The sequence below is a fragment of the Oncorhynchus gorbuscha genome, linkage group LG10, assembly GCF_021184085.1.
Source record: "Oncorhynchus gorbuscha isolate QuinsamMale2020 ecotype Even-year linkage group LG10, OgorEven_v1.0, whole genome shotgun sequence".
NCBI classification, from domain to species: Eukaryota; Metazoa; Chordata; class Actinopteri; order Salmoniformes; family Salmonidae; genus Oncorhynchus; species Oncorhynchus gorbuscha.
In genome coordinates, this window is record NC_060182.1 from 31,559,907 (window position 1) to 32,109,216 (window position 549,310).

At 42.6% G+C, this 549,310-nt stretch overlaps 6 protein-coding genes and 1 long non-coding RNA gene across 16 annotated transcripts in view; 5 read left to right on the top strand and 2 right to left on the bottom strand.

The window, feature by feature from the left end:
- Positions 1–4,792: 4,792 nt before the first annotated feature.
- Positions 4,793–21,644, bottom strand: LOC124045878. 2 transcript variants are annotated; one of them, XR_006840914.1, is made up of 3 exons: positions 20,878–21,644; positions 18,424–18,499; positions 4,793–4,954 (listed from the first exon to the last, which is right to left on the bottom strand). It is a non-coding gene; the product is annotated as an uncharacterized LOC124045878 (long non-coding RNA). The 2 variants fall into 2 exon arrangements; XR_006840913.1 differs by lacking the exon at positions 4,793–4,954 and adding an exon at positions 16,812–17,948.
- LOC124045872 (suppressor of cytokine signaling 2-like) lies at positions 14,504–17,541 on the top strand. Of its 2 annotated transcripts, XM_046365632.1 has the most exons (4): positions 14,504–14,779; positions 15,195–15,280; positions 15,641–15,872; positions 16,200–17,541. In XM_046365632.1, exons 3-4 carry the CDS (start codon positions 15,695–15,697, stop codon positions 16,676–16,678), a joined length of 657 nt encoding a protein of 218 aa, XP_046221588.1. In that variant the 5' UTR covers positions 14,504–14,779; positions 15,195–15,280; positions 15,641–15,694; the 3' UTR covers positions 16,679–17,541. The 2 variants fall into 2 exon arrangements, with proteins under 2 accessions (XP_046221588.1, XP_046221589.1); XM_046365633.1 differs by lacking the exon at positions 15,195–15,280.
- LOC124045876 (small integral membrane protein 29-like) lies at positions 20,908–26,781 on the top strand. 2 transcript variants are annotated; one of them, XM_046365636.1, is made up of 6 exons: positions 20,988–21,049; positions 23,076–23,153; positions 23,266–23,549; positions 23,677–23,702; positions 23,887–23,992; positions 25,106–26,781. In XM_046365636.1, the coding sequence occupies exons 3-6, from the start codon at positions 23,442–23,444 to the stop codon at positions 25,172–25,174; spliced, it is 309 nt and encodes a 102-aa protein (XP_046221592.1). In that variant the 5' UTR covers positions 20,988–21,049; positions 23,076–23,153; positions 23,266–23,441; the 3' UTR covers positions 25,175–26,781. The 2 variants fall into 2 exon arrangements, with proteins under 2 accessions (XP_046221593.1, XP_046221592.1); XM_046365637.1 differs by lacking the exon at positions 23,076–23,153 and having other exon boundaries at positions 20,908–21,049.
- A 165-nt stretch (positions 26,782–26,946) lies between these two features.
- On the bottom strand, positions 26,947–36,213 carry LOC124045879 (high mobility group protein HMG-I/HMG-Y-like). Of its 6 annotated transcripts, XR_006840915.1 has the most exons (6): positions 35,833–36,050; positions 34,817–34,929; positions 33,505–33,585; positions 31,260–31,316; positions 30,708–30,873; positions 29,170–30,520 (listed from the first exon to the last, which is right to left on the bottom strand). XR_006840915.1 is itself a non-coding variant. In XM_046365643.1 (5 exons), exons 2-5 carry the CDS (start codon positions 34,913–34,915, stop codon positions 29,104–29,106), a joined length of 297 nt encoding a protein of 98 aa, XP_046221599.1. In that variant the 5' UTR covers positions 34,916–34,929; positions 36,058–36,209; the 3' UTR covers positions 26,947–29,103. The 6 variants fall into 6 exon arrangements, 5 of the variants coding, with proteins under 5 accessions (XP_046221599.1, XP_046221598.1, XP_046221596.1 ...); XM_046365643.1 differs by lacking the exons at positions 29,170–30,520; positions 30,708–30,873; positions 35,833–36,050 and adding exons at positions 26,947–29,163; positions 36,058–36,209; XM_046365642.1 differs by lacking the exon at positions 35,833–36,050 and adding an exon at positions 36,058–36,213 and having other exon boundaries at positions 29,170–30,873; positions 34,835–34,929.
- A 45,581-nt stretch (positions 36,214–81,794) lies between these two features.
- On the top strand, positions 81,795–389,012 carry LOC124045880 (metabotropic glutamate receptor 4-like). Of its 2 annotated transcripts, XM_046365644.1 has the most exons (11): positions 81,795–82,157; positions 148,914–149,950; positions 266,423–266,639; positions 314,750–314,885; positions 317,570–317,724; positions 318,043–318,183; positions 352,185–352,385; positions 366,448–366,584; positions 371,953–372,888; positions 383,803–384,049; positions 386,730–389,012. In XM_046365644.1, exons 2-11 carry the CDS (start codon positions 149,405–149,407, stop codon positions 386,777–386,779), a joined length of 2,766 nt encoding a protein of 921 aa, XP_046221600.1. In that variant the 5' UTR covers positions 81,795–82,157; positions 148,914–149,404; the 3' UTR covers positions 386,780–389,012. The 2 variants fall into 2 exon arrangements, with proteins under 2 accessions (XP_046221600.1, XP_046221601.1); XM_046365645.1 differs by lacking the exons at positions 81,795–82,157; positions 148,914–149,950 and adding an exon at positions 247,993–248,242.
- Positions 389,013–471,698: 82,686 nt separating this feature from the next.
- LOC124046869 (immunoglobulin-like and fibronectin type III domain-containing protein 1) lies at positions 471,699–530,641 on the top strand. Its single transcript, XM_046367655.1, has 6 exons — positions 471,699–471,780; positions 475,720–475,869; positions 529,274–529,450; positions 529,777–530,028; positions 530,328–530,423; positions 530,547–530,641. Exons 1-6 carry the CDS (start codon positions 471,699–471,701, stop codon positions 530,639–530,641), a joined length of 852 nt encoding a protein of 283 aa, XP_046223611.1.
- A 17,638-nt stretch (positions 530,642–548,279) lies between these two features.
- The window catches only part of LOC124045090 (protein Ycf2-like), an 11,345-nt gene continuing 10,314 nt past the window's right edge, over positions 548,280–549,310 (top strand). Inside the window, exon 1 of the mRNA XM_046364323.1 lies at positions 548,280–548,941. Within this exon, the coding sequence (XP_046220279.1) occupies positions 548,663–548,941 (279 nt within the window). The 5' untranslated portion in view covers positions 548,280–548,662. The remainder of the gene's footprint in view (positions 548,942–549,310) is intronic.

A 549,310-nucleotide genomic window follows, 5' to 3' on the forward strand; every position in this document is an offset into this window, starting at 1 on the left:
AATATTCCTTTGAGAGCATGGTGCAGTTATTAATTACACTTTGGACGGTGTATCAATACACCCAGTCACGACAAAGATACAGGCTCCCTTCCCAACTCAATTGCGGGATTTCACCACGAGGCCATGATGATTTAAAAAAAGTAACATAGTTTAATGTTAATGGCTGTGATAGGAGATAACTGAGGATGGATTAACAACATTGTCGTTATGCTACAATGCTAACATAAATGACAGAGTGAAAAGGAGGCAGAAGGAACATTTTCCAAAACATGCAAAGAAATTAACTTTAGATCCTGACTACAAAATGTTATATTTGGGGAAAATCCAACACAGCACATAACTGAGTACCACTACCCATATTTTCAAACATGTTATGGGTATACTTGTCATTGGCATGGATTATGGTAAAAAGAAACAGAAAAGAGCTAAGCACAGGCAAAATCCTAGAGGAAAACTTTATTTGTATTTTTTTAGGGAGCAGATTTAATGTTACAGAAAGATTGTGGGTTCTATCAATGTAATTTTATGAGTCATTTCCAATTCCCCATATTATACAGTGCATTCGGAAAGTATTCCGACCCCTTTACTTTTTCCACATTTAGTTTACGTTACAGCCTTATTCTAAAATGGATTAAATCGTTTTTTCCCACTCATCAATCTACACACAATACCTCATAATGATTAAGAAAACAACACTTTTAATAAACAATTTAGAAAAAAATACAAAATAAACAGAAATATCACATTACATAAGTTTTCAGACCCTTTACCCAGTTCTTCTTGGGTATGATGCTACAAGCTTGGCACACCTGTATTTTTTAGTTTCTCCCATTCTTCTGCAGATCCTCTCAAGCTCTGTCATGTTTGATTGGGGAGGGTTGCTGCACAGCTATTTTAAGGTCTCTCCAAAGATGTTCGATCGGGTACAAGTCCAGGCTCTCTCAGGGACATTTAGAGATGTGTCCCAAAGCTTCTCCTGCGTTGTCTTGGCTATGTGTTTAGGGTCATTGTTCTGTTGGAAGGTGAACCTTCTTCCCAGTCAGATCCTGAGTGCTCTGTAGCAGGTTTTCATCAAGGATCTCTCTGTACATTGCTCCATTCATCTTTGCCTTGATCTTGACTAGTCTCCCAGTCCCCAAAGCATGATGATGCCACCACCATGTTTCACCGTAGGGATGGTGATCGGTATACACCAGACGTGACTCTTGGCCTTCAGGTCAAAGAGTTCAATCTTGGTTTCATCAGATCAGAGAATCTTGTTTTTCATGGTCTGAGTCCTTTAGGAGCCTTTTGGCTAACTCCAAGCGGGCTGTCATGTGCCTTTTACTAATGAGTGGCTTCCATTTGGCCACTCCACCATAAAGGCCTGATCGGTGGAGTGCTGCAGAGATGGTTTTCTTTCTGGAAGGTTCTCCCATCTCCACAGACAAACTCCCATGATGTCAAGCAAAGAGGCAGTGAGTTTGAAGGTAGGACTTGAAATATATCCACAGGTACACCTCCAATTGACTCAAATGATGTCAATTAGCCTATCAGAAGCTTTTAAAGCCAAGCTGTTCCAAGCTGCTTAAAGGCACAGTCAATTTAGTTTATGTAAAACCTCTGACCCACTGGAATTGTGATACAGTGAATTATAAGTTAAATAATCTGTCTGTAAACAATTGTTGGAAAAATGACTTGTGTAATGCAAAAAGTAGATGTCCTAACCGACTTGCCAAAACTATAGTTTGTTAACAAGAAATTTGTGGAGTGGTTGAAAAACGATTTTCAATGACTCCAACCTAAGTGTAAGTAAACTTCTGCCTTCAACTGTATTTCTTTGTTAAATGCTCAACATAGAATAGCCACATGTGCGCAAATTGTTTGGAGAAAAGAGCCTTTCTATTTGATTCAGCTTTGTTCAATTGTATTCTTCATACTATAAAATAATATAAAATAATGCCACCGAATTCTAGTGTAGCTCACAGCCATTTGGCATAGCAAGATCAGGAACTAACATAAAGACAACTCAGAGTATCTTATTCTGTTCTTCTGAAATAGACTACTTTCTCTTCATGTCATGCTTCTTTAGACCCTTCTAAAATAAATAATGGAATTATTGTGAAGGTGTAGGCTATATTACATTGATTTCTTTGACTTTTTAAAAGGTAGATGTTCCAAAGGTCTGCATAGGCTATATGTGGAAGCCAGGAGATGCTAAATGTCTTTGTTAATTCACTGTAAATTACTGGCAATCACTGACTGACCAAATTTTGTGACCGCCATAGCCCTACATGTGTTGAATACTTATTGAATCAAGATATATTAATGTTGTATTTTCCATTAATCAAACCAACACGTCAGACATTTTCTTCCACTGTGACAGATTATTTTGTGTAGATTGTTGACATAAAATGACAAATCCATTTTAATCCCACTTTATAGCACAACAAAATGTGGAAAAAGTCAAGGCGAGTGAATACTTTCTCAAGGCACTGTATCAAATATATTTATAAAGCCCTTTTTACATCAGCAAATGTCACCAGGTGCTATACAGAAACCCAGCCTAAAACCCAAAACAGCAAGCAATGCAGTACGTGGCTTGGAAAAATTCCCTAGAAAGGCAGGAACCTAGGAAGAAATCGAGAGAGGAACCAGGCTCTGAACCAGTCCTCTTTTGGCTGTGCTGGGGGTGAGATTAAGAGAGTACATGTCCATTAAGGCCAGATTGTTCTTCAAGATGTTCAAACATTCATAGATTACAAGCAGGGGGAAACAATAATCACAGTGGTTGCAACAGGTCAGTATCTCAGGAGTAAATGTCAGTTGGCTTTTCATAGCCGAGCATTCAAAGGTCGAGACAGCAGGTGCGGTAGAGAGAGAGTCGAAAACAGCAGGTCCGGGACAAGGTAGCACATCTGGTGAACAGGTCAGGGTTCCATAACCCTAGGCAGAACAGTTGAAACTGGAGTAGCAGCATGACCAGGTGGAGTGGGAACAGCCAGGAGTCATCAGGCCTGGTAATCCTGACGCATGGTCCTATTGCTCAGCTTCTCCTGGAAGGGAGTGAGAGAGGGAGGGAAAGATAATTAGAGGGAGCATACTTAAATTCACACAGGCCACCAGATAAAACAGGGGAATTATACCAGATATGACAGGGGAATTATACCAGATATAACAGACTGAGTCCCGGAACATAGACTAGCGCAACATAGATAGTGGAGGCTGAGACAGTGGGGGTCGGGGGACACTGTGGCCCCGTCCGACGATGCCCCCGGACAGGGCCAACCAGCCAGGATACAACCCCACCCACCTTGCCAAGGCACAGCCCTCACACCACTAGAGGGATAACAACAGACCACCAATTTACTACATTAAAACAAGGCTGAGTAAAGCCCACGAAGATCTCCTTCACTGCACAAGCCCGAAGGGATGCTAACCGGACAAGAAAATCACCTCAGTGACTCAACCCACTCAAGTGACGCACCCCTCCTAGGGATGGCATGGAAGAGCACTAGTAAGCCAGTGACTCAGCCCCCATAACAGGGTCAGAGGTAGATAATCCCAGTGGAGAGAGGGGGTGATTCGTCTCTCCAGTGCCTTGCTGTTCCCCTTATCTCCCCTGGGCCAGACTACACTCAATCATAGGACCTACTGAAGCGATGAGTCTTCAGTAAAGACTTAAAGGTTGAGACCAAGTCTGCATCTCTCACATGGATAGGTAGACTATTCCATAAAAATTGAGCTCTATAGGAGAAAGCCCTGCCTTCAGCTGTTTGTTTAGAAATTCTGGGAACAATAGGAGCCCTGCGTCTTGTGACCATAGCATACATGTAGGTATGTACCTTGAAATTATAGTGTAGAAAGTCCTGGATTGCTGGATTTCTGATGCTATGTATTGGCCAATGAGAGCCTTTGAAGCCACTGGTCAGCCATATTGGCACTTCTCAGAAAAGCAGTCCTCCATAGGAATGAATGGATTTCTACAGTATTTCCTTTAATTGTTTCAAGGACAAAATCACATGTTTTTAAGTACTTTTTGTTGTAGTGGGGACAGTAACATTAGTATTTTTAAACATTAGACTTTAAGGAAAAGGTTTTAATATCTTAATTTGTATTTGTATGTTTAGCTCTCATAATATATTTCAAAAGTGTGCATTAAGGTGTCTGTAATAGAATATATGTGGCAAAAACAATTGTAGACGTTAGTAAATGCAATTCTATAGCTTCCAAAACATTCTTTACAATGGTGGGAAAGTGTCAAGATGGAGGCATGGGGGCTTCAGAACAGCACCCCTGTCAGTCATCATGTGTATATATACAGTGCATTTGGAAAGTATTCAGACCCCTCAACTTTTTCCACTTTGTTACATTACAACCTTACTTTAAAACTGATTAGATTGATTAAATCTAGACACAATACCCCATAATGACAAAGAAAAAACTGTTTTTTAAAAACATTTTTGCAAATACAGTGGGGAGAACAAGTATTTGATACACTGATAATTTTGCAGGTTTTCCTACTTACAAAGCATGTAAAGGTCTGTAATTTGTATCATAGGTACACTTCAACTGTGAGAGACGGAATCTAAAACAAAATCCAGAAAATCACATTGTATGATTTTTAAGTCATCAATTAGCATTTTATTGCATGACATAAGTATTTGATACCTCAGAAAAGCAGAACTTAATATTTGGTACAGAAACCTTTGTTTGCAATTACAGAGATCATACGTTTCCTGTAGTTCATGACCAGGTTTGCACACACTGCAGCAGGGATTTTGGCCCACTCCTCCATACAGACGTTCTCCAGATCCTTCAGGTTTCGGGGCTGTCTCTGGGCAATACGGACTTTCAGCTCCCTCCAAAGACTTTCTATTGGGTTCAGGTTTGGAGACTGGCTAGGCCACTCCAGGACCTTGAGATGCTTCTTACGGAGCTCCTTAAGTTGCCCTCGCTGTGTGTCCCTGGAAGCCTGTTTTTCAGACATAAGGAAGTGGATGGTGGCAAATGTTTTACTTTTAAACTCAGACAAAACAGATATACTAGTTCTAGGTCCCAAGAAACAAAGAGATATGCTGTTTGATCTGACAATTAATCTTGATGGTTGTAAAGTCGTCTCAAATAAAACTGTAAAGGACCCAGATCTCTCTTTCGGCGAACATATCAAGACTGTTTCAAGGGCTGCTTTTTTCCATCTTCATAATATTGCAAAAATACAATTTTTTGTTGTCTGAAAATTATGCAGAAAAGCTAATCCATGCTTTTATCACTTCTAGATTACACTACTGCAATGCTCTACTCTCCAGTTACCCGGATACAGCACTAAATATACTTCAGTTAGTGCTAAATACGGCTGCTAGAATCTTGACTAGAGCCAAGAAATGTGATCATATTACTCCAGTGCTAGCCTCTCTACACTGGCTTCCTGTTAAGGATAGGGCTGATTTCAAGGTTTTACTGCTAATTTACAAAGCAATACATGGACTTGCTCCTACCTATCTCTCCGATTTGGTCCTGCCGTACATACCTACACGTACGCTACCGTCATAGGAGGCAGGCTTCGTTATTGTCCCTTATTGCCCCAAACAACTGGAGCCAGGGCTTTCTCATGTAGAGCTCATTTTTTTAATGGAATGTTCTACCTATCCATGTCAGAGATGCATACTCTGTCTCGACCTTTAAGTCTTTACTGAAGACTGATCTCTTCAGTAAGTCCTATGATTGAGTGTAGTCTGTCCCAGGGATGAGAAGGGGAACAGCAAGGCACTGGAGAGATGAACTGCTCTTGCTGTCTCTGCCTGGCCGGCTCCCCGCTCTCTACTGCGATTCTCTGCCTCTGACCCTAGTGCCCTTCCATGCCATCCCTAGGACGGGTGTGTCACTTGAGTGGGTTGTGTCACTGAGGTGTTCTTCCTGTCTTTTTCACCCCTCCGTCTCAGCCTCCAATATCTATGCTGCAATAGTCTATGTGCCGGGGGACTAGGGTCAGTCTGTTCTATGTGGTGAAATTCTCCTGTCTTATCTGGTGTCCTGTGTGAACTTCAGTATGCTCCTCCTAATTTTCCCATCTCTCTCTCTAGCTGAGGAGGACCTGAGATTTATGACCATCAGGATTACTCCTGGCTGGCCCCAGTCCATCTGGTCATGCTGCTGATCCCGATCTGCTGTTTTGCCTGTGGCTATGGAACCCTGACCTGTTCACCAGACGTGCGATCTTGTCCCGGACCTGCTGTTTCGACCTGCTTTCTCTCTCTCACTCTCTCTACCACACCTGCTGTCTTGACTTCTGAATGCTTGGCTATTAAAAGCCAACTGACATTTACTCCTGACGTGCTGACCTGTTGCACCCTTTATAACCACTGATATTATTATTTGAACCTGCTGGTCATGTATGAACATCTTGTAAAATGATCTGGCATTAATGGCCATGTACTCTGATAATCTCCACCCAGCACAGTCAGAAGAGTTACCCCTCTGAGCTTGGTTCCTTCCTAGGTTTCTTCTTAGCTTCCTGCCCTTCTAGGGTGTTTTTCCTTGTCACTGTGTTTCTGTATCTGCATTACTTGCTCTTTGGGGTTTTAGGCTGTGTATCTCTACAAGCACTTTGTGACAACGGCTGATGTAAAAAGGGCTTTGTAAAATACATTTAATTGATTGAGAAGGTGTATGACATAAATACATTGAGTTTACTGACTAAATATATGAAGACGTTCTTTAATTGAGTCTTCAATATGGGATAAATTACATTATTATGTATGCAATGTGTATTTTCAAAATAGTACATATTTGAAACAGTATGTTAAACTTTCATTTAGTCTCCAATATGCGATAAATATTATGGAATATGAGATGAAATGGAAACACTTTACTTGACAGACACCCAGTGTCATAACCCATGGCCATAACCATGTCATAACAGCTGACAGAACTTGCCAAAACAGTCATAACATTGTCATGACCCAGATATTTACACCTGTTGTGATATATATTGTGTTAGTTTATGACACTTACAGTTGAAGTCGGAAGTTTACATACACTTCGGTTGGAGTCAATAAAACTCATTTTTCAACCACTCCACAAATTTCATGTTAACAAACTATAGTTTTGGCAAGTCGATTAGGACATCTACTATGTGCATGACACAAGTCATTTTTCCAACAATTGTTTACAGACAGATTATCTAACTTATAATTCACTGTATCACAATTCCAGTGGGTCAAAAGTTTACATACACTAAGTTGACAGTGCCTTTAAACAGCTTGGAAAATTCCAGAAAATTATGTCATGGCTTTAGAAGCTTCTGAAAGGCTAATTGACATAATTTGAGTCAATTGGAGGTCTACATGTGGATGTATTTCAAGGACAACCTTCAAACTCAGTGCCTCTTTGCTTGAAAAGTATCTATATCCACGGTAAAACAAGTAAAATGAGTCCTATATCAATGTAACCTGAAAAGCCGCTCAGCAAGGAAGAAGCCACTGCTCCAAAACCGCCATAAAAAAAGACAGACTACGGTTTGCAACTGCACATGGGGACAAATATCGTACTTTTTGGAGAAATGTCCTCTGGTCTGATGAAACAAAAATAGAACTTGGAGGAAAACATTGGGAGGTTTGCAAGCCGAAGAACACCATCCCAACCGTGAAGAACGGGGGTGGCAGCATCATGTTGTGGGGGTGCGTTGCTGCAGGAGGGACTGGTGCACTTCACTAAATGTTAGGAATTGTGAAAAACTGAGTTTAAATGTATTTGGCTAAGGTGTATGTAAACTTCCGAATTCAACTGTATATAAGAGTGTCAAAACCCACATTTATTGAAGAAAAAAAATCCCTGCCAAGAAGTTTCCTTCCGTTTTAAAGTTTGTTTTTTAAATCCTTTGTTGTTTTTGTAATGAATTCATTGCAGTCATGTTTTTTCATCATATTTTAAGTAACTTGTAGAAAATACACGACATCAGTTGTCATTTTACATGGACCAAAAAATATACACTATATGACACTGTCAAGAAGCATTATGACCATCATAATCATATAAGCCAGATCGGCCTACCACGTACATTCCCTTATATAAGTCATCAGTCAAAAATAGGGTGTCTGGTCCTACTCCTGAAATCTGCTCCTGCATTCATTCCAGTCATCAGCAACAGAGCATTGGGGTATGTGCATGTCTGACATCAATGTCTGCGCAATTACAATGAGAATTTAATATGGTCATTAACAAAAAAGCATACATACAACAAACATACTGTTGACATGTAGGCTATGGTGTAATATAATATTTTGCCTTGTGTGGTAGGTTTTGTGGGCTTTGACACTGATGTAGGTGTCATAACCAGCCATAAAGTAACACAATATATGTCACAATATGCAGTATGTGTCATGACAGTGATCATATTATAACAGGTTATGACAAGTTATATCAGCTGTATTGACATATTATGACATGGTTATGACCATGTCATAACATGTTATGACACTGGGTGTCAAGTGTTAAGGATGAAACTAACCCAGTATGAATTAGCTCTCCAATTAAAATCCATTGAAATATTTTACATGATCATATTTGACAATAGGTTATAATTATTAGAAAAATCCAATCATGGTTTTTCATCAGTGCCTTTATAGGTTTAGATGTTTCTTTGCTGCAAGTCTGTATTTTTGGCCTATTTCTTGACATCCAAATGCAATCATAGTTGCTGTATGTGGAGTCTCAATCACTGAAAAGGGTTTAACCGAACTACCGCCTGGGAGGCACGTGTTTCCGCGTGTGATGCGTGTTGATACCGAATTGAAACAAGAAAAAGTGTCAACAAAGTCCATACAATGAATGACGTTACTGGATATAAACATATCACATCATCATCACACAATTCACTGCCGACACAATCTGTTTAGAAGTGGTTCAGAGATCAGAGCTTCTCTCCCTGTCAAAATATTCCGCGTGATACCGTAATGTGCAGTGCATGGCCGGACGCAAATTCTACAGCGCGGCAGATGGCTTGATTGAGGATTTTCGTTTGCGGGATAGGTTGTAGTCTGACAGCAGTATCAGACTACAGAGTGCGCACCTAGGGGCCTGGTATATATACACTGCTAAAAATAAATAAAGGGAACACTAAAATAACACATCCCAGATCTGAATGAATGAAATATTCTTATTACATACTTATTTCTTTACATAGTTGAATGTGCTGACAACAAAAATCACAAAAAAATGATCAATGGAAATCAAATGTATCAACCCATGGAGGTCTGGATTTGGAGTCACACTCAAAATGAAAGTGGAAAACGACACTACAGGCTGATCCAACTTTGATGTAAGTGAGGCTCAGTAGTGTGTGTGGCCTCCATGTGCCTGTATGACCTCCCTGCAACGCCAGGGCATGCTCCTGATGAGGTGGTGGATGGTCTCCTAACAGATCTCCTCCCAGACCTGGACTAAAGCATCCGCCAACTCCTGGACAGTCTGTGGTGCAACGTGGTGTTGGTGGATGGAGCGAGACATGATGTCCCAGATGTGCTCAATTGGATTCAGGTCTGGAGAACGGGCGGGCCAGTCCATAGCATCAATTCCTTCCTCTTGCAGGAACTGCTGACACACTCCAGCCACATGAGGTCTAGCATTGTCTTGCATTAGGAGGAACCCAGGGCCAACCGCACCAGCATATGGTCTCACAAGGGGTCTGAGGATATCATCTCAGTACCTAATGGCAGTCAGGCTACCTCTGGCGAGCACATGGAGGGCTGTGCGGCCCCCCAAAGAAATGCCACCCAACACCATGACTGACCCACCGCCAAACCGGTCATGCTGGAGGATGTTGCAGGCAGCAGAACGTTCTCGACGGCGTCTCCAGACTCTGTCACGTCTGTCACATGTGCTCAGTGTGAACCTGCTTTCATCTGTGAAGAGCACAGGGCGCCAGTGGCGAATTTGCCAGTCTTGGTGTTCTCTGGCAAATGCCAAACGTCCTGCACGGTGTTGGGCTGTAAGCACAACCCCCACCTGTGGACGTCGAGCCCTCATACCACCCTCACGGAGTCTGTTTCTGACCGTTTGAGCAGACACATGCACATTTGTGGCCTGCTGGAGGTCATTTTGCAGGGCTCTGGCAGTGCTCCTCCTTGCACAAAGGCAGAGGTAGCGGTCCCGCTGCTGGGTTGTTGCCCTCCTACGGCCTCCTCCACATCTCCTGATGTACTGGCCTGTCTCCTGGTAGTGCCTCCATGCTCTGGACACTACGCTGACAGACACAGCAAACCTTCTTGCCACAGCTCGCATTGATGTGCCATCCTGGATGAGCTGCACTACCTGAGCCACTTGTGTGGTTTGTAGACTCCGTCTCATGCTACCACTAGAGTGAAAGCACCGCCAGCATTCAAAAGTGACCAAAACATGAGCCAGGAAGCATAGGAACTGAGAAGTGGTCTGTGGTCACCACCTGCAGAACCACTCCTTTATTGGGGGTATCTTGCTAATTGCCTATAATTTCCACCTGTTGTCTATTCCATTTGCACAACAGCATGTGAAATTTATTGTCAATCAGTGTTGCTTCCTAAGTGGACAGTTTGAATTCACAGAAGTGTGATTGACTTGGAGTTACATTGTGTTGTTTAAGTGTTCCCTTTATTTTTTTGAGCAGTGTATATAAATTATGCACAGATTTGACTGTACTCTATGCCTACATTAAAATCCACGCCAACGTTGCTTAAATTTGTCTTGAAAATATGCAATTAATGTAAATGTTTCATAAGAATGTCTGACTAAGGCTATAGAAAAAATAAAGTATGCAAGAACAAGAGGATTTTGTAACAGATAATTGTGTAACAAAGCATAATGGTAAGGATCATTTGCCAACCCTCATCCTCAAATGTGATATAAGGTAGGCTATGAAACATTGTTATTATTATTATTACTTGTGTATGCCTACTTGATTTACATTTTACTGCATTGTTAGGAGCCAGTAACATAACCATTTCGCTGCACCCGCTATAACATCTGTTAAACGGTGTACACGACCAATAAACTTTTATTTGATTTAGGTAAAAACCAATTCCAAGTAGTATTGTTTATCGTCTATACATGCACACAGTACAGGTAGGCTAACTGACAAAATAATGGAAACACTTGAGTAAATGAGGGTTCTGGCGGCTTGGTTATGGTGGTGGGGTGCATTTTCCTGGCATGGTTTAGGTTTACTCAACCGCTTAGAGGGCAAGGTAAACGCTAGTAAATACACAGCCATTCTAGTGATCACCTTCAGCCTACTGTATGGTGAATCTTTCTATCCTGATGGGAGTGGATTTTTTTAAATGTTATTTTATTTCACCTTTATTTAACCAGGTAGGCTAGTTGAGAACAAGTTCTCATTTGCAACTGCGACCTGGCCAAGATAAAGCATAGCAGTGTGAGCAGACAACACAGAGTTACACATGGAGTAAAAAATGAACAAGTCAATAACACAATAGGAAAAAAAAAGTGGAGTCTATATACATTGTGTTCAAAAGGCATGAGGTAGGCGAATAATTACAATTTTGCAGATTAACACTGGAGTGATAAATGATCAGATGATCATGTACAGGTAGAGATATTGGTGTGCAAAAGAGCAGAAAAGTAAATAAATAAAAACAGTGTGGGGATGAGGTGGGTAAAAATGGGTGGGCTATTTGCCGATAGATTATGTACAGCTGCAGCGATCGGTTAGCTGCTCAGATAGCAGATGTTTGAAGTTGGTGAGGGAGATAAAAGTCTCCAACTTCAGCGATTTTTGCAATTCGTACCAGTCACAGGCAGCAGTGAACTGGAACGAAAGGCGGCCAAATGAGGTGTTGGCTTTAGGGATGATCAGTGAGATACACCTGCTGGAGCGCATGCTACGGATGGGTGTTGCCATCGTGACCAGTGAATTGAGATAAGGCGGAGCTTTACCTAGCATGGATTTGTAGATGACCTGGAGTCAGTGGGTCTGGCGACGAATATGTAGCGAGGGCCAGCCGACTAGAGCGTACAAGTCGCAGTGGTGGGTGGTATAAGGTGCTTTAGTGTCAAAACGGATGGCACAGTGATAAACTGCATCCAGTTTGCTGAGTAGAGTGTTGGAAGCAATTTTGTAGATGACATCGCCGAAGTCGAGGATTGGTAGGATAGTCAGTTTTACTAGGGTAAGTTTGGCGGCGTGAGTGAGGGAGGCTTTGTTGCGGAATAGAAAGCCGACTCTTGATTTGATTTTCGATTGGAGATGTTTGATATGAGTCTGGAAGGAGAGTTTACAGTCTAGCCAGACACCTAGGTACTTATAGATGTCCACATATTCAAGGTTGGAACCATCCAGGGTGGTGATGCTGGTCAGGCGTGCGGGTGCAGGCAGCGAACGGTTGAAAAGCATGCATTTGGTTTTACTAGCGTTTAAGAGCAGTTGGAGGCCACCGAAGGAGTGTTGTATGGCATTGAAGCTCGTTTGGAGGTTAGATAGCACAGTGTCCAAGAACGGGCCGGAAGTATATAGAATGGTGTCATCTGCGTAGAGGTGGATCAGGGAATCGCCCGCAGCAAGAGCAACATCATTGATATATACAGAAAAAAGAGTCGGCCCAAGGATTGAACCCTGTGGCACCCCCACAGAGACTTCCAGAGGACCGGACAGCATGCCCTCCGATTTGACACACTGAACTCTGTCTGCAAAGTAATTGGTGAACCAGGCAAGGCAGTCATCTGAAAAACCGAGGCTACTGAGTCTGCCGATAAGAATATGGTGATTGACCGAGTCGAAAGCCTTGGCAAGGTCGATGAAGACGGCTGCACAGTACTGTCTTTTATCGATGGCGGTTATGATATCGTTTAGTACCTTGAGCGTGGCTGAGGTGCACCCGTGACCGGCTCGGAAACCAGATTGCACAGCGGAGAAGGTACGGTGGGATTCGAGATGGTCAGTGACCTGTTTGTTGACTTGGCTTTCGAAGACCTTAGATAGGTAGGGCAGGATGGATATAGGTCTGTAACAGTTTGGGTCCAGGGTGTCTCCCCCTTTGAAGAGGGGGATGACTGCGGCAGCTTTCCAGTCCTTGGGGATCTCAGACGATATGAAAGAGAGGTTGAACAGGCTGGTAATAGGGGTTGCGACAATGGCGGCGGATAGTTTCAGAAATAGAGGGTCCAGGTTGTCAAGCCCAGCTGCTTTGTAAGGGTCCAGGTTTTGAACAGTTGCATATTGCGGGGACTGTTCGATGCTATTGCAGTCCGCCACAGGATGTTTTTGTGCTGGTCGAGGGCAGTCAGGTCTGGAGTGAACCAAGGGCTATATCTGTTCTTAGTTCTGCATTTTTTGAACGGAGCATGCTTATCTAAAATGGTGAGGAAGTTACTTTTAATGAATGACCAGGCATCCTCACCTGACGGGATGATGTCAATGTCCTTCCAGGATACCCGGGCCAGGTCGATTAGAAAGGCCTGCTCACAGAAGTGTTTTAGGGAGCGTTTGACAGTGATGAGGGGTGGTCGTTTGACTGCGGCTCCGTAGCGGATACAGGCAATGAGGCAGTGATCGCTGAGATCCTGGTTGAAGACAGCAGAGGTGTATTTGGAGGGCCAGTTGGTCAGGTTGACGTCTATGAGGGTGCCCTTGTTTACAGATTTAGGGTCCTACCTGGTGGGTTCCTTGATGATTTGTGTGAGATTGAGGGCATCTAGCTTAGATTGTAGGACTGCTGGGGTGTTAAGCATATCCCAGTTTAGGTCACCTAACAGAACAAACTCTGAAGCTAGATGGGGGGCAATCAATTCACAAATGGTGTCCAGGGCACAGCTGGGTGCTGAGGGGGGTCGGTAGCAGGCGGCAACAGTGAGAGACTTATTTCTGGAGAGAGTCATTTTCAAGATTAGTAGTTTGAACTGTACCCCCATCCACAGGGCATGAGTGGTTACTGAATGGTTTGATTGATGAGCATGAAAACTATGTAAACCATATGCCATGGCTGTCTCTGTCATCAGATCTCAAGCCAAATGACCACTTATAGGAAATTCTGTAGCAACGCCGAGACAATGTTTTCCACCACCATCAACAAAACACCAAATTATGGCATTTCACGTGAAAGAATGGTTGTCGCATCCTTTCAATAGAGTTCCAGATACTTGTAGAATTTATGCCAAGGCGCCTTGAAGCTGTTCTGGTGGCACGTCCACCTATTAAGACACTTTATGTTGGTGTTTCCATTATTTTGGAAAGCTGTATGGTGTATTTATTTCCATGAAATAAGAACATAATTATAGCCTACTGAAATTCACGTTTTCATTAATAGGTCATTATAAGTAAATAGGCTATGCATTTTTACCATGTTATTATCACTATTCCGAGCTATAATGTAAAGTCGTATCGGACATTTTACGGAATGCACCTTTCAGTGGGCCTTAGACCGCTTTCCGCTCCCTCTTTGGCTCTGGGTGACTTCATCGTTTGGGCCATGGATTGGTGGAACTGAGACCATATCATGCACACGTGACCCCTCTTTCTGGGAATGTTCCTGGAAAAACGAGCGCTCCGTCAACAAGGAAAACTAGGAAAGGCAACAATGTAAAACGAAAAAACTCAGTGCCCAGACCCTAGACTGGTAAAGAGTACACACTGATAGACTGCCAGGTCGTGCATTTAGAGGGCAGCTCGTGACATATTGTGGATTGTTTGTTTAATATATCCCTGAAAATATCATACATCATGCAGGATACCAAACAAGTGCTCCAGATCTTTCGTTGCGCTGTGTGGCTCAAGTTTGAATTGCTGAGGACATGAACTGTTTAACCAGTGCAGGTAAAATGAATGATCAGTTGCAGCAGCCAATATAAATGTTCTGCGTTATTGAATGTATGTTCTCCAATACAGAAGAAGCCTTATTGTAATGTGGTTTCTATGCCAAATAGTGGTTTATGCACCAAGAAGACGTGAATTGAGAGATTCGGCATCATATTTTGTTCGCAGCATTTAGCCTATTAATCATTTTTTAATACAATCACATCACACTTTACTCAACATAATCTTAAGTAGTAAGCTACTGAATCTCATTGCATGTTCAATATTGGCTATCGGCGATGAAGTCTATGTTTGGCTATAGGATGTATCCAGATTACCGTAGCGCAAACTAGACCACTTTCGTGTAGAATGGTGAAACATTTAAATAAACTGTGAAAAACGTGAAATATTCCTAATTAGTGTCATTTGGTTCTAGGAGTTAGGCTGCAGAAGATCTTCTGAAAAGGCTATTTCAATGGTTAGACCTCTGGGGGTTTCAAGAACGCACTTAGGCTCGTAAAGGTGAGAAATAGCCCCATTTCAAAAGCCGATTTTATAAAAAATAATTATAGGCCTAGATGTGAGCCTACAACTTTAGTCTAAGACATACTGTATTTTCCATTAAGATTTGACAAACGACCATAGTAGTTAATGTAGTGAGTGGAATTATTTGGACACATATAGGACGCATAGGCTATTCAACACAGCAAATTATTCAAATCATGGAGTGATGCAAACACAAGTTCATTTATAGGGCTAAGGCGTCACAATGTCTGGCTTTTGGAAATTATTTAAATCATTTTTATACAACTGATTAGGCTCCTATCAATTTGTATGTATGATCTTTAGTTGATTTGTGTGTATGTTAACGTTCTTTTTAAGACTTTGGATGGGATACATACAGCTAGGTGTCTAAAACAGATTGAGAACCATCGGATGCCCAAATCCTCCGGTGTACCATTGCCTTCAGGCCCAATGATTATTCCGACCAGTGCCCCCGACAAATCGCTCAATGCAGTCTGGCTAAAGGACAGCGAGCTGGAGCCACGTCGAATTGAGTCAAGAGAGGATGCCGCACGGTTGCAAAGAGCCATGTCTCACCTTCAGGAGTCAGGTTGACATATTTTCGTTATTGTAGGCCTACATTTCGATTTATGGACTATTGTAGTCAGCTGTCTGTGAACACATTTTCTGTCTCCTTAGAATGCTCAGACAACAACCATATTGCATTAGACCTACAGCCGATTGAAATGTCATGTTGCATTTTTTTTTTTCACTATTCAAACTTTGTCTGACATGAATGTAGCCTAACATTTAAATTCAGATGACATTATGTAAGGAATGTTTGACAGACTAAACGTATTGCACACTTATGCGTCTAATATTCCCAGCTGCATGTCCCTCTCCCTCTTGCTCATGCTCCCCTCTGTGTGTTTTGCAGGCTGGTACTGGGGCCCCCTGACAGCTGCTCAGGCTAAGCAGGTTCTGATTGATGCTCCAGAGGGGACTTTTCTTTTGCGGGACAGCTCCTACCAGGGATACCTCCTCACCCTATCTGTGAAGACCAGCCTTGGCCCCACACACCTCCGTATAGAGCACGCCACTGGCATGTTTGGCTTCGACTCTGTAATTGTGGCACGGCCACGACTGCGGCGGTTTGAGGGTGCTGTAGATCTGGTGCAGCACTATGCCCTGACTTACAAGCATCTGGCCACTCAAAATGACACAGGGGGGGGTAACCCTTCGGTCCCTACAGAGAAAACTCTGCAGCTCAAACTCACCCGGCCCCTCCATAAAGTCTCCCCTAGTCTCCAGCACCTTTGCCGCATCACTATCAACCAGCATTCTCGCTGTCACCAGGACTTACCCTTGCCTAGGCGGCTACGGGACTTTTTGCTGGAATACCCTTTTGTGTTGTAGGAAATGTTAATCAGATTTTTTGATACTCCTGAATTGTACTGTTAAATCTGACAATTTCGATCAATGTCCTAATATAGTGCTGAAAAAAATAACATACAAAAGACAATAGATAAGAGCTTTGTTATTGCTTTATAAACAGTATTGAAGAAAGATTATTGCATTAGAAATGGACCACATTAATTAAAAACACAATACACTATTTCACCTCATACCATGGCTTTTATTGTGGGGGATTTTTGATTAATATGAATCATAAAGATTTCCGGACCATAGTCTTGCTGCAAAAGTGGCTGATCTGAGTGTCCTATTCATTCCTATTTTTTTCTGAATCCTGGAGTGTAACTTGGTCATTATCAAGGTTGTGTAGTTTTAGCTGATCTCACTAAGGTTTTTTCTATTTTCTAAAGACTGTCATTGTGGTAATCAATTTCAGGTCCAACTTAGGTTTCCTTATAGATCTTTGAGATGCTGAAATAACCATCTCTTGAACTGAGGAATAACACAATAACAAACAGCAAAATGCTGCTTGTGAAGCTTCCTCATATCCTTCAACACTGCCTTATGTGTAAATGAGTGTGCTTTCTATCATGGTTTATTTGCTTTACCATTTTGCAGAGCTATTTGGATTTGACATGGATCTGTTTTCATGTGTGACAGTAGCCAAATTAACTCCATTAATATTGTTGTTCTTTTTTATGATGATCACTGATCTATGTCTCAAGGTCGGGGGAATTGGCCAATTGAAACAATATAAGAATGCAATGCGAGAGAGTGTGGCATGTTTTCGCTTTTTTTTTGTGGTTATACTTTGGTTAAGTTGTTTAACAGGGAGCATTAAAATCTTGTATTGGTAAAAAAACAAATCACTGTCTCTGTTTGTTTATAATTTTGGACTTGAGGGAATATGATTCAATATAGAATTGTTGTTTTTAGTCATTAGACTGAATACGTTCCAGAAGGCTACAATAAACCCAAATGAACCTAGAAGATATGCTAAATTAATGAACCATTATTTGTGTTTCCATGAAATGTTCTGCTTTTTAAATGTGAAAATCAAGTATAAGCCTCATCTATTGATTTTGCCACAGAGTAATTACATGTTTTTAGATAAACCATTTTGTAATAAAAATGTGATCTTTTATAACTGCCCATTTTATACCTGTCCCTGTATCTGCCTCTTGAGAATGATTGAGAATAGCAAATGTGCATTATGACAGTATTTTGATTCATCTCTTGACCTGGTTTGCTCAGCTTCAGCTCACCGCTCTTTCTAGGAAAGTAAAGACAGGGAAAAATGCAGTGCTCTTTAAGGAAACCATAGAAACTACGAACAATAGTGTGTGTGTGTGTTTGCTGCAGGGTGTGTGTGTGTGTGTGTGTGTTTGCTGCAGGGTGTGTGTGTGTGATGGGGGAGGGGGGAGGAGTTCTGCACTTGTAAGCCCTCTTTGACCTTTCCCAGAATGATTAAGCCTGTTTCTGTTTGACCCCATCTTCACCCATAGGTTCTCTGGTGAAGGTTCTCTGGTGTTTCCTTTAATTTCAACATGGACATTCATGGATTATTGTACAAAAACAATCTCCCCACTCCCAGTTTACGTCATTACAGAGAGATACTGCATGAGTGCACAGCAAAGGTTGGGGCTTATGCTGTAGTCATATGATATATCACTAATGCAGAGGTGTGTGTGTGTGTGTGTGTGTGTGTGTGTGTGTCTGAGTGTGTGTGTTTTTGTTGAGTGACTCACCATTCCTGGAAAAAGGATTCCTGAAGGCTGCTGCAACCACAACTCACCCCTAGATGATTATCACTCAAAGCACCAACTACAGAGAGCAGAAGAGAGATGGACAGACAGAGAAAGACAGGGTGTGGGATAAGACAATTTTGAACAATCACTTTTCATAATTTGCCATATTCATTCATGGCTTCTGTTTCTGTCTCAATAGACATCTTTATTACAGTCTTTTTTATTACACACACTTATCTACCGCTTACTTCCCAGTAAGGGACTTCCATAGAAGACCCTGACCTTGAACATAACATACTGTTCTGTAAATTATTGAAATAGCGGGTATGATTCATGAAAATACATTTATGACCTTTTTACTGTAGATTGAATAAACACAAATATACTTCTTCAGAGTTCATCCTCTTACTCCAGTGTAGAAGTGCTCTTTAGAACTGCCCAAATAATCACATTATTCTAGGTTCAAACTGCAGCAAAAACAGCAGAGCAACAAGTCCATGTAGAGTACATGTCCATGTATTGAATTAATTTAGGTTTACCTAGACCCACAAGTAAAAAGATGATTTCATCTCCCCAGAACCAACATGAGTTGAGGTCTTACAATAGGACAAACTTACTCATGCCAAATATGATTGCTCTTTACTTTCTCCATCCCCTCAAAATCAAATCAAATGTTATTTGTCACATGCTTCATAAACAGGTGTGGACTAACAGGCCCTTCCCAACAATGTAAAGAGAAAAATATAGAAATAACAGAAAAATAATAACACAAGGAATAAATACACAATGAGTAACGATAACTTGGCCATATACACGGGGTACCAGTACTGAGTTGATGAGCAGGGGTACGGGGTAGATACTGCATGTATATATAGGTAGGGATAAAGTGACGAGGCAACAGGATAAATAATAAACAGTAGCAGCAGTGCATGTGATGAGTCAAAAGAGTTAGTGTAAAAAGGGTCAATGCAGATTATCCGGATAGCTATTTGGTTAATCATTTAACTATTTGGCAGTCTTATTATAGCTTGGGGATAGAAGCTGTACAGGACAGGGTCCTGTTGGTTCCAGACTTGGTGCATCAGTACTGATTCCCATGTGGTAGCAGGGAAAACAGTCTATGACTTGGGTGGCTGGAGTCTGACAAGTTTTAGGGCCTTCCTCTGACACCACCTGGTATAGAGGTCCTGGATGGCAGGGAGCTCGTCCCCAGTGATTTATTGGGCTGTACGCACTACCCTCTGTAGCACCTTGCAGTCGGATGCCAAGCAGTTTCCATACGAAGTGGTGACGTAGCCAGTCAAGATGCTTTCAATGGTGCAGCTGTATAACTTTTTGAGGATCTGAGGGCCCATGCCAAATCTTTTCAGCCTCTTGAGGGGGAAGTGGCGTTGTCGTGCCTTCTTCACGACCGTGTTGGTGTGTTTGGACCATGCTCTCGACCCACTCCACCACAGCCCCCTCGACGTGGATAGGGGCGTGCACGGACATCCGTTCCCTGTAGTCAGTGAAAATGTCAGGGAAGACTGACATGGTGAACTCCCCAATAATATCGGGTGAATCTCAGAACATATTCCAGTCAGTCCTAGCGAAACAGTCCTGTAGCTTTCTCCATCCCTGACTAATGACACATTTTTCCTAATGTTCAGCATAAGTCACCATGGTCTACCTACTCTATGGCTCACACAATGCATGTTTGTTTCCCCCCAATTTTGACTAAGGATTATCAATTATTAGCCCTATGTATTCTCTCATTGTGTCTGCCTGTAGTTATTTGTATTCATTACCAAACATGATCCATTACATGATCCAATTGTCATGCATCTCCATCCCTCTTTCCCCATTTACAATATAATTTCAAATGTTCTCTGAACTGGCTGCCTATGAGACAGAAAGAGACATCTGTTTACACAAGCTTGTTCTCTGTTTTCTAGGGTCTAGTGAGGGGAGGGGACTGGTGGTGCAGAGCCAGAGGGATGGAGGGTGAGAGAGGGATGCGCAAAGGCAGCTGCACTCAGAAAAAAATGGAATTGCAATTCCAGCAGTCTTTTTCCTGGAAGTAGGGAAATACTGTGAGATTCCACTCTCTCACTGCTCCCACCACCACTTCCAGCACCCATCCCCCATACATGCCTAGCCCCTCATACATGCATGCATAAGCTACTCCAACACAAAGGCATTTCCACGTCAATATGCCCAGTGAAAAATAAATCAATATTGTTGCATATGATTGGGCTCTGGAGTTTTTCTTGATCCTATTACCTGGCCAGAAAAAAGTATTGACCCTAGTCAAGGATTAATTCCACCCTTACAACTAAATCTCAACCCACCATACAACTATCCACCAAAAAAGAAAAATGAAAACTAAACACAATACATAACTAGTATACCAAAGAGTTTAAGTGGCTATGACAGTACTTGAATGCTGTACAGTATGAGTTTTGCGACACCTACCGACACATCAGGGGCATAGCTATCATTCACCCTCTGTTTGTTCCAGAGACGTTTCATTGGTTGCTTCCATCCGTTACTCATTGCTTGCATTCGTGGGTTGGCTTGTCAATCAAAGTGCTATTTTGTTTTCTTCCTGGTTAGCTTCACAGTGACAGAGGAGCAAAAACATTCGGTGAGTGTTCATTATAACTACTTTTCTAATCATGGTAAATTGGACACATAATTTAGAGCTAGCAATGTGGTTATCCGCAAGTGATACTCTTCTAAAACACTTGCAATTATTAAGCCAAATGTAAAAATAACTTGAGCTGCGCCAGCCAATAAGCTGTGCTGTCAGATTGGTATGCGACAGCTAGCTAGCTAGAGCTGCTCAATTTAGTAAGCTAAACGCACGATGTATGACATTGCTTGCATAACAACTTTAACGAACCAAGAAATAAAGATAATAGGCTAGCTAACATCGGATTAGTAGTAGTGGCTAGTAGTTAGAAAGCCATCATACAACCCGGTGTCGTGACTCGTGCGGTGGTGGTGGCCAGCAGCAGCTTTTTTGCTTGTTCACGTGCGTCGTCCTGGGCGCAGATTCATTCAATTCTTCTTATCTAAATCTTTAAATTATTTGTATGAGTGTTATTTCACGAAATCCGATCTCAGCACGAGCAGCATTTTACCCAAATCCACCCGTATGGACATTGTGTGGATCACATAACTATAGAATTGTATGGCATATCCAAATAGAGTACCACAGAATGAGTCATAATACCCATACAACCTAGCGGTCAAAGAAGGAAATGGTTCCAATCGTTTTTCCACAATGGATTCTTCCCATAGGGGATTTTAGAAACGGCTAAAATAAGGGCTATGTTTCGTGTAGGATTACCCTGGCATGGTGTGTTGATAACCGTGTACATCTCTCTAGGGCAAGGTGACTTATCAATATATTGACCTGTATTTACCCCCCCCCCCAAAAATGAAATGATAATGTGGCAATCATAAAGACCTACAAATGCCATGATGATTTGGACGAGACTGCTGAATTGAGGTAAAGGTAAGAATTGCTGCATTAACTATCTAATGTTAGCTAAATTTAGTAATGAATAAATTGGCCAAATTCCTTTTAAATGGGCAATTCTGTAAACGGTCTTGTGCCCGTTTTAAATTGACACAATGCCTGTTAGCAAAGGTGTCAGCTAGAGATGACGTGCAGGAGCTTGCAGTGATTTGTAGTCTTGTATGATGTCTACTTTGACTCTAATTAGCTTTTTAAAATCTAAGAGTAAATAGAGCTGAGCTGAGCTTGGCCTCTAAGACCCTCACAAACTTCTACAAATGCACCATTGAGAGCATCCTGTCAGGCTTTATAACCGCCTGGTGCAGAAACGGCACTGTCCGCAACACAGCCCAACGCATTGCCGGGGGCACATTGCCTGCCCTCCAGGACAGTTACAGCACCCGGTGTCACAGGAAGGTCAAGAAGATCATCAAGGACCACAGCCATCCGAGCTACGGCCTGTTCACTCCAGTACCATCTTGAAGGCGAGACTGGGAAACAGCTTTTATCTCCAGGCCATCAGACTGTTGAACAGTCACCACCAGCCTTAGTCACTATTCTAGCCGGCTACCACCCAATACTTTAGCCTGCACCTTACTGCCCTGTGTACATAGTTATTGAACACTGGTTACTTTAATAAAGTTTGCATACTGTTTTACCAACTTTAGGTGTATATACTGTATTCTATATAACTACTGCTGTACGCACCTTTTCTATCCATATACTGTCCATACTGTCTTTTCACACCATTATATTTATGTACATTATATATTTTTATTTTCTGTTCTGACTTTGCTCATTATGATGTTTCTCAATTTTCTGGATTATGTGTGTATTTATTTATTTGTATTTCTAGATATTTCTGCACTGTTGGGGCTAGAAACACAAGCCTTTTCTGCACCTGCTATAACATCTCTGTATCTGACCAATAAACTTTGATTTGAGCTGCTCAAAGTGACAACCATTTGAGAGCTGCGCGCTCTTGCTCTCCATCGGATTATTCCGCTCAAACTAGGTTGTGTATGGGCGTGTGTGATTATTAATCTACATAACAAACTAAGAGCTTCAGGAATTAATCTGTTTTTTCATCATTTTTATACAGTAACCTAGATTGAAAAATAGCATTATTACAATATTTTTTCCACAGGCTGAAGCGGGCCACTGATGTGGATGATTTACTCGCCCGGAGGGTTTCCAAAACCTCCCCTGGCCAGCGGGCAGCCCTGTATGTTGAGCCCTGATCTATATAAAATCTGGATTAGGAATTCTCTGCCCTTTTTCCCTCTTTTGTATATGCCTTACCAGCATGTGACCTTTTGGTCTTTTGCCTCCCTCAGGCTTATTTCACACTGATTTGTGAAGGAAGAGGAGACCATGTGGAAGTCACATGAACAACAAGGATGAGACAAAAACAACTGGGAGTTAACTTGTTGAGGAGAGGACTGCTGCCGCCCAACTTCTCCCTCCAACTGGGGATTTGCTGCCTGTCCCACCCTCCACCCAAACATATGCAATGAACAGCACTACTCAGCCCCCTGCCATCATAGACGGGGATGTGGCAGTCAGTTCCGTGTTGGTACCATTCTTCCTCATCACCTTTATCGGGATAGCTGCAGCTGTGGTGAGTGGCTAACAGGGACATCACATGTTGGCCTACATCGATACGGTGAAGAATTACTACTTTGATGAGCTACAGCTTTAAAAAAAAACATTTTTTACCAGCTTAACTACATTTTCTTTAATTGCAGGTGATGTATGTGCGCAGGAAGAGAAGGTAACTTGCTTTTATGAATTCATTTTATTCTCTTCTTTATTGCTCTCAGCATGTGTATGGTTGCTTATTAAATTGGCCAACTCCTTTTGAACAACACCCAGAATTCCTGCAATAATGTCCAAAAAGAGTCTTCTTACATTGGTCACCATGTCACGGTATACTCCTTTCCTATTGTGTGTTTTAGAATTGACAGGCTCCGGCACCAGTTGCTTCCAGTCTATACCTACGACCCCTCAGAAGAATTACATGAAGTTGAACAGGAAATGCTGTGGAAAGAGGAAGATACTAAGGTATGATTTAACCATCGCCTTTGTCTATGAATCAATTGATAAGCTACAGTAACATCCGGGATCCCTTCCTATGTGGCACTTTTATTCCATACGAAAAATAAGATGTGAAACTTTTACAAACACTAGATGGCGACATTGGCCACGCATAAATATAGGCCTTTTTTAACGTAATGTAGTCACAGATAGAGGAAGGAGACGGATGTCTCAAAGGATGTATACATCTGAAGCATCCATTTAGAACCTCTACTCACCACCAAGTATGGCGATGAGAGGAATTCCAGTGGTAGGGAATGTGAGAAGATGCAGCTAGATGACATTTGTCTGACATTGTGCAAATGTTCTCATCGATGAAACATTCGATATCAATACAGTTTTCTGTTCCCAAAATGACAATATTTTATGAGCAGCGTGCACTAAGTTTTGTAGACTTGACCATTTGCCAAAGTTTCAAGAACTTGCATTGTTTAGGAGGAGTCCAAAGGCAAATTTGAGTTATTGCACATTCACACTTCACAGAGAAGGCGTTCCCTAATGGAAATATGGAAATGCATGCTAAAAAGGGCCAATAAGATCTTGCAAGCCCGTACTTGGCTCTGCCCACCTCCTTGCTTGTTCTGCCCACTATGCTTAATTTGCCATTGGAAACAACACTGAGATATACAAATTTAAAAAACTCCGCTGGCCAGTATCTTTGATGTAGTAGTATAAAATGGAGCAACTTTTGGCTCATCTTTGTTTGTAAATTTAAAAAATAAAATAAAGATCAGTCAAGAAAGTAGAGCTGTAGAATAATCGCTTATATGTGAATTAGAGTATGGATCAGTCTGACTGCGTGTTGGATGCCTTTCTATCTGATTCTTCCAGACAATTTTGTCACCTGACATGCTATCACTTTACATTTGCGTGCGGTATAAACTCTGTGTCGTCCACGTGGGGGAAGAACTCCAAGCTGGATCTGTTGGAGCTTGATCTGTTGTTTCCAACATGGGTGTAAGTCAATTCAGCTTTAGGCACACTTTGTGAGTCACTCGAGAGATTTGCACAAGGCGTTGACTTCAAATACAACAGCAATGAGGAAGATGAGTTGATCTAAAATCTAGTATGTGTCTTCAGGTGGTGAAGGGTTGGGCACGGTCCTACCAGCAGCAACGTCCCCTGTTGATGAAAGATGCCCATGCATGAGTGTGTTGGAGCAGGACATCGATCTGTGCCATCCTACAGATCAGTGGAGTTAACCCTTGAGATGCCAGATTTGTCAATCATTAAACATAAAGTTTTTTTTAGGAAAAGCATGATAAATGGGAACAGCCAGTCATACCTTTGCATCATCATCTTTGTCATTATCATCCATCAGTCATCACCATCTCTGTTGGAGCATTTACTTTGTACAGCGTCAGCCTCTAAGCTAAGGGGAGGTTGGTTATTCTGTGAACCTCTGAAGCCATGCCCGTTTTCACGAAAGCCATACCCTAAACCACGACACGTTGGCTAACTACTAGTGGACATTATTTATTTGAGACTATTTATTCATTATTTTTTTAACTGTGTTTGTGTGTATGATTATGTGGGTGTTACTGCAACATTTGCCTTAATGTCCATTGTTACTGTTTTAACTAGTACTATACCAGTGAGATTAGCAAAGCCTTGACCTTGGGTAGGATGCTTCCCGTTGTACTACTAGTTTTAGTGGTGTAAAATTAGGTTACTTATGTCCCTCACTATTCAATGTCATAAGTTACACAGATGTGCAGTCAATCAATTTGAGTCCTGCAATTGTCCTTGTTTGTTGCACTGTGAATACCATTATCAAAGCAACCAAAGTAATACCTCCTTCTCGTCATCATCCAGATATGTGATGATAAAACGGTGGTGAAGAGAGAGCAAGATTGTTTCCTGTTCTCTCTCTATTTTGTTTCACTTGAGTTGTTTCAAACATCACATTCAGAAATAGGATGTGCAGAGAGAGAGAGAGAGAGAGAGAGAGCTCTCTGGCTGTATCTGGGATGCCACATAATGGCTAATGAATGTAGATAGTGAACCAACCTCCCCTACCCCACCCACTCCTCTCCATTATTTAGCTGTGACTACTGCCCTAAAAATGTCCTGTCTGGAAGACAGGGCAACAGGATTGTTGTTCTTCTAGCAGAAGAATGTCATCGGCCTGACTGTATGCAGGAAACCTCATGTGTCGGTAAAGAAATGAGTGAACAGTGATTCATCCTTGTATAATGTGCTCTAGTCTAGGTTACCCACCTTTCCTCCTTGCATTTGTGAATGTCATTCAGGATGAGAGTTGAAGGCTCCCATTTGAAATCAACCATCTTATCAGCGCATGTATATGTATGTAGGAGTCCACTCAAATTTAAACAGGGAAATATCATGTATTTCCATTCATTTGAATGTGGAATTTAGACTTTTGACTTGAATAATTGACTTTTTCCTGAATGCTAACAGCTATGTATTACGCTCCACTATTTATAAAGTCGGAGTTAATTCCCATGCACATTAAACAATGCATTCGATTTAAAATGCGGAGTGTGTTCTGAAAAGAAAATACAGGATAGACTACTGATGAAAAGACAAATTCTACATGTAATTTTGACATAATTGACAATTTTGACTTATCAAGATTTTGCACACTTGTTCAAGACTGATTTATTTTTGTTGCTTTTCAATTGAAGCACTAATTGTCTGTCCATGAAGTAAACGTGTATGCATCTTAGTGAGAATATGGACTTTTTATAGATGGTCTGGATGTAAAGCAGAAATAAAATGGAAAGGAGTTCCTATCCTGTCTTTTGTAATCATTTGATATCAGTAACAATTGGAGAAACTGAAAGAGCGGGGATAAGCCAATTATAAACTGTGTAATAGGTCTAGAGTATACATTAGTCTGGCTTAAGTTATTCTCAAAAGACGGTGAAGAGGATGCAGGACAAGGATTGACCAAAAAAAAGTATAAATTCTTGTGTTTATTGACCCTTTCTGGATACAAATTGTCATAGTGCGCAATAGAAATATAGACATTGTATATTAAAAAGAATGATCATCTCATTAACTTGAATGAATTACATAACATGGATAATGTTGGTACATAGTCAAAATAGTTGCAGCTGTGAATGGATATATGTAATTACCGGAGTTCCACATGAGCATCATGCATCCCAAATGGCACTCTAACTATATAGTGCTCTACTTTTGACCAGGGCTCTGGTCAAAAGTAGTGCATTATAAAGGGAATAGGGTGCCATTGAGGAATGCATACATGGAAAAGCGCCTGGTGCCAAAGCCGCACCGAGGTCTACAACAGAATAACCTGGAGAGAACACCCAGTCTTTGTCACTAAACACACATGACAATCTGAATCAAGCAAACATTTCAGTGCACCAGAAGTAGGATTTATTAAGAAGATAAAACACACCGTCTAATCTACCAGTCAGCGAACACAAATTTGCAAAGCTGACAGATCTTCATGACTTTACACATTTTTGTGACCCGTCTCTGTACGCTCGCTTTAAAAACAAAGAGGAGCAGAGGGGGGTGTGAGAGCACACCTTCACTAGTAGCTAGGCTAGGCAGTCTTTAAAATACCAAATAACAGTCAGATTAAAAAAAGACCACGTAATACAAACATTTCTCACACACTTGCCAGAGTTGACATTGTACATTTGAAACCAGTTGAATAATGCAATATGGGAAAGTTTAAAGTAAGCTGTCGTCAAGTGAGGTATGAGATTCTGGGCCCTGTCAGGCCCGTTGCAGTTTTCCGGGTTTTTATAACTGAGATTGTAGCAGCTTATAGGTTTGAGGAGAGACCCAGTAACTGGACTGTGATCTTGAGATCCCTGACACTGAGAAACACAAACAAAACAACATTGTTTTTCTGGGGTAGACAGCAGACACTGACTATCCTCACAGAAAAAGCAGAATATTTCAACATCCTGTACAAAGTGATGACGACACACAACAGGCCTTGTAAAGCAGTGAGAGGGAAAATGGAATGATCAGCTATTATACAGACCCATTGGATAAAACAGTGCCACAACAGTAACAATCCAGCTCTTAGTTTGGCCAAACAGTTTGTTACACAGTTCACCTAGAGCTGACCAAGTGGCCATGGGTTGCAACAAATGCTGTAGACTGGGAGGACCACATTAAGAGGAACAGCAGATGCCACAGAGTTCAAAAAAAGTTTCCTGGAGTGTTGAGAGAATGTAGCTCCCCAATCAATGAATCCCTACCCATCCTTAAGCCATTATGACATTATTATGACAAGTTTTTAAGCAGCACAATTACTCAGGTATTTGAGGGCATGTTATGACCCAGAGGAACACGATAAAACACAATCAGTCCGATCAAATCTTTGATTAGTAACAGTACACTTTAGTTAACACAAGCCTTTTCCAGTGTAGCCCCGAAGAGGCTATAGGGAGATGAGCACAAGCCACATCAGAGGCTAGTTAGGGGACAGCTTATTTTGGATGGGAGGGGGAGGAACAATTCTGCACAATCAAAGAAGTAACAGGGAGAGGTCTTATACAGAGATTATAAATGTCTATAATAATATATTTAATGCTCATACTGTATTTTCTCCATATCAGCTTCTCCGCTGGTAAATTGATGTAAGGGATAGATTAAGCACTTCACACTTAAAAACAGCAAGTATAGGCAAAATTCACCTCTTGTCCAATAGAAAACAAGTTTATATGACCCACCAGCTCAACATACCAGTGTTAGGGGAAAAATGAGTAACACTAAGCCGAGAGAATGTGCTATACACTGTCTTTTGAAAGAAGCGTGTCCAAAAACTCATCCGAACACATTTTTGTCCAGTATAAAAGACTTGCAATACCACGACATACACATAGAGAAACGGTTGTCCATCGCCTGTACTGTGATTCTTTGATAGATATGCTTGTTAAGAAACATCCATTGGTTTTCCAGTGCAGTTGCAAATAGAGGTTGGATGAAGTGTGTTGTTGACCCTCTAGCGAGAAGGCAAGAAAGTTAACTGTAGAAAAGAGGTTGGGGTGGCACCGGTATTGGAGATTCAGCCTAGCTCTGGTTGACAGGGAGTCAGTATGTTGAGTGAGGTAGCATGGGTTGCAAGTTTACTGGTCTTTCTCCCCCTCCTCTTCAGATGATTCCTGGGTTGCCTGTTCCTCCTTTTCCTGAAAAGAGACCAAACACAGACCACAGTCAACCCATGTTTCTACTGGTTCACACCACAAATATAACAGTAAGAAAAGGGGATCTGATTAAATATAAGTCACCAGAAGTGCATCAATCTTTCAACTACAATAACTGCCTTGCAATATGAACAATGGTATCTATGGGGAGTCTTTGGGATTTGGGAGGGACTTGTACAGTGGCCTTGCTAGTGAAACATCTGAGTATTGAAGTGGAAGAAGGAGTGTACATGTTGATCACATCTCACTGATAAACAAAACCAGTGTGAAAGTCCCTAGAGCCCCCAGGGGAGGACTTGGCCATCTGTAGTGACTCATCTGAGTGGTGAGTCACACGGTGAGGCATCCTTCGCTCCCTCCCGTCTTACCTCCCCTCTACCTCAAACTCCCACCAACTCCTCCCACTCTGGTGCAGGAGAGTTCATTCATAAAAAGAGAGCGCAGTTAGGTGGGTAACTATGGGTCATTCCCCACTGTGACCAATGCAACACAGGCTTCTGGGAGTAGGATACACTCACACTTATTTTATTTAAGGCTTGAGTATGCTTACAGTGGAGGCAAAGTTTGGTTGGTTTGTGCCGGATTAAACTGTAGTTTTTAAATAATTTTGCAACAATTCCTTTATTCTAGACATTTTTTGAATGGATTGAAATATGTATCACTATGTCAACAGTGATGTATGAAATTGTGGTTAAGCCCATTAAAAAATGTATAATAGATTTAACTTAAACATGTATTTTCAACTATACCTCGTCGGTTTCAAAGACTCACTCAAGACAATGAACTCAACATACACTTGTGCAGAAATCAATAGTAATAAAAAAAAAACAGAAGATTGGATGTGTAAATATGTATAAAATACTATGTACATAATACAAAGCACATACAATACGGACCAATGGGTCTGTGTTTCCGATCAGTAACAGTGGTTCACTCCAGTGCAATATCGAATCAATAAACAGCATGTCTGTAAGGCAAATACAGTTCCTCAATAGCTCTATAACATAGCATAAACAGAAATGCATAGCATCCTTTAATACGTCTCTCAGTCCAGTGCAGGCTTGCTTGCCAAGACTTCCATGAGCTCTTTCTCCTGGCTCTCAAACACGCCCGGGAGATAAATAGACTTAAAACATTTGTATAGATCTGGCGGATAACTGGCCTCAAATGTAACCATAGCTTTCAGCATACAGCTTGCATGCAAACTATTCCCTAGCCTCCCTCTTGCCTGCTAAATCTTTTCACCCTGTTGTAAATACAATTAATACATTTTGACAATGGAAAGATAGCGCACATAAGGGCCCTCAGAGTCCGAGGTCTCCTCTGGGGTTTGTTCTCCCTTAAAAGATAAATAAAGAAAAATACATGAGTCATCATGAAAGTATAGTTAGGTACAGTTATGTACAGCTAAGGGTTACAGTTTCATCAACAACAAATTCAATACCACAAAACACCTAATGAACACATTCTCCTTAACGCAAAGCTCAACTACAAGCAAAACTAGATTATTAACAATCATTGCTTACCTCGTCCCAGCTGTCTTCAGAATCGCGTGAAGACGAGTCCCATGGGTCAGTTTTTAGGCCAAAATTTGCCAATTCCTCATTCGGAGCTATCAGTGCCACCTGGAATGTGCGTTGTTTCAAAGAGGACGCGACAGACTCCAGGTGTAGTTGACTTCACACCTGGTAGCTGGTTGTTGCAAACAGAAAAGGTTAAGTTGAACGTTTTAATTTGCACACAATGGTTTCCATGTTTTTTTGTTTATGGTGGAAGAGCAGTGGAAGATAAGCAGAAGCCACTGGAAACCTTCCCACAACTTTATTCAACCAATCACAGGGGGTGCTGGGGTTGAAGTTCGCCTGGGACGACGAGTTTGCTTGTTCGTTTACGTCCTTTTGTTTCTACGAACAAGCCATATTTCGCTGTAAGCATGCTAACTTAAGACCTTTGGGATTTCTAACAGCAGTGAGCATGTGGAGGGGAACCAAACAGTGACAATTTAAGAGTGAGTCAGAGTCAAGGGGGGATTAGTTAAAGATAATATTAACACCTATGATAATAAGAGCTACTCTTACCTCTTTCTTGGGTCTTCCCCTGCGTTTCATCCCTGCAGTTGAGGCTGCTGGTGCCTTCTGTAAAATGAGGGAAGAAAAACTAACAATTAATCTAACTGCACAGAAACCTGCTAATCTACTGTCACTAGAGGGCACTAATACTCATATTAGGAAGCAGATGGTTTGAGGGCATTGGGTTCATTGGCTATTATCTCGGGAATCTGACAGGAACTGCACACAGGGCACTCCAGCTCGCTGGCCACCTGGTCTGGGGCTCAGAGACAGCTGGTGAAATTGGGCAAGAAGAAACGAGCCCACTTCAGATCCATCCTTGCACACAGGGTTGGGTAGGTTAGTTTCTAAATGTAATCTGTTACAGTTACTAGTTACTTATCCATAATTGTAATCGGCAATGTAACTTTTTGATGACCTAAATCCATACTTTCTGTTACTTTTAGAATACTTTTAGAACCTTAAGAGGCTTTAGAAGACAAAAGGGATCCATCAAACGCATTTGGTGTGTCATCATAGTGGTTCCTGACTTATGGTCAGACTTGCTCACATGGGAAAATGAAAACCTTTTAATGCTGAATTGAATGTCATTGAGAAAACAGAACGGTTTCCTTATTATGTCTCATCTTTTAACTAAATGCAATCTATTAGCTTCCTAAATGTAACTAGTTATATCTAGCTGTCCAATAACATGTTCTGATGGAATGGCTTGTCCTGCACTTTGTTAAAACCTTGGGTGCATTGAGTGAATGTTGCAAAAAACATTTTGGTTCCTTTCTAAATGTGTTAAAAATGTAAACATTTGTTCAACGCTGAATTGAATGTCATTGAGAAAACAGAAAGGTGTATTTTTTTTTGCAAACATCTTTTCTGAATTTAAAAGTAATTCAAGAAGTAATGTAGTTTTTCAAAAGTAATATTTTTGCTGGTAATGTAACAGTTACCGTATTTTTGTAAATGTAAACAGTTACTCCGTAACCATGCTTGCACATAAACACACATGCATATATACACACTTATATCCTTTTCCTACACACACACAGCGCCTAGAGGAGCGTGGGGGTTGGGGCGAGGGATAGAACTTGTCTGTTGCTATGGTGATGCGAGGGAGAAAAGAACTAGGGCTGTGTGTTGGGGGGTAATGTCAGCTTGCGGCCTCTGCACCTGCACCACACTGTGCATGACAAGCTACAGGAAGCTGGAGGACAGGAAGTCAGGGGGAATTAACTGAAAAAAATGGGCGTCTCTTTAAGCAGCCAGCAAACCCAAGATCTTACAAATGGAAGCTCTGGCGCTGCTATTTTTTAGACTTGAGGTGAAAAGGGCCAAAATAATTACAGTTAACCTATAAATCATACTTAACAGGACATCCTTTGAACAGGAGGAGGTGAGACAGTGGTGGAAAAAAGTACCCAATTTTCATATTTGAATAAAAGTAAAGAAGCCTTAATAGAAAATGCCTCAAGTAAAAGTAATCTGGTAAAATACTACTTGAAAAGTCTAAAAGTATTTTGTTTTAAATATCAAAAGTAAATGTAATTGTTAAAATATACTTAGGTATCAAAAGTAAAAGTATAAATAATTTCAAATTCCTTATATTAAGCAAACACAAATAATTGTATTTTTTACTGATAGACAGGGGCACTCTCAAACACTTAAGACATCATTTACAAACAAAGAATTTGTGTTTAATGAGTCTGCCAGATCAGAGGCAGTAGGGATGACCAGGGATGTTCTCTTGATAAGTGTATGAATTGGACAATTTTCCTGTCCTGCTAAGCATTCAAAATGTAATGAGTACGTATGGGTGTCAGGGAAAATGTATGGAGTAAAAAGTACATGATTTTCTTTAGGAATGTAGTGGAATAAATGTAAAACTTGTCAAAAAATGTAAATAGTAAAGTACAGATACCCAAAAATACTTTACACCTATTAGATTAGCTACCACTGTGATCCTTAAAGATAATTAAGAGTCATGGATACATGACTATTTCTTAGTACTTGACTACGAGGATGAGGTTGAAAACTAAGGGTAGTATCAAGTTAAAACCATAGGGACAACTAAAACTATAGGAGCTGGTGACAGCTGTTCCATCTGACCCTAATGGTAATCTATGGTCAACAGTGGCCTGCACGATCAAATGTCTAATGTGGTTTTTGCAGGACGACTGAAAGGTGGCTGCCAAGCCTAGTTGACAGTCTCGCAGGTTAAATTCATTCGGTTGAGTAAAATAGGGCTAACATATTGCCTTACCTTGCCCTTGGTGACAGTCTTGTTCTTGCTACCCTTTGGCCTTCCCCTGGGCCTCTTTGGAGTAGGGGACCCACTGGGTTCCTGAAAGAAAAATATGGGAAATGGTCAGGTGGACAGCACAGCGTTACATTTGAACAGTCAAAGATGCCAACACATAAAATGGTGGTTCTATAGTTGTTGCACCCGAAGGTTTGACACTATGGACGTAATGATGAAGGAAGTGTCTTTTTATGGAGGGCAAACAACTTAGTCTAATTCCATGTATGATGTGATACGACACGCAGCTTCTTACATGGAATACTTTGTTATTCATGACACTAAGAGCGCACTGTTCAAGGTCAGTGCAACTGACACCTGTTGCTACTTTAAGACTAACAGGTGGTCACAGCCACATTGCCAAGTTCCATTAACTGTAACAAGCTGACAGTGGTTTAGATGACAGTGGTTCAGATCAGACAAAAATATAGTAGTTATGAATAAGAGGTATGTAGGAAGTATTGGTATTGTATAAAACAAAGATAATATACCACTGTGCAGACCTGTGTTCAGAATAGACTTCTAGGGCAGATTTAACTGTTGCATCAATTGCAAAACAATTGCCCAAAACAATACATTCAATGTAACAAAAATGCTAACATGATCACTCAACAGGGACGGTGGTAGTTCAACAGCAAACACAAATAAACATGATTAATGCATTTGGCTGTATATTATGGAGGTGCAGGTTTTTATTACCTCCTCAGTCTGTTTACAGCAGCAGCTACTAGCAACAACGCAATCCAATACCAACAACACCCTCAGGAGAGTGACAGCAACATGGACCAATCATTGCTTTTACTCCGCTTATATAAACCAATCAGTTGGAAGCAGAGGTGGGGTATGTGGGTTACCACTGGTTTAAGGGGTTCAGGTTACATATCAATGACAGCCTGCCAGACCAACGGTTGATCGTCATTACATATGCACACAGCCAGGGCTAGTGAGGAGGGGGTGGGGAAGGTAAAAAGAGAGACCTATCCAATGACTCTTTACACTAAGTCACATCAAGAGAAATGACACAATGGAGTCAGGAGTTCTCCATGGTGAAACTACATAGGAATAAGACACCTCTGATGGCCAACGCTACTGCTTTGCGGTGGATTCTGAAACCTACTGCAGGGTCAGGTTTTGGTTGACCAGTTAACTTAACCAGGAAAACTCCGTGCCCTAGTTGTTGTGGGCATAACCAGGCCCGGGTGTAGGGCAGTGTTTCCTGGTCACACATGATCTATCATACAGAAGAAAGGTGGTGTTGTTTTATAAAGCTCCTTACATCAGAACCACTTTTCACCTGTGGCTGTTTCCTTGGTCTTCCACGTCCCCTCTTCTCTGCCCCCTCCTCTTTTGGTGAGATGGTACCCTTGTCACTCATGTTGATTTGTAATCCTGAGATTTAAAAAAGGAAAATAACTTTAATAATAGGGCCGATATTCACAAATTCATTTAAATAACATATACCACAGTATGATACTAAGAAATCTCAAAAAAACAATACCGACTCATTTTTTGTTATTACATTAGCAGTCTTATTACAGTGTAATTACATAGTAGGTACAGTGCCATAATAATGTATATTGCATTTGACTTATCCCAATGTATTTGCAGCACTGTTTGTTTGTGTCTCATTTGTGCTCCATTAGTGTATTAGGTATATGCTACTGATACATAAAAGGGGTATGCCAGTCAACCAGCTTGTGTGAACCGATTGTATTGCCCAGGGTTTCCCAAACGAGGTCCTGGGGCCCCCCACCCTGGGTGCACGTTAGCCATAGGACTACACAGCAGATTAAAAACAATCAAAGCTTGATAAGGATCTAGTTATTTGAATCAGTTGTGTAGGGCTAGTTCATTAACAGAACGTGCACCCAGGGGGGCCCCAGGACCGAGTTTGGGAAACCCTGGTATAGCCTACATACAGCACGATTCGCGCGCGCAACGGAGACAGTGTACACCAAGCAAGTAGTGAAATGTCCTGGCTTGGTGTAGGCTGCAACAGCTCAGCAATGTTTAAAGCCCAGTCGCTACGGATACCCAGTAGATTCAGTGCGTAGAATAGGCAAATGAAAAAAAAGAGAATAAACGAGGTAGACCGTCTCTCGAAATCCAGTCGGCGTAAACTGTATGCAATATCGTTGTATGAGTACAAAAATCAGCACACCGAGGTTATCAAATAACATTTACAACATTCACGCTTATCAGCCTATCGAATTATATGTCAAAATAACACGCAGGCGTGACCGTATGCAAGGTCAGTTTTGTGTTCACCGCAATGGTTTGGATTACTCCTACCTTGATCTCTTGAAGATTATGGCCCTCGAACGAATTCCCGCACAAACCAGTCGCTTGTTTTACCGGTTGAATCCTTTAACTAAAGCTCTTGTTATATATTCGACAGAGGCTACACAACGCCCGCCCCTTAAATTCCAGTCTGTGCAGCACAGCAACTAGAGAAGCAGACTATAGAATAGAGCCCCTAGACTAGAAGTAAAACATATTGTAGAATTGTTTATTTACCTGATTTAAATTTTAAGCTGCCGATCCAAAGCGTGCTAAAAATAGCTGTCTGTCTCTCTTCAAGATAAAGAAAATGCGCCAGCCTCAAGGAGTTTAGGGCAATTTAAAGAGGCGTCCTCACAGTAGCGATAACATTGAGGGCGGAGATATGATAAGTGGGCCACCCCAACACCCGTCATCCACCCCCAACCCCAGGTGGGCCCTGGAATCGAACCCACTACCCAAGCGCCATGCTCTAACAACTGAGATACAAAATACTACCCCAGCAATATACAATTATGAAATATTTCCCCAGGTTTATGTACCTTCAACTCATATTTTTTTTTAAATGTGATGTTTATTTCATAGAAAGTAATTCCAAGATGACGACAAACAGTATTGGTCAAACGTTTGGACACACCTACTAATTCCCGGGTTTTACTTTATTTTACTATTTTCTACATTGTTGAATCAGAGTGAAGACATCAAAACTATGAAAAACACATGGAATCATGTAGTAACCAAAAAAGTGTTAAACATATAAAAATGTATTTTATATTTGAGATTCTTCAAAGTAGCCACCCTTTGCCTTGATGACAGCTTTGCACACTCTTGGCATTCTCTCAACCAGCTTCATGAGGTAGTCACCTGGAATGCCTTTAATTAATTTGTGGAATTTCTTTCCTTCTTAATGTGTTTGAGCCAATCAGTTTTGTTGTGACAAGGTACGAGTGGTATACAAAAGATAGCCCTATTTGGTAAAAGACCAAGTCCATATTATTTCAAGAACAGCTCAAATAAGCAAAGAGAAATGACAGTCCATCATTACTTTAAGACATGAAGGTCAGTCAATACGGAACATTTCAAGAACTTTGAAAGTTTCTTCAAGTGCAGTTGCAAAAACCATCAAGCGCTGTGATGAAACTGGCACTCATGAGGACTGCCACAGAAAAGGAAAACCCAGAGTTACTTTTCTGCAGAGGATAAGTTCATTAGAGTTACCAGTTTGGATTGAATGACCTTCAAGTAATGAAGGACTGTCACGACTTCCGCCGAAGTCAGTCCCTCTCCTTGTTCGAGCGGTGTTCGGCGGTCGACGTCACCGATCTTCTAGCCACCACTGATCCATTTTTCATTTTCCATTGGTTTTGTCTGGTCTTCCTTCACACCTGGTTTCAATCCCATCAAGTACATGTTGTGTATTTAACCCTCTGTTTCCCATTATGTCCTTGTCAGAGATTGTTCGTTTTGTATGTTCGTGATTTATGTATTGGTGCGCGACGGGTTCTTGTACTCACTTTTATGTACTTTGGTTTTGGAGTTAAGGGCTATTAAACTACTCCATTTATACCAAGCTCGATTCTCCAGTGCCTGACTTTCCTGCCACCTACACACACGACATTACAAGGACTGTCGTTTCTCTACATAATTCCATGTGTTACTTCATAGTTTTGATCAAAAATTGAATCAAATGTTATGTCACATAAGACAAATAGACCTTACTGTGAAATGCTTACTTACAAGCCCTTAACCAACAGTGCAGTTCAAGAAATAGAGTTAAGAGAATATTTACTAAATTAAGTAAAAATAAAAAGTAACATAGTAGAATTACATAGCAAGAATCCCACAAACACAGGTGGGAAAAACAGCTACTTAAATATGATCCCCAATTAGAGACAACCATTACCAGCTGCCTCTAATTGGGAATCATACACCAACATAGAAAATAAATTTAGAACCCCACATATAAATAAATAAACTAGATCACCCCCAGTCACGCCCTGACCTACTCCACCATAGAGAAACGATGGCTCTCTATGGTCAGGGCGTGACAATTATTCTACAATGTAGAAAATAGTCAAAATAAAGAAAAACCCTTGAATGAGTAGGTGTGTCCAAACTCTTTTGACTGGTACTGTATACTAGAAATCAAGTAAATTAAGTTGTATTGTATTGTTTGTAGTCTATTCTATTTGTCCTCTTGCTCAGTTGTGCACCGGGGCCGCCCACTCCTCTTTCTATTCTGGTTAGTGCCAATTTGCGCTGTTCTGTGAAGTGAGTAGCACACAGCGTTGTACCAGATCTTCAGTTTCTTGGCAATTTCTCAAATGGAATAGCCTTCATTTCTCTGAACAAGAATAGACTGACGAGTTTCAGAATAAAGTTCTTTGTTTCTGGCCATTTTGAGCCTGTAATCAAACCCACAAATGCTGATGCTCCAGATACTAGTCTGAAGGCCAGTTTTCTTGCTTCTTTAATCAGGACAACAGTTTTCAGCTGTGCTAACATAATTGCAAAATGGTTTTCTAATGATCAATTAGCCTTTTAAAATGATAAACTTGGATTAGCTAACACAATGTGCCATTGGAACACAGGAGTAATGGTTGCTGATAATGGGCCTCTGTACGCCTATGTAGATATTCCATTTTTAAAAATCAGCCATTTCCAGCTACAATAGTCATTTCCAACATGAACAATGTCTACACTGTATTTCTGATCAATTTGATGTTATTTTAATGGACAATAAATGTGATTTTCTTTAAAAAAAAAGACATTTCTCAGTGACCCCAAACTTTTGAACGGTAGTGTATATTTTTAAAAATTTAACTAGGCAAGTCAGTTAAGAACATATTCTACCCCGGCCAAACTCTAATCCGGACGATGCTGGGCCAACTGTGCGCCGCCCTATGGGACTCCCAATCACAGCCAGTTACAGAGTGGAATTGAACCAGGGTCTGTAGTAACGCCGCTAGCACTGAGATGCAGTGCTTTAGACCACTGTGCCACTCGGGAGTCCATTTGTGGGGAAAAACACATTCTGATTGGCTGGGCCTGGCTCCCCAGTGGGTGGCTGCACCTTTGGCGCACCCCTATCCAGTCATGTGAAATCCATAGATTAGGGCCTAATTTTTTTTCAATTGACTAATTTCCTTATATGAACTGTAACGCATGTTGTGTTCATATTTCTGATCAGTATAGATAACAAAACATGAAATTAAAAGAAACAATGGAAATCTCTGTTATCAGATATATCCTGTATACTGCCCTGTTTCTGCATGACTAAACTACCAACGTACTGCATGCATAGTCCTCCTCCTCCATAGGTAGACCACTAGACTAGACCTATATCTGTTCTTGAATGTAAATCCCCCCATCTGGAGTGAATGGGGTCACTATACATGTGAAACAGATAGGTGTCACACCGTTAACTGCTGTCCCATTGGGACACACTGGGACACACTCTTAGCAGTAAATGGCTCCGTATCCCTCACTCTGCCAAAACATAGGACGGACGACAATGGGCCATCTATGTAATGGAGAAGTGTATTATACCTCGCCACCTCCCCCTCAGACACACACCTCCCATCCTCCAAAATAGGACGGAACAGGAACACTTCCCAATCCCTACCCCCCTGGCTCAACAAATGCTTTCCATGTGCCTGCTAGACTGCTATATGGTTTTCTATAGGTTCCTTCTGTCTGTGTAGGGCTCAGTTTCACACCAATAAGCCCACAAAAACAAGTAAAACAACAAATTAATTTAAGCTGCCCTACATAAATAAAATGACACATTATTGCTGTACCTTTGCATAAATGTTCTATGTTGATAAATCATGGATTATAAAGAAATAGGGAACTGTGAAGTAAAATGTAATAATGCTGTAATTACAAACAGCAGGACGATATGTTTATTGAGCAATTGGCACATTATTGAATAATTCCAATAATAGTTGGTACTTCTGTACGTTAACAAAAAAAACTGTTTAATAGCGAGGGTACTTTTGACACATTTTCTGACCCAGTTTCAGTTAGATCTTTTCAAATTATAATGAAATTGTGATGGTGTCCGAGGTAAATAGTTAGGTAAAGGAATTGTTAGGTAAATAGAGATTTGAGCATGTGTTTACAGAATCTGGTGAGATATACAGTGTATGTATGCTACTGTACATGGTGGTCAGATAGGATGAGTGGGTTAAAGGGGGATTGCATGGGGGGGGGGTGAATGGAGAGAAGTGCTCTTTTTCTGAATGAATCCAATGTTCTGCTCAGCATGTGCTAGCCTGGCAAGCCAGTTCTCCATCTCACTCTATTCACTTCCTTCCGCTCTTTCTTCCCCCAGTCCCCCTAACTCATCCACCCCCAACTTCCCCCCATGTCTCTGCTATGCTCAGGCTGAGTCCCTCTATACTGGGATGAACACAGGGCAACCAGCCCAGAGAGTGTGTGTGCCTAAGGAATGTCCTCCTCCCAAATATGGGATGAGCCCTGCTGCTGAACCATGCAGCATCAGCCTGGAGCAGGATGGGGGGATGATGGACTGTAGCTGATATTACTTTTAAATATATATATTTTTATTAGACATGGCAGAACTATGTAAGAAATAACAGAACTGTGTTCAAGTACATGTGTTCTCACATGGGGAAAAAAAGTATTTTCTCTAATACCCTTTTCAAAAACGTTCCCCCAGTAAGGTATTTGAAGTATCACTGAGTATACCAAACATTAGGAACACCTTCCCAATATTGAGTTGAACCCCCCTTCCTCCCTTTGCCCTCAGAACAGCCTGAATTTGTCGGGGCATGGACTCTACAAGGTGTCGATGTTGGCCCATGTTGACTCCAATGCTTCTTTTTGAAGAAGTCTCTAAGAGCTTTGCACACCTGGATTGTACAATATTTGCACATTATTATTAAAAAAACTAAGTTCTGTCAAGTTGTTTGTTGATCATTGCTAGACAGCCATTTTCAAGTCTTACCATAGATTTTCAAGCTGATTTAAGTCAAAACTGTAACTACACCACTCAGGAACATTCAATGTTGTGTTGGTAAGCAACTCTAGTCTACACTGAGTATACAAAACATTAGGAACACCTTTCAATTGTCTCACGGCTTAAAAATCCTTCTTTAACCGGTCTCCTCCCCTTCATCTACACTGATTGAAGTGCATTTAACAAGTGACATCAATAAGGGATCATACCTTTCACCTGGATTCACCTGCCCAGTCTATGTCACGGAAAGAGCAGGTGTTCTTAATGTTTTGTTTACTCAGTGTATATTTACCACCAAAGTATTTCACAGAAAGTTGACAACACCTGCATTCTAAATTGTGAGTACTGTGGCATTAGAAAGCTGTCTGTTGAAAGATAACACTCAGGCTGTATATAAATAGTTTAATTTCAATAGATGAATAATCATGCAGAATTCAGCATTCCAAAGTGATAAGAAAACTCCCCATGTAGCAGCTGTACAAAAAACAAATAGCTTTCTTATCATTAGCCACAAAAGGCTGCAAAACAGTCCAGCTAAAATTCAGCAACAACACACAATGAAATACACCAAAAAGCAAATCCCGTCCAATCCAGACTCAAAGCACTCCTTGAAGCACCTGGCTCCTGGAGACCACAGGCAGATCTAGGGGGAATCCTAAAACTCTTGGAGGGGGGGAGGGGGGGTCTTGGCCCACTTTGTCATACTAACCTCCCTTCTCCTGTATTTCTTCCTCCTCCTATATGCTCATCCACCCCCCCACTCCCCCTCCAGCACATTCTACACATTCAGCCCATTCTAGAAATCCATTTTTAGGCCCTGTGCAAACCGCTGAGCTCTGCAGCCAAACCGGCTAACAGATGTGGACAAAAACATCCTATTCCTGCCTGCGCCTGGGTTTCCCCCTGCATGTGCAGCTAGAATTGGCCCAGGCTGGATCTAGAAATGACTCATACTACACACACGCTCATGCTGCAAGATGGAGATACGGAAGAAGAAGGGAGAGTGAGAGATTGTATAGAGAGAGAAAGAGAGACGAAGGGAGGGAAAGAGGAAAGAGGGAGGGAGAGAGAGACATATACACATACACTTAGCACAGTTCTCCAGACATAACCTCAGGAGGGGTGAATGAGGGAATAGGGCAGAAGGGGATGGGAGAGGATGTCATTTTTCTTAGTGGAGGGGGCGGATGGAGGTGAGGGGGCGGGGTATGGGGGCAAGCTGATTCACTGAAGTTCATGATGAGTGGTGTCTGACTCACACAAACACAGGAAGCGGCACGTGCTGCTCATATAATGAATAAAGCGCTGGTATTTATTTATTTTTCCCGAGTGGCGCAGCATTCTAAGGCACTGCATCTCAGCGCAAGAGGCGTCACTATACAGTCCCTGGTTCGTATCCAGTCTGTATCACATCCGGCCGTGATTGGGAGTCCCATAGGGAGGAGCACAATTGGCCCAGTGTCGTCAGGGTTTGGCCGCGGTAGGCCGTCATTGTAAACAAGAATTAGTTCTTAACTGACTTGCCTGGTTAAATAAAGGTTAAATAAAAAATAAAAACATTTACTTGGGTAGATCTGAAAGGATTGGATAAGTGTAAGTAATCTGTTCAAACTTTTACAGAGCCTATCAGAGGGCATGGTGGAGCTATTACCATATTGCTTTAATGTATACAATCCATTCAGAATCAGATCTACAGAAGAACATGGCTGAGTAAGGGCTGGACACAGTATGGTGTATGGCACCATCTTGTGGACATTAGGAAGAAAGAAAGCTGCATCTCGATATACAGTTGAAGTTGGAAGTTTGCATACACCTTAGCCAAAGACATTTAAACTCTGTTCTTCACAATTCCTGATATGTAATCAAATGAACAATTCCCTGTTTTAGGTCAGTTAGGATCACCACTTTATTTTGAGAATATGAAATGCCAGAGTAATAGTAGAGAGAATGATTTATTTCAGCTTTTATTTCTTTCATCACATTCCCAGTGGGTCAGAAGTTAACATACACTCATTTAGTATTTGGTAGCATTGCCTTTATATTGTTTAACTTAGGTCAAACGTTTTGGGTAGCCTTCAACAAGCTTCCCACAATAAGTTGGGTGAATTTTGGCCCATTCCTCCTGACAGAGCTGGTGTAACTGAGTCAGATTTGTATGCCTCCTTGCTTTTTCAGTTTTGCCCACACATGTTCTATAGGATTGAGGTCAGGGCTTTGTGATGGCCACTCCCATACCTTGACTTTGTTGTCCTTAAGACATTTTGTCACCAATTTGGAATTATGCTTGGGGTCATTGTCCATTTGGAAGACCCATTTTCAACCAAGCTTAAACTGGTGTCTTGAGATGTTGCTTCAATATATCCACATCATTTTTCTTCTCATGAAGCCATCTATTTTGTGAAGTGCACCAGTCCCTCCTGCAGCAAAGCACCCCCACAACATGATGCTGCCACCCCCATGCTTCATGGTTGGAATGGTGTTCTTCAGCTTGCAGGCCTCCCCCGTTTTTCTCCAAACATGATGATGGTCATTATGGCCAAACAGTTCTATTTTTGTTTCATCAGACTAGAGGACATTTCTATAAAAAGTATGATCTTTGTCCCCATGTGCAGTTGCAAACCGTAGTCTGGATTTTTGTAATGGTGGTTTTGGAGCAGTGGCTTCTTCCTTGCTGAGCGGCCTTTCAGGTTATGTCGATATAGGACTCATTTTACTGTGGATATAGATACTTTTGTACCTGTTTCCGCCATTATCTTCACAAGATCCTTTGCTTTTGTTCTGGGATTGATTTGCAAAGTACGTTCATCTCTAGGTGACAGAACGCGCCTCCTTCCTGAGCGGTATGATGGCTTCATGGTCCCATGTTGTTTATACTTGTGTACTATTGTTTGTACAGATGAACGTGGTACCTTCAGGTGTTTGGAAATTGCTCCCAAGGATGAACCAGACTTGTGGAGGTCTACAATTTTTTGGCTGATTTCTTTTAATTTTCCAAAGATGTCAAGCAAAGAGGCACTGAGTTTGAAGGTAGACCTTGAAATACATCCACATGTACACCTTCAATTGAGTCAAATATTGTAAATTAGCCTATCAGAATCTTTTAAGCCATGACATAATTTTCTGGAATTTTCCAAGCTGTTTAAAGGCACAGCCAATTTAGTGTGTGTAAACGTCTGACCCACTGGAATTGTGATACAGTGAATTATAAGTGAAATAATCTGTCTGTAAACAATTGTTGGAAAAATAACTTGTGTCATGCACACAGTAGATGTCCTAACCGACTTGCCAAAACTATAGATGGTCAACAAGAAATTTGTGGAGTGGTTGAGAAACGAGTTTTAATATCTCCAACCTAAGTGTATGTAAACTTCCGACTTCAACTGTAGGCCTCCTGTAAGTCTATGATCTGAAGGACGATAATTGTCTTTCATATCCAACATCACAGTCCAACATCATAGTGAGTTATTATTTTTCACAGAACTACTTTTCGTAGAACTCCCATCCAGCTATCTCTTAGTGGATTGTTCTTTCTCTAAATTAAACACAGCTAATGAAACACCTGTCTTTTGATGCACAATGTCCGTCTGTTCTTGTGTAGACTTGTCCCTCAACATAATATACCCTCATGGGATAGGAAAGACATAAAAACAAAAATGAGCAGCTCATCTCTGTTGCCAGGGAAACCTACTTCTCCTTAGTGTAGTCGATGCTATTATAGTGATACAAGTGACTGGAGACAGACATACTAGAGTGCTATTTACATTAACTCCAGCAGAGTGTAGTCTTGCCTTGATAAAGAGCAGAGCATTATCAGTTTTAGCCCCAAGACTAAAGTGTGAATTGGGAAGCCCAAATAGAAAAACAATAGAGATACAAATAGTATATGCTGTCAAGTTATAACTAATTAATCTGCTTTTAAAATTGTCACCTGCGCTATTCCAATACTTTAATGTACTCCATCTTGTGAAAGCATGAATACAGTGTCACTACAACCAAGGGCCGAAATTAAGTAATACCTTTATCTAGGCTAAATGACTTTGAGCCAGTCTGCACCAAACCAGGGGAGGGATATGGAACTCAAATGACGTCAATGACTGACTGATGAGCGTATGTTCAGCTCTGTTTTGCTGTAATGCATGAGTCACCTTGGCGACTGTGCATCTGGAGTTTTAGAATTCCTCCTATCTCTCTGTCTCTCACCTGATTGATCAAAAGCGAGAGGGGGCCCGCCTGCCTATTTTGTGCCTGTCGCCTCCCTCTGTGGCAGCTTTATTGTAGACCCAGGAGAGGGAGGGCATGGTGGTGCTGGGCTGTATCTGTGCTGTGGTTACTTACTGAGGCAGTCCGTGCTCAGATTTATCATGGCCTTTATATTCTACCAGAACAGACAGCAGCATGTTATCTCTACAGAAGGCTGTGATAAGACACATTTGAGCCAGACTCAACAGCATAGAGATACACGGAATACAAATACGTTTTACAAAAAAAGGTGCTTGACCGAGATGTAGGTGCAACTTTTAAAATGTGTTCCTCTGCATTGAAATCCCTGCAAACAAATTAGAAGAGGGATGAATATTTAAACAGCTAGTTAATACCGTAGTTCCTCCAAACTCAGATAGGGAAAGGTGGCAGACACTTACTCCTTTTTCTTGGTTTGAAGGGGCACTCTGTCTGGGAAAGAGAAGAAGAACCTCAATCGATACACTTCCTTTTCTGGCATCAATCATGAGTACATTGCCAAATCTAGTATGGACCCTCCCAAGAAATCTTTAGTCAGGTACAGAGCCTGAATTCAAAATGGGTTAAAATCAAATCTATACACAATACCCCATAATACACCATGCTTTTAGAAAATGTTGCTAATTTCTTGAAAATAAAATATAGAAATATCTAATTTACATAAGTGGACACACCCCTGAGTTAATACGACTGAATTCATCTCCCAGTGTATATTTGTCTTGTGTTTTAGTATATTGTCCTGCTGAAAGATGATATCATCTCCCAGTGTATGTTGGATAACAGACTGAACCAGGTTGTCCTTTAGGATTTTGCCTATGCTTAGCTTTAATTCATTTATTTGTATCCCTAAATATCCCTAGTCCTTGCCGATGACAAGCATACCCATAACACGTGGTTTTATATTAGGTTCCCCATTAGCTGTTGCGAAAGCATGATGCAGCCACCACCATGCTTAAAAATATGGCGAGTTGTGCTCAGTAATGTGTTGAGTTGGATTTGCCCCAAACCTAATACTTTGTATTCAAGACATAACATTTATTTCTTTGCCACATTTTTAGAAGTTTTATTTTAGTTTCTTATTGCAAACAGAATGCATGTTTTGGAATATTTCTGATCTGTACAGGCTTCCTTCTTTTCACTCTGTCAATTAAGTTAGTATTTTGGAGTAACTACAATGTTGTTGAACCATCCTCAGTTTTCCCTTATCACAGCCATTCAACTCTGTAATTGTTTTAAAGTCACCCTTGGTCTCATTGGTCTCCTTCCTCGCCAATAACTGAGTTAGGAAGGATGCCTGTATCTCTGTAGTGACTGATCCAAAGTGTAATTAATAACTTCAACAGTGGAGGCTCCTCAAAGTAGGAAGGGGAGGACCATCCTCCTCAGTGAATTACATTAAAAAAAAATCTTTAAAAACTTTTTAGATAAAACTAAACAAAATATAATCTTGTCACCAAATAATTGATTAAAACACAGTATCTTGCGATGAAGGTCTACAGTAGCCTCAACAGCACTCTCTAGGGTAGCACCATGGTGTAGCCACAGAACAGCTAGTTTCCGTCCTTGTCTAGGTACACTGACTTTAATACAAAACATAGGAGGCTCACGGTTCTCACCTCCTTCCGTAGACTTACATAGTAATTATGACAACTTCCGGATTGACATCCTGCAACGTATCAGAGCTCTTTCAGCATGAACTGACATGTCTTCCACCCAATCAAAGGATCAGAGAATGAATCTAGTACTGAACGCATAGGTTACAGCTAGCTAGCACTGCAGTGCATAAAATGTGCTGAGTAGTTGATTCAAAGTGAGAGAAAGACAATAGTTGTGCCCGCCTTTGTAAGTACTAAACTGCTTACTGACTGTACACTGTAATGTTACTGCATGATTGTAGTGGGTTTACTAACGCATTAGTACTATTAGCTATGTTGTCTATGAAGTTACTTTAGCTCACATGTTACAATGATGTAGGCTGTGTGTAGTGGTTGTGATATGGTTTTTTTTTTTTAAACAGCACTGACCGCCACTGAACTTCACCATGCTCAAAGGGATATTCAATGTTTGCTTTTTTTTTTTTTTTTTTTTACCCATCTACCAATAGGTGCCCCAATGCGAGGCATTGGAAAACCTTCCTGGTATTTGTGGTTGAATCTATGTTTGACATTTTCACTGCTTGACTGTACCCCACACGTGTGGGGTACAGAGAGGAGGTAGTCATTAAAAAATCATGTAAAACACAATTATTGCACACAGAGTGAGTCCTTACTATGTGACTTTTTAAGCACACTTTTACTCCTGAACTTATTTAGGCTTGCCAGATGGGTTGAATACTTACTGACTCAAGACATTTCAGCTTTTCATTTTGTATTAATTTGTAAAAAATATACATTTTTAACATAATTTTACTTTGACATTAAACTTTCTGACACCAGGCAACCCGGTCTCTCTAGTCTTGACAACATCACAGTGTTCAATATCTCCTGCTCTGCATCCCAAATGCTGCTCTGTTCCCTGTATAGTACACTAGCCATTTGTGATGTATCCCCGGACCCTGGTGTCAGATGGCTGTCTATTGATGAATGTTTAGTGTTTCTGTCTAAAAAACAACTGTGGTGCGCTACTGCCTGCCCTGCAGGGTTCTGGGCGAGACGGATGGCTACATTTGTAATTCAGATGGTGGCCCCACAGCTGCATTAACTATTAAAGTGTGGTTATCTATGGGTAATGGGACCCCAGTAACAGAGGAAAAAAACCCTGCCAGTGATGGAGTAGCCTGAGCTTTGATATATGGGCCCTGCCACTCTACATTATAAGGTCCTTTCTGCGCCATACTCTGACTGACTGTAAGTAATCATGATATGTGGGGTGCCATTGTGATGAAAGAAAATAGGCACTCACATCATAGCACTCCAGGCGAGAAAGTACATTTAGGGGCGACATATAACATGGCAGGTGATATAGGCTCTTGAAACTATCATTCAGGATACAGGCACTCTGATGAAGGAACTAACCATAATAACTATCCAATTTGTGATGACCTAGTATAAGATGTTTTGATCAAATCAAGATCAGCGTTTGCCCTTTATAACCCTACAGACAAAAAAATGGTAGCTTTCTCAATCCTTAGTATTGCTACAGTACGTGTCATGACTTAGCATAGCTGTAGCCATCTGAATTCAAAGCATTTTAGACAGAGTACTTATTAAACAAAACCTTCCAGGCCTGTACCCAATTATGTGATCACACCATCATGAGTAAACACCACTGCCTCGAACCCTCAACTATCGTGTGCAGGCCAGGGCCATGTACAGTAATCACGCCTTCACTGACTCTCCCTTACGCTTCTCCTCTCCTTTGGTCTCTCGAGTAGAGTGTATCTTGGGAGTGTAACCTTTAAGTGGATGCAGGAGTAGCCGGGGTAGCGAGTAGTTGGGAGTACCTGGGGTACAGGAGTGAACCCTCCATACAGCCAGCTAGCCAGGCAGGCGGTTGGGGTACCTGGGGGCAGGGTGGCATTCCACTTGGCTGGCTAGATGAATAAATCACGCCATTAGGCCATTCTTTAGCTGCCGTCCAATTAACCAACAGGGACACTGTGAATGCAGTTACAGCCTGTGATTAATTACACTGCAATAACATCAGACCAGGGCTCACACACTCCCAAAGGGCAGCCACATGGTTTCATGGCTTCATTCTGCAATTTTATTTCTCAATGAAGTGCTGTGTTGTTATAATGTGTTGTTGTGTTTTGGGGGAAGGTTTCTCTGCTTTTCCTATCTTAAAGTTTTGTTCCAGTGTTTACATATTTCTATGAAATATTACCTATAATTACTTACAATACTTACAATACTTATAATTTCCTCCTTATAATTTCCTTCCAAAATATGGTAATTAAGTATGCTAAAAAGCAGCTTTCCTGTGTTGGAATGGTGTGGGCGTACCCAAACAACAGGATGGTGTAGGCGTATACCGGTCATTAAAAATATTCATGCGAGTAGACTACTGTTTTGATTGTTTTTTAAGTGTTTTCTCTCCAATTTATGCTTTGGCCACAAATACGAGTATAGGACGAGTCAACAACATTATTTGTATATGAGTTAAGAACCAGTGTATCTTTAATTATACGTAGAACATGTATCTTTAGTCAAAGTTTATGATGAGTATTTCTGTTATCTGGTGTAGCTTTCTATAATTCCTCCGGATATTTTGGAGGATTTCCTGAACATGGCGTCAATGTAAACCGAGATTTATGGATATAAAATTCCCTGGGGGGAACCCCTCTCCTTAACAAGTTTTAACAGAATGAGATTTTAAAAGTTAGATTTCAATTGACAGTTACTTTAAAATGTTATTGATTTGTACCAGAGGAGAGGAAGTGGTGAGTAGTGAGATGGCACAATATACTGTACACAGCCACACAAGCAGGCAGGCACTCATACTTACTCACACCACTAAGCATACACAATCAAGAGAACTTAAAGCAGTTTGCATCAAAATATATACTCTGACTTATCCAAAACCATACATACAAATTACCTCCACCTCTTGAATAGCAGACTCATCATGATTCAGTTAGGTGTAATTATTTCCTTAAACACAATCTACGACAAAGCCTCTGTCCTCCCCACTCCATACTCATTTAATTTGTGGCCTTAATTGAGCCTAAAAAGGCAGGGAATGAGATGGAAGAGAAAGGTTAATGGGACTGACACAAAGGGCAGTACAGACATCAGAGAAGGACTAGCCTTAACTGTCACATCCAGACGTGTCACAGTCTGAGCCGTGTCACAGTCTCCAGGAGCCAATTAGAGCTGGGGCTGCATCCAAAATGGGACTCTATTCCTATATATATATATATATATATATATATATATACTTCTCAAAAAAATGAAGGGAACACTTAAACAACACAATGTAACTCCAAGTCAATCACACTTCTGTGAAATCAAACTGTTCACTGAGGAAGCAACACTGATTGACAATAAATTTCACATGCTGTTGTGCAAATGGAATAGATAACAGGTGGAAATTATAGGCAATTAGCAAGACACCCCCAATAAAGGAGTGGTTCTGCAGGTGGTGACAACAGACCACTTCTCAGTTCCTATGCTTCCTGGCTGATGTTTTGGTCACTTTTGAATGCTGGCGGTGCTTTTACTCTAATGGTAGCATGAGACGGAGTCTACAACCCAAGCAAGTGGCTCAGGTAGTGCAGCTCATCCAGGATGGTACATCAATGCGAGCTGTGGCAAGAAGGTTTGCTGTGTCTGTCAGCGTAGTGTCCAGAGCATGGAGGCGCTACCAGGAGACAGGCCAGTACATCAGGAGACGTGGAGGAGGCCGTAGGAGGGCAACAACTCAGCAGCAGGACCGCTACCTCCGCCTTTGTGCAAGGAGGAGCAGGAGGAGCACTGCCAGAGCCCTGCAAAATTACCTCCAGCAGGCCACAAATGTGCATGTGTCTGCTCAAACGGTCAGAAACAGACTCCATGAGGGTGGTATGAGGGCACAACGTCCACAGATGGGGGTTGTGCTTACAGCCAAACACTGTGCAAGACGTTTGGCATTTGCCAGAGAACACCAAGATTGGCAAATTTTCCACTGGCGCCCTGTGCTCTTCATAGATGAAAGCAGGTTCACACTGAGCACGTAACAGACGTGACAGAGTCTGGAGACGCCGTGGAGAACGTTCTGCTGCCTGCAACATCCTCCAGCATGACCGGTTTGGTGGTGGGTCAGTCATGGTGTGGGGTGGCATTTCTTTGGGGGGCCGCACAGCCCTCCATGTGCTCGCTAGAGGTAGCCTGACTGCCATTAGGTACCGAGATGAGATCCTCAGACCCCTTGTGAGACCATATGCTGGTGCGGTTGGCCCTGGGTTCCTCCTAATGCAAGACAATGCTAGACCTCAAGTGGCTGGAGTGTGTCAGCAGTTCCTGCAAGAGGAAGGCATTGATGCTATGGACTGGCCCGCCCGTTCCCCAGACCTGAATCCAATTGAGCACATCTGGGACATCATGTCTCGCTCTATCCACCAACGCCACGTTGCACCACAGACTGTCCAGGAGTTGGCGGATGTTTTAGTCCAGGAGATCCCTCAGGAGACCATCTGCCACCTCATCAGGAGCATTTCCAGGCGTTGTAGGGAGGTCATACAGGCACGTGGAGGCCACGCACACTACTGAGCCTCATTTTGACTTGTTTTAAGGACACTACATCAAAGTTGGATCAGTGTGGTTTTCCACTTTAATTTTGAGTGTGACTCCAAATCCAGACCTCCATGGGTTGATAAATTTGATTTCCATTGATAATTTTTGTGTGATTTTGTTGTCAGCACATTCAACTATGTAAAGAAAACAGTATTTAATAAGAATATTTCATTCATTCAGATCTAGGATGTGTTATTTTAGTGTTCCCTTTATTTTTTTGAGCAGTGTATATATAGAGCGCAGTACTTTTGACCAGGGCCCAACCTATATAGGGGAATAGGGTGCCATTTGAGATGCAACACTGCTCAGTAATTAAGCCACCTCCAGTAGAGTCAGTAGTGCCAGAGTCAGGCATTTGTTTCTCTGAAAGTACAGACCCACTCCGAGAGCAGAGTTTGTAATGACCTCTTTCTTTCTATCAATGTGCTCACTCAGGGTGAAGTCTGACTGCCGCTATATCCAATAGAAAGGTCACGGATGATGTAACAGATGAGAGGGATGGAGGGAAGAGACAAGTTGTTAGGATTTAATGGCAAGGCGGCAGGGACAGTAGAGTGGGGACCCACTTTCACATGTTCATTCTTTCATTTGTGGCTTGCTCTATAACGACTCAATTAATGTGTTTTTGTTTTAAAAGACTGAAAAGGTGGGTTTTGCAAGTGCAAAATCAAAGAAGGTGCAGGCGCCCTGAATGGTGATCATCAAACAATGTTTATGTTAGTGTGTGTGACTATGTTTTGTTTTCATCATGATAGTGTACGGATTTGGCTTGGTCTGCAAAACTTACATTCCATGTTTCCATTTTTAAAATGTTCTGTATGTGGGTTCATCTTAGGTTACAGTTTTTACCCCTTCACTTCTTAGAGGCTCATCCAACTTAAATGAAATGTATTGTTGTTGTTTTTTGACGAGCCCTGCTTGAATTGAGATTAAAACCACATATGACTCATGCCTGATCCTGCTTCAATAGCAGAGTTGTCTTTGTGTTCTAGATAGATAGGACTGTGCAACACAGAATGACATTCAGCTGCTGCAGCACTTTTCTTTGGTAAATTGGACTAAGTTCACACAATGTAGTAATACATTGGTACCGTATACATACACCCCTCTCTAAGATGAGGTGCAGAGACTGATAAAGTAGAAGCACTGAGGAAGCCCAATGGTTAACAGATGAACTACAATCCATTATCATGGATAGCTTACAGGTATAAGAGCCCATGCCACTTCGCTGCTTTCAGCCCATGGTGTGAGTTTCTAGAGCTACAGGGGGAAATATGTGAACTACAATGCATACCCAATGTGGTAACACTTTACATGAAGTCCCTCTTATAACTCTGTAATAACAATACAATTGCCCACCCTCCCAAAATCCAATTAGTGAATGGTCTTCAATAGGTGTAATGGGCTCTCATGTAAACATAAGGACTCTATGTAATGTCACACCCATTTTCTTTACTAGTTCTATTTGTTAACACCCCTCCCCTCTTTTGTGGAGACGGTCTGTGCTTGTGGTGTTCCTGAAAACCAAACCGGCTTTGGCACCAATTGAATTTACAGGAGTTGGGACTTTTACATTTACATTTAAGTCATTTAGCAGACGCTCTTATCCAGAGCGACTTACAAATTGGTGCATTCACCTTATGGCATCCAGTGGAACAGTCACTTTACAATAGTGCATCTAAATCTTAAAGGGGGGGGGTGAGAAGGATTACTTATCCTATCCTAGGTATTCCTTAAAGAGGTGGGGTTTCAGGTGTCTCCGGAAGGTGGTGATTGACTCCGCTGTCCTGGCGTCGTGAGGGAGTTTGTTCCACCATTGGGGGGCCAGAGCAGCGAACAGTTTTGACTGGGCTGAGCGGGAACTGTACTTCCTCAGTGGTAGGGAGGCGAGCAGGCCAGAGGTGGATGAACGCAGTGCCCTTGTTTGGGTGTAGGGCCTGATCAGAGCCTGGAGGTACTGAGGTGCCGTTCCCCTCACAGCTCCGTAGGCAAGCACCATGGTCTTGTAGCGGATGCGAGCTTCAACTGGAAGCCAGTGGAGAGAGCGGAGGAGTGGGGTGACGTGAGAGAACTTGGGAAGGTTGAACACCAGTCGGGCTGCGGCGTTCTGGATGAGTTGTAGGGGTTTAATGGCACAGGCAGGGAGCCCAGCCAACAGTGAGTTGCAGTAATCCAGATGGGAGATGACAAGTGCCTGGATTAGGACCTGCGCCGCTTCCTGTGTGAGGCAGGGTCGTACTCTGCGGTTGTTGTAGAGCATGAACCTACAGGAACGGGCCACCGCCTTGATGTTAGTTGAGAACGACAGGGTGTTGTCCAGGATCACGCCACGGTTCTTAGCGCTCTGGGAGGAGGACACAATGGAGTTGTCAACCGTGATGGCGAGATCATGGAACAGGCAGTCCTTCCCCGGGAGGAAGAGCAGCTCCGTCTTGCCGAGGTTCAGCTTGAGGTGGTGATCCGTCATCCACACTGATATGTCTGCCAGACATGCAGAGATGCGATTCGCCACCTGGTCATCAGAAGGGGGAAAGGAGAAGATTAATTGTGTGTCGTCTGCATAGCAATGATAGGAGAGACCATGTGAGGTTATGACAGAGCCAAGTGACTTGGTGTATAGCGAGAATAGGAGAGGGCCTAGAACAGAGCCCTGGGGGACACCAGTGGTGAGAGCGCGTGGTGAGGAGACAGATTCTCGCCACGCCACCTGGTAGGAGCGACCTGTCAGGTAGGACGCAATCCAAGCGTGGGTCGCGCCGGAGATGCCCAACTCGGAGAGGGTGGAGAGGAGGATCTGATGGTTCACAGTATCGAAGGCAGCCGATAGGTCTAGAAGGATGAGAGCAGAGGAGAGAGAGTTAGCTTTAGCGGTGCGGAGCGCCTCCGTGATACAGAGAAGAGCAGTCTCAGTTGAATGACTGGTCTTGAAACCTGACTGATTTGGACTTCAGCCCGGGTCCTGTATATTGCATCTGATAAAAGGGTGATTGGAAAAAGGGATTCGTTTATTGGAACTTGCTCTTATCCTTTGCATTAAGAGCTTTCTATTTAAACAAATTAAGTATTTAGCATTGAACTCCTTTATGCCTGATTCCTCAAACTATTATTCTCAGCTATTGTGAATGGCATGCCCGTCATACATCAACAAATATGCTTTACAAATGTGCACTTTACTCATTTTGCTAGTTGTCAGGAGCATCTTATATGGATCAATAACATCCCAGCTAGCACATAACGTTCCGAAAACCATATTTTTCTTAGAGCTTGGTGAGATCGTGGTTGTCCTATGGTTATTTTGAATTAAACCTTGGTGCAGGATAGTTGCTTGGCTTTGGAACATTCTCAGCACATTTAAGGAACTTTAAAAAACTTTTATTTTCTTGGTATTCATTTTTTTAACAGAAGGATTCCTAAAATTTCTAACATGATTATCTTTAATAACATTTTTGTTAATGTACTAGGAAAGTTCTCCAACTGGTTTGACATTGGGAATGTTCTCAAATAGTTCAGAGAACATTAAGAAACCACATTCTTCGTGGGAATTTCAATGTTTCAGCATAACGTTTCCTACAGGTTTCCTCATGGTTCTATTTAAAGTCATGTTCTCAGAACATTAAGAAAAAGTTCCATAAAATCACAAGAGAACATTAGTAACATTCTAAGAAGGTTCTAAAAATGTTATTGAAAAGCATACACATTCCATTCTCAACGTCTACAAAACTCTCTCTATCCTCTTATTGTAACGCTCGTCGTCGGTGGAAGAAGGTGAGGACCAAGGTGCAGCGTGGTAAGTGTTCATGATTTTTAATATAATAAAAACTGAACACTAAACAAAATAACAACTAGGAAGAACGAACAAACGAAACAGTCCTGTCTAGTGGTGACACAAAACAGAAAATAAACACCCACGCAACACAGGTGGAAAAAGGCTACCTAAGTATGATTCTCAATCAGAGACAACTAACGACACCTGCCTCTGATTGAGAACCATACCAGGCCAAACTCAAAAACCAACATAGAAAAACGAACATAGAAAACCCACCCAACTCACGCCCTGACCATACTAAAACAAAGACCTAAATAAAAGAACTAAGGTCAGAACGTGACACTTATCTAATTAAGTGTGTTCAGATGTGTTTGCCGTGCCCAATGATTAGCCACACGTGAGTGCTCAGGGCTAATGAGTGCTGTTTGACTTGACAAAAATAAACAGTTTTGTAGGGACTAATTCCATGGATAGAGAATAGAAGATCATAGGTTCAAATCTAACTGATGCCATGCTATAACAAAAAATAAATGTGTTTGCATGATTAATGCCTAAGCAAACTAACTTCCATCTGTGCTCGGAGTCCAAAACAGTTAACCCAAACTATGCTAGCAGTGTTACTAAAAATCTTACTCAAACATTCAGTGAAAGTTTTAAGTATGTTATTCACAAACCTTCAAATAACCTATAATTTCCGTTCTCAGAACCTTAAGAAAACCTTCTAGGAAAACGATGAGGGAATCATAGTAAAATGTTCTCAGAACCTCCCTGCAACCTAAAAATTAATTCCCAGAATAGAGGAAATGTTAACTTCTGTTCACGCAGTCGTGAACAGGGAGTACAGGAGGGGACTAAGCATGCACCGCTAACGAGCCCCCGTGTTGAGAGTCAGCGTGGTGGATGTGTTGTTGCCTACCCTCACCACCTGGGGGCGGTCCATTATGAAGTACAGGATCCAGTTTCTGAGGGAGGTGCTCAGTCCCAGGGTCCTTAGCTGAGCTGTAGTCAATGAACAGCATTCTCACGTAGGTGTTCCTTTTGTCCAGGTGGGAAAGGGAAGTGTGGAGTGCAATAGAAATTGCATCCTCTGTGGATCTGTTAGGGCGATATGCGAATTAGAGTGGGTCCAAGGTTTCTTGGATAGTCTTGATGTGAGCCATGACCAGACATTCAAAGCATTTCATGGTGTCGTGTTTTTGGCTATGCCGGATTAAGTGATATGACATGCTATTCTATGAAATTATTTATCTGTAATTAATATTAGCTGATTGAGCTGATCATGTAAATGTAATTAACTAGAGAGTCGGGGCACCACAAAATAATATTTATAGAGCTGTTATCTTCCGAATAAACTCTTAAAGACCTAGTAATATTTTACATCAATAAAATATGCGTCTCTGTGTGTGGCGTAAAGGTGATCTAGAGTTTGCTTTCTTTAGTTTCACAGGTGACATGCTGGTAAAAATGAGGTAAAACAGATTTAAGTTTTCCTGCATTAAAATCACTGGCCACTAGGAGTGCCGCCTCTGGATGAGCATTTTCTTGTTTGCTTATGACCCTATACATTTAGTTGAGTGCAGTCTTAGTTCCAGCTTCGGCCTTGTGGTGGTAAAAAGTATGGTATATAGCTTATCATGAGGTATTATAAAACAGGCTAGCAGAACCTCGAGACTTCCTTCTAATTAGTGATTGAGCACCAGCTGTTAATAAAGAAACACACACCACACCCTCTGATCATACCGGACGCTGTCACCGATGCATAAAAACCCCCAGCTAGCTGTATATTATCCATGTCTATGTTCAGCCATGACTCTGAGAAGCATAGTATATTACAGTTCTTAATGTTGATAGGATAGTCTCGAACCTAGCTCATTCAGTTTAGTCTCCAGCGATTTCATGTTTGGCAATAGAAGACAGGGTAGAGATGGTTCACAACACACACTTACTCTATAAGCAATTGTTTTCTATTTAATCCAAATAAATGTCTTTAAACTCCCTCATAACACAATATTTGGTGGCCTGTGTGGTTAGTGCTGCGGACTCTGGCACACATGTACTAGAGTCGGTATCAGTTCAAATTCGACCCACTGCGCTTCTCTGGCATCCTGTCCTATCTTTCATGTCTGCTTTTCCCTCTCATAATATCAATAAAATGAACAAAACCCCACAAATATATATACACTGAACAAAAAATATAAACACAACAATTTCAGTTAGTAAAAGCATTTTTTTTTAAATCTATGGATTTCACGACTGGGAATACAGATATGCATCTGTTGGTCACAGATCCTTAAAAAAAGGTAGGGGTGTGGATCAGAAAACCAGTCAGTATCTGATGTGACCACCATTTGCCTCATGCAGAGTAACAAATCTCCTTCACAGAGTTGATCAGGCTGTTTATTGTGGACTGTGAAATGTTGTCCCACCCCTCTGCAATGGCGGTGTCGAAGTTGCTGGATACTGGCAGGAACTGGAACACGCAATCGCACATGTCAATCCAGAGCATCCCAAACATGCTCAATGGGTGACATGTCTGGTGAGTATGCAGGCCATGGAAGAACTGGGACATTTTCAGCTTCCAGGTATTATTTACAGATCCTTGCGACATGGGGCTATGCATTATCATGTTGAAACATTAGTTGATGGTTGCGGATGAATGGCACGACAATGGGCCTCAGGATCTCGTCACACTATCTCTGTGTATTCATATTGCCAATGATAAAATGCAGTTATGTTTGTTGTCCGTAGCTGGGGATTTGGGGGTTTGATCCAGCAACCTTTTGGATACTGGCCCAACACTCTAACCACAAGGCTACCTACCACCATTGAGCATTTTCCCACAGAAATCAGTTACGACGCGAAACTGCAGTCAGGCCAAGACCCTAATCAAGACAACGAGTATGCAGATGAGCTTCCCTGAATGGTTTCTGACAGTTTGTGCAGAACCTCTTTGGTTGTGCAATTCCACCGTTTCATAAGTTCTCTGGGTGGCTGGTCTCAGACAATCCTAAACTGGCGTGGATAAAGGTGGCCAGCAGTTGCGAGGCCGGTTGGATGTACCGCCAAATTCTCTAATTGGATGCGGCTTATGGTAGAGAAATTGAAATGTAATTATCTGGAAACAACATTTGTTTGACATTCCTCCAGTCAGCATGCAAATCGTACTCTCCCTCAAAACTTTACACATCTGTGGCATTGTGTTTTTTAACAAAACTGCACATTTTAGAATGGCCTTTTATTGCCCCCAGCACAAGGTGCACCTGTGTAATGCTCATGCTGTTTCATCGGCTTATTGATATGCCACACCTGTCAGGTGCATAGATTATGTTGTCAAAATAGAAATGCTCTCTAACAGGGATGCAAACAAATTTGTGCACAACACTTTTGAGAAATAAGCTTTTTGTGTGTATGGAAAATGTCTGGGATATTTAATTTCAGCTCATGAAACATGGGACCAACACTTTACATGTTATTTACATAATATTTTTGTTCAGCATATATTGAGTAGATAAAAAAACACAAGTTACTGCAATTTAGATTAAAAGATGTTGATTACTTTTCCGTGCTGTTCAGTGTACTAATCTCCTTGTCCCTGTGGGAATGTGCTCCTCCCCCGGTGATGGCAGCCAACATTGAAAAGAATACCATGTGTGCTGCCAGCCTACCCACTACCATGGTGTGGTGGCAGGGATCCTGGTCCAAAATGTCCACAAGTAAGATCTGAATTACATTAGCTTGGATCTGAGCCTTGGGTCATATTCATTAGGCACAAAACGGAAGAAAACAAACTTAAACAGAGACACTACCTGAACTTGTCCAATAAGAAACACTTGTTTTTGTTTTCTTTTGCGAAATGTTTTACTTCGGTTTACTCGTCCCTGATCGTAGCCCATTATTTACAAATACCCATAACAGGGTTTCCTATGAATATATCCTACACTCTTAGGAAAAAAGGTGTTATCTAGATCATAAAAGGGTTCTTTGGTTGTCCCCATAAGAGAACCCTTTGAAGAACCCTTTTTGGTTCCAGTTAGAACCTTTTTGTGTTTCAGGGTTCTACCTGGAACCAAAAAGGGTTATATTTGGAACCAAAAATGGTTCTCCTGTGGGGAAAGCCGAAGAACCCTTTTGGAACCCCTTTTCTAAGAGTGTTATAGTGGTTTGTGGTATTCTAACAGGTACCTATTGCATTTTGGCACGGTCAGACACTACCTGAGCTACAACACTATGCAGGACTTCACATCCCCACTATGGCAATGAAGGCCAATCCCACAAGTGATGACCGCCACTGCAGGAAACAGCAGAATGACTATAAAGTAACCAAGGCTCTTTCCTCTCTCTTTCTGTTTCTGTAACTGTAACTGACGGTCTTTGTGTTTTTCTTTATATATCTCTCTCTCTCTCTCTCTCTCTCTTCCTCTCTCTGTCGCTCTCTAACTCACCCATCATGTCCTAGGGTGTGTGAGGGGTTGTACAGTATATAACCAAGTACAGTTGTAACTGACAGTTTTGTGTGCTTTGTTGTCCACAGAAAAAAAGGCAGAGCGGCCGAAAAAGGTTTTAGAGGAGGTGGAAGAGGAGGAAATGGTCCACGAGGAGAACAAAGAGCTTTGATATTGTCTCAATGTAATGTTCAGCGTACATGATCCTGTATAGGTACCATTACTAACCTATGTTGTTGCTCTGTCAGGTATATTTATTTTTTATTTCACCTTTATTTAACCAGGTAAGCAAGTTGAGAACAAGTTCTCAATTACAATTGCGACCTGGCCAAGATAAAGCAAAGCAGTTCGACACATACAACAACACAGTTACACATGGAGTAAAACAAACATACAGTCAATAATACAGTAGAAAAATAAGTCTATATACAATGTCAGCAAGTGAGGTGAGATAAGGGAGGTAAAGGCAAAAAACGGCCATGGTGGCGAAGTAAATACAATATAGCAAGTAAAACACTGGAATGGTTGATTTGCAGTGGAAGAATGTGCAAAGTAGAGATAGAAATAATGGGGTACAAAGGAGCAAAATAAATAAATACAGTAGGGAAAGAGGTAGTTGTTTGGGTTCAATTATAGATGGGCTATGACTGGTGCAGCTGGTACTTAAAGCTAGTGAGGGAGATAAGTGTTTCCAGTTTCAGAGATGTTTGTATATCGTTCCAGTCATTGGCAGCAGAGAACTGGAAGGAGAGGCGGCCAAAGGAAGAATTGGTTTTGGGGGTGACCAGAGAGATATACGTGCTGAAGCGCGTGCTACAGGTGGGTGCTGCTATGGTGACCAGCATTGAGGTGGTTTCGGAGGTGACTGGTGTCCAGGCAGCCTCAGGCCCTGTCCCCGACCTCCCAGAAGGCCTCACTGTGGCTTGAGAAGGTCATTACCAAACAAATATGTTAATACTGTAGTATCTGTATGGTGAGAACAGACAAGCCAAGTCACCATGTATTAGTGGAGGCTGGTGAGGGAGGACGGCTCATAGTAATGGCTGGAAAGCATACTAAATTTCAGAAGTTTCACATACTATGAAACTTTTTCCAGATACCCAAAATGCCTACTATTTAGAACTCTAGTACGGGTATTCAGACACAAACCATGACTAATCTTTCTTCATAATGTAGTTATCCTGTTCCCAGGAGACAGTCGAGGAGATGAAACATAGTCTAGAGGAGATGATGGCTCAGATGAGGAAGATGTAGCCAGGGACCAGGAAAGACACTTCTGCTTTCAGACAACCATCATTGGCTACGTCCCAAATGAAACCCTGTTCCCTATATAGTGCACTAGTTTGAGGCTCTGGTCAAAACTACTTTGAGGCTCTGTGCCATCTAGGACTCACCCATTATCATTGCCATGCATCAATTATCTCTGCAACATCAGACACCTAACAACTTTTAATAACGAAGCATCGACACTGCAAAGCCCCAATGCAGAGAGCATACGGAATCTTACTGTATATCCACATTATAAAATAAAGCGAGCTCTTTCTTAGCCACTCACTGTATTACAGTATCAATACTCCTTAATGCAAGTACTTCTGCTTAAAGGGAGTACAATGCATGGTTAATGAGCTTAAAGTGCTGCTGATAAGGATCTTCATATTCCCCAAGGGTAGGAATTTACTAAGGGTAGGTATTTACTATTGTAGGCCTATTCAGTATGGAAGCATATACAGTGCCTTGCGAAAGTATTCGGCCCCCTTGAACTTTGCGACCTTTTGCCAAATTTCAGGCTTCAAACATAAAGATATAAAACTGTATTTTTTTGTGAAGAATCAACAACAAGTGGGACACAATCATGAAGTGGAACGACATTTATTGGATATTTCAAACGTTTTTAACAAATCAAAAACTGAAAAATTGGGCGTGCAAAATTATTCAGCCCCTTTACTTTTAGTGCAGCAAACTCTCTCCAGAAGGATCATCTCTGAATGATCCAATGTTGACCTAAATGACTAATGATGATAAATACAATCCACCTGTGTGTAATCAAGTCTCCGTATAAATGCACCTGCACTGTGATAGTTTCAGAGGTCCGTTAAAAGCGCAGAGAGCATCATGAAGAACAAGGAACACACCAGGCAGGTCCGAGATACTGTTGTGAAGAAGTTTAAAGCCGGATTTGGGTACAAAAAGATTTCCCAAGCTTTAAACATCCCAAGGAGCACTGTGCCAGCGATAATATTGAAATGGAAGGAGTATCAGACCACTGCAAATCTACCAAGACCTGGCCGTCCCTCTAAACTTTCAGCTCATACAAGGAGAAGACTGATCAGAGATGCAGCCAAGAGGCCCATGATCACTCTGGATGAACTGCAGAGATCTACAGCTGAGGTGGGAGACTCTGTCCATAGGACAACAATCAGTCGTATATTGTACATATCTGGCCTTTATGGAAGAGTGGCAAGAAGAAAGCCATTTCTTAAAGATATCCATAAAAAGTGTCATTTAAAGTTTGCCACAAGCCACCTGGGAGACACACCAAATATGTGGAAGAAGGTGCTCTGGTCAGATGAAACCAAAATTGAACTTTTTGGCAACAATGCAAAACGTTATGTTTGGCATAAAAGCAACACAGCTCATCACCCTGAACACAGCATCCCCACTGTCAAACATGGTGGTGGCAGCATCATGGTTTGGGCCTGCTTTTCTTCAGCAGGGACAGGGAAGATGGTTAAAATTGATGGGAAGATGGATGGAGCCAAATACAGGACCATTCTGGAAGAAAACCTGATGGAGTCTGCAAAAGACCTGAGACTGGGACAGAGATTTGTCTTCCAACAAGACAATGATCCAAAACATAAAGCAAAATCTACAATGGAATGGTTAAAAAATAAACATATCCAGGTGTTAGAATGGCCAAGTCAAAGTCCATACCTGAATCCAATCGAGAATCTGTGGAAAGAACTGAAAACTGCTGTTCACAAATGCTCTCCATCCAACCTCACTGAGTTCAAGCTGTTTTGCAAGGAGGAATGGGAAAGAAATTCTGTCTCTCGATGTGCAAAACTGATAGAGACATACCCCAAGCGACTTACAGCTGTAATCGCAGCAAAAGGTGGCGCTACAAAGTATTAACTTAAGGGGACTGAATAATTTTGCACACCTAATTTTTCAGTTTTTGATTTGTTAGTTTGAAATATCCAATAAATGTCGTTCCACTTCATGATTGTGTCCCACTTGTTGTTGATTCTTCACAAAAAAAATATAGTTTTATATCTTTATGTTTGAAGCCTGAAATGTGGCAAAAGGTCGCAAAGTTCAATGGGGCCGAATACTTTCGCAAGGCACTGTAGCTGTCGAAAGCTATCCATCTGTATTTCAGCATGAGAGCATAAACTGAATAAACTGGAAGTTGAAATAACCTAACATTAGCCTCACACCTGCAACTAAATCATATGTCATTTTCTTTAATTAACTTAAATTTGATGTAGTGGACCAGGTACAGTGGGGCAAAAAAGTATTTAGTCAGCCACCAATTGTGCAAGTTCTCCCACTTAAAAAGATGATGAAATTACAGGCCTCTCTCATATGTAAACTTCAACTGTATATACTATATGGGGGTTTATTTATTAAAAAACAGTATTTTTATTGAGATAATGTAGGGAAAAGGATACATGAAAGGTGGGACAGATTGCCAGAGAAGCAAAGTGGGTTGTATTCGAACTGATGCTGACTTTTTTAGACTAGGCCATACATTTTTTCCAGGGTTCGCGGCACTAACCACACAGGCCACCAAATATTGTGTTATGAGGGAGTTTAAATACATTTATTTGGATTAAATAGAAAACAATTGCTTATACAGTAAGTGTGTGTGACATATTATGACGCAGGTGGTCTTCCCCCAGTATGACGAAATAGACTTGTACCGACACGGCGTTCTCACTAACACGGCAGGTAGCCTAGTGGTTAGAGTGTTGGACTTGTAACCGAAAGGTTGCAAGATTGAATCCCCGAGCTGACAAGGTAAAAATCTGTCGTTCTGCCCCTGAGCAAGGCCGTCATAGAAAATAAAAAACAGTTTTTAACTGACTTGCCTATTTAAAATAAGGGATTATTTGTAGGGAAAGAGGAATATGGAGTACTGGCTGTGTTGATGGCCAGTACTGACAGTTCTGCTCTTAGAGCAGCAGACCTAGTTGATTCAAACTGCTCTTAGAGGAGCAATATGTACTGTGGTTAACACAGTTCTGTTCCAAGAGCAGCAGTGCTCCCTGTTGATTCATGCTGGTACTAGAACAGCAACATTTAGCTGGCTAGTTAGCCAACAGGCTTAAATTGTTTAATAGCAAGCTAGCTTGGTAACCTAATGCTTAATCTGTTGAGCTTGCTAGCTTGGTACCTAACTAAGGCTGTAACAGTTTAGCCTTAGTTACCAAGCTAGCTAGATAGTTAGCCCAACAGCTAACATTAGCTAGAAAAACACATTTTAGCTAACTAACTAGCTTGCATAACGTTTAGTATTTAATCAATTATTTAGACTAGATGAAAAAAGGACATTTGTGTGCAAAATTAAAAACTTGCTGGCTATATTCAACTTACCTTGTTTTGCATTCTTGTTACTCGCTCCCTCAAATGTTTTTGAATCGTGTCACATAAAATGTTTACTCTCCCACCTGCTTTCAGTTTGGTATTCCCGCCTCCTCTCCATTTTCATTGGTTGCTTCAAATCAAATCAAAGTTTATTTGTCACGTGCACCGAATACAACAGGTGTAGGTAGACCTTACAGTGAAATGCTTACTTACAGGCTCTAACCAATAGTGCAAAAAAAGTATTAGGTGAACAATAGGTAGGTAAAGAAATAAAACAATAAAAAGACAGGCTATTACCAGTAGCGAGGCTATAAAAGTAGTGAGGCTACATACAGACACCGGTTAGTCAGGCTGATTGAGGTAGCATGTACATGTAGATGGTTAAAGTGACTATGCATATATGATGAACAGAGAGTAGCAGTAGCATTAAAGAGGGGTTGGCGGGTGGTGGGTGGGACACAAGGCAGATAGCCGGTTAGCCATTTGATTACATATTCAGGAGTCTTATGACTTGGGAGTAAAAAACTGTTGAGAAGCCTTTTTGTCCTAGACTTGGCACTCCGGGTACTGCTTTCCATGCGATAGTAGAGAGAACTGTCTATGACGGGGATGGCTGGGGTCTTGGACAATTGTTAGGGCCTTCCTCTGACACCGCCTGGTGGAGAGGTCCTGGATGGCAGGCAGCTTAGCCCCAGTGATGTATTGGGCCGTACGCACTACCCTCAGTAGTACCTAGTCAGGAACTCTCGATGTTGCAGCTGTAGAACCTTTTGAGGATCTCAGGACCCATGCCAAATCTTTTTAGTTTCCTGATGGTGAATAGGCTTTGTCATGCCCTCTTCACGACTGTCTTGGTGTGTTTGTTGTTGATGTGGACACCAAGGAACTTGAAGCTCTCGACCTGCTCCACTACAGCCCAGTCGATGAGAATTGGGGCGTGCTCGGTCCTCCTTTTCCTGCAGTCCACAATCATCTCCTTAGTCTTGGTTACGTTGAGGGATATGTTGTTATTCTGGCATCACCCAGCCAGGTCTCTGACCTCCTCCCTATAGGCTGTCTCGTCGTTGTCGGTGATCAGGCCTACCACTGTTGTGTTGTGTGCAAACTTAATGATGGTGTTGGAGGTGTGCCTGGCCATGCAGTCATGGGTGAACAGGTAGTACAGGAGGGGACTGAGCACGCACCCCTGAGGGGCTCCAGTGTTGAGGATCAGTGTGGTAGATGTGTTGCTACCTACCCTCACCACCTGGGGGCGGCCCGTCAGGAAGTCCAGGATCCAGTTGCAGAGGGAGGTGTTTAGTACCAGGATCTTTAGCTTAGTGATGAGCTTTGAGGGTAATATGGTGTTGAACGCTGAGCTGTAGTCAATGAATAGCATTCTCACATAAGTGTTCCAATCATAATCCTTTCTGCTTTGAGAACATGCTTGAATAAGTAAAACACCCATGAGCCAGGGAAACCAAAATAATCATGGGAAACCAAAACATTATGTTCCCAAAACTTCCAAGGAACCAAATGTGCTAGCTGGGATAGGCTCCAATAACAATGTTGACATCAGGATTATAAATGATGGTCCTCACAAACGGTACATACCCGAAACCTGGTAGTCAGTTGGAAAGGCCTCCTGCAGTAGCCTTGGCATGCAGGTGATCCAAGGTGCCAAGGCAGAGCTCCCTGGGTTTAGTCTGCGGACAGCCTGGCGTGTCCATGGCCCGGTGCCTAGAACCCTGCTTTGAGTCATTGGGGTTAACACTTGTCTATCGCTTCCTGGGGGCCACGCTTTCCTTTCAGTACCACCAGAATAAACCATCTCCACCTCCTCCTTGAGGAACGGAAATGTCTAGGAGCAACAATGAATCAGCTGCAAAGTGATAGGTCACACAAGCTGGCAGAACAAGGCCGCTGAGTGCTGAAGAGCATAAAATTAATCTGTCCTCGGTTTCCCACGTCAAAACTGTTATATCGGGAGCTTCATGAAATTGGTTTCCATGGCCGATCAACAGCACACAAGCCTAAGATCACCATGTGTAACAGTTTAGCTTCTGTCCTTCTCCTCGCCCCAACCTGGGCTCGAACCAGGGACCCTCGGCACACATCAACAACGGACACCCACGAAGCATCTTGCCACAAAAGCCGTGGCCCTTGTAGAGCAAGGGGAACAACTACTTCAAGGCCTCAGAGCAAGTGACGTCACAGATTGAAACGCTATTAGCGTGCACCACCGCTAACTAGATAGCCATTTCACATCAGTTACACTCACCCCCCTTTTCCGCAGCAACCAGTGATCTGGTTCAACTGCATCAATGTAACAGTATAGCTTCTGTCCCTCTCCTCTCCCCTACTTGGTCTCGAACCAGGAACCCTTTGCACACATGAACCCTCGAAGCATCCTTACCCATCTCTCCACAAAAGCCGCTGCCCTTGCAGAGCAAGGGGAACAACTACTTCAGGTCTCAGAGTGAGTCACGTCACCCGATTGAAACGCTATTAGCGCACACCACCGCTAACAATCAATAGGTAGCTTTTTCAAGATTACTTGTGTTCATGGAAGAACGCTAGAAATATAATTAGCCTGCTAGTACCACTAACAGTAGAGCTCTAAGTAGTGATTGTCTGCAGAATACTGAGAATCCACCCCTCCATTAGAGTGATGGTTCTATAGGTCTGCATCATTACTCAGGCAGGAGGTTGACACACATAAATAAGAAAGGAAGTAACAAAATTGGATACTTAAAGGTAATCTTCCAGAATTAGTAAAACAACAACTCATGGTCAACACAGGCCATTAGAGTTCCCCCTAGCCCCTAAAACCAAAAGAAACAATACCTTTAACTGAACAGTACAGTGTTCCGGTAGTAACAGAAACTCATTAGACTCTTTAGAATGGTTCTCATTTGAAACCCTTGCTGTTTCACAGATTTTTGTTTCTTTTGATTAAGACAGACAATCCTACGCAGATGTGGCTAACACCAGAAATACACCTAGCACATTTGGGGTGATGAAACAACGGAGCCCCCTTCATTGTCAATGAAGGGAAGCGAAGTGGGCGGGGATTGTTTGGGCGAAATGAGCAGGGTGCGTGAACAGGGCGGGACCAAAGTTGGGGAAAGCTGAACTTTAAGCAAACACTCCGCAACATTGTGCTGCTATTGACCAATGTAAGCTCACTATACTTTCCAGACTCTACTGGATTGGCAGTTGATACCTAACACAATTTAGCCTGCTAACACCAACACTAGGGTAATGCAAGCTTGGCTATCCGAATGTATGCGTTAAAATGATCTTGACCGTAAGTTACGTCTGTGGTTGTTGTGTTGTGCAGGTGTTACGGAGGTAAGAACGTGCCATAAATTCAATCCACACACAGTTTGCATGAAATATCGCGGATTTGGCTCAACCCTTTGGAACGTTGTCATGTGTGTTGCCAAGCAGACAACCACATACAGATAATTGAGCAGTGAATTTCAAGCACAGATTCAACCACAAAGACTCAGGAGGCTTTCCAATGGTTTGAAAAGAAAGGCACCTATTAGTAGATGGGTAAAAAAAGCTGACATTATATATCCCTTTTAGCATGGCGCAGTTATTAATTAGACTTTGGATGGTGTATCAATACACCCAGCCACTACAAAGATACAGGCATCCTTCTTAACATCATGAGGCCATTGAAGACTTTAAAACAGTTGCAGAGTATAATGGCTGTGATAGAAGATAACTGAGAATGGATCAACAACATTGTAGTTACTCCACAATACTAATATAAATGTCAGAGTGAAAAGAAGGAAGCTTGCACAGAATACAAATATTCCAAAACATGCATTCTGTTTGCAATAAAGCAATAAAGTAATACTGCAATAAATGCAGCAAAGAAATGTACTTCTTGTCCTTAATACAAAGCATTATGTTTGGGGGAAATCTAAAACTGAATACCACTCTTCATATTTTTCATGAATACATTTTATTTTTAAATAGTTTTTCTTCCACTTTGACATTACAGTGTATTTTGTGTAGATCATTGACCAAAAAAAAAGACAATTACATCCATTTTAATCCCACTTTGTAAAACAACAAAATTTGGACAGAATTGTAAGTAGCCAAACTACACCAGAGGTGAGGTCCTCAGATATATACTAACACCAACAATGCTATACAGGTTATTTTATCAAAGATGGAGCATGGAATCAAAAACCGATTCCAAAATGAAAATGTATTCTATTTTCCATTATGCAATTCTATAATTCAGTAAGTGCGTCAGTTGTATCAACATCTTGTTTCAGAACCATTTAGCTTGGTTTACGTTCATTTCACAAGATCACAATACAATCTTTAGCTTTCAGCTTTAACAACTTGCACAATACATAATAATAGGAAATGATAATGCAAACAAACAGTTTCTCAGTAGGCCTACTTGTAAGGAGTGCGTACCGGCGGCAGAGAAGTCAGGCGCAGGAGAGCAAAGACTGAGTTACAACGGCGCAGTTTAATAATAAAAATCACTGTGAACAAAAACAATATATATATATACACAATGGGACTAAAACCCTTCGCTCACCAGAAATAACGTCCACAAACACTTACAATAAACAATTCCGGACAAGGACATGGGGGAAACAGAGGGTTAAATACACATGTAATTATGGAATTGGAACCAGGTGTGTGGGAAGACAAGACAAAACAAATGGTAAATGAAAAGTGGATCGGCGATGGCTAGAAGGCTGGCGACGCCGACCGCCGCCCAAACAAGGAGCGGGATTGACTTCGATTGAAGTCGTGACAGTACCCCTCCCCCCGCGGCCAATTACGCACGACTGAAATGCAGTCACTCTCCATCTCCACCCCTGAGGTGGAAATGCGATGCCTTAGGAAGGAGACGGACTACTGGAAGAACAGGCATTTCTCAGCCTTGATGTACAGGTCATGCTCCAACAGGTGACCAATCACCCTGCGCACCAGGGACACATGCTTGGCGCGTGTAGCGGAGTATATCAGAATGTCATCAATATACACCACTACAACCTGCCCGTGCAGGTCCCTGAAAATCTCATCTACAAAGGCTTGGAAGACTGATGGTGCATTCATCACATCGTACTGCGAAACGAGGTACTCATAGTGCCCCGAGGTGGTACTGAAAGCCGTCTTCCACTCGTCTCCCTCCTGGATACGCACCAGGTTGTAAGCTCCTGAGATCTAGTTTGGTGAAGAAGTGCGCCCCATGCATTGACTCAATCGCTGTGGCTATGAGCGGTAGCGGGTAACTATACTTCACAGTGATCTGGTTCAGACCCCGATATCAATATATGTGTGCAGACCTCCCTCCTTCTTCACAAAAAATCTACTTGAGGAGGCGGGTGAAGTGGAGGACTGAATGTTCCCCTGAAGCAGGGATTCGGAGACATATGTTTCCATAGCCTCCGTCTCCGCATGCGAGTGGGGATACACGTGACTCCTGGGAAGTGCAGCGTCTACCAGGAGATCTATCACACAATCGCCCCGTCGATGGGGTGGTAATTGAGCCAAATTGGCATATTCAGGGGGAATGCGCACGGTGGAGACCTGGTCTGGACTCTCCACCATAAAAGCACCAACGGAAACCCCTAAACACCTCCCCGATCACTCTTGCGACCACCCTGTGAGAGCCCTCTGTTGCCAAGAAACAGTGGGGTATTGACAAACTAACCTGGGTTGGCCTAGCACCACGGGAAACGCAGGAGAGTCAATAAAGAAGAGACTAATTCTCTGAGGAGAATTGCCCAGAGGAGCGGTGGCCTCCCTAATCAACCCTGACCCTAATGGTTGACTATCTAAGGCGTGAACGAGGAAGGGCACAGCCACGGGAACAATAGGGATCCCTAAACTATGGGTGAACGATTTATCTATACATTTCCCAGCCGCGCCTGAATCGACGTGCGCCTTATGCTGGAAATGCGGGGAAAACTCAGGGAAAGTGACATACACAAACATTTGTGCAATAGAGGGCTCTGGGTGAGAATGCTACTGGCTCACCTGGGGTGGCGCCAGAGCGCCCTGCCTGCTGCCTCGATACCCAGAGGAACCAACCTGGCACCGACCGGCAGTGTGCCCTCTGCGGCCACAGATGGTGCACGAGCTGGAACCCCCTCTGTAAGGAGTACGTACTGGAGTGAGCGTCTCTTCCATCTGAGGCAGGGGACGAGGAGCACCCAGGAGTTCGTTCCATCCCTCCGAGCACACCGCCCCTCCCAGTTACTACTTCCGGCGCCGACTGAGATGGCCGCCTCGCTTCGCGTTCCTAGGAAACTATGCAGTTTTTTGTTTTTTTACGTGTTATTTCTTACATTAGTACCCCAGGTCATCTTAGGTTTCATTACATACAGTCGAGAAGAACTACTGAATATAAGATCAGCGTCAACTCACCATCAGTACGACCAAGAATATGTTTTCCGCGACGCGGATCCTGTGTTCTGCCTTACAAACAGGACAACGGAATGGATCGCATGCAGCGACCCAAGGAAACGACTCCGAAAAATAGGGAAACGCGGCTGTGTTCTGGTCAGACTCCGAAAAAGGGCACATCGCGCACCACTTCCCAGCATTCTTCTTGCCAATGTCCAGTCTCTCGACAACAAGGTTGATGAAATCCGAGCAAGGGTGGCATTCCAGAGGGACATCAGAGACTGCAACGTTCTCTGCTTTACGGAAACATGGCTTACTGGAAAGACGCTATCCAGGGCAGCCAACGGGTTTCTCCACGCATCGCGCGGACAGAAACAAACATCTCTCTGGTAAGAAGAGTGGCGGGGGCGTATGCCTCATGACTAACGGGACATGGTGTGATGAAGGAAACATACAGGAACTCAAATCCTTCTGTTCACCTGATTTAGAATTCCTCACAATCAAATGTAGACCGCATTATCTTCCAAGAGAATTATCTTCGATTATAATCACAGCCGTATATATTCCCCCAAGCAGACACATCGATGGCTCTCAACGAACTTTATTTAACTCTTTGCAAACTGGAAACCATTTATCCGGAGGCTGCATTCATTGTAGCTGGGGATTTTAACAAAGCCAATCTGAAAACAAGACTCCCTAAATTTTATCAGCATATCGATTGCGCAACCAGGGGTGGTAAAACCTTGGATCATTGTTACTCTAACTTCCGCGACGCATATAAGGCCCTGCCCCGCCCCCCCTTTCGGAAAAGCTGACCACGACTCCATTTTGCTGATCCCTGCCTACAGGCAGAAATTAAAACAAGAGGCTCCCACGCTAAGGTCTGTCCAACGCTGGTCAGACCAAGCTGACTCTACACTCCAATACTGCTTCCATCACGTGGACTGGGACATGTTTCGTATTGCGTCAGATGGAAATATTGACAAATATGCTGATTCGGTGTGCGAGTTCATTAGAACGTGCGTTGAAGATGTCGTTCCCATAGCAACGATAAAAACATTCCCTAACCAGAAACCGTGGATTGATGGCAGCATTCGCGTGAAACTGAAAGCGCGAACCACTGCTTTTAATCAGGGCAAGGTGTCTGGTAACATGTCCGAATATAAACAATGCAGCTATTCCCTCCGCAAGGCTATTAAACAAGCTAAGCGTCAGTACAGAGACAAAGTGGAATCTCAATTCAATGGCTCAGACACAAGAGGCATGTGGCAGGGTCTACAGACAATCACGGACTACAAGATGAAATCCAGCCCAGTCACGGACCAGGATGTCTTGCTCCCAGGCAGACTAAATAACTTTTTTGCCCGCTTTAAAGCAACGGAAACATGCGGTCTCTCCTTCACTGCAGCCGAGGTAAGTAAGACATTTAAACGTGTTAACCCTCGCAAGGCTGCAGGCCCAGACGGCATCCCCAGCCGCGCCCTCAGAGCATGCGCAGACCAGCTGGCCGGTGTGTTTACGGACATATTCAATCAATCCCTATACCAGTCTGCTGTTCCCACATGCTTCAAGAGGGCCACCATTGTTCCTGTTCCCAAGAAAGCTAAGGTAACTGAGCTAAACGACTACCGCCCCGTAGCACTCACTTCCGTCATCATGAAGTGCTTTGAGAGACTAGTCAAGGACCATATCACCTCCACCCTACCTGACACCCTAGACCCACTCCAATTTGCTTACCGCCCAAATAGGTCCACAGACGATGCAATCTCAACCACACTGCACACTGCCCTAACCCACCTGGACAAGAGGAATACCTATGTGAGAATGCTGTTCATCGACTACAGCTCGGCATTCAACTCCATAGTACCCTCCAAGCTCGTCATCAAGCTCGAGACCCTGGGTCTCGACCCCGCCCTGTGCAACTGGGTACTGGACTTCCTGACGGGCCCCCCCAGGTGGTGAGGGTAGGCAACCACAACTCCTCCCCGCTGATCCTCAACACGGGGGCCCCACAAGGGTGCATTCTGAGCCCTCTCCTGTACTCCCTGTTCACCCACGACTCCAACTCAATCATCAAGTTTGCGGACGACACAACAGTGGTAGGCTTGATTACCAACAACGACGAGACGGCCTACAGGGAGGAGGTGAGGGCCCTCGGAGTGTGGTGTCAGGAAAATAACCTCACACTCAATGTCAACAAAACTAAAGAGATGATTGTGGACTTCAGGAAACAGCAGAGGGAACACCCCCCTATCCACATCGATGGAACAGTAGTGGAGAGGGTAGCTAGTTTTAAGTTCCTCGGCATACACATCACAGACAAACTGAATTGGTCCACTCACACTGACAGCGTCGTGAAGAAGGCGCAGCAGCGCCTATTCAACCTCAGGAGGCTGAAGAAATTCGGCTTGTCACCAAAAGCACTCACAAACTTCTACAGATGCACAATTGAGAGCATCCTGGCGGGCTGTATCACCGCCTGGTACGGCAACTGCTCCGCCCTCAACCGTAAGGCTCTCCAGAGGGTAGTGAGGACTGCACAACGCATCACCGGGGGCAAACTACCTGCCCTCCAGGACACCTACACCACCCGTTGTTACAGGAAGGCCATAAAGATCATCAAGGACATCAACCACCCGAACCACTGCCTGTTCACCCCGCTATCATCCAGAAGGCGAGGTCAGTACAGGTGCATCAAAGCTGGGACAGAGAGACTGAAAAACAGCTTCTATCTCAAGGCCATCAGACTGTTAAACAGCCACCACTAACATTGAGTGGCTGCTGCCAACACACTGTCATTGACACTGACCCAACTCCAGCCATTTTAATAATGGGAATTGATGGGAAATGATGTAAATATATCACTAGCCACTTTAAACAATGCTACCTTATATAATGTTACTTACCCTACATTATTCATCTCATATGCATATGTATATACTGTACTCTACATCATCGACTGCATCCTTATGTAACACATGTATCACTAGCCACTTTAACTATGCCACTTTGTTTACTTTGTCTACACACTCATCTCATATGTATATACTGTACTCGATACCATCTACTGTATGCTGCTCTGTACCATCACTCATTCATATATCCTTATGTACATGTTCCTTATCCCCTTACACTGTGTATAAGACAGTAGTTTTGGAATTGTTAGTTAGATTACTTGTTGGTTATCACTGCATTGTCGGAACTAGAGGCACAAGCATTTCGCTACACTCGCATTTAACATCTGCTAACCATGTGTATGTGACAAATAAAAATTTGATTTGATTTGATTTGAGCTCCATAGGTATCGGAGAGGGGGTACTGGGGGATGGAACCAACAGACCCCTATCTGAAAGTCTGCGGGTAGCCAGCCGGATAGCCAGCAGGTTATCCAGCCGGATGGACAGGTCCACCAGCTGGTCGAACGTGAGGGTGGTGTCTCTGCAGGCCAGCTCCCAACGGACATCCTCGTGCAGACTGCAGCGATAATGGTCGATCAGGGCCCTGTCGTTCCATCCCGCTCCGGCAGCCAGGGTTCGAAACTCCAGGGCGAACTCCTGGGCGCTCCTCGTCCCCTGCCTCAGATGGAAGAGGCGCTCACTCCAGTACGCACTCCTTACAGAATTCCGGACCAAACTTATGGAGTCAGCAGGAGCAGGTACCCCGGGTATAGGGGTGGAGGAGCGCATCCGGGAGCACACAGCAATGCTCCACCATCTTGGCACCGCAGTCTTCGACCACCCGCTCGAGGGTAGAGTGGTGGATGAACTCCTCAAACTGGTCCAATGCCGCATCTCCCTCTCTCCCCACGGCGTTGGCCCACTCCAGGGATTTCCCGGTAAGGCACGAGACAAGGGCGGACACCCTCTCACGGCCCAAAAGTAGCCAGGTTGACAGTTGCCAGGTATAAGTTGCCAGGTATAACGCCCCCTTGAAGTTGATGGCTCTGTTGTGAGACGGATGCCGCATATTTTGTGTGTCTTCAGTCCAGCCAGAGTCTGTTGAAGAACATAAACTTACAAAACCACAGAAGAAGATGAAAATATTGATGGCTTTATGGGATAGCTAGAAACTTGTAAACAATAACTAATTTCTATAATGGAGTGAACATTATTTATAATAAAGGTTACATGGTCCCTGCAGCAAAATATATTTGACCTGAACCCTCCCTGAACGCTTGAAAAAAACAAAGACGTGACCCTCCCCTATACCCAAAATAATAATTAAAACAGAGTGGATAGCAGAGAGCATGTTTACCCTCACTTCTTGGACAGAGCAGAGCCTTGGATATGCAGTTTTAGAAACTATTATTCGTACTGTATTACATGGCAATGTGGGAAGTTTGATAGCGCAAAGGGCTGCGGGCCAGAAGGTTGTGGGTTCGCTGAAGAGTAGGGGTGGAAAGGCTCCTTTATAGTAAAAGCATTGCATGAATCTATCATCTCATTAGCAGGTCCGAGAAAAAGTTGCCTTTTATAAAAATGTCATGCAATTCCACATCATTTTACATACTAGCTTTTTTTTCTTCATATCACACATATGACCGAAATTACGGGCTAAGAATGGACAGAGAGATAGGCCTATGTGTTCATCTTATCATATTTCTCCAATGCCAAATCAGTGTGTCTGTTTGGAACAAAACTGCCCATTTGCAAAAAAATATGAGATGTGATTAGAAATCTGAATATGGTATTTTCAAAAGTTAGGCCTACCTCTCCACCCCAGACAGAGTAGACCTACCTTTCCACCCCAGACAGAGTAGGCCTACCGACAGAGAAAAAGTGAAGCTTTAACTGCTGGCTACTCTTCTTCTGTGGCTGCCTTAGAGAGAAGGTCACAAGTGTTTGCCTAAAAGCTGTCTGGGTTTAAACATCTTCTATTGTACAGAAAGTGAATTGCTTAATCAATTGATAGTGACAGAATAAGATTACTTCCCAAGCAAATCTGCCTCTGAATGTCAAAGAAGCGAAACAATGATATCCCCATATGCATCGGAGTCACGTCTTTCCCATTTCCTGGGTATTTTACAGCTTGTTTCTAGCATAACGCATCGCCGACCAAAGTGCTGTTATAGATCACTTTCAGTGGTGATTTTAGCATGTAAATCTTGGTGGGGCTAACTCCCCCAATTTTTTTTTACTGCATGCCAGCAAAACCACTACACAACACAACACTAATCAATACATTAGTTGGACTATAACGGTGACAAGCGGTGCCCACAAACTGTTAGGGCCTATATAAAGCTTTTCCCAACAGCGGAGTTCCAACAGCAGAGTCCCAACACCTTACCACTATTACACCTGGCTATCAGCGGAGCCTTGTCTGGCAGAGAAACAATTCATTCAGTCTCATTTTCTGCCTTTAAAAAAACATAGCTGAAATGGCTGATTTTAACAAATGTGGAGTCCCACTGTTTAGAAAAAAAGTTTTATGTGAAACCACACTTTCTGCACATTGATGTTCAAGTAAATTATTTTATATAGTTTAGTATAAGCTTCTGTCTTAATAAATCCTCTGAAGGATCTGACCCTTTTTTCAATTTTCACCTAAAATGACATACCCAAATCTAACTGCTTGTAGCTCAGGCCCTGAAGCAAGGATATGCATTTTCTTGGTACCATTTGAAATGAAACACTTTGAAGTTTATGGAAATGTGAAAGGAATGTAGGAGAATATAACACATTAGATCTGGTAAAAGATAATACAAAGAAAAAAACAACCGTCTTTTTGTATTTTTTTGTACCATCATCTTTGAAATGCAAGAGAAAGGCCATAATGTATTATTCCAGCCCAGGTGCAATTTAGATACTGGCCACTAGATGACAGCAGTGTATGTGCAATGTTGTAGTCGGATCCAATGAACCATTTCATTTCTGTTCAAAATGTTGTATCAAGACTGCCCAAATGTGCCTAATTTGTTTATTAATAACTTTTCATGTTCAAAACTGTGCACTCTCCTCAAACAATAGCATGGTATTCTTTCACTGTAATAGCTACGGTGAATTGGACAGTGCAGTTAGATTAACAAGAATATAAGCTTTCTGCCAATATCAGATATGTCTATGTTCTGGGAAATGTTATTGTTACTTACAACCTCATGCTAATCGCATTAGCCTACGTTAGCTTAACTGTCCCTCAGGGGACCCACCAATCCTGTAGAAGTTTTAAGCAGATTCACTGTTTAAAACATAATATATATATTGTTGAAGGCAAAAAAGGGAATCATGTTGTAAGAAGTGAACCTTGTATTCCAACTGATTGTAGATTACTAAAGCCAATGGCTTACCACTGTGCCACAGGTTTTCGATGAAAACAGTGGGGAAATAACTTCTGACAGTCAACCGCTTGGAACGTCCTCCTGGACTGGAACTCATGCATGAGATAGGAAGAACTGTGTCTGTCTTTTGACAATGTCTAAGCCTATGTCTAGGTTTTAGCTGTCTCCTCAATAAATGTATCTCATCAACGTGACATGGTCAAACCACGCCAATAGCCATACTGCCACTGCACTGGCTATTTATGTCCTTGTTGTTCATTGCTGTTTCCTTACCCTGTTGAAATCTGTCATGACCACCAGTGAGATAATCACAAAACATATATTTTCTACTACTTCATAGATTTATACAATTATCTATTGTAATGCAAACATTGGAAATGTATACATTTATGTATAACTGCATCAAGGTTTAACACACAAGATGTGTCTAATCTTTGTTAAAGTTGATGCAGAGAAAGAGTCTGTATTGATGGGATGTTAATGCTGAGACCTTTACTATGCAGTGCATGGCATCAGGATAAACAACATCAGCCACTCTTAACCTGCTCCGGAGGAGGTCTTCTCTGTTGCATGCTGATTGATGCAAATTTCAGACTACTAATGAAGACTATAAGGACCAACACTTACTTGCCTTGCAACCACTATAAAGTGACTTTGTGTATCCAATTTTAAGATTACTATCAATGTTGCAAGGGAAAACATTAATAGGAATATATACTGTATGTAACTTACAGTTGTTACTCTTCTACTCAGAGATGGACTGTCACGACTCCGACCGAAGTTGGCTCCCCTTCCTGTTCGGGTGGCGGTCGTCGTCACCGGTCTACTAGCTGCCACTGATTCTTTTCTCCCCCTCCTTATGTGTTTATTGATTACACCTGTTTTGAGTTTGTTATAATTAGTGAGGCTTTATTAGTCAGCCGGCCCGCCCGTTTCTTTGTGCGGGATTAATAATTTTAACCTTTGTGTTTGGTGTAGACCAACGTGTTGGTTGATGTTCGTGGAGTTTGCTGGACTGTTTTCGTCCCACATGTCTGGGGCATTTGTCTTGAGCACCCAGTGTTTCGTGGGGTGGCCGTTGTTCACCGTGTGTGCATTAAAATAGCACTTTATTGAACTCTCTGCTTTCCTGCGCCTGACTTCACACTCCCGACACCCAGAACGTTACATGGACATATCTTTTTTTGTTTCGATTACCATTGTCTTGGGCGACAATGCGTGTAGTCTAATACTGAGTACTATCATAATAATTTCATTAAGTAATAAATTAGGAAAATTTGAAATAGGAAATTGTGCCATAAATTTATCCGCAAGGTTATATTACATTTTGTTACGACTCGAACGATACCTCTCTGTAAATTAGGATACAACAGTGGTGATCTGTCAATCAGGGCAGGTGGGGCAGAGCCTGCCTTGTTTTGCATGTTATTTTGGCATTAAAACATATCAGTTTGCAAAGAATGTTTAAAAAAATACAAATAATCATAATTGAGTTAATAAAGCCGCATACAAACTTGGTATCTTTTTTGCTTTCTTGAATAAGGCAGCTCTAAAATGCATGTTTCAGCCTAGCTCTGTGCATTCTGTGGGGGTGGGCCAGCCAGCGGAAAATACGAAGCGTAGGGGTTGATAATGTTCTCTAGTTACGCCGTGATTGGCTCATTGTTCTGTCACTCATGGGGACACTACATCACCACAAAATCTAAGGGTAGAGCTAAAAAAAAATCAAGCTCCTTGGGTGCTGCCACAGAGTTACATTATAAGTGTCCATCCAAGAAGACTCAAGATCTTTGGCCACAGATACAATTATGTCAAATCACGTTATATCTACAGTAGCTTTGATTGCACTTTCAAAATATTAGCTAGCAAGCTAGCAGTCGTCATCATGAATCAAGTCGACAATCTAACAGCAAATCCTTTGTATGCTGTTAGCTGTTGGTGGTGCACATATAGCCTATAGCCTGTTCTAGAGAAATGTCATCATTATCAGGAATCAAGATAAGACCCAAGTGCAGACTGTGTGAAGTAACAATGTTTATTGTAACCACAAGGGCAGGCAAATAACAGGTCAAAGCAGGCAGGGGTCGATAATTCAGAGTAGGAGCAAAGGTACAGGATGGCAGGCAGGCTCAGGATCAGGCAGAGTGGTCAAGCGGGCGGGTATAGGGTCAGGACAGGGTCAAAAACCAGGAGGACAAGAAAATTAGAGGTTGGGAAAAGACAGGAGCTGACAGGACTAACGCTGGTAAGCTTGACCAACAAGACGAACAGGCACAGATAGACAGAAAACAGAGGTATGAATACCCAGAGGACAAGTGGAGAAGATTTGGCGACACCTGGAGAGGGTGGAAACGAGCACAAGAACAGCTGAAACAGATCAGGGCGTGACAATCATTGAATATTGTAAGAGCTTTCATTGTCTGCTTATATGCCCTCTTTATTTATCCTACGGTTCTGAGATGGTGTACAGGGAGAATACTGTAAGAATGGCCCATGTTCTGAATTCTGTCTCTGTACATTTCAAAAGTGCTGAACAAATGGTTATATTGACTATGTCTGTCCTACCTCGCCCATTAATGTCTTAATCGAAATTACGGATTGCGTCTTATACAGTTGTCGTCCCCTTATGCCAGAGTTTGTACATCTCAATTGTCAGTAGAAACCTTTGTTTAATCAATCATATAAGTCAGCCATATGTTTTTTAAAAGGCAGTAAATTAGGCTGAATGAACTGTTTCGCTGCCAGATAAGGCGCCGCTGATAGCCAGGTGTAGCAGTGGTAAGGTGTTGGGACTCTGCTGTAGAGACAGCTTTACGTAGGCCCGAGCAGTTTGTGGGAACCGTTTGTCACCGTTATAGTGCAATTAATGTATTGTTTAGTGTTGTGTAGTGGCTTTACTGGCATGCATACAATTATTTTATTTTTTACTCTGCCCCACTAAGATTGACATGCTAAAATTGCCACTGGATATAACGTATATTGAAAGCATGGGGTGCTTCCACACAGGAAATTCCAGACACTAGAATCTATGCCAAGTCACATTGAAGCTGTTCTTGCAGCTCAGAGTAGCCTAAAGCACTAATCAGATACTTTATGTTGGTGTTTCCTTTATTTTGGCTCGAGGCGTGCAAAAGGGAACATAAGATTGCGGTTAAAGTTTGGAATTACACAATTTCATGTGTAAGATATCTAAAGACCTGTATCACTATACTGAGAGCTTTGCATTTCTAAAAGGATGTGATTTGGGTGATCTTGGAGCCTTTGTTCATGTTTCTCTGGGGCCCCCATACTACAAGTGATTTGCTGTTTGGGGTAAGTTTCTCAAAAACATTTGAAATCACAAAGAAAGTGTCTGGACCCTTCTACATGCCATTTAAATCCAAAATATAGGGTTTGTTGTAAAACAATTACTATTATTTAATTACATGTTATTCAGTAGAGGAATGTTTTTTCAATGTTCAAAACTACAAATAATTGATGGAATGTTCTCAGTGTCATAGGAATATTCTGAGATAGACACCCAAATGGGAACCGTTTGCTGGTTTCCCATTTGAAGGGGTAGGTAGGGTTCAGGCTATTCCCTCATTATTGGAAGGATGCACTAAACTCAACAATGAAGAGATTGAATCAATATCTGCAATCAGGAAGGTAATGACAAACATAACATGTTAATGAACAAAGATAGGCATGCTCTGGATCACCCTGGGGGAGTACAGAGGTTCCAATCATTATAGATGTGGCAGAGTGTGAGAAGGCATGGAGACATGTTGAATTGTCTGATAACATGTTTTTATCCTGGTTTATAATTATATTTTTATTATCCCTGATTAAGCCATTTTTGTATTCCAATACACAACCAAACTGAGTAACCTAGCAAGGATGTAATTTTACGCATTGAAAGTAACTTCAGACTTTATGAACAGAATAGCAGTTGTTGACAAAACGAGGCACTAGTCGGCGCCGTCAACCTTCAGAATGATTATAATGCAATTCATTGACTGGCCAGTCACAGAATAAATTCCCACCGCACCCACCTCTATGTTTCCACAACAAGCCAAAGTAGCCACAAATGTTTCTCCAGCCATTTGCTCTCTGTTCTCTTCTGTAATTTGTCATGGACAATTATTTTCTTCAGGTTTGCCGATTCAAAAGTTCCATTAAGGCCAATAGGCCATCATGAACTTCACACCAGACACCACAAAGCGTCAACATGTCCACAGGTCCACATTTACCAATATACATATAGTTTTGCTTTATATTGGATGATTTGGTAGGGTTTGGATCGCCTAGAAGCGAGTTGCGTTTCACTGCCGCCCCCATAGAACCTGCTTAATTCAAATGATGAAGCGCTTGATATAGTTGCATTTGGATAAAAGCGAGTGCGCTTCAATGCAGCACCTATTATGCCCCATAAGAATTAGAAGAGAATGGCCAGTGTAATGTAAGGTCATTAGCCTACTATCAACCTGAAAACTAAAACAGACTCCGATATGTTGTTCCCCATCATAGCTTCCAGTGAGGAGAAAAATAGGGACAGGATAAATTGTGCCTATTATGAAAGAACTCCGTTGAAACAATGCATATGACAAAATCGGTCGATTTATTTTATTGTGATCTCGAACTGACTCCCAAGTTTGGCTAAACACCTGAGGCCGTATTTCTATAGGCTATATCTTCTCTCGTGTACTTTAAGGTAAGGTTAGAAAAAAGTGTGTAAAAAGAGCAGAGAATAATCGTGGGTATTTTGTTTTTTATCACTATCTTCTGATATACATTTATCATTCGTTTGTCTGTCGCCCCTATTGATATTTTCAAGCCGCTTATTTGCACCTGATTTGTTTAAAAGGCAACTGATTTTGATGTCATATTTCTTGCATCGATTTTGCGCAAACCCTCTACCCAGCATGCTGGAATGGACTATTATCAGTCACTCTCATTGCCAGAATTGCGCGATAAAGCTCAGTATTCGGATGGATTGGTAAGACGTTAAATACGAATTTCCTGCAGTGTAGGAGGGGTGGCTTTGTAAGCTACAGTCACATAAAGTAGAGAATAACCAGCGCAGGAACCCTTTCAGCACCACTCGCCAATGGACAGCGGTTTCAGCACGCAGAGTCATTGGGCAGTTTGAGAAGTGACAGGATTTGTTAGGAGTCTCGAGACCAGTGGGATTTGGACTACCGAGCCATCAAGACAGGTCCTGGAGGTTCTATTCTCGTAATTCTTCGGCACTGCTATTGTATCCCCCACTACAGGACTAAACATATGCCTTTGTATCCTTACACCTGTTTTTCTTAAACTCGGGTTCGAACCAAAGAGGAGTTCTCTAGAAAGAATCCGTATTTCTGCACATTCTGAAAGACACAGTCGTTGAAAATATACATTTAGAGTGGACGGTATCAATTCAACTTCTTCATAAACGAAATTTTCTGAAATAAAATCCAGTGGGTTTCTTTCAAAGGTAAGAGTTAATTTTCTCTCAGCTCATTGAAAAGAATCATGTGGCGGGCTACATGTGATTATTTAATAGAATGATACTTCTCCAATACATACACATTATGCATCTTTATATCATTGTTGATATGATTTTTTTGTCTCCAAGTTTAGCTCAAATGTTTCTTCTTGAAGGTTGTAGAATCGCTGCATTTTGTTGTAGATCTGCATCCTTTGAGTCAGGGATGGGCAACTTCGTTGGGGGGTGGGGGCCACAAAAAATCTGAACTCATCATGAGGGACCGTAATGGCTCGAGTGGCTTGTGGGTCTGCATAATCCATACACGTGCAGTCAGAGACCCGGCCCTAGCCTTTTGGGGGCCCTACGAAAATTGAGCAATTATCTAAATCATTTCATGTAATTCTATTCATTTTGCCATGGGCGGTAAGAAACGTTTGCAGTTTTTAATATGATATCAGAGTGAGTGTATAAAATAATTGGAGGCCCCCCGGTCGGTAATTAATGTGACTGACATGACAAGAGAGAAACTGTTGATGCACAACCAAATTTCTAAATTGCACCTTGTGTATTCTACTATTCTAACTCTCAACTTTAAGGTGAAAACCTCGACAGCTTGGAACCTTAGGCCTACAAAATGGGGGCCACGGGCTGTCAGTTGCCCATCCCTGCTTTAGATGACTGCAAAAACTGGGGAAAGATTACTCTTTTGTTGTCCTGATATCAGATGCATCATGATATCTGATTTTAGAAAACATACTGGCAATCTTGCACACTCAAGTCCAAAGTGAGAGTGCGTTCAAAGCAGGCTATGTAAAAAGTTATTTGATGCACCTTGACATCAAGTGGGCTGAATCCAGAGTGTGTATTTGCTTGTCTGTCAATATGTTTGAGGGATATTCACTCGTTTCATTTCAGCGTGTGTGTGTGCACGGTTCAGACTGTGTGTGAGTGTGCGCGCGTGCAAATCTGCCGCACTAGCTCTTGCACGCACTCATGTAGTCCAAATACATTTATCCCTTTCCCATTTTTTGGTTTGTCGCCTAACCAGATACTCAACAGATGAATCACCTCCAAGGACTCTAAAGCCCAATGGGCTCGGGCTGTAACAGGCTAACATTCTTCGTTACTGTGTACATAATACAATGAGGCCCTTCATCAGCTGTGTCAAAGCAAGCCCCCCTAGCAAGCCCCCCTAGCAAGCCCCTCTGTTTTTCCCGCTCTATTTAACTGCCATTCAGATGAGAATAGATAATGGGATGTAATCAATTGAAAAGCAGCAGGTATGAGTCAGAATGAAAATTAATTAATTAAATTAAGATTCTATTCAAGTGAGATTCTTGCATTGGGTTAAGATTTTAATGTTGAATATTGGATTGAATATTGGATTTAATTAAACTCCAAGATGTGTTGGTATTCCATTGAAAATCACTATCACAAGGAGGGAAATTCTTATAGTGGGATATGTCTGTGTGGCTACCATATTTTCAACAATTCTACATTCTGGTGTTATTTCCTCTTCCTTTCAACTGCTAATGCAAGGATGCTATATACTATATACAATATGTGCTTAGGAAGGTGTCTGTCAAGGATTGTCAGATCCAATCAGTTTTCAGCATTTTATTGAGAGAGGGCAGAGAAAGATGGGAGAGAGAGTTTGTATGGATTTCTTTGTGCACTTTGTTTTTTAAAAACCTTTTCTAGGCTGCTTTTCCTTGACAAGAAAAACACAAAACAAACAGGCATAGACAAAAACAAACAACCTGACATTCACATAAACACATAGATGTTCCCACCGTGTCCAATGTTATTTCTCATACTTGTAAGACTCTACGACATATGACCTCAAACTGTGCTTTGCTCTTCTTTTGTCGGTAGCCATGTTCTTCTCGATATTTATATAATAAAGCATTTGATTCTTCCATTCCCTTAACGTTGAGTATAATTTGACTTGCAGTATTTAAGTAATAGCTTCCTCGGTATAAGTGATGAAAATAATATTGGCCAACCCATTGAGTATCACACCGCACCCCCATATGTCTAGTAATATGCAGTAGCGGTGCGTAGGTATAATTACCGGGGAAGCCAAGCCAGGAAAACAAAGCCATATTACAACCTATGTGTTGTGTAAATTGCATTATTTGCTCTATAATCTGTAGATTCATATGCCTTGCCATCGTGATATATAGGCCTAAAGGCCGAGACAATAAGAAGACACAGCACAGTGGCAGAATAAATTCAACCACACCTTTGTTTCATCACAATTCCGGGGAACAAAATCTGTCCGGTGGAGTCCACAAAACATATTGCATGTAACAGACAGTTACATGACCTACATCATGGTCAATCAAGTTAATGTTTCAGACATTTTCGGTCTACCAAACAAGTATTGATTTAGAACCACGGAGAGTTACCGCAAGTCGCAAAGAAAACAGGTGCTGCCTCCACTATTCCAGCACCATTTCAACTTCAACATTTCAACATCATCTGATCACCTATCAAAAAACGATTTAGTCCTATCAACGTACGCTAATACGCTAACATGATGTGGCCGTCCATGTTACTGATTTCTGTGTGTGCGTGCTAGTAGTAAAAACATGTTGACTCACCCTACTTGTAGAGAAACGGCAATGCCATCCTCCTCTTTTATGTTACCTATACAGTCTATCACTCTGTCAAACAGTACACTCGTTTAGGTTTTGTTGTCCTTCTCTACTTGGCTAAAATGCTTGCCTGCAAGCCTAACTTCCTTTGATGGGTAACGCTGTGCCAGGCCAGCCAGTTAACATTAGCCTACTACATCTAGCTACATGTTGAACTTCCATCCTCTCTGGCCAGTGACACAGTGTATGCATTTATGGTTGGATCATAATTGCCGTTATGGTCATTGGCCAGTATGGAGAATTAGGTAAAACCACAAGTCCAAATCCCTATCTCAATCCATAGCTAATTTAGGAAAGGGGTGATTTTAGCCAGCTAGCTAGCCACCAGAGGACAACAACACAACAAGATTAGAACAATGTTTTTTCTGATGTGATTGGTGTGAAGCCAAATCCAAACGGTCTTCCCTTGAGGCGCCAGGTTCATTCACAGCTGAGCTCACTCAGTTTAGCTCAACGCTGATTGGCTATTATTTTATTTTTTAAATTATCAAGGGAGGCCAAATGCTCGCTGGCTTCCCTTGCATTCAATGCTACAGGTGGCAACAATGTCATACTATTTCTGACCAGACAGCATCACATAGATGGACTACACATACTGAGACAAAGGGCCGCTGTTTTGTTCATTCGCTCGGATGCTTCTCCGGAGATACATTCAGCCTTGCAAATTGAAGGAAATTTATGAAACACAGAGAGACTAAAACAATGTTTGTTTTTTTATTTATGTTTTGGGGGAAGCCTGGCTTCCCTTGGAATCCATGAATACACGCCACTGGAAATATGCCGATAGACGGATTCATAGTAAACTTACATTGTAAAACTTCTGACAGCCAGCTTTCTAACTCTGCCCGTAACTTTTGGACATTATAGCACTCCCAGAAGGCATGAATTATTGAGTCATTGTTAGTTTTACACTTAAGACATGACTCTGCTGTTGTGCTATAGAATTTGTGAATTTTGTCTTGTGTAATAAATTCTAAACATTTGTTTATACTGGATTAAGCATAGATTTCCGTTAACTGTCATTTAATTCATTATATTCCAACACTCCCTCTATCTTGTGCCAAAATCAGTTCCAATAGTTTATATTTATTTCAAAGAGATTGTCAGTTAGATAGGCTCTCTGCAAGGTTTTGCGTATCTTACCTATCATATGAATATCTTTTTCTGACTCAAATGGGATTCCCTCAACATTGCTCTGATGTCCAAAAGCTTTCAGATCGTAATTTTACGAGAGAGTTTGTATTGAGAGAGAGGGAGAGGTAGAGAGATAATCAAAATGGATGCACTACAACCTCACTCTCCCCACACTACCTTGCCTAAACATATTTATTGTATTTAATGGGATAAATATTTGATATCTGTTTGGGTTGAGATCAGTTCCATGATTAATTCAGTCAATTTAGGGGATTCATTTCAATTCTATTGGGATTTTTAATGAACAATATCTGAGTTTCAATCTCAATTCATTTCCTGAGCTGACAGAGTTCAAACAGAATGTAGACCCCCCCTCCCTCCCCTACAGACACCTGTCGCGCCTCTTACTTCAGAGGTTACAAATAGAGTACACAATGTCAAGGATCTCAACGGGCTGCTCATAATCCATCTTCAGGGTCATTGCGTGTTACTGGATCATGCTTAGACTTAAAGAGACAAAACCGCATATTGAGGGAGCAGACAATCAGATCATCAGATGCCATTTTGTCCTCTCAAGTCTAAATATTTGGAAGTTTCTTTAGTTTTGAGTTTTCGAATGACTCCATGTTCATGGAGTCTCCAGTCCACATTCTGGTTCACCTCCTCTGCTGCTCCTCCTGGCTATGACCATCTGTTCATCAGGGGGCCTGATGTCTGCCGAGTTTTGATCACAGTCTGATGATCATATTAGCACCAAAACAACATGCCCCTAAAACCAGATCAAAATGCTGCCCGTCTCTAAACAAGCTTAAAATATTTAAAATATAAAATATTTTTTCTAATGTAGGCCTAGAGCAATTGGTATTTTTCTGCCTTTGGTTTGTGTCCAACTTTTACAGTCCACATGACACTGTAGTGCCATTCATCCAATGCAAACAAAAATGGAAGTGAAGTGGCTCTTCTAATAAATTTACGTAAGAGGTTTGGATAATGATTTTGCATTAAAATGTTAGGTTAGAAGTGAATCATGGTGCAAGAAACCTGTGGAGTATGCCAGTACTATTAAGTGCTGGTCTTGTAGTTCCTGTTGTGCTCACCCACTGTTATAATGGACCTATCAGACTGGCTTTGGTAGATTCTCAAATGGGTCATTCATTTCCAGTAGGAGCTCACAATGGGGGCGTGATGCTCGATGGCACGACCATATGCTGTTGCATATATGTGAAAAGTTAAGATGGTTTTACACCTTCTTAATTTGACACCATCTTAATTTGAGTCAGATCCAGGCTGTATGAGAACCGGCTGTGATTGGGAGTCCCATTGGGGCGGTGCACAATTGGCCTAGTGTCGTCCGGGTTTGGCCGGTGTAGGTCGTCATTGTAAATAAGAATTTATTTACAATGTGTGATGGCCCCTACTACTGGCGGTGTTTGTTTGTGTGCGCACCTGCATGTCTCTACACTAACAGACAGTGTCCAAAATCTGTCTTGGCTTCTACTTACTAAAATGAAATATGGTGTACTAATAGTACTACCATAAAAACGACAAGTAAAGGCAACAAATATCAACATAATACTCATCCATACTGAGGAGGCGTCATCTAATGCACAACGAATGGCGGGGATATACTGATTATCAGCTGTTGTCAAACACGTGAGTGTGAAAAGACGACTCTGAAAAGACGACTCTTCTTGATGAAAAGCCCAAATGATCAAATGATCCTGGAATCAAAAGCAAACAAAGTTTTGTAATTTCACATACTATAAAACCTATTTATGAATACCCAAAAAGCCAACTATTTAGAGCGCCAGTGTGGGTATTCAGAATGGCCAGTGTCTACTCTAGTCTGATCACACAAGTGCATGAGATCTGAAATGTGCCCACAGTTTGATCCACTTCATTAGAGGCCGGCTGACACTGATCGGAGATGACATCTGTTCACACTGTGGCTAATTTCTGAGATTTACGACATAAACAACGGACTGAACAATCTATTCATTCCGGTATGGCAGTACCGCTTCCCCTCTCTCAACTCCTGAGGGGGCACCTCATCTCACAAGGCGAAGCATTCGTCATTGTTTTAGGGGGGGGATGTCATAACTCACGGTTGTTACTCCTCTGAGCACAGTGGCTTGACTGCTCAGCCCCACTGAGTAAGTGTTCATGTGTGTGTGCCTCTTCAGTGCTCCCATGCATGCAAACACTCATACAAACAGGATTAGGGCATAGATATATAAAGGGAGAGCGGCTCTCTCAAATCAATTTCCTCCATGACACACAAGCAAGCAGACATCTTGAGAGATAATAGGCTGATAGATCTCTCACACCCCAAGACCTGATAATGTATTATTTAGACAAATGCACAAAATGCATTGATTTAACCTATTTATTTACCTGATTACGCTATTATAGGGTTCATCAGAGTCACCCACATTTTGCTTGCAAATATCAATTCCAGAGAAGCTGCTATGCTCTCAGAATGTTGTATTTCTTCCCTGTTCATCCTATCTGCAGTGGCCAGTCAGAGTTACATATGTAGGATCTTAATTTGAGCCAGTTTGCTACAGCAACAGGAAATGTGAATTATTATATGGATTATAATTAATGGACATTGTTTTGTGGTGTTTGATAAATGTTTTATTAGAGCAAAAATCAAGTCTGACATTTTAAAGTGGAAATTACAAACTTTAGAAGACTTTTTAAACCTTGGATACATTACATGTTTGCATTTCCTGCTGTGCAGGAATATTCTCAGAAAGAAAAGATTCATCAAATTAAGATCCTACATCTGTGGGCTTGATGAATCATATCTCACACTGCCAGGGTCTGTCTGTACCCTACAGAGAGGCATCAAACCCAGCCACAGCCCCACCAGATTAGGCCTTGTTCTTCTCACCAGAGTCCTGGAGGACTCCCTCCCTCATATACAGATGCTGCCACAGGCAGGCTGGAAACAGCCCCTATCATCCTGGTGTTAACAATCAACCAGTTCTTGCTGCTCCCACTGGCCTGATATCCTTTCATATGTCACAGCAGCGGCAGCCTTCATCAACACATGGGAACATGGAAGAAATGAACTGTTATTTTTGCCTTCATGTCAGCGTTGATGCTCTATTGCCTCAAGGTTTTACATGGAATATATTGTTGGCTTTAATTGTGTGGTTTAATGCTAGAGTGCTTCAAAGCCTTTGGTCCTAGACCATTTTAATATCACTTAGCTGTTGCAGTGGCCATACAAGTCCACGTTAGCCACTAAGGTCTTAGTCTGGACTGTCCATCCGCTGCACTTTAAACATTTATAGATCCACTGTTTCTCATCAACTTTTCTCAACAGCCTGGTGGTGCCTTATAGAGAGATGAATGCAGAAGGCAGCAGATACATATACTGTAGGTTTCACTGTCAGCACACACTGGTCATGATTTATTGCTTCGCTATGCTCTCCTTGTTTTCCCCAAACTCTACAATTGAACGTGAAAAAGGCAAGAGGAAGCTAGGGACATGGGAGAGGAGAAATAGCATCAGTTCCTGTAGGGATGCGTTAGCTAACTTATAGGCTGGCTGTCTTTTCTCTTTTCCTCCTGATCAAGAGTGCAAATCCTCGTTAATTATCTGGCGTGATTAAGGTACTGTAAGTACAAGAAAATAACTTAAAGTGTGTGTGGCATTAATGAGACCATACTGTAACCACTTGATCGACGTCGATGCTAAGCTCCTCTCGTTTTAGAGGCTTACTTGCTTCATCAATCTCACACATTTAGGCCTAATAAAAAAAGTATCTTGGTCGATTTGCCTGATCATCGACCATACAGCCCCTTTGTATTATCATTATTTCATACTTTACCACTACTGTGCAAACACCATAGTAAAGTAGCATGCATTTGCCATTCAGAATAAAATGGGCTACATTGTAATGCACCCTGTGTCTCATAATTAGACTGAAGGGCTACTGTGTGTAGGCTATATCTCATAATGGGGCCTTGATTAATCAGAGAGAGAAGCCTCATCATTGACCATGGCCTTTCTCCTCTTCATTCTCCAGCTAGCGCCACACGTCTTTATTTACACCACTGTTTTATTTACACCACTGATCAGTAATGCAGAGGCCTAGCCAGTGACACAGGATATGTCTGTCTGACACACCCTTCCCTCTTCATTTGGGCTGTTGTCTCACATCCCTCCCTGATCTCTCTGTGGAATGAAATTGTGAGTAGTAACCAAAACACACAGTTTAAAAACAGTCTTGTGTGATCTGACTTCCTGAAGCTTGCTTCAACTCTTCACACTTTGGTGACTGACCCAATCTCTGGCAGGCTTACAATGTATACAGTATGTATCTGTTGTGTGGTGTAATAGTAAACCATTTTAAATGGTGAAATCCAACTGGACCGGTTGTTCACCATGTTTGTTTAACATTCTTCCATAGAGGCGTGCTGCTCTAGTCTACTGGCACCTGGTCTTAGGTCCTCATCATATCTGCTGTACCTGCTCTTTCTTTACACCCGTTCTGTAATAGGAGCTCTGTAGACTCCCTAATCAATACTAATGCTATAGCATGAGAGCAGGCTCCAACAGCATCATAACCTGAAACTTGACAGCACCATCCACGGCAGCTCTCTTCAAATGCTTCAGGCGGTATATCCCTGAACATCTGATTCATGTCGAGGAAATATTCGTACATGGCTGTGATTGCCTTTAATGCATTAGGTCTGAAAGAGAGCAACCCGGCTCAACGTATTTGACTGGTATGTTACTCACTGACACTGCCCCCGTTTAGTGGGGAATAAAACAGCCCAAGAGTTAACACACACAGGGAATGTTATTTACACACTGAGGAAGATAAACATGGGGATGTATATGGGGATGATTCTGTGATGGACAGAAACAGAGAGATGGTAATTAGGCTACGCAGGAGATAAATACACTGGCCTGAATAGATATATGTAGAGTAGGATAGAATGGGATATGTGATAGAGCAACAAGGACCATAGCTAATAAATGACCTAACAACCCAACCTGGTCTCAGATCATTTCGTATTATTCTTTACGTGACACTCCATTTAGTATGTTATGTTTCGTATGGTATGTATTAATTTGTGGATGTCCATCACCCATTTCGTATGATATGTTACGAATTACAGTTCTTATTATATGTTATGAATTTGCAAAACATATGATATGTTCCAAATTCTAGCAAGGTGGCTAACGTTAGCTAACTGGCTAATGCATAAATGCTACACTTGTGCTTGATGAGATTTGACCTCGCAACTTTTGGGATGCTAGATGTTCGCATTATACACCCACCCAACCAACCACCCTACTTTAACCTGAAGTAGCCATCTGTCTTATGAAACCATACCAAACATAACATATCATACCAATTTGAGTGTCCCGGATTTACCGTTTAAGTAAGAATAATGGCAAGGACTGTATATTATACAAATAGTACGCTACTGCACAGCAACACAAGAGCAAGGACTCATCACTGCAGACAATAACAATAGTAACATAATAATAACAGTCATGAAAACTACATAGAACACTGCTACTCTAGCACGTACTACAATGATAACAACAGCGACAACTTACTTTGTAATCACGCATCACATGCATGTAGGTCCACCCATGTTCTAACAACGGAAAAAACTAAGTTCAGGCCCGGCTAATACATATACAATTAAGTGAGCATGCAACAGACCGACTGGAAGGTGCTGGGCTAACTAGGAGCATCTGATCAATCACAGCATGCATGATCAGTGCATGGGCAAAGTGTAGGGTGCATGGGGACAGTCTGATTGGCTGAAGCCACATCGCTCATATGAGGGGGAGAGCTGGACTATGTGGTGCCAACCAGACATAGACAACAACACACCCTGGAAATTAGTCCCATACAGTGCCCTCTGCATGGGGATTCTGTAACACCATGTACATCCCCATGTTCATCTTCGTCAGTGTGTAGATAAAGTTCCCTGTGTGTGTTCATTCTTAGACTGTCTTATTCCCCTCTAACCAGGGGCTGTGTCAGTGGAAATCCAGTAGAATACGTAGGTAGAGCCTGGTTGCTCTCTTTCAAGGTAATTTAAACACTCTTACCATCCATGTGTTTCACTTGTGTTTGCATTCTTAAGATTTGTTGATAGTCCCTCACCAATATTTAGGCTGTTTTGTAATAATTTACATAACAATACAGGGGTATCGCTGCAAGGTAGATGTTTAAAGTATTTAAATGGCAGGGCACCAGCACTTGTGCTGTCTGTGTTTGAGAAAAGACAGCAGACTAGTCTACTGGGACATATATGATTATGAGAATCACATGAATAAAAAGCCTTGGATGCGCCCTTTCAGCCGTGCTGTGTAGGCACTCTAGCATCTAGCCTCTCTTCTCATCTCAGTGTGTTAGGGAGCTGCGCTGCGGCACAGCCAGGCAGGTTCAGGCTCGGTGTTTCAAATGAAAAATCCATCTCTGTCATTAGACTGCCATTTTCACGCTCTATTAAACTTCATACATTCATCGCACTGGTATGCATTATGTGCCATTGACTCCTGCTATCCTGCAGCGTCGTTTCAGTAATGGGGGTAGGGGATGTGGGTAGAGTGAGGGTTCATCCGATAGTTATTTCACCATGGTACCTTTTTATAGATTTTCTTCCAGATTATTTCCTGTGTAATTTTCCATCTTGAGGGGTGCCCTGCCATCTGTTTTTTGACAGAAGAGACAGTATTAAGAACAGTATCAAAATACAATCAATTATTGTATTATTATCACATATATTTCTTTGATTGTAGTCAGCTATGATTTCAAAACGCATACTGTATGAACACTGATTGTTATTGTTTGGACCGTGATTTCTAAGATTCAGGCTACAGTTTGAGGGCCCAGTTTGAAAACATACAGTACAGTATCACAGCCAGGTAGATCATCTGATGCCTCACTGAGAACAAAGGGAAGAAGTGGAGGAAGCTGCAGCACAAACACAGGACTAAATTAAGCTCCAGCTAATTTAATCAGAGAGAAGCTGTGAAACTGCACAGCGTCACAAGGTTATGATCCTGATCCTCACTGTCTTCACATGGTAAGGCTGAGAAGGGGAATGTGGACTCCTATACAGCAACAGCACAAAGGTTTTCCTCAGGATGGCTAAGTGTAATCCTAACCCTCATGCAAAGTAAAAAGATCAAAGACTTGATTTGAGTGCAGACTCCTTGTTCCAACGCCTCTTATGAAGAAGTTATCTCGCTCCTAATTATGCATGAGCATACCCACTGGTCCTTAGAGTTGTAGATTTCACACAAATGTAGAGTTTAGAGGAAACTTTGTGTACTATCAGTCAGGCATTGATGGAATTATGTGCCCTGAACTAAAAACCACAGTTAATAAACACATAAATAAACCGTGTTTAATCCGGTTAAGCAAGACTAAACAACATTTAAGAACCAGGCACTTTTCTTTGTCAAATCAAATAAACCCTCAAAACATTTTGTTGTGATGTTAAAATAGTTGCTTTTCAAAAACATTTACCCCAAATGTGCATAGTATGAATGGAAAGACTAATGGAAAAACGAATGGGTGGGCATTAGACAGAACCCAGATGTCCACTGGTAACTCACATTCAGCTTAGAAAACAAATAACTCCACAGAGTGTCTTCAGCACAGTCAATATTTGTAGAGACATGCTCTACTCCTCTATTTCACTGCAAAACATCATAGGCTTGAATAATTTAGGGACATAAAGCATGCATGGGATCAATAAAGATTAAACATTTAAAAAAATACATACCATGGCTGTGTTGTGCAAATATTTACCATTTTCCGTTAGAAGTACTGAATTATATATGAGATATTCTTATCACAACGAGGGGTATAGTGCTGCCAGAGAGTGGAGGAGTGGCACTCCCAATTTGATTTGAGAATACTGGTAAAACTATTTCTGGAAAATATATTCTGATACATTTGAAATAAAACATGTATTATATTTAATTACCACTACAATTAAATGAAAAACTATAAAATAACAAACCGAATAAATTAACTAAAAAAAAATACATCTCTCACAGTCAACTGCGTTTATTTTCAGAAAACTTAACATGTGTAAATATTTGTATGAACATAACAAGTTTTAACAACTGAGACATAAACTGAACAAGTTCCACAGACATGTGACTAACAGAAATTGAATAATGTGTCCCTGAACAAAGGGGGATCAAAATCAAAAGTAATTGTATCTGGTGTGGCCACCAGCTGCATTAAATACTGCCTTGCATCTCCTTCTCATGGACTGCACCAGATTTGCCAGTTATTGCTGTGAGATGTTACCCCACTCTCCCACCAAGGCACCTGCAAGTTCCTGGACATTTCTGGGGGGAATGGCCCTAGCCCTCACCCTCCGATCCAACAGGTCCCAGACGTGCTCAATGGGATTTAGATCCGGGCTCTTTGCTGGCCATGGCAGAACACTGACATTGCTGTCTTGCAGGAAATCACGCACAGAACGAGCAGTATGGCTGGCATTATCATGCTGGCTGGACGGTCATCTCAGGATGAGCCTGCAGGAAGGGTACCACATGAGGGAGGAGGAGGTATTCCCTGTAATGGCAAAAGCTCAGTTCGATGATGCTGTGACACACTGCCCCCGACAGTGGGTTTATGCCCATAGGTGAAGTTGTTGCTGGTGATGTCTGGTGAGGACCTGCCTTTACAACAGGCCTACAAGCCCTCAGGCCAGCCTCTCTCAGCCTATTGCGGACAGTCTGAGCACTGATGGAGGGATTGTGCATTCCTGGTGTAACTCGGGCAGTTGTAATTGCCATCAGCTGTCCGTCTCCCTGTAGCGCTGTCTTATGCATCTCACTATTTATTGCCCTGGCCACATCTGCAGTCGTCATGCCTCCTTGCAGCATGCCTAAGGCACGTTCACACAGATGAGCAGGGACCCTGGGCATCTTTCTTTTGATGTTTTTCAGAGTCAGTAGAAAGGCCTCTTTAGTGTCCTAAGTTTTCATAACTGTGACCTTAATTGCCTACCATCTGTAAGCTGTTAGTGTCTTAACAACCGTTCCACAGGTGCATGTTCATTAATTGTTTATGTTTCATTGAACAAACATGGGAAACAGTGTTTAAACCCTTTACAATGAAAGTCTGTGAAGGTATTTGGAGTTTTACGAATTATCTTAGAAAGACAGGGTCCTGAAAAAGGGACGTTTCTTTTTTTGCTGAGTTCATGTATAGCAGCCTAGAGGTAGGTAAATGGTGGTTTGTTCCGTCTTCTCTGGTGGTGGTGAGAAATGAAGAACTATTAGGCTACCTGTGTGCAGTGCGGGGCCCGTCGGAGTCTTGACCACTTTGGCCAATCAGAACATTGAAAAAATAAATAATTCAGCGTGTGTCAGCCTTGAGGTTACTCATAAAACACGGACCCCTCTTGTGTAGTGAAACACAGATAGATATGTGATCACTTTGTAATGGCAACGCTGTTTTGCGGAGGACATCCAAACCAGAGTTGCCACAGCAAAGCCCAAGGAGCATGACACATAGTAGGTCTGTAATGTTACTGTTACACCAAAACACCTCCTCATTTCTAATGAGATTTTTGGATGGTTAGCTGAAGCTGAATAGTCCCCCCCCCCAAAATATAATGTGCTAAACTCAACAGAGTGCACCACTAGGCAGGATACATGCTTTGATTGTAACAAAATACAAGAAAGGCTAATAGTTAGTTAACACCATCTGCTCTAATTCTATCAGATTAAGTAGCCTATGCCTAACTTTGTGTTTGACGGTATTAAAAACATAAATGTTTCTTTAGACAATAATCTATGTGTGTGCATAGGCAGACGTTGCACATGTAGGATGCATTTTTAAAAGTATATATTCTATAATGATAAGCTATTAAATTGGCTACATCTGTCGGTACAAAGTTTGATTGAGGAATTTATAATGCAATTTCCTTTTTTTTGGGCTCCCTCACCTAATTTTTTTTGATTACATCACTGATCACAAAAAACTGTTCAGCGCAGTCAATAAAATAAGAAAGTCCCCAGTGTCTTAGGGTTTATTGTGGGATGAATACAGGATTATTAGAGGATTGTGTCAATGTAGCCGAGGTCAGCTACGAGGAGAGCAAAATGGTGTCGAACAACGGCCCTTTACAGTACATTCAGAAAGCATTAAATTGATTTCCCCCCTCATCAATCTACAAACAATACCCCATAAAGACAAAGCTAAAACATTTGTAAAATGTGTTTTTTTGCAAATGTCTTACAAATAAAAAACTGGAATATCTAATTTACACAAGTATTCAGACGCTTTCTTCAATACTCTGTTGAAGCACCTTTAGCAGAGATTACAGCCTCAGGTCTTTATGGGTATGACACAACAAAATTGGCACACCTGTATTTGGAGAGTTTCTCCAATTATTCTCTGCACATCCTCTCAAACTCTGTCAGGTTGGATGGGGAGCGTCGTTGCGCAGCTATTTTCAGGTCTTTCCAGAGATGTTCGATTGGGTTCATGTCCAGGCTCTGGAAGGGCCACTCAGTCTGAGGTCCTGAGCACAGGTTTTCATCAAGGATCTCTCTGTACTTTGCTCCGTTCATCTTTCCCTCGAACCTGACTAGTCTCCCAGTCCCTGCCGCTGAAAAACATCCCCACAGGATGACGCTGCCACCACCATGCTTCACCGTGGGATGGTGCCAGGTTTCCTCCAGACGTGATGCATGGCATTCAGGCCAGAGAGTTCAATCTTGGTTTCATCAGATCAGAGAATCTTGTTTCTCATGATCTGAGTGTCCTTTACCTGCCTTTTGGCAAATTCCACGTGGACTGTCATGTGCCTTTTACAGAGGAGTCGCTTCCGTCTCACCACTCTACCATAAAAGCCTGATTGGTGGAGTGGAGTGCTGCAGCGATTATTGTCTTTCTGGAAAATTCTCCCATCTCCACATAGAAACTCTGGAGCTCTGTCAGAGTGACCATCAGGTCCTTGGTCACCTCCCAGACCAAGGCCCTTTTCTCCTGATTGCTCAGCCAGCTGTAGGAAGAGTCTTGGTGGTTCCAAACTTCTTCCATTTAAGAATGATGGAGGCAACAGGGTCCTTGGGGACCTTCAATGCTGCAGACATTTTTTGGTATACTTCACCAGATCTGTGCCTCGACACAATCCTGTCTCGGAGCTCTACGTACAATTACTTTGACCTCATTGCTTGGTTTTTGCTCTGACTTGCACTGTGGAACCTTATTTAGACTTTCCAAATCATGTCCAGTCAATTGATTTTACCACAGGTGGACTCCAATCACGTTGTAGAAACATCTCAATGATGATCAATGGAAACAGGATGCACCTGAGCTCAATTTCGAATCTCATCATGAAGGGTCTGAATACATACAGTATGTAAATAAGCTTTTTCTGTTTTTAGATTGAATCATTTTGCCAAAATGTATAAAAACCTGTTTTCATTTAGTCATTATGGGGTATTGTGTGTAGATTATTAATGAGGATGTGTTATTTATTTAATCCATTTTAGAATAAGGTCATAACATAACAAAATGTAGAAAAAGTCAAGGGGGCTGAATACTTTACGAATGCGCTATACATCAATAGATTATGCTACTCAGTCTCATTATACAACTTACATGCCATTTTAGCCGACAGAAACATACATCTCTCTGGTAAGAAGAGTGGCGGGGGCGTATGCCTCATGACTAACGGGACATGGTGTGATGAAGGAAACATACAGGAACTCAAATCCTTCTGTTCACCTGATTTAGAATTCCTCACAATCAAATGTAGACCGCATTATCTTCCAAGAGAATTCTCTTCGATTATAATCACAGCCGTATATATTCCCCCCCAAGCAGACACATCGATGGCTCTGAACGAACTTTATTTAACTCTTTGCAAACTGGAAACCATTTATCCGGAGGCTGCATTCATTGTAGCTGGGGATTTTAACAAAGCTAATCTGAAAACAAGACTCCCTAAATTTTATCAAAATATCGATTGCGCAACCAGGGGTGGTAAAACCTTGGATCATTGTTACTCTAACTTCCGCGACGCATATAAGGCCCTGCCCCGCCCTCCTTTCGGGAAAGCTGACCACGACTCCATTTTGCTGATCCCTGCCTACAGGCAGAAACTAAAACAAGAGGCTCCCACGCTGAGCTCTGTCCAACGCTGGTCAGACCAAGCTGACTCTACACTCCAAGACTGCTTCCATCACGTGGACTGGGACATGTTTCGTATTGCGTCAGATGGAAATATTGACTAATACGCTGATTCGGTGTGCGAGTTCATTAGAACGTGCGTCGAAGATGTCGTTCCCATAGCAACGATAAAAACATTCCCAAACCAGAAACCGTGGATTGATGGCAGCATTCGCGTGAAACTGAAAGCGCGAACCACTGCTTTTAGTCAGGGCAAGGTGTCTGGTAACATGTCCGAATATAAACAATGCAGCTATTCCCTCCGCAAGGCTATTAAACAAGCTAAGCGTCAGTACAGAGACAAAGTGGAATCTCAATTCAATGGCTCAGACACAAGAGGCATGTGGCAGGGTCTACAGTCAATCACGGACTACAAGAAGAAACCCAGCCCAGTCACGGACCAGGATGTCTTGCTCCCAGGCAGTCTAAATAACTTTTTTTGCCCGCTTTGAGGACAATACAGTGCCACTGACACAGCCTGCAACGAAAACATGCGGTCTCTCCTTCACTGCAGCCGAGGTGAGTAAGACATTTAAACGTGTTAACCCTCGCAAGGCTGCAGGCCCAGACGGCATCCCCAGCCGCGCACTCAGAGCATGCGCAGACCAGCTGGCCGGTGTGTTTACGGACATATTCAATCAATCCCTATACCAGTCTGCTGTTCCTACATGCTTCAAGAGGGCCACCATTGTTCCTGTTCCCAAGAAAGCTAAGGTAACTGAGCTAAACGACTACCGCCCCGTAGCACTCACTTCCGTCATCATGAAGTGCTTTGAGAGACTAGTCAAGGACCATATCACCTCCACCCTACCTGACACCCTAGACCCACTCCAATTTGCTTACCGCCCAAATAGGTCCACAGACGATGCAATCTCAACCACACTGCACACTGCCCTAACCCACGTGGACAAGAGGAATACCTATGTGAGAATGCTGTTCATCGACTACAGCTCGGCATTCAACACCATAGTACCCTCCAAGCTCGTCATCAAGCTCGAGACCCTGGGTCTCGACCCCGCCCTGTGCAACTGGGTACTGGACTTCCTGACGGGCCGCCCCCAGGTGGTGAGGGTAGGCAACAACATCTCCTCCGCACTGATCCTCAACACGGGGGCCCCACAAGGGTGCGTTCTGAGCCCTCTCCTGTACTCCCTGTTCACCCACGACTGCGTGGCCACGCACGCCTCCAACTCAATCATCAAGTTTGCGGACGACACAACAGTGGTAGGCTTGATTACCAACAACGACGAGACGGCCTACAGGGAGGAGGTGAGGGCCCTCGGAGTGTGGTGTCAGGAAAATAACCTCACACTCAACGTCAACAAAACTAAGGAGATGATTGTGGACTTCAGGAAACAGCAGAGGGAACACCCCCTATCCACATCGATGGAACAGTAGTGGAGAGGGTAGCTAGTTTTAAGTTCCTCGGCATACACATCACAGACAAACTGAATTGGTCCACTCACACTGACAGCGTTGTGAAGAAGGCGCAGCAGCGCCTCTTCAACCTCAGGAGGCTGAAGAAATTCGGCTTGTCACCAAGAGCACTCACAAACTACTACAGATGCACAATCGAGAGCATCCTGGCGGGCTGTATCACCGCCTGGTACGGCAACTGCTCCGCCCTCAACCGTAAGGCTCTCCAGAGGGTAGTGAGGACTGCACAACGCATCACCGGGGGCAAACTACCTGCCCTCCAGGTCACCTACACCACCCGATGTTACAGGAAGGCCATAAAGATCATCAAGGACATCAACCACCCGAACCACTGCCTGTTCACCCCGCTATCATCCAGAAGGCGAGGTCAGTACAGGTGCATCAAAGCTGGGACCGAGAGACTGAAAAACAGCTTCTATCTCAAGGCCATCAGACTGTTAAACAGCCACCACTAACATTGAGTGGCTGCTGCCAACACACTGTCATTGACACTGACCCAACTCCAGCCATTTTAATAATGGGAATTGATGGGAAATGATGTAAATATATCACTAGCCACTTTAAACAATGCTACCTTATATAATGTACTTACCCTACATTATTCATCTCATATGCATATGTATATACTGTACTCTACATCATCGACTGCATCCTTATGTAATACATGTATCACTAGCCACTTTAACTATGCCACTTTGTTTACTTTGTCTACACACTCATCTCATATGTATATACTGTACTCGATACCATCTACTGTATGCTGCTCTGTACCATCACTCATTCATATATCCTTATGTACATATTCCTTATCACCTTACACTGTAGTTTTGGAATTGTTAGTTAGATTACTTGTTGGTTATCACTGCATTGTCGGAACTAGAAGCACAAGCATTTCGCTACACTCGCATTAACATCTGCTAACCATGTGTATGTGACAAATAAAATTTGATTTGATTTGATTTAGTAAATGTAGTAAATACCACTGTAGTAATAGTGGATTCCATAGCTCAGGTTTTACTTTGTTTTGTGGTGTGGATTAGCCATTTCTGACATACTGTACCTCATGTACTGTGGATGTACTGTACATCATGTACTGTAGATGTACCATACATTATACTTCCTTACAGTCAAAGTGCCTCAACAGTATTGACTTTTTAGCTAGTCAGCCATCAGCCCTCACTATCCGTGTCTGTAAAGCCATCATATTACGCTCGAACACTGACGAAGCTCTCACCATTGAATCAACCTCTAGAGATCCTGGTGCTTGGCTTTTAGCTGCACCTTGATACAGCTTTAAACCAAACAAAGGCTCAGGAATAAAAGGCTTGTGAGGAACCATATGCACTGTAAATCTCTAATTCTGTTAGTGCTGCTCCGGCTCTCTCTCTCTCTCTCTCTCTTCACCCCCTTTGTTACACGGCACATGTCTAATTGCCATAAAGCAAGTTGATAGAATGGTAATATAAATGAGAGAGCATGGCCATCTAAGGATCCGTCTTCATTAGGATCTGAGGAGAAAGTTTCTATTAGTTTTCTATCAAGATGGGATGACCGCGTGTATGAAATGACACGTCACAATACAAAGCACCGGCGGCCCAAGAGCTCTGAGCTGGGCCCAATGGAGGATGAACATCCTTAATCAACGGGAGGGGAGTACCAGTGACAGGGCACTATGATCTCTCCCCGTGTCATAATCCAGGAGATTATTGCTAGCTTCCTGACACTTCCTCTACAACACTGAGGGGAGGGGAGGAGGGCGCCTCTTCTTTTCGCTCCTTTCTTTTTCCTCTTTCATTTCAGACATCTTCTCCACATTAAGGTCATTTTCTTATTTTCTTATCTGCCGGCGTGATGCACATTTCTTTCTTAATTCAAGGCGAGGACACAGGTGGAGCAGGCCTCCGGAGGGCCACATGCTTAACTGGCCTGTTAGGACAAATTATGATTATAATTAGTCTGTGAGTTTTCTGAGGATCTGAGGATGTTTTAAAACAAATGGGCTCATTTTGCTCCAGTTAAGAGTCATAAGCTAAGACATTAGAAAGAGAGGATTCACAAGGAGAAAAAAACATGAATGCATGTTTTTTCCCCCTATGAAATATCCATCTGTTGCTCTTGTTGTTTTCCCCATGCAGCTTTTTTTATTTATTCTATTTGCCACCAGGACATTATTTCGCAATTAGCATACAGCTGTCTGTCTGTTGGTCCTTTTCTACCCATGATCAAAAGCCCATTAGTTTGAATAAGTCAGCTGCCATTATCAGAGTGTACAATATAAACACAGGTTTTTGTTCGTATTACTCACCCGGCAACTAAAAAACGGGGCCTGCAGAGTGAAAAAGATCTTTATCTCTGACCTGATTCTAAGAGTGACCTAAATAATGATCACCCTATTTCTAAACTTTAATGCCTAGCTAAAATATTACAATCCTTGATGAATTCTCAGCTAAGAGCTTTCTTATCTTTTAAACGTATTCTAGATGTACATCAGTCAGGTTATAGACCAGGTCATAGCACTATCTCGGCTGCATCCCTAGTTTTAAAGTATGTGCTTAACTGCATGGATAAAAGGCAACCTTGTGCAGCCCTCTTCATTGACCTGTCAAAGGATTTCAATGCTCTTGACCACTTGTTGCTAATTCAAAGGCTTTCCACAATTAGCTGAGATCAGGCTGCATGTAACTGGTTACAAAATGACTTGACAGATAGAACTCAATGTGTATGTACTGATGGTGTTCAAATCAGGTTTCCTGGATATTACGAAAGGTGTCCCACACGGGTTGATTCTGGGTCCTGTACTTTTTACTGTTAACATTAACAATATCGACTTGTCTGTAAAAAAAATGTAACCTACACTTGCATGCCAATGATACCGTTTCGTATTCTATTGCCCCCACGGTTGACCAGGCTCTATCTGAACATTGGTGCCTTCATTGTATTACAGAGAAACGTTGTTGACTTGAAATTGGCATTGAATGCAGGTAAAACTAGGTATATGTTGTTCTCTAGAGGGTCATAAAAATAACTCTGATGATTTAAGCATATGCACTTTGGATGGTGCTTACACATATCTGGGCATCTGGATACATGAAAAGCTGTCTTTTAGAAAGCATATTGATGAGTTAGTAAAGAAGCTGAAAAATAAATGGGCTACTTCTATAGAAATAGGTCCTGCCTCTCGCTAAATAGCAAAAAGCAGATTATTCAGTCGACGTTCCTATCGGTCCTAGACTATAGCATCATCTATGTGAACGCTGCTGCCACTTCATCAAAGCCATTAGATGCAGTTCATCATACTGTGCTTTATTATGGGCGACACTTTTAGTACTCATCACTGCAGTCTCTACCAGAAAGTTGGTTGGTTGTCATTGATGTCACGTAGGTTAATACATGGCTATGTTTTCATTTATTAAGCCCTTTTACAAGAAGTCTCACTGTACCTTACAAAATTACCACACCCGGTCTCAGGGATGGTTAGCTCTGGAAGTCCTGTGGTGTCTTCAACATGTTCTTAAATGTGATGTTGTGGTGCCTCTAGGACAATTCAGAATGCTGACTGAGGACCTTATTACTGATGAATGTGTTTGTTTTTTATGACCATGTTCTTCTTTCTACTTGAATTTAGCATTCATATTGATGTGTGTATTTTCTGTAATTTAGGTAATTCAGGGCTCATCTGTATAAGAGACCTTGGTCTCAGTATGACTCCCTGATAAAATAAAGTTTTTATAAAAGAGAGCTTTATAATTCTAGAAATTCTGAAATTCAACATCTGAAACATTATCATTCAAACCACCTAGGTACTGTATATCTGAGAAATATGGCCTGGTCTTCATTATTGCCAACAAGTATTTAGATGAGGATTGCATCAGAGAATGCTGGTGTTCTACTCCTCCCTCCATCAGCCTCCTTTGCATTGCATGTAGACCTATTGCTCTTTGGGTGGTTGGGAGGGATCAAGAGCAGTCCCATCATTTAGGGGGCCATCACCTCAGAATGCAAGTCCAGCACTGTTAGCACAAACACAGTTTGCCCAGCTGTTGTTGATCCATCCAGTGCCAGGGTGCAAGGTTCACCATCGGAGCTCAGTGAGTCCTCTACCATCCCCTCCTTAACGGGGCACAGGCTGATAATTAACATGATTAATGGCACTGGTTCACGGTGGCAGCACTAGCAGTTGAGGTAATTAACAAATGAGTGGGCAAATACTTCCATCTTGCTTTCAAATGAGCGGGATGCTAATTGTCCAACACAATGTTTAATGTTGGTGTGAACTGATTACCGGGTTCCCATGCAGATGGGTGGGCACCAGAGGCATGCCAGTGTGTCTGTTCACTGTTTGAGAAGATACTGTATGATCCTGCCAAAAGCCTGAGTGAGGGAATAGGACAAACATAGACCCTGTTTCACAGACCAAGAGTGAGGGCCTTAAGCCCGGACTGAAGACTGTTTTAGAGAACCTGAGAACCTGGTTGGGTTATCTCAAGCATAGCATATATAGGCTAAAAGCATGATGTATGATATGAAAATGTTAAAGACGGAGGGAAGAGTGAACTGTGTATTGGCATCTTATGTCTCTCCCAAGCATGTAGTGTCTGGCTTACCAAAAGCTACATTAGCTAGCCTTCATTATTGAGGGGTATCTCCCTGTAGGCTGTTGCAGGACCCATTGCATATTCTAATTGCTGCCAGGGGGTTACGTAATGAGAGCTGCCTTCTGAGGTTGTGCTGAAGTGAAGCGGGGGACCCTGTACTCTTGTCTGATTAAGTGACAAGAAAGAGGGCCCAGGGTTATGAATAGTGAGCAATGAATTCTACATACTAAGAGTTTCATACCAAGACGAAATACAGTTGAAGTCGGAAGTTTACATACGCCTTAGCCAAATATATTTAAACCCAGTTTTTCACAATTCCTGACATTTAATCCAGATAAAACATTGGGCGATTCCCTGATCCACCTCTACGCAGACGACACCATTCTGTATACTTCCGGCCCTTCCTTGGACACTGTGCTATCTAACCTCCAAACAAGCTTCAATGCCATACAACACTCCTTCCGTGGCCTCTAACTGCTCTTAAACGCTAGTAAAACCAAATGCATGCTTTTCAACCGTTCGCTGCCTGCACCCGCACGCCCGACTAGCATCACCACCCTGGATGGTTCCGACCTAGAATATGTGGACATCTATAAGTACCTAGGTGTCTGGCTAGACTGTAAACTCTCCTTCCAGACTCATATCAAACATCTCCAATCTAAAATCAAATCTAGAGTCGGCTTTCTATTCCGCAACAAAGCCTCTTTCACTCACGCCGTCAAACTTACCCTAGTAAAACTGACTATCCTACCGATCCTCGACTTCAGCGATGTCATCTACAAAATAGCTTCCAATACTCTACTCAGCAAACTGGATGCAGTTTATCACAGTGCCATCCGTTTTGTTACTAAAGCACCTTATACCATCCACCACTGCGACCTGTATGCTCTAGTCGGCTGGCCCTCGCTACATAGTCGTCGCCAGACCCACTGGCTCCAGGTCATCTACAAGTCCATGCTAGGTAAAGCTCCACCTTTTCTCAGTTCACTGGTCACGATGGCAACTCCCACCCGTAGCACGCGCTCCAGCAGGTGTATCTCACGTATCATCCCTAAAGCCAACACCTCATTTGGCTGCCTTTCGTTCCAGTTCTCTGCTGCCTGTGACTGGAACGAATTTTAAAAAACGCTGAAGTTGGAGACTTTTATCTCCCTCACCAACTTTAAACATCTGCTATCTGAGCAGCTAACCGATCGCTGCAGCTGTACATAGTCTATCGGTAAATAGCCCACCCAATTTACCTACCTCATCCCCATATTGTTTATATTTATTTATTTTTCTGCTCTTTTGCACACCAGTATCTCTACCTGTACAAGACCATCTGATCATTTATCACTCCAGTGTTAATCTGCAAAATTGTAATTATTCGCCTACCTCCTCATGCCTTTTGCGCACAATGTATATAGACTCTCTTTTTTTCTACTGTGTTATTGACTTGTTAATCAGATTAATAGTAGCGAGAATGATTTATTTCAGCTTTAATTGTTTTCATCATATTCCCAGTGGGTCAGAAGTTGACATACACTCAATTAGTATTTGGTAGTATAAGCTTTAAATTGTTTAACTTGGGTCAAATGTTTCGGGTAGCCTTCCACAAGCTTCCCACAATAAGTTGGGTGAATTTTGGCCCATTCCTCCTGACAGAGCTAATGTAACTGAGTCAGGTTTGTAGGCCTCCTTGCTCGCACACGCTTTTTCAGTTCTGCCCACAAATGTTCTATAGGATTGAGGTTAGGGCTTTGTGATGGCAACTCCAATACCTTGACTTTGTTGTCCTTAAGCCATTTTGCCACAACTGTGGAAGTATGCTTGGGGTAATTGTCCATTTGGAAGACCCATTTGCGACCAAGCTTTAACTTCCTGACTGATGTCTTGAGATGTTGCTTCAATATATCCTCATGATTTTCCTGCCTCAAGTGCACCAGTCCCTCCTGCAGCAAAACACCCCCACAACATGATGCTGCCACCCCCGTACTTCACGGTTGGGATGGGGTTCTTCGGCTTGCAAGCCTCGCCCTTTTTCCTGACGATGGAACAGTTCTATTTTTGTTTAATCAGACCAGAGGACATTTCTACAAAAAGTACAATCTTTGTCCCCATATGCAGTTGCAAACCGTAGTCTGGCATTTTTTATGGCGATTTTGGAGCAGTGGCTTCTTCCTTGCTGAGTGGCCTTTCAGGTTATGTCGATATAGGACTTGTTTAACTGTGGATATAGATACTTTTGTACCTGTTTCCTGCAGCATTTTCACAAGGTCCTTTTCTGTTTTTCTGGGATTGATTTGCACATTTCACACTAAAGTACGTTCATCTCTAGGAGACAGAACGCGTCTCCTTCCTGAGTGGTATGATGGCTGCGTGATCCCATGGCGTTTATACTTGCGTACTATTGTTTGTACAGATGAACATGGCACCTTCAGGCATTTGGAAATTGCCCCCAAGGATGAACCAGACTTGCGGAGGTCTACATTTTTTTTCTGAGGTCTTGGCTGATTTCTTTTGATTTCCCCATGATGTCAAGCAAAGAGGCACTGAGTTGGAAGGTAGGCATTGAAATACATCCACAGGTACACCTCCAATTGACTCAAATGATGTTAATTAGCCTATCAGAAACTTCCAAAACCATGACACAATTTTCTGGAATTTTCCAAGCTGTTTCAAGGCACAGTCAACACAGTGTATGTAAACTTCTGACCCACTAGAATTGTAATACAGTGAATTATAAGTGAAATAATCAGTCTGTAAATAATTGGTGGAAGAATTACTTGTGTCATGCACAAAGTAGATATCCTAACCGACTTGCCAAAACTATAGTTTGTTAGCAAGAAATTTGTGGAGTGGTTGAAAAACAAGTTTTAATGACTCCAGCCTAAGTGTATGTTACACTCGTCGAAATGATCGGACCAAGGTGCAGCGTGGTAGGCGTACATTTTATCTTTATTAAATATGAACACCTAAAAACAACAAAAGGAAAACAAACGTAACGTTCAGTAGGCTACACAGAGCTGTGCAAAAACAACATCCCACAAAACTAAGGTGGCAAAACAGGCTAGACCGCTGTCCCTGATTGAGAACCATACCCGGCAAAACATAGAAATAAAGAACATAGAATTTCCCACCCGAGTCACACCCTGACCAACCAAACATAGAGAATAAAAATATCTCTACGGTCAGAGCGTGACAGTACCACTTTTATTGTTTAAAGAACCTATGAAAGAGATTGGTGTGTTTTTTCACTATCATGGCATGGGATTGTTCAATAGCGGATATTAATAACACTTGATGGTTTCATTTCAGAGACAAAAATAATCATGTTTTGTTGCAAAAGCCTATATTTCCGCTACACTCTCTGAGAAATAAATATTTCTGCTAAGACGTTTTACACAGTCAGTTGTGTTGAATAACTATACTTTTTATAAAGAACTATAGAAATGATACATTTGTGACTTCCATATAAAAATAAATACATGAATCATCACAGTAATATGAGATCTGTATGTAAAATATTTACATTTTATATTTTAGAGATGTATCAGATTTGAGTTCTATGTAAAACTCTTTACACAGAGGGTTCTACATGGAACTCAAAATAGTTCTACCTGGAACCGAAAAGGGTTCTCTATGGGGACAGTCAAATAACCCTTTTGGAACCCTTTTTTTCTCCAGGTAGAGGAGGGGATGGCCAGGAACAGTGTCAGGGCTGTTGGAGCCAAAGCAGCTTGTCTTGTTGCCTCAGCCTGGCTGAACCTTAATGCCCGGAGCGATCCAAAATGGCAGGACAGTCACACCCTGCCTCAACAATAGTCAGACATCTAGCAAACAGGGCAGGATTACTCCTTTTAAAACGTTAATTGGTAGGTAGCACAGTTCTGCTCAGTGTTCTTTGTCTGTGGTGGCACCCTCGGCTGTGCTGAATTACATTGTTTCGAGGTATAATGGAGATGAGTTTACCTCACAGTGGTCAGATTAGCTAAGTGTTTGTACCAGCTGAAAAGGGATGGAAAAAAAGCTAACACATGAAACTCTTTCTCCTAACCGTATGTTACCTTTTGGCTCTGTCCTCAATGTCCTCAATGTCTAATTTGCTTTTTAAGAAACAGCAGGTAAAAATCTGTCCCATAGTGTTGTCAATAACAATGTTCTCCCAATGCAGTCAGACCTTGAACACGTAGGTGATCTATAACCATATTAACCCTCTGAAGCTTCAGTTATTGGGCTCATTGATATTCTGGACAGTGTTGGAGATGTGCTGGTGGAGGACTCAGTCATCCCACTCTGGCCCTCTCCTCTCCTCCTCTGGTCACTTCTCTACGTCTGACTGAGGTCTTGGTGGGTAAGCAGCAGCTCCCCGCATCAGGAGCTAGATCAGAGCCTAGCTGTGAGCGCCCGGATATATCCTCTGCTTTGAAGCTTGGAGGGCTGTGCAGAGTTCACCCAACTGCCTGTTTAATGAATTGCCATAAAGACACTTAAAGTTGAGAGAGCAAAAGGGATTGTTCTTTCTCATTCTCTTGCTATGCCTCCATCTCTTTCATTCTCTCTGTCCATGTAGTTTCAGGAATTCATTTGTTCTCTCACTGTGTGTTATTGAGAGACTAAAAGAAAGTCACAAAATGTGTGATTTAGCAACTTGAATATGATCTCATGAGATAATGTCTCACAGCCCCAGGGTCTGGAATAGAATAACATATAGAGAAGTGCCATTGCACGAAGACATAAAGAAGACATAAAGGCAACAATCAAGGGAATAGCCTAGCAACAGCCAACGTTTTAGCCAAGTGGATCGATGGATCACCTTCATGTGCAAATCCAATGAGGGCTGTGTGTGTGTGCGTGCATGCGTGTGTGTGTGTGTGTATGTATGTCTGGTATGTCTGACAAATAAACGTGAAGTCCATCTGCGCTCGACCACTCCTATTATGTTTTAACAGCTGAAAGGTGAGGTCACAGGACAGACAAGCAGCTAAATTGAATCCAATGCAAAAATGCCATGGTAACAGGAAATTAACATACTGTGTTCCCTAATTAACCACCCTCTACAGAAAGCCCAAATAACAAAAGCCTGACGCACTTCAATGAGTTGTCAGCACGGTGTCTCAGGTAATGAATCACCTTCCCTCTCTGAACAGATCTCTCTCTCTCTTTCTCTCAATTAAATTACATTTCAATTAAATTACAATTTTATTTAAGGGCTTTATTGGCATGGGAAACATATGTTAACATTGCCAAAGCAAGTGAACTAGATAATAAACAAAAGTGAAATAAACAATACAAATGACCAGTAAACATTACACTCACAAAAGTTCCAAAAGAATAAAGACATTACAAATGAAATATTATGTGCAAATCGGTAAAGTACAAAAGGGAAGATAAATAAACATATATACGGGTTGTATTTACAATGGTGTTTATTATTCACTGGTTTCCCTTTTATTGTGGCAATAGGACACAAATATTGCTGCTGTGATGGCACACTGTGGTATTTCACCCAATGGGAGATATGGGAGTTTATCAAAATTGGTTTTGTTTTCGAATTTGTGTATCTGTGTAATCTGAGGGAAATATGTGTCTCTAATATGGCCATACATTTGACAGGAGGTTAGGAAGTGCAGCTCAGTTTCCACCATTTTGTGGGCAGTGTGAACATAGCCTGTCTTCTCTTGAGAGCCAGGTCTGCCTACGGTGGCCATTCTCAATAGCAAGGCTATGCTCACTGAATCCAATCAAATCAAGGTGTATTTGTCACGTGCGGCGTATTCAACAGTGAAATGCTTACTTGCCTGGGGCGGCAGGGTAGCCTACTGGTTAGGGCGTTGGACTAGTAACCGGAAGGTTGCAAGTTCAAACCCCCGAGCTGACAAGGTACAAATCTGTCGTTCTGCCCCTGAACAGGCAGTTAACCCACTGTTCCTAGGCCGTCATTGAAAATAAGAATTTGTTCTTAACTGCCTAGTTAAATAAAGGTAAAATAAAATAAAAATGACTTACAGGCTCTAACCAATAGTGCAAAAAAGGTGTTAGGTGAACAATAGGTAAGTAAAGAAATAAAACAACAATACAAAGACAGGCTATACAGTAGTGAGGCTATAAAAGTAGCGAGGCTACATACAGACACTAGTTAGTCAGGCTGATTGAGGTAGTATGTACATGTAGATGGTTAAAGTCACTATGCATATATGATGAACAGAGAGTAGCAGTAGCGTAAATGAGGGGTTGGCGGGTGGTGGGACACAATGCAGATAGCCCGGTTAGCCAATGTGCGGGAGCACTGGTTGGTCGGCCCAATTGAGGTAGTATGTACATGAATGTATAGTTAAAGTGACTATGCATATATGATAAACAGAGAGTAGCAGCAGCGTAAAAAGAGGGTTTGGGGGATTGGGGAGGGGAACACAATCCAAATAGTCCGGGTAGCCATTTGATTACCTGTTCAGGAGTTTTATGGATTGGGGGTAAAAACTGTTGAGAAGCATTTTTGTCCTAGACTTGGCACTCCGGTACCGCTTACCATGCGGTAGTGGAGAGAACAGTCTATGACTGGGGTGGTTGGGGTCTTTGACAATTTATAGGGCCTTCCTCTGACACCACCTGGTGTAGAGGTACTGGATGGCAGGCAGCTTATCCCCAGTGATGTACTGGGCCATATGCACTACCCTCTGTATTGCCTTGCGGTCAGAGGTTGAGCAATTGCCGTACCAGGCAGTGATGCAACCAGTCAGGATGCTCTCGATGTTGCAGCTGTAGGACCATTCTAGTTTGTTGTTGATGTGGACACTAAGGAACTTGAAGCTCTCAACCTGCTCTCAACCTGCTCCACTACAGTTGGTATTACAGTCTCAATCAGGGACTTGTTGAAAATGTCAGTGAAGACACCTGCCAGTTGATCAGCACATGCCCGGAGCACACGTCCTGGTAATCCATCTGGCCCCGCAACCTTGTGTATGTCGACCTGTTTATAGGTCTTACTCACGTCGGCTATGGAGAGCGGGATCCCATAGCCGTCCCGAACAGCTGATGCCCTCATACATGCCTCAGTGTTACTTGCCTCGAAGCGAGCAAAGGAGTGATTTAGCTCGTCTGGTGGGTTTGTGTCACTGGGCAGCTCGCAGCTGTGCTTCCCTTTGTAGTCTGTAATAGTTTGCAAGCCCTGCCACATCTGACGAGCGTCAGAGCCGGTGTAGTACGATTCAATCTTAGCCCTGTATTGACGCTTTGCCTGTTTGATGGTTCGTCGCAGGGCATAGCAGGATTTCTGGGTTAGAGACCAGCACCTTGAAAGCGGCAGCTCTACCTTTTGGCTCAGTGCGAATGTTGCCTGTAATCCATGGCTTCGGGTTGGGGTATGTACGTACCGTCCCTGTGGGGACGACGTCCTCGATGCACTTATTGATAAAACCAGTGACTGATGTGGTGTACTCCTCAATGCCATCAGAAGAATCCCGGAACATGTTCCAGTCTGTGATAGCAAAACAGTCCTGTAGTTTAGCATCTGCTTCATCTGACCATGTTTTTATAGACCGAGTCACTGGTGCTTCCTGCTTAAATTTTTGCTTGTACATAGTCTAAGCCTTCCTTATTAAGTTTGGGTTAGTCACAGTGGTCAGGTATTCTTCCACTGTGGACTCTCTGTTTAGGGCCAAATAGCATTTGAGTTTGCTCTGTTTTTTTGTTCATTCTTTCCAATGTGTCAAGTAACTATCTTTTTGTTTTCTCATGATTTGGTTGGGTTTAATTGTGTTGCTGTCCTGGGGCTCTGTGGGGTCTGTTTGTGTTTGTGAACAGAGACCCAGGACCAGCTTGCTTAAAACTTATTTGGGGTAGGGGGCAGTATTGGGAATTATGGATGAAAAGCGTGCTCAAATTAAGCTGCCTGCTACTCAGCCATAAAAGCTAGAATATGCATATAATTAGTTGATTTGGATAGAAAACACATGGAAGTTTCTAAAACTGTTTGAATGATGTCTGTGAGTATAACAAATCTCATATGACAGGCAAAAACCTGAGAAAAAATCCAACCAGGAAGTGGGAAATCTGAGTTTTGTAGTTTTTGAACTCAGACCCGATCAAATACACAGTGGGATATTGGTCATTTTGCACTTCCTAAGGCTCCCACTAGATGTCAACAGTCTTTAGAAACTTCTTTGATGGTTCTTCTATAAAGGAGGGGGGGATGAGACGGGATTGAGTCAAAGGTCTGCCATCAACCACAAGCTCAGTCCCGCTCACGTGAAAGATAGCTGCGTTCCACTTCATTTCTGAAGACAAAGGAATTCTCTGATTGGAACATTATTGAAGATATGTTAAAAACATCCTAAAGATTGATTCCATACATCGTTTGACATGTTTCTTCGGTCTGTAACGGAACCTTTTTTACTTTTCGTCTGAAACTAGTGAACGCGCTTCATGAATGTGGATTACTGGACTGAACACGCTAACAAAAGGAGCTATTTTGACATAAATGATGGACATTATCAAACAAAACAAACATTTATTGTTGAACTGGGATTCCTGGGAGTGCATTCTGATGAAGATCATCAAAGGTAAGTGAATATTTATAATGCTATTCTGACTAATGTTGACTCCACAACATGGCGGATATATGTATGGGCTCTGAGCGCTGTACTCAGATTATAGCATGGTGTGCTTTTTCGGTAAAGTTTAAAAAAAAAATCTGCCACAGCGGTTGTATTAAGGAGAAGTGTATCTATAATTCTGTGCATAATAGTTCTTTTATCTTTTATCAATGTTTATTATGAGTATTTCTGTGAATTGATGTGGCTCTCTGCAAAATCACCGGATGTTTTGGAACTACTGAACGTAACGCTCCAATGTAAACTCCGATTGTTGGATATAAATATGAACTTTACCGAACAAAACATACATGTATTGTGTAACATGAAGTCCTAATGAGTGTCATCTGATGAAGATCATCAAAGGTTAGTGATTCATTTTATCTATATTTCTGCTTTTTGTGACTCCTCTCTTTGGTTGGAAAATAGCTGAATGCTTTCTGTGACTAGTTGCTGACCTAACATAATGACATGTTGTGCTTTCGCCGAAAAGTGTCTTTGAAATCGGACACTGTGGTTGGATTAACGAGAAGTTTATCTTTAAAATGGTGTAAAATACCTCTATGTTTGAGGAAATTAAATTATGGGATTTCTGTTGTTTTGATTTTGGCACCCTACAGTTCCACTGGCTGTTGAGAAGTGGGATGCTCACGTCCCGAACGATCCCAGAGAGGTTTTAAGGGACTCTTCCTCAGGTTCATGGCTTTGTTATGGAAGGTTTGGGAATCACTTCCTTTTATGTGGTTGTTGAATTTAAAGTATCTTTTCTGAATTATGATAATTAGCAGGTGTCAGTCTAATTCTGCTTTGCATGCATTATTTGGTATTTTACATTGTACACAAAGGATGTCACAAAATGTGACATTTTGTGAATTCTTGGTTGGTGAGTGGACCCCAGACCTCACAACCATAAAGGGCAGTGGGTTTTATAACTGATTCAAGTATTTTTAGCCACACCCTAATTGTTATGTCAAATTTGATGTTCCTTTGATGGCATAGAAGGCCCTTCTTTCCTTTATTTCACAGCTTATTCACAGCTTTGTGGGAGTTACTTGTGGCACTGATGTTTAGGCCGAGGTATGTATCATTTTGTGTGTGTTCTAGGGCAACGGTGTCTAGATGGAATTTGTATTTGTGGTCCTGGTAACTGGACCTTTTTTGGAGCACCATTATTTTTTTGTCTTACTCAGATTTAGGTCCCAGGTCTGACAGAATCTGTGCAGAAGATCTTGTTAGATATTACTACATGGTCGGAGCTAGAAGCACAAGCATTTCGCTACACTCACATTAACATCTGCTAACCATGTGTATGTGACAAATAACATTTGATTTGATTTCTGAGGTGCTGCTGTAGGCCCTCCTTGGTTGAGGACAGAAGCACCTAATCATTAGCAAACAGTACACATTTGACTTTAGATTCTAGTAGGGTGAGGCCGGGTGCTGCAGACTGTTCTAGTGCCCTCGCCAATTCGTTGATAAATATGTTGAAAAGGGTGGGACTTAAGCTGTATCCCTGTCTCACTGCATGGCCTGGTGGAAAGAAATGTGTTTTTTGCCCATTTTTTGAAATTGCATGAGAAGACTTTGCCTTTGTTTTGGTTTGTTTGTCAATTAGGGTGTGCAGGGTGAATACGTGATCTGTCGCACGGTAATTTGGTAAAAAGACGATTTGACATTTGCTCAAAAACAATTTTCACTGAGGAAATGTACGAGTCTGCTGTTAATGATAATGCAGAGGATTTTCCCAAGGTTGCTGTTGACGCATATCCCACGGTAGTTATTGGTATCAAATGTGTCTCCACTAGTGTGGATTGGGGTGATCAGCCCTTGGTTCCAAATATTGTGAAGATGCCAGAGCAAAAGATGATGTTAAAGATTTTAAGTTTAGCCAATTGGAATTTTCACTCTATATATTTTATAATTTCATTGAGGATACCATCAACACCGCAGGCCTCTTGCCCTCTGACTCACTCTCCCCATTATCACTACCTCTCCCGATCATCTCTGGCTCTCTATTTTTCTATCCCCTTCTTTCTATTCTCTCTCACTCACGCTCTTTCTCTCTCTAGCTTTATCCCATCATCTCCCTACCTCCTACTCTCTCTCTCTCTTTCAAACATTACTGAAGTCTTGAACCCTATGGAATTCAAGGCTTCCAGAACTATCTGATCTAACAAGCACACTTTGTCACATGGTGTGACATGAGAATGAATAAGTCAATGTTTGAATTATTTTCTGAACATTTCATACTGAACTTCGAAACTTTGCAGACTCTAAAACCTTTAAGTTGATGATGGGTTGCAATCCTAGCGTGTATGGTTCTGTATCAACAAGCCTATTGAAAAGACAATCAGCTTGGGAAAACTTCCTTAGAAAGTATTTTCGTGAAGAAATACAGTGGGCTTGACCCGTGGTGTAAAGTACTTATGTGAAAATACTTTAAAGTACTACTGAAGTTGTACTTTTGGGTATCTGTACTTTACTATTTATATTTTTGACAACTTTTACTTTTACTCCACTACTTCCCTAAAGAAAACAATGTACTTTCTACTCCATACATTTTCCCTGACACCCAAAAGTACTTGTTACATTTTGAATGCTTAGCAGGACAGGAAAATTGTCCAATTCAGGCACTTAAAGAGAACATCCCTGGTAATCCGTACTGCATCTGATCTGGCAGACTCACTAAACACATGATTAGTTTGTAAATGATTTCTGAGTGTAGGTGTGCCTCTGACTATCCGTCCATTAAAAAACAAGAATGTCATGCATTCTGGTTTGTTTATTATAAGGAATTTGAAATTATTTATACTTTTACTTTTGATACTTAAGTATATATTAGCAATTACATTACTTTTGATACTTAAGTATATTAAAAACCAACTACTTTTAGACTTTTATTCAAGCAGTATTGTACTGGGTGACTTTCACTTTTAATTTCTATTAAGGTATGTTTACTTTAACTCAAGTATGACGATTGGGTACTTTTTTTCCACCACTGGGCTTGACCGAACAAACATTTATTTACTGGATAGATTTGATTCAGATTCAGTCATTTTCCATAGATGTCAATTGTCATGACTGACAACGAGGTGAGGAAGTGAAGTGAACTCTCCAGTGGCACAGTGAGATAAGGAGTTAAGATTCCGCTGGGAGTCCTTTGGGTGAAGTGTCACAGTGAGCACATACAGTAACGAAATTAGAGGTCCCTGATCTGTACTACAGAAATGCATAATTATTGATATGAAAATCATTCTCTTCATGGTGATGTATCCTGAATAGGTACACAGAAATATGCAATATCCTTTTTTTTTTTTTTTTTTTACATATCTGGGTATTATTCTACACACGGGCTATTATTGTAATGAGCTCTGACCCAAACAAGACCACTTTTGGTTTGTCAGGACCAGACCAAATCTTGGTTCTGAGAAAGGAGGCTTTCCTGACTGTTTTCAATGTCTTGCTTGGACCACCAGAGGACAGAAAGAGAAAAAAACATCGGAACATAACAGTATGTCAGTGGAAGGGAGGACCGTAAGCAGGTGACCCAACAATGGTTTGTGACTACTATGATTTCCCATTGTAGCCAATTCAATTGCAGTAATTCCATTACAGATTTTTCAGGAATTGGATTACAAGTTTGAATCACTTAATAATTCATAGACAAACTTTATATCAGTAAAACACTATAACTAATTGGTAGGTCTACCTTTACTTGTTACTTCTGTGAACTGTCATTATTCTCTCTCCTCATGAGGGAGAGAAATGTGAAAATATCTTAAAGATATGTGGGGTTTTGGTAATGGAATTTCAAAGCACAAGGTAATGTTTCTTCATATTCTTCCTAAATATAAGTGTTGATACTAGTTGTCACGGGTCTTTACTTCAACATAATTGTATTTGGATGTATTTCTAATACCTTTTAAGACTTTTTTCTGGTAGATGTTTTCGAAGACCCCTTTTCCATCTGTTTGACCAGAAATCAAAGCCTTTGCTTTTTCCTAATTGTGTATATTTGCCATAATGTTAAAAAAAGACTTTAGAGTGGTGGTTGGTAGTAATACTGCAGTCTCATTCTGGGCTGACTGGTTGATTAGGCAGACGGCATGTGTGTGTGTTAACTCAGGATGGTGGGCCATCTGGTCCAGTCACTGAGATTGATGAAGGGGATAACACTGTCCAGTGGAAACAGTGAGAGAAATTAGGAGAAAATAGCAGTGGCCCGTATGTTGAGGATATGAGACACTATTTACAACCGAATACCACCAAGGAAATATAACAGTGAGACCAATGATGTATGGGGTTCATGAACTTGCCATTTTGCCAGTCTTTAGATAGAAATAGACCCAACTTTGTTTTCTGATGGTCATGGTTTTAAATTAGGTTTACTTTGTGCACTAATTCTTCTTCTAAAGGAGTAGTTCCAACAGCCAATATGAAGAATAGAATATAGTGTCAGTTCAATTACTTGGTGAAGTCATGGACTTTTGGATTAAGAGGACAAAGGAGGCATTGATTAGCTCAGAGTTTGACAATAACAAACAGCAGAGCACAATTTGGATTAAGAACACTCTAGCTTGAAGCAGTTACTGCTTCACAGTCAAGGTTTTAACTTGACTGTTTGCAATTATACTTAAACAAACATCAGTTCCTGTCCACAAGATCTCTGTGGCACACAAGTGATTAAATGTATGGACATCACATTCATTATTCCGATAGTCTGATAGATATCCTGTGAAATGGATATTTCTCTCATGACTTACAAGAATTAGCGATGAACTCTGTGGGAACCAGAAAGTGCTCCTCTCATCCATTTAGATGTTGTTAAAGGAAGGCGATTAAAGCCTCTGGTTGTTATATAATAACTTGAATATAATGGTGTATTGTCATCTATCATTTTGTGAATGTGTTAGCATCAGTGTAGTCTGAAGGTGAAACTTTCAATTAGAACGTAACATTATTTGGTGCTGTGTGTTATGGGTGTAGTTTACAGAACCTTTCATTTAAGTAATGTATGACTGAAGATGATAATCTCATTTAAGTTCTTGTTAGAATGGCTGTATGCGTTGGCCAGACAAGTCTAATGTACGCTACTATGCTTTGCAAATCTGTTTTAAAGTGACTATTATGTTGATTATGGTGAGAAATTAGTTCGATTACTATCAAGTAATTAATGCCCTGTTGAGGAGTATCTTCCTAACTACAACATAGACCTTTAATGGAAACACGGTGTAGTTTTACCTCATGCAATAATTACTGTACATCTGTTCAGAGATCCAGTCTTGCAGGAAAACGTTCCTTAATTGCCACCTTTGTCCCAGTTCTACAGTAGTCTGAAGGGATAATAACAGCTGGCCACACTAATTGTTACTTTATGAACTCATTTGTAGAATTATGCTGCTGAACCTTCTCCCAAGAAGCTAGTTTATTGTTCTGCACACAATGGCACTGTGGTGGTGCATCTTTAGATTTTGAACCATTACGTAAACTCAATGAATATACAGTACCAGTCAAAAGTTTGGTCACACCTACTCATTTTTTCTTCATTTTTATTATTTATTTGTACTATTTTCTACACTGTAGAAAAATAGTGAACACATCAAAACTATGAAATAACACATGTAAAATAATGTAGTAACCAAAAAAGTGTTAAACAAAACAAAATGTATTTAAGATTCTTCAAACTAGCCACCCTTTGCCTTGATGACAGCTTTGCACACTCTTGGCATTCTCTCAACCAGACTCATGAGGTAGTCATCTGGAATGCATTTCAATTAACGGGTGTTTCTTGTTAATTTGTGGAATTTCTTTCCTTCTTAATGTGTTTGAGCCAATCAGCTGTGTTATGACAAGGTAGGGGTGGTATACAGAAGATAGCCTTATTTGGTAAAAGACCAAGTCCATTTTATGGCAAGAACAGCTCAAATAAGCAGAGAGATTACAGTCCATTATTACTTTAAGACATGAATGTCAGTCAATACGGAGCATTTCAGGAACTTTGAAAGTTTCTTCAAGTGCAGTCGCAAAACCCATCAAGCGCTATGAAACTGGCTCTCATGAGGACCACCGAGGATCCAGTATAAGCACACAGGGCGAGACCCAGATGCAGACACGGGAGGCAGATGGTTTGAGTCTCTGATATTTATTATAATCCAAGGGGCAGGCAAGAGAATTGTCGTGGACAGGCAAAAGATGATAAACAAGGTCAGAGTCCAGGAGGTACAGAGTGGCAGGCAAGCTTGAGGTTAGGACAAGCAGTATGGTGAGGCAGGCGGGTTCAGAGTTAAGGCAGGCAAGGGTCAAAACCCAGAGGACTAGCAAAAGAGAAAGAAAAAGCAGGAGGACGGAAAAACACGCTGGTGATTTGACAAGACAAGGCGAACTGGCAACAGACAAACAGGGAACACCGGAATAAATACCCAGGGACTAATGGGGAAAACGGGTGACACCTGGAGGTGGGTGGAGATAATCACAAAGACAGGTGAAACAGATCAGGGTGTGAGACCCAGAGTTACCTCTGCTGCAGAAGATGAGTTTATTAGCGTTACCAGCCTCAGAAATTGCAGCCCAAATAAATGCTTCACAGAGCTCAAGTAACAGACACAACTCAACATCAACGGTTCAGAGGAGACTGCGTGAATCAAATCAAACTTTATTTGTCAAGTGCCGAATACAACAAGTGTAGACCTTACTGTGAAATACTTACTTACAAGCCCTTACCAACAGTGCAGTTCAAGAAGAGTTAAGAAGATATTTACAAAATAAACTAAATTTAAAAAAGAATAAAAATATAATAAAAAATAACACAATAACATAACAATAACGAGGCTATATACAGGGGGTACCGGTACCGAGTCAGTGTGTGGGGGTAAAGGTTAGTTGAGGTCATTTGTACATGTAGGTAGGGGTGAAGTGACTATGCATAGATAATAAACAGCGAGTATCAGCGGTGTACAAACAAATGGGGGGGGGGGGGGGGGATGTAATAGTCCAGTGGCCATTTTGATTAATTGTTCATCAGTCTTATGACTTGGGGGTAGAAGCTGTTAAGGAGCCTTTGGGTCTTAGACTTGGCGATCTGGAACCGCTTGCCGTGCGGTAGTTGAGAAAACTGTTTATGACTCAGGTGACTGGAGTCTCTGACAATTTTATGGGATTTCCTCTAACACCGCCTATTGTATAGGTCCCGGATGGCAAGAAGCTTGGCAGGATGCTCTCGATGGTGCAGCTGTAGAACGTTTTGAGAATCTGGGGACCCATACCAAATCTTTTCAGTCTCCTGAGGGGGAAAAGGTTTTGTCATGCCCTCTTTACGACTGTCTTGGTGTGTCTGGACCATGGTAGTTAATTGGTGATGTGGACTCCAAGGAACTTGAAACTCTCGACCTGCTCCACTACAGCACTGTTGATGTCAATGGGAGCCTGTTCGGTCCGCCTTTTCCTGTAGTCCACGATTATCTCCTTTGTCTTGCTCACATTGAGGGATTGATTGTTGTCCTGTCATCACATTGACACTTCTCTGACCTCCTCCGTCTCATCGTTGTCTGTGATCAGGCCTACTGTTGTGTCGTCAGCAAACTTAATGATGGTGTTGGAGTCGTGTTTGGTCACGCAGTCATGGGTGAACAGGGATTACAGGAGGGGACTAAGTCCACACCCCTGAGGGGCCCCAGTGTTGAGGATCAGCGTGGCAGAAGTGTTGTTGCCTACCCATGATCCAGTTGCAGAGGGAGATGTTTAGTCTCAGGGTCCTTAACTTAGGGATGAGATTTGTAGGTTATATGGTGTTGAACACTGAGCTGTAGTCAATGAACAGCATTCTCACATAGGTGTTCCTTTTGTCCAGGTGGGAAAGGGCAGTGTGGAGTGCGATTGAGATTGTGTCATCTGTGGACCTGTTGGGGCGGTCTAGGGTATCCGGGAGATTGCTGTTGATGTGAGCCATGACCAAACTTTCAAAGCACTTCATGGCTACCGACATGAGTGCTACGGGGCGGTAATCCTTTAGGCAGGTTGCCTTCGCTTCCTTGGGCACAGGGACTATGGTGGTCTGCTTGAAACATGTAGGTATTACAGACTCAGTCAGTGAGAAGTTGAAAATGTCAGTGATGACACTTGCCAGTTGGTCTGTGCATGCTTTGAGTAGACATCCCGGTAATCTATCTGGCCCCGCGGCTCTGTGAATGTTGACCCGGTCACATTGGCTACCGAGAGCGTTATCACACAGTCATCCAGAACAGCTGGTGCTCTCATGCATGCTTCAGTGTTGCTTGCCTCAAAGCATGCATAAAAGGCATTTAGCTCGTTTGGTAGGCTCGCAGCACTGGGCAGCTCGCGTCTGGGTTTCCCTTTGTAGTCCGTAATAGTTTTCAAGCCCTGCCACATCCGACAAGTGTCAGAGCCGGTGTAGTAGGATTCAATCTTAATCCTATATCGACGCTTTGCTTGTTTGATGGTTTGTCTGAGGGCATACCGGGATTTCTTATAAGCGTCCTGTTTAGTTTCTCGCTCCTTGAAAGCGGCAGCTCAAGCCTTCAGCTCGATGCAGATGTTGCTTGTAATCCATGGCTCCTGGTTGGGATATGTATGTATGGTCACTGTGAGGGCGTCATCGTCGATGCACTTATTGATGAAGCCTATGACTGAGGTGGTATACTCCTCAATGCCATTGGATGAATCCCGGAACATATTCCAGTCTGTGCTAGCAAAAGAGTCCTGTAGCGTAGCATCCGCATCATCTTACCACTTCCGTACTGAGTGAGTCACTGATACTTCCTGCTTTAGTTTTTGCTCATAAGCAGGATTCAGGAGGAGAGAATTATGGTCAGATTTGCCAAATGGAGTGCGGGGGAGAACTTTGTATGCATCTCTGTGTGTGGAGTAAAGGTGGTATAGAGTTTTTTCTCCTCTGGTTGCACATGTGACATGCTGGTAAAAACATATTTAAGTTTGCCTGTCCCCGGCCACTAGGAGCGCCGCTTCTGAATGAGCATTTTCTTGTTTGCTTATGGCCTTATAGAGTTGGTTGAGTGCAGTCTTAGTGCCAGCATTGGTCTGTGGTGGTAAATAGACGGCTACGAATAATATATCTTGGTATATAGTGTGGTCCACAACTTATCATAAGGTACTCTACCTCAGGCGGGCATTACCTCGAGACTTCTTTAATATTAGACATTGCGCACCAGCTGTTATTGACAAAAAGACACACACCCTCACCCCTAGTCTTACCAGACGTAGCTTCTCTGTTCTGCCGGTGCATGGAAAATCCCGCCAGCTATTATTATCCGTGTCGTCATTCAGGCACGACTCGGTGAAACAAGTCTTAAAGTCCCGTTGGTAGGATAATCGTAATCGTAGGTCATCAATTTTATTCTCCAATGATTGCATGTTAGCAAGTAGGACGGATGGCAGTGGGAGCTTACTCATTCACCTACAGATTCTCAGAAGGCAGCACGATCTGCGTCCTCTTTTCCTCCATCTTTTCTTAGCAAATGACAGGAATTTGGCCCTGTTCCCGGGAGAGTAGTATATCCGTCTCGTCCGAATCATTAATGAAAAAAGCTTCTTCCAGTTCATGGTGAGTAATCGCTGTTCTGATGTCCAGAAGTTATTTTCGGTCATAAGAGATGTTAGCAGGAACATTATGTACAAAATAAGTAAAAAATTAAGTTACAAACAACGCAAAAAAACTAACAAAATTGCCCTTTTGGTTAGGAACGTGTAAAACGTCAGCCATCCTCTTCGGCGCCATCTTAGGCCTTCCTGATTGATTTGCTGCAAATAAAACACTACTAAATGACACCAATAATAAGAAGAGACTTGCTTGGGACAAGAAACACGAGCAATGGACATTGGACCGGTGGATATCTGTCCTTCGGTCTGATGAGTCCAAATCTGAGATTTTTGGTTCCAACCGTTGTGTCTTTGTGAGACGCAGAGTAGGTTGAACGGTTTACCTCCGCATGTGTGATTCCCACCGTGAAGCATGGAGGAAGAAGTGTGATGGTGTGGGGGTGATTTGCTGGTGCCACTGTTTGTGATATATTTAGAATTCAAGGCACACTTAACCAGCATGGCTACCCCAGCATTCTACAGTGATACGCCAACCCATCTGGTTTGTGCTTATTTAACCGGTGTGAAATGGCTATCTAGTTAGTGGAGTGCGCGCTAATATCGTTTCAATCGGTAACATCACTCGCTCTGAGACTTGAAGTAGCTGTTTCCCTTGCTCTGCAAGGGCCGCTGCTTTTGTGGAGCAATAGGTAACGATGTTTCGAGGGTGTCCGTTGTTGATGTGTGCAGAGTGTCCCTGGTTTGAGCCCAGGTAGGGGTGAGGAGAGGGACGGAAGCAATACTGTTGCACTTAGTGGGACTATAATTTGTTTTTCAACAGGATAATGACCCAACACACCTCCAGGCTGTGTAAGGGCTATTTGACCAAGAAGGAGAGTGATGGAATTCTGCATCAGATGACCTGGCCTCCACAATCATCCGACCTCAACCCAATTGAGATGGTTTAGGATGAGTTGGCCCCAGAGTGAATCAGCCAACAAGTGCTCAGCATATGTGGGAACTCCTTCAAGAGTGTTGGAAAGCATTCCAGGTGAAGCTGGTTGAGAGAATGTCAAGCGCGTGCAAAGCTGTCATCAAGGCAAAGGGTGGCTGCTTTGAAGAATCTCAAATATAAAATATATTGTTTTTTGGTTACTACATGTGTAACGGCTTTCTTCTTGGGAAGGAGAGGCAGACCAAAACGCAGCGAGGTTAGGGTTAAGCATTTTTAATAAAGACGAATACCGAGAAAACACTACAAATATACAAAACAATAAATGTGAAAACCGAAAACAGTCCTCTGTGGTGAAACAAACACAGACACGGAAATAATCACCCACAAAACCCAACACAAAACAGACTACCTAAATATGGTTCCCAATCAGAGACAATGACTAACACCTGCCTCTGATTGAGAACCATATCAGGCCAAACACAGAAACAGACAAACTAGACACACAACATAGAATGCCCACCCAGCTCACGTCCTGACCAACACTAAAACAAGGAAAACACACAAGAACTATGGTCAGAACGTGACAACATGATTCCATATGTGTTGTTTCATAGTTTTGATGTCTTCACTTTTATTCTACAATAGTAAAAAAATAGTATCCGCAAGAAAAACCCTTGAATGAGTAGGTGTGTCCAAACTTTTGACTGGTACTGTACATCGTATATATTAGTATACTAGTATTCAACAGATATATTCACATCATCCAGTTTGTATATTTTTTGAAAGGGTTGAGCAACAAATCTACCTTTGTTCCTCATATCTTACAGACATTGTAATCATAGCAATTAGTCTATAAACCCCTTAAAGTGGTCCAAATGTGTGGGTGTTGGCTATGCCAGAGCTCCTCTGACAGGGATACTACCACGATCACATGTCTGAAAGAAGGAAAACCCTTCTGTACATGTCCATTTAAACATTCATATTCCTTTAACTTTAATCAAAAAAGGCAGACAAGAGGAGAGCCTCTTGTTCTGTTCTGTTCTGTTCTGTTCTGTTCTGTTCTGTTCTGCGGTGGAATCGATGTGCTGGTCAATGAGTGTGATAACCATCTCAGTCGTTTCACTCCCACGCCTTCACTGTCAGAGCTAGAGGAGGTAATGAAAGAGCACACATGATTGGGTTCTGCCGTGATCCTGTTGTGTTAACCTGAAATGAGCTGAGATAATCTAGTCCTTTTTTATCATGTTTGTCGTGGGTATATGGTGAATGAGCTAGGCTGGTTTGGGTAGACCTCATATAATTACAGTGAGCTGAGATAGACATTTGGTCTCAATGGAACCGATAACCTAACCATTGCTGTGATTATTTCCTTTGAAGTAGTGCATTATGGAATAGTCTTGGTCTCAGGACACAATCACATGGACTTCTCTGATGAACTAACCAGGGAAATGAATCAGGTCGATGATCCACATCCAACTCTGACAGCAGCCTTTTCTAGCTGAGTTTTGCTAATTTCCACAAAATGATAATACGACAACCACTGACTGAAATGTAGAGAGGTTAGAAAGCGGGAGCCTCTGTGAACACGTTATACCTGATCCACTGAGAGAGTTCTGGCTCATTAACTGAGCTCTTTGTGTCTGCATTAATAATGCAGAGCCCAACATGAGCGAATGAGAGAGAGAGAAAGTGCTTATGTACTGCCATCGTATTAATGTACCATTAATCACACAGGTTAAGACAACAGCCCAGGGCGCAGTTGACCCCCCTCTCTCTAGGGGTCAACCTAAAGAAACTCAGTCTGCCTTTCAACTTACTCTTGAAGGTTGTAATAGTAGAATGAGCAAGGTGCAATTTTGAAATTAGTGGATCATCAGTTCCTATTGTCATGTCAGTCATTGCATACGTAAAAGAGCTATTAATACCTTGGGGGGGGGGGGGGGGGGTGTTCCCCCAAGGCTGGAAGGGGGAGCCAGGTTGTGAAAAAGTTTGGGAACCCCTGGTCTAAGATGATGAAAGTTGTTAAAAAAGAAAGTCCAACTGTGCTTTCAAGGTAGGGTAAAAAAAAACATCCAATAGTGACCTGAATCATTTGAGTTTGTAGACTGAGCTATTTCTTTGTATCCTCATGGGTATTGCCACACTTTATCGGACTACATTTCGCTCAGCTGAGGATAGAAAGACTTCTACTTTGAAGGCTTCATCTAGCACCAAGCTCTCGGTACTCTCATATCCTTTTTCTCCATCCCTCCTGCCTCCCTGAACTGAAATCAATGCCCTGGCCCTTTCATCCTCCCAGCGGAGGGAGCGCCTCGACAGGAACAGAGTCTATCAGGCCTCACCATCCTGACATTTCCCTCCAGCTCCTTCACCTACTAGGCCTAGGGGACCGGGGTTGACTCATTCCCCCTTGGGGTGGATAATCCGGGGGTGAAATCCCCCCAGGCCCCAACTCCCCCTACCTCCTGTGATTAATGATATGTCTTGTGGCTGTGACCATTGTTCTCTCCCTATGATGCCTTGGGTCGAGCCCTGGGAGTTGTGTGAGAGCAGGGGAGCTCTTGTTCTTTGTAATTATTTACTGGCAAAGCAGCCGCTGGCAAACATAGACAGACTGACAGGTCTTTTATTAGCAGATATACAGAGCTTTAGATTACAAAGACAAAGCCTGTATGTATGGCCCTACCTCTGCACAGCCTTGCTTTCTGGTCTGTAGTATTGTGGGCTGTCCTGCAGAGCACACGTACTCCAGCTCCACATTGATGGGTTAATGCAGGGATGTTACAGGTGTCTCACCACTGTACATGTTTGTGACTGCTTGTGAAAACCCCCCTTCCTTCTCTGAGAACAGCTGTTCTGTAAATGTGGGTACAGAGAAGACAGCCCCCTTCAGCTGAAACCATCTTAGTGCATTCAGTGACTCTCAGATGATAACTGGGCATTCATTTGGGTTCAAGTGGAGATGATGCATTTGAGAGAGCAATCTCCTTTCTTCCACCCACAACTAATGTAGTCATTGAAAATTTGGATTTTTCTAGGGACTATTTCTGATGTGCTGTTTTTTCATGGACGTCTCTATAAAACATGTCTAGGTATAAATGTCAACTGAACTCTCTTGTTCTGTAGAATCTTATGCCTTTATTTACCTCAGTTTCTCAGTTAGAGACTGAACCAGACGGTAAAACAGTGGCTCTAACAAATGAGCACAATATCCCACAGAAAAGCTGTATGGGGAAGCATAGTAGCTGCGCAACAGAGAACAGCAAAATGATAAATCTCTTTAATCTTCTCATACTGCCTGCCATGGATCTTCTCATACTGCCTGCCATGGATCTTCTCATACTGCCTGCCATGGATCTTCTCATACTGCCTGCCATGGATCTTCTCATACTGCCTGCCATGGATCTTCTCATACTGCCTGCCATGGATCTTCTCATACTGCCTGCCATGGATCTTCTCATACTGCCTGCCATGGATCTTCTCGGAAGCCATGTGGTGCAAGACATGGGGCAGTTTGATTGTTGATTTGGTGCCAAATGTAAATTGATCCTACATCCTAATCAGGTTTTTTTTAGCTGGACTATACATTGGTGATAATATAAGACAAGTACTGGAAACAATAGAACACTATGAAATATCTGGGAAACCAGGTGTGGTTTTCAAAGCTGACTTTCAAAGGGTTTTTGATAAAGTACGACTGCAGTTGATATATAACTGCCTGGAATATTTCAATTTTGGAGAGTGTCTAATAAAATGGGTTAATGTAATGTATAGTAACCCTAGGTGTAAAATAGTAAATAATGGCTACATCTCTGAAAGTTTTAAACTGTCAAGAGGAGTAAAACAAGGTTGTCCAGTATTGGCATATCTATTTATTATTGCCATCGAAATGTTAGCTGTTAAAATGAGATCCAACAATAATATTAAGGGATTAGAAACCCATGTCTTCTTTTGTCTTCTTCTTTTAAATCAATTAGAATCCCTCCACAGCCTCATAGAGGATCTAGATACTTTTTCTAATCTTAAACCAAATTATGATAAGTGTACTTTATTACGTATTGGATCACAAAAAAATGCAACATTGACATTACGGTGTAGTTTACCAGTAAAATGGTAAACTACACAAAGGAAAAAATGGATTCTGCTAGTCCGTGGTGAGTAATCGCAGTCCTGATGTCTAGAAGTACTTGTTGGTCATAAGAGACAGTAGCGGCAACGTTATGTACAGAATAATAATACAACGCAAATAAACAAACAAAAAACCACGATCGTTTGGGGGCACGTAAAATGTCTGCCTTCTTCTCCGGCACCATTTTAGGAACTGTCCAAAATGGTTCTCTAGTAAATTAGTAAGAATGTCTCACCCCATGTTCGAGAATAGCTTTTTAACCTTTATTCGGATTACATCCGCTCAATTTTGTTTATTTGAAAACTAAATCATCCCCAAAATATCATTATATTTGTAAACAGGCCATAGAAAGTTGCTTGCCATTTCAGTTGAATCCACCTGAAAAAACAGAACAAATAATACAACAAATATTGTGGTTAAACTCAAATATAGAATTTTTTCGATAAAATGTTTAAAAAAGGTATAATCTTTGTAAATGAGATCATAGATAAGATTGGTGGAGTTATGTCACACATGCAGCTAACACAGCCATATGGAAATGTCTGATCTACCCAAAATTACAACCAAGTAATTGCAGCATTACCACAAAAAGGTAAGTGGAAAGGGGGAAAAGTAAGGAACTTGTCTGTAGGCACTGCATTAAAGACCAAAATTGGTTAAAGAAAATTATGATAAATAAAAATATATACTAGTTTCATTTAAGGACCCAAAAATTGACAACTGTGCCATATACATTGCTAAATCGTTGAGAAGATATTTTCAATGTACCGATTCCATTGCACATGGTTTATGAATTGACACCGGATTCTAAACGTAACAAATGATTATACAAAATTCTTGCAACCAATAGAATGTTATATGTATATATATATGGGGATACAATCTTCCTAGCTCTGCAGATTTTGCTGCGCGGAGGCAGAGTCATTAGATCATTTATTTTGGTACTGTCCATATGTAGCACGTTTTTGGTCACAGGTCAAGGAATGGCTGAAGAATTGCAACATTTACCTAGAACTAACGCTGCAGGTAGCAATACTGGGTGATTTGAAAAGTCATAGTCAATCAATCAATAATATAATCATTATTTTAGCAAAAATGTTTATCTTTAATTTACAATCTGTAGAAAGTATAAGAATAGAAAGTTTCATTACTTTTGTGAATCATCACAGTTAGAAATCCAATATGGATGGTGTTAAGAGATAGATGGGAGGGGTTGAATGGAGCTGAAGGGTGGGACTAATAATAACAACAAGATAACAAATGTAAAACATACAGGGTCTGTAAAATGTATATAGGTGCAGAACTTTTCTGAAATAGCACAGTTACAAATATATGGCAAATAGAAATCAAACTGGATGGAGATCAGACATAGAGCAAGGCCAGGACTAAAGTCAAACAAAATATAACTATTGTAAAATAGATTGTGTCATTCAAATGTTTATAGTATGTATAAGCTAGAAGTAGAAGCCTAAATGTAATTGTTTACTAGTTTACTCCAATTGGGGGAACAGTGGTAAGGTTTGCAGGGAACAAAGGAAGGTATATTCTGAATAAAGTGCATGCGTGTACCTGTACGTGTCTTTATGTATATACATATATATATATATATATATATATATATATATATATATATATATATATATATATATATATATATATATATATATATATATATATATGTGTGAATGTTATGTGTGTATGTGTATGTATGTGTATATATATATTTACCAAAATAATATATGGGGGATTCGAACTGAACAATCTATCCTCAATATTAAAGCTGATCCACCCCCTAAAAAAAATATTATAATAATTTATCCTACACTCACTGCTGAGTGGCAGTCTGAACGTCTGGTAGTATAGGCCATTGTTAGGTCCTTTTTTCATCTGGCTTAACCAAAGATTGTCTTCCCTTCAAGACTGAGTAAACCGACCTACTGTACATACAGACTGCACAAGGCTACCTAGACCTACTGTCTTTCCCAGCATGATTAGTTCCTCTACCTCACCTACAGTAGTATCTAGCAGCCCCACTGTTCTTCAAGTTCCCCTAATGGATTTAAAGGTATTCAGAGCCTCTTCTGGCTCTAACGTAGCTCCTTCCTCTGGCAGCTCTAAGAGCCTTGATCCCTGTTTGACATGTCCTACTGTATCTGAGCAGTGTTCAGTGTCTTACTCTACATCCTGGTGGATCCGCAGAAACACGTACATGGATATTCTCCTCGTATTCTCCTATGTTAAAGACTTGGAATTACCTGTATAGATACCAAGGTTAGGATCCTGCTTGTAGGACACTTGTTCAGTCGGTCTTCTTTGTTAAAGACTTGGATTTACCTGTATAGATACCAAGGTTAGGATCCTGTTTGTAGGACACTTGTTCAGTCGGTCTTCTTTGTTAAAGACTTGGATTTACCTGGATAGATACCAAGGTTAGGATCCTGTTTGTAAGACACTTGTTCAGTCAGTCTCCCTTGTTAAAGACTGGATAGCTATCAAGGTTAAAGCTAAACCAGAGGGATTCTTTCCCAGGAGGATCCTGTTAGTAGGACACTTGTTTAGTCAGACACCTAACTACCTCTGATCAGGTGCTTCATGTTAATGACATTATTTCTCATTTCTCCTCCTCCTTTTCTTCTGGCCAGGAGGGTGAATACTTCATCTTCATGGTGAGCTGTCAGGACGTGGCGAATGCTAGAGGAAAAAACCTGCGTACATTATTAAGGAAATTCTACAAATGATTCTAAAGACAAAGCACTAAGCAGGTCGGAGCAACAAGCACACAGTTATGTAAGGGTTTCTATACAGATTTAGCTAGGCGGTAGACTTTCAGTGGAGGGCATGGAGAGTGACATGTCAAAAGAGCTGTCAAAGGACTTCATACAGTATGGAATCAAGGAATGGTGACCTTGAGTTCCTATGAGATCATTCAGTTGGTAAATCCATGCAGTGTAGATTAGGAGCATCACGCATCAGTGTTTTGTTCCCTTAAGGCAATTTATACAGTAAAGGTATTTCAATTGCCATTGATTGACCCTTATCTTCCTATTCACTTAGGTACCTTCCAATGCTACTTTCAGATATTGAATAATTGTTATTACCCACTCAAATACACTCAGGAACTTTCTCTGCAATTCCTGCTTTCTCAGATGCAGCAGGTGCACAACCAATGTACCACCCAAGTGACTAATTAATTAAACTTAATTTCTACTCAAGCACAGCACAGATGGCTGTATTCCGGGGCTGCTAACCCATCTACCTCTTAGCCAGTACGCTAGATTGCAGTGTCTCATTCATGCTTTGCCCCGTCTTGTTTGATCTTAGATTTAACAAGGCAGATGAAAGGTGCAATTATCGTCTCCCAAGCTCCACTTAAAGGTGTGCCTTACACGAAATTGGTGTGGTACGTCGCAAGCTCTGCTTCAAAGAGGAGGTTTTCTCATTTTCCGCAGTGGAGAAGTCACCAAAAGAGACAGAGGGGAGAGATAAAAAGAGAGAGGGACTGAGATAAAGTGGGAGGAAGTAAATAATGAATGCTCATATTTTGTAAAGACCCAGGATGCATACCACAGGCATGTAAATAAGAAAAGCTCATAGTAGCCTTCTAGGGAGGGATGGATTGGGAAAGGAAGGGAGGAAGGGATGGAGGGAAGAGAGCGAGAGACTGCACTATAACCTGTCTCTCACTCTCACCAGAGGATAGAGTATTTCAGGGACAAATGCTTGCGCAGGAGGGGTAAAGGTTCTGGTCCTGAACCAACTGTAAACGTTATGTTTATTCTTTCTTTGCTCTAAGATGATGGAGATATTTGTCAGAGCGTCAGAAAAGCGTAAAGAGAAAAAGTAAACATTGTGGGGTCTCACACAGGCACTTCTGTCGTTGGGAACACAGAGCTTCCTTTGTAACGTTGGTTACAGGCACTTCTGTCGTTGGGAACACAGAGCTTCCTTTGTAACGTTGGTTACAGGCACTTCTGTCGTTGGGAACACAGAGCTTCCTTTGTAACGTTGGTTACAGGCACTTCTGTCGTTGGGAACACAGAGCTTCCTTTGTAACGTTGGTTACAGGCACTTCTGTCGTTGGGAACACAGAGCTTCCTTTGTAACGTTGGTTACAGGCACTTCTGTCGTTGGGAACACAGAGCTTCCTTTGTAACGTTGGTTACAGGCACTTCTGTCGTTGGGAACACAGAGGCTTCCTTTGTAACGTTGGTTACAGGCACTTCTGTCGTTGGGAACACAGAGCTTCCTTTGTAACGTTGGTTACAGGCACTTCTGTCGTTGGGAACACAGAGCTTCCTTTGTAACGTTGGTTACAGGCACTTCTGTCGTTGGGAACACAGAGCTTCCTTTGTAACGTTGGTTACAGGCACTTCTGTCGTTGGGAACACAGAGCTTCCTTTGTAACATTGGTTACAGGCACTTCTGTCGTTGGGAACACAGAGCTTCCTTTGTAACGTTGGTTACAGGCACTTCTGTCGTTGGGAACACAGAGCTTCCTTTGTAACGTTGGTTACAGGCACTTCTGTCGTTGGGAACACAGAGCTTCCTTTGTAACGTTGGTTACAGGCACTTCAGTAATGATGATGACGACTATGATGATTTATACCAATGATATAAATTCAGATGATTATTATTTCCCTATAAGAGCACTCCTGAATGAGAGGCACTGCTTCATCCATTAGTCTTAGCAGACAATGCAAACGGATTGATGGACAGTTGGACAGGCTGTCAGCACTTCTTATTAGCCTAACACTGTAAAACTCTCCCAGCCAACAATTAGTCCCTGTGATTCAGGGCTCTGGGTGAATAACAGCTTCTGACAAGTCACAGAATCCTCTATAAACCTGTCCGCAGGCCTCAAAGACAGGTCAGATGGTTCTTTTCACAGCCCATCTCCTCTTCGTGCCAGGCTGGGCTGGAGCAGAGAAGGACAGGGTCTTAAGGCTCGCCTAGAGACCAGTGTCAGAGAATGATGAACCAGACAAGGAATATGAGGGGACTACGCTGAGAGAGTGATATGACACTCCGCCAACTTGATGTTATCTTTTTGAGGTATCGGATTGTATAGTGGGCTTTGTGGTGGTTGTGGATGTGGGATGCATCATTGGAAAACATTGAAATACATTAGGCTGTATTTACAGTAAAGATGTATTGTGAAGATTGCAATTGCAGCCTACCCATAACAAGCTTCCCTTCCTCCCAACATATCAATTGCTGTGTGATACTGAGATAATTAATCCAATGAAAACACGGAACTCACAGCACAAACCATGCGTATCAACAAAGGCTTGGATGCACATCAGCACCCCAAACGAAGACATGATGATTGGTATTACCAGAGGAATACACACGTAGAGGAGATGTACCTTCTTCCAATTAGTGCGTATCCACTCATCGTTATTCCAGTCAGTTGCATGGCATTCACTTACAGCTATGGCACAAGAAAAATGTTTTCACAGATCCTGATGCAGTGCTGTGTGTGGTGTGGCAACCCTATGGCACATTATGCGTTGGCTGGTTGATGCACGTACGCTCCCCTGAACTCCTGAGCTGGTATCAGGAGTCTCTGTCAACATCACAGTGAGTCCCTGCCTGGTTTTTGGTGGTGTCATGTTCCTTTTTTGCTGCAATCATTACTAAAGCATTCAAAATGTTGTATTAGTCCCAGAGCTCGAGCCCTGGCTAGCTGACACTATCTGCCAACCCTGGAGCCTCTCCTCTGTTTTCCCATTAATCTCTTCTTATAGGGATCTACTCCCAGCTTCAAAGTGAAGTTGGAGAGCCTTTGGTCTTGATGACATGGACTTAATCCCCAGACTAAAGGTTTTATAGAAGGGATCTTTCTGTGTGAAATGGGAATATGGGATTCATGCTGTGGCACGTGGTGAAGCTGAACCACCCTGTTGTGGTGATGTCAGAAGGAACCAGGGGGAGCTAAGTACAGTGATTAATACTAGATCCTCAAAAGCTCTCCGCCCGTGTCATCTGAATTGGGAGGAAAATGTGCTCTTATACAAATAAAACCTAAGAATGTGGCCATTTACAGTGCATTAGGAAAGTACTCAGATCCTTTGACTTGTTCCACATTTTGTTACGTTACAGCATTATTCTAAAATTAATTCAATTTTTTCTTCTCTCTCATAAATCTACACACAATACCCCATAATACTAAGCAAAAAAAGGTTTTTAGAATTTAGACATTTAGATAAGACATTTATATAAGAATTCAGACCCTTTACTCAGTACTTAGTTGAAGCATCTTTGGCAGTGATTATAGCCTCAGTCTTCTTATGTATGATGCTACAAGCTTGGCACACCTGTATTTGGGGAGTTTCTCCCATTCTTCTCTGCAGATCCTCTCAAGCTCTGTCAGGTTGGATGGGGAACATCACTGCTAAACTATTTTCAGGTCTCTCCAGAGATGTTTGATCGGGTTCAAGTCAGGACCCTGGCTGGGCCACTCAAGGACATTCACAGACTTGTCCCAAGCAACTCCTGTGTTATCTTGGCTGTGTACTTAGGGTCGTTGTCCTGTTGGAAGGTGAACCTTCGCCCCAGTCTGAGATCCTGAGAGCTCTAGAGCAGGTTTTCATCAAGGAACTCTCTGTACTTTGCTCCGTTCATCTTTCCTTCAATCCTGACTAGTCTCCAAGTCCCTGCCGCTGAAAAACATCCCAACAGCATGATGCTGCCACCACTGTGCTTCACCGTAGGGATGGTGCTAGGTTTCTTCCAGATGTGACGATTGGCACTCAGGCCAAAGATCTCAATCTTGGTTTCATCAGAGCAGAGAATCTTGTTTCTCATGATCTGAGAATCCTTTAGGTGCCTTTTGGCAAACTCTCACACAATTGCATAGCCTATAGAAATGTTGTGCAACATTGGCTCACGGGCTCTCATGAAGCATTCGATCACTCTGATTGATGTCAGAGTGATCATAGGGAGTAGTGCTGAGTACCTGGCAGTTAACGAGTTTGGTAAGCTACTAATGACCATCAGTAGCATCAGAGCTTGGAGAAGCGTAATTAACATGACTAAACGGTCACATGTATTTTTGACTGCCATCATGACTCATGACCGCTGGTGTGGCGGTAATACGGTCACCGTAACAGCCCTAGCTGTCTTGTGCTTTTTACTGAGGAGTGGCTTCCTTCTTGCCTCTCTACCATAAAGGCGTGATTGGTGGGATGCTGCAGAGATGGTTATCCTTCTGGAAGGTTCTCCCATCTCCTCAGAGGAACTCTGGAGCAGTGTCAGAGTGGCCATCAGGTTCTGGTCACCTCCCTGACCAAGGCCCTAATCCTCTGATTGCTCAGTTTGGCTGTGTGGAAGAGCCTTGGTGGTTCCAAACTTCTTCCATTTAAGAATGATGGAGGACACTGTTTTCGTACTATTCCCGAGATCTGTGCCTCGACACAATCCTGTGTTGGTTTTTGCTCTGACATGCAGTGTCTGGGACATATATAGACAGGTGTGCCTTTCCAAATCACGTCCAATCAATGGAATTTACCACCGATGAATTGCAATCAATTTGTAGAAACATCTCAAGGAGGATCAATGGAAACAGGATGCACCTGAGCTCAATTTCAAGTTTCATAGCAAATGGTCTTAATACCTATGTAAATAAGGTATTTCTGTTTATTATTTTTAATACATTTTCAAAACAAATGTAACCTGTTTTTGCTTTGTCATTATGGGTGTATTGTGTGTAGATTGATGAGGAAAATGTGACCCTTCAAGAAGATCCCTCATCCCTGGCAGGCAAAGGAAAGCATCAGAGGCAAATGGAAGAGCTGTCATACTAAAGATCCCTACCTTCTCCATCCATGTGTGCCTAAACATAAAAACGCTCTTTGACAGGTGGCAAAAAGCAGAAGGGATGCAATATTAATGCCTTCTGTTTTCAGGACCATAAATAAACCCAGGCTATATTTGGAACAACGTTACCGTGACATTCCCAAGCATTTGGAATCCTCCTCACGAATACAGTTTATCATATCTCCCTTTCTCTACATCCCCCACTCCTTCACTCCTGTCTTCTTACCGGCTGGGTGGTTTCACTAGAACAGTGACATAGCCATTGTGTGATTCCCAAGCATTTGGAATCCTCCTCACAAATACAGTTTGTGGTCCCCCCCAATCTTCTACTCCTGTGTCCCTAGAACAGAGGCATAGCCATTGCCTACTCAGGGCTCTGGCACACTGCCAACACCTGCCCTGGCTGCACTGCTGCCTGCTGCTTTGTGATGTGCCAACCATTACTGAGCCACTGCATGAGAAAAGATTGCTGTCTGTTCAGTAGGGTGGATGTGATGCTTAGTAGATGCCACAGTGTTTTTCCATTTGTTTTCTGGGTAGAAGACATGACAAACCTTTGATTGTTATGATCAAGCTTGGTGTTTGATGTGGGAGCTGATGTTTGCATCATATCTTCCCTGGAAGTTTGTGTTTCCTTTAGGTGTACAATAGAAGGTGTTCACATGCGTTGGTGTGTATCCTATTCTATCTTGGCAGGGAGCTTATTAGTTTTCGATGCAAAGTCAACACGTCCATTCATGATGCTTTTAGTTGCAATACACCTTTAGCTGTAGTCATTCCCAGACTATCCACATCACGATTCCTCTTATACACACCAGAGGTGAGTCATGAGAGCAAGTGGCAAACAATAAATGACCATGGATAACTACATCTACCATGGAGACTAAAGCTATTCACCGCCTAGCACGTGCATTTCAGATCTCACATATGCACGCACACATGCAAGCACACATGCACGCACACACACATGCACACACACATGCACACACACCACTTCCATCTCATTTTGATATTATGAACCAACCTTGAACTCCCTTCCCCTACGAGCCTTGTGATGTCTTGAGCTTTGACAGTCATGGAAGTTTGGATGACAGTTATTGGTTAGCCAAATGACCATGGTCACCGTAATAACCGTTCGAATAACAATTTAATTTATTTTTATAAATAATAATAATCGGTTGCCTAGGCATTTCTTCTGAGCAACAAAGTTTCAATCCTGTGTAGAGTCCAAGTTACAGCAGAAACGGACTCAACCGCACAACTGCTCGGCCGTCCCGTCTTCAGTCAGCTGTTCGTTCCACGCCCTAAAATGATTCTTTAACGGTTATGATGACGGTCTTCATCCATAACAGTCGGTTACACAGTTGTACAGTAACTGTGCCAGCCCTAGTGAAACATGTGTATTGATCTGCAGGAGAGTGTGTGTGTGTGTGTGTGTGTGTGTGTGTGTGTGTGTGTGTGTGTGTGTGTGTGTGTGTGTGTGTGTGTGTGTGTGTGTGTGTGTGTGTGTGTGTGTGTGTGTGTGTGTGTGTGTGTGTGTGTGTGTGTGTGTGTGTGTGTGTGTGTGTGTGTGTGTGTGTGTGTGTGTGTGTGTGTCAGCAGCATCGTCTGTCCTGAGTATCAAATAGAATAATACTCCTCCTTATTCGCTTGGCACCTGCTGAAAAGCACACGCTGGCAACATTTATCTGTCAGAAGGAGAGAAAAGGAATCCTTGTCGTTTTATGTTGAACATCTAACTCACATGATGTGATCACTGATACTCTGTCTGGAGTCTGGACTGTCTGCAACAATTCCAAGTGTATGTCTGTCGCCTACACCTCCGCCAATATTTACACCATGTCAGCCATTTTGGTAAACCCTGCCCTTCTGATTTATAAGACCATGAGAAAATCCTCAGTATAATATTGGGGTGCATTTGAAATGATGTATTGCATTATCATCAAAGCAAATGTATTTCTTGGTTTAGTGTTATTTGAGTGGGTCTGTAGAGCAATCCCTACCGTATAATATGAGGCTAGAGACTTGCAGCTGGATGAGGATGTGGCAGTGGTTCACTGTATCTCATTCACATGGCATATTTAGGGCGCATTCTATTCAATTGCTTATGGTAAACCACAGACCAGCCAGGCTCAAAGAGCTTATTGTGAACTGTGGCACATGTAAAATTAGCCCATGCAAAGTGGGACACACATGGAATCTCTGCTATTAGCGTTGCTCGTTGCTTCACTGGCTTCCCCCCCATCTCCCTACCTCACCTCCCTCTCTCACGTTTCCACAGTCTCTCAGAGAGACATTGTGTACTTTTACAGTAAACATTTGAAGAAATCCAGAACAAAGATAGACTCTTCCTCCTCAAAGACTAGCTCAAATCCCACCAGTGTGACTTGTACATACGTTACAGAGCAACTTAAAAGGCCAGGCTGTAAATAATTGACACATTTCATGCATAGTGAAAACCGATCACGTCTCAGAGTAATACATGTAGCCTACTGCACAGAGACGATGTTGGGTTTCCAGCAAGTTTGTATAGCATCACGCTACACCAGGGCTTTCTCAACTGGCACATTTTGGTTCCTCGGAAGTTGTTGGAGCATAAGTTTTTGGTTTCCCATTGGTTCTGGAACCATAGCCATACGTTTTCTTGACTGGTAAAACCTGCCCCTAGTTTTTTTTGTTCTGAGAACGGAAGTGAACATTTAGCATGTTCTGGGAACATTACTTTTTAGGTAGCAGGGAGGTTCTGAGAACATTTTACTATGGTTCCCTGAGTTTTCCTGGGAAGTTTAATTAACGTTGTAAGAATGGAAATGATGTTATTTGAAGAGAACATGTTTCAATAAGACCTTTAAAAGCACTGCTTTTAAAAGTTTAAGATAATTCCAAGCACATATAGGACACGTGGAAATTAATTTGCTTAGCCATTAATCATCAATAAGACTTTTAAAAGCACTGCTAACCTTAAGATAATTCCAAGCACATATAGGACACGTGGAAATGAATTTGCTTAGCCATTAATCATCAATAAGACTTTTAAAAGCACTGCTAACCTTAAGATAATTCCAAGCACATATAGGACACATGGAAATTAATTTGCTTAGCCATTAATCACCAATAAGACTTTTAAAAGCACTGCTAACCTTAAGATAATTCCAAGCACATATAGGACACATGGAAATGAATTTGCATAGCCATTAATCATGCAAACACATTTACATTTTATTGTGGCATTGCATCAGTAAGATTCAAACCTATGATATTCTGTTCTCTATCCATGGAATTAGTCCACTGCACCACCAGGACCGAATTAGCATGCCATTTTTTTTTATTTTACTCATACAAAGCTGTTGATTTTATTCTATTCAACCAGACCCCATTTCAAAGGAAACGAGCACTCATTAAGATCAGGTGTGACCATGTTGGAAACATTATGCTGAAGTACTGAAATTCCCACCTAAGAAACATATGGTTCTCAGAACGTAATCTGCTAGTTCGGTATCTTGCAACATTCCCAGAATGTTGTGGGAAGGTTGTATGCAAAATAACCATAGGACAGCCACACTCTCACCAAGCTATAAGAAACATATGGTTCTCAGAACGTTATGTGCTAGCCGGGTATGGACTGTACACAGACAGTCCTTTGAAGGTTGTGTTTCTTTGCTCACATTTATTTTCTCAATATTTCTCCAATTTAATTTCAACATATGTTATCATCTGACACTAACACCAACAACATTAGCAACACTAGCACCAAGGACAGCGCCGACTAGAAAGAAAGACAATTTTGTCAACAATTTGGTTAACTGTTATTAACAATAACAAAAATAATGACACAACTGTTAATTAGTGAATACATTTTTTTTCCAATACCCTTCGTCCTTGTGTGAGTAAGCTGATGGCGAATAGAGGGAGTGTTTGAATATGGGGAATGTCTGAAGTCTGTTATAGAGCTGGGATGAATGCAGGTAGCATAACATGGAGTTAGAATACATGTAATGAACCTGTTGATCTCTCTCGCTCTTTCGCTCTTCTCTCTCTCTCTCGCGCTCTCGCTCTCTCTTTTTCTTTTCCCCTCTCTACTCTGTCTTCGCTCTCTCTCTCTCTCTCTTTTCCCCTCTCTACTCTGTCTTCTCTCTCACCGCCCCTCTTCCCTTGTTTTTCTCTCTACCTCGGTTCTGGCTCATTGTGCACAGAACATTTCACAATAACTGAACGTGATACTTGTCAAGATTATAATACATGCATTGTAGTTCTGTGTGTAATTTATTTTCTTGCCAGTCATATTCCTGAAAGAAGTTCCTGTGTTGTCTCCCACATTGTCCCTCTAGCACCTTACTGATCCATTCATAATAGATTAACTGTTAGGTAACAAGAATCTGGCTACAACTGCTACAATCTTACTTTATTCAGAGTCCCGGGAAAGGGTGAGATATAAAGCTAGCAATATGCAGGGCTTGACTTTTATTGGAAACTACAGTTTCATTGAAGTACCCATCTCTCACCTTCTTTATATTCCTTTATCTCTTTATCTTTCACGCTCTCTCACACACACACACACACACACACACACACACACACACACACACACACACACACACACACACACACACACACACACACACACACACACACACACACACACACACACACACACACACACACACACACACACACACACACACACACACACACACACACACACACACACACACACACACACACACACACACACACACACGCATGTGTGTGTTTGTGTACACATTTTACTATACTTGTTAGAACCAGAAGTCCTCACAAGAATAGTAAACCAACTAAAATTCAGGGAAGTAAGGACACTTTGCCAGTCCTCACTTGCAAAAAGGCTATTTTCGGTTTAGGGGTTAGGTTTATGGTTAGGATTAGAATCAGGGTTAAGGGTTTGGTTTAGGTTAAGGGTTAGGGTTAGGATTAAGGTTAGGGTTAGAGTTTAGGGAAAGTAGGATTTTGAATGGGAATCAATTGTTGTCCCCAAAATGTTCTCACAAGTATAGTAAGACAAAGCTACGCATGCACGCACGCACGCACGCACACACACACACACACACACACACACACACACACACACACACGCACACGCACACGCACACTCAAAGAAAATATAAACAGTCAAGAAATGAACTATTGATCCTAAAAAAGATTTTAAAATATATTTATTTTCATCTTCATTTTGGTATGCAATTTCTCCCAGACATGTTGAAAAAGGGTAACAATTATAAATGAAGATTGCTTTCCTCAATATGTACAGTTGAAGACGGAAGTTTACATACACCTGAGCCAAATACTTTTAAATTCAGTTTTTCACAATTTCTGACATTAAATCCTAGTAAAAATTCCCTGTCTTAGGTCAGTAAGGATCACCACTTTATTTTAAGATTGTGAAATGTCAGAATAATAGTAGAGAGAATTATTTATTTCAGCTTTTATTTCTATCATCACATTCCCAGTGGCTTAGAAGTTTACATACACTCAATTAGTATTTGGTAGCATTGACTTTAAATTGTTTAACTTGGGTCAAACGTTTCGGGTAGACTTCCACAAGCTTCCCACAATAAATTGGGTGAATGTTGGCCCATTCCTCCTGACAGAGCTGGTGTAATTGAATCAGGTTGGTAGTCCTCTCTCGCACACGCTTTTTCAGTTCTGCCCACAAATTTTCTATGGGACTTTCTTGTCCTTAAGCTATTTTGACACAACTTTGGAAGTCTGCTTGGGGTCATTGTCCATTTGGAAGACCATTTGCAACCAAGATTTTACTTCCTGACTGATTTCTTGAGATGTTTCTTCAATATATCCACATCATTTTCAATCCTCATGATGCCATCTATTTTGTGAAGTGCACCAGTCCCTCCTGCAGAAAAGCACACCCACAACATGATGCTGCCACCCCCGTGTTTCACGGTTGGGATGGTGTTCTTCGGCTTCCCCCTTTTTCCTCCAAACATAACGATGGTCATTATGACCAAACAGTTCTATTTTTTTTCTTCTTCAGACCAGATACATTTCTCCAAAAAGTACGATCTTTGTCCCCATGTGCAGTTGCAAACCGTAGTCTGTCTTTTTTATGGCAGTTTTGGAGCAGTGGCTTCTTCCTTGCTGGGCAGCCTTTCAGGTTTTGTTGATATAGGACTATTTTTACTGTGGATATAGATACTTTTGTACCAGTTTCCTCCAGCATCTTCACAAGGTCCTTTGCTGTTGTTCTGGGATTGATTTGCACCTTTCACACCAAAGTACGGCATCAAATGATGTCAATTAGCCTCCAGGAGCCATGACATAATTTTCTGGAATTTTCCAAGCTGTAAAGGCACAGTCAACTTAGTGTATGTAAACTTATTACCCACTGGAAATGTGATACAGTGTGTTCGTGAAATAAGTGAAATACTCGGTCTGTAAACAATTGTTGGCAAAATTACTTGTGTCATGCACAAAGTAGGTGTCCTAACCCAACTTGCCAAAACTATAGTTTGTTAGCAAGAAATTTGTAGAATGGTTGGAAAACGAGTTTTAATGACTCCAACCTAAGTGTACGTAAACTTCCGACTTTAACTGTAAATCTATTAATGCTGCAGTTTAAAAAATCATCCTTTAAATATACAGTGTTTCCTTGCACCTGTCTTAAACAAGTGACCACATGCTGATTTGAAAATCTTTTTAAAATACTGAGTCTGTCAGTATTTAGGATCTGTCACTGCTGTAATAATATTTGAAGATAAATACACAACGCAGCGGACTAAAGGTCAAGAGGGAATTCATGATCAATTGAAATAGTTGTTTTTCTGTAACGGGGAACTGAATATTAACGAGTCAGGGACACGGGATGAATTTCAGTCCGGGACTCATAGCTACACGTGGCAAGTTCTTATTTGCCTGAAATGTCTATACATTGAGCCTGAAATGGGATAATTGTTATTTGGCCATTTGTCCAATTTTACTTCCAGGAATTATAATTGGTCAACCACAGGCTAGGGTTGGGTTATAAAATACACCCTATCTCTTTGTTCAGAAGAGAAACCATTGAGGACAGGGAAGAATGACCATCTACCATCTACTTTCCAGCATAACAACTATGATTTGTTCTCTTTGAAGAAATATATTTTTCTCCCCCTGATTTGCTTTGGGTCTGTGTTCTTGAAGAATAACATCAACTACTAACACTGCTACCAATCTCAGACAGTGAAGAAATACTTTCTCTCTTTCCCACTCAAGTGACAGTCAGTCATGGTGGTGGTTGATCCCAGTGGTGGTTGTTCTCACTGACTCAGTTTTATTACCTTTAAAGTAGCTGACAGACTTCCCTGGATGTGGATACCTCCAGTGTCTGTCTGATGGATATGGAACCTGTAAGACCTCTTTGAGCTTGGATAGAGACACAGGTTGTTATATGTGTACCTGTGGATGTATGTGCGTGTATATTTGTTTAAATGTCAACAAGTGATTGGTATGAGCCCTTCCTGATATAAGAAGGCAGACACTTGTGTCTTCAAGGCAAGGATACATTTGGCTCTTGTATATTGACACCGAGGAAAATCATGCACCAGTCATATGTTCTATGAGTGAGACAGAAAAGCGTCTTCTGAAACACAATAATTAATTTCTGCTCCCCACTGTGATCCTATTGCCCATTTGGGGCCTAAGTATGAGTGCTGATGAAGCATAACGGCCAAACAGCAGTCTCCTGTCGGATTAGGATATCACTGTCAGACGCATGGCTGCCCAGCCGCACTCTGAGGGCCATATTAGCACAGTGCACGGCATTACCAGGCTTCAGCTCTCTGTTCTGAAATCGAGTTGAGCCCCCCACTCTGGCTACCTATTCCATCCAGACAGACATATTGGTCCAGGGGCCATTTGTTTGCAGCTGATGCATTCAATATACACCAGCCAGGTATTATGATGGCCCATAATGGAACATACAGATGATACCAAGTAGTTCATAACATGGAGGGTGTAGGTGGATGATGGGTGTAGGTGGATGTTATCGCGGCTGTACGAAATGCTTATGTTCCTAGCTCCAACAGTGCAGTGTAATACCTTACAATACAATACACGCATATCCCAAAAATTGAAAGAAAGGAATTAAGAAATATAGAAACATTAGAACAAGCAATGTCTAGAATATAAATATATACTGTATGTATGTATATGATGGTGTGTATAGACCTCATGGACAGTATATGAACAGAAAAGGTGTACAGAAGTAGTTATAGGATGAGCCTTGACTAGAATACAGTATATACATAATATGAAGAGGGTAAAACGGTATTTAAACATTATTGAAGTAACCAGTGATCAATGTACATATGGCAGTAGTCTCTAAGGTGCAGAGTTGAGTACCGGGTGGAAGCCAACTAGTAACAGTGACTAAAGTTCAGGGCAGAGTACTGGTTGGAGGCCGGCTAGTGCTGACTATTTAATAACAGTCTGATGGCCTGGGAATATAAGCTTTTTTTCAGTCTCGCTGTCCCAGCTTTGATCCACCTATACTGTCTCTGCCTTCTAGATGGTAGTGGGGTGAACAGGCCGTGGCCCGGGTGGCTGAAGTCCTTGACGATCTTCTTGGCCTTCCTGTGACACCGGGTGCTGTAGAGGTCCTGGAGGGCAGGCAGTGTGCTCCCAGTGATGCGTTGCCATACCAGGCGATCCTTTGAAGAGCCCGGTGCAGTTGCTGTACCAGGCTGTGACACAGCCGGACAAGGTGCTCTCAATGGTGCTGTAGGTTTATAAGGGGCCAAACTAATTTCTTCAGCCTCCTGAGGTGGAAGAGGCGCTGTTGTGCATTCTTCAGTACACTGTCTGCGTGGATGAATACTTTCAGATTGTCAGTGATGTGCACGCCGAGCAACTTGAAGCTTCAATGACCACCAACTGGTCTTCCTGTGCATCCTGGATTATACACATTCCTAAACACACCTACACACACAAATGCACACTCTCAGACTATTTTCTTGTTGCTCATACACTGTAGGGATGTCAAGTGAAGTAAAATGTTTGTCAGTGACCCCTGATGAAAGTGGATGTTGAGAAACTGAAGTTGTAATGGGGAGATGTTTTTTGATACTTGCCGAGTTGCTATGTAGTCAGCAATTGCCCTCTATACCTCTTACTCCTCTTCAACAGACAGACAGATGATCTTGATCTGCTCTTCCCATCTGGATCCTGTGTCTAGAACATCTGGTGTAGATGCCACCGTGCGTGCAGTCTCCGACTCTGACAGCAAAAGTCATGGCCCAGGCACATAACTTCCGTGTCCACATTGGCTAAGAGGGCATGGTGAGAGAGAGTGAGAGACAGAGAGAGATAGAGGGGGGCTGGGGCTGGACTGAGGGGACGGAGAGGGGAAGAGAGGAAGAAGGACAGAGGGGGAGAGGGGGAGAACAAACTCAGGCAACATGAGTAATATTCAAACTGATTTATTTCCTGGGAATGGGAGATACGATATATGGTACTTTTTCCCGCCTTGCGCCAAAGTGCCAGGGCTTGTTATTCTGATCTGGTTTCTTGTCATTTCACTGGAGAATTGTCCAGCGCTGAAGCAATTTATTTGTCTGCTCCGTTTGGTCACTATGCTGTAATTACCTTCCTTGTTGCTGTATTAGCTTTGTAATCTTAACAACCTGGGGGGAAGGAGATTTGGAAATGAGACTCATGCAGATAACTGGCCAGCAGCTTTTCAAATTATCCAGCCTGTTCTCATATACTTGACGTAACATAGTAAACGTAAATCCAGCACACTCAAATCAGTATGATATGTTACATTTGGTATGGTTACACAAGACAGAAGGTTACTAAAGACAAAAACTAAAGTAGGGTGGTTGGTCGGGGTGGTAGGTATAAGTTTAACGTGACCCCAAGGTTGCAGGTTTGAATCTCATCATGGACAACTTTAGCATTTTAGCTAATTAGCAACTACTTACAACTTTTTATCTACTTTGAAACTACTTAGCATGTTAGCTAACTCTTCCCTAACCGTAACACTTTAACCTAACTCCTAACCCTAACCTTAACCCCTAACCACTAGCCTAGCTAACTTTAGGCACCAAATTAATATTAGTGTTAGCCACCTAGCTAACGTTAGCCACAACAAATTGGAATTCTAGTATCATAGGTTTTGCAAATTCGTAACATATTGTACGAAATGGATGATGGACATCCACAAATTAATACATGCCATACAAAACGTAGCATTTCATATTAATTGGAGTGTCCAGGATTTACATTTACTATGTTACTTCTACCGCTGAGTCCAGGTTGTATTATTATGCTTAGATTATGATCTCATAGAGAATTATCAAAAGAGCTGATTATCCTGGGTAGAGAGATTATTTTCAGGCCACCCACATAATGTTGTAATTCTGTTTGCAGCTGAGGTAACACATAGAGTACAGGACACTCAGGAAGATCATTACCTTCTGGGTACAGATTTGTGAAAGCAGTCACAGGTCTTACAGCCATGAGGGTATGATGCAAAAGGAGGCAAAGTTAAAGGAATAAAATCAGGTGTAGCTTTATTTATTGAGGTTACTGAAAAATGTTTTAAAAAAAGACAAACAAATCCCTGAAAGGGTCGAGTAATAAAAAGGACTAGGTCTAAGCCGGCATTCCTGCCAACTCTCTTGGCACTGACGTGGTCTACCTGGCCCAATATTGGACTAAAGGAGCCTAAATATAGTTATAGGACTAAATTATAGTCCAAGGACCTTACATGTTCTGTTCAGAGGCTAATTGGCTCTGGCAGCCAAAACAGTCATACACTCCATCTAAGCGGGAATCGATTCTCAATTGTGGTAAGGTTCTAGAAACAAAAAGCCCCCTACTTTCATATCAAATCAAAATAATTTCATAAATGCAAAATATGCACATACTGTAGACTGTGTTAACCATTGTCTTTGCATCCAAAAGTATTTTTCAGTGACAAGTTTGTAGCGCCCGTCTTCCGTTTACATGCAGGTGTTCTGAGACACAAATAGCTAATTAGCACAGCTAGTCGACTCTGTCTTTCATCTGTTTTCCATAAACAAATGCTGTAACGAGGAAATATGGCCGTGTGGGAAGCCTAACCTTATAAAGGTGTGTAGTAATTGAACCGATTCTTTTTTGAAAATGGTTCAATGCTGATATGAAAGATATGTTCTTTAAGTTTCCAAAACCGTGCCGCAAGTGATGCGTGTTCATGTTTACAGCAAGCATCGGGCCTCTAAACAAAAGTCCCCCTGGGAAGAAGATACACTACATGACCAAAAGTATGTGGATACCTGCCACTTTGTGGCTAAGCCGTTGTTGTTTCTAGACGTTTCCACTTCACAATAACAACACATACAGTTGACCGGGGCCAATCTAGCAGGCATAAATTTGACAAACTGACTTGTTGGAAAAGTGGCATCATATGACGGTGTCACGTTGAAAGTCACTGAGCTCTTCAGTAAGGCCATTCTACTGCCATTGTTTGTCTGTGGAGATTACATGTGTCCTCGATTTTATACACCTGTCAGCAACTGGTGTGGCTGAAATATCCAAATCTACTAATTTGAAGGGGTGTTCACATACTTTGTATATATAGTGTACCTTCATCAATACGCGCTAAAGTTAGTTAGCATCTATGAATGGAGTAGGTATGGAGTAGCTTAAACATCTTCCTGAGATAGATTAGCTAGCAACATGCTAACTATTCACAGTCGGACAAAAGGCTTCACTATTTTTTAACAGGTCCTCTTCAAGCTAGGCCATCTCCATCACAGCATTGTAAACCATTTTCCTTATTTATTGAAGACATTGGTTTCTTCCCAGCCTCATTTGAGGAGGGAGGGAGTCAGTGAGTGTCTCCCTTGTGCTCTGCCAAGCCAGCCCTAATCCTCCATGGACCCTGAGCTGCATCTGCTTCACTTTCTTCCCCCTCTCACCCCTCTCTCCAGAACTAGATGTTGTGCTTCAGCTGAGCCTGGGAAGCCTGGGAAGCCTTCATCCATTATGGATGCTGTGTTATAGGAGACTGATCTATAAAATCTCCCTTTGGATTCCAGCAGGACAGGAGAAGCCAGCACAAAGCAGCTAGGCCTCTCTCTGTATCTTTTTACTGTACAGTTACTGGAGCGGGGCATTTTTATCATTTGATTTGCTGTCTATAACTCACAAGGCATGACAGCATACTAAGGCAGCCTGATACAGTATATTGTATTGTAATTCCTGTTGTAGGTTGAAAGGGTTCTGCAGAAAAGCATCTATTCCCTTTTTTGACCTCTGTCTTCCTCCTACTTCCTAATCTAATCAGGGACATCAAAGCCACAACAACGGGACCCTACAACACATTGTTGGGGTTAAGGAGCAGCATGTATCTCCTTTTATGTTGACCTGTTTCCTGCCAGGTGCCCTTCCTAGCCTCCATCACAGGACAAGCCAGGCATGGCTGACAGCTGTATGAGGTTGTTGCCAATATAGTTGCTGTTGGACTGATTGTCTATGCATGGGACAGCCAATGAAAGAAAGGACGAGAGAGGGGGTAGAGAGAAAGAGAGGTAAAGAGAAAGAGATACACAAACACAGACAGAGGGGGAGAGAAGAAACACAGACTCAGCTGCAGGTCTTTCCCACTGGGCATACATCCACCAATTTATTAGTCTGGCACAGTGGAAGAGGAGAGCCTGCTGTGGGGGGACGAAACACACACACAGACACAGACAAACATAGACAGACACAGACACACAGACACACATTCAAACAGACACAGACACACACATAGACACCTACACAGACAGACAGAGAAGGCACACAGACACAGGCAAACATAGACAAAGACATAGACACAGACACACAGACATACACACACACAGATACCGACACAGACAGACACACAGACAGACACACAGACAGACAGACAAGACACAAACACACACACACACACCAATATGTTCAAATAGAGACGGAAGCCATACAGCTGAGGTGATGGGTTTGGAGAGGAGAATTGAGCGAGGGTAATGTGGGGTCCAAGCAAATGTCTTCATCAGTTAAGTGATATTCATACTTTGAATGTCCTTATGAATGTCCTGTGCTCTCTATTTGAAGCAGGATATTTTATAAGCCTTTGGTAAAACACCCTGGAGAGATTCTGCTTTCCACATGAAGAAAGTGGGACGTGGCTACGAAGCAGCCTATGAACTCGTTCCGCTTAGGCTCTGAGTCAGTTATACTCCAGGCCTTATGAGAATAATTCATGACAGTGCTCTAATAGTAAGTGAAGCAAGGGTGTGAAATGGAGAAAAAAATAACATTTATACGACTGCAGTATTAGACTTGGTGATTGTTCTGTTTGACTATCTAGATTATTTGATAGAAACCGTGACCCTCCAATGTTGTTTATGCCCAGATATGTTTAACAAATGCAAAAGCATTGAAGAAGCATGACCCTGCTTATTATCTGCTTCATCACAGCAGAGAGTTAGTGAAAAATGTCTTTCATGTTTTATTGAATTGAAAAGCAGTGCGTGGGAGCTAACGACAATTGAGATAGAATTGTTATAAGAACCATGTGGGAAACTAATATGCAGCAAACCCCCTCACTGAGAGATCTATTGTTGATCAGACCAATGAAATCCCATTTCATCTCTCATTCTTTTTTAACAGAGCTCTCCCTTTCTCCCCCCCTTTTTCTCAGAATCTCATCCCTTTTTCCTTTTATCTTTCAGAAGTCTGCTGTCTTTCTGTGCTCGAGGAGGGAGGCCATGTTTCAGTACCTGCAGGTCTGCTCGGGCTGACTGAGGACTTTCTGCCTGCTCCAGGGGGGGTGAGCCAGAGAGAAGCTAAACGCCCCTGACTGGCTCTGGAGGAGTGGAGAAAAGAAAGCTTATCTTTCACCTTTGTTCTCTCTAATGCCCCTTGAGATGGCTCTCCACGGACTCACTCCCACCTCAGTCAAAACTGTTTAGTAACTCCACACCATCTCCATACCCCAACTGCAGGGAGAGAGAATACCCCACAAGGAAGAGGAGAAAGAGAGAGAGAAAGCTAATTAGTATTACTAAGATAGTGTCAAAGCTGAGAGACATGAGAAGAGACTTCTGAAGAGAGTTCTGTGCTCTGAGGGATATTGCTGCTAACCTTTAGGACATTTGTTTGTGGTATTCTTAAAAAAAGGGACTCATTTTAGTTGGTTGCGGGTTTAACTTAGCCTTCCATCATGACTCTTCTGGGAAGCTGTATGAAGAGGGTGCAGACTGACTGCCACAGAGGTGGTCCGGCTGGGCCCTGTCAGGTCCTGCTCCTGACCTGCTGTATCCTGGTAGTCCTGGGGGCCAAGCCAAAAACACCTGGCCACACACACCTCAACTCCATCCGTATTGACGGGGATATCTCACTGGGTGGGCTCTTTCCTGTACATGCCAGAGGCAACAATGGGAAAGCCTGTGGGGAGCTGAAGAAGGAGAAGGGGATCCACAGACTGGAGGCCATGCTGTTCGCCTTGGACCGCATCAACAACGACCACGAGCTGCTGCCCAACATCACTCTGGGGGCCAGGATCCTGGACACCTGTTCACGGGACACCCACGCCCTGGAGCAGTCGCTCACCTTTGTCCAGGCGCTCATCGAGAAGGACGGGACGGACATCAAATGCCTGAGTGGCGGGCCGCCCATCATCACCAAGCCTGAGAGGGTGGTGGGCGTCATCGGGGCCTCCGCCAGCTCCGTGTCAATCATGGTGGCCAACATCCTGCGCCTCTTCAGGGTAAGTGCCTTACACTTATTGGTTAATGGCTGTGCATCATGGTGGTGGCTATGGAAGTAGTCTCTCTCAACAGTCGTTTGTAGGCTGGCAGGCAGCACGCTCTGCAAGTGAGAATGCAAGCGAGGCTGCAATGTGACAGAAATCTGTAGCTGATGCTATTGCCTGAATCATGTATGATTATCAAAAGGCTAGGTTGCTTTTACTGGTAAAAGTGTTTTTAATTTTTCATGAAAGGATAAAGATCTGTTCTGGTCATTTTCCAACATTATGGAAATGTTGATGTGATAAAAACACTCCCCACATTTTCTATAGGCTTTTACTCCATGTCTTCGCTCTAAGGTGATATTACATAGTGTAGCTAGAGGCGTATTCAATATCTCACATTTCAGTAATGCTCTGTGTCTGTGAAAATGCACCATGTCGCTCTTGCACGTGTAACGGATGTGAAACGGCTAGCTTAGTTAGCGGTGGTGCGCGCTAAATAGCGTTTCAATCGGTGACGTCACTTGCTCTGAGACCTTGAAGTAGTGGTTCCCCTTGCTCTGCAAGGGCCGCGGCTTTTGTGGAGCGATGGGTAACGATGCTTCGAGGGTGACTGTTGTTGATGTGTGCAGAGGGTCCATGGTTCGTACCCGGGTATGGGTGAGGGGACGGTCTAAAGTTATACTGTTACATATGGGCATCAACTCATTCATGTGAGGAATTAGGTTCACACAGGGACGAAAGTAAAGCAGAACGGTCCGGTACAGAGTCCCTGCAAAATAAATAGTGGGGTACGCCGTACCGGTAAAACATAAGCCAAAATATCTGGGGGGGTTATTACACCATTACTGCATGTCAGAGGCATGATAAATTAACGAAAGGACTTGAAAACGAGTGATATAGCCTATGCTATAAAATGCGATGTGGTCAGATGATAACACAGACATTTTGCTAAGGCAGAGATGATTGGCCGAAACCAAGACGCGTGTGGACAGCAGTAGACACATACATTCTGGCCTAATGACAATCGCCAAACGTCCTTACAATTTCTGGTGTTTTGTGTAACAGATGTCTCTTTCCATTCACCACTGTATGGAGGCTGGAAATGTGTTGTGAGTGGATGAATGTGCACGGGTAGCCTAGTAAAGGAGCCTTCTGAAGTGATTGTTTGTCAAACTGATGAAAACATCATGACTGGTTGGGTTTATGTCACAATAAAAGGTAATACATTGTAAAAGTTCAATGACAGATCTTTACGACTAGGCCCACAGGGATCCTATTGAATTAATAGGGATGGTATATGTAATTCTATGATTAGGCAAGCGCATGACCCATAGGAGGTCCTGCATCGGGAATTTTTTTAAATCTATTTTCACCCCAGGGTTTAATCCCCTCATTAAACCAATTAAAAATCATATTCCAAAATATTTTTTCTTATCAAACCAACATAGTCTTCTGCCTGTATGTTGGCCATCTTCGTTTGCCCCAGTTGGATGTGGTCTTTGTGGTTTGTAAGTTCTATAAAAGTCCCATTCGAACCAGACATATTTTTCACTGTTCTGACAGTTGAGGCTCATCATTAGTCCTCAGCCTCTCCCCATAATGACATTCATTTGGGAAGTCCTTAGTGGTGTTTTGCCTCTAATTAAATAGGGCAAGTCATGCATGTAACCATTTGAGCTCATTCAACACTTATTAAAGATCTAAAACGAGCCTCAACAGTATTATGTTTGCTCTCAGGATCCAAACATAATGTGCCAGTGTGAAAACAAAAGTAAACACAAACACAAGATGACAGGCCCTTTCATAATGCCAACACAAAGCTGTCATAGGAATGATGAAGATGCCAGGCAGAACAATGGGAAAACAGTTGGGCTGTTTTATAATGTAGCTGCAATATTATGAAGCTCATGGAACATTTGGAACATCGGAAGGAAGGTTTGGATGCTTGAGGCTTGTTTGAATAACATAATTCCCATAATACAATATCAGCACAGCGATCTGTATTCTCTGTATTGTGTTCACAGTGCCAGACAGTGACAGTAACAGATAATGCTTGGGGGCATGCAGGGCATAAGCTGGTTGGATTTAAACTGTGTGTAATCAGCGTTCTTAGCTTCTCAGGTCACCTCAGTGGCGAGCATGTACTGTAATCGCCCCCTGCACAAAAAGCCGCCTGTTCTGTATTTGTACTGCAATTATACTGAATATAAGGCAGAAAACAGCTATGCACCTCGTTGTGATTTCCAAGGCTATGTGCTCTGATAAGTACCCTTTTGTGCTCTGCACAAATATAATTTTAATATCAAATTGAGAAGCTGGGAAATGTCCCCAAAACATAAAAGTCAACAAGGATCATCGGGAGACACTCTACTGCAGTAGCTGACAGAAGTACTCTGTGTTTGGGGTAAGGATATAGTAACCAGTGCTGTGCTCACACCATGCTGGAATACCTCAGCCTGCCTCCGCCTGGATCACATCGCCATCATTAGCTCGATATAATGGCTCCTCTTCATTAGTGAATGAGGGTGGTATTGCAGCAGATACATACTCCTCTTGTTTCAAATTATTTCAAGAACTTGACTTGATACTGTATCTTTCATCTGCAAAACCTATGTTTTTGTCTCTCATCCTTGTTGTTGAGGAATGAGTGTGTGTTCTTCAGATGATTGGATGATGGCGGTAAGAAAAGATGTGTGGAGAAGATTGCACTGATTTCAGATTGCACTGGTTTCAGATTGCACTGGTTTCAGATTGCACTGGTTTCAGATTGCTCTCGTTTCTAGTTCAGTTACAGTGATGAAGGGCTCATGGCCAAGTGGTACACCAACTAAGTGCAGGTCACTAGAGCCCCGTTTCCACTGGCAATTAAAATTAGTGCCAAATTAGGGTCAAATTAAAGCTGGCTCGAATGGAATTCTCAAATTCTAGCTGGGCCGAAGTAAACCGGGGGTGGCGCAGCCCAGTTTCACAACTGGTGTTAGCTCGATTAGAATGTGGGCTGTTGACACCGTTACTGTGCAATCACCAAGCTGATCACTGCTGGATGCTGACACAATGTTTAGCTAGCTCATCAGGGCTTGTTGCTGTTAGCTAGCACATGGATAAGCAGTACTGCAGTTGTCAGACATGACACACATTTTCACCATAGCTAGATCCAGCATTCATTTTTGCACTACACAATTAACTTTTATTAAAACAGTCAACCCTCGGTTAGCTGTTTCAGAGTTGAACGTGAGCTAGCGGGAATTTTATCCGTCCAGGTCATATTGAAAGTTAGCTACTTAGCTAAATCATATGGTTAGCTAGGTAATAGCCAATGCCATATCAAGCAATAATCAAGGTAGGAATTAAGCTAGCCAGCCTGTTATGCTAGCGACAATGCTAACCGTTTAGCTAGCTAGCTAACGTCAGCAAGCTAAATGTTGCTAGCTGTCTCTAGCTGGTAATGGTAGTAGTAACATTAGTTACAGCATGGTGATGATTACAGTTCTTCAACATCTTGCTAGCTAGCTTGCAACATTAAGAAAGTCAACTGCAGTCACATATTGGCTACCTAGCAACATGACATAATTTCCCATTTCTGGATGAAGTAGGATTGCAATTTTTTATTGATTTATAATTTTTATTTGACCACCTTTTCTCCCCAAGTTCATGGTATCCAATTGTTAACCCAACCAAGCCGCACTGCTTCTTAACACAGCGCGCATCCAACCCGGAAGCCAGCCGCACCAATGTGCCGGAAGAAACACAGTGCACCTGGAGACCTGGTTAGTGTGCACTGCGCCCGGCCCGCCACAGGAGTCACTAGTGCGCGATGAGACAAGGATATCCCTACCGGCCAAACCCTCCCTAACCCGGACGACGCTAGGCCAATTGTGCGTCGCCCCATAGACCTCCCGGTCGCGGCCGGCTGCGACAGAGCCTGGGCGCAAACCCAGAGTCTGTATCGCAGTGTTGCAGTGCCCTAGACCACTGCGCCACCCGGGAGGCCCTCAGTAGGAATGCAATTTGAGCTAGCCCACCAAGGCCAGCGATGGCTTCAACGTGCCAATGGAAACGGGGCTCTAGGTGAGCTCTAGATAATGACAGTCAGTAGGTTACACACACTCCCTTTTCAATGTCATAACAGGGTCGGGTAGATTTTACTGACCATTTTTACCTCAACATGGACAATTTCAGGTGTTTTACACATAACTGTTGCACCTTTTTCTTTATTTTAAAAGCAGAAAGCAGGCCATCTTCTCAGCCCTGGCAGACTAGCTGAGGATAGGACTGTTCCCAGCCGCACATAAGCTATACCCAGTAAACTCTTGGTGAGTCAACTGTTTCCTGTGCCGAGGTCAGGGGATCTTTTGTTTGATTTGAACAAGCAGTTTGGGTCCCAGCCCTTCTTCTTACTGTTCCTTGCCATGCCTAAGGGTAGTGGCCAAAACACACTGCATGCTTGCTATTGTTATCAGAATGCTTCATTCTTTTCCCCCCACTTCCCTCTCCCAGTCTTAGAGCAGCTGAGGCTGGGTAAAGTGTTTACTCAGCACTCTGGAGCAGTAGGCTCCCGTCCCTATTGTGCTGTATGAATATTTGATTCCCAGTTTACGTAATGTCCGCCTGGGGATCCGGTTAGGGTTTGAAAGCTCCCTCCCTCCATGGTTGGCCCTGCCTGCTCATTCTCTGTGATGTTCTCATCAGTTGAGCATTTTACTGCAACATAAGCAGGAGCAAAGTGTCCTAGCGCCCAGGCTAATTTGCAGAGGGCTGGTTATGACACTGTAGCGACTGCAATTGATTACCCACTAACGACAAGGCTGGTTTTAATAAGGCATCCAGGTTTGTGATCATGTCTTGGAGATGTCGTCTCTGGCCCTGTGCATGTCCGCTCTTAACTCGGTCTTGTGTAGGCTACTGTATCAGCACTGTAGCTGTCACATGGGCATGAAGGTGGAATCAAATGCCACTGTTGAGTTGCTGAGACATAACCATATGTTCTCAAAGAAGAATAGGGGCGCTTCGGCCACCTCCACCGAGGTGTACAGTCTGCTAAGGTACAAACAGCCTACACGCATGCCAGTACCTCTGCCTTCTAAGCAGCAGGGGAAATGTCTTCAGAGAGTAGAGGGGAGGGAGGTGAGAATAGCTTAGAGGAGAAGACGGGGGAGCCTGTAGTTAGCTGTAAAAGGAGGGTTAACTAGCTGTCTGTTGTGCTGTCTGTGAAGCAGAGAGACTTTGCAGCCCCTGTCTCTTCCCCTATTAGAGACAGAGAATGTAGACCCTCAGACACTGTACCTTCCTCCTCTCAGCATCTCAACATGTTGAGACAGCGTTCTCTCTGGATTAACGCAGGAACCATCATGTAAAAACCTTACACAAAAATAAATCAATTTGGAAAATGTGATAAAAGGATGCCTCTGCTCTGTTTGCAGGATGCTGGGCAGACATTTACAGGAATCTGTAGAATGCCTGTGCTATAGGGAATGTGGGGAACCAGAATTATTTTCAATGGGATACCTTTGAGAATTAATTTGGCAAGAAAGTAGCTAAGTATTTGGCAAAACTAGACTGAATGAAGATGGCAACTGTGTGAGCTGAAGCACAACTACACAAAGCTAGTAGCTCTCAGTAGCTACCTCAGTAGCCAGTAGCTCTCTTTATCACTCTTGAGACAGGCCTGCCAAGGTGTGTCCTGTCACCTTCATGGATCCTCAGCATCGTAGCTCTGTGGTAATTAAGAATAATTGTTTCTCTCTAAGTGGACTCCTATTCTGCACTAAGTGTAAATTGGTGTAGCCACATGAAATCAGGTCATTCAAGCCAGCCATTTCAGCCCTTTACCCACCCATCCATGCCCAATAAATCCAAGGAGTGAATTTTCTACTCACACGTGATTTTTAAAATCCCATGCAGGCAAAGCCAACAAGGGAAGAAAAGCAAACGAGCGTCTCAAAATACTTGCAGGAAATTGTTTTCTGCAGGTTTACAGGCCAGTGGTTGTGCAGTGTCACTCAACCAGACTTTTACAGTCGGGAAGACCTGATCCTTGCAGCTGTTTTCCTAACTGTTCATTGTGGTCGTTCCCTTCCATATAGAGCTCCGGTCATAGCGGAGCCACTCCTTTATTACAGGACTAGTTCAGACTCAAGTCGCTTAGCCGACTTGTGCAAATCCCATCACAGGAAGCTGGAACACCAGCTGCTAATCACTGTCCATAGTGGTGAAGGGGCATGGTGCGGTGGTCTCCACATGTGCACTGCTCGCTGTGTGGAGACGCTTGGTTTCACTCAAATTAATTTGTGGCATTTAATTACTGTACGTTTGCAGGTCTGCGGAGTGAATGTTGCATGGTGGGGAGGGGAGGATGTCGAGTTTGTTTTTAAAATGGATGGTAAAAAAATGTTCACTTCCTGAGAGAACTCTGTGGAGACTATCACCATCTGCACTGATTTTAACAGCAGAGGAGATACACATGTATAGTGCTTTGGTAGGAACACAAGACAAGCTACACCTGTGATAACAGCTCCAATGTTCTGACCCTCTTCATAGTCATTTGACATTGTGTATTCTCAAGGCATGATAGCATAAATCATTTTTTCTCTAACACAGTAGCCATACAACATGAATAATGTTCAACACTGTGTGTTTATCAAGTATCCTCTTACCCTTCCCCCTGTGAAAATAGGGGATTGTTTTGGAGAAAATCCAGTGTTACAATCATGCTGCTAATTTAATGTTGGCATTTTCTCCAATTACTGTACATCACTTCTTCAGCACTCCTTGAAGCTCAGTCCTTGGATTTATGACACTGTAAATTGTCAGTAAGTCTTTTGATTTTGGTCTACATTTAGAAACTGTCCATATGCTTACTTGCAATTGTAAGTTCTCAAAACCATTGATGTCATCTTATGTCCTGTGAACTTGTCTCATAGATGCAACTACAGCACTCCCCCTGTCTCGAAATCTAACACTAAGCCCATGCGTTCCAGATATTCATCTTTAAACAACCACATCTCCAAAATAGAACCCAAGCAGCAAATCCATGGTATCTCACAGTTTCCTAAAAAATAACTCAGGATTAGTCGCTTGGAGCTGTCTCCCCTGGAAAATCTACCCATCAACCAAATAGCATTCTGTGACCTACTGTCTGAAGATGTATGCAATGTATGTAGATTTGTAGTTGTAAAGATGGATGAGTGGTCACAAGAGAGACAAACGACACAGTTGTTAGTAGGTGAAATATATTTGAATTAATGTGATTGATGGAGGCATGACAGTTATTGATTCTGTGAACAGTGAAATTTGATGGAGAAGTGACAAGTGGGACGTCGGAGTGATGGTATATAACAGCAAATATGTTGTGACAAATGGACATACTCTGTTTTTATCCCTGCACACTATTGAACATTGCCTGAATAATGACAGTAAAAGCATTACCACTAATAAATGTAAATGCACTGCAATGTTAGCGTAATGATAGAAAATCTCAGATCAACACAACTTGTCTATGTTTTCTGTGCCATGCCATATCCTCTACCTGGCCTGAAGCAGTGACAGAGAGCTACGGTAAGAAGGTTGGACATCATCCAGTCAACGTGCACGTCAGACATCATGGTAGCTAGCTTCGATGAGTCATCTACCCTCCATCACACAGAGAAATTCACCCTCTCTTCTCTGAGGCAGTCACGATGCTCCATTACAAGCGACCATTTGAACGTTAGACAACTAGGACCAAACATATTCATTCAGAAGTATGAGGATTTATTTATTGCATTAGTGACCTTCAGCAGCACTTCATTTGCTTTAATTGTTGAATATAGTTTCAGAAATGTTGAAACAAAAATGACGAGATACATATATAGCAACAGTATGAAATGTCCATGGTTTTGATGTAATGCTCTCTTTTCTGATATTACATCAGACTAGAGAACAATGTCAGGACAGAACAAATAAAAGGGCATAAACAATAAGACACCCACCCGTTAAAACTTTTGTACACACCAACATTAGCAGATAGACAGAGAAGGATCAATTCTCATTTACTGGTTAATTATCTCTTTCCAGACCTCCCTCAGTCAGTAAAATAGACTAAGTCTGTAATAAATCCCTACACGGAACACAGGGTTTATGTTGTACACCTCAGCCAGTTTTATTATTTGTTCCGTAAAATCATTAAACAGTCAAGCAAGCTGTGAAGACCCCCTCCCGTACAAATACAACATACCTCTTAGATTGCACTCCTGTTCAGGTATTTAACCTGAGGCAGGGAACTGTTGTGACAACATACTCTATTTCCTGGAATTGTTCCCTCGTCTTTTTCCCGCTGTTGAAAGGTAATATTTGAAGTTACACAATGGAAGGAAAGTTGGTCCATATTGGTATTGATTTCACACAAGTTTGAGGTGCTGACATTTAAATGAAGATAAATGTACTAACATAGTACTGCTGTTGCAGACAATTGTTGGGAAGTCTGGGAAAAAAATCAGATTGTATTATCAATGTCCCTGCCTAGGATGCCATCATACTCACTGTGTTGGTCAAGGATCCATTCTTGCAAGAGCACCAGTTCAGTATGGAAGCTTATGGTAAACACTGCAACACAAAGCATTAACAGCTAGGAAATAACTGCGTATATAAATGAGTTTTGGTTGTATGTACGTAGTTATTGAAGCAGACCACAGCCCTTGCCCAGCTAGAGGGTTTGTGGTCAAGCGTTTCCTACCTGACTGGGCCTGAAAAGATGCTAAACATTTCTTGGAGGCTGCTAGGTCATGTGTGAAATCTTATTCCTAAGAAAACCTGTTTTGTGTCTCTTCAGTGTTGACCCTGCGGCGGTGTGGCATGTTCTGTGGTGGTTTATCTTAGTCAGGACTACTGTATTCCCTGTACTTCTAATTGACTCACATACAGTAATAGTTCAATCTGATCTGACAGTTCTGTCTGGACTTTATGGCTGGGTCTGAAATGGCAACCTATTCCACATATAGTGCAACAGTTCTGACCAGAACCCTATTCAGACGCATCCTATGAGATGGGTAATTGTGAATAAAGGGTCTCCAAGTACATCCAGAGACAGTGTTGAAAGCATACTGTATGTGCATTAGTAGAAATGGTTATGTACAGATGGACTTTCTCCCGTGTGGGAACTGTCTGTACATCAATGCCACAACTACCTCAATCATAATGGAGTTAAATTCAGGGCAGCTCTGTCCCCTCAGAGATAGCCTGTTACAATAAACAGATCGTTTTACGTTTGAGGCGATCGATCACACCTTTACTTTCCCCTCCAGATCTACTACACTGAACCCCTCTTTTCTCTGCTTACTGATCCTCTGCTCCAGGCCTTTAGAGGTAGGTGAAGTGAGTGCAGTGTGGCCAGCTGGATGGCTGGATATGTCAGCCCAGGAGTCCTATAGCCATCCTCAAGGACACTGCAGCTCCTCAGCCCTGATTTGAGTGATTTAATATGCCAGGCTTACATGTTGACCTGAAGGTCTCTTTCCCTCCAGCTCTCCTCTCCTCATCTCTCCTCTCCTCTCTATAGACCAAGGCATGCTCCACAGGCTCAGAGCCATGAAAGCACAGCCCAGTGTCATTGGCATCTGTCCTAAACACAGCTACTGATGAGATATAATTGCAATGCCAAGCAAGGGTCAGTTTAATCTGTTCAGGTTTGTGTAAATCAGGTAGGCAGTTTCCAGGTGTTCTTTAGATGGCAACCTCTTGTCTTCTGTTTGACCCCAGATTTACTCCTACAGTATGTATTTTAATTGGCAGAGTCTAGAGCACATCAGATCAAGCCAAATGTTCTCATTGACCTCGGCTAGAGCTTGGCTGTAAGTTCAGTGCTTGACATTGCAGAAAGAAAAGATCAGACACATTTACATTACATTTAAGCCATTTAGCAGACGCTCTTATCCAGAGCGACTTACAAATTGGTGCATTCACCTTATGACATCCAGTGGAACAACCACTTTACAATAGTGCATCTAAATATTTTAAGGGGGGTGAGAAGGATTACTTTATCCTATCCTAGGTATTCCTAGGACACCCCAAAGAAGCAATGTACTTTTAATCCGATAATTTCCAAAGTCAAACAGTCTTCTTAAAAAGCTTGTGCAAAGTATGACATTTACACTCAACAATCCTTAAATTAAGTTTTATTAATCAGAGATCAATTGCTACTATGCCACCGCTTTAAACGTGCTCATATTTTGTGTTTCTAGAAATAAACAAGAAATTAGTGCCACTTGACTTATTTGGATGAGATGAGTACTAGGAACAACTTGAGGATGGGAGAAAACCCTCTGATCAGACACATTATCTAAATGTCAAGGGGATTTTGTGATCATTGTGTGAGTTTCTGTGGAAATAACCAAGCGAGTCAATTTGCAGAGAAATATGAAAATACACAATATATTTCTGAAAGACGTAACTTACAAAATGGTAAGTTATTGTTACTTAAATGAAAGCAGTTTCCAATAATGGATTGTACTTGTAGGTAAAGGCCAATTGTATTTGCAGAATGTTATTAAACAAAACCAAGTGACAACAAACAGAGCGAATCGGTGCATCTAATAGCATTATAGAAGTAGAGGATGCCATTTGAGGAGGTCACTGAAAATGACCAATCAGATGCTCGCAAGCGATGTTAGAACATCTGGTGAAACACTTCTGATTGGAATTGAAGTAGCAATGTGTGTTTATTTAATGTGACTCTCACCGAGAAATTGCTGTCTTCATTATGCAGTGTATGTGGACCATTTCGAAAGGGATTATCTGACATGAATGCAGTAACATACAACAGAGATCAGAGTCACAGGGCAAACATCAGAGGCGTTGTTATGATCCTTTTTAAATTGCACTTTAAAACCAGATTGAAGAGTGCTTAAGCCTTCAGTGATGTTTGCAAAGTGGGACGCTGTACTGTTGCCCTTCTGGCTCTTTTCAAGTGTTAAACTGGCCATTAGGTTACTGTTGAAAAATGGTTGGAGGCAAATAGAGAAATCTTTCACCCATAACACTTGCCCATGTGGCATTTCATGCAACCTTAGGCTAACTCATTTTAAACATATTATGGAGCTTAGGAGCACTGCTAGTGAATGCTTGAAGGATGTATACAGTACAAAAATATAAATGCAACATGCAAAAATGTCTAAGGTTTTGCTGAGTTACAGTTCATATAAGGAAATATGTCAATTTAAATAAATTCATTATCCCCTAATCTATGGATTTCACCCACTGGGGAGCCAGGCCTAGCCCATCAGAATGAGTTTTCCCACACATTAGGGCTTTATTACAGAAATACTTCTCAATTCTACTATTTTGTGTGTTTTTTTGCATTGATCTTAACTTTTTCTTGTACATAACATTTCCACAATCATTTCCTGTGACTGAAAATACGTTCTGGACATGAGAACAGCAATCACTGACCTCGATTTGAATGAAGATTTCTACTTCAACCGAGTCAACGGGACATAAGTGGAGAGGTAGGTAGCCTAGTGGTTAGAGTGTTGGGCCAGTAATCAAATCCCCGAGCTGACAAGGTAGAAATCTGTCATTCTGCCCATGAGAAAGGCATAAATAACCCACTGTTCCCTGAAGACATGGATGTTGATTAAGGTAGCCCCCGCAACTCTCTCATTCAGAGGGGTTGGGTTAAATGTAGAAGACACATTTCAGTTGTACAACTGGATAGGTATCTATTCTCACCCCAGACCAGGCCCTAATCCTGGAAACTTGGAAAAGCTGAAGGCAGTGTAAGAGAAGCTGATGTGTGGGCACCATGGCGAAACTAAGTTGGCGAGTACAGTACATGAACCGTCTCTACTGTCCGTTCTATTAGCAAATGTACAATCACTGGAGAACAAAATGGACGAGCTCCATTCGAGCTGTGTCTCATTCTTAACCACAGCTGGTGCTCATTCCCTAATATTAAGGAAGTCTTACATTTCTGCTCACCTGAGTTAGAATAATTCATGATATGCTGTAGACCATACTATTTACCAAGAGAGTTTTCATCTATATTTTTCGTAGCTGTCTATTTACCACAAAAAAACGATGTTTGCACTAAGACCGCGCTCAACAAGCTGTATAGGGCCATAAGCAAACAAAAAAATACTCATCCAGAGGTGGCTCTCCTAGTGGTCAGTGATTTTAATGCAGTGACGCTAAAATCCATCTTAACTCATTTCTACCAACTAGTGGCGAAATAACTCTAGATCACCTTTTTAATTAAAAAAAACATTTACCTTTATTTAACCAGGCAAGTCAATTAAGAACATATTCTTATTTTCAATGACGGCCTGGGAACATTGGGTTAACTGCCTGTTCAGGGGCAGAACGACAGATTTGTACCTTGTCAGCTCAGGGGTTTGAACTCGCAACCTTCCGGTTACTAGTCCAACACTCTAACCACTAGGCTACGCTGCCACACCTTTACTGTCCCACGCCCTCCATTTGGCAAATCGGACCATAACTCTATCCTTCTGTTTCCTGCTTAAATGGAATTACTCAAACAGGAACTACCAACGATGCTCTCAATATGGAAGTGCTCCTATGAAGCGGATACTAAGACACAGAACTGTTTCGCTAGCAAAGACTAGAACATGTTCCGGTAATATGTTTGAGTAAACTTCCAAGATGGCGTAGAAGTCGGATGTATGTTTTGTCTTGTCCCTTCCTGTCCCTTGTAAACATTGTTTTTCCTTGTTTTTTTCGTATATATTTTAATATCACTTTCCATCCACGGACTGAATATACTCTCCTATACTTAAGAACCAGAACTCCCATCAAAAGCTAGCTGGCTAACTGGCTAACTGGCTAGTAGCTAACCGCAGCCTGCTAGCTTTCTAGAACACTTCGGACTGTTAGCTTAAGATGCCCATCGGACAAATTATTTGGCCACTATACCTAGTTTGCCAATTGGCCTGGTTTACCACACGGAGCCCTGCTGATCCGTCTTCCAAACCGGAACCCCAACAGAAGCTAGCCAGCTAAATAGCTACTAGCTAGTAGTCAGCTCGTCACTGCTAGCGGTCATCAGCTAACGCTAGCATGGGCAACTTTCACCAGTCTGCACAGCGCGACTCAAACCAGAGCAAACCTGACTCATTTTTCTCCATATCTCCGAATCCCTTCCGTAAGCTCTGAACCTTTTTCTTTTTTCTTCGCCTGGATCATTTATGCTAGCTAGCTGCTATCCGAGTGACCACTCCTGACAAACGTCCCTGTCTTGAAGCAAGAACCAATTAGCCTAGATCTAGCCTTTCCAGGCCCATCTGCTAAGCCCATCTCCCGGCTAGCCAATAGAGGTCCATCAGCCACTCCCTGGGCTACAATACCTATTTTGCCAACCAGCCCCACCCCATGACTGGACCACCGACGTGATCTGCCTGATGGGTTTTCTCAACTGGCTCCGTCGCCACGTTTTCCCCCTGAATGCCAATCTGTTAGCCGCGGCCTGCTAGCTGTCCAGAGCACATCGGACTGTTAGCTTAAGAGGCCCATCGGACAATTTCTTTGGCCACCATACCTATTTTGCCAATTTGCCTGGTGTACCACGTGGAGCCCTGCTGATCCGTCTGCCGACGTAATAGCACGAGGGTGCCACAACAGACTTTAATCCGTCGTGACGTCCCTCCTAGGCCCTTTCTGCTATGATAGCTTGTTATCCCCAGCCCGCTAACTGCCTGAAGCCACTCACTGGACTCCTATAATTCACAAGGCTACGCATGCCTCTTGCTAACATCAATATGCCTTGTCCATTGCTATTTTGGTTCATAATTATTGCCTTATTTCACTGTAGAGCCTCTAGCCCTGCTCAATACGCCCTATCTAACACTTTGATTCCACCTACCACACATGCGATGACATCACCTGGTTTAAAATATATTTCTAAAGACTATCTCTTTCATAGTCACTCCCACTGTTTACCCCACATCCTACCATACCTTTGTCTGTACATTATGCCTTTAATCTACCGTGCCCAGAAATCTGCTCCTTTTACTTTGTTCTGAATGTACCAGGGGATCAGTTCTTTTAGCCTTTAGCCGTACCCTTATCCTACTCGTCCTCTGTTCCTCTGGTGATGTGGAGGTGAATCCAGGCCCTGCAGTGCCTAGCTCCACTCCCATTCCCCAGGCGCTGTCATTTGTTGACTTCTGTGACCGTAAAAGTCTTGGTTTTTATGCATGTTAACATTAGAAGCCTCCTCCCCAAGTTTGTTTTATTCACTGCCCTAGCACACTATGCCAATCTGGATGTGCTAGTCGTGTCTGAATCATGGCTCAGGAAGACCATCAAAAACCCTGAAATGTCCATCCCTAACTATAACATTTTCCGACAAGATAGAACTACCAAAGGGGGCAGTGATGCAATCTACTGCAGAGATAGCCTGCAGCGTTCTGTCTTACTATCCAGGTCTGTACCCAAACAATTAGAGCTTCTACTTTTAAAAATCCACCTTTCCAGAAACAAGTCTCTCACAGTTGACGCCTGCTATAGACCACCCTCTGCCCCCAGCTGTGCCCTGGACACAATGTGAACTGATTGCCCCCCATCTTTCTTCAGAGCGCGTGCTGCTAGGTGACCTAAACTGGGACATATTTAACACCCCGGCCATCCTACAATCTAAGCTTGATGCCCCTAATCTCACACAAATTATTAATGAACCCACCAGGTACAACCCCAAATCCGTAAACACGGGCACCCTCATAGATATCATCCAAACCAACTTGCCCTCCAAATACACCTCTGCTGTTTTCAACCAAGATCCCCTCATCACTGTCAAACGCTCCCTAAAACACTTCAGCGAACAGGCCTTTTTAATTGACCTGGCCCGGGTATCCTGGAAGGATATTGACCTCATCCCGTCAGTAGAGGATGCCTGGTCTTTCTTTAAAAGGTTCTTCCTCACCATCTTAATGCAACTTTCAAAAAATGTAGAACCAGGAACAGATATAGCCCTTGGCTCTCTCCAGACCTGACTGCTCTTGATCAGCACAAAAACATCCTGTGGCGTTCTGCATTAGCATCAAATAGCCCCATGATACGCAACTTTTCAGATAGGAACCAATATACACAGGCAGTTAGGAAAGCTAAGGCTAGCTTTTTCAAGCAGAAATTTGCATCCAGTAGCACAAACTCCAAAAAGTTCTGGGACACTGTAAAGTTCATGGAGAATAAGAGCACCTCCTCCCAGCTGCCCACTGCACTGAGGCTAGGAAACACTGTCACCACCGATAAATCCACTATAATTGAGAATTTCAATAAGCATTTTTCTACGGCTGGCCAGGCTTTCCACCTGCAACTCGCCCAAACCTTCCCCATTTCTCCTTCACCCAAATCCCGATAGCTGATGTTCTGAAAGAGCTGAAAAATCTGGACCCCTACAAATCAGCTGGGCTAGACAATCTGGACCCTCTTTCTAAAATGATCGTCTGAGATTCTCATAGATTGGAAAGCTGCCACGGTCATCCCCATCTTCAAAGGGGAAGACACTCTAGACCAAAACTGCTACAGACCTATATATATTCTACCCTGCCTTTCTAAGGTCTTTGAATGCCAAGTTAACAAACAGATTACCAACCATTTAGAATCCCACCGCACCTTCTCCGCTATGCAATCTGGTTTCAAAGCTGGTCATGGGTGCACCTCAGCCACACTCAAGGTCCCAAACGATATCTTAACCGCCATTGATAAGAGACATTACTCTGCAGCCGTATTCATCGACCTGGCCAAGGCTTTCGACTCAATCACCACATTCTTATTGGCAGACTCAACAGCCTTGGTTTCTCAAATGATTGGTTCACCAACTACTTCTCTGATAGAGTTCAGTGTGTCAAATCGGAGGGCCTGTTGTCCGGACCTCTGGCAGTCTCTATGGGGGTGCCACTGGGTTCAATTCTTGGGCCAAATCTCTTCTCTGTATACATCAATGATGGCGCTCTTGCTGCTGGTGATTCTCTGATCCACCTCTACTCAGACGACACCATTCTGTATACTTCTGGCCCTTCTTTGGACACTGTGTTAACTAACCTCCAGACGAGTTTCAATGCCATACAACTCTCCTTCCGTGGCCTCCAACTGCTCTTAAATGCAAGTAAACCTAAATGCATGCTTCAACCGATCACTGCCCGCACCTGCCCGCGCGTCCAGCATCAGTACTCTGGACGGTTCTGACTACAAATACCTAGGTGTCTGGTTAGACTGTAAACTTTCCTTCCAGACTCACATTAAGCATCTCCAATCCAAAATGTAATCTAGAATCGGCTTCCTATTTCACAACAAAGCATCCTTCACTCATGCTGCCAAACATACCCTCGTAAAACTGACCATCCTACCGATCCTCAACAATGTCATTTATAAAATAGCCTCCAACACTCTACTCAACAAATTGGATGCAGTCTATCACAGTGTAATCCGTTTTGTCACCAAAGCCCCATATACTATCCACCTCTGTGACCTGTATGCTCTTGTTGGCTGGCCCTCGCTTCATATTCGTCGCCAAACATACTGGGTCCAGGTCATCTACAAGTCTCTGCTTGGTAAAAGCCCCACCTTATCTCATCTCACTGGTCACCATAGCAGCACCCACTCGTAGCACACGCTCCAGCAGGTATATCTCACTGGTCACCCCCAAAGCCAATTCCTCTTTGGTCACCTTTCCTTCCAGTTCTCTGCTGCCAATGACTGGAACGAACTGTAATAATCACTGAAGCTGGAGACTTATATCTCCCTCACTAGATTTAAGCACCAGCTGTCAGAGCAGCTCACAGATCACTGCAACTGTACATAGCCAATCTGTAAACAGCCCATCCAACTACCTCATCCCCATACTGTATTTATTTATTTATCTTGCTCCTTTGCACCCCAGTATCTCTACTTGCACATTCAACTTCTGCACATCTACCATTCTAGTGTTTAATCGCTATGTTGTAATTTACTTCGCCACCATGGCCTATTTATTGCCTTACCTCCTTTATCTTACCTCATTTGCACTCACTGTATATGGACTTGTTGTTTTATTTTTTTCTACTGTATTACTGACTGTGTTGTTGTATGTGTCGAACTGCTATGCGTTATCTTGGCAAGTTCGCAGTTGTAAATGAGAACTTGTTCTCAAATAGTCTAACTAGTTAAATAAAGGTGAAAAAATAAATAATAACAATCCGATGGCATTGAAGAATTTACCACATCAGTCACCGGCTTCATTAATAAGTGCATAGACGATGTCGTCCCCACAATGACCATATGTACATATCGAAACCTGAAGCAATGGATTACAGGCAACATCTGCACTGATCTAAATACCAGAGCTTTAGCTAATCCAGATGCTTATAAGAAATCTCAAAAGGTAAATTCAGGTCTAAGATTGAATCTTACCACACTGGCTTTGATGCTCGACAGATGTAGCTGAGCTAGCAAACTATCTCTGATTACAAAGGGAAACCTAGCCCCAAGCTGCCCAGTGACACGAGCGTACAGACTTGCTAAATGCCTTTTATGCCCCCTTCGAGGCAGGCAACACTGAACCATTGCATGAGAGCACCAGCTGTTCCAGACGACTGTGTAATCACGGTCTCAGTAGTCGACGTGAGTAAGACCTTGAAACAGGTTAACATTCATAAGGCTGCAGGGCCAGACAAATGACCAGGATGTGTACTCAGAGCATGCACTGACCAGCTGGCAAATGTCTTCACTGACATTTTCAAGCTATCCCTGACCCAGTCTGTAATACCTACACTACTGTCACTTAGAAATGTCCTTGTTTTTGAAAGAAAAGCACATTTTTTGTCCATTAAAATAACATCAAATTGATCAGAAATACAGTGTAGACATTGTTAATGTTGTAAATGACTATTGTAGCTGGAAACAGCAGATTTTCTTCTGGAATATACAGAGGCCCATTATCAGCAACCATCACTCCTCTGTTCCAATGGAACGTTGTGCTAGCTAATCCAAGTTTATCATTTTAAAAGGCTAATTGATCATTAGAAAACCCTTTTGTAATTCTCTTAGCACAGTTTAAAACTTTTGTGCTGATTAAAGAAGCAAGAAAACTGGCCTTCTTTAGACTGGTTGCGTATCTGGAGCATCAGCATTTGTGGGTTCGATTACAGGCTCAAAATGGCGAGAAACAAAGAATTTTCTTCTGAAACTCAGTCTATTCTTGTTCTGAGAAATGAAGGCTATTCCATGCGAGAAATTGCCAAGAAATTGAAGATCTCGTACAACACTGTGTCCTACTCCTTTCACAGAACAGCGCAAACTGGCCCTAACCAAAATAGAAAGAGGAGTGGGAGGCCCCGGTGTACAACTGAGCAAGAGGACAAGTACATTAGAGTGTCTAGTTTGAGAAACAGATGCCTTACGAGTCCTCAACTGGCAGCTTCATTAAATTGTACTTGCAAAACACCAGTTTCAACGTCAACAGCAAAGAGGCGACTCCAGGATGGTGGCCTTCTAGGCATAGTTCCTCTGTCCAGTGTCTGTGTTCTTTTGCCCATCTTAATATTTAATTTTTATTGGCCAGTCTGAGATATGGCTTTTTCTTTGCAACTCCGCCTAGAAGGCCAGCTTCCCGGAGTCGCCTCTTCACTGTCAATATACACACAATACCCTATAATGACAAAGTGAAAACAAGGTTTTGGACATTTTTGCAAATGTATTACAAATAAAAAACAAAAATATCTTATTTACATAAGAATTCAGATATTTTGCTATGAGACTCGGAATTTGAGTTCCCCCGTGGTAAATTCAATTGATTGGACATGATTTAGAAAAGACACACACCTGTCTATATAAGGTCCCACAACTGACAGTGCATGTCAGAGCAAAAACCAAGCCATGAGGTCAAAGTAATAGTCCGTAGAGCTCCGAGACAGGATTGTGTTGAGGGAAGGATCTGGGGAAGGGTAACAAAAAGTGTATGCAGCATTGAAGATTCCCAAGAAAACAGTGGCCTTCATCATTCCTAAATTGAAGAAGTTTGGTACCACAAGACTCTTCCTAGAGCTGGCCGCCCGGGCCGATATGTCACTCTGACAGACCTCCAGAGTTCCTCTGTGTAGATGGGAGAACCTTCCAGAAGGACAACCATCTCTGCAGCGCTCCACCAACCAGTTCTTTATGGTAGAGTGGCCAGATGGAAGCCATTCCTCAGTAAAAGGTACATGCCTCGCGTCACATCTGGTGGAAACCTGGCACCATCCCTACGGTGAAGCGCGGTGGTGGCAGCATCATGCTGTGGGGATGTTTATCAGTGGCAGGGACTGGGAGACTAGTTAGGACCGAGGGAAAGATGAACGGAGCAAAGTACAGAGAGATCCTTGATGAAAACCTGCTCCAGAGTGCACAGAACCTTAGACTGGGGCAAAAGTTCATCTTTCAACATGACAACAACCCTACGTACACAGCCAAGAAAAGGCAGGAGTGGATTCGGGACAATTCTCTGAATGTCCTTGAGTGGCCAAGCCAGAGCCCGGACTTGGAGAGACCTGAAAATAGCTGTGCAGCGATGCTCACCATCCAACCTGACAGTGCTTGAGGTTATCTGCAGAGAAGAATGGGAGAAATTCCCCAAATACTGGTGTGCCAAGCTTGTAGCGCCATACCCAAAAAGACTCAAGGCTGTAATCGTTGCCCAAGGGGCTTTAATAAAGTGCTGAGGAAAGTGTCTGAATACTTATGTAAATGAATACTGAATACTTAGGTGATATATTTCAGACTTAATCATCCTAGAGGATACCCTGCTTCTGTCTAATTTCCAACAGACAGTGGGAGACAAATTCATCTTTCAGCTGGACAATAACCCCAAACACAAGGCCAAATATACTTTGGAGTTGCTTACCAAGACAACAAGCTCTTACCTTGAAATCACAGCTGTAATCACTGCCAAAGGTGATTATAACATGTATTGACTCAGTGTTATTAATAATTATGTAAATTAGATATTCCTTTATTTCATTTGTAATACATTTGCAAAAATGTGGTATGGTGTGTTGGTAGGTGAATTTGTTTTTATAAAGGTTATCAATTTTGAATTTGGGCTGTCATACAACAACATGTGGATTAAGTCAAAGGGTATAAATACTTTCTGAAGGCATTGTACAGTAATTGGATTGAATTCGGTCAAACAATAAGTGGGTTGGGCAGTATCCAGATTTTCACAACTTTCCTGTACCATATTGGGGTATATGGCATTACCAGAAGTGCACGCTGGGGGTGCTATTGCTTTCCAAAAGTAAAAAAATAAATAAAGCATACCACACTCATTGCATATAAAACTGTAAAAACGTTGATCTTGAAGGACCATAAGAAATTGCTTAAAAATACATATATAATAATTGCAGCTGTAGCACATGTCTTGTGAGGGAGCAGAAATGTAATTACCAATAACCATTATGCTCATCAACAACAACCTGAAGGCTAATATGCTACCACCCTGGCCGATAACCTATGTTTATCAACAGGATTGGCCATTCTTTACCTTTAACGTCCGTGCCCTCTTGGGACAAACTGCATCCTTTTAACAAGACAGATCTTAACAGCCACTCACTCGTCTCCTGTTTGAGGCCATCAGTCTGGTCTTGGGCACCTCTAAAAGCAATTATAGTGTGTGCCGTGGCAGTATAAGGGGCAGAGGCATTAACTCACTGAATACATTACCTGTCTGTGTACTCTTCTCTCAGTTAGTCAATTACTGAGTCTAAATAGAAGCATCAGATCTTGACACTGATGCCTTCAATGGGGCTTGCTGCTGCGGCAAAAACAAACGTGTGAAACAGAATGCTCCATTCTTGTCAGAGTCCTCAGACACCTCCATCGATTTTCATCTCAAAGCCTAAGAAAATTAATATCAGACCAAGATCGAGTCCAGCTTCATATGTCTATGGGAAAAGTAAAAGGGGAATATGAAAACTCAGCAGGTCTACGGCAAGGTCATCTTAGACTGGCCCCGAAAGAGCTTAATGAAGCTATCAACTGGGCTTTATTTGGTAAACATTGAGTTATTGTGAATTGATTTTAGTCTGAAGGAGACAGACTTTCTGTTTAAAGTCATAAAGTCAACAGTGATGCTTACATACCCAATGTAAAAATGAATTTTAATTGAATCTGTACTACCTGAACTGTAAATATAGGCTACACTAAGCTCAGAAACAGTGTAATAACCCATATGTTCTAAACCACAAAAATGTCTTCAATGAAATTTAAAATCCAACCATATAGTGTCTTCATGTTTTCCAGACCGTCACCATTAATAACAAATATGATTGATGCAAAAACAGTGTCCTGCCAAGCCTAATTTGACTGAGCAATGGCAATGACTACCTCTCACTTCTCTGACCATAATATCATTGGTTAGTAATGCTATGTGACATGTGTCAGTGCTCTTAGGGAAATGTGTTTGATATGGTCCTATAGGAGGCCTAGTAATGGCCATAGTATGTTTTTTACTTGCATGTCCATCACCATCTGCGGCTTGATGGAGGAACACAACATGGTTCTGGAACATGCAGTGTTCTAATTATATTTTTTGCCTGAATTCTGTGAGGAGGTGGATCAATCAAATGTTGCAGTGAGATTGAGAATATTTGGTAAGACTCTGAAGATCTTGGATCTTAATCTTGACCTCCATATAATGTTGATGTTCAGGCAGAACCTCTAGAAAACATGCCATGTTGTCTACAGTTTCTAGGTTGAATATATTGTGGCCTCTTTGAGCCTTACAGATCTTTGTAAAAAAAGAAAGTCATAGAGATGGCGAAATACTATTACAAGTGGGATTTTCTCATAGCTTCATAATGGAAGTAGGCCTATAGCTGATGCATTGTTGTCTTTAGACAACTTTACATTTTTAAAAAACTGTCAGATTACTTTCATGTTTGAGTTCTTACAGATGCACAGCCAGAAGGAGATGACCATCAGCTTCTCTAATAAACAGATACACCAGTAACTTTCATTCTGCAGATACAGATTGCACCATTCAATTTCACTTTCTTCGAAATGGATTTCAAACTTCGAAGATCTGCTCAGGTGAAAAGGGCTGGTTTGCTGAGACATTGAGAAGTGAGCTGCCTGTGTACATCAGCGTCAAGAGGCGAATGGAAAGGGGAAGGCTAGACACAAAACACAGAGTCAATCTCCCTGCATGGCTTTGAGACATTAGAGATGTTAGCTGTGCACGGAAGAGAGGGAGAGAGATTGCGGGCGCACACATCCCCCCCCCCCCTGTTGCCCCTTAACTGGCATACACGGCGATGTGCTGCTGCTCCTTTCACTACCTTGCTTCTCTTTTCTGCAACATTAGCTGAAAAACATAGGGGGAATTAAACATTTAAGTCAACTATTGGGGACTTCAGCATGCCTTTTTCTTTCTTTCGATGAGCTCCAGTGAGAGACAGATCTGCAGTGTAGGTTGGAGTTGGACCAGATAAGGGTGTAGGTAGCCCTTTTCATGTGACAGCACTGATGATATGCACTCATATTTCCCCTTTTACTTGCTTTTTCATTCTAGGTCTGGCTCTGCAGCCTGTGCTTTATACAGAATGCATTGTCCTCGTCAGGTCACCTCATCCTGTTCATAAAGCTTGCAGTGTGGTTTAAAAAAACCTCCTGTATGATCATTCATGATAGGGTGTACATACTGAAACTAGTGTAGTTGAGATTATAACTAGTTTAGGGAGTCAAGTATTTATGAGGTTAAGGTCATGAAGGTGGACCAGGGGAGAACAGTGTTTCTGGGGACTGAGAGTGGGTCTAAAATGCTTCTCTGTGACATCACAGGGTAGGATTAAAAGCAAGGGTTGGAACCAATTCAGGGAACAGAACTGAAAACCCAAATAACAAAATTATTTGAGGAACAGAACCAGAACAGAAAACCAAAGTTATGTATACTGTTCTGGAACAGAACTGTTATTTTAAAGCATGGTAACCGGTTAATAACATTATTTAATGTTCCGGGCATTTTTTTCCAGGCTCACACAAATCCCAACAAAGTGCCTATGGAAAGCCCTCACTTTGTCACTCAGAAACGTATGCCACAATCACGTGCTAGTTTGAACTAAGAAACTTGAGGTTCCTAGTTCCGACTAGCACATGAATATGGATTTTTTCCATGTTCTGCCTGCCAGATGGAGATCTTTGCCAGTGTGTGTGTGTGTGTGTGTGTGTGTGTGTGTGTGTGTGTGTGTGTGTGTGTGTGTGTGTGTGTGTGTGTGTGTGTGTGTGTGTGTGTGTGTGTGTGTGTGTGTGTGTGTGTGTGCGTGTGTGTGCGTGTGTGTGCGTGTGTGCGTGTGTGTGTGTGTGTGCGTGCGTGCGTGTGTGTGTGTGGGCTACCTGTCCCTCCCTTCTTAAGCATACTGTAGGTGTCTGTAGCCTACTGATGACGGTACAGGCATAATGCAGAAATTTGGTAGAGATGTTTAATTAGGGAAGAATGGATTACTTTTAAAATGCTAGTTAACTTCTTGCCGATCAGTGGGACGCTAGCATTTCGACAACTTCCGGTGAAATTGCAGAGCGCCAAATTTAAATTAAATTACTATAAATAGTAAACTTTCATGAAATCACAAGTGCAATACATCAAAATAAAGCTTAACTTGTTGTTAATTCAGCCGCTGTGTCAGATTTAAAAAAGGCTTTACGGCGAAAGCAAACCATGCGATTATCTGAGGACAGCACTCAGCACACAAATGCATAACAAATATTGTTTTGCGACACAAAAGTCAGAAATAGCTATATAATATATGCCTTACCGTTGAAGATCTTCTGTTGGCACTCCAAAAGGTCCCAGTTACATTACAAATGGTGCTTTTGTTCGATAAAGTCCTTATTTATATCCATAAAAACTCTGTTTATCTGGTGCACTTCAGTCAATAAACTATAGTAATAGTTTCCCTCCTTCAAAATGCATACAAAATTAATCGCAAACGATACCAATAAACTTATCCAAACAAGTAAATAAACATGTATAATCAAACCTTAGGAACCATAATACACAAATAAACGATACAATTTAAGACGGAGAATCACTATTGTCTTTACCGGAGAAAAATACCAAAGAACGAGCTCTCATTCACACGCTTGGAAACACTACAGCCAAAATGGGAGCCACCTAGAAAAACTACAATTTCTGGCTCATTTTTCCAAAACCCAGCCTGAAACCCTTTCTAAAGACCGTTGACATCTAGTGGAAGCCATAGGAACTGCAATCGGGCACGATTTCGCCCTATAATAAAAGTGCCAGCCATTAAAATCAGTGGTAGGATGAACATTTTTTCGGGGGGGGGGGGGGGGGGGGGGGGGGTTTGTCCTCGGGGTTTCGCCTGCCATTTCAGTTCTGTTATACTCACAGACATTATTTTAACAGTTGTAGAAACTGTAGATTGTTTTCCATCCACATCTACCAATTACATGCATATCCTAGCTTTTGGGCCTGAGTAGCAGGCAGTTTACTTTGGGCACGCTTTTAATCCGGATGTCAAAATACCACCCCCCTGTCCCAAAGAAGTTAAGGATATTACAGTTATCACGTTTCACATTGGATTTATTAACTACAAAAACTTAAGACGTGTTTTTAATTCTAGTCCTGCTCTACCCAAACAAGCTTGTTAGCTATAGCTAGCTAGCTAGATAACGTTTGCTCTGGTCCAACATTAAACCAACGTTGGATGTGCAAAGACATTCAACGTTCCATCAAAGAAGCCACTCCTCCATGGGTGTAGCTTAATTCAGCTTAATTCAGGTAAAGCATGTCATAACAAGATGCCCAGCGCTTCAAGGCAAGCTTTCTCCATCCTCTCTCGCTCAGTTGCATCTGGCACCCTAAACTGTGACTGGCAGCAGAGTGTGTGTTTGTCTTTCATTATGATTAAACCATGCTGTTACGGCAAAATACAATCTGCTATATAGACTAAATCGCTTACCCACTCCACAGCAAGCTGCTCTATCCACACTGATTGGTGAACTAATTTAATGTTGAGCTGAATGTTTAAAAAAGTGTATTTCAGAGGTTTAAAAAGGAACTGAAAGTAACTATATAAACCGGTACTTTTTTTGGTGCGAACCGGTTCAGAACTTTATTTTGCTGGTCGAAAGAGTGGAATGGAACGAATGTCACACTCGTCTGATGAAGAAGGAATGGACCAAAGCGCAGGGTGGTACGTGTTCATGATATTTATTGAAACTGAACACTGAGACAAAATAACGAAGGGGAACAAAACGAAAAAACAGTTATGTCTGGTGCAGACACAAAACAGAAAACAACTACCCACAAAACACAGGTGGGAAAAGGCTACCTACTTATCTTTCCCAATCAGAGACAACGATAGACAGCTGTCCCTGATTGGGAACCATACCCGGCCAAAACAAAGAAATACAAAACATAGAAAAATTAACATAGAATGCCCACCCAAATCACACCCTGACCAAACCAAAATAAAGACATAAAAAGCTCTCTCAGGTCAGGGTGTGACAACGGAACAAAAAAAATGGTTCTGTTCAGAACGAATCGATTGGAAAATGTTGGTTCCAATCCCTGACCCCCTTGGGGCTTGGTGTCCCGCTAGCGGGATAATTCTGACAACATCCGGTGGAATTGGAGAGCGCCAAATTCAAATCACAAAATCGTAATATTAAACATTCATGAACATACAAGTGTCTTATATCATTTAAAAGCTTGATGTCTTGTTAATCCAACTGCGTTGTCAGATTTCAAAAACGCTTTACCATCAAAAGCATACCATGCGATTACCTGAGGTCAGCGCCCCACATCAAAATATTTTTTCAACCAGCACAGGTTTCACAAAATCACAAATAGCGATTAAATAAATCACTTACCTTTGAAAATCTTCCTCTGTTTGCAATCCCAAGGGTCCCAGCTACACAATGAATGTAAGTTTTGTTCAATAAAGTCCTTCTTTTATATCCAAAAAAGGTCTGTTTAGTTGGCGCCATTGATTTCAGTAATCCACTCCTTCAACATGCATACAAATGAATCCAAAAAGCTACCGGTAAACTTCATCAAAACAAGTCAAACAATGTTTCTACTCAATCCTCAGGTACCCTAATATGTAAACAAATTACAATATTTCAGACTGAAAGAACGGTGTTCAATAGGAAAGGAAAATAACGAAGAGCGCGCCCTCATTCAAGTGCGCCAAAAGCCTACTTTTCCTGTTGAGCTTCCTTTGGAAAGACTACTATTACTTGTTTGTTTTTCAAGAAACAAGCCTGAATCCCTATATAAAGACTGTTGACATCTAGTGGAAGCCATAGGTACTCCATTCTAGGAGGAATGTTTATATATAGACCCATAGACTTGCATTGGAAAGGACTGTGACACCCAAAAAATTAAATTCTTGATGGATTTTCCTCTGGTTTTTGCCTGCCATATATCAATTTTGTTATACTCACAGACATTATTTTAACAGTTTTATGAACTTCAAAGTGTTTTCTATCTAATTCTACCAATTATATGCATATCCTAGCTTCTGGGCCGAAGTTAAAGGCAGTTTACTTTGGGCACGTCAGTCAGGCAGAAATTCAGGATACTGCCACCTAGCCCTTTAAAAGCCTCTGACAGATGCCTTTCATCTGTGTGCTTCTAACTTTTGTTATCTCATTGGCATTAGGATGTCTAACTTTTATTCAAATTTAAATCTAGGATGACGTGTCTGCTGGTAGTTGAAAGCTATCCCCATGCTATCATGAGATTGAAATCCATCTTGGATCCCCTTTAAATACTTCAGGGTGACTGATTACCATTATTTAATTATCTATTAAAAAGCAATTAAGAGACCTTTTACTGAAACAAAACTTTTCTTTTTCTTTTTTCGTATTCATAACATGCCTCTTATCTTATTTCCAATTGCAATTAAAGGGCAATGCCCTTTCATTTCTCCAGCACAATACCAGCGTCTTAAAAAGTTCTACCTAATGACATCATCAAAAGTTAAAACATTTTTAAAAAGTGATGTCACTGATTCTCAAATGACATGGGAAGAAAATGACTGGTTTTCTTTCTTTTATTAAATCTTCTTAGTTAAAGCACAGAGGGTGGATGAATGCCCAGGCTGCAGATTGCATTGAATTATTTAATGTTGCTGTGCATTCCTCATGTGCACAGGCCATATTGTACATATACTGAACAAAAATATAAACAACACCTAAAGTGTTGGTCCCATTTTTCATGAGCCAGAAATTATCCCAGAAATGTTCCAAAAAGCTTCTTTCTCTCAAATTTTGTGCACAAATTTGTTTACATCCCTGTTAGTGAGCATTTCTCCTTTGCCAAGATAATCCATCCACCTGTCAGGTGTGGCATATCAAGAAGCTGATTAAAACGCATGATCATTACACAGGTGTACCTTGTGCTGGGGACAATAAAAGGCCACTCTAAAATGTGCAGTTTGTCATACAACACAATGCCGCAGATGTCTCAAGACACAATAGGCATGCAGACTGCAGGAATGTCTAACATAGCTGTTGCCAGAGAACTGAATGTTAATTTCTCTACCATAAACTGCCTCCAACGTCATTTTTGAGAATTTGGCAAAGCATCCAACCAGCCTCACAACAGTAGACCGTGTGTAACCACGCCAGCCCAGAACCACATCTGGCTTGCTGAGTATTTCTCTCTGTAATAAAGTCAGTTTGTGGAGAAAACCCATTATGATTGGCTGTGTCTGGGTGGATCTGGCTCCCAAGGGGGTGGGCCTATGCCCTCCCATGGCTGCACCTCTGCCTAATGCACCTCTGCCTAATCCTGTGAAATCCATTTATTAGGGCCTATTGAATTTATTTTAATTGACTGATTTCCTTCTATGAATTGTAACTCAGTACAATTTTTTAAATAGTTGCATGTTGCAATTATATTTTTGTTCAGTATAGTTGGCTTCAGATGAAAAGGTTCCTGGCTGAAATATCCAATTAGCGATCAATGTTACAGGTCATATCAGTAAATTCAACTGTAAACCGGCATTATGAATTGTCTGGCTTTTCATTTAATAGTCAAAGGCAAGTAGGGAGAGACGAAGCCCCAGGTTCAGTAGACTGAAAATATTCCATATATCACTATAATAATGAGGACATACTTGAGCCTCCTTGAGTTACTTAACGTGCTTCCTGTGTAACCCATTTTACAGACCAGTTGCATTTTAAACGGCTTATGTGGTATATAAGATGTTCATTAGTGAAAGGGTAATGTAAACGGAGTGTACAAATCATTAAGAACACCTGCTCTTTCCATGACATAGACTGCCCGGGTGAATCCAGGTGAAAGCTATGATCCCTTATTGATGTCACTTGTTACATCTACTTCAATTAGTGTAGATGAAGGGGAGGAGACAGATTATTAAAGAAGGATTTGTTTTCTTTTTTTCTGCCATTCAGAGCGTGATTTGGCCAGACAAAAGATTTAAGTGGCTTTGAACCGGTATAGTAGTAGGTTCCAAACACACCGGGTTGTGTCAAGAACTGCAAAGTTGCTGGATTTTTCACGCTCAACAGTTTCCCGTGTATATCAAGAATGATCCACCACCCAAAAGACATCCAGCTAACTTGACACAACTGTGGGCGTAGTCAACATGGAGTCAACATGGGCCAGCACCCCTGTGGAATGCTTTCGACATGTTATAGAGTCCATTCCCCAACAAATTGAGGCTGTTCTGAGGACAAAAGGGTGAGGGGGGATGCAACTCTATTGTTCTTATTGTTTTGTTGACTGATAAATGCAAATTGAGGAATGTGAGCACATTCAGACTTGACGTTGAAGCTACAAACCATTAATGAATGAACAGCGTTGGTTCAGCCTGTGATGTCATATTGAGGGGACTGGTTGGCACAATCAGAGCAGTGCGATTGAGGTCAAGAGAGCACAATACCAGAACACATAAGTGTAAAGGAATGAATAAGAATATGTACATATAAATATATGGATGTGCGATGGCCGAATGGCATAGGCAAGATGCAGTAGATGGTATAGAGTACAGTATATACATATGAGATAAGTAATGTAGGATATGTAAACATTATATAAAGTGACACTGTTTAAAGTGACTAGTGATACACTTATTATATCAATTTTTTTATTGTTAAAGTGGCTAGAGATTTGAGTCAGTATGTTGGCAGCATCCCCTCAATGTTAGTGATGGCTCTTTAGCAGTCTGATGGCCTTGAGATAGAAGCTGTTTTTCAGTCTCTCGGGCCCAGCTTTGATGCACCTGTACTGACCTCGCCTTCTGGATGATAACGGGGTGAACAGGCAGTGGCTCGGGTGGTTGTTGTCCTTGATGATCTTTTTGGCCTTCCTGTGACATCGGGTGGTATAGGTGTCCTGGACGGTATGTAGTTTGCCCCCGGTGATGCGTTGTGCCGACCTCACTACCCACTGGAGAGCCTTACGATTGTGGGCGGAGCAGTTGCCGTACCAGGCGGCAATACAGCCCAACAGGATGCTCTCAATTGTGCATCTGTAAAAGTATGTGAGTGCTTTTGGTGACCAGCCAAATTTCTTCAGCCTCCTGAGGTTGAAGAGGCGCTGTAGCGCCTCATTCAACACACTGTCTGTGTGGGTGGATCATTTCAGTTTGTGTGTGTGGACCATTTCACCACGCTGTCTGTGTGGGTCGACCATTTCAATACTTTCCACCTTCTCCACTACTGTCCCGTCGATGTGGATAGGGTGCTCCCTCTGCTGTTTCCTGAAGTTCACGATCATCTCCTATGTTTTGTTGACGTTGAGTGCGAGGTTATTTTCCTGACACCACACTCCTAGGGCCCTCACCTCCTCCCTGTAGGCCGTCTCGTCGTTGACGAGTTTGTAGAGTACTATGGTGTTAAAGGCTGAGCTGTAATCGATGAATAGCATTCTTACATAGGTATTCTTGTCCAGATGGGTTAGGGCAGTGTGCAGTGTTATTGTGATTGCATCGTCTGTGGACCTATTGGTGCAGTAAGCAAATTGGAGTGGGTCGAGGGTGTCAGGTAGGGTGGAGGTGATATGATCCTTGACTAGTCTCTCAAAGCATTTCATGATGACGGAAGTGAGTTCTACGGGACGATAGTCACTTAGCTCAGTTACCCTAGCTTTCTTGGGAACAGGAACAATGGTGGCCCTCTTGAAGCATGTGGGAACAGCAGACTGGAATAGTTGTTGATTTGAATATGTCCGTAAACACACCAGCCAGCTGGTCTGCGCATGCTCTGAGGATGCGGCAAGGGATGCCGTCTGGGCCGGCAGCCTTGCAAGGGTTAACACGTTTAAATGTTTTACTCACATTGGCTGCGGTGAAGGAGAGCCTGCAGGTTTTGGTAGCGGGCCGTGTCAGTGGCACTGTATTGTCCTCAAAGCGAGCAAATAAGTTGTTTAGTTTGTCTGGGAGCTGTCGGTGTCCGCGACGGGGCTGGATTTCTTTTTGTAATCCCTGATTGACTGTAGACCCTGCCACTTACGTCTTGTGTCTGAGCTGTTAAATTGCAACTCTACTTTGTCTCTATACTGACGCTTAGCTTGTTTGATTGCCTTGCGGAGGGAATAGCTACACTGTTTGTATTCGGTCATGTTTCCAGTCGCCTTGCCATGATTAAAAGCAGTGGTTCGCGCCTTCAGTTTTGCGCGAATGCTGCTATTAATCCACAGTTTCTGGTTGGGGAAGGTTTTAATAGTCACCGTGGGTACAACATCACCGATGCTAATAAACTCCCTCACCGAATCAGCATATACATCAATGTTGTTGTCTGAGGGTATCCGAAACATATCCCAGTCCACGTGATCGAAGCAATCTTGAAGCGTGGAATCCAATTGGTCAGACCAGCGTTGTATTGACCTGTTCATGGACGTTTCCTGTTTAAGTTTCTGTCTATAGGCTGGGAGCAACAAAATGGTCAGATTTGCCGAGAGGAGGGCGAGGGGGGGTTTTGTATGTGTCGTGGAAGTTAGAGTAGCAATGATCCAGAATTTTGCCAGCCCGGGTCGCGCATTCGATATGCTGATAAAATTTAGGGAGCCTTGTTTTCAGATTAGCCTTGTTAAAATCCCCAGCTACAATAAATGCAGCCTCAGGATATGTGGTTTCCAGTTTACATAGAGTCCAATTGTAACGGCTTTCATCGGAAGAAGAGGAATCGTCAGACCAAAATGCAGCGGGATACGTGTTCATCTTTATTATAAGGAACTGAACACTGAATACAAAAATAACAAAAGGAAAACCCGAAACAGTCCTGCAAGGTGAAACAAACACTAAACAGAAATACAACTATCCACAACTAAAAGTGGAAAAACAGGCTACCTGAGAATGATTCCCAATCAGAGACAACGATAGACAGCTGTCCCTGATTGAGAACCATACCCGGCCGAAACATAGAAATACAAAAACCTAGACATACAAACATAGAATGCCCACCCAAATCACACCCTGACCAAACAAAAATAGAAACATACAAAGCAATCTACGGTCAGGGAGTGACACCAATGAAGTTCTTTCAGGGCCGTCGAGGTGTCTGCTTGGGGCGGGATATGCACGGCTGTGATTAAAATCGAAGAGAATTCTCTCGGTAGATAATGCGGTAGGCATTTGATTGTAATTCTTTGTCAGGTGAACCAAAGGACTTGAGTTCCTGTATGTTGTTATGATCACACCATGCCTCGTTAATCATAAGGCATACACCCCGCCCTTCTTCTTACCAGAGAGACGCTTGTTTCTGTCGGCGCGATGCGAGTGAGCCATGTTTCGTGAAACAATTTTAATTTACAATTTAGTGTCTGTTCAACTGGCAGAACTGTTTCGTTTTCTCTTCGTTATTATTTTGTGTAGTGTTCACTTTGTTCTATTAAACATGATGAACACTTACCACGCTGCATTTTTGTCCTTCTCTCCTTCCACCAACGAAAACCGTTACATCTGTAAAATAAATCCTTACTGTGTATTAATGTAATGCCAACACATCAATCTGAACTTGATATTGTACCGATAAAATTAAAGGCATTAAAAATGCCTCATAACTTGAAGACATTGAAAATAATCATATTTGTGTCATATGACATCGCCTGAATTCATGTTTGAGAGAGTCTTTGTTCTTTTTTAGGTTGTTACATTTCTATGTGTTTGGCCTAGTATGGTTCTCAGAGGCAGGTGTCTTTGTCTCTGATTGAGAATCATACTTAGGTAGCCTGTTTTCCCATTTTTCATCCTTCCACCAACGAAAACCGTTACATCTGTAAAATAAATCCTTACTGTGTATTAATGTAATGCCAACACATCAATCTGAACTATTGTACCGATAAAATTAAAGGCATTTGATGAAGACATTGAAAATAATCATATTTGTGTCATATGACATCGCCTGAATTCATGTTTGAGAGATTCATCCAGCATGCTCACTTGAGGTCTGCTGCACTGCAGATGAGGGGTAACATATTCATAGATGATAGATTATCATGATCATTTGGTTAATAGATGACACAAAGTTACACCTGGTGTATGGTGTCGATTTTAGGACCTTCTCAGCCTCATACGTTGACTACATTTTCACCTTTCATACCATTCACCAGAAAAGGTTCTCTGTCTAGCACCTTCTTTTATTCATTCCATAGATGAGACTGGTGTTAAATAATCAGAGCTGAAGCAAACGGAATATGATTTGTTTTTATTCCTCTCATGTTAGCTCAATACCTTTTATCCCTCATTTCCAGACCCTCCTCAGTGGTATATTCATGATCAACTTCCACTTTTCATGAGCTATCTGTAATGGCTCTTGACCAATTATAAAGCGTTGGTATAATTAGTTGCTTGGGCGAGTGAGTAGGCTCCAAATTGTTTGTGCTGGAGGGGAACTCTGGGGGAGTTATGCCACTGGAGGGAGAGCGTGAGAGGGAGAAATGGAGAGAAAGAGAGAGCGACAGAGAGATCAATAGAAAGAAAGAAAGAAAGAAAGAAAGAAAGAAAGAAAGAAAGAAAGAAAGAAAGAAAGAGAGAGAGAGGGAAGAAGAGTTATTCAGTTCACTGGAGTAGCAGCAACACTGATGGGGAGAGGAGGAACACTCAAGTAGATCCACCTTGCAATCTCCAAGCATTGTTGAAATATTAAAATAAATATTCTTAGGGTCATGTACTCTGTCGTCTTTCTTTAAGCTCTGATGCCACTGAACAATAAGATGAATAGGTTGTATCCTATGTACATCTACCCACTTTCTCTGCCTAAAACTCCTCCAGAAAATGCAAGGGAATACATAAATGTGGGCTGAATCTTAAGGCTTTGTTTCTGTTTGTGTTTATCAGTCTCCCACAGATCCCCTATAGTGTAGGCGTCTGGGGTAATGGATTAGAGCGCTGGTGTCCGTGATAGCATGCTTGAGAAATAGCTGCATATTTCAGGGTCTGTCTTTCTCTTTCTTTGTGCCTGTGTGATGCCTGTGTTTTTCCAAGGAAGGAAGATTGTCACACTGCCACTGATATGCCCATCGGCACGATGGTCCAGTGCGGGCACAGTGTGCAGTGGTGTACACTAATGATGTGAAAACGCTGGGTGTTAAAGGTGCAGTAGAAGGCAGACCAGCCTATAAGGATTTGTTTCGGTGTGTGGTTTGGGGAATAGGAAGGTTAGCATTTGCTCTGCTGGCAAGGACACCATGGAACATTTACAAATAAAATACAAACTGAAGGTGATACCTGTTGCATTCCAGAAGGGTGTCATGATTCCATATTCTGGGAGTATTCGGTAAGAACAGTATAGTGTTGTAATTAGGGTTGAAAAGGGAGGGTATATTACCGGACACTTTCAGTAAAATACCAGAATTTTGTTAACTTTCAAGTTTTTTTATTAGATTATCAGATGACATCTACTGGCCTTTCTGGGTACTTCAGATTATCACAGGTGACTGTAATTATCTCTGGTGCTCTGTGTGGCCTAATCACATGATGCAAACAGTTGAAGTCGGAGGTTTACATACACTTAGGTTGGAGTTATTAAAAATTGTTTTTCAACCACTCCATAAATTTCTTGTTAAAAAAACATTGTTTTGGCAAGTCGGTTAGAACATCTACTTTGTGCATGACACGAATAATTTTTCCAACAATTGTTTACAGACAGATTATTTCACTTATAATTCACTGTATCACAACTTCAGTGGGTCAGAAGTTTACATACACCAAATTGACTGTGCCTTTAATTAAACAGCTTGGAAAATTCCAGAAAATTATGTAATGGCTTTAGAAGCTTCTGATAGGCTAATTGACATCATTTGAGTCAATTAGAGGTGTACCTGTGGATGCATTTCAAGGCCAACCTTCAAAAACTCAGTGCGTCTTTGCGTTGCATAATGGGAAAATCAAAAGAAATCAGCCAAGACCTCAGAAAAAAGTAGACCTCCACAAGTCTGGTTCATCGTTGGGAGCAATTTTCAAACGCCTGAAGGTACCATGTTCATCTGTATAAACAATAATATGCAAGTGTAAACACCATGGGACCACGCAGCCATCATACCGCTCAGGAATGAACATACTTCGGTGCGAAAAGTGCAAATCAATCCCAGAACAACAGCAAAGGATCTTGTGAAGATGCTGAACATTATCTATATCCACAGTAAAACGAGCCCTATAACAACGTAACATGAAAGGCCGCTCTGCAAGGAAGAAGCCACTGGTCCAAAGCCGCTATATAAAAATGACTACGGTTTGCAACTGCACATAATGACCATCGTTATGTTTGGAGGAAAAAAGGGGAGGCTTGCAAGCCGAAGAACACCATCCCAACCGTGAAGCACGGGGGTGGCAGCTTCATGTTGTGGGGGTGCTTTGCTGCAGGAGGGACTGGTGCACTTCACAAAATAGATGGCATCGTGAGGAAAGAAAACTATGTGGATATGTTGGTCGCAAATGGGTCTTACAAATGGACAATGACCCCATGCATACTTCCGAAATTGTGGCAAAATGGCTTAAGGACAACAATGTCAAGGTATTGGAGTGGCCATCACAAATGGGCCAAAATTCACCCAACTTATTGTGGGAAGCTTGTGGAAGGCTACCCAAAACGTTTGACCTAAGTTAAGCAATTTAAAGACAATGCTACGAAATACTAATTGAGCATATGTAAACTTCTGACCCACTGGGAATGTGATGAAAGAAATAAAAGTTGAAATAAATCATTCTTTCTACTATTATTCTGACATTTCACATTCTTAAAATAAAGTGGTGATCCTAACTGACCTATGACAGGGACTTTTTTTTACACGGATTAAATGTCAGGAATTGTGAACAACTGAGTTTAAATGTATTTGGCTAAGGTGTATGTGAACTCCCAAACACCAATTATATACTATATATAATATATATTCTTTAAGGTATTCAAGTATATACTGAACAAAAATATACATGTAGCATGCAGCAATTTCAACGATTTTACTGTTATATAGTTCATATAAGGAAATAAGTCAATTGAAATCAATTCATTTGGCCCTAATGTATGGGCACAGCCATGGGGAGCAAGGCCCAGCCAATCAGAATAAGTGGTTACACATGGTTGCACATGGTCTGCGGATGTGAGGCTGGTTGGACGTACTGCCAAATTCTCTAAAATGACGGCAGTTTATAGTAGAGAAATTAATATGAAATTATCTGGCAACAGCTCTGGTGGACAATCCTGCAGTCAACATGCCAATTGCATGCTCTCTCAAAACCTGAGACATCTGTGACATTGTGTTGCGCAACAAAACTGCACCTATGAGTGTCCTTTTATTGTCCCCAGCACAAGGTGCACCTATGTAATGATAATGATGTTCAATCAGCTTCTTGATATGCCACACCTGTCAGGTGGATGGATTATCTTGGCATAGGAGAAATGCTCACTAACAGGGATGTCATCTAATTTGTGCAAATCATTTGAGATAAATTAGCTTTTTGTGCATATGGAAGATTTCTGGGATCGTTTATTTTAGCTCATAAAACATGGGACCAACACTTTACATGTTGCCTTTGTATTTTATTTCAGTGTAAATGACCAAAATGAACATAGATTGCCATAGATTGCCTGTTAATTACTAAAATTACTGAAGATTCCTCTAACTATTAATTACCTAGTTGGAATTCCAACACTGATCCTCATCAGGCAGTTCTCCCAATCCCTATCCTCCTGTACATTTCATGTGACGCAAAGCACCACAGCGAGATAAAAACAGGATGCTTCCCCTCATCAATATTGACCTACCTGGATGTAGAGATGGGAGAAGGAGGAGGAGACTGGATTTTCATGCACTGGGAGGAGGTTATACCGTGTTCCTCTCCTAGCTGCTTCTCCTCAGCGCGTGCTGAAGGAAGGGAGTAGTCAGGGTGGCGATGTTCTTTCCTTAAGTGATGAGAGTCATTATATGATCATATGTCAGGTTAAACGGATGTGAGAGCAATCAAGAGCCTAGAGCTATAGGGGCACGTGACCTTTCCTGTAGTGGTGCGTGAGTAAAATCATTGAGGAAGCCAAGCCAGGAAAAAATCTATATTACAACCTATGTGTTGTGATAATTGTGTTGTTTGCTCTATGACCTGTTTGTTCATATGCCTTGCCACGATGATAGATAGGCAAAGGCCGAGACAGTAAGAAGATAAAGTGGCAGAATAAATTCAACCACACCTTTGTTTCACCACAAAACCAGGGAGCAACATCTGTCCACAAAGCATATTGCATGTAACAAACAGTTACATATAATAATAATAATAATATATGCCATTTAGCAGACGCTTTTATCCAAAGCGACTTACAGTCATGTGTGCATACATTCTACGTATGGGTGGTCCCAGTACCTGCAGCACCCCTACTTCCTGCAGCTATGCCAGTATGGAGAATTAAGTAAAACACAAGCCCAAATCCCTATCTCCATCCATGGCTGATTTAGGAAAGGGACAACAACCGGAGGGAAAGGGGGTTGGTTGTACAATTGAATGCCTTCAACTGAAATGTGTCTTCCGCATTTAACCCAAACCCTCTGAATCAGAAAGGTTCGGGGGGGGGCTGCCTTAATCGACATCCACATCTTTGGCTCCCGACAGATTCTGCCCCTGATTAGCTCGGGGATTCGATCCAGCAACATTTCAGTTACTGGCCCAATGCTCTAAGCACTAGGCTACACAACCAGATGCAACAATTCATTTTTTTTGTCAATGATGTTTAGCTTTTATTGTGATTGGTGTGAAGCCAAATCCAAACTGACTTCCCTTGACACTTTTTTTTTGTGCGCCAGGACCATTAACAGTTGAGCTCAATGCTGATTGGCTATTATTCTTTTTTTTTATCAAGGAAGGACAAATGCTCGCTGGCTTCCCTTGCATTCAAACCTATGGGTGGTAACAAAACTATTTTTGACCAGACAGCATCAAATAGATGGGCTACACATACAGCGACAGAGGGGGGGCTGTTTCGCTCGCTTGGATACTTTCTCTGGTAAGATACGTTCAGCCTCTTGACAGTCAGAAGGACATAGACAGCTCAAGAGTTATGTTTCGATTGCAGAAAAATGTACATATTAATCTTACATAGAATTAAGCATAATTAGTATGGCTCTAGATTACGGGAAAAAGCGGTTTCGGGTATTTGACAAATCCAAAATTCTCCAACCCCCCAGCCATCATGACTTAGTTTGTGCCCCCTCAGATTTTTGGAGGAGCATGAAGCCCATGTCTATATCCGCTTGGTAACAAATGCCTACAGCAATATGCTACAGTTTGTTTGAGTGTGCACCATTAACTGTTGAAAGCTGCCAGCTCTGGCTCTCATTCTCTTTCATTCATTTCTATACGGCCACGACTTCTGTGTTGATGAGTAAGCAGAGACGCCAGGTTCCTTTCAGTGCTGCTAGTATAAACACTGTTATCGTAACGCCCTCATGCTCATTACTGAGACACAGAGGGAATTTTTCTAATTTATTCTGTGTCTAAAGCTTTAGATAACCCAATCAGCTTCTGTCTGTCAGTCACTGCCGCTTCAGAGGCAGGGTTGGAGTGCTTTGTTGTGGGTCTGGCTGGGGTGTATGGGAAGTTGAGAACCATGAGTGCTATTACAGTGGCAGGAATAAGTAACTGTTGGGAACTAATGAGCTATTTACCCTCCCTCACTTATGATACATAGACGAAAAGGACAATGACAGTGCAAATTTGTCGACTGAAGATGACAGAACACCTTTTTCACCACAATGTGTTCTACATTATTGAATCACATTATTGGAAGCGTAATATAAATGTTCAATTAGAGAATTCCATTCTATTAACATGATCTCTCAATAAGACATTTTAAATTATGTATCAAGCAAATAGTCTCATTTTTATTTCGGTATTGAGTTTGTGAATATAAAGTACCAGTCAAAAGTTTGGACACCTACTGATTCAAGGGTTTTTCTTTATTTGTACTATTTTCTACATTGTAGAATAATAGTGAAGACATTTGAACTATGAAATTACTACATGAATCCATATGTTAACACACTTTTTTTAAACAAACCAAAATATATTTTAAATTCTTCAAAGAGCCACCTTTTGCCTTGATGACAGCTTTGCACACTCTTGCATTCTCTCAACCAGCTTCTCCTGGAATGCTTTCCAACAGTCTTGAAGGAGTTCCCAAATATGAGCACTTGTTGGCTGCTTTTACTTCACTCTGCGGTCCAACTCATCCCAAACCATCTCAGTTGGGTTGAGGTTGGTTGATTGTGGAGGCCAGGTCATCTGATGCAGCAATCCATCCAGCTTCTAGGTGAAATAGCCCTTACACAGCCTGGATGCTGCGTCATTGTCCTGTTGAAAAACAAATGATAGTCCCACTAAGCGCAAACCAGATGGGATGGCGTATCGCTGTAGAATGCTGTGGTCGCCATGCTGGTTAAGTGTGCATTGAATTTTAAATAAATCACTGACAGTGTCACCAACAAAGCATCTTCACACATCTTCACATCTTTGCGGCAGGGTAGCCTAGTGGTTCGAGCGTTGGACTAGTAACCGGAAGGTTGCGAGTTCAAACCCCCGAGCTGACAAGGTACAAATCTGTCGTTCTGCCCCTGAACAGGCAGTTAACCCACTGTTCCCAGGCCGTCATTGAAAATAAGAATGCGTTCTTAACTGACTTGCCTGGTTAAATAAAGGTAAAATAAAATAAAATAAAAAAAGACAGTGGTTGGAACCAAAAATCAGAAATTTGGACTCATCAGACCAAAGGCCAGATTTCCACCTGTCTAATGTCCATTGCTAGTGTTTCTTGGCCCAAGCAAGTCTCTTCTTATTATTGGTGTCCTTTAGTAGTGGTTTCTTTGCAGCAGTTCCAATGGCGCCGGAGGAGATGATTGTAATTTTACATGCTGCTAACCAATTGGGCTATTGTGTGTGTTTTCGCATTATTTGTAACTTATTTTGGAAATATTGTTTGGGCCACTGTTTCTTATGACCGAAAAGAGCTTCTGGATATCAGGACAGCTGTAATAATGGAGCTGTGAGTCGGGAAGCAGGTGCAACGTTTAATAAAACCAGGAACAATACAATTTCATGTGGCTACACGCCGGTACACAAGAATAATACCAACTGAACAAAAGAGAGTGACATATAAAGGGGAGGAAATTATGAAGGTAATAAAGTCCAGTTGTGAATCATAATGATTAACAGGTGCGTGTAATGATGCCTGGTGTGCGTAATGATGAATCCCAGGAGGTTAGTACTCCCCGGTGGTTAGTATTCGGCAACGTTGTACGCCGGAGGGGAGGAGCAGGAGAAGATGTGACAGTATCCCCCTCTGACGCGCAGCTCCAGCCGCAGGACGACACTGACCAGAGGGACGACACCGAGGAGCGGGTCGGTCCGGGCAGGGAAGGTGGAAATCACGGAGGATGTTGGGGTCCAGAATATCCTCCTCTGGAACCCAACACCGCTCCTCTGGGCCATACCCCTCCCAGTCCTCCAGATACTGGAGTTGGCCACCACAACATTGGGAGTCCAGCAGCCGATCCCTTACCCCTGTGGGAATGTAGATACTCTCAGGAGGACAATTCCGGATTCCCTCTCTAGAGCCTGGCGGATGTCCACATCTACGTCCCAAACCACTGGACCTACGACTCGGGAGGATGGAATTATGGGTGCCCTCTGGACAGGAACCTCTCCAAAATCGTAGATACAGGAAAGGGCCGCTTGATGTCCTTAGAACCTGAGCGATAGGTCAGTGTGAAGTCGGACCCGGTAAAGAAAAGTGCCCACCTGGCTAGGCGTGGATTCAGTCTCCTCGCTGTCCATATGTACCCTAGGTTCCGATGGTCAGTGAGGTGGTTCTTTGGTGCCCTCCAGCCAGTGTCTCCACTCCTCTAATGCCAACTTCACCGCCAGGAGCTCCCGATCACCAACGTCGTAATTCCTCTCTGCGGAGGACAGTTTCTTGGAGAAAAAAGAACAAGGATACAATTTCAATCGGTTACCCTGTCTTTGTGACAAAACTGCCCCCAGGCCCACCTCAGATGAGTCTACCTCAACCACAAACGGTAGCGTGGGATCTGGGTGTTTTAGCAAAGGGGCAAAGGTTAAATATCCCTTGAGGAGACAAAAGGCCTCATCGGCTGCTGGAGACCACACCAACCTACAAGACCCGCTGAAGTTCCTGATGAAGCGGTGGTAGATGTTGACAAACCCCAAAAAACATTGTAACCCCTTGATGGTGGTTGGGACTGGCCAAGACCTTACAGCATCCATCTTCTTGTCCTCCATATTTACTCCCTGCAGGCTGATTTGGTAGCCCAAGAATGATACAGCCCTCTAATGGAATTGGCACTTCACCTTGACGAACAGGTGATTGGCCAAGAGGAGTTCCAGGACTGCTCGAACGTGGGTGATGTGATCTTCCAGGTTGGTCTAAAAGATCAGAATGTCATCGATGTGTACCTGACAACCAAACATGTCCCTGAACACCTTGTTGACGAATGCCTGGAACACTGACGGTGCATTGGCTAAGCCAAAGGCCTTTACCAAGTACTCATAGTGGCCAGCCATCATGCTAAACGCCGTCTTCTCTCCCGGATGTGGATGAGATTGTAAGCACTCCGCATGTCCAGAATGGTGAAGAACTGGGCCTCTCAGAGCTGCTCGATGGCACCATCATGACAGGGTACCGATACTTCGTGTTGATGTCATTGAGTACTCGGTAATTGATACATGGGCGTAATCCTCCCTCCTTTTTGGCCACGAAGAAGAAACCAGCCGATGCAGGGATGTGCGGATGAATCCCTGTCGGAGCGCCTGCTTGAATGTAATCCTCCATGGCATGGGTCTCAGCCACAGACAGAGGGTTGATGTGTCTGCGTGAAGCACCGGAAAACAGGTCGATTGCACAGTCAAAGGGGTGATGAGGAGGGAGACAGGTAGTGCGGGTCTTGGAGAATACCTCCCTTAGGTCCTGGTATTCCTCTGGGATATTGGGCTGAAGGGCAACCACAAGACTCTCAACCGACATGGAACCACAGGGGACAGGGAAGCAGGTCCTCCGGTATTCAGATGACGAGTCTGTGATTCTCATCCTCGACCATGAGATGGTAGGGTCATGTCGTTGGAGCCAAGGGAGGCCAAGGATGATTTTGTGAACTGGTGCACTGGTGATGAAGAAGGGGATGTTCCCCTGGTGATTGGACTCCACTGTGAGGGTGAGTGATGTGTGTGATGGTTCCAGATCCTAATGGCTGACAGTTGAGACATTGAACCGGAAAAGAAGAGGAGAGCGGGTAGATGGTAATGTTGAGGGAGGAGGCAAGGGTCTGATCCATAAAGTTTACAGAGGCGCCAAAATCCACTAAAGCTGTAGACACTGTACATGAGGGACAGTCAGCCAGAGTGAAGGGCACCATAAAAAGTCTAGCAGGAAGAGTTGAATCTGGAATACTCACTCCTGGTCCAGGAGATGGAACATCACGTGACTGTCCCTCTGCTCTAGCGGATCCCGTATTCTGAAGTACCGGACACCGCTGGAGCTTGTGCACTCCTTGCCCCACACTACAGACATAGCCCCAGTTGTATCTGTCTGCGTCGTTCTGCCGCCAAAAGGCATGTGACCCCTACCACCATGGGTTCAGGTTCTGATCCGAGTGCTAGCCGAAGGAGGTAGAGAAGCGATGAGAATGCGGACGCTCCGAGGGAAGGTTATCCAGACTGATGGCCATAGCAATGAGTGCGTCCAGGGTGAGGTTGTCGTCACGACAGGCCAGTTCCATCTGGACCTCCTCATGCAGATCTCTTCTAAATAGTGTGCGAAGCACCGACTGATTCCATCCATCTGAAGCTGCTACTGTCCGGAAGGTGAGTGCATACTCAGTAGCCGTCTGATTCCACTGCTGTTGCTCACCTCCCTATCTGAGCGCTGCGGGATGATCAAAAATGCATTTAAACAGAGCCATGAACACCACACAAGAAGCTCTCCTCTCCTCTCTCCCAGATGACCGTAGCCCATTCCAATGCCCACCCGGTCAGCGGAGTAATAACCATGGCAACCTTAGACCTCTCGGTGGAGGGGTCTCCCAACTGGTGTGAAAAATAGAGGGAGCACTGAAGGAGGAAGCCACGGCAATTGGATGGTGTACCGTAATATTTCTCAGTGAGGGATAGACCAGTATTGCTGACCTGAGCGGGTTGCTGAATGGGCCGTTGTGCTGGCTCGCTGGGTAGACTGGCTCTAGAGTATCCTCCGCTGCAACATCTCTTGTGGGTGTTCAAGATGCTGCAGACTGCAGAGAACCTCTTCCATGGCCGTCCCCAGTTGAGCCAGCTGGTCATTGGTGTTGACGTAGAAGGTACCCTTGTTCGTCGACCGTCTGAGAGATGTCTGATTTTCCTGCTGCTTCCATAGTTTGAGTTGGTATTCTGTAATAATGGAGCTGTGAGTTGGGATGCAGGTGAAACGTTCCAGGAACGAGACAAATAAATTTGGCTACACGCCGGTACACAAGAATAACACCAACTTCTGAGTGGACATAAGAGAGTGACATATAAAGGGGAGGAAATTATGAAGGTAATGAAGTCCAGGTGTGAATCATAATGATTAACAGGTGCACCTAATGATGAGTGCCAGGTGTGCGTAATGATGAATCCCAGGACCTGTGGCTAGTACATCTTACACCGGATGGAAGGAGCAGGAGATGATATGACAACAGAAGTTACTCACATCATACTTGACGAAGATTTTTTCTTTAACGAGTCGGATGTGAAGAATTTACTTTAGATGCCCAACAAGGCCCAAATCCCTGTCAATCGCATAAAGAGGAGACTGAGATATCAGGGACATAGACGAGTGTGTAATCCGCCTCTACCATTAGTCCTATTAGTCAACGTGAAATCATTGGATAATAAAATGGATTAGATCTGATCAAGATTATCCTACCAACGGGACATAAAAATTGTAATATCTTATGTTTCACCGAGTCATGGCTGACATGGATAACATACAGCTGACTGGGTTTTCGGTGCATCAGCAAGACAGAACAGCTGCCTCCAGTAAGACGAGGGTTGGCGGTTTGTATCTATTTATAAATAACAGCTGGTGCACAAAATCTAATATTAAGGAAGTCTCGAGGTTTTGCTATCTCATTATAAGCTGTAGACCACATTATTTATCAAGAAAGTTTTCATCTATATTTTTCGCAGCTGTCTATTTGCCACCACAAACCTATGATGGCACTAAAACCGGACTCAACGAGATGTATAAGGCCATAAGTAAACAACAAAATGCTCATCCAGAGGCGACGCTCCTAGTGGCCGGGGACTTTAATGCAAGGAAACTTAAATCCATTTTACCTAATTTCGACCAGCATATTACATGTGCAACCAGAGTTTAAAAAAAACTCTAGACCACCTTTACACCACACACAGAGACACATACAAAGCTCTCCCTCGCCCTCCATTTGGTCAATCTTACCACAACTCTATCCTCCTGATTCCTGCTTACAAGCTAAAACTAACGCAGGACGTACTACTGACTCAGTCAATATGGAAGTGGTCAGATGAAGCAAATGTTAAGCTAGCACAAACTGGAATATGTTCCAGGATCCTCCCATTGGAATTGAGGAGTACACCACATCAGTCACTGGCAGCAACACTGAAGCATGCATGAGAGTACCAGCTGTTGAGGAAGACTGTGTGATCACTCTCTCCATAGGTGATGTGAGTAAGACCTTTAAACACGTCAACATTCACAAGGCCGCACGGCCAGACAGATTACCAGGACTTGTACTCCGAGCATGCGCTGACCAACTTGCAAGTTTCTTCACCGACATTTTCAACCTGTCCTTGAACAAGTCTGTAATACCAACATGTTTCAAGCAGACCACCATAGTCCCTGAGCCCAAGAGCACCAAGGTAACCTTCCTAAATGACAACCGACCCATAGCACTCACGTCTGTAGCCATGAAGTGCTTTGAAAGGCTGGTCATGGCTCACATCAACGCCATTATCCCCGAAACCCTAGACCCACTCCAATTTGCATATCGCCCCAACAGATCCACAGATAATGCAATCTCTATTGCTCTCCACACTGCCCTTTCCCACATGGACAAAAGGAACACCTATGTGAGAATGCTATTCGTTGACTACAGCTCAGCATTCAACACTATATTTCCCTCAAAGCGCATCACTAAGCTAAGGACCCTGGGAATAGACACCTCCCTCTGCAACTGGATTCTGGACTTCCTGACGGGCCACCCCCAGGTGGTAAGGGTAGGTAACAACACAATCTCCATGCTGATCCTCAACACGAGGGCCCCTCAGGGGTGTGTGCTTAGTCCCCTCCTGTACTCGCTGTTCACCCATGACTGCATGGCCAATCACGACTCCAACAGCATCATTAAGTATGCCGTTGACACAACAGTGGTAGGTAGGCCTGATTACCAACTACGATGAGAACAGCCTATTGGGAGGAGGTCAGAAACCTGGCAGTGTGGTGCTAGGATGACAACCTCTCCTTCAATGTGATTAAGACAAGGATATGATTGTGGACTACAGGAAAAGGAGGACCAATGAACTATCATGGTGCAAACACACCAAGACAGTCATGAAGAGGGCATGACAAGGACTATTCCCCCTCAGGAGACTGAAAAGATTTGGCATGCGTCTTCAGATCCTCAAAAAGTTCTACAGCTGCACCATCGAAGGAATCCTGACTGGTTGCATCACCACCAGGTATGGCAACTGCTCGGCCTCCGACCGCAAGGCACTACAGAGGGTAGTGTGTACGGCTTCCTGCCTACCAGGACCTCTATACCAGATGGTGTTAGAGGAAGGCCATAAAAATTGCCCAAGACTCCAGACACGCTAGCCATAGACTGTTCTCTCTGCTACCACATGGCAAGCGGTACAGGAGTGCCAAGTTCAGGTCCAAACTTCTTCTACCCCCAATCCATTAGACTCCTGAACAGCTAATCAAATGGCTACCCGGACTATTTGTATTGTCCCCTCCCACCCCGCACCCAATTTACGCTGCTACTACTGTCTGTTTATTAATCAATCAATCACATTTATTTATAAAGCGCTTATAACATCAGCCGATGTCACAAAGTGCTATACAGAAACCCAGCCTAAAACCCCAAACAGCAAGCAATGCAGATTTAGAAGCACGGTGGCTAGGAAAAACCCTAGAAAGGCTGGAACGTAGGAAGATACCAGGAGAGGAACCAGGCTTTGAGGCGTAGACAGTTCTCTTCTGGCTGTGCCGGGTGGAGATAACAGTATATGGCCAAGATGTTCAAATGTTCACAGATTACCAGCAGGGTCAAATAATAAAAGTCACAGTGGTTGTAGAGGGTGCAACAGGTCAGCACCTCAGGAGTACATTTTCAGTTGGTTTTTCATAGTCAATCATTCAGAGTTAGAGACAGCAGGTGCGGTAGAGAGAGTCAAAAACAGCAGGTCCGGGACAAGGTAGCACGTCCAGTGAACAGGTCAGGGTTCCATAGCTGCAGGCAGAACAGTTGAAACTGGAGCAGCAGCACTACCAGGTGGACTGGGGACAGCAAGGAGTCATCAGGCCAGGTAGTCCTGCGGCATGGTCCTAGGGCTCAGGTCCTCCGAGAGAAGAGAAAGAGAGAGAGAATTAGAGGGAGCATTCTTAAATTCACACAGGTCACCGGATAAGACAGGAGAAATACTCCAGATATAACAGACTGACCCTAGCCCCGACACAAACTATTGCAGCATACATACTGGAGGCTGAGACAGGAGGGGTCTATGCATAGTCACTTTACCTTTGCCTCTACCTACTGTACATGTACATATTACCTCAATTGCTTCAACTAACCTGTGCCCCCGCACATTGACTCTGTACGTAGCCTCGCTACTGTTATTTTTTTGTAGCTCTGACTATTTTTTTATTTTTCAGTTCAGTTTATTTGAGTAAATACTTTCTTAACACTTATTTTTCTTAAAACTGCATTATTGGTTGAGGACTTTAAAGTAAGCATTTCACTGTAAGGTCCACACCTGTTGTATTCAGTGCATGTGACAAATACAATTTGATTTGATTTGATGAAGGCCTGATTCAGTTGATGTTGAGACTTGAACTTGAACTCTGTGAAGCGTTTATTTTGGCTGCAATTTCTGAGACTGGTAACTCTAATGATCTCATCCTCTGCAGCAGAGATAACAGGTAACTCTGGATCTTCCTTTCCTGTGGCGGTCCTCATGAGAGCCAGTTTCATCATAGAGCTTGATGGTTTTTGCAACTGCACTTGAATAAACTTTCAAAGTTCTTGACATTTTCTGGATTGACTGACATTCATGTCTTAAAGTAATGTTGGACTGTCATTTCTCTTTGCTTATTTCAGCTGTTTTTTCAATAAAATGGACTTGGTCTTTTACCAAATAGGGTTATCTTCTGTGTACCACCCCTACATTGTCACAACACAACTGATTGGCTTAAATGCATTAAGAAGGAAAGAAATTCCATATGAACTTTTAACAAGGCACAACTGTAAATTGAAATGCATTCCAGGTGACTACCTCATGAAGCTGGTTGAGAGAATGCCAAGAGTGTGCAAAGCAGTCATTAAGGCAAAGGGTTGCTACTTTGAATAATCTCTCATCTAAAATATATTGTAGTAACCAAAAACACTTTTGTGGTTACTACATCTTATTTAATAGTTTGTGTCTTCACTATTATTCTACAATGTAGAAAATAGTAAAAATAAAGAAAAACCCTTCAATGAGTAGGTGTGTCCAAACTTTTGACTGGTACTGTACATCAGCTATGATTCATCAGGCTTAGAAACAGCACCATGAAGAGTAGCTTTTACAGGGCACTATACGGTAAGGTGATGTGGGGTGTGTACTACATAATACATCAGAACACCTTATAAGGAGGTCATACATGCTCATGACAATACTTATGCATTATATCCACATCATAATGCATTATAAAGTGTTACAGAGTATTGAATGGGGAAATAATCAGTCCTCTCTTTATTTGATGTACATCTCTAGGTCCTATACGCTTAATATGACTGTAGTTCCTATATTCTTTACCACAGTGATAATGTGTGGTTGTGGCTCCATTAGTGGGGGAGGAATGGCCGACAGAGGATCACAGAGAGGATGTTATAGTAGCTTTATATCAGTGAAATGAAGTTGTCTATAAGACTCAAGAACAGGTTGTGACAAATCTGAATAGACATGAGTGGACCATGATTGATGGCTCAGAAGGACATTGACGAGACAGGCGAGCATTTATGATCCAGTGCCATACTTTAAGTACAGCGTGGAATAGGAGACAGATGAAAGTACTAGCTATAGGATGGATGACTTTCTCTCTTTCCATCCTGATTCCTCCCAAGACTGTAGTATCTAAACAGATGGAAGACCAGAGGAGAGTGAAGATGAATTGCCCAGAGCATAATGTGAGTGTTGTGGTGTGGTTCACGAGTTCGGCTTCTCGCCATCTGATGAACATGTCGGAAGGGGTAGTATTTGGCAGAGTTTGGTTTGAGGATTTTGGCGTGGATGGTTATCAGGGAACAAGCCCCCAGTTGTGGATCGGGGTTGGAAGGTGGTCTCCCGGCAGGGTCAGCCCCCGGTCATGAACTGTGGTTGTGCTGAGCCTGCTGGCAGGGCCAACCCCCAGCCATAAACTGATATTGTGCCGGCCTCCCTGCTGGCGGGGCCAGCCCCCAGCTGTGAACCAGCTGGCCCGCCATTTTGCAGGACACTTGTAGGGTGACTCGATGGTGAAGAGAACAGGGTGGTGATGGGTCAATGGATCAGCACGGACATGCATTACAGACTGTTTGTTAGGCAGATGTACAAAGGCGTGAAGATATATGTTTAAATGGTTAAGGAAGGCTTGTGGCTAATGAAGATTGGAGGCAGGTGAGCAAATTGGCATAGTCACGGCTCTATGTCCAAATAATGATTTTCTTACTAATAGGCTGCGTTCCAATATGGGTGTCTGGGACCGTATATGGAGTTCCTGCTCCTTGGCCGGGTTCCAATATGAATGTCGGTACACATATATGGAGTTCCTGCTCTAACATGCTGACCAGACCGGACACGTCGCATGCACGAGCGTTCCAAATGAATTTAGAAATCCATTTAATTCAATTATTGCACTCACACTGCTCACGCTCGCCAACGAGCGTCTGCGATGCCAAAGGCTAAAATAGAACTCCTATTTCTGAAGCAGATCGTGCTGAAAGTCCTGCCTCTCCCATCTCCTCATTGATTTATAGAAGCAGATACCCACGTGCCATCTCCTCATTGGTTATACCCACGTGGGTGATTGAAAGATGAACTGTTTTGCCGGTCGTCGTAGTAATACTATGAGAGTTTAGATGCGATCACCATATAAATTCAAAGATTTAAAAGCCTGGGAGGAGAGATGACTAGAAACGATTCGGTTGGCCGTTTTATGTGGGGATTAATAGTCGGAGTAGAGGACCTTGTGCTTTTCAGGTAAAATAACTCAATGTTTACATCCCAGGACAAATTAGCTAGCAACAGCAAGCTAGCTAAATAGGACAAATTAGCTAGCAAGTGCAAGCTAACTAGCCATACATGTTTAATGCTTTCGACCTGTCCCCAAATGAATGTCATTGGTTCAGAGTTTGTTTTGATATTTTAACCTGCACGTCGTGATTTCGTTTGGTGTAGGGGGACAAAATAAATTTATCCACGATAGTGCATGATGGCGCATACGCACAGCCGGTTTGGGTTCCGTGTAAGGCTGCGTACCAACACAAAAGACAATGCCCATATATGGAAGTTCCTGCTGTGGATTAGATGTGTCATCTGAAACGTAAAACTCTACTCCTGAAACTGTGTTATAAACTCCTACACATATCAGAGCATCAGAAGTGACTGGTGAGACCAAGATGTTGGCATAGATTCAGTTAGGAATAAGAGACTTGCTCTAGCTCAAACACCATGTAGCTCAAATCAAATTTAATTTGTCACATACACATGGTTAGCAGATGTTAATGCAAGTGTAGCGAAATGTTTGTGCTTCTAGTTCCGACAATGCAGTAATAACCAACGAGTAATCTAACCTAACAATTCCACAACAACAACCTTATACACACACGTGTTTAGGGATAAAGAATATGTACATAAAGATATGAATGAGTGATAGTACAGAACGGCATAGGTAAGATGCAGTAGATGGTATCGAGTACAGTATATACATATGAGATGCGTGTAGGGAATGTAAACATTATATTAAAGTGGCTTACTCTACTGTCAACATCCCCCGTGGTATTCTCTGTTTAGATTAATTTTAGGTCACCTGCTGCTGGCTTGGGCAGGCTCTGATATAGTGAACCCATTATTTCATACAGTATGTGGATAGTTCTGCTGGGCAGGGGAATTAGAGTATAATTTGTCCCACCGGCATATAGTACATCTCAGCACCATCCAAACACCTCAGAAAACCAAAGATGAGACATTCAATTCTAGAGTAAGAGCCAGCAGTCACAGGAGTGGAGGTATTCTAAACTAAAATGCTGTGCAAATCAGTGTTGAATCGCTCTGTCACGTAACTTCTTAATCTGCGAAACAGAAAATCCAGACTGACCAACAGGGGATGCCTTGATCTCTGAGACGTTCACTGATTTCTTCATTGATCTTTCCAGTTGAGTCAGCCTTGACAACAGTTCCTCTAGCCTGGGGGAGTTAAGCCAGTAGCCAGTAGCTACAGAAAATGAATGATCAATATGTGATGTCTAATCAGTGGTGTTGACTCTCAAAACGTTTCCAGTGAACATGATTGAACATCACCCATACACTGTACGCCCACAGAACAGCCCCAGGTTCTATACTGTGTCATGATGGACGAAGGCTTATGAATCTTGAATGCAATCCCTGTTAGCAGATATATTTTCATAACTTAAGGTTCTATTAATCAGAACACAATGAATACTTGTTCCTATACCGATAATCAGCACATTTCCACAAGCTAATATTACCTTTAGCATGGCTGATGAGAGCAGGGCCTTGTTTAACAATGTAAGCAGCACTGAGTTATGATTCCGAATAAATGCGCAGTCATGCATTCCTGGGAGGGAAGGATTAATATTCTCTCTCCTTCAGCAGAAATGCCAGCAGAGCCTAAGGTTTGTCTTTCTTGCCTCCCCTGTGCGCCATTTACCAGCAGAGTGGACAGTAAATCTCCTCAACTAAATCAATTAATAAGATATTATTGGGCAGTTTACCCACAGCATGCAGGGAGTATCTGTATGCCATTCAGACGAGGATGATGGAGGGAGAATCTCAAATGCCTAGATAGAAACCCACCTCTGCCAGCTGAATGTGAGCTAGAATGATTTCAAGCCTTAACATGAGTCCATCATGGAAATTCTCCTCTACAAGTCTTGGTGTAACGGCTGTTGGTGGAAGAAGGTGAGGACCAAGGTGCAGCGTGATACGTCTTCACCCTTTTATTAACTGAACACTGATTAACAAAACAACAACAACCAAAACAGTTCTGTCTGGTGCAGACACAAAAACAGAAAACAACTACCCACAAAACCCAGGTGGGAAAAGGCTACCTAACTATGGTTCTCAATCAGAGACAATGATAGACAGCTGCCTCTGATTGAGAACCACACGGCCAAACAACAAAGAAATCCAAAACATAGAAAATGAACATAGAAGGCCCACCCTAGTCACGCCCTGGCCTAACCAAAATAGAGAATAAAAACCTCTCTATGGCCAGGGCGTGACACTTGGACATGTGTTTAATCTCTGTTTCTCTATTCCCCAAATAAAAGCACTATACGTTTTCCTTGTCCAGGCTGAAATCCATTTCATTATTGACCATGAGAGGATGCTTGTGTGTCTCAAATAGAACTCAACTTAGAGAGTGGTGAAGAAAAATGAGGGACATGTGTCTATGAGAGTTGAGAAATGGAGGAATGAGTCTATGAGAGTTGAGGAATGGAGGAATGAGACTGCATCTCCTGTTAGCCCCTTGCCCTTTGGTTGTATGGGAAAGAAAATGTAGAGTTGACACCCAAGCAGAATGAGTTCTGTAAAGACACTTGTTATCAATTTGTTGCCTTGTTGCCTTCAGTCATTTTGTTGTTTTTCGAAACCTTGAATGCACTATTACGGACTACTTAATATATAATTCAAATTTATCTTCAGGAGATACAGTGTCATGTTAGGATGGTGTATCACTTCCCCAATTGCAATATTTCCCCCTAACAGCTCAAGATTCTTCATATTTTCTTAAAATAGCCACATCGATCAGATATCAAAAGGAAATAAATGCACACCTTTCAGTTTATCTACCTCGTGGGATTTTACTATCTAAGAATTTGCTGTATACGAGCATTTATAATATCCGAAAAGAGAAGATACATTTTAAGTTAGTCACTGGGGTATTACAAAAGTTGAGATAACGGTGACTGCTACTCAGGTGAGGCTTTGACTTAGCATGCTACAGGAATTTAAATCACTACAGGAGCTGAGTCCTAAACCTCAACCATCATCCCACCTCCCATATGGGGTCTCCAGGACATACTTCTCCCCAGCGACAGATTCACAGCTAACTAGCGTAACCAAGCTGCTGGGACCTCTCAGACAGGCTAATGTCAGTTTTTGAAAACCTGCTAAATGTTCAGAGCAGTGGGATCAAATCAAGATTGCAGGCTCTCTGCCAGCCCATCTGGGAGGTGTTTGACACTGTGTCGCTTAGATCTGCCATTCAGCTCCCCTCTCCCCCTGGGTGGTGTGTGAGTTATCACTGTTGTGTCTGTGCTGCAGTGGAGATGACTGTTCCAGTGCCCCGTAGCTCACTACTGTTTCACGTTAAGGGGCCAAGGAAGAACCATGTGAAGGTGGTAGGGAAACCCTAGGGCAAATCTAGTCCTCCTGGCCTACTATACTGACCATTATACAGTATTGCCCATGTCTCTTCTAGGCTACATCCCTTTCCCACACTCTCATTTTCATATTTGTCACCCCTCTCTTTGTCTCTTTTCTACTCTTGGTTTTCTCTTTCTCTTTCTCTGCCTTAGTTAATAATTTATCAAGTTTTGTTAAGTCTCAGAACCGCTCCCAAAGGGCTTTGTGCTTACTTTGGGCAGACCAGAAGTTTACTGATGAAATTAGTACCAATATTTAATGAAATCACGTCTACAGAAATTATAACTCTGGTCGCCCATGTTTGTTTTTCTACAGTAAATGGGATATCTATGAGGATTTACATTTCTAACAGCATCATTTATTTCTTTGCTACCAACATGTCAGACCCTTAACGCCCCTGGTCAGACAGAGAAATTGACACTTACATCTGTTTTTTATGTTGGCTACCCTGCCAATTTCTCATCCTCCAAAGGCTGTGGGTGAAACAATAAAGTGAAACTGGTGCAGCTAAAACTGCTGGGTACGTGAGAGGACTTGGAGAACGAGAGCCGAGAGAGACTAAATAATATGTGTCTGTGTTTGTTTGGTAAGAAAGGGAAATAGAAAGACTATAAAGTGTAGAAATCCATCTGCAGTTCTTCTGGCACCCCTCTGTCTAATGAGGTGCCCTACTTTTACCAAACAAGTTGTTCAGCTGTAACACTACTGCACAAGAACAGCAGACAAGACAAATATAGATAACATCGTTCAATTAAACAATGTTAGAAAAACATAGGGTGGGGGAAGAGGAGTATCTTAAGACTGAACTGGATACCCAATGATAGCAAAGTCCTGGAGACATTCTAGGCACACAGTCATGAGGCATGCTGGGTAATGACAAACAGTTGTTTATATGTCCTCTTTGGTGGCTATGATGGGCTCAGAGGAATCACAACATGCAGTTTACATTTGGACATGTTAATTACCAGTTAAGCTGGACAGGGCTTAAAGCTCAAGGTGGAGCTCATGCAAATTAGCCAACTTTATTTCCTTTTCCCTCTGTCCAATTCCATTTCTGCAGGTTACACTATATATATTTCCAGTGGAACCAAGCACAGTTATCACGTGGACCATGGAGTTTGGTGTCCAATGCATAAACATGCAGAGTGATTCAGCAACCCAAGGCATACTGGGAGCATGCTTGAAATGATCCGATTTCGGAAATCCCTATGGGACCAATAAATGGGAGATTCTTTCCTTGAGCACTTGGAAGGAGAAGCAGGTGACATCACAGTTCTGCTTTCTGTCAAACAGCTTGAGACAAGATACTGAAGTGAGACAAGATACTGAAGTGTTTCTCTGTACAGACATAGGGCCGGGACGATACCTGTATAACAATACTTGTTAGTGTCCTGGCAAGGAAACAATGCGCAAAGCGGATTTAACTTCTTTAGGAAAATAACCCTAATGTTGAAAACAAACATAATTATGTTGTCATCCAGAGTCACATTTATTTATTTATTTTCCAAGCCATAGCACACAATATTTTACTTTGAGCAGGTTAATAGAGGACCAAATAGATTTCATTTTTGCCATTGAAAGAATATCGGAATACCGGTATTGTCCCGGCCCTAACAGATATACCATATCTGTTTATCATTCAGCCGTCAATCTCCGTCTGTTGCCTTAAATGTGACTGACATGATGGCAGCTCACTTTGTCAACCATCACATTATTGTCTCATGGACAAAGTGTTTGATGAAACTTCAATAAAATGTTCTTGTTGCAGAGAAAAATGAATAGGCACAGTGATGTATATCTACTAACCAATCAATACATAATTTTCACATGAACTTATCTGACTATCTTTCCCATCCATCAACTCAGACATAAATGACTGGGGGTAATACTAGCCATTATTTCAGATGACGTGTTGTTGTGTTGTGCTTTGCTCCTGTAGTCAGACCAGCTTGTCCAGCATACAGGAGCTTTGTCAAAGTGTTTTCTCTCTGAGCCATTGAGTTAGTGCCTCTTAACCCCCAACCTCAGTGGCTGTATCTTTGCACTACTTCTCCAATGCCACCGTAGCTGTTATTAATAGCACCTACAGTAAATCCAGTCCACTCCAGCAGGTTGGGCCTGCCTGGCTGTGTGTGATATAAAGTAGCTCCATGCAGTGACGTGATCGTGGCAGACTAATGGCTTTCACTTAGGGTCTGACGGCTTGGTATTTGCCAGCCCCTGTTGTGTTGATGGATCTCTTAATTTTGAGTCATTTGTTTACCCAGATGCCATGCCCCCCCACTCTGTCTAATGTGTGCCCATTCTACACATCACTCCCGCTGAGAAATAACAGAGCACAGACAAGGGCAGAGTCACTGGAATGAGATTAATATGACAAATTCGGATGTTGAAGCAGATGAGTGTCAATAAATGGTCTCCCTCGGGCAGGTTCAGATACTGGTTGTTTACCTGGAAATCACTCTTTTGTTTGACATCCTTTTTATAGCCAGCTTTGTTACTGGCAAGCTTTATTATATGCATTTGACTGCTTTATCAATAAATTACATACTAGGCTAATAAAATATTCAAGTTTTGTTAAGAAACAAATGAATCTCAGATATGAAATGATTGAATATCAAAGCCACATAACAACTGGAAAATCGTTGGAACCATCATCATAATAGTGATTATAAGAAACTTGGTGTTGGTGCCAGAAAAGGTCTATACTGTTGTATAGCATGTGATCCCTCATCATCATTGATGCCAAGTGCTGCTGACATTCCCTATGACCCAGGGCTGATGTTGTACCCTGACATTATCAACCCAACATGCATGGAGGTTTCTACCCAGTCAGACGAAGAGCTAGTCTAATTCCCTGACTGTCCCATGGATCCCGGGGCACTCAATATGACAAGATGAGAGCTTCTGGGAGCTTGGACCACCTCTAGCAGGGATCCAATGACCTACCTTCAGCCTTCCACTGAGACAAGATGATCACAGGATCCAAAGTGTCACTGAGGGCTGACTTTCTGGCAGGGTAGAACTGAACTCATCATTAACAGAAGGCTGAGATTATGCCTACAGGAGAGATAACCTTTACCTGTCCTATAGGTACAGTCCATGATAGGAATACAGTTTAGCAAACAATATCTGCTTAATTTGAAAGACAAAACTTCAGCGATTTTCACTTCCAAACCCAGGATAGACACAAGCCCAGGAGAGATAAGAACATGTTGAGTTGACACTAAATACTAAGTGTCTATATATGAGCCCAGACAGATCTGCTGCAGGAGAAGTGTCTTACTGTAACAATAACCCGATGGAGTGATTGTGATAATATGCGGTTTGTGTATTGACTGGTTATTTATGCTCCTATATAGCTAATTCCTCAGGCTCCATGATGATGCTTTCACCTAATTTCCTCATAACATACACCACATGTCAACCGTCCCAGTAGTCTCAGCTGTCTCATGTTTTTAACTTTGAGTTTGCAACAAAAAAATGTATAATGGCGTTCCCTGATTCTGTTTTGATCAAGATTTTTCATGCATGTGGGAGATCAAAGTCAGGATTAAAGGCAAATATTTTTAAAAAAATGTAATTTTAAAGATTAATATAAGCATTTTCTATGATCAAATGCACTACAACGGAGTTACAGTGCATTCGGTAAGTATTCAGACACCTAGACTTTTCCCACATTTTGTTACGTTACAGCTTTATTCAAAATTAACCCCCCAAAATATTTCCTCATCAATCTGCACACAATACCCCATAATGACAAAGCGAAAACAGTTTTCTAGATTTTTTTGCAAATTGATTAAATATAAAAAACAGAAATACTTTATTTATTCAGACCCTTTACTACGAGACTCAAAATTGAGCTCAGGTGCATCCTGTTTCCATTGATCATCCTTGAGATGTTTCCATATGTGTTTTAGAATAATGCTGTAATATAACAAAATGTGGAAAAAATCAAGGGGTCTGAATGCACTGTAACTCCATTGTTGGTGATTATATGAATTACCTCACACTGGTTGTGGTAGACAGAGCAGAAGCCTACAACCTGAGACTAATGTACTTTTTATGTGATGTCCTTCATGTCAGGACAACCAGGATCATCTAGCTTTATGGGTTCAGAGAGACAGATGAGTGGGAGAGAAAGAAAAGGGCCTGTAATTGGGCCCTGGGTATGTGTCATTCCAGCGAAAGAGGCCCCACTCCACTTTACATTGTGAACTTGCTCCCTTGTGAGATATCATTTATTTCTCTCTTGATTTGGGGTGTGACATAACCTTCTTTTTCTAGGCCTCATAAAATCCTGAACAGCAGCCATGAGAAGACAGATGGGAGGGGAAATGGAGATACCAAGCTTCCTCTCAGATGACCGTGTTGAGATTGACAGATTGAGAGTACACACATGCCATAAAGACAATGTATGTTTTCTGCTCCCTTTCCCTCATAATCCATTAGTGAAACCAAACAAACAACACTGAAAACAGAGTGACAGAGGGGAACATTTTACATTTTTATTCCCTCCTTTTCACTCTTTGCCGTGTTTCTACAGATGAAGGATCTCAATTTGAGCCAGTTTGCTACAACAGAAAGATAATCCTGCAGCCACAGGAAATATTATTATGTGGATTATAATTAACCTGCCCTCAAAATCACTGCACGTTGTCTGCTAAATATCTATAGGCTATGTTTCAATTTGTCAATTTCAAATTATTTTCCCAAAAGTTTTATTTTGTCACAGCAGTTTGAATTGAGGCGTGTTCCGCTTCTTCATTAATTCACATAGAAGTAGGCCATTTCACTGTTGCGGACAATTTACGTTTGAGGCATTACTGACAAAACATCTCTCTTCTATGAGAGCCCAAGCACAAACTTTTTCCTACCTGGCACGTTTTCAGGCTGGCACCCGCATTGCATTCACTGCTAATAATAACTTTGGACATGTGTGAGTTCCTATCAAAGTAAGTGCCTTATTACGTTATCATTATAGTTTCTGTATATCGTATGTATGTATGTAGAGTATGTGTGTGTGTGTGTGTGTGTGTGTGTGTGTGTGTGTGTGTGTGTGTGTGTGTGTGTGTGTGTGTGTGTGTGTGTGTGTGTGTGTGTGTGTGTGTGTGTGTGTGTGTGTGTGTGTGTGTGTGTGTGTGTGTGTGTGTGTGTGTGTGTGTGTGTGTGTGTGTGTATTTACTTAAGATCATACTTTTTGGAGAAATGTTCTCTGGCTTGCAAGCCAAAGAACACCATCCCAACCGTGAAGCATGGGGTTGGCAGCATCATGTTGTGGGGGTGCTTTGCTGCAGGAGGGACTGGTGCACTTCACAAAATAGATGGCATCATGAGGTTGGAAAATTATGTGGATATATTAAAGCAACATCAGTCATTAATTTAAAGCTTGGTTGCAAATGGGTCTTCCAAATGGACAATGACCCCAAGCATACTTCCGAAGTTGTGGCAAAACGAAGTTGTGGCCATCACAAATGGGCCACAATTCACCCAACTTATTGTGGGAAGCTTGTGGAAGTCTATCCGAAACGTTTGACACAAGTTAAACAATTTAAAGGCAAGCTACCAAATACTAATTGAGTGTATGTAAACTTCTGACCCACTGGGAATCTGATGAAAGAAATAAAAGTTTAAATAAATCATTCTCTCTACTGTTATTCTGACATTTCACATTCTTAAAATAAAGTGGTGATCCTAACTGACCTAAGACAGGGAATTTTTACTAGGATTAAATGTCAGGAATTGTGAACAACTGAGTTTAAATGTATTTGGCTAAGGTATATGTGAACTTCCCACACCAACTGTATACTATATATTATATATATTTTTTAAGGTATTCAAGTATATACTGAACAAAAATATACATGCAGCATGCAGCAATTTCAACGATTTTACTGATTTACAGTTCATATAAGGAAATAAGTCAATTGAAATGAATTCATTTGGCCCTAATGTATGGGCGCAGCCATGGGTGGGCATGTGTGGGCATAGGCCCTCCCACTTTAAATGTATTTGGCTAAGGTGTATGTAAACTTCCGACTTCAACTGTATACTGTATTCTATTCTACTGTATTTTAGTCAATGCCACTCCAACATTGCTCAATCTAATATTTATATGTTTCTTAATTCCATGATATTTCTTTTAGATTTGTGGGTATTGCTGTGAATTGTTAGATACTACTGCACTGTTGGAGCTAGGAACACAAGCATTTAGCTACACCCGCAATAACATCTGATAAATATGTGTATGTGACCAATAAAATGTGATTTTATGCAAACAGACCCAACTTATTTTGTAACCTTTTATCTTTGGTTGACGTGAAAAAACAAACACGCGCAAAACTACACATCGTCGGATTACTTTCCATTCTTTTAAAATGTTTTGCTCAGTTATTTTGATCACTGATTAGGTCATCCGTGATGTGATGAATTTTAAATAGTAATTGCTATTACCTAGTTCCTATTATGGTTTCTGTCAGCCGTGATTTAGCTAACAGAACGACCAACGTTCTGGTTTGGATGGGCTTTGTGTTATGCTGTCGCTACTTCTGTGACTGTCTGAACATTGCATCCATAAATAAACTGCTCACATTGAGGACATTACGTTGTAAAGACTGTTTGTGCTAAATATTTCTGTAAAAAAAAGCTTGGCATTCTAAATACTGTAAGTGTTCTAATCACACCGCTTTGAGTGTACATTGCATGGACCACTGTAGAATTTTCACACCCGTGTGCCAAAGGGGTTAATATTTTTTTAATGTTGAAGTTGATACATTTTTCATTTTGGCAAATCAAGTCTTACATTTTAAAGTGGACATTACACACTTTAGAAGTATTTTTAAACCTTGAATACCGTGCTTTGCAAGAATATTATCAGCAACAAAAGAATGATCAAATTAAGATCCTCCATCTGTAGCTCCTCAAAGCATCAGGTGACAGCCAAAAGAGTATTGCGTGGCATTTGCTGCAATTTGTCAGGTGTAGCTTGCTATTTCAGCTTTGATACATTGTCAATCAAATGCACCACAGGCCTGCCTTTCTTACTGTAACCTATCAGCAGCACACATTTCAGAAAACCATATGCATATATGCGTGTTGTTCTGTATTGCTAGGTAGTATTACTGCACTGTTGGAGCTAGCATTTCGCTGCACCTAAAATAACATCTGCAAATCTGTGTAGTGACCAATAAACTTCGATTTGATTTGATACATTCCAGTAGAGGCTGCTGAGGGGAAAAAAAGCTCATAAAAGTGGCTGGAATGGAGTTAATGGAATGCTATCAAAAACATGGTTTTCATATGTTTGATACCATTCCATTACTGTGAGCCATCCTCCTATCAGCAACCTCCACTGATACATACCGTATAAGCCAGGGGTAAGCAACTAGATTCAGCCAGAGGATGATTTTTGTCGGAGCGGATGGTCGGGGGGAGGAGCATATTTATAATAATTTTGAACACTGCAAATTGACCACAACTAAGCCCAAAAAGAGATTGTATTTGAAAATAACAATGATTTCAGATTATGATTACAGTCTCTTTTTTTATTAATGGAAATACTTGGGAACAGATTTCCTGAATGAAACTACTGGTGATTTTGTTTTTGGTTTACTAAAAACTTTGAGGCCTTGTTTTGGCCCATGGACTGCTTGTTGCTGACCCCTGGTATAATTTGAAATGGTAGAATATATCTCCAATATTTTAGCAGATGTTATGTGGAATTTCAATACGATTAGACTCTGGTGACTTGTGTTTCTCAGTGCAGTGGGTGTACAGGGTAAGCTAAAGGTAAGCTAAGAAAACCTGATCGGCTCTGTGAAATTGTAGAAGTGGTAAACTGCACCATACAGGCACCTGATGGATGGCCTGGGGGGGGAATGTTTGGAGGGGAAAATCTCATTTTCTCCATGCTAGCTGGAGGGAGCACTACATTTGATCAAACATAGATGTAATCAGACAACTCGTAGGTCTTTGTAGCCGCTAAGAGGTCTCCGTCACCAAGGCATTATCATCTGGTAGTGCATTTACAGAGGACAGGCCTCCCTCTCTCCTCCTCTCTCTCCTCTATTTCCTCTCCCACTATAAACCCAAACACCAGGCTGACCAAGGTCACTATTAGTAGGTATTAGAGCGGTAGATAGGGGGGGTCAAGTATATTGCTTGTATTTTCCCTGCTTTGATATATCTTTTGAATCATTCGGACTGAAAATTGCATTAAACAGGGAGTGCAGAAGGGCAGATAAAGTTTACATTGCTGAGTTATTAGACATGGTTATGGTTACCCAACTCAACTGTCCTTTCATCCTTTCAGGAAATGTGGTGGAAGTGAGGATGGCTCCCAATTGTTGTATTGATTCAATACAGTACTTGTCTATTTTGTATATATATGTGTAGAAAACCTATGAATCAGCAGAATAGAGTGTATAGATCACTTCCAAAGGTCACATGACTGAAAAAGACCATGTGCACTTTTGAATGTTCAATCATTTAACTGCAGGCAATTATTGGCATAAGCAACACACACAGTAATGAAGCATTTCAATATTCAAGCAGGAAGATTATCATATAAATTGTTATTTTGCTATTCCTTTTCGGAACTGATACCAATGACTTAATTGTATTTCCTTAATAAACTACATCACAACAAAGTGCGATGGCAAAGACCAATAAATCTGAGTCAGTGGATAATGGTGTTGTTTAGATTGCTGAAATGGCAAGCTTTTAGAATTGAGCTGGTCTATTAGGCTACTTCTCAACCTTGCTCTATGGTGGTGGTGTGACAAGGATTTGGACTGGTTTAGATACAGAGAAGTCCCTGAGGCAGTCATACAGCAGTGTTGGCCTCACTCTCATAATCAATTCTTTGGCAAAAATAAGTGGAGGTCAGATGATGACAGATGGTTCACGGGTCAGGGAAAGGCCAAGGGTCATTTCACTCTTCCAGGTCTTCATTACCTGCAGCAACCAGTATTTCACCTCACTCTGTACTTCCTCTAGTCACTCTCTTCCAGTAAATAACCTCCACTCATATCCTTTCTTTGAACTATTCAATTACCAAAAGCTGCAGCCACCATCAGCCTCAGTGCTGCCCCAGTGGTGCCTCAGTGGTGCCTCAGTGCTGCCTCAGTGCTGCCTCAGTGCTGCCTCAGTGCTGCCTCAGTGCTGCCACTCGTCTTCCAGCTCTGTCTCTGCCTAGTAGTGTTCCATCACTATCTGCTGTCTCTGCTTTTAATTTTTCCCTCATATCTAACTCATTGTTTTAAAAAATGTTGGTCTAAATCGGATGTTAGGTAGGCTACTATATTTATTGAATATTCTATGAATCCTATGAATTTAACTAAATTATATTTAATTAACTTCTAAATAAATTATATTTAATTACCATTAGAATTTTGTGAAAACGCTAGAATGACAAACCAAATAGATATGTATAGCAGCCTAGAGGTACAGTAGGTAAATGGTGGGTAGTTCCCCATCTTCTCTCTGGTGGTGGTGAGAATGGTGAACTGTACAGTAGGCTGTGTGTGAACTGTGGAGGTCAGTCGGAGGCTTGACCACTGTGGCCAATCAGAACGTTAAAAAAATATATAAACTCACCGTGTGTCTGCCTTGATGTTCATAAAACTCCACGAAACTGCTCTGGTGCAGTGGAACCCAGAACGATATGTTACCACATGGTTACGGTGACACTGTTTTACAGAGGACACCAAAACCAGAGGGGCTGCCGCAAAGCCCAAGGAGCCCGACCCTCTCTGGAAGTTGTTGACGCCCTGTTTGAGTTATTTAGCCTACATTGGCTGTTGGTTGAGACAGGGTGGGCAATTGTAAATTGGACCAAGTTAGAGGTTATAATGCATTTGGTTATAGTTTTTGAGATGCAAGAATACACCACAGCAAAAACTAGATTTTATGGCTGTATTAAAAAATAATTTATTGGAATTCTACGTAGTAATGATTTATGTTCACTACTTAGTCAGTTGATTTGATATAATTTATTTGCATAGATTAAAAATACTATGAATTGATAGCTGTTTTCTTTTATTCTGTAATAAGGGTATATTGTAAACATGTGTTCAATCTAACCAAATCAAAATGTATTTATAATACAGCGTGTAAGCTACACATACAATGAAATGCATACTCACAATAAAGCTCTTCTCGCAAAACAGTGCAATGATATTAAGCTACAGTATATGTATTTGTATTTACATTATGTTATAGCTTACAAATAGCTATACCACGTAGTCTATTAGATTATATTGCAATTTATTGTTGTTCGTTCCTGAAATGACCGAATGGCAAAGCTATCCTTCAACTACCTTTCAGTGCCACAAGTTGGTTCAACTTCTTTACCATCATTACGCGATCCTGGCGCTGTCCTTTCAGCGCCACAAATTGCATTCAATACCTTAAAATTACATCTCCTCAAGATCTATGCATAAGAGCAATATTTCAGACCTCTTCACTTTTATCCACATTTGATTACATTACAACCTTATTCTAAAATAGATTCAATAGTTTTTTCCCCTTATCAATCTACACACAATACCCCATAATGACTAAGCAAAAGCATTTTTGTTTTGTTTTTGCAAATGTATTACAAATAAAAAACTGAAACAACACATTTCATTTAGGAATTCAGACCCTTTACTCAGTACTTTTTGAAGCACGTTTGGCAGCGATTACAGCCTTGACTCTTCTTGGGTAGGACACTACAAGCTTGGCACACCTGTATTTGGGGAGTTTCTCCCATTCTTCTCTGCAGAAGCTTTCAAGCTCTGTCTGGTTGGATGGGGAACTTTGCTGCACAGCTATTTTCAGGTTTCTCCAGAGATGTTTGATTGGGCTCTGGCTGTGTTACTCAAGCACATTCAAAGACTTGCCCCAAAGCCACTCCTGCGCTTTCTTGGCTGTGTGCTTAGGGTTGTTGTCCTGTTGGAAGGTGAACCTTTGCCCCAGTCTGAGGTCCGGAGTGCTCTGGAGCAGGTTTATTCAAGGATATCTCGCTACTTTGGTCAATTTATCTTTCACTCGATCCTGACTCGTCTTCCAGTCCATCCCACTGAAAACATCTCCACAGCATGATGCTGCCACCATCATGCTTCACAATAGAGATGGTACAGGCCAGGTGATGAGCAGTGCCTGGTTTACTCCAGAGCTAGCGCTTGGAATTCAGGCCAAAGAGTTCAATCTTGGTTTCATCGGACCAGAGAATCTTGTTTCTCATGGTCTGAGAGTCCTTTAGGTGCCTTTTGGCAAACTCCAAGCGGGCTGGCATTTGTCTTTTACTGAGGAGTGGCTTTCTGATTGGTGGAGTGCTGCTGAGATGGTTGTCGTTCTGGAAGTTTTAACAATCTCCACAGAGGAACTCTGGAACTATGTCAGAGTGATGTTACGAACCCCTTTGTGTCATGTTTGTCATTTATTGTCATGTCTTGTCCCTGTGCTCCCCATGCTATTCGTTTCCCTCTGCTGGTCTTGTTTGGTTCTATCCCTCTCTCTCCCCCTCCCTCTCTCACTCTCTCGCTCTCTCTTCTCTCTGTCGTTCCGTTCCTGCTCCCAGCTGTTCCTATTCCCCTAATCATCATTTAGTCTTCCCACACCTGTTCCCGATCCTTTCCCCTGATTAGATTCCCTATTTATTCCTTTGTAATCCGTTCCTGTTCCGTCGGTTCCTTATATTGTATATTCCATGCTGTGATTGCGTTTCGCCCTGTCCTGTCGTGTTTTTTGCCGTGATTGTGTATCACCCTGTTCTGTCGTGTTTTGTGCCTTCATCAGACGCTGCGTGTGAGCAGGTGTCTCAGTCGACTACGGCCTGCGCCTACCCGAAGCGACCTGCAGTCTGTGGCCGCTTCTCCAGTTGTTTTCCCCTCTACAATTCTAGAGGATGTCAGTTATTCCGTTTTGAACATTATTAAACTCTGCTTCTGTTAAGTCGCTTTTGGGTCCTCTTTTACCAGCATGACACTTTGGCCCTGCAGTCTAGGGGGGATGGAAATGAGACCCGTAACATATCTCATGCAAATGATAATAGTGAAAAGGACCAGAGAGAACTAATAACAACAGACAACCTAAATCTACTGTCAAACACTTATGGTTTAGTTGTTAAACACACAGTAAGGGGGGGGGGCTGAGCTGGACCCACGGAAAGAAATAATAAATATCTCAAAACCCCTAAGCTAGTCTTACTTGCTTCCATAACCTCTATCTACCTAACCAATAAAATGCAGTGGTTGGTCCACCCAGTGCTAACTGGGGTTCTTAGGCAATGTGCGACTTGTCTTGGTATCCCATTTTCCCACCAACAGACAAACAGTCATACACCATAACAATACATACTCACATAATAATGGACAAATGTGACATGTTGTTGCAAAACAAAAGAGAGATCACTGCAGAGACAACTTATTGGGATTATTTTAAACCAAGAGAAAGGGGATGTGATTCGATAAGGGAAAGGAGCAGGTGTGTCTTTTGATTGGTGACTGATGAGTGACACCTGTGACTAAGGCAGAAGGAAAGAAAACAAATACACACACAGGATACTTGTATCCGTAACAGGGACCATAAGGTTCTTGGTCAGCTCCGTGGCTAAGAATCTTCTCCCCCGATTGCTCAGCTTGGCTGGGCAGCCAGTTCTAGGAAGAGTCTTGGTGGTTCCAAACTTCTTCCATTTAAGAATGATGGAGGCCACTGTGTTCTTGGGGACCTCCAATGCTGCAGAAATGTTTTGGTACACTTCCCCAGATCTGTGTCTCGACACAATCCTGTCTCGGAGGTCTATGGAAAAGTCCTTCGACCTCATGGATTGGTTTTTGCTCTGACGTGCACTGTTAACTGTGGTATGTTATATAGACAGATGTGTGCTTTCCAAATCATGTCCAATCAATTGAATGTACGACAGGTGGACTCCAATCAAGTTGTAGAAACATCTCAAGGATGATCAATGGAAACAGGATGCACCTGAGCTCAATTTCGAGTCGCATAGCAAAGGGTCTTAATACTTATGTAAATAAGGTATTTCAGTTTTTATTTTTAATACATTTCCTGTTTTCACTTTGTAATTATGGGGTATCATGTGTAGATTGATGAGGTGAAAAAAATAATTCAATCCATTTTAGAATAAGGCTGTAACGTAACAAAATGTGGAAAAGCTAAGGGGTCTGAATACTTTCCAAATGCACTGTATATGAATTTGTATTTACATTAGGCTATAGCCTACAAAAAATACCACAGAGTCGTAGGCCTATTAGTCTATATTACAAATGATTGTTGTTTGTTTCTGAACTGGTCGAATGGCAGAGCTATCCTTCAACTGTGCTTCAGCTCTCCTTTAGCACCACAAGTTGGTTCAACTTCTTTAACATCATTACGCGATCCTGGCGCTGTCCTTTCAGCACCACAAAGGGAGTTCCAATAGCTTAAAATGACATTTTATCAAGATCTGTTTCCTATGCAAAAAGTCCTAAACATCACTAATTATTATTATTACAAATAGAAAATGATCACTTCTCACAATGGTACTTGTTTAGTAAAGTTAGATCAAACTGAATCAATGTTTTGCACGATCACATTGTGGCAAATTCCTGCACAATGTAATGATTCATTAGCATGTTACATAACATACTGAATATAACAGCATAGTAGGGCTGTAACGTTACTGTTACAACAAAACACCTCCTCACTCACATTTCTAATGAGATTTTAGGGGAAAAAAAAGAATATATATAATGTGCTAAACTCAACAGAGTGCACCACTAGGCAGGATACATGCTTTGATTGTAACAAAATACAAGAAAGGCTAATAGTTAGTTAACACCATCTGCTCTAATTCACCCATGAAACAGTAATTCAAACAGATCTAAATGCATATTCCCATGAAACTGATTGAGATCAATCAAATGATTGGCATGGAGATGCTGTTTGGACGTTTCACGATTGACCATGATGATGACCTATTTTGAAATCAGGTAGCCTATGCCTAACTTGGTGTTTGAGAGTATTAAAAATATAACATTTGTGTGGTCATAGGAAGACGTTGAAATTATTTCATGCATATTCTAAAATAAAAGACAAATAAATTGCCTACACCTGTCGGTACAAACTTTGACTGAGAAAATTATGACATCATAAAAAAATGTACTCATTCCCTCACCTAAACAAATATCACTACATCACTGACTGTGACTCCCCTTGACACGTGTATGATCAAATCAAATTTATTTATATAGCCCGTCGTACTTCAGCTGATATCTCAAAGTGCTGTACAGAAACCCAGCCTAAAAACCCAAACAGCAAGCAATGCAGGTGTAGAAGCACGTGGCTAGGAAAAACTCCCTAGAAAGGCCAAAACCTATGAAGAAACCTAGAGAGGAACCAGGCTATGTGGGGTGGCCAGTCCTCTTCTGAGTGTGCCGGGTGGAGATTATAACAGAACATGGCCAAGATGTTCAAATGTTCATAAATGACCAGCATGGTCAAATAATAATAAGGCAGAACAGTTGAAACTGGAGCAGCAGCACGGCCAGGTGGACTGAGGACAGCAAGGAGTCATCATGTCAGGTAGTCCTGAGGCATGGTCCTAGGGCTCAGGTCCTCAGAGAGAGAGAAAGAAAGAGAGAATTAGAGAGAGCACACTTAAATTCACACAGGACACCGAATAGGACAGGAGAAGTACTCCAGATATAACAAACTGACCCTAGCCCCCCGACACATAAACTACTGCAGCATAAATGCTGGAGGCTGAGACAGGAGGGGTCAGGAGACACTGTGGCTCCATCCGAGGACACCCCCGGACAGGGCCAAACAGGAAGGATATAACCCCACCCACTTTGCCAAAGCACAGCATGGTGAATGTGTGAGGACAGAGCTGAGAGACGTGTGAGAGAGATGTGTGTGGCACAGCCTGCATGTACGTTGAGCTGCCTTGTGTTACTGTGTGTTCCAGTGATTTCCTTGTTAGTCTATCTACTGTACCTTCAATACTAGTCTTTACCTTGGAGACATGTTTCATATGACATGATGCCCTTCCACATGATGCTATGTCCTCTGCTTTTTCAAATGCCTGACGTTTACCTTCCACACATGCTTTCAAAGAAGAATTGCCCAAGCTGCAGCCTCTGAACCTTGATCCATTTACTATAGTGTCCAAGCTTGGCAGTGACAATATGGGCAAGACTACAGTATGAACTACCCTACGGCTGTCTTTTACTGAACTTTCATTAGATCCTCACCTCTTCACCTGAAGCTTCTTACTGTATCATACCTCCATAGTGGTTTACAGATGTCAGTATGTTCTGTCAGAACTTCCCTTTTTTCCTGATCTGCCTCTCAACACTGCTACTCATGTACAGTAAGCGGATTTGGCTAACACCAGACAAAGACTCACGAAGATGGAAAAGGGGGGTGAAATCGTCAGCAACAGCAGCCTGTTGCTGTTAGACAAAGACAATGTTATGTAACCCCAGTCCTCCTCCTGTACTGGTAATTTGTTTTCCATTCACAACCCAAGCCCTCAGCCACATCCTGATGTTACACTGATTTCGTTGTGGTAATGACAAATCGGAGTCTGACTGCAATCCTTCAACGTCATTTGGAGGACATGGCATTTATAACAGCAAGAGGAGAAGTAAAAAAAAAAACGTCTTAGTTTCTTTCCAAAACAAATCGGCAGGGTCTGCGAGAACCCAGCCTGCACATGTACCCCACCCTATGTTTACCGACTTCCTCTAGCATACACATTATCATCAAATACCATGCCACATTATTCTTAGGAGAGGGAAATTTGTTAAAGTTGAAATTTCCCTGTGCAGCTGGTTGATAGATAATGTTTACCAATTGTCAATTACCATATCTGAGGGAGTATTAGCTGGCTTGAGCGTGGTTGCACTGTAATGAATGTAGAGAGGGAAATGTGTAGAGGTTCACATAAAGGTCGGTTCTGAAATACTCTAGAAAATCAGTGTGTAATAAAGTACCAGCAGGATTATTGGCACTGATTTCAGAGGTTTCCTGAGGTTGACAACCCTATAATTCTATACACACTGAAACCTGAAGTAATCAACTGGTGATGTACTGTAGGTAGCTCTTTATTACGACTGCAGCTTCTGCAGAGTTTTGTGAAACATTACCCCAGTAAATTCTCTCAGCTGCAGTAGCCACTCTATGACAATATATCAAATTAATAACTCCACAAATATAGTGTAAAGCAGTTCTGACTGTGTGCTCTTATTGGAACTATGCAAAGCTTTCCAATGTCTCTAGTTTTGCGCCACCAGCTATTAGTGGAGAGGATTGCAAACATATTACTCAAGACGCTACTGTATAGAAGATCCCTCTACAGTAAAACACTTATAAATAATGGGTTACCAAAACCTGTGCATCAAGTTATAATTACTTCCACTAATTTATTATGCTGTTGATATGAAAACATGCATTGCAATTAACAGCAATTAGTTGTGTTAACTCTATTGTTGTGTTTTCCCATTACTCTACTGTATATTCAAGCAGTACACAACCTCCCTGACTTCAACTGACTTCCCTTTTCCCAGAGAGTGCTGTGAATAATAGATTGTTATTGACACAGTCTAGTTCCACTGGGGATCTGTCTGTTTAGCATTTTCTTCAGCCATACCAATAGCCACTTCTAACAGACCCTGCCCTTCCCTTCTGGTCCCTCCTTTGTTTGTCTAGACATACATATTCTCTCTGTCCATTGATTTAGAACAATGCAAGACCCAAAGAACCTCAATTGCATTTCCTTGTTCGAGAACTGAGAGTTCTTAAAGAAACAGTGCAAGAGGAGAATCCTTCCTATTGACGGCACATTTCAATTAGCATCATGTCGATACAGCAGGGCTGTGACTTTGAGGCCATTGATTTTGGTTTTAAGAAAAGGTCAGGTTTAATCACTTACAAGTGCTCCATGCTAGCTTTGATCAGTTGAAACACAAGGATAACATACTGTACTGTATGAGGCTATGGGTGTTTCTCATGATCAATATGGAAACAGACTGGTGAGTTTTATGGCAATGGGTAATTTCATTCACAAATCTCCTGCCAATTGTGAATTCCAGGTAGCAGTGGCAGAGAGTCAAATAATTATATAGAGCAAGAGGACATGTTTTGTCGATTAATCTCCCAGCCCCCATTCTATTACATTGTCTACTTCAAAAAATATATACAGTAACTCAAAGGAGACTCCGATGGATTGCATGCTCATGATGCAATTACAGAGTTACAAACAAAATCACAGAATAATGAAGAATATAATCCACAGTAAACAGCCAGAAGTGGAATAAACATCAACTAATATGTACTATCAATCACTGACTTTTGCACTAACTCGCCCCATTATGCCATTTACTGAGAACGAGGGCAGGCTGATCCCAGTAACACGCTGAGATGTTTGCCGTGAGTGAGATGCAGAGCACCGTTTGACTCGGGCTTGATTTAGACTTCAAGCCAGTTTCAGGCATGTATTTCAATTCGTTAGTAGGCTATAGCTGCGTCACTTGACAGTCTCATGGTGCGACTGTAAAACCCATCAAGTTCCATTGTTAACTGCCTTGGATATGGAACGCATTGATAATTGATAATAACTCAAAGACACAACTCAAAGAATCAATATAGACTTGGTGAAATTGTAATGTTAGCTGAAGTCTATAGCCTACACTAATTCGATCCACAGTTAATAGTATTAGGAAAAGATGGGCTGGTGCCATTGAGATATCTGGGGAGGCTCTTAGGTGGCTGAAAGACAGAGGGTTGAATACAGACGGATAACCTTTCTTCAGGGGCCACTTTAGTCATGTTGAGCTCACAGGGCACAAAGGTACTTACTTTTCCATTAACTTACAATACATAGCCTTGCCTCTATTTCCTTTTGTGTAAATCCTCCATCCTGTATTTCCACCCTTCTCCTTCCCCCCTTTAGGATTGTGTTCTTTTGTATTGATTTGTCTGTCTATATACTCACCTGAAGTTACTGTAACTATTGAGCCATATCTTATTGTAATTAGAATCATACCTGCATATGTGCTTGCCATCATGTGTTGGATCAGTTTTTGCCCGTCTGAAACCAATGAGAAGCGTGCGCTGCTATCACACACCCTTTATCATCCCATAGCTCTATTTATAAGCCTCCCCATACACCAGGCCAACTCTCTAGGGATGTAATTAATTTGCCTCTAGGTCAGCAATAAAACCATATCAAAACTAGCACTCTGCTCATCTTATAGTCTCCATTTCTCTGGCCATGCTGAATCTCACAGAGGAACCCTAACAACTCTAATTTCTCAGGGCTACTACTTGTCCTGACAACCTGACAATGTTTTCCTGTTCAAATCATGCCAGATCCCACCCCTGTATCAGTCCAAACTGACCTGTCTGCGTAATGAAGACCACAGCCCAAGTCATTCAGAAGCTTCCATACACTGTGTTGTTCATCAGTCTGGAAAATTGGGCTCTAAAAACACTGCATAGTACAGATGTTTCGCCATGCACTGAGCTAAAAAAGTAATCCAGTCAGTCTGCGACTTCTCTGACCTCATGTGGTAGTCTTGTGTGGCTGTTTACTCACTTCCCTTGTCTCAGCATTTATCTGAGAGCTGCCACACTGACCCATGACCTCTCTAAGCTTATATCTTCCTTCTCATTCAGAGTATCACGGCACTGTACTGGGCTTGCTGTGAAGTGGCTGCCTAATGAACTGCCTCCCAGGGAGAGAGGGGGATGCTCCGGGAGTGGTTCGCTCTCCTCCTTGTTTCTCCATCCCTTTCTTATTTACAGCCACATTTCAGCCTCGTTCCTGCTGAGCTAGGGTGTTTTCCTGAGATGAAATGCTCCGGAGGTGTGAATAGTTCATCTGGAAACCAACACATCATGGTCTGGGATTTGCATGATATGTCTAAGAGTGATAAGACCACAAAACGCTGCTTTTCTGTAGTAAAACATACGTATTAGCTGTTATATTGGAAATTGGGCAGTTTGAGCAGTGTTTCCTTGATTTCCTGAATACAGTAGAGTGCAAGGTCTGTTTATAGGTGTCACGTTCTGACCATAGTTCTGTTATTTTATTCTTTGTTTTAGTATGGTCAGGGCGTGAGTTGGGGTGGGCAGTCTATGTTGGTTTTTTTATGTTGGTTTTTGTGTTCAGCCTAGTATGGTTCTCAATCAGAGGCAGGAGTCGTTAGTTGTCTTAGATTGAGAATCATACTTAGGTAGCCTGGGTTTCACTTTTGAGTTGTGGGTGTTTGTTTCCATGTGAGTGTTTGTTGCCACACGGTATTATTTCGGTTTCGTTCATGTTCACATTTGTTTTGTATTTCATAGTGTTCAGTTTATGTCTTAAAATAAACGTTATGGACACTTACCACGCTGCGCATTGGTCCTCCGATCCTTCTCGTTACTCCTCCTCAGAAGAGGAGGAAGAATGCCGTTACAATAGGTTGCAAATAGAATGCATTTCACATGAAAATCTGTCAAAACTGTTATGGAAACCTAGCTACTTACTGTTGTATACACAGTAGAATAATTGAGATGATGTAAAAGTGCTTAAATACTATGTAAAGGAATCCCCTGAGGACAGTATAATAATTTATTTGGAAATGAAAATGGCAGATGCACAATAAACCAATCAATAAATACAATTTGATTAAAAAAACACATTGCAATAGATTACAAAAAACACCACAACATTACGAAATAACTACAGTATTTAGCTATTTCTGTGCCTTTCTCTATCCCTTGGTCAATGGTTCTTTGTTCAAATCAAATCAAATCAAATCAAATCAAATCAAATTTTATTTGCCACATACACATGGTTAGCAGATGTTAATGCGAGTGTAGCGAAATGCTTGTGCTTCTAGTTCCGACAATGCAGTGATAACCAACAAGTAATCTAACTAACAATTCCAAAACTACTGTCTTATACACAGTGTAAGGGGATAAGGAATATGTACATAAGGATATATGAATGAGTGATGGTACAGAGCAGCATACAGTAGATGGTATCGAGTACAGTATATACATATGAGATGAGTGTGTAGACAAAGTAAACAAAGTGGCATAGTTAAAGTGGCTAGTGATACATTTATTACATAAGGATGCAGTCGATGATGTAGAGTACAGTATATACATATGCATATGAGATGAATAATGTAGGGTAAGTAACATTATATAAGGTAGCATTGTTTAAAGTGGCTAGTGATATATTTACATAATTTCCCATCAATTCCCATTATTAAAGTGGCTGGAGTTGGGTCAGCGTCAATGACAGTGTCTGGGCAGCAGCCACTCAATGTTAGTGGTGGCTGTTTAACAGTCTGATGGGCTTGAGATAGAAGCTGTTTTTCAGTCTCTCGGTCCCAGCTTTGATGCACCTGTACTGACCTCGCCTTCTGGATGATAGCGGGGGGTGAACAGGCAGTGGTTCGGGTGGTTGATGTCCTTGATGATCTTTATGGCCTTCCTGTAACATCGGGTGGTGTAGGTGTCCTGGAGGGCAGGTAGTTTGCCCCCGGTGATGCGTTGTGCAGTCCTCACTACCCTCTGGAGAGCCTTACGGTTGAGGTCGGAGCAGTTGCCGTACCAGGCGGTGATACAGCCCGCCAAGATGCTCTCGATTGTGCATCTGTAGAAGTTTGTGAGTGCTTTTGGTGACAAGCCGAATTTCTTCAGCCTCCTGAGGTTGAAGAGGCGCTGCTGCGCCTTCTTCACGACGCTGTCAGTGTGAGTGGACCAATTCAGTTTGTCTGTGATGTGTATGCCGAGGAACTTAAAACTAGCTACCCTCTCCACTACTGTTCCATCGATGTGGATAGGGGGGTGTTCCCTCTGCTGTTTCCTGAAGTCCACAATCATCTCCTTAGTTTTGTTGACGTTGAGTGTGAGGTTATTTTCCTGACACCACACTCCGAGGGCCCTCACCTCTTCCCTGTAGGCCGTCTCGTCGTTATTGGTAATCAAGCCTACCACTGTTGTGTCGTCCGCAAACTTGATGATTGAGTTGGAGGCGTGCGTGGCCACGCAGTCGTGGGTGAACAGGGAGTACAGGAGAGGGCTCAGAACGCACCCTTGTGGGGCCCCCGTGTTGAGGATCAGCGGGGAGGAGATGTTGTTGCCTACCCTCACCACCTGGGGGCGGCCCGTCAGGAAGTCCAGTACCCAGTTGCACAGGGCGGGGTCGAGACCTAGGGTCTCGAGCTTGATGATGAGCTTGGAGGGTACTATGGTGTTGAATGCCGAGCTGTAGTCGATGAACAGCATTCTCACATAGGTATTCCTCTTGTCCAGGTGGGTTAGGGCAGTGTGCAGTGTGGTTGAGATTGCATCGTCTGTGGACCTATTTGGGCGGTAAGCAAATTGGAGTGGGTCTAGGGTGTCAGGTAGGGTGGAGGTGATATGGTCCTTGACTAGTCTCTCAAAGCACTTCATGATGACGGAAGTGAGTGCTACGGGGCGGTAGTCGTTTAGCTCAGTTACCTTAGCTTTCTTGGGAACAGGAACAATGGTGGCCCTCTTGAAGCATGTGGGAACAGCAGACTGGTATAGGGATTGATTGAATATGTCCGTAAACACACCGGCCAGCTGGTCTGCGCATGCTCTGAGGGCGCGGCTGGGGATGCCGTCTGGGCCTGCAGCCTTGCGAGGGTTAACACGTTTAAATGTCTTACTCACCTTGGCTGCAGTGAAGGAGAGACCGCATGTTTTCGTTGCAGGCCGTGTCAGTGGCACTGTATTGTCCTCAAAGCGGGCAAAAAGTTATTTAGTCTGCCTGGGAGCAAGACATCCTGGTCCGTGACTGGGCTGGGTTTCTTCTTGTAGTCCGTGATTGACTGTAGACCCTGCCACATGCCTCTTGTGTCTGAGCCATTGAATTGAGATTCCACTTTGTCTCTGTACTGACGCTTAGCTTGTTTAATAGCCTTGCGGAGGGAATAGCTGCATTGTTTATATTCGGACATGTTACCAGACACCTTGCCCTGATTAAAAGCAGTGGTTCGCGCTTTCAGTTTCACGCGAATGCTGCCATCAATCCACGGTTTCTGGTTTGGGAATGTTTTTATCATTGCTATGGGAACGACATCTTCGACGCACGTTCTAATGAACTCGCACACCGAATCAGCGTATTCGTCAATATTTCCATCTGACGCAATACGAAACATGTCCCAGTCCACGTGATGGAAGCAGTCTTGGAGTGTAGAGTCAGCTTGGTCTGACCAGCGTTGGACAGACCTCAGCGTGGGAGCCTCTTGTTTTAGCTTCTGCCTGTAGGCAGGGATCAGCAAAATGGAGTCGTGGTCAGCTTTCCCGAAAGGGGGGCGGGGCAGGGCCTTATATGCGTCGCGGAAGTTAGAGTAACAATGATCCAAGGTTTTACCACCCCTGGTTGCGCAATCGATATGCTGATAAAATTTAGGGAGTCTTGTTTTCAGATTAGCTTTGTTAAAATCCCCAGCTACAATGAATGCAGCCTCCGGATAAATGGTTTCCAGTTTGCAAAGAGTTAAATAAAGTTTGTTCAGAGCCATCGATGTGTCTGCTTGGGGGGGATATATACGGCTGTGATTATAATCGAAGAGAATTCTCTTGGAAGATAATGCGGTCTACATTTGATTGTGAGGAATTCTAAATCAGGTGAACAGAAGGATTTGAGTTCCTGTATGTTTCCTTCATCACACCATGTCCCGTTAGTCATGAGGCATACGCCCCCGCCACTCTTCTTACCAGAGAGATGTATGTTTCTGTCGGCGCGATGCGTGGAGAAACCCGTTGGCTGCACCGCCCTGGATAGCGTCTTCCCAGTAAGCCATGTTTCCGTGAAGCAGAGAACGTTGCAGTCTCTGATGTCCCTCTGGAATGCCACCCTTGCTCGGATTTCGTCAACCTTGTTGTCGAGAGACTGGACATTGGCAAGAATGCTGGGAAGTGGTGCGCGATGTGCCCTTTTTTGGAGTCTGACCAGAACACCGCCTCGTTTCCCTCTTTTTGGGAGTCGTTTTTTTGGGTCGCTGCATGCGATCCATTCCGTTGTCCTGTTTGTAAGGCAGAACACAGGATCTGCGTCGCGGAAAACATATTCTTGGTCGTACTGATGGTGAGTTGACGCTGATCTTATATTCAGTAGTTCTTCTCGACTGTATGTAATGAAACCTAAGATGACCTGGGGTACTAATGTAAGAAATAACACGTAAAAAAACAAAAAACTGCATAGTTTCCTAGGAACGCGAAGCGAGGCGGCCATCTCAGTTGGCGCCGGGAGCTACATGGGGTACATGAGATAGCAGCCATTATTGATCTATTCATCATTGATCAATGCTCTGTGTGAATGGGAACCTACAGTGGGGGTTCATACTGTATGAATGTAGCTTGCTCAGCATTATCATTGTTAGAATCTTAAACCTTTCTTGGGGCTCATATGGGAAAAAATAACACTATTTTGTTATTATACAAGTATGAGTGTGCCTATTTACATAATATGTCTGAAAATGCATTACTTTCTCTAGACCTTGATCTAAGTCTGATTTCATTCAAAATATACTGTGTGCTCAATGTCCCTCAATATGTATAGTCAAATAACTGTCTGTCAATTCTTCATGCCCATTTGTTTTGCACCTTATAAAGTTGAGTGCAATTGCAATGACTAATGGAATTCATCAGGAAATGTCATATAATATGTCGCATATTATGGCAAAAAAGGAACGTTGTCTCTTTTGTTTGGAAATGTATGACCTTTTTGTGTCTCCTTACTATTTTACCAAAGAGGTTCTGAGCAGAGTGCAGGAAAGAAGAGAGGAACAGGTTCTACATCAGGCCAGTCCAATAAATCAAATCAAATCAAATCAAATGTACTTATAAAACCCTTTTAACATCAGCAGATGTGACAAAGTGGCATGTGCTTACACAGAAACCCAGCCTAAACCCCCAAACAGCAATGCAGATGTAGAAGCACGGGGGCTAGAAAAGGTCCATAGAAAGACGCTGGAACCTAGGAAGAAACCTAACGAGGAACCAGGCTCTGAGGGGTGGCCAGTCCTCTTCTAGCTGTACCGGGTGGAGATTATAAGACTACATGGCCATTAAGGCCAGATCGTTCTTCAAGATGTCCAAACGTTCATAGATGACCAGCAGGGTCAAATAATAATCACAGTGGTTGTAGAGGGTGCAACAGGTCAGCACCTCAGGAGTAAATGTCAGTTGGCTTTTCATAGCCGAGCATTCAGAGGTCGATACACCTAAATGTGTTCATAATGGACATTTGATAAAACACTGAAATATAGCATATGAATTACCTGAATTTTGGGTCTTCTCTTTTTCCATGTGCTATATTTAACTTCTACTAACTAGCATATTATATTATGTGACTGAGTACAGTTACAGCTAATAATTCAGTGATATGAAGAACATAACTGTAATATACTGTCATATTTGTTAACGTTATGGTTTTGATATAAAAAAAATGTACTGGAAGGCTTTGATTAGGAATTGTGTTTTAGTTTGAGCAATGACATAAAGCATACATTGTGTGTAGATTAGATGCTTGGCAACCATCTACAGTATGGCAATATGTCAGCAACACTTCCAGGCTTCACACTGTCAGGAAACTGCACAGCGCTCAAGTATGATAAACACATTCTCAACAGAGTGAGCAAATTAGTGAAGTCTTTATAGGTGCAGCCAGATGCTTGTCCACTAAATTGGAACTCTGGCTGTGTCTGCATTTGCTGCTTTGAGTGGAATGAACAGTGAATATGTTCTTATTTGTGGATTGGTTTATTAAAATCCTCTGCAATAGCAAAATGTTTTCTCAGCCAGGTTGTGAGTAGATCGTGATAATGATTTCTCAAACAGTGAGAACTTTGTGGTTGCCTCAGAGAGGGGTACCTGCAAATTGCCTTCCTTTATGTCTTAATAAGCAATAACTCCAGATTTATTAGGGGGAGGACATGCTTATTTTCTTCCTCAATTTGCATTCTGATGGCTTCTATTCCCTTCTCAATGTTTGAATGGCTGAGAGTTTTATGGCTGTTTCAAATGGGTCTTGATCAGACTAGAACCAGCGTTGATACTACATCCCCGTATCACAGAGTGAGTGAGACAAACAGTCTACCTATTCTATGACTTTGTGGTAAGGTTTTCACAAGAAGAGTTGGCTTCAAGTTGATTGCCTTGTTATTAGTCAGCACCCTGATTCTGGCCCTAAAAGTTAGGAAACCAACCATCCAAACAACAGAGTACATTTTACCTTCCACACTGTCTCTAACATTTCAATTCCCACTGCTTCGGCCATACAGTGCTGATCATCATATTGCATCTTTCATCAATACCCCATCTCCATTCATTATGCTGAGAGATCCAGCCGAACACAGCATGGCCAGCCGTTCTGTCAACACAAATCCAGCCTTCACTGGACTGAACACAGCTTTAATGGACTTGACTGATAAATGGCGATGCATCATTCCCAACCTGCCATCGCATGCCATCATGGTTTGGTTGTTAGTTTGTTAATAACAAGCATCACATACTGTATTTTCTGGGAATATTTGATTTATTTATTAAGAGCTTGGTGATGATTCAGACATGTTGAAAAACATAGTAATCCAGAGGTTTGTCAGACCAGCCGTTAATTCACATGTCTTGTACACAATAGGATAGATGATCTGACTGTTATTATAGAGTCCGGTCACACAGCTAAGTATCCCTTTAACACTGTGGCAGGTGGTCAGAGCTGTTTGTGTTCAACCTCCATTAGAATAGTGCTGCAAATCAGCCAGGATTCTCAGCCACATTACAGCACCTATACAGCCACATTGCTACCACTCATCTAAGTATCTATTAATCTTTCCTGTTTACTATCTCCTCCCCCAACTCGAACCAAAGATGCATTATTAAACACGGTTATAATTCTGATCTGCTTCATCAAAGCACAAGGGTCTTCCATTGAGGAGACACATTATCGTCCTTCTTTGACGGATTCTCCGACATGAAATCACACGACTGACAAGGTGTTAAGGGGGAAAAGAATGTTGACTCACTTGGCATTTGGTAGTAGTGGTGAAGAATAAGTCCATAACCACTATGGGAATGATTCATCACAACCATAATCATTATTGCATTGAATATGTTATTAATTTACTATTTGAATGAATGTACTGTTTTTTATCGGTAGTGTGCGATCTTGCCTTTTCGCAGGATATATGTGTATTTTCAAAATGACAGGCTAGACGATTTTCTGTCCTACATGGCCAGGGTCGTAATTAGCCTACTAGTAATGTCAGAGCAGTATTGACTGCATGCCATAAGGGCAACGTTATAGTATGTCAATTAGTGTGGAATCCTGTATTCTCAGGGATTACAGAGACCCATCCAGTGGTTATCTTCGCATGACGACTACACAACAACAGCCATTTAGTCTCTGTTGGGCTCCCTCAGAAGCTGCAATCACAAGCTGCTCATACCTACAATTTGTCTGCATGCTTTAGCTTTGTTCATAATAGCTGCCCTGTATTGCTGTGCAGCAGTTCTACTGACGTTTGCATGCAGAGGGAGAGTAGCCCTCAAGCTCACTTGCAAAGGCGTTTATTTCTAGTCATGTGCAGTGGGACTTGAAGATGAAGATGTAAATCCCTAAAAGTACTTAGGAGCACCTCTGTCCTTATTTTTTGTCCCTCATTTTAAAAAGTGCTTTTATGTAGTACTGCACATGGGAATCTTCGCATACAATCTGGGGACGGATTAAACACAGTCAAACAACACATAAATAATATATAATAGCCTGCCTCCCTATTGTTAAATGGCCTCAAGCGTTTCTGCAGAGTCTGTGTTCTTTCCTGAGCAGTTATTGTAGGTTGCTATTATTAAGGAGAAACTGCACTCAAACAATTCATATAGCACATCTCGGACATGCATTACCATTGCCATATAGATTCACATGGCATTACTAAACTGTACAATGTTTTGATTACATTTTCCAAGTACTCATGACGTAAACCTCGATAGGGACACAGAAGCGCCTGATGGCAAGAAAATATCTTGTTTTGCTTCCTGAATACTTACACAATCTTCCAATTGTTTTAGAGTTTACACTAGAGTTTAATATTGCCCTGTGAATTCATGTACTGTGTAAGTTAAAATGAAAAGCGTCACACTGCGTAAGACTGTTTGAAGTGACGTGTTAATGTTCCAAGGCAGAGGGGGAGGTATTTTCAAACGGCTCTTACACTAAAAGGGCAATATAATACATTTTCACAATTTTATAGTGTGGAAATGTATATTTGGTTGAAGTCGGAAGTTTACATACATTTAGGTGGGAGTCATCAAAACGGAGGAGGAAGGAGACGCGCTCTGTCTCCTAGAGATGAACGTACTTTGGTGTGAGAAGTGCAAATCAATCCCAGAACAACAGCAAAGGACCTTGTGAAGATGCTGGAGGAAACGTACCAAAGTATCTATATTCACAATAAAATGAGTCCTATGTTGACATAACCTGAAAGGCCGCTCAGCAAGGAAGAAGCCACTGCTCCAAAACCGCCATAGAAAAGCCAGACTATGGTTTGCAACTGCACATGGGCACAAAGATTGTACTTTTTGGAGAAATGTCCTCTGGTCTGATGAAACAAAAATAGAACTGTTTGGTCATAATGACCATCGTTATGTTAGGAAGAAAAAGGGGGGGTCTTGCAAGCCAAAGAACACCATCCCAACCGTGAAGCACGGGGGTGGCAGCATCATGTTGTGGGGGTGCTTTGCTACAGGAGGGACTGGTGCACTTCACAAAATAGATGGCATCATGAGGGGACAATTATGTGGATATATTGAAGCAACATCTCAAGACATCAGTCAGGAAGTTAAAGCTTGGATGCGTAACAGTATAACTTTAGACAGTCCCCTCGCCCATACCCGGGCGCGAACCAAGGACCCTCTGCACACATCAACAACAGTCACCCACGAAGCATCGTTACATCGTTACACATCGCTCGATTGAAACACTATTTAGCGCGCACCGCTAATTAAGCTAGCCGTTTTACATCCGTTACAGACGCAAATGTGTTTTCCAAATGGACAATGACCAAGCATACTTCCAAAGTTGTGGCAAAATGGCTTAAGGACAACAAAGTCAAGATATTGGAGTGGCCATCACAAAGCCCTGAGCTCAATTTTTACTAGGGTTGAATGGCAAGAATTGTGAAAAACTTAGTTTAAATGTATTTGGCTAAGGTGTATGTAAACTTCCGACTTCAACTGTATACATTTTTGACTGCACTGGGCCATTAACAATACTTTGAAACAGTACTAACTTCAAAATCCTAAAGTACTTTCAACCTTTCTGTTGTGTGGAGCATGCATAGTCCTCATGAATCTTGCATGAGCCGAAAGCACCACAGTGCAGGCATAGTGCCAACATACTGCCTTGTCCTCTCTACTACAGTACTATTTCATCTACATTCTATACATCTGTGTCTCATTTGGTATGCCATACTATACACATCCTTCTTGGTATGAAGTACTATACACATCCTTCTGTGTTTGGTGAGCGAAGGCAGGATCTCTGCTGTTCTGGGGAGAGCTGAGCAGCTATCTGGGTATTCTACATTCTTTTGCAGAGCAGATACAATTTTATCACTCCCTAAATCGAAACAATTCCCTGAGTGTATGCATACATCTCCCTACAGGGACTGCTGATCCAAAGACCAAAGCAATTTAAATGTGGATAGTTTTTAGTTATCCTACTGGGTATAAATATGTCCCTCTTTTTTTATTTCGCCAGAGGGTCCAGTGAATCTAGAAGAAGAAGATGTTTTTTCATTCATACAAGTCCCCCTGGTGCCTTGCTACATATCATGCTGAACATCAACAGTAGAGTCCTGTTGTAGAGGTTATGACTAGGGTAACATGTGTCACAGTAATGATAGCATCAGTCTCATTTGCTTTATCAAAGCATTGTAAGTATCTGAGCAAACCTATTGAAGATTGATCACCTTGCTCAAACAAGTAGGTGTATGCACTTTCAAACCATCGATTCATAGTGCCCATATAGTGTCATAATCATCTTGTAATACTATTTAGTACATATAGTATTAAAGATGCATCCATTGCATATATGTATGAGTTATATGGTAGTATTAGATGTGGGCTGAGACTTGACTTGAGGTAAGGAATGACATCATATCAAATTATTTATTTGTTTTTTTCATACATTGTTCTAATAAAAACACTGGTTTCCATTTGTAATCATAACATTCTCTCAAGGTGGTGAGAACAATTGGCTTTCACTGCTAGACTTAATTGAAGATATGCAATGCAAATACATGCTAATGTCAGTGTTGGGTTGGATCAAGCTGTATCTGTGCTAGGGAGATGTGAAGATCTAGTGGGTAACACTTTCCTATAAGGTTCCATTTGTAAAGGGTTTATAAAGGGTTTGTAATTACGTTACTGATGGTTATTAAATCATTTGTAAATGGGTTATAACAAATTAATAATTACGTTACTAATAGTTATTAAATCATTTGTAAATGGGTTATAACAAATTGGTCAAATAGTGTGATTGCCAGTCAGTGCTTGCCAAATAATGAGACACTATTTACTAGCTACTAACCATTTATAAATGCACTTACAAATGTGTATAATATTGAACCCTTATGTATCATCATGCAAAAAGAAATGGCTGGTTTTCAGACCAATGGTCAACTCCCATGATGTGTCTTGTCCCACGTTTGAAACACTGATGATGCATTGGTACACTTATTTATTCCAGGATTAATGGCTTCATCTGAAGATCTCAAGCCATATTATTGGTGTGGTTTGCTGGTTTCTGAGAAATTTCCCCAATTTGCTTGAAATAAACACGACTTGGAACGTGCCTAGAATTTTGTGTTTACAGTGACATAATGTGACAATGCCTCATGAAGAATCAGGATGGATGTGTGCAAAGGCCAGACAGAAGAGATTGAGCACAAATACATGTTGTTTACAAGATAAAAACGTTGACAGTGGAAAGAAGGTAAATTCTCTATGCAATTTGTTTTACTTTTGGATTCAGAAGTTTTGCTGAATGATTTAGCACGCTGCTCAACTAGCAAAGTAGTTAGCTAGCTAATGTTTGCTAGCAGCTCTGTCCTAACTAGCTAACTAGAAAACGTTAGCTGGCTAGCTTGCATCATGTAAAACCTAAAACTTATTTTTGAATATAGAAATTCTGCTATACGATTTAGCAAGAGATAATCTTTAGCATGATATAGTGGACTAGCAAATTAGATCACGTTTGCTGGCTAGTTAGCTCCGCTAGCTAGCTAGCAAATGTTAGCTTCCAGCTAGGTAGCTAACATCGACATCAAAGATTTGCATAACTAACCCAATATAGACCCAGAGCCTGTCGTTTCCAATGTGAGCAAATTAATCATAGTGGGCAGAACAAGCAAGGAGGTGGGCAGAGCCAAGCACGAGCTAGTGAGATCCTATTGGTGTGTTCTAGCATTTATTTGCATATTTCCATTAGGGAACACCTACTCTTAACCTGTTAGTCCTATAGGGGCAGTATTTCATTTTTGGATAAAAACACGTGCCCGTTTTAAGCGCAATATTTTGTCACGAAAAGATGCCCGACTATGCTTGGAATTGATCGTTTTGGAAAGAAGACACTCTGACGTTTCCAGAACTGCAAAGATTTTCACTGTGAGTGCCATAGAACTAAAGCTACAGGCAAAACCAAGATGTTTGAGCGACCAGGAAATGAACAGGATTTTTGAGGGTACGTTTTCATGATCGCCTTATATGGCTGTGAATGCGACAGGAATGAACGGACACTTTCTAGCATTTCCCCAAGGTGTCTGCAGCATTGTGACGTTTTGTAGGCATATCATTGGAAGATTGACCATAAGAGACTACATTTACCAGGGGTCCCGCACGGTGTCTGTGTGGAAATTGGTGCGCAAAAGTCACCTACCAGTATTTTTCCATCCGAATCAGAGAAGAATGCAGGCTTCTAGGACTGGCATTTCAATGAAGAGATATATGACAAAACACCTTGAGGATTGATTCAAACAACGTTTTCCATGTTTCAGTCGATATTATGGAGTTAATTCTGAAAAAAGTTTGACGTGTAGGTGACTGAATTTTCGGTTAGTTTCGGTAGCCAAATGCATAGTAACAAAACGGAACGTTGTGTCCTACACAAGATTCTTTCAGGAAAAACTGGACATCTTCTATGTAACTGAGAGTCTCCTCATTGAAACATCTGAAGTTCTTCAAAGGTAAATTATTTTATTTGATCCCTTTGCTGGTTTTTGTGAATATGTTGCGTGCTAAATGCTAACGCTAAATGCTAAGCTAGCTATCACCACTCTTACACAAATTATTGATTTTCTCTGGTTCTAAAGCATATTTTGAAGATCTGAGACGACAGGATTGTTAAGAAAAGGATAAGCTTGAGAGCAGGCATATTTATTTCATTTCATTTGCAATTTTTAGAAATCGCTAATGTTGCGTTATGGTAATGAGCTTGAGGCTGTAGTCACGATCCCGCATGCGGGATGGGGCGGACTAAGAGGACATTAGCTAGCTATTATTATTATTATTATTAACTAGCAGTGGATAACATAACTAGCTAAGCCTAAATGGTATAACTCATGATAACGATGATAGTACAGTTGTGTAGCGAGAATGTCGATGCTAAATTGTCATAAATTCCTATTCTCTCCCACAGATTCCCATAAGGTCTCAGACTTCCCATAAGGTCTCAGGAAAATTCTTAACAAGAAATAAAAAGATGAAGACACAGAAAGGGACCATGAGACCCTATGTTGTATTTTAAATAGTTCATTTGTAGTCCATTTCTATTCTGACATGTAATGTTAAAAAGGGGAGAAAAAGCCCCCACCCGTTTATCTGAATTAGCTAGACTACTCACTATACCAATGATAGGCTACACATTTGAGTCACTGCAAAATTGTTTCCCCAATGTGTCCTTCTATTAAATGACATGTTCTTTTTACTATGTATGTCACGCCTTGGTCATTGTATTTTGTGTTTTTGTTATATGTTTGGGTAGGCCAGGGTGTGACATGGGTTTATATGTTGTTTTTCGTATTGGGGTTTGTAGTATTTGGGATCGCGGCTGATTAGGGGAGTTGTATAGGCTTGGCTGCCTGAGGCGATTCTCAATCAGTCAGGTGATTCTCGTTGTCTCTGATTGGGAACCGTATTTAGGCAGCCTGAGTTTCGCTTTGTATTTCGTGGGTGATTGTTCCTGTCTCTGTGTTAGTCACCAGATAGGCTGTAATTAGATTCACGTTCCGTTCTGTTGTTTTTGTATTTAGTATCAGTTATTACATGTACCGCGTTTTCTTTCATTAAAGTCATGAGTAACCAACACGCTGCATTTCGGTCCAACTCTCTTTCTTCAACAGACGAACGCTGTTACAATGTATTGCATGATTGAGGAGATTACATGCTTTTATAAATGTTTGCTGCTCATGTCCAGGAAGTTTCCACTTTCAGCAGTTATAAATGTTGATAACTCATTTGTTAAGGTAATGGTCAATAAGGTATCATTTTGGCAGTTAAATGTTAATAACGCAGTTATAAATGTCAATAGTTCTGCCATGAAAATAAGGTATACTCTTAGGAGTTATACATTTCGATGACTCAGTCATAAATGTTTACAGGCCTGTCACTTTAAATAAGGTATACTTCTGTAATTTATACAGACCATTCAGAAAGTAGTCAGACATTTTGTTATGCTACAGACTTTTTTTTCTCTCTCATCAACCTACTCACAATACCCCATAATTACAAAGCAAAAACTGGTTTTTAGAATTTTTTGCAAATTAATTTGTTTAAATAAAATAAAATATTACATTTACATAAGTATTAAGACCCTTTACTCAGTACTTTGTTGGAGAACCTGGCAGAGATTACAGCCTCAAGTCTTCTTGCGTATGACGCTACAAGCTTGACACACCTGTACCTAGGGAGTTTCTCCTAATTCTTCTCTGCAGATCCTCTCAAGCACTGTCAGGTTGGATGGGGAGCTTTGCTGCACAGCTATTTTCAGGTCTCTCCAGAGATGTTTGAAAGTGTTCAAGTCCGGGGTCTGGCTGGGTCACTCAAGGACATTCAGAGACTTGTCCCGAAGCCACTCCTGCGTTGTCTTGGCTGTGTGTTTAGAGTTGTTTGAAGGTGAACCTTCACCCCAGTCTGAGGTCCTGCGCTGTCTAGAGCAGGTTTTCATCAAGGATCTCTCTGTTCTTTGGTCTATATATATTTCCCTCGATCCTGACTAGTCTCCCAGTCCCTGCCACTGAAAAACATCCCCACAGCATGATGCTGCCACCACCGCTCTTCACCTTCGGGGTGGTGCCAGGATTCCTCCAGACGTGACGCTTGGCATTCAGGCCAAAAAGTTCAATATTGTTTCATCTGACTAGAGAATCTTGTTTCTCATGGTCTGAAAGACCTTTAGATGCCTTTTGGCAAACTCCAAGTGGGCTGTCATGTGCCTTTTACAGAGGAGTGGCTTCCGTCTGGCCACTCTACCACAAAGGCCTGATTGGTGGAGTGCTGCAGAGATGGTTGTCCTTCTTGAAGGTTCTCCCATCGCCACAGAGGAACTCTGGAGCTCTGTCAGAGTGACCATTGGGTTCTTGGTCATCTCCCTGACCAAGGCCCTTCTCCCCTAATTGTTCAGTTTTGCCAGGTGGCCAGCTCTAGGAAGAGTCTTGGTGGTTCCAAACTTCTTCCATTTAAGAATGATGGAGGCCACTGTGTTCTTGCAGACCTTCAATGCAGAAGACATTTTGGGGTACCCTTCCCCAGATCAGCGCCTCGACACAATCCTGTCTTGGAGCTCTACAGGCATTCCTTCGACCTCATGGCTTGGATTTTGCTCTGACATGCACTGCCAACTGTTGGACCATATATCGACAGGTGTGTGCCTTTCCAAATCCTGTCCAATGAATTGAATTGATTACAGGTGGAGTCCAATCAATTTGTAGAAACATCTCAAGGATGATCAATGGAAACGGGATGCACCTAAGCTCTAAGTGTTTCCCAATGCTGTTCTTGCATTGAGCCCGAACAAAAGAAGGACTGTTCTCACTCTGAAACATTAAGTTCATTCACATCTCAAAGGAAAAATAGGAATGCTGCTTATTCAGTGGCGATTTTTTGAACCATTGCAGAAGAAAATGGCCGTTGCCTGGGGAATAGAAAGAGAATGGGGCGATGGCAAGGGATGCTGAATACAATAGAGATTTCTATTCTCTTAAGTATATGGCCTCCCAGGCAGTTCATTACAGGTCATATTTAATCATATGTTTGAAATGACACACAGGAAAGTGTCATTTCTATGGTTAACTATATCAGATACCTAAAACAGATTATGGTAAGGATTAAGGGCTCTATTCAATCCGTATCGTGGAAGTTCAGCCTTACAGCTTAATTGAAATTTAAAGCCAAGTTCTTGCGTTAGCTGAGACTGCACATCACAGTAAATGCTGCATATGTTGGCTCAATTGGAAATTACCTTTACATTTCTGTCGCGCAATCTGTAATGCTTCAGTGATATTCAGTGGTAGATTTCAGAGAATAGGGCCTGCATTTATCTCGAGTCGCCATTATTCAAGGAATGATCTCAAACAAAGTGAATCAATCAGAAAGTCCAATTCGACATAACCGGAGGCTGAAATTGTCGTCTCTTAGCACTAATTGCAATTTTCCATTGGTTCCCATCACTTTCTGTTGTAAACAAGTGTAATATTGTCTCTGCAGTCATTCATTAATCACAAATGACATTTTTGTTCAAATCTCAGAGCAGCCTCAACCTTTATTTGTGATCATTTGGATGTTTAACGCAAGTTATAGTTCAACCTGTAATAAGATAATTAATCACAGTTGACAGTACACAAATTAATGATTGCCATTCTTTAACAAATGGAATTACACCCCCATGTAGCCAGCAGCTTTCATAAAATGGAAGAAACAATAGGTGCCAGGCGACCTGATACATTCAATTCATCCCCGGCATTTGCATATTTTGTTATGGCAAAGTATGAAAAATGATATCCCTATTTGTTACAAAGAGTGGGAAATGAAATGGAAACAGCCCACTCAGCCAGAATAGGAAATACATTCTTATCCTGTATTGCCTGTCTGTTCTTTCCGCTACAAGACACAGTGATACATGCAAACGCCACCAATTTAGTGTCACTGTCTCACATTGTGTGTATGTGTGCGTGTATGTATGCATGCATTTGTGTGTGTGCATGCGTGTGTGCATGTGTGTGTGTGTTTAAATGGATGGGAAAGGCAGATGTCCACATCCCTTTTTGTTGTAGTTATGGTGGATGTTTCTCATCCCTGTCACCCTTTTTCCAATGAGTCAAAAACACTTCAGCTACTATGTATACATATTCATCATGTATGCATCAGTCTGTACAAACTGTATGTGTTAATTCCTCCATGTGTCCTTCCAGTTGTCACAGCATAGTATGACACCAACTGGCATTGGCAGCATTCTGGCTGGGCTACACCTCTAAGTAGTGAACAATCACATAGCTAAGACTTAGAGTTCAGTTATCTAACCAAAAAAACAGTAGGACTACTGAATACTATTGCACACAGCAGTATCCGCTTAGAAAAAAAGGTGCTATCTAGAACCTAAAAGGGTTCTTCAGTTGTCCCCATAGGGGAACCCTTTGAAAAGAACCCACCCTTTTTGGTTCCAGGTAGAACTCGTTGGGTTCCATGTAGAACCCTCTGTGTAAAGGGTTCTACACGGAACCCAACAGAGTTCTACATGGAACCCAAAATAGTTCTACCTGGAAACAAAAAGGGTTTTCCTATGGGGACAGCCGAAGAACACTTTTGGAATCCTTTTTTCTAAGAGTGTATACTACCTGAGCTAGTCTAAGATGAAGACTGCTCAGTATCTGTAACAATAAATCAGGCCTGTAGTATCCTTATACACACACACATAGCTACAGTATGCATATTCATGGCCCAAGACTCACTTTCATGAAATATAGTAGAAGTCAGCGGATGCTTGATTAATAAGACCCTTCATCAACATATGCTACAATTGTCTGTCATCTCCCATATCCTGTATCATGTCTTGTCCTGTGCTCCCCATTCTATTCGTTTCCCTCTGCTGGTCTTATTTGGTTCTTTCCCTCTTTCTATCCCTCTCTCTCCCCCTCCCTCTCTCACTCTCTCGCTCTCTCTTCTCTCTATCGTTCCGTGTTCCTTGTTTAGTATTCACCATGCTGTGATTGCGTTTCGCCCTGTCCTGTCGTGTTTTTGCTGTGATTGTGTATCGCCCTGTCCTGTCGTGTTTTGCCTTCATCAGATGCTGCGTGTGAGCAGGTGTCTCTGTCAACTACGGCCTGCGCCTACCCGAGGCGACCTGCAGTCTGTGGCCGCTTCTCCAGTTATTCCCCTCTACAGACTAGAGGATTTCTGTTATTCCCTGTTTGGACTTAAATAAACTCTGTTTCTGTTAAGTCGCTTTTGGGTCCTCTTTCACCTGCATGACAGAAGGAACCGACCAAGGAATGGACCCAGCGACTTCAGACGCTCGTTACACTGCCGTCGAGATCCAAGGAGCCATGCTCGGCAGACACGAGCAGGAATTGTCTGCTGCTCGCCATGCCGTGGAGAACCTGGCCGCTCAGGTTTCCGACCTCTCTGGACAGTTCCAGAGTCTACGTCTCGTGCCACCTGTTACTTCCTGGCCTGCCGAGCCTCCAGAACCTAGGGTTAATAACCCACCTTGCTACTCCGGGCAGCCCACTGAGTGCCGCTCCTTTCTCACGCAGTGTGAGATTGTGTTCTCTCTCCAACCCAACACATACTCTAGAGAGAGCTCGGGTTGCTTACGTCATTTCACTCCTTACTGGCCGGGCTCGAGAATGGGGCACAGCTATCTGGGAGGCAAGGGCTGATTGCTCTAACAAGTTCCAGAACTTTAAAGAGGAGATGATTCGGGTTTTTGACCGTTCAGTTTTTGGTGGGGAGGCTTCTAGGGCCCTGGCTTCCTTATGCCAAGGTGAACGGTCCATAACGGATTATTCTATGAGTTTCGCACTCTTGCTGCCTCTAGTGAGTGGAACGAGCCGGCGCTGCTCGCTCGTTTTCTGGAGGGACTCCACGCAGTGGTTAAGGATGAGATTCTCTCCGGAGGTTCCTTCAGATGTGGACTCTTTGATTGCTCTCGCCATCCGCATAGAACGACGGGTAGATCTTCGTCACCGGGCTCGTGGAAGAGAGCTCGCATCAACGGTGTTTCCCTGCTCCGCATCGCAACCATCTCCCTCCTCTGGCTTTGAGACTGAGCCCATGCAGCTGGGAGGGATTCGCATCTCGACTAAGGAGAGGGAACGGAGGATCACCAACCGCCTGTGCCTCTATTGCGGAGTTGCTGGACATTTTGTTAATTCATGTCCAGTAAAAGCCAGAGCTCATCTGTAAGCGGAGGGCTACAGGTGAGCGCAACTACTCAAGTCTCTCCATCAAGATCCTGTACTACTTTGTCGGTCCATCTACGCTGGACCGGTTCGGGTGCTACATGTAGTGCCTTGATAGACTCTGGGGCTGAGGGTTGTTTCATGGACGAAGCATGGGTTCGGAAACATGATGGTAGTCATCTTCCCAGTATCAGATTTGAGACACTACCTTTAACCCTCACAGTATCTGGTAACCACAGTGAGACTATTTCTTTTTTGATTTTCCGTTCACCGTTTACACCTGTTGTTTTGGGTCATCCCTGGCTAGTATGTCATAATCCTTCTATTAATTGGTCTAGTAATTCTATCCTATCCTGGAACGTTTCTTGTCATGTGAAGTGTTTAATGTCTGCCATCCCTCCCGTTTCTTCTGTCCCTACTTCTCAGGAGGAACCTGGCGATTTGACAGGAGTGCCGGAGGAATATCATGATCTGCGCACGGTCTTCAGTCGGTCCCGAGCCAACTCCCTTCCTCCTCACCGGTCGTATGATTGTAGTATTGATCTCCTTCCGGGGACCACTCCTCCTCGAGGTAGACTATACTCTCTGTCGGCTCCCGAACGTAAGGCTCTCGAGGATTATTTCTGTGTCTCTTGACGCCGGTACCATAGTGCCTTCTTCTTCTCCGGCGGGGGGGGTTCTTTTTGTTAAGAAGAAGGACGGTACTCTGCGCCCCTGCGTGGATTATCGAGGCTGAATGACATAACGGTTAAGAATCGTTATCCGCTTCCCCTTATGTCATCAGCCTTCGAGATTCTGCAGGGAGCCAGGTGCTTTACTAAGTTGGACCTTCGTAACGCTTACCATCTCGTGCGCATCAGAGAGGGGGACGAGTGGAAAACGGCGTTTAACACTCCGTTAGGGCATTTTGAGTACCGGGTTCTGCCGTTCGGTCTCGCCAATGCGCCAGCTGTTTTTCAGGCATTAGTTAATGATGTTCTGAGAGACATGCTGAACATTTTTGTTTTTGTCTATCTTGACGATATCCTGATTTTTCTCCGTCACTCGAGATTCATGTTCAGCACGTTCGACGTGTTCTACAGCCTTTTAGAGAATTGTCTCTACGTAAAGGCTGAGAAGTGCTCTTTTCATGTCTCCTCCGTTACTTTTCTCGGTTCCGTTATTTCCGCTGAAGGCATTCAGATGGATTCCGCTAAGGTCAAGCTGTCAGTGATTGGCCCGTTCCAAGGTCACGTGTCGAGTTGCAGCGCTTTTTAGGTTTCGCTAATTTCTATCGGCGTTTCATTCGTAATTTCGGTCAAGTTGCTGCCCCTCTCACAGCTCTTACTTCTGTCAAGACGTGTTTTAAGTGGTCGGTTCCGCCCAGGGAGCTTTTGATCTTCTAAAAGAACGTTTTACGTCCGCTCCTATCCTCGTTACTCCTGACGTCACTAGACAATTCATTGTCGAGGTTGGCCTTCAGAGGTAGGCGTGGGAGCCATTCTATCCCAGCGCTTCCAGTCTGACGATAAGGTTCATCCTTGCGCTTATTTTTCTCATCGCCTGTCGCCATCTGAGCGCAACTATGATGTGGGTAACCGTGAACTGCTCGCCATCCGCTTAGCCCTAGGCGAATGGCGACAGTGGTTGGAGGGCGACCGTTCCTTTTGTCGTTTGGACAGACCATAAGAACCTTGAGTACATCCGTTCTCAAACGACTTAATGCCCGTCAAGCTCGTTGGGCGTTGTTTTTCGCTCGTTTCGAGTTTGTGATTTCTTACCGTCCGGGTAGCAAGAACACCAAGCCTGATGCCTTATCCCGTCTGTTTAGTTCTTCTGTGGCTTCTACTGATCCCGAGGGGATTCTTCCTTATGGGCGTGTTGTCGGGTTAACAGTCTGGGGAATTGAAAGACAGGTTAAGCAAGCACTCACGCACACTGCGTCGCCGCGCGCTTGTCCTAGTAACCTCCTTTTCGTTCCTGTTTCCACTCGTCTGGCTGTTCTTCAGTGGGCTCACTCTGCCAAGTTAGCTGGTCATCCCGGTGTTCGAGGCACTCTTGCGTCTATTCGCCAGCGCTTTTGGTGGCCGACTCAGGAGCGTGACACGCGCCGTTTCGTGGCTGCTTGTTCGGACTGCGCGCAGACTAAGTCGGGTAACTCTCCTCCTGCCGGTCGTCTCAGACCGCTCCCCATTCCTTCTCGACCATGGTCTCACATTGCCTTAGACTTCATTACCGGTCTGCCTTTGTCTGCGGGGAAGACTGTGATTCTTACGGTTGTCGATAGGTTCTCTAAGGCGGCACATTTCATTCCCCTCGCTAAACTTCCTTCCGCTAAGGAGACGGCACAAATCATTATTGAGAAATGTATTCAGAATTCATGGCCTCCCGTTAGACGCCGTTTCAGACAGAGGCCCGCAATTCACGTCACAGTTTTGGAGGGAGTTCTGTCGTTTGATTGGTGCGTCCGTCAGTCTCTCTTCCGGGTTTCATCCCCAGTCTAACGGTCAAGCAGAGGGCCAATCAGACGATTGGTCGCATACTACGCAGCCTTTCTTTCAGAAACCCTGCGTCTTGGGCAGAACAGCTCCCCTGGGCAGAATACGCTCAATTCGCTTCCTTCGTCTGCTACCGGGTTATCTCCGTTTCAGAGTAGTCTGGGTTACCAGCCTCCTCTGTTCTCATCCCAGCTTGCCGAGTCCAGCGTTCCCTCCGCTCAAGCGTTTGTCCAACGTTGTGAGCGCACCTGGAGGAGGGTGAGGTCTGCACTTTGCCGTTACAGGGCACAGACGGTGAGCCGCCAATAAACGCAGGATTAAGAGTCCAAGGTATTGTTGCGGCCAGAGAGTGTGGCTTTCCACTCGCAACCTTCCTCTTACGACAGCTTCTCGTAAGTTGACTCCGCGGTTCATTGGTCCGTTCCGTGTCTCCCAGGTCGTCAATCCTGTCGCTGTGCGACTGCTTCTTCCGCGACATCTTCGTCGCGTCCATCCTGTCTTCCATGTCTCCTGTGTTAAGCCCTTTCTTCGCACCCCCGTTCGTCTTCCCTCCCCCTCCCGTCCTTGTCGAGAGCGCACCTATTTACAAGGTACATAAGATCATGGACATGCGTTCTCGGGGACGGGGTCACCAATACCTAGTGGATTGGGAGGGTTACGGTCCTGAGGAGAGGAGTTGGGTTCCGTCTCGGGACGTGCTGGACCGTTCACTCATCGATGATTTCCTCCGTTGCCGCCAGGATTCCTCCTCGAGTGCGCCAGGAGGCGCTCGGTGAGTGGGGGTACTGTCATGTTTGTCATTTATTATCATGTCTTGTCCCTGTGCTCCCCATTCTATTCGTTTCCCTCTGCTGGTCTTATTTGGTTCTTTCCCTCTTTCTATCCCTCTCTCTCCCCCTCCCTCTCTCACTCTCTCGCTCTCTCTTCTCTCTATCGTTCCGTTCCTGCTCCCAGCTGTTCCTATTCCCTAATCATCATTTAGTCTTCCCACACCTGTTCCCGATCCTTTCCCCTGATTAGAGTCCCTATTTATTCCTTTGTGTTCCGTTCCTGTCCCGTCGGTTCCTTGTTTTGTATTCACCATGCTGTGATTGTGTTTTTGCGCCCTGTCCTGTCGTGTTTTTGCCTTCATCAGAGGATTTTTGTTATTCCCTGTTTGGATTTAAATAAACTCTGTTTCTGTTAAGTCGCTTTTGGGTCCTCTTTCACCTGCAATACCACGGGTTGTCTTGGCGTCAGCCTGCCACGGTGGTAACCCCACCGCCCCCCAGTAACTTGGTGGTTAACAGCGCCACCCCACCGGCCACTCCACCTTTCCGGAAGCCACGGTTACCTCCCCCGGAATGCTTTCATGGAGAGCCGAGCACCAGTCGGGCCTTTTTAGCTTAGTGTGCACTCATTTTCGAGCTTCAGCCCTCCTCCTTCCCCTCAGATCACTGGTAGGACTCTCACTTGAGCTACCGCCATATGGGGAACAGCAGCCGGCCATATGAGTAAGCCTGCAGGTGTTCGTGGGAGAGGTGAGGAAGGTTTTCGATGCCCCATTCTCCGGGAGAAAAGCTGCCCGGAAGCAAATCCAGCTCCGGCAGGACACCCGCACCGTGGCCGCGGTGGATTTCCGCACATTGGCAGCAGAGAGTACGTGGAACCCGGAAGCATTGTTTGAAATGTTCCTGCACAGCGTCTCGGAGGAGGTTAAGGATGAGCTTGCCCACGGATCTTGACTCTCTCATCACTTTGACCATCTTCATCAATGGGCGATTGTGGAAACAACGGATGGAGAGGGAATTGGATGTCGCTCGCCCATCCAGGGATTCTCTCTTGCCTCCGAGCCACCCCGGAAGTCCCCAACGGTCCCGTGGCTGAAGACACCCGAGGTTTCCCAACCTTCCTCGAGAGTCACTGAAGAAGCCCAAGGCACTGTTTCCCGAGCCCATGCAACTAGCCAGAGCTGGGCTGTCACCAGTGGAACGGCAACACAGGACCAGCACAAGGAACTGTCTGTATTGCGGGACTTTTGGTCATTTTGTTTCCATGTGTCCGGTAAAGGGCCATGCTCACCAAGGAGATAGTACTCGGTGGGTCTTCTGGAGAACGTTTCTACTTCCCTTACTCGCACCCCTTTTCATGGGGAACCAGTTCAAATCTCTCCGGGTCCTCATTGACTGGGGCCGATGAGAGCTTTTTGGGCGCCACACTGGATTCCGAGCTGAACATCCCCACTGAGCCGCTCTCCATTCCCATGGATGTTAGAGCACTGGATGGGCGCTGTATAGGTCAGTTCACCCATAACACCACTCCCATCAACCTACATGTGTCAGGGAATCACAGCGAGACCATTCTGTTCCTACTCATCAAGTCCCCCCAGATCCCTGTGGTTTTGGGATTCTCCTGGCTTAAGCGACACACCCCACTCATCAACTGGCCTACGGCTGCCGTCATGGGCAAGAGCCACGCCCATTGTCTGAAGTCGGTGCAACCTGCCCCGGGATGTCTTCCTGGGTCCCCGGAAGTGGTTCTGGATCTCTCCGCCATCCTCGCGGAGTACCAGCATCTCCGGGAGGTGTTCAGCAAGTCCTGGACCACTTTCCTTCCACGGCACCGCCCCTATGACTGTGGGATTGACCTTCTCCCTAGCACAAGGTGGAGTGTCTGTACTCGCTGTTGGGACCCGAAACCAAGGCTATGGAGGACTACATTGGGGACTCCCTAGCTACTGGATTTATCCGCCCCTCTTCCTCTCCTGCAAGGTTCTTCTTCGTGGAGAATAAGGACAAGACCCTGCACCCATGCATTGAGTACTTGGGACTCAACGACATCACTGTCAAGAGCCGTTATGCGCTACCACTCATTTCCTTCGAGCCGCTCCTGGGGGCCACTCAGCCTTCGAGACGCTCCAGGGGGCCACTGTGTTCTCCAAGCTGGATCTACGTAACGCCTATCACCTGGTGCGGATATGAGAGGGGGACGAGTGTAAGACCGCCTTTCACACAGCCAGCGGCCACTACGAATATCTGGTCATGCCCTTTAGCCTCACCAACGCCCCTGCTGTGTTCCAGGCTCTGGTAAATGACATTCTCCATTACATGCTGAACCTGTTCATCTTCGTTTACATTGATGACATCCTCGTCTTCTCCCGCTCCCCCCCCAAGAACACGTGCTCCATGTCCGGCAGGTTCTCCAGCGCCTTCTGGAGAACCAGTTAAGGCAGAAAAGTGAGAGTTCCATCGCTCCACCATTCCCTTTCTTGGCTACATCATCTCTGTTGGGAGTGTCCAGAAGGATCCCGAGAAGGTAAAAGCGGTGGTGGATTGGCCTCAGCCTAAGTCCAGGGTGCAGCTGCAACGCTTCCTGGGTTTCGCCAACTTTTATCATCACTTTATCCGGGGTTACAGCACCCTGGCCTCCCCCTGTCTACCCTCACCTCTACCAAGGTTCCGTTCACATTCCGGGACCTTAAATACCGCTTCACCCTGGCTCCAATCCTGGTTCATCCGAGACCTTTCCAGTCAGTTGTTGGTGGAGGCCAATGCTTCGGATGTCGGATTGGGGGCTGTTCTGTCCCAATGTTCTGCCCTGGACCTTAAGCTGCCTGCTCCCACCGCCTCACCACCACAGAGAGGAATTACGATGTGGGGAATCAGGAGCATCTCGAGGTGAAGATGGCATTGGAAGAATGGAGGCACTGGCTCGAAGGGGCGGAACATCAGTTTATAGTGTGGACCGACCACAAAAACCTGGAGTATCTCCGCACCGCCAAGCGCCTCAACTCCAGGCAGGCAAGATGGGCCCTGCTGTTTACCCGGTATAACTTTCCCCTATCCTACCGGCCGGGGTCCAACAACGTCAAGCTGGATACTCGTCTCAATGCCACCTCGTGCCTGGCGACGGTACTCAGCTGGGGTATTGGGAAACAGGTCCGGGTGATGCAGCGGTCCCAGCCGAACCCTGGGGGGGCCCAGGTATCCGGATGTTTGTGCCTGACTCTGTCGGCTCTGCGGTCCTGGAGTAGGCCCATTCCGCCAGGCTTGCCTTGCCTGCTCCAGGCGGAACCCTGGCCTTCATGCGACAAGGCTTTTGGTGGCCTACCATGGTTCCGGACGTCGCCGCCTTTGTCACTGCCTGCATGGTCTGTGCACAGAACAAGACCCCTTGACAAGCTCTGACTGGCCTCGTCCAACCTCTGCCCATCACTCATCGCCCCTGGTCCCACATCTCCCTGGACTTTGTCACGGGTCTCCGCCCATCTGAAGGCACCACCGTCATTCTGACCGTGGTTGATCGCTTTTCCAAGGTCACCCACTTCATTGCTCTCCCCAAGTTACCCTCTACCAAGGAGACGGCTCAGCTCATGGTGCAGCACGTCTTCCGGATCCATGGACTTCCCGTGGACATTGTCTCCGGCCGCAGCCCTCAGTTCTCATCCCGGTTCTGGAAAGGGTTCTGCACCCTCATTGGGTCATCCGCTGAGTTCCACCCCCAGTCCAAATGTCAGTCAGAGAAAGCCAACCAGGACCTCGAGACCACCCTGCGCTGCCTGGTCTCTGCCAAACCCACCACCTGGAGCCAGCAGCTGGTCTGGGTGGAATAGGCCCGCAACACCCTTCCCTGTTCTGCCATGGGCCTATCACCATTTGAGTGTTCCCTGGGGTATGAGCAGGAAGAGGAGGTCAGCACACCTTCTGGCCAGATATTTGTCCGCCGCTGTCTACGTATCTGTAGGAGAGCACGGTCGGCCCTCCTCAAGACCACCTCCAGGTATCGACAACAAGCGGATCGCCGTCGGACCCTGGCTCCTCGGTATCGTCTCGAGCAGAAGGTATAGCTGTCCACCCCGATATCTGCCCCTCCGGGTGGAATCCCACAAGCTCTCCCCCCGGTTTATTGGCCTGTTCCCATCTCTAGAATTATTAGTCCCTCTGCTGTTCATCTTCTGTTGCCCCATACCCTTCGGATACACCCCACCTTTCATGTGTCCCGAGTTAAACCCATGTCTCACAGCCCTTTGTCTCCTGCTCCTGCTTTTCCCCATCTTTATTTTCTTGTCGTCCTGCTTTTGACCCCTGCTTGTCCTGACCCTGAGCCCGTCCGCCTGACCCTGACCCTGACCCTGATCATGCTTGTCGGTATTTACCTTTGCCCCATCTCTGGATGCCATCCTGTACCTTTGACCCTGTTGCTCTAATTGTTACTTTGACAGGGTATGCATCTGGGTCTTACCTGATTCCTGATAATCTTCCATACTTGTGTTTTTTCCTCATTCTGGAGTAAGCTGGAAGATAAGCTTATTCAGGAATTACTTGTTTAGTGGTGATTACTGTAACGTGAGTGCTCTTGTCTACTTAGTGCATAGTATGTGGATCAGTGGAGGCTCCTCAGAGGAATAAGGGCGGACCTTCCTCCACAGGGAATTTCATTTAAAAATATGTTTTAAACATTTAAAAAGTTTTTGGATAAAACTATATTAAATATAATCACGGCACCAAATAATTGATTAAAACACAATATTTTGCAAAGAAGGTCTACAGTAGCCTCAACAGCACTCTGTAGGGTAGTACCATGGTGTAGCCGGAGGACAGCTAGCTTCCATCCTCTTGAGTACATTGACTACAATACAAAACCTAGGCGGCTCATGGTTCTCACCCCCTTCCATAGATTTACACAGTAATTATGACAACATCCGGAGAACGTCCCCCAGCCTATCAGAGCTCTTGTTGCATGAACTGACATATGTTGTCCACCCAATCATAGGATCAGATAATGAATCTAGTACTGTAAGAATAAGCTACAGCTAGCGAGCACTGCAAAAAAGGTGGAGAGCAGTTGACTCAGAGAAAGAAAATAGTTGAAGAAATTATTGATTTCTAAATGAAGGAGAAGCAAGAGGAAAATAGAGAGAGATTTTGTCCCTTTTTTCCCAGTTTCACTTAGCTAGCTAGTTTAGCCTATTGAAACACCCTGCTCAAACAGAGGGATGCTATCTTAATTAGCTGGCTATGACTATCCAACACAACACTTGAACTCTTCCAAGTCAAGGTAAGCTTTTGGTTTTACAAATGTAATTGCCACCGGGGCCTGCCGGTGTAACTGCTTACTGACTATACACTGTAACGTTACTGCATGATTTAACGGGTTTACTAACGCGTTAGTTATATTGGCTATGCTGACTATGACGTTACTTTAGCTAATATGGTGACAACAATGTAGTGGTTTGGCTTGAAAAGTTATTTTTTCCGCCTGTCACATACAGCGTATGTGTTGTGAATTGACGTCCACAAGCGAAGGGAACAGGTGAACAGAGCAGAGCGCATAACGTAGATGCTAGAAGGAATACAACGCCGCTGCGATGAAACTGTAAACGGTGTTCAGGGGTGTATGCATTCTATCGATTCTGTGGAAAAATATTTCTTTAACAAAAGCAAACGGAACAAAACGGGGATAAACGTACACGCAACTGTAGGACTAATGATTACACCCGATATGGGCAAGAGTGTGCAAGGCAGTATTGAATGTCGCTGTCTGTCCATGTGTCACTCTCTGTCACATCAAATGTCTCTCGACCAGTGTGCACATACGTTGTAAATTTAAATTCATAGGCAAGGTTGTAGCAACCTCATGATGGGTATAGGGGAAATTCGATTATCATGTAGTAGCCTAAATCTATCGCTGTTACATTTAACTGGGTGAATAAAATATGAATGACAGTCATCCAACCAATATGCTGTAATAGATATAAGGTCACACTCATATTTGTTTTTGTCCTCCCTCATCTGAAATGGCACTGACTGCCACTGATGGGGATATATTTATGCAGGTGATCCTAAATGGTGCAATGCACAGTAGTGATTAACTGACATTTCATTGGCTCTTAAAGTGGGATAAGAGTTACATAGTTGAGGTAGTCTACACTCTTAGAAGAAAGGTGCTATCTAGAGCCTAAATATTGTAATTTGGCTGTCCCTATAGGAGAAACCGTTTGGTTCCAGATAGAACCCCTTTGGTTCCAGGGACAATTCTTTTGGGTTCCATGTAGAAACCTTTCCATAGAGGGTTCTACATGGAACCCAGAATGTTTCTACCTGGAACAAAAAGGGTTATTTTTAACGGGTTCTCCTATTTGGGACAGCTGAAGAACCCGTTTGAAAACCTTTTTTCTTAGAGTGTAGTGTGGTGTGATGACTAACATCAAACAGTACCTGAGAGGACAATGCCTCAAATCGCTTTATGTAATACTCTAATATATAACCATTGTGTCATTGTATATATTACTGTATATCACCTTGAATACAATGTGGCAGGGTATACAGTGCATTCAGAAAGTATTGAGACCATTTTACTTTTTAACATTTTGTTATGTTACAGCCTTACTGTAAAATAGATTAAAAACATGTTTTTCCTCATCAATCTACACACAATCTACACCCTATAATGATGAAGTTTGTATAAGTTTTTAAACATTTTTGCAAATTTATTACAAATAAAAACATAAATACCTTATTTACATAAGTATTCAGACTATTACACTTGAAATTGAGCTCAGGTGAATCGTGTTTCCATTTCTACAACTTGACAAATTGATTGGAGTCCACCTTCGGTAAATTAAATTGACTGGACATGATTTGGAAAGGCACACACCTGTCTATATAAGGTCCCACAGTTGACAGTTCATGTCAGAGCAAAAACCAAGCCATGAGGTCGAAGGGAGCGTCACGTCTGGAGGAAACCTGGCACCATCCCTACGGTGAAGTATGGTGGCGGCAGCATCATGCTGTGGGGATGTTTTTCAGTGTCAGGGACTAAGAGACTAGTCAGGATCGAGGCAAAGATGAATGGAGCAAAGTACAGAAAGATCCTTGATGAAAACCTACTCCAGAGTGTTCAGGACCTCCAGACTGGGGACAAGGTTCACCTTCCAACTGGACAACGTCCCTAAGTACACAGCCAAGACAACACAGGAGTAGCTTCGGGACAAGTCTCTGAATGTTCATGAGTGGCCCAGCCAGTGCCCGGACTTGAACCCAATCCAACATTTCTGGAGAGACCTGAAAATAGCTGTGCAGCAATGCTCCCCTCCAACCTGACCGCGCTTGAGAGGATCTGCAGAGAAGAATGGGAGAAACTCCCCATATACAGGTGTGCCAAGCTTCTAGCGTCATACCCAAGAAGACTCATGGCTGTAATTGCTGCCATAGGTGCTTCATCAAAGTACTGAGTAAAAGGTCTGAATACTTATGTAAATGTGATATTTCTGTTGTTTATTTGTAAAACATTTTACAAAAAATATTAAAACCTGTTTTTTGATTTGCCATTATGGGGTATTGTTTGTAGATTAATGAGGGGAAAAAACAATTTCATCCATTTTAGAATTTTTTTAAATGTATTTTTATTTTACTAGGCAAGTCGGTTAAGAACAAATTCTTATTTTCAATGACGGCCTTGGAACAGTGGGTTAACTGCCTGTTCAGGGGCAGAACAACAGATTTGTACCTTGTCAACTCTGGGATTCGAACTTGCAACCTTTGGTTACTAGTCCAACGCTCTAACCACGAGGCTACCCTGCCGCCCCAGAATAAGTCTGTAACATAACAAAATGTGGAAAAAGTCAAGGGGTCTGAATACAGCTAGCAACAGGAGGCTAGCAAAACATTTGGCGAACTTCCTGGTCAGAGATGTTCTTTTCTTAGACTTTTAATAAAAAATTGTATAGCTCATAACTCACCCAGTTTACACAGCAACAGGCTTTAGAGAAAGTACACAATAAATGTCAGCGATAGGTATAAAATAAATAGATGCCATATACCTGGGCGTTTGACATTTTCACAACTCCATAAGTGGAAAGGAAGGTTCACAAGGTGTCCCTTTTAATAGTATGCAGTGTAAAACCTTTTCTCAAGTCCTTCTCTTTCCAGGCAGAACACCTATTAATTATAGACTGAAAGCCAAGAGCTGCAAATGATCCAGTTACAGGGACTTGTCCCCTTTGGGCCCCCAGGCCTCATTGTTCTCCCCAAGCCTCACCATATTCATTATAAATAAACACAATGGAAATATCCCAGTGTGGTTTTTCATATGACTTAGTGGATTGGTTCCAGTAGTTCACAGGATTATACAGTACTAATAGCAGTTACTGTCTCAGTTGGGGAAATTGGTTTGTGGCATTTAGTCAGGGTAGGGTCAAGTCAAAGAGTCTACTGGTTGAAGTAAAATCCTTCTGTGATTTAGCAGTATAACCAGGATGGATAACGCCAGTAGTTCAGGCTGGAGAAATTTGTATTAACATTCCTCTAATAACCTGAGACAGAGCAAACATCGCATTTTATGACCAAGATATTGCTGCTTGGAGGATTGCAAAAATTTGTTGACACTTCATTGCCACTGTAGAACAACCCACTTCTCCTTCCTTTCAAAAGCATCCCTCACTGTGTGTCATTCAAACACCAGGGGATGGGAGACCTTGAATCCCACCTAGTAACTAGCTACCTCTCCTTGGTGCATTCTTATTTTAATGGAGGTGTCTGCTCCGTGTCTGAAGGAATCTGAAGGTTCTAGCATGTTTATTTATTTATTTATTTATTTTATTGAACCTTTATTTAACCAGGTAGGCAAGTTGAGAACAAGTTCTCATTTACAATTGCAACCTGGCCAAGATAAAGCAAAGCAGTTCGACACATACACCAACACAGAGTTACACATGGAGTAAAGCAAACATACAGTCAATAATACAGTAGAAAAATAAGTCAATACACAATGTGAGCAAAGGTGACATAAGGGAGGTAAAGGCAAAAAAGGCCATGGTGGCGAAGTAAATACAATATAGCAAGTAAAACACTGGAATGGTAGATTTGCAGTGGAAGAATGTGCAAAGTAGAGGTAAAATAATGGGGTGCAAAGGAGCAAAATAAATAAATACAAGGGGAAGAGATAGTTTTTTGGCTAAATTATAGATGGGCTATGTACAGGTGCAGTAATCTGTGAGTTGCTCTGCCAGCTGGTGCTTAAAGCTAGTGCGAGAGATGTGTTTCCAGTTTCAGAGATTTTTGTAGTCCGTTCCAGTCATTGGCAGCAGAGAACTGGAAGGAGAGGAGGCCAAAGGAAGAATTGGTTTTGGGGGTGACCAGAGAGATATACCTGCTGGAGCGCGTGCTACAGGTGGGTGCTGCTATGGTGACCAGCGAGCTGAGATAAGGGGGACTTTACCTAGCAGGGTCTTGTAGATGAACTGGAACCAGTGGGTTTGGCGACGAGTATGAAGCGAGGGCCAGCTAACGAGAGCATACAGGTCGCAGTGGTGGGTAGTATATGGGACTTTGGTGACAAAACGGATGGCACTGTTATAGACTGCATCCAATTTATTGAGTCGGATATTGGAGGCTATTTTGTAAATGCCATCGCCGAAGTCGAGGATCGGTAGGATGGTGAGTTTTACGAGGGTATGTTTGGCAGCATGACTGAAGGATGCTTTGTTGCGAAATAGGAAGCCAATTCTAGATTTAACTTTGGATTGGAGATGTTTGATGTGAGTCTGGAAGGAGAGTTTACAGTCTAACCAGACACCTAGGTATTTGTAGTTGGCCACATATTCTAAGTCAGAACCGTCCAGAGTAGTGATGTTGGACAGGCGGGCAAGTGCAGGCAGCGATCGGTTGAAGCGCATGCATTTAGTTTTACTTGTATTAATGAGCAGATGGAGGCCACGGAAGGAGAGTTGTATGGCATTGAAGCTCATCTGGAGGGTTGTTAACACAGTGTCCAAAGAAGGGCCAGAAGTATACAGAATGGTGTCATCTGCGTAGAGGTGGATCAGAGAATCACCGGCAGCAAGAGCAACATCATTTATTCATACAGAGAAGAGAGTCTGCCCAAGAATTGAACCCTGTGGCACCCCCCATAGAGACGGCCAGAGGCCCGTACAACAGGCCCTCCGATTTTGACACACTGAACTCTATCAGAGAAGCAGTTGGTGAACCAGGCGAGGCAATCATTTGAGAAACCAAGGCTGTCGAGTCTGCCGATGTGGATGTGGTGATTGACAGAGTCGAAAGCCTTGGCCAGGTCAATGAATACGGCTGCACAGTATTGTTTCTTATCAATGGCGGTTAAGATATCGTTTAGGACCTTGAGTGTGGCTGAGGTGCACCCATGACCAGCTCTGAAACCAGATTGCATAGCGGAGAAGGTGTGGTGGGATTAAAATTGGTCGGTAATCTGTTTGTTGACTTGGCTTTTGAAGACCTTAGAAAGGCAGGGTAAGATAGATATAGGTCTGTAGCAGTTTGGGTCAAGAGTGTCCCCCCCCTTTGAAGAGGGGGATGACCGCAGCTGCTTTCCAATCTTTGGGAATGTTGTAGCAGGGATCATCAACTAGATTCAGCCACGGGTTGATATTTTCTTGAGCGGATGCTCAGGAGACTGGAACATAATTACAAATATTCTTTTGACTGCAAATCGACCACAAGAAGCCCAAACTGATTTCATATTTGAATAAAGCATAATCATTTCAAATCTTGCTTACTTTCGTATACAATCACATATATCCCTTTATTATGGGTGGAAATACTTTGAAACAGATTTCCAAAATTAAAGTCACTTGGAGCTGATTTGCCAGGGTGTTTTTACAGTGTTTAATGCCCCCCCCCCCAAAAAGAAAGAAAATCAGTGCGGGCGCCAATTGGGGAACCCTGATGTATAGCCTGAGCCCGGGGACTGAGGAGGCTGCAGCGTGTGGTGTTCAGCTCAGCAGGGCCCCTCTGAGAGCTGGCTGAGAGCAGAATGACTTGCCGTGACAGGGTTTGCCAATAACTGAACCTGACAGACAGGTGTGAAGCCCCCTACCGCCAAATAAGAATCTAGCCCATTACATTGGCGACTGCAGCCACCTACTGGGCGCTTGACAGCCTGAGGGATGAGGTGGAACTGTTGTGTTGTTGTGCTATAGGGTGTGTAGGGGCGTCTGACAGAATCCCTATGTGCCTCTATACCACGACAAAGAGAGCCACAGACATAGCCTTTCCTGGGTATCAGACTCAGATGGTCGTTTTACCACATCTCATATTAAGGATATATAGTGACAGCAGTAAAGCACAATTCCTTGGATAGACAGCCACACTGGCAGACTGGTAGCTAACTTCACCAGTCTCAGACATCCATGTCCAATAGACATTAATCACTCATTAAGTTATAAACCTGCTCTATTTATTTCACTGCCTGTCAGACAAACAGACTTGACTGTTCGAAATATTCACCAAGCAAATTAGAGTTTGAGTGCCAGCCCGAATGCTTTTGATTTTTCTTTGCCAACCACACAGTGCAGATGTACGGTATAATATTTCTGTAGGTTTCAAATGAGCATTATTACTTCAGCATTGATGTTGTGCCAAATGAACTCATTGCAGTTTTTTAAAAGCCACAGTTATTTAAAGCAAGCAAATTGAACATTAAAACTGCATAAAACCATCTGCTTGAGACTCCATCACTGTAATTTCTCCCACAATGGATGGGGAGGTATGAGGAAGGGTTTTAGGGGAGCGGTGGGGTAAGGGGGTTCATTTCTAAATTCTGGTCACGTTCATAACAAGTCTGTGGGAAAGGTCAGTTTTCAGTGTCGAGATCAGGTTTAGGTTAGGGCTAGGTTGAAGATAAAAGGTTAAGACGAGGATTCTAATATCCCATAACGCTTTGTAGCAATGAGAAAGAATTCTAAACAATGGCACCAGCAATGCTAGTTAGTAACAATCATTTTGTTTATTTTAAAACGCTTCCTCATGGAATTATTAGCTTGTCCTAACCTGGCTATCTTCAACCTAGGGTCAGGGAACACCTGGCTTGCTTCAACCTAGGGTCAGGGAACACCTGGCTATCTTCAACCTAGGGTCAGGGAACACCTGGCTATCTTCAACCTAGGGTCAGGGAACACCTGGCTTTCTTCAACCTAGGGTCAGGGAACACCTGGCTTTCTTCAACCTAGGGTTAGGGAACACCTGGCTATCTTCAACCTAGGGTCAGGGAACACCTGGCTATCTTCAACCTAGGGTCAGGGAACACCTGGCTATCTTCAACCTAGGGTCAGGGAACACCTGGCTATCTTCAACCTAGGGTCAGGGAACACCTGGCTTTCTTCAACCTAGGGTCAGGGAACACCTGGCTATCTTCAACCTAGGGTCAGGGAACACCTGGCTATCTTCAACCTAGGGTCAGGGAACACCTGGCTTTCTTCAACCTAGGGTCAGGAAACACCTGGCTTTCTTCAACCTAGGGTCAGGGAACACCTGGCTTTCTTCAACCTAGGGTCAGGGAACACCTGGCTTTCTTCAACCTAGGGTCAGGGAACACCTGGCTTTCTTCAACCTAGGGTCAGGGAACAGCTGGCTCTTGAGGGCAAAAAACGTTGCTGGTTTAGTACTAGAGAAAGTGGATGGGAATGCTGTATCCCCCAAATGAAAACCAAAATATAGGTTTCAGGTATCTGTCCTTGATCTTGATAGAAATTCCAAGACACATTGGTACACCAGGCAGTGCCTCTGCTTTTAGATGGACAAGGCATTGTCTGGGCAATATATATATATGTTGTACAATATTCTATCCGAACAAAGGTTTCTCTAGTTTGTCTATACTCATTTTCTCTCATGGGTCAGAGAGGAGTTTGGCTGGGGGAGTTGAATTCCTTGAGTCAAAACGTGGAAGTATACAGTATGTGTTCTATTACTGAGAACATCACGCTTCAATACTTTCACTGTACTCCAGAGAGGGAGAGAGAAAGAGAAATCTAACAAACAAAAAACATGATAAGCTCAGCCTGTCCTGCTTCTTGACAGGATGCTGAAATTCAGTAATTGTTACAGGAGTAAAAATCCCTCAGGTGAAAATGAAACATTACACAGTCCCTAAATATCTACAGCCACTTTATCTGGCATATACAGTGCCTTGCGAAAGTATTCGGCCCCCTTGAACTTTGCGACCTTTTGCCACATTTCAGGCTTCAAACATAAAGATATAAAACTGTATTTTTTTGTGAAGAATCAACAAGTGGGACACAATCATGAAGTGGAACGACATTTATTGGATATTTCAAACTTTAACAAATCAAAAACTGAAAAATTGGGCATGCAAAATTATTCAGCCCCCTTAAGTTAATACTTTGTAGCGCCACCTTTTGCTGCGATTACAGCTGTAAGTCACTTGGGGTATGTCTATCAGTTTTGCACATCGAGAGACTGAATTTTTTTCCCATTCCTCCTTGCAAAACAGCTCGAGCTCAGTGATGTTGGATGGAGAGCATTTGTGAACAGCAGTTTTCAGTTCTTTCCACAGATTCTCGATTGGATTCAGGTCTGGACTTTGACATTCTAACACCTGGATATGTTTATTTTTGAACCATTCCATGTAGATTTTGCTTTATGTTTTGGATCATTGTCTTGTTGGAAGACAAATCTCCGTCCCAGTCTCAGGTCTTTTGCAGACTCCTTCAGGTTTTCTTCCAGAATGGTCCTGTATTTGGCTTCATCCATCTTCCCATCAATTTTAACCATCTTCCCTGTCCCTGCTGAAGAAAAGCAGGCCCAAACCATGATTCTGTCACCACCATGTTTGACAGTGGGGATGGTGTGTTCAGGGTGATGCGCTGTGTTGCTTTTACGCCAAACATAACATTTTGCATTGTTGCCAAAAAGTTCAATTTTGGTTTCATCTGACCAGAGCACCTTCTTCCACATGTTTGGTGTGTCTCCCAGGTTGCTTGTGGCAAACTTTAAACAACACTTTTTATGGATATCTTTAAGAAATGGCTTTTCTTCTTACCACTTCCATAAAGGCCAGATTTGTGCAATATACGACTGATTGTTGTCCTATGGACAGAGTCTCCCACCTCAGCTGTAGATCTTTGCAGTTCATCCAGAGTGATCATGGGCCTCTTGGCTGCATCTCTGATCAGTCTTCTCCTTGTATGAGCTGAAAGTTTAGAGGGATGGCCAGGTCTTGGTAGATTTGCAGTGGTCTGATACTCCTTCCATTTCAATATTATCGCTTGCACAGTGCTCCTTGGGATGTTTAAAGCTTGGGAAATCTTTTTGTATCCAAATTCAGCTTTAAACTTCTTCACAACAGTATCTCGGACCTGCCTGGTGTGTTCCTTGTTCTTCATGATGCTCTCTGCACTTTTAACGGACCTCTGAGACTATCACAGTGCAGGTGCATTTATACGGAGACTTGATTACACACAGGTGGATTGTATTTATCATCATTAGTCATTTAGGTCAACATTGGATCATTCAGAGATCCTCACTGAACTTCTGGAGAGAGTTTGCTGCACTGAAAGTAAAGGGGCTGAATAATTTTGCACGCCCAATTTTTCAGTTTTTGATTTGTTAAAAAAGTTTGAAATATCCAATAAATGTCGTTCCACTTCATGATTGTGTCCCACTTGTTGTTGATTCTTCACAAAAAAATACAGTTTTATATTTTGTTTGAAGCCTGAAATGTGGCAAAAGGTCGCAAAGTTCAAGGGGGCCAAATACTTTCGCAAGGCACTGTATATTTCTAAGGGTTGTCATGGCAGAACCACCATACATTGCTTGAAAGAAATCAACTAAAACATACACGTATTTTCATATTTAGCTAATAAAAGCATTTAGCTTATTGTCATTGTCATTGTCCACCTCCAACTCTTATTATGGAGTCCATTTGCTATTACCAGATTTAAGAAGCATCCCAAAACTTTAATTCTGTTTCATAGTCTCGGTAATACTTGATTTGGATAATCCCATACACCTTTAGTCAAAGTTTTCAGCCATTTTCTCCACAATTGAAGAGCTAAGAACTGTTATTTTATGGAGGAACAATGGAAGCGAGTCTTGCAGGTAGAGTACAGTGAAGCGGGATGTCAGCAGGGATCCTGTTTGATTTGTTATCTGTGTTTTAGACAAGCTCCCCTGGGATGAAAACCTGAGTGAGCCTCGTGGGTGGGACACCAAACACTCCATGTGTGACAGGAACAGTCCATTGTCGTTTTTGATATACTGCTGTATGTTATATATTTCTTTCCTTTCTTTCAAAGGAACATAAAACCACAGGTAAGAAAAACCCACATGAGGACAAGAACAAGAATCCCAAACCTAGTGAAATACAAGTGTAGTCCAATCCAATCACATCATTTGTAACTTTAGAGAAGCTCTGTTGGATGTAGGTGAAATACTTTGATGAGTTAAATGCAAGGAAAATAGTGAATATTCAAGTGCTCTAAAATAAGACATTGTTAGCAGCTTCCAAATACAGTTTAGCAGCCCCTTTAATGATGTTCAGGTAGGAGGCAGAGCAGAACATAGACCCTCCCCATGACTTCAAAGCCAGAACAAAAATATGAGGCCAGCACACACATTTTTTCCTTACAAAAGGAGACAGGAAACAGTTTCACTTAACCTCAAAGTAGACAAAAGTGGAGCAAAGTTTGGCGTGAGGACAGATTCCATGAATCTGTGTCCAGCAGGATAGTTTCACCACTCTGTCCTTCTGTGCCCAGTCAGTCAGAGCCAGCTGTTTAAGTCTGATGACCTCTGTCGGTTCCTGTGGAGCCCTCTGGACATGTGCCAGAGACCACAGACACGACTGAAGCCTCAGTGTCCCCATGAGCTTTCCAATTATGAGACACACAGAGTGGCCAGAGAGACACACAGTAGCCTGTTCAGGCAGCGAGGAAGACTTGGCCTGTTGTCAGGATAGACCAAGGAGTTGAGGTGACAGGACTATGGACCATTCCCAACTGACTCATCTCGTGTTGTATAATCAGTCATTACACATCAAGCACAATGCACTGTGCATTGTAAGACATCCACCTACATGGATGAGCTAAAGGTATTCTCCTCGCATAAGTAGAGTTGTGACACATCTTTGCTCTAACATTCTAAGGAGTAAGATTATGTCCCTTATTTAAACATTTTTTATGTAAAGAGACATTACCATACTTAAATAGTGCCTTACTTTGCATGTGGCACTTGAAATGCGAGGTGCTGCATGTTGTTAATTTGCATAATTTAACAGAAACATCAGCGCGGGTGGTGGAGGAGGGGGAGAGAGGAGGACTGACGTGGGTGTAAGGGGCTGCAGGCACTGGGCACAGCTGGTTTGTACTCCAATAGTGGCTGCGGGGGTGAACATACTAGTGTCAGGATCAATGGGAGCTGCAACTGAACAGATCAAAGCCAACCACCGTGTGAGGCAGGGAGAGGGAGAGGGGAGGAGGATAGCTCTGCAGCAAACTGCTTTCAGACCGCAGTAGAATGACGCATGCTGGTGGAATACTGTACTGTAGTTGCAGGTACAGTATGAGTAAGGTTTCGTCCAGGTTAACTTCTCCTGTGCTGCAGAGTTTTAGCCTCCGAGGAGCCTCTGATCTACAGACTTGCTAAATGCATCAGTTCATTCCGGAACATATTACGCAGAGCTGAACTCACCAACATGTGTCATAGCTCACACATATCACTCTCCCAAGGTAACCACTCCTCACCCTGTTTCAAATAAATGATTCAGTATAGGCTATAAGCAGGAAAATGAACTCTGAACAATGGCTATTACAGCTCAGTGTGAACAGACTCATAGCGGTACTGTAGCTTCAGTATACAAAGATGGGACTTCTGTTTACATTTTAGGATATGACCAGATTTATACATCTATCAGTAGATTTTACTGCTACTGTGTAAACTTGCATTCCTAATAACCACAAAATTAATATACAAACCATTCTGCCTTAAAACAGCCTTAGGAGTCTATTGTCACACACATGCATCAATCTAAGTAACATAAAACAATCCCCGTCAGTTTAAGGTAGAAATATCTGCATCCGCCTATGTCGGCCTTCTGCGGTGGAAGGTGGCCAAGCTACAGCGGTGTTTGTCAGACCAAGAGACATTCCCAAAAATAGGTATTCTCACTAAAACTTCTGTCGCGTCTGAACGGTTTGGCATACAATCTAATATGGCCACTATGGATAGATGAGACTCACACGATGGTGTCCTCTGTTTTGCTCTGACCTCCACAAGCCCCACAGGTCTCGTCTGAAGTCGGCACCGCCAATGTGCCTACTTCTGTCTGAACTAGGGCATAAAATGAACTCCTGCCACCGGCCAGATGCAGGTAGATTTTGTTATTGGAGGGTAAGAATGCCTACTTCACCAGCCACAGTGGCGGGTGGTCAATTTGCAGGTCTCTACAGTGCGAGCATTACGTTCACATTTGTGAATAAAAATACAGTCAAAAGTTAAGTATGAGGATATTAATTGCGTTTTCTAGCAGAAAAATGCTGAAGTAGCTATTTTGTTTCATAGCTGCTAATCACACAAATAAATCTGAATCCTACATCCCACCTCGTACAGCAACAGCTTTGCTCACTGTGAGTGAAGTGCTGGTAGATTGATTTTTGGAGGCGCTGGCACAGCCATAAAAGTGGGTCTAATTTACTTAAGTCAGCAAAGTGATACTTTCCTTGTGTTTCTTGTTTATTTACAATGTTTTGTTCAGAAGCTCCGTTGTTTTTCAATATTAGTTAGAATCTGCAGCTTCAACTGATAGCGAAGAGACTCTGTAGACGCGGTCTACTACTTGTCTCACATCCCAAATCTCACACACACACAGATACCACCTGACACGACTCCAGTGGCCCCATTACTAGGGTAACCTCCCGCCCTTAAAAGGGGTAGCTGAAATTTTTTCTCATCTGATATTTTGGTTAAAAGACTCAGGTAACAAATATTTGTATTAAATTGAGCAATACACCACATTACTTCTTACTAATACATTCTTGTTTTAGAAACATTACAGAGCATGGTCATCCGTTTTTTTTGCTGTAATTATGGTGAGAAATTATTTTGGCTGGTAAAAAATCTGAGTGGCTGGTAGAGCTTTTCATCTACCTGCTACAGTGGCTGATAGAACAAATAGTACATTTTAGGCTCTGGTCTGAACCGTGTTGGCTACAAATTCTATGGAAAGATGAGATTCTCACACACCAGTGTTAGGGGACTCATCTGAAGGTAACCCGGTACCCTTTCAAAAAATGTATGGAGGTAGTTTTTGTGCCAATAAAAAGGGGTTAAATACACTACATGGCCAAAAGTATGTGGACACTTCTTGAAATTAGTGGATTAGTCTATTTCAGCAACACCCGTTTCTGACAGGTGTATAAAATTGAGCACACCGCCATGCAATCTCCATAGACAAACACTGGCAGTATAATGGCCTTATTGAAGAGCGCAGTGATTTTTAATGTGGCGGTGTCATAAGATGTTACCTTTCCAACTTGACTGGCCTGCACAGAGCCCTGACCTCAACCATATCGAACACCTTTATGATGAATTGGAACACCGACTGCGAGTCAAGCCTAATCGCCCAACATCAGTGCCTAATGCTCTAATGGCTGAATGGAAGCATGTCCACGCAGTGATGTTCCAACATTTAGTGGATTGCCTTCCCAGAAGACTGGAGGCTGTTATGGCAGCAAAGGGGGGACCAACTCCATATTAATGCCCATGATTTTGGAATGAGATGTTAGAAGAGCAGGTGGCCACATACTTTTGGCCATGTAGTGTGTGTCCAGAAAACACAACACTTATTTTTTTTACTGTATCTTTTGCCATCTATGAATGTGTTATTCAATGCATTTATGTAGTCTATATAGTAAAGGCTAAATTCAATATGTGTTCAAATAATTGTTTTATTTTGGCGGGATTCCTACAGGAGTCTGACAATTCTAAATCAAATAGCTAAATTATCCACGGTATGACCTTCTTAAAACAATTCCATAGTCATCCCCTCAAAGGCTTAGACTTTTAGAGGTTAAAACATTCTGAAAACTTACTTAAGTCACCATCTGTCTCTCCAGATCCATCGGTCTCTTCTTGGTGATTCTTCAAGGTGACAGCATATGCCAATAACCCTGGAGGCTGTAGCTGTAGCCTAGTGACAGAAAACATTTGGAGAGAGATCAGGCCAATTTCACTAAACTGTCAGTCATATCTAAGATGTCTGTATCAGGGTCATACAGCAGTCATGATCTTCCTTCAAACAACCAGGATCACATCCAAACATATCTTGATTTGTTTAACACTTTTTTGGCTCCCAAATACTATTGCAATATGTAATTGTATAGATCCCCCCCCCCCCCATCACTATTGAGTAGTAAATTGTTTTAACTGGCTTGCCTAGATAAATAAAGGTTAAATTAAAAATGTTTTAAAATAATATTGCTATTTATCTTATGGAGTCAGATAAACTTTATAATAGGCTAATTGCTTTGTCTTATTATGAGTAGCATGTGATGTATATACACATATCAAATATTACTGCCCACTAGAGCTTTTCACTGTCTAGTAGTGTAATTTATAACCTACAGGGACCTGGGGCCAATCAAAGTGCATCAGCATAAGAAGAGGTGTCTTTGTATTTTATGTTGTAACATGAAACTCATTATTGAGTGTCATAAAATCTGCTCAGTTAAATCCCAAAGTGTGCAGGGAAGAAGCTCCGGAAAGATCACTGACCATCATAAATCTGAAATTACTTGAGCAAGCAGGAATAGAGATTACTTATCAAGTGGGAAAAGTGTTCAGCACTTGAGGCAGTCTTTAAGACTTCCGCACTGGCACTACAACAGTACATTCAGCAGAGTGAATCCAGATCTATTATGACAGATTTTTGGCACAGGCACAAACACAAATAATATGGAAACCTTTTGACTTATTATTTAATACATACATTGAGAAAAAGGAATTATAGGACTGGTTGACGAGATCAATAGTGGACCCAGGGTCTTGTCAGTGGGGTGAGAAGCATCAAGAGGTACGCAGGATTCGATTGCAAAATGGTGGTATTTATTTGCAGGTGTAGAAGGTGAAGATGGATCCAAAATATGTACAAGATGTTGAGGAACACTGACATATACTTTCAAAACAACAAAAATAATCTAAATGGTAAATATACAGAAGCTTCGACTGGCTTCTAAGGCAATGCACCTTCAAACTAGACGGAGCAACTATAACTTAGACAGATCATCAATAATCCCTCAGTTGAGAGCCCAGAGGAAACATGTCACTCCTTCCTAAACTCTCCCGAAATGAGAAACCTGAAAAGGTTAGAAGGCACCTAAACAGGTATTTCATCAATGTAACATTTAGAATTCCCATCACAATTAATACTTATCAAATGTCATCATATCAATGGCCAACTCATTTCCCAATATCAGGACATATTATAACATAGAGTTAACATAGAATACATGTATTAGGAAAACTGACCACGTGCGCACATGCTGGGTAACCATGTGGCTTCACCAGCTCTCACTCTCCAAATCAGTCCACAAACAATCCACTGTGGTGAGTAGGCTACAGTTTGGTGAAACAATGTAACTTTAAACTCTAACAAACAATGTTAACATTTCTACTCGCTTGTGATATTTTGTATAACTGTGGGACTTAGTGATAGGATATGCTTGAACATGCTTGCGTGAAAACTAAACAACTACAGTATGTTTTGGACACAGTGCCCTTAGCTCCCGTTTGACAAGCACTTCTGTTCCGGCAACGGCATGGGAAGTCTACCTAGTAGCCAATATCAGGGTGAAGCAATAGTACACCCATCATTAGTACTTTTAATTAAAAATAATACACTTTTCAGTTTTATAACTGAAAATGTACAATTATCTCTGTAAAACGAAAAGTGACGTACGACTCAGTCATCCTCTTGCTTCAAAACTCCAAACTGTCTGACCTATAGCAGAGCGCTTTCAACGCACCCACTCCTTTCCACACGCCCACTAATTTGCTTTTGACACACCCACTCATTTCCACAAGCCCACTCATTTCCTTGACACACCCACTCCTTTCCACACACCCTCTACTTTCCACACGCTCACCACTTTCCTCCACAAGCCCACTAATTTCCTTGACACACACACTCCTTTCCACTCGCCCACTATTTATTTTTGACACACCCACTCCTTTCCACACACCCACTATTTCCTTTTTGACACACCCTCTCTTTTCCACATGCCCACTATTTTCTTTTCTACACAGCCACACCTTTCCACAAGCCCTTGACACAGCCACACCTTTCCACAAGCCCTTGACACAGCCACACCTTTCCACAAGCCCTTGACACAGCCACACCTTTCCACAAGCCCTTGACACAGCCACACCTTTCCACAAGCCCTTGACACAGCCACACCTTTCCACAAGCCCTTGACACAGCCACACCTTTCCACAAGCCCTTGACACACCCACACCTTTCCACAAGCCCTTGACACACCCACTCCTTTCCACATGCCCATTACTTTCCTTTCAACACACCCACTTGCCCATACTCCGGTCACCATATTGGGCTGCAGCTATCCCCTTTTCGATTCCCTGGGACATTTCGATAAAAAATGTAATAATAATCAGACAGACAAATCATGAGATTGGGTAGACAGAGCATAAAATGCAGGTGGGAATTTTGGTCATGTTAAGCTAGAGCAACAAGTGAATACTGCACCTCTGATGCACCTCCCATTTCTGACTCATCCTCTGTCCCAACTGACGGCAGAACTTCTACAGAAGTATAAGCTGGAGAATTGGTACATTGTGGAAGGCAACTCATCTAGAGAGACTACGTGCTCCCCAGTGCACATACTTTCAAGGAGACATTCAGGGAATATGTTTGTAAAATATGTTATCAAGGATGCACATTTTACTCTGAATTGTATTCTTGTAGACAAATATCAATCACCAAAACTATACAGTTTATGTTATTACCATATTCTTGTTCTCTCCACCAAAAAAACTAAAAACAATGTTGCTCTTGTGAATGCCGGGAAAACACAAGACTGCCTTGTCAAGTTACTTTAAAATGTGTTATCACAGGCCCTGGAACAAAGGCCCTTGTCTGTTAACACTTTTCACCCCCAAATGAATCACTTCTAGTCTGTGAGAATCTAATTTAAATGAGCTTATTATAGCTTTGGTGCTACTTGATTGGCTTGAGGGCAGCTTGAAGTGGAATAACACTTTGTCTACAACATCTCAACTTTGAGGTTTAATCTCAGCGTTGTCTTGACACTCTTGAGAAATGCTGTGCTTATTTTTGCAGAGGACTACAGTATATGACATCATAGCGTGTGCACATAGATGTGGGAGTGAGCAGACAGAGACATTTTTGTTCCTTTTTGAAATAGGAGCATTCAACTCTCCTTCGGTTGCAATATTTCAGTGTACAGAAGTGTAATACCACAGGTGATTACTCCAGTAACCATTATTCTGAGGTTTACCCTGTGGAGTAAAATCCAGGTTCTCACCTCCGTCCTGATGTCTCATTTACTCATCAGTCACCTGAATGAACAGAAAATCATATCTCGTCATTGAAAATGCTATTTGAAACTATTCCCATACGAAAAGGTATAAACCCAAAACATAATATTTCATTAAATAGACCAAGCATGCATGTGGAACCCAAAATGTATCTCTATGTTGCATCATTTGGCCATGGTGTAGCATGGTGTAGGCTTGAACATAGCATTTTATTTGAGGACTGACATCTGCATATCCACATAAAGGGTCAAGTGCCATTCAATCTCCATTAGTGTTTGCATTTCACAGAGATAGAATCCTTTAACAGCAAACAACCGATTCCGCTTTCAAGACAGTAACTCTTAGGTAAATGAAAGTGCAACACGATGCTTAACACACAAAAGCATAGCATCTGTGTTAACTGGTTGGCTTTTCATTTACCATTTGATAGTATTGATCAGCATCCAAGAGATGAGAGGGTTGGTTAATGAAACAGTCCTAATAGTTCACAAATGTTTGATATACTTTGCTCAATTATGTTACCATCAGCTCACCAAAGACCTTTCCCCTTAGGAACAAAATGTACTTGATATGAAATGACCCTTTACAAACTACTTTTACTAGTTTAATAACACTTCTCTCAAATAGGGTGTCAGCTTTTAACACAGCCAATCAAGCCTCTACATTCTACAAGTCAGGAGTCCTCTGGACCAATATGAAAGCACTGAGAGCTGACTGCATACTCACAAAGCCATTTACAGTGATTACCCCTGTAAATTAGAAATGACCTACAACTTGTCTTCAATAAGAGACACTTGAGATGTACTAACTTCCATCATTCCTTCCAGCATATATCGATACTATAAAGTGGAACTACAGTATGTGCTCACACCATGTCCTCTTGTTCTCTCCTCAGATTCCCCAGGTGAGTTATGCCTCCACGGCTCCGGAGCTGAGCGATAACACGCGCTATGACTTCTTCTCCCGCGTCGTGCCTCCGGACACCTACCAGGCACAGGCAATGGTGGACATAGTCAAAGCCATGCGCTGGAATTATGTCTCCACAGTAGCATCGGAGGGCAACTATGGAGAGAGTGGTGTGGACGCCTTCATACAGAAGTCCCGTGAAGATGGTGAGTCATCTCCATCTCACCTGAGAATTATTTTCACTGTTCCACATGCATGCTGGGTCTTATTTCATTCAATATTATTTTTGATTGGCTCCTGCAATCAGGAACCTATTATGACATCACATGGCGTCACAAATTGGTTGGGTATGGAAACTTCCCGATGTTTTGGCTCACAAACCTTCAGGATCCATATGTTTATGGGCATTGGAAAAGCTACATTTAGTTAAAATCATTATCATGTTGCATTTGAGTTATATTTACCCTATTGCAATGAGGCCAATCACTTAACATAGGTGCCATGCTTTTGTGTGTTAAGCCTACAGTAGTGTTGCACTTTCATTTACTGGCTTGAAAGCGGAATCGGTTGTTTGCTGTTAAAGGATTCTATCTCTGTGAAATGCAAACACTAATGGAGATTGAATGGCACTTGACCCTTTATGTGGATATGCAGATGTCAGTCCTCAAATAAAATGCTATGTTCAAGCAGCTGAACCAAACAAAGCAGGGGAACTCATTGGAAATTACCCTGTAGCTTTTGAGTGCTTTTATCTCTGCAGTATTATTTCACACATCCTGTATCTGCTTAAGAGTTTTTCAGGTATGGCATTATACCATTTTAGCTGTATCTCCTTATGAAGCGTTAGAGGCAGAGTGGTCGGGTACTTTTCAGGGGAGTTCATCTTTTTGTGACCATTCAGAATTCAAATGAAAGGAAAAGACAGTCATAAAAGAGCTGTTCCATTGGAGCATTCCATCCACAGATCAAACAACACCTTTTAGACATAATAGTAATGGCCATTTGAGCATTCCATCCACAGATCAAACAACACCTTTTAGATATAATAGTAATGGCCATTTGAGCATTCCATCCACAGATCAAACAACACCTTTTAGACATAATAGTAATGGCCATTTGAGCATTCCATCCACAGATCAAACAACACCTTTTAGATATAATAGTAATGGCCATTTGAGCATTCCATCCACAGATCAAACAACACCTTTTAGATATAATAGTAATGGCCATTGTGCCCAAAGAATATAATCCAGTCATGAATTAGGAGGACAATTAGATAATATTGTTGGCTGTACTATGACGATCATCATCCATTATACACATCATACTGTACATATAAAATAATTAAATTTTTCCATTTGCATTAACCCAGCTGACCTCAAACAAATCCAGAATGGTTTATCTGACAGTTGACAGAATAACATATTGCATCAAATAGCCTAACATGAATAAATTAAACATGTGGTAGTAAAGCTCGAGACATTTTGAACCTGCTAGAGATCAAAAGGTCTTCCCTCTCTTTTTATGGAATTGAAAGTTGTATGAATCTTTTTCAAAGTGAGGTTATGAAAGTTGAGAAGTGTTCTCACATTGCAGCAGTACAGCTATGCCTGGGACATTGGAAGGAATGATTAATAGTTTCTTTTTGTTTGCTGGCAAAGAGTTCTAGGCCATTCATCTCTGTCTCCCTGGCCTCAAATCTGCCCCTTATTGATGGGCATTTGGCAGCATAATCTGAAAATAAGTGGATACTGATTTGTAATGTAAAGCGCATGAATAATTAAAATATTGGAAGTGAAACAGGTCAGTGCTTCTGAATGAATTATCCATGTTGATAAATTCATATCTTAATAGAAAACAGAAATTAATTCATTTACATTTGCCATAGAGGATCATTGTTTCTTTACCCCCCCCCCCCCCATGTGCACAAATTACCTGTGTGTATGTATATTCATGTGTGTACATGCATTCATGTGTGTATTTTTGTCATTATTATCACTCCGATTCATGTGTTGATGATGCTCGTCCTGCTGACCCTACACCCTCTGACAATTTACGGGTGTCATTGTCCTGAAATTGGTACCTTGGCCACATTTAGTTTCAGCTTTCTGGAAAAACGAAAAACAATTTGTCCAATGCGATTGGAAAAGTATTGAGGAAGGGAAATGAATCAGTATTGAAAGATAGCTAGAAAGTGAACAAACAAGAGAGAACCGAGAAGTAGAAGTGAGCATGACTGCCCGGGGCACCAGTGGGCGTGAGCGTATAACAGCGTTGGGAATACAGTCAGCTCTGAGCAGGGAGCAAGCCGCACACGCTCAGCCTGACCTCTGACCCCCGCTGGGGTTGAATGTAATCACTACCGACATGCCTACCGCTCTCTGTGCCACTGTGGCTCGCTCGTCTGCCGGCTCCAAGCTGCTGTCCATCATACTGTATGTCCTAGAGAGAGACCAGTGGCGGAGGAAGCGGAGGAGTGCCCCTGCTGAGCCCTCCAGCTTCCCCTGCTCAGCTCTGTGGAGGAGAACTTCATATGAGGAGAGTTCAGCTGGCTCAGCAATTTATAGGTTGTAGCCTCTAGGTTGCACCATGGGGAGCCTCCAGAAAGGGAGTTCCATGTGTAGGCAGCCAGATTAGCCAGGGTGGAGCTAATTTATTGTACAGTAGGTTGAGCTCAGTTCAACTAAAGCAGCAAACTCCAAACCCACTTCTTTTCGCAGATAGACAATATGGTAGGGTTATGTACTGCATCTTTCCAAGCACCTCTGCCAGGAGGTAAAAACACACCATGCAGCTGCCAAGCCAACTTGCTGAACACCCCTTATTGCTTGGCTTCTTATTTGCCGTGGCAACAGAAAGCAATCTATGAATACCCACCAAACCATGACATGTCCAATTAGCATTCCTCTCACCTAGTGCTGTACTGCTGACTTTTTCCCTCATGAGCACTCGACTCAAAAAGCTCCCTGCACTCCAAGTCTCCATGCGCCAGACCATTACACCCTGCAGTTTAATGATACTGAGAGCATGGCCATTTTCACTGATCCTTGTAGGATGTTATATTGAACAGTGGTGTAAAGTACTTAAGTAAAAATTATTTTAAGTACTACTAGTTTTTTGGGGGGGAACGTGTACTTTACTATATAAATATATATTTTTTTGTGAATTTTTACCCCTTTTTCTCCTCAATTTCGTGGTATCCAATTGTTTAGTAGCTACAATCTTGTCTCATCGCTACAACTACGGGCTCGGGAGAGACGAAGGTTGAAAGTCATGCGTCCTCCGATACACAACCCAACCAAGCCGCACTGCTTCTTAACACAGCGCACATCCAACCCGAAAGCCAGCCGCATCAATGTGTCGGAGGAAACTATGTGCACCTGGCATCCTTGGTTAGCGCGCACTGCGCCCAGCCCGCCACAGGAGTCGCTGGTGCGCGATGAGACAAGGATATCCCTACCGGCTAACCCGAACGACGCTAAGCCAATTGTGCGTCGCCCCACAGACCTCCCAGTCGCAGCCGGTTACGACAGAGCCTGGGCGCAAACCCAGAGTCTCTGGTGGCACAGCTGGCGCTGCAGTACAGCGCCCTTAACCACTGCGCCACCCGGGAGGTACTATTTATATTTTTGACTACTTTTACTTTTACTTCACTACATTCCTTAAGAAAATATTATACTTTTTCTCTATACATTTTCCTTGACAATCAAAAGTACTCATTACATTTTGAATGCTTAGCAGGACAGGAAAATAGTAAAATTCACACACTCACATGGTTCACTAAACACTCACTAAATACACATGGTTCGTTTGTAAATTATGTCTGCCCCTGGCTTTCCATAAATTAAGAGAACAAGAAAATGGTGCCTTTTGCTTTGCTTAATATAAGGAATTTGAAATGATTTATACCTTTACTTTTGAGTCTTCAGTATATTTTAAACCAAATAATTTTAGACTTTTACTCAATTAGAATGTTACTGCATCAAACTTTTACTTGAGTAATTTTCTATTCAGGTATCTTTACTCAAATTGACATACCTTACCAACAGATCCAAAGATGATGCAATCTCTATTGCACTCTACACTGCCCTTTCCCAGCTGGACAAAAGGAACACCTATGTGAAAATGCTGTTCATTGACTACAGCTCAGCATTCAACACCATAGTGCTCTCAAAGCTCATCACTCAGTTAAGGACCCTGGGACTAAACACCTCCCTCAGCAACTGGATCCTAGACTTCTTGACAAGCTGCCCCCAGGTGGTAAGGGTAGGTAACAATACATCCGTCATGCTGATCCTCAATACAGGGCCCCTCAGGGGTGCGAGCTCAGTCCCCTCCTGTACTCGCTGTTCACGCATGACTGCACAGCCAGGCACAACACCAACACCATCATTAAGTTTGCTGATGACACAACAGTGGTAGGCCTGATCACTGACAACGATGAGACAGCCTATTGGGAGGAGATCAGAGACCTGACCGTGTGGTGCAAGGACAACAACCTCCCCCTCAACGTGAATAAGACTAAGGAGATGATTGTGGACCACAGTAAAAGGAGGACCGAGCACTCCCCCATTCTCATCAACGGGGCTGTAGTGGAGCAGGTTGAGAGCTTCAAGTTCCTTGGCGTCCACATCACCAACAAACTAACATGGTCCAAGCACACCAAGACAGTCGTGAAGAGGGCACGACAAAGCCTATTCCTCCTCAGAAAACTAAAAAGATTTGGCATGGGTCCTCAGATCCTCAAAAGGTTTTACAGCTGCACCATCGAGAGCATCCTGACGGGTTGCATCACTGCCTGGTATGGCAACTGCTTGGCCTCCGACCACATGGCGCTACAGAGGGTAGTGCGTACTGCCCAGTACATCATCGGGTTCAAGCTTCCAGTCATCCAGGACCTCTACACCAGGCGGTGTCAGAGGTAGGCCCTAAAAATTGTCAAAGACTCCAGCCACCCTAGTCATAGACTGTTCTCTCTGCTACCGCACGGCAAGCGGTACCAGAGTGCCATGTCTAGGTCCAAGAGGCTTCTAATCAGCTTCTACCCCCAAGCCATAAGACTCCTGAACAGCTAATCAGCAGCTAACCCTGTATATAGCCCCGATATTGTTATTTAATGCTGCTCTTTATTATCTGTTTTTCTTATCTCTTACTTTTTTTTCTTAAAACTGCATTGTTGCTAAGGGCTTGTAAGTAATAATTTCACTGTAAGGTCTACCTGTTGTATTCCAACACTGATATTGAAGCCAGCATACTCTGGATTTGTCATTGTACTCAGATTACACAAGGGCCGCCGGAAAACGTGTGGCAAGGCGGCATTGGCCACAGCACTTTTATTTAATTGTTTTATTTCACCTTTATTTAACCAGGTAGGCTAGTTGAGAAGTAGTTCTCATTTGCAACTGCGACCTTGCCGAAGATAAAGCATAGCAGTTCGACACATACAACAACACAGAGTTACACATGGAATAAACAAACATACAGTCAATAATACAGTAGAAAAAATAAAACAAAAAGTGTGTACAGTGAGTGCAAATGAGGTAAGACAAGGAAGTTAAGGCAATAAATAGGCGACGGTGTCGAAGTAATTCAAATATAGCAATTAAACACTGGAATGGTAGATGTGCAGAAGATGAATGTGCAAGTAGAGATACTGGGGTGCAAAGGAGCAATATAAATAAATAAATACAGTATGGGGATGAGGTAGTTGGATGGGCTGTTTACAGATGGGCTATGTACAGGTGCAGTGATATGTGAGCTGCTCTGACAGCTGGTGCTTAAAGCTAGTGAGGGAGATATGAGTCTCCAGCTTCAGTGATTTTTGAAGTTCGTTCCAGTCATTGGCAGCAGAGAACTGGAAGTAAAGGCGGCCAAAGGATGAATTGGCTTTGGGGGTGACCAGTGAGATATACCTGCTGGAGCGCGTGCTACGAGTGGGTGCTGCTATGGTGACCAGTGAGCTGAGATAAGGCGGGGCTTTACCTAGCAGAGACTTGTAAATGACCTGGAGCCAGTGGGTTTGGCGACAAGTATGAAGCGAGGGCCAGCCAACGAGAGCGTACAGGTCGCAGTGGTGGGTAGTATATGGGGCTTTGGTGACAAAACGGATGGCACTGTGATAGACTGTATCCAATTTGTTGAGTAGAGTGTTGGAGGCTATTTAATAAATGACATTGTTGAGGATCGGTAGGATGGTGAGTTTTACGAGGGTATGTTTGGCAGCATGAGTGAAGGATGCTTTGTTGTGAAATAGGAAGCTGATTCTAGATTTAATGTTGGATTGGAGATGCTTAATGTGAGTCTGGAAGGAGAGTTTACAGTCTAACCAGACACTTAGGTATTTGTAGTTATCCATATATTCTAAGTCAGAGCACTTTTCAATCAGGCTTGGCAGCGCCATAACACTTTTGATTTAGTTTAATAAAATATATAGATGCTAAATGTTAAAAAGAGGGGCTAAGTCATGTTCTTTTTACTGATTTGGCTCATGATTTGTCAACTCAAGCACAATTTATCTGTCCATCACATTAGAGTGCTGCTACATGCTTGTTCTGTGTCTTGACCAATCAGATTCACAGAAATCACATGTCGCACAGGCTAGGGCACAATGTGCGTTCTTCACTTTCCACCAGTATTTATTTAGCAAGCATGATAGCACATCACTGTAGGCTACTAACATTTACATTTACATTTAAGTCATTTAGCAGACGCTCTTATCCAGAGCGACTTACAAATTGGTGCATTCACCTTATGACATCCAGTGGAACAGCCACTTTACAATAGTGCATCTACATATTTTAAGGGGGGGGAAGGGGGTGAGAAGGATTACTTTATCCTATCCTAGGTATTCCTTAAAGAGGTGGGGTTTCAGGTGTCTCCGGAAGGTGGTGATTGACTCCGCTGTCCTGGCGTCGTGAGGGAGTTTGTTCCACCATTGGGGAGCCAGAGCAGCGAACAGTTTTGACTGGGCTGAGCGGGAACTGTACTTCCTCAGTGGTAGGGAGGCGAGCAGGCCAGAGGTGGATGAACGCATTGCCCTTATTTGGGTGTAGGGCCTGATCAGAGCCTGGAGGTACTGAGGTGCCGTTCCCCTCACAGCTCCGTAGGCAAGCACCATGGTCTTGTAGCGGATGCGAGCTTCAACTGGAAGCCAGTGGAGAGAGCGGAGGAGCGGGGTGACGTGAGAGAACTTGGGAAGGTTGAACACTAGACGGGCTGCGGCGTTCTGGATGAGTTGTAGGGGTTTAATGGCACAGGCAGGGAGCCCAGCCAACAGCGAGTTGCAGTAATCCAGACGGGAGATGACAAGTGCCTGGATTAGGACCTGCGCCGCTTCCTGTGTGAGGCAGGGTCGTACTCTGCGGATGTTGTAGAGCATGAACCTACAGGAACGGGCCACCGCCTTGATGTTAGTTGAGAACTACAGGGTGTTGTCCAGGATCACGCCACGGTTCTTAGCGCTCTGGGAGGAGGACACAATGGAGTTGTCAACCGTGATGGCGAGATCATGGAACGGGCAGTCCTTCCCCGGGAGGAAGAGCAGCTCCGTCTTGCCGAAGTTCAGCTTGAGGTGGTGATCCGTCATCCACACTGATATGTCTGCCAGACATGCAGAGATGCGATTCGCCACCTGGTCATCAGAAGGGGGAAAGGAGAAGATTAATTGTGTGTCGTCTGCATAGCACTGATAGGAGAGACCATGTGAGGTTATGACAGAGCCAAGTGACTTGGTGTATAGCGAGAATAGGAGAGGGCCTAGAACAGAGCCCTGGGGGACACCAGTGGTGAGAGCGCATGGTGAGGAGACAGATTCTCGCCACGCCACCTGGTAGGAGCGACCTGTCAGGTAGGACGCAATCCAAGCGTGGGCCACGCCAGAGATGCCCAACTCGGAGAGGGTGGAGAGGAGGATCTGATGGTTCACAGTATCGAAGGCAGCCGATAGATCTAGAAGGATGAGAGCAGAGGAGAGAGAGTTAGCTTTAGCGGTGCGGAGCGCCTCCGTGATACAGAGAAGAGCAATCTCAGTTGAATGACTAGTCTTGAAACCTGACTGATTTGGATCAAGAAGGTCATTCTGAGAGAGATAGCGGGAGAGCTGACCAAGGACAGCACGTTCAAGAGTTTTGGAGAGAAAAGAAAGAAGGGATACTGGTCTGTATTTGTTGACATCGGAGGGATCGAGTGTAGGTTTTTTCAGAAGGGGTGCAACTCTCGCTCTCTTGAAGACGGAAGGGACGTAGCCAGCGGTCAGGGATAACAACAGCAGCCGCATAGTCTCAACTCGGATGTTGGCCCACCACCTCAACCTCGACAAGACAGAGCTGCTCTTCCTCCTGGGGAAGGCCTGCCCGCTCAAAGACCTCTCTCCATTACGATTGAAAATTCCATGTTGTCCCCCTCCTAGAGAGCAAAGAACCTTGCCGTGACCCTGGACAACACCTTGTCGTTCTCTGCAAACATAAAAGCAGTGACTCGCTCCTGCAGGTTCATGCTCTGCAACATCTGTAGAGTACTACCCTACCTCACAAAGGAAGCGGCGCAGGTCCTAATGCAGGCACTTGTCATCTCCCTTCTGGACTACCGCAACTCACTGCTGGCTGGGAATTTCACTCGTGCCATCACACCCCTGTGATTTATTCAGAACGTGTTCAACCTTTCCATGTTCTCCCATGTCACCCTGCTCCTACGCACACTCCACTGGTTTCCTGTCAAATCTTGCATCCATTACAAGAACATGGTACTTGCCTACAGAGCAGCAAGAGGAACTACCCCTCCCTACCTTCAGGCTATGCTCAAACCCTACACCCAAATCCCAGCACTCAGTTCTGCCACCTACTAGCCAGTAGCCTTAATTCTTGCATAGAATCCAACCTAGCTGAAGCGATGCAATTTTCCTGATTTCTGACCACTTTCTTTCACTGGCATCCATTGATTTAGTCACCCTAATTCTGCCCATCCTACAAGGCCCATCCTACAAGAGACCATTGGTTTTCTTAGAGGGTTATCCAAACAGTATTTTACCCATTGGTCAAAAGATGTGTTTTGATTGGACACTCTGGCCAGGATAAAGGAAGTGGTAACATGCTGTATTTATAGTCCATTTGTTTGTGAAAAAATGTGAATGGTTTATGAATTTAGTTTATATTCAAACTTGGGCTGACTCGTCTAACTACACTTTTTCAATCCAAAATGATGTACAGGAATTGATCAATAAACACTACAGCTGACAGACTGTGAGTTAATGTTTCATTAGGCCTACAGTTGCACAGGGCAAGACTACTATAAAGGGAAAGACTACTACTCTGGCCCCATCATAGCCCATATTAAACCTTTTTACAACAGATTAATCACGTCATACCGTATAAGGTCTGACGATTTACCTGGTTAGATACCAGATCAGTAAAAACTACGGGCCCCAGAATTTATTTTCTCGCCACACCACTTTGGGACCTGTGGTGCCACCTATTGATTACATTGATATATTATGTCACATGGTATGTTGGTTAAATGAAGCATTGACAATACAATAAAACAGAGGCATCAACAAACCACACAATTTAATCAGTGTGTTGTGTGATGAAGGGCAGCAGGTATTCTGGCGGTTAAGAGCGTTGGGCCAGTAACCAAAAGGTTGCCTGTTCGAATCCACAAGCTGACTTGGTGAAAAATCTGTCCATATGCCCTTGAGCAAGGCACTTAACCCTAATTGCTCCTGTAAGACAATCTTGATAAGAGCGTCTGCTAAGTTACTAAAATGTAAATGAAGGAGAGACCGTAATTGAAAAGTGATTAGAATATCCACCAAGCTCAATTATTTACTGTCATTATTATCTGATTCAAAGCTGATTGGAATGCATGGGATGCACAGGCTGATGTGAAGTATATTGACTACCTTCTGGGCTGCAATTAAGTACTGTATGTGAACAAAAAAGGTTGAGAAGAAAGGTAATGAAATACTGGGCACCAGCTGTATACAGAAGGTATTTGTGTTACATACTCACGGTCTCCTAAGCCTAGGACTCTGATAAACATACTCCATGGACTCACATAGATGCAGTTTGATAGTGACCCAGAAAGCTTCAGCAAGCATGAATGTGCGTAGTAAGTGAAAATCAAAGCCGCAGGTGGTTTGGCTGGTTGACAGAAAGCCACCAGAGAGGTTTCCTTTCATCTTAGAGTGGCCAGCCCGGAGCAGAGATGGAGGGATGTGGTCTCTCATTATTAATCAGCCAAACAGAGACTGAGTCAATACTGCCGGGCTTTACTTTGTCCCGTCACGGCCTAACCCACCTGACAGGGTAGACAGAGAGGAGGCGCTACCCCACATCACAATGTGGACAATGCATAATAAGTGCACTGTGAAATTCAAACTGCTTAGGATCTGTTAAATTTAACCTTTGCCGAGTCCCCAACAACCAGATGTTCCGGTTTTCTTGGGAAATGGAAAGAGAGCCTGTGACACAACTTCCACTTTAGGATGTTAACAAGGTGACACTCCATCTTAACTCCTCCTCCACTTTTACTGGATTGGTTAAACAATGCAGAAGAGAACCTCTCATTACATTTTTTCTTCTTGTCAAGACCAGTATGTAGGGGATCTTGTTTCAAGCGTTTCTTTTACACCTTCTACGTTAATGTAAAGGCTTCTAGGAGTAGTGGGTGGAGGAGTCAGGCGCAGAGAGCAGGGTTAGTTCAAACGTGGATCTTTATTCCAGGAACAGAGTAACGGTCACGCCAAACACAAGGGCGCATAAATACCAAGTCCAACAAACAGGACGAAACTGTCCGGAAAAAAGGAATCCACAATAATCCACACACCATGAACAGAAAAACAAACCTGCACAAAAGCAGGCGGACCTACCGGGTTTAAATAGCTCAAAACAAAACCTAAACAAGAAACTGGTGAAACTAATCAGACAAAACTAACTGAAACAGAAAAGGGGATCAGTGGCAGCTAGTAGGCCGAGAGCCGCCCAAACAGGAAGAGGCACCATCTTCGGTGGTATTTGTGACAGTTAAGTTACATTTAACCTAATGATTACAATCCCGTTTAACCCTCAAAAAATGAATATTTTTTTTAAATGTACTGCATGTTACCATTATTCACTTTTCACTTGAGATTCTTAACGTTTTATATATTTCTACCAGGGCTTGGAACCAAAATTATTTTCCAATTGTTTGGTTCTGAACAGAAGCAATATTCTTTTGTTTCGTCACACTGTTCCGACCAGCAAACAAAGTTCTCAACCGGTTCCAACAAAAACAAAGTAAGTTTATAGAATTCCTTTCTATTCCTTTTTAAACCTCTGAAGTCACTTTTAAAAAAAACATTTAGCTCAACATTAAATTGCTTATATATATATATATATATATATATGCCATTTAGCAGACGCTTTTATCCAAAGCGACTTACAGTCATGTGTGCATACATTCTACGTATGGGTGGTCCCGGGGATCGAACCCACTACCCTGGCGTTACAAGCGCCATGCTCTACCAACTGAGCTACAGAAGGACCAATTCGCTGCCATCACCTCACGTTTCAGAATGATAATGCATGGCCCCAGTATTTCCATGGCCTGCATCCTCAACAGACATGTCACGACCAATTGAGCATGTTTGGGATGCTCTGGATTGATGTGTGTTCCAGTTCCCGCCAATATCCAGCAACTTCACGCAGCCATTGAAGAGGAGTGGGACATCATTCTACAGGCCACAATCAACAGCCTGATCAACTCTATGCAAAGGAGATGTGTCTCGAGGCAAATGGTGGTCACACCAGATACTGACTGTTTTTATGATCCACGCCCTTACTTTTTTTTAAGTATCTGGGACCAACATATGCATATCTGTATTTCCAGTCATGTGAAATGCATAATTTATTATTTAAAAATATATATATATTTAACCAGGTAGGCCAGTTGAGAACAAGTTCTCATTTACAACTGCGACCTGGCAAAGCAGTGCGACACAGAGTTACGCATGGGATAAACAGGTGCAATGATTGGTAAATTGCTCTGACAGCTGATGCTTAAAGTTAGTGAGGGAGATATGAGTCTCCAGCTTCAGTGATTTTTTGCAATTCGTTCCAGTCATTGGCAGCAGAGAACTGGAAGGAAAGGCTGCCAAAGGAGGAGTTGGCTTTGGGGATAATATAATAATATAATAATATATGCCATTTAGCAGACGCTTTTATCCAAAGCGACTTACAGTCATGTGTGCATACATTCTACATATGGGTGGTCCCGGGGATCGAACCCACTACCCTGGCGTTACAAGCGCCATGCTCTACCAACTGAGCTACACAGGACAGGGATGACCAGTGAAATATACCTGCTGGAGTGCGTGCAATGGGTGGGTGCTGCTATGGTGACCAGTGAGCTGTGATAAGGCGGGGCTTTACCTAGAAAATACTTTTATAGGTGACTTGGAGCCAGTGGGTTTGGCGACGAATATGAAGCGAGGGCCAACGAGAGCATACAGGTCACAATGTTGTGAAGTATATGGGGTTTTGGTGACAAAACTAATAGCACTGTGATAGACTGCATCCAATTTGTTGAGTAGAGTGTTGGAGGCTATTTTGTAAATGACGTCGCCGAAGTCAAGGATTAACCAGAGACCTAGGTATTTGTAGTTGTCCACATATTCTAAGTTAGAACCGTCCAGTGTAGTGATGCTAGACGGGCGAGTGGGTGCGGGCAGCGGTCGGTTGAAGAGCATGCTTTTAAAATAATGTTTTTAACCAGTTCCCATGCTTTTAAAATAATGTTTTTAACCAGTTCCCATGCTTTTAAAATAATGTTTTTAACCAGTTTGTAGCGGCGTTCTTCGTTTGTAGAAAGAGAGTCGGACCGAAATGCAGCGTGGTGGTTACTCATGTCTTTAATGAAGAAAGCGATACATGAAATAACTATACAAATACAAAAACAACAAACGGAACGTGAAATCTAATTACAGCCTATTTGGTGAAACTACACAGAGACAGGAACAATCACCCACAAAATCCAAAGCGAAACCCAGGCTACCTAAATACGGTTCCCAATCAGAGACAACGAGAATCACCTGACTCTGATTGAGAACCGCCTCAGGCAGCCAAGCCTATACAACACCCCTACTCAGCCGTAATCCCAATAATACAAAAACCCCAATACGAAATACAACAACATAAACCCAAGTCACACCCTTGCCTGACCAAATAATGAAGAAAACACAAAATACTAAGACCAAGGCGTGACACAGTTCCCATGCTTTTAAAATAATGTTTTTAACCAGTTCCCATGCTTTTAAAATAATGTTTTTAACCAGTTCCCATGCTTTTAAAATAATGTTTTTAACCAGTTCCCATGCTTTTAAAATAATGGATCACTTTCGTTTCCGGTTCGGGGTCTGCCCCTCAAATAATTTTGTTATTTTCGGTTCTGTTCCCTGAACTGGTTCCAATCATTGATTTCTACACAATCATTTTAATTGTAGCCACTCACTCAGTTTGTAAAAAAAAACATATCTGTTTATTAACCATCTCAGATTTCTCCAACGTCCACACTGATTAATCCAATCCAATGTGTCTTGTAGCAATATGTTTACTGTATGTAATTGAATTTGGAGTGCTAATTAGTCGACCGAGGGGTGTTGGAAATCAGCTTCTTGGTGATCTGAGGCCTCTGAAATCCGTGTCGTCTGGTGATTGGTGATTAGACAGCTCCTTTACTCAGCGTTAGTTAGAGATAAGCTGATTGCTGATGTTGACCCTGAGACTTACTCTGCTTCTCTTTTTTATGACTGTGCTGCAATGTATGATGCAGCAAGTTAACATTTTTTCTTTTCAACTGAAAGAGGCACTGCATGTCAGTAACATTTAACATACAGTGGCTGTGGGTGGAATTTACATTTAAAAAGTTCAGTGTACAGTGATAGTTCCATTAGAGTGACTTGTTTTTACCAACAATATAGTTAAGTTCTGTTTTACTGTGACTGGACAAGCCAATGTCATGGTCTAGAGAGCTGTCATGGTCTAGAGAACCACATTATGGACTATATACAGCTCAACTGAAAACCAGAGAGCAAGTTGTTTTCCCATTGCTGTTCCCAATCACAGTGTTTCCCATTACACACTGCAGGATATCGGTCAGGGTTCATAGTACGTATGGATTTTCACAGCACCACAGCAATCCAATATCTCGCCACCTGAAACACAGCTTCATCTCAAAGTATAGAATGGATCTTTACACTTGTGGCTGTTTCATCAACAAAAGGACAGTTGGTCATTTTTTTAAAAGCATACACAAACTCACACTTAGACACAGCAAACATCCACAAATGAAATGTGAAAAACAGGAAGGATGCGGCTCAAATGTTAACTCACAGGAAAGTATCGATAACGGAGAGTTTATATAATTCATGATATCGTGTCCACATATGTTAACATCTGTTGGATCTGGAGCGACGAGGTATCTGCTAGTCTTTCTCCATAGCCCCAGGACATCATCTCATCTCCGATGGCAAAAAAACCACCTGGTTTGTCAATACTCCTGAATAGGCTACATTTATGTGGTGAAACGTATTAGTTATGGAAATGATTGACTCATTCTCTCTCTGGACATATGTCATTATTTTTATGCAGCACTATGTTTCACATGTTTTCTACATACATAATGGAATAGTGTGTGGGGACATTAGTTTGTAAACAAAGTCACTGTTTTAAACATCGCTATGGCAGGTGAGAATGAATCCCAGCCACTGCCCTCAGGCTCTGTAAGATAATTAATAGCATATTGTTTGCACGGCCTTATGTGAGACAAAGGCCTCTTATACGTCGAGACATCTTAAATAATAGCCATCATTCTTACTTGGTCTCTGCAGTCTTCTTGCATATTGCCATTTCAGGAACCTTTGCTTGGCATGCTATGTCACTTCATTGTATAAATTAGTCTGTGCTGCAGTTGGGGTCTGCAGGGTGGATTTGCAAGCACATAGCACCATGTCTCAACCTCTCTCTCTCTCCCTCACCACCCCTCTCTCTTTCTTTAATGGGATTTTTAAGGAGTCTGAGATGTTGATTTGTTGCACTCTGTCTCTGAAAGAAATGTGAATAATATAATTATTTTACACTGATCATGTTGCCTTATCACCACATTATATCCAACTCACCAGACTCAGAAACAGTATATGCATAAGAATAAGGACTAAATTGGTACGAGGGTGACTGGTAGTTCATTCTAAGTCAGTACCATCCTGGACTTATAATTACTTCACTATGACAGAGAATTATCTGAGTCTGGGGACTCCCCAGCTTTAAACAGTCAGACCAGGGGTTCCAGGTTACACATTATGGGAGTAATGATGCTCAATTATGTTATAATCATGCAATTTCCATTTTATGACCAAGAGTTCGGCTCTGTGTTTCATGTTAAAACAGTTGTTAAAAATGCATAATGTACAGATGTATGTTTTATTTCATGTTTCAATGGGTTATCTAATGGCAATTCTACAGTAACGGAATTTTGCAGAGACTTTAAAATGTATGCCAAACAATGACTACTTTCGAAGAATTTACACAGTTAAAAAAATAATACTGGAAAAACTGTGCAGATGCAACTTTTGGTAACAGAATTACGGTAAAATCCATCATCAAATGTATCTGTACAGTTCTTCCAGTAAAAGTATTTTTTTAAAGTTAAGTGGAAATTGTTAAAAGTACTCATTGTGCATAGAGCCCTATGGTTTCTTAAACTGTGAAATCAGTGGATTTTGTTTGGTATACATTTTAAAGTTAGAGTCTCAGCTTATTTCTGTTATCATGGAATTGTCCCTAACAGTTTCCCCACCCCTTACCACCACTTCCATTGTCATTACAGATAACCTTGTATGGTAGCATTACAAATTGGTAGTTTATTTCATCATCAGCACATTGGGATGAAGGAATTCCAGGATTTATTCACGACTCCTCTGCTAGATGTAAATGTAGGTGTGCATGAGTGAGTGCATCTGTGTGTGTGATGGCTTTTGCCCACGATTCAGCTCTAATCATATCTCTTTCCTTGCAACCCTTTAGCATTACACCTGCCTCACCAAAGCACAGAGGCTTCCCCATACAAAAACAAGGAAGTGAGCTAAATGTGGCAAGATACAATATATAAGCTTCAAGGAATGAATCATTACCTTAAAAATACATACTTATTAAGGACAGGAACCACAGGCTAAAATGAAAATTTTACATATACTTTTGATTAATGTCAGGATCTGACCCTTTTTTATATATTTTCACCTAAAATGACATACCTAAATTTTAACTGCCTGTAGCTCAGGACCTGAAGCAAGGATATGCATATTCTTGATTCCGAAAATAATGAAAGAAAAAGTTAAACTATCAAAGACACTTACTGATACACAAAGTAGGTCTCACAAGCAAGAGCCTGTAAGTAAAACAAGATCTCAGTTTGCCAATATAGAAAGGCTATTGAGCAGAAAGTCTGACAGTATTATGTCATTTTGGTTATATACAGAGATGAGAAATGGGGAGAGGGAGATGAGAGTGAAGGATTTAAATGTTAATGCAGTGACCACCACCTCTTCCTCTCCAGAGGGGTTGAAACTGTAGTACATTTGAATATAAAAATGGATTTGATCAAACAAAACTATCACGTTTCAAGGAAGAACCAGATGCAGACAATGTCGAAGTAACACACGATTATTACTAGAACAGGGGGCAGGCAAAACGTAGGTCAAGGGCAGGTAGAAGTCAGTAATCCAGATCAGAGTCCAAAGGTACAAAACGGTAGGCAGTCTCGGGGTCAAGGCAGGCAGAGGTCAATAATCCAGGGCGGTGTGACAAGGTACAGAAATGGCAGGCAGGGTCAGGGCAGGCAGAATGGTCAAAACCAGGAAAACTAGAAAACAGGAACTAGAAACAGACTGGAGCAAGGGGGGAAATGCTGGTAGGCTTGACGAACAAAACGTACTGGCAACAGACAACCAGAGAACACGGGTATAAATACACTGGGGATAATGAGGAAGATGGGTGACACCTGGAGGGGGTGGAGACAAGCACAAAGGGAGGTGAAACAGATCAGGGTGTGACAGTACCTGGGCTCATACCTCGTTGACCGGGGTGCCGGCGTTGTAAATCAGCGATGAGGCCTGGGTCAGGATGTCCCTAGCGAGGACCCAGCACCTCTCCTCCTAGCCATAACCCTCCCAGTCAACCAGGTACTGGAATCCCCTGCCCGAGATCGAACCTTCAGGAGACGCCTCACCATGTCTGCCGGTTGGCTGTCAATGAGACGGGGGAGAGGGGTGGGCCTGGAGACAAAGGGCTGTGAGACATGGGTTTGATCCTAGACACATGAAAAGTGGGATGTATACCAAGGGTACGGGGCAACAGAAGGCAAACAGCAGAGGGGCTAAGTATCTTGGAGATGGGGAAAGGGCTGATAAACCGGGGGGAAAGTTTGCGGGACTCCACCCAGAGTGGCAGATCTCAGGTGGACAGCCATACCCCTGTCCGAGATGATACCGGGGAGCCGGGGTCCGGTGGCTTTCTGCTTGTCGTCGATACCTGGAGTTGGTCTTGAGAAGAGCTGACCGGGTTCTCTTCCAAGTACAACAACAACGGGGGACAAACACCTGGGCCGAGGGTACGCCAACCTCTTCATCTTGCTCTGTGAAGAGTGGGGGCTGATAACCCAGGGAACACTCAAAGGGCGAGAGACCCGTGGCAGAGCAAGGAAGGGTGTTACGGGCATAATCGACCCACACTAGTTGTTGGCTCCAGGTCGTGGGGTTGGCGGAGACCATGCAGCGAAGAGTTGTCTCCAGGCCTCGGTTGGCTCGCTCCGACTGGCCGTTGGACTGGGGGTGGAACCCGGAGGACAGGCTGACCGACAACCCAATGAGTGTGCAGAACGCCTTCCAGAACCGGGACGAGAACTGAGGACCCCAATCGGAGAATATGTCCACTGGGAGTCCATCAATTCGGAAGGCGTGCTGCACCATGAGCTGGGCTGTCTCTTTGGTAGAGGGTAGGCGGCTTTGGAAAACTGGTGCAAAAATGTAATTACCAACGTTGAGACAGCCAAGCTGTCTTCATCATGGTATAATCAGGGGTAGCCTAGTGGTTAGAGCGTTGGACTAGTAACCGGAATGTTAAGGTATGTTAAGCTTCCCCTGATTATACCATGATGAAGAAAGCTTGGCTGTCTCAACGTTGGTAATTACATTTTTGCATCTGAGCTCCTAGAGTGTGCGGCTCTCTTTTATTTTCAACTTTTCTACTCCGCTAGCCAGCACCTCGCCTAAATAGGTGTGTGTTTCTTTTTCTTCTAGATTTATCTCATTAAATAGTAACCGCAAGTTCAAACCCCCGAGCTGACATGGTACAAATCTGTCGTTCTGCCCCTGAACAGGCAGTTAACCCACTGTTCCTAGGCCGTCATTGAAAATAAGAATTTGTTCTTAACTGACTTGCCTAGTTAAATAAAGGTAAAATAAAAATGTATTTTTAAAAATGAGATAGCACCTAGTTTGCATATTTTAATACAATATTTCAAAATTGTTTTCATACAAGAAAGTATTACATTTGTGTCCACATTCAATTAATAAAAGTTGATTGTGATATTTAAAAAATGATTAGGGTGTGGTGCCTGGCCTTAAACACCTTACTGTAATTTAAACCTTAGAGGACCACTATATCTTTGTCACTTGAAATAGTCCTTTGCTCCTTTGGCTCTTTATCTCTAACCATCTTCTGATGGGTGGACATGTTTATTATGGTTCACGAATCAAGGAGATCTATTCTAATGACCTACCTCCCCCTGTTCAGATAGTACCTTCTCATTACCATGTTGAGTGATGATCCCTGGATGCACCTACAAACTCAATAGAGACTCCATACATGGCCTTTCACTTAGTCTTTGGGTGCTGATATAATTTTATGTGACGTCGGAGCTCCAGTCTACCTACACTAGTCGCTCAATCATGAACTCAATCATGAATCGTGGTGTTGTGTTTAGTCGGCTACAACGGTAACTGACCTCTTTGCTTAATACTTCCATTATTCTGAAAATAGCTGTGTTGAGGATGTTCAACGTCTTTGGTGAGCAGTGCCAAGGCAATATCATATTTCTATGACCTCACATATTAGAGTCTAGTCCATCTAGAGGGGGCTTGGTGCAATGGTTTTGGCTGAGCCTGACCCTTTCTGATTCCATGTGTAGGCACGGAGGTGACAAACATCCTCAACAGCTGTGCAGGAACAGTGTGCCAAATGCCTCCCACACACAATAAATGACGTATGCTATAATATGCACACAAATGCATTAGCCATGTATTTAAAGGCCTGCTCAAAGAAAAATAGTTGTTTTCTTCTGTGGAGATTTAGACCAAACAGATGTAATAGTGGGTGTGTTTTATTCAAATGCATATAATGCACATAATGCATTTGAATGCCAGGTAAATAGTGTGTGGTCGCTATAAGATGACACTTATGTATAATACTGACTGAATTGTGTGTCAGTGCAACCAGTGCCTACTCAACACAGTGATGATTGGTTTCATTGTTCCATAATCACACAACCAAAACAAGAACAAACCCCCATGGCTTTAAATTGTGTGTGACTGCACTGCATCAGCTATTCCGCTATTCCCTTCCCTGTGTCAGGGTACACTTATAGACGGTTGGAAGCAGTGATACAACCTATAATGTATGAAACTAATGACAAAATGACTCTTTTCTACCACAAGTGGAATCCTCCACATTATTATTTCAGAACTCATTTAGAGTACCTGTGGCATCTAGTGGTGAACAGCCCAATGTAATTGTCCAATAGAGCAGCATTTTACAGCTGCATATCAATGTGGGAGGCAGGTAATTTGGAGTTCTAGGGCCAACTGAAACGTTTCTTTTGATTGACAGGTGGCGCAACGAGGAGGGCAGTGGAGGCAGAAAGGGCAGCGGGATAGCAGGTAGATTTATTATGTAAATATTGGCTCTGAGGGCAGTGTCCCTTTAGCGTGACAGGAATATCAAGAGGAAAAGTTATAATTAGAAACTCTTTTTCTATTCCACAGAGATGTTACTAAGCAAAATATCCAAAAGACCACAGGAGGTTAGTGGCACCTTAATTGGGGAGGACGGGCTCATGGTAATTGCTGGAGCGGAATAGGTGGAATGGTTTGAAATACATCAAACATATGGTTTCCATGTGTTTGATGCCATTCCATTTACTCCGTTCCAGGCATTATGAGCCTTTCTCCTCTCAGCAGCCTCCGCTGCAAAGGACTTTTCAATATTTTAGCTGTCTGTCACACATACCCAATTTTACATTCTCTCTGAAATTCTCAGAAATGTTTGCTTAATTTTGTAGTGCAAAGTGCTTTTTAGTGCGGGTGGTTTTAAAAGGAAAGATAATTTCCACCTGCTTGGAATAATAATTCTCAAACACTATTCCAAATTGCGACTTTGAGGATATGTCTATCATAACATGGTTAATAAGTCATTATTAGCATGAAATTAACTAATTAGCCAGCAAATTATTGTACATTACCATTTGGTAAAAGTATAATTGCATGTGTATGCATTACTGCCCTTTTTCTCCCTTTTACTGTCCTTAATGAATGCCTGTAAATGTATAGTTCGTTTAGATTAACAGTTACAGAAGATTTAACACAAAAAGAAAGAAGCATCTCAACATTGTATTCTTTAAGGAAGGGATGGGCAACAGCACAGACAGATTTGGGAACAGTCTAGTTTAACAGGGCTTCAGAGTGTTAAAAGAGACATCAGTAGAATTTAATCTGCCAGGGCTAACCCCTTTCTCTTTCTGGCATCTTTTCCCATGCAGCACCAAGCCTCTCCCTGCTTTGCATTATTCATACACAGGCCCTCCGGTGGCTTGAGGCTCCAGGTAAAGCAGAGAGGATTCTGGGAAATGTGCTAGTCAACTCTAATGGCCGAGATCATTTTAATGCCTAAATTCCGATTGCCAGGATTGCTTTGCCCTCGTGTTGGTGCTAGCAATCTAATGTATCAAGCAAGCTAGTTAGTGCTAGGTATCAATAGCCAATCCAGTAGGGGCTGGAAACTATAGTGAGCTTCGATTGGTCAATCACGAAACAATGTCAGAGTATTTTAATAAAGTTGTTTCCGTTGTATCATCAACCTGAAGTACTACGTTTACATTTTAGCCATCTTATCCTGAGCGACTTACAGTTCGTGCATTCATCTTAAAAGACGCTACATGACCAAAACTATGTGAGCAACGGCGGCCCGTCTGTAACGTTTGTCGTCTTCCTCTGATGAGGAGTAAGAGAGGTCGGACCAATTTGCGGCGTGGTAAGTGTCCATTTTAATAAGACAAACTGAACACTACAGAAATACAAAATAACAAAGTGAAACAAACGAAACGGTCCCGTGTGGTAACAAACACTAACACGGAAAATAATCACCCACAACTCAAAAGTGAAACCAGGCTGCCTCTGATTGAGAACCATACTAGGCCAAACACAGAAATCCCAAAACATAGAAAAAGGAACATAGACAACCCACCCAATTCACGCCCTGACCAAACTAAAACAAATACATAATAAAAGAACTAAGGTCAGAACGTGACACCGTCGAACATCTTATTCCAAAATCATGGGTATTAATATGGAGTTGGTGCCCCATTTGCTGCTATAACATCCTCTACTCTTCTGGGAAGGCTTTCCATGAGGTGTTGGAACATTGCTGTGTGGACTTGCTTCCATTCAGCCACAAGTGGATTAGTGGGGTTGAGCACTGATGTTGGGCGATTAGGCCTGGCTTGCAGTTAGCATTCCAATTCATCCTAAAGTTGTTCGACGGGGTTTAGGTCAGGGCTCTGTGCAAGCCAGCCAAGTTCTTCCACACCGATCTCGACAAACCATTTCTGTATCGACCTGTGCATGGGGCATTGTCATGCTGAAACATGAAAGGGCCTTCCCCAAACTGTTGCCACAAAGTTCGAGGGACAGGATTGTCTAGAATGTCCTTCTATGCTGTAGCGTTAATATTTCCCTTCACTGGAACTAAAGGGATTAGCCTGAACCATGAAAAACAGCCCCAGACCATTATTCCTCCTCCACCAAACTTTACAGTTGGCACTATGCATTGGGGCAGGTAGCGTTCTCCTGGCATCCGCCAAACCCAGATTTGTCCGTCGAACTGCCAGATATTGAAGCGTGATTCATCACTCCAGAGAATTTGTTTCCACTGCTCCAGAGTCCAATGGTGGCGAGCTTTTCACCACTCCAGCTGATGCTTGGCATTGCGCATGGTGACCTTAGGCTGGTGTGCAGCTGTTCGGCCATGGAAACCCATTCCATGAAGCTCCTGATGAACAGTTCTTGTGCTGACGTTTCTTCCAGAGGCAGTTTGGAACACTGTAGTGAGTGTTGCAACTGAGGACAGGCGATTTTTTTTTTTTAATCTGTTACGGGCTTCAGCACTCAGCAGTCCGATTCTGTGAGCTTGTGTGGTCTACCACTTCGTGTCTGAGCCGTTGTTGCTCATAGATGTTTCCACTTCACAATAGCAGCACTTGCCGTTGACTGGGACATCTCCAGCAGGGCAGAAATTTGACTAATTGACTTGTTGGAAAGGTGGCATCCTATGACGGTGCTACGTTTAATGTCTCTGAGCTCTTCAGTAAGGTCATTCTACTACCAATGTTTGTCTATGGAAATTGCATGGCTGTGTGCTCGATTTTATACAACTGTCAGCAATAGGTGTGGCTGAAATAGCCAAATCCACTAATTTGAAGGGGTGTCCACATAGTTTTGTATATACAGTGTAGCTAGGTGGGACAACCACATATCACAGTTATTGTGTGCAGTTTTCCCCAATAAAGTAGCTATCAGAGCTAGTAAGGGGGAAAAAAGTAAAGTACAAGTGCATTTTATATTTGTATTTTAAACCTTGATGTACAGAATATTTATATGAAAGCACTATTTTATTCAATAGATGTGTATGATATTTGACATGAGCATATACTGTACATTTCTTGCGGGTGGAGAAGCTTATTTTTGTAAACCAGGTCATCAGTTTTGACCTGTACTGTCACCCTCGTCGTTGTAAGAATGGTCGGACCAAGATGCAGCTTGGGTTAGGTTAATCATATTTATTTAATGATAACCAGCAACAAAACAAGAAAGAGAGAACCAACTCAAATGTACAGCCTTGTAGGGCTCAACAGCAACAATACAAAACAAGATCCCACACAAAACAGGTGGAAAAAGGCTGCCGAAATATGATCCCCAATCAGAGACAACGATAGACAGCTGCCTCTGATTGGGAACCATACCAGATCAACATAGAAATGCAAAAACTAGAGTACCTACCCTAGTCACACCCTGACCTAACCAAAATAAGAGTATAAAAGGATCTCTAAGGTCAGGATGTGACATGTACTCAATCATTGTAGCTGGCAGAGTGTTTTAAGTTGTGGTTTAGTCTATTAGTCATAGTAGTAAATGGAAAAAAGGCTTTAAAAGTCATCTCAAATAAGTATCCTTGTTTGAATTGTTCCTCTCTTTCACTCTTCCACGTACTTTAGTAATAAGTGAACTATTTACATTTTCATTCTTACTTAGTATCCTATTTGATATTACATTTTTACCATAAACACAGGTATAATGTTCTTCCCTGTCATTGTGACCTGAGGGATTTTCACATTTATGTATTGTAAGAGATTGTCAAATTGCTATTTATCTCTCTTCAAGTCAGAACTCAGTTCATGATGCAATATTGTAGAATGGCTTTTCTTACAAAAATGTTAATATTGCATCTTGGGGCAGCATATTTCTTCAAATATGTTGATTAAAAACATAGTAGAGCATTCCTGCAACTCATGCCAGGTATATCAACTGATTCTATTTTCAAATGCTCCTTGTGTTGAAGATGAGTGGGACTGAAGGGTCTTGACTGCATTACAGATTTCTCTCATCTCATACCTGACACTGACTGGCTTAAGGGTCCGGCAGGAATTGTATATCTGTTTTTTTAGGCTAATTCTGGGTTAAATTCAGGTAGTAGTCACAGTCACCAGTGGACTTTGCCCAGAATCACTCTGTTTTGGATTCATCATAATGAAAACACTGCTGGTTGTGGTACTAAGGAAGTAATTAGAAGAGAATAAAATCATGACAGCTACAGATATAGGATCTTAATTTGAGCCAGTTTGCTACAGCAGGAAAATAATCCTGCAGCAACAGGAAATGTGAATTATTATGTGTATTATATTTGACATTTTTGTAGGGGTTGCTAAATTTTTCCTAAGGGAAAATCAAGTCTGAAATTATTTTTTAAACCTCAAATACACTACTCTAATGTTTAAAACATCCTTCATTGCATGAAAGTTATCCTGCAACAGGGTGATGAAATTAAGATTTGACATCTGTAGCACAAAGCATTAGTTATTTCCTATCAAATCACCTGTTCAAGATCAATAGTAAAATGCTTTTCATTTGGCCGAAATTCAGAGAGGCTTCTAAACAGCTTCTACCCCCAAGCCATAAGACTCCTGAACAGCTAATCAAATGGCTACCCAGACTATTTGCATTGCCTAGCCTATTTGTTGGTTAAGGGCTTTTAAGTAAGCATTTCACTGTAAGGTCTACACCTGTTGTATTCTGCGCATGTTAAAAATACAATTTTTGATTTGATATTGACCCAAATATAGTTGGGAGAACGGTGTTCCATTGTATTTGCAACAGGAGCAGTCCAAACATAAACAAAGATGAGGTTGGTTAAGGCCACTGAGCCTCTGCTGAATGTTTTACCCATCAACCTGTCAAGTGCTAGTCCTGTCAAGTACTACGTGGAGCACATTTTGAAAGTAGCTGGGATCTAATGACCAGACAGTCATGCCAAGTGGCTTCAAGGCCTGCTGGTTACCCTATTACATTCCTGGGCAGAAGTGTTAATGTCTGGATTGGCCTACGAACAGAAGCAGCAAATGTTGTTACACTCGAAGGCATAGGGGTTTAGCCGTTTTTTCATTTTATAATAAAGCTGTGCTCTGAGGGCTTTCCCAGGGGGGTGCACTGAGACTCCCAGGCCTGTCAGGTGAGTTATTTCATCACCCTACAGGACTGTGCTATTCTCCTACTTATAAATCATTTAGCCCAAGTAAGAAAATGTAATTTAGTCATTTTTAATTCAAATGTATGCTTGCCCTAGACCCTGCTGTCATGTACCTTTTAATGTATTAAAGTCCAGGGAACAGAGCACAGTCCGTAAATTCCCCTGTGTTAAGTCGTTCTTTGCAGAGGCCTCAGACATAAATGCAAGGAGGCTCAAAATGGGCATAATGATACATGGATTTGTGCTTTCCAGATGCCACTAAGTTTAGAATCTATTATTTGATGTTCAGTATCAGAGGAAACAAAAACCTGTTTGAATGCTATGATTTATTTCCATGTATGGTTAGAAAATACTGTATTTACTCATTTGTGTAATCATCACAATGCAGTCATTTTTTTCACATACAGTAAGTTATTCAGATGTTACTGCAATTTTACATTTCACATGTGATAATGGTATGTGGGATTGTGAATTGACTGCTTACCAGCCCTGATTCGGACTTAGAGAGGGTGGGACTGCACTTTCTTGGTGACCTACTGGGGAGACTGATATGAGCAGAATAACATGTTCTGTCACTCACTGCCATGTGCCAGGGATAAATAGAGAGTCTGGGTCCATTTCCCCATGGGAATTAAAGACTGCTTACAGATGAAATCAGGGCTACTGATGGATGGCTTACTGGCCCTATTGCAGTTTGTTTTCGAAAGCTTTGGAAACTGTCAACACACCCTCACCACTGCATACAGTTGATCCATCATCTAGAAGGCCAGCTTATAACTAACAGTATACAGCTCAACCTAGTTGTGTTCTCATGCATGCTCTTCATGGTAGATTACTTATGTCATCAATATTGTTACTTACATGCTTCACTAGATAATTGTTGACTATGGCAGCTAAGGGTTTTGCTTAAACACTTTGTATATTAGCTACTGTGGTTTGTGGAATTGTTGTCCAATCATAATTTAATGTATCTGGCCAATAACATACAATAAAAAGTACAATGCATTATCATAGCACAAGCCACAAAATAATCAGATGTGTAGAATTCTTACATCATGCAACTAAACGGATTCATTATTCAACATGAACACATTTTTCATCTTCATTTTCCCAACACATTGTACAGTAATTTGAATGATCATATTGATTGCAGCCTAATGCAAAGGGATAAGATATCCACTGCACAACATGCAATACATCTAGGTTTACTTCATAAATCCTGTAAGCAGAAAAAAAACAAATGACATGCGTTTCCACACAGTTGCAACGATATCCCCTTTTGTCCAAGCGTAAGTCCTCTTATTGCCAGCAGGATCTTGCCGACTATCAACATAGAGAGAGAGCCTCACTAGAGAGTACATTAGGAGCCATTACATAAGACTACACAGCAAGATGGAGAAACCATTCCCTGGGATTTTGTTTCATCTTGTCGTCCTTTGATAACAAATTGGTTGAGGACAGCACTTTCCTCATCAACATGGCACAGAGTCAGGTCCTTTTCTAGACATTAGGCATTTGAAGCTTAAGGCATTGTGGAGTACGCGTTCTTGGCTGCCTATTGTAGTGAGGCAGGGGATAAGGTCATTCATGAATGAAACGTCTGATTCGTCATCTAATTAAGGATTCCTGTATTTCCAACTGCAATTTTAATGAGTGGATATTGCAGTTCTATTCTTAATCATTTATTTAACTGAACACTTAAAATTGCTTTAGTAGCATATTCCATTGTCCCTTCTCTCTCACGTGTTTTCCAGCTCTCTGTAGATATGTAATTCTTTACCTCTACAGGTAATAATTCCATTTGCCTTTTGTTTTGTCATTTTATAAATGTTTCCATAATAAGCAGATTTTTGGGGCAATTGGCTTGATTAATGATAGGAAATAACATGCATAATGCATTGGTCACGACTCATGCAAACAAAAAAAAGTCACTGCTGAGCGTCCATTTCAATTCCACCTCTGAAAAGGCTTATGTTTGAATGAGCGATGCCCACTACACTAAATTACCTTTTTAGTTGAATTGGTTGAACCTTTTTTAGTTGAACCTTTTTAGTTGAATTCATCTTCCTCCTCATCACAATCACACTTTGTCTCGTTTCACAACAGTTTCCTTTGAAGGATGACATCTATGTATCACAGGCAGTGACTAGACACAGCCACACACTAACACAGGAGATGTACATACTTATATAAACTCATGCTCTTGCAACTAACTACTCTCTCACAAAAAAGTGTCACTGGCCACATCATGATGCAAATGCATCGTACATTTTGCATCATCATCATGATGTGGCCAGTGACAATTTGGTTTTTGAAAGTCCAATATCTTGAATGTTTGACTGCTGATGTGCAAAACATTTTGGGACTGTATCATTAGTGGACTAATTATATAAATAGCACGTTTTTGAGTGGATTATCCCTTTCTGGGGAAAGTAATCCAAAAGTAACAAAGTAATTCGATTACATTACTGAGTTTGGGTAATACAAAAGTTACATTACCGATTACAATTTGGGACAGGTAACTAGTAACTAACATATTACACTTAGAAAGTAACCTACCCAACCCTGAGTATTACAGTATTAGTTTCTGTAACAATAGCTACCCTAATATACACAAAAATAATTCTAGCCCACCACAGTTCATTTTCACACATCAATGTTATTAAACCACACTCAGTCTGCTGCAGCTCATGTCAAACACCAACACTGATGATACTTTCAGTCACACAGTCCAAAGCTGTCTGTGAGCGGAGATCTTGTTGATCAAATATCACACTGTCATCATGTATCCGTCTCTATTTAGTTACAGAACAAAGCATGTTTTAAACTTTACTTCCCTTAGCTAATTGGCTCTAAAAAAAATGTTTTACCTTTATTTTATCAGGGAGTCATACTGAGACCAATATCTCTTACAGATGAGCCCTGGAATTCAGAAGTTACAGAAAATACACACATCAAATATCAATGCAAAATGCTAGCAGAAAGAAGAACAGTGATGAAAAACAAACACGTTAATAAGTAATTGCAACGTAGACACAGGGATTCAAGACCCAGATGCAGTTAATAATAATAATAATGAACATGGCGCAATACAAACCAAGCAACGCGTCTGACATGGAGACAAACAATACTACCCAATGACTGATAACAAAAGAGTGCTATAAAAAGGGTAAGTAATCAAGGGAATAATGAAGTCCAGGTGTGACTGATGCAGGTGGGCTTACTGATGGTTGCCAGGTCTGCTTAAAGGACCGGTGGTTAGTAGACCGGTAACGTCGAGCGCCGAAGCGGGGAAGCAGGAGTGGATGTGACAGTAATAAGGTCCTCAATCAGCTTTCTGAATTGCCCAAGAGGCACCAAAACATCCAATTTAAGAACATTTTGAAGATTGTTCCACAATCTTGGTTGTGCAAGAAAGGTAAATCAGCTTTTAGTTAACCCCGTAGAGACCAAAGGAATTTCTAGAGTCAACCATCCCTGAGACTGGGTGTCGTACTCATACATCTAAAGTTTAGTAATGATGTTAGTTAGTTACAGTGGGAGTTTTTGTCAACCTACGTGACATTAAAAAGGGCCAACCAACTTTCTGGGAGAGAATGCAGTGATGAGTGCTACCACTGTTGCCTGTAATAAAGCGCAGTGCGCTATGATGAACTGCATCTAATGGCTTTGATGAAGTGGCAGCAGCGTTCACATAGATGATGCTATAGTCTAGGACCGATAGGAACGTCGACTGAATAATCTGCTTTTTACTATTTAGCGAAAGGCATGACCAATTTTCTTTTATAGATAAAGCCCATTTTTATTCTGAGCTTAACTAACTCATCACTATGCTTTTTATTTATCCAGATGCCCAGATATTTGTAAGCAGGGACACGATCAATATGGACAAAATCTAAAGTACATACTGTATGTTTAAATCATCACTATTATTTTGATGCACTCTAGAGACAACATATACTCATTTGACCTGCATTCAATACTAATTTCAGGTCAATAAAGTTTTTCTGTAATACAAAGAAGGCAGACTGCAGATAGCCTGGTTAACCGTATGGACAATGGCATATCATCGGCATACAAGTGCAGGTAATTTACTTTTTACAGACAAGCCAATATTTTTTATGCAAACAGTAAAAAGTACAGGACCCAGAATTGGACCCTGCATTACACCTTTCGTTATGTCCAGAAAACCTCATTTAACACCCTCGGAGATCAAATCCTACTATACCGGCTCTGACGCTCATCGAATGTGGCAGGGCTTGAAAACTATCATGGATTACAAAGAGAAGCCCAGCCATGAGCGGCCCAGTAATGCAAGCCTACCAGTTGACCAAAATGCCTTCTATGCTCGCTTAGAGGCAAGCAAATCTGAACCATGCGTTAGAGCACCAGCTGTTATGAACGACTGTGTGATCACGCTCTCCATAGCCAATGTAAGACCTTTAAACAGGTTAGCATTAACGTTTAAAAATACCTAACGTTGTATTACAAAAGTAGTTTGAAATATTTTGGCAAAGTTTATAGGCAACTTTTGAAATATTTTGTAGTGACGTTGCATTTTTCTAAACTGTTTTTTTTTTTATGGATCAAACGGGCTATATATGGACATTTTTACACACTCCCAGGAATGTCATAAATGATGTATGATTAGCTTATACACTAACTTTCACACATCTAGATGGCCGGACAGGGTGGGTGGGGAGCCAGAGACAGCCCTGTTGTCAAACTGTAGACCCCAGTTCCTAAATTACAACTAGACTCCTATCTGAAAGTATGGCCTTTCTCTTACATTTCAAAGATGTTTGTATTATATTTTACCAGATCTAATGTGTTACCACCAGCAGGAACACGTCCCCTGACCAAAGGATGTTTAGTCATTCTCAATGACCACTCCTGGTCATGTAGATGCTTTATACTGCATGCAGAGGACGAGTTCTCTGTCGTCCAGGATATTTCTGTGTTTTTCTGAACCTCTCCTTATTCTTTCTGTTTTTTCTTGTAATGTTAATATAATAATTATTTTATATCTGATTTTATATCTGATCCAATTCCACAGTCACATGTCTGTGCACCATCATTACCGTCTGAGTTGGCCAACAACAGTACCCAGTCTCATAGCCAGCTAGTACCAAGCATGAGGGGGGCTTGGGAATAGACTACTTAGTTACTACCTAGTTCAAAATTAGAGTGAACTTTTGCACTCAGCTCCTTCATGCCATTTCACTTTCAATGGAACCTTCTAGGAGCTTTGGGCAACACTTTCATTTGAAAGAGCTTGGTTCAAGAGTTCACTTGATGAAAATACCAAACTCTTCAGGCAAGAATACAAACCAGAGGGACAACACGTCACCCCTGTTAATATGGCATGGAAGGCAAGAAATGGCTACCTAAATCTAGTCTTTTGCAGTAAATGGTGCATTCAATGTCAAAACATTAGATCATAGATTACCGCTTCCTTCTAAAGGGAGAAGCATAGTTTTAAATTCAGATATTAATATGGGTATGCCCGTCCTTTGTGTATGCAATTTAGTGCGCTTATTTTGATGTAATTACTTAAATGAAGGCTGTATATTTGGGAAGTCATTCACACACAGGAGACACAATTGGGGAAATAATTGATGTTATATGTTGTGCAACTTATTGACTTAAAAACAGTCCTTCATAGGATGGGATCCGCAGTCCAACACTGAACCTACTGTGACATACCTTTGCCCGCGTGGTCATGAAGGAAGATAAGAACATGTCTGTATTTTCAAATGACCTGAAGTCCAAACAAAGTCATATCTGCCTCTGTTGGAAACATGTACAGGTATATGTCAGTGGCAGTCAGTGCTGTTTAAGATGAGGACAGGTTTTTTTCATGAGCATGGCCTTATTTCTATTACAGATTATTGGATGTGTCTCATCCATATTCCATTCACCCAGTTCAATGTATTTAAAAAAAAAAGTAGTTCACCTTTATTTAACAAGGCAAGTCAGTTAAGAACAAATTCTTATTTACAATGACGGCCTAAAGCGGCCAAACCCGGACGACGCTGGGCCAATTGTGCGCCGACCTATGTAACAGCAACAGGTTTAGGCCACTACATGATTTTCGCTATACCCGTCATGTGGTTGCTACAACCTAGCCTATGAATGAACGTTTACAACGTAGGTGCACACAGGTCGAGAGGTGACACATGGACAGACAGTGACATTCAATACCATCTTGCACACTATTGCCTGCATCTAGCTGATATAGGGTGTAATCATTAGTACAACAGTTTCTATTGGACAGATGTAGGTATGTTTATCTCCGTTTTGATCGGTTTGCTTCCGTTAAACGTTTTTAAACAGAATCGGCAAAATGAATACACAGCTGATCACGCGTAAACACTGTTCACTTTCATAGCAGCCACGTTGTATTCTTTCTCTCCTCTCATCTCTTCTCTTTGCTTGTGGACTTCAATGCACAACAGATCAGATGTATGTGACCAGGCGGGAAAACAATGTCCAAGCCAAACCGCTGCACACAGCCTACATCGTTGTCACCATAGATAAAGTAACATTGTAGTCAACATAGCTAATAGAATTAACGTGCTAGTAAACCCGCTACAATCATGCAATAATGTTAGTGTACAGTCAGCCCTGGTGGCAATAAATTAGTATTACCAAAAGCTTACCTTGACTTGGAAGAGTTCCAGTGTTTTGTTGGAAAGTCATAGCCAGCTAGCTAACATAGCATCCTTCTGAGCAGGGTGTTTCAGTAGGCTAAACTAGCTAACTGCATTTGCTAGCTATTTGCTCTCTATTTCTCTCTTGCTTCTCCTTCATTTTGGAAGAAAATAGTTTGTTCAAGACTGTTAAACTATTTTCTTTCTCTCTATTTGATTCCACTACTCACCACATTTTAGACACTGCAGTGCTAACTAGGTGTAATGTATGCTTTCAGTACTAGATATACAGTGGGGAGAACAAGTATTTGATAACCTGCAAAATCGGCAGTGTTTCCTACTTACAAAGCATGTAGAGGTCTGTAATTGTTATCATAGGTACACTTCAACTGTGAGAGACGGAATCTAAAACAAAAATCCAGAAACTCACATTGTATGATTTTTAAGTAATTCATTTGTATTTTATTTCATGACATAAGTATTTGATACATCAGAAAAGCATAACTTAATATTTGGTACAGAAACCTTTGTTTGCAATTGCAGAGATCATACGTTTCCTGTAGTTCTTGACCAGGTTTGCACACACTGCAGCAGGGATTTTGGCCCACTCCTCCATACAGACCTTCTCCAGATCCTTCAGGTTTCGGGGCTGTCGCTGGGCAATACAGACTTTCAGCTCCCTCCAAAGATTGTCTATTGGGTTCAGGTCTGGAGACTGGCTAGGCCACTCCAGGACCTTGAGATGCTTCTTACGGAGCCACTCCTTAGTTGCCCTGGCTGTGTGTTTCAGGCCGTTGTCATGCTGGAAGACCCAGCCGCGACCCATCTTCAATGCTCTTACTGAGGGAAGGAGGTTGTTGGACAAGATCTCGCGATACATGGTCCCATTCATCCTCCCCTCAATACGGTGCAGTCGTCCTGTCCCCTTTGCAGAAAAGCATCCCCAAAGAGTGGTGTTTCCACCTCCATGCTTCAAGGTTGGGATGGTGTTCTCTGGGGTTGTACTCCTCCTTCTTCCTCCAAACATGGTGAGTGGAGTTTAGACCAAAAAGCTCTATTTTTGTCTCACACATGACCACATGACCTTCTCCCATTCCTCCTCTGGATCATCCAGATGGTCATTGGCAAACTTCAGACGGGCCTGGGCATGCACTGGCTTGAGCAGGGGGACCTTGCGTGCGCTGCAGGATTTTAATCCATGACAGCATAGTGTGTTACTAATGGTTTTCTTTGAGACTGTGGTCCCAGCTCTCTTCAGGTCATTGACCAGGTCATTGACCAGGTCCTGCCATGTAGTTCTGGGCTGATCCCTCACCTTCCTCATGATCATTGATGCCCCACGAGGTGAGATCTTGCATGGAGTCCCAGACCGAGGGTATTTCACCGTCATCTTGAACTTCTTCCATTTTCTAATAATTGCGCCAACAGTTGTTGCCTTCTCACCAAGCCGCTTGACTATTGTCCTGTAGCCCATGATGATGGGTGATCAAATACTTATATCATGCAATAAAGTGCAAATTAATTACTTAAAAATAATACAATGTGATTTTCTGGATTTTGTAATTAGGAAAACCTGCAAAATCGGCAGTTTATCAAATACTTGTTCTCCCCACTGTATTCTCTGATCCTGTGATTGGGTGGACAACATGTCTGTTCATGCTGCAAGAGCTCTGATAGGCTGGAGAACGTCCTCCGGAAGTTGTTAGACTTACACAGTAATTATATGGAAGGGGTGAGACCCATGAGCCTCCTAGGTTTTGTATTGAAGTCAATGTACCCAGAGGAGGGCGGAAGCTAGCTGTCGCCCGGCTACACCATGGTACTACCCTACAGAGTACTGTTGAGGGTGCCGTAGACCTTCTTTGCAAAATAGTGTGTTTTAATCAGTTATTTGGTGACGTGATTATATTTAGTATAGTTGTATCTAAAAGTGATACCGTTTTAAATTTCTTACAATTAAACATTATCTGAAATTCACTGTGGAGGATGGTCCTCCCCTTCCTCCTCTGAGGAGCATCCACTGGTATATGTGTTGTATGCACTTGTTTACTGTGTCAATGTACTCAGCTAGCAACGAGGGTGCTAAGGCACATAACCTATTTTCACTTCATAGCTTTTCATGTCTGCCTGCGCTAGTTCCAAATCCCGTTTCTCTCTGTTTCCAAATGTAAATATCCCAGGCATAACAGAGTGCTCTAATACTCCCCTCTGTTTTCTCTTGTACCTAGAAGGTGTGTGCTGCCTCACTGCTCTCTCTGTATTCCCCCTGTTCTCCTAGCTACTCCCTCCTCTCCTGTTAGTACACCTCCCTGCTCCCTCTTCTTATAGACTCTAGTGTACCTTCCCCCTTTCAAGTGTACAGTCTGTGTTGTCTGTGTTTATTAAACATCTGCCTTGGTAGACACACTGCACACCGCACGCTACACACAGCTGCACACAGCACACAGTGACTGTAAGAGCAAATTCTCAAAGTTGTCAGCCATGTCATCATGCATCAACATAAATATTATTGTGTAACTGGAGCAGTATTAACTAGGAAGTACATGATCAGCAGCAGAGTAAGAGAGGAAAGGCAGGATATTAGTGTGACTCCCCATGGGCCCTAAAAGTGTTTGACAAGCAGGCCTGTGGGCACAACACAAACGACTACATTCTCCCACAGTGGTGGTGAACCCACGCCTTTACCACGATTCATTCCAGAGCTGCTGCCTCATATTAGCATGCACACCGAGGAAACTCAGTAAACCCTATACTGTCTGACAAGTCCTCTAGTGTCTGCCATTCCTTATAATACAAGCACACCTTCCCTTACTATCTGGTGAGGGCATACTGTACACATAGGTGCCCTTTTGGATTTTGTACATTTCTCAGTTCTAAAAGAGGATAATAGGGGACTTCTGAGAAATGGCTTTGGCATATGGATAAATATAAACAAATGGCAAGTTGGTGAGGTGAAATTGTGGTCATCCATGTGATTCAAATTAAAACCATCTTTTATACTAGTTCTCAGGGCAAGATTCAAAGCATTTATTCTAAGCAACAGATCATTACTTATATGAATCTCCTCAGAGATTAAGAAAATTATATCCATTGGTTACAACATTCACTGTGTTTTTATTAATTGCTTGACTATCTATCAGTCTTTCTGTCTACACGTTCATACCATATGACAGTGAATCTAAATGATTGGTCTGCAATGTGGGGGATTTCATCATAGAAGAGGGGAAAGAAGGAGAATTTTCCTAATTAAAACCTGTCCTGCAGCTAAAATTAATCTCGAAATGCATTTTGTGGAGAAGCAGGTTCCTGGAAGGTAGTCATTACCATTGGATTATTACCTTGCATAACTATAATAGCAGATGCATAATGAGGGAACGATCATAATTAGATCGATAAAAAGGTATAACAGTCTGTGCTGGATTTGTTTTCGCAGTTCAAAACTTAACTCCCCCTTCCAAACATCTCTGTAATGAGGAAATAATAAGAATACCTGCAGAACAATGAATACATATTATATTCCTACAATTGTACAGAGATTGGTAATGCATTGTAATATGATTGCAATATGATAGCTGATGAAGCAGGCATGCTAGCAGTGATTTTTTGTGGCAGTGATACGTTATGGAGTTTTGTGCCACAGACCCATTAGAGGACCCACATTTTTTTTAATGGTGTGCAGCCGTGGTTGGAAGCACAAGGGCATAATTATATGAAAATCACACCACACAAAAACAATACTTAAGTACAAAATTGAAAAACATAACAAGACCTACTAATTATAAATGTATGAATTAATTGATCAGTTATCACAAAAAAACTAAATATTTGTTTTGTTTAAACGTGTGTGTGCGTGTGCATGTGAGTGTGAGAGAGTTAGGTTATATGGAGGAGATTACTGAGTTGTTGTTACGCTCGTCGAAATGATCGGACCAAGGTGCAGCGTGGTAGGCGTATATTTTATCTTTATTAAAAATGAACTCCTAAAAACAACAAAAGGATAACGAACGTAACGTTCGGTAGGCTACACAGAGCTGTACAAAAACAACATCCCACAAAATTAAGGTGTCAACAGGCTGCCCACCCAAGTCACACCCTGACCAACCAAACAGAGAATAAAAAAGATCTCTACGTTCAGGGCGTGACCCCCCCCAAAAGGTGCGGACTCCAGCTGCAAACCTGACACTATACGGGAGGGTCCGGGTGGGCATCTATTATTGTGGCGGCTCCGGTGCTGGACTCAGAGCCCGCTCCACCTCTGGCTCCCCCCACTTTGGTGGCGCCTCTGGTGTGGGGACCCTCGCTGCAGGCTCCGGACTGGAGACCGTCGCTGGAGGCTCCGGACTGGAGACCGTCGCTGGAGGCTCCGGACTGGAGACCGTCGCTGGAGGCTCCGGACTGGAGACCGTCGCTGGAGGCTCCGGACTGGAGACCGTCGCTGGAGGCTCCGGACTGGAGACCGTCGCTGGAGGCTCCGGACTGGAGACCGTCGCTGGAGGCTCCGGACTGGAGACCGTCGCTGCAGGCTCCGGACTGGAGACCGTCGCTGCAGGCTCCGGACTGGAGACCGTCGCTGCAGGCTCCGGACTGACGCATGGAGCAGGCACAGGACTCACCAGGCTGGGGAGACCTACTGGATGCCTGGTCCGTGGAGCAGGCACAGGATGAACCGGGCTGTGGGGGAACACTAGAGATCTGGTGCTTATCCTTGGCACCACTCTTCCAGGCTGAATGCCCACTTTAGCCCGGCACCTCCAGAGCACAGGCGCATGTCGAACCGGACTGTGGGGGAGCACTGGAGATCTGCACCGCACCTTGTGGCTGAATGCCCACTTTAGCCCGGCACGTGCGGAGCGCAGGCACATGACGCACATGACGCACTGAGCTGTCACAGCGCACCAGAGACACAGAGCGCAGAGCCGGCGCAGGAAACCCTGGGCCGAAAAGGCGCACCGGAGACCAAGAGCGCTGAGCTGGTACAATTAGCCCTGGCTGGATGCCCACTCGAGCGTTGCACTTGCGGAGAGTTGGCTCCGAGTGCGCCGGGCTGTGCAAGCGCACTGGTGACACGGTGTCTGACCAGTAACACGCTCCTTGCCATGAGCATTGGGAGTTAGCTCCGCCAACCTCCGTGTGCCCCCTCCCAAAATATATTTTGGAGTGGCTTCTCAGGCTTCCGTCGATGACTTGCCTCCTCATATCGTTGCCGCTCCTCCTTCGCTGTCTCTATTTCCTCCTTTGGACGGCGATATTCTCCAGCCTGCGTACAGGGTCCTTTACCATCCAGGATCTCCTCCCACGTCCACTCGTCCTGTCCACGCTGCTTGGTCCTTCCTTGGTGGGATGTTCTGTTACACTCGTCGAAATGATCGGACCAAGGTGCAGCGTGGTAGGCGTACATTTAATCTTTATTAAAAATGAACAAATAAAAAAAAAAAAAAAAAACGAACGTAACGTTCGGTAGGCTACACAGAGCTGTACAAAAACAACATCCTACAAAACTAAGGTGGCAAAACAGCCTGCCTAAGTATGATTGCCAATCAGAGACAACGATAGACAGCTGTCCCTGATTGAGAACCATACCTGGCCAAAACATAGAAATAAAGAACATAGAGTTTCCCAACCGAGTCACACCCTGACCAACCAAACATAGAGAATAAAAAGATCTTTACGGTCAGGGCGTGACAGTAGCTTGGTTCATCAGGCTGACCCCAGTCTTCACTTGAAGTTATTGAGGGATAATGATGTTTTGGCAATGTGAAGATAAGAATACCAGAGTATGGTACCTCTTTATCTGATAGAGAATTGACTATGTGAGGTGTGGCAGATAAGAGGAAAAAGGTTATCGCAGTGTCTTGTGTTGTACATAATGTACTGGCCCAGACAATATTACAGTAAATTAGATTTGGGTCAATTATACTATAGTATAGAGTTAGGAGTCAAGCATGATGAACCAAACCACTAATCTTTCTGATGATACCAACACATTCCATAACTTTGCTGCAGACAAAATGAATATGATCTTTCTGGGAAAGCTTTTCATCAGTTAGAAGTCTGAGGAATATAGTGGATGTGACTTGTTCCATTTCATTCCCACCAATTGAGATTCTGGCTCTTTTATTTTTTGCAATATTTCTTATTCTTAATAGTGAATACAATGAAGTTGGATTTTCATACATTTAAAGATAAGTTGTTTATCTGGAACCATTCAGAAAATTTGGCCATGCCTGAGTTGGGTTCATTAATTAGTCAATCAAAATGATTTAGTGATAAAATCTAATTGGTATCATCAGCAAAGAAGTATGGTAAAAGACAGCAGCAAGGTCATTGATATAGATTAGGAATACCAAAGGTCCAATTATCAAACCCTGTGGCACATCACAGGATATCTTGGCCTGGTAGATGCACCCATATTTACATAAACAAATTGTTCTCTGTCATAAACATAACTATCAAGGCAATTATATGGATAATCATGAAAACTGTAATAATGTAATTTATAAATAAAGTAGTATTTCATGATTGAAGGTTAAATAAAATTAAAATAAACCGTGTCAAACACTTTGGATAAATCTAAAAATTTGCCAAGAGGGTATTCATTGTTGTTCAGGGCTGAAAAGATTTTATCCACAAGTTGCAAAAGAGCCTGTGGAGTAATTTTTACGAAAACCATATATGTACGCTTACAGAATATAGTGTTGATTTAAATGTTTCAACATTCTCTTATACACCAATTTTTCCAAGGATTTTAGAAAAACATGGTTGTACAGATATTGGGCGATAATTTGTAAAAGATATTTGATGCCCATATTTATAGAGGGGGATAATTTTGACATTTTCTAATCTTTATGCACAATACCAGTTTCCATAGCTTTGGTGAAGATATACAGTACCAGTCAAAAGTTTGGACACATAATAATTCCAGGGTTTTTCATTATTTTTACTATTTTCGATATTGCAGAATAATAGTGAAAACAAACTATGAAATAACACATGGAATCATGTAATAACCAAAAGAGTGTTATTTTATATCTGATGTTCTTCAAACTAGACACCCTTTGCCTTTGACAGCTTTGCACACTCTTTGCATTCTCTCAACCAGCTTCATGAGGTAGTCACCTGGAATGCATTTCAATTAACAGTTGTCTTTCCTTAATGCGTTTGAGCCAAATAATTAATTTATTTATTTAACCAGGTAGGCTAGATGAGAACAAGTTCTCATTTACAACTGTGACCTGGCCAATCAGTTGTGTTGTGACAAGGTAAGGGTGGTATACAGAAGATAGCCGTATTTGGTGAAAGACCAAGTCCATATTATGGCAAGAACAGCTCAAATAAGCAAAGGTAAACAACAGTCCATCATTACTTTAAAACATGACTGTCAGTCAATCTGGAAAATTTCAAGAACTCTGAAAGTTTCTTCAGGTGCAGTTGGAAAAACCATCAAGCACTATGATGAAACTGTCTCTTTATGAGGACTGCCACAGGAAAGGAAGAGCCAGAGTTACCTCTTCTGCAGAGGATAAGTTCATTGGAGTTAACATCCTCAGAAATTGCAGCCCAAATAAATGTTTCTCAGAGTTCAGGTAACAGACACATCACAACATAAACATCTCAACATCAACTGTTCAGAGGAGACTGCAGGAAGCAGGCCTTCATGGTTGAATTAGTGCAAAGAAACCAGTACTAAAGGACACCTATAAGAATAAGAGACGAGTACATTAGACCGGTGGAAATCTGTCCTTTGGTCTGATGAGTCCAAATTTGAGATTTTTGGTTCCAACCACTTTGTCTTTCTGAGACACAGAGTAGGTGAACAGATGATCTCTGCATGTGTGGTTCCCACTGTGAAGCATAGAGGAGGAGGTGTGGGAGTGCTTTGCTGGTGACACTGTCTGTGATTTATTTCGAATTCCAGGCACACTTAACCAGCATGGCTACCACAGCATTCTACAGCTATATGCTATCCCATCTGGTTTTCGCTTAGTGGGACTATCATTTGTTTTTCTGCAGCGCATACACACCTCCATGCTGTGTAAGAGCTATTTGACCAAGAAAGAGAGTGATGAAGTGCTGCATCAGATGACCTGGCCTCCACAATCTCCCAATCTCAACCCAATTGAGATGGTTTGGGATGGGTTGGACAGAAGAGTGAAGGAAAAGCACCCAACAAGTGCTCAGAATATGTGGGAACTCCTTCAAGACTGTTGGAAAAGCATTTCAGGTGAAGCTGGTTGAGAGAATACCAAGAGTGTGCAAAGTTGTCATCAAGGCAAAGGCTGGCTATTTTGAAGAATCTCAAATGTAGAATATATTTAGATTTTTGGTTACTACATGATTCCATATGTGTTATTTCATAGTTTTGATATATTCACTATTATTCTACAATTTAGAAAATAGTTAAACTATCGAAAAACCCTTGAATGAGTAGGTTTATCCAAAATTTTGACTGGGACTGTACGTTAGAGGCTCAGTAATCAAGGAAGACACTGATTTCACCAAAGAGGCACCAGTCTCATCATGACCTACTGCTGATATATTTAAGTTACCAATTACCTCTATCACCTCAGTTACAGTACATCAGGGGGATCAAACTGAAGCAGAGAAGGGAAATGTCCCTTAATGTAATCCAAGGAATTTCTATCATGTTTCAGGGAAGACCCAAATGCAGACTGTGTTGAAGTAACAATGTTTATTACAGAAACAGGGGCAGGCAAATGTCAGGTTAAGGCAGGCAGGGGTCGATAATCCAGAGTAGAGGCAAAGGTACAGGACGGCAGGCAGGTTCAGGAAAAGCAAGGTACAAAAATCAGGAGGGCGAGGAAAAAGCGAGATGGAAAAAGCAGGGGCAGGGACATCCGCTGGTAGACTTGAAGAAACTAGACGAATTGGCAACGGACAACAGAAAACACAGGTATAAGTACCCAGGAGATAAAAAAAATAGAGAATAAAAAACCTCTCTATGGCCAGGGCGTGACAGAGGGCATGACAGAATAGCTGTAGATGCCTTTTGATTGATGTTTTTACAAGTTTACTTTATTTGAGGATTCTTGGAATTAGTTAGTAAAATAAATAAAAAGTAAAATAAAAAATAAAATAAAAAAATGGATAAGGTGAATATATGTTTTCTTATACTTTTTGGTATTTGCAGAATTCAGGGGAGAGGAATTAAGAAATACACTTTTTATTCAACTTGTTTTTATTAACTGAGGAAACCGGTTGTTAACCAAGGTTTCCAGAACCCTTCTGCTGCTCCCTTACACCATTTAACTAAGGTGAATGCACCAATTTGTAAGTCGCTCTGGATAAGAGCGTCTGCTAAATGACTTAAATGTAAATGTAAATGGAAAGCAGTGGTGAAATACAGAATTGAAAGATGTGAGAAAAGTCTGGTAAGCAGACTCCACATTGGCCTGATTATAAAAATGTTCCCATTAAATATGATTAATCAACATCCTAAAGCGCTCACAATTACTTAATATATATATATATACTTGTAATGCTACTAATAATTTCCATCTGTTCCAAGGAGATAAATATCAGTATAAATTATTCCTGTATTAGCCACATTATTCAAATAATTTGTTAAAAATATTGATGATCTGGTCACTCTTGTAGGCTTATAGATGGGGGATACAGATAGCTGTAGTTTAAAGTATTCAAAAAGTCAAGATGTCAGTGACTGGTTCTCACTTTTAAATACGTTTATGTTGTAATCACCCAATAGAAAACACATTTTTGCTAGTTTCAAACTTGGATTTGAAGCTATGTCAGAATTCGGTGGCCGATAGATGCATATAATTACCAGTTTTTTACCACCAAAAAATTAACAGGAGGGAATTTAGATGAAAAGAGATTTAACATCATCAGATGTAAGTGCGAGGTCCTCTATTACAAAGAATTGAAAACATTTATGAACAAAAATGGATACTCTTGCTCCCACTCTGGATGTTCTACAGTGGTGAACAGTATTGTAAGGAGTCATGTCATAAAGCTTGTCTCTTCAGTCAACCATGTTTCTGAAAGGGCAACAATGGAAAATTGAGAGAAGACAGAAAATGAACAGGGTGGTGATGATTTTTATGAAGAATGCGAACATTCAAATGAAAAGGTAGAAAATAAGCTTACCTTGGAATTAGATACACTGGTTGTTAAATTGCTTAACATTATAGTAATCACAAGTGATGGACTCATCTCTGGTAAATGTCAGGTCATTTGAATCTGGATTAAAACAATCATTATATTTATAGTTCTCTTTATTAATATCTAATGGCTTGAAGACCATGTTGTCAGGGTTGATATCGTGCCCAACTGAGATACACAGTCACAATCATCCAGAGTGGAACAGAAAAATAGAACTGCAAGCCTCACATGTCCAATACGGCAATACATTTGGGTTAATTTGAATCTGGTTTTAAAAGATGTATCAATAGGGGTGCAATTCTTATGGAATGCACATTGACACAGTCCACATAACACCACTGAAGACTTCAGAGGGTTATGACATTTAGAGCGATGTGTGTTTTTGGTCATGAGCTTAGGTGAACACATGAACACATGAACAAAGTAGAATAAATGTGTGTGAATGTGTTTGTGTGTGTCAAATCAGTTGACTATTTCGGAGTCACTTACAATAGGCAAGAGAGGGGGGGGTGAACATACAGCTAATCATACTTCAGGTATGAGATTTTGCCTTTTTTTCATTCTTCAATTATTCGTGGCAACAGTTCCTTTTTTTTAGGCATACCTTTTTTGAGAAGTCTTCATTGATAAAGATGTTGGTTCCCTACAGGCCTTTGGCTCTTCTGAGAATATCCTCCTTGTCTTTGAACCTGAGCAGTTTCACCATTATAGATCTGGGCCGTCCATTGGGGAATAAAGTTCCATTCCTTTGCGCCCTCTCTATCTCCATGAGTTTAGGTGTCACGTGTGCTCCCTCTCCGGCCTCTAGGTCATCAGGCTGCTCATTATCCCACACACCTGTCACCATCGTCACGCGCACCAGCGCCTCATGACTCTCACCTGGACTCCATCACCTCCTTGATTACCTTCCCTATATATGTCACTCCCTTTGGTTCATTCCCCAGGCATTGTTATTTCTGTTCCAGCTTCATGTCTGTGCGTTGTTTGTGTTTCTTGTTTTGTATTAATTTCCGTTCCTTTATGTATTCACTCCCTGAACTTGCATCCCGACTCTCAGTGCAGAGAGTTGATCTTCCAGGGGTTTCTTGCCTTGACATGCAAAGTCTCAGACTTTACGTCCTCAAATCCATCGATTAAAATGTTATTGCACCTAGATTGTTTTTTGCGGTAGTCTCCTTTGGAAGAGCGCTTGTCAAGTGTTGTTTGGAAAATGCAAAATCCTCAGACATGGTGCTTCTCCACCTCCGACTGCGTAAATTCCAAACTTTGTTTAAATTCCATACATCCATAAACGGATGAAACATTTTTTGGTGAAATACAGAAAGTTGCAGAAAGGACTTACATATATTTTCCTGCAGATCTATTAGATCTTTATAGTGGACCTCGACTGCTTTCACTTTCTCTCTCTATCTCCCTCCCCTTGCTCCCCTCTTCAGAGGCTAGGCCGCAGAAAAGCAGCAGTGAAGTGAAGAGGGAGCGGAGAGAAGGGATAACTCTCTATCTCCTCCACAGAGCATATGGTTAGGGACCCTGGGACTGAGACACCAGTGAGGCAAAGACGCTCTTAAGATGGATAGAGTCTCCAGTAATGACAAGGAGAGGTGCTATAGCATTCCTCTAGATCTTGCAGAAGTAAAATTTCCCATGAGTCTACTGGCTACATACTGTATATAGAATGAGACAGCAAGATGGATAGACAAACCTACCAGGAGAATTAGTTTAGACTGGGTTTAATTAGTTGGAAAAAGTTTACAGGGTGGAACAGAGTAGGATTGGAGATGGACAACAAGAATGTGGGATGGGAGACTGCATAGAGTGGGGCCCTGAATGGTGATTGTAGGTAGTCTATAAAACACTCCCTAATTTCCTGTCTCAAGTAAGAATATGCTGTAGATGTAAACCCACAAATGGCTTTCAATCTAATGTGGATGGTGTAGGAAAGAATTGTAGAATCATGGATCTGTCAATATGACGATAGCTGGCCATACAAGAAACAGACATGAACCACATTATGAGTAGGAATAAGTCTCTATTTTTCCAGAGAAGAAAAATAAATGATCCAGCCCAGTGACTGCATGGGCAGAGTACTGCCAGCACCAGATGCTTCATCTAGGCCTATTTGTTGTCACGTGCATGGCCAGCAAGATTAGAACATTCACCAGGGAAACAAATAGTGATACAAATCCAGTGGTTTAGCAATACTGCAAAATCAAAGAAAAATCAACTACTTGTACTATACAGTATGTGGGAGTAAAAGAACAGCCATTGCACGCCATTGACTGAGGACTGGTCCATGCCATCAACTGGAAGTGGCCCTTTGCACCTATGAGCTAGCCTGTCATCACTGCCATTGTTGTCCCCCGCTACTTGTTTTTTTCTTACTTTCACTTTCCCAACCTATTAGTCAGAGCTGGGGCGCAGCTTTGTTTTCTGATCCATTGTGAGGCCCTGGCAGCCATTCACTGAACCAGAGGGTATTATTCTTGCATTGATGATACAGCGGGCCGGCTTTGTATGAGTCAAGAGAGGCGAGTTCATTAGCATGCACATAGACGCTGTGGCATTTTGGCAGGACGACAAAACAATTCTCCTGAAATGTTTCTCGGGGAATTAGAAAGCCTTGGCTTGTTTGGTATCCAATGGACGTATGCTGGAGCTCGCTCACTTTCTTTCTGCTGCTGGATACCAATGCCTCAAGGCAAGGTTTGTTGCTCTCTTTGGGGACTTGTAAGTGTATTGGGTGTGTGTAACAGTATTGCTTCCGTCAATCTCCTCACCCCAACCTGGGCTGGATCCAGGGACCCTCTGAACACAACAACAGTCACCCACAAAGCTTAGTTACCTATTGCTCCACAAAAGCTGAGGCTCTTGCAGAGCAAGGGAATTAACTACTTCAAGTTCTCAGAGCGAGTAACGTCACTGATGGAAACGCTACTAGCATGTACAGCTAACTGGCTAGCCATTTCACACCGGTTACATGTATCTAGTTTAACACGCCAGATTAGGAATGATCAGTATGGAATTAGGTTACATGGGTTTGACTGATTTGTATTTAGATGAAATAGCACTGGTTTCTATAACATGTGTGCTGTATGGGTGGGCTGTTTTGGAGTTTTGATCAGATCACTATTCATTTATTTGCGACAACAGTCCGTTTTTAAATGTTTCTGAAGGCCCACTTAATAGTTCTATGAGTAAGTGAAATTCCTTGAGGCATTTGGATTTATACAGTACACAATATAAATAATGCTTACTGTGTCAGAAAGTATGAAGTTGAAGCTGCATATCAATTAAATGATGCTTTCCCAGTAAGGAAGGCACGTGTCTTTTATAGCTAAACAAAAATGCTGAAGTTAAACAATATTACATGTAGAGAATGTGTTCTTAATTGACGTACCTGGTAAAATAAGGTAAAAAAAATAATACTAAATTGCAACTATTCACAAAATGTATCCAGTGCTCACCATTTCATTTTGGGTATACAGTGCCTTGCGAAAGTATTCGGCCCCCTTGAACTTTGCGACCTTTTGTCACATTTCAGGCTTCAAACATAAAGATATAAAACTGTATTTTTTTGTGAAGAATCAACAACAAGTGGGACACAATCATGAAGTGGAACGACATTTATTGGATATTTCAAACATTTTTAACAAATCAAAAACTGAAAAATTGGGCGTGCAAAATTATTCAGCCCCCTTAAGTTAATACTTTGTAGCGCCACCTTTTGCTGCGATTACAGCTGTAAGTCGCTTGGGGTATGTCTCTATCAGTTTTGCACATCGAGAGACTGACATTTTTTCCCATTCCTCCTTGCAAAAGAGCTCGAGCTCAGTGAGGTTGGATGGAGAGCATTTGTGAACAGCAGTTTTCAGTCATTTCCACAGATTCTCGATTGGATTCAGGTCTGGACTTTGACTTGGCCATTCTAACACCTGGATATGTTTATTTTTGAACCATTCCATTGTAGATTTTACTTTATGTTTTGGATCATTGTCTTGTTGGAAGACAAATCTCCGTCCCAGTCTCAGGTCTTTTGCAAACTCCATCAGGTTTTCTTCCAGAATGGTCCTGTATTTGGCTCCATCCATCTTCCCATCAATTTTAACCATCTTCCCTGTCCCTGCTGAAGAGAAGCAGGCCCAAACCATGATGCTGCCACCACCATGTTTGACAGTGGGGATGGTGTGTTCAGGGTGATGCGCTGTGTTGCTTTTACGCCAAACATAACGTTTTGCATTGTTGCCAAAAAGTTCAATTTTGGTTTCATCTGACCAGAGCACATTCTTCCACATGTTTGATGTGTCTCCCAGGTGGCTTGTGGCAAACTTTAAACAACAAGTTGTATGGATATCTTTAAGAAATGGCTTTCTTCTTGCCACTCTTCCATAAAGGCCAGATTTGTGCAATCTACGACTGATTGTTGTCCTATGGACAGAGTCTCCCACCTCAGCTGTAGATCTCTGCAGTTCATCCAGAGTGATCATGGGCCTCTTGGCTGCATCTCTGATCAGTCTTCTCCTTTTCTCCTTGTATGAGCTGAAAGTTTAGAGGGATGGCCAGGTCTTGGTAGATTTGCAGTGGTCTGATACTCCTTCCATTTCAATATTATCACTTGCACAGTGCTCCTTGTGATGTTTAAAGCTTGGGAAATCGTTTTGTATCCAAATCCGGCTTGAAACTTCTTCACAACAGTATCTCGGACCTGCCTGGTGTGTTCCTTGTTCTTCATGATGCTCTCTGCGCTTTTAACGGACCTCTGAGACTATCACAGAGCAGGTGCATTTATACGGAGACTTGATTACACACAGGTGGATTGTATTTATCATCATTAGTCATTTAGGTCAACATTGGATCATTCAGAGATCCTCACTGAACTTCTGGAGAGAGTTTGCTGCACTGAAAGTAAAGGGGCTGAACAATTTTGCACGCCCAATTTTTCAGTTTTTGATTTGTTAAAAAAGTTTGAAATATCCAATAAATGTCGTTCCACTTCATGATTGTGTCCCACTTGTTGTTGATTCTTCACAAAAAAATACAGTTTTATATCTTTATGTTTGAAGCCTGAAATGAGGCAAAAGGTCGGAAAATTCAAGGGGGCCGAATACTTTCGCAAGGCACTGTAGGTTCGCTCAGAATTGCTACACAATTTACCTTGTCTCATTGGCAGCCCTATAAACTGAATGGATGAGTTTTCGTGTCTTAGATCTTCCCCTTGTGGTGCATGAAAATATGTTTTAATACCTTGCATTCCTCCTGCTGTGAAATATTACACCTGCACAATTTTAATCTTGCATCCAGACATCCATAAAATGTCCTGAAGACATGATTAGGATTATTGTTGTTGGTTCAGGAGAGAGCGAAACAAATTCTCCTTGGCTTTGGCCTACTTTCAGTTGAAACGGAGAAATAAGAAAGAGGGTGATTCTAAGAATGATATGCCAGACTAGCTTGGGGAGAAACTGAATTTAGATAGAGGTTTACTGTATCTAAATGCAGATGCCCTTTGCTGGTTTTACCAATGTAGTTATTTCTGATTCCTGACACGTGTTCTATACCAATACTATACCAATACTCCAACCTACTATTTAAGTAAAGGTCCCCAGGTACAGATTTTTAACTGTTTGGAGGGAGCCCCAAGACAGATAATCTCTTCAGCTTTTGTTCATGTCTATTTTCTCCAGTCTATTGTTAAGAACACTATTTTGATGATTATTCCCTATTGGAATTTGGTCTCTAAGGTCAGAGTTTACCGTAAAGCAATTCTTAGTAATTGGTATCTGGTCCCCTTAGCCGTACAATCGTCCATGGGTGTCAAATGTATAGTCTATTCAACCCCCTGATTTCAGCCTTGATTTAATGTTTTGGAATTATGCATGGGAGGAAGGAACAACAAACATAAGAAAGAGCATTTAGGTCTGCCCTTCCCTCTGAAGGGTGGCAGTTTATTAATAACCTTGCAGACGTCTCATTTTGGTCTCCCTGTGCACATTTTTGTTTAATAAAACTCTTAAATATAGAAGTTTATCTCTTGCATCCAGCATTTCTCCACACCTTGACCAGTTTTCAATTCCCAACAATATAATAGGGGCGGCAGGTAGCCTGGGGGGTAGGGGGGTAGGAGAGTTGGGCCAGTAACCGAAAGGTTGTTGGATCCCATCCCCGAGTTGACAAGGTAAAAATCTGTTGTTCTGCCCCTGAGCAAGGCAGTTAACCCACTGTTCTCCAGGCGCCGAAGACGCCAGTTAAGGCAGCACTCCGCACCTCTCTGATTCACCTCTCTGATTCAACCCCGGGTTAAGTGCGGAAGACACATTTCAGCTCAATGCATTCGGTTGTACAACTAACTAGGTATCCCAATTTCCCTTAAAAAACAACAACAATAAAAAACAATTGTTCTAACATGTTTTTCCTCTGTTTTGGTTGCAGGAGGTGTGTGCATCTCTCAGTCAGTGAAGATACCACGGGAACCTAAGCTTGGAGAGTTTGACAAGGTAATCCGTAGACTGTCAGAGAACCCCAACGCCCGGGTTGTCATTCTCTTTGCCAACGAAGATGACATTAGGTAAGTTCAGTTGACTGTTACAGGAATGAAAAAAAGATTAAACTAACTAAATGATGGCAACAGAGTAACTCAATCCATCTCAGTTTCTGTTTAATGACGCAACATTCATAATGTTTGCCCATTGGTATAAATGGCTGTAAATGTGTTAATTGTCCTCCTCAGATAACATCCCACAAATTCAGTTAGCTTTTTACTGTAAGCTATAACAGCTTTGTTTTCATTAGGTGTCCACAGTGTAATGGATGTGTGCCAGTTTACATTTAATACATACAATCTAACTATATGTAGCATTCTGATCATAATATGTTCTTCTCATCTGTTGTATATATTTCTAGATGACAGCTATTTCCAATCTGCTGCATATTGTTTAATTCCCTCTAGGATGACTGAGGAGCATCTTGATCAGTTGGCATGGGGTGGCAGTTGGTGATGTGTTGGTGATGTGTGTAGGTGCAAGTGTTGCAGCTAACCATTATGTTCTACAGCACATTCCAACATGACCTAGTACTAACACAAGCATAGAATATACAGTACATATATAGCCTAATGTATGGGTTTGTCCTCCAAATTGATATGATGCAACATTTGCCATCTGTCTGTCATTTGATACACACATAGAATCATAATAATTTCACAATACAACATTGCAGTGGCTTATGGTATGTAAATATGAACACAGGACTTTTGTTGAGAGGTGCATAAGAAGAGAGAGAGAGAGAGCAAGAGCCAAAACCCTACACAATGTATTGCCAATTTGATTTCAATTTGACCTATCCGGTGAACTTTTTATATTCAAGAAAGTAGCAATGACTTTAAAATGTAATTTGTACTCACATATATAATAAATAATGTTAACTTATTCCAAGAGCTTGGTGAGTAGAATGCATATTGTATAATATCCATCTGCCCTCAGAGGCAATACACCAAATGCAGGGATTTTGAGGTTCTATGAGGTAATAGGCTTAAAATAAAAATTGGGTTGCTGAGTCAAGTAACACATACAGTATAAACCAATGTGAGAAGTATCCAAAGGCAATATATTACAGTAACCAAAGTTACCATGAAATAACTTTTCCCTTTCTTTACCCTGTCCTATTGTTTTTGCTCAAAAGTACAAATGTGTGGAAAGGAGTTATACATAGCATTAACCTATAATTACCATATACAGGAGGAGCAGTCAACATTAGTCAGGTATATATTCTTCTTAAAGGATTTAGGCAGTGATTTGAGGAAGCCGTGGATGGTGGATGACCAGGGCAGACGTCCCAGTGCTCATTGACTTAATCCAAGCTTGATAATGGGTAATAGTGTGGATATACAGTAATTACACAAAGCCAGGGGGATTTCAGCCCAGTATGCCTGCTCTACCCTTGAAACCAGTCAATGTAAGTGTGCAGCCACTTAATAAAAAAAACTACAATTAAGAGTTTTCAGCACTCAGGCTATAGAAAGATGCTTGAGCAAGAGTGGCCTCATTCACAGGAGAAGGATGTTAATGCCATCATGCATTTTGTCCTAAACATAGACCTTCAGTAATTGAGTGATTTCATGATGAGAACACCTGGCGTTTATGTGATGAACTAGATTGTCCTGTAAACGACCTTAAGGGGGGTTTGCAATTGACAAAACAGGCACCCTCCCTTCTCCTTACCTTCAGGAATATGTTCAGGAATATCTTATTTTGAAGGATGGTACAAGTTGCCATGGACCCGCACAAAGAACCATTCTCAAGTGAGGCAAAAAAGGAGCATATGACAACATTTTCATAGTGTACTGTAGGTTTTGTTACGGACATTATTGTCTCCTGTAAAGCCATATGGGAATGTTGGGGCTCAGAATAACCATGTTTATTCAGTGAGAGGTAGAATAAAGGTCAATATTACTCAAACATGCATTACTTTCAGTCTCTTCATTCTTTGGATTGGGTGGTGAGGAATAAGGGTAGCAGAGTAACTCAGGGGAACACTGTTATTGTACCTGGCTGTTGTAGCGACTGTGTTTCCAGTACTACGTCTAATATATCCTGATTGCCTAGCCACTTTTACCCCTACGTACAAATTACCTCAATTACCTCAACTACCTCGTACCCCTGCACATTGACTCTGTACTGGTACTCCTTCTATATAGTCTCATATTTTTTTTGTATTTTGTTTTTTTGAATTTGTCTTATTAACTCTGCATTGTTGGGAAAGGGCTCGTAAGTAAGCATTTCACAGTAGAGTCTGCACCTGTTGTATTCTGCGCAGGTGACAAATGCAATTTGATATGAGTACTGTGGTCCTAGTGGCAGCAGAATGAATAATTAATACAGAGCCTGGTAGAACAGCAGGGAACGCCGGCTGGCTCATCATGGTTGCTTCTTAATTAGCTCTATTACCAGGGAGGGACCAACCTTGGAGTAATGTGGCAGCACTGGCAGGCTGGGATGGGTGTTTGCTAGCCTGCACCATGAAAACTCCACAGGGTGGCCTCTGTCACAAGCAGGGATGGTGGCAGTGTTCCAACGGTGTTCTTCTTTAGTGTGTTGTGCTGGTTCTGGGGACCCACGGGGTTTGCAGTTAGGCTTTTGTCCATGTCCAGTACCAACACACTGTTTTCAACTAATCATCAAGGCCCTTGAATAGGTGAATTATGTATATAAGTGGCAAGAATTGTATTGTATTCTTTCTTTTCCCTTCTTATAGGCGGATTCTTCAAGCAGCTAAGAAGGCTAACCAGACAGGACATTTTATATGGGTGGGGTCAGACAGCTGGGGGTCTAAGATCTCCCCCATCCTGAACCAGGAGGAGATGGCAGAAGGGGCTGTCACCATCCTACCTAAACGGCAGCCTATCCGAGGTATCGATGTTATACACACTATATAATGTCCTTTATTCCTCATTGTTCTAAATGCCACACAACGGCAGGTCAAGTGAGGATTACATTTCTATCTATTTTCTGTTGTCTATGACAATGTAGTCTAATACAGCGTGATGTTTCCATATTAAACACTGACACACTGTAAACAACAACAGGATAAGAACACCAGTGAGATGAAAGTACAATGATGAGGTAGTGTTGGAAAAAAAGAGTTGATAAAGTCATGTCACCGTCAGAAAATCCAATGCACATCGCTGCAGTATTTCAAATCCAACTGTGCCTCTCATTGATCTCTAGGGTTTGATCGCTACTTCATCAGCAGAACTTTGGACAACAACAGAAGAAATATTTGGTTTGCAGAGTTCTGGGAAAACAACTTCCAGTGCAAACTCAGTCGACATGCTCTGAAGAAAGGATCCGGCATCAAAAAGTGCACAAGTAAGAATAGGATGTCCTTGTTTGCCATAGCCTACTCCTACACACATTCTGTTTATGACCTCACAGATACAATCGCTAGTTTTAGTATTCTGAACATGTTTTGGTTGATGTGCCATTCCATCTATTTGAAATACTATGGTATTCTAAAATGTACGCCCAGGTTGCAGGCAGGAACTTTGTTTATTCAAATATGATCAATTATGCAGAATATAATAATCATCACTATATTGCACTTAAGTAACTAGAGGAATGCAGAATGTGTTTTGAAAGTGCAATGTCAACAAAATAGATTGGTTGTATTACAGATCTTGGCATTTGTTTGTACTTGAATGTAAACCTATAACCCTTCTCCAACAGCCTTATGCATTTACAGGGATGTAGGTTACCGTAGTATGAGCTAGTGTACATTTTAGGTAAATGCAATGTAAATGGTAGGATCCTCTTGTTCCGTTAAACATGATTAAATGTGCCCATTTCTCTACGTCGCCAAGTTCAATCTGCACTGCAGTACAATAGCAATCACCAAAACTGGGCTATTACACAAGTTGAAAACACAATCAATAGCAAATCCAATCAGCATATTGGAGACAGGCTCCCAGGTCATTCAAATCAGTAGGCACTCCAAGCCTGACTGTCTTTCATTTCCCTGTACAGATAACACAATCTGCAGGGTTCTAGTCAGTCTAGACAGGACTGAATCTGGGATTGGTTGGATTGTGAAGCTTTGATGGTTGACTCCTTCCTACACGTTAGTCTCTTGCTTTCATCAGCTTGCTACGATAGTTTTGGGAACCGATAGGTTTCCTCGCAACAGTTGCATGACGTCATGATGTCACAACTCTATACATCAGGGGCCGAGAACTATTTGCAGCGGAGACTGTGTATTAGAACAGAAGAATTGTCACGGCCCACTTTTTTGCAGGTTCAGTTCTTGGTGATCAAAGGGGATCCAAAGAGAGTGGCTGAGAAACATATGTACTTTATTTAATGCATAAGTCGGGATGTACTGTAGAGCTTGTGTTACACTTGACAGCCTGATGAAAGACATTAACTTAATGCACTAAATTAGCTGTAAACATGATCCTGCCACCCACTCAAGAAAACACCCTTATGATATTTTCCCATGGAAAATGGCGGCAGGCAGCCTAGGGCTGGGGTTCCCAAATTGTTTTGCTTTGTGACCCACCAATTAAGGTGTCTTTTGAGTCTCAACCACACCGTAAGGGTTGAGTTGTGAATAAAAATATGCAGACCAAAGACAAGTTTTAAAAAATATGTCTTTGTAGCAGAGCAAAAATGTAGCAGTTGCAAAGCTAATCTCCTGCAATTCCACACATCCTGCCATGGAGCTAAAATAAAATATTGCTGTTTTATAGCCAATTTCCTGCAATACTAGACATTTTGCCATAGAGCCGAGATTTATTTTGTTTGTTTTTAAGCAAATGTTCTACAATTCTATGCATTTTGACATGGCTAAATGCTGTGTTCTTATGCTTAAACATTATATCAAAATCAATGCGGGCCTGATTGTCTAGCTTTGATTGTAAATTCTCAATGATTTTAGGCTATTATTGAACAATATATACAGTAGGTCCACTATCTTTTCTACATACTTTCTATTTGGTTTTAGCTGAAAACGTTTTTCGATGTATTTTCTTTTTTGCAATGTCATCACGCAACCCACTTTGACTCTTGCCGCGAGCCACAAGTGGGACTCGACCCACAGTTTGGGAACCACTGGCCTAGAGGTCAAGAGTGTTGGGCCAGTAACTGAAAGGTTTCTGGTTTGAATCCTCAAAGCCGACTAGGTGTAAGGGGTGCGTAACTGGTGGCAGGGAAGTCAAATGCAGGAGAGCAGAACTTGGGGAAAAGCCGGAGCAGTTTAATATATAAAACTAACGGCATACAAAACAACCAACACATGGGTACTCAACCTGTAGCGCACCAGTAACACATAGCACAAGTACTTACAATAAACAATTCCCGACAAGGACGTAGGGGAACAGAGGGAAAATATACAACATGTAATTAGGGAATTGAAACCAGGTGTCTGTGAAAACAAGACAAAACAAATGGAACATAAAAAATGGATCGGCGATGGCTAGAAGGTCGTCGACCACCGAACACCGCCCGAACAAGGAGAGGGACGGACTGACTTCGGCGGAAGTCGTGACCCTAGGTGAAAAATCTGTCAATGTGCCCTTGACCAAGGCACTTAACCCTACTGCTCCTGGAAGTCCCTGTGGATGCATCTTGTCTATGCCACTCTGCCGCTCTGTCCTTGCTCAACCATATATTTATGTATATATTCTTATTCCATTCCTTCACTTAGATTTGTGTGTATTAGGTAGTTGTTGTGAAATTGTTAGATTACATGTTAGATATTGCTGCACTGTTGGAACTAGAAGCACAAGCATTTTGCTACACTCGCAATATCAGCTGATAACCTTGTGTATGTGACCAACAACATTTGATTTGATTTTATAAGAGTGTCTGCTAAATGACAAAAATGTAAATGTCAACCTTAACCATGTCATTAGCTGATAATAGAGCAGCCTCAAGTGTAGTATATTAGTCATTGGTAAACTTGAGGGGCTCCGGCTCAAACCAATGTCCTCCTGTCATGGTATCAGCCAAGCAAAACATAATTTTGATAACACCCTTTGGTGCCAAAGCAGTGTGTTGCCACAACGCTTCTGAAAATCCTCGGGTCCACTTATGTGAAAACTGACATTACTGTAAAAAGCATACTCCTAGAACCACAACATACCGCATTCAGCATTGCCATGTGAGGATCTAATTTACAAAACAAATGAATGGTGGTTCGTTTCCTAAATGGTATAAAGGAATAGAACAAATGTAAGCTCTTTGTTTATTTCATCTCATTCAGCAAAATGTTGAGGAGCTTGACAATTATGCAATATTTTATTATTCATAATCCAACGCAAGAATGAGATTTACAATCTTGGCTCCAAAATGTCACACGGGGCCTGAAGAAATCCAGGAGAATGCAAAAATAATGACAGTGCATTAGTATTAGCAAAACATTAGTCAATTAAGCCAAGACGTAACTGTAAGGTCTCTGCACATACCAATGCCTTATAGATGCTTTCAAACAGACTAGCCTCCTAAGTTTAAAGAGAGAGGATAGTATTCTCTTTGTGTATACTGGTTTCTTTCATCAGTTGTCATGGTGGCGGCTCTTGAGCTAAATTGCAGCAGTTATTTTTTTCTGCAGTGAGTGTCCCCAGGAGCACTGTAATTTCGTACAGGAAAGAGTTACAGTATATCCACTCTACTCAGATCCTCCACAACCACTATCTATTCTCTTTCTCTCTCTTTCATTTCCTTTTTCTTTCTCACTCTTTCTTTTTCTCTCTCTCTATACCATTCACTATATTATATTTCAGGGGTGGTTTTGCGGTACAATTGTCCTGGCCCTCTGTAAAATGGTTGATTTTCTCTAATATACAACATGATTTGAATTAATTAACATCCTAAATGAGAGTTTGCCAAATCATCAAATTTGAGGGAGAGAGGAGTATTCTCCTGTGATCTGTCTCTGCTACAGATATACACTACAGGACCCAAAGTATGTGGACACCTGCTCATTGGACATCTCATTCCAAAATCATTGGCATTAATAAGGAGTTGGTCCCCCCCATTGCTGCTATAACAGCCTCCACTCTTCTGGGAAGGCTTTTCACTAGATGTTGGAACATTGCTGTGGGGACTTTTCATCCACAAGAACATTCGTGAGGTCGGGCACTGATGTTGGGCGATTAGGCCTGGCTCGCAGTCGGCTTTCCAATTCATCCTAAAGGTGTTCGATGGGGTTGAGGGTAGGGCTCTGTGCAGGCCAGTCAAGTCCTTCCACGCCGATCCCGACAAACAATTTCTGCATGGGCCTCGCTTTGTGCACGGGGGCATAGTCATGCTGAAACATGAAGGGTCTGTTGCCACAAAGTTGTAAGCACAGAAACATCTAGAATGTCATTGTATGCTGTAGCGTTAAGATCTCCCTTCACTGATATTTTACCCAAACATTAAAAGCCAGCCCCAAACCATTATTCCTCCTCCACCAAACTTTACAGTTGGCACGATGCATTGGGGCAGTTAGCGTTCACCTGGCATCCGCCAAACCCAGATTAGTCCGTTGGACTGCCAGATGGTGAAGCTTGATTCATCACTCCATCACTCCAACGTGTTTCCACTGCACCAGAGATGGTGCCACGTGCATGGCAGGGTGCTCAATTTTATACACCTGTCAGCAATGGGTGTGGCTGAAATAGCCGAATCCACTAATTTGAAGAGGTGTCCACATACTTTTGTATATACAGTGTATTTCTGAATCACCTCCTGCTATTGGCCGACTGCTGATGTTACTGTAAATATTTAACTGAGGAAGCTGGGACTGTAAAGCACTACATTTAATTTCATAAGAAACGCCAGGGACCGGTGGTTATGGGGACTGATACCCAAGTGTACCCCCTCAGAAGTTTAGGGTTTTGTGTTTGTGGATTGTATGTGGAATGAACAGCAAAACAAAATAATGGTTATTTTAAGTCACATACATCAACCACTTACATGTCAGCTGTCGGTACTTATGCTATAATGCTGGGTTTTAGTACCTTTTTAGTACCTTTTCTCATCTATTAGGATGGGGGCTCCAGACTGAAAGACCTTCGTCCCAGAGTCTGGATATATAATTCAGATCCAACTACTGGTCTCAGTCCAAATCTCCTTGCTTGTACTTAACTTACATTGTAGGTGACAACCACCTTAACCTGTAGGTCCCTCTATTGCTCAATGTGTCCATGGCCAGATGGCGACGAAACCCATTCAATAGTGGATGGCAGCCAGGTCATAAGCCAAGCCACTAAGTACTTTAATTCCACACAGTGATATAGGCCAGCGAGAGCTAGTGCCTCTCCATCAACCTATACTAGCTGGACTGGAGTCATTCAACTATCTTAGAGGAAATTGCTCGTTGATGATTAAGCTGATTTGAAAAATCACAGGCAATTACTTGCCAAGACTCCTACGGTCAGAAATAAGGAGGTCCACAGCAACTTGAGAACGCTCTTAGTGACAATTAGGGTGGAATAGTTGGAACTGGGCTACCGAGATTTACCTAGATTTACCGCCCAAACTCACTCCCTTTTCCCAGGATAAATAAATGCTGATGCTCCAGATACTCAACTAGTCTGACGGCCAGTTTTCTTGCTTCTTTAATCAGGACAACAGTTTTCAGCTGACAACAGTTTTCAGCTGTGCTAACATAATTGCAAAATGGTTTTCTAATTATCAATTAGCCTTTGAAAATTATAAACTTGGATTAGCTAACACAACGTGCCATTGGAACACAGGAGTGATTGTTGCTGATAATGGGCCTCTGTACGCCTCTGTAGGTATTCCTATAACCAATATCTGTTTCCAGCTACAATAGTCATTTACAACATGAACAAAGTCTACACTGTATTTCTGATCAATTTGATGTTATTTTAATGGACAAAAAATGTGCTTTTCTTTAAAAAACAAGGACATTTCTAAGTGACCCCAAACTTTTGAATGGTAGTGTATATACAGGAGCAGTTAGCATTTTGGACACACCAACTCATTCAAGGATTTTTCTTTATTTATACTATTTTCTAAATTGTAGAATAATAGTGAAGACATCAACACTAATATATATATATAACACATGGAATCAAATAAATAAAATGTTATTGGTTAGCAGATGTACATGGTTAGAAGATGTTAATGCAGATGTTAATTCACACCAGTGCAGTAATATCTAACCAGTAATCTAACAATTACACAACAACTACCAGATATACACCAATCTAAAGGGATGGAATAAGAATATGTGTGTATACAGTTAAAGTTGGAAGTTTACATACATAGGTTACATAGTTTAAACCCTGTTTTTCACATTTCGTGACATTTAAATCAGAGTAAAAATTAGGTCAGTTAGGATCACCACTTTATTTTAAGAATGTGAAATGTCAGAATAATAGTAGAGAATGATTTATTTCAGATTTGATTTCTTTCATCACATTCCCAGTGGGTCAGACATTTTACATACACTCAATTAGTATTTGGTAGCATTGCCTTTAAATAGTCTAATTTGGGTCAAATGTTTTGGGAAGCCTTCCAAAAGCTTCCCACAATAAGTTGGGTTGATTTTGGCCCATTCCTCCTGACAGAGCTGGTGTAACTGAGTCAGGTTTGTAGGCATCCTTGCTCGCACACACTTTCAGTTCTGCCCACACATTTTCTATAGGATTGAGGTCAGGGCTTTGTGATGGCCACTCCAATACCTTGCCTTTGTTATCCTTAAGCCATTTTGCCCCAACTTTGGAAGTATGCTTGGGGTCATTGTCCATTTGGATGACCCATTTGCGACCAAGCTTTAACTTCCTGACTGCTGTCTTGAGATGTTGCTTCAATATATCCACATAATTGTTCTTCCTCATGAAGCCATGTATTTTGTGAAGTGCACCAATCCCTCCTGCAGCAAAGCACCCCCACAACATGATGCTGCCAACCCCGTGCTTCACGGTTGGGATGGTGTTTTACATTTTTAATTTAACTAGGCAAGTCAGTTAAGAACAAATACTTATTTACAATGAAGGCCTAGGAACAGTGCCCCTTGTTCAGGGGCAGAATGAAAGATTTTGACCTTGTCAGCTCAGGGATTCGATCTAGCAACCTTTCGGTTACTGGCCCAACGCTCTAACCACTAGGCTACTTGCTGCTGTTCTTCGGCTTGCAAGCCTCCCCCTTTTTCCTCCAAACATAACAATGGTCATTATGGCCAAACAGTTATATTTTTGCTTCATCAGACCAGAGGACATTTCTCCAGAAAGTGCAATATTTGTCCCCATGTGCAGTTGCAAACCGTAGTCTGGCTTTTTCATGGCGGTTTTGGAGCAGTGGCTTCTTCCTTGCTGAGCGGCCTTTCAGGCTATGTCGATATAGGACTCGTTTTACTGTGGATATAGATACTTTTGCACCTGTTTCCTCCAGCAACTTCACAAGGTCCTTTGCTGTTGTTCTGGGATTGATTTGCACTTTTCGCACCAAAGTACATTCATCTCTAGCAGACAGAACGCGTCTCCTTCCTGAGCGGTATGATGGCTGCGTGGTCCCATTGTGCTTATACTTGTGTACTATTGTTTGTACAGATGAACGTGGTACCTTCAGGTCTTTGGAAATTGCTCCCAAGGATGGACCAGACTTGTGGAGGTCTACAATTGTTTTTCTGAATTCTTGGCTGATTTCTTTTGATTTTTCCCATGATGTCAAGCAAAGAGGCATTGAGTTTGAAGGTTGGCCTTGAAATACATCCACAGGTACAACCCCTAATTGACTAAAATGTTGTCAATTAGCCTATCAGAAGCTTCTGAAGTCGTGACATAATTTTGGGGAATATTCCAAGCTGTTTGAAGGCATACAGTCAACTGAGTGTATGTGAACTTCTGACCCACTGGAATTGTGATACAGTGAAATAATCTGTCTGTAAACAATTTTTGGAAAGATTACAAAACTATTGTTTGTTAACAAGAAATTTGTGGAGTGGTTGAAAAACAAGTTTTAATGACTCCAATCTAAGTGTATGTAAACTTCAGACTTCAACTGTAAATATATGGATGAGCGATGCCCGAGCGGTATAGGGAAGATGGTATAAAATACAGTATATACATATGATGTAAGATATGTATATGTTATTAAAGTGGCATTATTTAAGGTTACTATTGATCCATTTCTTAAAGTGGCCAATGATTTCAGTCTGTATGTAGGCAATAGCTCTCTGTGTTAGTGATGGCTGTTTAGCAGTCTGATGGCCTTGAGATAGAAGCTGTTTTTCAGTCTCTCGGTCCCAGCTTTCATGCACCTATACTGACCTCGCCTTCTGGATGGTAGTGGGGTGAACATGCAGTGGCTCGGGTGGTTGTTGTTCTTGATTATCTTTTTGGTCTTCCTGTGACATCGGGTGCTGTAGCTGTCCTGGAGGGCAGGTAGTTTGCCCCCAGTGATGCGTTGTGCAGACCACACCACCCTCTGGAGAGCCTTGTGGTTTAGGGCAGTGTAGTTGCCATACCAGGCGGTGATACAGCCTGATAGGATGCTCTCAATTGTGCATCTGTAAAAATGTGTGAGGGTTTTAGGTGACTAGCCACATTTCGTCAGCCTCCTGATGTTGAAGAGGCGTTGTTGCACCTTCTTCACCACACTGTCTGTGTGGGTGGACCATTTAAGTTTTTCCGTGATGTGTACGCTGAGGATCTTTACACTTTCTCCACTGCTGTCCCGTCTATGTGGATAGGGGGGTGCTCCCTCTGCTCATGAGTCATGTAGTAAACCGTCTTGAAGGAATTCCCACATCTGCTGAACACTAGTTGGATGCATCCAACTCAACCCAAACCATCTCAATAGAGTGTAGGTCAGGTAATCGGATGCAGCACTCCATCACTCTCCTTCTTTGCCAAATAGCCCTTACACAGCCTGGAGGTGTGTTTTGGGTCATTGTGCTGTTGAAAACCAAATGATTGTCCCACTTTCGGGCAAACCAGATGGGTTTGCAGAAATCATCCATTCACCTACGCTGCTTCTCACAAAGACTTGGCAATTGGAACCAAAAATCTCAAATTTAGATTTGTCCAATGTCCATTGCTTGTGTTCTTTGGCCCAAGCAAGTCTCTTATTATTTGTGTCCTTTAGTAGTGGTGTCTTTGCAGTAATTCGACCATGAAGGCCTGATTCACGCAGTGTCCTCTGAACAGTTGATGTTGAGATGTGTCTATTACTTGAATTCTGTGAAGAATTTATTTGGGCTGCAATTTCTGAAGCTGGTAACTCTAATGAACGTATCCTCTGCAGCAGAGATAATTCTGGGTCTTCCTTTCCTGTGTGATACTTATGAGAGCCAGTTACATCATATCGCTTGATGGTTTTTGCGACTGCTGTTGAAGAAATGTCAAAGTTCTTGAAGTATTCCGGATTGACTGACCTTCATGTCTTAAAGTGCTTTTTTATTTTTGCTTAATTGAACTGTTTTTGCCGTAATATGGACTTGATCTTTTACCAAATAGGGATATATTCTGTATACCACCCCAACTGATTGGCTCAAGCGCATTAAGAATGAAAGATTTTCCACAAATTAAATTTTAACAAGGCACATGCGTTAATTGAAATGCATCACATGTGACTACCTCATGAAGCTGGTTGAGAGAATGCCAAAACTGTGCAAAGCTGTTATTAAGGCAAAGGGTGGCTACTTTGAAGAATATCAAATGTAAAATATATTTAGATTTGTTTAACAGTTTTTTTCTTTAAAAAAATTAATATGTATGCTCTCCATCCAACCTCACTCAGCTCGAGCTGTTTTGCAAGGAGGAATAGGAAAAAATTCCAGTGTCTCGATGTGCAAAACTGATAGAGACATGCCCCAAGCGACTTACAGCTGTAATCGCAGCAAAAGGTGGCGCTACAAAGTATTAACTTAAGAGGGCTGAATAATTTTGCACCCCAATTTTTCAGTTTTTGATTTGTTAAAAAGTTTGAAATATCCAATAAATGTTGTTCCACTTCATGATTGTGTCCCACTTGTTGTTGATTCTTCACAAAAAAATACAGTTTTATTTCTTTATGTTTGAAGCCTGAAATGTGGCAAAAGGTCGCAAAGTTCAAAGGGGCCGAATACTTTCGCAAGGCACTGTATATATATATTTGTTTATATTACATTTACATATGTATTCAGACCCTTTACTCAGTAGTTTGTTGAAACACCTTTGGCAGCGATTACAGCCTCGAGTGTTCTTGGGTATGACACTACAAGCTTGGCACAACTGTATTTGGGGAGTTTCTCCCATTCTTCTCTGCAGATCCTCTCAAGCTCTGTCATGTTGGATGGAGAGAGTCACTGCATAGCTATTTTTTAGGTCTCTCCAGAGGTGTTCAATAGTGTTCAAGTCCGGGCTCTGGCTGGGTTACTCAAGGACATTGAGACTTGTCCCGAAGCTACTCCTGCATTGTCTTGGCTGTGTTCTTAGGGTTGTTGTCCTGTTGGAAGGTGAACATTCACCCCAGTCTGAGGTCTTGAGAGCTCTGGAGCATGTTTTCATCAAGGGTCTCTCTTTACCTTGTTCCGTTCATCTTTCCCTCGATCCTGACTAGTCTCCCAGTCCCTGCCGCTGTAAGATATAATTTTCCTGCCACCACAATGCTTCACCTTAGGGAGGGTTCCAGGTTTCCTTCGAAAGTGATGCTTGGCATTCAGGCCAAATCATTCAATCTTGGTTTCATCAGACAAGATAATCTTGCTTCTCATGGTCTGGGTGTCCTCTAGGTGCCTTTAGACAAACTCCAAGGGGGCTGTATTGTGCCTAGGAGCTGTCTCAGTTCTATATGGACAATTCCTTCGACACAATCCTGTCTCGGAGCTCTACAGACAATTCCTTTGTCCTTTTGCTCTGACTTTCACTGTCAACTGTGGGACCTTATATAGACAGGTGTGTGACTTTCCAAATTATGTCCAATCAATTGAATTTACCAGGACTCCAATCAAGTTGTAGAAACATCAAGGATTATCAATGGAAACAGGATGCACCTGAGCTCAATTTTGAGTCTCATTGCAAAGGGTCTGAATACTTTTTTTATTTTTAATACATTTGCAAAAATGTCTAAACCTGTTTTCACTGTGTCATTATGGGGTATTGTGTGTAGATGAGGTTTTTTATTTTATCCATTTTTAAACAAGTCTGTAACGTAAAAAAATTTTGTAAAAATGGAAGGGGTCTGAATACTTTCTGAATACACCGAATGTCTCATCAGGCTGAGGTTGCATCATGCTTGAGTTTTTACGCCGATCAAAGCTCTAAACAAATCCAGACATATCTACAGTTGATGTTGGAAGTTTATATACACTTAGGTTGGAGTCAATAAAACTTGTTTTTTAACCACTCCACAAATTTCTTGTTAACAAACTATAGTTTTGGCAAGTCGGTTAGGACATCTACTTTGTGCATTTCCAACAATTGTTTACAGACAGATTATTTCACTTATAATTTAATGTATCACAATTCCAGTGGGTCAGAAGTTTACATATACTAAGTCGATGTCTTTAAACACCTTGGAAAATTCAAGGAAATTATGTCATAGCTTTAGAAGCTTCTGATTGACAACATTCGAGTCAACATTTGAGTCAATTGGAGGTGTACCTGTGGATGTATTTCAAGGCCTATCTTCAAACTCATTGCTTGACAACATCCAATGAAATCAGCCATTGTAGACCTCCACAAGTCTAGCACATCCTTGGGAGCAATTTCCAAAAGCCTGAAGGTACCACGTTCATCTGTACAAACAATAGTACGCAAGTATAAACACCATGGGACCACGCAGCCATCATACCGCTCAGGAAGGTGACTCGTTCTGTCTCCTAGAGATTATTGTACTTTGGTGCGAACAGTGCAAATCAATCACAGAACAGCAGCACATTCTTAAAATAAAGTGGTGATCCTTACTGACCTAAGAAAGGGAATTTTTACTCGGATTAAATGTCAGGAATTGTGAAAAACTGAGTTTAAATGTATTTGGCTAAGGTGTATGTAAACTTCCGACTACAACTGTATGTGCCTTATATGCTTTAAAATGACGAATACAGAAATTGTTCTCAGGATGGAACATTTGTAAAGTACCAGGAAAATATTCAACCCTAGTGCCAATGCTATTTCTATGAGAGCAGTAAGTGTAAACATTTCAATAAATAACACAATTGTAGTTTTAACTTTAAAAAATAAATGTCCCCCTCTTCTACAGGATTACAGGACAGACAAAATATACATCCTGATCCATTAAAAGTATAATTTTGCTCTGTCTGGCATTTGCAGGAGCATTGTGAGTATATTCATTGACTATATCCAACATTGGTCAAAGTTTGTTTTATCTGCGAGGTTTCAAATAATGTGACCAAATTGTAATTTGAGCTCAGATACAGGACCAGATAGAGTCCATCACACAATCTTGTCCTTTCTAGTGAACATAACAACAGAGTCAACATAATACATGCAAACCTAAAGGAATTAACACATACTCTGCTATGGCTGATCTCCTGATACAGTATGTGAAAAGGGGCACAAATTGGAGACAAACAAACTTCTCCGTGAGCAAATACATCTGCACAGTGGTGTGGCATGAGATTTCGTAAGATTATCTCTGCATGGACAATAATTAATCATGCTCAACTGTCAATGGGAGTACTAATATATTGGATTGCTCTGTGAAATCATGGACCCTTGGCATTTATTGTGCAGAATATTATGTCATTGGCACACATGTTCAATGCAGCCATTCTCTGATGAGATCTAGTCAGAGCTGTGACGTGTTTAGTACGACTTTGCTGTTCCATTTGGATTCTTCAAAACCTTGAATGGCTGTATTTTACAGATTCATCATTACTCTAATTTGAGCACAGAATTTTGTCACAGTTTGTTCATTCAGCTAGTGTGTCACCTTTATCAGCCTGTGGCATTTCTTTGATAACAACAACCTTTTCGGTAATTAATGTGCCTGTAACACCCAGGGCTCCGCAACTAGGGAATTTACAGCTCCATCAGGTGCGATGCTTGTCGCTGACTTCAGTCTAAGGTGAGGCTTCCTGTCTGGGTGCACTGAGGAATCAAGCAAACATGACTGACTGAATGACTGACTCACTCTGTTGCTCACCTTCCCAATCAACATGAGTCATCAAGGCCGGCGGAAGAAGGAGGATGAGGAAAGTTATCTGCACGACTGGCTGAGGCCATGCTCTCGCTGAAACTTAAAGGCCGCCTGAAGTCAAGGTTGCCTTCCATAATCGAGCAATGTTTGGTGCGTCTCTGTGTCCCTTGACTTACAACATTTGTCAATTGTGTCTATGAACCTGAGTTATACTGTTAGCATTGAGACTGTTTGCCCTAGTAGGAAGCCCACTGTGAGCAATTCACCCTGCACTATCTGCTCGATTATAAATATCACTGTCATGTCTACCTCTGATAAGCCTCCCAGTAAATCAATGACAACAATCAAGCAACCTAAAGCACAAAAAATAGGCACCATTAACATACAGTACCAATCAAGTTTGTAGAATAATAGTGAAGACATCAAACTATGAAATAACACGTACTGTGTGGAATCATGTAGTAACCAGAAAAGTGTTAAACAAAACCAAATGTATTTAAGATTCTTCAAAATAGCCACCCTTTGCCTTGACGACAGCTTTGCATACTCTTGGCATTCTCTCAACCAGCTTCATGAGTCACTTGTAGTCGATTGGAATGCATTGCAATTAACAGGTGTGCCATGTTAAACATTGTGCATTTGAGCCAATCAGTTGTGTTGTGACAAGGTAGGGGTGGTATACAGAAGATAGCACTATTTGGTAAAAGACCAAGTCCATATTATGGCAAAAACAGCCAGAATAAGCAAAGAGAAACGACAGCCCATCATTACTTTAAGACATGACGGTCAATCAATATGGAAATTCAAGTGCAATGGTAAAAACCATCAAGTGCTATGATGAAACTGGCTCTCATGAGGACCGCCAGAGGAAAGGAAGACCCAGATTTACCTCTACTGCAGAGGATAAGTTAATTACATTTAACTGCACTTCAGATTGCAACCCCCAAAATTCACGGAGTTCAAGTAACAGACACATCTCAAAATCAACTGTTCAGAGGAGACTGTGTGAATCAGGCCTTGCTGGTAGAAGGAAGGACACAAAAAATAAGAAGAGACTTGCTTTGGCCAAGAAACACAAGCAATGGACAGAAAATCTGTCCTTTGGTCTGATTAGTCCAAATTTGAGATGTTTGGTTCCAACTGCTGTGTCTTTGTGAGATGCAGAGTAGGTGATGATCTTTGCATGTGTGGTTCCCACCGTGAAGCATGGAGCAGGAGGTGTGATGGTGTGGGGGTGCTTTGCTCGTGACACTGTCTGTGATTTATTTGGAATTCAAGGCACACTTAACCAGCATGGCTACCACAGCATTCTGCAGCGTTACTCCATCCCATCTGGTTTGCGCTTAGTGGGACTATCATTTGTTTTTCAACAGGACAATGACCTCCAGGCTGTGTACAGTAAGGCCTATTTGACCAAGGAGAGTGATGAGTGCTGCATCAAATGACCCGGCCTCCACAATCACCCAACCTCAACCCAAGTGAGATGGTTTGGGATGAGTTGGACGGCAGAGTGAAGGAAAAGCAGCCAACAAGTGCTCAGTGTGCTAGAAAAACATTCCAGGTGAAGCTGGTTGAGAAAATGCCAAGAATGTGCAAAGCAGTGTGAGCAGTATATTGTTATAAATTCTACAGAAGAGACAGAAATGTCAATGGTGGAGGTGTAGCCGTTTTATATTCAGTCGTATTCCTGTACAACTTAAAGCATGTCCAATGCTATTCACCTGCCTCATCTAAAGCATATTCTTGTGGGAAGTTGCTGTAGACCACCAAGTGCTAACAGTGAGTATCTGGAAAGAATATGTGTGAAATGCTTGATAACGTATGTGATATCAACAGAGAGGACTATTTTCTGGGTGACAAAAATATTGACTGGCTCTCATCAAGCTGTCCACTCAAGAAAAAGTTTCAAACTGTAACCAGTGCCTGCAACCTGGTTCAGGTTATCGGTAATCCTACCAGGATAGTTACAAATAACACAGGATTGAAATCATCCTCATGTATTGATCACATCTTTACAAATGATGCAGAAATCTGCTCTAATGATCATAATATAGTAGCCATATCTAGGAAAACTAAAGCTCGAAAGGCTGGGCCTATATAATGTATAAGAGATCATACACAAGGTTTTGTAGTGAATCCTATGTTGAAGATGTAAAGAATACTTATTGTTCTGTTGTGTGTAATGAGGACCACCCATTGCACTTGATGCATTTATGAAATTGCTTATTCAAGTTACTAATAAGCATGCATCGATTAAGAATATGACTGTAAAAACTGTTAAATCCCTGTGGATTGATGAAGAATGAAAACATTTTATGTTTGAAAGAGACGAGGCAAAAATAATGGCAAATCAGTCTAGCTGCACAGCTGATTGTCAAACGTGCTGTAAATTGAGAAATCATGTGACAAAAAGAAAAGTAGAAGAAACTGCACAATGAAACAAAGATAAATGATATAAAGAATGATAGTAAGAAAACTTTGGCTCACCTTGAATTACTTTTTGGGCAAAAAGGCGATCTCGGTTTCATCCGTCATTGATTCAGATGGCTCATTCATCACAAAACCCACTGATATTGCCAACTACAGTGGGGCAAAAAAGTATTTAGTCAGCCACCAATTGTGCAAGTTATCCCACTTAAAAAGATGAGAGAGGCCTGTAATTTTCATCATAGGTACACTTCAACTATGACAGACAAAATGAGAAAAAAAAATCCAGAAAATCACATAGTAGGATTTTTTATGAATTTATTTGCAAATTATGGAGGAAAATAAGTATTTAGTCAATAACAAAAGTTTATCTCAATACTTTGTTATATACCCTTTGTTGGCAATGACAGAGGTCAAATGTTTTCTGTAAGTCTTCACAAGGTTTTCACGCACTGTTGCTGGTATTTTGTCCCATTCCTCCATGCAGATCTCCTCTAGAGCAGTGATGTTTTGGGGCTGTTGCTGGGCAACACGGACTTTCAACTCCCTCCAAAGATTGTCTATGGGGTTGAGATCTGGAGACTGGCTAGGCCACTCCAGGACCTTGAAATGCTTCTTACGAAGCCACTCCTGATTTTCACGATTTTTTTTCTCATTTTGTCTGTCATAGTTGATGTGTACCTATGATGAAAATTACAGGCCTCTCTCATCTGTTTAAGTGAGAGAACTTGCACAATTGGTGGCTGACTAAATACTTTTTTGTCCCACTGTACTTTAATTATTTTTTTAATTGGCAAGATTAGCAGATTTAGGCACAACAAACTCTGATCCTACACATCCATTCATAACTGACCAAATTATGAAAGACAAGCATTGTAATTTAGAATTTTGTAAAGTGAATTTCTGTAAATTTCTGTCTACCAGCAATGACAAGCAAGCTGGGTCTGACAACTTGGATGGAAAATTACTGAGGATTATAGTGGACTATATGGCCACTTCGCCATCTCTTTGGGCCAAGCTTACAGGAAATTGTGCCCTCGGGCCTGAAGGGAAGCAAAAGTCATTCCGCTACCCAAAATAGCAAAGCACCCTTTACTGGCACAAACAGCTGACCAATCAGGCTGCTACCAACCCTTAGTAAACTTTTGGAAAAAATTATATTTGACCAGATAAAATGCTATTTCACAGTAAACAAATGAACAACTGAATTTCAACATGCTTATAGGGAAGGTCACTCATCACTTCACACTTACACAAATGACTGATGATTGGCTGAAATAAATGTATAATAAGAATCTGGTGGGAGCTGTTTTGTTAGACCTCGGTGCAGCTTTTGACATGATTGATTATAATCTGCTGCTGGAAAAAAAGTATGTGTTATGGCTTTACATCCACTGCTACAGTGCCCTCCATAATTATTGGGACAGTGAAGCATTTATTCTTCTTTTGGCTGTGTACTTCAAACATTTTGTATTTTAAATCAAACAATGACTGAGGTTGAAGTGCAGGTTGTCAGCTTTCATTTGAGGGTATATCCATCCATATCTGGTTAACCATTTAGAAATTACAGTACCTTTTGTTCATAGTCCCTCCATTTTAGGTGAGCAAAAGTATTGGGACAAATTCACTTAGTAGTAAAAAGTTAAGTATTTGTAACGGATCTCGTCGAAAGGAGTGGACCAAAGCGCAGCATGGAAAGTGTTCATGATTTTTATTTTCAAAAAACACAAAACAAAATAACAAAAGTGAAAACGAAAGCGCACAGTTCTGTCAGGTACAGACACTAAACATAAAACAAGATCCCACAAAACCCAAAAAGAAAATGACATCTTATATGTGATCCCCAATCAGAGACAACGATAGACAGCTGACCTAACCAAACATAGAAAATAAAAAGGATCCCTGAGGTCAGGGTGTGACAGTATTTCTCCATATTCATCGCACGCAATGACTACATCAAGCTTGTGAGTCTACCAATTTGATGGATGCATTTACTTTGTTGTGGTTGGGTTTCAGATGATTTTGTGCCCAATAGAAATGAATGGTAAATAATGTGTTATGTCATTTTGGAGTTTATTTTATTGTAAATAAGAATAGAATATGTTTCTAAACAGTTCTACTGTCACGTCCTGACCGTAGAGAGCTTTATATGTCTCTATTTTGGTTTGGTCAGGGTGTGATTTGGGTGGGCATGCTATGTCCCTTTTTCTATCATTTGTATTTCTGTGTGTTTGGCCAGGTGTGGTTCTCAATCAGAAGCAGCTGTCTATCGTTGGCTCTATTTGAGAACCATACTTAGGTAGCCTTTTTTTCCCACCTGTATTTGTGGGTAGTTGTCCATGTATAGTTGCCTGTGAGCACTATGTTGGCTTCACGTTTTCGTTTGGATGTTTATTGTTTTGTTGGCGACATCTTATAATAAAGAAGTATGTACGCTCACCACGCTGCGCTTTGGTCCGCTGTTTCCACCTTAGACGATCGTGACATCTACATGAATGTGGATGCTACCATGATTGTGGATAGTCCTGAATGAATCGGGAATAATGATGAGTCAGAAAGTTAGACTCACAAATATCACACCCCCCACCCGGAAATAAATGCTAAACTCCCCTGTTATTGTAATGGTGAGAGGTTATAATGTCTTGGGGGTATGATTTTGGGGCGTTTTTAACTTTCTCACTCATCATTATTCACCATATGATTGAATAGAAACCCTTCCTCAGGATAAAAAAACAGGCATTGAGATAGTTTTCTGTGTCCATACGCACATACTGTATACTGACCATGATGCTTACTGCCTACAGCTTTCTTTCTATCTGATTAAAGAGATGAAATCCAGACAGGCATATTTTAGGACACTTTCTGAATGGACATAGAGAAATAGTGAACATGACAACTCAGTGGCCTCGTGATGGCGAGATTGAATGTGGAGTCAGCAGTTCAGTCAGTCTACTTGTAACCACTATGGCATAATAACTGAACAAGCCCACAACATTGCTCGCAACAGTTTCCTTACGTGACTGAAAATGTATTTCTTAGCGCGGATGACATGAACTGTAGTCTGTCTGTTTTGAGCTTAAGGGAGATGAGGCCAATTCTTCTTAATGATATGGAAAGAAGCACCCTGCTATATGACAGCCTTCCACATCAAAGTCAGTGCAATGGTGGCACCAGTTCACTTGATGTTCAGCCTTTCATGTTCAATCAAGTGCAAGGTTCCAAACCTACTTGGGGGGGAAAGAGCAGAGTGACTCCCGACTGCCATATGCCCAACTGATGTCACCCATAGACGCTTGATTTAGCTCTACTTTTGAAAATGTAATATTCCCCATGAAATGATGTGGTGGGTGAATGGTTTGGGGTTCTGACGGTTGGATTTATTGCCTGCTGCGTCTTTACACCATTTCAGCGTTTAAACACGCAACAATATAGTTCTCTTTCTGGGACAAAAAACAGTCATTTAGAGTCTAAAGAAGCAATTACAAACAAACTCTCTCTTGGGGTAAAAAGTATACCACTAATGATTACTGACAAACATACAGCATAAAACCACATCAGAAGGCAATGGCCATAAGCTGTTGGGTTTACAGGGAGAACACATCAGTACAGTAGGTTTCTGCCATAGCTTCAGTGGAATCAGCATTTATCAAAGACAGTCAACAGTCTAATTAGAATTGTATAGTTGTGTTTTGAAACTTGGCATAGGGATACATCCTAACCCTTTTTTTTTACTAAAGACACTTCCAACTAGCACTGCTTATTTAAAATGGCCTTTGACTCCCAATTAGCTCAATACATTTTAAGAAGAAACACCAGAGAAATCCTCAAAAACATTCATTGCATACAGTATCTTACTGTCAAGAGCCCATAACAGGATTAATACCTCCAGGGAAACAGTCTGAGACAGAAAATATGCTTCATAGCTGGATAAGCTTTTCATTTGCTACCACTGTATTGTAAACAATAGGGCAGGACCTTCCTCTCTCTCGCTGCTGAATTATTTCAATGTGCAAAACATTATAAATCCAGTGTATTTCTTTAGACAAGAAAGGGTAATGGCACTACATACGTAGTAATGGAGAGGAAACGTCCTCTCACTGTCAACTGCGTTTATTTTCAGCAAACTTAACATGTGTAAATATTTGTATGACCATAACAAGATTCAACAACTGAGACATAAACTGAACAAGTTCTACAGACATGTGACTAACAGAAACGGAATAATGTGTCCCTGAACAAAGGGGGAGGGGGGGGGGGGGGGTCCAAATCAAAAGCAACAGTCAGTATCTGGTGTGGCCACCAGCTGCATTAAGTACTACAGTGCATCTCCTCCTCATGGACCTCACCAGATTTGCTAGTTCTTGCTGTGAGATGTTACCCCACTCTTCCACCAAGGCACCTGCAAGTTCCCGGACATTTATGGGGGGGAATGGCCCTAGCCCTCACCCACCGATCAAACAGGTCCCAGACATGTTCAATGGGATTGAGATCCGGGCTCTTCGCTGGCCATGGCAGAACACTGACATTCCTGTCTTGCAGGAAATCCCACACAGAACGAGCAGTATGTCTGGTGGCATTGTCATGCTGGAGGGTCATGTCAGGATGAGCCTGCAGGAAGGGTACCACATGAGGGGGGAGGATGTCTTCCCTGTAATGCACAGCGTTGAGATTGCCTGCAATGACAACAGGCTCAGTCCAATGATGCTGTGACACACCGCCCCAGACCATGACGGACCCTGCACTTCCAAATCGATCCCCCTCCAGAGTACAGGCCTTGGTGTAATGCTCATTCCTTCAACAATAAATGCAAATCCGACCATCATCCCTGGTGAGACAAAACCACGACTCTTCAGTGAAGAGCACTTACAACAGGCCTACAAGCCCTCAGTCCAGCCTCTCTCAGCCAATTGCGGACAGTCTGAGCTCTGATGGAGGGATTGTGCATTCCTGTTGTAACTCGGGCAGTTGTTGTTGCCATCCTGTACCTGTCCCGCAGGGGTGATGTTCGGATGTACTGATCCTGTGCAGGTGTTGTTTCACGTGGTCTGCCACTGCGAGGATGATCAGCTGTCTGTCCTGTCTCCCTGTAGCGCAGTCTTAGGCCTCTCACAGTACTGATTTTGAAATGTATTGCCCTGGCCACATCTGCAGTCCTCATGCCTCCTTGCAGCATCCCTAAGTCAGCAGGCACCCTGGGCATCTTTCTTTTGGTGTTTTTCATAGTCAATGACCTTAATTGCTTACCGTCTGTAAGCTGTTAGTGTCTTAACGACCGTTCAACAGGTGCATGTTCATTAATTGTTTATGATTCATCGAACAAGCTTGCAAACACTGTTTAAACCGTTCCTTTTTTTTGCTGAGTTTATATATAATTGCTGTGTTTATATATTTTGCTGTGTTGTATATATATATAATATATATATATATATATATATATATATATACACACTACTGTTCAAATGTTTGGGGTCACTTAGAAATGTTCTTGTTTTTTTTAAAGAAAAGCACATTTTTTGTCCATTAAAATAACATCAAATTGTTCAGAAATACAGTGTAGACATTGTTAATGTTGTAAATGACAATTGTAGCAGGAAACGGCAGATTTTTTATGGAATATCTACATAGGCGTACAGAGGCCCATTATCGGCAACCGTCACTCCTATGTTAAAATGGCACATTTTGTTAGCTAATCCAAGTTGATCATTTTAAAAGGCTAATTGATCATTAGAAAACCCTTTCGCAATTATGTTAGCACAGCTGAAAACTGTGGTACTGATTAAAAAAGCAATAAAATGTCTTTAGACTGGTTGAGTATCTGGAGTGTCAGCATTTGCGGGTTTGATTACAGGCTCAAGATGGCCAGAAACAAAGACCTTTCTTCTGAAACTCATCAGTCTATTCTTGTTCTTGTTCTACAGTGTATTTCTGATCAATTTGATGTTATTTTAATAGACAAAAAATGTGCTTTTCTTTAAAAAACAAGGACATTTCTAAGTGACCCCAAACTTTTGAACGGTAGTGTATATATATATATATATATATATATATATATATATATATATATATATATATATATATATATATACACAGCGAGTGTACAAACCATTAGGAACCCCTATATATTTATAGCCTGTCTCAGAGCAAATTAATCATGTATCAAAATTACATCAGGCTTCATTCAGTGGAATTATGTGTGTACAAATGTAGAATCTTAATTTCATCAACCAGTTGCAGGAGAACTCCTGAATGCAATTTAAAACTTTAAAAATATTTGTAAATGCTTCTGAAGTTTGTAATTTCCACTTTTAAATTTCAGATTTCAACCTGAAAAAGTCCATTCATTATAATCCATATATTAATTCACATTTCCTGTTGCTGCAGGAATATTTTCTTGCTGTAGCAAACTGGCTCAAATTAAGATCCTACATCTGTATGCTCAGACAGAACACATCACCTGGCCTCCTCTGACTCCTATTTTTCTTTCAAACTCTCAAGGCCCACGTTGATGCTGTCCCTGGATTAACAATACAAAGACACAAAGGTTTCACAGCAGGCACTCTCCAGTCTGCCAGGCAGCACGTCAAACCTAGTATTCAGTCACTGCCTTCTTCTTTTTTCTTTATCACCCAATAAATGTCAGTCCACTATGAGGAGAGCAGATTGTCTAAACCTGTTCAAACCTTCCCAATCTAGCACACATTGTTAATTTCTTTGAAGTGCTGTATTTTATTTGCAGCCAAGAGAGTATCAACGGTGTATTAATCCAGGTGAAATTATTGTAAAGCTGTACATAATGCTTTGTTTGATACAAGAAAATACATAATGTGCTGGGTTAGATGTGACTTCATGATCAGTGAAAAATATATTGTTTAATTTTGAGCAGCAGCTAGCAGGCACCCACAACCACTATGGACAAGCTGGTGTAGGACCATTGTCGGCAGTGGATATGATGCTAGCAGTCCAAAACTTCTATGATACTCAACTCATCTGCCATGCATTTTGAGTGTTATGTGAGCTCTCTCTTCGGTGAAGGAAAAACAAATAAAGGACTTAATATTCGAAAACTTTGGGGAATGTCATTTATTGCCGCAGATGAGCAGCAAAACCCTGTTCAGTGATCACCTCCTCATCCTGGGATTTAAAGTTATTCGTCCCATTAATGCGGAAATATTTACCACAACCGAGGTAGGTATGTGTGGGTTTGTGTGTGTGCGTGTGTGTTCTCTTATGATTGGTATACCAGTGGCAAACAAGTACAGGACCATAGCTGGACATGTTTTATTCAAGCATTCAAAGTCTTGTCAGAGATGTTAAATTGCTTCTCCAAGCCTGGGCAAATACAGATTCCAACTGCATATCGCAGCAGCAAGAGAAAATGTTTAAAAAATTATATCTGTTCACAGCCAGCATTTGTTAACATTAAGTACTTCTGTTTAGATAAGAAATGGCCATGTAGACCTTTCAAGCGGCATAGAGAAAACAAAACGCTGAGCAACTTTATCAATTACTCCATCCTGTTTTCCTTCATCCTATTATACATTCTATGTCTTGTTTACATTTGGGGAACCAGAAAGGTTAGGCAATACGAGGCCAAGTGAGAGGAGAGAGAGTTAGACCTGGAGCTGGAACTGGAGCATGGGTCTGAAGGGAGAGGAAAAGGGGAGAAGTGGGCAGAGATGCCATCCCCTAGATGGCACTGGCTGTTGATTTTTATTACAGCCGTCAACACTGGGCAGTAGAGTCCTTACTTACCGAATGCAAGAGTAATATGTGACAGGGTCCCTCCCATTCATCAGGGATGACGTCTGGCTTCTGGCACAGAGACCACTTTCCAAATGGACATGAGAGAACTAGACTGATTATGTCAAATGTTGCCTCCCCCTGTATCACTGGCAAGGAGGGATTTGGTAAGTCTGAATATGACAGTATGAATGTACAATACATGTACTTTCACATACTTAGAGCCATGGCCATGGGTAAAGGTGAGTAGAAATTCAGTGAAAAATAGTACTGTATATTTACTCCCCCAATCTTCCACTTTATCTCAAGCATGATTCAGAGAGGTTATCCAGTCTACTCATTTAATTCCACGAGCAATAAACATCAAGCAATGAGAATCTCTGACGAAATCCTTAAATTGACTAGGAGTGTTTGTACTGTCTCAGAGGACATAGATCCTGTTGATTTTACTTGAATCGCATGATGAGAAATTGATCATGCAGGATAAAAGAGTGGCAGATGGGTTCTGTTACAGTACCTTAAGGATCAGCTGTCAGTGCCTTTACACGTTGCCCATATCCTACTCCCCTCGCTAGTTCCTCCAAACTCTGGTTCTCCGCTAATGATTTTACTGGGCAAGAATGCTACTTTTAATGATCTTCACTGACATTTATTAAAATGTGTGCTGTGACAGTGTTCATATTAGCTGTATGACTCAACTCATTGCATCCCTCTGATAATGGTTTCAATCCTGTTAAAATTTGTTCAGCATGTCTCATAGATGACATAATTCCATCCCCAGGCAGGTAAAAACACTTTTTAATATTGAAATAATAATTACAGATACAAGAGCCAGATGTGGCTCCTGTTTAGTGGTGTTGTTAGTCTGAATGTGACTTCTGAGCCACTGATGTCCTTGCCTTTGTAGACATGTTCTGTTTTAGCAGTAGGCCAAAAAGAGTAACTATCTGTTCATTTTTTAAATTTATTTTATTTAACTAGGCAAGTCAGTTAATTAAGAACAAATTCTTATTTACAATGATGGCCTACCCCAGCCAAACCATAAACCAGACGACGCTGGGCCAATCGTTAATGTAAGGCTAGCGATGGCTACATCAACAAAAGGAGATTTTTTTGTTGTTGAATATTTTACCGGACCCGAGTGAACAGTTATAAGCTTATGTCCTTCCTTAGTTTCTATCATTAGGCTTCACAAAATTCCTTTTTTTATTTTTTATTCTCTCAACCAGCTTCAAGGTAGTCTGGAATGCATTTCAATTAACAGGTGTGCCTTGTTAATTTTTGTAATGTGTTTGAGCCAATAAGTTGTGTTGTGACAAGGTAGGGTTGGTATACAGAAGATAGCCCTATTTGGTAAAAGACCAAGTCCATATTATGGCAATAACAGCTCAAATAAGCAAAGCGAAACAACAGTCCGTCATTACTTTAAGACATGAAGGTCAGTCAATGCGGAACATTTCAAGAACTTTGAACGTTTTTTCAAGTGCAGTCGCAAAAACCATCAAGCGCTATGATGAGACAGGCTCTCATGAGGACCGCCACAGGAAAAGAAGACCCAGAGTTACCTGCTGCAGAGGATATGTTCATTAGAGTTACCAGCCTCGGAAATTGCAGCCAAAATAAATGCTTCACAGAGTTCAAGTAACAGACACATCTCAACATCAACTGTTCAGAGGAGACTGTGTGAATCTGTCGTTGGTTCCTCCTGGCACCAGAGGGTGGCACAGACCGCCCTAGAGACTTTTATTGGACTCAGGTGTGTCTTATTATTTCATGATTTTGTCCCTGTTAAAAGAGGTGTGTTTTCTGTGGTCCTTTGTCGAAGCTGGAATTGTTTACCATGTGTGGTCGTTTCCTGAGTGAGTGTTTGAGACTTAGTGGTTGTTGGGTTATCAAGCGTCCTGTGATCCTGCAGCTACTGTATCGCAGTAAAGTATTATGTTTATCCTTAACCACTGATTCCTCATCTGGTCTCTTTTCTGCACCAGGACCAACCTTACCACGTCACAGAATCAGGCCTTCATTGTCAAATTGATGCAAAGAAACCACTCCTAAAGGATACCAATAAGAAGAAACACGAGCAATGGATATTAGACTGGTGGAAATCTGTCCTTTGGTCTGATTAGTCCAAATTTTAGATTTTTGGTTCCAACCGCCGTGTCTTTGTGAGATGCAGAGTAGGTGAACAGATGATCTCCGCATGTGTGGTCCTGACTGTGAAGCATGGAGGAGGTGTGTGGCGGTGCTTTCCTGGTGACACTGTTCGTGATTCATTTAGAATTCAAGACGCACTTAACCAGCATGGCTACCACAGCCTTCTGCAGTGATAAATCAGCCCATCTGGTTTGCGCTTAGTGGGACTATCATTTGTTTTTCAACAGGACAATGACCCAACACACCCTCAGGCTATGTAAAGGCTATTTGACCAGGAAGGAGAGTGATGGGGTGCTGCATCAGATGACCCGGCCTCCACAATCACACAACCGCAACCCAATTGAGATGGTTTGGGATGAGTTGGACCGCAGGTGAAGGAAAAGCAGCCAACAAGTGCTCAGCATATGTATCAATTCCTTCAAGTCTGTTGGAAAAGCATTCCAGGTGAAGCTGGTTGAGCGAAAGACAAGAGGCAAAGGCCGGCTGTTTTGAAGAATCTCAAATATGTATTAAAAATGTTTAACCACTTTTGTGATTACTACGTACAGTGTCATTTTCATCATAGGTAAACTTCAACTATGACAGACAAAATCAGGAAAGAAAATCCTGAAAATCACATTGTAGGATTTTTAATGAATTTATTTGCAAATGATGGTGGAAAATAAACATTTGGTCAATAACAAAAGTTTATCTCAATACTTTGTTATATACCCTTTGTTGGCAATGACAGGGATCAAACGTTTTCTGTAAGTCTTCACAGGGTTTTCACACACTGTTGCTGGTATTTTGGCCCATTCCTCCATGCAGATCTCCTCTAGAGCAGTGGTGTTTTGGGGCTGTTGCTGGGCAACACGGACTTTCAACTCCTTCCAAAGATTTTCTATGGGGTTGAGATCTGGAGACTGGCTAGGCCACTCCAGGACCTTGAAATGCTTCTTACGAAGCCACTCATTCGTTGCCCGGCCGGTGTGTTTGGGATCATTGTCATGCTGAAAGTCCCAGCCACGTTTCATCTTCAATGCCCTTGCTGATGGAAGGGGTTTTCACTCAAAATCTCACGATACATGGCCCCATTCATTCTTTCCTTTACACGGATCAGTCGTCCTGGTCCCTTTGCAGAAAAACAGCCCCAAAGCATGATGTTTCCACCCCCATGCTTCACAGTAGGTATGGTGTTCTTTGGATGCAACTCAGCATTCTTTGTCCTCCAAACACGACGAGTTGAGTTTTTACCAAAAAGTTATATTTTGGTTTCATCTGACCATATGACATTCTCCCAATCTTCTTCTGGATCATCCAAATGCTCTCTAGCAAACTTCAGACGGGCCTGGACATGTACTGGCTTAAGCAGGGGGACACATCTGGCACTGCAGGATTTGAGTCCCTGGCGGCGTATTGTGTTACTGATGGTAGGCTTTGTTCCTTTGGTCCCAGCTCTCTGAGGTCATTCACTAGGTCCCCCCATGTGGTTCTGGGATTTTTTGCTCACCATTCTTGTGATTATTTTGACCCCACGGGGTGAGATCTTGCGTGGAGCCCCAGATCGAGGAAGATTATCAGTGGTCTTGTATGTCTTCCATTTCCTAATAATTGCTCCCACAGTTGATTTCTTCAAACCTTGGCCATAGTTGAGTTTGGAGTGTGACTGAGGTTGTGGACAGGTGCTTTTATACTGATAACAAGTTCAAACATGTGCCATTAATACAGGTAACGAGTGGAGAACAGAGGAGCCTCTTAAAGAAGTGTGAGAGCCAGAAATCTTGCTTGTTTGTAGGTGACCAAATACTTATTTTCCACCATAATTTGCAAATAAATTCATAAAAAAATCCTGCAATGTGATTTTCTGGGGGTTTTTTCTTCTATTTTTGTCTGTCATAGTTGAAGTGTACCTATGATGAAAATTACAGGCCCCTCTCGTCTTTTTAAGTGGGAGAACGTGCACAATTGGTGGCTGACTAAATACCTTTTTGCCCCACAGTACATGATTCCATGTGTTATTTCATAGTTTGATGTCTTCACTTCTATTCTACAATGTAGGAAATAATATAAAGAAAGAAATCCTTGAATGAGTAGTTGTCAACTTTTTACTAGAACTGTACATGTTTGCATATACATTTAGCATACATGGTACTTTTAAATAAAGCAATCACATAGCAATAATACACCAAACATAAGCGCTTTCATCCCGCCACTCAGCCCATCCCACCTATCACCATAGACCAGCCTCGTTTGGATTCCATGTGCCATATATTTTTTCAATTGTGCTGTGATGTTTTACATACAGTTGAAGTCGGAAGTTTACATACACTTATGTTGGAGTCATTAAAACTTGTTTTTAAACCACTCCACAAATGGCTTTTTAACAAACTATTGTTTTGACAAGTCGGTTAGGACATCAACTTTGTGCATGACACAAGTCATTTTTCCAACAATTGTTTACAGACAGATTATTTAACTTATAATTCACTGTATCACAATTCCAGTGGGTCAGAAGTTTACATACACTAAGTTGACAGTGCCTTTAAAAAGCTTGCAAAACTCCAGAACATTATGTCATGGTTTTAGAAGCTTCTGATAAGCTAATTGACATAATTTGAGTAAATTGCAGGTGTACCTGTGGATGTATTTCAATGCCTATCTTCAAACTCCGTGTTTCTTTGCTTGACATCTAGGGAAAATTAAAAGAAATCAGCCAAGACCTCAGAAAAAAATTGTAGACCTCCACAAGTCTGGATCATCCTTGGGAGCAATTTCTAAATGCCTGAAGGTACCACGTTCATCTGTACAAACAATAGTACGCAAGTATAAACACCATGGGACCACGCAGCCATCATACCGCTCAGGAAGGAGACACGTTCTGTCTCCTAGAGATGAACGTACTTTGATGTGAAAAGTGCAAATCAATCCCAGAACAACAGCAAAGAACCTTGTGAAAATGCTGGAGGAAACGGGTACAAAAGTATCTACATCCACAGTAAAACGAGTCCTATATCGACATACCCTGTAAGGCCTCTCTGCAAGGAAGAAGCCACTGGTCCAAAACAGTCATAAAAAAAAACAGACTACGGTTTGCAACTGCACATGGGGACACAAATCGTACTTTTTGGAGAAATGTCCTCTGGTCTGATGAAACAAAAATAGAACTGTTTGGCCATAATCACCATCGTTATGTTTGGAGGAAAAAGGGGGAGTCTTGCAAGCCGAAGAACCCCATCCCAACCGTGAGGCATGGGGGTGGCAGCATCATGTTGTCAGGGTGCTTTGATGCAGGAGGGACTGGTGCACTTCACAAAATAGATGGCTTCATGAGGAAGGAAAAGTATGTGGATATATTAAAGCAACATCTCAAGACATCAGTCAGGAAGTTAAAGCTTGGTCGCAAATGGGTCTTCCAAATGGACAATGACCCCAAGCATACTTCCAAAGTTGTGGCAAAATGGCATAAGGACAGCAAAGATAAGGTATTGGAGTGGCCATCACCCTGACCTCAATCCTATTGAACATTTGTGGGCAGAACTGAAAGTGTGTGCGAGCATGGAGGCCTACACACCTGACTCAGTTACACCAGCTCTGTCAGGATGAATGGGCCAAAATTCACCCAACTTATTGTGGGAAGCTTGTGGAAGGCTTCCTGAAACGTTTGACCCAAGTTAGACAATTTAAAGGCAATGCTACCAAATAATAATTGAGTGTATGTAAACGTCTGACCCACTGGGAATGTGATGAAAGAAATAAAATCTGAAATATATTCTCTACTTTTATTCTGACATTTCACATTCTTAAAATTAAGTGGTGATCCTAACTGACCTAAAACAGTGAATTTCTACTCGGATTAAATGTCAGGAATTGTGAAAAACTGAATTTAAATGTATTTGGCTAAGGTGTATGTAAACCTCTGACTTCATCTGTACATTTTGTAATCATATAGTATCCACAGATTGTGAGCTAAAGATAAAAACCTTTCTTTCGAGTATTATTTGTTGACTGACTGTGACTTTCCGAATTTCCCAACACTGCTATTTTAGGTGAATGTTGTGATTTTAAAAAATCCTGAACCTGTGACCAGAAACAAGCCTACGTAGGGGCAATACCAGAATATATGATCTAGTGATTCTGTCTCTTCGCAGAAAAATATACAGAGCTGAGATTGTTGTATGCCCCATATACAGTGGCAAGAAAAAGTATGCGAACCCTTTGGAAATACCTGGATTTCTGCATGAATTGGTCATAAAATTTGATCTGAACTTCATCTAGGTCACAACAATAAACAAACACAGTCTGCTTAAACTAACACACAAACATTATATGTTTTCATGTCTTTATTGAACACACCGTGTAAACATTCACAGTGCAGGGTGGAAAATGTGTGTGAACCCTTTAAATAACTGGTTGACCCTCCTTTGGCAGCAATAACCTCACTCAAACGTTTTCTGTAGTTGCGGATCAGACCTGCAAAACGGTCAGGAGGATTTTTCGACCATTCCTCTTTACAACACTATTTCAGTTCAGCAATATTCTTTGGATATCTGGTGTGATCTGCTCTCTTGAGGTCATGCCACAGCATATCCATCGGGTGGAGGTCAGTGACTGGGCCACTCCAGAAGACACTGACTGGGCCACTCCAGAAGACACTGACTAGGCCACTCCAGAAGACACTGACTGGACCACTCCAGAAGACACTGACTGGGCCACTCCAGAAGACACTGACTGGGCCACTCCAGAAGACACTGACTGGGCCACTCCAGGAGTTGTATTTTCTTCTGATGAAGCCATTCTGTTGTTCATTTACTTCTGTGTTTTGTGCCGTTGTCCTTTTGCATCACCCAACATCTGTTGAGCTTCAATTCATGGACAGATAGTCTAACATTCTCCTGCAAAATGTTTTGATAAACTTGGAAATTCATCTTTCTGTCGATGGATAGCAAGCTGTCCAGGCCCTGAGGCAGCAAAGCAGCCCCAAACCATGATGCTCCCTCCACCATACTTTACAGTTGGGATGAGGTTTTGATGTTGGTGTGCTGTGCCTTTTTCCTTCCAAACAACTCAACTGTAGTTTCATCTGTCCACAGATTATTTTGTCAGTTGCGCTGTGGAACATCCAGGTGCACTTTTGCAAACTTGCAGACTTGCAGCAATGCTTTTTTTGGACAGCAGTGGCTTCTTCCATGGTGTCCTCCCATGAACACTATTCTTGTTTAGTGTTTTACGTATCGTAGACTCGTCAGAGATGTTAGCGTGTTCCAGAGATTTCTGTAAATCTTTAGATGACACTCTAGGATTCTTCTTAAGCTCATTGAGCATTATGTGCTGTGCTCTTGCAGTCATCTTTGCAGGATGGCCACTCCTAGGGAAAGTAGCAACAGTGCTGAAATTTCTCCATTTATAGACAGTTTGCCTTACCATGGACTGATGAACATCAAGGCTTTTAGAGATATTTATGTAACCCTTCCCAACTTTATGCAAGTGAACAATTCTTAATCTTAGATCTTCTGAGATCTCTTTTGTTTGAGCCATGGTTCACATCAGGCAATGCTTCTTGTGAATAGCAATCTCAAATTTTGTGATTTTTTTTATAGGGCAAGGCAGTCCTAACCAACATCTCCAATCTCGTCTCATTGATTGAACCCCAGGTTAGCTGACTCCTGACTCCAATTAGCTTTTGGAGAAGTCATTAGCCTAGGGGTTCACATACTTTTTCCAACCTACACTGTGAATGTTTAAATGATGTGTTCAATACAGACAAGAAAAATACAATAATTTCTGTGTTATTAGTTTAAGCACACTGTGTTTGTCTATTGTTGTGATTTAGATTAAGATCATTAAGATTACCAATTTATTGAGAAAACCACGTAATTCCAAAGGGTTCACATACTTTTTCTTGCCACTGTATAGCATTCTGTTGGTGGCAAAAATGTTGTATAATCATTTTAATTTAAAAACTTGAAGTTTTGAGTCGAGTGTTTTTTTGTACCAGTTCATAACACCATGTTTCATGGAATCGGTACATCGAAAATCTCTTCCCGTTTATTTTGCAACCTGTATGGCGCAGCTGTCTATATTTTTGTCCTCAAAGGAAACTGGTATATTTGTCTATTTATGCCAATTCCTTTCATCCAATTGTATCTTTAATATATGGCAGGCAAACAAGTTCCCTGACTTCTCCCTTTTCCACTCACCTCCACTTTTGTGGTATTGCTGCAATCTGTTGGTTATAACTTTGGATTGAGCAGATATTCCCATATATTTTCGATAGCTTCACATGTGACATAACTCCACTGTTTATATTCAAATTCATAATGTCATTAATAAATATAATACAAATGATGTTTTTTATTTTTTTTATAATCAGTATATTTGAGTTTGACCATAACATTTGTATTAATATTTGTTCTATCTTTTCTGGAGGATAAAACTGAAATTGTAAACAGCTTTGCATAGCTTGTTTAAGAAAGGGCGATACTTTAAACAAAATGTAATTTTCAATTAGTTGGAAATGAGAATTTGTAATCTATATAAAGGCAAAAAGGCTATTTTTGACCAACGGATGAGCCTTTCTTAATAATCTACTGGAGAACCATTTTGGGTTTAAGTATAATTTATGTATGAGTGAAGCTTTTATTGAGATGTTTAAAGCTTTAATATTGATTCATTTTAGCCCCCCCCCATATAAACTCATATTCATTCATTCATTTTGTCTGGCTTAGCATTCCAAATGAAATGACATTTTTTTTGCTCATATGATTTAAAAAATGAGTTGTTTGGAGTAGGCAGTGGCATTATTAAGTAAGTAAACTGTGATAGGACCCAGAAGTTAATCATTGTGATTTACCTCTCGATGGTTGCAGAATCTTGTCTATTTTTGCAAATGTTCGATTGAAATTGATTCTGGTAAGTTCATTTATATTTTTAAAGATGTGAACACCATATATGTCTACTTCACCATCCACCTATTTTATTGTTAAACTACAAGTTAGTGTAAACACTGTCTTTTAGCAATCCAATACATAGTGAGGCAAGAAAAGTGATCAAGATCTTCAATGAGACTGTGCAGGGAATCAGATTGCGGGCTTAAGAAAAAACATGAGACATCGGCGTACATTGACACGTTGTTTTTATTCCCTGGTTTTCTAACCCCTTGATGTTCTTGTTGGATCTAATTTTAATAGCTAGCATTTCAATGGCCGTAATAAATCGATAGAGACAACGGACAGCCTTGTTTTACTCCTCATAAAAGCTCAGTACTTTCTGAGAAGTAATCATTATTTACAATTTTACATCTGGGGTTTCTGTACATAACTTTAAACCATTGTATAAGAGATTCACCAAAATTAAAGTAACCCAGACATTTATATATATTCTAGTCGTATTTTATCAAACATCTTTTCAAAATCTGCTGTGAAGACCAAGCTTTTTTTAATGCATTTACATTTACATTTAAGTCATTTAGCAGACGCTCTTATCCAGAGCGACTTACAAATTGGTGCATTCACCTTATGACATCCAGTGGAACAGTCACTTTACAATAGTGCATCTAAATCTTAAAGGGGGGGGGGGGTGAGAGGGATTACTTATCCTATCCTAGGTATTCCTTAAAGAGGTGGGGTTTCAGGTGTCTCCGGAAGGTGGTGATTGACTCCGCTGTCCTGGCGTCGTGAGGGAGTTTGTTCCACCATTGGGGGGGCCAGAGCAGCGAACAGTTTTGACTGGGCTGAGCGGGATCTTTATACTTACCACCTGGGTCCTGTTTTAGAAGTAATGAAATCAGACCTTCTTGTTGAGTACCTAAAAGTATCATTTTTTAGGAGTAATTAAAACATAATAATGGATCTGTGAGTATATCAAAAAAGGTCTGATATACCTCTACTGGTATACCATCAAGCCCTGTTTTCTTACAGAATGAAAATATTTAATTGCCTCAAGGTTCATCTTCTGTAAGTTGACCTTCACACAGGTCTTTCTGTAATTGTGTTAATTTTACATGTATTATTATTATTAGGAAAAAATCCTTACAGTTATACAGTGGAAATGGAGGAGACTGAAAAGAAAACAAATGCTTAAATATTTTGCTTCCTCTTTCAAAATATAATTTGGTGAATCATGGATGACTCCATCATTTGTAACATGTTTCAGTAAATTATTTTTGACAGCATTTCTATGTTGGAAGTTTCAAGAGAAAATGTTGTGCATTTTTCACCATTTTCCATCCAATATCTTTCTAATCAGACTCCTCTTAATGGCTAAAACCTCTGGTCTAGCGTACTGATAATATAGTCTAGACTATAGTCATGCCTCTGTACGGAATTACAACTCACTTATATAGAGGAGTCAGACCCAATGCCCCCACCTTGGCTGGTGGTTATGATTTTTCCTTCTCTTTTTCCTGCTGTAATAATAGCTAAGACCAGCTGATTAAAGGCCAATGGAGTGTCCCACTGTCACTCTCTCCATGCCAACGCGCTGACAAGGCAGCAGCTAATTGCAGGACCAGGATGTTAATTGAAACCTTACTTGGTGATTAACACATTTCAAAAGCATTGAAACAACCTCGGCTATGATTAATATACACCTGTCATAACTAATTGCATTAATATTAAAGAATGATTAAGCCTGTCTTGCTCTGTCTTCCAGTCGTCCTCCACTCCTCCAACACATACTCTTGCCTTGACTAACAAACCTCTGATGAATAGTAGAACATAGCAGATGAACAAGACCTGTCGGTCGGTCATGTTTTCATTCTATATCAAAGGAGCCAATCCAAAAATACATATTTTTGTTAGACATGTATATTTTTAGTCTCAAGGGAACTATAATTTCAGTTGTACACCAGACAACGGGATATATTCACTGTAATACAGAAGCGTGTTTATTGTCTTTGGACTAGATGTTATTACATGAGGTTTATGCTACTGTATAATGATTGAATTTAACAGTGGCTTTTATTTTGGTGTCCTTTTTAGACCACGAGCGGATCGGGAAGGACTCGTCCTATGAGCAGGAGGGGAAGGTCCAGTTTGTGGTTGATGCAGTTTACGCCATGGCTCACGCGTTACACAACATGCATAAGGAGCTCTGTCCAGGGAAAGTGGGCCTCTGCTCTAAAATGGAAACCATCAATGGAACCATGTTGCTCAAGTTCATTCGCAACGTCAACTTTACAGGTTTGTTTTTGTAATGCAAACACCCGTGAACATATGCAAGGATGCAGAAACATAAACAAACACTATACAAATTATACAAATTAACACATTAGCAAAGGCATCAGCATTTCCTACATCTCTTGTCTGTAAGACAAAGCCTTACACTATACATTTGTAAAGCCGCTTTATCAATTGAAACAGACTTTGAAACGCCAGCTTTGTTCTTCCCACCACATTTCCTTGAATGACGTGTCTTACGAGTGTAATTATTTTGAAAACAAACCGTAATGCAAGACACAACGTGGTTCTACAGCCAACTGAAATACCCCAGTCTAACAGAGAGCAGCATGAAAAATGCCTTCCCTAAATACTCAGTTAAGAAGACATGAAAGCAAAAGCAGACTGCAGTGCTTGTGTACAAACCGATTATTACAAGCTTACTGTTACTCAGTTCAGAGAACTCATCTGCATTCTTATGGAACCTCTGTTGCCGGAGAAGCATTTGAAGTGGGGGTACACTACACTGTAGTATACTGCAGTAAACTTGGGGAAAACATACAAGTGTGCTGCTTTAATGGAACATGTTTAAAGAAAAAGATCTTACAGTTGTGGTGTAAGGTAAAAAAGAGAAAGTGGACATTTGATTACAATCAGCCACAACTATGTAAAGCTTGGTTAGTATTAGTTTGTAGATCCATTAAAGGTCAATTGTAAAAGTTGCAATGCTAATTATTGCTGCATTTTCTGACAGAAAGTAGCACTGTCATACTCATTTTATAAACCTCAAAGTGACAACCGCAACTCCAGTCTTCATCCGTGTTGAAATTTCAAGGAAGGACAAACTCAGATTGCCTAATAACCAACCGTGTGACTGTGACTCATTGGCCTGCTAGGCTACTTTAGAGTATGGTCTCTGTCTGATGTCACTTTCATCTGTTCTAATAAGGTGCTGCTAATTATAAGTGAGCAGAATGTCAGAGTGACACAGTTCAGGCAATCAGGCTTAATGCAACACGGGCATCCTGACACCCACAGACTACTCAGACCCTCTCTTAGAGCTAATTATATGGTAATGAATGCCCTGTTTGGATGGAGGTGTGGTGTGATCCTAGAGGAAGGCACAATCCAGTTGAAGAATGGAAGGGAGAGCTGTAGGGGCAGAATAGAAAAGCTGAACTGCATAATGGGAGGGCTGGCTTATCATAGGGCTCTGATGCACTGCTTATAATGTTCTGCACAAAAAGACACAGAGTGTGTATAATGAGTAGGCTTACCAACTAGAGATGTGCATTATTCCCTTACAAGATGGTTCAATATGTACAGTGCATTCGGAAAGTATTCATACCCCTTGACTTTTTCCACATTTTGTTACGTTACAGCCTTATTAAAAAAAATGTAAATCACTTTTTTTCCCATCAATTCACACACAATACCCCATAATGACAAAGCAAAAACAGGTTTTTAGAAATGTTAGCAAATAAAAAAATATATATATATACAACAGTATCACATTTACATCAGCATTCAGACCATTTACTCAGAACTTTGTTGAAGCACCTTTGGCAGGGATTACAGCCTGGAGTATTCTTGGGTATGATGCTACACGCTTGGCACATCTGTATTTGGGGAGTTTCTCCCATTCTTCTCTGCAGATGCTCACAAGCTCTGTCAGGTTAGATGGGGAGCGTCGTTGCGCAGCTATTTTCAGGTCTCTTCAGAGATGTTCGATCGGGTTCAAGTCCGGGCTCTGGCTGGGCCACTCAAGGACATTCAGAGACTTGTCCTGAAGCCACTGCTGCGTTGTCTTGGTTGTGTGCTTAGGGTCGTTGTCCTGTTGGAAGGTGAACCTTTCTCCCTAGTCTGAGGTCCTGAGTGTTCTGGAGCAGGTTTTCATCAAGGATGTCTCTTTACTTTGCTCGGTTAATCTTTCCCTCGATCCTGACTAGTCTCCCAGTCCTTACCGCTGAAAAAGATTCCTACAGCATGATGCTGCTACCACCATGCTTCCCCGTAGGGATGGTGCCAGGTTCCTCCAGATGTGACACCTGGCATTTAGGCCAAAGTGTACAGTCTTGGATTCATCAGACCAGAGAATCTTGTTTCTCATGGTCTGAGGGTCCTTTAGGTGCCTTTTGGCAAACTCCAAGCAGACTGTTATGTGCCTTTTTACTGAGGAGTGGCTTCCTTCTGACCACTCTACCATAAAGCTCTGATTGGTGGAGTGCTGCAGAGATGGTTGTCCTTCTGGAATGTTCTCCCATCTCCACAGCGGAACTCTGGAACTCTGTCAGAGTGACCATCAGGTTCCTGGTCACCTTCCTGACCAAGGCCCTTCTCACCCGATTGCTCAGTTTGGCCAGACGGCCAGCTCTAGGAAGATTCTTGGTGGTTCCAAGCTACTTCCATTTAAGAATGATGGAGACCACTGTGTTCTAGAGGACATTCAAACCTGCAGAATTGTTTTGGTATCCTTCCCCAGATTTGTGCCTCGACACAATTTGATCCAAGATGGCGTAGCAGTAAGTCGTCCTGTCGTATCGTCTCTCTGTAAATATCTGTAAATATAGTCTCTTTTTCGTTTTAGATATTTTTCTTCGCATATCTTTAAAAACATTTTGCTAAACCTAAACTTCCAAATACTCTCCTGCAATCCGCCTCACCCAATGTAGCTACTTTTCCTAAAGTATTTATATTTACTTCGGAACCGGAACCCCTCAACTGAAGCTAGCCAGCTAACCACCAGCTATGCTAGCGGTCTTCAGCTAACCGGTCATCAGCTAACCTTTAGCTCGGAAAGCTCTCGCCAGTTCGAACAACGCGATGCTAACCAGAGCATAACGGACCTATTTATTTTTTATCCCCGGATTCCCTCCGCAAACGGAATTATTATTATTTTTTCAGCTGGATCTTCACAACTAGCTATCGAGCTAAACCGCAACCCTGGTTGATTACTCCTGGCTAGCGTTTCCACCCACGTAGCTTGAAGCTAGCCCGGCCAGAGCTCCTGTGTTCCTAGCATACTCCTGGGCTTCTATACCCGGATCCACAACCGGTCTATCGATGTCACTGCATGAAGAGGAATAAACAGACTCACCCCATCGCGACATCCTCCAAAGGCTAACTCTCTAGCCCTCGCTATCTCCTTGCTTGCTAATTCAGCATGCTAACTGCTAGCTTGTTTAGCCCAGGTCCGCTAACTACTACCTTGTTTACCCCGCCCTGCTAATCTGTTAGCTTGTTAGCACAGGCCTGCTAACCGTCTGCATCGCAGTGGCCCATATGTACTTTCTATCTCCTCCCGATTTTTAAAATTAGTTTATACCTTCTGGAAACCTGCCTCACCCAATGTGATACGGAATCGCTATTATTTTTAATTTTTAGAACACACTCAAGAACCTCCAGAAGCGAACCAGCTAACTAGCTACAAGCTACTTAGTCATTGTTAGTTTTCTTTAACCTGGATAACACTCGCCAGTCCAGCCCCCCTGCCCCATCCACCGCTGCCCCTGGACTCTGATCACTTGGCTACATAGCTGATGCACGCTGGACTGTCCATTAATCATGGTACTCCATTCTGCTTGTTTGATTTATTCCCGTTGCCTAGTCAATGCCATTTTACCTGCTGTTGTTATGCTAGCTGATTAGCTGTTGTCTCACCCACTGTTTTAGCTAGCTTTCCCAATTCAACACCTGTGATTACTGTATGCCTCGCTGTATGTCTCTCTCAAATGTCAATATGCCTTGTATACTATTGCTCAGGTTAGTTATCATTGTTTTAGTTCACAATGGAGCCCCTAGTCCCACTCCTCATACCCCTGATACCTCCTTTGTCCCACCTCCAACATATGCGGTGACCTCACCCATTACAACCAGCATGTCCAGAGATAAAACCTCTCTCATCATCACCCAGTGCCTGGGCTTACCTCCGCCGTACCCGCACCCCACCATACCCCTGTCTGTGCATTATGCCCTGAATATATTCTACCATGCCCAGAAACCTGCTCCTCTTATTCTCTGTCCCCAACGCTCTAGGCGACCAGTGTTGATAGCCTTTAGCCGCACCCTCATACTACTCCTTCTCTGTTCCTCGGGTGATGTGGAGGTAAACGCAGGCCCTGCATGTCCCCAGGCACCCTCATTTGTTGACTTCTGTGATCGAAAAAGCCTTGCTTTCATGCATGTCAACATCAGAAGCCTCCTCCCTAAGTTTGTTTTACTCACTGCTTTAGCACACTCTGCTAACCCTGATGTCCTTGCCGTGTCTGAATCCTGGCTCAGGAAGGCCACCAAAAATTCAGAGATTTCCATACCCAACTATAACATCTTCCGTCAAGATAGAACTGCCAAAGGGGGAGGAGTTGCAGTCTACTGCAAATATAGCCTGCAAAGTAATGTCATACTTTCCAGGTCCATACCCAAACAGTTCGAACTACTAATTCTGAAAATTACTCTCTCCAGAAATAAGTCTCTCACTGTTGCCGCCTGCTACCGACCCCCCCTCAGCTCCCAGCTGTGCCCTGGACACCATTTGTGAATTGATTGCCCCCCCATCTAGCTTCAGAGTTTGTTCTGTTAGGTGACCTAAACTGGGATATGCTTAACACCCCGGCAGTCCTACAATCTAAGCTAGATGCCCTCAATCTCACACAAATCATCAAGGAACCCACCAGGTACAACCCTATCTCTGTAAGCAAGGGCACCCTCATAGACGTCATCCTGACCAATTGGCCCTCCAAATACACCTCCGTTGTCTTCAACCAGGATATCAGCGACCACTGCCTCATTGCCTGTATCCGCTACGGTGCCGCAGTCAAACGACCACCCCTCATCACTGTCAAACGCTCCCTAAAACACTTCTGTGAGCAGGCCTTTCTAATCGACCTGGCCCGGGTATCCTGGAAGGACATTGACCTCATCCCGTCAGTTGAGGATGCCTGGTCATTCTTTAAGAGTAATTTCCTCACCATTTTAGATAAGCATGCTCTGTTCAAAAAAATGCAGAACTAAGAACAGATACAGCCCTTGGTTCACTCCAGACCTGACTGCCCTCGACCAGCACAAAAACATCCTGTGGCGGACTGCAATAGCATCGAACAGTCCCCGCGATATGCAACTGTTCAGGGAAGTCAGGAACCAATACATGCAGTCAGTCAGGAAAGCTAAGGCCAGCTTCTTCAGGCAGAAGTTTGTATCCTGTAGCTCCAACTCCAAAAAGTTCTGGGACACTGTGAAGTCCATGGAGAACAAGAGCACCTCCTCCCAGCTGCCCACTGCACTGAGGCTAGGGAACACGGTCACCACCGACAAATCCATGATTATCGAAAACTTCAACAAGCATTTCTCAACGGCTGGCCATGCCTTCCGCCTGGCCACTCCTACCTCAGCCAACAGCTCCGGCCCCCCCGCAGCTCCTCGCCCAAGCCTCTCCAGGTTCTCCTTTACCCAAATCCAGATAACAGATGTTCTGAAAGAGCTGCAAAACCTGGACCCGTATAAATCAGCTGTGCTTGACAATCTGGACCCTCTATTTCTGAAACTATCCGCCGCCATTGTCGCAACCCCTATTACCAGCCTGTTCAACCTCTCTTTCATATCATCTGAGATCCCCAAGGATTGGAAAGCTGCTGCAGTCATCCCCCCTCTTCAAAGGGGGAGACACCCTGGACCCAAACTGTTACAGACCTATATCCATTCTGCCCTGCCTATCTAAGGTCTTCGAAAGCCAAGTCAAAAAACAGGTCACTGACCATCTCGAATCACACCGTACCTTCTCCGCTATGCAATCTGGTTTCCGAGCCGGTCACGGGTGCACCTCAGCCACACTCAAGGTACTAAACGACATCATAACCGCCATCGATAAAAGACAGTACTGTGCAGCCGTCTTCATCGACCTTGCCAAGGCTTTCGACTCTGTCAATCACCAGATTCTTATCGGCATACTCAGTAGCCTCGGTTTTTCGGATGACTGCCTTGCCTGGTTCACCAATTACTTTGCAGACAGAGTTCAGTGAGTCAAATCGGAGGGCATGCTGTCCGGTCCTCTGGCAGTCTCTATGGGGGTGCCACAGGGTTCAATTCTCGGGCCGACTCTTTTCTCTGTATATATCAATGATGTTGGTCTTGCTGCGGGCGATTCCCTGATCCACCTCTACGCAGACGACACCATTCTATATACCTTCGGCCCGTCATTGGACACTGTGCTATCTAACCTCCAAACGAGCTTCAATGCCATACAACACTCCTTCCGTGGCCTCCAACTGCTCTTAAACGCTAGTAAAACCAAATGCATGCTTTTCAACCGATTGCTGCCTGCACCCGCATGCCCGAATAGCATCACCACACTGGATGGTTCCGACCTTGAATATGTGGACACCTATAAGTACCTAGGTGTCTGGCTTGATTGCAAACGCTCCTTCCAGACCCATATCAAACATCTCCAATCGAAAATCAAATCAAGAGTAGGCTTTCTATTCCGCAACAAAGCCTCCTTCACTCACGCTGCCAAGCTTACCCTAGTAAAACTGACTATCCTACCGATCCTCGACTTCGGCGATGTCATCTACAAAATCGCGTTCAACACTACTCAGCAAACTGGATGCAGTTTATCACAGTGCCATCCGTTTTGTCACTAAAGCACCTTATACTACCCACCACTGCGACTTGTATGCTCTAGTCGGCTGGCCCTCGCTACATATTCGTCGCCAGACCCACTGGCTCCAGGTCATCTACAAGGCCATGCTAGGTAAAGCTCCGCCTTATCTCAGTTCACTGGTCACGATGGCAACACCCATCCGTAGCACGCGCTCCAGCAGGTGTATCTCACTGATCATCCCTAAAGCCAACACCTCATTCGGCCGCCTTTCGTTCCAGTACTCTGCTGCCTGTGACTGGAACGAATTGCAAAAATCGCTGAAGTTGGAGACTTTTATCTCCCTCACCAACTTCAAACATCAGCTATCTGAGCAGCTAACCGATCGCTGCAGCTGTACACAATCTATTGGTAAATAGCCCACCCATTTTCACCTACCTCATCCCTACAGTTTTTATTTATTTACTTTTCTGCTCTTTTGCACACCAATATCTCTACCTGTACATGATCATCTGATCATTTATCACTCCAGTGTTAATCTGCAATATTGTAATTATTCGCCTACCTCCTCATGCCTTTTGCACACATTGTATATAGACTCCCCTTTTTTTCTACTGTGTTATTGACTTGTTAATTGTTTACTCCATGTGTAACTCTGTTGTCTGTTCACACTGCTATGCTTTATCTTGGCCAGGTCGCAGTTGCAAATGAGAACTTGTTCTCAACTAGCCTACCTGGTTAAATAAAGGTGAAATAAAAATAAAAATAAATAAATAAAAATCCTGTCTCGGAGCTCTACAGACAATTCCTTTGTCCTCATGGCTTGGTTTTTGCTCTGACATGCACTGTCACATGTGGGACCTTTTATAGACAGGTGTGTTTCCAAAGCATGTCCAATCAATATAATTTACCACAGGTGGATTCCAATCAATTTGTAGAAACATCTTAAGGATGATCAATGGAAACAGGATGCACCTGAGCTCAATTTTGAATCTCTTAGCAAAGGGTCTGAATACTTATGTAACTAAGGTATTTCAGTTTATTATTTTTAATATATTTGCAAAAATGTCTTATTATGGGGTATTGTTTGTAAATTGTATTATAAATTAATGTAATCCATTTCAGAATAAGGCTGTAATGTACCAAAGTCAAGGGGTCTGAATATTTTCTGAATGCACTGTATCTACTGTACCAGTCAAATGTTTATACACACCTACTCATTCAAGGGTTTTTCTTTATTTTTTACAATTTTCTACATTGTAGAATAATAATGAAGACATCACATTTATGAAGTAACACATATGGAATCATGTAGTAACTGAAATAGTGTTAAACAAATCAAAACATATTTTATATTTGAGAGTTTTCAAAATATCCACCCTTTGCCTTGATGACAGATTTGCACAGTCTTAGCGGAACGATATAGCCGTCTGTAGCGCGGGCACATTTCTTTATCAGGGTACTTCGGGTAAACGACCCCTAACTTCCTCCATACTGAACACAGAGACATACAAATAGTATCCACAAGTTCATCTGACTCTAGGGAAGTAGATAAAGGGCTTCTTTGCCAAAATCCCAAGGTATCCCTTTAAGAATTCAAATTTCATGCCTGAACTTACCTCTAACCTTAAAAATGTGGAGCTAATGCCTAAACTTCACCTTATACACTTTCAAATGTGATCTTTGGGGCAAATTTGAGAAACATGGATGATTGTCTAATTCTGACGTGCGACTGAGAGCAGAAACAGGCCGTCTACCCCGTATTGCTGGGCACAGTGAATAGGCTACTGATCTTCGCTGGGGTTGTTCAGCCTGCCAAATGACTTGTAGATCAATGACTGTCAACACAGTTACATTCTTAGTGAAACACTGAAGGAGAGGGCGCATCAGTAGTCACAAAATATGAATCACGCAGTCTCATTTAAATCAATCAGTCTCCCTGTCTTAACTTTATCTACCTAATTTACCTTTGAAGGGAATTGTTTATCTGCAAAATATAAGAGAACAGGGCAGCCTTCGTCAAGCCAGGTTCGTCAATAGACTCTAAATGAATGTCCCTTTACTCCTCTTTTGACATCCAGTCTACCCCTACCACCTTTTCCAACCTAGCAGTAGCACTCCCTATAGAAAAGGACTTGAATTCCTGTGACAAAGCTGACTCAGTAGCTCTCGTCATGAGAGTGCTTTATTTAATTCCCCTTAGAAATTGTTTAGCGTGTTCATATTTCCCCATATATCTAGTAATTAATCTATTCTAAAGGTATATACTGTTGTTCTTTTGCCAGTATCATGGGTACTTACTGTGCGCAAGGCAAGGTTAGTTATGTGTCAGGGAAATGTTTGTTTGAGTTTCATTGTGACGATTTCAGTTTCCTATTTAAATGCAGAAATGTACAATTTTTGCAATCCTCCAAGCTGGATGCGATGTTCAGGTGCACATGAACACTTGCTACACTGACGAGAAATATGTTTGTTTATTTCCTTACTGTAACGTGTCCTCTGTCTGAAGTCTGCGTATCTCGGGAACTACATCTCTTGTCTCATGTCTGTGTGTAATGGGCGGGTGCACGGCTCCATAAGTCATATGTTTTGGCTCCTGCTGGCCTGCAGAACTTTTGCTGTTAAATGTGTATTCATTAATGGAAAGTGTTTCCGCTTTGAGGATAAGCAGGAATGTTTTAGATGTTATTTAAATGGCATATGTATATGTGGGTATAATGAAGATGTCTGTTACATGATTTAATATGTCATATTTGGGTAAAGAGCTCCATGGTTAATGGTATGGTCCATAGGGAGTGGCCTTGGGTATAAAGGTGCAGTGCCTGTTTGTTCAACCTGTGAACTGGGGAATTATCTTCTAGCTCTGGTATGTGAGCTGTGTGGGGAGGCTGTCTATTGCCTGGTATACCCCAACTTGCTATTTTTGGTTTGGCAAGGTAGGCCTGATTGAGGCTTAGGTTTTTGATTTAGATTCAAACCTGTATTTTGAGAGTCTGTTCATGTTGTTGATACCTTGTGTAGATTATGTAAATATTCATTGTATTTCATCATTCACCGGGAACCACCACGACAATGACCTTTACTTGCATTACTGGAAGACTTCTCAATAATACAACTCAAAAGTATTGCGGTTAGACCTAAGATGAACTAAAAACCTTACCGGAAGGATGTATTGCCTTTAATAGTCTTACTGTACATTATAATTTACAATTGAAAAGATTTTAAGGATAACAAGTGTTAACATGATCCCAGTCCATTCTGTGTGGGACCTGGAAACACCCATGCTGACTAGAGGAAAGGAGGCCATTCCTGATATTGTTGAGGAGGTTGGTTCTTGTTGATGTTACTCCTACCACCATATTATCTATTTTTTCAGAAACAATGCTTCTGCTGCACTGGCTAAATTGCGTCATATTCGAGGGATAGCATAGCTTACATTGTGAATTCCCTTCGTTCAAAGAAAGCGGGATTAGAGATTTTTAAAAAGCTCCAAATACCCATATCCATTACATTGAAACCCAGCGGCTTTGCTGTAATTAAAAGCATAGAACTGTTAACATTTTTGTGATTGTAGGATAGCTGAGATTGTTAGTTCAGCTAGAAAAATACAGTGTACTTCTGCATTCTTCAACAAACAATGGATACTTTCCTCAGTGAGTAGCCATAAGCAAACATTCAAGTCAAGAGGGACCTGGCACATATGAACTTGCTGATTTGTAAAGCCAGTTAATTGTTGCAACTGCCTGCATATGAAATTTGAATTACAGAGTGGGGAAGCATAAACGCCAAATGCCATCCTCCCTGCCAGGCAACTAACAAAATTACATGCCATGACAAACTGCTAGGGTAGGGTAAAATACAGCTTGGAATTCAATGCAGCCTCCTTTGTGAGTTCGGTGTCACAAAGAAATAACAGGGAGAGGCTGACAGGACAATCAACCACAGCATTGGCTGACTAATAACCAAAAAAAGGCTGGGCCTCCATTTAAAGTGGCTGTAAATTATATCGTGTCATTGTCACCACTGAATCCTTGTGTTTTCAAAGCCTACTTTAGCATTTACAGGGAAATGTAGAAGATTGTGATAGTTGTGAATCTTCACTGTCAGTTTGGTTGAGGAGACTGCAGCACTAACAGTGGCTGGGGGGGTTGTGGGGTTGTTACAGATACAGTATAATCATATATATGTAACAACTCCACAACCCCCCACTCAGCCACTGTTATATATATATATATATATATATATGTGTTTGTTTGTTGTTTTACATGTGCTCGATGTACGCTAAGTGTGTTTTTCTCTGTGATTGAACCCCAGATATGATTATGGATTTGTGGTTTGAATGCAGGTCACTTGAGACCTTAGGGTAAACTACTGTGCATACAGTACAGCCCTTACCTTACGGGTTTTCAGCAGCTGTTCTGAAATTAATTTTTTAAATGTTCAGAGTCAGACTCATGGAAGAATAACCCCTTGAAAAACCTTGAATATGTATATCACATACAGTAGCAGTATGTAGAGTATATACAAACAAATCCACAAGACACTCAACCATCATCATGAGATGTATTTATGGATACTATTTTTACATCTAACCTTATTATTCAGTATACGGTCATATTTACATAATGTAGGCAACTCAAATTATTCTAATATTACATACTGTGCCTTGCGAAAGTATTCGGCCCCCTTGAACTTTGCGACCTTTTGCCACATTTCAGGCTTCAAACATAAAGATATAAAACTGTATTTTTTTGTGAAGAATCAACAACAAGTGGGACACAATCATGAAGTGGAACGACATTTATTGGATATTTCAAACTTTTTTAACAAATCAAAAACTGAAAAATTGGGCGTGCAAAATTATTCAGCCCCCTTAAGTTAATACTTTGTAGCGCCACCTTTTGCTGCGATTACAGCTGTAAGTCGCTTGGGGTATGTCTCTATCAGTTTTGCACATCGAGAGACTGACATTTTTCCCATTCCTCCTTGCAAAACAGCTCGAGCTCAGTGAGGTTGGATGGAGAGCTTTTGTGAACAGCAGTTTTCAGTTCTTTCCACAGATTCTCGATTGGATTCAGGTCTGGACTTTGACTTGGCCATTCTAACACCTGGATATGTTTATTTTTGAACCATTCCATTGTAGATTTTGCTTTATGTTTTGGATCATTGTCTTGTTGGAAGACAAATCTCCAGTCTCAGGTCTTTTGCAGACTCCATCAGGTTTTCTTCCAGAATGGTCCTGTATTTGGCTCCATCCATCTTCCCATCAATTTTAACCATCTTCCCTGTCCCTGCTGAAGAAAAGCAGGCCCAAACCACGATGTCGTTCCACTTCATGATTGTGTCCCACTTGTTGTTGATTCTTCACAAAAAAATACAGTTTTATATCTTTATTTTTGAAGCCTGAAATGTGACAAAAGGTTGCAAAGTTCAAGGGGGCCGAATACTTTCGCAAGGCACTGTAGTTGTACTTAAGACTTGTTATACTTCTAATTACTTTCAAAGAGTCAGTCAATAGTAGGGTTAACATCATTGGTTCTTAAGAATGAACAGTGTTTAAAACAAAACGTATTTCAGCTGACTGGACAGTATTTTACAAGGCTGTAGACCCTATAGACCCCTCAAACTCAACTCTGTACCTCGAAGCCAGTGCCACTGCATTTCTTCATTGTTCACCTCTGAACAGGGACAGATTTAGACCTGGGACACCAGGTGTGTGCAATTAATTATCAGGTCGAACAAAAAAACAGCATGCTCTGGACCTCATAGGGTAAGAGCTGAGTACCCCTGCTATAGACTATTGCCTCAGAATTCAACCATTTGATGCCAGTTTTCACACATTCAATAAGAGAAGACTTTGACAAAACTACAGTTGAGCAATACAATTATATAGAAAGTTGACTCCCTAAAAGTCTTGGAAGTCTTGCCCATGGAAGCCTCTTGAAGAGGTAAAGTGTGCCAATGCCAGTCTATCTCAAGGTTGCCAATTTTATCTGGCACTAGATAAACCTTTCTAATTCATATATTTTCAATGACTCACACAGTACTTCATCAAAACAAAATGAAAGTGACTTGTATATGAATACAATTAGAGTAGTTTTCTTTTAATGAAAAATGTGTACAGTGGAGGCTGCAAGGCATTCTCATAACTCACCACATATAACAACTTAAGTTTGCAAACTGAGAATATTGGCCTTTTGTTCTGCTCTTCATGGGTGACACCTTTTCACTTGTGGACATTGCCCCTTAGAAGCTGTTCTCTTTAGCTATAGAGAGACGGATACCTTTTGACTTGAGTAGATAGTGAGGTGGAGCACAGCAAATGTACAGGTCACATTCTTGGCGATCATGAAACATGATTATAAACTGAATGTGTTCAATGTGCGTGTATCTCTTTGAAAGTGGGATGACCAACTCTATGAGAACTCATTCCCTATAGATTAGATAATGTGCTTAGCTACAGAGAAAACATTTGACCCATAAGGGATATTTATATGATGTTCTGAAGCACAAAAAAAACATCCACTATCAATCCTAGGCCCATATTACATTTAAACAGGAAGTCAGCACTAAAATGAACCATCTTGTATTTCGAATCTCCTTTTAAAATCTAAGCGTTCTTATCCACTAATCTTCACAGCTGAGATCTGAGACCTGACTTGCAAGCACACCTATGTGTATTACTTTGAAGTGTGTGATGTCAAGTGCCACCAAAGTGAGCTGCAACCGTATTTTAGAGGGATGTGATGTGGGGAGGAGAGAGAGAATGAAAGAGAAAGAAAGAGATCCTCTCTAGGCCTTCTCTCTTTATCCGCATCTATCCACAGCCACATTGTCTATGGGGCAGCTGGCTGCGGTGCTCTACTCTGCTCCCAACAGAACATCACAGGATCCCCACACCCCTCATTTGACACAGTGAGGGGTTTGTGAGCCTGCTCAGGTCCAGGACCAGGCAGGAACACACAGAGAGGAAGAGGTGTGTGTGTGTGGGGGGAGGGGGGGGATCAGGCCCATGCTGTCATTAGACAGCACTCTGAGGGGACTTTGGGGGCAATGTGTAACAAAACAACAGGCAGAATAAAAGAGAGTGAAATGATATGCGATTGGGCACAGACATGAGCTGTGGTCCGACACCCAGGGGAGAAGTCCCACATGGCTGTCAGCATCCATTTTACTCCCCTCATTTATAACAGTATGGTAGAGAACCCATACCCCAACAGCTTAGACCTCATGTAACGCTAGTCACATATAGCGTATGATGGTAAAAAAGAGCGAGAAAATATTTTCGTACTACAGCTTTTATGAATTAACAAATACTTTATTGCATCATTTCAGATAATGAAATGACCCTCTACCGTCCAGTGATTCTGATGAAATGTTTAATAACTATACTGTACATGTGGATGTTCATACCAAGGTTGTTATAGTTTCATATCGTGTACAAAGAATGTGGATTTAAAAAAAACAAAAATGTCCCTTTTCATTTTTCTGCAGGAATTGCGGGCACTCCAGTGATCTTCAATGTGAACGGAGATGCCCCTGGTCGCTATGAGATCTATCAGTACCAGATGCAACACAACACCACAGAATACAAGATCATCGGCCACTGGGCAGACCAGCTCCATTTAGAAGTATGGCTATTTCTCTCATTATGACTTCCACTTTATTGCATGATACATTCAGTAATGCGAATCCAAGTAAATAACATATACAGTTAGAAATAGAGTCTGTGAAGGTTTATACAGTACATCATATTTTTAGGTGAAAAAATATGCACTGGCTAAAAACATGTCTTATTAACCCATGAAGTGAATGCATTATTCATTACTGTATCCATAGCAGTCCATGCACCTTGCCTTGAGTTGGGTTGCTTTACCATCAAAGTCATTCAGGACCTGGGATTTATCTATATCACAATAGGGCAGTAGATATCAGGCGCCGGCTGTGGGGTTACTGTTGTTGCACACCCAATCCAGTTTTATCATTTTCATAGATCCCCCCCCCCCCCCCAGCTGTTGTGAAATGCAGGCCCAGGGGTAGCGATAGTAATATTCACAAAATACTAAACAACCATGTTGCCATTCAGAGACTGTTTACTTAGCTGATTCAGATTCTGAACCAGGCCATTTCAGGTAACCTGCAGGCATCCAAAACATATGATAATATGATAACCTCCATAGCAAACATTGGCAGTAGAATGGCATTTCTGAAGAGCTCCGTGACTTCCAACGTGGCACCGTCATAGGATACCACCTTTCCAACAAGTTGGTTTGTCAAATTTCTGCCCTGCTAGAGCTGCCCCGGTCAACTGTAAGTGCTGTTATTGTAAAGTAGAAACATCTAGGAGCAACAACAGCTCAGCCTCGAAGTGGTAGGCCACACAAGCTCACAGAATGGGACCGCCGAGTGCTGAATCGCTTAAAAATCATCTGTCCTCGGCTGCAACACTCACTACCGAGTTCCAAACTCCTTCTGGAGGCAACGTCAGCACAAGAAGCGTTTGTTGGGAGCTTCATGAAATGGGATTCCATGGCTGAGCAGCCGCACACAAGCCTAAGATCACCATGCACAATGCTAAGCATCGGCTGGAGTCGTGTAAAGCTCGCCACCATTGGACTCTGGAGCAGTGGAAACGTGTTTTCTGGAGTGATGAATCACATCTGGCAGTCCGACGGATGAATCTTGGTGGATGCCAGGAGAGAACGCTACCTGCCCCAATGCATAGTGCCAACTGTAACGTTTAGTGGTGGAGGAATAATGGTTTGGAACTCTTTTTCATGGTTTGGCCAAGACCCCTTAGTGCCAGTGAAGTGAAACCTTAACTCTGCTGTATACAATGACATTCTAGATGATTCTTTGCAGAAATGGTTTGTTGAGATCGTTGTGGAAGAACTTGACTGGCCTGCACAGAGCTCTGACCTCAACCCCATCAATTACCTTTGGGATGAATTGGAACACTAACTGTGAGCCAGGCCTAATCACCCAACATCAATGCACAACCTCACTAATGCACTTGTGGCTGAAAGGAAGCAAATCCCTGGCAGTAATGTTCCAACATCTAGCGGAAAGCCTTCCCAGAAAAGTGGAGGCTGTTATAGCAGCAAAGGGGGGACCAACTCCATATTGGTGTAGTCGTCTTGTTAGATGGTGTTTTTTTAAATGGTCCTTAAAAACAGATGTCATTCATCCCACCCCCTTGTTTGGTTTTATTCTTATCCACTAAAAGTTAATTGAATTGTGCCCTCATGCATATGTAATATTCCTTTTTAATATGCAACAACATAAACAAGATAGTTGCGGCCACACTGTGATTTGTGTTAACTTTAACAGGCAGCTCAACCAAGTGGGTCATCTACATTTTGGCCAATTGTATTGAATGCCAGTCATTGACCTAATGCACAGCCAACACTTCCTCTCCTTTCATAATAGGAGTTTACCCTAAATTAATTATATTCAATTTAATATCTATTAAGTTATATATTAATAGCTATTAATTCATAAATTAATACCAAGATAGTGATATTTCTCCATATCTATTTTAGATTTAAGATGATAAAATAGTAACAAAAAGTATTGTTGTATTGACCTATTAATGAACTGCTGTTAATGTAAATGGTTAGCTTACTGATATACCCTAGATCCCTAGTTAACCATTGGTAATCTGAACATAGTAGACTACATACTTTCTGAAGAGCTGTCACTTCAGAATGGGGGGTGCTGTAGCTCTGCTGGTGTTGCTGTTCTGTCTGTCGAGGGCATGAGCTCAGGAAAGGAGGAGAGTGGAGGGGTCAGAGAATTACATCATTCAACAGAGTGATAATGAAGAGGTAGAGAGCAGGGTGAGCGATTCAGATTAAGAGACAAAGGCCTGAGGAAACAGAGACGACCCACAACTGACTGGCAAGGCCACCACACACACACCTGCAGTAGACTCCTCTCCCCCACTCCCTTCCCCTCCCTACCTGCCTGCCATGTACCTAATTATACTTATACATGAATTATATATACCCATTGATTCCTAAAGAATATAACTTATAAATGCCTTATGAGCCTAGTTTAACTGTCGTACCCAATCAGAACCCCAAATAAAAGCCTGTTTTACACCAATGTTTGCAAGAATGTAAATGTAAACAAACTCTCAAAACATGATTAAAACTATAATTTTGATATCATGAAGGGTCAGTCCTTGCATCCATACCTCTGTCTATGAATTTGAGAGTGATAACATTTCTACAGGCCCATACCTAGCTTTTTACAAAAAATAATCAAGTTAGCTACATATCTTAATTTGATACTGTTTGCTAAAGCAGGAAACCAACAGGAAATACAACAGGAAATGTGAATTATTATGTGTTTTATAATTAATGGACATGTTTGTAGGGTGTGATTAATTTTTCGTAAGGGAAAATCAAATCAGAAATTTCAAAGGGGAAATTACAAACTTCAGAAGCATTTTTAAACCTCAAGTTGTTAATTCAGGACAGTTATCCTGCAACAGGATATTTAAATTAAGATCCTACATCTGTACTGCAAGTGTGTGTGTGGTGACATGACCAGCATTTGGCTCTTAATCTGAATTGCTCACCCCGTTCTCTACCTCGTCATTGTCACTCTGTTGAATGATGTCATTCTCTGACCCCTCCACTCTCCTCCTTTCCTGAGCTCATGCCCTCGACAGACAGAACAGCAACACCAGCAGAGCTACAGCACCCCTCATTCTGAAGTGACAGCTCTTCAGCTCGTCATTAATGGGTCAATAAATACTATCATTTTTGTGACTACCTTATAATCTTAAATCTAAAATAGAAATGGAGAAATATCAATTTATCTTGCAATTAATGGATGCCATAATAGATTTCTTAATATACTGAACAAAAATATAAACACAACATGCAACAATTTCAAGATTTTACTGAGTTACAGTTCATATGAGGAAATCAGTCAATTGAAATAAATTCATCAGGCCCTGATCTATGGATTTCATATGACTGGTCAGGGACGCAGCCATGGGTGGGCCTAGGAGGGCATAGGCCCACCCACTGGGGAGCCAGGCCCAGCCAATCAGGATGAGTTTTTTCCCCACAAAAGGGATTTATTAGAGACAGAAATACTCCTCAGTTTCATTAGCTGTCTGGATGGCTGGTCTCAGACAATTCCGCAGGTGAAGAAGTCGGATGTGGAGGTCCTGTGCTGGTGTGGTTACATGTGGTTTTTAGTCTAGTTGGACATACTGCCAAATTCTATAAATCAACGTTGGAGCGGCTTATGGTAGAGAAATTAACATTAAATTCTCTGGCAGCAGCTCTGGTCGACATTCCTGCAATCAGCATGCCAATTGCATGCTCCCTCAAAACTTGAGACATCTGTGGCATTGTGCTGTGTGACAAAACTGCACATTTTAGAGTGGCCTTTTATTGTCCCCAGCACAATGTGCACCTGTGTAATGGTCATGCTGTTTAATCAGCTTATCGATATGCCACACCTGCCATGTGGATGTATTATGTTGGCAAAGGAGAAATGCTCACCAACAGGGATGTAAACAAATCTGTGCAAAAAAAATGAGCAAAATAAGCTTTTTGTGCGCATGGAAAATTTCTGACATTTTTTATTTCAGCTCATGAAACATGGGACCAACACTTTACATACATGTTGTATTAAAATTTTTGTTCCATTATAGACAGCAGATGAATATAATTAAGTTAGAAGGGTGAACTATTCTGTCGTTCTGCCCCTGTGCAAGGCAGTTAACCCACTGTTCCCTGGGCGCCGATGACGTATATGTCAATTAAGGCAGCCCCACCTTTCTGATTCAGAGGGGTTGGGTTAAATGCGGAAAACACATTTCAGTTGAATGCATTCAGTTGTACAACTGACTAAGTGTCCCCTTTTCCCTTTCCCTTATTTTGAAGGGACAGGAAGTGTTGGCTGGGCATTTGGCCAAGGACAGACATTTCACACCCAATTGTGAAAATAAGGGAAAACGAGACCAAAAAACAAGCCATTTTTCAATTTTTGTATGAGATCATTTTGGCAATCAATTTTAAATGAAAATAAACATATGATTTTTGTTTGGCATATTTTATCATCTCAACCACTGTAATTTAGTATGCCATTATCGGATTCCCATATATTTTTAAACACGTATTCAAAGACCGTTGAAAACCAGGAAGTGAACATGAGCAAAACCAAACCTCATTACCCAAAAAAATGTTTTACCAATTGTGCATCAAATGGGAAATGACAACGTTTTAAAATGTTGTTGACCTCTAAAACTTCATCATTTCAGAATGATATAATTACTAATATGTTGTTGTTTTACAATTTTAGTAAATCTTGAAAAATATGCTCTACCAGGCGGTTGAGTTACCCATTAAAGGAATGCTATTAAGGCAAAGCTAGTGATAATGGACAATGGAGAAATATTGTTATGGGAATGTTTTATCTGTGCAAATACAAAAATCATATCAGTATTACCCCTCTGGCTCTTATCTTCAATATGTTTCACAATATTATTCAGGACATGTAAATCTACTGGTAATCTAAACTGTAAATGCATTCATTTACATGCATTTGACAAACAAATGTATCATATTTTATTAATATTTGATATCAGTTCTCATTTAACTAGGCCTATCTTCCATTTTAAGTAAATGAAGCAATGTAAATGAATGTATAATTCACTCCTTTATAATTTTTTAGATGATTTAAAAAGTTGATGCAAATTCCAATGCAAAATGTGTTTACTCTAATTGGGCAGCTCAACCGGCGGGTTTATGTCATGCAAACAATTATTTATTTTTAAATAAATATTTTTGGGGTGCCAGTTAAAGGGTTAATGACTGTTTTATTTGCGTAATGTAATTTTTCGATAAGTGCAAATGTTAATCTAAGTTTAATCAAATTTCATTAGGCATATTCAAGGAAAATATGCTTTCATAAATTACACTAACAGTCACAGATAGTGATAACTCCTCCACTCCTTCCCCTTCTCTCCACCAGACTAAGGAGATGCGGTGGCCTGGTGGGACATGGCAGGTACCCCAGTCTATCTGCAGTCAGCCCTGTCATCCTGGGGAGAGGAAGAAAACAGTGAAGGGTGTCCCCTGCTGTTGGCACTGTGAGCGTTGTGATGGCTATCAGTACCAGGCCGACACCTACAGCTGTAAGATGTGCCGCTTTGACCTGCGGCCCAACGAGAACCACACCGCCTGTGAGGCCATCCCGATCATCAAGCTGGAGTGGAGCTCCCCCTGGGCCGTCATCCCCGTCCTCATCGCTGTGCTGGGCATCATGGCCACCATGTTTGTGGTGGCCACCTTCATCCGCTACAATGACACCCCCATTGTGAAGGCATCAGGGCGCGAACTCAGCTATGTGCTGTTGACGGGCATCTTCCTGTGCTACGCCACCACTTTCCTCATGATCTCAGCGCCTGACGTTGGAATCTGTTCCCTCCGACGGATCTTCCTAGGTCTGGGAATGAGTATTAGCTATGCAGCGCTGCTCACCAAGACCAACCGTATCTATCGCATCTTTGAGCAGGGCAAGATGTCAGTGAGCGCCCCCAGGTTCATCTCCCCAGCCTCCCAGCTGGTTATCACCTTCAGCCTGATCTCAGTGCAGCTCCTGGGGGTGTGCATCTGGTTCGGTGTGGACCCATCTCAGGCTATCATCGACTATGAGGACCAGCGCACGTCCAACCCGAACATGTCCCGCGGCGTGCTCAAATGTGACATCTCAGACCTTTCACTGATCTGCCTGCTTGGCTTCAGCATGCTGCTCATGGTCACCTGTACAGTGTATGCCATCAAGACCCGGGGGGTGCCAGAGACCTTCAATGAGGCCAAGCCCATCGGCTTCACCATGTACACCACCTGTATCGTCTGGCTAGCTTTCATACCCATCTTCTTTGGGACTTCACACTCAACAGAAAAGGTGAATGTTTACTTTAACAATTTTACTCTTGGTAATGATGCTTTTAAATGCATTACCTATTAATTCATAATCATCCAATTTTAAATGTTTTGTTGATGAACTTGACTTATATTATGATAGCAACATTTTTGTTTCATTATGTATCTTCAAAATTGTTTAAAACAATAATTTATGAAATTATTTAGTTATCCTTGACAGCCATTACTTATACTATCCTGTTTTGAGGAATTTTCCAATGTTGGCTGATTGAACTAGCTTGTAAAACTAGTTTGTAAGTAGTGAGCACCACGATGACAAACACATTAAATTCACTCGTGTATGCCGAGGATTTGTGAAATCTGTCCAAGAGCAAATGCCATTGAAGCTAATCACAGAAAGGGCGAAAAAGCATGTGATCCTCCTAGAACAGAGCAAAACTGGTCTACAACCCCCGTGTCTCAAAAAATAATACACATTCATAGGTTTTGATATTATGCATAATGTGTACAATTTAATTTCGCTCTCCATTGGGTTCTAAAAATAAAGAGTCGCCCACTCTATATATAGACTCCCAGTCATTTATTGGGTAAATCACCAACGTTTCGGGATCCCTGTGCCTTCTTCAGGGTCTGACCCTGAATGTTTTTTTTTATAGCTTATAGTTTATTCGCCGTTAGTCAGCACCTCTACAGTCGTGGCCAAAAGTTTTGAGAATTACACAAATATACATTTTTACAAAAGTTTGCTGGTTCAGTGTCTTTAGATATTTTTGTCAGATGTTACTATGGAATACTAAACAAGCATTTCATAAGTGTCAAAGGCTTTTATTGCCAATTACATGAAGTTGATGCAAAGAGTCATTATTTGCAGTGTTGACCCTTCTCTTTCAAGACCTCTGCCATCTGCCCTGGCATGCTGTCAATTAACTTCTGGGCCACATCCTGACAGATGGCAGCCCATTCTTGCATAATTAATGCTTGGAGTTTGTCAGGATTTGTGGGGTGTTGTTTGTCCAACTGCCGCTTGAGGATTGACCACAAGTTCTCAATTGGATTAAGGTCTGGGGAGTTTCCTGGCCATGGACTCAAAATGTTGATGTTTTGTTCCCCATGCCACTTAGTTATCACTTTTGCCTTATGGTAAGGTGCTCCATCATGCTGGAAAAGACATTGTTCGTCACCAAACTGTTCCTGGATGGTTGGGAGAAGTTGCTCTCAGAGGATGTGTTGGTACCATTCTTTATTCATGCCTGTGTTCTTAGGCAAAATTGTGAGTGAGCCCACTCCCTTGGCTGAGAAGCAACCCCACACATGAATGGTCTCAGGATGCTTTACTGTTGGCATGACACAGGACTGATGGTAGCGTTCACCTTGTCTTCTCCGGAGAAGCTTTTTGCCGGATGCCCCAAACAATCGGAAAGGGGATTCATCAGAGAAAATGACTTTACCCCAGTCCTCAGCAGTCCAATCCCTGTACCTTTTGCAGAATATCAGTCTGTCCCTGATGTTTTTCCTGGAGAGAAGTGGCTTCTTTGCTGCCCTTCTTGACACCAGGCCATCCTCCAAAAGTCTTTGCCTCACTGTGCGTGCAGATGCACTCACACCTGCCTGCTGCCATTCCTGAGCAAGCTCTGCAATGGTGGTGCCCCTATCCCACAGCTGAATCAACTTTAGGAGATGGTCCTGGCGCTTTCTGGACTTTCCTGGGCGCCCTGAAGCCTTCTTCACAACAATTGAACCGCTCTCCTTGAAGTTCTTGATGATCCAATAAATGGTTGATTTAGGTGCAATCTTACTGGCAGCAATATCCATGCCTGTGAAGCCCGTTTTGTGCAAAACAATGATGATGGCACGTGTTTCCTTGCAGGTGATCATGGTTGATAGAGGAAGAACAATGATTCTAAGTACCACCCTCCTTTTGAAGCTTCCAGTCTGTTATTCGAACTCAATCAGCATGAAAGAGTGATCTCCAGCCTTGTCCTCGTCAACACTCACACCTGTGTTAATGAGAGAATCACTCTTTTTGTGGCAGGGCTGAAATGCAGTGGAAATGTTTTTGGGGGATTCAGTTAATTTGCATGGCAAATAGGGACTTTGCAGTTAATTGCAATTCATCTGATCACTCTTTATAAAGTTCTGGAGTATATGCAAATTGTGATCTTACAAACTGAGGCGGCAGACTTTGTGAAAATTAATATTTGTCATTCTCAAAACTTTTGTCCATGACTGTACATACAATCATTTTCTCTTGGTGTGCGCTAGCTCATATTTCTTATTCTGTCTCTGTTGGGTATCATAGATGTACTGTCTGTATTGAGGACTATCGCTGTAGGAAACAAAGCAGCCATTGAATGTCCCTACAGTAATAGTCCAATTACTGAGGTAAGCTGTTTAGGAAGGTCATTTGGCAATACAAAGCAAACCGTGGCCATCTTTACGATGGTGAGAGCTGCATGGTAATTGCTGTTATTTTCAAAGAAAAGCATACAATCATGTTAACATATACACCCCGGGGGGACAGTTTGGCTGAGCATAAGACATGTGATTCATCAGAGTGAGACCTGCAATCTTGTACACCCACAGAAGTTAGCACTGGCAGCATGTTTGTATTATATTGGCAGGTTGACATTTATTGTCATGAATATTGCCCTGGAGGCAGAACTGAGGGATATCCGCTAGATAGGCCATCCGCAAAGTCCAAATTTGCTGTATTTTTTTCTTTTTGGTCTTAATTTAAAGTTAGGGTTAGGCATCAGGTTAAGCAGTGTGGTTAGAGTTAGGTTTAAAATCAGATTTGATGATTTTGTGGCTGTGCCAGCTAGTGACCACTCAGCAGAGCTGCCTCCAGAACAAGATGCACATTTTTATTTATTTTTATTTTGTTAACTAGGAAAAATGCTAGCCTGACTTTTATTAGTTGTGGTTAGTGTGTACAATGTACATTAGGGATACATTGCTTCACTTTAACATTTTATGGCAATCTTTTGAGGATATGAAGTGCCAAACTCTCTGGGAACTCAGAGTAAAAACTACAGAAAAGAATAGCAAATATCTTTTGGATCCCCTGCTGTAGATGTTTTTGTTATAAAGATAAGTTCTGAATCATGTGAACAATTAGCTCTAATTGAATCACCTTGCAATCAAATGGAAGGAGTCTTGTTACATAAGAAGGCTCTTGTTAATTTTTTCCCCACTTGAGGCCCCCACACCATAGGCCCCCACACCGGTCTTTTTTTCCCCTTGAGACCCCCACATCGGTCCTTTTTTTCCCTTGAGGCCCCCATACCAGCCCTTTGTTTTCCCCTTGAGGCTCCCACACCAACCCATTAACATTTTGCGCAAAAAAAAAAAGATTAGACGGGCACACTGGGCTAAAAATGGACCAGCCCATCTTGCATTTGCACAAAATGCTAGATGGCAAGTTCGCCCCTGCTCCTGCTTGACTGGCAGCAGGAGTAGAGTCAGCCTAGGAGATTGTGGGTGGTAGCAGTAGACTGGCAGGTAGCGATAGGGCTCTGTTAATTGTGTCATTGTCTCCTGGTTGAAAGGAGGGTGGCACAGCACCAATCTCTCCTCTTGTGTTTGATAAGGAGGACAATGCAGCTGATTGGCAGGGTTGTCAGGACAGTGCTAATCATGCATGACGATATGCCATGCTCTGCCAATCTGGGATGTTTAACTTCTATGTAGAGACAATGGAGAGCATGGGTTTACATTGCTATGGCCATACACATGACATAAAGCTTAAAGAGCAAATATAAGGTTTGCTTAATGTATTCTTTAAATAAATAAATAAAAACATCTTTAAGGTCTATCCAATGGTTTCTTCAAAGTTTTATAAATAGGGAAGCACTGCAGCAAAAATGGAAAGAGGTGTAATACAGTATGTTCTGTACTGTACTGTGGAAGCAGATGACACATGCTCATTTAAAGCACAAAACAGACTTAAATATATCCCTTATCTGGTCTTACTTCAAAGGAAGCTTATGCTGGCTACCAACCATTGCAAACGACAATAAGTAATGACTAACATCTCGAGCATTTTTGCTGCAATTAACAAACCTCAGCCAATGGGAATACAGAACTAAAAAAAATGCAGAAATAACCATTCCTGGATGGAGCTAATCTTATTAATACATTAATGTTCTGATGTTTTCATCTGTTTGGAGACGCTGCGTGATATTAGGAACCCAGATACATTTCTGGCACGTGGGATAATGCAGAGAAGTTAGAGGTAGGACTGTGGATGGGCAGGAGTGTAACCGTGGCTGCTCGAACCGAGGACCTGTTTCATGAGGCCGCCCCCATCTCACTTAACGGTCCCTGGCAATGTCTGCCTTCCACTGACAAAGGCGCCAGCATGCACTGGGCCAGGGATAGGACCATTTGGATGGTACTGTAGCTGCAGTCAGGTGCAGGCAGTCAACACGAGGCACGGCTGGAGACAGTCCATTATGTTTGATTGATCCAACCCTGCAATCCAAGTGCTGCAGCCCCAACTCCAACCAGGGCTGGCAATTCCATACAAATGTGCATCATTTGATCATCTTAAACGATAAGGCTTTTGTTTCTAAGGTATTTCTTAATGATAATAGGGTGCTCATATTTTGGTAATTTAAACCTATACGACGATGTGAATGTAGTTACCTTTAGCACCTCAAACTATGGAATGAAAGGCAGGGGCTGAAATAGCAGCTGGCTGGAGGGAGCACAGATTTGATGCCTAATCACTTCGGAGAGAAAGGTTTTTCTGCTCCTAGAACAGAAATAATGGCTTTGCATGCTGGAGTCTGTCTATCGAGCACCGTTTTCCTGCTGTGGCATGAGGCACATTGGCGATCATATCAGTTTGTCAAGGTGAATCTTTATGGATGAGGCCGATGGACGGGGACAGGGGTCCTGGCCCCCCTCACAGAGGTACTCCACCCTGTACTCCGGAGAGGCAGCAATATTGTGCCGGGCTCACTCAGGGACGTGTGTAATCTTCTCAGGAGATTACATACTCCCCCTCAGTCCCCATATCGCTCTTACTTTGCTCAGGCATCCTTTCTTCTCAACCAACGTTTCTTTAGGGGCTTTATATACTGCATACAGAACATGTTATGATTCAGTAATACATTATTTTATTTTGTTGAGTCTTTGGGACACATGGCAGGCAGCATAACCTCTTTAAATTTATATTATTGGCTGACTGAAGTTAGAGGTGTCAAAGCACCACTATAACTATTGTTAGATTAGTTATAGCTGTTGACATTCTCATGACAGAGGACCTGTCGGGTTATTCCCTGTTGCCATACTGCTCAGTCACTCATGATGTCTGCAAATGTAATGTCAGTCTCCACCTCAGGCAAATCTGTTAGGGAGGTGGCTGGGAGCTGTGTTTCCAATTTACACCCTTCTCACTTCTTTCATCAGTCTCGGAATAGCTCAGCAACCCTATCCCAAAGGGAGATGGAATTATGTTCCAAATAAAAAGTTGTTAACAAAAAGTATTTTTCAGTTTTGTAAGAGGATAGCCGTGATATATGTTCACCACAGAGAGTACATTTATCTGATCACAATTTTCCAATCTTCAACATATTATCTTCTTTATTTTTTACAGACACAGTGCTTTTTTATTGATGATGTTGTTTTCTACTACCATGCTGAATCAGCCGTACAGTCTAACAATGCAACCAGATGACCTATATGATCTCACTTTCTTCGCATACCTTTATATATATATATATATATATATATATTTATTCATTTTCTGTTTCTTTTCCATAAACTTAACTTCAAAACACTCTCCTGCAACCCGCCTCACCAATTTATATTTAAAAAAGAAAGTATTATTTACCTGAAATCCTTTACTCTGAAATCCTCCATAGAAGCTAGCCAGAAGCTAGCCAGAAGCTAGCCAGAAGCTAACCAGAAGCTAGCCAGAAGCTAGCCAGAAGCTAGCCAGAAGCTAGTCAGAAGCTAGTCAGAAGCTAGTCAGAAGCTAGTTAGCTTCTTTACTGGCTAATTCGTTAGTATTCAGCTAACCACGGTTTGTGGTCATCAGCTATCCTTTAGCTCGAAAATCTTTTGCCAGTTTTCTGCGTCTCGGACCGAAACATACCGGACCTATTTTCTCTTCATGTCCCTGGATTTCAACCGCAAGCTCTGGACATTTACACCTAGATCTCGCAGCTAGCTAGTTGCTATCCATGTGACTATCGGCTTACGTTGATCCCGGAGCAAACATCAATTATTCCGGAGCTAGCCAGCTGAAGAGTTCCATCAGCCACTCCTGGGCTACAATCACCTATCCGGACCCGTTTTACTGCCAACGCGGAGCCCCACCAGGCCTTGACAACTGGACTACCGACGTTATCTGCCCGAGGGAGTTATCCAGCTGGCTCCTCTGTCGCGACTTTACCTGAACACCCATCTGCGGTCCGTTTATCGTTAGCTGTCTTATCGGCTGCTATCTGAATAGATCTATCGGACAATTATTTATTTATTTTTTCTTGGGCCTCTATAACTATATCTATTTTTTTGCGAATTGGATTCATCCCCTCTACCACACAGAACCCCACTAATCCTACCAACGGAAACGCACGAGGTGGCTAAAAACAGACCTCCATCCTATGCTAGCTTGCTACCTATGGCCCGACTAGTTGTCTGAATCGCCGTGATCCCAACCAACCTCACTACTCACTGGACCCTTTTGATTACTCGACTAAGCATGCCTCTCCTTAATGTCAATATGCCTTGTCCATTGCTGTTCTGGTTAGTGTTTATTGGCTTATTTCACTGTAGAGCCTATAGTCCTGCTCACTATACCTTATCCAACCTATTAGTTCCACCACCGACACATGCGATGTCATCTCCTGGTTTCAATGATGTTCCTAGAGACAATCTCTCTCATCATCACTCAATAGGGGCGGCAGCGTAGCCTAGTGGTTAGAGCGTTGGACTAGTAACCTGAAGGTTGCGAGTTCAAACCCCCGAGCTGACAAGGTACAAATCTGTCGTTCTGCCCCTGAACAGGCAGTTAACCCACTGTTCCCAGGCCGTCATTGAAAAGAAGAATATGTTCTTAACTGACTTGCCTGGTTAAATAAAGGTTAAAAAAAATACCTAGGTTTACCTCCACTGTATTCACATCCTGCCATACCTTTGTCTGTACATTATACCTTGAAGCTATTTTATCTCCCCCAGAAACCTCCTTTTACTCTCTGTTCCAGGCGTTCTAGACGACCAATTCATATTGCTTTTAGCCGTACCCTCCTCCTCTTTTCCTCTGGTGATGTAGAGGTGAATCCAGGCCCTGCAGTGCCTAGCTCCACTCCTATTCCCCAGGCGCTCTCTTTTGATGACTTCTGTAACCGCAATAGCCTTGGTTTCATGCATGTTAACATTAGAGGCCTCCTCCCTAAATTTGTTTTATTCACTGCTTTAGCACACTCTGCCAACCCGGATGTTCTAGCTATGTCTGAATCCTGGTTTAAGAAGACCACCAAAAATTCAGAAGTTTTCATCCCTAACTACAACATTTTCAGACAAGATAGAACTGCCAAGGGGGCGGTGTTGCAATCTACTGCAGAGATGGACAGAACTCTGCAGGCGTATTATCTAACCAACGTGCCCTCTAAATACATCTCTGTGGTCTTCAACCAAGATCTCAGCGATCACTGCCTCATTGCCTGCATCCGTAATGGGTCAGCGGTCAAACGACCTCCACTCATCACTGTCAAACGCTCCCTGAAACACTTCAGCGAGCAGGCCTTTCTAATCGACCTGGCCGGGGTATCCTGGAAGGATATGTATCTCATCCCGTCAGTAGAGGATGCCTGTTTTTTTTAAATGCCTTCCTAACCATCTTAAATAAGCATGCCCCATTCAAGAAATGTAGAACCAGGAACAGATATAGCCCTTGGTTCTCCCCAGACCTGACTGCCCTTAACCAACAAAAAAATGTCCTATTGGCGTTCTGCATTAGCATTGAACATCCCCCGTGATATGCAGCTTTTCAGGGAAGCTAAAAACCAATATACACAGGCAGTTAGAAAAGCCAAGGCTAGCTTTTTCAAGCAGAGATTTGCTTCCTGCAACACTAACTCAAAAAAGTTCTGAGACACTGTAAAGTCCATGGAGAATAATAAAACCTCCTCCCAGCTGCCCACTGCACTGAAGATAAGAAACACTGTCACCACTGATAAATCCACTATAATTGAGAATTTCGATAAGCATTTTTCTATGGCTGGCCATGCTTTCCACCTGGCTACCCCTACCCCGGTCAACAGCACTGCACCCCCTACAGCAACTCGCCCAAGCCTTCCCCAATTCTCCTTCTCCCAAATCCAGTCAGCTGATGTTCTGAAAGAGCTGCAAAATCTGGACCCCTACGAATCAGCCGGGCTAGACAATCTGGACCCTTTCTTTATAAAATTATCTGACGAAATTGTTGCCACCCCTATTACTAGCCTAATCAACCTCTGTTTCGTGTCGTCTGAGATTCCCAAAGATTGGAAAGCAGCTGCGGTCATCCCACTCTTCAAAGCAGGAGACACTCTTGACCCAAACTGCTACAGACCTATATCTATCCTACCCTGCCTTTCTAAGGTCTTCAAAAGCCAAGTCAACAAACAGATTACCAACCATTTCGAATCTCAACATACCCTCTCTGCAATCTGGTTTCAGAGCTGGTCATGGGTGCATCTCAGCCACGCTCAAGGTCCTAAACGATATCTTAACCACCATCGATAAGAAACATTACTGTGCAGCTGTATTCATTGATCTGGCCAAGGCTTTCGACTCTGTCAATCACCACATCCTCATCGGCAGACTCGACAGCCTTGGTTTCTCAAATGATTGCCTCGCCTGGTTCACCAACTACTTCTCTGATAGACTTCAGTGTGTCAAATCGGAGGGTCTGTTGACCGGACCTCTGGCAGTCTCTATGGGGGTGCCATAGGGTTCAATTCTCGGACCGACTCTCTTCTCTCTATACATCAATGATGTCGCTCTTGCTGCTGGTGAGTCTCTGATCCACCTCTACGCAGACGGCACCATTCTGTATATTTCTGGCCCTTCTTTGGACAATGTGTTAACAACCCTCCAGGCAAGCTTCAATGCCATACAACTCTCCTTCCGTGGCCTCCAATTGCTCTTAAATACAAGTAAAACTAAATGCATGCTCTTCAACCGATCGCTGCCTGCACCTGCCCGCCTGTCCAACATCACTACTCTGGACGGCTCTGACTTAGAATACGTGGACAACTACAAATACCTAGGTGTCTGGTTATACTGTAAACTCTCCTTCCAGACCCACATCAAACATCTCCAAACCAAAGTTAAATCTAGAATTGGCTTCCTATTTTGCAACAAAGCATCATTCACTCCTGCTGCCAAACATACCCTTGTAAAACTGGCCATCCTACCAATCCTCGACTTCGGCGATGTCATTTACAAAATAGCCTCCAATACCCTACTCAACAAATTGGATGCAGTCTATCACAGTGCCATCTGTTTTGTCACCAAGCCCCATATACTACCCACCATTGCGACCTGTACGCTCTCGTTGGCTGGCCCTCACTTCCTACTTGTCGCCAAACCCACTGGAACCAGGTCATCTACAAGACCCTGCTAGGTAAAGTCCCCCCTTATCTCAGCTCACTGGTCACCATAGCATCACCCACCTGTAGCACGCGCTCCAGCAGGTATATCTCTCTGGTCACCCCCAAAACCAATTCTTCCTTTGGCCCCCTCTCCTTCCAGTTCTCTGCTGCCAATGACGGGAACTACAAAAATCTCTGAAACTGGAAACACATCTCCCTCACTAGCTTTAAGCACCAGCTGGCAGAGCAACTCACAGATTACTGCACCTGTACATAGCCCATCTATAATTTAGCCCAAACAACTATCTCTTTCCCTACTGTATTTATTTTATTTTATTTATTTATTTATTTTGCTCCTTTGCACCCCATGGTTTTTATTTCTACTTTGCACATTCTTCCACTGCAAATCTACCATTCTAGTGTTTTACTTGCTATACTGTATTTACTTTTCCACCATGGCCTTTATTTGCCTTTACCTCCCTTATCTCACCTAATTTGCTCACATCGTATATAGACTTGTTTCTACTGTATTATTGACTGTATGTTTGTTTTATTCCATGTGTAACTCTGTGTTGTTATATGTGTCGAACTGCTTTGCTTTATCTTGGCCAGGTCGCAGTTGTAAATGAGAACTTGTTCTCAACTTGCCTACCTGGTTAAATAAAGGCGAAATAAAAATAAAATAAATAAAAAATCTGACCTATATGATCATTTAATTCCATTGAGAATATTATATAATTTATATGGAAAAATCACTCTCAGGCACACTCTAGGGCATTGTATTGATGTTCTCAAGATGTCTATCCTCGATTCTTGCATATAGCCATGTTTTCTGTGCACAGCTGTGAGTCACAGCTGTCTTTACACTGAGTCGATTCCAACCCCTCTACCGCAGCCCGGGACCGAGGGCAAGACATCTGTAGTACAGTCACTCATTGCGAGGCCTCCTTCATTAGTCACATATCATAAACAAACAAATAAACACACCAATAAAAACACAAACAGGAGTTGATGAATCATGCAAAGAGCACTTGAAAACAGAACAGTTTGCATGTGTCCACTCCATGTGTGTTATCACATCTGATGGTGGGGGTTTGATATTACTGGAATATCTACTAGGATACTTAAGGGCACTCGTACATGTCTAAGTAGAGTTGTTTTTGTTGTAGTCTTGCATAAACAATGTATAACTAGTACTAGAATGTACTCTCACAAAGCCAAAGGTCAATGCTGTCGTGGGGAACTATATCTTGAGTAGGCTACCCTCGTCTTACTCTCTGAAACTGGATAATTTCTGTCTTACCTTATAACAATGTTTATCTTTTTCTTCTCCATCCTCTCCTCCACAGATGTACATCCAGACCATGACTCTGACCATTTCCGTGAGCCTGAGTGCCTCTGTGTCTCTGGGGATGCTCTACATGCCCAAGGTCTACGTGGTCCTCTTCCACCCGGAGCAGAACGTGCCCAAGCGCAAGCGCAGCCTCAAGGCTGTGGTCACCGCGGCCACCATGTCCAACAAGTTCCCCACTAAGGGCGGCCTCCGGCCCAATGGAGAGGCCAAGTCTGAGCTGTGTGAAAGCCTGGAGACACAAGGTTAGCACCAAGGGCCTTGGGTTAGGGATGGAGCAAGAGGGGAATAGAGATCAGGGAGGAAAGAGGAAATAAGGACACATGTTTAGTTATTACAGCACTCTGTCCTTGAGTTTATGCCTTAAAGTCATTGAGCAATTTCGAGGGGAAATTATTGGGCTATAAAAATGAAAAACAATCCTCGCTTTTATGTAAACTTAATTGATTTCATTGTTATTTTACACCTCAACAGCTTTGGGAAATTAGCTGGTGTTATTTTCAGGGTGCAGGGAATTGGAAGGGCATTTTTTCCCCTGCCAACCCGTGTGGCATTAAGCATTGGCTGATGCTCTAAAACGTGGTACTGTCTGCAAGCAAGACATAAAGAGCAGAACGGGGTGATGTGGATCGATAGGAAAGGCTTCATATTCAGGCATCATACCGTAGAGCTGGCCAGGTGTATTAGCTCTCCAGCCTCCAGCCATTTCATTGGTGCAATAGCAGTCAGGATTATTGCTCCAGCACTTCAGCTTCATCCGACAGTAACACAGCTGCCGTGGGCGGAATGAGCAAATGCCATAATTGTAAAAACATGTATTGCAAATCATGGGGAAATAATTAGATTTATGGATAGTCACACTCATTCATCCATGCAGAATGATGTTTCCCTGTATCTAATGCATCATCAGTAAATATTCCAATCACCTTTGGAGAACCAAAGCCAATGTTGTGAACATGTTTGGAATTCTTGATTATAGTGCTATTTGAAATATCCAGTTGCACTTTCTCTGAATGTGTAGGAAGCAGGAGATGTGGCCATGTGTCATTTTTGTGTTTATGTAAAATTTCAATATGGGGATTGTCACAGAGAATGCTACAAGGAGACAATGGAAATGGAAAAAATGATTTTAGCCCCCATGAGAGATGCTTCCCCAACTTCACAGTTTGACACCTATACCATGACCCCTCTGGCCCAATAACAGCTGCTCTTTGTGCTTGTGTGTCAGACTGTGATGAGGGAGGGGATCCCTGTGAGAGACTTTAGACACACAGGTAACGGATGGAGAGCCTCTATCAACTTGCCTCTATCACTGACCACGTTTTACCCCATTTACTTTGTGCTAATGTTCAGTTGGATCCTATGCCTGCCTAAGCTATGTTTGCACTAAAACTCACCCACGGCTATAGCACCTTAGATTGTGTCAGACAGTTCTCATGCTCACATACACACCCTTGACACACAGACGTTGATGTCGGTAGACAATGTTGGCGTGTTGTACTGCAAATGGCCTGAGAGCGTGGTAACAGCCTGATGGCAGCCGATGCGGGGAGATGACACCACTCTGGGCTGAATGCGGGGGACAAGTGATAGCCGCGCGTCCCCTGTAATTTGTTTCCCATGTTGACAAACTGAGGAATGTTCTGTAATTGCTGTAAAACAACAATAAGAGGGGTAGGAGGGCAAAGACAGATGGATCTGCCAGCTCCAATTCTTTCTGGACCATCTATTTTTTATCTTGGCCTCGGAGCGCATAAATATTTAAATAAGGCTCATTTATCAGTGCTGCTCTGGGAGAGGTTCTGGGTGGAATGGAGGGTATGCCCCCCCCCCCCCCGCTATACATCCCTTCCCTCCAGTACCGTTGCCCTCCAACCACCCAAGCTGTCAGCAGTCGGCGCTCAGATTTATCCGCTCTGACTCACCCAATCAGTGAATGCTGTTGTGGACAAGATTGTCAGATTTGTGTGGCGATTACACTGCAGAACGAGCAAGCTGATGACGGTGATATTTAGAGAGGACACACCATACGTACACACACACATAAATGTGTGTGTGTATGGCAGGTAGAGACATATGGTAATGTTGGGTCACAGCATGTTAGGACACTGCCAGCACTGGTCTCTCAGTCCACTGATGGCTGTTATCCCCTAAGGCCATCTCCCCTGGATTGTCTGTTCATGGCTGTGACACCAAAGCCAATCCGAAAGCTCTATGCTTTTCTTCAAAGGTGTTATGTCTATCGACATGGTGCCGCTGCATGCTTTCATTGGTGCAGAGAGATCTGCATGCAATTACGGAGCCTTGCATTTGAATGAGTACTATTACATCACATACTACTGTATACTGTTTGTTAAACTAACTAACAGCTGCAAAGGGTACTTTACCATGAAATAGTCTTCACTTATAGGTGAAGTTGCAATTACTGGTTACAATTTGTATTTTATAGTCCCTTCCAGGACTATATATATATCCATGTGGAGACATGTTACAACAGCATCCTGATAAGGAATCCAATATTAGTTGTGTTACTAGCCGCAGCCACATCTGTACCCTGCTCTGGCCGACTTTGCATCAGATCAAGGATATCTGCATTTATGTGCAATTTACAGTTGGCAACACATTTCTCAGGAAGTGAAATCATTATTTTAATACTAACCACAAAACATGAACATTTTACTCACTGCTTGCTGTTCATATCAATTACCCTCTTTCACTGTTGGTTCCACCTGTACTCCCTGGTGACACTTGGGTCTGATAAAGTCATGCATAAATAGAACCTGTGCAAGCAATCACCTTAATGCACTGGAAGATGAGCCCCTCACAAATGGTTAAATTAGCCTTTAATGAATTGCCAACATCTTCATACACATCTTTTCCTTTCTCTCTTTTCTTTCTCTTCCTCTCTCACGACCCTATTCACAGCATTGGCCTCCAAGCAGACATACATCAGCTACAGTAACCATGCCATCTAAGAAACAGACCGTGGAGACCCGGCTCAGAAGCTACGACCTGCGTGTGGAATGAACGAACACCAGAACTGGAGCACCAAGATGCAAAAGCAGTGGGACATGGGGAGAAAGGAGAATCATCATTCAACTTCTTGAACAGATGTCACTATTTTCAAGAGGACCAGTCAATGCAAGGATATTGAATGCCAAACAAAAGCAGTGGGGAGGCTCCTAGTGGGGCGGGGAGGTGCAGGTTTCAGGCAGATATGACAGTGATGTCTCCCCATCCCCTTTGTGACATGTCACAGAGACATCAGACAGTCACATTTCCAAATTATAGTCAAGTGTTTTCCTTCTGGAGTTTATAGAACAGCTTTTCTCTTCTGGTGTTTTGTCTGAATCTGATGAACTCCCTGGCTAACTCCCTGACAAACACCCTGTTCTGTAGTGAATTGAGTTTTCTCTCTGTGTGCAGCGGTGTTGTATCTCTCTCTACCAGTGGTAATGTGCAATTATTTGCTTCCCCTTCTTCTCTGTCCTTTCCAATGAGGGTAAAAGGCTGAACACAATATCTAATTAGTCAATAAGACAAATCTGTCAAAAGAAGTATGTATAAGCAGATGAAAAAGCATGTTTTTGCTGTGGGTTTGTCTTCGTTCAAGCCCCCAAAAAACAGAATATTAACCCTCAGGCTCTGTAGCATTTACATTATGTTGTCATCGTTTTAATGAAGGTCATAGTTGTGAAACAGAGAAAACAAATATGCAACTTTCCAACATCGGAATATTCATTGTTACAGCATGGGTCCAGTAAATGTTTCCTTACCATCGTGGACAGTACATAAATATATCAGTGTGTTTCCCCAGATGATGGCTACACCATATCTGACACCATCTTTATGGTCCTTGTGTACAGTCCTAGAGCATGCCTGTGGGAGCATAATATGTACCGTGCTGTGTTGTCAAAATCTATGGAATGCAACATGTGAGAGGATTGCGGTTCAACAGTCCCAGTGGCGTTATCATTGTGGACTATTACACACGTGGTACTTTTTTGCAGATGAACGGAAGATAAAAAATACGAGAAACAGCCATAAGAATTAGCTAACAAGTAAAAGCATTGTATGTACTCCACATCCTATTTTTCTGTGAAATACAGCCTCAACACTACAGCCCATAGACAGCTGAAGGGCAATGCTTCACTGCATCCAACCTGGCATCTTTACATGTTAGACGATCCTTTCATGGCCTTGTTCCATTAGAATTTCTGAAGTTCCATCTCAACATGTGAAGAATTTGGAATCTGTACCAGAAATGTCGAACGTAACATATAGGCATTTGTTGGCATGTTAGGTAATGGTACAAAACACACTCTTTGGAACATCAGCAGTGTTCACCATCCTTCATTATGTTATTGAATCTTTTGCCAGGCACCTGTGATTTCAGTAAAAGTGCATGTTGCTTTCATGTTACTCAGAGAGAGGAAGTGGTTCCAAATCCACAAGTCAATTAGCTTTAAGAGTAAGCCTAGACCCTGCCAGGTCAACAGAGGAAACCACTGCGTAAAAATAACAACAAACACAGTTCTCATCTCCTTCTGTATTGTGTCCTGGATCCAATGTTGTTAGTCATACTGTGTTTTTAGTCTAATTTCATCATTCCATTTCTGGAAATGTACTCGGCGTTAATGTTCTAGTATCAAAGCCAGTCACTTAATATAGTAAGAAATAGATTGGCAAGATGCTGTGTCACAGCCATTCATATAATGATGTGAATAGCCATTGGAGAAATGATCCAATAAGCTCCAGAACGAAAACTACTGTAAAAAAAAAAAAAGAAGTTTATAAATAATATTGGAGAGAGGACAACCCCGTCTGTTAATTTATGATTCTCAGCTCTCTGCTTCAACAAAGATCCCAGATGTTGCAGCAAAATAAAATGTTTGTATTTTTCATTGTTTAAAGATGGTGTTGTCTGATTGTTTTGTGTTTGTGAATATGATGATTTACTGCTTTAAGCCTCCAATTCATCTCATTTTTTCCAACACTATGTCTGTGTTGCAAAATAGAGTGTGTAAGTGCTGAATGGCAAGTTAATGTACGTTATTAAAAATGGATTGATCATGTCTGCTTTATGTACTGACCTATTAAAAAAGAACAAAAACAAAACAAAACAGAAAAAATACAGTGCCTGGATATTTATGAATTATCTATAGAAAACATGAAAATGTGTAGAGCATGTCAATTTTTATACAAGATATTTCTAATAAAATACTGTTTTGCAAAAAAACTAAACTGTTGCTTTTTTTTATTGTTAAGGTCAGAATATGACATGTTATTGATAACCTTATCTCTGGGGAAATCATAGTACTCTCGGAGTCCAAGAGATAGAGATATAGAGCCCAGGAGATGTGGGGGGAGCTTTTTACTTGAGCCAGATGGAACAAATCATCATTAGTATTCTCTATCTGCAGGACATACTGTACAGTACTGTAGTGGGGGGGGGGGGGGGGGTGTTCAGCCATTAAAACCACAGCCTTGTTTTTTTTTGTTTTTTTCAGTTTAAAGGGATGTCACTTCTATTATAGACAACATGCATGGTCAAATGTGACATACTGTAGATCCCTGAAAATGGATTCAAATTCCAAAAGTGTTCTTTGAGTGGAGAGAAGGATCTCTACTTTCCCACAACCCCACTACCCCACACAAAAAAAATGAATTGTTACAGAAAAACAAGTCTAAGTGGAAAATTCTGAAGTGAAGGATTTTGCGAGCGGGGATGGTGATTAATCATGTTAGTAAAAATGGCAGGAGAATAACAAGATCCATTGCACCAGCTCTGTTATTTCATACCATTGTTTTCATTGCCTAATTATTATTGGTACTTACTTGTGAGACCAAGATAAATTCACACTAAGTGTAAGAGAGTTCAGCTACCCAGTCTTGTTCAGCTGAACTGTATCCTGTTCCAATCCATAAATAGTAGTTTACATATGCAGATCACAAAATGTAAGGCGATTAAAAAATTACATAAAAGCTAAGGAAAAGAATAGCCTGGAGACATTGACACTGACAGTGCTCACTCTTCAGTGTCAAAGAACAGCTAAGGCAAGTGTTATTCTATAACTGAGAGTGATGACATACAGTATACCACATGCTGTATCTGTCAGTAAGAAACATGTTGTAGTTTTCATCTGTTGTGTTGTTTTGTCATGTATCGAAACACGAGGCGCAGACCTAAACCTATCTAACATCGACATAAAATATATCTGAAGCTATATTGTATGCATTTTCATATGACATATAGAAAATAAAGAAAAGTAATGAATCTCTTTTACATGGTGAATCCTTGTTGGTATTAAAGGAACAGATAGGGAATTCTAACTACTGCGTGTCTAAGATGCCACCTGGGGGATAAGTGAAGGTGAATTTCCACATTTAAATCAGACAGCATATCCCATCCAGGCATTTGCATGGCCTAGGGCCAAATCTGAGCCTTTGCAACATACTGATACTGGCAACGCTCATAATATTGCACATCGTCATTTCCACTGTTGAATCATAAAAGCCATGTGGTCTGCCAAGGGAAATGTTGTCAGGGGGATTGCTAGAAAGATGAATGGATGTTACCATCTGCCAGAGATAGAAAACGAAAAAGTGGAAGGGATTGAGGTGGATTTACTGAAAGACTGTAGAGCTCCTCAAGGCCAAGCCAGTGCTGGGGCTTTGCTACATGGTGAATGCTAAGCATTCTTAGTTGTGCTCTTTTGACCACAGTACAACAGCTACTGTATAGTACAACATGAATACAAAATCAGACACCATCACGCATCATGAGTGACAACACAATGTTTCACACATACAGAGAACTGAAAGATAAAGGATAAGAACAAAGGGTGTTGAATTAAACCCTTAATCTTACACCAGATCGGCTACAGATCAATACTGTAGATTCCCCAGCCTATAACAAGAAGTGGGAAGATGTAATTCCATCCATAAAAGCTGTCAGGGTTATGTGATGGCGCCGATGAAAGGCAGCTCTGGCAAAAACACCTGTCCATAGCAAATATGTTTCAGCCCCTAAATGTGTCTTCAGAGTGATCAATGAATAGACTGTATCATTGGTCTTCTGGTGGGTCTCCATATCTGAGGGTGAAAAAACAGAAATATATGAAACATCAGAAGAAATGGAATTACTATGAAAATAGCTCAGTTGTTAATCACTAATTTCAAAATTCTCCAATAGAAAATGACTGCATTCTCCAACATATCTGGTGGTGCTGCCATAACTGCATATAACACTTGAGTAGCTAACACATGGGGCTCCAGGGAAGACGGTGAGAAGCACAAAGGAAATCAAATTAACTTTTGCTTTGATTAAATATTTCCCAAAAAGAGAATGTCTCCAATGCAGTGCGTTGGCAGAAAATAGTTGTATTTTGTAGTTAATTTGAAAATACCAACTTTTCAAATACTCGAGGTAGATAAATATAGCTTATATAGAGTTTAATTTAAAAGGTAATTATTTTCTGTGATATTTAAATACAGGTCTCAGAAAACCAAATCATATTTGGAGGTATTTGAAAACAAAAAAATACGTAACTTCTTCGGGGTAGGGGGCAGTATTCGGAAGTTTGGATGACTGAAGCTAGGATATGCATATAATTGGTAACATTGGATAGACAACACTCTGAAGTTTCTAAAACTGTTAAAATATTGTCTGTGGGTATAACAGAACTGATTTGGCAGGCGAAACCCCGAGGACAATCCATACAGGATTATTTGTTTTTGAGGTCATTGGACTTTTCAATGCTTTTCTATGGGAAAGTCTAATAATTAGGACCCAGATTACAGTTCCTATGGCTTCCACTAGATCTCAACAGTCTTTAGAAATGGTTTAATGCTTGTTTTTTGTTGTTGTTTTTTTCTATCGCTATTTTTGAGTTTTGTGACACCTGTACAAGTTATGAATTTATGTTAACGCAGGAAGTGGGCGAGGCGCTGTCCTCAGACGATCAAATACTATGCTTTCGCCATAAAGCCTTTTGTAAATTGGACAAAGCGGTTTGATTACCAAGATTCTAAGCTAAAGAATGGTGTATAACACTTGTATTTTCATGAAAGTTTAATATTATTAGTTTTGTATTTTGAATTTCGTGCTCTGCAATTTCACCGGATGTTGACCAGGTGGGACGCTACCATCCAACCTGCCCCAAAGAGGTTTTAATCGCTGCCAAACATTTGATGAAGAACCAAAAAATACAACCGCTAGTTGAAATAATCAAAATATATGATCAAAAGCACATGGTTTGGAAGGCTTTCAGATATGAATGTTATAGCCTAGAATTAAGTACACGAGGGACGTGGAATCACTTCAATATTAGAGTACAAAACTTTTGCAGCTTCAAAATGACGAACAAATATATTTTCATAAGGAATGAGACATGAGGTAACCTGGTAAGAGATGGTTGAGATAGCAGCGCTGAGGAGGGAATGTGTCTTGCAGGTTCCTGCTCAATTTAGCTATTTTTGACTGTTCTTAGGTTAATTATGACTTTTTTGCTCAGAATGTTTGTGCAATAATTTCCCATGGCCGTCAAACACCTCTGGATCATGAATTGGAAGCTAGACACTTATCTCAGTCTCCCAGATCTGGAATACTATGTTTGCTCCCTGCACAGCAGGCTAACCTGATGCTGCTGACCAAAGGCAACACCGGTGACAATGAAGAGGAAGGAAAAGGGGGCCTTCAAGTTAAGCTGAAAAGACGGGCTACAGGCACTGGCGGACTTACCATTAGACACTAGAGACAATTGTCTTCGGTCTCATACCATCAAAGGCTGGGCATATATACAGTACCAGTCAAAATATTGGACACACCTACTCAAGGGTTTTTCTTTATTTTTACTATTTTCTACATTGTAGAATAATAGTGAAGACATCAAAACTATGAAATAACACATATGGAATCATGTAGTAACCAAAAAAAGTGTTAAACAAATCAAAATATATTTTAGATGATAGATTCTTCAAAGTAGCCACCCTTTGCCTTGATGACAGCTTTGCACACTCTTGGCAATCACCTGGAATTTTTTTCCAACAGTCTTGAAGGAGTTTCCACATATGTTGAATACTTGTTGGCTGCTTTTCCTTCACTCCAACTCATCCTAAACCATCTCAATTGGTTTCAGTTTGGGTGATTGTGGAGGCCAGGTCATCTGATGCAGCACTACCATCACTCTCCTTCCTGGTCAAATAGCCCTTACACAGCCTGGAGGTGTGTTGGGTCATTGTTTGTTGAAAAACAAATGATAGTCCCAATAAGGGCAAACCAGATGGGATGGCATATCGCTGCAGAATGCTGTGGTAGCCATGCTAGTTAAGTGTGAATTGAATTCTAAATTAATCACAGACAGTGTCACCAGCAAAACACCTCCACACCATCACACCTCCTCCTCCATGCTTCACGGTGGGAACCGCACATGCGGACAACATCCGCTCATCTACTTTGCGTTTCACAAAGACACGGCGGTTGGAACCAAAAATCTCAAATTTGGACTCATCAGACCAAAGAACAGTTTTCTAACGGTCTAATGTTCATTGCTCGTGTTTTTTTGTCCAAGCAAGTCTCTTCTTATTATTGGTGTCCTTTAGTAGTGGTTTCTTTGCAGCAATTTGACCACAAAAGGCTGATTCACACAGTCTCTTCTGAACAGTTGATGTTGAGATGTGTCTGTTACTTGAACTCTGTGAAGCATTTATTTGGGCTGCAATTTCTGAGGTGCAGTTAACTCTAATGAACTTATCCTCTGCAGCAGAGGTAACTATGTGTCTTACTTTCCAGAGGCAGTCCTCATGAGAGCCAGTTTCATCATAGCGCTTGATGGTTTTTACGACTGCACTTGAAGAAACTTTCAAAGTTCTTGAAATTTTCCAGATTGACTGACCATGTCTTAAAGTAATGATGGACTGTCGTTTCTTTTTCTTATTTGAGCTGTTTTTGCTTGTTCTTTCAACAAATATGGCTATTTTCTGTATACCACCCCTAGCTTGTCACAACAGAACTGATTGGCTCAAACGCATTAATTCCACAAATTAACATTTAACAAGGCACACCTGTCAATTGAAATGCATTCCAGGTGACTACCTCATGAAGCTGGTTGAGAGAATGCCAAGCGTGTGCAAAGCTATCATCAAGGCAAAGGGTGGCTACTTTGAATAATCTCAAAAATAATCACACCACCACGCTTGTCAAGAGCGCGCAACAGCTCTCTACTCCGTAAGATGTCCTCTCCAAATACTAGCACTGCACAATCGAGAGCGTCCTGACCGGTTGCGTCACGGCCTGGTATGGGAATTGCTCCGTCCACGACCCTCCAGCGGGTCTTAGGTACATTACATCACTGGGACCGTGCACCCACCAACAACATCTACTGGAAACAGTGTCTAAGGAATGCCAGCAGCATCATCAAGGACCCCACACACCCCAGCCACAAGCTGTTTACTCCCATATAATAATGGAGCCTGAGGTCTGATGCCAACAGGCTCATAGACAGTTTATATCTACAAGCCATCAGACTGCTGAACACTTGAACTGGACTGACCACCTGCACTGACTCTCTGCACCTTAGCACACATGCCATCACTCACACACACACACTTGAAACTAACACTTGACATTAAGTTCTTATACATGGGTGGTAACTTTGATTATTACAAATTATTACAATCCTATTGTTGATACATAGGATTTTGGAAATTGCTTTATAATGGTATGATAATGGATTTATTACTTAAGTGGAATTAGGAACAGTCCCTATTAATCTTACACCAAACAAAAATATAAACGCAACAGGTAACGTGTTGGTCCCATGTTTCATTAGCTGAAATATAAGATCCCAGACATTTTCCATTCGCACGTAAAGCTTATCTCTGTGAACAAATATGTTAATATCCCTGTTAGTGAGCATTTCTCTTTTGCGAAGATAATCCATCCACCTAACAGGTGTGCCATATCAAGAAGGTGATTAAACAGCAGGATCATTACACAGGTGCCCCTTGTGCAGGGGACAATAAAAGGCCACTCTAAAATGTGCAGTTTTGTCACACAACACAACGCCACAGATTATCATGCAGACAGCAGGAATGTCCACCAAAGCTGTTGCCAGATAATTTAATGTTAATTTTTCTACCATAAGCCGCCTCCAATGTAGTTTTAGAGAATTTGGCAGTACGTGTAACCACGCCAGCCCAGGACCTCCACATCTGGCTCCTTCACCTGCGGGATCGTCTGAGACCAACCATCCTGACAGTTGATGAAACTGTGGGTTTGCACAACTGAAGAAGTTATGCACAAACTGTCAGCTCATCTGCTCACCTTCGATGGCCACTGGCATGTTGGAGAAGTGTGCTCTTCACAGATGATCCCGTTTTCAACTGTACCAGACAGAATGTATTTTGTTGTTTGGGTAGCTAGTTAGTTGGCTAGCTTCTGTTGGGGTTCCGGTTCTAAAGTAAAGAAAATAGCAGATCCATACCACCTTTCCAACAAGTCAGATCATCTCATTTCTGCCCTGCTAGAGCTGCCAGAGTCAAATGTAAGTGCTATTATTGTGAAGTGGAAACGTCTAGGAGCAAATAACAGTTCAGCCGCGACATGTCTGGTGCGAAAAAAATTGACTGTCCTCAGTTGCAACACTCACTACTGAATTCCAAAATGTCTCTGGAATCAACGTCAGCACAATAACTGTTCGTCGGTAGCTCCATGAAATGGGTTTCCATTGCCGAGCAGCCGCACAAAAGCCTAAGATCACCATGGGCAATGCCAAGCGTCAGCTGGAGTGGTGCCAAGCTTCTGCATTTGGACTCTGGAGCAGTGGAAACGTGTTCTCTGGAATGATGAATCAAGCCTCACCATCTGGCAGTCCGAAGGACAAATGTGGATTTGGCGGATGCCAGGAGAACACTACCTGACCGAATGCACAATGCGAGGTCCATACAGAAATTATTTGTTGAGATCGGTGTGGAAGAACTTGACTGGTCTGCACAGAGCCCTGACCTCAACCCCACCAATTACCTTTGGGATGAATTGGAATGCTGAAAGCGAGCCAGGCCTAATCACCCAACATCAGTGCCCGACCACACTAATGCTCTTTTGGCTGAATGGAAGCAAGTCCCTTGGAGGCTGAGTGGAGTCCCTTGGAGGCTGAGCAACAAAAGGGGCACCAACTCCATATTAATGCCCATGATTTTGGAATGAGATGCTTGACGAGCAGGTGCCCACTTACTTTTGGTAATGTGCTGTGTCTTCAACATGCAGTTCCAGATACAGCCCTACCGTAAGTTGAAGGCAGCCAATCCAATAGTTTCTGAAAAGTAGTCACTTCCTGAGAAAGTATCTGTATTCAAATAGTTTTGAAAAAGTACTCACTTTCTGAGATCTTTATTTAAATAGTTATAAAAAGTATATATATATATTTTAACTATTCAAAGTAACTATTTCCACAAAGTTTAACATTGTTCTGAGTTAAAAATGGTTATTTCCACATAAGCATAGTCAAAACTATAGTCATCCGAGGTCTGCTCCCATGCACCCACAGTAGACTACTACTCATAACAGATATTTCATATATTTCGTTTACTTCAGCTTCCTGTTGCTTTTAGTTTACTTCTGTGGGACTTATATCTGGTAGACAAAACCTCACATATTCTGCCTTTCCTAGAGTGATATTGTGAAAAACAATAGAGCACCGGATAAGTTGTATAGCTTGGCTGAATGCAATGGGCAGCTTGCCCTGGAGTTCTTATTCATGTTATGGCCAACACACCCATTTCAATAACCCAGTAATTGTTTCATAAACACATTATATTGAATTATTGTGGTGGCCATTTTGTCTTCTGGAACTTGAAGGAATGTGTAACCAAAGTGACAGGGAGGTTGTGTGTGTTGAACTGATAGGATCAGGTATTTCTCTTATCTCTACCGCTTTGTGTGCTTCCTGTCCATTTAATCCTTATCCTGTCCAGGTATGTCTCCCTCTGTGCTGTGCAACTTCTGTCACCCTTGCTACCAAGCAAATGTCATGGGCTGTAGATGTGCGTATAATCTGGTAAACAAGGGAGAATGGCAAAGCTCTACACAGTGAGCAATAATAACCAAATTAGACCTATGTATGTTTCGTACAGTATGAACACAGGCTGAAAATTGTGGCTGGCTATTCTCCCACTTTGTATGATATTCCTGTAGATAGCTATGGTACCATGTACACTGAGTTTACATAACATTAGGAATACCTGCTCTTTCCATGACATAGTTCATTTGTAATTACTTTGCTTCTATGGCATATCCTGCTCCCAGCTGTTCCTATTCCCCTAATCATCATTTAGTCTTCCCACACCTGTTCCCGATCCTTTCCCTGATTAGAGTCCCTATTTATTCCTTTGTGTTCCGTTCCTGTCCCGTCGGTTCCTTGTTTAGTATTCACCATGCTGTGATTGCGTTTCGCCCTGTCCTGTCGTGTTTTTGCTGTGATTGTGTATCGCCCTGTCCTGTCGTGTTTTTGCCTTCATCAGATGCTGCGTGTGAGCAGGTGTCTCTGTCAACTACGGCCTGCGCCTACCCGAGGCAAGCGACCTGCAGTCTGTGGCCGCTTCTCCAGTTATTCCCCTCTACAGACTAGAGGATTTCTGTTATTCCGTTTGGACTTAAATAAACTCTGTTTCTGTTAAGTCGCTTTTGGGTCCTCTTTCACCTGCATGACAGAAGGAACCGACCAAGGAATGGACCCAGCGACTTCAGACGCTCGTTACACTGCCGTCGAGATCCAAGGAGCCATGCTCGGCAGACACGAGCAGGAATTGTCTGCTGCTCGCCATGCCGTGGAGAACCTGGCCGCTCAGGTTTCCGACCTCTCTGGACAGTTCCAGAGTCTCGTCTCGTGCCACCTGTTACTTCCTGGCCTGCCGAGCCTCCAGAACCTAGGGTTAATAACCCACCTTGCTACTCCGGGCAGCCCACTGAGTGCCGCTCCTTTCTCACGCAGTGTGAGATTGTGTTCTCTCTCCAACCCAACACATACTCTAGAGAGAGAGCTCGGGTTGCTTACGTCATTTCACTCCTTACTGGCCGGGCTCGAGAATGGGGCACAGCTATCTGGGAGGCAAGGGCTGATTGCTCTAACAAGTTCCAGAACTTTAAAAGGAGATGATTCGGGTTTTTGACCGTTAGTTTTTGGTAGGGAGGCTTCTAGGGCCCTGGCTTCCTTATGCCAAGGTGAACGGTCCATAACGGATTATTCTATTGAGTTTCGCACTCTTGCTGCCTCTAGTGAGTGGAACGAGCCGGCGCTGCTCGCTCGTTTTCTGGAGGGACTCCACGCAGTGGTTAAGGATGAGATTCTCTCCCGGGAGGTTCCTTCAGATGTGGACTCTTTGATTGCTCTCGCCATCCGCATAGAACGACGGGTAGATCTTCGTCACCGGGCTCGTGGAAGAGAGCTCGCATCAACGGTGTTTCCCTGCTCCGCATCGCAACCATCTCCCTCCTCTGGCTTTGAGACTGAGCCCATGCAGCTGGGAGGGATTCGCATCTCGACTAAGGGAGGGAACGGAGGATCACCAACCGCCTGTGCCTCTATTGCGGAGTTGCTGGACATTTTGTTAATTCATGTCCAGTAAAAGCCAGAGCTCATCTGTAAGCGGAGGGCTACAGGTGAGCGCAACTACTCAAGTCTCTCCATCAAAATCCTGTACTACTTCGGTCCATCTACGCTGGACCGGTTCGGGTGCTACATGTAGTGCCTTGATAGACTCTGGGGCTGAGGGTTGTTTCATGGACGAAGCATGGGTTCGGAAACATGACATTCCTTTCAGAGAGTTAGAGAAGCCTACGCCCATGTTCGCCTTAGATGGTAGTCATCTTCCCAGTATCAGATTTGAGACACTACCTTTAACCCTCACAGTATCTGGTAACCACAGTGAGACTATTTCTTTTTTGATTTTCCGTTCACCGTTTACACCTGTTGTTTTGGGTCATCCCTGGCTAGTATGTCATAATCCTTCTATTAATTGGTCTAGTAATTCTATCCTATCCTGGAACGTTTCTTGTCATGTGAAGTGTTTAATGTCTGCCATCCCTCCCGTTTCTTCTGTCCCTACTTCTCAGGAGGAACCTGGCGATTTGACAGGAGTGCCGGAGGAATATCATGATCTGCGCACGGTCTTCAGTCGGTCCCGAGCCAACTCCCTTCCTCCTCACCGGTCGTATGATTGTAGTTCTCCTTCCGGGGACCACTCCTCCTCGAGGTAGACTATACTCTCTGTCGGCTCCCGAACGTAAGGCTCTCGAGGATTATTTGTCTGTGTCTCTTGACGCCGGTACCATAGTGCCTTCTTCTTCTCCGGCCGGGCGGGGTTCTTTTTGTTAAGAAGAAGGACGGTACTCTGCGCCCCTGCGTGGATTATCGAGGGCTGAATGACATAACGGTTAAGAATCGTTATCCGCTTCCCCTTATGTCATCAGCCTTCGAGATTCTGCAGGGAGCCAGGTGCTTTACTAAGTTGGACCTTCGTAACGCTTACCATCTCGTGCGCATCAGAGGGGACGAGTGGAAAACGGCGTTTAACACTCCGTTAGGGCATTTTGAGTACCGGGTTCTGCCGTTCGGTCTCGCCAATGCGCCAGCTGTTTTCAGGCATTAGTTAATGATGTTCTGAGAGACATGCTGAACATTTTTGTTTTTGTCTATCTTGACGATATCCTGATTTTTTTCTCCGTCACTCGAGATTCATGTTCAGCACGTTCGACGTGTTCTACAGCGCCTTTTAGAGAATTGTCTCTACGTAAAGGCTGAGAAGTGCTCTTTTCATGTCTCCTCCGTTACTTTTCTCGGTTCCGTTATTTCCGCTGAAGGCATTCAGATGGATTCCGCTAAGGTCCAAGCTGTCAGTGATTGGCCCGTTCAAGGTCACGTGTCGAGTTGCAGCGCTTTTTAGGTTTCGCTAATTTCTATCGGCGTTTCATTCGTAATTTCGGTCAAGTTGCTGCCCCTCTCACAGCTCTTACTTCTGTCAAGACGTGTTTTAAGTGGTCGGTTCCGCCCAGGGAGCTTTTGATCTTCTAAAAGAACGTTTTACGTCCGCTCCTATCCTCGTTACTCCTGACGTCACTAGACAATTCATTGTCGAGGTTGGCCTTCAGAGGTAGGCGTGGGAGCCATTCTATCCCAGCGCTTCCAGTCTGACGATAAGGTTCATCCTTGCGCTTATTTTTCTCATCGCCTGTCGCCATCTGAGCGCAACTATGATGTGGGTAACCGTGAACTGCTCGCCATCCGCTTAGCCCTAGGCGAATGGCGACAGTGGTTGGAGGGCGACCGTTCCTTTTGTCGTTTGGACAGACCATAAGAACCTTGAGTACATCCGTTCTGCCAAACGACTTAATGCCCGTCAAGCTCGTTGGGCGTTGTTTTTCGCTCGTTTCGAGTTTGTGATTTCTTACCGTCCGGGTAGCAAGAACACCAAGCCTGATGCCTTATCCCGTCTGTTTAGTTCTTCTGTGGCTTCTACTGATCCCGAGGGGATTCTTCCTTATGGGCGTGTTGTCGGGTTAACAGTCTGGGGAATTGAAAGACAGGTTAAGCAAGCACTCACGCACACTGCGTCGCCGCGCGCTTGTCCTAGTAACCTCCTTTTCGTTCCTGTTTCCACTCGTCTGGCTGTTCTTCAGTGGGCTCACTCTGCCAAGTTAGCTGGTCATCCCGGTGTTCGAGGCACTCTTGCGTCTATTCGCCAGCGCTTTTGGTGGCCGACTCAGGAGCGTGACACGCGCCGTTTCGTGGCTGCTTGTTCGGACTGCGCGCAGACTAAGTCGGGTAACTCTCCTCCTGCCGGTCGTCTCAGACCGCTCCCCATTCCTTCTCGACCATGGTCTCACATTGCCTTAGACTTCATTACCGGTCTGCCTTTGCCTTTCTGGGGAAGACTGTGATTCTTACGGTTGTCGATAGGTTCTCTAAGGCGGCACATTTCATTCCCCTCGCTAAACTTCCTTCCGCTAAGGAGACGGCACAAATCATTATTGAGAATGTATTCAGAATTCATGGCCTCCCGTTAGACGCCGTTTCAGACAGAGGCCCGCAATTCACGTCACAGTTTTGGAGGGAGTTCTGTCGTTTGATTGGTGCGTCCGTCAGTCTCTCTTCCGGGTTTCATCCCCAGTCTAACGGTCAAGCAGAGAGGGCCAATCAGACGATTGGTCGCATACTACGCAGCCTTTCTTTCAGAAACCCTGCGTCTTGGGCAGAACAGCTCCCTGGGCAGAATACGCTCACAATTCGCTTCCTTCGTCTGCTACCGGGTTATCTCCGTTTCAGAGTAGTCTGGGTTACCAGCCTCCTCTGTTCTCATCCCAGCTTGCCGAGTCCAGCGTTCCCTCCGCTCAGCGTTTGTCCAACGTTGTGAGCGCACCTGGAGGAGGGTGAGGTCTGCACTTTGCCGTTACAGGGCACAGACTGTGAGCCGCCAATAAACGCAGGATTAAGAGTCCAAGGTATTGTTGCGGCCAGAGAGTGTGGCTTTCCACTCGCAACCTTCCTCTTACGACAGCTTCTCGTAAGTTGACTCCGCGGTTCATTGGTCCGTTCCGTGTCTCCCAGGTCGTCAATCCTGTCGCTGTGCGACTGCTTCTTCCGCGACATCTTCGTCGCGTCCCATCCTGTCTTCCATGTCTCCTGTGTTAAGCCCTTTCTTCGCACCCCGTTCGTCTTCCCTCCCCCCTCCCGTCCTTGTCGAGAGCGCACCTATTTACAAGGTACATAAGATCATGGACATGCGTTCTCGGGGACGGGGTCACCAATACTTAGTGGATTGGGAGGGTTACGGTCCTGAGGAGAGGAGTTGGGTTCCGTCTCGGGGCGTGCTGGACCGTTCACTCATCGATGATTTCCTCCGTTGCCGCCAGGATTCCTCCTCGAGTGCGCCAGGAGGCGCTCGGTGAGTGGGGGGTACTGTCATGTTTGTCATTTATTATCATGTCTTGTCCCTGTGCTCCCCATTCTATTCGTTTCCCTCTGCTGGTCTTATTTGGTTCTTTCCCTCTTTCTATCCCTCTCTCTCCCCCTCCCTCTCTCACTCTCTCGCTCTCTCTTCTCTCTATCGTTCCGTTCCTGCTCCCAGCTGTTCCTATTCCCCTAATCATCATATCGCCCTGTCCTGTCGTGTTTTTGCCTTCATCAGATGCTGCGTGTGAGCAGGTGTCTCTGTCAACTCTGACCTTGGATACAGGTTAAAGAATGATTTTTAAGCCTTGATACAATTGAGACATGGGTTGTGTATGTGTGCCATTCAGAGGGTGAATGGGTAAAACCAGATTTAAGTGCCTTTGAACGGGGTATGGTAGTCAGTGCCAGGCACAGCGGTTTGAGTGTGTCATGAACTGTAACACTTCTGGGTTTTTCACGCTCTACAGTTTCCCATGTGTATCAAGAATGGTCCACCACCTAAAGTACACCCAGTCAATATGGGCCAGCACCCCTGCGGAACGCTTTCGACACCTTGTAGAGTCCATACCTTGATGAATTGAGGCTGTTCTGACCGTGAAAGGGGTGCAACTCAATATTAGGATGGAGTTCTTATTGTTTTGTACACTCACTGTATTTTGTCAATAGAATTATAAACTCAATGAATCAAACCATTTCCCTCCTTTTCTACCTTTGTCTTTACATAAAACGCAGTACGCTGGACAAGTGACTTTACATGCACTTCATAGTTGACAATTCAAGAGAGATTGACCCATTTGGTCTGCATGAGATGACGAGTCATACAAGTTCATTCACAAACAGACGTTTCACAGTATGGTGCTGTCTGAGAAATGTGAAACATGCATATGTTATCAATAGTTTACAGTATAAACTATGCCTCTGCCATAGAAAGTGCTCACAATAACATCATATTTATGAATAACATTGAAAGGATACCTATGTCATCCATGACAGTTGAAAGGAATAAAAGTGGGGGAAGTAACCTTGAGAGGCTAATGATGTTCCTGTAACAGGATTGGTCCTAAGAGGTGTTCGTTGACTTCCCTATAGTCACTGATGACCTGTGATCTCCAGGTGGACATGTCTTTACAGGATTCAGTTCACCTAGTGTCTGGAGAACAGCCTGCATGTACAAAGGAGGATAATAATAAAGTGATAGAGACATTCTGCTACTAGCTTTACTGTGTCTGGAAAATGTCAAGATATGTAAGACACTGGGTATGTAGACCATAAAAACATGAAAAGGTGCTGCATTTAGAAATGAAAGGACAGTCAGATTCATATTATGAATGTAATCTATTCTTTGTCCCTGTGTACTGTAGGCGATGCTAAACATAGTGCAGGTACACCTTTTTTTGTAAGTACAAAGTACTAAGATATGTGAAACTAAACACCACTGTTTTAAAGCATTGTACAATGTGAAACCGTTTTAGATACATTAACGGACCTCTGGCAACATACAGTGCCTTGCGAAAGTATTCGGCCCCCTTGAACTTTGCGACCTTTTGCCACATTTCAGGCTTCAAACATAAAGATATAAAACTGTATTTGTTTGTGAAGAATCAACAACAAGTGGGACACAATCATGAAGTGGAACAACATTTATTGGATATTTCAAACTTTTTTAACAAATCAAAAACTGAAAAATTGGGCATGCAAAATTATTCAGCCCCTTTACATTCAGTGCAGCAAACTCTCTCTGGAAGTTCAGTGAGGATCTCTGAATGATCCAATGTTGACCTAAATGACTAATGATGATAAATACAATCCACCTGTGTGTAATCAAGTCTCCGTATAAATGCACCTGCACTGTGATAGTCTCAGAGGTCTGTTAAAAGCGCAGAGAGCATCATGAAGAACAAGGAACACACCAGGCAGGTCCGAGATACTGTTGTGAAGAAGTTTAAACCCGGATTTGGATACAAAAAGATTTCCCAAGCTTTAAACATCCCAAGGAGCACTGTGCAAGTGATAATATTGAAATGGAAGGAGTATCAGACCACTGCAAATCTACCAAGACCTGGCCGTCCCTCTAAACTTTCAGCTCATACAAGGAGAAGACTGATCAGAGATGCAGCCAAGAGGCCCATGATCACTCTGGATGAACTGCAGAGATCTACAGCTGAGATGGGAGACTCTGTCCATAGGACAACAATCAGTCGTATATTGCACAAATCTGGCCTTTATGGAAGAGTGGCAAGAAGAAAGTCATTTCTTAAAGATATCCATAAAAAGTGTTGTTTAAAGTTTGCCACAAGCCACCTGGGAGACACACCAAACATGTGGAAGAAGGAACTCTGGTCAGATGAAACCAAAATGGAACTTTTTGGCAACAATGCAAAACGTTATGTTTGGCGTAAAAGCAACACAGCTCATTACCCTGAACACACCATCCCCACTGTCAAACATGGTGGTGGCAGCATCATGGTTTGGGCCTGCTTTTCTTCAGCAGGGACAGGGAAGATGGTTAAAATTGATGGGAAGATGGATGGAGCCAAATACAGGACCATTCTGGAAGAAAACCTGATGGAGTCTGCAAAAGACCTGAGACTGGGATGGAGATTTGTCTTCCAAAAGAAAATGATCCGAAACATAAAGCAAAATCTACAATGGAATGGTTCACAAATAAACATATCCAGGAGGTTGGAATGGCCAAGTCAATGTCCAGACCTGAATCCAATCGAGAATCTGTGGAAATGACTGAAAACTGCTGTTCACAAATGCTCTCCATCCAACCTCACTGAGCTCGAGCTGTTTTGCAAGGAGGAATGGGAAAAAGATTCAGTCTCTCGATGTGCAAAACTGATAGAGACATATCCCAAGCGACTTACAGCTCTAATCGCAGCAAAAGGTGGCGCTACAAAGTATTAACTTAATGGGGCTGAATAATTTTGCACGCCCAATTTTTCAGTTTTTGATTTGTTAAAAAAGTTTGAAATATCCAATAAATGTTGTTCCACTTCATGATTGTGTCCCACTTGTTGTTGATTCTTCACAAAAAATACAGTTTTATATCTTTATGTTTGAAGCATGAAATGTGGCAAAAGGTCGCAAAGTTCAAGGGGGCCGAATACTTTCGCAAGGCACTGTAAGTAGGAAACACAAAACTAGAGAAAGTAAATATAAATACAGAAACAGACAAATCCACTGTGGGCAAAACAATTAATGATAACTACACCCTAGCTGCAGGGACAGTCAACCTTCCTGTGTGGCCCTGGCCCATAACAAAGCGCATATTGGAGCAATCACAGACTTAAATCATTTAAGGATAATCCTCTTTCTTATTACACAGAGAACAAAAAGTGTTCATTAACATATCTCCTGATAAGTGTGTTTCTCTTTTTTAGTTTTCCCTTATAGAAAGGCAACAGAAATCAATTCTGGTGATGAGGACTGAGACTTTATGGAACTCAAAGTGGGATTACATGTCTGGTGCTGTCAGTCATAGAGTTATTTAGTCTGTTCTCTGCCAGCACAACTTCAATCGTTTTAAGTCCAGTAAAGTCATCCCACCCTGAAAAGACTAAAACGTCAAGTGAACATTCCATTTAGTTTGATATTGGACTGAGTTGTCAACATTTTTTTATTCAAATAGCTAATTTAACCAACTAGCCATGTTGATGAAACATTACATTTATAAAGGAATTTGAAATAACTAGGAATCCAATGATGACACATCCCATTTTTGTCCGAAAAGTTGACGCCGATGATATTCAATTTCTTAACAAATTTTATTCCAAATGGAAATAAACATAATTAGAGTGGCACTCCAGTCTCCTTTACACCTCATTTAACACCTGATTTACTTAACAAAAGGAACATCTTAATAGTTGGTCCAGATAAGTGGTCCTTTCCTCTTTTGTTCTCTATTGCTGCTCCTCAATCATGGGGAGTGGCGATGACATCACAGAATCACGTCAGACCAACTCTTTCGATGCCCTACTCCTTGAAATTTGCAGTGTCTAAAAACCATTTTTTTGCTTATCATATTATTTTACCATTTAGTGTGTATACTTTATTGTATTTATAATTGGGATATCACTTTTCAACAGTAAAAGTTACATCCCCGTTTTGTTACGTTTGCTTCTGTTTAAGAAATGAATGAATACACCCCTGATCTAACACAACAACAGAACTAGCAGCCACATATAAACCACATGATTATTTTGCCCATTGTATATATACTGCAAGTTTCAACTGTTCTGCCTTATTATTATTCGACCATGCTGGTCATTTATGAACATTTTAACATCTTGGCCATGTTCTGTTATAATCTCCACCCGGCACAGCCAGAAGAGGACTGGCCACCCCACATATGCCTGGTTCCTCTCTAGGTTTCTTCCTCGGAGGTTTTGGCCTTGCCCCAGGACTACCTGACATGATGAGTTTTTCCCCAGCCACCGTGCTTGCTCCAGTTTCAACTGTTCTGCCATTGACCTTGCTGTTTGAACATTTTAACATCTTGGCCATGTTCTGTTATAACAGCACCAGAAGAGAGATATCACCCCACATAGCCTGGAGGTTTCTTCCTAGTTTTGGCCTTTCTAGTTTTTCCTAGCCACCGTGCTTCTACACCTGCATTGCTTGCTGTTTGGGGTTTTAGGCTGGGTTTCTGTACAGCACTTTGAGATATCAGCTGATGTACGAAGGGCTATATAAATAAATTTGATTTGATTTGATTTGATAATTCCTTCTCAAATCTACACTCTCTCTTCCCCTCACCTTTTCCCTTCGCTTGTGGACTTCAGTGAACAATACAACAGCTGCCTGTGACCAGGCGAAAAAACCTTTCCAAGCCAAACTATCACTACTAACCGCTACACACAGCCTATATCGTTTTCACCATATTAACGTCTTAGTCAACATTGCTACTAGAACTAGCGCGTTAGTAAACCAGCTACAATCAGGCAGTACAGTGTACAACAAGCAGTTTAGCAATTACACAGGCAGGCCCCGGTGGCAATAAATTAATAAAAACAAAAGCTTACATTGACTTGGAAGGGTTCCAGTGTTGGATAGGCAGCTAGCTAACATAGCATCCCTCTCTGTTTGAATCGGGTGTTTGAGTAGGCTAACCTAGCTAGCTAAGTAAATGAAAGTGAAAGTTAAAAAATATATACAGTGGGGCAAAAAAGTATTTAGTCAGCCACCAATTGTGCAAGTTCTCCCACTTAAAAAGATGAGAGAGGCCTGTAATTTTCATCATAGGTGCACTTCAACTATGACAGAATAATGAGGGGGGAAAATCCAGAAAATCATATTGTAGGATTTTTAATGAATTTATTTGCAAATTATGGTGGAACATAAGTATTTGGTCACCTACAAACAAGCAAGATGTCTGGCTCTCACAGACCTGTAACTTCTTCTTTAAGAGGCTCCTCTGTCCTCCACTCGTTACCTGTATTAATGGCACCTGTTTGAACTTGTTATCAGTATAAAAGACACCTGTCCACAACCTCAAACAGTCACACTCCAAACTCCACTATGGCTAAAACCAAAGAGCTGTCAAAGGACACCAGAAACAAAATTGTAGACCTGCACCAGGCTGGGAAGACTGAATCTGCAATAGGTAAGCAGCTTAATTTGCACATAAATTCATTAAAATTCCTACAATGTGATTTTCAGGATTTTTTTCTAATTTTGTCTGTTATAGTTGAAGTGTACCTATGATGAAAATTACAGGCCTCTCTCATCTTTTTAAGTGGGGGAACTTGCACAATTGGTGGCTGACTAAATACTTTTTTGCCCCACTGTATACTATGAAATATAGCTAGCTCTTGCTTCAACGATTGTCTTTCTCTCTCTTTGAGTCAACTACTCACCCCAGCTGTTTTCGTATACCCACACTAACATATTGTATACTACATGTTTAATGAGTATACTACGTACAATATACTATTAGTTCATTTTAGTATACTATAATCAAACGGTATCCTTTCATATGAGCGTACTAGAGCTTTGCCTGTCTACCGGAAGTTGATGCTGTTGCTATGCAACCTCTTGCTAGCTTGTTAGCATAACAAAGTACTAGATAGACCTTTTATGACTTCAGGTGTGTTCTTAAATTTTATCTGGAGTGCCAGTAAATTCAAAGCATTTCGCTCTCTGAGCGTTCAGAGCGCACACTGGACGCTCTGGCAAGAGTTCTGGCCTCACTGCGGCAGCCAAGATAACTGGCTAACGTTGGCTAGCTTGCTAGCAACTTCCAGACAAAAATGAGTAAACAACTCACTCTGACCATTTTACTCGCCCTAGCAGAGCTGGTTAGGCAGTTTTCATGTTATCCAGAGCGTTTATGACTAACTGTTCTGCTGGCAACAATTTAATTACACGTTTTTGCCAAAGTTTACTGACACCGACCATGTTCAATGGGTGTTGAGTGTTTGTAAATTCATCAGTTATTCTGCGCTCTGGTACACTCAGACTAGAGTGCCCTAAAAACGGAGTAGCTACAGTAGCCAGAGTGAATTTACGAAAGCTCCGAATGTCCATTGAGAACACACATCGACTAAACCATTTAGCTAAGCTAAGAATAACGGGAATAATCAAGTCAATAAACGTTGGGTAGTTAGTTAGATAGCATATAGTTAATAGCTAACGTTAGGTAGCTAACTAACATACCGGTACATACTGCTGTAATGATATGCTATGTGGTTCATAAGGATAGCAAAGCTAAAAAATTGTCAGCCAACATAACGTGTAAGGTAACTTACTTGAAATGTCATTACTTTATTACATTGCTCAACATTTTCTTTACATTTGTCATAATTAGTTAAAGCAATGAATTTGTATCCGCTCTCGTAGGACTTCAGCTTCATATTTTCTGCAATTTTCTTAAAAAACAATGTGAAGCCACGCCCATTTTGTGAAGCCATGTCCATTTTCTGAAGAATTGCTTTATAGGCCCTAAAAGCACGGAAATAGTGTCCACTACTTGTATACTTTGTATTTTGGAGAATGTAGAATGACATCTGGGAACTGTTGGCATACTAACTATATCCATACTATGACCAATAAGCATACTATATACTCAATTTATGTCACAAATAGTATGGTTAGTGTGGTTGGTATGAGTATTCCAATACAGCTCAGATTTTATGCACTGCAATGTTAACTAGCTGTAGCATAGGCTTTCACTACTAGATTCATTCTCTGATCCTTTGATTGGGTGGACAACATGGCAGTTCATGTTGAAAGAGCTGTGATAGATTGAAGGACGTCCTATGAAAGTTTTCATAATTACTGTTTAAGTCTATGGAAGGGGGTGAGAACCATGAGCCTCCTAGGTTTTGTATTGAAGTCAATGTACGCAGAAGAGGACAGAAGTTAGTTGTCCTCCGGCTACACCATGGTGCTACCCTACAGAGTGCTGCTGAGGCTACTGTAGACCTTCATTGCAAAACAGTGTGTTTTAATCAATTATATGGTGACGAATATATTTAGTATAGTATTATCTAAAAATGATGACTTTAATGTTCCTTCTCTGTCCACTGGTGTATAATGAGACATATAATATTGGATACCTTTCACACAGTCTTGATTATGTCTTACATGCCCTGTAGTTATGAATGCAGTCCATCAACTATTCAGAGACAGGAACATTTCCACTGAACCGGAATTCAATGATTGAAATTCAAGCGGGCACATCCCTACTACAAGCAATTTAAATCACCCAGGCAGAAATTCATTATGTAACAGCCATTTCTGGACCTCAAATAAACTTAACAAACCACAAAGCAGCATATGAGAGATACAGTGCCTTGCGAAAGTATTCGGCCCCCTTGAACTTTGCGACCTTTTGCCACATTTCATGCTTCAAACATAAACAAATAAAACTGTATATTTTTGTGAAGAATCAACAACAAGTGGGACACAATCATGAAGTGGAACGACATTATTTGGATATTTCAAACTTTTTTAACAAATCAAAAACTGAAAAATTGGGCGTGCAAAATTATTCAGCCCCATTAAGTTAATACTTTGTAGCGCCACCTTTTCCTGCGATTACAGCTGTAAGTCGCTTGGGGTATGTCTCTATCAGTTTTGCACATCGAGAGTGAATTTTTTTCCCATTCCTCCTTGCAAAACAGCTCGAGCTCAGTGAGGTTGGATGGAGAGCATTTGTGAACAGCAGTTTTCAGTCATTTCCACAGATTCTCGATTGGATTCAGGTCTGGACATTGACTTGGCCATTCTAACACCTGGATATGTTTATTTTTGAACCATTCCATTGTAGATTTTGGTTTCATCTGACCAGAGCACCTTCTTCCACATGTTTGATGTGTCTCCCAGGTGGCTTGTGGCAAACTTTAAACAACACTTTTTATGGATATCTTTAAGAAATGACTTTCTTCTTGCCACTCTTCCATAAAGGCCAGATTTGTGCAATATACGGCTGATTGTTGTCCTATGGACAGAGTCTCCCACCTCAGCTGTAGATCTCTGCAGTTCATCCAGAGTGATCATGGGCCTCTTGGCTGCATCTCTGATCAGTCTTCTCCTTGTATGAGCTGAAAGTTTAGAGGGACGGCCAGGTCTTGGTAGATTTGCAGTGGTCTGATACTCCTTCCATTTCAATATTATCGCTTGCACAGTGCTCCTTGGGATGTTTAAAGCTTGGGAAATATTTTTGTATCCAAATCCAACAGTATCTCGGACCTGCCTGGTGTGTTCCTTGTTCTTCATGAAGCTCTCTGCGCTTTTAACAGACCTCTGAGACTATCACAGTGCAGGTGCATTTATACGGAGACTTGATTACACACAGGTGGATTGTATTTATCATCATTAGTCATTTAGGTCAACATTGGATCATTCAGAGATCCTCACTGAACTTTTGGAGAGAGTTTGCTGCACTGAAAGTAAAGGGGCTGAATAATTTTGCACCCCAATTTTTCAGTTTTTGATTTGTTAAAAAAGTTTGAAATATCCAATAAATGTCGTTCCACTTCATGATTGTGTCCCACTTGTTGTTGATTCTTCACAAAAAAATACAGTTTTATATCTTTATGTTTGAAGCCTGAAATGTGGCAAAAGGTCGCAAAGTTCAAGGGGGCCGAATACTTTCGCAAGGCACTGTATATATTCCCTGGCCTAAGCTCCAGGAACCCTCTTTAGAAAGAAGAGTAGCATACAGAACAGTATGAGCTGTTCAGAAAGGAAATCAAGAGCCCCTACACTGTCTTTCAGGGTTGAAATTACATCAAACATTTCAATGATCATCTGACGTGTCAAAAAATGAACTTTTACTAACTAACTCTGTGTGGATAGCTTCAAACTTTGTTATGGTTGCGTTTCCATACAGAACTCCCCATTGACATTATCATTGGAGACATATTATACAAGAAAAACCCAAACAGAAAATGATGAAATGTTTAGGTACATAATATAGGAATGTAAAACATTAGCGTGTGCATGCATGTGTACGTGTGTGTTTTGGAGTCGGGAGCGAGGTGGTAGCTGTGAGCTCAGTGATGCCCTTACTGCAGTGATGTTGGCTGTCCAGACTCCATGTTATCACTCTTCACGCACAGGCAGGAGCCTCTCTACTTGGCAGGTAGCCTAGTGTTGACTAGTAACTGGAAGGTTGCAAGATCGAATCCTCAAGCTTGAACAAGGCAGTTAACCCACTGTTCCTAGGCCGTCATTGAAAATAAGAATTTGTTCTTAACTGACTTGCCTAGTTAAATAAAGGTAAAATTAAAATAAATAAATAAACTCCCTGTCCCTATCCCTATTCCTGTCCCTCTGTCTGTCCCTCTTTCTCTGCCCCAGCCACCTCAGCGTACTATTTATGTGTTCACTTGGCTGTGCTACTAGAGGAGACGGCCCATATGTCTCTCTGAACGCTCTGAATAATTTAGCCCAACAGCCATTCCTATAAAAACCCTATCTATATTAATGAGGCTGCTCTGAGCTCTAGGATCACTGCAAGAAGGTGCTGGTCGCTCCATCATCTTGAGGTGTCTGCATAGGTGTAGCCACAGCAGGGAAACCTCATGGTTTCAGCTCCTGGTCAATACCATAGGTCAGAGGTTGAGAGGTGGCCAATGAAAATGAAGAAATCCACTATTCTTATGGTTTTTGCTCTGATTACAAAACCATGCAATCCTAGTAATGGATATATGGGGATTTGATTAGATGTCTGGTGTGTTTTGATAACCGAGAGGGTATTGGCTGGTGTTGGTTGGACAGAGAGTTAATAAAAGGAGGTTGAACTGTCACGCCTTGGTCTTAGTATTTTGTGTTTTCGTTAATTATTTGTTCAGGCCAGGGTGTGACATGGGGTTTATATGTTGTGTTTCGTATTGGGGTTTTGTAGGCATTGGGATTGCGGCTGAGTAGGGGTGTAGCTTAGGTTGGCTGCCTGAGGTGGTTCTCAATCAGAGTCCGGTGATTCTCGTTGTCTCTGATTGGGAACCATATTTAGGTAGCCGGGGTTTCACTGTGTATTTCGTGGGTGATTGTTCCTGTCTCTGTGTAGTGTTCACCAGATAGGCTGTATTAGGCTTCGCGTTCCGCGTTCCGTTTGTTGTTTTTGTATTTATTAGTTATTTCATGTATCGTCATTTGTTTCATCAAAGACATGAGTAACCACCACGCTGCATTTCGGTCCGACTCTCTTTCTACAAACGAAGAACGCCGTTACAGAATCACCCACCACACACGGACCAGTGGCGTGGTAACAGGCAACGGCAGCAGGAGCAGCGAAGGGAGGATGTTATGGACAGCAGAAGTATGGAGTATACGACGTGGGAAGAAATAGACAGGTGGGCGGTCGACCCAGAGAGAGTGCTGGAGCCCGCCTGGGATTCGCTGGAGCAGTGCGAAGAGGGCTATAGGAGAATGGAGTTGGAGAGACAATCACGACGGCGCAGAAGAAAGCCTGTGAGTCAGCCCCAAAAATGTATTGGGGGGGGGCTCAGAGGGAGAGTGGCAGAGTCAGGAGATAGACCTGTAGCCAACTCTCCTTGTTAATCGTGAGGAGCCAAGGAGGAGACCAGAACCAGAGCCGGTGTTAGAGGTGAGCGAAGCAGAGACTGTGAAGGAGTTAATGGGGAAAGTGGAGTGGAGAGTAATGAGGAAGTTGCTAGCTTGGTGCTTTAGGTACAAGATTCGTCCAACGGAGCATGTCGGGGATTTGATGGCACCTGGGTCAGCGCTCCATACTCGTCCTGAGGTGCGTGTTAGTCGGCTGGTGAAGTTGGTGCCAGCCTCACGCACCAGGCCTCCTGTGCACATCCCTAGCCTTGCACGTCCTGTGCCAACACTGCTCTCAAGATCTCCAGTACGCCTTCACGGTCTAGCCCAGAGGTGGGCAAACTTTTTGACTCGCGGGCCACAATGGGTTCTAAAATTTGACAGAGGGGCCGGGCCAGGAGCATTTGGAGGGAGTGTTTGGGCCGGATTTACTAAAGCATTAAATGTAGTGTGTGCAAACCTCATAGCACAGTAAGAACACTACAACCCAATTTATTAACTGTCTTTCAAATGTGAAAAATAGCCCTTATCAGTTAATAAATTTGTCTCAAGGAATATGCAAGATATGGCATTTACATACTATTTCGCAGATACTGGGAGGAGGAAATGTAAATAGATTAAAATAACATACGCACTGTGATTTATCAAGATTGCGTCTGTTTTTAATAAGTTTCAATCAAAGGTGCAAAGTTAAAGAAATCAACATTTATTGAAAAATGGAATCACTTTCAACATTCAAAACATATTATTACACAACGAAATACTCAAGCTCAATAATATCTACTTGTGTTAAACTCCGCAAAATCATGGATGGATTGTCCTGACCGCGCGCTCTACAAACTCGCCACGGAAGCCCTCGCCTTCACGCGCAAACAGTACAAGTGTATCGTTGCCAAGCACACAGACATAGGCTGTATTAAATATCCTACCTGCAGCTGAAAATTTAAATTTAAATTAAGAGCGATGTGCGGCGTGTTAATTAAGCTACTGTACCGCTGCTGTGCGTAAATGCGCATTGCTCTTAATTAAAAGACGCACTTCCAAACTTTCCATATGCATTTTTTCATAACACAGCAGAAAAACTCACCATTTCAATTAGCTGCCAACCTCTGAGCAGTAGCCGCCCGTTCTTGTGTTGACTGCTTGCTAGCATAGTTTGCATGCTTCGTGGCAAAGTGACGGCTGATATTGTACTCTTTGAAAACCGCAACAGCTTATTGGCATATCAGACATACAGCCGTTGATCGGACTTCAGTGAAGAAGTATTTTGTTGTCCACTCCTTATTAAACACTCGGCATTCGCTGTCCACTTTCCTTCTCTTTGGTCCGCTCATTTTCACAGAAGGGCTTAATGGTGACGTGAAACGAAGTGAAAATTAAAGTGAAATAAAGAGAAATACGCACCACTCCAACAACGGTCAATGTGTTTTGAGTGCGCCATCTATTGGGCAAACGTGGGCATTGCAGGGAAAGGGGAAAAAAGGAGGTTTTTACTATAATTTGGACAAGTTCGGCGGGCCAGATTAAAAAGCCTATGTGGCCCGCGGGCCGTAGTTTGCCCATGGTGGTCTAGCCCATCCTGTGCCACCTCCACACACCAGCCCTCTGGTGGCAGCTCCCCGCACCAGGCTTCCTGTGCTTGTCCTCGGCCCAGTACCACCAGTGCCAGCACCACTCATCAGGCCGACAGTGCGCCTCGCCTCTCCTACACTGCCGGAGCCTCCCGCCTGTTCAGCGCTATCAGAGCCTTCCTCCTCTACAGCGCTGCTGGAGTCTCCTGTCTGTTCGGCGCTATCAGAGCCTTTCTCCTCTCCTGCGCTGTCGGAGTCTCCCGCCTGTTCAGCGCTTCTAGAGCCTTCCTCCTCTACAGCGCTGCCGGAGCCTCCTGCCTGTTCGGAGCAGCCTGAGCTGCCAGTCTGCATGAAGCAGCCAGTCTGCAAGGAGCTGCCAGTCTGCAAGGAGCTGTCCGTCTGCAAGGAGCTGTCCGTCTGCAAGGAGCTGTCCGTCTGCAAGGAGCTGTCAGCCTGCATGGAGCAGCCAGAGCTGTCAGCCTGCATGGAGCAGCCAGAGCTGTCAGTCTGCAAGGAGCTGCCAGTCTGCAAGGTGCTGCCAGCCTGCTTGGAGCAGCCAGAGCTGTCAGTCTGCATGATGCAGCCAGAGCTGCCAGTCTGCATGGAGCAGCCAGAGCTGTCAGTCTGCATGGAGCAGCCAGAGCTGTCAGTCTGCATGGAGCAGCCTGAGCTGTCAGTCTGCATGGAGCAGCCTGAGCTGTCAATCTGCATGGAACAGCCATAGCTGCCAGTCTGCATGGAGCAGCCAGAGCTGTCAGTCTGCATGGAGCAGCCTAGAGCTGTCAATCAGCCATGATCTTCTAGATCTGCCAGCCAGCCAGGATCAGCCAGAGCTGCCAGTCTGCATAGAGCAGCTAGATCCGCCAGTCAGCCTGGGCTTCTGCCAGTCAACCAGAATCTTCCTCCAGCCAGCCAGGGCTTCCTCTCAGTACTGGGCTTCCTCTCAGTACCGGGCTTCCCCTCAGTCCTGGGCTTCCTCTCAGTCCCGGGCTTCACCTCAGTCCCGGGCTTCCCCTCAGTCCCGGGCTTCCCCTCAGTCCCGGGCTTCCCCTCAGTCAAATCCAAATCAATCAAATCAAATCAAATGTTATTTGTCACATACACATGGTTAGCAGATGTTAATGCGAGTGTAGCGAAATGCTTGTGCTTCTAGTTCCGACAATGCAGTGATAACCAACAAGTAATCTAACTAACAATTCCAAAACTACTGTCTTATACACAGTGTAAGTGGATAAAGAATATGTACATAAGGATATATGAATGAGTGATGGTACAGAGCAGCATACAGTAGATGGTATCGAGTACAGTATATACATATGAGATGAGTATGTAGACAAAGTAAACAAAGTGGCATAGTTAAAGTGGCTAGTGATACATGTATTACATAAGGATGCAGTCGATGATGTAGAGTACAGTATATACATATGCATATGAGATGAATAATGTAGGGTAAGTACATTATATAAGGTAGCATTGTTTAAAGTGGCTAGTGATATATTTACATCATTTCCCATCAATTCCCATTATTAAAGTGGCTGGAGTTGGGTCAGTGTCAATGACAGTGTGTTGGCAGCAGCCACTCAATGTTAGTGGTGGCTGTTTAACAGTCTGATGGCCTTGAGATAGAAGCTGTTTTTCAGTCTCTCGGTCCCAGCTTTGATGCACCTGTACTGACCTCGTCTTCTGGATGATAGCGGGATGAACAGGCAGTGGTTCGGGTGGTTGATGTCCTTGATGATCTTTATGGCCTTCCTGTAACATCGGGTGGTGTAGGTGTCCTGGAGGGCAGGTAGTTTGCCCCGGTGATGCGTTGTGCAGACCTCACTACCCTCTGGAGAGCCTTACGGTTGAGGGCGGAGCAGTTGCCGTACCAGGCGGTGATACAGCCCGCCAGGATGCTCTCGATTGTGCATCTGTAGAAGTTTGTGAGTGCTTTTGGTGACAAGCCGAATTTCTTCAGCCTCCTGAGGTTGAAGAGGCGCTGCTGCGCCTTCTTCACGACGCTGTCAGTGTGAGTGGACCAATTCAGTTTGTCTGTGATGTGTATGCCGAGGAACTTAAAACTTGCTACCCTCTCCACTACTGTTCCATCGATGTGGATAGGGGGGTGTTCCCTCTGCTGTTTCCTGAAGTCCACAATCATCTCCTTAGTTTTGTTGACGTTGAGTGTGAGGTTATTTTCCTGACACCACACTCCGAGGGCCCTCACCTCCTCCCTGTAGGCCGTCTCGTCGTTGTTGGTAATCAAGCCTACCACTGTTGTGTTGTCCACAAACTTGATGATTGAGTTGGAGGCGTGCATGGCCACGCAGTCGTGGGTGAACAGGGAGTACAGGAGAGGGCTCAGAACGCACCCTTGTGGGGCCCCCGTGTTGAGGATCAGTGGGGAGGAGATGTTGTTGCCTACCCTCACCACCTGGGGGCGGCCCGTCAGGAAGTCCAGTACCCAGTTGCACAGGGCGTGGTCGAGACCCAGGGTCTCGAGCTTGATGACGAGCTTGGAGGGTACTATGGTGTTGAATGCCGAGCTGTAGTCGATGAACAGCATTCTCACATAGGTATTCCTCTTGTCCAGGTGGGTTAGGGCAGTGTGGTTGAGATTGCATCGTCTGTGGACCTATTTGGGCGGTAAGCAAATTGGAGTGGCTCTAGGCTCTAGGGTGTCAGGTAGGGTGGAGGTGATATGGTCCTTGACTAGTCTCTCAAAGCACTTCATGATGACGGAAGCTGCCCCTCAGTCACAAGCTGCCCCTCAGTTCAGTGGGGTTCTGGGTGAGGACTATTAGGCCATGGTCGGCGGCGAGGGTGGATTATCCCAGGACGCGAAGGGGAGGAACTATGACATTAATGGAGTGGGGTCCATGTCCCGAACCGGAGTCGCCACCATGGACAGACACCCACCCGGACCCTCCCTATGGTTTTGAGGTGCATCCGGGAGTCCGCACCTTAGGGGGGGGGGTTCTGTCACGCCTTGGTCTTAGTATTTTGTGTTTTGGTTAATTATTTGTTCAGGCCAGGGTGTGACATGGGGTTTATATGTTGTGTTTCATATTGGGGTTTTGTAGGCATTGGGATTGCGGCTGAGTAGGGGTGTAGCTTAGGTTGGCTGCCTGAGGCGGTTCTCAATCAGAGTCAGGTGATTCTCGTTGTCTCTGATTGGGAACCATATTTAGGTAGCCTGTGTATTTCGTGGGGGTTTCACTGTGTATTTCGTGGGTGATTGTTCCTGTCTCTGTGTAGTGTTCACCAGATAGGCTGTATTAGGAAATAATTCTGCTGACAAACAGGCCAGAGAAAAAGTGAATTCAGCGCGGTAGTTCCGTTTGTTGTTTTTGTATTTATTAGTTATTTCATGTATCGTCATTTGTTTCATTAAAGACATGAGTAACCACCACGCTGCATTTCGGTCTGACTCTCTCTACAAACTGCATCCTTTGACTCTCTATGTCCCCTATCTTCCCCTCCCCCCCGCTCCGTGGCTTGACGACTCAAAGCTCAAAGAACAGGGCTCCGGAAGGCCGAGCGGAAGAACGCCGTTACATGAACAACAATTTTGCTGATAGAAATAAAAAAGAAAAGATTACCCAGTACTGAAATAATTCTGCTGACAAACAGGCCAGAGAAAAAGTGAATTCAGCAGATTGTATGGCCGGTAGATTCTGGTGTATAGTACATTTTGTGGACCATGAATACCATAACACCAAAAACCAATAGGACCTCCTTCACAGACACATCCATCCTTTATAGTTGGACGAAAAATGTACTTCCATGGCCGGAATTCCCACTATGGAGATCTTAAATCATACCCATCTCTCTACTGTAGGTCCCTATCTTGAGAGCTACTGTGTGTTTGTCTGTTTCTGTTCTGTTCTCAGCTATTGAGATGGGCTTGATTTCAATCGTACATTCACTGTGGATGTCCCAAATAATGTATGAGTAATACAAATTAAATACAAGTAATACAAATTAAATACAAGTAATACAAATGTAATACAAGTAATACAAATGTAGTCGCTCTGGATAAGAGCGTCTGCTAAATGATTTAAATGTAAATGTAAATGTATTGAGATGGGCTTGATTTCAATCGTACATTCACTGTGGATGTCCCAAATAATGTATGAGTAATACAAATTAAATACAAGTAATACAAATGTAATACAAGTAATACAAATGTTTTTTTGTGGAAGTCAGTTCAGATGGCAGCAGAAGAGAGGAGAGGTGGATGAATACCCAACACAAAAATGAGCCTGTTTGTAGTGGAATTGCTCAGCATTTCTAGTCTATTTCAGTCTCTAAGGTTAGAGCCGCCATAATGCATATAATCGTTCTGTATTTTTATTTATTTATTTATTTCACCTTTATTTAAACCAGGTAGGCAAGTTGAGAACAAGTTCTCATTTACAATTGCGACCTGGCCAAGATAAAGCAAAGCAGTTCGACAGATACAATGACACACAGTTACACATGGAGTAAAACAAACATACAGTCAATAATACAGTATAAACAAGTCTATATACAATGTGAGAAAATTAGGTGAGAAGGGAGGTAAAGGCAAAAAAAGGCCATGGTGGCAAAGTAAATACAATATAGCAAGTAAAACACTGGAATGGTAGTTTTACAATGGAAGAATGTGCAAAGTAGAAATAAAAATAATGGGGTGCAAAGGAGCAAAATAAACAAATAAATTAAATACAGTTGGGAAAGAGGTAGTTGTTTGGGCTAAATTATAGGTGGGCTATGTATAGGTGCAGTAATCTGTAAGATGCTCTGACAGTTGGTGCTTAAAGCTAGTGAGGGAGATAAGTGTTTCCAGTTTCAGAGATTTTTGTAGTTCGTTCCAGTCATTGGCAGCAGAGAACTGGAAGGAGAGGCGGCCAAAGAAAGAATTGGTTTTGGGGGTGACTAGAGAGATATACCTGCTGGAGCGTGTGCTACAGGTGGGAGATGCTATGGTGACCAGCGAGCTGAGATAAGGGGGACATTTACCTAGCAGGGTCTTGTAGATGACATGGAGCCAGTGGGTTTGGCGACGAGCATGAAGCGAGGGCCAGCCAACGAGAGCGTACAGGTCGCAATGGTGGGTAGTATATGGGGCTTTGGTGACAAAACGGATTGCACTGTGATAGACTGCATCCAATTTGTTGAGTAGGGTATTGGAGGCTATTTTGTAAATGACATCGCCAAAGTCGAGGATTGGTAGGATGGTCAGTTTTACAAGGGTATGTTTGGCAGCATGAGTGAAGGATGCTTTGTTGCGAAATAGGAAGCCAATTCTAGATTTCACTTTGGATTGGAGATGTTTGATATGGGTCTGGAAGGAGAGTTTACAGTCTAACCAGACACCTAAGTATTTGTAGTTGTCCACGTATTCTAAGTCAGAGCCGTCCAGAGTAGTGATGTTGGACAGGCGGGTAGGTGCAGGTAGCGATCGGTTGAAGAGCATGCATTTAGTTTTACTTGTATTTAAGAGCAATTGGAGGCCACGGATGAGCACCACAAGCACATCCTAACTGGAAAAAAAGGTTTTTAGTACTATCCTCCCACTGGGCTAGCACTTGGTTGATAGACTGATAGACTTGCTATCAGTAATTGCAATTTGTTTGCTGATCACCAAGTCACCTTGGCAAACATGAAATTCCTTGCGTCTTTTGTGTATGTCTCTACTGTACCAGTTGCTGTCCTTATACTCCGTGGCCATCACCATTCCCCCCTCTTCTGGAGTTAAACTCTTTTGTCTTAACAGCATAGCATTAAATGCAATTTATTTTCTGGCGTGAAGTGCTGCTTCAGAATCGATGGATTCCCCCCATTGATGGCTTTATGGTGTGGCAGTCTTAAACAGTGGTATGAAGCAATTTGTGGGAGGCTGGGGGGGGGGATCTGCTATTGAATTGAACTACTGCTTCTAAATTAAGCTTAAATGAGGTGCCTTCCATAAGTCCCCCCCCCCCCGAAACTGTTCTGCTCTCTCTCACCTTCTTTCATTATCCTTTTCTTTCTCTCTTACTTTCACCTTCTCTTTCTTGCTTTCATTCTCTCTCTCTCTCTCTCTCTCTCTCACTCTCTCTCTCTCTCTCTCTCTCTCTCTCTCTCTCTCTCTCTCTCTCTCTCTCTCTCTCTGTCTCTCTCACTCTCTCTCTCTCCAATAAACAGCCAATAAACCTTTTCTGTTCCACTGCTCAACATCTGCTGCCATGGCTCGCCATTTGTCTTTATGGGCAATAATTTACTTACCACCGGGACCCAGGTAGGGCCTGAAATTTCATCAGCAAAAATTGGCCTGTTTCATTTCAAACAAATGAATAGATCAGTGTGGAACAAAAAATCTGTATAGCGGAAAAGGAAAACAATCCATTTGATTTGACTTGGTTTAGTTATGCAGTGTTTGTATTTGGAAACAGCTATACAATGCCAATATGTAACAGCTTTTTCAAGTTTATTTATTCAGGGTAGCCCAGTTGAGAGCAGGGTCTCAGTCCCAGTTGTGCCCTGAGTAATTTATCTTTCGTCTCTCTGTGTTTTCATTATTTTCCTTTAATTCGTAAGAGGCTGAATGTATCTTACCGGAGAAAGCATCCGAGCTAGTGAAACAGCGCCCCTCTGTCTCTTTACGAGCAGGCCGCCTGTCTGATGCGGTCTGGTCATAAAGAGTATGACATTGTTGCCGCCCCCAGTATTGAATGGAAGGGAAGCCAGCGAGCATGTGGCCTTCCTTGATAAAAAATAAAGTATAAAATAATAGCCAATCAGCTACACTGGGTGGGCCAAATCCATTTTGAATTTGGCTTCACTCCTATCACAGAGAAATGTCATCAATAGAAACAACTTGAATTGTCGCATCTCGTTGTCCCTTTCCTAAATTAGCTATTGATGGAGATAGGGATTTGGACTTGTGGTTTTACTTAATTTTCCATACTGGCCAATGATTATAATGGCGATTCTGATCCAACCATTAATCCATACATTGTTGTGCCCCTGGCCAGAGAGGATGGAAGTTCAATATGTAGCTAGACATAGAAGGTTAACTAGCTAAGGCTGGTCATGAAAGGAAGTTAGGCTAGCAAGGAAACATTTTAGCCAGGTAGCCTAGGACAACACTAAATAAAAGTGTGTACTAGTCATAGACCGTAGAGGCAACATGAAAGAGGAGGACGGCATTGGTGTTTCTCTACAAGTAGGGTGGGTCAACATGTTTTTGATACTTGTACAAACGCTCGCACGCACACACACACACACACACACACACACACACACACACACACACACACACACACACACACACACACACACATACACATACACACACACACACACACACACACACACACACACACACACACACACACACACACACACACACACACACACACACACACACACACACACACAAAGCAGAACCATGGACAGCGACAACATATTTAGCTTACGTTGATTGGACTAAATTGTTTTTGGTATCTTTTAGTTGTCACTGATTTAGACTAAGCATAGGTGATTTGATGATCTTGAAATGGTGCTGGAATAGTAGAGGGAGCTGTTTAGTAGTCCGAAAATGTCTTAAACATGAACTTTCTTGACCGTGCTGTAGGTCATGTAACTGCTTATTACATGCAATATTTTTTGTCGACTTCACTGGACAGAGGTTGCTCTCTGGTTTTGTGATGAAACAAAGGTGTGGTTGAATTTATTCTGTGTCTTCTTATTGTCTCGGCCTTAGGCATACATCACAGTTGTAAGGCATACAGTATGAGCTAACATGTTATAGAGCAAACAGCACGATAATCACAGCACATATGTTGTAATATGGCTTTTGTTTCTGGCTTGGCATCTCCATTGATTTTACCCACACACCGCTACTGCTGAGCACAAATATTTTGTCACAACAGGAAGAACTATTTACATTATAATTACACACAAGAAGAATAAAAATAACCACAAGTCACAACCTCAACACCACAATTTCAACAAATAAACCACTACAATCAATGGAAACAACTGCACTCCTCAATTAATTAATTCAACACCAGAGTACTAAACTGCCCTAGCAGCACCAGGGAATCAAGATGCAAGGAATTCTGTAGGTTATTCCAACAATGGGGCCACTAAAACTAAAGGACGATTTACCTAAATTGGTCGAGACCAGAGGGACCTCAAGCGTTAACCAATCCTGCAGCGGGTTTGGTAGCTCATTCTTCTATACGTTAGTAACGAGGTTAGGTAAGTTGGAAGCGTGGTAAGATTTTGTAACAAAAAGGGAGTAATGAATTGATCTACGGGACATTAACGAGGAGCAGCCAACCTTTTGATACAAGTTGCAGTGGTGAGTATAAAAACTGTCAGCAGTGATAAACCAAATGGCGCTATGGTAGACGGCATCCAAAGGTTTAAGAGTAATGGCTGCAGCAATCTGGTAAATGGTGTCACCATAATCAAGAACTGGCACGAAAGCTGACTGTACAATCTGCTTCTGCTATTTAGGGAGAAGCAAGATCTATTTTAAAAAAATAAGCCCACTTTAAATATTAGCTTTTTAAAACTAGCTCATCCATATGTTTTTGAAACATGAATTCTTTGTCAATCCAAAATCCCAGATATTTATAGGCGGGAACCCGATCGATGGGAGAACCATCCAATGAATAAATATGTAGTCTATCTGAAACATTCTGGAGAGAACTAGAGAACAACAAGGATTTAGTCTTGCCCGCATTAAGTACACATTTTAAACCAAGCATAGCGTTCTGTACGGTAGCAAGGTCAGATTGCAGCTCTAACATAGCCTGGTTAACAATTGGGGCAATGGTGTACATAACAGTGTCATCTGCTTACAGATGAATATTACAAGTTTTAACAGATAGACCAATATTATTTATACAAATAGTAAAGAGAATAGGTCTCAGTACAGACCCCTGCGGTACACCTTGTGCAATGTTCAAGAAACTAGACTTAACACTGTCAGTCCTGTCTGAAAGATCATTTTCAAACCACTTGCAAGAATAATTGATCACATTTGATAACCTTGCAATTGATAACCTTTCAGACAATTACAAAAAGTGATGCATCAGAAGCTTCTGTTCCTTTTTCAGACAGTGGAATTAGGCTCTGACATAGAATGTTCGGTATTTGTATTTATCTGCTGCCAAGGCAACAGCTACTATTCCTGGGGTCCTGCAAAATTAAGGCAGTTATACAATTATAAAAACATTACAATACATTCATTACAGAATTCACAACACACTAAGTGTGTGCCCTCAGGCCCTTAATCCACTACCACATATCTATCTACGACACAAAATACATGTGTAAGTGTGTTTATAGTGGGTATGTTATCATTTGTGTGTAACGCATGTCTGTGCCTATGTTTCTGTTGCTTCACAGTCCCCGCATAAGGTGTATGTTTATCTATTTTTAAAATCTGATTCTACTTCTTGCATCAGCTGATGTGGAATAGAGATCCAAGTAGTAATGGCTCTATGTAGTACTGTGCACCTCCCATAGTCTGTTCTGGACTTGGGGACGGTGAAGAGACCTCTGGTGGCTTGTCTCATGGGGTATACATGGGTGTCTGAGCTGTGTGCTAGTCGTTTAAACAGACAGCTCGGTGTTTTCAACATTTCAATACCTCTCACAAATACAAGTAGTGATGAAGTCAATTTCTCCTCTACCTTGAGCCAGGAGAGATTGCCGTGCATATTATTAATGTTAGCTCTCTGTGTACATCCAAGGGCCAGCTGTGCAGCCCTGTTCTGAGCCAATAGCAATTTTCCTAAGTCCCTCTTGTGGCACCTGAACACATGACTGAACAGTAGTCAAAGTGCGACAAAACTAGAGCCTGTAGGCCCTGCCTTGTTGATAGTGCTATTAAGATGGTCGAGCAGCACGATATGCTTTCCCTGACAACAATAAACATTGCTGATTGGTATCCTGTGGCATTCCTTTACAGACAAGTTAAATGTCCGTTCAGTGGCGCTTCCAGAGAAAGTTTTGTGGCGGAATTTAAAAACCCGTAGTGTACCCTTTCAAACAAACCAACATGCCATAGCCAAGGCGCTTTCAAGGAGCCACATTCCATAAGTCTGAAATAGGTATACATCAGAAGGCTCTCCAGAGGTATGTTGGATTACCACCACTCTTCGATGCACAATTCAAGAAATATGTTCATTTAGCTTTTTGAACCAGGGATAGACATCTGTTTCTCAAATGCCTGGACTGACAATCAGAATCAGTCTGTCTAGCCTGTAATTTCCTAAACAAAGGATTACATCGTTCTTTCACCCTTCGTTTTTTGTACGCCACATGATTATCTGCAAAAGAGTTAAACAGGGAAATAAATATATGTAAGGGCCTGATCCAAGATTTTATTTGACCAGGTAGGCTAGATGAGAACAAGTTATCATTTACAACTGCGACCTGGCCAAGATAAAGCAAAGCAGTGCAACAAACACAGAGTTAAACATGGGATAAACAAACGTTCAGTCAGTAACACAATAGAAAAGTCTAAACAGTGTGTGCAAATGAAGTTAGGCCATAGTGGTGAAATAATTACAATTTAGCAATTAGACACTAGAGTGATAGATGTGCAGAAGATGAATGTGCAAGTAGAGATACTGGGGTGCAAAAAAAAACAGTATGGGGATGAGATAATTGGATGGGCTATTTACAGATGGGCTATGTACAGGTGCAGAGATCTGGTGAGGGAGATATCAGTCTCCAGCTTCAGTGATTTTTGCAATTCGTTCCAGTCATTGGCTGCAGAGAACTGGAAGGTAGCCTTTCTCCCGGACACCGGAGCCTCAAACTTTTCTCACCTCTGCCACAAGTACCTCCAGACTGAGGCAGGCAGATTGTTGCTCCCATACAGCCATGGCCCAGGCGAGTGCCCTCCCGGACATCAGCGTAATAATGTACGCTATCTTCGAGCAGTCCATGGGGAACAAAGAAGGCTGCAGCTCGAAAATGAGGTAGCACTGGGAGAGAAAGCCCCGGCAGATTCTAGAATCTCGATCGTAGTGCTCCGGGGGAGGTAAGTGGGGTTCCCGGGAAACCGGGGTGACGGCGCTGCTACCAGCTGGTTTAAAGAGGGGCTGGGAGGTTACCGTCGTGGTAGGCTGCCTAGTAGGCAACCCACGGAATTGTTCCACAGCCTGGAATGCCTCCAAGGCTAACAGAGTTTATTAAAGTCCAAAACGGAATAACAGAAATCCTCTAGACGAAACAACTGGAGAAGCGACCACAGACTGCAGGTCCACAGCCTGGAACCCTTCCATTAGACCGTGAAGCAACTCCTTGTAAGACCAGCAGAGGAAACGAATAGCATGGGGAGCACAGGGACAAGACATGATAATAAATGACAAACATGACAGGAACCCTTCCATTAGACCGTGAAGCAACTCCTTGTGCCTACCAATGGTGGCTCCTTGGGAGTAGATGGCTTTGCGGAGGTGGTCCAAGTCTGCTGGGTCAGTCAGGCCAGTTCGTCTGTCAGGAATCAAGGTAAGACCCAAGTGTAGACTGTGTGAAGTAACAATGTTTGTTGTAACAACAGGGGCAGGTAAAAGGTGTCTTTTATACAGGTAACGAGCTCAAACAGGTGCAGTTAATACATGTAATGAGTGGAGAACAGGAGTGCTTCTTAAAGAAAAACTAACAGGTCTGTGAGAGCCGGAATTCTTACTGGTTGGTAGGTGATCAAATACTTACGTCATGCAATAAAATGCAAATTAATTACTTTAAAAATCATACAATGTGATTTTCTGGATTTATGTTTTAGATTCCGTCTCTCACAGTTGAAGTGAACCTATGATAAAAATTACAGACCTCTACATGCTGTCACGAATCCTGCTCCCTGAGTCTGTGTTTGCCTGTTTCTGTCCTGGAGTGTGTTTCCGGTGTCCTGGAACGCACCCTGTCTGGTTGCCGGGCGAATTAGCTTGTTGGGAGATCGATGTTCACCCGCACCTGTATCCCATCAGTAATCTGCACACCTGTCCTGATCATCACCTCTCCCCTTCAAAAGCTCTGACTTGACATCCATTCCCTGCCAGATCGTTAGCCATGAACATTACTCACCCGGATCATTTACCCCATTCCCGCCTGGCCGTCGTCGGATTCCGCTACCCCATTGGATCCACCTATTTACTCCCATCAACTCACCACCGCTGCCCGCTACGCCACCTGGATATATCTACCCATTCACATTCACTTGTAAATAAATACTCACCTTCTTCCTACTCTCCTTGTCCTGGTCTGCTTCTGGGTCCAATTCTGGTAAACCCTGACACATGCTTTGTAAGTAGGAAAACCTGCAAAATCGGCAGTGTATCAAATACTTGTTCTCCCCACTGTATATGGAGACACACCCTCCTCTGTCAACTCTATCAGGTCTAAAAACATTTTAACCAGTCGAATAAACAACAGACTCCGGCATAAACTTCTTTATCCAAGATTAAGTTATAACCAGTATGTCCACATTGGTTTGAGAAGCCAGAGTTACAATAAAATCTATTTTCGAAATCAAACTTCTGGCATTTACATGAATCAGTCCAAGGACGCAGCTGCAGGATTTCTGATCAGATGGAGTTTCTAATACAAATGTGCCATGTTCAACAGGTGACCCACTCCTAGAAAATACCGTGGGGTTGGCTTTAATTGGAATAGATACAAGATTGCCTAGAACTGAACCATTAGACCTATGGCTCAGTTGGTATTGGCTTATTTGAAAACACCATAGGGTTAGCTTGAATTGGTATAGATATAAGATTTCCTAGAACTATACCATTGAGCCATCGCATCGAGCGATGATGTGGATTTAAACTAGAGTCAATCATGGTCACTTGTTGCGGGCCTGCAGTATGATGATAATGCAAATAAAATAAAATTTTATTGGTCACATACAGATGGTTAGCAGATGTTAATGCGAGTGTAGCGAAATGCTTGTGCTTCTAGTTCTGACTGTGCAGTAATATCTAACAAGTAATTTAACAATTTCACAACAACTACCTTATACACACAAGTGTAAAGGAATGAGTATATGTACATATAAATATATGGATGAGTGATGCCTGAACGGCATAGGCAAGATGCAGTAGATGGTATAGAGTACAGTATATACATATGAGATGAGTAATGTAGGGTATGTAAACATGATCTAAAGTGGCATTGTTTAAAGTGACTGGTGATACATTTATTACATCCAATTTTTTATTATTAATGTGGCTAGAGATTTGAATCAGTATGTTGGCAGCAGCCACTCTTTAGCAGTCTGATGGCCTTGAGATAGAAGCTGTTTTTCAGTCTCTCGGTCCTAGCTTTGATGCACCTGTACTGATCTCGCCTACTGGATGATAGCGGGGTGAACAGGCAGTGGCTCGGGTGGTTGTTGTCCTTGGTGATCTTTTTGGCCTTCCTGTGACATTGGGTGGTGTAGGTGTCCTGGAGGGAAGCTAGTTTGCCTCCGGTGATGCGTTGTGCAGACTTCACTACCCTCTGAAGAGCCTTGCAGTTTCCGTACCAAATCGATGATACAGCCCAACAGGATGCTCTCAATGGTGCATCTGTAAAAGTTTGTGAGTGTTCTCGGTGACAAGCAACATTTCTTCAGCCTCCTGAGGTTGAAGAGGCACTGTTGCGCCTTCTTCACCACACTGTCTGTGCGGGTGGACCATTTAATTTTGTCCGTGATGTGTACGCCGAGGAACTTAAAACTTTCCATCTTCTCCACTACTGCCCTGTCGATGTGGATAGCGGGGTGCTCCCTCTGCTGTTTCCTGAAGTCCACGATCATCTTCTTTGTTTTGTTGAGGTTGTTGTGAGGTATTTTTCCTGACACCACACTCTGTTGTTGGTAATCAAGCCTACCACTGTAGTGTCGTCTGCAAACTTGATGATTGAGTTGGAGGCATGCATGGCCACACAGTCATGGGTGAACAGGGAGTACAGGAGAAGGCTGAGAATGCACCCTTGTGGGGCCCCAGTGTTGAGGATAAGCGGGGTGGAGATGTTGTCTTCTACCTTCACCACCTGGGGGCGGCCCGTCTGAAAGTCCAGGACCCAGTTGCACAGGGCGGGGTCGAGACCCAGGGTCTCGAGCTTAATGGCGAGTTTGGAGGGTACTATGGTGTTATATGCTGAGCTGTAATCGATGAACAGCATTCTTACATAGGTATTCCTCTTGTCCAGGTGGGTTTGGGCAGTGTGATTGCGATTGCGTCGTCTCTGGACCTATTGGGGCGGTAAGCAAATTGGAGTGGGTCTAGGGAGTCAGGTCTCCCACTGAGACTTCTTCTGGGAGGGGTCCCTGGAAGGCATTGGCCGTTCAGTCATGACTGTTAACATGGTGGTGATACTCTCAACACATCTGAATTGCTTCCAGCCTGTGGAGTATAGAACGAGAAGGTACTGCTTTCCCCAGTAGATTGTGCAAGTCCTTGTTCTGTTTGCTTCTTCTCTATAGTCCTCTGCGAGTAAACAATTGTTGCATTGGAAGTACGGTTGGTCCACATTGTCCTGGAAGAGAGCATAGTAAATACAGCTCCTGCAGCACAAAATAATAAAATTTCCTCTGAATGAGGAAACATCCATGAGAATAGACATAGCAACATGCAGAGTAAAAAAAGGAGAGACAATAACTGATGTTTTTTTCCAGACCTATACAGGCCATCATTAAATACACACAAAAGAAAACCAATAAAATGAAACTAAAAAAAAGCCTATTGAACTTGTGCACTCGCTCTCCTTCCAGTCAAAGAGTGGGCGTGTATTTCTTGTGCCTTGAAAAGCTTTACCTCCCTGTATACCCTCTGCCCTGTGTGAGCCTGGCTGACATATTCATTAGAATAATATGTGTTCAACCAGGAAATTATTCCCCAGTTGCTATTTGGCATCTGACTGCAGCCAAAGCAGAACCGCTGAGATCAGCCGTCTAGATCACTCTACACTGAGTACACAGGCATTGGCCTTGTCCTCCTATGACATGTTTTACACTGATGTGAATCGCCTGTGTTACAGCACATCTATTGTTGTCAGCTTTAGGGATCTGTCTTCATTTGCTTCTGTTGGATCTCAAAACTTCCGCTGTACCCTAAATGTGTGGGGTACAACATATACTATTATGGCTATTGCTCAGGTGTGAGTAAACACATTTAGAGGCTTTCTTGAGATACAGTATTTCTGATTCAGTCTGACTGATTTGGTGAACCTATGCTTTGGTATGTGTCAGATCATATTGTCTGCAAATGGTGTGGAAGCCCACCTGTCTGTCATGTTTGTCATTTATTATCATGTCTTGTCCCTGTGCTCCCCATGCTATTCGTTTCCCTCTGCTGGTCTTATTTGGTTCTTTCCCTCCTATCCCTCTCTCTCCCCCTCCCTCTCTCACTCTCTCGCTCTCTCTTCTCTCTATCGTTCCGTTCCTGCTCCCAGCTGTTCCTATTCCCCTAATCATCATTTAGTCTTCCCACACCTGTTCCCGATCCTTTCCCCTGATTAGAGTCCCTATTTATTCCTTTGTGATCCGTTCCTGTGCCGTCGGTTCCTTGTATTGTATTCACCATGCTGTGATTGCGTTTCGCCCTGTCCTGTCGTGTTTTTGCCGTGATTGTGTATCACCCTGTCCTGTCGTGTTTTGTGCCTTCATCAGACGCTGCGTGTGAGCAGGTGTCTGGCCTGCGCCTACCCGAAGCGACCTGCAGTCTGTGGCCGCTTCTCCAGTTGTTTTCCCCTCTACAATCTAGAGGATTTCTGTTATTCCGTTTTGAACATTAATAAACTCTGTTTCTGTTAAGTCGCGTTTGGGTCCTCGTTCACCTGCATGACACTGTCGCTGTGTCTAGTCTTTGCTTTCCACTTGACCTACGTTATTGTGCAAACGACAGCATGAACTCTGAGTGGCAGCCAGGGGAGGGCAGACAGCAAAAATGGGAAATGTCTGCAGGGTAAAAGGACAGAGCAGGGTTTAGACATGTACAATATGTACCAGGCCTCTGATCCATGTTACGCATAACGGGTGTTACTGAGGGAACATGGAAAGTACATGTACTCACATGCTGGACCCTTTTACAATACCCTATCGGAGAGCGGCTGGGTATCTATCGTGCTTACTTTATCGGGGTATAAGTTTATGTTTGTGTGCCAGTGACTGAGTTACTTTCTGTGGCTGACCTTAAAAAAGAAGCCAAGAGGGTTCCCTTGAGCTTCTGAAGCACCATGTCTGTATAGATGGAATTTGAGCACAGGGAGAAAAAGCTCCATTCCAGCATTTTCATTACTGACCGGACTCCTTGGTGGCAGAATTTTCTAACCCCTGTATGAACTTGGTGATGGCATATGGGGATGGGGTGTTAGTGAGAGAGCTAAGTGGGAGTGCAATGAATGAATGAATGAGACCTTTAGTATTCCACATTTAATCTGTAACAAGTGCAGCCCTTTCATGCAGCCAACGACCAAAAGTGCCCTCTTTGGCCTCATTAGTGGATTCTGTTATTTCAGACACAACCGTTGCCCACAGGTGTATAAAATTGAGCACACAGCCATGCGATCTCCATAGACAAACATTGGCAGTATAATGGCCTTGCTGAAGAGCTTAGTGACTTTCAACATGACTACCTTTCTAACAAGTCAGTTCATCAAATTTACTTACTAGAATTGCCCCAGTCAACTGTAAGTGCTGTAAATGTGAAGTGAAAATGTCTAGGAGCAAGAACGGCTCAGCCACGAAGTGGTAGGCCACACTAGCTCACAGAATGTGACCGCTGAGTGCTGAATCGCGAAGCTTGTAAAAATCAGCTATCCTCGGTTGCAACACTCACTACAAGTTCCAAAATGCCTCTTGAAGCAATGTCAGCACAATAACTGTTAGTTTCGGAGCTTCATGAAATGGGTTTCCATAGCCGAGCAGCCGCACACAAGCCTAAGATCACCATGTTTAATGCCAAGCATTAGCTGGAGTGGTGTAAAGATCACCGCCATTGGACACTGGAACAGCGGAAACACATTCTCTGGAGTGATGAATCATGCTTCACCGTCCGATGGACGAATCTGGGTTTGGCGGATACCAGGAGAACACTACTTGCCTGAATGCATAGTGCCATCTGTAAAGTTTGGTGGAGGAGGAATAATGGTCTGGGGCTGTTTTTCATGGTTCGGGCAAGGCCCCTTAGTCCCAGTGAAGGAAAATCGTAACACTACAGAATACAATGACATTCTACATGATTCTGTGCTTCCAACTTTGTGGCAACTGTTTGGGGAAGGCTCTTTCCTGTTTCAGGATGACAATGTCCCTGTGCACAATGCGAGGTCCATACAGAAATGGTTTGTCGAGATTAGTGTGGAAGAACTTGACTAGCCTGCACATAACCCTAACCTCAACCCCATCAAACACCTTAGGGATGAATTGGAATGCCAAATCCGAGCCAGGCTTAATCTCCCAACATCAGTGCCCAACCTCACTAATGCTGTTGTGGCTGAATGGAAGATATTCCCTGCTGCAGTGGAAAGTCTTCCCAGAATAATGGCGCCTGTTAGGGTAGAAAATGGGGGGCCAACTCCATATTACTGCCATGATTTTGAAATAAGATGTTAACTAGCAGGTGTCCACATACATACTTTTGGTCATGTAGTGTACAGTTGAAGTTGGAAGTTTACAGACACTTAGGTTGGAGTCATTAAAACTATTTTTCAACCACTCCACTAATTTCTATTAACAAACTATAGTTTTGGAAAATTTGTTAGGACATCTACTTTGTGCATGACACAAGTAATTTTTCCAACAATTGTTTACAGACAGATTACAGACACACTTATAATTCACTGTTTCACTATTCCAGTGGGTCAGACGTTTACATACACTAAGTTGACTGTGCATTGGACAATTCCAGAAAATGATGTCAAGCTTTAGAAGCTTCTTAAATGATAATTGACATAATTTGAGTCAGTTGGAGGTGTACCTGTGGACCTGTGGATGTAGGCCTATGTTCAAACTCAGTGCCTCTTTGCTTGACATCATGGGAAAATCAAAAGAAATCAGCCAAGACCTCAGAATAAAAATTGTAGACCTCAACAAGTCTGGTTCATCCTTGGGAGCAATTCCCAAACGCCTGAAGGTACCACGTTCATCTGTACAAACAATAGTACACAAGTATAAACACCATGGGAACACGCAGCCATCACACCGTTCAGGAAGGAGACACATTCTGTCTCCTAGAGATGAACGTACTTTGGTGTGAAAAGTGCAAATCAATCCCAGAACAACAGCAAAGGACCTTGTGAAGATGCTGGAGGAAACAGGTACAAAAATATCTATATCCACAGCAAAATGAGTCCTATATCGACATAACCTTAAAGGCCTCTCAGCAAGGAAGAAGCCCCTGCTCCAAAACCACCATAAACAAGCCAGACTATGGTTTGCAACTGCACATGGGCACAAAGATCATACTTTTTGGAGAAATGTCCTCTGGTCTGATGAAACAAAATTATAACTGTTTGGCCATAATGACCATCGTTATGTTTGGAGGAAAAGGGTGAGACTTGCAAGCCGAAGAACACCATCCCAACCGTGAAGCACGGGGTGGCAGCATCATGTTGTGGGGATGCTTTGCTGCAGGAGGGACTGGTGCACTTCACAAAATAGATTGCATCATGAGGCAGGAAAATTATGTGGATATATTGAAGCAACATTTCAAGACATCAGCCAGGAAGTTAAAGCTTGGTCGCAAATGGGTCTTCCAAATAGACAATGACCCCAAGCATACTTCCAAAGTTGTGGCAAAATAGCTTATGGACAACAAAGTCAAGGTATTGGAGTGGCCATCACAAAGCCTTACCTCAATCCCATAGAAAATCTGTGGGCAGAACTGAAACACTTTGTGCGAGCATGGAGGCCTACAAACCTGACTCAGTTACACCAGCTCTGTCAGGAGGAATGGGCCAAAATTCACCCAACTTACTGTGGGAAGCGTTTGGAAGGCTACCCGAAATGTTTGACCCAAGTTAAACAATTTGAAGGCAACGCTACCAAGTACTAATTGAGTGTATGTAAACTTCTGACCCACTGGGAATGTGATGAAAGAAATAAAAGCTGAAATAAATCATCCGCTCTAGTATTATTCTGACATTTCACATTCTTAAAATAAAGTGGTGATCCTAAATGACCTAAAGCAGGGACTATTTACTGGGATTAAATGTCAGGAATTGTGAAAAACTGAGGTTAAATGTATTTGGCTAAGTTGTATGTAAACTTCTGACTTGTATGTCAAACAGCTTTGTTTTATTTTAGTCTACTGCTGTAATATATGTACATAAAGTTTAATATTGGAATTCAAACTCAAAATTGAATACATTTCAACTCTATATCTGACATGGTACAGGTGTCTTCTTTTTCTAAGCACATAACCATCTGTGTGAGGTGTATACTTTTGTTTCAAATAGATTCACTTAAGACTACCAATAATCACTCTGTGACCCTGATTTAGCCCACTGCAGTAAAAGGTTAACCTTGCAACGGTCCAATGGTAGCCAGATTCGGGGGCTTCTTTCTCCTCATCATTGTAAAACAGAATGAATTGAATTAAAGGTAATGGAATACCACATAAAAAGGTGCCCGCTACAAAACCCTTTAATGTGTTTGTCTACAATGCACCACACCAACTGCAATAGACACAATAGGCCAGCGGTTCCATTTCCACATACAGTGCCTTCGGAAAGTATCCCGACCCCTTGACTTTTTCCACTTTTTTCAAGTTACTTATTCTAAAATGGATTAAATAAAAAAAATACTCAGCAATCTTCACACAATACCCCATAATGACAAAGCCAAAACAGTTTAAAAAAAAACATTTTTGCACATGTATTAAAAAAGAACACAGAAACTTTATTTATATAAGTATTCAGACTCGTTGCTATGAGCCTCATTAAGTTCAGGTGCATCCTTTTTCCATTGATCACCCTTGAGTTGTTTCTACAACTTGATAGGAATCCACCTGTGGTTAATTCAATTCATTGGACATGATTTGGAAAGACACACACCTGTCTATATAAGGTCCCACAGTTAACAGTGCATGTCAGAGCAAAAACCAAGCCATGAAGTTGAAGGAATTGGCCCTAGAGCTCCGAGACAGGATTGTGTCGAGGCACATATCTGGGGAAGGGTGCCAAAAAATGTCTGCAGCATTGAAGGTCCCCAAGAACACAGTGGCTTCAATCATTCTTAAATGGAAGAGGTTTGGAACCTCCAAGACTCTTACCAGAGCAATCAGGGGAGAAGGGCCTTGGTCAGGGAGGTGACCAAGAACACAAGGGGCACTCTGACAGAGCTCTCTGTGGAGATGGGAGAACCTTCCAGAAGGACAACCATCTCTGCTGCACTCCACCAATCAGGCCTTTATGGTAGATTGGCCAGACGGAAACCACTCCTCAGTAAAAGGCACATGACAGTCCGATTGGTGTTTGCCAAAAAGGCACCTAAAGACGCTCAAACCATGAGAAACAAGATTCCCTGGTCTGATGAAACTAAGATTGTGCTTTGTGGATGTTTTTCAGCGGCAGGGACTGGGAGACTAGTCAGGATCGAGGGAAAGATGAGTGGCGCAAAGTACAGAGAGTTCCTTGATGAAAACCTGCTCAGGACCTAAGACTGGGGCGAAGGTTCACCTTCTAACAGGACAGCGACCCTAAGCACACAGCCAAGACAATGCTGGAGTGGCTTCAGGACAAGTCTCTGAATGTCCTTGAGTGGCCAAGCCAGAGCCCGGACTTGAACCCAATCCAACATCTCTGGAGAGACCTGAAAATAGCTGTGCAGCAACGCTCCCCATCCAACCTGACAGACCTAGAGAGGATCTGCAGAGAAGAATGGGAGAAACTCCCCAAATACAGGTGTGTTAAGCTTGTACCATCATACCCAAGAAGACTTTAGGCTGTAATTGCTGCCAAATGTGCTTCAACAAAGTACTAAGTAAAGGGTCTGAATAGTTACTGTATGTAAATTACATTTCTGTTTTTTATATTTTATAAATGAGCAAAAACCTGTTTTTGTTTAGTTATGGGGTATTGTGTGTAGATTGATGAGGGGGAAAAAACATTTTAATCATTTTTAGAATGAGGCTGTAACCTAACAAAATGTGAAAAAGTCAAGGGGTCTGAATACTTTCCGAATGCACTGTATAATCATAATCTCAACTAATAAAGATATCCTGTAAAGCACTTAAAATGCATTTAGGCCTAGATTCAATCAGATCAAGTGTTAACCTACAATAGCCGACACCCACATAGCTGGTGTTTTGGCTGTGTCGGAGGTGTAACTGTGTTAGAGCTATCAAATTGGTTAGCGATGGCTAATGTGATCATTGACACGACATTCAGAATGGGAAAGTTTAGGCTATATAGAAGTAATGACACTCAAATTTAAAATCATGAAATTAAATGATGAGGATTTCTAACAGCCTAATCGAGGTGTAGATTACATCTCACATTCCAGTGTTCAAATTTGTAAACAAGGCTGCATGGGGCTTTTGCTGATGTGACTCCGTGCAGCCAATGGCAATGTTCCGGGAGCCGCTTGTTGATTTGACAGCTCTGACACAGTTCCACGTCCGACACCGCCAAAACAACCCTTAATATGTGGTATTCTAATTTGTTTGAGCACTTAACTGATCACTTAGTAATGTGTGTGGTAATTACATAAACATTTCCTTCCCATTAATAAAGAAGTGGAAATAAGTTTTTTCATAGTTTTAGGAAGAAATATAGAGGAAATGCAAATGTAACTGAATGCAATCTGAATGCAATCTGAATGAGCTGGAGATAAGTTTCGTTACGGCACCTTTTGTCACGTCCTGACCTTAGTTCCTTTCTTATGTCTCTATTTTAGTTTGGTCAGGGCGTGAGTTGGGGTGGGCATTCTATGTTTTTGTTCTATGTGTTATAGTTCTATGTTTGGCCTGGTGTGGTTCCCAATCAGAGGCAGCTGTCAATCGTTGTCTCTGATTGAGAACCATACTTAGGCAGCCTGTTTTCCCACTATGGGTTGTGGGTAGTTGTTTTCTGTGTCTGTGTTTCACCATACAGAACTGTTTCGATTTTCATTGTTTCACTTTGGTTATTTTGTATTCAGTGTTCAGTTATATTTCATTAAAATGGACACTTACCACGCTGCATTTTGGTCCGATCTTTCATACTCCTCATCAGATGAAGAAGATCGTTACACCTTTGCCATCCAACACTCAGCATGGAGCGGAGAGTGACATGCAGGGCTCGTAAAACACTGGGACTGATTACCACTCAGGTGACCTACATGGTCTGTTATAATGAAAGAACCAGAAAAAATCTGCTGTTATGCAACTTGTCAGTGGGAGAAAGGTGCTATAATATCATGGTGGTATTGGCTTTGGTCACTGCGGTGTGTTTGAGGTTTCTGTGATTATGGGTGGTCATGGTTGATTTTTAATATATCTGAAGGGAATCCCAGTCACTTGATGTGCTCTGAAGGGGATACCCCCAATGTCTCCCTAGGGACAGGCCGGTGGAAATACCAACAGGAGGAAATGACTGGATTATGGCCTTGTTTAATATGGAACACTAAAAATGCTGCCACCCTGTCTTACTGCACCACTGTGAGCTGCCAAGTAGGATGATGTGCACAGCCCATTAGACTGTCCTGTATTACATGGAGGAGTTCTTAATGTGCAATATCTAAGCCTGTCTTGTCTGCCAGATGTGTACTCATCGACAATTACCTCTCAGGTTTGCTCTGATCCCTTCACAGACAGGTGAGTAATTCAGATGAAGAGGAGGAAGGAAATCTATTTCCTGTTCTCACTGGCGAGCTACAGGCACTGTTTTAAATGTGCACTGTCCATCAAAGGAATTCAGCATTTTCTGATTGCTTCTTTTCTGTCAAATTGCTCTACTGTTAGAGGTTCCTTTTTTGAATATACATTTTTGTTGTAGATTTGTTAGTACAGTACATACAGTATTTGTGGAGTGTCTGACAGACATTTAATCGAAGCCATTAAACCCTCAGATATTTCAACTACCAGGTGGCAATTTAATGACAAATGTTAATTTTGCATGTTTACATGTCTTCATGTACAGCCTATGTTGTTTTTTTCCAGCTTTGTTTCATTTAATCTTGTCACATTCCCCCATATGGAACCTGTAATGGCAGGCTGCCTTTCACCATGATAGATTGGATTAATTACTACTTAAAACTCCCTAAACATTAGCACACATCTCAGCAACCTCCAGGAAGGAATTTGCCATTCAATTATTCTATCACAAGCATTACAAAAAAAATATCACCAAAATGTGACATTTATCACTAGGGGGTGGCTCCATAGCGTCAGTGCTTTCAGAATGATCCATTCTTTTGTTTGCATTTCTGGGAGACATGATTTGACTGACAGGAAGGCCTCTAAAATAATTATCTCCCTGTTTACCAAAGGCATCTGTAAATATGAAGCCTGTCTTCAGGCAATCTTTAGCAGCAGGAGTTAAAGGAAAGATGGAGAAATTATTATCTTCTGATGCTTCCTAAACTGCAGGAGACAAGCTGTCAATAAGCAGTTGATGTTACTGTAGTATCTCTCAGAAAGACACAGCAGTAATAACAGCCAACTCCCCAAAAAAAGAGCAATTACCAACCCAGAATCCTTTATACCTGGGCGTGTTGGTTTAGAGGAACTTCAGGATGTTTAGACATAGGGCTTGATTCTATCCGTATTGCCAAAGTTCAGCTCTATAGCGCGCTTGAAATTGAAAGGTCATTTCCGATTGAGCCGACATATGAAGTGTTTACCGTGAATGCAGTCTCCACGAACGCGGGAACATTGCCTTTAAATGTAATCGCGCTATAGCACTTAACTTTGGCAATACGCATTGAATCGAGTCCATAGTAAAATAATATATTGAGTATATTGAGACACAGGGTCCCATTCAATCAAAATCCATAACCCAGTTTCTGGGATACCCTAGAAAGCAAACTCCAGGGAGGAATTTAGAGCTGGATTCAATCCAGAGTGTGGAAGATCTGTGTTATAGAGTAAATGAAATTGAAAGATCATTTCTGATTGAGCTGATATATGCAGCGTTTACCGTGAATGCAGTCTCCGCGAACATGGGAATATTGCCTTTCAATTTAAATTGTGCTATAGTGCAGACCTTCCGCGGCACGGATTGAGACTAGGCCTTCCACTATTTTATTATAAGCATTACCAGAAACATCAATAAATGGAACAATTATTGCAGAAGGAGTAGGCCAGCTGTTCAGTCATCAACACAATACTTCTATGCACAACAAAACAGAATTATTACCGAATAGAAAAAGAAAGTATCTGAAAATCTGATGTCCACATGATCAGATGCCCCACAGCCTCTATCCCAAACATCTCTAGACTAACGCCACTGACTCAGGGGATGATGAGAGTAAATGAATCACAGCTAGCCGACAGGGACAGGATACGATTAAAGTGCCTCTAGCAAGAGCTAAATGAAATGGAACGGATTGTAAAAAGCAGTCTCAAAGCTGACAGCCTTGAAGAGCCGGGCGATTGATGAGGCAGGGTTGCAGAGATTTATGGCTTATTTGGACTGGCGCTGAGTCCCGAGATCACAGGGGTCTTCTAGAACTGAGTTTTTAAGAGAGAGAGAGAGAATAGACGCTGATACTCATCGAGCAGGACAGTTGCTCAATGGGCAGGTACCGTGAAACACAACAGAGCAACAGATCACCACACACTGTAATTACAATTTTGCAAAACATTAAGAGCCGTTATGAATTTGGTATCAGGTATCAATTATTAGGTATTATTATATACTACTCACATAACATTTGTGGGAATGGTGTCTCTTGGCAGACCAGCATTGTGAGCTCATCATAGCTCTAAAAGTTGTAGTAATCAACTTCCATGGTTGGAGGCATTGGTCAGATAGTTTGTTTGTTTAATTCCTTAAAATGAGGGTTTGGTAAGGATATGACCCTATGATAAATAACCTGCTCATTCAGGCAGTGAGGATATTGATTCTATTGAAAGCTCTGGAGCATTGTATCATTTATCCTGTTCTATGAACCAACAGAACAGTGTATATTTTGTACTTAGTAGTATCCAGCTTTTGATAGCTGACTATGTGCTGCAAGGTGTTTTGTATATCCTGAAAGTAGTGACATGCAATCAACTATACATATTTTCAAAACAAATGTTGTATTTGTTCCAGTATACCCAATAAGTATGAATGCATGTTTGACAACAAATGTAAACAACAGGAAGTCCCTCAACAATGTCACTTACAGTGTATTCGGAAAGTATTCAGACCCCTTCACTTTTTCCACATTTTGTTAAGTTACAGCCTTTAAAAAATGTATTCAATACAATTCAAAACATCTATCTACACACAATACCCCATAATAACAAAGAGAAATGCTTGCAAATGTATTTTAAAAAATGAAATACCTTATAATAATTTCTAAAAACCTGTTTCTGCTTTGTCATTATGGGGTATTGTGTGTAGATTTATGAGGGAATGTTTTTTAAATCCATTTTAGAATAAGGCTTTAACATTAAAAATGTGGGAAAAGTGAAGGGGTTTGAATACTTTCCAAATGCACTGTACATCTGAATTGGCCTTTGAAGTATAGCATTATCTTTGATTCTGTTGAAAGTGAAATAATATTCTGGAAATCAGTTTATTGTGCACTTTGTTGTGGATTGTGGGAGGCACTTTCTGGGGGGCTAGCTGTGATCACCCTGAACCAGAGAGGGAGACTAGGTATCTAACGGTGCAGCACGGCTCTTCCGTCGGGGGCATTGCGTGGTGGATATTCTGTCCCACAGCCTCTGGGCGAGATGAAGAGGTAGACGTTCTCCACCACACGTTGCCTTTACAACATCAAACACAGTGAATGACAACACACAAGAGGAGCTCCACCTGGGGCTAAAGACAATGCAGCAAGAGATGCAGCCACTTGCTTAACCCACAGGGCTAAAGACCCAGTCAAGGATAAAGACTGAAGCAAGCTGTTTAGTGGATACTCTTTGTGGTCCAGTTAAAGCATGGCACTTGCGATGCCAGGATTGTGGGAACGATTCCTGGGGCCACCCATACAAAAAATGTATTTACCATGACTTTGCTTTGCATAAAAGCGTCTGCTAAATCACATATATTATACATATTAGTTTTGAAGTAGTTATTATCTTCAGGTATTACATAGAGCAAATAAGACACATTTTCAAACAGGTTTTGATGGTGGGAAAATTAGGGAATATTTTCTAACATCTTTAATGAGACTCCTTGGAGGACTACATACAAGAATTTTCCAGACAAGATGGAAGAATCACTGTGGCCTTTTCTCTACCAAAACAACCATACAAACGCTCAATTTGTGGTTTCACGACCCACGTGGAGTTCCAGGTAATATTTGGAACTGCCAATCTGCGGTCAACAAGGCAGAGTTCATCTCAGCCTATATCCTCCAGTTTATGGATAAGACAACACTGCTAGTGCTCTCTCTTCGTCCGCCCACGTTTGTCGTTTCAGCGGGGTGTGGCACCGGGATCCTCATCTCTCCCAAGTGACTTATTTTCCCCTTACCCATCTGTCTATCGCCTCCTTTGAATTCCATGCTGTCACAGTTACTAGCCCTTTCAAGCTTAACATCCTTATCATTTATCGCCCTCCAGGTTCCCTCGGAGAGTTCATCAATGAGCTTGATGCCTGATCAATAGCTCCTTTCCTGAGGACGGCTCACCTCTCACAGTTCTGGGCGACTTTAACCTCCCCAGTCTACCTTTGACTCTTTCCTCTCTGCCTCCTTCTTTCCACTCCTCTCCTCTTTTGACCTCACCCTCTCACCTTCCCCCCTACTCACAAGGCAGGCAATGCTGACCTCATCTTTACTAGATGCTGTTCTTCCACTAACCTCATTGCAACTCCCCTCCAAGACAGGATGCTCTCATCCAACACCTCCCACACTGCCCCTACTCGGATGGTATCGCGCCGTCCCAACCTTTGGCTACTCTCTCCTCTTACATCCTATCATCTCTTCCCTTCAAACCTTCTCCCACCTATCTCCTGATTCTGCCTCCTCAACCCTCCTCTCCTCCCTCTCTGCATCCCTTGACTCTCTATGTCCCCTATCCTCCAGGCCGGCTGGTCCTCCCCTCCCGCTCCGTGGCTCGATGACTCATTGCGAGCTCACAGAACAGGGCTCCGGGCAGCCGAGCGGAAATGGAGGAAAACTCGCCTCCCTGGACCTGGCATCCTTTACTCCCTCCTTCTACATTTTCCTCCTCTGTCTCTGCTGCTTTTTACCACGCTAAATTCCAAGCATCTGCCTCTAACCCTAAACCATCTGCTCCCTCCTGAATCCTCCGCCCCCCCCCCCCCTCCTCCCTCTCTGCAGATGACTTTCAACCATTTTGAAAAGAAGGTCGACGACATCCGATCCTCGTTTGCTAAGTCAAACGACACCGCTGGTTCTGCTCACACTGCCCTACCCTGTGCTCTGACCTCTTTCTCCCTCTCTCTCCAGATGAAATCTGCGTCTTGTGACGGCCGGCCGCCCAACAACCTGCCCGCTTGACCCTATCCCCTCCTCTCTTCTCCAGACCATTTCCGGAGATCTCCTTACCTCACCACGCTCATCAACTCATCCCTGACCGCTGGCTACGTCCCTTCCGTCTTCAAGAGAGCGAGAGTTGCACCCCTTCTGAAAAAACCTACACTCGATCCCTCCGATGTCAACAATTACAGACCATCTCTCCAAAACTCTTGAACGTGCATGGCCAGCTCTCCCGCTATCTCTCTCTGAATGATTTTTGATCCAAATCAGTCAGGTTTCAAGACTAGTCATTCAACTGAGACTGCTCTCCTCTGTATCACGGATCCGATCTAACTCTCTCTCCTCTGCTCTCATCCTTCTAGATCTATCGGCTGCCTTAATGAACCATGATCCTCCTCTCCACCCTTGAGTAATGTAAACATATTGCGTCCATCTGACAGGTCGCTCCTACCAGGTGGCGTGGCGAGAATCTGTCTCCTCACCACGCGCTCTCACCACTGGTGTAAGCTCTGTTCTAGGTCCTATTCTCGCTATACACCAAGTCACTTGGCTCTGTCATAACCTCACATGGTCTTCTTATCATTGCTATGCAGACGATTCACAATTAATCTTCTCCTTTCCCCCTTCTGATGACCAGGTGGCGAATCGCATCTCTGCATGTCTGGCAGACATATCAGTGTGGATGACGGATCACCACCTCCTGAACCTCGGCAAGACGGAGCTGCTCTTCCTCCCGGGAAGGACTGCCCGTTCCATGATCTCGCCATCACGGTTGACAACTCCATTGTGTCCTCCTCCCCGCCAAGAACCTTGGCGTGATCCTGGACAACACCCTGTCGTTCTCAACCAACATCAAGGCGGTGGCCCGTTCCTGTAGGTTCATGCTCTACAACATCCGCAGAGTACGACCCTGCCTCACACAGGAAGCGGCGCAGGTCCTTCCACTTGTCATCTCCCGTCTGGATTACTGCAACTCGCTGTTGGCTGGGCTCCCTGCCTGTGCCATTAAACCCCTTCAACTCATCCAGAACGCTTCCAGCCCGTCTGGTGTTCAACCTTCCCAAGTTCTCCATCCCCATCCTCCGTTCCTCCACTTCCCCGCATCCGTACAAGACCATGGTGCTTCCATCCCCATACCTCCAGGCTCTCAGGCCCTACACCCAAACAAGGGCACTCTCATCCACCTCTGGCCTGCTCGCCTCCCTACCACCATCCCCCAGCCCAGTCAAAACTTCCTGCCCTGGCCCCCAATGGTGGAACAAACTCCCTCCACGCCAGGACCGGAGTCAATCACCACCTTCCGGAGACACCTGAAACCCCACCTCTTTAAGGAATACCTAGGATAGGATAAGTAATCCCTCTCACCCCCCCCCTAAGTTTTAGATGCACTATTGTTAAGTGACTGTCCCACTGGATGTCATAAGGTGAATGCACCAAGTTGTAAGTCGCTCTGGATAAGAGCGTCTGCTAAATGACTTAAATGTAATGTTAAATGAGTATACTGTTTTTCCTGACAACAGGAGAATCATGTGAATTCAATTTGTATTTCAATATAATATTTAAGGTTCGGTCCTCCCTATATCCCTTTAATAAGATGCAGTGAATTTGTCTTTTGGTGTTAGACCAAGACTTATTTTCCACTGAGTAACGGTCTCCCTCATGGAGCAAGCATCCAAGACCCTGTCAATAAACTTGCGGAGGTATATCATAGCCCTTATTAAGCGAGCCTGTTGTGACCCAGCTGCTGCACGGCACAATAAGACAGGATGAAAAAGGGGCCTTTTCATTCTTCTGGCCAAGCCCAACAATGCAGCCTCCCTGGCCTCCTCCTCAATGACATTACAACAGCTCAGATAAAAATGGTGTATATTTATTTCATGCCATTTTTTCCTACCAAGCATAAACCATCTGCTCCTTGATGGTGCAGATTTACCTGCTGAGGCGTTGGGAGTGGAGCAGCCTGCTTGGCTATGCACATAATCATGTTGATAATGTCCAACACATATCCTTAGACGTATACAATCACACATCACATTTATACATGATATTCATTTTTAATGGAGGTCCAGTATGAGTGATTATTGCCATACAGATGATCTAATTATCGAAGTCCATGTAATACATGTTGAGTAATGTAAACATACATCTGGTAACACATGGGCTTATCCTATACATGCTTAGTAAGACTGTAATAACAACATTAATATGTACTTAGTCATTTATTCATTGCTTTGTAATTGCATAAGTGTGCTCCTCTTCCCCTCCCCTATCCCCCTTCCACTTCCCCTTAATCTTCATCTTCCCATTCCTCTTCCCCTTCCTCTTACGTTTCCCCTCCTCTTCTCCTTCCGCTTCCTCTTCCCCTTCGTCTTCTCCATCCCCATCTCCTTCCTCTTCCCCGTCGTCTTCTCCATCCCCATCTCCTTCCTCTTCCCCTTCGTCTTCTCCATCCCCATCTCCTTCCTCTTCCCCGTCGTCTTCTCCATCCCCATCTTCTTCCTCTTCCCCGTCGTCTGCTCCATCCCCATCTCCTTCCTCTTCCCCTCTGTCTTCTCCATCCCCATCTCCTTCCTCTTCCCCTCTGTCTTCTCCATCCCCATCTCCTTCCTCTTCCCCTCTGTCTTCTCCATCCCCATCTCCTTCCTCTTCCCCTCTGTCTTCTCCATCCCCATCTCCTTCCTCTTCCCCTCTGTCTTTCCATCCCCATCTCCTTCCTCTTCCCCTCTGTCTTCTCCATCCCCATCTCCTTCCTCTTCCCCTCTGTCTTCTCCATCCCATCTCCTTCCTCTTCCCCGTCGTCTTCCCATCCCCATCTCCTTCCTCTTCCCCTCTGTCTTCCCCATCCCCATCTCCTTCCTCTTCCCCTCTGTCTTCTCCATCCCCATCTCCTTCCTCTTCCCCGTCGTCTTCTCCATCCCCATCTCCTTCCTCTTCCTCTCTGTCTTCTCCATCCCCATCTCCTTCCTCTTCCCCGTCGTCTTCCCATCCCCATCTCCTTCCTCTTCCCCTCTGTCTTCTCCATCCCCATCTCCTTCCTCTTCCCCGTCGTCTTCCCATCCCCATCTCCTTCCTCTTCCCCTCTGTCTTCTCCATCCCTAATCTCCTTCCTTTTCCCCTCTGTCTTCTCCATCCCCATCTCCTTCCTCGTCCCCGTTGTCTTCTACATCCCCATCTCCTTCCTCTTCCCCTTCCCCTTCTCCATCTCCATCTCCTTCCCCTTTCTCCACCCCTACCTTTGGCATCAAAATCTGGAGCCTCATCTTATCATCACATCCCTTAACTTGCAGTAAACTCCACACCAGGAGGCTTGAGGGGAGAGCTATAGGAGGAAGAGCTCATAGTAATGGCTGGAATGGAATAAACAGAATGGAGTCAAACATGTGGTTTCCATATGTTTGATGTGTTTGATACCTTTCCATTGATTCCATTCCAGCCATTACAATGAGCACGTCCTCCTATAGCTCCTCCCACCAGTGTCCTCTGACACCAACCCCCCTTTCCCTGTTGTGTGTGAAGTATCTGATTTGTCCTGATGCAAAATTAACTGCTGGTGTTCCTACTCCACACAGTGGACCTTGCTGGTAATAACGTCAGACTACACAGTACTCCATAAGAGATAACCTTTGTTGGGCCAGAGGAGATAAGATGATATCACACTGTTTTACAAGGTTCAAACAGAGTGTGAAGCATAAGGTTGCTGGACACGCCTCCCATAACAAATCAGGGTACCCAAAAAAGCATTAGAAGTTTTAATAACGCTGGTATGCTGAGGTTTAGGGCTGCCATTGAAAAACTATATTGAATTGCTAAATAGTTGTGTTGCCATGAAAATTGAAATTGGAAATATGTATCAAACACATATAAACCATCTGTATGAATGTGTGCACTAACAAAGTCTGTAATGTACATATGTACAATTAAATAATTGTATTACTCGTTGTCATGAAAAATCTTTATCCATGATGACATTATTCCTTTAGCCACAGAGGTCATTCTACAACACAACATAAAACCTAATTAAGTGAATATATCAGAGTGCTAATAACTGTGTATTCCAGTCTGGACCGGAGTGGACCCTTACAGACACGCTGCATGTACATGCGTTAAAACCTCTCGGCTCGCCGTCATTTACCTGTCTCTGATGAATATTAGCAGTAATATTAAGTCTTCTGTACAGCTCATTTGCTTTTAGGGTTTCTGATTAGCTCCATTTATTTAATGACGTCTATATATGTTGTTTGACAAACTTTTTTCACGTTCTTTTTTTAATGCAAACCCTTCACATTTCCACATTAATAAACCTGGTCACAATCTGCTGAAGGTGCAAGACTCATTAATTCAGTGCTTGGCATATCACTCTGCAAATGCCACCTAAATGGTGATGGTCCCTGGAATTCTGCCACATTGTGTTGCGTCATCCACTGACTTCCTCCACCATGCTCACCATAAAATACATCCTAGGATTTATAGGTAGCCTGTTCTTCACACGCAAATGCTGTGCAATATTGATGTGTGATGTCACCGCAAAGAAAAACAGCATGCATTTGGTCAGAGAAAAAGTTTATTTGTTTCGTTAATTTGTTTCACTCAAACATTTTCTACCAATGAAAGTCTTACAATAAACGGTAGACATGAAAAAATGTAACTGTGTACAGTTAATTGGCTGTGTTTATAATATGTTTAGTATCAGGTGGTTAACTCGCTCTTAAACTCTGTCTTTCCACAATCACCCACTTTAAAGAACTGCTTTAAATACATTGCCAATATTCCCCCAAAATCCTCAGCTAGCTATTTTCTACACGGTGTGGCCATTAACTCTCCTAATTCCCTGGCCTTGACTGACAGTCATTTCCCTATGTATTTGATGTTCACCTTTCATTATTTCCACAATTGTTAGGACAGTAATCCCTCAACGATGAGTCATTTTGCTTATTTTTTATATTTCAAGTTTGATAATCACAGAATGATTCATTAAACAAACAATTTCACATAGATGATTTGTTTCCTCCATCTGCTCACAAATGAGCCCATCAGAGCAATAGAGCAGGGTCTAAGTTGTCGAAACAATTTGCGCAATGATGAACATAAAAATTGCAAGGCATCAACATTCTTTTGATATTTGTTTATTTTAATAGGGATCCCTATTTAGCTGTTGGCATATCACACACAAAAAAACAAAAACAAAAACAAATAAAACAGTACATAAAATAACATTACTACACCACTACTTATTCACAAAATGTACAATATCACCATACAACAATACCACAGTGTACGTGGGTGTAGAGTGTGTGTGCTAGCATGTGTATGTGTGTGTGTACTCACAGTCCACGTTGTTCCATCTGTTTTTAAAATCTGATTTTACTGCTTGCATGAGTTACTTGATGTGGAATAGAGTTTCATGTACAGTGGTTCTTCCTTTAAAAGTTGTGGCGTACTGCAGCACAGCTTGCGGGGTGCTGTAGAATTCTATGGCACATTATTTTGGTGTCAGCCATTGTTGCCAGAACGACGCAATTTACCAGAATCTGTCGCCATCTACCACAAACGGTCTCGGCATAAGGTCAAAACCTTTAAAGGAAGAACCACTGTAGTCATGGCTCTGTGTAGTACTGTGCGTTTCACAGAGTTTGTTCTGGACTTGCTGACAGTGAAGAGACCCCTGGTGGCATGTCTTGTGTGGTACACATGGGTGTGCTAGCTGTGTGCTAGTTGTTTGAACAGACATCTCAGTGCTTTCAACATGTCAATACCTCTCACAAAGACCAGTAGTGATGCAATCAGTCTCTCCTCTTCTTTGAGCCAGGAGAGATTGATGTGTACATTTAAGGGCCAGCCGTGCTGCTTTGTCCTGGGCCAACTGTAATTTGCCTATGTCCCACTTTGTGGCACTTGACCATATGCCTGGGCAGTAGTCCAGGTGCGACAAAACTAGGGCCTGTAGGACTTGTTTTGTTGATAGCAATGTCAAGAAAGCAGAACAGCGCATTATTACAAACTGACCTCAGCATATTGCATCAATATATTTTGACCATGACAGTTTACAATCCAGGGTTATACGAAGCAGTTTAGTCTCCTCATCTTGCTAAATTTCCACATTATTCCTTATAATATTTAGTTGAGGTTTAGGGTTAAGTGAATGGTTTGTCCCAATGCTTTTCATTTTTGAAATGTTTAGTATTAGCTTATTACCTGCACCCATTCTAAAACTGACAGCAGCTCTTTGTTAAGTGTTGCAGTGATTTCACTTGCTGTGGTAGCTGACGGGTATAATGTCAAGTCATCGGCATACAAAGACACATAGGCTTATAGCAGATATAGCAGTGGATGTAAAGCCATAGCACATACGTTTTTCCAGCAGCAGACTATGATCGATAATGTCAAAAGCTGCGCTGAAGACTAACAAAACAGCTCCCACAAGCTTCTTATAGTCAATTTCCTTCAACCAATCATCAGCCATTTGTGCAAGTGTTGAATGTTGAAAACCAGTTGTTAATTTAGCATTGTGTCTGATCAAACATGATTTTACCCCAAAGTTGTAGCAGGTTGATTAGTCGGCTGTTTGAGCTGGTAAAGGGTGCTTTGCTATTCTTGGGTAGCGGATTTACTTTTGCTTCCCTCCAGGCCTGAGAGCAGACACCTTCCTGTAGGTATAGATTGAAAAGATGGCAATATAGTCTGCTATCATCCTCAGTAATTTTCCATGCAAGTTGTCAGACCCAGCTGGCTTGTCATTGTTGATAGACAACAATACTTTTTTCACCTCTATCACACTCCCTTTACGGATTTCTTAATGACAATGCTTGTCTTTCCTAATTTGGTCAGTTATGAATGGTTGTGTAGGTTCAGAGTTTGTTGTTGGCACGTCATGCATACGTTTGCTAATCTTGCCAATTAAAAAATCATTAAAGTAGTTGGTAATATCAGTGAGTTTTGTGATGAATGAGCCATCGGATTGAATGAAGGATGGAGCAGAGTTGACCTTTTTGCCCAACATTTCATTTAAGCTGCTCCAAAGCTTTTTACTATCATTCCTTATATAATGTATCTTTGTTTCATAGTACAGTTTTTCTACTTTTTGTTGAGTCACAAGATTTCTCCATTTGCAATATGTTTCACAATCAGTTGTGCAGCCAGACTTATTTACCAGTCATTATGTTTCAAATTTGTAATCAATCCACAGCTATTTAACAGTTTTGACAGTCATTTTCTTAAATGGGTGCATCCTTGTTAGTAACTGGACCTCCTCATTACACACAACAGAACAATAAGTATTCTTTACATCTTCAACATAGGAATCACTACAAAACCTTGTGTATGATCTCTTACACATTATATTAGGCCCAGCCTTTGGAACTTTGGTTTTCCTACATATGGCTACTATATTATGATGACTACATCCGATGGACGTGGACACTGCTGTAGAGCAGATTTCTGCAGCGTGAGTAAATATGTGATCAATCCATGTTGTTAGCAGTTGATGTTATTCTTCAATAACACAGACCCCAAAGCAAATCAGGGGGAGAGAAATAGGTCATAGTTGTTATGCTGGGAAGTAGATGGTCATTTTTCACTGTCTTCAGTGATTCTTCCCACAGAACAAACAGGCAGGATGCAGTTTTATACCCCCAACCCTAGCCTTTGGTTGACAAATTCGAATTCCTGGCAATAAAATTGGGCCAATGGCCAGATAACAAGTTTACAATTTCAGGCTCAATGTATAGACAATTTGAACCAATGAGAACTTCTCACATGTAGCTATGAGTCCCGGACTGAAACACAAAGGACATATTTAACTTGCTGTTGCAATAAGAAATAGATTTCAAACAAAGTTATTTTCTATAAGTGCTAACAGGTGTGATGATAATGTTACGATTCCTACCACATCTTGTATTAGGAGGAAACTCACAAAAGAAAGTATCTGCAAGACGATAATATTCAAGCTTATTGACAAGGTAATCATTCACAGAGTCCTTTAAAAGTGACCAGCTCTTCCACACCGGTATCAGTCCCACATAGATAACCATTAGAAATTATGTTCTGACAGTCTGCCGGTAGTGAGAAATTCTTCCTCCTTTCCACTAGTTGATAAGGACTTCTCTAATGAACACTTCACTGGTGATCTTGTATCGTTTCATGTACAGTCCTTGGGTCAATGGATATTGCTGCAACTTCAGATGGTAGAATCTCATAAACTGTAACTAAGGAAACAAAAATTAAAAGTAACATGTCCTGGTTTCAAGAGAAATTGACATTTCACATAGATTTCCCTAAGCAAGCATGTCTGGATTTTCAGGAAAATGTTGGACATTTCACCTAGATATCCCTAATACGATGACTGCGGTATACAACGTAGAAGCTTATCAGGTTCTGATCATCTTACTATGTTTCTTCACCCGAGACAGGCCCCGTACTGCTAATCAATCAGTTCTTTATTCTCCAGCCTCCGCTTTGTCATCAAAATGGACAACCTTGCAATGAGTGACATGTATCCATCGTGATTTTTCCTGGACATTCAGTTCTGACCTCGTTAAGAGCAACACTTGATAAGGACCTTCCCATTTTGGCCCTGTGTCTGTTACATATTGTTTTTGCCATCACCCACCGTCCTGGTACAATGTCATTTCCCCCCCTAGGGAGTTATTCCCCCCGCCTCTTTAACTTGTCTGTCTATGATTTCTTGAATCAGGATTTTAGCTGTGTGTTGTGCTGCTCAATTTTTAGCAGGGTAGGCGTTAACCCATAGCCTTCATTTCTCAGAACAACGAGTTTCAGACTAAAGATTTAGTTTCTGGCCATTTTCTGCTTGTAATCGAACCCACAAATGCTGATGCTCCAGATACTCAACTAGTCTAAAGAAGGTCAGTTTTATTGCTTATTTAATCAGGACAACAGTTTTCAGCTGTACTAACATAATTGCAAAATGGTTTTCTAAGGATGAATTAGCCTTTTAAAATGATAAACTTGGATTACCTAACACAAAGTGTCATAGAAACACAGGAGTGATGGTTGCTGATAATGGGCCTCTGTACGCCTGTTTAGATATTCCATTAACAATCAGCCATTTCCAGCTACAATAGTCATTTACAACATTAACAATGTCTACACTGTATTTCTGATCAATTTACTGGACAAAAAAAATGAATTTCTTTCAAAAACAAGGACATTTCTAAGTGACCCAAAACTTTTGAAAGGTAGTGTATATATATCAACTCAGCAAAAAAAATAAACGTCCCTTTTTCAGGACCCTGTCTTTCAAAGATAATTCGTAAAAATCCAAATAACTTCACAGATCTTCATTGTAAAGGGTTTAAACACTGTTTCCCATGTTTGTGCTATGACCATAAACAATTAATGAACATGCACCTGTGGGACGGTTGTTAAGACACTAACAGCTTACAGACAATTAAGGTCACAGTTAGGAAAACTTAGGACACTAAAGAGGCCTTTCTACTGACTCTGAAAAACAGCAAAAGAAAGATTCTTAGGGTCCCTACTTATCTGTGTGAACATGCCTTAGAGCTAGGGCAATATATTGCAACGTTCGTACTGTGAGGTGCCTAAGACAGCGCTACAGGGAGACAGGATGGACAGCTGATCGGCTTCGCAGTGGCAGACCACGTGTAACAACACCTGCACAGGATCGGTACATCCAAACATCACACCTTCGGGACAGGTACAGGATGGCAACAACAACTGCCCGAGTTACACCAGGAACGCACAATCCCTCCATCAGTGCTCAGACTGTCCGCAATAGGCTGAGAGAGGCTGGACTGAGGGCTTGTAGGCCTGTTGTAAGGCAGCTCCTCACCAGACATAACCGGCAACAACGTCGCCTATGGGCACAAACCCACCGCTGCTGGACCAGACAGGACTGGCAAAAAGTGCTCTCCACTGACTAGTTGCGGCTTTGTCTCACCAGGGGTGATGGTCGGATTCGCATTTATTGTCAAAGGAATGAGCGTTACAACGAGGCCTGTACTCTGGAGCGGGATCGATTTGGAGGTGGAGGGTCTGTCATGGTCTGGGGCGGTGTGTCACAGCATCATCAGACTGAGCTTGTTGACATTGCAGGCAATCTCAACACTGTGCGTTACAGGGAAGACATCCTCCTCCCTCATGTGGTACCCTTCCTGCAGGCTCATCCTGACATGACCCTCCAGCATGACAATGCCACCAGCCATACTGCTCGTTCTGTGCGGGAATGACAGGAATGTCAGTGTTCTGCCATGGCCAGCGTAGAGCCCGGATCTCAATCCCATTGAGCACGTCTGAGACCTGTTGGATCGGGGGGGTGAGGGCTAGGGCCATTCCCCCCAGAAATGTCCGGGAACTTGCAGGTGCCTTGGTGGAAGAGGGGTTTAACATCTCACAGCAAGAACTGGCAAATCTTGTGCAGTCCATGAGAAGGAGATGCACTGCAGTACTTAATGCAGCTGGTGACTGTTACTTTTGATGTTGAACCCCCCCCCCCCCCTTTGTTCAGGGACACATTATTACATTTATTTCTGTGGAACTTGTTCAGTTTATGTCTCAGTTGTTGAATCCTTTGTCCATACAAATATTTACACGTTAAAATAAATGCAGTTGACAGTGAGAGGACGTTTATTTATAGATATACTGTATATATATTTATATATAAATAATGGGACCATGCCTCAGGACTATCTGGTCTGATGACTCCTTGCTGTCCCCAGTCCACCTAGTCGTGCTGCTGCTCCACTCAACTGTTCTGCCTGCGGCTATGGAACCCTGACCAATTCACCGGACGTGCTACCTTGTCCCAGACCTGCTGTTATCGACTCGCTCTCTACCGCACATGCTGTCTCTAACTCTGAATGCTCAGCTATGAAAATCCAACTGACATTCACTTCTGAGGTGCTGACCTGTTGCACCCTTTGTAACCACTGTGATTATTATTATTTGACCCTGCTGGTCAACTATGAATGTTTGAACATCTTGGCCATGTTCTGTTATAATCTCAACCCGGCACAGCCAGAAGAATACTGGCCACCCGTCAGAGCCTGGTTCCTCTCTAGGTTTCTTCCTTGGTTCCTGCCTTTCCAGGGAGTATTTCCGAACCACCGTGCTTCTACATCTGCATTTCTTGCTGTTTGGGATTTTAGGCTGGGTTTCTGATTAGCACTTTGTGACATCGGCTGATGTAAAAGGGGCTTTATAAATCAATTTTATTGATTGATGATGGTTCAAAAATCGAAAATAATCTTTGGATTGCACAGAATGGTGAAAGTGAAATGAAATCGAGAACTATGAACAGTCTCGATGTATGAGACTATTCATGTTACAGTAATTATGATAATAATATGATTCAATAAAAACAATTGTTTGTACAAGGGTACATTTAAAATGTCCTGCTATGTTGAGTTCACTGTTATTGCTCTGTAGTTTTCTCATCACTGTCATGATGAGACCAAGGCGCAGCGTGATAAGTGTACATAACTCTTTTAATGAAAAGTATGAACACTGAACAAAACTATACAAAACTAACCGTGAAGCTATATGACTAGTGCAAACAGGCAACTAAACATAGAATAACAACCCACAAAGTATCCAAGGAATATGGCTACCTAAATATGGTCCCCAATCAGAGACAACGATAAACAGCTGCCTCTGATAGAGAACCAATCTAGGCAACCATAGACATAAAAACACCTAGACTAGGTTAACCCCATAAACATACAAAAAACCCTGGAAAATACAAAAACTACACAACCCACCCTTGTCAGATAACTAAGGTAAGGGCGTGACAGTAACTGTGTGCCTGGTGCACCTTGTTGACTTTTATGAAAACAATTTCCTGAAGCTATAACAGGTTTTTGTTGATAACCTTCAGTTGGTTTTTGTGAATAATTATTCACATTTGAATTAGCAGTATCTCGCTTTGCGACCTTGTACTAGATCAGGAGTGGGTGTTGTGCCCTGCACAACGAGCTAGCTGTTAAGCATGTTCAGATTCACATTGAAACAGTAATTACACCATGGTGTCCTTTTCCTCCCACTCATCCTCACTGCTGTGCTCAGGGCAGACCCTGAGTCACTTGTTGGATTAGGAACATTTTCTCTACCAATTGTCACTTCACTTTTTATGACAGAGGAAGAAAACTATCTGTACTTGTTAACTTTAACAATTCACATTAATGGGTTTTTGTGCCTCGCAAAATGTGTATCTTGGGTCAAAATGTGAAGCAAAAATGAGAAGCAAAAATGTCCCTCTCAGTGCATCTGTAGGAGCAGGTCATTTGGGTTATTTCAGTTGTTACCAGTGCTGCTGGATTATTCTTCTGTGTTCCATCCCTCCAGGGATAGTAGTAAACTCAGTTGGGTGTCTGTCAGCTCCTGGAGCTGTAAAAGTGGAACCTTTTCTAATGAGTGCCTCATTTATAACCATCACACTACATTTCTATTTATAACCATCACACTACATTTCTATGTGTGGCTTTTCTGAAAAGTCTATGAGGTACAGAAATATTGAGATTTATAAACTTGGTGCAAGCCATACATATGGATGTTTCCCATTATAAATCAGACCTGACGTAAAACGCCAGGTGCGCGCATGAACAAGCATTAAAATGTCTTTAATGTTGACAATATACCCTTTATTTGCTGTATAATTTGAAACGATTGGAATTAGGCAACGGCAGTTTCTTTAAGAGAGAGCAATGTAAATTTTGATTTGATAGTTTTCATTTGTTGCAGTGACTTTTTCAAACTAAATTCATGGGGCCTATATAGCCAATGCCTTTCCCGTGCACTGTGCACGATTAATTGTATATTTAAAATTATTTAAAAGTAGGCTGTCAGGTATGCGTAAATGGCTGTAAGAGAGTCAGGTGCAGGAGAGCAGATATTGGGTAGCCAACGGAGGCTTTTATTTAGGCGAACCAAAAGTACACGGCAAAATAAACATAACCCAGCGCAACAGACTAACGTGGGCGTAACATGAAACAGAATAAACAATACCACACAAAGACATGGGGGAAACAGAGGGTTAAATACACAACACATCATGAGGGGAATGAGAACCAGGTGTGTGGGAAAACAAGACAAGACAAATGGAAAATGAAAAATGGATCGGCGATGGCCAGAAGACCGGCGACGTCGACCGCCGAGCACCGCCCGAACAAGGAGAGGCATCGACTTCGGCAGAAGTCGTGACATAGGAGAAATGCCTCCGCCCACCGGTATTTTGTTTATCAATATTGAGTTTCTCTGTCCTGCCTTCGTATAGGCGTTTAGATTAAATAGGCTATGATGTCACCCTCTTATTGCACAGCAATACTGTAGCCTACCCATGCTATCAAATATTACCAGTCCAGTTATGGTGTTGGCCATTTTTGTTTATGCTGCAACGGACTGTGTCGGTCTCTAGAGGAGAAAATAATGGCAAATAGTTATGGACCTGTCAGCAGAACATGTTTTGACTTTTCACCAAATCTATGACTGCCCTCAAATTCTGAAGCATTGTAAAAAACAAACAAACAATTACAGCACTTAAAGTAGCATACATATAGGCCTACTTCAATGTAAAATATAAACTGTTCACCTGTTAAATTCACCTGAATAATATAAATCGCGCTGTCTATGTGATTGCAAACTTGAAATATTGCCTATCTATTTACTAGATGAGAGATGAATGCATGGTAATGTGGTCATGCATGGTAATATGCTGTATGGCTACTTCAGGAATATGAACCCATATTTACTTGCCAGCTCGCAATACAATATTTCAACCACTAGCAGATGTGCCTACGCATGGTCTAAAGTTTGTGGGGGGTGATCACATTCTCACATCAAGTTACATATGTGTCAACTTTTGCGTGAAAACTGGCACACATACATTTTGGGGTACACTGTATTGTGTACAGTATGTACTCACAGTTTATAAATGAGGCCCCCGGTGTGTAGTGGTGGTGTTGGTCTTTGAGTTATAATTTGTCACATACTACTTTAAATTTGTCATCATACCGCCTCTTGAGTTTTGAGTTAACAAATGAGTCATGCATTAGAAAGTGATGGACAGTAAAGCACATTTATATCATTTGCTGAATCTACTGCAGTGGCGGTCTATTACAGCATATTGGATGACTGTCATTCATATTCCATTCACCCAGCTCAATGTAACATCGATTTATGTAACATCGGTTTATGCTACTACATGATACTTGAATTTTCCCTGTAACCATCACGTTGCTACAACATAGCCTATGATTGAAAGTTGACAGCATAGAGAATTTTGAGTAATCAAGGTGACAGACAGTGACACATTCAATACCCCATTGTACACTCTTGCCTGCATTTAGCTGATCTAGGTCGTAATCATTAGTCCAACAGTTGCAAATGTACATTTTTATTGGACAAATTCAGGTATTTTTATCCCCGTTGTGTTCCGTTTGCTTCTGTTTAAGAAACGTTTTTGAACAGAATTGGCAGAATGAATACACCCCTGATCACTCACTGTTCACTTTTATAGCAGCCACATGAAAACAGCAAGTATTTAAGTGCTCCGCTCCACTCACCTTTACTTTCACTTGTGGACTTCAGTGTACAACACATCAGTTGTCTGTGACCAGATGAAAAAAACATTCCAAGCCAAACCTTCATATCATGACCACTATAACCGCTACACACAGCCTACATCATTGTCACGTCATGCAGTACAGTGTACATTCAGAAAGCAGTTTAGCAGTTACACCGGTGGGCCCCGGTGGCAATAAATTGATACAACCAAAAGCTTACCTTGACTTGGAAGAGTGCCAGGGTTGGATAGCGTTAGCCAGCTTGCTAACATAGCATCCCTCTCTGTTTGCGCCGGGTGTTTGAGTAGGCTAAACTATCTAGCTGCATTCTCTAGCTAAGTGAAAGTGAAAGTAAGAAAAAATACAACCAAATATAACTAACTCTCTTTCTCGCTTCTCCTTAATATTGGAAGAAATTAAGTTGCTCAAAACAGCTCAACTATTGTCTTTCTCTCTCTTAGAGTCAACTACTCACCACATTTTATGCACTGCAATGCTAGCTAGTGGATTGCAATGCAGTACTAGATTCATTCTTTGATATTTTGATTGGGTGGACAACATGTCAGTTCATGCTGCAAGATCTGTGATAGATTGGAGGACGTCCTCCGGATGTTGTCATAATTACTGTGTAAGTCTATGGAAGAGGTTGAGAACCATGAGCCTTCTCGGTTTTGTATTGGAGTCAATGTACCCAGAAGAGGACGGAAGATAGACGTCCTCCGGCTACACCACGGTGCTACCCTACAGAGTGCTGTTGAGGCTACTGTAGACCTTCATTAAAAAACAGTGTTTTAATCAATTATTTGGTGACATTAATATATTTAGAATAGTTTTATCTAAAAAGGATAACTTTTTTTAATGTTTCACTATTTGTATTTTTTATTAAATTCACTGAGGAGGATGGTCTTCCACTTCCTCCTCTGAGGAGCCTCCACTGATCTATTGTCACCTTCAAGGTCAAACATTGTAAAGGCAGTGGAACATTTGTTGAGGAGCAAATAATATTCAGGACAAGTATTAGATTGGAAGGCATTTTTCAAATGTTTTCCTTTACTATTTTCTATTTGTATGGTAGCCTGTCATTTTTGAATGGCCACCTTATCCCCAGGTTTGCCCCTATAATGTTAACAAGACTGCAGTCCCAATCAGAGTGATACATTACTTCCATTTTCCTCCACATACTGTAAGGTAGTGGTCACCAACTACAGTTAGCCAAGTTAAACATGTTCTGGGTCTTTCCATCAATTTTGTGTCTTTTTACATTCGGTCATAAAGAGCAAATGTTCAACTTCATTAAAAAAAAAATCCCATTTCAAGAGGTTAAAGAAAATATGACTTCTGTATAGTATGTGCTAAATAAATGCCAAATAATGTAACAGGATTGACCATAACAGGGTTGACAATTTCATCTTGAATTAGCCATAAATCCCATTGTGACAGGTGGAATGGAAGCTTGTTGTGTGCAAAAGGGCCTGGCAAATTTAATGCAAGTTTGGTAGTAGAACCAGCTCACCTGGTTAGAATCACCTTTGGCAGCAGTTACAGCTATGAGAATCACCTTTGGCAGCGATTACAGCTATGAGTCTTTCTGGGTAAGTCTCTGGAGTGTACACTATTCAAACATTGTTTTTTAAATTCTTTAAGCTCTCTCAAGTTGGTTGTTGACCATTGCTAAACAGCCATTTTCAAGTCTTGCCATTGACAGAACTGTAACTAGGCCACTCTGGAACATTCCATTTTGTCTTGGTAAACAACTCCAGTGTATATTTGGCCTTGTGTTTTAGGTTTATTGTCCTGCTGGAATGTGAATTTTTCTCCCATTGTCTGTTGGAAGGCAGACTGAACAAGGTTTTCCTTTGGGATTTTGCCTGTCCTTAGCATTATTCAGTTTATTTTTATCAACAAAATAAACTTCCTAGTCCATTCTCAGTTTTCTCCTATTACATGCAGACATTACACTCCGTAACTGTTTTAATGTCACCATTGAATCATGGTGAAATCCTTGTGTTCCTTCCTCTCCTGCAACTGAGTTAGGAATGATGCCTGTATCTCTGTAGTGACTGGGTGTTTTGTTTCACCATCCAAAGTGTAATTAATAACTTCACCATGCTCAAAGGGATATTCAATGTCTGTTTATTTTTTTACCCATCTACCAATAGGTGCCCTTCTTTGCGAGGCATTAGAAAACCTCCCTGGACTTTGTGGTTGAACCTGTGTTTGAAATTCACTGCTCAACTGAGGGACCTTACAGATAATTGTATGTGTGGGTTACAGAGATGAGGTAGTCATTAAAAAATATTGTTAAATACTATTATTGCACACAGAGTGAGTCCATTATGTGACTTGTTAATAAGCAAATGTTTACTACTGAACTTATTTAGGCTTGCCATAACAAAGGGGTTGAATACTTATTCACTCAAGACATTCCAGCTTTACATTTTTAATTCATTTGTAAACATTTCTAAAAACATAATTCCACTTTGAAGTATTGTGTGTAGGCAAGTGACACATCGCAATTTAATCCATTTTAAAGTCAGGCTGTAACACAACAAAATGTGGAAAACGTTAAAGGGTGTGAATACTTTCTGAAGGCTTAATGGCAGGTTTATTCTCGACAATGCAATAACAATAAAGAATAATAAAAGATAAGAACACGAAGATAAAGTAAATGGCAGTAGAATAGTGTAAGTATAATACAGGAAGGCACAATTTATAGACCAATATTTCCTGTATTGCGCTACGGGGGAATGGGGGGCAAGTGTATAAATTGATCAGTGTAATAAGAGTTTGGTCTCAGAAGTTGTGATGTCTGTGTAGCATGAATGTATATATGTGTGTAGTTCTATGTGGGAGTGTGCATGAGTAAATGCATGTGTGGTAATGTTCGAAGAATCAGAGCAGGTGCAGGTGGTCAGTCCAGTTCAAGTGTTCACCAGTCTGATTGTTTGTAGATAGAAACGGTCTCTGAGCCTGTTGGTATCAGAGCTCATACTCCGATACCACCTGCCCAACATTACGGGAGAGAACAGCTCATGGCTTGGGTGAGTGGGGTCCTTGGTGATGCTGCAAGCCTTCCTCAGGCCCCGTTTCGAGTAGATGTCCTGGATGGGTGGGAGCACGTTCCCAATGACGGCCTTGCTGTCGTGGACGGAGCAATTCCCGTACCAGGCCGGGATGCAACCGGTCAGGGAGCTCTTGATGGTGGTAGTATTTAGCAGTGGTAGTATTTAGAGAGGACCCAGGGCGTCATGCCAAATTTCTTCAGCCGCCTTAGGAAGTAGAGATGCTGTTGCACCCTCTTGACAAGTGTGGTGGTGTTGTTGGTCCATGACAAGTCCTCGTGATGTGGACACAGAGGAACTTATAACTTGTGACTCTCTCTACTGTATTCCCATTGATATACATGTTCCCTCCTCTGCTTCCTGAAGTCAACAATCAACTCCTTTGTTTTGCTGATGTTGAGGGAGAGGTTGTTGTCATGACACCATAATGCCAGTTCACTTACCTCCTCCCTACTGTAGGCTCATTTTTGTTGGTTAGCAGGCCTACAACCATGGTATTTTCAGCAAACTTGATGAGGGAGTTGGTATCGTGCAAAGCCACACGGCCGTGGGTGAACAGGGAGTACATCAGAAGGCTGAGGACATACCCAAGGAGGGCCCCTGTGTTAAAAGTCAGTGTGGAGGGGGTGTTGCTGCTAATCCTCACAGTTTGTGGTCTGCCTGTCAGGAAGTCCAGGATCCATTTGAAGAAGGTGGTGTCCAGACCCAGGGCTCTGAGCTTGGAATGAACAATAGTGTTGAATGCTGAACTGTAGTCAATGAACAGCATTCTCACGTAGGCATTGGCATAGTGGCCTTGATGTGGGCCATGGCCAGCCTCTCTAAGCACTTGATGATGACAGAGGTGAGCGTGACGGACGATAGTCATTTGGGCATGTCACCTTGTTTTTCTTGAGCGTTGGGATGATGGTAGTCCTCTTAAAGCAGGTAGGGACTACAGCCTTGGACAGGTTGAAGATGTCTGCGAAGATGCCCGCCAGCTGGTCAGAACATACTTTGAGGACGCAGACAGGGATGCCATCTGCGCCGGCAGCTTTGTGAGTATTCTCACTCTTTTGAGAGTTTTCCTCGCAACATCCCCGGAGAGCGATAGCAACTGGTCGTCTGGAGCCGTGAGAGTCTTCCTGGATGGCTTGGTAATGTCTGCCTCGAAACGAGCATAGAATGTGTTAAGCTTGTCTGGGATGGAGGCTTCAATGGGCACCGCACAGCTGGACATGTCAAAATAATAAACTTCACCATGTTTACTGCGGTCTACACCTGATACCATGACAAGACTCAATTTAAACTGTTAGCCTCCAAAGTGGCATCTGAGGTCAACAGATTTACAAACAGCCTGAGATTTTTACCTGCATTGGGTTGGTGGACTGCTGCTAAGTTCATGCCCTGCAACACCAATAAAAACAATGATGAAGAAAAGGTTTCACTATATATCCAGTAGCCATGATCTGTACGATCCCTACCAAACTGAGACACTCTCAAGGACAATGATGTCCCCTAAAAGCACTTCCAATCGTTCTGATCTCATTTGAAAGGGTGCTGAGTAGGATCCACTAATTGCTGAGGAGGAAAGCTCCGGGGAATCATTTGGATAGTAGATAGAAAATTAGAGCAGGCCCTGAGACAATAGCCATAACTGAATGGCCATACATTGGCAGATGCCATCATTAATAATCTAAGCAGATAATTACCAATCCTCACTCAATCAATGATTCATCTGGTGATTAATATGTTTATTCTCAGTGACTCTGGCTCTGTGCTCTAGGCTTGTAAATGTTGACACCTGTCACGGCTTAAGAGAGCTCGCTTTTGCTTTATAAAATAGCTAACAGCAGGGTTGTCTGGTGTGTAATCTTCACTATCGTGATCACTATCATTCTGTAATTGAATTTCTATAAATAACATAATAAACGACTCAACATCCATTTTAACCTCGAAGATTACTTGTAGAAATATCATGGTATGAAAGTAAATATAGAAGACCGAATGTTGTGTGGCACAGAGAGGCTAGAGACGCTGTCAGAAAAGCTACCTATATGCCACGTTGGGAATTACGGGGGGAATTTCCATTAATAGCTTTATAAATTGAACTGATTCTCTCCATACATTTTCTTTCAGTCTATGAGGCATAGTATAATTGTTGCTCTGGTTTATCTCCATTGAAAATATTTTGTTGCCATTGAAAATAGGCCTGCATTATAAACCCACCAACATCAGAAGTAACAGGAGAAGTAAATATATTGTAGAAGTGGGTTCCCACTCAAAGTGACTGCATGGGAGGCCACAAACCCACATTCCTCTGCTGTTGGAGTGCTCTCAGTGACAGTGAGCACCAGTGGCATATAATTTCTGTCCATTTAGTTTGAAGAGCCAGGCCCGCCTCGCCCCACCACCATCTGTGCATTTGTCAGCCAGAGTGCAATCAGAATTAATTTAACCTCCTCTCCCAGTGATCCTCGGTGGCAGTCTGGAGAAATGTCATCCATTAGGTGTGGAGAGGAAAACTCGTGTACCCGTGACCCTGTTATAAATCACAATCATAGTGTCACAGACAACTGCTGCCACACAAACACCCTCTGATTTACTGTAGTATCTGCCACTCACACTAATGGGAAACCAACTCTATAACCAAGTGAAATACCAGTTTGTTTTCCATTTAATTGACCAGGCTTAATGCAATCACCATTGTATATATTGGGTCTTCTTCACTGTGCATTATATACCTTTTCATACATTTCTCATTCTTTTGTATACCTTCCATGCAATGCTCATTCCTATGATGAATCAATTAGAATCTTCCGTTGGTAGATTGTTTGCTGGGCTGAGTTGCTAATGTGTTACAATAACCCTAATTCACTGAAAATCAGACGTCTCAAACAGTGTATGATAGGGTTGTAATGGCAACATAATTGTTTTAGGCCTACCCCGGCTCCCTCTGTGACAAAAATTAATCCATGCTTTTGTCACTTCTAAGTTAGACTACTGCATGCTCTACTTTCCGGCACCCCGGATAAAGCACTAAATAAACTTCAGTTAGTGCTAAACACGGGTGCTAGAATCTTGACTAGAACCAAATCATTTGATCATATTACTCCAGTGCTAGCCTCCCTACACTGGCTTCCTGTTAAGGCAAGGGCTGATTTCAAGATTTTACTGCTAATCTGCAAAGCATTACATGGACTTGCTCCTACCTATCTTGCTGATTTTGTCCTGCCGTACATACCTACACGTACGCTACGGCCACAAGACGCGGGCCTCCTTACTGTCCCTAGAATTTCTAAGCAAAAAGCTGGAGGCAGGGCTTTCTCCTATAGAGCTCCATTTTTATGGAATGGTCTGCCTGTCCATGTGAGAGACGCAGACTCGGTCTCAACCTTTAAGTCTTTATTGAAGACTCATCTCTTCAGTAGGTCCAATGATTGAGTGTAGTCTGGCCCAGGAGTGTGAAGATGAACGGAAGGGCACTGGAGCAACGAACCGCCATTGCTGTCTCTGCCTGGCCGGTTCCCCTCTCTCCACTGGGATTCTCTGCCTCTGATCCTATTTCAGGGGCTGAGTCACTGGCTTACTGGCGCTCTTCCATGCCGTCCCTAGGTTTGGTGCGTCACTTGAGTGGGTTGAATCACTGACGTGATCTTCCTGTCCGGGTTGGCGCCTCCCCTTGGGTTGTGCCATGGGGGAGATCTTTGTGGGCTATACTCGGCCTTGTCTCAGGATGGTAAGTTGGTGGTTGAAGATATCCCTCTAGTGGTGTGGGGGCTGTGCTTTGGCAAAGTGGGTGGGGTTATATCCTGCCTATTCGGCCCTGTCCGGGGGTATCGTCGGACAGGGCCACAGTGTCTCCCGATCCCTCCTGTCTCAGCCACCAGTATTTATGCTGCAATAGTTTGTGTCGGGGGGCTAGGGTCTGTCTGTTATATCTGGAGTCCTGTGTGAATTTAAGTATGCTCTCTCTAATTCTCTCTTTTTTCACTCTTTCTTTTTTCTCTCTCTCGGAGGACCTGAGCCCTAGGACCATGCCTCAGGACTACCTGGCCTGATGACTCCCAGTCCACCTGGCCGTGCTGCTACTCCAGTTTCAACTGTCCTGCCTGCGGGTATGGAACCCTGACTTGTTCACCGGACGTGCTACCTTGTCCCAGACCTGCTGTTATTGACTCCCTCCCTCTCTACCGCATCTGCTGTCTCTAGCTCTGAATGCTCAGCTATGAAAAGCCAACTGACATTCACTTTTGAGGTGCTGACCTGTTGCACCCTCTACAGCCACTATGATTATTATTTGACCCTGCTGGTCATCTATGAACGTTTTAACATCTTGGTCATGTACTGTTATAATCTCAACCCGGTACAGCCAGAAGAGGACTGGCCACCCCTCATAGCCTGGTTCCTCGCTAGGTTTCTTCCTAGGTTCTGGCCTTTCTAGGGAGTTTTTCCTAGCCACTGTGCTTCTACACCTGCATTGCTTGCTGTTTGGGTTTTAGGCTGGGTTTCTGTACAGCACTTTGTGACATCAGCTGATGTAAGAAGGGCTTTATAAATAAATTTGATTGAAATTTGATTGATTATTGTAGAATGCAGATATCTTAATTATTAGAACGCATAGAGTTGATTATTTCACAGCACATGGCCTTCTATAACGAGTAGCTTCATATTATTCCTAATAAATGCAGTAAAGAGGCCCATGGAACACGACAAAAACAATGGAAATGCCATGGAAACACGAAAGATGCTGCAGGGAAAGATCCCAAATCTCCTCATTGCCCATTAGCAAAATGATCCTACATTTAGGCTATTGTTTATTTCACACTATGTTGATGTAAAAATCAGAGTGTAATGCTTGTACGGATGCACCCTCAAAATCTGAGGAGGCACAAAGTACGTGAGGCTAGCTGGGAGGGTCTCCTGAAGTTGGAGAATTTAGTCATTTTCAAACAACTGACATAGCTTTTTCCTGAAATCAAGAGCCATAATCATTATGCTTAATTCTGTCAAAAATATGTGCCTTTAAACGGTGCCTTTAAACAGCTTGGAAAATTCTAGAAAATAATGTTAGGGCTTTAGAAGTTTCTGATAGACTAATTGACATCATTTGAGTCAATTGAGGGTGTATCTGTGGATTTATTTCAAGGCCTATGTTCAAACTCGGTGCCTCTTTGCTTGACATCATGGGAAAACCAAATAAATCAGCCAAGACCTCAGAAACAAATTCTAGACCTCCACAAGTCTGGTTCATCCTTAGGAGCAATTTCATACCACCCTCGTCACACCCTGACCTCACCAAAATATATAAAGAAAACAAAGAATACTCAGGTCAGGGCGTAACAAGTACGCAAGTATAAACACCATCGGATAACGCAGCCATCATACCGCTCAGGAAGGAGACGCGTTCTGTCTCCTAGAGATTAACGTACTTTGGTGTGAAAAGTGCAAATCAATCCCAGAACAACAGCAAAGGACCTTGTGTAGATGCTGGAGGAAACAGGTACAAAATTATCTATATCCACAGTACAACTAGTCCTATATTGACATAACCTGAATGGCCGCTCAACAACAAAGAAGCCACTTGTCATGTTTTGTCATATATTGTCATGTCTTGTCCCTGTGCTTTCTCTTCTATTCGTTTCCCCCTGCTGGTCTTATTAGGTTTCTTTCCCTCTCTCTCTATCCCTCTCTCTCTTTATCGTTCCTTTCCTGCTCCCAGCTGTTCCTCATTCTCCTAACGACCTCGTTTACTCTTTCACACCTGTCCCCTATTTTGCCCTCTGATTAAGTCTCTATTTCTCTCTCTGTTTCTGCTTCTGTCCTTGTCGGATCCTTGTTTGCTGTTCGCTGTGTACTTGTTCCGTCCTGTCGTGTTTTTGCCTTCATCAGATGCTGCGTGTGAGCAGGTGTCTCTGTCAGCTACGGCCTGCGCCTACTCGAAGCGACCTGCAATCTGTGGCCGCTTATCCTGTTATTCCCCTCTACAGACTAGAGGATTTCTGTTATTCCCCGTTTGGACAGTTCCTGTTAAGGATTCAGGATTTGTTATTTTCTGTTTGGACTTGAATAAACTCTGTTTCTGTTAAGTCGCTTTTGGGTCCTCACTCACCTGCATAACACCACTGCTCAAAAACCGCCGTAAAGCCAGACTACAGTTTGCCATTGAACATGGGGACAAAGATCGTACTTTTTGGAGAAATGTCCTCTGGTCTGATGAAACAAAAATAGAACTGTTAGGCCATAATGACCATCGTTACGTTTGGAGGAAAAAGGGTGAGGCTTGCAAGCCGAAAGGCTTTGCTGTAGGAGGGACTGGTGCACTTCACAAAATAGATTGCGCCATAAGGAAGGGAAATTATGTGGATGTATTGAAGAAACGTCTCAAGACATAAGTCAGGAAGTTACGGCTTGGTCGCAAATGGGTCTTCTAAATGGACAATGACCCCAAGCATACTTCCAAAGTTGTGTCAAAATGGCATTAGGACAGCAAAGTCAAGGAATTGGAGTGGCCATCACCAAGCCCTGACCTCAATCCCATAGAAAATTTGTGGGCAGAACTTAAAAAGTGTGTGCGAGCAAGGAGACCTACAAACCTGACATAGTTACACCAGCTCTATCAGAAGGAATGGGACAGAATTCACCCAACTTATTGTGGGAAGCTTGTTGAAGGCTACCCGAAACGTTTGTCCGAAGTTAAACAATTTAAAGGCAATGCTACCAAATACTAATTTAGTGTATGTAAACTTATGACCCACTGGGAATGTGATGAAATAAATAAAAGCTTAAATAAATAATTTTCTCTACTATTATTCTGACATTTCACGTTCTTAAAATAAAGTGGTGATCCTAACTGACCTAAGACAGGGACTTTTTACTCAGATTAAATGTCAGGAATTGTGAAAAACTGAGTTTAAATGTATTTGGCTAAGGTGTATGTAAACTTCCGACTTCAACTGTATCTAGGCTAGCTACAGCCACCTTCATAAAATTGCTAGGTGGCTAGTAGTATTACAGATACATTTGATGGAATACAAATCTTATTATTATTTTTAAAAGATTTAACAGGAAAATCAGAGGGGGCACGTGCCCCTGTGCCCCTTATGGGCATGACACCTATGGGATGTCAACCCCAATACGTATTCATGTCATCATCACCAATCAACTGCATTACAGTTAATAAAACGACTTTGACGACCACCACTGACTTCTGTATGCTAACTCTGCTACCAGCTTATATGAACGTGAGTTCGCATTTAGCAGTCACTTCTAAACTTGAGAAGGGACAACTTCTAAATGTTATGCAGCAAAAACAGCCAAATATATCCAAATCGGACTTTAGTAACCATATTGTGGGCCTGTCATAATACATCAATCATGACAGATTTGACAATTATCCACTTTATTAGATCAGATTTGTTGAATGTGCGCCAATCTGACATCCTTATTCTATCATCTACGTACTGTGTTCCATTGACCGCTTTGCCGCTTCTATTACCTTGTCACAAACACATTGCCTAATCATTGTTTTACATTATAGTACAACTCAATGACACCAACAATTATCTCCAGCGTCTTGCTTTAATGGCTTCCATCGAGACAATCTGGATGAGACATTCCACAATACCTCCCTGTAAGGTGCTAGGATTCCATCTTGACCGGCTGTTGAAAACAAGGCTTCCGATGTACTAACATGGTAACTAATGTGTGTTTCTAACCATTTTACAGTCTGGCTTGAATCAATCATCCTCCATCTTTACCCCTCTGCCTTATCTGGGACGGTTAACAAGGTCACATTTGCAACCGCTGATAGAATTCCCATTTTACATTTCTCTCCAGGAGCGATTAGAACCTGTGGGGAGAGGTCGGAGTGGGTAATAAACAATTAACTATTTGATACCACAACCATAGGTTTAGATTGTCTTCTACCTGATGCCGTTGCTGAATGATACCTGTCCTCCTCGCATACCATCTAGATTAATGTGCATTCTCAAACCATGAACATGGTGGAGCAAAGAAAAGAGAATATATAGAAAGAAGAGAGTAGGTTGAATTGCAACCACCAGCCATCCAAAGAAGCAGTTAGAGCACTCTTGGGGAGATGTTATTGTGAAAGCTTGAATGGGACTCAGGTAAGTGGGAGCAGCTGCATTCTTCGTGATTTGAAGGCCCCAGACACATGCACAAACAACAAACATTTCACAGTGTGATGCGGTCTGAGAAATGTGGAATATGCACAGCTATGTTATCAATAGTTTACAATATAAACTATGTCTCTTCCACATCAAGTGCTATTTAACAACATTGGAAGGATTTACAGTACCAGTCAAGGTTCGGACACACCTACTCATTCAAAGGTTCGTCTTTATTCTGACTATGTTCTACATTGTAGAATAATAGTGAAGACATCAAAACTATGAAATAACACGTATAGAATCATGTAGTAACCAAAAAAAAGTGTTAAACAAATCCAAATATATTATATTTTTAGATTCTCCAAAGTAGCCACCCTTTGCCTTGATGACTTCTTTACACACTCTTGGCATTCTCTCAAACAGCTTCATGAGATAGTCACCTGGAATGCATTTCAATTAACAGGTGTGTCTTTTTAAAGGTTAATTTGTGGTATTGATTTCTTTCTTAATGCATTTGAGCCAATCAGTTGTGTTGTGATAAGGTAGGGGTGGTATACAGAAGATATCCCTATTTGGTAAAAGACCAAGTCCACATTATGACAAGAACAGCTCAAACAAGAAAAGAAAAATGACAATCCATCATTACTTTAAGACATGAAGGTCAGTCAATGCGGAAAAATTCAAGAGCTTTGAAAGTAATGGACTTTGAAAGCAATGGACAGCCTCCAGGCTGTGTAAGGGCTATTTGACCAAGAAGGAAAGTGATGGAGTGCTGTATCAGATGACCTGGCCTCCACAATCACACGACCTCAACTCAATTGAGATGATTTGGGATGAGTTGGACCTCAGAGTGAAGGAAAAGCAGCCAACGAGTGCTCAGCATATGTGGGAACTCCTTCAAGACAGTTGAAAAAGCATTCCTCATGAAGCTGTCAAAGCTGTCATCAATGCAAAGGGTGGCTACTTAGAAGAATGTAACATGTCAAATATATTTTGATTTTTTTTTGGTTACTACATGATTTCATATGAGTAATTTAATCATTTTGATGTCTTCACTATTATTCTACAATGTAGAAAATAGTAAAAATAAAGAAAAACCCTGGAATGAGTAGGTGTGTCAACTTTTGACTGGTACTGTATATTAGTTTAAATCCATGTCAGTTCATATTTTTTGTTTAGTTTTTTGTACAAATATAGACGATTTATGTCCAGCTCATGAGACCCCTTGATGATGTGAGGCCTGACTCTTCTGCCTAATAGTAAGTCTGCCAGTGAATGGGAGAATGCAATGGAGGCAAAAGTGGGGGATTCCATGAATTGCCTACTATTTGCTCAAGTATTATACATAAATAGGATGCCTTACGGAGGGTTTTTTCAGATTTTATAGAATAGAATAAAACGTTATTGTTCATCCAGGATGGACATTTTTCTTTGGTATCACCTTCATTAAATTAATCACAGACACATACATTCTCACATCATACATATTTAAACCAGTCAGTCCATCATGTTGCATACACTAACAACATAGAGAACATTAATACATTCACTCACAACCGATCACTGTCTCAACTGCACTAGATACATATGTACATATACCGCGACAATTTACTTTGCATTTAGTAGTCCAACAGCACAATGAACGAATTCATGTTTTAACACGTTCTTCTTGTCCATGGGCATTCTGAAACTCCGGCCAGAGGGAAGCCTCTTGAACTGAGGGTGTAGAGGGTGGGAGGGGTCACCAACGACAGCCAGTGCCTTCTTTATGGTTGCCTTGTGGAACAGAATGCTCAGAATGCCAGTGGTCGACCAATTACTTTGCTGGCTGTGTTTACTATTCTGGTCAGTCTGCTTTTGCTCCTCACGCTCAGATAATGGATGCTCTTCACCCAGCTGCTATACACCATCTCCAGAACATGCTGGCTGACCCCAAACCCCTTTAATTTCCTATTTAAGAACAGGCGTTGGCTTGCTTTAAAAAAATACAGTGCATTCTCTGTAAAACTCAGCTTGTTATCAATTTGTGTCCCTAGGTATTTAAAACACTCATCCACCTCCACTGGTTGGTCGTTCAGAGAGAGTGGTTGGGACATTGGTAAGCTGTTACCATTGATGATCAGCTCATTTGTCTTTTCCACATTGATGTGGAGGGCACTTGACCAGCATCATGCTTGAAGGTTTTGATCTGTTTAAAATAGCTGTCCCCATCTGACGTAGCATCTTTAAAAAAATAGTTCTACCAGAGCCATGTCATCCACATACTTAAAAAGGCTCACATTATTTCCTCAGATCTTCATCTCGTTAGTGTAGATCGAGAACAACAGCGGTGAAAGGACACACCCCTGGGGCGCCCCTGTGTTCAGGGTCAGTTCATCAGAGAGGGCCACATTCATGAGGACCCTCTGTGGGCAGTCAGTTAAACAGTCCTTGATCCAACCTGAAAGGGCTCTGTTGACATTCAGGTCCAGTAGTCATTTCAGCAGTATGTGTATTTGCATTGTATTGAAAGCTGAACTAAAATCTATAAATAACATGTTGATTTTGCATGTTGAAGGTGACTAGCCACCATGTTCACCAAGGTCAGGGTAGTATCCTCAGTCCCCCTCTGTGCCTTATAGGCAAACTGTAACGGGTCCAGTTGATCTGCTATGGAAAGGGTAAGGTGCTTACTAACAACCCTTTCCATGCATTTGGCCGAAAGGGGCGTGAGGGCCACAGGTCGAAAGTTCTTTGGCGATATGGCCCCTGACTTCTTAGTCACCGATACAATGGTGGACACCTTCCAGGAGGGCACTGTACAGGTACTCAGCAGAAGTTAAAACAGTCATGTGAGAAGTCCCTTGAGCTGGTCGGCGCAGACCTTCAGTACTTTGCCCCGTAGTCCGTCTGGGCCCGGTGCTTTGTGTGGATTAATATTTGACGAGCATGAGGCCACCTCATTCTCTGTTATCTGGACAGGAGAGGATTTGTTTTACATTCGTACATTCGTCTTTAAAATCAATGGTGTCAAATCTTCCATAAAACAGTTTAGGTCGTTTACAAAGGATGAACAGTCTGCCACATTATTTCTCTCTATTTTGCTTTCTCTTCCCATCATTGCATTAAGCCCTTCCCATGTTTGTCTTGGATTGCCTGTACAGAACCTCTGCTCCACTTTATCCTTGAAGTCCTTTTTTGCTTTCCATATTTTTGACCGGAATTAATTTTATTTCTCCTTTACAGCATCAGTATCTCCTTTCAGGAAAGCACACTTCCTTTCATTGAGGCACATTTTCAGGTCCTTGGACACCCAGGGCTTGTGGATGGGAAATATTCTGACAGTTTTAATGACAGTATCCTCAAATAACTGGATGTATGATGGAATACTGTCTGTCAACTCGTGGGGATCCCTGCACCAGTCAAAGAACACCTCACAGTCTGTGACGTCAAAGCAATCATTGAGCTTCTCCCTACTCTCCTCTCCTATAATCTAATTTCAACTATAACAGACAACTGAAGCAAAAGAACCCCCATTTTGAATAGCATTTTATGTGTTCAATGTGCAGTTAGTTACATATTGGTAACCTGACAAGGTTATGGAAATAATAGTATGTCTAAGAATTGATTTGAATATTGACATACAGAAGCCGAGGGACTGCACATGATCTTACACGCACACCTGTTCTAGATACCAGGAACCCATGCAATAATAATAAAGGAATCCTATTCTCCACAATGGATAGGATTGGGAGCCGGGGATATAGGTAGTAGTTGAAATGTAATCACTTTCTCTGCTTGCCCAAACGTCCCTCTATGGGTCTCCCATGGAGTAGATTCTGTGGTGGTACTAATGGCATTTCAGTTGTTTAATCAAATTAAAGCTTTAAAAAAAATGTTTACAAGTGGAGCTCTTCCATCATTATCGAGGAACAAGGCCCCATTATTATCCTAGAGTTATTCGTTGCCATCCTCCCCCATGCAGCATTGCATGCTGGGGACAGCGGCTGTATAAGCAGAGCTATGGTCTCTAAAAGGGCAGATCTACAGCGGCCCGGGTCGCAAATGACAAACGAGGAGCTCGGGCCGGCGCTTATTTATGGCTACTTAAAGCTGTCAGTGGGAGATGATTGAGGGTGACCGCGTGATTGGAAAGTGTTGGATCGTCCCAGTCGCTGTAAGCAGTGAGCAGCCTGACAAAGGCACAGGTGAGCAGGGGAAAGAAGGTGAAACAGTGCAGGAGACTGTCTGATTCTGGGTGATAATATGTTTACCTGTCAGGCCATGAGCCAGGAGGTGCAACAGATTGTAGATTGGATCTAAGCCTGTTCTGACTTACACATTTGAAAGCATTAATCACAAAAAGGATGTTAATGTTATTCTATTTGTATTCTTCTTGCATTTTTAGAACAAAATTTGGTAACTCTAATTCCTGTGTTACTACACTGCAATTGTTCTGATAACAACACTGAAATAACATGCTTTGCCAGTCACAGTGTTTAATACACTGCTCTTGGGTCACATCATTAAGTTTCAAAATAAACATTTGTCACGTGAGTACTGTATGTTATCTTTAAACCAGACTTACTGGGGCATGTCCTTCACGCAGCTAGCTACCATTCTGTGAGAGAAGAGGAGGAAAATGAGGATACCAGATAGACCTCAGAGATATCCTCATGTCCCGTTAGCCTGCTTTGGTTAAGAATGATTAGTTTCAGTCAATCCTGCATTAAGCCTGTAAATGAGAGGAATCGATAGGAGAATTGAGCAGGCTTGTGGAATCTCTTGAATTCATTAGTGAGTTCAATTACATGCCTGATCAAAAAACAGGGGGTTTAGAGACAATGAAGGACGAAAAAGAAAAATAGCGTAATATAGGGGCGGGATAAAGTCTGTCTCTCCTTGGTGATAGGTGAGGGAATTGATTGGTAAAATCCATTTGCAATCACCTTCATTACGATTATATGACCTTCACCAGTCCATTTCATGTGTGGAGAGCACATGGTTTGGTGCATGTAGAAAGAATATGTTGTAGGGCTTTCATCCGCTGTACTAATGCATTATTGCATTTTAGATTACAGTGCCATCCATGCAAACACCAGACACCAAAGACAATGATTTGATTTGATCCTTGTAAATCTACCATTCAGTTATTTTCTGTACTATATTTGAAGTGTTGAATATTTACACCACATTTGACTATTTCATTGTGAGAAAGATGTCTCTTTCAGTTCTGTCCAGTTCTGCTGAACTTGTCTGCAAAATTAAACTCATAAATCTAATACATTTAACTTTAGTGCAGCCTTAACATTTTACTGGCTTTTTCTGACATCTCTATTAAGTTTATCTTCTGCAGCATTCGCAGTAGCAAGCAGCAAAGTTCAAAGACTGATAGGCACCCAATTACAATGTTCTTCAGTCTCTTCTAATTGCTACTTGCTTCTGGCCTGACTTGAGTAGACTGGTCCCATATCTGATTGAGTCATCTTGCCAACTCGTATGGTGTGACAATGACTATAGGAATTGGCAGTAGAGCTGGCACGATAATTGATATAGTTGTGTAACTGACGATTATGGATGACCGTCATGAAAATAAAATAACCATCATAATGTTTTAATATTACAGAAGAGTATTAGGGCCAAGTGAAGAGAAACAATACATATCAACGGGTGGTAGTACTAGGATTCATTTTTTTGTTGCACGATAGTACGTTAAAAAAAGAGCAATTTTTGGAGAATAAAGTCCAATTTCTTAAGTATATACTATCCACGCAAAAACAATTATTCAAGTACCACCACCCATCGGTGTTAATTTATTTTTTATCTTCGCTTGGCCTTAATACTCTTCCATATAATATATACAGTGCATTCGGAAAGTATTCAAACCCCTTGACTTTTTCCACATGTTGTTATGATTCAGGCTTATTTTAAAATGGATTAAATAAAACTGTTCTTCAACCATTTACAGCCAATACCCCATAATGACAAAGCGAAAACAGGATTTTAGAAATGATTGCAAATGTATTAAAAATAAAAACAGAAATACTTATTTACATAAGTATTCAGACCATTTGCTTTAAGACTCGAAATTAAGCTCAGGTGCATCCTGTTTCAATTGATCATCCTTGAGATTTTTATACAACTTGATTGGAGTCCACCTGTGGTAAATTAAATTGATATTACATGATTTAGAAAGGCACCTGTCTATATAAGGTCCCACAGTTGACAATACATGTCAAAGTAAAAACCAAGCCATGAGGTTGAAAGAATTGTCCATAGAGCTCAGAGACAGGATTGTGTCGAGGCACAGATCTGTCGAAGGGTAACCAAAAAATGTCTGCAGCATTGAAGGTTCCCAAGAACACAGTGACCTCCATCATTCTTAAATGAAAGACGTTTGGAAACCACCAAGACTCTTCCTGGAGCTGGCCACCGGGCCAAACTGAGCAATCAGACGAGAAGGGCCTCGGTACTCTGACAGTGCTCCAGAGTTCCTCTGTGGAGATGGGAGAACCTTCCAGAAGGACAACCATCTCTGCAGCACTTCACCAATCAGGCCTTTATGGTAGTGTCCAGACAGAAGCCACTCCTCAGTAAAAGGCACATGACAGCCCACTTGGAGTTTGCCATAAACACACTTAAAGGACTCTCAGACCATGAGAAACAAGATTCTCTGGTCTGATGAAACTAAGTTTGAACTCTTTGGCCTGAACGCCAAACATCATGTCTGTAGGAAACCTGGCACCATCCCAACGGTGAAGCATGGTGGTGGCAGCATCATGCTGTGGAGATGTTTTTCAGGGGCAGGGACTGGGAGACTAGTTAGGATCGATGGGGAGATGAACGGAGCAAAGTACAGAGAGATCCTTGATAGAAACCTGCTCCAGAGCGCTTAGGACCTCAGACTGTTGCACAGGTTTACCTTCCAACAGGACAACCACCCAAAAGCACATGGCCAAGACAATGCAGAAGTGGCTTCGGGACAAGTCTCTGAATGTCCTTGAGTGGCCCAGCCATATTGGACTTCAACTCAATCAAACATCTCTGAGTAGACCTGAAAATACCTGTGCAGCGAAGCTCTCCATCCAACCTGACAGAGCTTGAGAGGATCTGCAAAGAAAAATGGGAATAACTCTGCATATACAAACTTGTAGCATCATACCCAAAAAGTCTCGAGGCTGTAATTGCTGCCAAAGGTGCTTCAACAAAGTACTGACTAAAGGGTCTGAATACTTATGTAAATGTACTTATGTAAATTTATTTTGAATACAATTGCAAACCTGTTTTTGCTTTGTCATTATGGGGTATTGTGTGTAGATTGAGGGGGGAAAAAAACGATGTAATCCATTTTAAAATAAGGTTGTATGTCACGCCCTGACCATAGAAAGCTGTTTATTCTCTATGTTGGTGGGGTGTGATAGTGACTAGGGTGGGTCATCTAGGTGAATTGTATTTCTATGGGGGCCTGATATGGTTCCCAATCAGAGGCAGCTCTCTGATTGGGGATCATATTTAGGTAGCCATTTCCCCATTGTTTTTGGTGGGATCTTGTCTACATTAAGTTGCCTTTGTGCACACCAGTAGCTTCACGTTTAGTTTGTGCTTTATTGTTTTTTGTTTGATGAGTTTTGATTTATAAAAAAATATGTGGAACTCTATGCACACTGCGCCTTGGTCCAATCATTATGATGATCGTGACAGAAGATCCCACCAAAAACGGACAAAGCAGCGTGGCCAGGAGGAGTGGACATGGGAGGACATCCTGGATGGAGAAGGAACCTGGACACAGGCCGGAGAGCATTGCCATCCAAGGGAGCAGCTGGAGGCAGCGAGAGATGAACAGCGACGATACGAGGAGTTAAGTCAACGACGGAAGCAGCTCCCAAATTGTTTTGGGGGGGGGCACACGGGGAGATTGGCGGAGTCAGGGTTTAGACATGAGCCAACTCCCCATGCTTACCATGGGAAGCGTGTGACCGGTCAGGCACCATGTTATGCGATGATGCTCACTGTGTCTCCAGTGCGCATTCACAGCCCAGTGCGTTCTATGCCAGCTCCTCGCACTTGCCGTGCGAAAGGGAGCATCCAGCCAGGACGGGTTGTGCCGGCTCAGCGCTCCTGGTCTCCAGTATGTCTCCTCGGTCCAGGATATCCTGCGCCGGTTCTACGCACTGTATCACCAGTGCGCCTTCACAGCCCAGTGCGTCCTGTGCCAGCGCCCAACACTTGCCGGGCTAAAGTGAGCATCCGTTGTGCCAGCTCAATGCTCCAGACCTCCAGTGCGCCTCCACAGTCCAGTAAGTCCTATGCCTCCTCCCCGTGTCATCAGCCCGGTGCCACCTGTACCGGTCCCACGCATCATGCCTCCAGTGCGCCTCCACAATCAAAACCACTGCTGCCACCCCATTCTCGTATCACTGGCCTAAAAAGCATATACTCTGTCAGTCACTGTGCCCTACAGTACACTGTATCTGGCAGGATAACAATTTTATCATTGATGCAGTTGGGTCATATTTTAAACCGATGTCTGAGATTATAAACTACATTAATTGGTAGGATAGGAAATAAGTGCAGTACTGTATGGAAATGGTGGGCCACATCCCTGAGTGTTGTCTCTATAAACTTGGTTGTGTCCGACAGAGGGACTGGCATCAGCATATCTCTCTAGACGACGCCATATGCAAATCAGCTTCAGTGAATATATGTAAACGTTCCAACTTTCATAATTGATTTAATGTCAACTATAGTACACACCAACTTTCACATTGTAACTCCCCTTTCGACACTAAGGCATTCACAACCTCCTAATTGAATGTTCAAACACTTCTATTTGCTTCAGAGTTGCATTTATTAGGTGTTTTTTGTTATACAAAATGACACTGTTCCCTGTGCATATTTTAAGTTCCTCTCCCTTAAGACAGACTGACAAGGAAAATGGCACAAAGTATAGATTGTCCTCGGGACTCAAGCCATACAGACTGCCCTTGAACAACCCAGCTAGGTCTGTCCGTATACATCTGAGTGGATTATCAGTAGTAAGCTACCACTCTGGCTGCTATCTGCAGGATCATGTTCATGAACACAGTGGCTCTTGCCAATAGAGTTGATTCCCTTTTCAGTCATCAGCCTTCAACCCATACAATACAACCTAAACTCTTAGAAAAAAGGGGCTGTCTAGAACCTTAAAGGGTTCTTCAGCTGTCCCCATAGGATAACCCTTTGAAGAACCCTTTTAGGTTCCAGGTAGAACCCAACAGGGTTCTACCTGGAACCCTTTCCACAGAGGGTTCTACCTGAAACCCAAAAGGTTTCTACCTGGAACCAAAAAGGGTTCTCCTATGGGGCAGCTGAAGAACCTTTTTGGAACCCTTTTTTCTAAGAGTGTATACTCTTGACAGAGAATATCACAGGCCAAACCATTGTAGAGTACGAATGCCAACACTACCAGCATGTTAATTACCATGACAACCATGGGAATCAATGCAGAATTACCATGATTTATTGATAGTGCCACACCAGTAATTAAAATGTGATATGAAACGAACACCTTATGTTACACTCATTATGGAAATGGGTCTTGCCTCATCATTATCATACTGGTCACTGCATGGATGTAATGGTATCTCCCAAAATGAATGAATGCAAACACAAGTGTGAACCCCAATAATCGTCAGAGGGCTGTTTAAAAAACATTAATCAAGCTGAGGGCGTTAAGTGGACACAGTTGCAGAGGGGTAAGCAGAAGAAAAGGTTAATATAGACATCAACTTTGTTCTCTTGTCTGACAAACAGGACAACCCACTCACATTCAGAAAGGTGATTACCATTAGGCCTGATTTGCTTGATGAGGCATTTGATTGCTGAGGATCAATTTTGCGTAGGAGTAATGCAGTGCAGAGGCCTCAGACATCACATTGCAGACAACAGACGATCAGCAGGCATGACAATAAACCCTTAGGGGGGGGGGGGGGGGAGTATATAGGAGGCCACACAGCTGGGTCAGGGCGAAAGGGCCAAGAGATATTCATGTTGAGGTTTGTTGATCGTAATATGTAACTAGAGAAAGAGTGCCTCAGAGTCTGCGGCATGATGTTACACAGAGGGGAACTCTTACCAGTGAGCCACACAGTTGTCCTGTCTGATGCGGTGGTTCTCCTGAGTGATATTGGGGATCTCAGCCAATGGCAGCCATTTTCCTTAGAGACTCATGCTGTACACGTCCACCATGTCCTTGGCTGAAACTGTCACACCTTGATCTGTTTCTCCTGTCTTGTGCTCGTCTCCACCCCCCTCCAGGTGTTGCCCATTTCCCTCATTATCCCCTGTGCATTTATACCTGTGTTTTCTGTTTGTCCGTTGCCAGTTCGTCATTGTCTCGTCAAGCCTACCAGCGGTTTTTCCCCGGACTTATGTTTCTCATCAGCTCCTGTTTTCTAGTTCTCCCGATTTTGACCATTCTGCCTGCCCTGACCCTGCCTGAAGTTCTGTACCTCATGACAGTGCCTTGGATTACTGACCTCTGCCTGCCCTGAAACTGAGCCTGCCTGCCGTTCTGTACCTTACAGACTCTGCCCTGGATTACTGACCTCTGCCCTGGATTACTGACCTCTGCCTGCCCTTGACCTGTTGTTTGCCTGCCCCCTGTTTTGTAAATACACTTTTGTTATTTTGAACTGTCTGCATCTGGGTCTGATAGAAACAAGAACAAAGTTTAGGAATCTACCAGAATGTGTTAATGGCCTGCCTCACATACAAATACCTTACAAAACAATCAACTCCCCTTCAGATGAAAACTAGTCATTTGAACGTTTCATAGAAATAACTTCTGGAGAATGTCATCCAAATTCTCCTCAAGGTAACAGCTGTTCTGAAGATAAGAGATCAGAGTGGTATGTGTATATAAGTGGGTCAAGGGATTGTTTTACAGGCCATGGACCGAAGAGAGCATCAGAGATGGTAAGGCAGTGTATGATAGTGTAGCATCATGGATGGTAAGGCAGTGTATGATAGTGTAGCATCAGAGATGGTAAGGCAGTGTATGATAGTGTAGCATCATGAGATGGTAAGGCAGTATATGATAGTGTAGCATCAGAGATGGTAAGGCAGTGCATGATAGTGTAGCATCATGGATGGTAAGGCAGTGTATGATAGTGTAGCGTCAGAGATGGTAAGGCAGTGTATGATAGTGTAGCATCAGATGGTAAGGCAGTGTATGATAGTGTAGCATCAGATGGTAAGGCAGTGTATGCATCAGATGTAGCATCATGGATGGTAAGGCAGTGTATGATAGTGTAGCGTCAGAGATGGTAAGGCAGTATATGATAGTGTAGCATCAGATGGTAAGGCAGTATATGATAGTGTAGCATCAGATGGTAAGGCAGTATATGATAGTGTAGCATCAGATGGTAAGGCAGTATATGATAGTGTAGCATCAGATGGTAAGGCAGTGTATGATAGTGTAGCGTCAGAGATGGTAAGGCAGTGTATGATAGTGTAGCATCAGATGGTAAGGCAGTGTATGATAGTGTAGCATCAGATGGTAAGGCAGTATATGATAGTGTAGCATCAGATGGTAAGGCAGTATATGATAGTGTAGCATCAGATGGTAAGGCAGTGTATGATAGTGTAGCATCATGGATGGTAAGGCAGTGTATGATAGTGTAGCGTCAGAGATGGTAAGGCAGTATATGATAGTGTAGCATCAGATGGTAAGGCAGTATATGATAGTGTAGCATCAGATGGTAAGGCAGTATATGATAGTGTAGCATCAGATGGTAAGGCAGTATATGATAGTGTAGCATCAGATGGTAAGGCAGTGTATGATAGTGTAGCGTCAGAGATGGTAAGGCAGTGTATTATAGTGTAGCGTCAGAGATGGTAAGGCAGTGTATGATAGTGTAGCATCAGATGGTAAGGCAGTGTATGATAGTGTAGCATCAGAGATGCTAAGGCAGTGTATGATAGTGTAGCATCATAGATGGTAAGGCAGTGTATGATAGTGTAGCATCAGATGGTAAGGCAGTGTATGATAGTGTAGCATTCAGAGATGGTAAGGCAGTGTATGATAGTGTAGCATCATAGATGGTAAGGCAGTGTATGATAGTGTAGCATCAGAGATGGTAAGGCAGTGTATGATAGTGTAGCATTAGAGATGGTAAGGCAGTATATGATAGTGTAGCATTAGAGATGGTAAGGCAGTATATGATAGTGTAGCATCAGAGATGCTAAGGCAGTGTATGATAGCGTTGCATATGATTCATCAGCACTGACAGCATGTGGGATAATAGGTCAGATGGTTTTAAGCTTTTGCTTCTTGTTGCAGTTGCTTGGTGTCAATCAATGGATGACAGGCACACATCTTTCCAAAGAAGCTTTTTCATTTACTTTCAACAAGATAGCCTTGCCATCTCATCGTGAAGTACCCCCACTCACAGCCCGCAAATGAAAGAACCACTGAATGGAAATATTGGAAAGGAAAAGTGCAATACACTGCTGAAATTCAATGGAATTATTTTCTGCAGCTTTACAAACACCAAGACTACCTTGGTGTTTTGTGTTTACATGCTTACCAATTTTTATTTTTTATTTTTTATAAATCTTGCCATTTTGCAGCTATTCAATGATAACACAAAACGGAGAAATAAAATGTTTTGTCACATGCTCCGACTACAACAGGTGTAGGTAGACCTTACCATGAAATGCTTACTTACAAGCCCTTAACCAACAATACAGTTCAAGAAATACAGTTTAAGAAAAAATGTACTAAATAAACTAAAGTAAAAATTATATCAAAAGCACCACAATAAAATAACAATAACGAGGCTATATACAGGGGGTACCGAGTCAATGTCCGGGGATACAGGTTAGTTGAGAGAATTTGTGCATGTAGGTAGGGGTAAATTGATTATGCATAGATAATAAACAGCGAGTAGCAGCAGTGTAAAAACAAAGAGAAGTAGGGTGGGGGGTGTCTATGTAAATAGTCCGGGTGGCCATTTGATTAATTGTTCAGCAGTCTTATGGCTTGGAGGTAGAAGCTGTTATGGAGCCTTTTGGACCTAGACTTGGCGCTCTGATACAACTTCTCGTGTGGTAGCAGAGAGAACAGTCTATGACTTGGGTGACTGGAGTTTGGAAAAAAAATGTCTGCCTTCCACTGATACCACCTAGCATATACTGTAGGTCCTGGATGGCAGGAAGCATGGCCCCAGTGATGTACTGGGCACTCTACCCTCTGTAGAGCCTTACGGTCGGATGCTGAGCAGTTGCCATACCAGGCAGTGATGCAACCTGTCAGGATGCTCTCGATGGTGCAGCTGTAGAACTGTTTGAGGATCTGGGGGATCCTTGCCAAATCTTTTCAGTCTCCTGAGGGGAAAAGGTGTTGTTGTACCCTCTTCATGGGGTGGAATGCAAATTGGAGTGGGTTTAAGGTTTCCGGGATGATGGTGTTGATGGGAGCCATGACCAGCCTTTCAAAGCACTTCATGGCTACCAACGTGAGAGCTACAGGGCAGTAGTCATTTAGGAAGATTATCTTTGCTTTCTTGGGCACAGTGACTTTGGTCTGCTTGAATCAAGTAGGTATTACAGACTCTGTCAGGGAGAGGCTGAAAATGTCAGTGTAGACACTTGCCAGTTGGTCCGTGCATTCTGAGTACACGTGCTAGTAATCTGTCTGGCTCCACGGCCTTGTGAATGTTGACCAGTTTAAAGGTCTTGCTCACACTGTCATCCAGAACAGCTGGTGCTCTCATGCATGCTTCAGTTTTCCTTGCCTCAAAGCGAGCATAAAATACATTTACCTCGTCTGGTAGGGACATCTGAGGGACCAATAGGACTTAGATTTGTAAATTTCGAGACATTGATAACCAGTCTTTAAATAATTTCTGCAGTGTGTCCTGGCAGTGAAAACCTTCAGTAACAGGTGCTGTTTGTTGGTGACAAGCAAAAAGTATTCAGATTAGTTATATAACATCCAACAAGGACATTACATGAAGAACATGTAGCATATCATTCTAAAGGAAGCTCTGAAATCATGCAAATTCCTTATTAAAGTGAGCGTTTTTGTTTTTCAACACCATTCTGGTCAAATTAGTGTATTGCTGGAAAGGAAATTCGTGCAGATTGAGATTTTGTTTTCCCAACCAAAGTCATTGGGTCTTATTTCAAATGGCTGCAGAATCAGTGTCATACCACCACCTTGTGGAGGCCATGAGAAAAGAAGCCCACTTTCCTGGTTTTGATCATGGGAAATAGCTTGATGTAGCCTACCACTACCATGGCAACTGCGTCAAGTTACCATGGTGTTAACATACTGTCACCAGGATACAAAAGAGAAGCTGTTGACAATGAGTTTAATCACCTCAGTGAGGGTCCCAGACTATAATGATATGATGTTTGAGGAAGACCTCTACTACAGCAGTGTTCCCTGTGTGCCATTTGACGTATTGTAGAGATTGATACTAGAACGGGATCTAAGGCCATAGGTCAGACATCAAAATATCACAAGATTTGTGACTTACCGTTTAGGTCCAAAAGGCTCCTTAACAGCATCTACCCCCAAGTCATAAGACTGCTGAACAATTAATCAAATGGCCACCCGGACTATTAACATTGACACTCCCCCTCTGTTAGTCACCTTACCCCTACCTACATGTACAAATGACCTTGACTAGCTTTTACCCCTGCACATTGACTCAGTGCTGGTACCCCCCTCTTTATAGTCTTGTTATTGTTATTTTTTTGTTACTTTTTGTTTTAGTTTTTACTTTAGTGTATTTTCTTAACTCAATTTTATAACTGCATTGTTGGTTAAGGGCTTGTAAGTAAGCATTTCACAGTAAGGTCTACATCTGTTGTATTCAACGTGTGACAAATGATCAGTTTTGTTTTACTCCCGCCCTGCTGGCAGGTACAAAAGTAAGGTTTCGGTAGTTCTGTTTTTGGTATATTTAAACTAATTCACCCTAGAAATTAAATTACAGTTGCTAATGATAGAGGCAGGGGTGCAACTTTCAGAGAGGATGGGTAGGCTGTTTTTCATTTACAGCCAGCTGGATTTAGGACCGCACAGACACCACAGAGCGTTCAGATAGGCTGTGTGAAGGCAAAGCTTCTGAAAGTCTGGCGTATTGGACCAGCACCGGAGAGATGAACAGAAGCAGCTGCTGTCTGTGTTGCGCTTTTTCTCTGAGTTGTAAAAGCAAGCAGGAACCGTTTACTCTTTGTTTGACTGATCTAGCTGGCAAGGTAACTTCTGTTTGACAGAAAAAAATAAAAATAAATACTCCCAGTGCTGAGCTACTAGTGTACCTGATGTTATGTTCACTAATGTTTAATCCCCTCTCTACTGAAGTGAATTAACTAGTAGCAGCTAGTTAGCTAGTTAGGAGCTACAACAGCCAGTTCAGCTCTAACTAGCCTCTGGCTCTATCAGGTAGCAGAATTTAACAGCTGTTGTGTGTATGGAAATGTTTTGTAGCATTTGTTTTCTCCCATTTCAACATAAGTAAATTTGATGTACCATTAGCTAGCAGAGCTGGCCTAAAGTTGGTTAATGTTAGCTAGCTACCTAGCTCACAAACTTCAGCTATTATTTTTGTCCCAATCACAATAGACCTGTGTAGTAACTTGACAAGGAATGCCCACACGCATTTAAATATTACTTTCCTTTACTTTCAACCTAAGAAATAAAAGGTGTACAGAAACAGCTAAATGATACAGCCCACTAAACAAGTGGTAGAGTTTCATTGTACAGATCTGAATCTGGGTGATGACCTCATCAAAGGAGAAAGGTCATGCTCAATGCCAATAATAACCATGCACACATGAATATCAATCATACTTATCAATCATACTATACCGCAGGTAAGTGCAATCCATATTCAATTTAATAATTTATGGTGTTCACACGATAACAACCCAAATGAAACCAGCGACCAAATGATTGAAGACTGATATTCTGACTTTTTTTTAAGCACAACGTGAGTTTTTATTAGTCAGTATAACAATGTTATATGGATCTGTCAGTTTCTCAGGCCAATTCCCTAATATTCACACTTACACAGTATAAACACTTCTACAGGCTTCACTGTCATTCTGCACAGTCAGTACACAACACTATGCTCATCATAGCTGGATCAGATGGTGACAGGTGTCCCTACAGGGTCAGACAGCCAGAGAACCAGTCTACAGAGCTCAGGTGAATTTTGCAGTATATTATAACAATCAGTGAATGGATACAAAATAATGGTCATTTCAATTATTGTCTCATTTGATTCTATTCTTGGATAATATGCTGTATAAATGTACACCAATGTAATTATTTCTCATGCCTCATCTGAGCAGGATCAGATGGGAACAGGGGTCTCATCAGAGTCGGGCAGCCAGGGAAGATCAGTCTGTGGCGGAGCTGTGGTGAATTTATGCAGATACAACACTTTTAATTTTAAATGTAACCTTTATTTAACTAGGCAAGTCAGTTAAGAACAAATTCTTATTTACAATGACGGCCTACACCTGCCAAACCCAGACAACGCTGGGCCAATTGTGTGCCTCCCTATGGGACTCTCAATCACGGCCGGTTGTGATACAGCCTGGATGATGTACCATTTACTTTCTCTGTGCAGCAAATACTGGACATGCAAGAAGCTTCAAAGATCACAACTATTTTAAGGCAGTCTGACAAACCTCAAGTTGATGTCCAAACTGTATCAAGGGTTGATAGAGGCTTTCACTGACGACACAAAACACGTCAAATAAAACTGTGAGGAAGACCTGGGAGACGCTATTGATGTTGAGGAATGCATACAGACATGTTAGAATGTTCATGTAATCTCAGACATACACTACCGTAGTTGAAGACGGTAGTAGAACGTTCTATATGCCAGTGGAACTGAATATTATGCACACATGTAATTATTCAGATGGAGGTGTAAAACACAAAAGGGGACATATTTGCATATGTTGTGGTCTTGTGAAGGCTGGCTGAATTCTGTCAAAGGTTATGTTCATTTGTCTCAGCATGTCTACAGATTCTCCCTGTTTTTGTTTGTCTTGAAATGTACTGGAGACTTATCAGATAAAACGGTCTAACCTAGCATTTATAGCGGCTAAGATATGCATTGCCTATTTAACTAGGCAAGTCAGTTAAGAACAAATAATTATTTACAATGACGGCCTACACCGGCCAAACCCAGACGACGCTGGGACAATTGTGCACCGTCATTTAATAGTAAGTTTGGTTATCCTCCCACAATGATTGGCAGAAATGTAAAATGATGTATCATTAGATTTGATTTATTATAAGATTAAGGGTATACTGTGCAACTTTCATAAGGTATGGATGCCTTTATATGATATACAGTAAGACAAAAGGAGTCTGTATTGAAATCATGCCCACGCCAGGGGAGATACCTATTTAGACAATCCCTAGCTGCTGGGCTGCTCAGTCCTGCCCTGGGGCCTGCCGTACTGTTGGTTGACACTCTGGCCTAACACACCTGAACCAATAATGAATGTTTCACTAAGATCCTAAAGCTAAGTGGGGTGTGTTAGGACGATGCAGGGGGGTGAACCCCTAGGGACAGGACGGGGTGACCGTGCAAGTAAAACGGTGAATGTGTGTTTTGTTTAACTTTTCTTTTCCAAACATTTCTTTGAGACATAAAAAAAAAAACATGGGAAGGAAGTTGTGTTGGGGAGAGTTGAGTTCTTGACTGGACTGGTAGGGGATGAGCATGCGGGCTGGCTGGGCAGTCTGGCTGACATTTTATATAGAATGTCTTAATTAAAGACAATCAAATGTCTTTTTACTTTGTAAGAGTTGTTAATTTGTTAGGCTATTGGTTAAAGGTGCAGCACAATATTGATTTATGTCCTTCCCACTTCTAAAACCCTGGGTAGAGGACATGTACTGTTTGTCATGTGGTGTTTCTATCGATCTCTGAGTAATAAGAGTTACTTTTGTCCCGGTTTCCCCCTACAGTACAGAATGAGACCTAATGAAGACCTGAGGGTCAAAACATCGTCTATCAATTACCCACATGGGAGTAGATTTGGCCTTATTTGGTAGCATACAGTGCATTCAGAAAATATTCAGACCCCTTCACTTTTTCCACATTTTGTTACCTTATTCTAAAATGGATTACATGTATCCCCCCAATCAACACACAATACCCCATAATGACAAAGCAATAACTTCTTTTAGAGATTTTTGAAAATGTATTAAAAATAAAAACTGAAATCACATTTACATTAGTATTCAGACCCTTTACTAAGTGCTTTGTTGACGCACCTTTGGCAGCGATAACAGCCTCGACTCTTCTTTGGTATTACGCTAGGCACACTTGTATTTGTGGAGTTTTTGAAAAACATCCCCACAACATGATGCTGCCACCACGCTTCACAGTAATTGATGGCTGGTGCCAGGTTTCCTTCAGATGTGACGCTTGGCATTCAGGCCAAAGAGTTCCATCTTGGTTTCATCAGACCATGGTTTCTAATGGTCTGAGTCCTTCAGGTGCATTTATGGCAAACTTCCAGCTCTAGGTGGAGTCTTGGTGGTTCCAAACGTCTTCTGTTTTACGAATGATGGAGGCCACTGTGTTCTTGCAGACCTTCAATGCTGCAGAAATGTTTTGGTACTCTTCCCCAGATGTATGCCTTGAGACAATCCTGTCTGTAGCGCTCCGAGACAATTCCTTCGACCTCATGGCTTTGTTTTTGATCTGACATGCACAGTCAACTGTGGGACCTTATATAGACAGGTATGTGTGCCTTTCCAAATCATGTCCAATCAATTGAATTTCCCACAGGTGGACTCCAATCATATTGTAGAAACAGCTCAAGGATGATCCATGGAAACAGGATGCACCTGAGCTCAATTTCGGGTCTCATAGCATAGTCTGAATACTTATGTAAAGAAGGTATTTCTGTTTCTTATTTTAAATAAATTTGCAAACATTTCTAAACCTGTTTTTGCTTTGTCATTATGGGGTATTCTGTGTAGATTGATGAGGAACAAATGTAATTGAATCCAGTTTATAAAAATGCTGTAACTTAACAAAATGTGGGGAAAGTGAAGGGGTCTGAATACTTTCCAAATGCACTGTACTGTACATCTCATATAATTGTTCTTCCACAGGGGAAATACTTAATTTGGCTCATTAAACCCCACACGATGTAGGCCTAGGCCAATGGCGGTCCATGCAGACCATCAGACACTATGTATAATAATACACTTTTGACTACTTTTATACACTAAGTGAATTTGTCCAAATACTTAAGAAAAAAAGACCTCTTCAAATGGGGAAACTAGATATGTGATTTAATTTCTAAACAGTATGAAATACCCTGAAATGAAAGGTGACATTCTGAACTGTCACTTCATATGAAACATTTGATCCCAAATCCAAAACGCAGGAGTGTAGAGTTTATTTTGAAAACATTTCTTCACTGTCTAAATATGTAGGGCAGTGTTTTCTTTGACTAATTGTCTCATCCTTGCAGCAATAGCAGCCTCCAATTTTGTAGAGAAATTTCTAGGATGAATTCATATGAATTTAGGGTGACTGTACGTAGCTTTCACTTCATAGATTTACCATTTAGAATTGCAGTATTGGCAGTCATGAAATGTTTTTTTGCGTACCGGTATGTATAAACTGAAAAAAAGTGTGGACAACCCAAAAGTATTTAGATAGCCAAATCCACTAATTTTAAGGGTTATTTCAGCCACACCCGTAGCTAACAGGTGTATGAAATTGAGCACATAGACATGTAATCTCGATAGACAAACATTGGCAGTAAAATGAAGGTCAGTGACTTTCTACGTGGCACTGTCCTAGGATGCCACCTTTCCAACAAGTCAGTTCATCAAATTTCTGCCCTGCTAGAGCTGTAAGGGCTGTTATTGTGAAGTGGAAAATGTCTAGGAGCAACAACGACTCAGCCGTAAAGTGGTAGGCCACACAAGCTCACAGAACTGGATTTCCTGTTGCTGAAGCGCATAAATTGTCTGTCCTCATTTGCAATACTCACTACTGAGTTCCAAACTGCCTCTGGAAAAAACGTCAGCACATGAACTGTAGTGGTGTGGGGGCTGTGCTTTGGCAAAGTGGGTGGGGTTATATCCTTCCTGTTTGGCCCTGTCCGGGGGTGTCCTCGGATGGGGCCACAGTGTCTCCTGACCCCTCCTGTCTCAGCCTCCAGTATTTATGCTGCAGTAGTTTATGTGTCGGGGGGCTAGGGTCAGTTTGTTTATCTGGAGTACTTCTCCTGTCCTATTCGGTGTCCTGTGTGAATCTAAGTGTGCGTTCTCTAATTCTCTCCTTCTCTCTTTCTTTCTCTCTCTCGGAGGACCTGAGCCCTAGGACCATGCCCCAGGACTACCTGACATGATGACTCCTTGCTGTCCCCAGTCCACCTGGCCATGCTGCTGCTCCAGTTTCAACTGGCCTGGGCCCTAGGACCATGTCCCAGGACTACCTGACATGAGGACTCCTTGCTGTCCCCAGTCCACCTGGCCATGCTCCTGCTCCAGTTTCAACTGTTCTGCCTTACTATTATTCAACCATGCTGGTCATTTATGAACATTTGAACATCTTGGCCACGTTCTGTTATAATCTCCACCCGGCACAGCCAGAAGAGGACTGGCCACCCCACATATGCTCTCTCTAATTCTCTCTTTCTTTCTCTCTCTCGGAGGACCTGAGCCCTAGGACCGTGCCCCAGGACTACCTGACATGATGGCTCCTTGCTGTCCCCAGTCCACCTGACTGTGCTGCTGCTCCAGTTTCAACTGTTCTGCCTTATTATTATTTGACCTTGCTGGTCATTTATGAACATTTGAACATCTTGGTCATGTTCTGTTATAATCTCTACCCGGCACAGCCAGAAGAGGACTGGCCACCCCACATAGCCCGGTTCCTCTCTAGGTTTCTTCCTAGGTTTCTTCCTAGGTTTCAGCTGATGTACGAAGGGCTATATAAATAAATTTGATTTGATTTGATTCGAACTGTTTGTCGCGAGCTTCATGAAATGGGTTTCCATAGCCGAGGAACCACACACAAACATAAAATCACCATAAAAAATAAATAAACATTTAAAAAAATCAAAAAATAAAATAAAATCACCATACGCAATGCCAAGCACCAGCTGGAGTAGTATTAAGCTTGCTGCCATTGGACTCTGGAGCAGTGAAACACATTCTCTGGAGTGACGACTCACGCTTCACCATCTGGCAGTCCGATGGACAAATCTAGGTTTGGCAGATGCCAAGAGAATGCTACCTGCCCGAATGCATAGTGACAACTGTACATTTTGGTAGAGGAGGAATAATGGTCGGAGGCTGTTTTTCATGGTTCAGGCTAGACCCCTTAGTTCCAGTGGGGGAAAAAGTTAACGCTACAGCATACAATGACATTTTAAGCAATTCTGTTTTTCCAAATTTGTGGCAACAGTTTGGGGAAGACCCTTTCCTGTTTCAGCATGACAATGCTCCTGTGCACAAAGTGAGGTCCACACAGAAATGGTTTGTTGAACGGTGTGGAAGAACTTGACTGGCCTGCACAGACACCTGACCTCAACCCCATCATAAAAATGGAGCTCTATAGGAGAAAGCCTCCAGCTGTTTTCTACGAAATTCTAAGAACAAGAAAGTGGCTTGCGTCTTGTGACCGTAGCGTACGCATTGGTAAATACGGCACAAACAAACCTAAGAGATAGGTAGTAGCAATTCCATCTAATGCTTTGTAGTAAAACCTTAATCAGCCCTAGTGTCACATAATCCTGGTATGATGGCGCCGACAGATGGTCGCTTCGCGTTCTTGGGAAACTATGCAGTATTTATTTTTTAATGTATTATTTCTTACATTGTTACCCCAGAATCTTAAGTCTTATTACATACAGCCGGGAAGAACTATTGGATATAAGAGCAACGTCAACTTACCAACATTACGACCTGGAATACAACTTTCCCAAAGCGGATTCTCTGCTTGGACCACCACCCAGGACAATGGATCGGATCCCAGTAGGGGACCCAAAACAACAGCGCCACAGAAGGGGCAGATGGAGCGGTCTTCTGGTCAGGCTCCATAGATGGGCACATCGCTCACCACTCCCGAGTATACTACTCGCCAATGTCCAGTCTCTTGATGCACTATTGTAAAGTGACTGTTCTACTGGATGTCATAAGGTGAAGGCACCAATTTGTAAGTCGCTCTGGATAAGAGCGTCTGCTAAATGACTTAAATGTAAATGTTGACATCAAGGTAGATGAAATTCGAGCAAGGGTTGCCTTCCAGAGAGACATCAGATTGTAACATTCTCTGTTTCATGGAAACATGGCTCACTCGATATGTCATCAGAGTCGGTACAGCCACCCGGTTTCTTCACGCATCGCGCTGACAGAAACAAACATCTCTCTAGTAAGAAGGGTGGGGGTGTATGATTTAACGGGTCGTGGTTTGATCATAACATACAGGAACTCAAGTCCTTTTGTTCACCTGACCTAGAATTCCTTACAACCAAATGCCGACCGCATTATCTACCAAGAGAATTCTCTTTGATTATAATCACAGCTGTGTATATCCCCCCCAAGCAGGCCCTGAAAAGTGTAAAGTGTAAAGTGACTGTAAAGTGACTGTAAAGTGACTGTTCTACTGGATGTCATAAGGTGAATGCACCAATTTGTAAGTCGCTCTGGATAAGAGCGTCTGCTAAATGACTTAAATGTAAATGTAAATGTAAATGAAAGAACTTCATTGGGCTCTATGTAAACTGGAAACCGTATATCCTGAGGATGCATTTATTGTAGCTGGGGATTTTAACAAAGCTAATCTGAAAACAAGGCTCCCTAAATGTTATCAGCATATCGAATGTGCTACCCGGGCTGGCAGCATTCTGGGTCATTGCTACTCTAACTTCCGCGATGCATACAAAGCCCTCCCTCGCCCTCCTTTCGGCAATTCTGACCACGACTCAATTTTGTTGCTCCCAGCCTATAGCTAGACACTAAAACAGGAAACGCCCATGTTCAGGTCTGTTCAACACTGGTCTGACAAATCGGATTCCATGCTTCAAGAATGCTTCAATCACGTGGACTGGGATTTGTTCCAGATCGCCTCAGACAACATTGATGTATATGCTGATTTGGTGAGTGAGTTTATTAGCAAGTGCATTGGTGAGTGCACGATGCACAGCCCACTACACTGACACGGCCCACGACCAAAACCTGCAGGCTCTCCTTTACCATGGCCAATGTGAGTAAAATATTTAAACATCTTAACCCAGACGGCATCCCTAGACTCAGAGCATGCGTGTCCTCAATGCGTGTATTCAATCAATCTCTATCCCAGTCTGCTGTTCCCACATGCTTCAAGAGGGCCACCATTGTTCATGTTCCCAAGAAAGCTAAAGTCATTTGGCTCAGTTACCATCACCCTGTAGCACTCACTTCCGTCATCATGAAGTGTTTAGAGAGACTAGTCAAGGATCATATCACCTCTACCCTACCTGACACCCTAGGCCCACTCCAATTTGTTTACCGACACAATAGGTCCACAAAGGACACAATCACACTGCACACTGCCTTAACCCATCTTTACAAGAATGCTGTTCATCGATTACAGCTCGGCATTTAATTAACACCATAGTACCCTCCAAGCTCGTCATTAAGCTCGAGACCTTGGGTCTCGACCTCACCCTGTGCAACTGGGTCCTGGACTTTCTGACGGGCCGCCCCTCAGGCGGTGAGGGTAGGAATCGTCCCTCTTCCTCCCTCACCGGTGCAGGGTTCTTCTTTCTTTTTGGAGAAGGACAAGACCTTGCATCTGTGTATCGACTACCGGGGTCTCAATGACATTACAGTTAAAAAACGTTACCGGGAGACCACTCATCTCCTCAGCTTTCGAGCCTCTTCAGGGGGCAACCATCTTCTCTGAGTTGGATCTTCTGAATGCCTACCATCTGGTTTGAATACGGGAAGTGGACCAATGCTCCCGCAGAGTTCCAGGCCCCGGTCAATGATGTGCTCTGAGGCATGTTGAACCGATTTGTCTACATCCTCATCTCTTCCCGGTCAGCTCAAAACCACATCTTCCATGTCCTCCACCGTCTCCTGGAGAACGTCTTCCTTTTTCTCAAGTTTTGACCTTTTTTTTTGTGTGTTTTTTTGTTGTTGAATTTTACCCCTTTTTCTCCCCAATTTCGTGGTATCCAATTGTTAGTAGCTACTATCTTGTCTCATCGCTACAACTCCCGTACGGCCTCGGGAAGGACGAAGGTTGAAAGTCATGCGTCTTCCGACTGTGTGATGTGAAGCTTAACTTAATGTGAGATGCTCTCAGTACAGAGACTGAAAGATGGAGAGCTCAGTACAGATGCCACGCCCTTTCCTCAGTCCTCCCAGGCCTTTTTTCCCCAGTCCTCCCAGGCCTTTTCCCCCAGTCCTCCCAGGCCTTTTCCCCCAGTCCTCCCAGGCCTTTTTTCCCCAGTCCTCCCAGGCCTTTTTTCCCCAGTCCTCCCAGGCCTTTTCCCCCAGTCCTCCCAGGCCTTTTTCCCCAGTCCTCCCAGGCCTTTTTTCCCCAGTCCTCCCAGGCATTTTTTCCCCAGTCCTCCCAGGCCTTTTTTCCCCAGTCCTCCCAGGCCTTTTTTCCCCAGTCCTCCCAGGCCTTTTTTCCCCAGTCCTCCCAGGCCTTTTTTTCCCCAGTCTTCCCAGGCCTTTTTTTCCCCCAGTCCTCTCAGGCCTTTTTTTCCCCCAGTCCTCTCAGGCCTTTTTTTCCCCCAGTCCTCCCAGGCCTTTTTTTCCCCAGTCCTCCCAGGCCTTTTTTCCCCCAGTCCTCCCAGGCCTTTTTTTCCCCAGTCCTCCCAGGCCTTTTTTCCCCAGTCCTCCCAGGCCTTTTTTTCCCCAGTCCTCCCAGGCCTTTTTTTCCCCAGTCCTCCCAGGCCTTTTTTTCCCCAGTCCTCCCAGGCCTTTTTTTCACCAGTCCTCCCAGGCCTTTTTTCCCCAGTCCTCCCAGGCCTTTTTTCCCCAGAGTTGAGGACCGGGTCCAGGGAACCTGTCTGTACGTTGGATGGAGGCTGGCTGGCAGGCAGTCAGGCAACTGAATATAGCAATACTGTAAAGACATTTGTCTACTGTATGGCTACGTCCCATAGGGCATGCTATTCCCTAGATGGTGCACAGCATTTGACAAGGGCCCTCAGAGCCCAATTGGCCCTGGGTCAAAAGTAGTGCACTGAATAGAAGTGCTATTTGTAAGTCGCTCTGGATAAGAGCGTCTGCTAAATGACTTAAATGTAAATGTACACAACCCAACCAAGCCGCACTGCTTCTTAACACAGCGCCCATCCAACCCGGAAGCCAGCCGCACCATCGGAGGAAACACCGTGCACCTGGCAACCTTGGTTAGCGCACACCACAGGAGTCGCTGGTGCGCGATGAGACAAAGGTATCCCTACCGGCCAAACCCTCCCTAACCTGGACGACACTAGGCCAATTGTGCGTCGCCCCACGGACCTCCAGGTTACGACAGAGCCTGGGCGCGAACCCAGAATCTCTGATGGCGCTGTACAGCACCCTTAACCACTGCACCACCCGGGAGGCCCTCAGTTTTGACCTATTTTTAACAAACTATATAGTTTTGGCGAGTTGGTTAGGACATCTGTTTTGTGCATGACGCAAGTCATTTTTCCAACAATTGTTTACAGACAGATTATTTCACTTATAATTCACTGTCACAATTCCAGTGGGTCAGAAGTTTACATACACTAAGTTGACTGTGCCTTTAAACAGCTTGGAAAATTCCAGAAAATGATGTCATGGCTTTAGAAGCTATTTGGCTAATTTACATAATTTGAGTCAATTGGATGTGTACCTGTGGATGTATTTCAAGGCCTACCTTCAAACTCAGTGCCTCTTTGCTTGATATCATGGGAATATCAAAAGAAATCAGCCAAGACCTCAGGAGAAAAATTATAGTCCTCCGCAAGTCTGGTTCATCCTTGGGAGCAATTTCCAAATGCCTGAAGATACCATGCTCATCTGTACAAACAATAGTACACAAGTATACACACCATGGGACCATGCAACCGTCAAACCGCTCAGGAAGGAGACTCATTCAGTCTCCTAAAGATGAACAGTCTTTGGTGTGAAAAGTGCAAATCAATCCCGGAACAACAGCAAAGTACCTTGTGAAGATGCTGGAGGAAACAGGTACAAAATTATCTATATTCACAGTAAAACTAGTCCTACATTGACAGCAAGGAAGAAGCCACTGCTCCAAAACTGCCATAAAAAAAGCCAGACTACAGTTTGCAACTGCATATGGGCACAAAGATTGTACTTTTAGAAAAATGTCCTCTGGTCTGATGAAACAAAAATAGAACTGTTTGGCCATAACCATTTATGTTTGGAGGAAAAATACCATCCCAACCGTGAAGCACGGGGGTGACAGCATCATTGTTGTGGGGGTGCTTTGCTGCAGGAGGGACTGGTTCACTTCACAAAGTAGATTGTGGATATATTGAAGCAACATCTCAAGACCTCAGTTAAAGCCTGGTCGCAAGTGGGTCTTCCAAATAGACAATGACCCCAGGCATACTTCCAAAGTTGTGGCAAAATGGCTTCAGGACAACAAAGTCAAGGTATTGGAGTGGCCATCACAAAGCCCTGACCTCAATACCATAGAAAACGTTTGGGCAGAACTGAAAAAGCGTATGCCAGCAAGGAGGCCTACTAACCTGATTCAGTTTCACCAGCTCTGTCAGGAGGAATAGACCAAAATTCAGCCAACTTATTGTGGGAAGCTTCCCAAAACGTTTGACTCAAGTTAAACAATTTAAAGGCAATGCTACCAAATACTAATTGAGTGTATGTAAACTTTGACCCATTGAATGTGATGAAAGAAATAAAAGCTGAAATAAATCATTCTCTCTACTATTATTCTGACATTTCATGTTCTTAAAATAATGTGGTGATCCTAACAGACCTAAAACAGGGAATTTTTACTTCGATTAAATGTCAGGAATTGTGAAACTGAGTTTAAATGTATTTGGCTAAGGTGTATGTAAACTTCTGACTTGTTCATATTATCTCGACTATCCCTGTATATAGCCTCACTACTGTTATTTTATTGCTACATGCCATATTAGGAAACCCTTATTCCTTGTGGGTACCAATACTATGGTGAATCATACTAGCAGTTCCCTAATTCCCATCACCTACACACCATTTTTTTGTGCTTGTGCTGTGGGGAGACCAATCTAAGTCTGAGTGCTCATTGACTCTGGGGCTGATGAGTTTTATGGATGCCACTATTGCTTCGGAGCTTGGTATTCCCTCTCAGCCTCTCTGTCCCCATGGATGCTAGGGCACTGGACTGCCACTCTATAGAGGAAGTCACCCATAGTACTGTGCCCATTCAATTAGGGGTTCTGGTAACCACCGTGAGACCACAGTTCTTCCTCATTGCATCTCCCCATGTTCCGGTTGTTTTGGGATTTTCCTGGCTCCAAAAGTTGTGTCCCTAACACAGTCCTGTCCAGACTGACCTGTCATCCAGGGACCCGTTGTACACTAGCCTGCCTTCGACAGTGTTTCTGGAGGCCCACAATGGTCCCTGTCATCTCTGCCTTTGTCACCAGCGTGTTTTTTTCTTCTTCCCGTAGTCCTTTCGCTATTCTCTTTTTGATAGTCTTCCCGGTTTTAACCCCTGCTTGACTCTGGACTACTTTTCCGCCTGCCTGATCATCCTGCCTGCCCTGACCTTCATCCTGCCTGCCCTGACCTTGATTCTGCCCTTTTTGTACCTTTTTGACCCTTTTGCCTGTCCATGACTATTCTCTTGCCTTACAATATTTATTAATCCAATAGGGTAAGACCCCAACCATCTGCCTCCTGTGTCTGCATCTGGGTCTCGCCTTGTGTCATGATACCTTTGTGTCATGATACCTTTGGATCATGACCAGACCGTCAAAGCAGCAGTGGTTACAGAAGTCGCTCTGTGTGAGGGATTAAGATCTGAGATATCGGAAACACACAACTTACCATGGAAAGGCCAGAGTAAAAACAGGCATTACACTCTGCTATTGGAAATGTTTTTGCAGTTGTTCCTACAATCTGTCAAACATGACTGACTTAGAATATGTGGACAACTACAAATACATAGGTGTCTGGTTAGACTAAACTCTCCTTCCAGGCTCACATCAAACCTCTCCAATTCAAAGTTAAATCAAGAATTGGCTTCCTATTTCACAACAAAGCATCCTTCACTCGTGCTGCCAAACATACCCTTGTAAAACTGACCATCCTACCGATCCTCGACTTCAGCGATGTCATTTATAAAATCGCCTCCAATACCCTACTCACTAAATTGGATGCAGTCTATCACAGTGCCATCTGTTTTGTCACCAAAGCCCCATATACTACCCACCACTGCGACCTGTAAGCTCTCGTTGGCTGGCCCTCGCTTCATACTTGTCGCCAAAAACCACTGGCTCATCTACAAGACCCTGCTAGGTAAAGTCCCCCCCTTATCTCAGCTCGCTGGTCACCATAGCAGCATCCACCTGTAGCACACACTCCAGCAGGTATATCTCTCTGGTCACCCCCAAAACCAATTCTTTCTTTGGCCGCCTCTCCTTCCAGATCTCTGCTGCCAATGACAGGAACGAACTACAAAAATCTCTGAAACTGGAAACACTTATCTCCCTCACTAGCTTTAAGCACCAGCTGTCAGAGCAGCTCACAGATTACTGCACCTGTACATAGCCCATCTATAATTTAGCCCAAACTACCTCTCCCCCTACTGTATTTATTTATTTATTTTGCTCCTTTGCACCCCATTATTTATATTTCTACATTGCACATTCTTCCACTGCAAATCTACCATTCCAGTGTTTAACTTGCTATATTGTATTTACTTCGCCACCATGGCCTTCTTTTTTGCCTTTACCTCCCTTATCTCACCTCATTTGCTCACATTGTATATAGACTTATTTTTCTACTGTCAGTATCCTTTCAAGAAGTTAATGTACACTGAGTGTACAAAACATTAGGAACATCTACAATGATCTCAGTTTCAGCTTTCCTCTAATAAAGAAAAAACAGTGTACAAAACATTAGGAACACCTTCCTAATACTGAATGTGTCTTCTACATTTAACCCAACCCCTCTGAATCAGAGGAGCGGGGGGCTGCCTTAATCGAAATCCACGTCATCGTTGGGGAGCAGATGTTGTTGGGGGTAACTGCCTTGCTCAAGGACAGAACAGCAGACCTTTCCACCTTGTCTGCTGAGGAATTCGAACCAGCAACCTTTTGTTCTTATCTGTTAGGCTAACAGCCATCCCGTAAGGTCAGGAATAGTGACTGCATATGAAGTCATTGCAGTAGGCAGGCCTGGGTTCAAACACTATTTGACTCCTTAACATTTTTTAAAATAGTGTTTGCTTTAGCCTGCCTGGAGTGCCTGGTGGGCGGTGTTTGCACCTTTTAGACTATTCTATTGGTTACATTGCAATAGACAAGCTCAATCAAGCACATAGTACATACAGTATTTAAAATTATTTCAAATAGTAATTGAACCCAGGTCTGTCAGTAGGTTACCAGCATGGTCACAGCTAACTATAGCATGAGGTGTGCACAGTCAGTGTTTGTCATAATAAAATCAGTTCAATCATGAGACAGAGAGCAACATAGCAGGAAGGGAATTGCTTGGCATCCTGACGTTCATTCCAGTCATACACTACAGAGAGCAACATAGCAGGAAGGGAATTGCTTGGCATCCTGACGTTCATTCCAGTCATACACTATTTATTTAGTATGGTGCTATGACTGCCAAGATGTGAAACTCTCAAATCTCTTTTGGACTCTTTCCCTGTAGAATTAACAATTTAATTGAAACTGTAGCTCGTATGAATTTCACATTTTCAGAGTTTTCCATTTTGTTTAGCAGGTCTGATTTGTGCCCCTGTGCTCACACGGGCACAACTTTCACTTGGGACGGGGGACATGTCCCCCCCACATTCTAAAATTGCATTTTTGTCCCCCCCCCAGCCCCAGTTCTATCATTGGAATGTGATACAAAATGAGGCAAAGGGGGGCTTTAGGACCATGCGGACTCTTCTGAGCGGTCCGGTAGGCTGTTATGTCCTCCCCACTTCTAATGCCAAAGTTTCACCACTGCAACAGTATATACTTCTCGTTTTTGAATGTGTTGCCCCTTTTTTTCATGGATACATTTTTATCCTGTCCACCAGAGGTGGGAAACTCCAGTCCTCAAGGGCTTGATTGGTGTCAAACCTTTTCTCCATCCCTAGCAAACACAGCTGATTAATCTAATTGCATTCTAAACTGAAGATCATGATTAGGTGATTATTGGAGTCAGGTGTGTTAGCTGGGCCTGGGGAAAAACTGTGACACCAATCAGACCCTTGAGGACTGGAATTGCCCACCCTTGCTGTACACTAATCTCTCGGATCAGTTTGTGAAGAAATGTGAGAAACTCAGCACTCTGATTGATTTGCAATACTGAACTGTGCCCATATTTCATCAGGTTTCATTTAGCTTGCTACACTAAGCCTCTCACTATGTATCAGTTGGGATGTACACATGTAAGTGAAGTTCAAATATTTTAGACTCAGAACAGTCAATCAGAGCAGCATTTCTGGGTCATTCCACGTCAGCGGTCCGAGCAGAAAATATTTTTGGTGTCTCAGATTGTTCTGGCAATTCTCACGTAGGAACTTCATTGGGAGGAAGGATGTTTTTTACATTCGTATCACAATGTTTTTTTTTAAAATCATGTTGACATCAGCAATTTTAGGCCCTTTTTAGACCTACTGTATACAGTAGATGCCTCCTGTAAGACACTATGATCTGTGAACAGTACATGATACAGACAACATCTTGGTGTCATTCTACTCCTTATAGTGTGCTCTAACTTATGGAGTATATCTAGATTCTGAAATTAACAAGGTGGGCTCTCTGGTACTTTTAATGATTTGAACCAATCACAGCCCTCCTATAGGATTGCACATTAAGCAAGTCACTAGCAGGAGTTCCCTTTGAATCCATTTTCCCATTCACAGTGTTGGTGGAGCTCATAAAATTGATCATACCTTCAGAATTTGTCACATCTGCTCCTGCTACAACCTCTGGTGTTCATCCGATGTCTTGACCTGCAGTTTTCCCCCTGTACTCTCTCCCTCTGTGATTGTGTGGTTGGAGACAGGTGTGCTGGAGTCAGACCAGATCCCTACCAGCTGCAAATCGTTCCATAAATCAAGACCTCTACATATACTCATTCCTGCCACTTCCACTCTGCCAGATCGTAATCTCTGCTCATTACCGCTCTGTCTCCTGTTCCACATCTCACCACCCAACCACCTAGCTCTGGATATCACTCACCACCACTACCTTGGATTCCCCTCAGGACCTGTTTACCCTGTTCAACTCAGCCAACTCCAACCTCACTCTACACTTGTTTTTTTCTGCAACTCATCTGAGCTACCCCGGTTCTGCACTCCATATTTCTCTACAATAATCTACAATAATCATTTTGGTTCATTCATCCCTGCTTCCTCTTCGGAGTCCGCTCTTGGGTTCCCCCGTTTCGCTCCGCGTAGCAGAATTAGCAGAGAGCCCACTCTGGAAATGTTCCAAACAATGTCATAAAATGAACAAAATAAAAGGTAGTTTTGACATTAATAATATTAAAGTCAGAATCAAGACACTATTTTAGAGCACACTAGAAGGAGGATAATGCCACCAAGATGTTGTCTCTACCATGTACCGTTCACAGATTAGTGTCTTTCACAGGAGGCATGTTTCGGTTTAAAAATGTCCACTTTCATCATTTTAACAGAGGATAGCCAGGACAATCTGAGATACCAATAATATTTCCCGCTGACGTGGAATCACCTTTCTGTTAAACAAGAGGTCACGGCTAATTGTTTGAATGTTGCGTTGTTGACTAAGTCTTAATGATATATGATTTATTGAAGTGTCATACGCCTACCAGTGACCAGCCCACATGGGCTTACAAGACACTACAGAACAAAATAACATTTGACAAATTATACACATACAATAATCATGGCAAGTAAAGCTACCATCTAGCCACACTACACAAAAAAGTACATTTATCCTTCTCCAGTCATTGTGAACAAACTGAGCAATCCCAAACACACCCTGTCTGAAACAGAATTCAAGCATCTGTTCATCCCGTAACCCTGATGTGTTCTAGTTATTACCAGAACATTTACAAAAAAGAAAGTCTCTGTCATACAGACGATTGTTTTCAATTTCCCCAAGATCACACAGTTGGCAAAGGATCTCCTCTGTTAAATCTACCCCTCTCTATAGCCAGATGAAGGGTGCTGGAGTTGAGTTGTGCCTAATCAGAACTTTGTTTATTTTGTTAGATTCAGGCGGACATATGGTTTAGGAATGTAGATCTGAGTGTACATTCTAAATGTAGGTTTAAACCAAACAACTTCCCAGTTCTCCTTGTGGATCAGAAAACACTTGTCCTTGATTTGGTTAATATCACAAGGTGATTTTTTTCCTATATACATATAGTACCAGTCAAGAGTTCAGACACACTGTCACGCCGGTGTAAAGGATTTGGAGACAGGCGCAGGAATGCACAATAGGGGTTTTTAATACACCCAAAACAAACACGTATACAAAACACTGGGCTGTACCCAAACAAAAGAGAGAGGGTAAACCTTGATGAACAACACGATACCCGTAATACACAATCTATAACGCACGCAGCATAACAGCTGCACCAACACATAGGTACTCACACGGACATGGGAACCGAGGGCACATATATAATATACTAATCAGGGGAAATGGGAACCAGGTGTGTGTAATCAGACAAGACAGTCCGGGGTTGATGATAATGAATCCCGTTCAGTGAAGCCTAGAAAGCATGTGACGTAGACCTCCAGAACTGGTACACAGAACGAGCAGTAGTACTGGGGGGATCCGTGACGCACACCTACTCATTCCAGGGTTTTTCTTCATTTTTACTCTTTTCTACATTGTAGAATAATATTCTAGACATTAAAACTATGAAATAACACACATGGAATCATGTAGTAACCAAAAATATACAATTCTTCAAAGTTACCACCGTTTGCCTTGATGACAGCTTTGCACACTCTTGGGAAAGAAAACCCCTTGACTGAGTAGATGAGTCCAAACTTTTGACTAGTGCTGTATATACTGCAGATCAGGTTCACAAAAAAAAGTTAACAATTCTCTTGCCCATTGATAGACTGAGATCTTACTCATAACTAACACTTTTTTTGTGATTTATATTTATCAGTCTGTTCCATACGTACCATGTCCCAGTTTTCCTAACCACACATGGTTCCCAACCCATATCTCCACAGGTGGCCAAGTTTGGAGTCAGTTTGTGAACACCAAGAAAGCAGCGGATTGCTCTGTTTTCAAACATTGTTACAATTAGTACACACTTTGGACCCCCATACGCCAGCATCATAGTCCATCGCTGGACACGCACAAGATTTATACAACTGAGAATAAGCACAGTAACCAAGATCCTTACAGTACCTATTTTTATTTGGTTTAACACTGACCCGAAGGCTCTAATTGCAGAATCTGCCAGTGATCTAATGCCATCTTCAAAGGTCATGTGTTCATCCAGAGTGAAACCAAGGTATTTATAGCCCAGTGTAGAATAACAGGGTTGTACCAAAACAAAAGTTGTGTGCACTTCTTTCTGAAATGAACAGAAGGACTTCTGTTCCTAGGAAAGCCAAAGCATATATAGATAGATAAACAAAGTCCTTCTGTTCATCAAACATCTGACCAGACAGTTCTAGATGATGGGAGAGCCTGTTTTTTAGAATGCAATAATAGAATTAGCATACAATGCTAATGAGATTCATCCCTCTATTGTTCAATGGGATTTTAGGGTCATTTTTGGGGATTGGCTTGATTATGGATTTGTATCATACAGATAGAATAATGCTTCAAAACAAGCCTGGAAGAGTTCAAATTGTATTTGGAACAAATAAGATATTTCTACAGTTCTTCACTCCCATGCCAAGACCCTTATGCGATGACCTTTGTCTTCAACTTTTTGGCGAGACAATTCTTAGGCTCAGTTTACACAGGCAGTCTAATTCTGATATTTTGCCAATAATTGGTATTTTGACCTATCAGATATTTTGCCCATAATTGGACAAAAGATGAGAATTGAGCTGCCTGTGTAAATACAACCTAAGTGAATTTAATTCATGGGGATTTAAAGCCATCTAGATATGCCTTAAACAAGTAGATATGTGTTTGTATACTTATATCAAAAACCCTTGTTGACCTTGTTATTTCTATCTGCTTACCTATTCAAGTATAACCCCTCCATTTCATTTGCACAATGTCGGTCACAGCATGGTCATAGGGCACATACCTAATAAAACTATCACATGCACAAGGTTAGTCTTGGCTGTTAAGTGAAGTGCAATCTTTTGAATCCCATGTAATTACATTGTTTTCTGACGGTTCTTAAATGAGCACACCGCCAAAGTAAATATGAAAGGCAATGCACTGTAATGCTGTTTCTTTACCAGACCATGAGAAACACAGCAATCATACACAATCATATGCATCCCATAAATTATGAAATGTCAGCAAACAAGGACATTTTCATCTCTTAGATTAAATATAGTCTACAGTACAGTACACTGTGCACCCTGAGCATGTGTCACTGTTACGAACAGTGGTCACAATTAGTCACACAGGAGAAGCGCATGAGCCTGACGTTCTCACACAACCTTCATCCTTCACAATCCACATGTAGTGGCTACCTTTAGAAACAGCTTCACAATAGATTAAAATACAGAATGATAATTCAAAATATCAAAAGTCCTAACTAATCAATCAACTGATGTTTACATGATCTTTTCACTTGCAGAGATCCCCCTGAGCTTTTGGATCACACACGTCTGCCAAGAGGTAGAGGTACTGTATACATGTGTATTCCTTTCTGTCCTTCCTAATTCAGGCACAGAACAGACTGTGAGAACATCTCAATTGCATAGTCCTTGCGTCCTCTCTCCTTGTGTCCTCTCTCTTTGTAATTTTCTCAAACTGTTGGATGAGAAAGCTAGAGGTCCCACCCCTCTGACCTTCTCCTCCAATAGGTTTTGATGAGGCAGGGAGAGAAGACGCAAGGCGTGTGCAATTGAGATTCTCCCTAAGACAAAAGACATCAAACATCAAGCTTTATCTTCACAAGGCCCCCAATGATTGCCAGAGAGAATGAAGATGTGAAGCCCTTGTGGTTCACTGTGGTATTGCAGGAGCCTACAGTATATTGGCAGCATACTGTACATTTACATTTACATTTAAGTCATTTAGCAGACGCTCTTATCCAGAGCGACTTACAAATTGGTGCATTCACCTTATGACATCCAGTGGGACAGTCACTTAACAATAGTGCATCTAAAACTTAAGGGGGGGGTGAGAGGGATTACTTATCCTATCCTAGGTATTCCTTAAAGAGGTGGGGTTTCAGGTGTCTCCGGAAGGTGGTGATTGACTCCGCTGTCCTGGCGTCGTGAGGGAGTTTGTTCCACCATTGGGGGCCAGGGCAGCGAACAGTTTTGACTGGGCTGAGCGGGAGCTGTACTTCCTCAGTGGTAGGGAGGCGAGCAGGCCAGAGGTGGATGAACGCAGTGCCCTTGTTTGGGTGTAGGGCCTGATCAGAGCCTGGAGGTACTGAGGTGCCGTTCCCCTCACAGCTCCGTAGGCAAGCACCATGGTCTTGTAGCGGATGCGAGCTTCAACTGGAAGCCAGTGGAGAGAACGGAGGAGCGGGGTGACGTGAGAGAACTTGGGAAGGTTGAACACCAGACGGGCTGCGGCGTTCTGGATGAGTTGAAGGGGTTTAATGGCACAGGCAGGGAGCCCAGCCAACAGCGAGTTGCAGTAATCCAGACGGGAGATGACAAGTGCCTGGATTAGGACCTGCGCCGCTTCCTGTGTGAGGCAGGGTCGTACTCTGCGGATGTTGTAGAGCATGAACCTACAGGAACGGGCCACCGCCTTGATGTTGGTTGAGAACGACAGGGTGTTGTCCAGGATCACGCCAAGGGTCTTGGCGCTCTGGGAGGAGGACACAATGGAGTTGTCAACCGTGATGGCGAGATCATGGAACGGGCAGTCCTTCCCCGGGAGGAAGAGCAGCTCCGTCTTGCCGAGGTTCAGCTTGAGGTGGTGATCCGTCATCCACACTGATATGTCTGCCAGACATGCAGAGATGCGATTCGCCACCTGGTCATCAGAAGGGGGAAAGGAGAAGATTAATTGTGTGTCGTCTGCATAGCAATGATAAGAGAGACCATGTGAGGTTATGACAGAGCCAAGTGACTTGGTGTATAGCGAGAATAGGAGAGGGCCAAGAACAGAGCCCTGTACATTGCCAGAAAGCCTGCGTTGAACATTGCTAAGTATACTGGCCAAGTAAAACAATATTTGCTAATAGCTGGGTTACAAAAAATGCTTTAATCATGCCAATTATTTCCCCATCGTACACAGGAAAATATGTTTTACTTTTTTCATATTGCGAAAAGGCTGTCCTTGTGTAGATAAGAACCCAATGTAAGAAAAAATTGTACTTTGTTTACTTCTTAATGCAGTGTGGCTAATGGGCCCTTGTGTGATAGACTAGTAGTATCTTATGAAATTACATTAAAGGAACTGATTACACAAATATTTTTGCTTTGCGGTAATGAGTAAGAAGTTACTACTGAGGACCACAGAATGGCAATATCAGAGCTCCTGCCAACTTGTGATCCTCAGGCTCTATGGATGTACCAAGGTGCCTGATCAGTCTATTATGAAATGAACAACCCCAAGACAAACCAAAACACAAGGAATCGACTACAACACGTTTTTTGTCATCAAAACAAGAACATCTTGTTTCAAGTGATCAGCCGTTCCTGAAGAGATTACTGCAAGACCTAAAACAATGAACATTCGAATGAATGTTCAGTCTCATTGAATATTGAACTATGCAGATGAGCCGGAGTCTCAAGAGGAGAGCTGTCTCTTTTATACACAATGGCAGCTCTCTGAAATATAGCCAATCAGAGGTGACCAACACAAGAACATTGGAATCGCCCTGAGGATGGGGGAGGACGACTAAATGTACAGCTCTAGGGTCTAGTACCATGTCACACAAAGAGAAAGAACATCTCCACAACAACAAATTGTCTGAGATTGAACCACATCTGCAAGAAATTAATGAACTTGTATTTCTCTACTAACTTGGTCTTCTTCATTATGTTAGTCCATAAAGGGTATGTCTTTAACAATGTACAAAACATTCTCAATGTGAATAAATGCCTTTGTACCTGTTTTGTCTTTCACCCCATCTATTGAGTTGTTCACACTTTAAACAAACTGTTATTATCCTTTATGGTGTTTTATAAGGTTTATAATACTTTACCTCTCTGTATATTCAGAATTTGCGACTTTAAGTCAAATGTTACCATATTATTGTATGTCTCCATGTTGGAATCTATCCTGTCTTTATGTGTCCTAATGTCTCTGTACCAAGTACTAGGTCTCAGCCATGTCTTTGCCAGAAAGGTGCTTCTCCTCTCCCTTTCAACAAGTCCTTACCAGGAGGAACGTCTCTCGTCCCATCTGCTTCCATCACTTTGTCTTTGCATGCCCAGGCCCTTCACAGGCTGAACATGAAGTAGATTTTTAAATTTTTTAAAGGTAGGACAGTGATCAAACACAAGTTTTGCTTTTTCACTCATCCGTATATATTGTTTTTCAAATTCCACACAATGAGGTCAAATTAGGTACATTTTGATTGTGTGTCCTGAGGTTAGAAATATTCTGGACAACCAATCAAATCAGTTTAGGTCATGCTGCCTTTAAGGCAGATCTGAATATGAAAAACACAAACAATCAATGTTCAAGCTATTTTGGATGAAAAAAAAGCGGTATTGCGGTATTGTATCTCTATTGTGTGTGTGTGTGTGTGTATATGAAAAAATGCATTCCAGAAGAATGTGCATGCATACTTTACATTCTTCTGGATTGCATTTTTTTAAATATATATATATACACAATCGCTCTTATCAAGACACAACACTTCCTAAAACTACAGGCCATTCTCCTGTGTGAAAATGTAAAATGCTATTCAGATTCAAGGACAAGAATAATAAAAAAAGTGTTACAGGCTGCACAGTGCATTTTGGATTATTATTGTCACAGTAAAGACTTTGACACCATTTCCAGTACCCCACTTGGGGGAAAGCATGCCATGACTGACATCTGCTGGTAGGAATATATTTGTCATACAAAATATAGAACCGCTTCATTTCAGGGACAGATATGCAGCAGGTGCATAGTATGTGGTCCTGTGTGGCTCAATTGGTAGAGCATTGCGCTTGCCAAGCCAAGGTTGTGAGTTTGATTCCCATGGGAGACAAGTATGAAAAAGCAGGAAAAAAATACATGCTCACTACGGTAAGTTGTTCTGGATAAGGGTTTCTGCTAAAAACTTCTGTAGCCTAGACCCAGGTCTACTGCTTGCTAAGATAACAGAATAACTCTACTAATGACTTGTAACTTAATAAATATACCATTATTTAATATATTTCCCCCACGATGAAATTGGGGAGGGACTGTGGATCTCCCTCCATCTGTTCGTACTTTAATTTCATGCGATAGCTGACACATCACTGGCCCGATTTTGACTAAACTTGGGTGAATGATGCATCTCCACGGATTGAAGTGGATTTCTCAAGGGATCATAGCTTTCACATGGACTCACCTGGTAATGGAATGAGTAGATGTTCCTAATGTTTTGTGCACTCAGTGTATATTGATACATTGGCTGGATCTATGTTTATGTATCACATTTGTTGGGGCTTTATCTGACTTATTTTCTTTTTGCGTCTCATCTTTTCTCCTGCTGGCATCAAGAGGTCCAAGGTTCCTGGGGTCATGATCACGCAGTTTATAGAGGGGGTCATGATCACGCAGTTTATAGAGGGGCTCCTGAGTGGCCAAGCGGTCTAAGGCACAGCATCTCGGTGCTAGAGGTGTCACTATAGACCCTGGTTCAATTCCAGGCTGTATCACCACTGGCTGTGATTGGGATTCCTATGCAGTGCACATATGGCCCAGCGTCATCTGGGTTAAGCCGCCATTGTAAAAAAAAAAAAAAAATCTTAACTGACTTGCCTAGTTAAATAAATAAAAAGAGGACTTACCAGGGGGCAAGAGCACCCCAGACTTCCCATCACTCTAACCATTCAAGAGGCTAAGCCCCTTGGATGTTTTAGGAGATCTGTATCAGACCTATGCCCTCTCAGTATTGGTCTATGTGCAATAGCTTTTCGAGTGTAATTCACATTGGGATTGAGGTATTTTATCATGAATCCATGTTTTTGCATATCATACAGGTAAATTAGGCATTTTCAAAGCCCATGTGTGTGGAGATCCCAAACTGGTAGTGACTTGGGGAAGAGCCAAGGGGCATATGTCAGACACAGAGACATTTCAACACAGAAAAACAAATATGAAGACGCTACTGGTGAATACACTTTAGAGGTGAATCTAACCTTGTGCAATAGCATGCGTATAACCCATGAATCCAGTCAGTTGTCCTTATATAGTTGATTTATTTCACCAGATTCCCAGAGTGTCTGGAGAGGAGGTAGACACTTACAAATGCTATTCTACAAATGAATATGGCAAGGCTATTTGCACTGCGGCATTGAATGTTATAGAGTGTGAGAATGCCTGCCTGGTATTATTTGTTTTCTTACACTTCATATCATTTTGCATGAAGAGTTGAGTCTTTGTATTTTGGTGCTAATCCTTAACATCTCTCATTAGTTGGATTCAAGAAGAAGGCCTTGGAGCAGCTGGAAAACGTAGGTAGGTCTTTTCATTCATCTATCCATGACAATGCTGATTTTATAACCAAATGGAAAGGTGGTATTTACCACATACGACTTGGAAAAATCCACTTGAACGCCCCTCCAACTCGTACTAGTGGGAAACCCATCTATCATCCCTGAGCTCCGACTTCTCCCACATGCTGACCTCTGATGTGACCTACTAAGGAAATGACCTCGATAACAGCATTGTCGGCAGTTAAATGTAAGTCAAACATTTTTTATTAAAAACTATGGTTTTTGAACATCATTTGTTTACAAGCATGACATATGTACTTTCAGTTGATGCAGCTTGATGGCCATTAGCCAAACAGCGTTTCTCAACAAGTTCAAAGGACATGAATGCATCCAACTGGTAATTACCACCTTCCCACTTGGTTATGAACACAGCATAAGCGTAAGAAACCTACAACAACAACAAAGGAGGAGTATTTGGAGTCATGGAGTTGTCAGTCCGAAACCATTGATTGTGAAAAGCACATTAATCATTTCATTTAAACTGAGTGTACTAAACATTAAGAACACCTTCCTAACATCGAGTTGTACAAATCTTATCTCTTGTGTTGCCTATTCACCCTGTGAATGGCACACATACACAATCCATGTATCAATTGTCTCGAGGCTTAGAAATCCTCCTTTAACCTGTCTACTCCCCTTTATTTACACGGATTGAAGTGGATTTAACAAGTGACATCAATAAGGGATCATAGCTTTCACCTGGATTCACCTGGCCAGTCAATCTCATGTGAAGAGCAGGTGTTCTTAATGTTTCGTACACTCAGCGTATGTGTTTGCTTATGATGTCATCCAGTAACGTTGATCATTACATAATCCTATACTCCGATTCTCTGATATTATGATTGTATCAAATATAGTGATTGGCCAGGATCAACAATACTCTCAGAAGGACCAATGAGGTACACCTCTCACCTTATAAGAAGCCACTCTCCCGCCCTCTGGTCATTCTCAAGCATGCTTCTCTTCCTCATGCTCTTGCAGGCAGGGAAATGCGGTCATACATCTCACAAAAGTAACCTCAAGTTCTCTTTCAAATACTTGTTTTGATGCATCCCATATGGAGAGCCCTGCCTTGCTGTCTGATAAGTGTGTGAATTGGACCATTTTTCTGTCCTGCTAAGCATTCAAAATATAATGAGTACTTTTGTGTGTCAGGGAAAATATAGTAAAAAAGTACATTAATTTCTTTAAGAATGTAGTAAAGTAAAAGTTGTCAAAATGTAAAGTACAAATACCCTAAAAACGAATTAAAAAGTATAGTACTTTAACTAATTTTTTTATTAAGTACTGTACTTTACACCACTGCCTGCCTTATATTTGACTATGTTGAAGCACTTTTGACACCAAGGTATGATCTTAGTCAGACTACTACTCAGCAGAGCATGTGCAAATGTCTCAGCTTCAAAATGTTAGTGATCAATTTAGTGATAAACTAACTCTGCCAGTACCCTAGTTATTGATGAAAAAACAAGCCCTGCTCGTGTAATAACAGTTAGAGGCAAAAGAAAGGGCCATAGGCAAGGGGAAAAGGGCCACAGTGTGTCTTGAGACCGGAAGGAGGGCTGACATGCAGACTTCTGCCCCTGGCTAAAACACTGGAGGGAGAGCCTGAGGGAGGGAGGCACTCGGGTGGAACAAAATGTGCGTCTCCTCTATTTTCTCATGTGAGCATTGTCACTAAGAGAGCTGCTGCACAGAGAATAGGGGTTTTGTCCTAATGCAGCCTTGCCTTCCCACTGCTGCGAAACGAGGAGAGGGGAAGGAGTGGCAAGAGTTAAACCCGAGGAGAGTGGGTAGGGAGGCGTAGGCTTTGCGCTCTATCCTCCTCAGCTTACCTCCCCAAGGAGGGTTATAAGGGCGGAACCCTGCTGTAACCTACTGTAGGACTGATTACTTACAGGTTTGGCCTGGTTCAGCGATCTAGCCTGAGTGAGGCTGGGGTGAGGAATTGAAGGCTTCACCTTCTTTCTTGTGCATGTCACACTTCTGTCACATGGTGAGACAGAGGTTCCCAACAACTCCTTGGGTGTCACGGGGGCTTCCATGAGGTCCACCTTTTCTTTGTATTTTAAGCTGGATAAGCTCAGTCAAAGTGCCCTTTCTCCCATCACTGCTAGGCTCATGGTACGACCACAGCCTTGAATGGCACTACGGGAAGCAGAGGTTTAGATCTGTAACCACACAAAACTCCTCCCAAGCATCTGGATCTAGGGTGGCTGAAATCCAGTTGCTTCCCCACCTCCTCCAGTAGCTCAACCTGATAAGCCAACAATAAAGAGGTCACATTGAGAGCTCTGACTGAATTGGCTAAGGCTTTGTACATCTTCTGAAAATAGAGGCAATAAAGAGCTCCCTCTTTCTAGGGAGTGAGGTGCCGGTGTTGATAGTAACACTGCACGAGGTGTTTAAGTGGTTAGCCAGTGACGGCTCCACCATGGGAGGGTTGCCAAACCCGGATTTTGTGCATGGCCAGGTCAGTCATGCTGAGGAGAGCTAGGGAGTAATGCTATTTGTGAGGAAGAGAAGCGAGAATGACTAGATGGGAGAGGGGAGAGTGACTCCTTCCAAGATGGCGTAGCAGTCAGACGTATTTTGTCCTCGTAGTGTCCTGTGTTTATATTTTTTCTAAAACTCAACTTCAAAACACTCTCCTGCAAGCCGCCTCACCCAATGTGGTGCGGATCTATTTTTTTTTTCTAAAGTATTATTCACCTCGAATCCAAAATCCCCCAACAGAAGCTAGCCAGCTCACTAGCTAGTAATCAGCTAACCACTGCTAGCAGTCATCAGCTAACCTTTAGCTTAGAAAGCTCTCGCCAGTTTGTACAACGTGACTCAAACCAGAGCACACCGGACCTCCATATTCTCTCCATATCCCTGGATTCCTACCGCAAGCTCGGGACATTTTCACCTGGATCTTTGGAGTTAGCTAGCTGCTATCCGAGTACTGGCTAACGTCGGTCCTGGAGCAAGCACCAATTAGCATTAAGCAAGCCTAAGCTTGGCCCTTTCTCCTGGTTAGCTAAAGCGGCCCATCAGCCACTCCTGGGCTACAATACCAGGACCCTTTCTACTGTTGATACGGGACACGGAACCCCGCCGATCCTTCACGACTGGACTACAACGTAATCTGCTCGAGGGGATACTCAACTGGCCACTACATCGTGACCACTCCTGAATGCCCGCTATCCGCGGTCCGCTAGCTGCTAGCTGTCTAGAGCATATTGGACTGTTAGCTGTATAGATCGATCGGCCAATTTCTTGGGACATCATACCTATTTTGCCAATTGGACTTGAACCCCTCTGCTACTCGGAACCCTACTAATCCATCATGACTGGTCTATCAACGTCACTGCACACGGAGAACAAAACAGACTTTACTCCATCGAGATGTCCCTCTAAGGCCCATCTGCTAGCTTGTTAGACCCGGTCTGTTAGATTGCTAGCCCCGTCCTGCTAGCTGTCTGAATCGCTGTGTCTCCAGCCAGCCCAACCACTCACTAGACCCCTATTGATGAACCGGCTACGTATGCCTTTCCCTAATATCAATATGCCTTGTCCATTACTGTCCTTAGTCGTACCTTCATTCTACTCCTCCTCTGTTCCTCTGGTGATGTAGAGGTTAATCCAGGCCCTGCAGTGCCTAGCTCCACTCCTACTCAAGAGGGGCTCTCATTTGTTGACTTCTGTAACCGTAAAGCCTTGGTTTCATGCATGTTAACATTAGAAGCCTCTTCCCTAAGTTTGTTTTATTCACTGCTTTAGCACACTCTGCCAACCCGGATGTCCTAGCCGTGTCTGAATCCTGGCTTAGGAAGTCCACCAAAAACCCTGCCTTTCTAATCGACCTGTCCTGGGTATCCTTGAAAGATATTGACCTCATCCCGTCAGTACAGGATGCCTGGCTATTCTTTAAAAGTGCTTTCCTCACCATCTCAAATAAGCATGCCCCTTTCAAAAAATGTAGAACCAGGAACAGATATAGCCCTTGGTTCTCTCCAGACCTGACTGCCCTTGACCAGCACAAAAACATCCTGTGGCGTTCTGCATTAGCATCGAACAGCCCCCGTGATATGCAACTTTTCAGGAAAGTTAGGGACAAATATACACAGGAAGTTAGGAAAGAAAAGGCTAGATTTCTCAAGCAGAAATTTGCATCCTGTAGCACAAACTCCAAAATGTTCTGGGACACTGTAAAGTCCATGGAGAATAAGAGCACCTCCTCCCAGCGACCCACTGTACTGAGGCTAGGAAACTGTTATGCAGGTGAATGAGGACCCAAAAGCGACTTGGCGAAAACAGAGTCTTTATTCCAGTAAAGGAAATAGGCAATACTCCTAGACAAATCAGAGCAGAAAACAAAACATAAAAAACGAATTCCACTCGTAGTGACGAGGACAGACTGGAGACTCGACCATAAACTGTAGGTTGCCTCGGGAAGGCACCGACCGTAGCAGACTCAGACACCTGCTCACACGCAGCATCTGAGGGAAACAAGACACGACAGGGCGAGACAAAGACACAGCACGGCGAACAATATACAAGGATCCGACAGCACAGAAACGGAAAACAAGGGGAGAAATAGGGACTCTAATCAGAGGGCAAAATACGGAACAGGTGTGAAAAGATTAGATGATTGAGTAGGGAAATAGGAACAGCTGGGAGCAGGGACGGAACGATAGAGAGAAGAGAGAGAGGGAGGGAGAGAGAAAAAAGGGAACGAACCTAATAAGACCAGCAGGGGGAAACGAACAGAAGGGAAAGCATAATGACAAGACAATATATGACAAAACATGACAGAAACATTGTTATAAATCCACTATAATTGAGAATTTCAATAAGAATTTTTCAACGCCTGGCCATGCTTTCCACCTGGCTACCCCTACCCCGGTCAACAGCCCTGCGCTCCCCACAGCAACTCGCCCAAACCTCCCCCACTTCTCCTTCACCCAAATCCAGATAGCTGATGTTCCGAAAGAGCTGCAAAATCTGGACCCCTACAAATCAGCCGGGCTAGACAACCTGGACCCTCTCCTTCTAAAATGTTCTGCCGAAATTGTTGCAACCCCTATTACTAGCCTGTTTAACCTATCTTTCTTATCGTCTGAGATTCATATAGATTGGAAAGCTGCTGCGGTCATCCCCCCTCTTCAAAGGGGGAGACACTCTAGACCCAATCTGCTTCAGACCTATATATATTCTACAATGCCTTTCTAAGGTCTTCGGAAGCCAAGTTAACAAACAGATTACCGACCATTTTGAATCCCACCGTACCTTCTCCGCTATGCAATCTGGTTTCAGAGCTGGTCATGGGTGCACCTCAGCCACGCTCAGGGTCCTAAACGATATCATAACCACCATCGATAAGAGACATTATTGTGCAGCCGTATTCATTGACCTGGCTAAGGCTTTCGACTCTGTCAATCACAGCATTCTTATTGGCAGACTCAACAGCCTTGGTTTCTCAAATAATTCCCTCGCCTGGTTCACCAACTACTTCTCTGATAGAGTTCAGTATGTCAAATCGGAGGGCCTGTTGTCCGGACCTCTGGAAGTCTCTATGGGTGTGCCACAGACTTCAATTCTTGGGCCGAATCTCTTCTATGTATACATCAATGATGTTGCTCTTGCTGCTGGTGATTCTTTGATCCACCTCTACGCAGACGACACCATTCTGTATACCTCTGGCCATTCTTTGGACACTGTGTTAACTAACCTCCAGATGAGCTTTAATGCCATACAACTCTCCTTCCGTGGCCTCCAACTGCTCTTAAATGCAAGTAAAACTAAATGCAGTCTACCAGTGTCATCCGTTTTGTCACCAAAGCCCCATATACTGTACTACCCACCACTGCGACCTGTACGCTCTCGTTGGCCGGCCCTCGCTTCATACTCGTCGCCAAACCCACTGGCTCCAGGTCATCTATAAGTCTCTGCTAGGTAAATCCTCGCCTTATCTCAGCTCACTGGTCACCATAGCAGCACCCACCCATAGCACGCGCTCTAGCAGGTATATCTCACTGGTCACCCCCAAAGCCAATTCTTCCTTCGGCCGCCTCTATTTCCAGTTCTCTGCTGCCAATGACTGGAACGAACTGCAAAAATCACTAAAGCTGGAGACTCTTACCTCCCGCACTAGCTATAAGCACCAGCTGTCAGAACAGCTCACAGATCACTGCACCTGTACACAGCTCATCTGTAAATAGCCCATCCAATCTACCTCATCCCCATACTGTATTTATTTATTTATCTTGCTCCTTTACACCCCAGTATCTCTACTTGCACATTCATCTTCTGCACATTCTACCATTCCAGTGTTTAATTGCTATATTTTAATTACTTCGCCACCAGGGCCTATTTATTGCCTTACCTCTCTTATCCTTTGCACATGCTGTATATAGATTTTTCTTCTGTATTATTGATTATATGTTTGTTTATTCCATGTCTAACTCTGTGTTTGTCAAGTCCTGACCATAGAAAGCCTGAATTTTCTATGGTAGAGTAGGTCAGGGTGTGACTGGGGGGTTGTTCTAATTTATATTTTCTATTTGGGGTTCTAGGTTTGATTTTCTATGTTGGTGATTTGTATGATTCCCAATTAGAGGCAGCTGGTTATCGTTGTCTCTAATTGGGAATCATACTTAAGTATCATTTTTTCCACCTGTGGGTTATGGGATATTGTTTATGTTTAGTTGCCTGTCATCACTGCATTGTCGTCAAGGTTAGTTTATTCTTTATTTGTTTTGTATTTGCTTAAGTTTCACTTTATTCATTAAAATTATGTGGAACTTTACGTACGCTGCGCCTTGGTCTGACCATCATTATTACGAACAGTGTCACAGTGTTGTTGTATGTGTCAAACTGCTTCGCTTTATCTTGGCCAGGTCGCAGTTGCAAATGAGAACTTGTTCTCAACTAGCCTACATGGTTAAATAAAGGTGAAATTTTAAAAATAAGGAGGTGACATGCTCAACTCATTCGCCATTCTACCTGTCTGTCTCTAACAGGTGCTTTTGATTGGGCCTCCGCGATTTCTATGATAAGTAATGGTTAGAACTTACCTTTGATTCCTCATAATTTAAGAGTTGAAATGTTTTCTTTTTGTGCTCAGGAAGGGATGTCAACCAGAACTGCATGCGTCCTTGTGTTCATCCATCCTTTGTGTTGGGTAATGTCAAATTGGCTAAATCAAGGTCCTTATGGGAAACTTGTTTCTGATGAGGAGATGCATATATGTACACAATTACATGACTGGAGCTCAAATGGGGCAGGAGATATGCTTGTTCAAAGTTTAGTGAGGAACAAAAAGTATAATTTGCAGAAAATCAATTAGATGTAGCTCATGGGTCCTTTTGGGAAACGTGTTGCTTATGGGCTGAAATAAATGTTCCGTTTGAGCTATGACTGTAGCTCAAACAGGACTGGAGATACGCTTGTTTAATATTCAGAATTTCAATTATTTACTATAGCACCCCCCTTGGGACAATCAGTGTCATTTTAGAAATGCTTGACCTTTATGGCAAGACGCATGTTTCGTCAAAATTGGGCCAGTGGTGCCTAAGATATTGAGTGATTAACTGATGAATGGATGACGCTATATCCATCGTCCCTCTCGAAATTCATTTTGAGGAACAACAAATGCAAACTCTGTCATTTCTGTTGTAGCCAAACAGAGGACGTGTTGCTACATGGCAATTATCTGGCATTATTGAGGCCTGGCTTAATTCTTCCTTCATAACCAAGTGGGAAGGTGGTATTAACCACATACGACTAGGAAACACCCGATTGAACGCCACTCAAACTCGTAATTACTAGTGGGAAACTCATTTATCATCCCTGAGCTCCGAATTCTCCAACATGCTGACCTCTGACATCAACTAGAAAGAAATTGCCAAGATAACAGTATTGTCAGCAGTTAAATGTAACATCGAAACATTATTTATAAAAAGCAATCTTTATAGCTGTGAGCAGCAATGAATGGGGTTCACGGGATGACAGAAAGGACACAAGATCAGTTGGATAACAAATCAAGCACTATCATGTAGGAGCTTTCTTCCTTTATGTGCAATCAATGAAAAAATTACCTTGTTTATTTTACCCTCAGTTGGTACACTCAACATTAGCCAAAATACTCCAATCTCACAGCTGTAAATCACTGATATGCAAGCGGCAAGCCTTCCGCTTTCTAAATGTACAGAATAAAATATCAAATTTTCACTTCATTCAGACCATATAATAGGGCAAAAATATGTGATTATACAGCTATACTAATCAGGATATTTCATATTGTTTGTCTGCATAATTAAAATCTAAAATTAATTTGCATGAGACAAAGTCCACTTAGTTATTGCTCAAGGATACTATGGTGCCACTGGTACCAATGACATCTATAGTGCTACCAACTGGTCTGATGCAACCATCTAAGGCTGCAGTGACTTTATATTCACAAAGCTTCTAAGGACATATACATAAGGCTTACATACCAAATTTCATTAGCCCATGTCCATCGGATCAGTTCTAGTAGCTAGTTGTTTTTGTCCATGATGAAATCATCTAATCCTCTGTTTCTTGAAGCCCCCATGAGCTTCCAAGTCTAGACGCAGTCTAGCTAATATGTTAGCTAGCTAGCATCACAAATGAGCATTTTTGCTAACTAGCTGAGCTGTTTTATAAGAAAACTGCTGAGGTGACTCAAACACTGTAGCTAGCTAGCAAGCCCTATTCGGCGACAATGTTATTGGAGCACGGGAATGTTAGATTATATATTATTATTTTTTAAGTCAACTGTCATTGAATTTGGTGGTTTACTTCTGGTTTCAAATCCACTCTGAAATTTCCGACTTGATTACACATGTATGTGTATGTGTATGTGTATGGGTTTCTGACTAGGAAAGTATCAGAATCAACCAATAGGAAGCTCTAAGCAAATAAGCTATGTTAATTTTAACTCGGACGTTCCGAGTTTCCGACATGACGTGAACGTGGCATAAGGGTTCGGAGTGACTTCACGCACCTCAACCAATCACCCAACGGATAGTAATGATTTTGCCTCTAGGTATCCTGAGAAAGGAACATTTGCGAGAGGCTATGCAATAACCCAGCATTTCCCAAAAACAGATGTCCCAACCAAGAAAAAAAGTAGCATATTTAGCATATTCTAGCATATGTGACCCGATTCAGGAAACTAGGCGTATGTTGCAAGTCACGACTTCACGGGAAAGCACTTTGAACGTAACAAATATGTTTTTATCCAAATGCGTTTTATCAGTAGATGCATATTAGCACATACTGTATGATAATATGACTCACCACCTGGATTTGGTCAATTTGAATTTCTGTTTTTTATATTGGATAAAAGTAGAGACTCAGGGCTACAAAATGGTTTATCATACACTGCATTTGAGGAACAATGGGAAAGTAATTCTGCTTTGAAAGTTGCTAAACTTTCTAGACTCACTTTTGAGAAAATGGCATTTAAGTGTTTCGTTGAAAGAGCTGTTCTTTGTCTACACACATTCAGCATCGTTTACACCCTCTTAAGCTTTAGCACCACCCATCTCCTTGCATTCAGTGGGCACACAACGCTCTGGCCGATGATTTGTTTACCTCTGGATAACATGAAAACAGCCTAACCAGCTCTGTTTGCAACAATTTCATTATGCATTTTTCCTGACATTTACTGACACCGACCATATTCAACGGGACATGTAGCTAGCTAATGTACCTAGGTAAACAATTAACCTAGCTAGGTAAACAACATGTAAGATCACACACATCATGTCACATTAGCTAACGAGCCAGCCAGCTAACGCTAGCTAACAGTACACTTTAGCTTGAAATAAAACCACTTTCTGTCAATTAGCTACATTTTCAGATATTACACGTTTCTAACTAGACTATCTTACCAGTGTACATCATCATTCATGATGGACGCGTCTCCCTGTCACGGATCCATGCCACAAATGCCCTTAGTTTGAAGACATAATCTGGAAACAGGTGTTTTCCCATCTCTTTAGTTATCATACTCTAATTCCACTGATTTCAAAACTCGATCCCTCCAGAAAGTGGAGAGCAACACAAATGCAGCTACATAAACAAAAAAGCCACGTTCGACGTGATTACCAACACAGACTGACCAGCTCAAATAGACAAAAGCCTTCTATATGGCAGACCAATCCAAACTCATCTCTCAGCATGTCCAGCCCACTCCTTTTCTAGTGGCAAGTGGGAAGGTTGCTGTCTTTATGTGGCACTTCTTCGGGATCGGTGTCTCGTCCATGGGACAGTTGAGCTAATGTAGGCTAATGTGATTAGCATGAGGTTGTAAGTAACAAGAACATTTCCCAGGACATAGACATTTCTGATACTGGCAAAAAGCTTAAATTAGTGTTAATCTAACTGAACTGTCCAATTTACAGTAGCTATTACAGTGAAAGAATACCATTCTATTGTTTGAGGAGAGTGCACAGTTTTGAACATGAAAAGTTATTAATAAACAAATTAGGCACATTTGGGCAGCCTTGATACAACATTTTGAACCAAAATACAATGGTTCATTGGATCAGTCTAAAACTTTTTCCATACACTGCTACCATCCAGAGGCAAAATCAAACTGTCAGCTGGGTTGGAATAATGCATCATGGCCTTTCTCTTGCATTTCAAAGATGATAGTACAAAGATAATATAAAGAACAGTTTTTTTTCTTTGTGTTATCTTTTGCCAGATCTAATGTGTTATATTCTTCTACATCCACAAACTTCAGTGTTTCCTTCCAAATGGTATTAATAATATGCATATCATTGCTTCAGGTCCTGAGCTACAGGCAGTTAGATTTGAAAAAAAGAGTCTGATCCTTTTTAACCTCTTGAACCTATAGGGGCGCTGTGTCATTATTGGATAAAAAGACGTGCCCGTTTTAAGCGCAATATTTTGTCACGAAAAGATGCTCCACTATGCATGGAATTGACAGCCTTGGAAAGACACAACTCTGACGTCTCCAACTGCAAAGATATTATCTGTGCGTGCCCCAGAATTAATGCAACAGGCGAAACCAAGATGATGTTTCATACAGGAAATGCCCCGGATTCTGAAGGCGCTGTGTTCCAATGTCTCCTTATATGGCTGTGAATTCGACAGGAATGAGCCTGCGCTTTCTGTATATTCCCCGAGGTGTCTGCAGCATTGTGACGTGTTTGTAGGCATATCATTGGAAGATTGAACATAAGAGACTACATTTACCTGGTGTCCCGCCCGGTGTCCTGTGTGCGTAATCAGTAAGTCCATGCGTGTTCCATTTCTTCAGAAGAGAAAGTCAACTGCCACGATGGATTTATCGTCGATAGATATGTGAAAAACTCCTTGAGGAATGATTCTAAACATCGGTTTGTCATGTTTCTGTCGATATTATGGAGTTCATTTGGAAAAAGTTTGTGTTTTAATTACTTAATTTTCTTTTTTTTTCTTACCCCAACGTGATGGAGAAAACGGAGAGATTTGTCAACACAAATAATATTTTTGTAAAAACTGAACATTTGCAATCTAATTGAGAGTCTCCTCATTGAAAACATCTGAAGTTCTTCAAAGTTCTTCAAAGGTAAATTATTTTATTTGAATGTTTTTCTGGTTTTTGTGAAAATGTTGCTTGCTGAATGTCAGGCATAATACTATGCTAGGCTGTCAATAGTGTTACACAAATGCTTGTTTTGCAATGGTTGAGAAGCATATTTTTGAAAATCTGAGATGACTGTGTTGTTAACAAAAGGCTAAGCTTGAGAGCAAATAGATTTATTTCATTACATTTGCGATTTTCATGAATAGTTAACGTTGCGTTATGCTAATGAGCTTGCGGATAGATTTACACAATCATGTATACAGGTTTCGTAGCTAAACGTGACGCAGAAAACGGAGCGATTTGTCCTAAACAAATAATATTTTTGTAAAAACTGAACATTTGCTATCTAACTGAGAGTCTTCTCATTGAAAACATCTGTTCTTCAAAGGTAAATGATTTCATTTGAATGTTTTTCTGTTTTTTGGGAAAATGTTGCCTGCTGAATGCTAACGCTAAATGCTACGCTAAATGCTACGCTAGCTATCAATAGTGTTACACTAATGCTTGTTTTGCAATGGTTGAGAAACATATTTTGAAAATCTGAGATGACAGTGTTGTTAACAAAAATTTAAGCTTGAGAGCTAGCATATTGATTTAATTTCATTTGCGATTTTCATGAATAGTTAACGTTGCGTTATGGTAATGAGCTTGAGGCTGTATTCACGATCCCGGATCCGGGATGGCTCGTCGCAACAGGTTAAACAGAGTATGTTACAATCCCTGATGTCTCTCTGGAAAGAAACCCTTGCCCTTGAGCTCGTCAACTTTATTATCCAGGAACTGAACATTAGCGAGTAATATACTTGGAAGTGGTGGGTGTTGTGCTCCGAGTACCTCTCGTTCGCCGGCATTGTTTTGGGTTTGGGGCTTCTAGAATCAGTTCAATTGCCTTGGGAGGTGCGAACAAAGGATCCGCTTCAGAAAAGTCGCATTCCTGGTCATAGTGTTGGTGAGTTACCGTCGCTTTGATATCCAATAGTTCTTCCCGGCTGTATGTAATAACAAATAACATTTTCTGGGCTAACAATGTAAGAAATAATACATTAAATAAACAAAATACTGCAAAGTTTCCTAAGAACTAGAAGTGAGTGCAGACTGGAAGGACTATGAATGCAGCTACGCTGAGTTTGATGTCATAGACTTCCGTGTAATGCTGAAGAAACTCAGTGAGAAGAAAAGGGAGCGAGAGGAGGAACAGGCCAATGTTTGAGACTTGGGACCATTCAGTATGTTCTAAATGTTTTCTGTGTGTACTGTTTCTGGTCTTATAGCTCATGGACCGTGTGAAAACCAACATGAACACTGTAAACCTCAAGGTTCATAATGTCTAAAAGGTGGCCCTGATTCATTTGAGTGTAACCAGACAAATACATTTGAGTCATTATGGCAATACCTTTGACTCACCATTTGACTATTCCTCCTATCATTTCATCCTCATTATTTTAACCTCTTTCTCTTCACTTCCCTCCCTCTCATCCATTATTTTCTCTCCACATGTGTTCTCTCTCTTCCCTGTGAATGTCAATATGCATATTGCCTAGACCAAATTCGGGAGATCTCTAGAGACGTAGAGAAAATTGGCAATGCTAAACGAATTGTGTGAATTGTCTCTGCAAAACAGAGCCAATTCTATCTTTTGGCAGGTCAAGGGGGCACTTGTGCAGTCATTGGTAATGAATGCCATACTTTTTTCCCAGATCACTCTTATAATATGACTGATATATTTCCGAATACATATTGCCACTGTTGCTAAGAATAATTCCCCACAACCAGAGCATGTGTCTGCAACTTGGTTGGAATCCCTGTTTGGAAGTTGGGAGCCTAAGTTCCTAAATAGGCAGCAGCACGTGTTTTTTTTCTTAGTTTGCCTAATTGTGTTATTTAACGTGTATTTCTTTTTATAAATTCACTCCCATTAATATAAGTAAAACATTTATTATGATTTATTATAATGATGTATCTTGATATAGAAGCTAAAATCTATTTGCTTACATTAAAATGTAATGATTGTTATCACAAAATGTTTGTTTGTGCTTTTCTATTTACCAATTTCTGTGTTCTATTCAGGTGCTTTTCTAATAACCAATTTATGTGTTCATGCAAGTGACTGATTGAACAAATCTTCACTGTCAGTATCTGCAGTACGTCCAGAACCTTGTTTTGAGAAAAGGATATCTCAGTTTCAAGGCCTCAGCTTAGAGAGAAGAAGCCTCGTGAGGTATTGGTCTGTCACATGAAGGAAGCAAACATTAATGATTAATTTATTATGAATGATGAATAAGCTAAATCGTGCAAATATAACTTGTCTGTATATAAGTGTATTTTTTTAGTATTTACATTTTTACCCCTTTTTCTCACCAATTTCGTGGTATCAAATTGTTAGTAGTGTCACGCCTTGGTCATTGTATCTTGTGTTTTTGTTATATGTTTGGGTAGGCCAGGGTGTGACATGGGTTTATATGTTGTATTTCGTATTGGGGTTTGTATTAATTAGGAGTGTGTATTAGTAGGGGTGTGTCTAGTTAGGCTTGGCTGCCTGAGGCGATTCCTAATTGGAGTCAGCTGATTCTAGTTGTCTCGGATTGGGAACCGTATTTAGGTAGCCTGTGTGCGCATTGTATTTCGTGGGTGATTGTACCTGTCTTAGTGTTAGTCACCAGATAGGCTGTATTAGTTTCATTCGTTTGTTGTTTTCTTCATCGTTATTTCATGTACTGTATTAGCTTCATTAAAAGTCATGAGTAACCTACACGCTGCATTTCGGTCTGAATTTCTACAAACAACAGACGAAGATCATTACAGAATCACCCACCACGATTCACAGACCGAGCAGCGTGTGAACTGGCAGGATCTAAAGGAGGACGCTATGGACGGCAGATGCAGGGATTATACGACGTGGGAAGAAATCGACAGGTGGGCAGCCAACCCAGGGCGAGTCCAGGAGCCCACCTGGGATTCCCTGCAGCAATGCGAAGAGGGCTATACACGTATGGAATCGAGAAGGAAAGCATTGCTATACAGAGCGAAAACTGAAGGTAACAGGGGAAAGCGCAGAGAGAGAGTGGCTGAGTCAGGAAACAGACCTGAGCCTACTCTCCCTGTTAATCGTGAAGAGCAGTTGCAATGGGAGAGAATGCATCATTTGGAGATTTGGACATGGGAGGAGGAATTAGACGGTCAAGGACCCTGGGAGCAGCCGGGAGAATATCGCTGTCCCAAGGAGGAAATAGAGGCAGCTAAAGCGGAGAGGCGTATGTATGAGGAGGCAGCACGGCGACGCGGTTGGAAACGGGAAAAACAGCCCAAAAAAATTATTGGGGGGGAGCTAGAAGGGAGAATAGTTATGCCAGGTAGGAAACCTGCGCATACTCCCTGTGCTCACCGTTGGGCTAGAGAGACCGGGCAGGCACCGTGTTATGCTATGGAGGGCACGGTGTTTCCAGTGTGGGTGCAGAGCCAGCTGCGACTCATACCAGCCCTTCCTATTGGCCGGGCTAGAGTGGGCATCGAGCCAGGTAAGCTTGGGCAGGCTCGGTGCTCAAGAGCTCCAGTGCGCCTGCACGGTCCGGTCTATCCAGAGCCACCTCTACACACCAGTCCTCCGGTAGCAGCTCCCCGCACCAGGCTTCCTGTGCGTGTCCTCGCGCCAGTACCACCAGTTCCAGCACCACGCACCAGGCCTCCAGTGCGCCTCGCCTGTTCAGCGCAGCCAGTGCTTTTCTCCCCTCCTGCGCTGCCGGAGTCTCCTGTCTGTCCAGCGCCACCAGTGCTCCCAGTCGGCCCAGCGCGTCCAGTGCGCATCGCCTGTTCAGCACAGCCAGTGCTTTTCTCCCCTCCTGTGATGTTGGAGTCTCCCGCCTGTTCAGCTCAGCCAGAGCCTTTCTCCTCTCCTGCGCTGCCGGAGTCTCCTGTCTTCCCAGCGTCACCAGTCTGCCAGGATCCGCCAGAAGTGCCAGTCTGCCAGGATCCGCCAGAAGTGCCAGTCTGCCAAGATCTTCTAGATCGGCCAGACAACCTGAATCATCCAGGTCCACCAGCCAGCCTGGATTTACCGGAGCCTACTACCTGCCTGAGCTTCCTCTCAGTACTAGGCTCCCTCTCTGTACTGGGCTCCCTCTCAGTACCGAGCTTCCTCTCAGTACCGAGCTTCCTCTCAGTACTGAGCTTCCTCTCAGTACCGAGCTTCCCCTCAGTACCGGGCTGCTTCCCCTCAGTACCGGGCTTCCCCTCAGTACCGGGCTGCTTTGGTCCCGGGCTGCCCCTCTGTCCCGGGCTGCCCCTCTGTCCCGGGCTGCCCCTCTATCCCGAGTTGCCCCTCTATCCTGAGTTGCCCCTCTATCCCGAGCTGCCCCTCTGTCCCGAGCTGCCCCTCTGTCCCGAGCTGCCCCTCTGTCCCGAGCTGCCCCTCTGTCCCGAGCTGCCCCTCAGTTATGTGGGGATCAGGGTGAGGACTATTAGGCCATGGTCGGCGGAGAAGGTGGATTATCCTAGGACGCGAAGGGGAGGAACTAGGACATTTATGGAGTGGGGTCCATGTCCCGAGCCAGAACCGCCACCATGGACAGACGCCCACCCGGACCCTCCCTATGCTCTTGAGGTGCGTCCCGGAGTCCGCACCTTAGGGGGGGGGGGTTCTGTCACACCTTGGTCATTGTATCTTGTGTTTTTGTTATATGTTTGGGTAGGCCAGGGTGTGACATATGTTGTATTTCGTATTGGGGTTTGTATTAATTAGGAGTGTGTATTAGTAGGGGTGTGTCTAGTTAGGCTTGGCTGCCTGAGGCGATTCCTAATTGGAGTCAGCTGATTCTAGTTGTCTCGGATTGGGAACCGTATTTAGGTAGCCTGTGTGCGCGTTGTATTTCGTGGGTGATTGTACCTGTCTTAGTGTTAGTCACCAGATAGGCTGTATTAGTTTCATTCGTTTGTTGTTTTCTTCTTCGTTATTTCATGTACTGTATTAGCTTCATTAAAAGTCATGAGTAACCTACACGCTGCATTTCGGTCTGAATTTCTACAAACAACAGACGAAGATCATTACAGAATCACCCACCACGATTCACAGACCGAGCAGCGTGTGAACTGGCAGGATCTAAAGGAGGACGCTATGGACGGCAGATGCAGGGATTATACGACTTGGGAAGAAATCGACAGGTGGGCAGCCGACCCAGGGCGAGTCCAGGAGCCCGCCTGGGATTCCCTGCAGCAATGCGAAGAGGGCTATACACGTATGGAATCGAGAAGGAAAGCATTGCTATACAGAGCGAAAACTGAAGATAACAGGGGAAAGCGCAGAGAGAGAGTGGCTGAGTCAGGAAACAGACCTGAGCCTACTCTCCCTGTTAATCGTGAAGAGCAGTTGCAATGGGAGAGAATGCATCATTTGGAGATTTGGACATGGGAGGAGGAATTAGACGGTCAAGGACCCTGGGAGCAGCCGGGAGAATATCGCTGTCCCAAGGAGGAAATAGAGACAGCTAAAGCGGAGAGGCGTATGTATGAGGAGGCAGCACGGCGACGCGGTTGGAAACGGGAAAAACAGCCCAAAAAAATTATTGGGGGGGAGCTAGAAGGGAGAATAGTTATGCCAGGTAGGAAACCTGCGCATACTCCCTGTGCTCACCGTTGGGCTAGAGAGACCGGGCAGGCACCGTGTTATGCTATGGAGGGCACGGTGTTTCCAGTGCGGGTGCAGAGCCAGCTGCGACTCATACCAGCCCTTCCTATTGGCCGGGCTAGAGTGGGCATCGAGCCAGGTAAGCTTGGGCAGGCTCGGTGCTCAAGAGCTCCAGTGCGCCTGCACGGTCCGGTCTATCCAGAGCCACCTCTACACACCAGTCCTCCGGTAGCAGCTCCCCGCACCAGGCTTCCTGTGCGTGTCCTCGCGCCAGTACCACCAGTTCCAGCACCACGCACCAGGCCTCCAGTGCGCCTCGCCTGTTCAGCGCAGCCAGTGCTTTTCTCCCTCCTGCGCTGCCGGAGTCTCCTGTCTGTCCAGCGCCACCAGTGCTCCCAGTCGGCCCAGCGCGTCCAGTGCGCATCGCCTGTTCAGCACAGCCAGTGCTTTTCTCACCTCCTGTGATGTTGGAGTCTCCCGCCTGTTCAGCTCAGCCAGAGCCTTTCTCCTCTCCTGCGCTGCCGGAGTCTCCTGTCTTCCCAGCGTCACCAGTCTGCCAGGATCCGCCAGAAGTGCCAGTCTGCCAGGATCCGCCAGAAGTGCCAGTCTGCCAAGATCTTCTAGATCGGCCAGACAACCTGAATCATCCAGGTCCACCAGCCAGCCTGGATTTACCGGAGCCTACTACCTGCCTGAGCTTCCTCTCAGTACTGAGCTTCCTCTCAGTACTAGGCTCCCTCTCTGTACTGGGCTCCCTCTCAGTACCGAGCTTCCTCTCAGTACCGAGCTTCCTCTCAGTACTGAGCTTCCTCTCAGTACCGAGCTTCCCCTCAGTACCGGGCTGCTTCCCCTCAGTACCGGGCTTCCCCTCAGTACCGGGCTGCTTCCCCTCAGTACCGGGCTTCCCCTCAGTACCGGGCTGCTTTGGTCCCGGGCTGCCCCTCTGTCCCGGGCTGCCCCTCTGTCCCGGGCTGCCCCTCAGTTATGTGGGGATCAGGGTGAGGACTATTAGGCCATGGTCGGCGGAGAAGGTGGATTATCCTAGGACGCGAAGGGGAGGAACTAGGACATTTATGGAGTGGGGTCCACGTCCCGAGCCAGAACCGCCACCATGGACAGACGCCCACCCGGACCCTCCCTATGCTCTTGAGGTGCGTCCCGGAGTCCGCACCTTAGGGGGGGGGGTTCTGTCACACCTTGGTCATTGTATCTTGTGTTTTTGTTATATGTTTGGGTAGGCCAGGGTGTGACATGGGTTTATATGTTGTATTTCGTATTGGGGTTTGTATTAATTAGGAGTGTGTATTAGTAGGGGTGTGTCTAGTTAGGCTTGGCTGCCTGAGGCGATTCCTAATTGGAGTCAGCTGATTCTAGTTGTCTCGGATTGGGAACCGTATTTAGGTAGCCTGTGTGCGCGTTGTATTTCGTGGGTGATTGTACCTGTCTTAGTGTTAGTCACCAGATAGGCTGTATTAGTTTCATTCGTTTGTTGTTTTCTTCTTCGTTATTTCATGTACTGTATTAGCTTCATTAAAAGTCATGAGTAACCTACACGCTGCATTTCGGTCTGAATTTCTACAAACAACAGACGAAGATCATTACAGAATCACCCACCACGATTCACAGACCGAGCAGCGTGTGAACTGGCAGGATCTAAAGGAGGACGCTATGGACGGCAGATGCAGGGATTATACGACGTGGGAAGAAATCGACAGGTGGGCAGCCGACCCAGGGCGAGTCCAGGAGCCCGCCTGGGATTCCCTGCAGCAATGCGAAGAGGGCTATACACGTATGGAATCGAGAAGGAAAGCATTGCTATACAGAGCGAAAACTGAAGGTAACAGGGGAAAGCGCAGAGAGAGAGTGGCTGAGTCAGGAAACAGACCTGAGCCTACTCTCCCTGTTAATCGTGAAGAGCAGTTGCAATGGGAGAGAATGCATCATTTGGAGATTTGGACATGGGAGGAGGAATTAGACGGTCAAGGACCCTGGGAGCAGCCGGGAGAATATCGCTGTCCCAAGGAGGAAATAGAGGCAGCTAAAGCGGAGAGGCGTATGTATGAGGAGGCAGCACGGCGACGCGGTTGGAAACGGGAAAAACAGCCCAAAAAAATTATTGGGGGGGGGCTAGAAGGGAGAATAGTTATGCCAGGTAGGAAACCTGCGCATACTCCCTGTGCTCACCGTTCGGCTAGAGAGACCGGGCAGGCACCGTGTTATGCTATGGAGAGCACGGTGTTTCCAGTGCGGGTGCAGAGCCAGCTGCGACTCATACCAGCCCTTCCTATTGGCCGGGCTAGAGTGGGCATCGAGCCAGGTAAGCTTGGGCAGGCTCGGTGCTCAAGAGCTCCAGTGCGCCTGCACGGTCCGGTCTATCCAGAGCCACCTCTACACACCAGTCCTCCGGTAGCAGCTCCCCGCACCAGGCTTCCTGTGCGTGTCCTCGCGCCAGTACCACCAGTTCCAGCACCACGCACCAGGCCTCCAGTGCGCCTCGCCTGTTCAGCGCAGCCAGTGCTTTTCTCCCCTCCTGCGCTGCCGGAGTCTCCTGTCTGTCCAGCGCCACCAGTGCTCCCAGTCGGCCCAGCGCGTCCAGTGCGCATCGCCTGTTCAGCACAGCCAGTGCTTTTCTCCCCTCCTGTGATGTTGGAGTCTCCCGCCTGTTCAGCTCAGCCAGAGCCTTTCTCCTCTCCTGCGCTGCCGGAGTCTCCTGTCTGCCCAGCGCCGCCAGTCGGCCCAGCGTCACCAGTCTGCCAGGATCCGCCAGAAGTGCCAGTCTGCCAGGATCCGCCAGAAGTGCCAGTCTGCCAAGATCTTCTAGGTCGGCCAGACAACCTGAATCATCCAGGTCCACCAGCCAGCCTGGATTTACCGGAGCCTACTACCTGCCTGAGCTTCCTCTCAGTACTGAGCTTCCTCTCAGTACTAGGCTCCCTCTCTGTACTGGGCTCCCTCTCAGTACCGAGCTTCCTCTCAGTACTGAGCTTCCTCTCAGTACCGAGCTGCCCCTCTGTCCCGAGCTGCCCCTCTGTCCCAAGCTGCCCCTCGGTCCCGAGCTGCCCCTCAGTTATGTGGGGATCAGGGTGCGGACTATTAGGCCATGGTCGGCGGAGAAGGTGGATTATCCTAGGACGCGTAGGGGAGGAACTAGGACATTTATGGAGTGAGGTCCACGTCCCGAGCCAGAACCGCCACCATGGACAGACGCCCACCCGGACCCTCCCTATGCTCTTGAGGTGCGTCCCGGAGTCCGCACCTTAGGGGGGGGTTCTGTCACGCCTTGGTCATTGTATCTTGTGTTTTTGTTATATGTTTGGGTAGGCCAGGGTGTGACATGGGTTTATATGTTGTATTTCGTATTGAGGTTTGTATTAATTAGGAGTGTGTATTAGTAGGGGTGTGTCTAGTTAGGCTTGGCTGCCTGAGGCGATTCCTAATTGGAGTCAGCTGATTCTAGTTGTCTCGGATTGGGAACCGTATTTAGGTAGCCTGTGTGCGCGTTGTATTTCGTGGGTGATTGTACCTGTCTTAGTGTTAGTCACCAGATAGGCTGTATTAGTTTCATTCGTTTGTTGTTTTCTTCTTCGTTATTTCATGTACTGTATTAGCTTCATTAAAAGTCATGAGTAACCTACACGCTGCATTTCGGTCTGAATTTCTACAAACAACAGACGAAGATCATTACAAGTAGCTACTATCTTGTCTCATCGCTACAACTCCCGTATGGGCTCGGGAGAGACGAAGGTTGAAAGTCAGGCGTCCTCCGATACACAACCCAACCAATCCAAAACTGCTTCTTATCACAGCGCCATCCAACCCGGAAGCCAGCCGCACCAATGTGTCGGAGGAAACACCATGCACCTGGCAACCTTGGTTAGTGCGCACTGCGCCCGGCCCACCACAGGAGTCACTGGTGCGCGATGAGACATGGATTTCCCTACCGGCCAAACCCTCCCTAACCCGGACGACGCTAGGCCAATTGTGTGTCGCCCCACTGACCTCCCGGTCGCGGCCGGTTACGACAGAGCCTGGGCGCTAACCCAGAGTCTCTGGTGGCACAGCTGGCGCTGCAGTACAGCGGCCTTAACCACTGCGCCACCCGGGAGGCCTATATAAGAGTATTAATTGGACTGTGGAGCTCCTGATCAACATTGGTTGGAACCTCTCCAGCGAACTGGTAATAAAGAATTATTCATTTAAGATTGACTTTGAGTGTCCCTGTGTAAGAATTTCCATGACACATTATTCACCAATAATAAGATGAAAAGTTTAATGGTGGTGAGAGCAGGAAATTCTGTTAGGATCCTCTTAAACTTTGAGGTAAGAGGGTAAGAGGTCAAACTGGTAAACTCATCTTTCTCTAAACAATGTTTCCCCAGATTGCATTGGTAGGTCTTTCCGGTAGATTCCTGGAATTGGCTTATGCTTGGTGTTTTCAATCCAGATAATGTTCCAATCATCTTGTTATTAACAGGCCTCCCCATGGCCAGAAGTCACGTGGCTGAAGGATGATGTTCCTGTGCTGAAGCGGGTCAGTATCTCCAACTCTGAATCGTCATCTCCGCTAGTGATCACTTCATCTGAGTGCTCTGATTCAGGGATCTACACCATAGGGGTCAAAAACCTAGTGGACCAGGAAACCTTCAGCGTGGAGGTTAGGGTTACAGGTACAGTAACATACAATGAAGCTCTCCCAGTCTATTTCAGAATGAGAAGGGATTGGAACTTAGCCTCACAAGATACCTGATCTCCTACGTTAATGGTTTGCTAAATGTAAGCTTGCGAGATCAGGCGGCTTGCAAGGCTAATTGGAACTTGCACAAGATGAAAAAAATGGCAAGTGTCAGCACTCACAAATTAAGCATTTTAAATATCAGCAGTCACAATGAACATCGGCCATGATTGATGCAACAATTCTCACATAATGAGAGAATTTCCTCCCAAAGTGTTAGTTACATCCAACTGACTCTCATGTCTCTGACTCTGGCACTAGATGATCCCAAGCCCCCAGGACCAGTAGAACTTGAGGAGAACGTCCCAGGCACTATGACAGTGATCTGGGAACCATCACCTGATGAGATGTGTGACGATCACCTCCACTACTCTGTGTCTAAACGAGACTCCATCAAAGGCTCATGGAGCACAGTGGCCCGACAGGCTCTTCAACAACAAGTTCACCACTTCCTTGTCTATGCTAAGAAGGACACGGGCATGTCTGCCCCATCTGAGTCGTCCACCTGGGGAAGTAAGAGGAAGAACGCTATTACTAGGCAAGTAAAGAGATCAATTGCCAAGTCATATAATCAGCTCATATGGATAGATTGGCAATAATAACAGTATAATCAATAACAGCTAAGTCATTAAGCTCAACATTAAGTACTAATGTGTTATACCTGTTTATTATTATATTTATTTATTATTTATTATTATATGTATTTATTACAAACAATCTATTAACCCTTTATAAAATGCTGCCATTTCAACGTATTCATTACATGACATGTGAGATGAGCGTTTGACCTCTCTGCCCTGCCTCTTCTCTAGGAACATTTGTGGTGAACATGCCAGCCTACAAGACCTGTGATTTGCAGACTGCTCAATCGTTCCTTCTGCCACTGAGACAGCACACAGCTCCCAAAGGTTACAAATGCTATATGTGCCATAAAGGGAAATCCCAAGCCTCGCGTCACCTGGTACCGCAACAACATCAGCCAAACACCAAATACTTAATCACCATCTGTGGTGTCTGCTCCTTGCTGATAGTCTGCGGGACCCCCAAAGACTCGGGCGAGTACACCATCCAAATAGAAAGTGCCCAGGGGAGGGCCGAGTGCTCCACCAAACTCAGTCGGAGATGAGAACTCAACTGACCTACTCTGACAAATGTATGTAGTACCTTGGTGTGAGTCGGAATATAATTGAATGTAATGTCATTGAATGTTGCATGAAATAGAGTTATATTGTTTCTCTCTCTCGCTCACAGAATGAGAAACATTGTGTTTTTTTCACAGAGGCATTATTATGTATCAAGGTGGAAAATGTAAAGTTTGTTATATGGTAAGTTATAAGTTATTTCCAAAAATGCATGGCTGTACTGCTTGTAAGACATGCACTGTGGTTGTTGGGGATAGTAAGTACAAATCCAAGAGTTATTGTTTTTGATCATTGTGTTTGATGTGGATACTCCACAACCTAAAAGGACATAAATCGAGATGGCATTGATCCAACCTGGGAGACAGACAGGAGCAGGGGAACAAACGCTGGTAGGTTTCATGAACAAAACAAACTGGCAATAGACAAACAGAGAACACAGATATAAATACACAGGGGATAATGGGGAAGATGGGCTACACCTGGAGGGAGGTGGAGACAAGCACAAAGACAGGTGAAACAGATCAGGGTGTGACAACTGAAGGTCCCATGAAATACTAAATATGACTACAGACAATAACTGAGCTATGCAGTCCACAGTTGTTGTGAAAGTGTTTATAGAGCCCCTTCATATTTTAGGCTACATACTTACTAATAATTGGCCTACACAGTCACTACACAGCTGGCTATTTGGTTCCTTGGAAGTTGTGGTTATGATTTTAATAATACTGCTAGTTCCTCGACGTACATATCACTTACAAAATAAAATGGTCCACAAACACAGACAGTGTGGTGGAGAAGGCGCAACAGCGCCTCTTCAACCTCAGGAGGCTGAAGAAATTTGGCTTGGCACCTAAAACCCTCACAAACTTGTATTACCGCCTGGTATGGCAACTGCACCGCCCACAAAGGCAGGGCTCTCCAGAGGGTGGTGCAGTCTGCACAATGCATCACTAGGTGCAGTCTACCTACTCTCGAAGACCCCTACAGCACCCGATTTCCCAGAATGGCCAAAAAGATCATCAAGGACAACAACCACCCGAGCCACTGCCTGTTCACCCCACTATCATCCAGAAGGCGAGGTCAGTACAGGTGCATCAAAGCTGAGACCGAGAGACTGAAATATTAGCACATTAGAGGCTGCTGCCCTGTATACATGTTACTTAAAGCGTTCTCTAAATGTTACAAAAGTTTTCTTGTGGCTTTTATGGAAGGTTTTCTTAACGTACTCTGAACAATTTGAAAACATGAATTTAAATAGAACCATGAGGAAACCTGTAGGAAACATTATGCTGAAGTACTGAAATTCCCACAGAAAAACAACGTTTTCTTAACATTCTTCGAATAATTTGAGAACATGACTTATTAAATAAAACCATGATCAAATCGATTCCAATTTCATTTGAGCTGAATACAACATGTAGACCTTACCATGGAATGCTTACTTACAAGCCCATAACCAACAATGCAGTTAAGAAATAGAGTTAAGAAAATATTAACAAACTAAAGTAAAAAAATCGAATCAAATCAAAAAGTAACACAAGAAAATGACATAACAATAACGAGGCTATATACAGGAAGTACCGGTACTGAGTCATTGTGCAGGGGTATAGGTTAGTCGAGGTAATTTGTAAAGTGACTATGCATAGGTAATACACATCAAGTACTATCAGTGTAAAAACAGGGGGGGCGTGTAAATGTAAATAATCCAAGTGGCCATTTGATTAATTGTTCAGCAGTCTTAAGGCTTGGGGGTAGTGTCATGGTTCCACCTGTCACCAGAGGGCTGCAGATACCATCCAAGAGACATTAATGATACTCAGCTGTGTAATATTACTAATTTTGATTTCCCTGCTAAAAGAGGTGTTTTCTGGTTTTCTTTGCAGAAGCTTGAATTGTTTGTCTTGTGCAGTTGTGTCCTGAGTGAGTTTTCGAGACTTAGTGTTTGTTGTTTTCCCAGTGTTACTATGATCCTTTGTTTCTCAGTAAAGTATTATGTTTATCCTTAACCACTGATTCCTCTCCTGGTCTCTTCTCTGTGACTGGATCCAACCTCATCACATCACAGGTAGAAGCTGTTAAGGAGCCTTTTGGTCCTAGAATTGGTGCTCTGGTACTGCTTGCCACGTGGTAGCAGAGAGAACAGTCTATGACCAGGGTGACTGGTGTCTTTGAACATTTTTGGGGGCATTCCTCTGACAATGCCTGGTATATAGGTCCTGGATGTCAGGAAACTTGGCCGTAGTGACATACTGGGACGTACACATTACCCTGGGAAATTCCTATACCATACACTTGATTGTGCAGCTGTAGAACCTTTTGAGGATCTGGGGACCCAAACCGAACCTTTTCAGTCTCCTGGGGGGGGGAAACGGTAATGTCGTACCCTCTTCACAACTGTCTTGGTGTGCTTGAAACTCTCGACCCGCTCCACTTCTGCCCCGTTGATGTTAATGGGGGCCCGTTTGGGCATCCTTTTCCAATAGTCCATGAAAGGAGTGCCTTTGTCTTGCACACATTGAGGGAGAGGTTGTTTTCCTGGCACCACACTGCCAGGACTCTGACCTCCTCCCTATAGGCTGTTTCACGTGGTCGGTGATCAGGCCTACCACTGTTGTGTTGTCAGCAAACGTAATGAGGATATTGGAGTCATGCTTGGCCACGCAGGACGGGACTAAGGAGGGGACTAAGCACACACCCCTGAGGGGACCCAGTGTGAGAATCAGCGTGGCAAATGGTGTTCAGTCCCAGGGTCCTTAGCTTAGTGATGAGCTTAGTGGGTAATATGGTGTTGAACGCTGAGCCGTAGTCAACAAACAGCATTCTCACATATGTGTTCCTTTTGTCCAGGTGGGAAAGGGAAGTGTAGAGTGTGATTGAGATTGCGTCATCTGTGTATCTGTTGGGCCGGTATGCGAGGGTGTCCAGCATGATGGTGTTGATGTGAGCCATGAAAATAAAAGAGAGCCGCTCACTCTAGGAGCTCAGATGCAAAAATGTAATTACCAACATTTCGACAGCCAAGCTGTCTTCTTTAAAGCCTGATGAAGACAGCTTGGCTGTCGAAACGTTGGTAATTTAAAACAATTGCATCTGAGCTCCGAGAGTGTGCGGCTCTCTTTATTGTCAAGATTTCTACTCCATTAGCCAGCACCTTGCCTAAATAGGTGTGCGTTTCTTTTTCTTCTAAGTTGATGTGAGCCATGACCAGCCTTTCAAAGTGCTTCATGGCTACCGACGTGAGTTCTACATGGTGGTAATCATTTAGGCAGGTTACCTTCTCTTTCTTAGGCACAGGGACTGTGGTGGTCTATTTGAAATATGTACAGTTGAAGTATGAAGTTTACATTGACTGTGCCTCTAAACAGCTTAGAAATTTCCAGAAAATTATGTCATGGCTTTAGAAGCTTCGATAGGCTAACTGATATCATGTCAGTCAACTGGAGGTGAACCTGTAGATGTATTTCAAGGCCTGCCTTCAAACTCAGTGCCTCTTTGCTTGACGTCATGGGAAAATCAAAAGAAATCAGCCAAGACCTCACGAAAAAAATTGTAGACCTCAAATTCTGGTTCATCCTTGGGACCAATTTCCAAATGCCTGAAGGTACCACGTTCATCTGTACAAACAATAGTACGCAAGTATAAACACCATGGGACCACGCAGCCGTCATACCGCTCAGGAAGGAGACACATTCTGTTTCCTAGAGATAAACGTACTTTGGTGCGAAAAGGCAAATCAATCCCAGAACATCAGCAATGGACCTTGTGAAGATGCTGGAGGAAACAGGTACAAAATTATCTATATCCACAGTACAACTAGTCCTATATTGACATAACCTGAATGGCCGCTCAACAACAAAGAAGCCACTGCTCAAAAAACGCCGTAAAGCCAGACTACAGTTTGCCATTGAACATGGGGACAAAAATGTTACTTTTTGGAGAAATGTCCGCTGGTCTGATGAAACAAAAATAGAATTGTTTGGAGATAATGACCATTGTTATGTTTGGAGGAAAAAGGGGGGTGCTTGCAAGCTGACGTACACCATCCCAACTGTGAAGTACGGGAATGGCAGCATCATGTTGTGGAGATGCTTTGCTGCAGGCATGTTGTGGGGGTGCTTTGCTGCAGGAGGGACTGGTGCACTTCACAAAATAGATAGCATCATGAGGCAGGAAAATTATGTGGATATATTGAAGCGACATCTCAAGACATCAGTCAGGAAGTTAAAGCTTGGTTGCAAATGGGTCTTGCAAATGGACAATGACCCCAAGCATACTTCCAAAGTTGTGGCAAAATGGCTTAAGGACAACAAAGTCAAGGTATTGGAGTGGCCATCACAAAGCCCTAACCTCAATCCTATAGAAGATTTGTGGGCAGAACTCAAAATGTGCATGCTAGCAAGGAGGCCAGCATACCTGACTCAGTTACACCAGCTCTGTCAGGAGGAATGGGCCAAAATTCACCCAACTTATTGTGGGAAGCTTGTGAAAGGCTAGCCAAAACATTTGACCCAAGTTAAACAATTTAAAGGCAATGCTGCCATATACTAATTGAGTGTATGTAAACTTCTGACCCACTGGGAATGTGATGAAAGAAATAAAAGCTGAAATAAATCATTCTCTCCACGATAATTCTGACATTTCACGTTCTTAAAATAAAATGGTGATCCTAACTGACCTAAGACAGGGAATTTTTACTTGGATGAAATGTCAGGAATTGTGCAAAACTTAGTTGAAATATATTTGGCTAAGGTGTATGTAAACTTCCGACGTCAACTGTAGCTATTATACACTTGGTCAGGGAGAGTGAATGTTAGTGAAGACACTTTCCAGTTGGTCTGTGCATGCTTTGAGTACACATCCTGGTAATCCATCTGGCCCTGGGGCTTTGTGAATGTTGACCTGTTTAAAGGTCTTGCTCACATCGGCCATGGAGAGCGTGATCACAGTCGTCCAGAACAGCTGGTGCTCTCATGCATGCTTCAGTGTTGCTTGCCTCGAAATGAGCTTAAGGCATTTAGCTTGACTAGTAGGCTTGCGTCACTGGGCAGCTTGCGGCTGGATTTCCCTTTGTAGTCCGTAATAGTTATCAAGCGTTGCCTCATCCAACGAGCGTCCGTGCTGGTGTAGTAGGATTCAATCTTAGTCCTGTATTGACGCTTTGCCTGTTTGATTGTTCGTCTGAGGGCATAACAGGATTTCTTATAAACCAGGATTAGTGTCCTGCTCCTTGAAAGCAACAGCTCTAGCCTTTAGCCCGGTGCGGATGTTGCCTGTAATCCATGGCTTCTGGTTGGGATATGTATGTAGGGTCACTGTGGGGACGACAACGTCGATGCACCTGTTGATGAAGCTGGTGACTGAGGTGGTATACTCCTCCATTAGAGGTCAACTGATTTATAATTTTTCAATACCGATATCGATTATTGGAGGACCAAAAAAGCTGATACCGATTAATCGGCCAATTTTTATTTATTCGTAATAATGACAATTACAACAATACTGAATGAACACTTATTTTAACTTAATATAATACATCAATAAATCAATTTAGCCTCAAATAAATAATGAAACATGTTCAATTTGGTTTAAATAATGCAAAAACAAAGTGTTGGAGAAGAAAGTAAAAGTGCGATATGTACCATGTAAGAAAGCTAACGTTTAAGTTCCTTGCTCAGAACATGAGAACAGATGAAATCAACCATGTGTAGTTAACTAGTGATTATAATTGATTGATTGTTTTTTATAAGATAAGTTTAATGCTAGCTATCAACTTACCTTGGCTTACTGCATTCGCGTAACAGGCAGGCTCCTTGCGGAGTGCAACGGGAGCTAGGTGGTTATAGCGTTGGACAAGTTAACTGTAAGGTTGCAAGATTGGATCCCCGAGCTGACAAGGTGAAAATCTCTCGTTCTGCCCCTGAACGAGGCAGTTAACCCGCCGTTCCTAGGCCGTCATTGCAAATAAGAATGTGTTCTTAACTGACTTGCCTAGTTAAATAAAAATGAAATAAATGTGTAAAAATAAATAATCGGCGAAATCAGTGTCCAGAAATAACGATTTCCGATTGTTATGAAAACTTGAAATCGGCCCTAATTAATAGTCCATTCCGATTGAATCGATCGACCTCTATCCTCCATGCCATTGGATGAATCCAGAACATATTCCAGTCTGTGCTAGCAAAACAGTCCTGTAGCGTAGCGTAGCATCCGAAGCATCTGACCGCAGAACTCAGAGTGAGTGTCAGAGTGAGCAATGAGCTGTCGCCCACTCGTAGCTATGATGTGGGCGTGCCCCAAGGGTCAATACTGGGGCCCCTCCTGTTCAGCCTGTACATTAATGATCTGCCTTCTGTCTGTACTGAGTCTGAAGTTCAAATGTATGCAGATGATACAGTGATATATGTGCATGCAAAGAGCAAACAACAAGCTGCACAAGAACTCACTACTGTAATGGTCCAGGTTAAAAAGTGGCTCAGTGACTCGTGTTTGCATCTCAATGTGAAAAAAACTGTTTGCATGTTCTTCACAAAGAGGGCAACAGATGCTACTGAGCCAGATGTCTATGTGTCAGGGGAGAAGCTCCAGGTGGTATTCGATTTTAAGTACCTTGGCATCATACTTGATTCCAACCTCTCTTTTAAAAAGCATGTGAAAAAGGTCATTCAAATAACCAAATCGAACCTAGCTAATTTCCGATTTATACGAAATTGTTTCAAATCAAATCAAATCAAATCAAATTTATTTATATAGCCCTTCGTACATCAGCTGATATCTCAAAGTGCTGTACAGAAACCCAGCCTAAAACCCCAAACAGCAAACAATGCAGGTGTAAAAGCACGGTGGCTAGGAAAAACTCCCTAGAAAGGCCAAAACCTAGGAAGAAACCTAGAGAGGAACCGACTACAGAGGTAGCAAAAGTGTACTTCAATTCTATGATACTCCCCCACTTAACATACTGCTTGACTAGTTGGGCCCAAGCTTGCTGTACAACATTAAAACCTATTCAGTCTGTCTACAAACAGGCTCTCAAAGTGCTTGATAGGAAGCCCAATAGCCATCATCATTGTCACATCCTTAGAAAGCATGAGCTCTTGAGTTGGGAAAATCTTGTGCAATACACCGACGCATGTCTTGTATTCAAGATCCTAAATGGCCTGGCTCCCCCTCCACTCAATATGTTTGTTAAACAGAAAACCCAGACATATGGCAGCAGATCCACAAGGTCTGCCATGAGAGGTGACTGTATAGTTCCCCTAAGGAAAAGCATCTTTAGTAAATCTGCATTCTCTGTGAGAGCTTCCCATGTCTGGAATACACTGCCATCAGACACGCATAACTGCACCACATATCACACTTTCACAAAATGCTTGAAGACCTGGCTAAAGGTCAATCAGATTTGTGAACATGGTCCCTAGCTGTGTGTTGCCGCTTTCCATGTTGTCTGTTGTCTGTAGCTTGTGAGGTGTGGAAACACTTTGTTGCTTTTATGAATTTTGTTTTGCTGCTTTTTGTTCTATGTTGCTCTGTCTGTATGCTATGTCTTGCTTGTCCTATGTTGCTATGTATTGCTTGTTCTATGGTGCTATTGTCTATATTGTAATTGTTTTTAATAACCTGCCCAGGGACTGCGGTTGAAAATTAGCCGGCTGGCTAAAACCGGCACTTTTACTGAAACGTTGATTAATGTGCACTGTCCCTGTAAAAATAAAATAATCTAAACTAAAGCTTCCGTATTGAGCGAGTCACTGGTACTTCCTGCTTTAGTTTTGCTTGTAAGCAGGAATGCGGAGGATATAATTATGGTCAGATTTGACAAATGGAGGGAGACCTTTGTATGCATCTCTGTGTGGAGTAAAGGTGGTCTAGAGTTGTGACATGCTGGTAGAAATGAGGTAAAACTGTTTTAAGTTTGCCTGCATTAAAGTCCCCGGCCACTAGGAGCGCCACTTATGGAGGAGCACTTATGTTACGTTATGCTGAAGTATTGAAATTCACGGCTGTTTCTTAACATTCTCTGAACTATTTGAGAACATTCCCAATGTCAAACCAGTTGGAGAATGCTCCTACAACATTACCAACATTTTTATTAAATGCAACTATGTTTGAACTTTTAGTAAATGTTCTGTTAAAGTAATGAAATACCAAGAAAATTACAACAAAATGTTAAGTCCCTTAAATGTGCTGAGAATGTTCCAAAGCAACTGTCCTGCACCATTCCCAGAAAGTTGTGGGAAGGTTTTATGCAATATAACCATAAGACAACCACACTCTAAGAAACATACAGTTCTCAGAATGTTATGTGCTTGCTGGGTACATATAATCTATATGGCTTGGCGGTGCCTGAGGCATACATAGAAAAGTATATACATTTAATGGGGTACATGTGGGCTTTCTATTAGGTAATGTCACGTTCAAGTCATGACGGAAACTCTGACATTTCTGACTTGCTAACCTAGGCGGAAGAGTCGGATCCCGACTTTCCCACTTCAGGGTTACCAGAATCAACCAATAGGAAGCTCTCCATAATTAAGGGGGCTGCAGGTAGCCTCAAGGTTAAAGCATTGGGCCAGAAACCGAAAGGTCGCTGGTTTGAATACTGGAGCCGACAAGGTCAAACATCTGTCTCTGTGCCCTCGTGTCATGCAGGTGAAAGAGGACCCAAAAGCGACTTAACAGAAACAGAGTTTATTTAAGTCCAAACAGGGAATAACAGAAATCCTCTAGTCTGTAGAGGGGAATAACTGGAGAAGCGGCCACAGACTGCAGGTCGCTTCGGGTAGGCGCAGGCCGTAGTAGACAGAGACACCTGCTCACACGCAGCATCTGATGAAGGCAAAAAACACGACAGGACAGGGCGATACACAATCACAGCAAAAACACGACAGGACAGGGCGAAACGCAATCACAGCATGGTGAATACTAAACAAGGAACCGACGGGACAGGAACGGAACACAAAGGAATAAATAGGGACTCTAATCAGGGGAAAGGATCGGGAACAGGTGTGGGAAGACTAAATGATGATTAGGGGAATAGGAACAGCTGGGAGCAGGAACGGAACGATAGAGAGAAGAGAGAGCGAGAGAGTGAGAGGGGAGGGGAGAGAGAGGGATAGAAAGAGGGAAAGAACCCAATAAGACCAGCAGAGGGAAACGAACAGAATGGGGAGCACAGGGACAAGACATGATAATAAATGACAAACATGACAGTACCCCCCACTCACCGAGCGCCTCCTGGCGCACTCGAGGAGGAATCCTGGCGGCAACGGAGGAAATCATCGATGAGTGAACGGTCCAGCACGTCCCGAGACGGAACCCAACTCCTCTCCTCAGGACCGTAACCCTCCCAATCCACTAAGTATTGGTGACCCCGTCCCCGAGAACGCATGTCCATGATCTTATGTACCTTGTAAATAGGTGCGCTCTCGACAAGGACGGGAGGGGGAGGGAAGACGAACGGGGGTGCGAAGAAAGGGCTTAACACAGGAGACATGGAAGACAGGATGGACGCGACGAAGATGTCGCGGAAGAAGCAGTCGCACAGCGACAGGATTGACGACCTGGGAGACACGGAACGGACCAATGAACCGCGGAGTCAACTTACGAGAAGCTGTCGTAAGAGGAAGGTTGCGAGTGGAAAGCCACACTCTCTGGCCGCAACAATACCTTGGACTCTTAATCCTGCGTTTATTGGCGGCTCTCACAGTCTTCCCCGCAGACAAAGGCAGACCGGTAATGAAGTCTAAGGCGATGTGAGACCATGGTCGAGAAGGAATGGGAGCGGTCTGAGACGACCGGCAGGAGGAGAGTTACCCGACTTAGTCTGCGCGCAGTCCGAACAAGCAGCCACGAAACGGCGCGTGTCACGCTCCTGAGTCGGCCACCAAAAGCGCTGGCGAATAGACGCAAGAGTGCCTCGAACACCGGGATGACCAGCTAACTTGGCAGAGTGAGCCCACTGAAGAACAGCCAGACGAGTGGAAACAGGAACGAAAAGGAGGTTACTAGGACAAGCGCGGCGACGCAGTGTGCGTGAGTGCTTGCTTAACCTGTCTTTCAATTCCCCAGACTGTTAACCCGACAACACGCCCATAAGGAAGAATCCCCTCGGGATCAGTAGAAGCCACAGAAGAACTAAACAGACGGGATAAGGCATCAGGCTTGGTGTTCTTGCTACCCGGACGGTAAGAAATCACAAACTCGAAACGAGCGAAAAACAACACCCAACGAGCTTGACGGGCATTAAGTCGTTTGGCAGAACGGATGTACTCAAGGTTCTTATGGTCTGTCCAAACGACAAAAGGAACGGTCGCCCCCTCCAACCACTGTCGCCATTCGCCTAGGGCTAAGCGGATGGCGAGCAGTTCACGGTTACCCACATCATAGTTGCGCTCAGATGGCGACAGGCGATGAGAAAAATAAGCGCAAGGATGAACCTTATCGTCAGACTGGAAGCGCTGGGATAGAATGGCTCCCACGCCTACCTCTGAAGCGTCAACCTCGACAATGAATTGTCTAGTGACGTCAGGAGTAACGAGGATAGGAGCGGACGTAAAACGTTCTTTTAGAAGATCAAAAGCTCCCTGGGCGGAACCGGACCACTTAAAACACGTCTTGACAGAAGTAAGAGCTGTGAGAGGGGCAGCAACTTGACCGAAATTACGAATGAAACGCCGATAGAAATTAGCGAAACCTAAAAAGCGCTGCAACTCGACACGTGACCTTGGAACGGGCCAATCACTGACAGCTTGGACCTTAGCGGAATCCATCTGAATGCCTTCAGCGGAAATAACGGAACCGAGAAAAGTAACGGAGGAGACATGAAAAGAGCACTTCTCAGCCTTTACGTAGAGACAATTCTCTAAAAGGCGCTGTAGAACACGTCGAACGTGCTGAACATGAATCTCGAGTGACGGAGAAAAAATCAGGATATCGTCAAGATAGACAAAAACAAAGATGTTCAGCATGTCTCTCAGAACATCATTAACTAATGCCTGAAAAACAGCTGGCGCATTGGCGAGACCGAACGGCAGAACCCGGTACTCAAAATGCCCTAACGGAGTGTTAAACGCCGTTTTCCACTCGTCCCCCTCTCTGATGCGCACGAGATGGTAAGCGTTACGAAGGTCCAACTTAGTAAAGCACCTGGCTCCCTGCAGAATCTCGAAGGCTGATGACATAAGGGGAAGCGGATAACGATTCTTAACCGTTATGTCATTCAGCCCTCGATAATCCACGCAGGGGCGCAGAGTACCGTCCTTCTTCTTAACAAAAAAGAACCCGCCCCGGCCGGAGAAGAAGAAGGCACTATGGTACCGGCGTCAAGAGACACAGACAAATAATCCTCGAGAGCCTTACGTTCGGGAGCCGACAGAGAGTATAGTCTACCTCGAGGAGGAGTGGTCCCCGGAAGGAGATCAATACTACAATCATACGACCGGTGAGGAGGAAGGGAGTTGGCTCGGGACCGACTGAAGACCGTGCGCAGATCATGATATTCCTCCGGCACTCCTGTCAAATCGCCAGGTTCCTCCTGAGAAGTAGGGACAGAAGAAACAGGAGGGATGGCAGACATTAAACACTTCACATGACAAGAAACGTTCCAGGATAGGATAGAATTACTAGACCAATTAATAGAAGGATTATGACATACTAGCCAGGGATGACCCAAAACAACAGGAGTAAACGGTGAACGGAAAATCAAAAAGAAATAGTCTCACTGTGGTTACCAGATATTGTGAGAGTTAAAGGTAGTGTCTCAAATTTGATACTGGGAAGATGACTACCATCTAAGGCAAACATGGGCGTAGGCTTGTCTAACGGTCTGAAAGGAATGTTATGTTTCCGAACCCATGCTTCGTCCATGAAACAACCCTCAGCCCCAGAGTCAATCAAGGCACTGCATGTAGCACCCGAACCGGTCCAGCGTAGATGGACCGACATAGTAGTACAAGATCTAGATGAAGAGACCAGAGTAGTAGCGCTCACCAGTAGCCCTCCGCTTACTGATGGGCTCTGGCCTCTTACTGGACATGAATTAACAAAATGTCCAGCAACTCCGCAATAGAGGCACAGGCGGTTGGTGATCCTCCGTTCCCTCTCCTTAGTCGAGATGCGAATCCCTCCCAGCTGCATGGGCTCAGTCTCAAAGCCAGAGGAGGGAGATGGTTGCGATGCGGAGCAGGGAAACACCGTTGATGCGAGCTCTCTTCCCGAGCCCGGTGACGAAGATCTACCCGTCGTTCTATGCGGATGGCGAGAGCAATCAAAGAGTCCACATCTGAAGGAACCTCCCGGGAGAGAATCTCATCCTTAACCACTGCGTGGAGTCCCTCCAGAAAACGAGCGAGCAGCGCCGGCTCGTTCCACTCACTAGAGGCAGCAAGAGTGCGAAACTCAATAGAATAATCCGTTATGGACCGTTCACCTTGGCATAAGGAAGCCAGGGCCCTAGAAGCCTCCCTACCAAAAACTGAACGGTCAAAAACCCGAATCATCTCCTCTTTAAAGTTCTGGAACTTGTTAGAGCAATCAGCCCTTGCCTCCCAGATAGCTGTGCCCCATTCTCGAGCCCGGCCAGTAAGGAGTGAAATGACGTAAGCAACCCGAGCTCTCTCTAGAGTATGTGTTGGGTTGGAGAGAGAACACAATCTCACACTGCGTGAGAAAGGAGCGGCACTCAGTGGGCTGCCCGGAGTAGCAAGGTGGGTTATTAACCCTAGGTTCTGGAGGCTCGGCAGGCCAGGAAGTAACAGGTGGCACGAGACGTAGACTCTGGAACTGTCCAGAGAGGTCGGAAACCTGAGCGGCCAGGTTCTCCACGGCATGGCGAGCAGCAGACAATTCCTGCTCGTGTCTGCCGAGCATGGCTCCTTGGATCTTGACGGCAGTGTAACGAGCGTCTGAAGTCGCTGGGTCCATTCCTTGGTCGGTTCCTTCTGTCATGCAGGTGAAAGAGGACCCAAAAGCGACTTAACAGAAACAGAGTTTATTTAAGTCCAAACAGGGAATAACAGAAATCCTCTAGTCTGTAGAGGGGAATAACTGGAGAAGCGGCCACAGACTGCAGGTCGCCCGGGTAGGCGCAGGCCGTAGTAGACAGAGACACCTGCTCACACGCAGCATCTGATGAAGGCAAAAAACACGACAGGACAGGGCGATACACAATCACAGCAAAAACACGACAGGACAGGGCGAAACGCAATCACAGCATGGTGAATACTAAACAAGGAACCGACGGGACAGGAACGGAACACAAAGGAATAAATAGGGACTCTAATCAGGGAAAGGATCGGGAACAGGTGTGGGAAGACTAAATGATGATTAGGGGAATAGGAACAGCTGGGAGCAGGAACGGAACGATAGAGAGAAGAGAGAGCGAGAGAGTGAGAGGGGGAGGGGGAGAGAGAGGGATAGAAAGAGGGAAAGAACCCAATAAGACCAGCAGAGGGAAACGAACAGAATGGGGAGCACAGGGACAAGACATGATAATAAATGACAAACATGACACCTCGAGCAAGGCACTTAACCTTAATTGCTCCTGGAGGAGTGAGTACACTCTAATTTTGCCCAAATATCCCAAATGGCCCATCCGGCATAGGAAAGGCGCCCTGTGTGAAAAATTATATGAGAAACAGTGACATACACTTTGAATGGCCTAAAATTACGAATCCCATAATGATCTTTCACAGTCAGGCCAACCCAAGCTGTACTGTGCAAGTAGGCCTACTGTACTGTGCAAGTAGGCTAATAGTAGGCCTACTATTGAAACAGATAAATGAGTCAGAAATTTACAGGTTTCAGATTTTTCACTCTCAATGTCACACTTTGATGTTCTAAGTCCACAACAATGCTTAAACCACATCAGGAGACCACTTTTGAGGTCTGAGAAAATTTGAAGAAATTTAGATTTTTTTTAGTTACCCTAAACTCTAGGTGCACTGTTTGGTTAGCGGTGTTTCTGTAACACATGAGATGGCATTTGCAAAACAAATGGCCACTGGATTGATGCAAATAATCAGGATATCATTCAGCCAAGTAGGCATAGGCTACTTTGTAGCTAGTTAGGAAAACCTTTCCATCTACCAGTTGAGAAAACCTTTCCATCTACCGTTCCAATACAGTTAGGCCTATCATTAGCATATCTATATTTTCCCTGTTCCTTCATTGTTTGAAACCTGGACGTTTTACTTATTATGAGGCATGTCTTACCTTTTGGTTTTCTTTCAATTTTATTTTATTGTCTAGCAGCTAAAGGCATTATCCTAGTCATATTAGCAACTCATTATAGTTATTGACAGTAGTTTATGTGTCGGGGGGCTAGGGTCAGTTTGTTATATCTGGAGTACTTCTCCTGTCCTATTCGGTGTCCTGTGTGAATCTAAGTGTGCGTTCTCTAATTCTCTCCTTCTCTCTTTCTTTCTCTCTCTCGGAGGACCTGAGCCCTAGGACCATGCCCCAGGACTACCTGACATGATGACTCCTTGCTGTCCCCAGTCCACCTGGCCGTGCTGCTGCTCCAGTTTCAACTGTTCTGCCTTATTATTATTTGACCATGCTGGTCATTTATGAACATGTGAACATCTTGGCCATGTTCTGTTATAATCTCCACCCGGCACAGCCAGAAGAGGACTGGCCACCCCACATAGCCTGGTTCCTCTCTAGGTGTCTTCCTAGGTTTTGGCCTTTCTAGGGAGTTTTTCCTAGCCACCGTGCTTCTACACCTGCATTGCTTGCTGTTTGGGGTTTTAGGCTGGGTTTCTGTACAGCACTTTGAGATATCAGCTGATGTACGAAGGGCTATATAAATACATTTGATTTGATTTATTGCATCTTTAGATTTCCGCTCTTTCTAAATTATATTTTAGAACAGTGTTTTCCTGCCAATTGCATTTTGGAACATTTACGTGTAGGCCTACCTCCATGTGCATATTGCAACGCTGAAAATGTGAGGAAATACAAGTTTATCAACATATTAACAAACATTGTGATCTGTTCCATCAGCCTTATGAATTGATACAGTTTATAACTACAGTGCTTTGATACACATTGTCAGGCCATAGGGGGCCTGACCCACCCTACCATACCTCCTTGCCCGACCAAATTAAATATTGAAAGATAATGTATTTTACCGAGATGTGCGTCGACAGATGTATCGATCTCAGATAAAGCTTTAGAGTGAGCGAAACAGCGGCCCTCTGTCTCCGTATGTGTAAACCATGTGTGTGGAGGAATGTGGCATGTCAATACGGCATTCTGTTCAGACAGCATCAGATACAGGGGCTACACATTTTAGACAGAGGAGCGCTGTTTCAGCAGAGAGGAAGAGGTGAGCTCACTCTCGACAAAATATGTCCTAAATAAGCCCAATGCGTTTCTATGGACATAATATTCAGACCTACGCTTGTTGCCTGCGTTTCCGCCTTTGGGACAACGACTCCCATTGTCAGGGCGGCGACATGAGCACCTCATTATGGTTTCAGCCACTTGCGAAATAGAAGGGAAAGTTGGCGGATGCACAGTGCACTGTTCGGATAGTGGCTTCTCTTTAAGTAAATGTATGTTTTGCCAAATTATATAATATCCGTCTCTAAAATAAGCTAACGATCCAAACTCTCTGGTAAAGTATTTTGAGTGATTTTATTTAAAGGGTTTTGACGTGGATTGTTTCAAATCACAACGACATAGGATTACATCTGTTTGGGAAGCCAACTATTGGGCCTGCGCGCGAGGCAATACATCGAGCTGATTATTAAGTTGCGGATGTCAGTGAAAAGCATCTAAAATGTGTGAAAAATGTATTTAGTTTCATTTAAAATGTTGACACAGGAAGAAGAGATGGGTGTGTGGCGAAGATATGCGTCTCTCTACAGAATGCCTGCACTCAGCTCTCCAGAATGTGCTCTGTTCATTGTTTCATTGTGTAAATTGTTTGCTCTTTGATTGTTTATATGTATCAATTCCCCATTATAACCAGTAGGCATAGTAAATGTACCGTTAATCCCCATAATTTGGTTACATTAATTTATGTTAATGCATGTACATTAATTTACCCTTCTCACTCTTGGAGTGGAAGCGTTTACAGAGTTCACAACCTGCTACACTTGTGAGAAACACGTTTTGGTTCGTTTCATAATCATGATTTAGGAGTTTAGTCCATTTTTTTTGTCTTTTTTTGTTTGGAATGCTTCATATGAGCAATGACCATGTGTGCTGTTTCTCTATTCTGGTAACGTTGATGGAGCACGCGTGCCTGAGCAAGCCAACCTGCTGAGTTGAAACAATGTTGCACTTCACTAGCAATAGCTCAAGTCAAGACAGATAAAAAGGGAGGGAGACAGGCGGTAGAGAGAAATTCGTCTTCTTTCAATCGCATATATAATCAGGATATTTTTTACTGTTTTTATTTGTATGCTTTAGCCTATATGTTCACTTTGTTGACATTGGAAGTTATAGGCCTACTGCGGCATTGGTCTATCGCCTACCTAGGGGCTAGGCTATATCTGAGTTCCATGCGCTAATGTATTTACCCGCCAATGTATCAAAGTGTCCATATGGTGCTCTTATCGTTTGAATTAAGATGTTTATGATTAACCACGTGACAATTTTGAGAAACAAAAACGGTTATTGAAATGAAACTGTTCCTCGAAAATGCACGTATAAAAATAATAAAAACTGGCGCACAGATTGGTAGGATAATTGTAAGCTTCCCCAAATGTGAAACTCAAGAGCTGCCTGTCGTCTTTATTATTAACTGGGTGGTTCGAGCCTTGAATGCTGATTGGCTGACACCCGTGTGTATGACAAAATATTTATTTTTACTGCTCTAATTAAGTTGGTAACAAGTTTATAAGAGCAATAAGGCACCTTGAGGTTTTGTGTTATATGGCCAACATACCACGGCTAAGGGCTGTTTCCTGGCACTCCACGTTGCGTTGTGCGTAAGAACAGTCCTTAGCCGTGGTATATTGGCCATATACCACCCCCCTATCAAATGCCCATTCAACTGATTCGTTCTGGCACCGGCCCTGCGCATGGTGGGTATTATGAAGTGAGTATACCCAAAGCCCACTGAAAAGTAACTGGGTATATGGCACATACCTGCGTATACCCTGCAGGTGTCTCAGGGGGAGTTGGGATATGCAAGAAACACATTGCCATGACACACTTGTGTGTAACCGAACAAATAATTTAACCCCCCCAATTATTGTTATTTTTTATAAATAATTTACATTCATTTGAACTCGGATGTCCTGAGTTTCCGACAACGTGAACGAGGCATTAGAGCTGCACACATGGTACAGGGAACGCCCACTCACTCATGCTTCTCTTCCTGGAGCGGGTACCATCATAGAGATGGGTAGGAGGACTCTAGTGCCAGAAGTTCATTTTAGCATGGGGTAGCGCCATTGAGCACATTCACAATTTTGAAGCAGTCAACTGGGTGGGACCTCCTATAGTTTTAAGGAAGGTTCACATAATTCCACCGAGGTCACCAGGAGGGATCAGCCAATCTATTATAATTGTGAGGAAACATTCCATAACTGCAGGTGGCAGTACATCACCAACCTTGGCTTTATACCTGGTCAAACAACACACTCTCTAGGCGGCAGTGTGCACCCTTTGAATTTATTTGACAACTCAAATATGTAGTGGAAGAAAATGTATTACTTTACAATGGAGATGGACTCATTTGCGCTACCTTTGCGCTCACAGACGCCATAGTTGGACAGATATAGTAATGCGATGTCTATCTAAGTCTATGGGTACCACATACACGCCTCTATCTTTTCTCATCTGCAGCCACCACTTCACCGAGAACTTGCTTTTTTTCGCTACTTTGTTGAGCGGTTTTGAATGAGGACCAAATTGCATTGTGTAATATCAATTAAGGAATAAAAGACCGACGCTTCTGGAAAAGTCACCGCAGCACCCGAGCAAACATCTTTCGAAAATAGGTCTTACACCATCTCTGGCCTTTATATTAACTACTACGCTACTGTGTTAAAATGACAGCAAAGCACCGAGGGAAAAAGAACAAACACAATCACGAAGACTTTAACCATTTTAATCATGAATCTTCGGAACCGGAGGCGCGAGGTGGAAACCAGTATACGCTTTTGTTCATTTTATTCGTTCTGATTGTGGTCGGAGGTGCAACGGCTGCATGGTTCTGTTTTCAGCAACACCAAAGTATAACCTACTTAGCAGACAACCTCATGGGCATGCAGATGAAGATGGTGAAGCTTCAGTCCTTCCAGGAAGAAATTATACAGACAAATGAAAAGGTAATTAGCCTAGTTAACCATGCGTAATAACAACATGGGCAAACATAATAGGCACGTCAAAGGCTGTTTCCATGCGTCAACAAAAATACCAAAGGAACATTTTGTACAAAGTAATTTGTGGTCAAATCCTGTGTTGACCCATTGAAATACTGTTCTGTCCTTCCTCATTTATTCTGCACATTTATTTATTCTGTGACATATATATTTACTATTTTCCTATGGATAGACAGAGCCCTAAGGCCCCCAAATGTGAGCTTCACATTTTAATTAAATGGAAAACTCTAGCATGCGGTATTTATAGGCCTTCCCTAGAATTTTATGATAGTTGTGAAATCGTATCAAATGTCATACTGCATAGACATTGAACTG

What these genes read in the sequence shown, in the direction of transcription:
- LOC124045872 (XM_046365632.1), top strand. Translation starts at nt 15,695, where the DNA reads ATGCCCAAATCCTCCGGTGTACCATTGCCTTCAGGCCCAATGATTATT. An exon ending in GTCTCACCTTCAGGAGTCAG is followed by an intron (nt 15,873 to 16,199) that starts GTTGACATATTT and finishes TGTGTTTTGCAG; the next exon opens with GCTGGTACTGGGGCCCCCTG.
- LOC124045876 (XM_046365637.1), top strand. Translation starts at nt 23,442, where the DNA reads ATGAACAGCACTACTCAGCCCCCTGCCATCATAGACGGGGATGTGGCA. An exon ending in TCGGGATAGCTGCAGCTGTG is followed by an intron (nt 23,550 to 23,676) that starts GTGAGTGGCTAA and finishes CTTTAATTGCAG; the next exon opens with GTGATGTATGTGCGCAGGAA. An exon ending in TATGTGCGCAGGAAGAGAAG is followed by an intron (nt 23,703 to 23,886) that starts GTAACTTGCTTT and finishes TGTGTGTTTTAG; the next exon opens with AATTGACAGGCTCCGGCACC.
- LOC124045879 (XM_046365640.1), bottom strand. Translation starts at nt 34,915, where the DNA reads ATGAGTGACAAGGGTACCATCTCACCAAAAGAGGAGGGGGCAGAGAAG. An exon ending in AGGTGAAAAGTGGTTCTGAT is followed by an intron (nt 33,586 to 34,816) that starts GTAAGGAGCTTT and finishes TTTTTCTTTCAG; the next exon opens with GAACCCAGTGGGTCCCCTAC. An exon ending in AGACTGTCACCAAGGGCAAG is followed by an intron (nt 31,317 to 33,504) that starts GTAAGGCAATAT and finishes CTCATTTTACAG; the next exon opens with AAGGCACCAGCAGCCTCAAC.
- LOC124045880 (XM_046365644.1), top strand. Translation starts at nt 149,405, where the DNA reads ATGACTCTTCTGGGAAGCTGTATGAAGAGGGTGCAGACTGACTGCCAC. An exon ending in ACATCCTGCGCCTCTTCAGG is followed by an intron (nt 149,951 to 266,422) that starts GTAAGTGCCTTA and finishes TTCTCTCCTCAG; the next exon opens with ATTCCCCAGGTGAGTTATGC. An exon ending in TAAACGGCAGCCTATCCGAG is followed by an intron (nt 317,725 to 318,042) that starts GTATCGATGTTA and finishes ATTGATCTCTAG; the next exon opens with GGTTTGATCGCTACTTCATC.
- LOC124046869 (XM_046367655.1), top strand. Translation starts at nt 471,699, where the DNA reads ATGATTGAGGGTGACCGCGTGATTGGAAAGTGTTGGATCGTCCCAGTC. An exon ending in GCAGCCTGACAAAGGCACAG is followed by an intron (nt 471,781 to 475,719) that starts GTGAGCAGGGGA and finishes TCCTCGGTCCAG; the next exon opens with GATATCCTGCGCCGGTTCTA. An exon ending in ACAGCACACAGCTCCCAAAG is followed by an intron (nt 530,424 to 530,546) that starts GTTACAAATGCT and finishes CCTTGCTGATAG; the next exon opens with TCTGCGGGACCCCCAAAGAC.